This window comes from Hyperolius riggenbachi, chromosome 7 (genome assembly GCF_040937935.1).
Source record: "Hyperolius riggenbachi isolate aHypRig1 chromosome 7, aHypRig1.pri, whole genome shotgun sequence".
Taxonomy (NCBI): domain Eukaryota; kingdom Metazoa; phylum Chordata; class Amphibia; order Anura; family Hyperoliidae; genus Hyperolius; species Hyperolius riggenbachi.
Genome location: NC_090652.1, coordinates 260,681,677 through 261,219,160, shown reverse-complemented (window position 1 = coordinate 261,219,160; position 537,484 = coordinate 260,681,677). Strand labels below are relative to the sequence as shown.

The 537,484-nt window shown below is 43.5% G+C and overlaps 1 protein-coding gene and 2 long non-coding RNA genes across 9 annotated transcripts; 1 reads left to right on the top strand and 2 right to left on the bottom strand.

The window, feature by feature from the left end:
- Positions 1-76,186: 76,186 nt before the first annotated feature.
- Positions 76,187-427,841, bottom strand: LOC137524995 (sodium channel protein type 2 subunit alpha-like). 5 transcript variants are annotated; one of them, XM_068245607.1, is made up of 27 exons: positions 427,323-427,841; positions 269,036-269,357; positions 264,175-264,292; positions 253,816-253,906; positions 243,679-243,807; positions 229,700-229,791; positions 227,051-227,320; positions 226,702-226,765; positions 225,592-225,733; positions 218,793-218,999; positions 215,128-215,421; positions 212,560-212,937; positions 198,836-198,971; positions 195,598-195,836; positions 188,742-188,915; positions 187,278-187,634; positions 182,675-183,157; positions 161,880-162,015; positions 160,801-160,955; positions 146,219-146,392; positions 129,746-129,868; positions 96,966-97,247; positions 95,140-95,193; positions 90,717-90,854; positions 84,984-85,088; positions 81,088-81,358; positions 76,187-77,396 (listed from the first exon to the last, which is right to left on the bottom strand). In XM_068245607.1, exons 2-27 carry the CDS (start codon positions 269,300-269,302, stop codon positions 76,201-76,203), a joined length of 6,075 nt encoding a protein of 2,024 aa, XP_068101708.1. In that variant the 5' UTR covers positions 269,303-269,357; positions 427,323-427,841; the 3' UTR covers positions 76,187-76,200. The 5 variants fall into 5 exon arrangements, with proteins under 5 accessions (XP_068101708.1, XP_068101706.1, XP_068101709.1 ...); XM_068245605.1 differs by lacking the exon at positions 129,746-129,868 and adding an exon at positions 129,281-129,403; XM_068245608.1 differs by lacking the exon at positions 129,746-129,868 and adding an exon at positions 129,281-129,403 and having other exon boundaries at positions 212,590-212,937.
- Positions 391,482-429,374, top strand: LOC137524997 (uncharacterized). Its single transcript, XR_011022830.1, has 4 exons — positions 391,482-391,553; positions 406,036-406,143; positions 419,510-419,728; positions 429,284-429,374. It is a non-coding gene; the product is annotated as an uncharacterized lncRNA (long non-coding RNA).
- A 12,931-nt stretch (positions 429,375-442,305) lies between these two features.
- Positions 442,306-528,522, bottom strand: LOC137525835 (uncharacterized). 3 transcript variants are annotated; one of them, XR_011023023.1, is made up of 6 exons: positions 528,339-528,522; positions 525,652-525,764; positions 467,519-467,624; positions 462,387-462,581; positions 461,404-461,519; positions 442,306-442,790 (listed from the first exon to the last, which is right to left on the bottom strand). It is a non-coding gene; the product is annotated as an uncharacterized lncRNA (long non-coding RNA). The 3 variants fall into 3 exon arrangements; XR_011023025.1 differs by having other exon boundaries at positions 462,391-462,581; XR_011023024.1 differs by lacking the exon at positions 467,519-467,624.
- Between the last annotated feature and the right edge of the window lie 8,962 nt (positions 528,523-537,484).

Genomic DNA, 537,484 nt, shown 5'->3' with positions numbered 1-537,484 from the left:
GCACAAGCCGTGAGTCCAGAATCTTCTCAATTTCATACTCAGGTTGGTCATCAATCAACACAGGGGGGGGGGGAGAGGAATCCATGTGCACTGCCGGCTTGAGCAAGGACACATGAAATGATCTCACACCTCGCATGCTGGTAGGGAGATCAATGGCATAAGTGACATTATTGATTTCCTGGTTACTGGAAAAGGACCCACAAATCTAGGACCTAACTTGGGTGACAGTTGCTTTAGAGCCAGATGTCGCGTGGACACCCAGACCAAGTCTCCTGGAAAAAATTCCCATTCCATGGAACGTCTCTTGTCAGCCTGTTTTTTCTGGTTTTGAAAAGCCCTCCCCAGATTTCTTTCAACCATTCCCCAAATTTGTTTCAAAGACTTCTGCCAGTTCTCCAGTGCTGGAAACGGAGTAGAAGCCACTGGCAATGGGGTGAACTTAGGTAACCTTCCCGTCACCACCTGAAATGGGGAAAATCCTGAGGAGGAACTCTTCAGATTGTTGTGTGCAAATTCTACAAACGGCAAAAATTTGACCCAGTCGGTTTGGGCATCTGCAACATAACACCTCAGAAATTGTTCCAGAGACTGATTTGTTCTTTCGGTCTGGCCATTGGTCTGTGGGTGGTAGCCTGATGAAAAGGAAAGCTCCATGTCCAACTGATGGCAGAATGCCCTCCAAAACTTGGAAACAAATTGGACTCCCCAATCAGACACTATATTTTATATATATCTTAGCACTGGTGACCTGGGTAAACAAATCGTCTATCAAAGGCAGGGGATAACGATTCTTTACTGTAATTTTATTTAAGCCCCGATAATCAATGCATGGACGGAGGCCTCCATCTTTCTTTTTCACAAAAAAGAACCCGGCCCCAGCTGGAGACCGAGAAGGACGAATAAAACCCTTAGCTAGATTTTCTCGGATGTATTCTTGCATGGCTACTTTCTCTGGCCCAGACAGATTATAGAGATGACCTCTAGGGGACATACAACCAGACCTGAGATCAATGGGGCAATCAAAAGAACGGCGGGGAGGAAGTTTATCGGCTGACTTAGGACAAAACACGTCCGCAAATTCTGAATACTGATCTGGCAATCCCTCCATGTGAATCTTGGTTTCACCCAAGGTTACCTTCTCTAGACAATGATGATAACAATGGGTAGACCAGCTCGTTAGCTGACCTGTAGCCCAATTGATCTGAGGCGAGTGAAGTTGTAACCATGGCATACCAAGAATATTGTGGAGGTTGTCATTCGCAACACTAGAAACTGTAAATTCACTCTATGTAACACCCCTACCGTAACCCTTAACTCAGGGGTTTGAGACAGAGGATGGTTACTCTGCAGGGGGGAGACATCCACTGCGGTGACCAAAATCGGTTGCTTCAATGGGGAAATTGGAATTAGCAAATTCATAATCCATAAAGTTGGCTGCTGAGCCAGAGTCAATGAAGGCTTCAGTGGTCTCTGTCTTTTCCTTCCAAGATATAGTACAAGGAAGGAGCAAACGTTTATCATCTAGAGGTAACGAATGCGCGCCTGTTGCATTGTTGTGTGCAAATTCTGCAAACGGCAAAAATTTGACCCAGTCGGTTTGGGCATCTGCAACATAACACCTCAGAAATTGTTCCAGAGACTGATTTGTTCTTTCGGTCTGGCCATTGGTCTGTGGGTGGTAGCCTGATGAAAAGGAAAGCTCCATGTCCAACTGATGGCAGAATGCCCTCCAAAACTTGGAAACAAATTGGACTCCCCAATCAGACACTATATTTTCCGGAATACCATGCAGCCGGAAAACATGCTGGATGAAGAGATCGGCCAATTCCTGGGCCGAGGGGAGTCCTTTCAGGGGGACAAAATGGGCCATCTTACTGAATCGATCGACAACCATCCAAATGACCGTCATGGCCTCAGACCTGGGGAGCTCGCCCACAAAATCCATGGACAAATGGGTCCATGGTTCATTCGGGACTGGCAGAGGCTGCAATGTTCCAACAGGTGCCTGACGGGAGGGTTTGCTCCTAGCACACACTGCACATTCCCTCACATACTCCTTGCAGTCAGTTGCCATTGACGGCCACCAAGCACATCTAGCAATGAGATCTTGAGTTCTGGTGGCCCCAGGATGCCCAGCATTCTTGTGGGAATGGAACAGCTGCAATATCTGCAAGTGGAAAGGCAATGGTACAAACATGACCCCCTAAGGCTTCCCCTCTGGTACATCTTGTTGGAACGGACCCAGCGTGACTGTCCAGTCTTTCCAGGTCTCAGCGGCTGCCAGAACCATCTTTTGAGGAACAATGGTTTCTGGGTCTGAGGGCTGGGCTCAAAACATCTGGATAAGGCATCAGCCTTGATGTTCTTACTACCAGGGGTATACGTGATTACAAATCTGAATCTTGAGAAAAATAATGACCACCGGGCCTGTCGGGGGCTAAGTCTCTTAGCGCCTTCAATGTACTCCAAATTCTTGTGGTCAGTGTAAACCGTAATGGTATGTTCTGCCCCTTCTAGCCAATGTCACCATTCCTCAAAGGCCAATTTGATGGCTAGAAGTTCCCTATTGCCTATATCGTAGTCTTTCTCTGCGGGTGAAAACCTACGGGTGAAATAGGCACAAGGATGCAGTTTTCCCTGCAAACCGGAACGCTGAGACAGCACAGCCCCTACCCCTACCTCTGAGGCATCTACCTCCACGATAAAAGGAAAGGAGATGTCAACATGTCTCAGTATGGGTGCAGAACAGAACAGTTTCTTCAGGGTGGAGAAAGCAGCATGGGCCTCAGGGGACCAGTGGTGAGTGTCTGCCCCTTTTTTGGTGAGACTGGTGAGAGGTAAAATCACAGTTGAGTACCCCTTTATGAACCTCCTATAGTAGTTGGCGAAACCCAGGAATCTCTGGAGAGCTTTCAGCCCTACAGGTTGGGGCCACTCCAAGACAGCTGAAACTTTCCCAGGTCCATAGAGAGGCCAGAGGTCGAAATTATGTACCCCAGAAAGGCGACAGAGGTCACTTCGAAAATGCACTTCTCCAATTTAGCATACAGCATATTTTGTCCTAACTTTCGCAACACAAACTTAACATGCTTTCTGTGTTCTGAGAGGTTGGCCGAGAAAATTAGTATGTCGTCTAAATACACCAAGACAAATTTGCCCAATACCTCTCTGTACACCTCATTAATCAACTCTTGGAAGACGGCCGGGGCGTTACACAACCCGAAGGGCATCACTAAATACTCGTAATGCCCATCGGCGTGTTAAAGGCCGTCTTCCATTCATCACCGTCCCTGATACGCATGAGATTGTATGCACCCCTTAAATCCAGTTTCGAGAAAATCTTAGCACTGGTGACCTGGGTAAACAAATCGTCTATCAAAGGCAGGGGATAACGATTCTTTACTGTAATTTTATTTAAGCCCCGATAATCAATGCATGGACGGAGGCCTCCATCTTTCTTTTTCACAAAAAAGAACCCGGCCCCTGCTGGAGACCGAGAAGGACGAATAAAACCCTTAGCTAGATTTTCTCGGATGTATTCTTGCATGGCTACTTTCTCTGGCCCAGACAGATTATAGAGATGACCTCTAGGGGGCATACAACCAGACCTGAGATCAATGGGGCAATCAAAAGAACGGCGGGGAGGAAGTTTATCGGCTGACTTAGGACAAAACACGTCCGCAAATTCTGAATACTGATCTGGCAATCCCTCCATGTGAATCTTGGTTTCACCCAAGGTTACCTTCTCTAGACAATGATGATAACAATGGGTAGACCAGCTCGTTAGCTGACCTGTAGCCCAATTGATCTGAGGCGAGTGAAGTTGTAACCATGGCATACCAAGAATATTGTGGAGGTTGTCATTCGCAACACTAGAAACTGTAAATTCACTCTATGTAACACCCCTACCGTAACCCTTAACTCAGGGGTTTGAGACAGAGGATGGTTACTCTGCAGGGGGGAGACATCCACTGCGGTGACCAAAATCGGTTGCTTCAATGGGGAAATTGGAATTAGCAAATTCATAATCCATAAAGTTGGCTGCTGAGCCAGAGTCAATGAAGGCTTCAGTGGTCTCTGTCTTTTCCTTCCAAGATATAGTACAAGGAAGGAGCAAACGTTTATCATCTAGAGGTAACGAATGCGCGCCTGTTGCATTGTTGTGTGCAAATTCTGCAAACGGCAAAAATTTGACCCAGTCGGTTTGGGCATCTGCAACATAACACCTCAGAAATTGTTCCAGAGACTGATTTGTTCTTTCGGTCTGGCCATTGGTCTGTGGGTGGTAGCCTGATGAAAAGGAAAGCTCCATGTCCAACTGATGGCAGAATGCCCTCCAAAACTTGGAAACAAATTGGACTCCCCAATCAGACACTATATTTTCCGGAATACCATGCAGCCGGAAAACATGCTGGATGAAGAGATCGGCCAATTCCTGGGCCGAGGGGAGTCCTTTCAGGGGGACAAAATGGGCCATCTTACTGAATCGATCGACAACCATCCAAATGACCGTCATGGCCTCAGACCTGGGGAGCTCGCCCACAAAATCCATGGACAAATGGGTCCATGGTTCATTCGGGACTGGCAGAGGCTGCAATGTTCCAACAGGTGCCTGACGGGAGGGTTTGCTCCTAGCACACACTGCACATTCCCTCACATACTCCTTGCAGTCAGTTGCCATTGACGGCCACCAAGCACATCTAGCAATGAGATCTTGAGTTCTGGTGGCCCCAGGATGCCCAGCATTCTTGTGGGAATGGAACAGCTGCAATATCTGCAAGTGGAAAGGCAATGGTACAAACATGACCCCCTAAGGCTTCCCCTCTGGTACATCTTGTTGGAACGGACCCAGCGTGACTGTCCAGTCTTTCCAGGTCTCAGCGGCTGCCAGAACCATCTTTTGAGGAACAATGGTTTCTGGGTCTGAGGGCTGGGCTCAAAACATCTGGATAAGGCATCAGCCTTGATGTTCTTACTACCAGGGGTATACGTGATTACAAATCTGAATCTTGAGAAAAATAATGACCACCGGGCCTGTCGGGGGCTAAGTCTCTTAGCGCCTTCAATGTACTCCAAATTCTTGTGGTCAGTGTAAACCGTAATGGTATGTTCTGCCCCTTCTAGCCAATGTCGCCATTCCTCAAAGGCCAATTTGATGGCTAGAAGTTCCCTATTGCCTATATCGTAGTCTTTCTCTGCGGGTGAAAACCTACGGGTGAAATAGGCACAAGGATGCAGTTTTCCCTGCAAACCGGAACGCTGAGACAGCACAGCCCCTACCCCTACCTCTGAGGCATCTACCTCCACGATAAAAGGAAAGGAGATGTCAACATGTCTCAGTATGGGTGCAGAACAGAACAGTTTCTTCAGGGTGGAGAAAGCAGCATGGGCCTCAGGGGACCAGTGGTGAGTGTCTGCCCCTTTTTTGGTGAGACTGGTGAGAGGTAAAATCACAGTTGAGTACCCCTTTATGAACCTCCTATAGTAGTTGGCGAAACCCAGGAATCTCTGGAGAGCTTTCAGCCCTACAGGTTGGGGCCACTCCAAGACAGCTGAAACTTTCCCAGGTCCATAGAGAGGCCAGAGGTCGAAATTATGTACCCCAGAAGGCGACAGAGGTCACTTCGAAAATGCACTTCTCCAATTTAGCATACAGCATATTTTGTCCTAACTTTCGCAACACAAACTTAACATGCTTTCTGTGTTCTGAGAGGTTGGCCGAGAAAATTAGTATGTCGTCTAAATACACCAAGACAAATTTGCCCAATACCTCTCTGTACACCTCATTAATCAACTCTTGGAAGACGGCCGGGGCGTTACACAACCCGAAGGGCATCACTAAATACTCGTAATGCCCATCGGCGTGTTAAAGGCCGTCTTCCATTCATCACCGTCCCTGATACGCATGAGATTGTATGCACCCCTTAAATCCAGTTTCGAGAAAATCTTAGCACTGGTGACCTGGGTAAACAAATCGTCTATCAAAGGCAGGGGATAACGATTCTTTACTGTAATTTTATTTAAGCCCCGATAATCAATGCATGGACGGAGGCCTCCATCTTTCTTTTTCACAAAAAAGAACCCGGCCCCTGCTGGAGACCGAGAAGGACGAATAAAACCCTTAGCTAGATTTTCTCGGATGTATTCTTGCATGGCTACTTTCTCTGGCCCAGACAGATTATAGAGATGACCTCTAGGGGGCATACAACCAGACCTGAGATCAATGGGGCAATCAAAAGAACGGCGGGGAGGAAGTTTATCGGCTGACTTAGGACAAAACACGTCCGCAAATTCTGAATACTGATCTGGCAATCCCTCCATGTGAATCTTGGTTTCACCCAAGGTTACCTTCTCTAGACAATGATAACAATGGGTAGACCAGCTCGTTAGCTGACCTGTAGCCCAATTGATCTGAGGCGAGTGAAGTTGTAACCATGGCATACCAAGAATATTGTGGAGGTTGTCATTCGCAACACTAGAAACTGTAAATTCACTCTATGTAACACCCCTACCGTAACCCTTAACTCAGGGGTTTGAGACAGAGGATGGTTACTCTGCAGGGGGGAGACATCCACTGCGGTGTCCAGAATCGGTTGCTTCAATGGGGAAATTGGAATTAGCAAATTCATAATCCATAAAGTTGGCTGCTGAGCCAGAGTCAATGAAGGCTTCAGTGGTCTCTGTCTTTTCCTTCCAAGATATAGTACAAGGAAGGAGCAAACGTTTATCATCTAGAGGTAACGAATGCGCGCCTAGGGTATTACCTCCAACTCCACCTAGGCGTCAGCGTTTCCCGACTTCTTGGGACAATTCTGCACTTTATGACCCCCCTCTGCACAGTATAGACAGAGCTGTTCTGTTTCTCTGCGCCTTCGTTCCACCCGGGACAATCTCGATCGACCAACCTGCATTGGTTCTGGTGGAGGTGAAGCGGGTGGAGATGAAACAGATGGAGGTGCAGCGTAGGACACATATCTCACATTGTTCCTACCCCGAGTCTGTCTTTGGTAACGTAAGCGACGGTCAACCCTGATGGCCGATGAAATGGCCTCATCGATAGATTTTGGCTCAGGATGACCCAACATAAGATCAGAAACTGCGTCTGACAAGCCTGACAAAAAACTGTCTAGAAGAGCGAATGAGTCCCATCTAGCTGACACTGCCCATTTCCTAAACTCTGCAGCATAGTTCTCTACCGGACCCTTGCCCTGCCGAAGTGTCTTGAGCTTCCGTTCAGCGGTAGAGGCAATGTCCGGATCATCATAAATTATAGCCATAGCTTTAAAGAATTCTTCCACCGAAGTTAGGGCCGGATGCCCTGTCTGAAGATTATATGCCCAAGTCTGGGAATCCCCTGACAACAAGGTCTTAATAAAGGTTACTCTCTGTGCCATGGTTCCTGACGAATTAGGCCTTAACTCAAAGTATGACAACACTCTATTTCTAAAATTCCGGAAGTCAGATCTGTGACCAGAAAACCTTTCAGGTACAGGCATGCGTATGTCTGTGCTAGGAGGAGATCGCACTGTATCTACAGCCGTCTGATAGACTTGTACAGTTCCAGACACAGCGTTGATTTGGGTCTGGTGACTGTCCAGCACTTGGATGTAATTCTCCGCCGTAGTGGTGAGTACATCAAGACGGCTGCTAAGTGCGTCCATTTGGATTTGGTCTGCCGTTCTGTAACAATTGGTGTCTGCACGCAGAGAGAATCTGATTTTTGGCGATCTGCAGTATCACCAAGAATACAGATCTATACCTGATTATGGATGATCTGCAGAATCACCAATAATATAGATATAGTACTAACCTCTGGACACCTCTAGATATATATATATGGTGAGTGTTTGGTGTAACAGTATAACTTTGAGCAACCCACCTGATGAACAGGTGACCCTAAGCAGTACAGAAGACACTGCTATGGAGAGTACAAAAACCTTTCAGCAGCCTAAGACTCTCCAAGGGGTGGAGTCAGGCTGAAGGTAGGAAGGACCAGAGAGTGAGTGACACCTAAAGGTGGATGTCACTGACTGATCTTGGAGACTATCTCTTAAGTGGAGAGAGATAGCTCTCGTGGTCGGGCAAGCCAGGTCAGCAACACACAGACAGATAAGGTACAAAGTCAGAAGGCTGATTCGGTATCCAAGTCAGGCAGGGTTTGGCAACGTGATATCAGATATGCGAGGTACCGAATCAGAAAGCAGAGGCATAGTCAGGAAAGCAACAGGTCATAATAAATATCAAACAATGCCTAGTCTTGGGTGTGAGGTCCGTGGTCTCTACACCCTTGAACTAGTCTGATGTATAACAGAATGATGATTCAAGTTCCCTAGTCTTGGGTGTGAGGTCTGTGGTCTCTACACCCTGGAACTAGTCTGAAGTATAACAGAATGATAATACAAGTTCCCTAGTCTTGGGTGTGAGGTCCGTGGTCTCTACACCTTGGAACTAGTCTGAAGTATAACAAAATGATAATACAAGTTCCCTAGTCTTGGGTGTGAGGTCCGTGGTCTCTACACCCTAGAACTAGTCTGAAGTATAACAGAATAAAAATACAAGTAATCTGGCTCAGTGTGAATTCCCAGGTCCTCCTGGTTCAAACACACTGTTGGATCTGACTAAGGTCTGAGTGCTTCCACGTAGTGATCGCAACGGCAGACAATTTGAGAGTGTCCAGCAGTAACCATATATAGCGCAGTGCTCTCTGGCGCCACCCTGAAGTGATCAACCAATGGTTACCAGCTCTGAGGTCAGCTGACCGCCGGCCTGGTCAGCTGATGCCTCCTTGGCCATCATAAAAGTTCTGCCCTTCAGCGCGCGCGCGCGCGTATTCCTGAGGCCTCTTGCACACTGCAAGGGATTCCGATTCAGATTCCGCTTTTTAATAAATGTTTACATCCGATTCAGATTCTGATTTGCAGTTTGCTCCCCGCACACTGCAAATCTGAATCTGAATCGGATGTAAAAACTGATTAAAAAGCGGAATCTGAATCTGAATCGCGTGCAGTGTGCAAGAGGCCTTAACCTGTGTGAACTAACAGGCTCAGCCACACTAGCTGCACGCTGCTGCGTGCAAACTGCCGCGCTGGACGCGGAACCAGCCGCCTTGCTGTCAGTACATGCGGCGGCTTTTCCGCGTTCTGCCATGTCACTAGATGCACGCTTCCGCGTGCAGACCGCCGTGTTGGACGCGGAATCAGCCGCCCTGCTGTCAGTACACGCGGCGGCTTTTCCGCGTTCTCTCACACAGAGGTTCTGGAGGTGTGTTTAGCTATCAGGGACAACAAAGAGATGATTTTCATATTCAGCAGTGATGCATTGTGGGACAAATCAGAGCTCACTCCAACCTGAATAATTGCAAATACCGTATATCCTCGAATACAAGTCGAGCTCGAGTATAGGTCGACTCCAATATTTGACCGTCTTAAGCTGGAATTTTTTATTGACTTAAGTATAAGTCTACCTAGCAAAGTTAATGGCTTCACTTGGGAACCAGGACAAATTAACAGCTGCACTTGGGGAACAGAAGGGGTTAATGGCTGCATTGCATAAAGAATTGCAGACATTAACCCCTCTTGTCCCTTAAGTGCAGCCAATAACTCATCTAGGCCCCCAAGTGCAGCAAATATTCACTCCCCTTCCTGCAGCCCAGTATTTTCCCCCCTTTCCTTGTTAATTGTTGTGACTGGGACTTTTAGACCTGTGCTTTCTTGGCATTTCCTTTATCAATAGAGTGTCACTTTCCACTGGGTAAATTGCTCCAAATGGGAATGTCACTAAATAGCACACACATTACTCAGTGTGGCAGTGTCTCGTGTATAAGTCAACCCCTATACTTTTATTATGCGAGTCAGACCTAAATTTCTAGACCTATACTTGAGTATATACAATACCTTCTGTTTTAAGAAGGCAAACTTCTGTTTTGTAGACTGTGACATGTCCCTCCTGCTAAAGGTGCTCCCTAGGGCACTATACAGAGTTTTACCAAAGCAAAGCACTCTCAATCACCTCTCCAGCCAGTACACTCCTTGCTTTGTGCTTCTGTCATCTCCTGCTGTCTGTAGTGACACAGTGGGGTACGGGCACCAGAAGACGAGAGCAGCATAAACTGGAGAGGTTACTTTGAGAGCATTTCACAGCGCATAGAGCCCCAGGGGGCAGCATTAGGAGAGACACTGGGTGGTAGCATTTTTATTGATTTTAATAGATTTCAAGCAATATTTACGATCACGGTAGTGATTAAAAAATGGGGAAAGGAAAACAAGTCAAAAACATTTTTATGAAAAAGACCTTGTTTTTTGAGAAAATCGATTTAAAATAATTAAAAGGGAAAATATTTTTAATTTGGTAAAATTACATTTTGCTTCATGTTATATATTTTGAGAAAACTGACCTTTCCGAAACCTCTTTAACCCTTTGACGCCCATTCAGGCTGGTATAGCCAGAATTTGAAGCTCATACCGCGTGTTTTTCTGCACCCGAAGCAGGTAATTTGGGGCCATAAAAAAATCACCGTAATTCGTGTGCTGGCAATAGCTGTATCACGGATTACGCGCACAAAGGAAGAAATTAGGTAATCAGTAGAGGAATATAGTTTTATACTGTATTTCCCGATATTACCTAGTGCAGGGAGAGCCTTTAGTATTCGCTGCACCTTTTTTACAGCAAGCCTGCAGGATTTTGTAAATCAGTCTGGAGGTCCGCTTTAAGCTACATACCCACCGTGCTTTAAGCTACGTACCCACCGGCAGATGCGGCCAGATAGATCTCGTTTTCCCAATCCATCTGGCTGTAAGCGTAGTTTGCAGCATCGGAAACAAACAATCACATAAACAATTGCTTACACAATCACGGCACAACCTGCGCAAGTCAATGAGGATTGTTCTGATCCTCAACTATTTAATCGGACATGTCGGTCATTCAGAAACAAATGATCGCTGCAGATGGTGTGCGTCGTTAAACATAGTATAATTACTTTTTGTTCAACAATGTTGCACGATATCGTGACAAACGATTTTTTTCACCTCTGTAAATCATTTAATGGGTATGGACCTTTAGGCTACTTACACACCAGGACGTTGCGTTTAGGGGACGTTATAGGGCACATAACGTGCCCCTAACGCAACGCCTAGTGGTGTTGGAGCAGGACGCTACCAAGAGCCGCGTTACAAGCAGCTCTTGGTGCGCCTGCTCTGTCGGTGGCACTGCGGAGACCACGTGAGCGGAGCTCTCCGCATCACGTGGTCCCGCCAGCCAATCCGCGGCCTCTACAGGATGTAAACACTGCAAGTGCAGTGAATATTAAGTAGCCATGTGCCTGGCTACGTAGCGGCCTCTCCCCGCCTCCTCTCCGCCCATAAAATGAAAAAAAAAAAAAACCTACTGAGCATGTGCAAACAGTCTCACGCGGCTTAGCCGCGTGTAAAGTACTGCATGCAGTACGTTATGTAGACGTGCTGCGTTACAATGTAACGCAACGTGGGCACTGTGAACAAGCCTATTGATTTTTCATTGCTGTGCGGTGGGGTGTGTTACAGGCTGCTCTAACGTGCGCCTGTAACGTCCCACTGTGAAAGCAGCCTTAGACATGGAATCTATTACAGCTTTTATGTGAAATATCTTTAGGCTCTAATTTTTGCAGAACACTGTTTTGTCTATTACCTTTCTGTAGAAACATGATTTGTAGACTGTAAATTCACCCAGAAGCCAAGTTGCTTTGCATGGCATCTTTGTATTTGCATGCATTTATACAGTAGCAGGCAAACGCTTCCTAACAATAGCAGTATGATTATTTTCTTCAACATTTCCAACACAGGCTTCTCTCATCTGCAGATGCCCTTGGTATGGCTGCCGGCAAATGATTATTCTTCCTCTGTCTGCTCCAATGAGCACATTTTTTCCAAGCATTTTGATTTATCCTAAACATTCATTAATGCAAGTGGCGAATGTGTAGCTGTAAATTCAGCTTCAAGGTGGAAAGAGTTAGCACAGAGGGAAACAAATCTGTGAAGCAAATAGATTAAATCCATACGACATGGGAGGGGGAGTGTCAGGGGCCTTCAAATCCCCATCAGATGGCTTTTCTATTCTTCTGTGTGTGTTTTTATTTATTTATAGGCAGTTCACTTTTGCAAACTTGGCGTGTGTTTGATCTGGAGTTCTACTGTGGTTTTTTTCTTCTTATCGTTTGATTTCCTCACCCACATTCCTCCAAAGCCATAATTTAAACTTTAATTAAATACTTTAAATTTTAAAGCATACCTGAACTAAAACCAAAGACAAAAGAAGACCGAGAGCCTACAATAGTGTAGTATGTTAAGATTCCAAATGAGGCAATGGCTATGATGTGAAATAATTCTCACAAAGATGGGTAGGCAACCACTGTGAGGCCTTGTTCATATTGCGTTCGGCTCGCGTGTCTGTCCACATTGGGCTGTTTTTGAGGCGTCTTTTTTTTTTTCCGATTCCCGGCGTTTGGGTGGGCGATTCGTTTTTGTGCTTAGCGGTTTTCTAAGCGTTTTTTCCAAGCAGTTTTGTAATTCACTCCCTGACGCAAGTCAGGAAGTGAACTCTTTGACCCGGAAAAGAATAAATACATTGTATTTATTCTCAAAAACGCAAACGCAATCGCTACACAAAGCGATTTTGTGAGGGTTTTGCGTTTCTCCTATACATTCCATTGAGGCGGAACCGCCTCAAAACTGGCCCACGCACCGCTTTGCTAGCCGCACAGTCGGGGGGGGCATTTCTAAAAACAGCATGTGGGCGAAAAAAAGCCGAAAATGTCTGCAGTGTGAACAAGCCCTCATGGCAGGTGGGATTATCGGATTAAGATGTCGCTCTCTGTAGAAAGGAAGACAAGAAGCAAGAAGCAATTTGCAATTGAGTAGAAACGATACAAAGGCACCAAGCAAGATAAATATTATTCCTTCTTTTTTAGCTTTTAAACAGAAAATATTGCCTGGCGCCACTGTATCTTTTCTACTGTACAGAAAATAAACTGATGAGATAAACAATTGTATCCACCCCCTACTACTAAAAATTATCTTTTTTTATGAATCCACCCTTTTTGTTTTCTGTTTAAAAACTTTTTTTTAAAAAAGTACCGTATTTTACACCATATAAGGCACACTTTTTCCCCCAAAAAATGTACGGCAAAGGCAGGGAATCGCCGACTTAAAGAGACTCCGTAACAAAAATTGCACCCTGTTTTTTATCATCCTACTGTAAGGCTTGGTGGTGTATTCTCCACAGTCAGCATGCAACGCATGAGCTGACATGGAGGAGGTACACACACTAGCACAAGGAAACAGGCTATCCCTAGTATAGTGGAGGGGAGGACTGACTCCAATAGGAGATTGTGGCGCACAGAGCCGGTGCAGATCCGAACAGCCACAAACAATACTTTCGTGATAACGTCTCAGCGCAAAGTAGCGCTGAGCGCATAAACCAGAACTGAGGAGATCAGGACAGGTAGACAGAATGAACGCTTGCTAGCTAGCCGCTACTTAGTGACAGCAAGCGTCCACAACAAGACAGACTGGAATTAGGCAGCCAATGCGAAGCGGCGATGGCGTGCCTCACAAAGACAGGACAGGATAGTCAGGAAATAGCAGGATCAAGATAGATGAACGTAACACAGATAAATATACAATATGCATGATTTCCTAGCGTATTACAATTACAGCTATCAATGAAACTATTTGTAACGTCTGACTAACATATGTATATATCGGCAATGAACCGATATATGACATAAGCAGGAACACTGACTTAGGACTGGAACTATACAGGGAACAGGACTCAGAAGGATTCGCTATCTCTTCGCAGAGATGAACGCAATCCACAAACGGTAACAGGACAGGATTCAGAAGGATTCGTTATCTCCTCGCAGAGATGAACGCAATCCACAAACAGGACCAGGAACAGGATAACTAGCTCAGCACGGGTGATCAACGTGCTAGAACTGACTAACTGAACACAGGATATAAACAGTTCGTGTACGTATATATCAGCGTCACTGATGTATCAACGTAACACGAATACAAGGAAAATAATAAACGTGCTGGTATGCATATATATGGGCAATGAACCAATATATGATGCAAAACCAGCAAAGTATCTTTAGAACAAGAAACACGATCGGGGGCTGAAGCGACAGCAAGACAGGCTTAAACTGAAGCTATGAAAACCCGAGGAGTCCTGCAGGAAGCAGATCTTTATACTGAGGTCATCCAATGGGAGCAGACATGCAGATTCCCACACAGGTGAATGATAATCAGTCACAAGCTGACAGCAGGGAAAGGCAGACAAAGCTATGCAGCTTGCATGGAAAGAGATCAGAACTGCCTGAGCTGCAGCACTACTACTTCCAGCAATACCTGCTGCAGCAGCGATCATGACAGTACCCCCGCCCTTAAAAGCGGATTCCAGACGCTTTTCAAAACTGAAATTCCCAACAAAACAGTCTGACTGATAATTCATGATGACCGGGACAGCCCGGCAAGACCAAATTCCAGAATCAGTCCTCACAAGACTGGACCCATCAGAACCAGAACTTACAGAACCATGCCCATCAGTACTACAAGCCCCAGTGTGACACCCATCAGAACCATGATTTCCAGAAGAAAGCCCTCCGAAACTCCCTGAGCGATACCCACCGCCTTCCAGGAACCGTTCAAAAACGCCAAAGCCTTTGCAATGCCCACCGGGACTGTCTTTACCAACACAAAACCCACTGTTGAACCAGTCCAAGGCACCAGGACAAGTTTTCTCAGAGACCTCCCAGAACACCTTGAAGCTCCAAAGAGATCCCCATAGGTCAGAACGCCCCTTAGGCTCACATGGAGAACTATCAAGAACCCCTATGGAACCTAGGGCAATTCCCGAGTCAGGGCCACAAGGACAAACATCAAGATCAGGGCTTTCAGGGACCAGAACCATCTCTGGGCATGCAGGCAGACTGGCAATATCAGAACATGTTCCCACTAAGGAAGCATCAGAGCACGCTAACACCTTAGACACACTTGGGCATTCTGGCACACAAAGAACATCTGGGCACACTGGCACAAGAGAAACCTCTGGGCATGTCAAGGAACTGTGAGCCTCAGGGTCAGCCAAGACAGGACCAAAACCAGGACTGGCCAAAAAAAAATCATCATGACTAGACTTCGCAACTACTGGACTTTTACACGAGAATGCAGGATCAGACTTAGATGTCGCTGATTCCAGCAAAGTCAGTAACAAATCAGATTCAGGGGCACTAACAAGACAGGACAAATCTTCTGATGTATGCACTGAACCAGATAGGGACTCCACAACTACCTCTGGACTGGACAGAGACTCATCTAATACACTGGATTGGAGCTCATGAGGCGCTGCAGAACAAGTCAGTATTGCAGCAGCCCCCACTGGACTAGGCAAAACTGAGGAATTCCCTGGACAGGAAAGGGACTCTGGAACCTCTGCCACAGCGGCCAGAGAACCAGAATCTTTCAGGATACAGGGCTGGGTTTCAGGAACACTCATCAGACCGGACTGAAATTCTGAGATTTCTATTATTTTGACCAGAGAATCAGAATTATCCATGTTACAGGGCAAGACTTCTGAAACATTCAGAGGACAGGGCTGGAGTTCCTCGGCTGTTACAACACTGGAGAGGGACTCAACAACATTGGTTAAATCAGACTGTGTACAGGGCAAGGTATCTAACACACTTGCTGACGAGGACAATATTTCAATGGCTTCTGCTTTGCTGGGCAGAAATTCATCAAGTTTTATTAGAGCAGACTGTAATTCCAAAACAGCTGCTAGACAAGTGAATATTACTGCAACACCAACTGAGGTAAGCAGTGCCTCAGACTCCTCTGCTAGAGGGTTTGAAGTATCCAAAGTACTGGGTGAAGCATAAGACTCTGCGACCACAGCTTCACTGGACAGGATCACTGAACAGTCCATGTTGCAGGGCAAAACCATGGAAGCACCTGCTGGACAGCACAATGATTCTGTGACCTGAGTTTTATTGGAGAGATCTACTGCACAATTCATGGTACAGGGCAAATTTACTGGAACATTTTCTGAACACGGTAATAATTCTGCGATTTCGGATTCACATAGCAGACGCTCTGAGTTATTCACGAAACTAGAGTGAGGTGTAGAAACAGGAAGATCAAAACACAATGTTTGCGCATCTGAATCACCATTTAATTGTAAAATTGGAAAATTCAGATGCTGGGGTTCTGAGGTTTCTGGACAGGATAGCTGGGACTCGGAAACTGATGTAGTGCATCTATTGGCATCTGCTGGATCAGACAGGAGTTGAACTTTATTAACACAGGTAATTTCTGCAGAAGTGTTTGCAGAGACAGGCAAGATTTTTCTGGTGTCTGTTTCACTGAACAAAGACTCATGAGTACTGGCTAGGCTGGACTCAGAAGTCAGCAGGACCTCTGGATTCTCTGCTGAGAAATTTGTGCAGGGCAAAGTTAAGAAAGTATCAGTGGCTTCTGTTTTACTGGGAAGTAACACTGAGTTATCCATGGTACAGGGTGGAGTTACAGGAACATTCACAAGACATGGCAGGGACTCAGTAACTGGAGAAGTGGGACAGTCTCCAATTGACAGTGTGTCTTCCCTGGTATCAACTGATTGAATCGCATAAAAATCGTCCAAAATCATTTTCCACACATCGATCAATGGAGCCACAAAGTCATACCCACACACACCAGTTTTTATTAGGTTATAGGCAGACTTAATGCATGCATTCAATACTAATTCACTTTTTGCACTGTAAAATTGACAAAATGAACTTGAATCATTCTTCCATTCATTGACCAGAGTTTCCATCTCTCCTTTCTCAAATGGAGGATTCCAAGCATACTTAACAGGCAGATCACAGTTTGCAGATATGATTGTGGCAGGGACATATATTGGGTTAATTAGCAGGTGATTGGCAGATTCCTTATTCTTAAGAATCTCCAATACCTGTAGCAAGTGTTGAACTGTAGTGTATGCAAACTTTCCTTGCTTCACAAATAAGTTGATTTGTTCAATACTCTGTAATATCTCCTCATAATCATACTCAGATAATTCTTTTAAACAAAAATCTTTATTTTCCCTAGCCAGTGATGAAAGTTCATTAGTAGTTTCATAAGTCCATTTAACCTGCTGGGCGGTCTGGACGAGCTCAGCTCGTCCAGTACCGCCGGAGCCTGCCGCTCAGGCCCTGCTGGGCCGATTTGGCTCAAATAAAAAGCAGCACACGCAGCCGACACTTTGCCAGCCGCGTGTGCTGCCTGATCGCCGCCGCTCTGCGGCGATCCGCCGCGAGCAGCGGCGAAAGAGGGTCCCCCCAGCCGCCTGAGCCCAGCGTAGCCGGAACAAAAAGTTCCGGCCAGCGCTAAGGGCTGGATCGGAGACGGCTGACGTCAGGACGTCGGCTGACGTCGATGACGTCACTCCGCTCGTCGCTATGGCGACGATGTAAGCAAAACAAGGAAGGCCGCTCATTGCGGCCTTCCTTGTTTATTCTGGGCGCCGGAGGCGATCGGAAGAACGCCTCCGGAGCGCCCTCTAGTGGGCTTTCATGCAGCCAGCTTTCAGTTGGCTGCATGAAATAGTTTTTTTTTTATTAAAAAAAAACCCTCCCGCAGCCTGCCTGGCGATCTTAATAGAACGCCAGGCAGGTTAACTCCCCTGAAAGACAATTGCATTTCATTATCTGTTAATGGCAGAATCTCATTATAGGTCTCAGTCGCTAAGGATAACGACTCTGCAGATCGGACACGTTTCTTAGAACGTTTGCGTTTTGCCTTAGACCCTGCTGTTTTTGGTGATTTATTCAAGGCTGCAGGAAAATTATCAGTAACACTTTCTGCTTGCTGATCATTTTTGCAAACAATTGAAGGAGCAGCTGATTGGCCTGCTGCCAGGAGTTCATTAAGAGGAAAAGGCAATGGATCTATGCGCAACCAATTGTGAATTACAAAAGCTATAAATTGCAAAGGACTTTGTCTAAACTGAGTGTGATCTAAGACATCGATTGCCCAATCAAAAAGTTTGCCCTTAAAAAGAGCACAAACGATCCAATCAGACCAGGTAGAAATTGCAGAAGCCCGAAAGTCGGGATTGGCCAGAACTTTAACCAATTCTGATATAAATTTGTCTGTAACTTCAGGACCAAGCTTTTCAAATTTTTTAAAGGAGCAGAACCCCTGACAAACAGTGTCATAATTTCTGCAAATCCCCCCCACAATAGGGATTGGTAATGGGGTTCATAATGTAAGGCTTGGTGGTGTATTCTCCACAGTCAGCATGCAACGCATGAGCTGACGTGGAGGAGGTACACACACTAGCACAAGGAAACAGGCTATCCCTAGTATAGTGGAGGGGAGGACTGACTCCAATAGGAGATTGTGGCGCACAGAGCCGGTGCAGATCCGAACAGCCACAAACAATACTTTCGTGATAACGTCTCAGCGCAAAGTAGCGCTGAGCGCATAAACCAGAACTGAGGAGATCAGGACAGGTAGACAGAATGAACGCTTGCTAGCTAGCCGCTACTTAGTGACAGCAAGCGTCCACAACAAGACAGACTGGAATGAGGCAGCCAATGCAAAGCGGCGATGGCGTGCCTCACAAAGACAGGACAGGATAGTCAGGAAATAGCAGGATCAAGATAGATGAACGTAACACAGATAAATATACAATAAGTATGATTTCCTAGCGTATTACAATTACAGCTATCAATGAAACTATTTGTAACGTCTGACTAACATATGTATATATCGGCAATGAACCGATATATGACATAAGCAGGAACACTGACTTAGGACTGGACCGATACAGGGAACAGGATTTAGAAGGATTCGCTATCTCTTCGCAGAGATGAACGCAATCCACAAACGGTAACAGGACAGGATTCAGAAGGATTCGTTATCTCCTCGCAGAGATGAATGCAATCCACAAACAGGACCAGGAACAGGATAACTAGCTCAGCACGGGTGATCAACGTGCTAGAACTGACTAACTGAACACAGGATATAAACAGTTCGTGTACGTATATATCAGCGTCACTGATGTATCAACGTAACACGAATACAAGGAAAATAATAAACGTGCTGGTATGCATATATATGGGCAATGAACCAATATATGATGCAAAACCAGCAAAGTATCTTTAGAACAAGAAACACGATCGGGGGCTGAAGCGACAGCAAGACAGGCTTAAACTGAAGCTATGAAAACCCGAGGAGTCCTGCAGGAAGCAGATCTTTATACTGAGGTCATCCAATGGGAGCAGACATGCAGATTCCCACACAGGTGAATGATAATCAGTCACAAGCTGACAGCAGGGAAAGGCAGACAAAGCTATGCAGCTTGCATGGAAAGAGATCAGAACTGCCTGAGCTGCAGCACTACTACTTCCAGCAATACCTGCTGCAGCAGCGATCATGACACCTACAAGTTCCAAAAGCTATTCTAATGTGTTCTGGCTTACTGCAGCACGTTCTACTATCACCATCTCTGTAATAAATCAACTTATCTCTCTCTTGTCAGACTTGTCAGGCTGTGACTGGAAGGCTGCCAAGTTCTTCAGTGTTGTGGTTCTGTGATGCAGGCCCCTCTCTGCACACTGCCTGTGTATTATTTAGATTATGGCAGCTTCACTCTTCTCTCTTATCTTTTACAAGCTGGATAAATCGTCCTCTGAGCTGGCTGGGCTTTCACATACTGAAGAATTACATACAGGCAGAGCTGTCTGCACTCTGCAGGAAGAAACAGCCTGACACTTCAGTGGAAGATAGCTGCAGGGGGAAAGAAGCACACAAATGATCTCTTGAGATTAAAAAGGAAGGGTGTATACAGCCTGCTTGTGTATGGATGTATTTTCTATGTGTGGACATGCTGTACATCAACCTGCTTCCTGTTTTGGTGGCCATTTTGTTTGTTTATAAACAAACTTTTTAAAACTGTTTTTAACCACTTTTAATGCGGCGGGGTGCGGCAAAATTGTGACAGAGGGTAATAGGAGATGTCCCCCAACACACTGGTATGTTTACTTTTGAGCGATTTTAACAATACAGATTCTCTTTAAGAATGCCCGCCAAAAGCCTGTGTGCCTGGCTCCCCCACATGCCTCCACTCCCTCTCCTTGCCCCCTCGCATGCTTCTGCCCTCTCTCCTGGTCCCCTCCCCACCTTCCTGCGCTCCCTCTCCTGGTCTTCCCCCCGGTTTTGTAGAGGCAGCTGCCTCCCCATTCGCCATGCCCGAGGGGACTGCAAACCTCAGTGTTCTCCATGCTGCTTCCTCTAGTGACAGGCTTTGAATGATGACGTGATTGTCATTATAAGCTGGTCACTAAAGGAAGCAGCATGGAGAACACTGATGTCTGCAGTCTCCGTGGCGTGTCTGCAGTCTCCATGGCGGGGAGGGCCAGGAGAGGGAACAGAGGCACATAGGGGGAGCTGGACATGACAGGTGAAAATGGGAGGACACATTGGGGAGACAGGAGCAGACGGGACGACACATGTGGAGACAGGAGGACCCTGGAGGACACATGGGGAAGACAGGAGGACATGGGAGGACACATAGGGAGGCAGGAGGACACTGGAGAACACATGGGGAGACAGGAGGACATGGAAGGGCACATGGGGAGACAGGAGGACACATGGTGGGGACAGGAGGACACATGGGGAGACGGTAGGATACATGAGGGAGACAGGAGGACACTGGAGGATACATGGGGGAGACAGGAGGACACGTGGGGAGACAGGAGGACACATGGGGGAGACAGGAGGGGACACAGGAGGACACATAGGGAGACAAGAGGACACATGCGGGATACAGCAGGACACATGGGGAGACATGGGGACACAGGAGGACATGGAAGGGCACATGGGGAGACAGGAGGACACATGGTGGGGACAGGAGGACACATGGGGAGACGGTAGGATACATGAGGGAGACAGGAGGACACTGGAGGATACATGGGGGTGACAGGAGGACACGTGGGGAGACAGGAGAACACATGGGGGAGACAAGAGGACACATGCGGGAAACATGGGGAGACAGGAGGACACATGGGGAGACATGGGGACACAGGTGGACACCATTTGGGGGAGAACATGTACAAGACGATCCTGGAATATGAATGCACCAGGTTTCTTTCACACAGTCTGACATATTTCAGAACCACAATTTATGAACTTTTGCTATTTTCTTTCTATTCCATACACTCAGAAGCTGTTCTCTTCCAAGCAAGAGTTTTATGGTTGTTAATAATGATCAGGGTTATGCTATAGTCCAACTAGGTCCTGACTGGAGAGAAATTGTGACTTGCATACCTAAATGTTTAACCCTTTCGGTGAGAAAATAAACACAGTCTAGTTATCCGTAGGAATTATTATTATTATTTAGTATTTATATAGCGCAGACATATTACGCAGCGCTGTACAGTGTATATATATATATATATATATATATATATATATATATATATTGTCTTGTCATTAACTGTCCCTCAAAGGAGCTCACAATCTAATCCCTACCATTGCCATATGTCTTTATTATGTAGTGTAAGTACTGTAGTCTAGGGCCGATTTTTAGGGGGAGCCAATTAACTTATCTGTATGTTTTTGGAATGTGGGAGGAAACCGGAGTGCCCAGAGGAAACCCACGCAGACACGGAGAGAACATACAAACTCTTTGCAGATAGTGCCCTGGCTGGGATTCGAACCAGGGACCCATCGCTGCAAGGCGAGTGAGCTAACCACTACGCCACCGTGCTGCCCATAGGTATGGCACTGTACAAACACGTTTATCTCATCATGTCAATCATCATAGTTGCTTGCTGCTGTTTTTTTTGCATGAGGAAAATTGCAGTTTGCTATTAGTAAAACACTCCCATTTTATCTCCATTAGATTTCAGCAGATCAATGCAGTACAATGTTATGCAGACATCAAGCTTGCTTTTGATGAAAATTGACCAATATGCCCCTAATCACACTTATCAATTGACCAGGCATGTTAGGGGCATTAGATCCCCAACAACAGAGTAATAGAATGAGACAGATGACTATATTCAGCATATGCATGTCCTCCTGTAGGAAAAAAACATTTCCAGGGTAAAAAAAAGTAATCACCTCATGTAAAGGATACATGAAGCAAATACAATTATAGCAGATTTACTTACCTGGGGTTTCCTCCGGCCCCTAGAAGCCTCTGTGTCTCTTGCAGCAGTTCCACCTTCAGCCACTCTTCTGGGGTCCCCTCCTTAGTGGCCACCTGTGCAGAATGGCCCCGGCTACGGGAGCGCGAGTGGCGCATTTGTGCAGTTGCACTGAAGCTACCGACCTGGCCAGTCGGCGGCCTCTATGGAGGGGACCCCAGAAGAGTGGCTGAAGGTGGAACTGCCACAAGGGGCACAGAGGCTTCTAGGTGTTGGAGGAAGCCCCTGGTAAGTAAATTATTATTATTATTATTATTATTGATTTTTAAAGCGCCAACATATTCCGTGGCGCTGTACAAAGTAAGAAACAAACATGGGGTACATAATAATACAGACAATGGTGTACACCAATATACAAGATACATAATTAGTGACAAAATACAAAGAATGATACAAAATACAAATTATAGAATTGGTAATGACAGTGATAAAATTAACATGATGAATAAAATGTATAATGGTTACCAAGACACAAAAGGGGGAGAGAGCCCTGCCCTTGCGAGCTTACAATCTAAAGGGAATGGGGGGAAACAAGAGGAGGGGTAGTATGCAGCAAATATATAGAGGCTTTGTGTTTTAGGATACCTAGTAGGAGTGCAATTTGGTCTTAGTACAAAGGGAAGTGGCCTAAGGTAGAGCATATGCTTGTCGGAACAAGTGTGTTTTTAGAGAGCGTTTAAAGGTAGCAAAGGTTGGCGAGTGACGGATGTGTTGTGGGAGGGCATTCCAGAGGAGGGGTGAAGCGCGTGCGAAGTCTTGTAAACGTGAATGTGAGGAGTTGATTCTAGAGGAGGACAACAGAAGATCATGTGCCGATCTGAGATTGCGATTGGGTTTGTATCTGGAGATTAATGAGGATATGTACCGGGGGGAGAGATCGTGGAGAGCTTTGTAGGTTAGGGTTAGGAGTTTGAACTGAATCCTCTGGTTAATTGGCAGCCAGTGAAGAGCTTGACAAAGAGGGTCGGCAGAGGAAGATCGAGAAGAGAGATGAATGAGACGAGCAGATGAATTCAGTACTGACTGGAGCGGGGCCAGTTTGTTAGACGGTAGTCCACAAAGTAGTACGTTGCAGTAGTCCAGACGAGAAATTATGAGAGCATGTATTAACATTTTAGTTGTGTCTTGAGTGAGAAAGGGACGGATGCGAGATATGTTTTTGAGTTGGAGATGGCAGGAGCTGGTTATGGAGTGAACATGAGGAATAAAAGAGAGAGATGAATCGAATATCACCCCCAAGCACCGAGCTTTGGGAACTGAAGTTATGGGAGTGTTATTAACATTTATTGTTACTTCAGGCAGGGAGGTGGACAGAGACGGTGGAAAAATTATTAGTTCCGTTTTACTCATGTTAAGTTTTAGGAAGCGAGAGGACATGAAGGAGGATATAGCAGACAAGCAGTCAGGAACACGTTTAAGGAGGGAGTTAAGGTCTGGAGCAGAGAGGTACAGTTGTGTATCGTCTGCATAGAGGTGGTATTGAAACCCGAATGAGTTGATTAAATCACCAAGACCACGCATGTAGATGGAAAAGAGGAGGGGACCAAGGACAGAGCCTTGGGGAACCCCGACAGACAGAGCATGAGGAGAAGAGATCTGATCTGAGTAGGAGACTGTGAAGGACCTTCCAGAGAGGTAGGAAGATAACCATGTGAGAGCAAGGCCCTTTATTCCGACATTTGAAAGTATTTGTAGGAGTAAGGTGTGGTCGACAGTATCAAATGCTGATGACAGGTCAAGAAGGATGAGTATGGAAAATTGACCTTTGGATTTGGCTGTAAGAAGGTCATTGGCCACTTTGGTAAGGGCTGTTTCCGTGGAGTGGTTAGAGCGAAAGCCAGACTGGAACTGATCAAGTAGGGAGTTAGCAGATAAATAATGGCTTAATTCTGCATGTATATGGCGTTCAAGTAGTTTGGATGCAAATGGGAGAAGTGACACTGGGCGGTAGTTGGCAAGTGTGGTAGGATCTAGAGAGGGTTTTTTAAGTAGTGGTGTCACAACAGCTTTTTTGAGTGGGGACGGAAAGATGCCAGTAGAGAGGGAGAGGTTAAATAGCGTTGTTAGTGCAGGCAAGAGAGATGAGGATAGCTGCGGAATGAAATGGGAGGGAATAGGATCCAAAGAACAGGTGGTTAGATTAGCTTTGGCAATTTTAGAGGAAAGAGAGTGTTCAGAGAGTGGAGAGAAGGCAGTTAGAGAACAGTCAATGAGAGGTGTGGAGGTGGGATTTGAGGGCCGCATGGAGAATTCACTTCTGATTTTGTCAATTTTATCAGTGAAGTATGTTGCAAATTCTTCAGCTGATAAGCAAGATGAAGGAGGAGGAGGAGGGGGATGGAGAATGGAGTTGAAGGTGCTGAACAATCGTTTTGGATTGTGTAAATGGGCGGATATTAGGGAAGAAAAATAGGACTTTTTTGCCACAGAGAGTGTGTTTCTGAAGTTGTTCAAGGCAATTTTATATAAGATGAAGTCCTCACTTGTGTTATTTTTCCTCCAGCGCCGTTCAGCTGCTCTAGAGCATCTTTTTAACTGTTTAGTGGTTTTGGTCCAGGGTTGGCGACAGACATGGTGAGGGCGGGCCTTGACGAGGGGGGTGAAGTCATCCATGACTTTTGTAATGGAGCTGTTGTAGTGTATAGCAGCCGAGTCTGGGTCAGTAAAGGATTGTTTGAGGAGAGGTGCCAGGGCATCAGAGACAGTTTGAATGTCAAGATTGCGATAGTTTCTTCGAGTATGTGAGCGTGCTTGTGCCAGGGTGGTAGGAAAAGAGGAGGAGAGAGAGAAGCTAAGTAGGTTATGGTCAGAGAGTGGTAGTGGATCATTAGTAAAGTCAGTGACAGAGCAGAGACGAGTGAATACAAGGTCAAGCGTATGGCCAACAGTGTGGGTTGAGGTAGAGGACCACTGAGACAAGCCATAGGAGGAAGTGAGTGATAGAAGTTTTTTGGAGACAGTGTTATTGGTGTCAATAGGAATGTTAAAATCACCCATGATGATGGTAGGGATGTCAGAGGAGAGGAACTGGAGAAGCCAGGCAGAGAAATGATCCAAGAAAACAGAAGCAGGGCCTGGAGGGCGGTAAATAACTGCAATTTGGAGGTTCAAGGGAGAGTATAGTCGGACTGCATGGACTTCAAAGGATGGCAGGGAGAGAGAGGGAATAGGAGTAAGAGGCTTGAAGGAGCATTTGTCTGAGAGGAGAATGCCCACACCACCACCATGCTTATTCCCACCTCTAGGAGTGTGGCTAAAGTGGAAACCTCCATAGGAGAGGGCGGCAGGTGAGACTGTGTCAGAAGGGGTCAGCCAGGTTTCAGTGATCCCAAAGAATGTGAAAGCATTGGAAATGAAAAGATCATGGATGAAGGGCAGTCATCTCAGAGAAGAGTTATTTATTGATGAATAATCAGAAATAGTGGAAATAAATAATGCCTATTCAAATTAACATAAATCAAAACAAAGTTGATATCTGTGCGACACACAGGTAGATTCAAACATACTTCCATTAATTTCCCCAGTATTTTATGCACATAAAGTTATATAAGTAGGGAATGCACACCTTCTTCAGAGATAACGTGCTCAGCTAGGAAACACAGGAATGGTGTTTATTGCAAGGAATCAATCAAGAAAATATACAGTAGCCTGCACACCTATCGTAATAGTTTCTATAATTTGAAGTTTAATTCAGTTGTCCATGGTATGTTATTAAAGTGAATCTCCGGACTAAAAATCGACTCAGCAGCACTGAAAAGGCTTGGTGTTTCTTTAACAGTTTCACAGCATCAGAACTTTGTTTCTCTTATACAAGCCTCATTTTTAGCTGCACAGAAGAAAACTGTCCGGGCTTTTTTCCCCTGATGCTGTGCAAAGCATGATGGGATTTCTGATGTTGTTGTTCTCGTTCTGCTGTTTTGGTGCAATTTTTTTTTACATTTTGAATTTGACATTTGAAGCCTAGCGTGTGCAGCTGGGAGGGGTGATCAGGACACAGGACAGTTGGAACTGTGTCTCCTGCTCCTTGTCACCTCCTTTCAACCAAAAAGATGGCTGCCCCCATGACAAAGATGGCAGCCCCCATGAATCACAAACATTTGCCTGTTCTTGTAAAACAGGGTGGGTAAGAGATTATATTACCTATCTATTCTAATTAACATAACTAATGTAACTTGATGACAGTATGTTTGTTTAGGCTGAAGTTCCCCTTTAAGCCAACAAATGATCATTCCTTGACAAAGGGGGCCCTATGTGGCCACAAATTGATTACAATAGGTGTGAAGACTATATCTCTTTGATTATGCACACACGGTGGTCTACAAAGTGTGTAGTAGGAATGAGTGAAAATGAAAATTCAAAATCCATAAAAATTATGGCAGTGTAGAAATGTGAAATTCATTTTTGCTAAATTTTTGTGAAAATGTAAGAAGCTTCAGGATCAAAAAAGGGAAATAGCCAACTTCACCTCATGGCAAATTTAGACCACATATTTTCAAAAATCTCACCTTGCATTATTTTTTTGTGTATGTGGCAAAAATGCAATTGCATAATTTGCCTGCTAACCCCAAGCGTGTAATGTGACATCGTTCGTCGAGCAGTTAAGCCGCCCGGCTGACAGCCACAAGTGCCATTCAGTAACACCGCACGTGTCACGTTTGACACGTGGTGGTGATACGCAACAGTGAAATATCATCTCATGTCCTGTTTAAAGGAGTACTGTAGGGGGGTAGGTGGAAAAGGAGTTGAACTTACCCAGGGCTTCTAATGGTCCCCCACAGATGTCCTGTGCCTGCGCAGCCACCCACCGATGCTCCTGTCCCCGCCTCCCGTTCACTTCTGGAATTTCCAACTTCAAAGTTGGAAAACCAAAACGCTTAACCCCGCAATTGGGGCTTTTTCAAGACTGATGAACACCCCCATACCCTGAGTGTTTTCAGTTAAAAGGCACCTTGTGATAAACTCCCCCCCCCCCCACACACACACACACATCTGGCCGTCTTGAAAAGGCCACATTTGCAGGGTGGAATGTTGAACTTCTCCATGCCTCCTTTTTATTCAAGCTGGCATCTTCCAGGCGATGTGAATTTGTTGAAGTGCTGTCCCATTTAGTTTGGAAAGTGATATGTATATGTGTTTTTAACACCTGGAAAATAAAGGATGAAAAGTTACATATGTTAACACACATGTATATAAAATCAAAGTTTTTCTGCTGCACTTTCCAATTTATACAGCCTGTAACAAGATGCAACTCCACATAGCATTATACTGTTTAGATGACTCAGAGCTTCCAATGTGTCCCCCTGTGCTGTGAACAACCACACTCGGTGGCCAGTGCATGACCACACTCCCCCGTCCGTGCAATAAAACTGCTCACCAGATCCACTACACCATAGAGAATTGGTGGGGTATGCACTTTTGATCATACACTTTTCTCTTCAAACAGGCACGGCAGCCAGCTTTCCGCAATAACGTTTTATTCCATCCAGAAAATAGAAGATCATAAAACCATCATGGCACAGCATGCGTTTCACACATACACCTCTGCCTGCGATTATAGTTACACTTACACAGTCCAGGACTTGTAACAAGCGTGTCTCGGTATCTTTGGGGTGAATGTCAGCCCCCTTAGCGAGTTTAGTGCGGCATCCCGCTCCCCGCTTGTCTGCACAGTGGCATTCCTTTGGATTCTCTGCGCTACCTCAGTCCCTTAGTGAGTTTAATGCAGTGTCCCACTCCCTTCTTGTCCGTACGGTGGCGTTCCTTTGGATTCTCCGCACTACCTTAGTCCCGGCCGGTTCCTATAGCGTAATGCTGTCAGATGTGCAGGCTTTTCCCTGCGCATTTCGGCCTCCAATCTGGACCCATCAGGGTCATAGGGGCCAGCCATCTGATCGGTGCTAAATATTTAATCCCATCTGCAGTACTCCCGCCCCTCTGTTGTCTTTGGTGGAGAGGATCTCGTGAGCAGTTTTTTTGCATGGGGGAGTGTGGTCATGCACTGGTCACTGAGTGTGGTTGTTCACAGCACAGGGGAACACTTTGGAAGCTCTGAATAATCTATACAGTATAACACTAGGGGCCTGAATCACAAAGCGGTGCAAAGTGTTTGCACGCCAGTGAAAAGCCCTTTATCACGCCTAAACTCAGTTTAGGCATGATAAGAAGAAACTCGCGCTAATTTTCCGCGCGCAAAGTTTTGCGCGCGCAATTGCGTGGGCACGCGCGCAGCGCCCATTAAGCCCTATGGGACTTTGCACGCGGGACTTTGTGCGCGATAATCAGCACTGTGATGATCCGCTCAGCTGGCTGCACAGGCAGACAGCTGTTTGTCCATTCCTCTAGTCTGTGGGCTGCAGGTCTCTGGAACAGAGACCTGTCTTTCCATTGCAAGTTTCTGGTCTGTTCTCTTGCTGGGGAATTTGCATACATTCGTTATGCAAATCCCCTACCTGCCTTCTTTGATGACTGGCACTATAAGAGCTTTATGTTTCCCAGAAGGCTTGGCTGGTCATTTCCCTTCCATGGTCTGTTCCTGATGGACACTGCTGGAGTGTCAGCTATTGCTATCTAGTATAGTTAATTCCTGGGGGTTGCTTTAGGCTCCCCTTCTAGCCCAGTCAGGTTGTATTATCTGTATTGCCTGTTCTGTCTTGTCTTGCCTGTTGCCATTGTCCTGTCCCAGCGGTGGTGGACAGGAAATGGTTCTGATCTCTGTTCTTGGAGTATAGCTGGTGCAGCGGTTGCTACCAGCTATCTCTTCTGTTCTGTCTCCTGGGATCGCGCTAGCTACTTTTCGCTAGCGCTGTGGATCCTTCTGTTCTGTCTCCTGGGATCGCACTAGCCACTTTTCGCTAGCGCTGGGGATCCTTCTGTTCTGCTACTCTGTACCTGGATCACGCTAGCCACTTTTCGCTAGTGCTGTGGATCCTATCTCTCGTTTGTCCCTGTTTTCATGTGTCTGTCTTGTCCGCTACGCTTGCTGGAGGCTCGGTGAGGTAACCGTTAAGCAAGCGCTCGCGTCCTCTGTTTCATGTTTGTCTGTTAATGGTTAGTTAGGCGTGCTTGTCTCCATTGTGCTTATCACGTGGAGATCGCGCATAACCGCGTGCACTGTTGCGAATGAGTGCGGTGTTCGCGGTTAGCTAGCGTTTGTTATTTTCCGTATCTCCTTATTGTATTATTTGCTGTGCCTTTGCTACCCTCGTATTCTATTCTGATCTGCCTTGTGTCACGTCTGGCCATCGCACCTCTCGCGATCGTGTTCCTATTTCATATCTGCTGTTGTGTGTGTGCGCGGTCGCGGGGTGGCGACTGGATTGGCGCACACACATACAACCTGTCCCTTTGCTCAATCTCATTCGCAATCGCCTCTCTTGCGATTGCGTTCTGCGCTTCGTACAATTCCTGTCTGGCACTTGTGGAGGTACAGAGGATAGGTTCCTCTGCACTCCCCAGCGCCATCTGCTGACAGGAATTTCCCTCTACAGGTGCGTAGCACCTTTTGCTGGGTGCCTGCAAATATACGCATGTGGAGGATTTCTGCCGTGTCAGCGCACGCGTTGTGCGCTGATCACGGAGAAAGTTCCACAATCGTTACAGTATGAACAGCCCAACCCAAAACCCCAGTGTAGACGGAATTTCCGATTTGTACGATTTTGTAGAATATGGCTCTTGTACCTTTAAGAGATTTAAAAAACTTGAACCTGAATCAGCAGACGAATTTTTGTCTGAGTGTACGAAACTGTTAGCGAACCCTGAATTCCAATGCACCCCAGTGTCTACCTGGGCCCCCCAAATGGTCTACATTCTGTTAGGGGGCGAAATGTCAATGTGGGCTTATGATGTGTTAGATCATACCACCCTATGTCAAAGACCCCTGGAATTCTTGGCCTTTTTAATTCACAATTGGCTGAGATTACCTCAATTACCATACCCCCTTAATGAGTTGTTGTCAGCAGCTCAATCAGCTGTTCCATCTACTCTTTCATCCATAAAGCAGCCATCCAAAGCCTCTAAGTCTAAACGTAAAAGATCTAGGAAGGCTTCCCAGCGGAAAGATCCGTTGCCCATAGCAAACACAAATAAAGAGGTTATTTCTGTCAAGTCTGAAATGGGCAAAACCATGCAGTATGATAATGATGTTTATAATGCATCTGCTGATCAGTTTCCAGGTTTTTTGCCCCAATCCAAAGCTTATGTGGATCCTGCTGTAGGTAGGATCGCACACTACATTAAAGCAGTTAAAAAATATGTTCTTGTTCCTGAACTACACCCCTATGGAGATTATCTGGATACTGGCCTGTTTGAACCCCCATTTGCTTCCTGGGATGTTGGGGCCTTGCTGGAGGAATTCGATTTTGATTGGAAAGCCTTTTGCGATTTTTACATCGCAAAAAGCGAAGATGTCTTGAATGCTTGTCTTTATTCTATGTACCTTCTGATTGATTCCGATGAATGTGACAAGGATGATGTGGATCTGGTGATCTATGTATGGCAAACGATTTTGGATGAGTTGCACACACACCAACCAATTGATTCCAATCAAGAGACATCGTGGTCGGATGATTGTTCCTGCCTTTCTGGGGTAAAGCATGAGAGTCTTGACTTTGTGCAATCTGAAATGAATGAGTATACCGCTGTGGTTGATTCCTGTGCGAATCCTGAAGGATTCTCTCCTGACAGTGTGCAGTTTGAATCTGTGCGATCTGATGCCTGTTTCTCGGATGTTCCTGCAGATTGTGATCGGCATGAGTCTGCCGGTTTCCTCAAGGATGTGTGGGATCCTTTGTCATTTAGAAACAGATCTTTGAGATCTTCCATCTGTGACCCTGCTATGGGGAAAGTTTCTCGACTGTGCAGCGTCAAAAGTAAAATTAATATGCCTAATAAAGTTTATCCTGTTGATGTCGCTATTTCTTCTGCAAATGATTCCCTGTCTCACCCTGTTCTCACCTGTAAGGGCCCGTTGCCTGGAGACAGTTGCTCCAGTGTTTCGGTCCTAGATGCCTTGCAGTCTGCTCCGCAGATCGCAGAGGTTTGCGCTATGGAAGCATCAGTTTCACAACCTAAAGTGAATTTTGATTCGCAGGTTTTGCGTTCTGATTCCTCGGATTCGACATTGTTAGCCGAATCTAAGAGTGAGACAGCTCTTCGGTTTTGCGAATCTGATGCTGAACCTTCTTTGCCTTATTCAGAGACGCTTTCTCTGAGCCTGCCCTGTACCATGAATATCAAAACGATGTCCAATCACACTGACATTTGGGAGTCCCTTTCTTGCTTTGAAGAAAGCTCTGACTCTCCACCCTGTACTCTGGATGAGTCAATATTGCCTTGTACAATATCTCCTGCCCTGCCCCTAGAGGCTCGTCTAGGTATTGCTGCTATTTTTACCTGTCTTTCTGCAGTTTTGGAGTTGCAAGCTAGTTTGACTGCTACGCAGAATTCTGGGTGCAGCGAGATTAAAGTTAGGGAGTCAGTGTGTGGTCCAGTGAATATTCCTGTACGTTCCACTCATGATGATGAAATTCAGTCTCAGTTTATGGTGGAACCTTCCCTGGGACATCTGCCCTGTTCTCAAAATAAAGTTCCAGTTTTGCCCTGTAACATGGATAGTTCAGAATCCTTCTTAGAGAACTTGGGAAATGGTGTTCCTGAGGTATTGTCTGATGTCCTGGAGATCTCCGAGTTCCTCCCAAAGGGTGCAGAACTTGTAGGAGATGTCTCCTGCCCCCCAGGTCCTTCTGAGGTGTTGCCCACTTCAGTAGGCATTGCTGCCTTGCTGACTACTTTTGCAGCTCTTGTGGAGCTTCATTCATTTGTAGTCAATGATGATATTACAGTTACAGAAAATTCTGAATTTGAGTCCGAGTCTTCTTTTGAAAGACCAGTACCTGTGACCTTTACTCGTGATGATTTTCTGCCCGGTACTGGTTTTGGTCTTGTCGTGTCGGACTCTGAGGTTGGCAGTTCCCCGACATGTCCTGAGGTTTCTCCTGTACTAGTGTACACCGATGTGCTCTGTGACCCAGAAAGCCCAAGTGTGCCTCGGTTACCAGCGTACTCAGATGCTTCCTCAGTGGAGACATGTTCTGATATAGCCTGCCTGCTTGCATGCCCAGAAGTGGTCCCTGAAAGTCCTGATCTTGATGGGTGTCCTGCTAATTTTGAGTCTGGAATGATCATAGGTTCCATAGGGGTTCTTGGTGGTTCTCCATGTGAGCCTGGTGAGCGTTCTGTCTTCTTGGGATCTCTGCGGAGCTTCAAGGCGTTCTGGGAGATTCCGGGAAAGGTTTTGCTTGGTGCCCTGAATACGATCAGCAATGGCTTTGGTGTTGTAAGGGACACTTCGAACAGGTATTGCGGCAGGTTTGGTATTCTTGGACGCTCCTTGGAAGGTGGTGGGTATTGTCTGGAGGGTGTCGATGGCTTCTTCTCTGGTGTCCACAGTCCTGATGGGTGTTACGCTGAGACTTGTAGTGCTGATTGGCATGTTTCGGTGGCTTCTGCTTCCGATGAGGTCGGTTTCGGATGGACTGACTCTGGAATTGGGCCTTGTCGGGCTGTCCCGACCTTCATGAGTCTTCAGTTAGAGTTTTGTGATGATACCAGTTTTGAGGGATGTCTGGAATCCATCCCTAGAGGGGGGGGGGGGGGGTACTGTGATGATCCGCTCAGCTGGCTGCACAGGCAGACAGCTGTTTGTCCATTCCTCTAGTCTGTGGGCTGCAGGTCTCTGGAACAGAGACCTGTCTTTCCATTGCAAGTTTCTGGTATGTTCTCTTGCTGGGGAATTTGCATACATTCGTTATGCAAATCCCCTACCTGCCTTCTTTGATGACTGGCACTATAAGAGCTTTATGTTTCCCAGAAGGCTTGGCTGGTCATTTCCTTTCCATGGTCTGTTCCTGATGGACACTGCTGGAGTGTCAGCCATTGCTATCTAGTATAGTTAATTCCTGGGGGTTGCTTTAGGCTCCCCTTCTAGCCCAGTCAGGTTGTATTATCTGTATTGCCTGTTCTGTCTTGTCTTGCCTGTTGCCATTGTCCTGTCCCAGCGGTGGTGGACAGGAAATGGTTCTGATCTCTGTTCTTGGAGTATAGCTGGTGCAGCGGTTGCTACCAGCTATCTCTTCTGTTCTGTCTCCTGGGATCGCGCTAGCTACTTTTCGCTAGCGCTGTGGATCCTTCTGTTCTGTCTCCTGGGATCGCGCTAGCCACTTTTCGCTAGCGCTGGGGATCCTTCTGTTCTGCTACTCTGTACCTGGATCACGCTAGCCACTTTTCGCTAGTGCTGTGGATCCTATCTCTCGTTTGTCCCTGTTTTCATGTGTCTGTCTTGTCCGCTACGCTTGCTGGAGGCTCGGTGAGGTAACCGTTAAGCAAGCGCTCGCGTCCTCTGTTTCATGTTTGTCTGTTAATGGTTAGTTAGGCGTGCTTGTCTCTATTGTGCTTATCACGTGGAGATCGCGCATAACCGCGTGCACTGTTGCGAATGAGTGCGGTGTTCGCGGTTAGCTAGCGTTTGTTATTTTCCGTATCTCCTTATTGTATTATTTGCTGTGCCTTTGCTACCCTCGTATTCTATTCCGATCTGCCTTGTGTCACGTCTGGCGATCGCACCTCTCGCGATCGCGTTCCTATTTCATATCTGCTGTTGTGTGTGTGCGCGGTCGCGGGGTGGCGACTGGATTGGCGCACACACATACAACCTGTCCCTTCGCTCAATCTCATTCGCAATCGCCTCTCTTGCGATTGCGTTCTGCGCTTCGTACAATTCCTGTCTGGCACTTGTGGAGGTACAGAGGATTGGTTCCTCTGCACTCCCCAGCGCCATCTGCCGACAGGAATTTCCCTCTACAGGTGCGTAGCACCTTTTGCTGGGTGCCTGCAAATATACGCTTGTGGAGGATATCTGCCGTGTCAGCGCACGCATTGTGCGCTGATCACGGAGAAAGTTCCACAATCGTTACAAGCACAAAGCGGTGCTAACTCAGCGGTGCAAAGGTTATCACGTCTAAAGTCTTTTAGGCGTGATAACTGAGTTATCACTGAGTTATCACCGCTTTGTGAATCAGGCCCTATGATGTCGCTATTTCTTCTGCAAATGATTCCCTGTCTCACCCTGTTCTCACCTGTAAGGGCCCGTTGCCTGGAGACAGTTGCTCCAGTGTTTCGGTCCTAGATGCCTTGCAGTCTGCTCCGCAGATCGCGGAGGTTTGCGCTATGGAAGCATCAGTTTCACAACCTAAAGTGAATTTTGATTCGCAGGTTTTGCGTTCTGATTCCTCGGATTCGACATTGTTAGCCGAATCTAAGAGTGAGACAGCGCTTCGGTTTTGCGAATCTGATGCTGAACCTTCTTTGCCTTTTTCAGAGACGCTTTCTCTGAGCCTGCCCTGTACCATGAATATCAAAACGATGTCCAATCACACTGACATTTGGGAGTCCCTTTCTTGCTTTGAAGAAAGCTCTGACTCTTCACCCTGTACTCTGGATGAGTCAATATTGCCTTGTACAATATCTCCTGCCCTGCCCCTAGAGGCTCGTCTAGGTATTGCTGCTATTTTTACCTGTCTTTCTGCAGTTTTGGAGTTGCAAGCTAGTTTGACTGCTACGCAGAATTCTGGGTGCAGCGAGATTAAAGTTAGGGAGTCAGTGTGTGGTCCAGTGAATATTCCTGTACGTTCCACTCATGATGATGAAATTCAGTCTCAGTTTATGGTGGAACCTTCCCTGGGACATCTGCCCTGTTCTCAAAATAAAGTTCCAGTGTTGCCCTGTAACATGGATAGTTCAGAATTCTTCTTAGAGAACTTGGGAAATGGTGTTCCTGAGGTATTGTCTGATGTCCTGGAGATCTCCGAGTTCCTCCCAAAGGGTGCAGAACTTGTAGGAGATGTCTCCTGCCCCCCAGGTCCTTCTGAGGTGTTGCCCACTTCAGTAGGCATTGCTGCCTTGCTGACTACTTTTGCAGCTCTTGTGGAGCTTCATTCATGTGTAGTCAATGATGATATTACAGTTACAGAAAATTCTGAATTTGAGTCCGAGTCTTCTTTTGAAAGACCAGTACCTGTGACCTTTACTCGTGATGATTTTCTGCCCGGTACTGGTTTTGGTCTTGTCGTGTCGGACTCTGAGGTTGGCAGTTCCCCGACATGTCCTGAGGTTTCTCCTGTACTAGTGTACCCCGATGTGCTCTGTGACCCAGAAAGCCCAAGTGTGCCTCGGTTACCAGCGTACTCAGATGCTTCCTCAGTGGAGACATGTTCTGATATAGCCTGCCTGCTTGCATGCCCAGAAGTGGTCCCTGAAAGTCCTGATCTTGATGGGTGTCTTGCTAATTTTGAGTCTGGAATGATCATAGGTTCCAAAGGGGTTCTTGGTGGTTCTCCATGTGAGCCTGGTGAGCGTTCTGTCTTCTTGGGATCTCTGCGGAGCTTCAAGGCGTTCTGGGAGATTCCGGGAAAGTCACAAACACTGGTCCACATGACAGCCTAGGGGCCCCAGGGAACTCACCCCACCACCTCTAAACTGAATGCCAACTGCAACAAACACAATTGCTAACTTCCAGTCAGAGCAATATCCTGCCTCTATCTGGCCAGCAGACGCTTGTCAGCCAATCAGGTGCACTGTCATACACCCTTTGCCTGCTGTACCATACCTAGCAGGAATTACATAGATTAGCATTCAGGTGGGAGGCTTCGGTTGGACGCAATCGTGAATTGCGTCATTTAACAGGGACGCCCCGTGTAGGCACATCTCCCACACGGTCCCCTCCCTAACCACTCACCTGTCACCCGCATCGTAGAAGCTGCAAAAAATAAAATTTAAAATCACAAACACTGGTCCACATGACAGCCTAGGGGCCCAGATTCCGGGAAAGGTTTTGCTTGGTGCCCTGAATACGATCAGCAATGGCTTTGGTGTTGTAAGGGAAACTTCGAACAGGTATTGCGGCAGGTTTGGTATTCTTGGACGCTCCTTGGAAGGTGGTGGGTATTGTCTGGAGGGTGTCGATGGCTTCTTCTCTGGTGTCCACAGTCCTGATGGGTGTTACGCTGAGACTTGTAGTGCTGATGGGCATGTTTCGGTGGCTTCTGCTTCCGATGAGGTCGGTTTCGGATGGACTGACTCTGGAATTGGGCCTTGTCGGGCTGTACCGACCTTCATGAGTCTTCAATTAGAGTTTTGTGATGATACCAGCTTTGAGGGATGTCTGGAATCCATCCCTAGAGGGGGGGTACTGTGATGATCCGCTCAGCTGGCTGCACACGCAGACAGCTGTTTGTCCATTCCTCTAGTCTGTGGGCTGCAGGTCTCTGGAACAGAGACCTGTCTTTCCATTGCAAGTTTCTGGTCTGTTCTCTTGCTGGGGAATTTGCATACATTCGTTATGCAAATCCCCTACCTGCCTTCTTTGATGACTGGCACTATAAGAGCTTTATGTTTCCCAGAAGGCTTGGCTGGTTATTTCCTTTCCATGGTCTGTTCCTGATGGACACTGCTGGAGTGTCAACCATTGCTATCTAGTATAGTTAATTCCTGGGGGTTGCTTTAGGCTCCCCTTCTAGCCCAGTCAGGTTGTATTATCTGTATTGCCTGTTCTGTCTTGTCTTGCTTGTTGCCATTGTCCTGTCCCAGCGGTGGTGGACAGGAAATGGTTCTGATCTCTGTTCTTGGAGTATAGCTGGTGCAGCGGTTGCTACCAGCTATCTCTTCTGTTCTGTCTCCTGGGATCGCGCTAGCTACTTTTCGCTAGCGCTGTGGATCCTTCTGTTCTGTCTCCTGGGATCGCGCTAGCCACTTTTCGCTAGCGCTGGGGATCCTTCTGTTCTGTCTTCTGGGATCGCGCTAGCCACTTTTCGCTAGCGCTGGGGATCCTTCTGTTCTGCTACTCTGTACCTGGATCACGCTAGCCACTTTTCGCTAGTGCTGTGGATCCTATCTCTCGTTTGTCCCTGTTTTCATGTGTCTGTCTTGTCCGTTACGCTTGCTGGAGGCTCGGTGAGGTAACCGTTAAGCAAGCGCTCGCGTCCTCTGTTTCATGTTTGTCTGTTAATGGTTAGTTAGGCGTGCTTGTCTCTATTGTGCTTATCACGTGGAGATCGCGCATAACCGCGTGCACTGTTGCGAATGAGTGCGGTGTTCGCGGTTAGCTAGCGTTGTTATTTTCCGTATCTCCTTATTGTATTATTTGCTGTGCCTTTGCTACCCTCGTATTCTATTCTGATCTGCCTTGTGTCACGTCTGGCGATCGCACCTCTCACGATCGCGTTCCTATTTCATATCTGCTGTTGTGTGTGTGCGCGGTCGCGGGGTGGCGACTGGATTGGCGCACACACATACAACCTGTCCCTTTGCTCAATCTCATTCGCAATCGCCTCTCTTGCGATTGCGTTCTGCGCTTCGTACAATTCCTGTCTGGGACTTGTGAAGGTACAGAGGATTGGTTCCTCTGCACTCCCCAGCGCCATCTGCCGACAGGAATTTCCCTCTACAGGTGCGTAGCACCTTTTGCTGGGTGCCTGCAAATATACGCTTGTGGAGGATATCTGCCGTGTCAGCGCACGCGTTGTGCGCTGATCACGGAGAAAGTTCCACAATCGTTACAAGCACAAAGCGGTGCTAACTCAGCGGTGCAAAGGTTATCACGCCTAAAGTCTTTTAGGCGTGATAACTGAGTTATCACCGCTTTGTGAATCAGGCCCTATGTGGAGTTGCATCTTGTTATAGGTTGCATAAATTGGAGAGCACAGCAGAAAAACTTTGATTTTATTGACATCCACTGGAACATTCCTGCAGTGACATACACAGTATGGTGTTATACAGAGACAGTATTTAATCCGAAAATTGGCGCAGCAATCTCCTATTATTTTGCAACACAGATGTATACATCAGTCCTGAAAGACGGACAAATAAGGAAGAAAGAGGGACAAAGGGATTTGGTTCACATAAAGGGGCCTTCCCTTGCAAAAGAGGGACAGTTGTGAGCTATGCCTTTACTCTCCACCTTCATACCAAAAGTATCTATTTTGTTCCTACAACAATGTGTGATTTAGAAATGTGGGAACTGGGTGTAAAATATGTTTTAATTTGGGCTCACATATGCATGTACTCTAGAAATTTTGCACAGATGTCAGTGCTATATAATTAATTTGGTAGGACATTAGACTAGGGAAGGGAATAGGTAGGGAATAGATTGTGAGCTCAGTCTATAACAGGGAGATGGCTACATGTGGCGCGCGCAGCAGCAAAAAAATGGGAGTGGCCATGCACTGGAACATTGGCGTGGCCATGATGGGTCATGGGCAGACCCAAAAATACACAACATAAGTAGCGATGTTATTCACAGAGAGTGGGTCTGACAAAATAAACTTTAGATAAAATAATCAAGTAGTAACATGCCTCATGATAATTCATAAAGTAGTCAAATGCCACTAGATAAAAATATTAAGTAGTCACACACCTCCAGATAAAATAATTAAGTAGCCAGGTGCCTTGCAGTAAACAAAAAAAAAATAGGTGCGTCAAAATAAAATAATTTAGTAACTAAATGGGCCCTGTATGCATACATTAAGTAGCCATGTTCCACAGAAAATAGAATTCAGTAGCCACGTGCCCTTATATATCAGTATTAGGCAGCCAGGGCTTGCTGGGGAGGGCTGGGTGCTTTGCTGGGTGCTACTGCCTGCAATGCTGGGCAGCCTTAGAGCATTCAAGGCCTGAGGCAAGTGTCATATGAAGGGCCTACAGCCTGGGTATAGTTGCCCCCAGTATAGGTAGCCAGATATAGGTGTCCACAGTATAGGTAGTTAGATATAGGAGCTTCCGGTATAGGTAACAAGTTATCGTTGTCCCCCCTGTAGGTAGTTTGCTATAGGCACCCTTAGTATAGGTAGCAAGTTGTAGGGGTCCCAAGTATAGGTAATGAGCTATAGGTGTCCCCAGAATAGGTAGTTATAGGTGTCCCCAGTATAGGTTTATAGGTAGTTATCTATAGTTGTCCCCAGTATAGGTAGCAAGTTATAGGTGTCCCCAGTATAGGTAGTGAGCTATAGGTGTCCCCAGTATAGGTAGTTATAGGTGTCCCCAGTATAGGTGTATAGGTAGTTATCTATAGGTGTCCCCAGTATAGGTAGCAAGTTAAAGGTGTCCCCAGTATAGGTAGCTAGCTATAGGTGTACCCAGTATAAGTAGTTATAGGTGTCCCCAGTATAGATAGTTAGCTGTAGGTGTCCCCAGTAGCTAGCTATAGGTGTCCCCAGTATAGGTAGTTAACTATAGGTTTCCCCAGTATAGGTAGTTAACTATAGGTGTCCCCAGTATAGGTAGTTAGCTATAGGTGTCCCCAGTATAGGTAGTTATAGATGTCTCCAGTATAGGTAGCTAGCTTTAGGTGTCCCCAGTAATTAGCTATAGGTGTCCCCAGTATAGGTAGTTAGCTATAGGTGTCCCCAGTATATGGTAGGTAGTTATAGGTGTCCCCAATATAGGTAGTTATAGGTGTCCCCAGTATAGGTATTTAGCTTTAGGTGTCTCCAGTAGTTAGCTATAGGTGTCCCCAGTATACGGTAGGTGTTATAGGTGTCCCCAGTATAGGTAGTTATAGGTGTCTCCAGTATAGGTAGTTAGCTTTAGGTGTCTCTAGCAGTTAGCTATAGGTGTCCCCAGTATAGGTATTTAGCTAAAGGTGTCCCCAGTATAGGTAGTTATAGGTGTCCCCAGTATAGGTAGTTAGCTTTAGGTGCCCCCATTGTTAGCTATTGGTGTCTCCAATCGCCTGGAAGGGGGAGCTTGCTGGCACACAGCAGTGAAGAGAGGGCCCAACTCCCCCCTCCCTCACCTGGGCCTCCCCTCCTTCTGCACTCCCCCTCCAGTTTTTAGTGCAGTGATGGGCTGGTGGCAGCGGGTGGGGAACGTCTCACCTCATCCTGGATCCAGACGCTGGTGTTCTGCCGCAGAGTCTCTGCATGTCACATATATTCCGTCCAGAGACGTCACTAGGGGGGGTGCGGTAGGTGCGGACCGCACCAGGTGTCACCTATAGAGGGGGTGACACCAAGCTCCAGGCTAAAGGAGAGTGGAGTAAGTAGTTCCCTGCCTGGCTGCTGCCATTGTGAGAAATTATGGAGAGGGGAGTGCGGAAAGGGGGGGGGGTCTCAGGTGAGGGAAGGAAGAGTTGGGCCCCCTCCCCACCGCTGTGTGCCCAAGCCCACCTTTCCTCCACTGCTACGCCCTCCTTTCCTGTTGCTCAGTGCAGGGCCTGGGGGGCCCATTTAAAGTTAAACGGGCTAGGCCTACCAAGAAAATTCCTGTGTTCCTGTTGGCCCAGTCCGAGCCTGACACTAAATCACTATTAGAGTACAGTGTAATTATACTTTCACATATCACAAGTTTAATTTTAGTTTTAGGCACCCTTTACACTTGCGAATGTCGTTGCGTTACCCTGTTTTACTGCAGGTTAACACAACGGCAATGCAAGACAATGGGGCCTAGCAAACATGGGGCCTAGCACATTGCATGCACTGTAAGTGCCCGATCCACCGCCTGTAAGACGGCGCATTACTGACGACTTCTGCAGCGGCGGAAGAAATGTAAGTCAATAGGTGGCGCGGAACAGCGGGAACACAACATGGATCAGAAAATCCCAGTGATGTACTTCCATGTCACTGGGCGAGGGGTGTTCAGTAACAAGTCGGGGGCATACTCTGCTGCACAGTTGCATTTTAGTGATTTTGTGCTAAACCAGCCTAAAAAATACTTTTACCATTCAATTTCAATTCCCAGCTATATATAATTTTCAAAAATTGCCTGGAATATTATTTTTCCCTTTTTATGCAACACTGTGTCCAATTTGGATTACCATCAAATTCCCATCTACCTACATGTTTTTTTAACCACTTCCCGACCGCCGTATTGACAATTGGCGGCCGGGAAGTGCACCCCGCAAGGACCGCCGTATTGACAATTGGCGGCGGTCCTTGTAGGGGCATGGGCGGAGCGATCGCGTCATCAGTGACGCGATCCTCCGCCTCCGCCTGGCGCCGCTCACCCGCCGCAACATCCCGCCGGCCATACGGAAGCGCCGGCGGGATGTTAACCCCGCGATCGCCGCATACAAAGTGTATAATACACTTTGTAATGTTTACAAAGTGTATTATACAGGCTGCCTCCTGCCCTGGTGGTCCCAGTGTCCGAGGGACCACCAGGGCAGGCTGCAGCCACCCTAGTCTGCACCAAGCACACTGATTTTACCCCCCCCCTGCCCCAGATCGCCCACAGCACCCATCAGACCCCCCCCTGCCCACCCCCCAGACCCCTGTTTGCACCCAATCACCCCCCTAATCACCCATCAATCACTCCCTGTCACTATCTGTCAACGCTATTTTTTTTTTTATCCCCCACCCTGCTCCCTGCCCCCTCCTGATCACCCCCCACCCCTCAGATTCTCCCCAGACCCCCCCCCCCCAGACCACCCCCCCTGTTTACTGTATGCATCTATCCCCCTGATCACCTGTCAATCACCTGTCAATCACCTGTCAATTATTATTATTATTATTATTATTATTGATTTATAAAGCGCCAACATATTCCGTGGCGCTGTACAAAGTAAGAAACAAACATGGGGTACATAATAATACAGACAATGGTGTACACCAATATACAAGATACATAATTAGTGACAAAATACAAAGAATGATACAAAATACAAATTATAGAATTGGTAATGACAGTGATAAAATTAACATGATGAATAAAATGTATAATGGTTACCAAGACACAAAAGGGGGAGAGAGCCCTGCCCTTGCGAGCTTACAATCTAAAGGGAATGGGGGGAAACAAGAGGATGGGTAGTATGCAGCAAATATATAGAGGCTTTGTGTTTTAGGATACCTAGTAGGAGTGCAATTTGGTCTTAGTACAAAGGGAAGTGGCCTAAGGTAGAGCATATGCTTGTCGGAACAAGTGTGTTTTTAGAGAGCGTTTAAAGGTAGCAAAGGTTGGCGAGTGACGGATGTGTTGTGGGAGGGCATTCCAGAGGAGGGGTGAAGCGCGTGCGAAGTCTTGTAAACGTGAATGTGAGGAGTTGATTCTAGAGGAGGACAACAGAAGATCATGTGCCGATCTGAGATTGCGATTGGGTTTGTATCTGGAGATTAATGAGGATATGTACCGGGGGGAGAGATCGTGGAGAGCTTTGTAGGTTAGGGTTAGGAGTTTGAACTGAATCCTCTGGTTAATTGGCAGCCAGTGAAGAGCTTGACAAAGAGGGTCGGCAGAGGAAGATCGAGAAGAGAGATGAATGAGACGAGCAGCTGAGTTCAGTACTGACTGGAGCGGGGCCAGTTTGTTAGACGGTAGTCCACAAAGTAGTACGTTGCAGTAGTCCAGACGAGAAATTATGAGAGCATGTATTAACATTTTAGTTGTGTCTTGAGTGAGAAAGGGACGGATGCGAGATATGTTTTTGAGTTGGAGATGGCAGGAGCTGGTTATGGAGTGAACATGAGTAATAAAAGAGAGAGATGAATCGAATATCACCCCCAAGCACCGAGCTTTGGGAACTGAAGTTATGGGAGTGTTATTAACATTTATTGTTACTTCAGGCAGGGAGGTGGACAGAGACGGTGGAAAAATTATTAGTTCCGTTTTACTCATGTTAAGTTTTAGGAAGCGAGAGGACATGAAGGAGGATATAGCAGACAAGCAGTCAGGAACACGTTTAAGGAGGGAGTTAAGGTCTGGGGCAGAGAGGTACAGTTGTGTATCGTCTGCATAGAGGTGGTATTGAAACCCGAATGAGTTGATTAAATCACCAAGACCATGCATGTAGATGGAAAAGAGGAGGGGACCAAGGACAGAGCCTTGGGGAACCCCGACAGACAGAGCATGAGTAGAAGAGATCTGATCTGAGTAGGAGACTGTGAAGGACCTTCCAGAGAGGTAGGAAGATAACCATGTGAGAGCAAGACCCTTTATTCCGACATTTGAAAGTATTTGTAGGAGTAAGGTGTGGTCGACAGTATCAAATGCTGATGACAGGTCAAGAAGGATGAGTATGGAAAATTGACCTTTGGATTTGGCTGTAAGAAGGTCATTGGCCACTTTGGTAAGGGCTGTTTCCGTGGAGTGGTTAGAGCGAAAGCCAGACTGGAACTGATCAAGTAGGGAGTTAGCAGATAAATAATGGCTTAATTCTGCATGTATATGGCGTTCAAGTAGTTTGGATGCAAATGGGAGAAGTGACACTGGGCGGTAGTTGGCAAGTGTGGTAGGATCTAGAGAGGGTTTTTTAAGTAGTGGTGTCACAACAGCTTTTTTGAGTGGGGACGGAAAGATGCCAGTAGAGAGGGAGAGGTTAAATAGCGTTGTTAGTGCAGGCAAGAGAGATGAGGATAGCTGCGGAATGAAATGGGAGGGAATAGGATCCAAAGAACAGGTGGTTAGATTAGCTTTGGCAATTTTAGAGGAAAGAGAGTGTTCAGAGAGTGGAGAGAAGGCAGTTAGAGAACAGTCAATGAGAGGTGTGGAGGTGGGATTTGAGGGCCGCATGGAGAATTCACTTCTGATTTTGTCAATTTTATCAGTGAAGTATGTTGCAAATTCTTCAGCTGATAAGCAAGATGAAGGAGGAGGAGGAGGGGGATGGAGAATGGAGTTGAAGGTGCTGAACAAGCGTTTTGGATTGTGTAAATGGGCGGATATTAGGGAAGAAAAATAGGACTTTTTTGCCACAGAGAGTGTGTTTCTGAAGTTGTTCAAGGCAATTTTATATAAGATGAAGTCCTCACTTGTGTTACTTTTCCTCCAGCGCCGTTCAGCTGCTCTAGAGCATCTTTTTAACTGTTTAGTGGTTTTGGTCATCCAGGGTTGGCGACAGACATGGTGAGGGCGGGCCTTGACGAGGGGGGTGAAGTCATCCATGACTTTTGTAATGGAGCTGTTGTAGTGTATAGCAGCCGAGTCTGGGTCAGTGAAGGATTGTTTGAGGAGAGGTGCCAGGGCATCAGAGACAGTTTGAATGTCAAGATTGCGATAGTTTCTTCGAGTATGTGAGCGTGCTTGTGCCAGGGTGGTAGGAAAAGAGGAGGAGAGAGAGAAGCTAAGTAGGTTATGGTCAGAGAGTGGTAGTGGATCATTAGTAAAGTCAGTGACAGAGCAGAGACGAGTGAATACAAGGTCAAGCGTATGGCCAACAGTGTGGGTTGAGGTAGAGGACCACTGAGACAAGCCATAGGAGGAAGTGAGTGATAGAAGTTTTTTGGAGACAGTGTTATTGGTGTCAATAGGAATGTTAAAATCACCTATGATGATGGTAGGGATGTCAGAGGAGAGGAACTGGAGAAGCCAGGCAGAGAAATGATCCAAGAAAACAGAAGCAGGGCCTGGAGGGCGGTAAATAACTGCAATTTGGAGGTTCAAGGGAGAGTATAGTCGGACTGCATGGACTTCAAAGGATGGCAGGGAGAGAGAGGGAATAGGAGTGAGAGGCTTGAAGGAGCATTTATCTGAGAGGAGAATGCCCACACCACCACCATGCTTATTCCCACCTCTAGGAGTGTGGCTAAAGTGGAAACCTCCATAGGAGAGGGCGGCAGGTGAGACTGTGTCAGAAGGGGTCAGCCAAGTTTCAGTGATCCCAAAGAATGTGAAAGCATTGGAAATGAAAAGATCATGGATAAAGGGCAGTTTGTTGCAGACTGAGCGGGCATTCCAGAGGGCAGCCGAGATCGGAGGGGGTGTAGGGGGAAGGAGTGGAATATTAATAAGGTTACAGTAAGAGGGAGGGAAATTTGATTTATTGCAAACAGTGTGATTAGCAGGGGGGAGTGGGGGTCCAGGGTTAGGTGAAATGTCCCCAGCAACAAGGAGGAGGAGTAGGCAGATATAGCGGAGCAGAAGTTGCGGTGTAGACTTATATTTAGACGTGGTGTGACATGGAAGGTGAGGTTGTAAGTACAAGAAAATCTCATGAGAGGCGAGCTGTGGAGTGGATAGGAGGGATGGTGAAATGTACAGCATATTGCTGACAGCAGGGGGATGTAGTGTGTGGAGAGATTTGAGGATGGCTGGGGAGAGCAGGCAGATAGTAAACACTAGGTTAAACATTTTTGCAACTAACCAGAGAAGCAGAGTTTTCTGTCAGTTCCTTCTGTTCCCTTCTGGTTCAATTTCTGGTCTAATTTTGGTCGTTGTATTTTCTTTACACTTAGAGTTACAGATGCACTTTGAGTTCAGATGCTCAAAACTGACCAGTGGTCAAAATTGACCTCCTATGCTAGCTATATGCAAACAGGCTGCCAGCATCTTAATTAGCAGACTGAATGCAGGTGAGATGGTGAAGTGTTTGAATGGGAGTCTGTCTTGTAGGCTGGGATTTAAAGGAGACTCTGTATGGGGCTGGACAGAAATGTAACTCACAGATCAAACACAGCATAGAACACTGCATAAACAGCTGGCAAGGCAATAAATTATATGTTAATTTAAGGCCAAGACCTAGATAAGGCCAAAAGCTGGGAACTAGTGGAATGGAACCAAAGATCAGAGGTTGACACAAATTTAAAACCAAGAATGTCCATAAATCTGCTATCATTTTATTTTTTTCATGAAAAAAATTCAACACACACATTTTAAAGTTTTATAACGAACCGTTATATGACCACTTTATACAATGGAAATCAGATTTTTTTTTATTGATTATATTTTTTATTCGGCCTATACGATGATGAATAAAGATGAAGTCCGGCACCATCTTATAATTGCTCTTTCACTTTAATGAATAAATACTGGCATAAAGTAATTGTACTTATGCCAGTATTTATTCATTAAAGTGAAAGAGTAATTATAAGATAGTGCCGGACTTCCTCTTTATTCATTGAAGATTAGGACTCTTGGCTGAAAGTCCTCTACTCCAGGCACATCAGAACGTTATTTTTACTGGAGTGCGAACTACTTCCACTACTTCGGCCTATACGATGATATAACAGTGTGATAAATAAAAACCCTCCTTATGCTGGGAATACACGGCTCAATTCTGAGCCATTTAGATGGCTCGATAGATCATTTCCGACATGTCCGATCTCTCTCCCGATCGATTTACTGTTCGATTCTGCATTGAAGACAATGCAAAAAGATAAGAAAAACAAGCAGAAGATAAGAGAATCCCCTGCGGAATCGAGCGGGGAATCCATCGAGCGGCAAAATCGAGCCGTGTATGCCCAGCATAATACACAAATCTCCCCTGACCCAGAGAAGGAATTACACTCACCCAATCAATGCCTCTAGTTACTGATTAATTAACCAGCTGCCAGTTAACTTCTGATGGTATTCATTTTTTTCCTTACTCTTTTTAACTCTTTTATTTCCAGAATCAGGAAATCACACAAGTAACTAACACGATACAGTCAATCATTTTCAAGATTGCCTGAATATTGAAATGAACATTAGAATTAATATCTCACACTTCCTGGGTTTTTCAAAAACAAATACAGTGTACAATACAATGAAGAAGAAACAGACAGCAAAAAGGAAATGGAAAGAGGGGAGAAAAGGGAATGAAAAAGTGAGGGGCCAACAAGTCTATAATCCCGTGCCAATCAAACAAATCCAGGAATCTCTCATGAATCCAATAACAATAAACATTTTGCCGAGCTGAAAAATTTAAGCAGTGAAGTCCTTCTGTACCTCTCTCTGACAATCCAGAGGTGCAGTCCTCCATTCTACTGATGATCATAATGTGCTAATAAGAATTACGCAAAATTTTGCATACATTTCTGCAAACTGAGCCATATGTGATCACAATTTGGAAGTATAGATGATTTTGTGTAATCCATTTGTAATTTTGCACAATTGTGTGCTAATTTAAGCGATTACTAGCAAAGCTATTGCTGTGCTAATTGCTAATTGCTGTGTATGTTAAGGGGAATAGTAGGAACAAGGCAAAAACATTTTCAAAAAGACCCTATAGTTTTTTGAGAAAATCCATTTTAAAAAATGCTAGGAATTTATTTTTTTTTAACTCAGAAAAATGAGAGTTTAAAAACCATTTTTGCTCTGCGTTTTTAAAATAAATTTTCTTAAAAACGTTTTTTTTAAACAATGTTTTGACTTGTTCCTACTACTCACCTTAACATAGGTAGCAATTTTGGTAACAATTGCATGTATAGGGACTAATTGCATGTATTTGCCACTAAAGACGGCACAAAATTAAGTGAAAATTACGGTTCCTGATTACAGTTACAAACGTAATTTGCGAATTTCAATGCAAATAACAACTATGCAAAATTTGTGCTCATCATCACTCCGTTCTCATGTTGTTAACTTTTGAGAACTAAATCTGACTGTGAAGTAGGTTGCTTCCATAACAGGGAACACATGCCTTGGCTGCTTTCACAAAGAGGATGAGAATTTTGTATCCTTTTTTTTTTTCTGGAAAGGTGGCTAAGATGAAAAAAAAGACATTGATTGATTGGAAATATCAATATCAGTTAGCTCTCTAATAATATCAGTGACCCTTATGTAAAGGACAGACATCCTTAGGCTGGTTTTAGGCTGCTTACACACTAAGACGTTACAGGCGCACAGCAATGTAACACAAGTGGGCTGTTCACACAGCCCACGTTGCGTTACATGTAACGCTGCACGTTCTCCGGAAAGTGCAGCATGCTACGGCGTTACAGCGGCTATAGCCGCGTTAGACTGTTTGCACATGCGCAGTGGGGGGCGGAGAGGAGGCGGGGAGAGCCAGCTACAGTAGCCGCGCACATGGCTACTTAATATTCACTGCACTGGCGGCCGCTGATTGGCCGGCGGGACCACGTGATGCGGAGTGTCTCGCTCCGCATCACGTGGTCCCGCTGGCCAATCAGCGCCACTCTGGGAGACATTATAGGAATCGAGCCGCCTAACGTGGCTCACTCTACCGTCGTCACTTGCAGCACCATACGTTGTGTTAGGTGCACGTTATGCGACCTTAACGTAGCACCTAACGCAACGTCTTGGTGTGCAAGTAGCCTTAGACTATAAACCAGCGTTAGCGTTGCGGTGCTTCCGCCGCACCGCACCGCTCTGCCAGAAACAGGCCTTTGGGGAATACCATGTTACTACGCGGTATTCCCCATCTGGCATTGGGTCAAGCAGTAAGTGACGCGCGCTTGCCGTCACTTCCTGCCTCTGGGTATGTGGAAGTGCACGGAAGCATATTGAAAAAACACGCCTCCCCACATGCACGGTGCGACGGTAATTTTTTTAAATTACCCTGTGTCGCCATAAACTAACATGATTTCCGGGCCGACACAGATCGCTGCAACTTGACGCAAAAGCCGCGCAGTAACGTAGACCTGCGAAAACGTCACTTCCGTTGCGTCGCACCATAGCATTGCTCTATGAAAGACTCCATAGACTTTCATTGACCGGCGGTGGGTTGCAGTAAAAATACCGCACCGCCCCAGTGTGAAAGGGCCCCGTGGCATCACTAAAAATGTGTAGCAAATCTCCAGTGTTACTTTTTCTCGGTTTCTTTATCATCTTGGATGAGTAGAAATTTGCATGTTAGGCAAATGTTCTTCTTATTCTAATTTGATTCTCAATTTTTCTTTTCAAAAATATATAGTTAGAAATAATAAAAGCTGTACTGTGTACTCTACTGTATGTCAACACGATTCATTTTGTGTACTGATAAATTATTGTATACACTATCCACAACAATTCTGCTGCAACTGAAATGTGGTTTTATGCATTTTATTATTTTTCACAAAATTAGGAAGGATTGGCAGTTTCCTGCTTAATTTCATATTTTTCAGCATACAGATTCTAACGTATTGAAATTTACAATGAACACTTTGCAGCCACAGACACCTAACTGGATGCTAACTACTCATCTATAAAACGCGTTAGTGCTTCATGTGCATGAAGATAGATGAGACTTGATTGCTCCTTGCTCCTTTCTCCAGCTGTGCTCAGCACTCATTCTTCATTCAATGTATTACCTTGCCAGAGACAATCTAGTCTCTGGATAATGATTCCACTTCTAGTGATTTTTTTTTTAACGCAGTTTACTGGATATTGCTGTGAATCATTAACCCTTCTTTTCCAGGAAAAACATTTTTAGGTCACACTTTCCCGTCTGTTCAAATACATTAACCACTTCAGGACCGCAGTGCTAAACCCCCTAAAGACCAGCTTTAAGGCCAAGCTGCAGGGCCGCACAACACAGCACACTAGTGATCCCACCCCCCACCCCTTTTCTAATAAGTACAGCGCTGGTGCAGATTGCAGCACTGTAGTTAGTAAAAAGGCGGCGGTTTTGCCGTGTAACAGTCTCCCTAGCGGCGATTGCCTAGACTGAAGGCGGGCGGAGCTCCACCCCCAAGCAGGAGAGGCAAGCGCAGCCTGAATGTGATCTCCTGCAGTAGCCAGCCCCAGGACTTGACGTCCTGGTGCTGCCGCCGCGGCCATGCCCTTTGGCGTGGAGCAGCCATAAGGTAAAGTACACCTAAACCGAGAGAGATATGGAGGCAGCCATATGTAAGTATATAAATATCCCTTCTTCCACCAGGACCGCCTAATGCCTCAAGTCCTGGGGGAGGAAATTAGCGGGGATTGCGCATCCCCGCTCGAGTGATGGAGCTCCGCTCCGTCAACAGTTTGCCAGCGGCGATCATTGCTGGCAGACTGTAACAAAAAAAAAAGAAAAGGACGTTTGTTTTGATTGTACAGCGCTGCGATCTACCTCAGCGCTGTACTGGGGACAGCCCTGTCACTTGTCTGTCCCCTGGAGGGGCTCTCTATGCGATCTCCTCTTATAGGCTGATGCCTATGAGAGAGGATCGCCCTGATTGGCTCTTGGTGAGAAGGAGAAATAAATAAAAAATAGACATTTTTATTTAAAATAAAATTACAAATAAATTAACTTGCAGCAGCGATCAGAGCCCACCAACAGAAAACTCTGTTGGTGGGCAGATTGATTTGTCTGGTAAGTTGGGTGGCCGTGCAGCACACTGTTAAAGTTGCAGAGCTCTGAATTGTAAAAAATAGCTCAGCATGATAACCTTATGGGAAAGAAAAATCTTTATTACAATTCAAGAAAATCCCCATAGTTTTACTTGGTTTCACTTTTGCAGAAGACACTGAAAGGGTTAAAGCAGGACTGAAAGAAAAACAAACCCTCAAGTGTTTTACTTACCTGGGCCTTCTGCCAGCCCCTTGCAGGCTTCCTGTCCCACGGTGATCCTCCGTTCCCCAGCCACTAGCTAGTTTTGTTACCGTCGTACCGTCGACTACAAGTCAACGGCAACTGCGCCTGCGCGCCTCGAGCCACGCGTATCTTTCTTTGCATTCCCACCTGCAATAGCGTCCTGCACTGATGCGTGTGGCTTGGGGCACGCAGGCACAGTTGCCACAATGGCAGTAATGAAACTAGCTGGGACGAAGGATCGTGGAGAACCGGCGCGGGACTGGATGGCTGTAAGAGGCTGGCAGAAGTCCCAGGTAAGTGAAACACTTTTTTTTTCTTTTAGTTCCGCTTTAAAGGTACATGCACACGTCTGGGTTTTTTTGGCCAACTGTCGTTCAAACCGGGCGTGTGTACGCGCTGTCGAGTGGATCTGTTGGACCAACTGTCGTTCAAATGACTGTTAGGTCTGTACGTGTGTACAAACGACTTTCAGTTGTTTGTCGAACTAATAGTCATTCAAACATACAATCGTTTGATCAGTCCTTTGATCTAGTCCGGTCTTCTATTCAGTCCATTATCCAGTCATACGACATGTAAATTGGGTGAAATTAGCACATCAACCGCTTTGTTGGTCTGTGTGTACATGACCTTTAAATGACTTCTTGTTGCTTGAACGACAATCAGGCGAAAAATCAGATGTGTGTAGGCAACCAGTGTTTACTATATAGAGAGATGCCTAGGTATAGCTGTTCTGCAGTCTATTCACAGTTGCTGATAAGAACAAATACACTGATTGATCTGCCAAAACAAACGCAAAATACAGAGAAGTGTAGTTTTTCTGCAACTATATATGGAATAAAGACTTTTCATTGGGTGCTGTACAAGTGTTCAGGTCGGCTTTAAGTTCTTTTCCCCCACTAAAGTTTTTTTTTCCATTTTCCTTGTTGAGATTTGCTAGAGATATTCGAGCTAATGAATATTATATAATAAAATAAAACATTTTTACTCAACTCCACCCACTAAACCAGCAGGTGCAATCTATGAAAATAATGTTAAAATATCCCGAGGTATTATCGTACAGCATACGATACTCTGACCAATAATGTCTTATGGATGAAACGGGGTCTTAATAATAATGTCTTATGAATGAAGCAGAGTCTCACCTAATCCAGGCAGGACACAGGAGGCACCTCTCTTCCTCATTCCCTGCAGGCATATATGGGTTCATCATTGCTGGAAGGGAGTGGGGCACCTTGGGTGGCCTCTACAGGCTCTGGGGCCCTAGGGCTATTGCCCCCTTTGCCTCTATGGAAGCGGCAGCCCTGACTACAATGGACAAATGACTATGTTAAGTATTGGATTGTGAGCTCCTCAGTTGGTGACATGACCATGTACTCTATAAATAGCTGCAGAAGACGTCAGTGCTATAAAAATATTATTAATCATCATTTTGAAGTTATCTAAAAAAAACAAACAAACAAAAAAAACCAATCATCTAACATTACATATCCTTCAAGTTGGTTATTGATGTATTGCTTTTACATAGAAGCAGCTGTATTGTAGGGGCCAGCCAGGAAGTCAGGGTTTTACCTAATGTTGTCAATAAAAGCCTTTTTTGAAAAACATAAGGGTCCTTTCACATGGAGTCCACATTGTCGCATAGTAATGTGGCTCATGTTCGGCAAAACGCTCAAGCGCCAGCACTTTGTAAAGCGCTAGTGCAATAATACCCTATGGGCCCGTTCTCACTTGGGCGATTTGCGTTAATCGCTGGCAATTAACGCAAATCACCAAACGCAAACTTGGAGCCTGCACCATTTTCAGGTGATTTTCCGGCGATCGTGTTTAATGCTATAGAAGCGCTCAACGCGAACGCGTAAAAATCGCCAAGTGTGAATGGCGATTTTTTTTTGGTGTTAATCGCCAGGAATCACCATAGCAAAACGCTAGCAAAAGCGCTAGCGTTTTGCGTTTCGCAAGTGTGAATGGGGCCTTAATGTGTTTTATTTTTTAGATGTTATGTCACTTTTAGTCTTCACACACCCAGATAGGTGGGCTTGTCTGACTACCTTTAAATGTCTGCATTTATGATGTAACAAGAAGCTAAGGCTAAAGGTACATAGACACGTCCAACTTTTTCAAACAACTTGTCGTCCGCGCTGTCAAGTGACTGTTAACAGCCGGTTTGCCCCATCCACTTAGCAGATCCGTTGGACCAACTGTTGTTCAAACAACTGTTACTATAAGTCATTTGTCCAACTAAAAGACGTTCAAACAACAAGTCGTTTGATCAGTCATTTAATCAAGTCCATTGCTCTATCCAGTCTATTGTCCATTATCAAGTTGGTTAAACAACATGTAAATTAGGTAAATTAGCATATCGGCCACTTTGTTGGTCAGTGTGTACATGTTCAAAAGACAAGTTTAATCGACAATCAGGTGTAAAGTTGGACGTGTGTGCGCACCTTAAGGAGCAATAACTAGCTCTGATACCCATCAGCTTCTCTTGCATTCATGTTTGAACCTATTCCTTGGATATTATGAAAAAAGATAAATGTTACCATCAGTAGAGTGGACCATTTTCAGTGTTTTCATTGGAGTCTCTTGTACAGCAACCATTTGTTCCACTCCTGAGTTCTGGGCCGGTGGTTTGAGTGGAGTTACCTATTGGTTGCAAATTGTTTAAAACGTGCACTTTTTAAGTACAAAAATACATTTGTAATTAATGTCACTGCGGCTGACCTTATCTCAGCTAACATAACTGCATCCTCTTCATTAAATCTAATTTTATGACGACTAATGAGTCTGCAGATGACCAACAAATCATAGTGGTTCTTCAAAAACAAAAAATACTTACTCTGCAAAGGTTTCAGCCAGACTGACTCAAAACCTTTTATATATTTTTTTTTCATCTGTTGTCATAATTTAGGGCTCAAACCCACTAGAGCAATGTAGAGTGCATTTAGGGAGCGATTCAAAATGCTAGCGATTTCCCTAAATGCTCAGCTAATGTTAATGGATCGACCAAATTTCACTGGAACGATTGCGATTACCAAAACGCAGGACATGCAGCATCTTTAGCGTTTAGCGTTAGCGTTTCTGCAATGTAAAGTATATAAACGCTGGCGTAATCGCTTGTCAAAACTTACACAGAGCAATAAATAAAATTAATTGAAAGGACCAATCAGAGTTAAAAACGCTAATCGCTAAACAATCGCTGGCAAAACGCTTACACTTTTTAAAATCGCTACCAAAATCACCCGAAAACGCTCATGAAATTGTTTACAAAACGCTCATACAAATCGCTAGCGATTTGTAGTGGGTTCCAGGCCTAAATGTGTTTTTTGCTAATAAAGTTGTAAGTAATCATTTCATCAAAGTTTCCTAAAATTTGTCAACTGTTACCTGGTCCAGATCTACAGACTTCTGACACTCATGTAGAATGTACAACAGAATACCTATGCAGCTCAGGGTGTCCTAATACTACTAGGAAAGTATAGGGGACAAAAAGAGACCGAAAGCCCTCCTACTAAAAGCAAGCTTAGGCCCAGTGCACACCAAAACCGCTAGCAGATCCGCAATATGCTAGCGGTTTTGAGAGCTGATTTTAGAGCGATTCTAGGCATGTTTAGAGAGGTTTTCTAAACATACCTAGCGGTTTTGGGTGCGTTTTTGTGTAGCAGATTACTAATATTGTTACAGTAAAAGCTGTTACTGAACAGCTACTGTAACAAAAACGCCTGGCAAACTGCTCTGAAGTAGCGTTTTTTAGAGCGGTTTGCGTTTTTCCTATACTTTACATTGAGGACGAAACGCTTCCGAAAACCGCAAACGTGCAGCAGGAGGCGAGTTTGCGGCTTGTCAAAAACCTGAAACCGCCAGTGTGCACCATCCCATTGCAATACATTAGCCAAGCGTTTTTACAGGCGGATGCGGCCGGCGGATCGCTCAAAAAACCGCTCGGTGTGCACTAGGCCTTAGTGTGATTTGCCTTCTTAAAAAAAGAAGGTATTTGCGATAATTCAGCTTTAAGTGAACATCGGTGGTTACCCACAATGTACCGCTACTGAATATGCAAATTAGAATGTCTATTGCATTTTCGACAGTAGAGTCATGCTTGTTTTTGATAAACTGCAAAGCATGGTGGGAGCTGAGTATATAGGGAGCCAATTGTGTTTCTTTATAAGCAAGGGGTCAGCAATCTGACTGATTTCTGCACACATATCACACACACATTTTTTTATGCCATGATTTGGAACTGTGAGTATTATGAGCAGTTCAATAGTATAGACAGTATGGATCTAAAGATGCTTTACTACAGCTTGAATGTGTTGAAATAAATTAGGGGATCTGTAAAGATATAAATATTTTCTCATTTGTCTGAATTTAAAGCGCGGATATAGAGGCGGATATAGAGGCGGGCGTGTGTGCAGGGGTGGAGCTGGGGGGTTGTAAGGGACTAGAGCCCATTATATTAACGGGTTTAGGTCCACCTAGTAATAATTAAAATAAAACCTTTATTAATAGTTCTGTAAAAACTAAGCTGGAAGACCTAGATATAATTTTATCTTCTAAGTTACTATATTCCTTTTAGAAGACTTTCACTATGTCCTAATTTTGTGCAACTGTATGTGGAATAAAGACTTTTCAGTGTGTGCAGTACAAGAGCTCGGGTCTGCTTTAAGTTCTTTTGCCCAACTAAAGTTTTTTTTTCATTTTCATTGTTCAGATTTGATAGCGATATTCCAGCTGTTGAATATTATAGATACTGTATATTAAAATAAAACATTTTTACTCTACTCCACCCGCTAGACCAGTGTTTCTCAACTCGGTCCTCAAGTACCCCTAACAGTGCATGTTTTGCAGAAAACCACAAACATTTACAGGTGAGATAATTAGTGTCTTATGGTGGCCACTAATGATCCAATCTTTTTCATCCAAACTTACCAAATCTATGTAGTATAAGGGTAAATTGAGTGAATATACTGAATGGATACTTCAGGCAGTTACCTTATATTACATAGAAATTGTAAGATTGGATGAAAAAGATTGGATCATTAGTTGCCACCTTAAGCAGAACTTATTAACTACCTCTGTGGTTTTCTGCAAAACATGTAATTCTGAGGGTACCTGAGGACCGAGTTGAGAAACACTGCTCTAGACCCTTAGATCAGCAGGTACAATCTTTGAAAATGAATGTAAAAATATCCCGGGGCAAAGCTCTTATCCTACAGTATACAATTCTCTGATCAATAATGTTTTATGGATAAAACTTAATAAAAAAAATTGGGACGAAAAAGCTTTCGCTTTAGACACCACCACCTGGCAATAAGTTCTAAATAACATCTTTAAATTATCTAAGGGCATAAGGGCCAGTTCACACTAAAGTGGATGCAAAACAGGCACGGTAAGCATCTGTTATGTGGATGTCTTCCCTCCATGTTGCATCCATTTGCAGCAATTTCACCATCCGCTTCGATCATGTGTCCTGTGTCAATCATGTCCATCCGTACGCATTGCCAAACACTTGTCCAGCTGCCACTCGGTCCATCTATATTTAGCCTGTTTATATTCATTGTTATACTAACTTTGTATAACAATGCGATCAATCTGGCTTTAATTCGAGCTCTTTAAAGATAAATGGCATTCAACAGACACAGAGACTTACCACTTTGAACAGAAGAGATGACCTAGTGGCCCAGCAAGCAACCCTTGGAAATCATAAGTGACAGGTCTTGAAAATTTGTGATAATATTTGTTGATGCAAGCAGCATTAGGTATTGTGTGAATAACATATTAACAAAAACAAGTTAGAAGCACAATATAGACAATGGCCATTAATGGATGCAGGGAAAGACTACTCAGTACACAAGGTCTGGCCTCCCCCCACCAATGAAATAAGCCTTTCTACACTTCAGAGTGGCCACAAACAAAAACAAACAAAAAAAACAAACAAAAAAAAGGGGGAAGTGCTACAACATTTAGAAGGATGGCTTCCAATATATTTATGGAATTATTACAATAATACACAACAAATACCAAAAGAACAATGCATTAGTATCTAAAAAAAAGACCAACACACCACTAAAAAACTTTCACATATTATGTAAACCCATATATGTTCCAATACATGTCAAGAAGCCACGTCATTAAAGCTCATGCTCTGCATTGGAAGGGTTATAGGGAAACCGTGGTGAGAGGGCTATGGAGGCTGCCATATTTATTTCCTTTTAGGCCTCTTTCACACCAAGACATTGCGTTTTAGGGGACGTTAAGGTCGCGTAATGCGCCCCTAACACAACGCATGGTGGTGTTGAAGTTGGACGTCAGATTGAGCCACGTTATGAGGCTCTTGGTACTATTCTGGGAAGTCCGGATCTTTTCAATGATTCGGATGATTCGAATCGGATCATTGAAAAGATCCGGATATTTGAACCAAATCTTTGAATCATTTTACTGGGGAAGCAGGAAGCAGGGGTGCAGCAGAGTGAGAGGTGCAGGAGAATGAGAGTGCTAATGGTGAAGGGAGAGATGCAGCAGGAAGACCAAAACACCACTAAAAAACTTTCACATATTATGTAAACCCATATATCTTCCAATACATGTCAAGAAGCCACGTAATTAAAGCTTATGCTCTGCATTGGAAGGGTTATAGGGAACACGTGGTGAGAGGGCTATGGAGGCTGCCATATGTATTTCCTTTTAAACAATACCACTTGCTTGACAGTCCTAGTCCTGTGTCTCTAATGCATTTAGCCATAGACCCTAAACAAGCATGCAGCAGATCAGGTACTTTGACTCAGCTGATTTTACTGGATTAGCCACATGCTTGTTCCAGGGTTTTGACTCCGACACTACTTATGCCAGAAGATCATCAGGGCTGCCAGGCAACTGGTACTGTTTGCAAAGAAATAAATATGACAGCTTACATATCCGTCTCACCTCAGATTCCTTTTAAGGGTTTGAAGGAAGAGAGGGATTACTCAGTTCTACTTAGAAAATGCCTACAAAAGGCCAAGTGATGATAATATGTATTTGAGCAACTTTTAGAAGATGGGTCAAAAGAAAATGGGTCGGAAGAGGCGTCCCAAGGTTGTATGAAGCTCTTGTAAGAAACAATGTAGACTTAGTACACCTGTAATAGAGCCTCTAATACAGGTGCTCCAAGTCTTTGGTGTTTCTTCTAACAGACATTGTTGTATTGACCTGAATAAGCTGGTAAGGCCTGCGAAACACATTGTTATTTGTGTCCAATAAATATCTTTTAGAATCCATTCCTCATCCGAGGTAAGACCACTTATACTTTTAAACAGCTTACAAGAGATATATACAACCTGAGGCACCTCCTTCCACCCATGTATTATCCATCCCCCTAACTAGAGGTCCTCTCTTGTGATTTCAATTAAGGTTTTTTTTGTTTTGTTTTGGAGAGTGTCCGACCACTTCTTACATATCTATCCATGTGGAGATGGATCTCTCCACAGGCTTTCTATTGTGGTTGACTCCAGCAACCCTACTTGTAAGTAGCATTGTCCTTTATACTGATGTTTTTAAAAACCACACTAGAACGGTGTTCCTGTTTTCTTTGTTTCTTTTTTTCACTTTCTGGTTCTGAAGCTCATCTACCGAGAGACCCTCACTGGATACATTAACTACTAACACTACTATAGTGTTCATTTCCCCAACAGTAGCATAACTATTTCTTTATAGATAGAAAAAAACAAAAATAGGTAGGGTTTAGTGGCCCAGTATAAATCTCAACAGATCAATAGTGTAAAAAATAACTTTTACTTAAAATTTCTAAAAGTCAGGTACATGAACATCAATAAAATAGATTTTGAAATCATGTTAAATCTATTTTATTGATGTTCATGTACTTTACTTTTAGAGATGGTCAATAAATGTGATTTTTTACACTATTGATCTGCTGAGATCTACACTAGGCCAGGAAACCCTACCTATTTTTGTTTTTATTTTCTGTCTATATGGCTGTATATATAATCATTTGTGATGAAACGGTTTCTTTAAATGAAAACTGCTGGGGATACAAGTACAAAGTAATTTGTAAATTGAGACAAACACACAATTTTTCAGGGCGATGTGCATACAAATTTAGCTCACTGGCCAACAGCAGGAACATTAAAGTGTAACTGACAGGCATAAAATAAATTCTTTATTTTTACCCGGTAAACAAGTAATAAGGATACTAACCAGGCAAAGTTAAAAATCAATATTACTTTTCTTGTTGAGAAATGATCATTCCCCAGTTTACCCGACTCTTATTTTTTACATTGCAAAGGAAGTTGTAGGGCATGCTGGATTGTCCTTTTTTGCTTCTCTACTTTCCCCTCAGACTTAACAAATGCAGCCTCCCTCCTGTTTTCTGCTCCCAAACCTCTGTTTCTCTCTGATTAGCCAATATTTCTCATGCTGAGACAATGTATTCTCTATTGCAGCAGAGCTCAGGGGAAGTGCCTGAAGACTGGGAGGGCGGGCAATGCATACACAATCAGGCAGAGGAGAGTAAGGGAGGAAATGACATCAGGATTGGCTTCAAGATAGACACAGTTAAAATGGAGAATGCTAAGAAGGATTTTCTATTTTTTTACTATAGAAAAATCACTAAAATCCAAATGTGGACAATGCAATAGATATCTTATGTAAGTAGAGTAAGTATTTATCTACTTATATATGTGCTTTTTTCTTCTGAGATAGTATGACTGACAGCTCCTCTTTAATAATCATTAAACATTGATCTCTGTCAATTCTCAATAAATCTTCCTCACAATAACAAGTTCAGACAAAATACATAAAAAAAGGTAATTTTTATTATTTTGGCTCATGTGAATGTATATTGTCATTGTTCTAATAAGAGCATTTTTCTGCATGCAGTTCACTAAAACACTTTTTTTTGTTTGTTTGTTTTTTGTTTTTTTTACAAAGTGTCAAACAGTTAAACATCTTTCATGTTTATTTACAGGATGATAAACAGTAATAGGTTTTGCTTGACTGTAGTGAAAAAGTGATCAGTGACATTTAAAAGCTTTAGATGTAAGTTCACATGCTAAAAATCTATGTACACAAACAACATAAGATAATGTTGAAATATAATGTCTTTCAGAAGAGTATCGGAGTATCTTTCAGAAGCCGGAAAGCCAAACAGTTATGAAATAATATATACATTTTTACAGTGTTTCTTTTTTTCACGAGCACCAAGAAAATTAACCAGTGCTGGCTATTTTTTTTAATTGCATTTTAAATTTAAAAAAGGATATTGTGGGTGAAAGAAAGGATAAACAAAAAAGAAAGTTAATTATGCTATATTATGTACAAAATATACAAATAATTTATTTTACAGTATGTATATTTTATTACAATCATTTGACGTATTATGCAATTTTAAAAGAAGTTGATTATAGTAGCCTTCATCAATTTATACTGAAGGCAACCATGAACTGTCATCAGCAGTACAGCTTTTCAGTTAAAGAGACTCTGTAACAAAATGTTCAGCCTTATAAGTTCCTATACCTGTTCTAATGTGGTCTGTATTACTGCAGCCTTTCCTAGTTGCACAGTGGCTGTATTATCTCTGTTATCTAATCTAATATTCCTTCCTTTGCCAGCATTGTCGGCTCAGGCAGGAATTTGCTGCTCTGCTGTGATAGGATAGAAGTTATGCACACCCTCTCCACGCCCCCTCCAGTCACAGACTGAGCTCTCTGAGCCTGTCACCTGCTGCTTAGCAGCCATGTTTTTTGTTTGTAAACACTGCCTAAAACTGGCAATTACAAGCCAGGATCTCAGCAGGGAGTGGCAGAAACAGCAAAGAGGGGCCCAGGAGAACATAATGAATAGAACGGTATGCTTTTTATTGTAAGAATTTTAGAGTACAGATTCTCTTTAACAGCATTGTCAACATCTCTCAGAGGCCCTTTTTGAATTCACTTTTCCTCCAAAGGTTTTTCCTAGGAGAGAAATCAGTTTAAAATAACTTTTCAGCACTATTCAATTGAAAAAGTATCAAAATGTTGGTGCTGTCAAAATTATTCTAAGAGTTTTCTTGCTTGCTGGTGGCTTAAAAGTCATTTTATTGATAAAATACGAAAATATCACCTAGGAAAAAAATAAAAAGAAGAAACAGAGAATTGAATAAGGCCCATTATGTCTGGGATCAATCAGCTGCCTGAGGATAATTATTGTCACAAATAGAATATTTACATGTAAGTAAAAAAATCAAATTGGTGAATGGATATAGATAAGGTTAACTGGAGGCATGATAAATGCTTCTTTGTTCTTTTTTTTTTAGGTTATCAGAGGATATCTGTTAAATAAACTTTCATATTTTACACTCAATAGTAAAATGCTGTTTTCTGCTTATTAAAAACTTCAAGCAGTGAAAACAGTAACATGTAAATGTTATCTCTACTTACTATATTTTTCAGCTATAGCCAGATGTTGACGGACATTACATTATTGTTATTATTATTGTTAATAAACCTTTATTTCTAAAGCGACAACATATTATCTTGCCAAAACTTGACCCTACCTAACCCCTGACATTGCCAAACTCTGGGGCCATGCTCTGGTCATTTCCTGTCTGGACTACTGCAACACCGTCCTTTCTAGACTTCCTGAAACCAGACTCTGACCCCTGTAATTCAAAGTTCTAAAGTTCTTCCATCTAACTGTGTCTGCATGTATATGTCATCCATTCCATCTGTTCTAACTCCCAATTTAACCCCTTTAATCTGGATTCTACCCTGCCTACTCCACAGAGACAGCACTCACTAAGGTCGCCAATTACCTAATTATAGCCAAATTAAACAACTACTATTCCATACTTTGCTTTCAACACCAACCATCCCCTCCTGTTCCAAACCCTATAGTCAATTGATTCTCTTCTTACCTTTCTAATCCCTCCCCCAAGACCTTCTTCAATGGATCCTCCTCCTTCTCAGCCCCCTCTTTGTTAGAGTCCCCCAGGTCTCTGTCCTTGGGTCCCTATTCTATTCCCTTTACACCTCCTCCCTTGAAAAACTCTTCTCCTCACTTGATCTCAACTACCACCTCTACACACCTACCATCACACCCCTGATGTATTCCCCTGTACTTTGGATACAACACTTGCTTGTCTGCTAACTCAACCTAGAAAAGACTGAATTTAAGATCTTTCATCTAGTCCTCTGCCCAACATCTCCATTACTATCAGTAACATGTCCATACGCCCTGTCCCTCAAACCCTGGGTGTCACCTTCGACTCAGCATTATCCTTCACCCCCCACATCCAGAATGGCTCCAGGTCATGCCACTTCCCTCTCCACAACATCATCAAAAATTGCCCCTTTCTAGCACTCAACATTACTGAACTCCTGGTCCATGCTCTGGTCATCTCCCATCTGGACTACTGCAACACACTCCTTTCTGGACTTCCTGAGACTAAACTCTGGCCCTTGCAATCCAAAGTTCATAACTGGGTGAGTAAATATTTTTATTTTTAAAAATAATAATTCCCGATATCATACTGCATACATGAATATCTCTATATGGCAAGATATAAAAAAGACTAAAATGTTATATTATTTTATTAAAGCTGAAACATGTCAGCGGTTTTTAGTTCTTTAAGTGTTATTTGGTCATCATTATTTGGGTGGTTCAAAACACTTTTTTTTATTTAGATTTTTTTTTTTACAAAAAAATATTGATAAAAATAATATTGTTTATGTTCTCAAAACTACTATTGAAACTCACGTTAGATACAAGTAACATTGTTAAAAGGTAATTTTATGATGACAATGAGTTATGATTTTTTACACGTTTTACCTTTAAAATAACAGAAGAAATATGGAAAAAATAAAAAAAATTCTGCTTGGTGAAGATTAAAGCACAGAAAAGTCTTGTATTTAACAATCTGCAAGCAGATGAAACGTTAAAAAATCCCCACCATTGAGCTAGATACACAGATTCTTCTTTCCATTTCATGACTTTCCATGCATAACCTACCAGTGAAACATGCTGGCATGCAGTTTGTTGTTAACATAGTTTAATTTAAAAACATTACTTTTCAAAGTATAAAAGTTGTACAAAAAATGCAACTTTTCTGATAACAAATCACAAACCCATACATAACTTCCCTAATATGTACCAAATCAAAAACTGAAAATATTTAGATTTTTATACTTTGTATGTTGCACAGCAAATAATCAGATATTTATCAAAAATATATGTGCATGTATAAACATTCAATAAAATTCAAAACTGCACCAAAATGTTTTCTTGTTATATGTAAAACATGAGTGAAAGTGAACTTTTTTCTTTACAAAAAAATGCACTCATATACTTAAAAAATTGACGGGGTACAAAACATTGGTCCCATACATATTTTGAGTAATTAAAAATCTTAGCAAAGCACCTACCAGTACTTTCACCGTGTTCTTTTAATTCTGCAGGCATGCTAATGGATATATCACAATTTCAATTCAGGTAACTTTGTTTTGATTAAAATCAACTGATTTTTTCTTTTATTTTGAAATGTATTTTCTTTTTGTGTTTGTCTTGGAAATATAATGTAATGTATGGTTATAAACTGTAGCCAAAGTTGATGACCACATTTTATTTTTAATTACCCTGTTTGGTTTAGAAGATAAGTTTGTTTTTCTTATTATTACACAGAACTTATTTTTCTCACAAAGAATACGATACAGGAACAAATGTACTTCTTTACCAATTATCCCCAAAAAATGTTTCATTAAGTAAGAACTGGTCTAAGGCCATTTACTGCAAAGCAGGTGGTTTCGTTGCACAGCACTCAGCGTCAGGGGCCAAAACCAGGTGCCTAATAGCAAAAATTGTATGCTTCGGTGGGTGCGTAAGGGTAAAGGTGGCCACACACGGTACAATAAAATGATCCGATTTTGTGGGAATTCAATAAATATGATCGGATCTCCCAAAAAAAATCAAAAGCTTTTTTTTTTTCATTCGCCTGAAAAATCCAATCAGATTTTCCTGTTTGGTTTTCGATTTTAATCAATCCGGAATGCTGGAAATTTTTCTTCCATTTTTCTAAAGATTGTATGGTGATTGTCAATTTATTAATTTACACACCCTAGCAATTTTCTCAGAGTTTCCAATCATTTTTATCATAATTGGGGAACAATTTAACATAGGTGTGTGATACATTGGTCTTATTTTTGAAATGTTACAATCAGTCAGAAAAATGTATTGCAATTCTTGAATTGAACAGATATTTAAAAAATTGTATGGTGTGGCCACCTTAAGTCAGGCAATCACTGGACCATGAATTGACATCTCCCTCCGAGTTGCGACGACTCAGAGGGAGGATAGTATTTAACTCTGCCAGGGAGTTTAGCGGCAGAAGGGAGAGCCTTCATTCGGCTCTCCCGATGCCTAACTCACCCGCGGCGTACTAATATGCACACATTTACTGAACCAAATTAATGCAATATAGAAAATACTATGCCACACAACATGACAGAAAATTGGGTAAAGACATGTCAGTTCCCTTTACCTTCATTTAAGATTTCAGTCAGCGTGTATTCCCTTTGAAATTGAATTAGGTTTAAATGAATTTAACTAAACAATCTTTCTCCGAAAGAAAACATGTTTGAAAATTTTGAAGTAAACAAAGACCAGGATGAAATAACTTTCCACCATGTCAGTAGAAAGTTTATTCCCAGGCCCTAAATATTTCCCTTGTGGTGCCTGACATCCACATTTCTGAGTTTAATAGTACCCATACACGGTACAATAAAAAAAAAGTTAGATTTTCCAGTTTTTTCAACCAAAATGATCGAATCGAATGAAAGTTGAAAAGAATCCTTTTTTTTAGATCAAGAAAAATGAACGATTATCCCGTTTTTTTCTATAAAAATCCAATCAGACATGTTGGAAAACTCTTTATATTCGCTATAACTGAATAATCGAACTAAATTATCTAATCGAGAAAAAATGAAAAATTGTACCATGCATGGGCACCTTTAGGAAGACTAAATCTACTTAGTAGTGGAATTCCAATATAAAATCCTAGTAGTTACAATCTACTGTGATACTGTATCAGCACTATATATAGAAGTCACAATATAAAGTAAATAGTGACTTTTTAAAATAAAAATGACTACTATTTCTTCACTAGATATACTGTACAAAAGGTGTATTCAACCTTTTTAAAACTGGATAAAGCAGATAATTGACCATCTACCAAATACGGTAAAATTAAAAATATTGGTTATGACCGCTATATATTATATAACGTCTCCTCAATGACCTCTATTGAAAAACATTCAACTCTTATAGACCTCTAATGGGTTGAAAACAGATCACAACATATACACATACTATTCTCTTGGTAATGCATGATAATGCCAACGTCCCCAGCTCAGTTTTTCATTCAGGCAACACAAAGATAATGTACTGAGTTAAACAAATATCAACCACTCAGCTTTAAGTGTGCCTTGTCTCTGGTGTACCCTATATATGTAACATCCTATTTAATCCTAAATTCTTAAATACATTTTATAAAGGATCTCATTTAAGAATGATCATCCTTGTTGGAGCCAATATTTTTCAGTAAAGAATCCTTATGCAAAACTCCCTAACACTTTATGGTGGCCTACTGAGCACACCATTAGCGGCTCAAGGTCATAGGCTCGGTTCACATTAGCTTTTGCCAAAGGAACTAGCCGTACGGTCCCGTGGTCCTTTCAGCTGAACGGGGGAAAAAAATGCAGCAGGACCCAATTTTCGGGACTGTTTCGCTCAGCGGAACGGAAACGGAAGGTTTTGCAGCACAAGAGGAACCTATGAAAAAAGGAAGTTTTACAGCACACTGGCTGTAATAACCGACAGTTTTCCAGGATCCAGATGGCCGGATCCGTACAGTCGGCTCTGCAAAAAAAGAGGCGCCCTGATTTGAATAAAAGCTTTTAAAACCAGTTTAAAAACGAAAAAGAAAAATGAGGTATCTTACCTCAATGACGAAATCTCTGTAAACGTACAAAATATTTTTATTTGAGCACAGGCAACGCGTTTGCCTCCCTATGCTACATGATTTCTGTCATTTGGCACTGTATTGGCCTGAGGAAGCGGGCTCAGACCTGCGAAACGCGTTGCCTGTGCTCAAATAAAAATCTTTTGTAAGTTTACAGAGATTTCGTCATTGAGGTGAGATACCTCATTTTTCTTTTTCGTTTTTAAACTGGTTTTAAAAGCTTTTATTCAAATCAGGGCGCCTCTTTCCCTTATTGTACATTCTAGACAGTGCATACTCTAAAATAGTGATCAGCACAAGTTTAGTACAATCGGAATTTCGCATTGTAATTTGCAACTACGATGCAAAATCGTAATTCAAAATTTCTGGAAAAATCGTAAATGATTTAATTTGTAGCTATAATCAGAAACCGTCCCTTTGAAATTATACATAATGTCACATAGCAAAGCCACATAAAATTGTTTTTCTCACAAAATACAAGGTTGTTTTGATTTTTTTTTTTTTTTTACTTAGTCCTACTATTCCCTTTAACATAAGTATCAATTTTGGTGATGATACCATGTATGAGGGCTTAGCTATTAACCACTAAAGTCAGCACAAAATTATGTCAAATTAAAAATGAATTACGCAAAAAATGTATTGAATTTCGAAAGTGTAATTAAATGTGGCCATAATTGTGAAATTTTGCGTAATCGTAAATAGCATATTACGACCACCGCTACTCTAAAGGTGGTACACATTCCATGCATAAGGAGTGCAATTTTGGCTTCTGTTTCAGCATTGCTAAAGTATTTTTGACATACAGTAGCTCTGCTAGGTATGAGTCCAGCATTGTACATTGCAATTCTCTTTTTCACCTGAATTTTTTTCCTGGGTGATATTTTGAAATTTGTCAATAAAATGCATTTTAAGCCATCAGAAAGCAAGAAAATGCTCAAAATAATTTTAATAGTCCTTTTTCATTTACTTTTTGGTACTTTTTTAGTTGAAAAGTGCTGGAAAGTTATTTTAATTTGAAGATGAAAAATGATCTCCTAGAAGAAAACTCAGGTGAAAAAGTGAATTGCATATGGCCCATAATACCTTACTGTTTGTTACATCTGAATTTGTGCATGCTGGATCAGCTGGAAGTGATGGCAATGGCCAAGTACATAATTCACCTCACCATGCCCACTGGAAGTCAGTTCATAGACATTGTCCAAGTTCAACAGCATTATATTCAATTGGCTGTAGGCAAGAGATGTGTTTCTATGAGCCCATGGTCAGAAGTGCTGAGTCACAATCCCTATGGGTGAGTGTTATAGTGCATGTGTACACATTTTTGGATTGATTCACCTTATATCCTTACCAAGGTCAGTAAAGATTTGTAGGTTAGAACTTTTTTTTGCCAAACTCTACTGCAAGACACTGATGTTTATAACGCTTTTTTTAAAAGCACTTCCGAGGTGAAAATAAACTGATGAGATAAATAATAGTATCTATCCCCTTCTCTTAAAAGTGAATTTTTAGATAGCCCACAGTTTTATTTTATATTTAAATCTAGTTTTTACGGTTTCATTGTCTCTGTTTAATGTGGACCCAAATTAAAAATACAAGATTTCAGAAATAAAATCTATTTTCTAAATTATAATAATAAATAGCAGCATTTTTTCAGTTGTATTCAAATAATGTACAATAAAAGATAAATATTTTCCAGTATCTCAACTGTAGAGTATGTTTATCATATATTGTATATGACAAATATAAAATAGTTTACATTTATTGTAGGAACCCCTCCCTTCCTTTCAAATTGCCGGGACAGAATCCGGCAAACTGGTGGAGTAGGTGGTGTCTGGCAATGGAGGAATTGCTAATGGCTGCCCCCAGTATAACCCTAGTTATTAAAAGAGAAGGGTGAAAAGCATGCACTGAAATGCTCATAGGTTTGAAGGAGTGTTTATTTATCTTTGTATGTGTTAGAGTGGTGCAACTAAATATTTTTAATTTAAAAAAATGTTTGGTTTGGGTCCGCTTTATTGACACCTTCACTGAAGTATGCCAGAGATAAAATCTGTGAACTTTTTATCTCTTTCCTGCTCTCAGAGGCCATTCACTTACAGGAAAGTATTGTATAGCTGTAATTACTTATCATTGAGGGTTGTGCTATAGTCTGACCCGGTCCCGGAACCCAGAAACTGTCACTTGCATACCTGATGTTTAACTCTTTCAGGCAGAGAAAGAAAAAAAGGAACACAGCCTAGTTATTTGTGTGCTTGGCACTATACATACACAAGTCTATCTCATCATGTCACATTTCACCTCGGTTGTCCTTTAATGAAGTTGAGTTTCACTTAAATGTAAGCAACTGATCTGAAGCACATCTTAGCCACATATGTCAAATGTAGGTACTTCCTTGGCCTGGAATGGATGGGGAGATACTAGCTGTAAATATATAAACAGCAGCTCATCTGAGCTTCCCCTCCAATTAGAACCCAGTATTTGTTCCAAGGAAAAGGCAGCATGCACATCTGAAATTCATGTAAAAAAAATCACCCCGACTACAGGGCCTACTAATCCTGGTCTTGAAACACATTTCAACACAATGACAGCACAAAATCTTAATACCACCTATAAGTATTATAAATCTTGTGGAATTTATAAGTATTAAATCTCTAACATTGAACACTTTACATGTATCTTTTAAATGCAATCAGATATCTAAGTACTGAAATTATAATTAACAAGACATTTTAAAAGCAGATAAAAATATCTAGCAAGTGCTTAGTCTGAATATTTTGTAATATAACATTTGCATATCATAAAATAATAGTCTCTTCTGTACTTGTATTACTTTCAATAGTTTATATTGTGATTGAAATGGTAGGTATTTAATTATTTATTTAATAAATATATTTATAATTATGACATATAAACCAGTTAAACTGTTCTGGTTTCTCAAAACTTTTTTTAATTAAAGCATTATGTTATCTGCAATGTTTATTGTTAACATACTACTGTTTTTTTTTGTTTTTTTACCAAACTGACAATACATAACTGGTACAATATAATTACAATGAACATTTTATTCTAATGTTGAACACGGGAAATTTCTGCAAATCGTTTTACTTATTATCAGATGTTTTGAGTTAATATTGCTAGACCTAAACTGTTCTTAAAGAAAGCAAATTATAATAGTATATATTCAAAGTGCACAAAATGTATTCAAATCGATAATGTACAATTAAAAATAAATATTTTCCAGTATCTCAACTGTAGAGTATGTTTATCATATATTCTATTTTTTTCTCTAAATTGGATAAAGTATTTTCTTTAAAAGAAAACTAAAGTCAAGAACAGAATGTAGCTCAATAGCAAAAAAATCAGCAATTACACCATTCAGTGATTCCAGAACTGACAAATGGCACGATGAGATAAACGTGAACATAAACTGGAATAAACCTGTAGGAATGAAACACTTACTGCAAGAATATGGTTAGAAGAACTGTAGTGAAAATAATGCAACTAATAAAATTGCTTATTTTTTTTACAATATTCATTTCTAAATTATTTAGTCATTGTTTGCCCAGTATAAAGTATTTCCTCTTCCTGATTTACATCTTGAAATTTCTCACAGGGGGTGACATCTTTAGTCCTGTCAAGTGATCACTGCGGAATGTTTGGCTAATGTGAATCCCAAATATACCTGAACTCCCAGAATGCTGTGTGTGTGTTGGGGGGAGGGGGATTTCCGCATAGCTAATCAACCTAGGCTAAACATCACTAGGAAGGTGGGGCTACATACCAATATACAGCAATATATAGCTACGGAAAGTGTTTATGATATTGAAACCAGGAAAATTACCATAAAAGTTGGCATCCTGAATAATTGACTGCATTCTATTATATGTCACTACAGTGCCTCTTTAAGGATTTTTAGCGTGGGATGTTCCAAACAGCAAATGGTACCATGAAGGACATGTTGACTGTAAGACAGCATTATTTAAATGTTCTTTTAATATTTATTATTGTTTTATAAAGTGCCAACATATTCTGTGGTGTTGTACAAAGTAAGAAACAAACATGGGGTACATAATAATACAGACAAATGGGTAATGCCTTTAAAATCATAGCAGGCTTTAAACTAAAATGCAAAGGCAACTGTGTATTTGTGAATATATTATATATGTGAAATCATTTTAAGACTATTAGAGTTATACTTTTATTGTACTTTTATTGAGTCAGGTAGATCATCTTACCCGGACAGATGTAAATGTAACACTGCCTACATGCTTTCAGTAGTAGTCAGAGATCATAATCAGTAACATGTTGGTGCGCCAGTGTTTGAGCAAGAAACAAGCAGGGTAGAACTGTACACCTCACGTGAGGGAGCAACCCTGGATTATTTGTTTCTGATTGTGATGCCCTACAAAGGATACTTTTGCATGGAATCTGAAGTGCAAATAAACTTATGAAATAATGAATTGTATGTGCAACGTAGTTAAGAAATAGAACGTTCGTAGCAAAGAAAAGAGTCTCATATTGTTTCCAGTACAGAAAGAGTTAATAAACCTCAATTGTTATCTATGCAAAAGAGCTTCTCTGAGCTCTCCCTCCGACTTCAGTCAAAGACAGTGCTGTTTTCTAAAGCAGGGGTGTATCTGGGTAATATAGAGCCTATGGCAAACACTGAAACCCTCCCCACACTGAGAGCCCCCCTCCCATCTAAAAACAGCGTCCTTTCTCACATGCATGTGTTATGGTTGCCCGTGTTTTTTTGCTTGGGATATTGCTGAAGTTACTTTCTAGGAAGTATCTCTTCTTATTCCCTCTCTGTCCTCTTTTCTAACACTAAGCCAAGTGGGCCCTACATATATAAATTAAGTAGCCATGTTCCCCAGATAACAGAATGAATCTGATCTGAAATCTAAGTTACAGGTGCAGGCATAGTGGTGCAGCACAGGGGCAGGCATGGCGCCATTGATGCTGTGGCGCCCATGGCAAGAGCCATGCCTGCACCCCTCTAGATACGCCTCTGTTCTGAAGCATTTATAAATCAAATAAACAGTATTGCTTGATCTGAAATCTAAGTTACAGGGGCAGGCATAGTGGTGCAGCACAGGGGCAGGCAGGGTGCCCTTGGTGCTGTGGCGCCCATGGCAAGAGCCATGCCTGCACCCCTCTAGATACGCCTCTGTGAATCTGAAGCATTTATACATCAAAGAAACAGTGAAAGACAGCTTCAGATAAGGTTTTACTGCAGAGAAGTCCAAAGGATCATCACCTCTGCTCTGTTTCACAGTTTAAAATACACACAGTGTAGTTTGTAAACAACAAATATAAAATAATGATGCAATGTTATAAAAAAAACCCGATATAACTGAAAATAAAAATAGGAGACTCTTTTCTTTGCTACTAATGTTCTATTAATTATCCGTACTACACATACAATCCATATCCTTTTTTTCACTTCAGTGTCGCTTTAATGGTCTTAAAAAATTGTTGTCAACAAATAAGGATTGTATTTGATTACTGTAAGGTTGCTAATTATTTATGGATTATGAGCTTTTAAAGCTAATGTAACCCCATGTAAAAAAAAAATCAGATACTCACCTAAGGAGAGGGAAGGCTCTGAGTCCTAATGAGCCTACCCTCTCCTCTCCCAGTGCTCGGTGAATCCTTCATGCAAATCTGCCGTGGGGACCTCTGAAGTCTTCGGCAGCACTCAGGCTCCCAAAGGCCGGCAGCGCCATACTGCTCCATACGGGCCGCTGCATACTGCGCATGCGCGAGTGCCCTCTATGATGTGGCGGCGGAAGTGGCAGTATTTGACCGAAATAGTCGAATACTGCTACGGGGGATCCTGCGCGGGACCGGGCACTGGGAGAGGAGAGGGAAGGCTCATTAGGACCGAGCCTTCCCTCTCCTTAGGTGAGTATCTGACTTTTTTTTATATCGGGTTCCCATTAGCTTTAAAGATGGTGGTACCATCCAATCTTAGGAGTTTGAGCACTTCCAGAATTAAAGTGCACTTTACACCTAAAGGTATCTGTTGCAGTGACAGTCTAAAATTCAAGCATGATTTATCTACGACAGATCTGTTATATAGCTGGTCCCTGTGCAGACATGCAGACCAGGTTCAGTTAAGGCTACCGGTACTTTTCTATGGCACATCAGCATGTAATTAAACTCTACTCGGATTAAAGAGCTCAGCTACTTTCTATTGCTCTCATGAATTGTCGATAGTGGAAGGTGTGTGCTCAGCTTACAACTAGTGACTCTCCAAAGGAGATGAATTTAGAAAAATACCCATAACTGCATTACACACACATTGTTCACAGCAGCAAATATAATCACATTGAATTTGAAATGTATTGCTATGGAAAGCTAAGTGGATTTACGCTGACAACGGGATTAAAAACATCCAATGTTCACAAACACAGCTCGTGATTTCAGGTTGTATATTAGCAAGAATTATATGACAAATTAAAACTTAAATGTACAGCCTACTGGCCAATGTTTTTGCTTTTTAGCTTCTGTTTGGCATAAAAAGTGTGTTATTTGTACTTTTATGTTACAAAAAAACTAAAAAAAAAGTAAATGTTTTTTAGATAAATTTACTCTTCATTCTGTCCTAGCTGAGATTCTTCTTTAACTACCTAAAATGTATTTTAAAGAGGAACTTTACCAAATATAAATTAATGAATAAAACTGCTTAATTTTTTTTTTACAATAATTATTTGTGAATTTGTAAAGTATTTAGTCAATTTTTGCTCATTGTAAAAACTTACCTCTTTTATATTGACATTCTTAAATGATAGTTGAACTGAGAGAAATGGGGAGGCTGCCATATTTATTTCCTTTAAAACCATACCGATTGCCTGACAGTCTCGCTGATCTCTTTAGCTGCAGTAGTATCTGGATCACATGCCTGAAACAGGTAGAGGATCAGCAGGACAGCCAGGCAACTGGTATTGCTGAAAAAGAAATAACATGACATCCTCCATATCCCTGTCAGTTCAGGTGTGCATTAAATGTATCAGTAGTGCTAAAATCTTTACTGCACTGTGCGTGCATCACTGTGAGAATTTGTTTCTCCCTCTGTGCAGTGATCAGTAACATCACTTTATCTCCCAGAATGCGCTGGGACAGAAGACTGTATGACATGAAGCCTGGGCTGAACATCACAGGGAGGGTAGCGTTACATACCAATATACAGCAATATATGGTTATATGAAGCATTTCTGATGCTGAAACCAGGAAAATGAATGTAAAAGTGGGTATCCTGAATACTTTCTTATATTCTGCTATGAGTTGTTACAGGCGCTCTTTAACCCTTTAGCAGCCAATTTACTTAGAGGCTTGCAAGTGCCCCAGGCCAATTTATTTTAGCACATTTTTTTATTTCTTATTTGTTACATTTGCTTGCAACTAAATAGTTCTGCTGTAATGTGCATTGATGGCCACTTGTCACTAGGGGGCAGCGTGAGACAATAATAGAGGACTTCTGCTTTCAGTTTCTGTATTTTCTGTTAGCAGAGAGAGATCAAAGTATTCCAAGAATATTACAGCACAAGTTCTTCTGACTAAAGGGGCCCATACACTTATACTATTTCCCGCCAATATATAGCAGATTCGATCACTGTGATCAAATCTGCTGTGAAATCGTTGCGCAAATGCCGATCGAACAATTGATTTCGTCCAAAACCGATTGTTCCCATCGATCTTTCCGCGTGGAAGATTTTGCTTGATCACCGGCGGGTCGGGAGTACGTCAATAGCGGCGTTCAAATGTCTGACGACCGACGCTAGCGGCAATACATTACCTGATCCGGCCGGCATGTATCCCCTCTGTCCCCGCTGCTCCTTCTCCACTGGGCTCTGGCAGGCTTCACTTCTTCCTGTCCCAACAGGAAGTTTAAACAGTAGAGCACCCTCTACTGTTTAAACTTCCCCGGAAAGGAAGTAAACTGAAGCTGGAGCCCAGAGCGGAGAAGAAGACAGCGGATACCGGGGGGACTCGCGTCGGCCGGATCAGATAATGTATGCAGGGGGGGCGGCGGCAGCTTCACAGATGGTGATCGGTTTCATGCTGAAATCGATTCACAATCTGTTTGCAGTAAAGGCAGCCATTCGATCCCTCTCTGGTCAGATTCGATCAGAGAGGGATCTATCTGTTGGTCGATCTGATGGCAAATTGACCAGTGTATGGCCACCTTAAGGGCAAAAGCAGTGCACTTATCTCAAATAAGATAACTCTATTGAAGCTGTTAATGAGTTAAATGAATAAGTATTTGTGCATTGTACCCATGTGCTAAATGGAATAGTTAATGACTAGAATGCATGTAGCCTATATTTTAACTAACCAACCAGCAATATCACGTCATCCATTAAATCCCTGTCCGTCAATTATACCACATAACCAAATATAATTCCGGTAGCCAATACTTATCTTTATTTATTTTCAACTATTACCTGAAATAAAGAAATTTAGAAAATGTCACATAAAGATCTGGTTAAAGTTTTTTTTTTCAGACATAAAAAAAATATTGATGAATAAGTGCCCTGCATTTAATGTTAAGGTATTTGTGTATTATGTACCTTAGAAGAAGAAAAATAAATTAATTAAGACACTTCGAATAGAATTTTGTTGAAGGAGTCCCAAATGTTGACAACTTAAGTGGAATGCATTTGCTGGTTAATCTACAATGTACATTCAAGACAGTTTGTATAATATATGATCAAAACACTTGCATTTTGTTTTCAATGACCGAGTCTACATTAACATTTTAAGGTACTATCACTCGTAAGTAACACAGAAATGTTGAAGACGGTACACAACTGGTTTTGGCAACAGTGTAAAACAGAGATATCCTCAACGAAAGAACAGTTTCCTTTGCATGAACTTGTTTCAGAAAGAATTACAATCATTCAGGGAAGACGCCCATTTATTGGTAATCAATTTGTTTCACCAGTGATATTCATAAATGTTACACTTCTTTATGTGGCATGAGAGCATCTTCTGAAATATGTCACCAAGTGATCACATCAGTTTGTTGTTTTCGACATTAAAAATTGTAACAATGTCAACAAGTTTTATATTAAACATCAGTGAAAATACATATTGGCCATTCTCCCACTACAGATTTTGAAAATCGAAATTGCATTTCGTGCAGAGGTCTTGTGAAACTTTCAGATGGTGTTTTTTGTTTTTGTCAGTTGGTACTGTTCCAAAGTTACATGGCATGGGCCCTATACACAGTACAGCCACAACCTATTGATTGATTTTGTTATGAATCCATACGAGATACTCCTCAGAAGGAGGTGTGTTTTGCCTTAATATATTTTTAGTACATTCCACTATGGAACACGTTCAAAATGACTGTTGTTGTGCTGCCATCTGGTCCGCGTGTTTTTTTGGAGCATGTATGAGGCTAACAGACCAATCCAGCAAGCACAATAGAGTTTTTTTGTCTTTTTGGCAAAACACACCTAAAACATTTCCACACTACAAAGTCTCAGGAGTTCACAGGCACATAATTGGTCAAAGAAAATCCTTTGACCTGCTGACTACGACCTGCACAATCTTCATATGCAAAGGGCTAACTCTCTGCCAGTGACTGTTTATTTCTGATCTTTCTTAAACATTTTTAAATATATGCTTTCCCTATAAAATCACCACATTCCCTACTTCAGTATATAACTTAATGCATCATTATTAAATATAACTGTTTCAATAAAATAAATATACATATGCAAATAAATGGCATTGCTCTATATGGATAGGAATTTTTGTTGCATTAAATAGTCTAGCTTACTAAAAAATTAATCACAATCCAAAGGATCTTTCATTGTGTTTGGTTTTAACATATGCAATCCACTGATATGTCTCCTACTTTGCTAGTGGAAGCATATACCTGCCACTTCACAAAAGCAACCAATTAAACATGTGTTTACTGTTATTATTTTTACCTTTTCTTTGTTAAAGCATGACATTTTCTTTTGAAACACGGAGTAGCGCTATTTCTGGTTCACTGCTTTTTTTTTTCTTTTAAGTTGCAAAAAAAGTTTAATTATATTACTTTTAGGTAGGGATAAATACTTTAAGACATCACAGTGACTTTTATGGTAGCCACTGATGGATGTGGGTGGAAACACTTAGCTATCCTAGTCCAAACGTTGATGTCAATATTTGAAAAATATCAGGTGTGCCTTCTTATTTCCTATGGTGCCCATTGACTGTATGAGTTAACGTGAATAACTCCCTCACATGTACAGTGTGTGGTCATCTGTTTTGTTTCTTAGACTTATATTTTTTTTAAAGGTTGTACTATATCCCCAATGTACTGTAAAACCCTTTTACAAAAATAGTCACATATATAAATTAATGACATACAAATCAAATAAAAAATAAATAAAAATAAAACCGTTGATCCACTAACACAAGTCTGTAAACATATGGCAGTATGGTAATCAAAATGCGAACAGTGGACACAATTATTGTACTACAGTGTTTTATGTGAAACACAGAAACAATATAGGTTTGCATTCCTTTAACTGGTCCAGACAGATTGAGAAGCCATTTGGTGGCCCACTGTGTAAGAAGTGTCAACTGGTTATTTCAACAGTAACCACCAGTCAAGGCTGATACACCATCTCTTGACAAGAGGTCACTGTCTTATTATAGGCACTGACCTTGAGTACATATATGCAAGGACTGTCAGTTTGGCATAGATCTCCCACAGGAGTCCTGTTGAAACAGATGGGTCATCTTCACAGGTTGTAAACAATTTATCACACAAATGAAAAATGTGCAGTTTTATTTTTTATTCTCCCTGGCATCTTTGCTTTTGTCCTCTTTTTCTGCTTTGTCTTTTTCATGTTTTTCCTTTTCTGGTTTTGTTACACTGTCATAGGATGGAGGTGACGTTGTAGAAGGTGTCATATCAGTCTTCTCTGTGGTTGAATTCCCATTAAGCTTATCGATAACCAGGTCTTCTTTATTGGGCAAGCAATTAACTTCTTTCATTTTATCTTTTCTATACATATATGAAGCTTGTTTAATTGTTTTCCATAAAAGATATTTCCGGAAACACCGCTGAATGATGAGTGCTGACAGTTCTTCTTGTTTTCTCCGTAAAGTAGATGTAATTGGTTCATACGAGACTTTCGAAGGGTTGGATGCCATGAAACGCTCTTCCATCGGTGCTCGAAGATTGTCCATTTCATCTCCTTCACCCAATACTCGTTTTGTAAAAGCAAACAAGATGTCAAGGCAGTGAATTCGGTCACCGCTAACCATAGGAAGATCCATTGCAATAAGCTGTACTCTGTTTGGTTTTGGTATACGAAGAGGTGGATCCAGTGCATCAGCAAAGTCAGGCAGTTTACTGTATTCAATGAATTGTGTTGCATCTGGATCAAACTTTTCCCAAACCTCATAGAACATCTCAAAGTCATCCTCTCCAAGAGGTTCTGCACTTTCCTCTGTGGCCACACTAAAGTTCTCCAAAATTACAGCAATGTACATGTTCACGACCACTAAAAATGATATGATGATATAACTCACAAAGAAGAAGATCCCAACAGATGGATTGCCACAATCCCCTTTTACAGAACTTCCAGGGTGTTCTGCATATGGGTCACAGTCTGGTGCTCCACTGTTTAGAATCGGTGCCAATAAGCCATCCCATCCAGCTGATGTTGTGATTTGGAACAAACAGATCATACTGTTGCCAAACGTTTCAAAGTTAAACATATCATCGATTCCTGCCTCTTTTTTTACATAGGCAAAGTTTGACATTCCAAAGATAGCATAAATGAACATCACTAAGAAGAGCAGAAGTCCGATGTTGAATAGAGCAGGAAGTGACATCATCAATGCAAAAAGCAGAGTCCGGATTCCCTTGGCTCCTTTGATTAAACGCAAGATTCTTCCAATCCTGGCAAGTCTTATAACTCTGAATAACGTTGGAGAAACAAAATAATTTTCTATCATGTCGGCAAGAAACATACCTAAAAAAACAAACAAAAACAAAACATAAATACTAATATTATAGCAAATTTGTCAACAGAAAAAAAGAGCAACATTTTTACATTATAGAGTAATAAAAAAAAGCCTGAACATTCTCATTGCTTCTCTGCTCAGTGATCTGAGGATGAAACACCTGTAAATAAAAATAAACCATGGCCCATATTCAATTAACTTTTTTCTCCTAGAGATACTTTTTCAGCTGCTTTTTAAAAATAATGTTCAGCACTCTGTAATTGAAAAATCCAAAAATAGTTGAAAAAGTACTGTGAGGGCTATAGGATTTGCAGCCTCCGCCGCGAATTCTGCGGGGCATTTCGGCCGAATCGCTCCCGCAAGCGATTCGGCCGCGGCGCTGTTATACCCTATGACAGAGTTTCCCCGTGCGATTCATGTGCGGGGAAACTCTGCGGAATCGCGGCGGAAACCACAATAGTGGAAACGGGGCCTGAAAGTTATTCAAAATATTTTGTCGCTTGCTGGCGGTTTAGAAGGGATTTTATTGACATGGGCCCATATGCAATTCACTTTTTCTCCTAAGTTGTCTCCTAGGCATTAAAACACCTTTTAACCTCCTGAGCTTTACGCCGCTCAGGAGGTTTTGCAGCTTTTGAGTCCCCAGGATTAATCCAAGTGATTGCATGGTTGCAAAAGGCTTAGGCTAGCTAGTATAGATAGCTGGCACCCCTGATCCCGCCACTTAATAAATTACCCAGCCTGGCTCCAGCGATCGGTACAGCCTCCACGCACAGCTCCGGTCTTCTATATGGGGAGAATCGTACATGACATCATGAGCAGACCCGATCCTCCTCACAGAGAGACCAGAGCTGTGCAGGGAGGCTGCACCAATCGCTGGAGCCAGGCTGGGTAATGTATGATCTCCTCGGAGAAAACTCTGAAAAAAAAAAGGAATTTCATATGGGCCTCTATTTCTTGATCAGCCATTCATTCATGCACAGGGTTTTTAGCAAGGTAAACAAGAAAACTGTGTACTCTGTCTGCTGGACTATTTTAAAAAACATTTTCTAGTTAATGTAAAACCTTACAGCAATTCTGTAGGGGAAACTAAAAAGCAACAAACAGCATCCTCTGCTGCCTTACAAGTCAATGTGCAGCACCACTGCTTCAAATGCAGTCTCACTCAGCTCCAACAGGTACTGAAAGGACAATCACAGCCATGTAAAATTCCATTGGCTGGAACAACGGCAGCGTGATGTGAATATGGTCCAACCCCTGCACTGGTGCAGAAAGCAGGGTGTGAAATAGTGGTTTGTAAAACATCAGCATTGGATACTATCAACACATGCCCCACAAACAATCAAAAGGCTTTGTTTCTAGAGGACAGTAACTATAGGAACAGGGATTTGCAGTATATATAACTGCCTTTACACTCTGTACGCCTGCAGACCTGAGACATGTGCAATCTAAACTTTGTTAAATTTCTCACTATGCCATAAACTTTCCTAAATTGGAGACCCAACCTTTCTGTCTTTTCTGTGCAACTAGGTGTGTCTCCAACAGAAGAGAAATGCCATAGCACTTGGAAAATCTGCATTTTATGAGTGCATGGCTATTTGTGTACTAAGTGCTTCTCTTCACAGTGAAAAATAATAGGCAAAGTTGTGTTCTCAGGCCCGGAGGGTGGAAGCTGCAGGTCTGGAAGATGAGATAAATGGACACAGGTGTGTACATCTCCAAGGACATGTTAGACAATTTCACTACCCTGGGGGAAGAAGAGCTAATTTTCAGACTCTTTCAGGTGTAGTGCCACTAATAATGCTTTAGCATCCATCTAGCAGCTAACTATTATATAGAGGCATTATTCAAAACCTGTGAATTAAATTATCCCAAGATATAAATGGACTCTTTAAGCCTGGGGCACTGGTAGAGATATTCCTTGATGAGGAGAAGTTGAGGACCTTCAGAGGTGTGCATAGAATAATGTGACCTGTTAAAAGGGCGCTAGATGTAGCCAATATTCATTTTATCGTCTAGTAAAATGGGTGCCAGGAAAAGCCGTAAAATAACACCAATATTATACTATTTTACATTGTAACCTTTATTTTTGTGTTTATTAAAATGGGCACCAGTAAAAGTGATAAAATATCAGTAAATTTACCGATATCCCACTATTTCATTCATATAGTATAATATTGGAAAAACGTATCAATATTTTACAATGACCTAACCTCTAGATAAGGTTGCATAGGCTGATGCTCATTTCCTGCAGGTACATCACTCCTGCAGTAATGAACATGCAATAAACGGTAGAAGGAGGCACTGCACGGGCTACCAGCTTGCATTTGTTTACTGAGCTCAATAAACAAATGCAAGTTTGAAGCTGGGGGATGGCCTTCTTCTACCTGTTACCTTATGCAGATTTACCCAGCGGTCAGTTCAATAACTTGTGCTTCGGAAATCAGAAATGGCATCCGTCTCAATCGGATTTCTGCAGAAATCCGATTTACCGCCTCTTGGGACGTTTTAGGCCAATCACAGCTCTTAGAAGCATTCCACCAATCAGAGAATGCAGAACTTTTAAACCGGAAATCGGATGTTTTAGGCCAATCACAGCTCTTGGAAGCATTCCACCAATCAGAGAATGCAGAATTTTTAAACCGGAAATCGGATTGCCGAGGTAATTATAGGGCAATAAAAAGATATTCAGTTTTCTAATTTACCGCAAAAAAATCGGATAATCGGAAATACACAGTAGCATTGGATCAATCACAGAATGCAGTCATTTACCAGGAAAATAGGAAAACCACGGAAATTTTAGGCAAATCAGAAGACTCGAAAATACTCTGTAATATCCGAGACTTTTGATTGTTCTATGATTACTGCAGCAATCCAATTTCTGCATTCTCTGATTGGTTGAATCGGAGTACCAAATTATTTAGCCAATTAACTGTTCAAAAGTATATTGTAATGTAAAGTATTGGTTTTAAAAGGAATCTTTAATATTTTGCAGATGTCCTTTTAAACCAATACATTTCTGGAACCAAAAAATCACATTACCGATGGTATATCGCGGTGACCAGGAAAGCTCACCGGATGCTTTCACGAGCAATCATGAGTGATTACTCGTGATTCAAATGAGGTTTAATTGGTGCAGGTGTGCGGTGGGCATAGAAGGGGTTATTTTCCCATAATTCCGCCGTCCTCCCTGTGTTCCAAAGAGCTTGCACGCGTCCTATTGGTCCTGTTGCAAGCCTCATACCGGCGCACTTCCTCCTTCCGGCTTAAAGGAGGAGGTGCGCCGGTGTGAGGCTTGCAACATGACCAATAGGACACGTGCAAGCTCTTTGGAACACAGGGCGGACGGCGGAATTATGGGAAAATAACCCCTTCTATCCCCACCGCACACCTGCACCAATTAAACCTCATTTGAATCACGAGTAATCACCCGTGATTACTGGTGAATGCATCCGGTGAGCATCCCTGGCGGTGACGGAAAATGGCACTTGCGGATATCAGAACTTCTGCAGAATAACAAATCAGCATTTCCCACCATCCCTATTATGCACCATGAAAATACCTCTGCTTGCTTGTTGAAGTAAATATCTTGACTTTCTCAATGGTCTTTGATTCTACAGAATCCATTTAACCTTCTGTTATGATGGATGTTATTTTTAAAGACACAATTTACAGTTCCGCAAACCTAGCAATACTTACCTACAATTGAGAGAATAACAACTACAAAATCAAAAATATTCCAGCCAATTGTGAAGTAGTAGTGACGCAGTGAGATGAGTTTCATTACAAATTCACCAGTGAACAGGATAATGAACACCAGGTTGATCCAGTACAAGTAGTAATCCATGTCTTCACTTTGTTCATCAGTCTCAATCATCATTGTCACCATGTTAAGGCAAATAAGGATCATTATGGTGATGTCAAATGCTTGTCTTGTTACTATGTCGAATACGAAACCTTGGTACTTGTTCTGTGGAAGAGTAACAAAAAATTAGCATTTTTTAACATTCTTTTAAAGGAAACCTGAAGTGAGAGGAATATGGTGGCTGCCATATTTATTTTCTTTTAAACACTACCAGTTGCCTGGCAGTCCTGCTGATCTTTTTGGCTGCAGTAAGCAGTTAGTCTAGTCAGACTTCAGTCAGGGCACATGGTCTGCATGCTTGTTCAGGGGACTATGGCTAAACGTATTAGAGGCAGTACAGCCAGGTAATTTGTATTATTTAAAAGGAAATAAGTATGTCAGCTTCCATATTCCCCTCACTGTGTGCTTAAAAAAAAAAGAAGTTCTAAAAACAATGTAGTATGCAGAATATGTTGACATATGGGTTTCATTTCTCACCAATGCTTAATTATAGCAAAAAGAAACATCACATTTGCACAAAGTGCAGCGCCTTTTTTATGTAGGCAAAAATAATTTCTGTATTTTCCTATAAGCAACATATAGAACTCAAACTGTACAGCAGTGAGGTTAAAGAGACCCTGTATAAAAAAAACCCCATCCTCTGGGGCGGTACTTACATCGGTAGGGGAAGCCTCAGGGTCCCAATGCGGCTTCCCCCTCCGCTGTAGCTGCAGGCAGTCCAGCGCTGGCTCCCCCCAAAGCATCCTGCAATCCTGGCTCGACAAGCCTGACAAGGCTTTGCTATATTTACCTTCCCTGGCTCCAGCGGGTGGTGCTGTTGTGACTCTCACCACGGAAATAGACGGAAATAGCCGATCTCTGTCTAGTCCGCTCTACTACGCAGGCGCAGGAGACTTGCAGACCGACAGCGATTGGCTATTTCTGCCTATCTATGAGCGGACAGCCGATACTGCGCCTGCGCTGGAGCCGGGAAGGTAAATATTTACATCCCCGCTGTTCGAAGGCCACCATGGGACACAGGAGGATGGGGGAAGCCGCAATAGGATCTGGAGGCTTCCCCCACCCGAGGTGAGTACCCCCCAGGGGAACTTCTTTTAGTTACAGGTTTTCTTTAAGAGTGCTGCCAATTCTTCCCTGTTGTCAGAACTGTGGTTGTTCATTCCCTAAAGGCATACATTCAAAAAAAGGCAATTGCAAATTTGGGCATCGGATAATGCTGCTAGTAAAATATTGGTAATGTCACCAATATTTTACCATTGGGCACAGGATAATGCCAATCGTTGAATATAAGTAATTTTAACTAAATTCTACTATCACTTTACCTAACCTGTCCCACACACTAACCTTCCCCCAACTACGCATAACACTAAACCCCATCCCCCTACCTACACCAAACACTACAGTTAGTGGATACAGGCTTTGACTACATAGAAATTCCCTATCACTTACCCCCATTGCCCTCTGGAGCTCTCACTCCCCCCCCTCCACTTTTCCAGTATCGGGAGTTCAGGTAACATGTACCCGACCTCTGTGCACTGCCGCTATTTCCATCACTGTATGGACTTAGGCTTCATAGCCAAACTCCATGCACTGCTATGAACCCCAGCACCTCCTGTGCCTATATTATACACTGGGTGCTGCTATAGTCACAATTAACATTGCAGTCTATGCTGCATCCAAATTATCTGCCGTACGCTGAGAGGCCATTTATCCTAAGGTGTATTGATTGTCCTTTTGTGCTTATCACAGATACAGAACATTTATATTGTGCTTTTCTCCTGGTGAACTTAAAGTGCCAGAGCTGCAGCCACTAGGGCGTGCTCTATAGGCAGTAGCAGTGTTAGTGAGACTTGCCCAAGGTCTCCTACTGAATAGGTGCTGGCTTACTGAACAGAAAGAGCCAAGAGCCCTTAACCAGTACACTACCTAGCAACTGTTTATAATAGTTTAGTGGCTCCTCCCTTTTGCAGTGATCAGTAGCTAATCAGAAAAACATCACATAAAAGACTACATTGTTTTTCCGAGGCACTGCCATGCCTAATGTGAGGCTTTATATGACATCTAGAACAATTCATGAAAAAGCATGTGATCAGTTTGATCACATGATCAAAGTTATGCTTAAAGGGGAACTTCAGCCTAAACAAACATACTGTCATCAAGTTACATTAGTTAAGTTAATTAGAATAGATAGGTAATTAAGTGTAGAAATGAGGCTGGCACCACCAGAAGTAGAAAAGTGAAAAATTAGCTCTTTATTAGTCAATCATTAAAATGACAGCATGGTCAAAAATAAGGCTTTGGCGGCTATTTTTGACCATGCTGTCATTTTAATGACTGACTAATAAAGAGCTAATTTTTCACTTTTCTACTTCTGGTGGTGCCAGCCTCATTTCTACACTTGACTACTGAGGATTCTGAGGATACAGGAATCCAAGGCTTGGGCACACAATAGCTCCTTCCTATGGATGAGTGCTCCTCCAACTTCTGTTTTTGAATAGATAGGTAATATAATCTCTTACCCAACCTGTTTTAAAAGAACAGGCAAATGTTTGTGATTCATGGGGGCTGCCATCTTTGTCATGGGGAAGCCATATTTTTGGTTGAAAGGAGGTGACAAGGAGCAGGAGACACAGTTCCAACTGTCCTGATTACCCCTCCCAGCTGCACACGCTAGGCTTCAAATGTCAAATTCAAGATGTAAAAAAAAAAACAATTGCACCAGAACAGCAGAACGAGAACAACAAAATCAGAAATCCCATCATGCTTTGCACAGCATCAGGGGAAAAAAGCCCGGGCAGTTTTCTTCTGTGCAGCTAAAAATGAGGCTTGTATAAGAGAAACATAGTTCTTATGCTGTGAAACTGTTAAAGAAACACCAGGCCTTTTCAGTGCTGCTGAGTCGATTTTTAGTCCGGAGGTTCACTTTAACTGACTATCACAATCATGTCTCATTTCTGATTCCTGTTTAGACTACAACAGGGAACTAAAGAGAAAGATTAACACATGGGGTATGCTTCATATGGAAAAAGAGGCTGGAAATGGAAAAGGAAGGCTGCAATGGGGTACAACACATGGAGAATGAGAGCTGCTGTCCAATGGCGCTGTGCATGACAGAGAGGAGCTACTATACATGGATGTTATACATAGAAAAAGGGACTGCAGATAGCATGAGAAGGTGGCTGCTGCACATGGAAGGGGAGCCACAAGAACTGGCCTAAGGGTGAAAAAAGTATTAATCCAGCCTTGAGAATACAGAGCAGCGTGGCCCCTTTTATTTACAAATGCACCAGGACGTAGTGTTTTGAAGGCATCACATCACACCCTGGGTATTGTGAACAGCATTGCATTACTGAAGGGAGAGCCTACTGGGAAGAGGCGATGCACGGAGGCAAGCAATACCTACTACCACTCGTGAGATAAACACACCCTTGGAAATTTGCACAGAAAAACTGACCATCTCCAGTTATGATACATGTAAGGCAGTGTAGGGAATTCTGGGAATTGCCAATCCCTGGCCAATATAAAAGCTGTCATTGGTTGAAGAACATCACTTGGTATACAGCAAGGGAGGTGAAACTTGCCCTCCCTGAAGCAATGCAAAAATACTTCTTCACAGATCTCTGTGTGGATCTGTACATTTGGTTGTGGACTGGCCAAACCATGGTATTTTCTTTCTTAGACTTGGCCAATCGTATTGAACAAAACCGCTGAAAATAAATGACAAACTTACTGGTGGTCGAGGAATTGGTTTTTGTGGTTTTTTAGATCCCAACTTCTTCATGGCGTTGTAATATTTCTTTTGTTCCTCTGTCATGAAGATGTCTTGACCTCCAAAGTAAATAAGCAAAATGAGAACTGTTTAAAACCTTGATAAACTATTACAGAACAGTTAAGTGAAATATCACGTTTTGGTGCAAATAATATTGCACTCAGTTTATAGCTTTACATTGCCTGTATTTTATTCAGACATTATTTCATGTTTGTTACCTTTGGTTTAATACAGCCATTCCAAATAGGTGCGTCAGGCTCCTGGAAAACTGAAATGCCTCCTCTCCTGAACTAAACAGCTGTTTCATGAATGGGGAAAAAAGCCTCACACAATCTTGGCAAGGAAACACTACGCTCATTAAAGTGAATGGGAACTCGAAAAAATGAACCATATACTTACCTACGGAGAGGGAAGGCTCTGGGTCCTATTGTTACGATCGCTTCTGCAGCGTTTACTGCTGGTTGCAGTGGTATTGCAACCCAAGCAGTTCTGATGTCATTACATGCATTTGCTTGCATAGTTTGGTTTGCACTTAAACTGGTTGCTGATTCCATCTGCAGTCGCTCTGAAGTTAATGACAGTTTAATATGCTTTTGTGAAAACAAACATTGTCTGCTGCAATGGAGTGGCAATCCCTTTCCTGCAGGCTGCATATCATTGTCTGCCTTTTCCTGCTGTCAGCCTGTGATTAATTACCATTCACTTGTGTGGGAATCTGCATGTCTGCTCCCATTGGATGACCTCAGTATAAAGAACTGCTTCCTGCAATGCTCCATGGGCTACCATAGTCTCAGATTCTATCTGTTACTCTGCTCGTGCCCCACCTCGTTCCTAGTCCGTGTGGACTGCGCTGACTCCTGCGAAGGGGTCAGCGAGTCCTCCTAGTTCTGCTCTTGTTCTAGAAGTTGTTACTCTGCTTGTCTTGTGTCATATATTGGTTCATCGCCAATATATACGCATACTTGCACGTTTTGTTATTTTCCTTGTATTCGTGTTACGTTGATACATCAGTGTCGCTGATATATACGTACACAAACTGTTTATAGCCTGTGTTCGGTTAGTCAGCTTTCCAGCACGTTTTGGTAGTTTGCGCGTATCGTGATCACCCGTGCTGAGTTAGTATCCTGCTCCTGGTTCTATTTGTGGATTGCGTTCATCTCTGCGAAGAGATAGCGAATCCTTCTGAGTCCTGTTCCCTGTATTGCTCCAGTCCTAGTCAGTGTTCCTGCTTATGTCATATATCGGTTCATTGCCGATATATACATATGTTAGTCAGACGTTACAAATAGTTTCATTGATAGCTGTAATTGTAATACGCTAGGAAAACATACTTATTGTATATTTGTCTGTGTTACGTTCATCTATCTTGATCCTCCTATTTCCTGACTATCCTGTCCTGTCTTTGTGAGGCACGCCATCGCTGCAACACATTGGCTGCCTCATTCCAGTCTGTCTTGTTGTGGACGCTTGCTGTCACTAAGTAGTGGCTAGTTAAGCAAGCGTTCATTCTGTCTACCTGTCGTGATCTCCTCAGTCCTGGTTTATGCGCTCAGCGCTACTTTGCGCTGAGACGTTATCACGAAAGTATTGTTTGTGGCTGTTCGGATCTGCACCGGCTCTGTGCACCACAATCTCCAATTGGAGTCAGTCCTCTCCTCCACTAAACTGGGGATATCCTGATTCCTTGTGCTGGTGTGTGTACCTCCTTCACGTCAGCTTATGTGTTGCATGCTGACTGTGGAGAATACACCTCCAAGCCTAACACCTATAGAGCCTTCCCGCTCCTCTTATAGTCCTCGCGTTCCAGCGCTGCCTCCCCCAGTACCCGTATTCAGCCAATTGGTCAAATACTGCTCCTCTGCTGCTGAAGGAGGCTTCAAAAGTCTTCAGGAGCTCGAGTGCTCCCGAAGTTGGGCGGCTCCATACTGAGCATGTGCTCTCGTGCACTCGCTTGTGCACAGTATGGAGCTGACAATCTTTGTGAGGACTTGGGCTCTTGAGGACTTCCGAGCCTCCTGCGGCGGAGGATTCAAACGGGGCAGCCAACACATAACGGTGGTGACCGTGAGAGGATCAGGAAGGCTCTATATAGGACCCAGAGCCTTCCCTCTCCTTAGGTAAGTATTTGGTTGATTTGTTTTTAAAGCTTTCCATTTGCTTTAACGAAATAGCATACTGTATATGCAATCAAGGATCAACACGGGTTGTCTTCAGCTGATCCATCACAGCTTGAGTGTTTGAGGAATATTCTAAGGGTTTCTATAATACTCAATTCCAGATGAGCTAACAGACAGCCCAACCAAAAATTAGAGAGTATTTCGATAAGCTAAATTTCCCACACCTACCTGAAGAACAAAATAAGGAATTGAAGACACCTATAATTCAAAACGAGAATAGAAATGTCTTCAAATGTCTCCCTAATGGTAAAACCCCTACTCTTGATGGGTTATAATATGCTTATGATAAATGTTTCACCCATATGGAGACCCCCTATAATTAATTCCGGAAGGAAACCCAGCCCCCAAAGATATGAAGAGATCCGTGATTACATTGCCTAGGAGGGGAAAGACCCCCAGGACCCCAGTAGACACAGGAGGCTACAGGGAGCTGTGAGTGCTTTCAAAAACCTTTATGAGAATCACACACTATTTAATTCTATTTTAATTTAAATGTGAATTTCACTTCAGCTGTCCTGTAACCATTTCAGCTCACGGGGATTTTTCACCTTATGCATCAGAGCAATTTTCACCTCACATTCATTCGCTAATAACTTTATCACTACTTATCACAATTTATTGATTTATATCTTGTTTTTTCCACCACAGCTTTCTTTGGGTGGTACATTTTGCTAAGAATTATTTTTTTTACAAATGCATTTTAACAGGATTAATAAGAACAAATTGGAAAAAAAAATCATGATTTCTCAGTTTTTGGCCATTATAGCTTCAAAATAATCCACGCTACCATAATTAAAACCTATGTATTTTATTTGCCCATTTGTCTTGGTTATGACACCATTTAAACTTTGTCCCTATCACAATGTATGGCGCCAATATTTTATTTGGAAATAAAAGTGCATTTTTTCTGTTTTGCGTCCATCACTATTTACAAGCTTATAATTTAAAAAATGTTCGTAGTATACCCCCGTCAAATGCATATTTAAAAAGTTCAGACCCTTAGGTAACTAGTTATGTCTTTTTTTTTTTTTTTAGTTGTAGATTTTTTTTTTATCCATTAAACATTTTATTTGGGTAATATTTTGGTATAGGAAATAAACAGTTAATTTTTAATGTTATTATATGTGTAAATTGTAATGTAAAAAATATGTAGATGTAGTTTTACTATTTGGCCACAAGATGGCCACCTTGATTTTTTTTTCCTCCTTGTGCTTCTCGCTAAGCGGAAGCACAAGGAGGATGCGGAAATTTTTACGGGCAGAAAGACTGACGCCTCTAGTAAGAGCACTTTGGTTTTTCTGCTGGGGGCATGGATCAGTGATCGGGAACCAAGTTCCCGTTCACTGATCCCTGGGCTACCGGGGGACAGCACAGGGGTGCGCCCGTGATCGTGCGCGGAAGTGCGCCGAAGCATGGCACCGCAGCAGAGCAGCCGCCCCGGACGTGAGCTTCACGTCTGGGCGGCAGAAATAGTTAAAGTAAATGGAAACCGAATGCTTAAAAAAAAGTTAGATACTTACCTAAGGAGAGGGAATGCTCTAAATCCTAATGAGCCTTCCCTCTCCTCTCCCGGTGCTTGTTCCGGCGCAGCATCCCCTGTAGCAGCATTCAACCAACTCAGAAAAATGCTGCTTTCTATGCCGCTGAAGGGAGGTTTCGAGAAGTCTTTGGGAGCCCAAGTGCTCCCGAAGATGGGCTGCTCCATACTGCGCATGTGTGAGCACCCTCTATCACTTTTTTTTTTTTTTTAGAATTCGGTTACCATTTACTTTAATTACTTATAATTAATTATATTAATTACTAATAGCGCCATTTTTTTTTACAAAATTGGAATCTCGCTTTAAATGGAGTGCATAACTTTTTTTAAATGTTAATTTTATTTAAAGTAACCAAAGGTAAGAGACTTATAAAGGCTGACATATTTATTTGCTTTTAACCACTTCAGGACCACAGGCTTACACCCCCCAAGTGACCAGGCCATTTTTCACAAATAAGTACTGTGCAGCTTTGACAGCTTGCTGCACAGCCCTACAACTTAGCACACAAATGAGTCTTACCACCTTTTCTTGTCCAGGACATTTTTTTGGAGGTCTCTGATCGCTGCTGCGATCCTTTTTTTTTTTTTAAATAAAAAAAAAAGCATTTTCCCTTCATACCCTTGCCCCCCCTTCCCCGTCCTAAATCGACATAGGACGGCGATCTGTCCTCTTTCCCACCTCTCATAGGCATAAGCCTATGAGAGGGCTTTCAATGTGAGCCGCTCTGAGGGACAGCCGAGTGTCCCCTGTACAGTGCTGTGCTAGATCGCAGCGCTGTACAAGTGTAAGCAAAGGTTTTTTTTTTTCAAGAGCCTGCTAGCTGCAATTGCATGTGCGCAATCGTTCCGTTAATTTCCTCCTCCAGGACTTGACACCTATCAGCGTTAGGCTGTCCTGGGGCTGCCACCTTGCGACCGCCCATCGGCGTTAGGTGGTCGTGAGGTGGGTAAACAATGCACATTGCCTGGCTGTCCTGCTGACCCACTGCCTCTTACCTATTCATTTTAGCCATAGATCCTGAACAGTAAAATGTGGACAATATTCAAAATAATAACCCATGTGACCTTTGAATTGAGCATAGTACTCTTGGGTGTTGCAAAGCTTATACACCGCTAGTAATGACCATGTCTAGGAAAACTCATGGAGAAACATGTGATTCGTTTGATCAGCTGATAGATTTGTAAAGTCCTGATTTGCTGTGATTACATCCTGCTTTAGCACATGATCATGACTAGCAAATCAGAGACTTACTGTATATTCCGGCATAGAAGACTACTTTTTAACCCTTAAAAATCTTCTGAAAAGTCAAGGGTTGTCTTATACGCCGGGTGTCATTGATGCCGGGTGATACGCTCTATCCTGTTACCGACTCTCAGATCTCACTGCTGAGGACTGTAGTGAAGCAGCGCAGGCGCACACGTGCGAGATCTGAGAGGCAGAGAACGAGATAAATAGGATACAAGGGTTGGCCAGAAGGGTGAAAGAGGCGTGTTTTATGGGCATAGTGCGATCTATTCTTCCAACCTGCTCTGATAAAAAGGTAGACAAGGAGAGCTGACCAATCCACTTAGGGAGAGGGAGAGTTGACCAATCCAACCAGTCACTCGTCTATATAATAGGTACCACATACAGTACAGCGCCAATATCTGTTCATACATAGCACCAGTATATGATGTTTTTTAAATTTTTATTTTGTGTGCAATGGAAGAAAGGTAGACTTATATGGTGACTCAGCAAGTATATCCCAAACTCTATATTTTAACTGGAAAAGTTGGAGGGTCATCTTATACGCCCAGTCGTCTTATACGCCAGAATATACGGTACATATCACCTGACCAAACTCTTCACATGCTTCTCCATGAGTTCTCCTAGACATAACTATGCACCAACATTACTAATCTAAACAAAATATTTATGTATTTTTTCATATGCAAAATATCCATCTGTACAGGTAAGCGGTATTACAATATAATACTTATCTTCTTTTTCTGTTGATTGAAATTGTCAATAATAACACCAATGAAGAGGTTAAGAGTGAAAAAAGAGCCAAATATGATGAAGATGACGAAGTACAAATACATATAAAGGTTGTCTTCATATTTAGGCTGCTCTTTTAGCTGTAAATTAAAATGAGGGAAAAAAATCTGTGTCACTGAAATATATTACACAATAAAATCATATTGTTTTAGCGCAACCAAATTAAAAATAATTTTTTTCAAACATTCAATCACATAAAACCTGAAGATGTCTATAAAATGGATTAAAAAAAGGATTCATTCAATATAAATATCAACTTAGTTATTATCACAGACAATAGTAAAATTGCCAAATTTACCTTAATAATAGTGATTCTAAAGCCTTTTTAACCAATTAGCAGCCAATTTATTTAGAGCCTTGCAAGTGCTCCAGGCCAATTTATTTTAGCACATTTTTAATTTATTATATGCTTATTTAAGTCTTAATTTGTTCATTGCTTCTGCTTTCAGTTTCTATATTTTCTGCTAGTGGAGAGAGATCAAAGCATTCCAAGAATTTGCATAGAATGAAGAGAAAGATTCATCCGGCACAACATCTGAAGGTTTAAGCAGTGACTGCTTTTTATTGTATCTGTGTTGCTGGTTGTACACAGGTGCGCACGGAGCCTCAGAGGAAGCTCATCTGAGCGAAACAGCTGTCAGGCGGACCGCTGCTCCCACATTGCCCCACAGCAAGTATCCATAGGGTATGTTTTTTTATCCGTACATGTGCAATGTTTATGGACTTGTTTGTACAACCAGCAACACAGATACAATAAAAAGCAGTCACTGCTTAAACCTTCAGATGTTGTGCCGGATGAATCTATCTCTTCATTCTATGCATATGTTTGGTGTTATCTTCAACATCCAGAGCACACAGGAGGTATATACCCTGATTATCCGGATCCAGATTAACCCCTCCAGAATATAATCCCCAAAAAAGACCCCACAACCGCAGTGCCAGTCTCTTTGTTTTTTTCCACTTTACTTCATTCCAAGAATTTACAGCATGAGTTCTGCCAACTGAGGTCAAAAGCAGAGCACTTATCACGAACGGGATAACTCTATTAAAGCTACTTATGAGTTAATTACAGTAAACAGTGTGGCTTTTATTCAGTTTCTCCTGCCTATTCTCACAGGAGATGTTTTCACACCGTATCAATTAAATACATTTTAAGCCCCCAGCACTAAAGAAAAGCATGGTTTAGTTTACCTTTCAATTGTACCATTCATTGCCAGGTGATGAAAACAACAACAACTCTCTCCTGATAAAACTCAGGAGAAACCATTTACTAGCTCAGGGTCTGAATGTCTTAGTCTTGATATAATAAAATTTTAGTTGGTTTCCCCAGCTGTGTTAATCATGATAACCAATTCTAGGCAAATGTAGTGTTTTTGACTCTGATCTTTTTGGAGCTGTTAACCAATCTACCTTCTATATAGTTGCCATTATTTTGTGACTTTTTCAAGATACATGAGCCAGAGGAAAAACAGTGTGTCATTGAGCAGAGACAAAACAATAAATCTACTTTTTTCTGCTTTTCAACATAACATAAAAGTGTGGAATAGTTTTAAAAAGTCATTTTTAGGAGTAGGATCATCTCATCGGTTCATTTTCACTTAAGGTTCACTTTAAGTACTTACAATGTCTTAAAATTAGGTCCTGTTCAATAATGCAATATGTTTGTTTTGTGTATATTAGTTCCATTTAATAATCTTGGCATGTCAACGCTAGTATGTACAGTATTACTTGTTACTTTGTGCCTTTACAAGTAGAAACATAGCTACAGTGTATATTGATCACTGAAAGAAAAAAGGGTGCTTCTAAAATGTTCTTAGTACTTCTAAAGGGTCAGCTTCCTTCTTTCTTGCTGTAAATTGCCTCTTTTCACTTCTTTTTATCCATGTGCAGATGTTATCAGCACCACAGAAGGGAGTTCGAGCTAGTGATTAGTCAGTTCTTAATGTTAACAATGGCAGTGACATTTATGTCATTTAACACAGGACCAAAATCATGCTGCATTATCAATAAAAGCCTCATTTTAAGACATGTTATTCAAATTTAAGTATAACTATACTAACACATTAAAGTGTAACGGTCAGGCATAAAATAAAAAATTAAAGCTGGCCATACACTGGCCCGATTTGCGCCCGTTTCGACAGCAGATTCGATCACTGGGATCGAATCTGCTGCCAATCGTTCACGCTACACGCCGAATTTCGGTCCATTTCGTCCGATCCCGTTGATCGCGCCGCGCGGAAAATAACCGTCGATCGCCCGCGGGTAAAGAGCGCATCGCTAGCGGCGTTCGAGTGCCCGATGACCAACGCAATAGAGCCCGCATACATTACCTGCTCCGCCGGCGCGACTCCAGTCTCCCGGTCACTGCTGCTCTGTCTGCGCTCTGGTCTCCAGGTCCGGCATGCCTCACTTCTTCTAGCCCGGCAGGAAGTTTAAACAGTAGAGCGCCCTCTACTGTTTAAACTTCCTGCCGGGCTAGAAGAAGTGAGGCATGCCAGACCTGGAGACCAGAGCGCAGACAGAGCAGCGGTGACCGGGGGACTGGAGTCGCGCCGGCGGAGCAGGTAATGTATGCGGGCATGCGGGCGGGGGGAGCGGCGGCAGCACCACCACCACAACAGATTGTGAACGGTTTCAGGCTGAAATCGGTTCACAATCTGTTTGCTGTAAAGGTAGCCATATGATCCCTCTCTGATCAGATTCGATCAGAGAGGGATCTATCTGTTGGTCGAATCTGATGGCAAATCGACCAGTGTATGGCTACCTTAATTCTTTATTTTTATCTGGTAAACAAGCAATAAGGATGCTAACCAGCCAAAGTTAAAAATCACTATTACATTTCTTGCGGTTAAATAATCATTCCCTAGTTTACCTGACTCTTCTTTGGTACTTTCCCACAAAAAGGAAGTTGCAGGGCCTGCTGGGTTGTCTTTTTTTGCTTCTTTACTTTCCCCTCAGACTTAACTAATGCCCCCTGATTGGCTGAATCCTCTTTTCCTCCTGTTTTCCCCTGCCACACCTCTGTTCCTCTCTGATTGGGCAATATTTCTCATGCTGAGACAATGCACTTTCTATTGCAGAGCTGGGTGGCAGTGCCTGAAGACTGGGAGGAGGGCGGGCAATGCATACACAATCAGGCAAAGGAGAGTAAGGGAGCAAATGACATCAGGATTGGCTTCAAGATAGACACAGTAAAAATGGAGACTCCTAAGAAGGATTTTCTCTTTTTTTTTACTATAGAAAAGTCACTGAGATAGTACAGCTGACAGCTCCTCCTTAAAGGAAACCTGAGGTGAGAGTGATATGGAGGCTGCCATATTTATTTCCTATTAAAACAATGCCAGTTGCCTGGCAGTCTTGTTGATCTTCTGGCATATGTAGTGTCTAAACACTGAAACAAGCATGAGGATAATCCAGTAAAACCTGAGTCAGAGTACCTGATCTGCTGCATGCTTTTTTAGGGTCTATGGCTAAAAGTATTAGAAGCACAGGATCAGGAGAACTGTCAGGCAACTGGTATCTGTTAAAAGAAAATACATATGGCAGCCTCCATATCACTCTCACCTCAGGTTCCCTTTAAATTTTAGGATTCCTTTTTTTCTAAGGAAAACTACTACATCTTTCCCCTAAAGTAAGACATCGCCTGAATATAAGACCTAGCTGAAGTTTTGCTTATTCTCTAAATAAAAAGCATCCCCCGAAAATAAGACCTAGCCCCAGCCCACATGACAGCCCCAGCCACAGCCCACATGACCTCCCCAGCTGACACATACCACTAATGAGCTGCCGTCTCTGGGACACTCTCGATTTATGCCAGGCTGCATGCTGTCACTCTGTGCCGCTCATTGGCTCCTTCACTGTTAGTTTACTCAGAGGCGGGATTATTTTCAGTTTTTGGGCCAATCGCTGCACTTGCTGCTACTCAGCGAGTGCATTGATTGGCCCAATCACGGAGCCAGACTGCTTGATCCAATTAGAACGTGCAGTACAATGGCTTAAACATGCAGTACAGCGGCTCCACACAGGCAGCCAGCAAAGGGACACATGGTGCAGTGCCGATCAGGCCCCTGTCATATCATCCTTGCACACAGCAGGTTTATCAACTGTGTGCAGGGATGACATGACAGGTGCCTGATCGGCACTGTAACAGTACAATGAGCAGCAATAAGAGGCAGCCAGTATTGGGACACATCGTGCAGAGCCAATATAAGATATCCCCTGAAAATAAGCCCTAGCACACTTTTTGGAGCAAAAATGTATATAAGACACTGTCTTATTTTTGGGGAACTACGGGTATATGTTAATTTATAATGCTGGCCTACTGGCCTCAATAAATAACAGAAGTGATTCATAATGTATACCAACCTTTCGTGAGTCCACCGCAGCATACATAATATCCATCCAGCCTTTAAATGTTGCCTGGAAAACAAAACAAGATTATAACAATGTGCAGTTCAAATAAATGATTTGTGTATGTGTGGCTTACATACAGTATTCTAGCTAATACCACAACATTTACATTGAAGATGGTCTGACGTGGACCAACTGCGCAGCTAGCTTTATAAAATGAGCATATTCAACCTTTTAAAGTTAAGCTCAAAACCATATTTTACAATAGCGGCAAAGAGCTGCTCTTGGGAGGTGAGTGATGGAAGGTGGCATACCTTCTTAAAGGGAACCAGAGACGAGGGAAAGCTTAAAAATGTAAAAATATGTTATACATACCTGGGGCTTCCTCTAGCTCCATAAGCCTGGAAGGCTCCCACGCCGTCGTCCTCCGCTGCCTCTATCGCTGGTACCGGGTCCCGTCACTTCCGCCGGACGCGACCAGTCTTCCGCATCCACAGGGGCTCCCTCCGGCTCTGTACGCATGCGCCTGCGTAGTTGGGAGGGAGTGCACTGTGCTTGCGCCGACTGGACGAAATGACGGGACCCGTCAGCGGAGAAAGGTGGCGTGGGAGCGATCCAGGCTTATGGAGCTGGAGGAAGCCCCAGGTATGTATAAATCTATTTCTTCTTCATCTCTGGTTCTCTTTGAAGAAGACAGATGCAGTTCTTTTGAATAGACTTAAACTTTTACTGCATCTGTCTTCTATAAGAAGCCACCTCCAATAACTACTAATTCCCTAGGGCACCTTTTCCCACTCCTGGATCTTCTAACCAACATTTGGGAGTCAATATTATCTGCTTATACCCATGTCTCCCCCAGATATGGAGTGTGGGACCTAAGAATGTGTAATGTCCCCATATGCTAATTTGAAGTGGGGAGACTTTTGGACTTTATCCATCATGTGTGAACCAACTACCACCAACACCTTTATTTTATCATAGTTCTGACTCAAGTAGTGTAATTCCCCTAGACAAGACAAGTCAAGACACAGAACATTTATATTACGCTTTTCTCCTGGTAGACTCAAAGAGACAGAGCTGCAGCCACTAGGGCACGCTCAGTAGGAAGCAGCATTGTTAGGGAGTCTTGCCCTGAATAGGTGCTGGCTTACTGAACAGGAGGAGCCGAGATTTGAACCCTGGTCTCCTGTTTCAGAGGCTTTAACCAGTACACTATCCAACCACTAGACAGACATTGATGGATGTTGATGGGTCTTGGGTGCCAGGCTTGAAGGACAGATACAGTTGTGTTTCATCTGCGTAACAATTGTATCCTAGGTAATGGTGCTAGCACAGAACCCTATGGAACTCTATAAGCAAGTCGCACTGGATTAGGGTAGTGGGTGCCCAGGCACACTTGCTGTGTCCTGCCAGACAGGAAGGACTGAAACCAGCTGAGAACAGCACCCCTAAAGGTGCGTACAAACGCACTACAGAAGCAAACGACGGGTCCGTCAGCACCTCCCGCTGGGCGGGTTTTCAGCAGACTGTAGTGCGTATGTACGCACTGTCGGCGGACTGATAAGGCTGTTCCTGAACGATCCGCCCGGCGGATCGTTCAGGAACAGCCTTATCAGTCCGCCGACAGTGCATACACACGCACTACAGTCTGCTGAAAACCCGCCCATCGGGAGGTGCCGACAGACCCGTCATTGGCTGCTGTAGTGCGTGTGTACGCACCTTAAGGCCACTTTCTTTAATCACTGATTAAACCTATGTCATAATTTCCTTAATTCTTTAAGGCTAATTAGCAGGGCCATGCACAAATATGCAAATGACAGCAACAAATAAGTTGTACTCACCACTTGAAGTAAAGCAAGATACCCAGCTCCAACATTATCAAAATTCACTTTTACGTTCTTCCACCGAGCGCTTTCATTGGCCTTTATGAGCATCTCACACTCTGATTGGTTATTGACTTCAGTAATTGGGAATATTTCACCAGAAGTAGTATTAACACAATGATAATACTTTCCCGCAAACAGATTTACCCCCATGATGCTGAAAATCAGCCAGAATATCAGACAAACCAGAAGCACGTTCATAATCGATGGAATGGCTCCGATCAGGGCATTCACAACCACCTAGTATAATAATCGGAAAAGGCAAAGGTCATTTCTGGAAATAGGGAAAAATGTATATATTTAGGGTGCATTCACAGTGGGACGTTATTGTCCTGCGTTGTAAAGTAATTATAACGCAGGATAACGCACTGTAATGTAAAGCCTATGCAACATTAGCAGTGTGATGTTAACGTCGCGTTGTAAATGTTGCGTTATGGTAACTCGCTGCTTGCAGTGCATTACCTCTAAACGCAAACGTTAAACAGATACAAAGAGGCATTCCTTTCATTGACTGTATGTTCTACTGTATCTACTGTATGCCACAGTAACACAGCATTAATGTGCATTACCTCTTTTTTTTTGCGTTGCGTTGTAATGCTGCATTGCGAATTTAATGTCCCATTACAACGCACCGTCCCACTGTGAATATGCCCTTAATCTGGTTGAAGGCATGGAAAAAAAACTACAAAAAAAATCTAAACAGATGGGCAGAAACAGATGGATTGTATGGGGAAAAAAGTCACGCACCAAAAGCAAAAGAAAAACCATAACAACATAAAAAGAAACTAAAGACCTGATAGTGGAAAGACGGACTCACATAAATGAAAACTGCAGAAAAAAAAAGAGATAAACGTTAAAATAAATTATATAACCACAAGCCAAACAATAAAGAAAGAAAATGGAAAATTATGTCCTGAAATAATAGAATGAAGAATGAATTACAGTACATAGTATAAATAAATAAATACTTAAATAACACTGGATAACATCTTGCATTGAGATAATTGGCTATTACATTGCAGCACAGATTTTGGTGGAATACATGCACTACTACAAGAAAGGTACTTGCTCATGCTCCACACAGCCAAGGGTAATGGCATACTGGAATTGGGATGAACATGCATTACATGAAAAGGTATTGCCTTAAAGGGAATCTGAAGTGAAAATAAACTTTTGATATAATGAATTGTATGTGTAGTACAGCTAAGAAATAGATTATTAGTAGCACAGGTATGAGTCTCATATTGTTTCCAGTACAGGGAGAGTTAAGAAACTTCAGTTGTTATCTATGCAAAAGAGTTTCTTTCAGCTCTCCAACCAAGCATTGTCAACTACAGTGCTGTTTTCTGAAGCACTTAACTCAACCTGTTTCTTACTGTTTCTTATTTAAGTTTTTACTGCAGGAAAGTTTAAAGGGTCATTATCTCTGTTTCGTAGTTTAAAATAGAGAGGGTGGTTTGTAAACTGCAAATATTAGAGAATGATGCAATGTAATAAAAAAAAGCTATAAAGCTGAAAATAAAAATAAATAATATTTTCTTTGCTACTAATGTTCTATGAATTATCCGTACTACACATACAATTCATTATATCATACGTTTTTTTTTTTTGCTTCAGTATCACTTTAACTATTTAATATTATTATTACTCAGTAGTGACTTCAACTTGATAAAAATCCAAAGAGTTGTCCTTTCTCATAGAGCAACCTACTGAATTTTTCTTATTTTTTTATCCATGTTTTCATTTATTTGCAGTTTCATTCAAATATTAGAAGTAACTGAACAACGTATTCTTTAAGTGAGAATTATGGGATGTAATCCGTAAGGATAGCACCCCCTCCATTAGACATGGAAGCTGAATTATTCATCCCGCAGTTCCTCCTGGTGCTATATGGTACCTCCCGGGACATATGTAGTTAGCTGTGTGCTTCTCACAAAGAGCAACAAATAAACAACTCCAAGCCTCCAAATAGATGCCATCCAAAGGCAGTAGAGAATGCCAACTGCAGCATTACTATCTGCCAACAACAAGACATAGGATTTGAGGCTAGACAGCACAGGTCAAAGAGGAAAACACTGTGGTTGGGTGGCAACCTAGACTTCTGCTAAATGGATGTCCTGATCTGTGATCAAACAAACAAACTTGATACCATCAGTGTTTTAAAGGATACTCGATGCAAAGAGGTATAGAAAATCGCCTATGTTAGTGTATGGGGAGGTGTGCGGTTTCTTACATCATCTCCCATGTGGCTGCGTCCCCCTCTATTCATTAGTAAACAGCTTCGGTATGCTGCAGATGGTTGGTGCGGGCTGTGGCTTTTGCCTCAGACATACAACGCTACCCTGCTCATCATGTTCAATGTCTGCGCACATGTGCTGACGTGTCCCCAGTGGGGTCAAAAAGGAGCTGACTGGGCTTACAGCGCATGTGCGGTTTTGTATGTCTGGGCCGAAGGGCATTGACCGTGCCAACCATCTGCAGCATACTGGACCCATTTACAAACAAACAGGAGGGGACCCTCTGCTCTGTGACATACTCCCAGCTGGGCAGGAAGTATGTCACTGGGATTCTCGTGGGTCTGTACATGCGGGCCATAGCGCACCACGCTCCATGATTTATACTACATGCATCGCCCATAGACTTACATTACCCCAAGCACCGTACGTTAACCGCTTGCCGACTGCTCCATGTCCACTGGCGTGAACGCGGCGTCAGCCCCAGGACCGCTCCATGCTAATTGGCGTGAACGGCCTTCTATGGGGCTAGCAGGAGCGCATATCCTGCTTGGATGCAGTCTCGCAACGGTGATAATTAGACACGGACGTCTAATTACTTTGTACAGTGTGACACTGCTGTCCCCTCCAGAGTGTCGGCGGTGATCCACTGTCATAGGCTGAAGGCTATGACAGCCGACCACAGTGATTGGCTAGCGGGGGTGGGAGGGAGGGTTTAGTGAAAAAAAAATAAAGAAAGTTATTTAAAAATAAATAAAATAAATATTTGTAAAAAAAAATAAACACTGTGGGGGATCAGACCCCACCAAAAGAAAGCTCTATTGGTGGGGAGAAAAGGGGGGGGGGGATCACTTGTGTGCTGTGTTGTGCGGCCCTGCAGCTTGGCTTTAAAGCTGTAGTGGCCCAATTAACAAAAAATGGCATGGTCACTAGGGGGGTTTAAAGGGACTCCAAGTTAAAAAAAAATGCACTGTACTGTCACGCCGGCCGCCGTGATGACGCAAGGCGGCCGGCATGTTGAAGTCAGACGTGGCATATAGAAAATATAGATAGAGTCCGACACTCGGGCCAGTGTCATCTGGAGCCGCCCGGAACGCACCGGGCAGCCATCTCTGGGAGAAGACCTGGGAGAAGAACCAGGACGCCGTCATGGGACCTCCCGACCTACAATGGGCTGCAGAAAGCCCAAGGTGAGTACCATTTTCATTTTTTTTTTAGCTCGGAGTCCCTTTAACACCGCAGTCCTCAAGTGGTTAAGCATGGTTCTTGCAGTAATGCACTGTTACATGTATGCCTAGCTTTATTCAACAATTATTTTTTTTTTTCGTTTTTGTGTTTTTGTTTGTTACGTTCACAAAATCCAAATAACAGAATTTTTGGGATCATCGAATCCCATGTGTGTTGCTATAAGAAAGGACAACATCTCAAAATAAAATCATACATCTCTTACTTGTGATTACATCATTACTGAAATAAGTCACAAAAACTCTCATGAGACCTCAGTACACTGCACAGAACCAAGACTGCGCAATACTGCCAGTCACACTTGGTGGATCACTCAAGGGTGGTATACAAAGGGGAGATTAGTATGTGGCAGGCAGGAAAAAAGGGATTAACCCTAAACGTCCAATCAAGTGTAGAGAATTCCTTCTCCTGTATAATCCTCTGACATGATTGGATGATTAGATTGAAAATAACTTCACTGCCCTTCACTATCCAGCTCCTTTGGTAAGTCACCCTCCATAGCATTTTAGACTGAGTTTGGCTTCTTTGAATTCATATCATATTGTAGTTTACAGCAATTGAAATTTAACAGAAGGCAAAGGAACATTGTTGTAGACATCTTTTAAAGGAGAACAACTAGGCGGTTTACTTAATTACATTACTGTGATATTCATAATACCCATAACTGATGTATCATTTTACTTGCTTGTTGCACTGTTGCTATTAATATTTTGCTCTGCGTAAAGCGAAAGCAACTAAAATAAGCACAGTAGCATATCTAATCATGCTGTGTTATTTACAAAAGAAATGCAAAGGAACTCATCTAATTTTTTAGCAAGCATCTGTTTTTGTAAACTTAGTGGTCAATAAAGATTCATATTCCTAATGTCCATATAGAAATATTCATATTTTTATATTTCCAAAAGGGCTTTGAAAGTATTTTTTGTCTTAATATAAATGGCGTAATATAAATGTGTTGGAATGTATCGCCAAGGACATCTAATCCATCCACCCAGCAGTGGACAGGAAAATAAAACACCCATGGTGCTACTTTCCAAAACACACTTTTCTCTCTCTGGGATTGAATAAGCATGCTGATGAATTAAATGTGTTTTACACAATAATCATTAATTTGGACCTTTTTACGTTATCATTTATAGCTGGAAATAGCACCCCCCAAAATAAATCATGTACGATACAAAATATCTAATGCATGGCTCGATTTTGAGCCATTAAGATGGCTCAATAGATAATTTCCAACATGTCCGATCTCCCGCCCGATCGTTTCGCCACTCGATTCCGGATTGAAGTGAATGGAAAATGATAACAAAAACGAGCGGAAGATAAAATAATTAACTGCGGAATTGAGCGGCGAAACGATCGAGCGGGAGAATCAAGCGGCAAAATCGAGCCGTGTATGCCCACCATTACAATGATATTTCTTGTGGCTATAGAACAGTACTGGAGTGTCAATACTATTTTTCTGGAGCCTAAGGAAGCAGCATCCTTACAGCGAAACGTGTCTGGTGTTTAGATGATGCACTTCATAATGTGAATTAGCTTAATAACCTTAAGTGTATTTGTATACTATAAACAAAATTTCAATTGTATGTGTATTATGACTGTATTAACCTCCTTGGCGGTAACCCCGAACGTAGTTCGGGGTAAGCCGCCGGAGGGTGCCGCTGGGCCGTTTTGTTTAATTTTTTTTTTGCTGGACGCAGCTAGCACTTTGCTAGCTGCGCCAGCACACTGATCGCCGCCGCCCCGCTCACGATCGCCGCTATCAGTCGCGCCGCACGGCCCCCCCCAGACCCCGTGCGCTGCCTGGCCAATCAGTGCCAGGCAGCGCCGAGGGGTGGCCCGGGACTCCCAATGACGTCCCGACGTCAGTGACGTCGGTGACGTCATCCCACCCCGTCGCCATGGCGACGGGGGAAGCCCTCCAGGAAATCCCGTTCTTTGAACGGGATTTCCTGATCGGAGATAGCCGAAGGCGATCGAAGAGGGCGGGGGGGATGCCGCTGAGCAGCGGCTATCATGTAGCGAGCCCTGGGCTCGCTACATGATATAGGAAAAAAAAACTAAAAAAAAAACTGATGCGCTCCCTCTTGGCAGATTTTTTTATACTGCCAGGAGGGTTAAAGCTACCTTCTATTAGGGGTATTGCACATAGCTTTACATGTTGGGTCATAGAGCAAGACCAACAATCTTTGGGTAAGGGTAAATAGTTGCATAAGGGCCCGTTCAGACTACAAAATGCGGACCGCAACGCATGCGGACCGCAACGCGTACGAACGCACGCATGTCCGCGTTCGTATGCGTTGCGTGGCTGATCCCATCACTGAAAAGTGAATGGGACAGCCGCGCGTTTTTGTAAAATCTGCGTGCAGCATGCGTTCCCGGACCGCACAGGTCCGGAACGCATGCTGTGTGAACATCAGACATTGCACTCTATGCAATGTCTGATGTCGTGCGTTTTGGCCACCTGCACGCGTTTCCAAAACGCGGCTGGAAACGCGTGCAGTGTGAACGGGCCCTAAAGGGTAAGGACCAGTAAAAGGACAATACTATTTATTCAGAAAATGCTTACTTTCTCTTGTAAAAGCAAGGAGATTTGAATCAGGATCATACCATTTATTAGCTAACTTAGAGATGAAAAAACAGTGAGCTTTCGGCTTATAAAAAGCCTTCGTCGGACTGGTTCCAGACAAAAACTGAAAAACACAGCTCGGAATTTACGATGTCTCCCCATCACCAGAGTCTATTTTATGTTATGTTGAGGGAAATGGTGATCTTATCAATTTAGCCAGGATGCCTGGGAAAGCCTCCTGAGTAACAGTTAAGGCATCGAATTACATTTATGTTTGCTAAAGAATGTTTCTCCTCTGTATGTCAGCGTATATAAGCTGTGTTTTTTAGTATTTGTCAGGAACCAGTCCAACGAAGGCTTTTTATAAGCCGAAAGCTCACTGTTTTTTCATCTCTAAATTAGCCAATAAATGGTATCATCCTGATTCAAAACTCCTTGTTTTTACTAATGGCTAACACGGTACAACACTCTACTGTTTCTCTTGTAAATAACCCAGTTTAATTAGCTGAATTTTGTTTTTTACAGCACTTAACCATAAAATAATTCTCCTTTAGTAGTGCTCCTTTACAAAGACAACTTATAAAGATTACTATGCATAATAAACTTTGATGGTATAAAGTGGGATGAAAATTTAGTATCTACTACGATGCATGCATTGTTAATAACATAGTTGTTTTTATTATTTATATATTCAGCACAGACAGGAGTCACATTAACAGGTAATTGTGTAATGCTGTGATATGTCCCCATTTTAGAGTTCAACATACATAAAATCAATGTAAAATAAGTACCGGTATATCTTTACATCCATCATCAGTTACTTATATTAAATTTACTTCTGAAGCTTGTTCCACAATGATCCATTTAGTAAAACGTGATACAGTGAAATACATTTTTTGTGTTAAAAATAATGTACCCAACTAAAGGCAACATTATCAGAGCAACTTGAATTCAGCCAGTGTAAACACTATGGCCCATATGCAATTCACTATTCTCATAAGTTTTCTCTGAATAATAATTTTTAGTCTTTTCAAAATAACTTTTTAGCATGTTGCCATTTAAAAAGCACCAAAAGGTAAGTGAAAAAGTACTATCAAAATTATTTTAAAGTTTTTCTTGCTTGCTGGTGGCTAAAAGGCATTTAATTGATAAGGTACAAAAATATCACCTAGGAGAAAACTTAGGCAAAAACGTGAATTGCATATGGGCCTATGGGCCATATGCAATTCTCTTTTTCACCTGAGTTTTCCCCTAGGTGATAATTTTTCTTCTCGATTTGAAATAACTTTCCAGCACTTTTCAACTTAAAAAGTACTAAAAAGTAGGTGACAAAGTTATATTAAAATTATTTTGAGCATTTTCTTGCTTGCTGGTGGCTTAAAAGGCATTTTATTGAGTTAAAAAATATCGCCTATATTAGTTCAAAAATATCGCCTAGGTGAAAACTCAGGAGAAAAAGTGAATTGCGTATGGGCCTATATCTAGGAGATAAGTTTTCATTTTCTCTTTAAAGATAGTACTAATATTTTTTTAGTACGTTGCAATTAAGTAATTTTATTGACAAGGTGTTAAAATTTTACCTAGGAAAAAACGTTAATTGCCCTATGGGCCTGTGGCCCTTATTCAATTCACGTTTCAAGTTTTTTTTCTAAGAAGTGTTCCTCTTCAATTTAAAATAGCTTTTCCGCTACTGAAAAATTACCAAAAAGTAGGCGGAGAAATACTGCTAAATTTATTTTGAGTATTTTCTTGATTGCTGGTGGCTTAAAAGGCATTTAACGATAAGATGTGAAATATCACCTAGGAAAAAAGTTAGGAGAAAAAGTGAATTGGACCAATGTCCCTTATTCAAAAAAAGGGAATTTTGCTGAATACATTGCAAAGTGAGAAGTTAAATAATAAAAGAGAGAGATCAAGAAATTACTTATTTTCGCCCTTGTAATTCGCTCATGTTCCACAATAAGCCTGCATGCCATCATCTTTACTACTAGCAGACAAAAGCAAAAACAAAAAACTTGACAGCACCAACTGCCATTATCTATCACAACAACACCCATTAGGCTAAAAGGTTGTTTTTTTATAGCTATACTGTACATATGCACAGAGGGAGATACTGGTTGCTTGGCAGTTGGAAACAAATGTTATTTCCCACAATGCAACAAGGTTTACAGAAAGGAAACAGTCATGTCCATGGTCACATCACACTGTGGGAGGGGTTTTACCACAATATCAGCCTCACAAACCCCGCTGATGATCTATTTGAGAAAAGGGTAAAGATTTCTCATGGGAAAGGAGGTATCAGCTACTGATTGGGATAAATTCAATCCTGAGTTAAAGTTCCTTTTAAGAGGGGATTGTTTAGCTGTTAAGAGGGAATTGTTTCGACAATTGAAAAAAATACCAAAAAGTACAGTCAAAATTATTCTGAGTATTTTCTTGCTCGCTGGTGGCTTAAAAGACATTTAATTGATAAAGTGTGAAAATGTCACCTAGGAGAAAACTTAGGATAAAAAGTGAATACAATAACTGTCTATGTCTTTATGGACTGTAGAAATGATTGAAACCACCATTGCGTTATATTGACGGAATAAATTTACATGGTAAATAAGAGTACTTGGGCGATGGCAGTGTATTTTGTTTACGTAGTTGGGCTCTAGTTACTGTTTTGGTTCTGTAATATAGTTCTGTCAGCATTTATAGCACTTTTCCCCCCTCCATTGTTTGCCTAACTGTAACCTTTGCCTTTATATGATACTCCTTCCTCATATCTAATCTTAATTTTCTGCTGTAATAAAAATCCCTTTCTGATAAGTAGCCGTAAGGCTTGTAGACATGCTAGATGGAACTTGCATCATGAATCTCTTAATGACAATAATGCAACTGTACACATGCTAGGTTATCAGTGGAGACGGCCTTAAACGGGCAAAGCTTACAGTTGCCTTAAACTGGGATTATACTCCCAAAAGTAAAATATCAGTAACTAATCTTAGTTACATAGAAGAACATTTGAAAGCATTCCCAAGTATTCCCTGTGTATAAAACTGTTTATTTTCATTGCAGAGAGCAGAAGAGGCTTACTTATCTCTTATCATTGGCAAAAGCAAGAATCTCCTTGTGTCTGGATCTTCACTCTGCCCCCCTCCTTTTCTGCTGAATTGACTAAGATGCTGCAAGGGCGATGTAGCTATTCAGCAGAGGGAAGGGAACAGAGTGAAGACACATGCAGAAAGCCTCAGTCGGCAATGATTACATTTGGCGATGACTAGAGATAAGCTCTCTGCTGTTGTGGGAGTATAGTCCCTCTTGAATGACATTCAGAGATCCATGATGCTGAATCTTTAAATGAACACAACAAACAAGTACATTGTTCCCCTCTGAAGTCAATGTCCCTCCTCCCCTTTTCATAGCGAAAGTACACATTGCTAGGCTGTATCCAAGCAATGCGTCTGTATTCACTCCTGCTCAAAACTATTGTGTAATTGTGTGTATACATAATTTTAAACTTCTCAGCAAAGCCTAACCTTAACCTTCTCTCATTGAAACCCCTTCTTGATGAATGCTCTCTACTTGGTCCATGATCTTAAGCTCCCCCTAAAAAAAGCTTTTATTGCCAAAACCCCCTTCCAGATGTCTAACTGAAGATAGTCAAAGACTTCCTTCCTGGTTTCCAAAGTTAACCTTCCAACCATAACTAATATATTGATTCCTCTCCATACCTTAACCCATCTAACCTACGCTTAACCCTTACTTTACTAGTGGTTGACAAACGATAACAAAGCACTCCCCTTCCTTCAAATGTGTCTGTTTCTTCAAAATGCAGTTCTTGTGTTCAACTGAATGCATCTTTATCATAACCACAAAAGGATAAAAAGGCACCCCGAGAATGATAAAATGAATTAAAATCAATAAAATCAATAAAGTTTGAGGTGGCTTACTTCAATGGAGACAAATTCATATAAAATGAACTTTAATAGCAATGGCAACGTGTTTCGTGGGTCCCTGCCCACTTCCTCAGGCCACATCAAGTGCCTCACTGTGTTAAGAGCCAAAGTTTGAGCTCCTTGGCACAAACTTTGGCTCTTAACACAGTAAGGCACTTGATGTGGCCTGAGGAAGTGGGCAGGGACCTACGAAACGCGTTGCCATTGCTATTAAAGTTCATTTTATATGAATTTGTCTCCATTGAGGTAAGCCACCTCAAACGTTTTATTTCATTGATTTTAATTCATTTTATCATTGTCCGGGCGCCTTTTTTATCCTGTTGTGCATTGGACACCCCTCCCCCCCCCCCCCTCGCTCAGGGTAGGGGATACCCATGGATCCCATTTACAGGCCCGTAGGGACTTTTTTTTCTCAAAAAGTGCAACCATCTCCGGCTGGCCTGGTCCCCCGAGTGGAGTCGGGTTTGTTGATCTCCACCTGGCTGCAGTGGTTGGTTGCCTCTTTGCAACCTCCTTATGTGAGTACCCTCTGTTCATATTTTTTTGCTTCTTCTATCATTTGTGACGTACTGCATCATTTGGGCTCCCAGTGTTTCTGTGTTTTTTTCGTTCCAGGGTGACTGTTCACCTTCTGCTTTGTCTCTTTTATCATAACCACCTCACAGCTAAAGGAATATCAGAATGACTTTTGGGTGCCCAAACCTGAACTACAAAGTCATAGTAAGTAGTTTATCCGATTGCTGTCAAAATAATTTGCTTCAAGATAAATTAGAACTATAGAGTGTTTATGCACCTGAAAGCTTTGCATTATAGAGAGAGCAGAATATGTGTGAACTGGAAGATGGTCAACAGGACCCTTTACAGGTTCAAAATCTGCCGGACAGCATTTATTAGTTAAACCAATTCACTCATCACTATGGCCTCAATTCACATCATGCTGGAGATAATAAGGCAAGAGAAAACTTACCACCACACATTGATGGTATTTTCTGTGTTAATTCACCAAAGAAACCTGCCTTATTAATGTGTAGAGATAAGTTTTCATAGTGAGAAAGTTATCTTATCACTTCAGTCCTTAAAGAGAAATCGTGACCAAGAATTGAACTTGATCCCAATCAGTAGCTGATACCCTCTTTTAAATGAGAAATCTATTCCTTTTCACAAACTGATCATCAGGGCGCTCTGTATGGCTGATATTGTGGTGAAACAAGAAACTCTGAGGACCGTGGTATTCCTGGCTGTTTCCTGTCTGGGAACCTTGTTGCATTGTGGGAAATAGCTGTTTACAGGTGTTTCCAAATGCCAAAAAAGCAAGCAGAGGCTGCATCACCTGCCAGCAGTAAAAATGTCACCATGTTATAAATGTTAGAATGTAAATCATGGATTTAAAAGATTTTACAATGGGCAAACACTGACTAAATAATTTGTACATAAGTATTGTAAAAATGAACAGATTAAATAGACAGAGGCGCTATATGTGCTACCTGAGAGCTACTGTTTTGTCCCCTGTTTTATTGCCTGATGAAGCGGGCTTGGTCCTGCGAAACGCGTTGCATCTATTGGGGTACTAATAAAGTGTTTATTTATGTCAGACAAGTAGTCTAGTCTGCTTTCGGAGGTAAGTCCACCACTGCCTCCCCAGCATATTTTAAAACTTTTAATTATTGTTTTTATTCTGCTGGCGCCTCTGTTCATCAAAGTCATTGTAAAAATGAAGCACTTTTTTATTACATTATTTTCACTGGAGTTCCTCTTTAAGTTACCTCCTCTGTAGTTATTTTCACATGCAGGCCCATATGCAATTCACTTTTTCTCCTGAGTTTTCTCCTAGGAGATAATTTTTCATCTTCAATTTAAAATAACTTTGTAACACTTTGCAATTGAAAAAGTAACAAAAAGTTGATGAAAAAGTACTTTCAAAATTATTTTGAGTATTTGTTTGCTTGCTGGTGGTTTAACCACTTCACCACTGAGGGGTTTTACCCCCTGACCACCAGAGCAATTTTCACCTTTCAGCGCTCCTTCCATTCATTCGTCTATAACTTTATCATTACTTATCGCAATGAAATGAACTATATCTTGTTTTTTCCGCCACCAATTAGGCTTTCTTTAGGTGGGACATTATGCCAAGAATTATTTTTTTCTAAATGTGTTTTAATGGGAAAATAGGAAAAATGTGGGGAAAAAAAAAATTATTTTTCAGTTTTCGGCCATTATAGTTTTTAAATAATGCATGCTACTGTAATTAAAACCCATGAAATTTATGTGCCCTTTTGTCCCGGTTATAAAACCGTTTAAATTATGTCCCTATCACAATGTTTGGCGCCAATATTTCATTTGGAAATAAAGGTGCATTTTTTTCAGTTTTGCATCCATCCCTAATTACAAGCCCATAGTTTATAAAGTAACAGTGTTATACCCTCTTGACTTAAATATTTAAAAAGTTCAGTCCCTAAGGTAACTAATTATGTATTTTTTTTAATTGTAAATTTTTGAATTTTTTTTTAATTACAAAAAAAAAAAAAAATGGGGAGTGTGGGAGGTAATGAGTTAATTTTTTGTGTAAAAGTCATTTATTTGTATGTGAAAAATGTGTAGGGTGTAGTTTACTATTTGGCCACAAGATGGCCACAGTAACTTTTTGCTTTATTGCGACCTCCAAGCCTCCTTCCGGAAGCTTGGAGGAAGAATAAGGAGGCTGGACACGTGAGTTTCTTCTCACAATGATCGCGCTGCCCATAGGAGAGCAGCGGGTCATTGTGGGGCTTAGATCAACGAACGGGAATGGATTTGCCCGTTCATTGATCTCCGGGCGAGCGGGCGGCGGCGTGTTTACTAGCGGCGGGCGGCGTGTTTACGAGCGGGAGCGCGGACAGCGCCGGGAACGCGGAAAGTACGTGTTTCTCCGTCCCTGGTTTTTAAAGGATGGAAAAAGGGGCGGAGAAATACGTACGCGCGGGGGTAAAGTGGTTAAAAGGCATTTTATTTACAAGTTGAGAAAATATCACGTAAGAGAAAACTCAGGTGAAAAAGTGAATTGCATATGGGCCACAGTTTATTAACAGCCTCGGCCATATGCAATTCACTTTTTCTCCCGAGTTTTCTCCTAGGAGATCATTTTTCATTTTCAATTTAAATTAACATTTTAGCACTCTGCAATAGAAAAAGTACCAAAAATTAGGTGAAAAAGTGCTGTCAAAATTATTTTGAGTGTTTGTTTTCTTGCTGCTGGTGTAAAAGGCATTTTATTTACAATTTATCAAAATATCACCTAGGAGAAAACGCAGGTGAAAAAATGAATTGCATATGGGCCCCTGTCTTTAACTTTGAATTCTGTAGTTACTTTAACCTTCCTGGCGGTAACCAGGAAGCCGTGCAGGAGGATTTCTCAGGCCCTGCTGGCCCGATTTGCATAATTTTTTTTTTTTGCTACACCACGCAGCTAGCACGTTGCTAGCTGCGTGTGCACACCGATCGCCGCCGCTCCGCGCCGATTCGCCTCTACCCGCCATGCCGCCCTCCCCCTCCAGACCCCTTGCGCAGCCTGGCCTATTAGCACCAGGCAGCACTGAGGGGTGGATCGGGGACTCCCAATGATGTTACGACGTTGATGACGTCATCACGACCGTCGCCATGGCAATGGGAAAAGCCCTCCAGGAAATCCTGATCTTTGTATGGGATTTCCTGATCGCAGATTGCCGGAGGCGATTGGAGCGGGTGGGGGGATGCCGCTGCACAGCGGCTATCATGTAGCGAGCCCTAGGCTCGCTACATGATTTAAAAAAAAAAAAACTGCTGCGCTGCCCCCTGGCGGTTTTTAATGGACCGCCAGGAGGGTTAAGGATTCAAATGTTAACTTTAGAGATCTCTCCTTAACTTAAAGACAGAAGAGTTAAGTTTACTACATGCCTTACTACCATGGTGATAACACTACAAACAGCTCAGAAACGTTATTAAAGACAGGAGATAAGCTTAGTGAATTGAGGCCAAAATCTGGGCATCCTATGTTTACTAGGCTTGTGTGGCAAGAATCTGTTGAAGCAGGAAAAAAGGGTGCATGAGTCCTTTTGGAAAAAATGGCATCGCCATAGGCACTTATTATAAAAGCTGGAATAGTGGCAAAGAAAGGAAATTTGGGCATGTGGTAGCTGCTATTGGGTGCCTCTGGGCGCCAAAATTTACCTTCTTTGCCGCAAATCACAGATGTTATAGTCACCGCGATATGTGGCAATCAAGGTAAATTTTGGAGCCTGGAAGCGCCCAATTAGCTGTAGTGATTTGAAATATCGGCACTGAGGGCTTTCGGAAATGCAAATAGCGGCATTGCATTTCCGCAATGCCACTATTCTGCAGTGCAATGCTGCTATTAGCAGTTCCGCCAAAACCCGGGATTATTTTAAATCACTACCACTAATCGGGCACCTCCATGCGCCAAAATTTACCTTGATTGCCTCACATTGCAGTTTAGCAGTAGAGGGTTGGAGGAAAGCTTTAAGGGGGTTTACGGTCAAGTGCCACCGGGAGGTTAGGCGTTGGCACTACCGGAGGGGTCTTAGGGCTAGGAACCACTTGGGGGATTTTTAGGTTTAGGCACCACAAGGGGGGATCTTAGGGTTAGGCACCACCATGAGGGCCTTCGGGTTAGGCACCACCATGAGGGTCTTCGGGTTAGGCACCACCATGAGGGTCTTCGGGTTAGGCACCACCATGAGGGGACTTATCATTAGGCATAAGTAGAGGGAGGGTTCTGTGTGAGAGTAGGGTTAGGCTTAGCCATAGTAAAATATCGTTAAATAATATAGACATTTTACTATGGAAATTTAGTAGAACATCACTAACTTTAGCGAGATTCTACTAGTGGCATACCCTGCACCCTTTTTCCAGGCGCCTTTTTTAATGCATGCAAAATCTGTAACTGTTCTTACTATTTTGCTTTTGTTTTATAAATGCATCTGCTTGCTGGCTGATTCCAAGCAATACAAATCCTTGTTTTCTCTCACTCTCTGAATTCTGCCAACATAGGATGATCTAATTATCCCAGCAATGAAGTTCCAGGAATTTCAAGACCCTTCCTTTTGTGTTGCTTGGGGAAATACATACTTATTTCCAAACTATCAAGTAGAAAATAAGTCCCATCAGCTGTACCATGGCTTGGTTACCATGGTGCCGCATATCTGAATTTTAATGAGCAGCTAGTTTATCTAATACTCCAGAATTTCATACAGTTAGGAGTGGTGCTGTCTGCTGTAACAAAGCCAGGAATAGAAATGCATGCTGTGTTAGCTAAAGGCAGATTTACATTGTCAGTGTAGACAGACAAAATGTATTGTTTTGTAAACACTGTGAATTCTGAGCATCACAGTATGTTTATTATTGTTGTCTTAGGCCCCTTCCCCATATTTCTGTTCTGCAGGGTGCCCATAGCAATACACAGCCCTGCATTGCTACTATTTTCTGTGATGCAGTTGCAATCCCATTCACGTATAATGGGATTGCACTGTGTTTGTGCAAAAATGCATGCAACTTTGCGTTGCAATTCCATGGTGAAACACAGCACATGGATGGGAACATCAGGCATGCACTTCTTATGTCCTCCTGGATCACATACACGTTGCATTGCCGAAAAAGCGATCAGCAATGCACAAATAAAGCAGTGGCAACAGGGGGAAAGCACTAGGCACCAGGGAACTATATAAGGGATAGAGGGGGGCAGTAAATACCAGGGAACTGTATAGGGGAGGGAGGACAACTAAACACCAGGGTTCTGTATAAGGCAAGGAGGAGGTATTAGACACCAGGGAACTGTGTAGTGGAGGGAGAATGCCACTAGACACCAGGAAATTGTATATGGAATTGAGGGAAGACTACTAAACACCAGGGATCTACACCAGGGAACTGTATAAGGGAGGGAGGACCACTAAACACCAAGGAAATGTATAAGGAAGGGAGGAGGCATTAGACAGCAGGGAACTTTATAAGGGATAGAGATGGCCACTACGCATTGAGGTTGGCCCACGACTTGGTCCCAGAGTTCAATTTCGTCCCACATTGTATTTGAGTTTGACACCCCGTTATGAATTGTTTCTATGCACTTCACCCTGCAGATACTTAAAGGGGAACTGAAGTGAGAGTGATATGGCAGCTGCCATATTTATCTCCTTTTAAACAATACCAGTTGACCGGCTGTCCTGCTGAACTATTTGTATAGAATAGTGTCTGAATCACACCAGAAACAAGCATGCAGCTAATCTTGTCAGATCTGACAATAATGTCAGAAACATCTGATTTGCTGCATGCTAGTTCAGGGGCTATGGCTAAAAGTATTCGAGGCAGAGGATCAGCAGGACAGCCAGGCAACTGGTATTGCTTAAAAGTAAATAAATATGGCATTCTCCACCTCTCTGTCACTTCAGTTGCCCTTTAACAGTACTTCAACAAACAGCATGAAGGAGTATGCTCTAGTTATTATTATTATTTATTTATAAAGCGCCAACATATTCCGTGGCGCTGTACAATGTAAGAAAACAAACAAGGGATACACAATGATACAGACAATGATATACATCAAATATGAACACTGGTATAAAATACAGAACTGCTGATTACAATAGCATATTTCACATAATGACTAAAATGTATAAATGTCTGACAGAGTGCAAGCAATTAAATTAATAACATTCCATGACACAAAAGGGTGAGAGCCCTGCCCTTGCGAGCTTACAATTTAAAGGAATGGGGTGGAAACAAGAGGTGGGGGAAGTATACAGTATATGTACAGGCAGTGCGTAATTAGGTTATTTAGTGGGTGCATGGCCTAAGCTAGAAAATATACTTGTCGGAAAAGGTCGGTTTTGAGGGAGTATTTAAAGATTTCAAAAGTGGGAGAGTGGTGGATGTGCTGTGGAAGGGCATTCCAGAGGAGGGGTGAGGCACGTGAGAAGTCTTGTACCCGTGAATGTGAGGAGGTAATTGTAGAAGAGGATAAAAGAAGCTCGTGTGCAGATCTGAGATTGCGGTTGGGTTGGTATCTGGAGACTAGTGAGGAGATGTACAGGGGAGAGAGATGGTGGAGAGCTTTGTAGGTTAGGGTTAAGAGTTTGAACTGAATCCTCTCATTAATTGGTAGCCAGTGAAGAGCTTGACAGAGAGGAGCAGCAGAGGAAGAGCAAGAGGAGAGATGAATGAGTCGAGCAGCAGAGTTCAGTACAGAATTGAGCGGTGCTAGTTGGTTAGTTGGAAGTCCACCAAGCAATATGTTGCAGTAGTCCAATCGAGATATAATAAGAGCATGTACTAACATTTTGGTTGTGTCATGAGAGAAAAAAGGTCAGATACGTGCTATGTTTTTGAGTTGGAGATGACAGGAGCTGGTTAGGGAGTTAATGTGAGGAATAAATGTGAGAGAAGAACCAAATATTACCCCTAAGCACCATGCTTTGAGAAATGAAGTTATAGACGTGTTGTTAACATTTATTGTAATATCAGGCAAAGAGGTAGACAGGGATGGTGGAAAGACTATTAGTTCAGTTTTATTCATATTTAGTTTTAAGAAGCGAGAGGACATGAAAGAGGATATAGCGGACAGGCAGTCGGGAACCCGTGTGAGGAGGGAGTTAGGGTCTGGGGCAGAGAGGTACAGTTGTGTATCATCTGCATATAGGTGGTATTGAAAACCAAATGGGTTGATTAAGTTACCAAGACCGTGCATGTAGATAGAAAAGAGGAGGGGACCGATCACAGAGCCTTGAGGAACCCCTACAGACAGAGGATGTGAAGAGGAGGCCTGATCTGAATAAGAAACAGTGAAAGACCTTCCAGAGAGGTAGGAAGATATCCAGGAGAGAGCGAGGTCCTTTATTCCTATAGATGAAAGGATCTGTAGGAGTAGAGTGTGGTCGACAGTGTTGAATGCTGATGACAGATCTAGAAGGATGAGTATGGAATAATAGCCTTTGGATTTAGCTGTGAGGAGATCATTGACTACTTTGGTGAGGGCTGTTTCTGTGCAGTGCTTTGGCCGGAAGCCAGACTGGAACTGATCAAGCAAGGAATTTGCAGATAAATACTGACTTAATTCAGCATGAATGTGGCGTTTAAGTAATTTAGATGCAAATGGGAGAAGTGACACTGGGCGGTAGTTAGCAAGTTCGGTGGGGTCTAACCACTTAAGCCTAACTGTAGTGTTGGGTGAACACCTAGATGTTCGGGTTCGCGAACGTTCGCCGAACATCGCCGCGATGTTCGGGTGTTCGCGCCGAACTCCGAACATAATGGAAGTCAATGGGATGGGGACCCGAACTTTCGTGCTTTGTAAAGCTTCCTTACATGCTACATACCCCAAATTTGCAGGGTATGTGCACCTTGGGAGTGGGTACAAGAGTAAAAAAAATATTTAAAAAAGAGCTTATAGTTTTTGAGAAAATTGATTGTAAAGTTTCAAAGGAAAAACTGTCTTTTAAATGTGGAAAATGTCATGTTTCTTTGCACAGGTAACATGCTTTTTGTCGCCATGCAGTCATAAATGTAATACAGAGAAGAGGTTCCAGGAAAAGGGACCGGTAACGCTAACCCAGCACAAGCAGCAGAACACGTGATGGAACAGGAGGAGGCGCAGGAGGAGAAGGCCACGCTTTTTGAGACACAGCATCCCAGGCCTTGCATGAGGACAAATAGCGTGTGGATATTGCAATGCTTTTTGCCGCCATGCAGTCATAAATGTAATAAAGATGAGAGGTTCAATAAACAGGGACCGGAAACGCTAACCCAGCAGCAGCAGCAGCACACGTGATGGAACAGGAGGAGGCGCAGGAGGAGAAGGCCACGCTTTTTGAGACACAACATCCCAGGCCTTGCACGAGGACAAATAGCGTGCGGATATAGCAATGCTTTTTTCCGCCATGCAGTCATAAATGTAATAAAGATGAGAGGTTCAATAAACAGGGACCGGAAACGCTAACCCAGCAGCAGCAGCAGCACACGTGATGGAACAGGAGGAGGCGCAGAAGGAGAAGGCCACGCTTTTTGAGACACAACATCCCAGGCCTTGCATGAGGACAAATAGCGTGCGGATATAGCAATGCTTTTTTCCGCCATGCAGTCATAAATGTAATAAAGATGAGAGGTTCAATAAACAGGGACCGGAAACGCTAACCCAGCAGCAGCAGCAGCAGCAGCACACGTGATGGAACAGGAGGAGGCGCAGGAGGAGAAGGCCACGCTTTTTGAGACACAACATCCCAGGCCTTGCATGAGGACAAATAGCGTGCGGATATAGCAATGCTTTTTGCCGCCATGCAGTCATAAATGTAATACAGATGAGGTTCAATAAACAGGGACCGGAAACGCTAACCCATCACAGATGGTCATTGTTCATGTTACTTGGTTGGGGTCCAGGAGTGTTGCGTAGTCGTTTCCAATCCAGGATTGATTCATTTTAATTTGAGTCAGACGGTCTGCATTTTCTGTGGAGAGGCGGATACGCCGATCTGTGACGATGCCTCCGGCAGCACTGAAACAGCGTTCCGACATAACGCTGGCTGCCGGGCAAGCCAGCACCTCTATTGCGTACATTGCCTGTTCGTGCCAGGTGTCTAGCTTCGATACCCAATAGTTGAAGGGTGCAGATGGATTGTTCAACACAGCTACGCCATCTGACATGTACTCCTTGACCATCTTCTCCAGGCGATCGGTGTTGGAGGTGGATCTGCACGCTTGCTGTTCTGTGGGCTGCTGCTGCATGGGTGTCATAAAATTTTCCCACTCCAAGGACACTGCCGATACCATTCCCTTTTGGGCACTAGCTGCGGCTTGTGTTGTTTGCTGCCCTCCTGGTCGTCCTGGGTTTGCGGAAGTCAGTCTGTCGGCGTACAACTGACTAGAGGAGGGGGAGGATGTCAATCACCTCTCTAAAGTCTCCACAAGGGCCTGCTGGTATTCTTCCATTTTGACCTGTCTGACTCTTTCTTCAAGCAGTTTTGGAACATTGTGTTTGTACCGTGGATCCAGAAGGGTATAAACCCAATAATTGGTGTTGTCCAGAATGCGCATAATGCGTGGGTCGCGTTCAATGCAGTCTAGCATGAATTGAGCCATGTGTGCCAGAGTCCTGCCAGAATCCTCATCATCCTCTTGTGAGCGTTGTGATAGTTGTTGTGATGCATCATAGTCGTCACCTTCTTCCTGGTCTGCTTCTGCTGACCATTCGCGCTGAATTGTGGAAGTCCAACGTGCACCGCTCTGGCCCTCGTCAGTGGTGGCATGAAATTCCTGCTCCAACTCCAGCTGTTCCTCCTCCTCTTCTTCGTCATAGCTGCTGGGGCCAGCGTTTCCTGAGGCGGATGGCCTGATGTTGGTACCATCACGCTGATCGTTTTCTCCTTCAGATTCCCCCAGTTGCATCATGACAGCTGTTTCCTTGATTTTCAACATTGACTTCTTCAGTAAACACAGCAGTGGTATGGTAATGCTGACTGAAGAGTTGTCACTGCTCACAAGCAACGTGGATTGCTCAAAATTTTGGAGGACTTGGCAGAGGTCCAATATGTTGGCCCAATCGGATCCACTGAAGCTTGGCAGCTGTCCGGATGCGCCTCGGTACTGCGCCGTCATGTACTGGACCACTGCACTCTTCTGCTCGCAAAAGCGGGCTAGCATGTGCAGCGTAGAATTCCAGCGCGTAGGGACATCACACACCAAGCGATGGTGGGGGAGATTGAAGCGCTCCTGCATCTTGGCGAGTGCCCCCGAAGCAGTACTGGAATTTCTACAATGTTTGGCCACTCGTCGCACCTTCAACAGAAGATCGGCCACGCCTGGGTATGTCCTCAGGAACCGCTGAACTACTAGGTTCATCACGTGCGCCAGGCAAGGGATGTGTGTCAGCTTAGCCAATCATAAAGCGCGAATGAGATTACTCCCATTATCACACACAACCATGCCCAGTTTCAGGTCCAGCGGTGCCAGCCACAAATCCGTCTGTTCCTTTATTCCCCTCCAAATTTCCTCCCCTGTGTGCTGCTTATCCCCAAGGCAGATCAGCTTCAGCAACGCTTGCTGACGCATGCCAACAGCTGTGCTGCACTGCTTCCACGATCCTACTGCTGCTGGGTTAGCGTTTCCGGATTAGGTACAGCTTTGAGATGCGTTGGAGGAGAAGGAGTCAGAGAGGTAGGTGCTGCTGTTGTTATCCAGTGGGAGGGACGGCGGTGCAGCTGTTTGCGGCATGGGCAACACCCGCTCCGTAGCAGGTGAGGAATCGTTGCCAGGCTCCACAAGGTTCACCCAGTGTGCGGTAAGGGAGATGTATCGACCCTAGCCGAACGCACTCGTCCAGGTGTCAGTGGTGAGGTGAACCTTGCAGGCAACGGCATTCTTCAAGCTTCGGGTTATTTTGCTGACCACGTGCTCATGCAACTCAGGCACTGCAGAGCGCGCAAAGTAGTAGCGGCTGGGAACCACGTAACGTGGGATGGCCACTGACATCATGCCCTTGAAGCTGTTTGTCTCCACCACTCGATATGGCAGCATTTCGCAGGCCAGAAGCTTGGCTATGCTGGCTGTTACTGCCACGGCCCGGGGGTCATTTGCTGGCAATTTCCTCTTGCGATCAAACATCTCCGAGACAGACAACTGAATCGTAGGGCTGCACACTGAAGGGCTGTTGGTTGTTGTGTTTGATGAACACTGGGAGACCTCAAGAGCACTACTCCGGAAAGTGACAGTGTCAGCGTCTTATGTTTGTGAATGTTGTGAACCACGCAATGGCTGGGCTACTGCTGCTGCTGAGGCGGGTCTGGTGGTGAGTCTGGTGACCCCAAGGGAGGCAGTGTTGCTGGTACCCTGTCCTGCCGCGTTTGCCCACAGAGTGGGATGTTTGGATAGCATGTGGCGGCTCATGCTGGTGGTGGAAAGGTTGTTAATACTTTTCCCCCTGCTCAGGCGGGTCTTACACACCTTGCAAATCGCCATAGTACCATCCTCAGTGCAGTCTTCAAAGAAAGCCCAGACTTTGGAGCACCTGCCTTGCTGGCGATTTCTGTTTGCACCTCTTTTGCCTCTCACTTGAACTTCCACGCTTGTGGTGCCTGAAATTGCGCGCCGCCTACCTTGTGGCACAAGGCGAACTCGTGCAGCAGTGGGTTCTTCAACAGACTCATCTGTGCTGCTGCTACGACGGCGATGTTCTCATTCACAAACAAAATCTGGGTCTATGTCCACATTGTCCATACCCTCCTCTTCCATCTCCTCAAACTCGTCATATGTCATTGTGGGGGGCCGCCGCCGTGGAGTACAGCTCCCCAGAACAACCTCTGCGCAGCTCACTCCAACGTCGCCTTCCAGATCTTGTCGGCCGACCTCCTGCCATTGCAACCCCTCCTGCCCAACTTGCTCTGGGATTTGGGTTTCCGAGTCCTCCTCGGACTCGCCTTGTATTTCAGTGCGCGGTGCATTTCCCACAGTTAATGGTTGTGAATCCGGGCACAACATTTCTGGCATTGACCTTTGAAAGGTGGAAAGTTGTTGGGCTGGGAATAGCTCCTGCGAATACCCCATTGTGTCCTGAGGTAATTCATCGGACTGGTTATCTGGCAGTTGTGTGCGTGGTGTCGCTGCCGGTTGTGTCAGCTTTGTGCCCACTGGCTCCTTGTAACTGGCTGAGGACTCGGACCTCGTGCGTGATGTGCTGGTGCTGCTTAACCCACTGCTGGACGCATGAGAGGTCATCCAAGTAATTATCTGGTCCTGTTCTTTTGGATTTGTGAGGGTTGTTGTCCTGGACAACATGGGCGGTATTGAGTGGGTTCTCTTGGGTGCTCCCCTGTGGCCTGTACGTGAACCGTCAGGGGAAACACCTCTTCCCTTGCCCCTCCCTCTTTCACCGGATTTCTTCCTCATTTCACTTATCCTTAAAGTACACGCTGACTGGCAGCAGTACAGTGGCAGTATAGAAATGCTATACAGTGGTGGGTGAGCGGTGTACCACTATTCCCAGCAGCGACACAGAGCACAATGCTATACAGTGGCGGGTGAGCGGTGTACCACTATTCCCAGCAGCGACACAGAGCACAATGCTATACAGTGGCGGGTGAGCGGTGTACTACTGTTCCCAGCAGACCCAGAGTGGCAGTAAACACAATGCTATATAGTGTGGCTGAGCAAGGTACACAGAGTGGCAGTAAACACAATGCTATATAGTGTGGCTGAGCGAGCGGTGTACTACTATTCCCAGCAGACACAAAGTGGCAGTAAACACAATGCTATAAAGTGTGGCTGAGCGAGGTACACAGAGTGGCAGTAAACAGAATGCTATATAGTGTGGCTGAGCGAGCGATGTACTACTATTCCCAGCAGACACAGAGTGGCAGTAAACAGAATGCTATATAGTGTGGCTGAGCGAGCGGTGTACTACTATTCCCAGCAGACACAGAGTGGCAGTAAACACAATGCTATATAGTGTGGCTGAGCGAGCGGTGTACTACTATTCCCAGCAGACACAGAGTGGCAGTAAACACAATGCTATATAGTGTGGCTGGGCGAGGTACACAGAGTGGCAGTAAACAGAATGCTATATAGTGTGGCTGAGCGAGCGGTGTACTACTATTCCCAGCAGACACAGAACAGTAAACAGAATGCTATATAGTGTGGCTGAGCGAGGTACACAGAGTGGCAGTAAACAGAATGCTATATAGTGTGGCTGAGCGAGCGGTGTACTACTATTCCCAGCAGACACAGAACAGTAAACAGAATGCTATATAGTGTGGCTGAGCGAGGTACACAGAGTGGCAGTAAACAGAATGCTATATAGTGTGGCTGAGCGAGCGGTGTACTTCTATTCCCAGCAGACACAGAACAGTAAACAGAATGCTATATAGTGTGGCTGAGCGAGGTACACAGAGTGGCAGTAAACAGAATGCTATATAGTGTGGCTGAGCGAGCGGTGTACTACTATTCCCAGCAGACACAGAACAGTAAACAGAATGCTATATTGTGTGGCTGAGCGAGGTACACAGAGTGGCAGTAAACAGAATGCTATATAATGTGGCTGAGCGAGCGGTGTACTACTATTCCCAGCAGACACAGAACAGTAAACAGAATGCTATATTGTGTGGCTGAGCGAGGTACACAGAGTGGCAGTAAACAGAATGCTATATAGTGTGGCTGAGCGAGCGGTGTACTACTATTCCCAGCAGACACAGAACAGTAAACAGAATGCTATATAGTGTGGCTGAGCGAGGTACACAGAGTGGCAGTAAACAGAATGCTATATAGTGTGGCTGAGCGAGCGGTGTACTACTATTCCCAGCAGACACAGAACAGTAAACAGAATGCTATATAGTGTGGCTGAGCGAGGTACACAGAGTGGCAGTAAACAGAATGCTATATAGTGTGGCTGAGCGAGCGGTGTACTACTATTCCCAGCAGACACAGAACAGTAAACAGAATGCTATATAGTGTGGCTGAGCGAGGTACACAGAGTGGCAGTAAACACAATGCTATATAGTGTGGCTGAGCGAGCGGTGTACTACTATTCCCAGCAGACACAGAACAGTAAACAGAATGCTATATAGTGTGGCTGAGCGAGGTACACAGAGTGGCAGTAAACAGAATGCTATATAGTGTGGCTGAGCGAGCGGTGTACTACTATTCCCAGCAGCGACACAATGACTGGGGGGACCCTGGCTAGCGTGGCTGGAGCGCGAACTACCCTGCCTGCCTACCCAAAGCTAAACCCACAGACAAATGGCGGAGATATGACGTGGTTCGGGTATTTATTTACCCGAACCACGTGACAGTTCGGCCAATCAGAGCGCGTTCGGGTCCGAACCACGTGACCCGTTCAGCCAATCACAGCGCTAGCCGAACGTTCGGGGAACGTTCGGCCATGCGCTCTTAGTTCGGCCATGTGGCCGAACGGTTTGGCCGAACACCACCAGGTGTTCGGCCCGAACTCGAACATCACCCGAACAGGGTGATGTTCTGCAGAACCCGAACAGTGGCGAACACTGTTCGCCCAACACTACCTAACTGCACGAATATATTTGTCCAGTGTTGTTGTGGACAGTGCACAACCAGCTTGCTACTAATGTTCTACAAATGTAGAATACATTTTGGTGTATCTAAAACCTGTGAACCACATCACATGAAAAATAGGTAGGGATAAATTTAATCAAACATCAAAAGTCATTTTCCGAATTATGATCAAACTTGGGAAAGTTTTAGCAACACTACAAGAGACATATGTAGTAGAATGGAGTTTAAAGAGTTTCAGGGTTGAGGCACATGTCTCCTGTATTTTTTTAGTCACAAACTGAATCAATAGAAATTACATTTTGCATATTCTGTACCAAAATAAAAGACTTGTAAAATGAAAACAAAGTGACAGAATATGAAAGAAACAACATATATTGTTACCTTAGGAACCTGGCTTTTTAAATACTGTATGAATGCCTTGAGGGTATATTACTATTATTTTTCAAAATAAGGCCTTGTAATCATTGATAGTGTACAAAGAGAAAGCAAAAAAAAACAAAAACAGAAAAAAGACACCTTTATTTCCAAATACAATATTGTCACCATACATTGTGCTAGGAACATAATCTACATGTTGCAATAACCAGGATGGATGAGCAAATAAAATTAGTAGATTTAACTTATAGTCAGCACTGTTTAATGTAAAGTTATAATGGATGTAAATTGAGATAGTTTGTTTTTTCAAAATTTTCCCTTATTTTCCCTTTAAAATGCATAGAAAATAAGGCTAAACAAAATTAACACACACTAAAAGCCAAATTTGTCCAGAAAAAAAACAATATACAGATCATTTAGCTGTGGTAAGGAGTAATAAAGTTGTTGGCGAATGAATGGGAGCAGCGCCTATATGTGAAAATTGCTCTAGGGCTGAAGTGGCTAGAGATGGTTTTTTAAGTAGTGGTGTTACAACAGCCTTCTTGAGTGAGGATGGAAAAATTCCAGTGGAGAGGGATAAGTTAAACAGCGATGTTAGGGCAGGGATGAGGGATGTGGATAGCTGTGGAAGGAGATGTGATGGGATAGGATCCAAAGAACAGGTGGTTAGATGGGATTTGGAGATAAGAGAGGAGAGAGAATGTTCGGAGAGTGGAGAGAAACTGGAGAGCAGTCAACAAGAGGAGTGGAGATGGAGTTTGATGTCTGCATGGAAAACACACTACAAATGTTTGCAATTTTATCTGTAATGTGTGTTGCAAATTCTTCAGCTGATAAGCATGAAGAAGGAGGAGGAGGGGGCACACAGAGAAGGGAGTTGAAAGTGCTTAACAGGCGCTTTGGATTGTGCGAGTAGGAGGATATGAGGGAGGAAAAGTATGATTGTTTTCCAGAAGAGAGAGCGATTTTAAACTTGTTCAATGCTTTTTTGTAAGAAATGAAATGCTCATTAGTATTGGTTTTTCTCCAACGCCGTTCAGCTACCCTAGAGTACCCCTTTAGCTGTTTAATAGCTTTGGTCAGCTAGGGTTGGACTGACTGACATGGTGTGGGCGGACATTGGTGAGGGGTGCGATTTCATCCATGACTTGCGTGATTGACCAGTGATAGTGTGCAGCTGCTGAGTCAGGGTCAGTGAATGGTTGTGTGAGGAGAGGTGCCAAGGCATCAGAGACAGATTGCATGTCTATGTTGCGGTAGTTGTAGTTGCGTGTATATGAGCGTGCTTGAGGCAGGGTGGTAGGAAGAGAGGGGGAGAGAGAGAAGTTTAGTAAGTTATGATCAGAGTGCGGGAGAGGAGTATTAGTGAAATCAGTGATAGAACAGAGACGAGTGAATATGAGGTCAAGTGTATGACCATTACAGTGAGTTGGAGCAGTGGACCACTAAGACAGGCCGTAGGAGGAAGTAAGTGACAGAAGTTTAGTGGCGGCAGAATTGTTGGTGTCAGCATGAATGTTAAAGTCACCCATAATGATGGTAGGTATTTCGGAGGACAGGAACTGGAGGAGCCATGCAGAGAAGTGATCTAGGAGGAAAGAAGCATGGCCATGAGGGCTGTAGATTATTGAGATCTGGAGGTTAGAGGGAGAATATAGACGGACTGCATGGACTTCAAAGGAAGGTAGAGAAAGAGAAGGAATCGGGTGAGTAACTTGAAGGAGCATCTATCAGAGAAAAGTATGCCCACACCACCGCCATGTTTATTCCCACTTCTAGGCGTGTGACCAAAGTGGAATCCCCCATAAGAGAGGGCGGCAGGTGAGACCGTGTCAGAAGGAGTCAGCCATCTTTCTGTGACCCCAAGGAAGGTGAAGGAAGCAGATAAGATCGTGTCAGAAGGAGTCAGCCATCTTTCTGTGACCCCAAGGAAGGTGAAGGAAGCAGATGAGACCGTGTCAGAAGGAGTCAGCGATGTTTCTGTGACCCCAAGGAAGGTGAAGGGCGGCAGGTGAGACCGTGTCAGAAGGAGTCAGCGATGTTTCTGTGACCCCAAGGAAGGTGAAGGGCGGCAGGTGAGACCGTGTCAGAAGGAGTCAGCCCTGTTTCTGTGACCCCCAGGAAGTTATGCTTAATCTTTCTGTATAAAGAACTCAAGTTCCACGCCAGTTTCTAAAAACACAGCTAAAATGCAGTTATGCTGTATCACTGACTAGAGCCTCAATTAGGCAATTTTAATACACATAAGTATAAGTACATCAACAATTAATGATTTGCTTACATCAGTCTTGCTATAGAACAAGACTTGCTATACAACAAAGAGTGGTACAATGTCATATTTGCAAATACATTACCGCCAGAAGCAAAACAAAGGAATGACAGCGTGAACGGTGGGTGTGAGTCATATATGACACACGTGACCGACGCACAAAGGGCCGCAGATTCAGAAACGAGCCACTTCATGTATTTTTAGAATCAACCTTTATATTATATGCAAATGATTTCTATGAATCAACATATAAACCAAATTATAACAATATTTGTTTCATATAAATGCAGCTGTCAGTCTAAGCACTTTGCTTATACGCCGATCATGACATTCTTAAATTATTATTATTATTTTATATTATTAAGTATTTATATAGCGCCGACATCTTCAGCAGCGCTGCACAGAGTATATATAGTCTTGTCACTAACTCAGAGCTCACAATCTAGTCCCTATCATAGTCATATGTCTATATTGTGTAGTGTATGTACAGTATTGTAGTCTCAAGACAATTTAGGGGGGAAGCCAATTAACTTATCTGTATGTTTTTGGGGTGTGGGAGGAATCCAGAGTACCCGGAGGAAACCCACGCAGACACGGGGAGAACATACAAACTCCTTGCAGATGTTGACCTGGCTGGGATTCGAACCGGCGACCCAGCGTTGCAAGGCGAGAGCACTAACCACTACGCCACCGTGCTGCTTAAATGAATAATGCCTTGCTCTCCAAAAATCATTATTAAAGGGGCACTATAGCGAAAAACTGTAAAATTTAAAATATGTGCAAACATATACAAATAAGAAGTACATTTTTTCCAGAGTAAAATGAGCCATAAATTACTTTTCTCCTATAATGCCGTCACTTACAGTAGAAATCTGACAGAAGTGACAGGTTTTGGACTAGCCCATCTCTTCATAGGGGATTCTCAGCAAGGCTTTTATTCTTTATAAAGGTATCCCCGAAAAAGGATTTAAACAATGATGCTGGCCAGCTTCCCTACTCCCTACGCAGTTTTTTGTCAGGTGGACAGAGCAACTGCCATTCACTAAGTGCTTTTGAAAATAAATATATCCCTGAGAATCCCCTATAAAGAGATAGACTAGTCTAAAACCTGTCACTTCTATCAGATTTCTACTACCTACTCTAAGTGACAGCAACATAGGAGAAAAGTAATTTATGGCTCATTTTACTCTGGAAAAAATGTACCGGTACTTCTTATTTATATATGTTTGCACATATTTTAAATTTTACAGTTTTTTTGCTGTAGTGCCCCTTTAAGGACTTCAACAGCTAAACTGCTTATTCAAAGTTACTCAACAGCATTTATATTGAGGAATAAGTGAATGCGCATCTTAGCATCTATATGTATATATATTTTTTCAAATTATTACTTATGTAAACAATTCTGCAGACATCTTGGCTAAGACGGTGATTATTTTTTAAATTTTTTTGTTTAAAGTTAATGTGAAGGGTTTCTGAAATAAAAAAAAACATACTTACCTAAAGAGGGGGAAGGCTCTGGGTCCTATAGAGCCTTCTCGAGCTTGAGTGCTCATGAAGACGGGTGGCTCTGTACCGTGTGAAAAGTACAAAGCTGCCAATTTTCAGGCGCACTCAGCCTCACCAAAACTTTCAAATCCAACCTTGATGAGAGATTTGAATGGGGGAGACAGCACTGGAGCGAGGGGACCGCGAGAGGAATGGGAAGGCTCAATACGACCTAGAGTCTTCCCCCTCCTTAAGTATCTTTTTTTTTTAATTCCAGAAACACTTCAGGTTTGCTATGCTTTGCATTTGAATAGCATGTAGAGAAATAAAGCCAGTGGCTGAAACTGAAAAAGTGGCTTAGCCATTCTTTCTACAGGCAAGTGTTACCATATGCAACGCAAGTCTATGTGGTGGGGGACGAGCGGCTTATGCGCGATGTCACATGGCGGGTGGGGTATTGGTGCAAACAATGGGGTCAGCATCGCCGAAAGTGATTAGATCCACTCTGGGAATTTCTACCGTGTTGGTGGTTGTTATCGGCAGACTTAAGTCAGGCGTGCGTATGAAGCTTAAGGAAGACAAGATAATAAAAAATAAATGTTATCATCTGATCCGACAAAAAGATTCTAAGTATGCTAAGTATGCAGGCCCACCAAATGTTACCGTATGATTGCAAAACAAGCTTCAGAAGTACATTTTTAGCACTTTAGGAAGTGGATTAAACTGATGTCAAAAATTTGCAATAGAGTAGGTGTACATTACAGTTTCTACCATGAAGCAAAAACTGATAAATGTGAAGTATTGAAGCGCAGATTTCATACAACAGATCTGGTCCATAAGGCATGCGGGTACCCAGGGGCGTAACTTCAGGGGAGCAGACCCTGCAATCGCAGGGGGGCTCAGAGCTGTAAGGGGTCCCAACTACAACTTCACTCCATCAGATAAAGAGGTCCATCCCTCAGAGCCGGTATTTTTGTGGCTACACATGTTATGGGTGTGAAGATTATGATATCAACACTTGTTTTATGGGTAGGATGGAGGCGCCCAATGTGTGTTCAATTTTCGTGTCCTGTAACTCTCCAGAAGATATAGATACCAGTTTAACTGGAAACATTTTTATTCAAAAAGCAATTTGACAACACATTTCACAGGTCATGGCCCGCTTCCTCAGGTCAATACACAATTTCTTGATAGCATGGTAGATAGAGTGCAGGCGCCTTTAAAACACTTATTTTATGACACTTGCCAGATCCCCCCCCCTCCCCCCCAGGCTGTCAAGGTTACCAAGAGTAGCCAAGGAAAATTGTGTAAACATTAAGGGGCCTCATCAAAATGTTGTTGGGGGGGTTCCTGTGATTTGTAGTTACGCCCCTGTGGGTATCACACAAATTTTGAGCCACTGATGTGTCATCCATATCTGTGTATCAAACACAGCAATGAAGAAGTCTACATCTCTCCGTGTCTGTAGTCAAAAGTTACCGATGATGTAAGGAAACTGCAAAGACAGACTAATCTTGTCCAAAATAATTTTTCATTGACATTATGTTTAGAAGAGATTCTGGAAGTTAGCTTCCACAATTTGCTCTGCAGTAGTAGAATACCTCCCTGGAGAGAGAAGTCTACCAATTTACTTGGTCTAGCTGAAGTAAAAAAAATAATTACTCATTAGCTATTTTTTGTATGCATATAGAAAATCTATTTTTAAAAAACAATTCCAAGGTGTGTACATATCTGTAAAAAGAGGGGCGGGTCTTAAGCTTTTAGTTACTAGAGAGATGAAGTACTTCAAAACTGACCTCCTCTACTGTGCTATTCATTCCTTAATAAACGTCCAGGTTTATTGCATTTCTACGTAGATCGTGTGACTAGTCAGATGCAGTTTATATTCTGATTTCCTGTGAGATATTGGTACATGGTACAAACCCAAATATCATTATTCCCCGACTCTGCAAACCTATCCTTTTATCTAGCTTAACTCTAATTTTACCCACTAATCTATGCCAGCTGTAGCTCACATGACTAGTAACCATAACCACTTACTTAGTAACAAATCCTGGTGTTTCTAATCTTTAACTAATGCTAGCTAAATACCTAACTCTGACAACATGAGCCTAATGCTAATACTATCCTAGATAGCATTAACTGTAACATAAGTAGACACTTTCAACAAACCCAATCTGATAACCCTATCCTGACCGAAGAACCCAAAACATAACTTACACAAACCTGTAAAACTTTTTAATACACTGATACTTGGTTTTCCTTTTGGAAAAAAAACAATAAGGAAGTATTAGGCACCCAAATTGTCCATCTTACAAAAACCATACTGCTCTGAGGGGAATTCTTCACAACCCAGGACTATACACAAAATCCTGCAATGGCCACAGAGGCAGAAAGCATTAATTTTAGAGTGTTCAATCTTTAGTGGAAAGCAGAAATGTAGGTTTGCATACTACTAAAAGTCCAAGTTAGTTGTAGACTAGATATAAATGAGTTCTGCAAGACAGATGATTATTTGTGAGGACACAAAGGTCCTCTTCCTCAGTGTTAGTAGTATGCAAACCTCTATTTCTACTTGATACTTGACTGAGAGGTAGTATCAATCTACCAAAGTGATCAAACCCCACCTTACAGGCTGTGCAAATCCTATACTTTCTTGGACGTAAATCTTCACCCTATCCAGAGATCCATACCTTATGGAATTTATGTTTAGTGAAAGAGGCACCGCGTTATACTGTATGACAATAAAAAATCAGATCTGTTCTCATTGGGATATTTCATATAAAGCCAATCTATTTTTGCACTTAATCTCTTACATTATCGGTAACAAGGTTATACAAAGTAATCATATTACTTTTTTTTCTTCCTTTTTTAACAATGTAAAAGCTTCTCAAAACATTTTAAAGCTTTTTTGAGCTTCATTTTTACACAAGATTATTATTTGCAAATACCAGTAGTTAGTGGACTAAATGTGAAAGACAAACAGTTGGATAAAGAAGTTTATGGTCATAGGTTCTCATTCTACGGTGTTAATGGGAAAACAATCAAGCTGATTTTTCATTCCTTATGACATATGACATGCGTGCTCCTACACATGCTAGAAAAGTCCTTATTCATCTTACCCTCATCCCTTCAAACCGTGAAAGGGCTCTTAGTGGTCTCAAGGCCCTTAATGTCCTGAGGGACTTAATAGCTCCTAGTTCTGAGTATCCCAAGGCATTAGCTACTAAGCTAACAAGAGAGACCTAAATAAAGACACAAAAGCAACAATTCTAATTCTTTTCTGCCACCATACACATATATAACTTGAAGTATCCTTTGGTTTTCATGAGGATCCTTGAATGTTAGCAGGCCAGCTGCAAAAGAACACTGGTTAGACTGGACAAAGTACACGAGATTCCACCTGATGATAAACACCTGTTGACACAGTGGAGCACACACTCTCAGTGTCTTACCCGTGCTCACAATTTGCTGAAGCTCCACGTTCATTTTGAAGAGCAAAATTAAGCCTGAGAAGAAAAATGGACCTACAACAAAGAAAACAAGTGAATCTGTGCTGTGTGACGACCTACGTCTTAGCGCCTTACCCTGATGCCTTCAAATCTTGATAATGCACGCAGAGGTCTCAGTGCTCTCAACGTCCTTAGAGATTTAATAGCAGCTAGTTGGTCATACCCCAGGGCCACCGCCAAAAGAGAAATGATTGAAATCTGTTCAGAACCAACAGCATGTTTAATTAATAGATGAAAAATCAATACTAATGTTGATTTACTTTTGCTTTTTTATGGGTAGTTAGTTCTTCCATCCATCTCTGAAGAACAGTGTTTTCTGGATTGTCCATTTATTAAATATACATTTTTCCTTTGTTATGCCAAAGCTCAATTTATTTCTAAATTCACAGGATAGCTTCTTTTTTATTTTTATATTTGTATCGTTAATCAAAAATTAGCACAGAGTTAATAAGCAGCATACATACAATAAGGACATTTCAAGTACCTTTTATAGAGAATGAGCAAAAGTTAGTTAGAAGTTTTGAAAAATAAAAACAAAGCACAACAAAAGACTGTTAAAGGGAACCTGAAGCAAGGAAAATTACTTCAAATAAACACATGACGTAGCTGCAAATGAATATTACATACTAACCTCACCATCAGCTGCTCTCAGAAGCTCACCATTTTCTTCTTACAGTGATCCCTTCCAGTTCTGACAATATTTTGTCAGAACTGAAATACACCAGTTGCTGTCAGTTATATGTCAGCAGCTGTCAGTTACAACTGAATGTGCAAGGTAATGTCCATGTTTCCCTATGGCTCAAGTGGTTGATATTACAGTTTAACAGTGTGCTGACCAGGAAGCTGTTAGGGGGTAATGGCCATTTTTAAAATGGAGGATGGAGAAATCTACTGATCACAGTGGACAAATGGGACGCAGGAGAGGAGAAAGAGAACGAGGAGTAGACTACATAGGAGGTAAGTATGACTTGTGTATGGTTATTTTGACTTTTTATTTTCAGTTCAGGTTCTCTTTAACTTGCTCACTGCTTATAAATACCCTTCATACTTCTACCCGTATGAGCAGATAGGGTTGTCCAATTAATCACCTGAGCTAGAAACACCGCTACAAACTCCTACAAACTAGTCCATGTAGAGAACAGCTGCCCTGTCACCTATAGACATATTTAGTACATGTAGCAAGCACAAACAAACACACACACACACACACGCACGCACGCACGCACGCACACACACACAGCGTTTGTTGCTTATTACAGAGGAACATTCCAAATTGACCTTTTATAATTGTCCTTTACATTCCAGCCAACATAGGTGATCAGTCTGCTAGCAGAAGTGTAGGTACATCCGATCACCCACGCTGCTGTAGATTGCTGCTAAAGACACAAATTCAAGAGCTAATTGGTCTGCTCATATGTCTAAGTAGCCCAGTACATTACTTTTGGGATGTATGGAGGCATTGATAACAAGATCACTATGTGATCACAATGGCTTTGACTGGATGTCGTGGGCAGCACAGGCATTGGAGGACAGAGGCCCATATGCAATTAGCTTTTTCTCCTGGGATATAATTTTCACCTTACGTTTAAAATAACTTTTTAGCATTTTACAAGTTGGTGAAAAGTACATATCAAAATTATTGTTTTTTTCTTTATTGCTGGTGGTTTCAAAAGCATTTTATTAAAACTCAGGAGAAAAATGTAAGTGCATACGGATTTGAAACTATTGGTGAAGTCTTCACTGTTGTACTGGGTAAGAGGGGACCTGAAAACTCAGAGAGGTAGACGTGATGAGAAGGATGCTTTCCTAGGATAATCTGGTGGAAGCAACATTCAGTTTCGCCTAAAGCGAAATTGAAACTGAGCATGTGTGGACACAGGATGTGGCAAAGGGGGCCAACTCAACTTGGTTGCCTCTTCTGGCCGCAGCACTCCACACCCCTCTATATCCTCACAGTAGTTTGTCCTTCTGAGCCAGAAGGAGTAAGTATTGGAAAAGGAAGGAGGAAGTGTCAGGAGTGGAAAGAGGAAGTATTGTGTGAATGTAGAGGGGCATGGAGCGCTGATGCAAGAGGCGATGATTAGGTTGAGTTAACACCTATTGCTGCGGCGTGCATCAACTACCGCTCAGTTAGTCATCCTTACTGGGAAGATGAGTGTTTTCATTTTAAAAAAATGTCAAAAAAAACCAAACAGGATTTAACTCTAACCTCTCCTCCTTGAATAAGTACGATCTTAATCTCCTTAAAGAGAACTCGAGGTGGGTTTGTCAACTAATATTAGGACACAAAGGCATGTTCTGTATACAATGACCTGCCTCTGTGTACTTTCATTGTGCCTCCAGCCCCCCCCCCCCCCCCCTGGCTCTGCTGTCCCCATTAAAAAAAGCGCCAGGCTAGCGACACCCAGATTGTCGTAGCCTGCTATTTACCTTAGCCTCCCTGCCTCCGTAAGCTTCCTCCAATCGGCTTACGGAGGCGGGAAGGGACACAGGCGGGGGAGCCATGTAATACAGGAGGCGGGGAGCGGCGGTGAGTGACAGGCTGAGGTAAATAGCAGACTAGAGACAATCTGCATGTCGCTAGCCTGGCACTTTTTTTTTATGGGGGACAGCAGAGCCAGAGGGGTGGGGGCACACTGTAAAGACACAGAGGCAGGTCATTGTATACAAAACATGCCTCTGTGTAGTAATATCATTTGACAAACCCGTCTCGGGTTCTCTTTAAACCATGCCTAATGGTGTGTACACACTTGAAAGATAAATGAAAGATCTTAGACCAATTTTACCCCCTTCCATGTAGTATGAGAGCCATACTCTACACAGTCTATTCTATTGAGCTGAACTCCCCATCAAACTCTTTACAAGATGCTGCACACAAAGATGCTGCACACATTCAAAAGATCAGTATCTGGAAAAGATCCGTTCCTGCAATATGCATTCATAGTCTATGAGATCTGCAGATCCTCATACACACCTTGTTTAACAGACATTCATCTGCAGATCAGATTCACCAGGATGGATTTTCAGATCTACAGATGAGTGTCAGATCTGCAGATGAATGTCAGTTAAACAAGGTGTGTATGAGGCTCTGCAGATCTCATAGACTATTAATGCATTTTGCAGGAACGGATCTTTTGCAGGAACGGATCTTTTGCAGATACTGATCTTTTGAATGTGTACAGCATCTTTATGTGCAGCATCTTGCAAAGAGTTTTCTCTGGTGAGGAGTTCAGCTCCATAGAATAGACTGTGTAGGTATGGCTCTCATACTACATGGAAGGGGGTAAAATTGGTCTAAGATCTTTCATTTATCTTTCAAGTGTGTACACACCATTAATCTATCTATTGACACCTGAGGCCAAACCTAAGGGCTCGTTTCCACTATCGTGAATCCGCATGCGTTGCCCGCATGCGGATTCGCACAGCCACTGCAAATGGATGGGCCTGTTTCCACTTGTCAGTTTTGCTGTGCGTTTTTCTGTGCAGGATTTTTCTGCATGGCACAGCCCTCAGAATTTGCCTGCGTGTGGAATGCAGGCGAATCGCACGCAATATATTTAATAGGGAAATCGCATGCGTTTTCCACATGCGTTTTTTGCCGCGAATTGGCATGCGATTTCGCATAGGTACCCATGTTAATTCACACAGGCAGTGACATGGTTAAAATCACATCACCCTAACCTATGCGAAATCGCGGCAAAAAATGCATGCGGAATCGCACCCGCATGCGATTTCACCTGCGGTGATTCGCCGGCGATTCCGCAACGCACAGTGGAAATGGGCCCTGATACTATCCATTATTTAAAACCTTGTAACTATTACCCATTTCCAAAAGCTACACTTCTACACTATCACACATTAAAACAAACCAATTAACTAAAGTCTCACATTTTTCTACAATGAATACTCCTGCACTTATTGTGTAGGCGCAAATGATAAAAATAGGCACTATTTGATTATATCCAACCAGCCATTTAGTCCCATATGTTTTTATGGTAGTGAGACTCCATTTAGATAAAATATGAAAAAAGACACCACTTTCTTTTCCTAGGATTAAACATAACACAAATTAATAAAGCAAAATCAATAATAAATGTTAGCCACCTAAAAAAAAAACTTGAGCAAAGATATGAACATACTACACGGAATTGCTGTTCATTTCCTATGACTGAAATGATGCAGGGTACTATGGCAAAATCTTCCTCACTCACCCACAATAACTGATTATGTATTAGTGGTATTCTTTTTATCATACATACCAAGAAATCATATTTACAGATGACAAGAAATTTACATGTAAGTGACTATAGGGAAAAAAGGAACTGTTTACAGAACCTTAAGGTGGCCACACACCATACAATTGTTTTAAATATCTGTTCATTTCAGGAATTGCAATTAATTTTTCTGACTGATTGTAACATTTCAAAAATATGACCAATGTACCACACACATGTTCAATTTTTTTCCAATTATGATAGTAATGACTGGAAACTGAGAAAATTGATTGGGTGTATATATATTAATAAATTGGCAATCTACCACACACCATTCAATTTTCACGAAAACTGGTCAGAAAAACCCACCATTCCTGACCCAACTTTTATCGAATAAAAATAGGAAATTCAATCAGATTTTTTGCTCGAATAACAAAAAAAAAGCTTTTGATTTTCCAGGTAATTCGAACTTTTTTATTGAATTACCATAAACTCGGATCATTTTATTGTATTGTGTGTGGCCACCTTTCGATTATAAGGTTATTTTGCAGGGCCCTCTTCCTAGTGTGCTCTTCTCCGGCACCATATGGACTCAGTGAGTTGTACCACTATTATGTGTCCTGGTGTTTAACGCTGTAGTGCCCCTGTGTAGCATTGTTTAATGTTGTAATGTCTCCTCTATCTATTGTACAGCGCTGCGTAATGTGTAATATATTAGAACTTTATAAATAAGGTTTAATTAAAGAACATAATTTTTGTGTGAAAAAACACTCACTTTCTTCTGCCACTACTGCAGCTAGGGAGGTCAGGTTTAAAGGACCACTATCATAAAACATTTTAAATTTAAAGGACATGCAAACATATTCAAATAAGAAGTATGTTTATTCCAGAGTAAAATGAGCCATAAATTACTTTTCTCCTATTTTCCTGTCACTTATAGTAGGTATAGAAATCTGACAAATTCCTGACAGGTTTTGAACTAGACTATCTCTTCATGGGGGATTCTCAGCAAGGCCTTTATTTTTTTATAAAGACATTTCCTGAAAAGGATTTATACAATGATGCTGGCCAGCCTCCCTGCTCGCTGCACACTTTTTGGGCAGTTGGACAGAGCAACTGCCATTCACTAAGCGCTTTTGAAACTCAACAAAACCCAGAGACTCCCCCATGAGGAGATAGGTTAGTCCAAAACCTGTAGTTTCTGTCAGATTTCTACTACCTACTATAAGTGACAGCATCAAAGGAGAAAAGTAATTAATGTCTCATTTTGCTCTGGAGGAAACATACTTCTTATTTCCATGTGTTTCCATGTATTTTAAATTTTAAGATTTCACGATAGCGGTCCTTTCATGGACTGGCTATAGGAATAGCTTGCTAATATACGGTTATGCATGATGAGTCTGTGATGACCCAAACACTGCCGAATAGTGTTTCGGGTACAACATACAGCAGGACCCAGATGGCACAACGTGACTATTCTGAAGCAGTTTAAGGTAGTTAGTGCAAATCATTAACATTGTCATCTCTGGCTTCACTGTTAAGTAGGAATCAATTTATATAATTGCTGCTTCTGTTGCATGAGTCACATGTTCTTTATATATTCTGACAAAGCACTGAAAAGAAATGTGAGTTGCTTGAGGACCACATTATCGATTCGCTCATAATTTTCCCTTAAATGCAATGTCATAGTAGGCTACACTCCCGATGGAAGGTTTTACACTACAGTTCTGTAAGCTCAAGCTTCAGGTAAGAATATTATTTTACAATATAAATGTAGCTGTCATCTAAAGGAAGACGGCACCCAAACCAGTGGCGTACCTACCTTAGGGCTGCAGGTGCTCACAATGCAGGGAGCTTTTCTCATAGTTTGGGACCTTTTCTCATAGTTTGGACAACATTCAGGAAAATAGCAGCAGGCAGTGCTGGAGACTGTACTACTTCTGGCACTAGATGTAGCACCCCTCCCCCATCCTGTCCCATTGGCAATGTGTCTCCTCGCTTGCTACACACAGCCTGCAGTGAGTGAATGTGCAGAGCAGCAGGGTGAGTAGAGAGAATGATTGCTGTGCTGCAGCTGGGACATTAGCAGGGAGAGGTGGCAGGACATTTTTAGTGCTTCAGAAGTTGCCTGTCATTAGTAGCCATGTGCACTGGTTGTTGTAATACCAGAGTGCACTGGACTATTGATTATATATCCAATTCAGAGTAGTGAATCAATAATGCAGGGCAGTCTGCTGTTGCAGAAGTTAGTGAAAAAGGTGCTGACAGACGACTTCTGTTATAAGCAGAGAAGCAAACTCCTGGCAATTTAGATTAGTTTGATTGTAGGTAATCTCTTTTCCCAGGTCCCCCTCCCACCGTGTTGTCTTCCCCATGACCCTTTCCTATTTTCAGATTTTAGTGGCTTCTTTTAACAGCATGTCCCTGCCAAACAGCACTGGTAGTCTGCAGTCCTGGTGAGAGGTCTTCCTGCCATTTCTTCTCTCCCACAAGGCTCTCTGTCTTGTGCTTCTACCTCTTTACCTCCCCCCCCCCCCTCGTCCTACGTGGGGACAAACAGAATTTCAGCAGTAGCAGGAGTAGCGCCTACTCCTGCTACTGCTGAAATGTTGTTTGTCCCCACGTTTATTTCCTGATGAAGCGGGCGTGGCCTGCGAAACACGTTGCACTTTTGGGGTACTATATAATAAATGTGATTACTATTATACAGACAGTCTTTCGTGTCTGCTTTATGGAGGTAAGTCCACCGCTTCCTCCAATCAAATTTTAAAGGTTTTATCCACTTTTATCATGCTGGCGCCTCTGTTTCTTGTTAACTGAAGAGTAAAGGTGCCCATATATGGTAAAATGTTTTTATTTATTTTTTATTAGATAATTTAGTTCAATTATTCCGTTAGATAGAATATAAAGATTTTTCCAGTATGTCCGATCAGATTTTTCTCGAAAAAACGAGATAATCGTTTGAATTTTTTGATAGGAAAAAAAATATTTTCAACTTTTATTTGATTTGATCATTTAGATGGAATAAACAGGGAAATCAAACGTTTTTTATTGTACCGTGTATGGGCACCATTACGCTGATGTCCTTCTGTCATACCAGTTTTGGCTAAGAGACCAAGAAACATATCTAAGAGTTGCACACCATGCACAATTATGAGGTGCTGGACCGATGCATCAGTCAACGTATAATCTAAAAGGTCAGCAAAGAATGAGGTTACCATTGGTTATCATTCTGTTTAATGCCTTGACAAAGAGGACCCGCCATAGCCACGAAACATTAGTTGGTTTTCTGAATGGACATCTGGAACATTATGCGAATAGACAACCTCATTATTTAATGAGACTGTGTAAAAAAGGCGAGCAGACTCTCAATAAATTTGCACTACTCAATCGAGGAGGGCCTACCTGCAAGGTAGTTGCAATAGGAAAATAAAGCCAAGTGGCCCTTCATGTGCATTCTAGAAAAACTTTATTTGTACAAAAATATATAAGTGGGAAAGCAGCCTGGTTACCCATTAAAAACACTAAAAACATAACGAAACAAGAGGGAGCGCTCCTTCGCACAAAGTATTTTCCACCAGCCACTAATGGGTTAATGCATATAGCGATCGCCCATCGCAAGCCTATGCCAATCGCATCTGTCACCCGTTTGGTCTAGCTGTGTGTGGACCCACCACCTGCGCACACCTAGAGGCCTCAAAAAAATGTATGTGTTGCAAATGTATATGCATTAACTCATTGGTGGCTGGTGGAAAATACTTTGTGTGAAGGAGCGTGCCCTCCTGTTTCGTTATGTATTTAAGCTGGCCACTAACGGTCCAATTTCTAGCAAAAAATTGTTCGAGCGATCAGATGTGAAATATTGTAATACATCGTTCACTACACCATCAACGAACCAATCTTTGCTTCCTATCTATCACAACCAACAAGAAAATCCAAATTTTGAGTGAACGAAATTTCATTCGGACAACATTTTTTTCACTCGTTCATAGTCGATTGTGTCCAGCAATGGAGATTGTTTACAACCAAATCCGATCAGAATTTCTGAACGATTTTTCGCTAGAAATTGGACGGTTAGTGGCCACCTTTTGTGTTTTTAATGGGTAACCAGGCTGCTTTCCCACTTATATATTTTTGTACAAATACAGTTTTTCTAGAATACATGTGTAGGGCCACTTGGCTTCATGATTTAATGAGTGTGTGGGAATTTTGTATTAATGCTACTTACACACCAGGACGTTGTGTTTAGGGGACGTTATAGGGCACATAATGTGCCTGTGATGATCTGCTCAGCTGCCTGTGCAGGCAGGCAGCTTTTTGACCATTGTTTAGGTTTGCATGCTGAAGGACTCTGGAAAGAAGAGCTTCTGTCAGTTGTGCAGCTTGTGCTTGCAGAGGAATTTGCATACATTGTCATGCAAATTGCCTGGCCACATTCATTGGAGGCGTGTACTATAAGTATTATGTGTTTCCCACAATGCTTGGCTGATCATAAGGATTCCTTCCTGTGAAACACTCCTGGAAGAATGTCAGCCATGCGCTTTGTTTGAAGATCAGCTTAGAGTAATTCCTGGAAACTGTGCTAGGCAGATTCCCTAGTGCAGTTAGGATTGTTTATCTGTTTTGTTTGTCTGTTGCGATTGTCCTGTCCCAGCGGTGGTCGACAGGAAATCGTTCTGATCTCTGTCCTTGGAGTATAGCTGGTGCAGCGGTTGCTACCAGTTATCTCTTCTGTTCTGTCTACCTGGATCGCACTGGCATCCTGCGCTAGTGCTGTGGATCCTTCTGTTCTGCTACTCTGTACCTGGATCGCACTCGCTTCGCGCTAGTGCTGTGGATCCTTCTGTTCTGTCTACCTGGATCGCACTGGCATCCTGCGCTAGTGCTGTGGATCCTTCTGTTCTGTCTTCCTGGATCGCGCTAGCCACTTTCGCTAGTGCTGTGGATCCTATCTCCTGCCTGTTCCTGTTTTCGTGTGTCTGTCTTGTCTGCTACGAGCGCTTGCTGGAGGCTCGGTGAGGTAACCGTTGAGCAAGCGCTCGCGTCCTCTGTTTCATGTTTGTCTGTCGATGGTTAGTTAGGCGTGCTTGTCTCTATTGTGCTTATCACGTGGAGACCGCGCACGAACGCGTGCACTGTTGCGAATGAGTGCGGTGTTTGCGTTCAGTTAGCGTTTGTTATTTTCCGCATTTCCTCATTGTATGATTTGCTGTGCCTTTGCTATCCTCGTATGTTGTTCTGATCTGCCTTGTGTCACTTCTGGCAATCGCCTTTCTTGCGGTTGCGTTTCTGTTTCGTATCTGCTGTTGTGTGTGCGCGGTCGCGGGGTGGCGACTAGATTGGCACACACACATACAACCTGTCCCTTTGCTCGTTCTCATTCGCAATCGCTTCTCTTGCGATTGCGTTCTGCGCTTCGTACAATTCCTGTCTGGCATTTGTGGAGGTACAGAGGATTGGTTCCTCTGCACTCCCCAGCGCCATCTGCCGACAGGAATTTCCCTCTACGGGTGCGTAGCACCTTTTGCTGGGTGCCTGCAATTATACGCTTGTGGAGGTTTTCCGCCGTATCAGCGCACGCGTTGTGCGCTGCACACGGAGAAAGTTCCACAATCGTTACAGTGCCCCTAACGCAACGCCTGGTGCTCTCTGATGTGGACGTCAGAGTGAGCCGCGTAGTGCAGCTAACTCTGGCGTCCGTGATGCCGTGATGCGTACTCTTGGACGCATGCGGCATCACTTGGTCCCGCCCGGCCAATCGCCGCACAGAGCGTCCGCTCTAGGAAGTAAACACTGCACGTCACACCGTGCAGTGTATATTAATTAGCCATTTGCCTGGCCGCTCCCCACTCCTCCCCAACACTAGTGAGCATGTGCGCACAGTCTAACGCGGCTTAGCCGCGCATTACGCACAGCATGCAGCACTCTCAACGCAACGTGTGCACTGTGAATGGGCTGATTGATTTTTCATTACTGTGCGGTGGGGCTGCGTTACAGTCTGCACTAACGTGCACCTGTAACGTCTTAGTGTGTAAGCAGCCTAAAGGGGAACTGAAGAGAGAGGTATATGGAGGCTGCCATGTTTATTTCCGTTTAAGCAATACCAGTTGCCTGGCAGCCCTGCTGATCCTCTGCCTCTAATACTATTAGCCATAGCCACTGAACAAGCATCCGTTTAAGCAATACCAGTTGCCTGGCAGCCCTGCTGATCCTCTGCCTCTAATACTATTAGCCATAGCCACTGAACAAGCATGCAGCAGATCAGGTGTTTTAGACTTTAAAGTCAGATCTGAAAAGACTAGCTGCATGCTTGTTTCTGGTGTTATTCAGATACTACTGCAGAGAAATAGACCAGCAGGGCTGCCAGGCAACTGGTATTGATTAAAAGGAAATAAATATGGCAGCCTCCGTATACCTCTTACTTCAGTTCCCCTTTAAGCTTTGTCAAAGAGGACATGAGTATACTCTCTTGCTGTCAATAACTAGTTAAGTGATCTCCTAAGATTCTGATTGATTATAGCCATATTTTACGGTAAAGTAGTAAACTAAGACTCTTTTATGTATGTATTTTTTGTATCCTTTTAATTTTACTATACTACTTCTTTGCAAAGAAAAATATTCAAATATCTCACATTACTATACTCTTCAAGATTAGGTACTTGTCACCTAAACCAAATAGAGAATGCTAATTTTGTCCTGTACAGTGAAAGTAATCCCATCATTTTCTGAGCATTGCTATTATTAGGCTGCCATCCGGACTGTACTTGACTTTGCTAAGCAGCTTTGGCCACTTAAAATCCTACATGAGAAGCAAAGAGAGATCAAAAGAACCTCTAGGAAAACCTATCTGACTAGTAATGGAAATTAAAATTCTATTATTCCAGGAGGTAGTGATGAAGTTCATACTTAAAGGAAACCTGAAAAATGGAGCAATGTGCAAGTCCAAAATAACCATGACTTTGAATTTATCTATTCTTTAGCAATGCAGTTCATTCCTTCATAATGCCCCAGCTGCACCGTTCATACTCTGTACCATTTATAAAGAAACATCAAAGGCCCAAACACTGACCCTTTTGGTATTCCCCTATCTAATATGGACTAATCAGAACCTACATAACTGATCAAAGCTCTCTAAATATGGTCTGTAAAGAAATTTTCTGACCAACGCATTCTCTATGTTCAAAAATGAAACCTTGTAACTTAATATCAGATTTTACCAGCAGGTGGCGCTAAAGGTAAGATCTAGTGCAGCCTTTCTCAACCTTTTTACCTTGGAGGAACCCTGCACATACCTTTTGGATCTCAAGGAACCCCTGCAAGCAATTTTTTGATCTCAGGAACCCCTGCATTTATTTTGCAGGTGGCAACTGCCACTACCTCCTATTATACTGCCACTCATTATACTGTCTCTTTATTCTAGTACTTTTTATTCATGTGCTCATAATTATTCAGACCCCCAATTTAGTGCTTCTTTTTTAGTACCCCCTATTATAGTGTGCTCTGTTATACTTCCCCCACGATGGGTTAAAATGCCAAGGAACCCCTGCAGAGTACTCAAGGAACCCTGGTTGAGAAAGCCTGATCTAGTGATTACAACTCAAGTAAAACCCTCAAAATGAATGATACCCCTTTTGCATTAACCACAGAATGGTAGCTGACATTTTTTTCAAGGAAAACGCTTTTAAATTATTTCAGGCTTAAAAAGATATTTCAGATATATAATAATATACAATAAATAAATAAAGTATTCTCCTTACCCCTAGAAAAGTATACATTTGTATGAATTGCTTTCTCTACTAAAGGCCCGTACCCACAATGTGATTTTCCAAATGACCGGCGAGACCTTGAGCGACGAGCGATTGTTTCCGAGATCTCACGACGTGGGTACAGGCCGCCATGATGGATCGGATCTTTAAGATCCCCGATGACTCCGCACAAGGTACCACGGCCGCTTGACTCCCGGTTCACGTTCGACATGTAATGTTGTTACGTCGCACACACCCACCGGCCGAAAGATGGATTGTGGAGAGCTCATCCTGGGGGACGTCACTGCATCCATCTTCCTCCATCGGGTGGTATTTAGCTTAAAAATGGAATTAGTTCATAGTGGCAGCAGGATCCCACAAGCAAAGGCAGTTAGACAAAAGTGGCAGCTTCCTATCCAACGTTAACAAAAGTATACCGTATTTTCCATTGTATAAAGCGCACTTTTTCTCCCCAAAAAGTCTTATATCATTAATACAGGGAATCCCCGACTAACGAACGACCGCTGATAGGAACCTTCAACTCGCTGGCACATCAGGGATTCCCTGCATTGACTCTGTGTATGCTGCGCTGCCCCCCCCCCCCCCCCCCCAGGCATGCCCGCATGTTCCTGCTGCCCCTGTGTCTCTTACTCCCGTGAATGTTGTGTTGTCGTCGTCCCCTGCGTATTTGCTGCGCTGCCCCTGCATACCTGTATGTTCCTCTGCCCCCCCCCCCCTGTATACGGATGAATAAGCAGCAGTAAGTGGCTCACCACCTTCAAAGTTCCCGCAGTGACAGCAGACCTTATATGTCCTGCACGGCTCCCTGTAGCGAAGGCTTCTGTTAATGACGCGAACAGCAGAGCAACTACTGCCACTTATTTATCCGTATACAGGGGGAGCAGAGGAACAAACAGGTGTGCAGGGGCAATGCAGCATATACATGGGGGGGGAGCGCAACATACACAGGAGCGGGAAACACGGGGCAGATGAACATACGGGCACGCAGGGGCAGCATACATGGAGGGGGCAGATGAACATGTGGATGCAGCTCAGCATACATGGAGGGGGCAGATGAACATGCGGATGCCAACTGGCCATGACTGACAGATTTACTGTGACAAACAGCAGAGGATAAAAGTGGCCCGGGAGTAGGTGAGGGAGCGAATGGCCTGAAGGGGGCCAGAGGAAGCCCCAGGTATATATGAACATTTTTGTTCGGCTCAGGTACACGTTAAATTGTTTTATTATATACCTTAACATTATTTCACAGAGTGGTGTACTCCTAGACGTCTTTACTTCCAAAAAAAACTGTGTCACTTTGGGATGCTCTATTCATACCAGTGCTGGGCCGAAATTACGCATGAGCGTAATTACGCATCGTAATTCAATGTAAATTTACGCGTAAGCGTTACGCGTAACTTACGGTCTTACGCGTAATTATTTACGCGTAAGACCGTAAGTGGTATCGTAATTACACTGTCTACCGTAATTGCTAGGCATGCGTAATTTTACGAACACTTACGCGTAATTTTACGCGTAATTACTAACGTAAAATCTCCCATTTTCTAAGAGTAGCCAATCAGTCAACATCCTAAGCAACCAATAGTATCTTCTCCCGCCCTTCAGTATAAGCGTACATTTTGACGCATACGAATGATATGTACGCAATAACTGTCACATTGACGGCTATTGCGTACATATCGTCCGCATGCGTAAAAAAATACGCATTAATGGGTATTACGGCACTATGCGTAACATTGTAGTGTAAGCGCCTTCATTACGGTATCCTTACGCGTAATTGCGTAAGTTTACGCGTAATTACAGTGATGTACCGTAGATAATTTCCTACGCCGTAACCGTAATTGCGTAATGCGTAATAGCGTAAAATTACGCGTAATGATCCATAAGCGTAGATTTTTCCATTACGACCAGCACTGATTCATACCCAATCATGTTATTTTTTAGTTGCCAACTAACCAAATTAGCTGTAATGTGCTTTACCACACATTTTTTCCCCTTTCGTTTTAGCATTACAAAACTTTTTCAGTGTTTTGTGGTCTCTGTCTTTTTTCAACGTGTGTTGCTGGCATTGAATTCAAAATAAAAGTGTGTTTTGTGTGTTGTTGTTTTTTTTATAAAATAATACAAATCTCAATATTAACTTCTGATACATTTTCTTTGTTCTATTTTCAGTTAAATATAAGATTTAAATCATTTGGAATGATTACACAGCGTCCCAGATGATTTTTTTTATAACAGGGTAGTAGAAAATATACAATATAGCTACAATACACACAAAAATACAGAACATGAAAATAGAAAAAAAAAATGATTATCACGGTCATATTTGTGTAATTGCATTGCTTCACAGACCAGCCATCTGCTTCCTGTTGAAAAATTGATTTGTGCCATTAACAAAGGACTTCCCAATGGATAAGAAAATGTGAGGTTAAAATTGAATCACATAGCACTGTGGTAACCTAATCATTTCTATTATCTGCGGGAGCCTAACTGCGGTATTTAACAATCGTTTGAAAGAATTACATCCCAGAGGGCAGGAGTGGGCACTACTGAAACAACCATTTCTTCAAAAGTTCTGGGCAATTATTTTTTAAATAAAAAGTTCTCAAAGTATTATTCATACAGATCTTTTTTTGAGGTAGAACAAACCATAGAGGCTTTTTCTTATTCACAATACATAAAAGAAAACATGTGAGGAAAAAGAAAAGAGTTAAGCAGATGCTTACCTCGGTAGAGGGAAGCCTATGGATTCTCCACAGGCTTGCCCTGTCTTCCTCCATCTTGCTGTTTAAGCACCAGGACCTCCGAAGCCCGTTGACATGTTCCCGTATGAGAGCGGGCACGGCTCCACTGTGCAAGCGCAGGATGGTTGTGCCTGCACAGTAGCATGGAGCTGCCACTCGGGCTCAGTGGAAAAATCCAAGCCCATTCAGCTCCTGCACAGTGCAACCAAGCTCCATGAATAAACCCTTGTCAAGGGGCTTGCAGAGGTCCCAGCACTGGAACAACAAGGAGGAGGAGGATGGGGAAAGCCTTTAGATTATCCAGAGGCTTCCCTCTACCTAGGTAGGCACCCATTGGGGGGGCACTTTTTTTCAAACATGTTTCCTTTAAAATAATCCAGCAGTAAATTTGGTTAGTATAGACTATGCATTTAATACATTCATAATCAGAGATTACTGTTAAAGGACCACAATCACGAAAAATTGTAACATTTAAAAAAAACCTGTAATGAAAAAACCTCCCCTGGGAGGTACTCACCTCGGGTGGGGGAAGCCTCCGGATTCTATTGACGCTTCCCTCATCTTCCTCGGTCCCACGGCGGCGGCGATAAAGCTCCACGAACAGCGGGGTTGTAAATATTTACCTTCCCGGCTCCAGTGCAGGCGCAGTATCGGTTCTCCGCTCGGAGATAGGCGGAAATTGCCGATCGCTGTCGGGCCGCTCTACTGCGCAGGCGCAAGTCTCCTGCGCCTGCGCTGTAGAGCGTACCCAACAGAGATCGGCTATTTTCGCCTATCTCCGTGTGGAGAGACGCAACAGCGCCCCCGCTGGAGCCAGGAAAGGTAAATAAATCAGCGATTGTCAGGCTTGTCGAGGGAGGATTCCGGGACACTTCGGGGGAGCCAGCGCTGGACTGCCTGCAGCTACAGGGGAGGGGGAAGCCTCATTGGAACCCTGAGGCTTCCCCCTCCCGAGGTGAGTACCCCCCAGGGGAACTTTTTTTTGTTACAGGTTCTCTTTAAAATACATTAACAAGCACAATATATATATATATATATATATATATATGTAATTGGCTCTTAGGTGCAAACAAAAATATTCTTATTAATCAAAAATGTTATCTTAGATGCACATGTAATTTTGAATTGTTATTGGTTTCAACCTAGAGGACTGCAGCCTCTTTGGAAATTCAATGATCTATGGCAAGCTGGCAGCACAGTAACTTATTATTATAACAATTGTATTGTTGTGTTTTTGTGTATACCTATTTGTACTATATATATATAAATATATATATATAGTTTATTAACTTGCTGTGATAACATTTTGGAATAAAAATAATATTTTTGTTTGCACCCAAGAGCCAATTACATTATTTTTTTGTGCTCGTTCCTAATTCTCCGTTGGCAGGGTGCATACAAATGTTAGTAAATAGTTTAACTATATTTATTATTAATCTATACAGTATTTATAGGTTATTCCCTGTTTTTGGTATCAAAAAAATGCAATGCTCTTACTTAAAATACATGAATAAAAAACAAAAAACAATACAATATAAATAAAAAACCACATAAATAAAAAGTACATTTCTCCCTGAGTAAAATGTGCCATACATTTATTTTCTCTTATGTTGCTTTCACGTACATTAGGTAGTAGAAAAAAAACAATGTTTTTTATTTAATTATATAAAACACAAGTAACTATATCAATCTATTTTGGGGTCATTTTCTGCAGTACTGATCAGGTAGAATAGTGTTTAGAAATGTCATATTTTACTAGAAGTACGATAAATACATTCCTAACAATGCAAAATAAAAATAAATAAGTACTGAAATACCTACATCAACAATGAGGAAGTCCAGCCAGCACCAGGCATTGGTGAAGTACTTTACAAAGCCGTAGGCCACCCATTTTAGAAGCATCTCCAGTATAAAGATATACGTGAAAACTTTATCGGCGTATTCCAGCATGGTCTTAATGGTTTTTCTTTGCTCAATGTAGATATCTTCAAAAGCCTGCCGAGTGAAATGAAGTGTACAAAATGTAATCAGGAGGACCAGCCAAGCACTACATCCGATAGGCAACCAATTAACTTTCTTTAAATGGTATGAATAGTATCAAACACAAATCATTGAATGAAATAAAAATGACGGGTCCAAATAATGCAGCATATGTTTGAAATCTACTAGAAAAATGGGTGCTTAAAGGATACATGAGGCAAGACAAGTAAAGTAGTTTTATATACCTGGGGCTCCTTCCAGCTCTTAGAAGTCATTTGGGTACAGCTCTGGTACTCTTTGTGGTCCCTCTGGCAGCCTGTAAAATCACAGACCCCATTGGTGGTCGGCGTCCTCCGCGCATGCACAGGCGAGTACCCACGTGCGACACCCCCACATCAGAGGTGTACTGCACCTGCATCCGGGGTCAGTGATTTTTCAGCCTGCCAGTGGGACCCTGGAGAGGACTGGAGCTGCGGTGAGGGACCTAAATTACTTCTAAGGGCTGGAAAAATCCCCGGTAAGTAAAACTACTTTACTTGTGTTGACTCATGAGTCCTTTTAAGAAAACCATGACTTTAAAGCCAGTGTTACCCGACATATAAAAACAAAAGTCAGATACTCACCTAATGAGAGGGAAGGCTCTGAGTCCTAATGAGCCTTCCCTCTCCTCTCCTGGTGCCCTCAGGATCCTCCGTTCAAATTCCCCGCTGTGGGGGACTACGGAAGTCTTCAGGAGCTGAGTCCTCCTGAAGACAGACGGCTCCATACTGCGCACGCACGAGTGAGTCATAGACAGCGCTCGCGCATGTGCAGTATGGAGCTCCATCTTCGGGAGCCCGAGTGCTCCCTAAGACTTCCGAAACCTCCCTTCGGCGGCGGAAGTGGCAGTATTTGAATGAACTGGTCGAATACTACTACGGGGGATGAGGAGCGGGACCGGGCACCGGGAGAGGAGAGGGAAGTCTCATTAGGACTCAGAGCCTTCTCTCTCCTTAGGTGAGTATCTGACTTTTGTTTTTATAGGTCGGGTAACATTGACTTTAAAAGGAGAGAAAAATCACATACTTACCTCTGGATACTCCAGAGGTTTCCCATGTCCTGCTTGAGACCACCAATCCAGTGGTGGAAGTTTGTGATCACGCTCCTGTCCGCGAATGAGTGCGGCCACACTGCACAGGTGCAGGATGCCTCGTGCCTGTGCAGCAGGATGGAGTCGCTCAAGCTTTGCGGAAAAAGCCAAGCTCAAGTGGTTCTGTACTACTGTGCAGATGCGAGGTGTCCTGCACCTGCGCAATGCAGCAGCAACTGCTCATGGACAGGAGCACGGCAACGCCCACCTCTCAGCAAGCGCTTGTCAAAGAGGTAAAAGGGGTATAATCGCTGAATCAGTGGAGGCGAGGTGGGAAAAGGGAAGCCTCTGGATTATCCACAGGTAAATATCTAAATAAAGCTCTTTTTCCCTCCAGGTAAACTTTATACATATAAAATATTTTCTTAAAGAGAACCCGAGGTGTGTTTAAAGAATGTTATCTGCATACAGAGGCTGGATCTGCCTATACAGCCCAGCCTCTGTTGCTATCCCAAACCCCACTAAGGTCCCCCTGCACTCTGCAATCCCTCATAAATCACAGCCATGTTGTGAGGCTGTGTTTACATCTGCAGTGTCAGTCTCAGCTGCTCCCCCGCCTCCTGCATAGCTCCGGTCCCTGCCCCCGTCCCTTCCCTCCAATCAGCAGGGAGGGAAGGGATGCAGGCGGGGACTGGAGTTCTGCAGGAGGCGGGGAGAGCAGCAGACTGACACTATAGAGATAAACACAGCCAGCTCTGACAAGCTGTTTGTCAGCAGCGTGGCTGTGATTTATGAGGGATTGCAGAGTGCAGGGGGACCTTAGAGGGGTTTGGGATAGCAACAGAGGCTGGGCTGTATAGGCAGATCCAGCCGCTGTATGCAGATAATATTCTTCAAACCCACCTCGGGTTCTCTTTAATGCACATAAAATGTATATTTATAGCTAGTTATTAAAAGTACACACTACACCATCAAAATGATAGGTGTTCCAATAATAGTGTGCATCTTCAAGTGCCACTCACAACACACAACAGGAAAATCACTGCCTGACATGTTTCGCAGCTCAAGGCTACTTTTTCAGAGGCACAAATATACCTATTCAAATGATAGAGAAAGGTGAGGACATCACCATAAAATCAAAGCCAGCAGTTCAATGAAACATCCACAGTGACACAACAAGCCACTATTCCCGGAATCACAAGGTGTATACGCTGTTAGCAGCAGATGCATGGGCCCGTTTTGGCACACGCATATAATACACAGCCTACCAGAACTTGCTAGTGATGAAGGGAGAGAGCTTGCAGCCTACATTGGTCCAGCTTGGCTATTGAGCCACACATCGGATGTAGTGAAATGGTGAGAGCCCATACGGGCAACAGCATTAACCTTCTCCAGTCCAATATTTCGATCACCCATGTCTCTCTCCAGCACTATTTTCTTCCTGCTGTGAAAGAGGTGGTGGTGGTGGTGGCGGGGGATGTGGATGACTGGATTGTTTGGTTTGGCAAGGATCTCATAGGTTCTTTACCTCCTCATTCTAAAGCGTGGAGGTGAGCTGGTATCAGCTGCGGGGACACGGCAGCATACATTTAATGACTAACGGTACATAGTTGCTGTCTCATACCGTACTATGCACAGACAGCCTGCCAATTCCAGATTCAACTGGTGCCTACCAAACATGTACATCATCCAACATAGTGTAAGTGAATTATTGCACAAAATGCCTAGACAAAGTTCTATACACTTTGCAAATGACCCGAGGAAGTGGATAAGACCTGTGAAATTTTAGTGTCCAATAAATATTACATTGAAACACATTCCCCAGTTGAGGTAAGATTACTTTATCATTATAAATGTTTTTTTTTTTTAAATCTCTAATGCGCCTCCTACCATCCTTCCTCTAGTTAGGGGTTCCTCCTGAGAATATTTTCAAGACGTTATCTGGTTTTTTTTGGAGAGTGAGCATCGAAGAAGACGTTTGACAGATCTATGTAGAGATGAAATTCTCCACATACTTGTTACTATGGTTGCCTTTTAGCACCCCAGTTTTGTACGTGGTATTTTACTACTCTCATTATCTCTCTGTTTAAAATAGTACATTATATTGGCACTCCTCTGCCCATATGCAATTAACTTTTTCTTCTGAGTTTTTTTTAGTATAACATTTCAGCACTTTGCAATTGAAAAAAATACCAAATATATCTTCTTGCTTGCTGGTGGTTTAACCCTTTAACCAGTGCGGCGGCGGCAGCCCCAGGACAGCCTAACGCTGATTGACGCGCAGTCTTGGGGGCGTGCTTTGCAGGAGAATGCACGTGCCAATGTGCGCGCATCTCCGCTTTAATGATTGAGCTCCGCCCCATCATCAGTCTCCCATCGGCGATCGCCGCTCGGGAGACTGTTAGACGGCGAATCCACGGCGAATAGCTAAATGTATTTTAAAAATAAAGAAATAACTATTTATATAAAAATAAATAAACATTGAGGGTGCAATCAAAGCCCACCAACAGAGAGCTCTATTGGTGAGCAGAAAGGGGGGGGGGGGTCACTTGTAAGCTGAGTTATGTGGCCCTGCAGCGAGGCCTTAAAGCTGCAGTGGCCTAATTAGTAAAAAATGGCCTGGTCACTGGGGGGGGGGGGGGGGGGGTTAAGCCCGTGCGTGGTCATTAAGTGGTTAAAAGCCATTTTATTGACAAGTTTGAAAATATCACCAAGGAGAAAGCCCAGGAGAAGAGGTAAATTGCATATGGGCCTATTATCTCTCTGTTTAAAATACTACACTATACTGAGGCTACTGGGCCCATGTGCAATTAACTTTTTCTCCTGAGTTTTCTCCTAGGAGATAATTTTCATCTTCTATTTGAAATACATTTTCAGCACTCTGCAATTAAAAAAGTACCAAAAAGTAGGTTGAAAAGTACTCTTTTAAAACTTAAAAAAATATATATTTTCTTGAGATTTAAAAGGCATTTTATTGACTAGTTTGACAATATCACTCAGTTCAAAAAGTGAATTGCATATGGGCTCCTTATGTCTTTTTTGTCCTTTCTTTGTTCCCAGAACTCACTAGTTAAAGTTTACAGACTCGACACATGGCTTGTGGATATCTTTGTAGAAGTCCTTTTCATGGAGTGCTTCGGAAAGGAAAGAAGAAAACACAGAGGATTCCCCATGAGATGATGGACTAATCCAAAGCTGGTCAGATCTGTCAGATTTTGACTATTTACTGTGACAGCGTCATACTAAAAAAAAAAGGTAGTTTATAGTACATTATTTTCTGGGACAAAATGTATGTATGTGTACATATGTGTTTGAAAGTTTACAATTTTGTAGTTTTTGTAATTTATAATGTTAAAAATGTTTTGTCCTTCAAAAGTTCTCAGCTGCACAAGTTTTTAACACCTTTTCCAGGCAGCTGGCCAACTCACCTACTAAGATGAGTCAGACGATAACCACAGAAACTAATTATTGGCATTGCAGATGGTGTGAAAAAAAAAATATCTAGCGAGTCTGTTTAATCTCAGTCTAAGATATGTATATTTTTCAGCATTTTTTTCACAGCATATTAGGTAAGCAAGGTGTGAGGACTGACAGACTCTGAATGGCCTTGTTAACTGCTTTGTCTGCTGAGTGAGTGATTTTGGGCAATGCCCTGTTGAGCTAAGTGTTACTTCTACACAGAGAAGACCAATTCTGAAAAACAGACAATAGGAAATTCCTATTTACCTATTCATCAAGAGGAGGGTGGGTAAAAGTGATGTTCAGCTAAGAGTTTTACTCTATCCCCAGAGGAAACTCATTCACAAGGGTCAGACTGTGGCATGGCCTGAAAAGAGGGCTGCCTGTTTACATAAATAATTGCTTGTTTATCAATATGAGTAGAGGACGGCCTTTTTACAAAAAGGACTGGCTCTTCATGAATAGGAGTAGAGAGTGTTGAAAGATGGTTAGCTATGTTGTATCAGGAGAGTTGCAGAGAGCATGGGGGGGAGGGGGGGTCCTGTGTTAGGGCCAGGTCCCTTGCCTTAGGGAGCGAGAGAGCCAGCACCCCCAATCTTGGAGAGTGAAGCTGTATCCTACTAAAGTCTACAAAGATTTAAAGAGGAACTCCAGTGATAATAGTGTAATAAAAAAGTGATTCATTTATACAATAATGATGTATAAATGGTTTAGTCAGTGTTTGCCCATTGTAAAATCTTTCCTCTCCCTGATTTACATTCAGACATTTATCACATGATGCCATTTTTATTGCTGACAGGTGATGTCAGTGGAAGGAGATACTGCTTGCTTTTTTGGCAGTTGGAAACAGCTGTTATTCCCCACAATGCAACAAGACTCCCAAAGTGTGATGTCAGGACCTCAGAGCTGTGAGGCGCTGACATCACACTGTGGGAGGGGTTTCACCACAAAATCAGCCATACAGAGCCTCCTGATGACCCGTTTGAGAAAAGGAATAGATTTCTCATGGGAAAGGGGGTATCGGCTACTGATTGGGATGAAGTTCAAACCTTGGTTACGGTTTCTCTTTAAGTTCTTTTGTCTGACTGCTGATCTCCACCCTTCCTCCTCTAGTGTCCTGCTGGAGACTGTTACTCCACTAAGAGAACATGGATTGTGGAGACTTTACACTTGTTCCTCAGACTGCTGGGACCTGCTGTTTATCTAAATTCCTGCCATGCACGGTAATTTAACTGTGACTTTTATTTCATTTGCTTAGCTGTAGAGAACGTGGACTGTGGAGACTATAAACTTGTTACTGCAACTGATAGGTGTTGTCATCCCCAATATACCACTACACTGCTGCTGATCATAATAACTGCTGTTGGAACTGTTACTTAATCCACCATGTTACTGGGACTTTTTGTTCATCTATGGTTGGTATATCTGAAGATTAAAGTAGCCACACATTAATAGCTTACCACCCGATATGACAAAAAGATAGATCCCTCTCAGATCTAAATCTCACCAGAGAGGGATTTTTCTACTACACTCTGTACATTTATTTTCAGTAGATGTCAGAAGTCATAAAAATGAAAGTTAACTTTTTACTGTGGAGTGTGGGCCACAATTTATTAATTTACAGTTATACTCCAGTTATAAGTATCCCTTAACTCTCCTTTCTTAGAAATGCTAATATGATTCAACATTAAACCACTTCCCACCACAGTTTATTTCCCCTTAAATCCAAAGCAATTTTCACACATCACGCTCCTCCCATTCATTCACCAATAACTTTACTGTTACTTATCACACTGAAATGATCTATACATTTTTTTCTACAACAAATTAGGTTTTCTTTGGTTGGTGCTTTTTGCTAAGAATCATTATTAAAAAAAAGGATCGTTATTTCTCATATTTTAGCCACTGGAGTTTTAAAATAAAATGCACTACGATAGATAAAACCTACACGTTTAATTTGCCCATTTGTCCCAGTTATTACAACATTTAATGTATGTTCCTAGTACAATGTATGGCGACAATATTTTATTTGGAAATAAAGGTTTATTCTTTTCTTTTTTTGTGTTTCTTTACACTATATCAATAATTACAAGCCTTAATTTGCAAAAATAATTCTGACATGCCCTTATGACATTCATATAAAAAAAAAAAAAAACTGCATCCCTGAGGTAACTATTTATGATTTTTTTTAATGCTATCACTTTTTTTAATCACTTGGAGAAAAAAGGGAAGAAAAGGTATCTTATAAAATATATAACATTTATTTATCACAAATTATAAAATATTAGCTTAATTCTTTATAAAAGCCAGAGCACTAGCTCCAATAACCTGGGGGACATAATCATCGACCTGAAGGCCCAGTATGTAATCATAAGCATCATAAATAGGTCAAACAATTTAAAAGCTGGAGCTCACAGCAAAAAAATATATAGGCCTAAATAATGTGGACCACAGAAAAACAGTTCCAGTTCAAAAAAGGAGGTAGTATCCAAGTGCACAAAAGTGAAGAAGTCCTAAGCAATCCAAGATGATATCATCGATTCAAGCAAAGCACCTTCCTAGTGTCGCAGTACACATAGATAACAATAGGTATTCCTCATCATCACAAGGAAGGCAATGTAACAATGTTCCTGAGTAGACAATATATTCAGTGTGAACACCCACTCTGGTGCCTCCTCTTTGTTCTTCAATCAAAAAGCACAAATGAATTTCATCAGGGCATCAAGACATCCATCAAACATACTGTTTACGTGACCTTTGACCTCAGAGTCAGTTGTAGTATGGAATATATTTTAGGAGATCACTGTATTGTTTGATCAACAAGTTGGTAGGTATGCAGTGAAAAAGTCCGCCAGGGATTATTCCCTTATGCAGTTCTCCATTGATCTCAAGATCAGTTCGGCATCCTCCTTGGAATCACTTTTATCTAACATCTCACGTGATGAATCCTTATGCTCTCCTAACCTTGGTTCACAATCCTCACTGTCATCTGTGACTTCACAACAACATTTTTTAGGTGTGGGCGGGTCAGACATGAGGGACAGGGGGGGCACATCGAAATTGGGCAGGTCGAGGGACAAACATGGCCATCAGCACAAGTAAACCAAAAAGTGGTGTGTAAATCAGCATCAAGCGCTGACACCATGGATGAATTTATGTCTAAACAAATTATCAATTTATCTGACTTTGTGCTAAATGATGACCATGTTACAGTCCTCAATTTGGGTTTGGGATTTGCGATTACTACGAATTTGGATAAATTTGAATTGGTACGAGATTTGCACCTCTTTTGCAGACGTGTGGCCCTTAAAGTAATGTTTGGGGATGATACTAGAGACCCCACTTCACTCACTACTTCACAGGATCAAAAAGCACAACAGGATCTAATGAGCCTATGGAAAGATTGTTGTCCCATGGGTGACTTTAGCGACATGAACCTGATATCTTCTGCTTCTGAAATAGATTTACCAGATAAAACTAGAGTGAGACCGAAATCCCACTTTTTTCCTGCATTATCAACAGTTCCCTCATTGCAGATTTTTGCCTTATCTGTAATGCGAGATCTTGAAACACTCCCTTCTGGAAGTGGATTTCATTCAAACTTAACTTGTGAACAGCAAAGGGCCCTTGATGAATTGTCGGGGGCTCCTAATTTGGTGATCAAGCCTTCGGACAAGGGCGGTAACGTGGTCCTCATGACCAGGGGCCGATATGAGCAAATATGCTATGACATACTTAACAATTCTGATTGGTATGAGAGGGTCTCGATGTCGAGGGTGGAGGCCAGCATCGGCGAATTTAAAGGGTTGTTGGATGACAATCTGGCAATGGGATTGATATCCAAAAAGACTTATCGGTTCCTATGGAACCCTAACCCAAGATTACCGACATTTTATGCGCTACCGAAGACGCATAAATCAACCACTAATCCTAGTGGGAGACCCATTATATCTGGGTGTGGCTGTATACGGCCAATGCAAGCGTATATGTGGATACGCATCTTCAACCCCATGTGAGAGCACTCCCCTCATACGTGAGGGATACAGCCCATCTCTTGACCATCTTAGATGGAATGGGGGTGCCACCCGGGGCCTGGTTGGTCACCCTCGATGTTGAGGCCCTCTATTCCAGCATACCACATGAAGAGGGTCTGGAAACCATCAGATCAGTATTAACTAGTCTACCCATAGACAGTATCCCGCACAATATCTTCTTGCTAAAGCTGTTGCGATTTATTTTGACCAATAATTTTTTCACTTTTGACTCCGCCCACTACCTCCAGGTGCAGGGCACAGCGATGGGGACAACATGTGCCCCGTCCTATGCGTGCCTGTACCTGGGGGAGTGGGAGAGATGCATTTTTTCTGATGAGGGTTTGAGTGAACTGTTACAATATGTAATCACTTGGCATCGTTTTATAGACGATATTTTCATGATATGGACTGGCACCGAGCAAGATCTAAGCAAATTGGTTGGACTGCTCGGTAATAATCCATTCAATCTTAAATTCACCATGTCCAAGGATTTGCAGAGCATCCCATTTTTGGATGTGACAATCTACATAGATGACAAGGGCATGCTACAGACAAGACTATACAGAAAGCCGACATCAGCTAACTCTTTGCTGCATGCCAGCAGTTTTCACCCAACCCACCAGATACGCGGCATCCCGACAGGTCAATACCTTCGGGTGCGGCGTAACTGCTCAGATGATCTTGACTTTCAATCTTCAGCTGATGACTTGCAGCAACGCTTTCAAGCAAGGGGTTACCCCAAAAAATATCTTAAGAGGGCCTACCATAGAGCCAGTAGTACACGGAGGTCAGAGCTACTATATAGATCAACTGACTCGCGGGATCCTAGTGTTAGGGGATTGTCTTTTATTACTAAGTTCTGTAGTGAACACCAACAGATTAGATCCCTACTGTGCAAGCATTGGCCCTTGCTGATGGTGGACCCCAAAGTTGCCGCTCTTGTCCCAGAAAAACCTATGTTGACCTTTAAACGGGCCCCCACTATAGGGGACAAACTGACACGCAGTCATTATTCAGGCCAAAATGGTGCGGGCAAGTTATGCAAATGTACTGCTTTAGGCACATATCCGTGTCATTCATGTAATCAATGTCGCTATATCCTTGTGGGCAAACAATGTACCTTAAAGGCTCGAGACAAAACACTTACCACTAGACACTATACAAATTGTGAAACTGAAGGGGTTATTTATTTGCTCCTCTGCCCGTGTGGAGCCTTCTACGTGGGCAAGACAGGTAGAGCATTTAAAAGACGCATCTATGAACACACATATGGGATCAGTGAATCCCATGACACACCAGTTGCACGACATTTTGCTGGATGTCAGAATTCCAACCCAGCCAAGGTACGTTTCTTTGGGCTTGATAGGGTGCATTTGGACCCAAGGGGGGGCGATTGGGACGGGAGGCTCCTCCAATGTGAGGCCTTTTGGATATACAAACTGAAGGCCTTCCGGTCTCCAGGTCTAAATGAAGGCATTGATTATGCCCCATTTTTATAAATCCTTTATCTTAGACCATGGTCACCCTTATCTTTCTGGGGGGGGGATCGTCTATTCTTGAGGATTTGCCCCCTATCCCATTTACAGACTTACCTTTTATTAATCTAGTTCTCTTTCGTGGGTTGCTCTGTCGTATCGTCCCTGGCCTAATGGGCCTATGGGGGGATGGGTCATTGGTGCCCCGCTTCATGTGGGGGGCATTCCCCCCTGGCCTGCTGGACTCAGCCTTAACGAGACCCCTGTTTGTATGATATTGATTCTGGATAACAGGTGTGTCCCATTTATCTTTGGGGCACTCTTGTTTATTGATATATTGGGCAATTATATGATCTGTGTATGTTTTAGTTTGTATAGAGACGTGTACTTAGAATATATTGTATTTGTAAGTTTATTTGTTGAACAGATTAGATTCTAGGTGAAACTCCTTCTGTGTTGATGCTATGGCCCCCTGGGTACTTATTCCTGCTCTTCCCCGGTTTGATATGTGGGGCCGGGGCGGCCGGGCTGTGGGGATGCCTTCCCGGGGGGTGCGGTGTGCCGGGAGATGTCTAACCTATGCCCCAGATATGGGAGCTTATGCTCCAGGGCATGGCTGATTGACTCTAATTTGTATATACAGTTTTTGCTCATCGGTGTCCCTTTGAACAGTGATGGGCTTATATCTTTGTGGCGCACTGGCCCCCCTGGCGGCGTCCCCTCGGCCCGGCCGTTCTGGGACCTGTGTGGCGGACTTGGGATGTGTGGGTGTCCCAGTGGTATGGGCCAAGGCGGCCCCGGGGCGTCACTAGGGGCGCTTGTTCGCCCGGAGCGGTGCGCTCTCCCCTCCACCCGCCTTGTGGATTGCCACTGAGCTGGTTAAGCTCAATTCTGGCCAATTCCACTCTGGCCACTAGATGGCACCCTCGGCGGAGTGTGGAGGCGCACTGCTCCTCTATGCCGATGCGGACTGTATCCCCCTGCCTGCGCGCGCAACCACATGACGCGCGGACGTGGGGCGGACCTGCGTACGGCGTGGCGTCCTCGGGCCGCCGGGCGCCATTATTAGGCCGGCATCCGTGCAGACGGGATTGTTGGATGAGCCTGCCCTGATGATGCTGGCGACTTTGCCAGGGAAACCGGTCGGCAAACCAGGGCTCATCGCCCACCAGTAGCATCGCTCCACCTGGGGGACCACTGACATCGATCTGAACAGAGCGGATGAGTATCTTTTTTGCACTTTATGCATTCTTCTGTGACGCTATGCACATGGATGGACTTCCTCTCTATCTCTAACTCCATTGTGGGCAAATGTACAAAAGCAGTAATTTAGCCCACCACGTGGCCCCTATACTTTGAGTCTACAATACTATTACGCTATATCCACCATCACGTGACCCTACATATGGACTGGAGAGCTGCATAAGGGAACAATCCCTGGCGGACCTTTACACTGTACACCTACCCATATATTTGTTGATTAACAACACAGTGATCTCCTATACCATACTCCACATTACAACTGATCTTGAGATCAATGGAGAACTGCATAAGGGAATAATCCCTGGCGGACTTTTTCACTGCATACCTACCAACTTGTTGATCAAACAATACAGTGATCTCCTAAAATATATTCCATACTACAACTGACTCTGAGGTCAAAGGTCACGTAAACAGTATGTTTGATGGATGTCTTGATGCCCTGATGAAATTCATTTGTGCTTTTTGATTGAAGAACAAAGAGGAGGCACCAGAGTGGGTGTTCACACTGAATATATTGTCTACTCAGGAACATTGTTACATTGCCTTCCTTGTGATGATGAGGAATACCTATTGTTATCTATGTGTACTGCGACACTAGGAAGGTGCTTTGCTTGAATCGATGATATCATCTTGGATTGCTTAGGACTTCTTCACTTTTGTGCACTTGGATACTACCTCCTTTTTTGAACTGGAACTGTTTTTCTGTGGTCCACATTATTTAGGCCTATATATTTTTTTGCTGTGAGCTCCAGCTTTTAAATTGTTTGACCTATTTATGATGCTTATGATTACATATTGGGCCTTCAGGTCGATGATTATGTCCCCCAGGTTATTGGAGCTAGTGCTCTGGCTTTTATAAAGAATTAAGCTACTATTTTATAATTTGTGATAAATAAATGTTATATATTTTATAAGATACCTTTTCTTCCCTTTTTTCTCCAAGTGATTAATCTACAATTTATGAGTCTTAGACTCAAAGGGAGCACCTCACTTGTAAATTTGAGACCCACAGTGTGAATAATCTATCACTTTTTTTAACAAGTGTTTTATTTTGGTAACTAGTTACTCACTACTCCTAAACCCAATTTAATTTTTGAAATACAATAAGTGATATTGTTAATCAATCACAATGGTACATATGTTTGTATTTAATGAGGGTTCTAATGTTTTTAAATATCAGTGTTTAATATTTTTAACCTAATTTTAGATGTGTAGTTATGCATTAGTATATGACTAATTAGTGTATTAGTATTATTATTAGTATATGACTCATTTTTATAACTTCTTCTTCAAAGTCCCATGCTTGTTATATTTTTCTTTTTAGTTTCATACCACTTTAAAGCACACCCAAGGTGAAAATAAACTAATGAAATAAACAATTGTACCTATCTCCCTTCTCCTAAAAATAACTTTTTAAGATATTTAAATCTACTTTTCAAGTTTTTACTGTTTTATTGTTTTTGCTCAATGACACATTCATTGAAGTATGTCAGAGCTAAAATCTATGCACTATTGACACTTTTTATCTCTTTCTTGCTCTCAGAAGCCCATTTCTGCTAGGAAAGTGTTTAATAGTTGTAATTTCTAATCACTGAAGGTCATACTGTAGTCTGGCTCAGTCCTGACTCAGACAACAACTGCCACATACATACCCGATGTTTAACACTTTCAGGCAGAGAAAGAAAAAAAGTAAGAGCACAGTTATTTGTGTGCTTGGCACTGTACATACACATGTTTATCTCATCATGTCACGTCACCTCGGGTAACTTTTAAGTGTGCTTAGAGCAAAGCTCTTGTTTTTGCTTATGTTGTAAGATTTTTTCATCTTCTACCATAGTTTACATTAAAAAAGTGTCAGTCTAGCCTTTGTACTCAGTGCATGCATATTTAATCATCACTTGGATACAGGGATATAAATGAGTATAGAGAGGTCATTTAACTCTCTAGAACAGGAATATTGAACTCCAGTCCTCAAGTACTGAGATCCTCTCTCCAATTAAATGATGGAACTGGATCAGGAAAGGTGTGGTTGATCAAGTAGAATACATTTCTCCATGTCTCACTCCATCCTAAACACCGGCATGGAAGAAGTGGTGAAAAATTCTGGCACATTATTCACTTAGAGATCAGCACACTGTAGTTAGGTTGCTATTATTTGAAACACAGTGTGACAGCTTATAATGTACATTCTGGGGATGACAGGCCCATATCTTAAAAATTGGTGAAATAAATAATGCCATTACATGGCAGCACCGAATTTTAAGTTAAAGCGGAATATAACCCTGCATTTCAATTTTGCTCTAAAACATTATTTACAGCATATTATATGCAACCAGCATTTTTTTTACTAGACCAGCATTGGAAGGGTTACACACAGAGCTTTAAAGTTCTGTGGAGAGAACTGCAGATGCATCCGAAGCTTACATACATACTAAACAGAATGTAACAAGTGAGGAATGTGACTCACTCTCTCTGACTGTGCAGGAGCTGGAGGACAGCCAAAGAGTGTGTAACATTTATCACTTGTTACATTCTATTTAGTTAAATGTATCTATCTGAACTTCTGCATATCTCTCCACGGAACTTTAAACCTCTGTGTTTAACCCTTCCAATGCTGGTCTAGTAAAAAAAAAAAATGCTGGTTGCATATAATATGCTGTAAATAATGTTTTAGAGCAAAGTTGAAATGCAGGGTTATATTCCGCTTTAAGCACATTATAGTATAAATATTATATCACTTTAAAGCGGACCTGAACGCAGAACTTCCTCTCTGCTCTATAAGATACGCAACAGCATAATAACTTTTAAAGAAAAAAATTCTGTGTTACAGCTGATATAAATCCTGCAATAAATCTGCAGTGTCTCTACTTCCTGTTTGCAAGGAAGCAGACATATTAACATCCTGTGCTCACCAATTAGTTTCTTTGTCCGGGCAGTCAGGCTAAACTCTCTAAATCCATACAGGGTGCATTTCTCTACGTTTCCCTTCTGTCCTGTGTGAGAATTTAGGTCAACTTTAAAGTACTAATCTAAAGCACAAAATGACATGAGATGTCATCTACTTGATACTCGTGCATACACTAAAAACAGCACTGAAAGACAGGAATGAAATAAATAATTTACCAGAGCTCCGCTGCTAAGAAGAATCATGAAGATAATGAAGGTTTCGAACCAGTTGTGCTCGACAATCGTGTAGCAGGTTTTCCTGAATGCCCACCATAGTTTGCCCTTATTTTCGTCGATATTCACATAGCAGATTGGGAACCTTTTAACACATCCTAGAACATATAGCAATAGTGTGAGTTTTGCACGGTGCATACGCATGTCAATCTCATCATGGCACATGGCACTTCAGGTATACTTTAAAAACGTTCATTTCGTATTTTGGATTTACGGCATCTACATTCACTAACCTCCTTCTCTGCACTGACTTCACATCTGAGCATAAGCTAGGCTTTAAAATCTGGCATATTGAAAATAAATCCTGGGAGTCCCTTTAAAGAGAACCCGAGGTGGCCTTGTATTACGTAAGTGGGGCACAGAGGCTGGTTGGGCACACTAACACCAGCCTCTGTTGCCCCATCGTGTGTGTCAAAGACCCCCCTGCTCGCCGCTAAACTCCCCGCAGTGCTGGCGACACGCAGTGCGTCGCCAGCACAATGTTTACTCTATCGCTGTCTGTCAGTGCCGCTCCCACGCCTCCTCCGCATCGCCGCTACCCGCCCTCGTCCCTTCCCTCCAATCAGCGGGAGGGAAGGGACGAGGGCGGGTAGCGGTGATGCGGAGGAGGCGGCGGAGCGGCGCTGACAGACAGCGCTAGAGTAAACATTGTGCTGGCGACACGCTGCGTGTCGCCAGCTCTGCGGGGGTATAGCGGCGAGCAGGGGGGTCTTTGACACACACGATGGGGCAACAGAGGCTGGTGTTAGTGTGCCCAACCAGCCTCTGTGCCCCACTTACGTAATACAAGGCCACCTCGGGTTCTCTTTAATTGAAAAAAAAAATGCAGTGGACTTTCCCTGTAAATTTTACAAATAGATATCTTTTTTTTTCCATGCAACATATGCGCATTTATAATTTATAGGGAGACCTAAAAGTTCAACTCATTATATAATCTAGCTGTGTAGGCCAACTGCCAAAAATATAAGGGAAAAAAAAACTAAACACACAAGCGCTTTAATGAGCAGTTCTCTCCCACTCACCGTCTGTGAAACAGGCATCTGGTTCCAGAGCTTCCTCTGGTTCAAGCTCCACCAGCTCCCCTTCTCCTTCCACGGCTGCCCCAGGAGGCCTGATATCCACTGTGCTCCCTTCAGACGAACTGGTTGTGTTCAGCTTCTGCAAATAAAGTCCCCCCAAAACAAAATGTTAGCATGCTGCAATTGTAGTCTATTCATTGTTGCCTAGGCTTTGGATAATGTACAGTATTATACTAAGGTTTTGAATTATTCGAAACACTTTTCAAGACTATTTGGGGCACATCGGTTTATTGTTTAATAGCTTGCATTTTGCACATGATATTTTGGTATCTTTTGTAAAGTCCTAGTTCAGCCTCCCATTTTTTTAAATACATATATTAGTAATTTGCATTAATCAGCAATGCACAGTGTTTTGTGGACTGCATGTTGATAATTATACAATGACTGTACCTGGTTAGTTGCAACATGTAGCTTCACTACCACAGTCTTTGCCATTTAAAGTCTGTTTTTGTGAGTGCAATTGCTATTACAGATGAGAGGTATCACTGCTCAGAACACAATTATAGCAGTAGCTAGCCCTTGTCATTGGGAAACTTAATACAAATCTGATGTTTTGGGGACTCAAAGGACCCCTTTATCAAGGAAAATCACATAAATTAAGCCATGGGTTCCAGCTGGGGGTTCCAACACTCACAAAGTGTTGTGCCCCATGCAAGCAGGAGAGGCAAAGCAGAGTCTCATACCAGTAAGAATCTGCAGACCTGCAGTGCTGGTCACAAAGTTAGGTCACTTGCCCGGAGGTTTGCCTCACCGTGGCGCAAGTGTCTAGTATAATATACTTTGCATGCAAACCAAATTGGAAGCTAAAGTTCCTCCTAGTTTAATAAATGTTAGCACTTGTCTTGGATGCAGGGCATGCATTTTTCAGTCTGGCAGAAGCGGTGTATGACCTGTGCGATTAACCATTCAATTGCAACATGTGTTTAGGGATGCACAGCCTTTCCCCCCACCTTTCCTTAGCTGGTCACAAAGTGTTTATCTCTCAGCAGTATAGGGAAGAAATAGAGAGTAATAGCTGTTCACTAACTAGGCATAGTTCTCTATTCAGCTTTACTAACATTGAGAATTCTGGGAGGATCAACTAGGGCTTCAATAATTACCGTAGATGCTGTTAAATGCTGAGTTCTGGGCCCTTAAAAATAAAAGAGCACAGCTCTGGGCTCACCAGGAATTTGTGCACTGTTATGAATAGAAAGTCTACAGGGGGTATTTTTTTAATAGTGTTCACAGCTTTAAGCTATTCTATTAATCATTAAGTCAACTGCTTTAGGATCTTCCTTTTCATGGCATTCTTAAAGTGTGAAACCACATGCTTTTGTGCAATACCTGACTGTTATTCAGTCTCTCTGTCAAGAGATCACAGTATTCATGTTACATCAGGCCTGAATTACTAAACTACAAGAATCACCTGCAGTAGTCCTTCAGTTTAGGTGAACCTTTATCCTTGAATGCTGGGTGAAATTTTACTGCGTCAGTGTGCAGTCCCCCCAAGCTTAACTAACTTCATCATGTACCATACAGGTTTGATGGCCCGGAAGGAGGGGCTAAAAATCAGACAGCCCCACCACATAAACAATACCGATGCTGAAATTCATGCAGATTATCAAGATTAACATTGAAATTTTAGGTATTCAAGAATATCGCCATTTTAGACAACACAAAGAAGGTATGCATCTATTTTAACACAGCAATTTGGCATAATTTGATGTTTTTTATATTTTTTTAAACTTTAAAGAAATTGGATGTGATCCCAAGCCAAGCTGTAAAGATATAGAAATCCCTTCTTTAGAAAAAAAAAAATCTTTTATGAATAATTTTTAGAAAGAAAAAACTGCATATACTTTTTTGATTTTGTGGTCCAACCGTGAAAAAAAAAAGTTTTCAAAGTAGTAATGTACTAAGATTCCTTTAATTACATGTATGCAATCTTTATGGTCCAATATTTATCTTGCTAGGCAGAACATTAAACATATTTGGCACAAATACGCAATATAACATTTGAATAAATTGTGTGTCATTGAAGGAAATGCACTAAAACCAGTTTTCAAGCAATTGCATTCATCTCGGTCAATGCACCCATATTCATTGTGCATTTTCAAACTACTTGTCAATCCAATATTCATACTTATTGGTGGGACTTCAATAGCTAACTAGGATTAAAAAGTCTTGCAGCATATTGATTGTATTCTACTCATTTAAATATGAATAATTTAAAAATATCTCTTATTTATTTTTACAATATCCTTCTACATTTTTTTTCCTTCTCTTTTGTAGGACTCGTTTGCCCAAAACAAGTATGAGTACTGTTTTATTTCATAGTAGTTTTTGTCTCATAGCATACACAATCCGCATTCTCTGGTCTGGTGTAATGTTAATACTGTTTAATGTATAACATTGTTAATGGTAGCGCTGATCAATAGCAAATGTACACAGAAAATGATGGAAGCAGAAATATCTGGAAATTCTTAATTTTTGCAGTGGAAGCCAGCAATGTAACGAGTGTCGAAATTCCAATGGATTGCAGAAAATAATTAAATCATATACTGGTAAAGGATCATGTAATACATTTTATACACTAGTTGAAACATTATGATCATAATTTTTAAAGAGTATGTGTATTGTTGTTTTTATGTGTCTACTAGACTGAGTACTGAAAACAAGGAGGCACTCTGCAACTGGCTTCTCTGGCACTTTATTTGGCCTGAGGAAGTGGGTAGAGACCCTCAAAACGCATTGCCTGTGCTTATTAAAAATTCATTATATTTAAATATATGAAATTGTTGTTATTGTGAGCCACTTTCCCCCTTTTCTCTTTTATTTGTTTTTAACTCACTGGGCACCTCTTACTCCCTTTGTACTGAAAACAAATATTCTTTTTGTTTAGATAACAAATTATGAAGTATTTTGAATGCAGGTTTAATTTTATGGAGTAACATCTTTTTTTTTTAAAGAAAAAAAATGGAAAAAAATCAATTATTTCTCACTTAGTTAACTATTTATGTTTTGGGTTTTTGTTTTTTTTAAATTGTAATTTATTTATTTTTTTGGTTAATTTTTTGGGAATATTTTTTGGGTATGGGAGGTAAACAGTTAATTGAAATGTAATTTATTGTGTTTGTGTGAAAAAATGTATGTACACGTAGTTTTATTATTTGGCCACAAGATGGCAACAGCCTTTTTTTTTTATTCCATCCCGTAAGCAAGCACTCTCGCTTACAGGAAGAATAGGGAGGATGTGATTTTTTTGTTTTTGTTCAGAAAAACTGCGGCTTTTCATAGAAGCTGTTGGTCTTTTTAACAGGGAACATTCATTGATCTCCGGGCTAACAGACAGCGGCACGAGAGAGCGTGACGAGCAGCCTTTTGGATGTGACCGCAACGTCCAAAAGACTAAAATGTTTAAGAAACCAGGGCATAAGTATTTCGAATTAAGGGGCCTTTTTATAATTGAGCAATATTTTTTTTTTATACCCTCTGCCACATAGCTGCACACTTAATCACAAATGATGCTTATAAAATGTTGAAATCATCATGTGAAAGACAGGAGAAAAGCATTATACAAATGTATTTTTCTTTCATTAAAAGTATGAACTGTGAGGTCACATTTTTAATGCCTCCTTATAAGTACTTCTCCAAGTCATAAGGCCATTACACTTTTGTAAAAGGGGTATTCACTAAAGCACCAAAACAGGAATCTTTTTTACTCCCAAAGTTTATCAGTCAGGCCAAAAGCTGGAATGGGGAAGGTGTTAGAACTCTGAATGAACATTTCATCTTCAAGGATATTGCAAACTAAGCACCCTCACCACCTCAGCCACCCTGGCTGCAAGTCTTCACAGACAGATGAGAGTTTTAGACTATGGAATAAGGTACTGACATCTTTCTGACCTCAACTGACCAACCTCTGCCTGATGTTAGTATTAGTGCAGAGGCCAAGCAATGAAACTGCCATGAGACAGGAGGTCAAAATGGTGCTAAACATCTTGGTGAATATTACAAATCTTACTGGGTAATGACACATTTATTTCATGGCAGCATTAAAGTACATCTGTCCTGTGTGGACATTTGTAGTAACCTGGATCTAACAATGGAGCTCTGCATTTGTATTTATTCACTTTTTTCTGTGATCACTTTAGCAAGCCAGACTGGGCACCTGCACACTGCCACAGTCGTGTCTTTAGCAGCATTGAAGTTGTGCATCTTATTTGACATCCCCATTAACCTCTTCAGCCTACAGGCCAATTCACCTTAACACCAAAAGCCATTTTTACCTGTCAGCGCTCCCCCCATTCATTTGGCCATACATTTATTACTGCTTCTCACACTTGAATGGTCTATATCTTGTTTTTTTCACCACAAATTAAGCTTTTTGTGGGTAATACTTGTTTCCAGTAATGACTTTATTTTCTATGCATTTAATAGGCAAATGCAACAATTTTTTTTTAAATACACTATTTCTTGAATTCCATCCCCTATAGTTTTAAAATATGCAATGCTATTATAAATAAAACCCACCCATTTTATTTGCCCATTAGTCCAGGCTATCACAAGATTTAAATTATGTCCCTTGTACAATGTATGGCACCAATATATTATTTGGAAATAAAGGTGTATTTTTCTGTTTTGGGTTTTTTTCTTTGTGTCCCATCAATTGCAAGCCCTTATATACTAACATAACAGTAATACATCCTCATGACATTTTTTTTTACTGTTGCCTATTTATTTATTGATATTGTTACACGTGTGCTTGGTTACTGGGGTGTAGGGGGGGGGGGCTTTGAAAAGGATTCATTTTATTACTTATTTTATTGAAGGTGTGTATTGTGTGCACTTTAACTTTTTGCCTCTAGACGACACTAGAAACACAATCCTGATTTACCAGGAAGTGTTTCGTTATTTTTTTTTTATTTCTTTTTATGAATGGTCCCTGATCGAGGTCATGTCCATTCATTACAAACACTGCGATTGGTTTGGGGAAGTCATGCTTCCCTTCCCCAACTGACTGCTGACATGGAAATACTGCTGGGTAAGGTCGGCAGTGACGCGTACCCACCGTTTAAACACTGAATGTGTATACGCATCCAGTTAGATTTAAACGGTGCCTATCTGGATGACTGTAGTCGTCCAGATAGGCTGAAGTGGTTAAGTAATTTCAGACTCACACTGTGTAGAAGAGTTTACTAGGACAATACTAGGCACGTAAGACCACACTGTAGGAGCAGTTAAAAAAATGTTGATGATTAAAAATACCTGTTCTTAGTTTACTTAAAATGTTATAATTGCGCCAATAAAATAAAATATAATAATAATGTGTGGCTATGTTGAATTTATGTATTTATTTACTTATTTCCGTATGAATTTATATTTATTTACAAGAAAGGCATTATAAATGAAAAATATGTTGCAAGAAATAATACAAAAATTAAATGGCTTTCAGCCAAAATTTAAATGCTTGAAAATTCATAAAAAGTAATGCTTCCATCATTTCCATTGAAACAACAAACCCTGCTAAAATGCTGTAGCAAAGCAAAGGTTATAAACAATTCAAAGATTAAAAGAAAATCAAACAGAAAAGAGTTTACTCCCCTTTTTTCCTAAATAAGTACCAAGAAAGCAAATTACGTCAAGTGTCAATAACAAAGAAAACAACAATAATATTATAAGCTTATGCACAATAGTGACATTGGTATACTACATCTTTGATTAATTAGGTATAATTAAGTAAGAGATAATTAAATCATCCATTATGACAGCCAGTGATTAGCAGATTAACATGCTTGTGGAGGAGGTGGGGGCTATCCCCTCTTCTCAGCCAATGAAAACCAGGATGTATGCCAATATTCTTTTTTTTTTTTTTTTTTTACTGTAGCACAGTTTTTGAACTGTTGATATAAGCGTTTCTAAAAAAAAATATCATAGGATTAAGCCTTCATGTGGTACACATTATCTTATCATTCTATAAAAATTACAGGATCTCATATACAAACATATTGTACTTTTGGATGTTAAACACAGGAGTGAAACAGATTAAAGTATTCCTTTTCCAGGATAATAAAACATATGAATTGAGTATTTCCCAGTATTTATTACTATTCAGAGGCGTATCTAGGGAAAATGACACATATGGCAAACATTGACATTTGCCCCTTAGGGAGGGAGGGTCCACTCCAAAAAATTTACGTGTAGTTTCGGTTGAATTGGTTGTGTCCAAATTGAAGTGAAGCATGGCCTATAAGAGTATGGCAATAGGTCAGCCTATACATATTGCCCCAAATAACAGTTATATAGCTTGTCCCCCCAAAAGATGTAACCAGGTAGCAGAATGTCCTACAGATAATAACTAGGATCTGTATGGAGAACTCCTAGGATGCTACAGAGCAGCACCCTCAGTAAGAGGCACCCATGACACATTCCATACCTGCACCCCCGTAGATACACCTCTGTTACTACTGTAGCCAGACAGTTCAGAAATCTAAATGATATATTGCATGGCTGTTGCTTCAAATAAAACACTCTAACTTGAGAGCCATAAGTACTCTAGGAAGTATAACCCAATGTTATATTACCAGAATCTTATTTTAGTAAAATAAAAAGTAAATATAGAATGTATAGTAATTTATTTTTGTTTACATGATTTGTAACTAAAATGTTTCATCAACAAAAATGATATACTAAGTGGATATTTCATTTTTTTAGTTCAATAAGTTGGTTTGATTGACAACTTTTGCACATAGCAAACATTCCTGTTTTACTGCTGTTTATATGTAGGCTCATAGTGAACAGTGGTGCCAAATGGTTAAACAGCATTTCAGGAGTCTTGTCTTCCAAGCTTCCATAATGCTGGAGATGTTTTTACAACAGCAATAAAGCACAACATTTCACTCCTTACAAAATATGCCAAGCTTGCAGGTGAAGTTCTGAAAAGTGAAATATTTATTTGCAATATTTCATATGTGCCTCCTTAAAAATTCATTGTGATATATATTTTTAGGCTGCTTTCACATCAGGATGTTAAAGTCGCACGTTACAGCAGCCCCTAACGCAGAACAACTCACAGCAATGAAAAATCAAAGGGCTGTTCACAGTGCCCACGTTGCGTTGGAGTATAACGCTGCACGTTAAATAAGAGTGCAGCATGGTGTGCGTTATACGCGTTTTTAGCTGCGTTACGATGTTTGCACATGCTCAGTAATGTTTTAGTTTTTTTTTTAATGTGACGCATGCGACGTTTTCGTTCAGTATGTGACAAATAGTACGCAACAAAAGTATGCATCAAGAGACGCATAACGCAGTTCAATATAACGTCCAACCAAAACTAACATGCGCTGCGTTAGGGGCACGTTATGGGACCTTAACGTTGCATCAAACGCAACGTCTTAGTGTGAAAGAGCCCTTAGAATGAAAAAGGTAGATATATATCATATACATGTTTTCATAAACAAAGGCACAATCTTCTACCTCAAGTACTACTGCAACTCTCCCAATTCAAAGTACCACTAATGTATGATCCCATTGTAACACACTGAAATATTTACAATACACTGTGCAGTTGTACTGCGCAGGCGCAGAATGCTCCCAGGGACAGGAGTGCATCCCGCTCAGGCTATCAGGCTGAATTGCCAAGGATCAGAGCCACCCGGGGAGACGGCAATGGATGAGCGGCCCTAACGGGGCTTAACGAGGACCTCCAAAGTAAATACTAAAATCCAGCAGCCTGCAATTAAAAGAAAGTTATATTTACCTGAGAAGCCTTGTCCCGCGATGCCATCCCGAAGTCCCTGCATCACCTGACTGACCCTGACTGGAGGCGCCTGGCCCCGCCTCCTCTCTCTCCACAGAGAAAAATGCCAAGCTATTTTGGGTAAATATAACTTTGTTTTACTTGCAGGCTGCTGGATTTTAGTATTTACTCTGGAGGTCCGCTTTAACCACTTCAGGACCACAGACTTTACCCCCTCCCCCCTCACCCTGCAGCAAGGCTTTAAGGCCTTGCTGCAGGGCCGCACAACTCAGCACACAAGTGATCCTCCCCCCCTTTTCTCCCCACCAACAGAGCTCTCTGTTGGTGGGGTCAGATCGCCTAATGTTTGTGTATTTTTTTTAGTAAATATGTGGGTTTTTTTAATTACATTTCCGTGTTTTTCCTTTATATTTTAATACCCCTCTCTCCCTCCCCCGTCTGCCTATCACTGTCGATCACTCCTGTGTCCCCCAGGGGGACAGCCGTGTCATGCGGCCATCCCCAGTACAGCGCTGTTGTAGATCGCAGCGCTGTACAAACTAAATAGATGGCGTTTTCGCCATCTAACCGTCTCCGAGTGGCGATCGCCGCTAGGAGACTGAAGGCGGAGCTCCCCCTTCCAATCGGAGATGCGTGCAAACCCAGCCCCAGGACTTGATGCCAATTGGCATTAGGCGGTCCTGGGGCTGCCGCCACGGTCATGCCCATTGGCGTGACGCGGTCGTTATGTAGTTAAGGAAGCCCCAGGTAAGTATGGAACCTGAGATGCTTCTCCTCTCAGTTTCCCTTTAAGTTCCATCACTTACATTCAATTAAAAATGTTACAGAGAGGAATGATAAAATGCAGCCGCTGAGTGCATACTGCCTGCATACGCAAGGTGCACACAGTTTTGTTCATATGATCATATAAGTTTAAACTCACAATGTATTCATCTGACTACATTTACTATAAACTTTAGAACTGTAGCTCTTTTCTAGCTCAGAGCATAGACCCTGAACAAGCATTCACATTAGGAGTTTCTGATTGAAGTCTGCTTGAATTGGCCACATGCTTGTTTCAGGTGTGTAATTCAGACACTACTGCAACCACAGAGGTCAGTAGGACTGCCAGGAAACTGGTATTGTTTAAAACTAAATAAAGGTGGCAGCCTCCATATCCGTCTTACTTCAGGTGTGCTTTAATGTTTTAGGATTCTTTTAGCATAGAATGACAGGATGTAAACTGCTTAAAATGTGATATGTGACAACTTCTGGCTAGACTGCAGACATTATTATGATCCGTATCAGAATTCTTTACATTTTGCATTACTGGATGGCAGGGATAAGAAGGCACATCTTTAAATTCAATCTCGCTGTGAACTGGGCTGTTTTGGCTCAGGCAAAATTTCAGCATAAGTTGCATTAAAATTTACCTTTTACTTTTTCGTGAATTACAATCAGATTTGGGGGCAAATTACATTAAAGTCACAGACGCCGACTTTTATGGTTTATAGCAAAGCCACCATAGATGCTGTAATTATCACATTTTCTAGGCATGTTAAGGGGAATAGTGGGAACAAGGGAGGAACATTTTTTTAACCACTTAAAGAGGAACTGTTGCGAAAATCTTAAAATTTAAAAAACATACAAATAAGAAGTACATTTCTCCCAGAGTAAAATGAGCCATAAATTACTTCTCTCCTATGTTGCTGTCACTTACAGTAAGTAGTAGAAATCTGACATTACCGACAGGATTTGGGCTAGTCCATCTCTCCATAGGGGATTCTCAGCATGGCCTTTATTCTTTACTAGTGACCTTAGCCCTAAAAAATGGGCTAGGTCTGTCTCTGCGCACCCGCCCACTGCGCACACCCGCCGCGTGCGCTCCCGCCGCACACCCGGCCGCCCGCTCACACGCCTGCCTGGTTTCCTGGCCCCGTCCCTGTCCTCCTGCCTGTGTGAGGCTGGGTCCGTGCTGCGCACATGTACAATAGCAAAAAGCACGGACCCAGCTACACAGAGACAACTAGTTGCCTATTATTATATAGAATAAAGACATTCCTGAAAAAGATTTATACAAAGATGCTGGCCAGCCTCCCTGCTCACTGTACACTATTTTGGCAGTTGGACGAAGCAAATGCCATTCACTAAGTGCTTTTAAAAATAGAGAAAACCCTGAGAACCCCCTGAGAAGATGGGCTAGTCCAAAATCTGTCGGTAATGGCAGATTTCTACTTCTTATTGTATAGGTAGAAAAAACAACGTTTTGTAAAAAAATAATACCTTTTAATGGCTAACTGATAGAGTTAAATTACGAAAGCTTTCTGAGATGTAGTCCCCTTCCTCAGGCATATTTCCAGATGCTAGCTGAAGTAAAACACTGATGCAGGTAAATAGTAAACATGAAGATGTTTACTATAAGAACCAGAGACCGCTGGTACCAGAAAATGCCACATACGGAGGAATCGCCACATGTAGTGGCCACTACCGACATCCACGCCGCACACCCGGAGCCTCAGGCCAACCATTCTGCCATCTTTATGACAGCTTTGTGAGCTGGTCAGGTGCCGATTTTATTGGCTCCTGACCGTGTGATCAATGTAAGCCAATGGGAGTTGCATATATTGATAGAGAGGGTGAGGAACCAATAAAATTGGCTCCTGACCAGCTCACAGGGCTCTGCCATTATAGAGAAGGCAGGGAGTGTGAGCTGCAACGGGGAGACAGCAACGAGATCGTCAGGAAGGTCGAAAGTGGCGAGAAAGCGTGGATGCGGTGGTGTGAAATCTACCCCATGGCAGGTATTAAAGCATCAAAATAGGGCATAGATTTCAATCACCACCGTCCGAAAGCGGTTAAAAAGGATCTTGTAGTTTTTAAGAAAATCAATTTTAAAATTAGCATAGGAAAAAAGTTTTTCAAATGTGGTTAGATAATGTATTTACCCATCGGTATTGAAAATTTACATATATCCCCAAAACAGCAGTGAATTTCCTGCCTGCCACAAGTTGCAACACTTTTGTCAGGGTTAACTGAATAGCTGCAATACTGCTGTTGGAAAAATATAACTATTACTTGTATTAAAAAAAAAAAATGATGTAGAATTCCCCCTCCATAGCATCTTAAACCCGTCGTCACCCATGTAAGCTGGTATAGCCAGAATTTGAAGCCACGTGGGGCTCTGCAGCCTGAGCTATACCAGATTGCATGGTCCATAATATGAAGGGCTCTAGAAGAAAGGGGCAGCAAAGCCTCCCCTGAAGCCCTTATCCATACCATGGATAAGGGGCTCACCCCCACCTTTGGTGCTCAGGAGGAGGTGGAAGTGTAGGCCCTCGGGGTGTAGGTCCTGGAGAAGGCCTAGATGCCCATCCTACCAGGTAAAATGGGTTGGTCACTATCCTCCTTAAAGGACACCCGAGGCGAAAATAAACGAATTAAATAAACAATTGTATCTATCCTCCTACTCCTAAAAATTATCATATATTCCGGCGTATAAGACAACTTTTTAACCCCTGAAAAAGTCGGGGGTCGTCTTATACGCCGGGTGTTAGGCTGCCGGGTGTCAGCACATGTGTTAGGCTGACCTGTAACCGGGTGCTGCTGTCATCGGGAAACGCTGCAGGCTTTGGGCTCTTTGTTTTGAGTTAAAGTTTCCAGCAATCCAGATGGCATATTGCGAATAGTTGCTCGCGTGGGTAATAGAGCAGCTTCCTTGTTCGGGGGTCACCTGACTGGTGACGTGTGCACTCCAATGGTGGCATGAGTGCTCATGCCGGAAGAGATTGCTGGCGGACTGTGGAGCGCACATGTCACGACCCGCAACCAGGAAGCTGCTCTATTACTCATGCGAACGGCTGTTCGCAATATGCCATCTGGATTGCTGGAAACTTTAATTCAAGACGGAGAGCCCAAAGCCTGCAACAATTCCCTGATGACTTCAGCACACGGTACAGTGCAACACCCGGTAATGCCAGTTGCTACTACCGTTATCTTTTATTCAGTACATATTTTATACAGTTGTTCTGTTTATGTCCTATGATGTCCTATGATACATGTTTTATGATGCAATCATTTTGATGTGAGGTGATGTGAGGTGCAAAGGGATTGGTATACAGGGGTGGGACAGGTGGATGGAGGATGCAGAGAGGGGGTAGTCTTATACGGCGAGTATATCCCAAACTCTATATTTTAACTGGCAAAGTTGGGAGGTCATTTAAAATAAATAAAAGAAACACAGCAGAGTTATTTGTGTGCTAGGCACTGTGCATACTCATGTCTATCTCATCATGTCACCTGTCACCTCAGGTATCCTTTAACATACCTAGCAAATTTGGCAATGACAGTATGGGGGGCTTTGCTATTAACTGCTAAAGGCAGCGTCATTGACCACAATGGCAAAAATTGTTTTGGCAAAAAATGGCAAAAACAATTCGAAGAAAATTCTTGCAAGCCTGCCAGAGTCATTTTCACTCATCCCTACTGCCTTGTTAGCAACAGCATTTGTGTAGAGATGACAGACTCCAGTTTCCATTCTATTAAATATTTGTCTATGATTTTTGTACACCGCACTAATCAGGTGTTAGGGCCTGAGCCCACTGATGCAGTTGTGTCTGCCTTTCAGTTACACATCATTGTTAGAGATGCTGAAGAGCAGACAGAAGCGGATACAACTGCATCAGTGGGCTCAGGCCCTGACAAGAATATATACGTTACCATGCCATTCTTCTACTGACATAAAAAACAGCAATAAGACACATCCACTGATTCTGCACAATTGTTGAAAAAAATCTGCAGGCTCCAAGACCCTGTCATACAGCTACATGCAGGGACATTACATTAGTAGAGGCAGCAGGCAGAACCACCAACCATTTTGAGCCTTCCTAAAACTCTATAACTTTGCTAACAGTTCACATATCAAGTGCCAGAACAATAAACTGGCTGTTGCTATGCCAAAGATGCCCGCTGTGGTGCAGAGCAACAGCAGGAGACTGGATAACACAGGCAGAGAATATTATTAACATAAGAGGCTTCAAAAAACTAAAACAACATTATTACCCAGTTGACAATAAAAAAAATAGAGGCACACAAGTTTAAGTTTAACGTCTAACTGAAGCCAAAACATCGTTTTTATATAAAGCAGACCTGAACTCAGAACTTCCTTTTTTGCTCTAAAAGATACGCAACAGCACAATAACCTTAAAAGAAAAACATTTCTTTATTACAGCTGATACAAATCCTGCAAGAAATCTGCAATGTTTCTACTTCCTGTTTTCATGGAAACAGACATATTGTTAACATCCTGTGCTTTCAAATGAGCTAATCTGCCGTGGCAGTCAGCTGACACAGGGAGATATAAAATTACAACTTGTGACTAGTCACAGATGAGGGGGAATTAGACAGGCTAAACTCTCTAAGTACACACAGGGTGCATTTCTCTGTGTTTTCCTTCTGTCCCGTGAAAGAGTTCAGGTCCACTTTAAGTTAAGTATCACTTTTAACAACCTGAAATTACACTTTAGTAATTAATAATAATATGTATTGTAATCAACAGGAAAAACCCGCAATCCTAACCTTGAATTAAAGTGTCAATCGAGAATACAACCGTACAACCAATCACACATCCAAATTCAAAGCAGGACTGTATTAATTTACAATGAACACACATATAGAAAAATCATTCTTATTAGTTGATAGAATACTCCACATTCAGATGGTGCATGCACCTTTTACATTTGACATTTGTGATCTTAAAGCAGTATAGGTTTCAGGGCATGCAACAAATGCGGAGGAAGAATCAAAAATAATAATAATAAAAGTAACATAAAGCATAATCTCTATTTAGTAGAATACTGTCATTGTCCAGTTTGGGCAGACCATGCTGTGAAGTGAGTCCCACGACTCAGCCTAAGCCTAATAGCTGTGCATGTTTTGTATTGGATTGCAATGGACAGGCAAGGGACACAGCTGATTGCATGCAAGCCAATCAAAATTAATTGTAATCAGATATTATTTCATGTAACCTTATTTAAAGTGGAGACACGTTGCTCTGCCTTGTTTAAAAGCACCAGAGTTGCTTTCTCGATTACTTCTGCTTGATATTAAGCCTGTGAGAAGTAAAAATAAGTGCAAGCAAAAAAAAAAAAAAAAGATAAAATTAACAGCACCCCTAGCCTTCTTAAAGTGACACTAAAGCGAAAATAAACTTACGAGATAATGAAATGTATGTGTAGCATGGATAATTGATAGAACATTAGAAGCAAAGAAAAGTGTCTCATATTTTTATTTTCAGTTATATAATTTTATTTATAACATTATATCATTCTGTCATATTTGCAGTTTAGAAACCACACTCTACATTTTACGTTGTTATACAAAGCAGAGATAATGACCTTTTAACTTTTCTGCCGGAGAACCTTAACTCAAGCTGTCTTTCACTGTTTCTTGGCTGTTCAAGCTATTTAGAAAACAGGACTGAGTTCCACCAAGTTGGTCAAATAGCTCAGAGAAGCTCTTTTGTATAGATAACTCAAGTGTTTTAACTCTTCCTGTACTGGAAAACAACATGAGACTTTTTTTTCTTCGATACTAATGTTCTATTTGTTATCTGTACTACACATACAATTCACTATCTCATAAGTTTATTTTCGCTTCAGATTTGCTGTAAAATACATTAAGCAGAAATAATGATTAGTCTGTATTATGAAGCACCCTCATGGGAACTGGGGATACATGATAAACTAACATCTGCAATAGTCATCGATCCATAAGTTTCAATCGCCAATAATCTCAAAAATTAACAAAAACAGAACCTTTTCATTTTCTTTTTTAAGACAGCACATTTAAAACAATGTTTGTTAAAGCAAAACAGTTGTTAGTGAGTAAAATTTCTACAACTAATCCAATGTGATACTTGTTTACTTATCAAGAACGTATTATACAACTTTACAATGCTAATTTTTCAGTACAGTAGTATTCCAAATATAATAAAAACATTCCATATACAATTAATGTTTGTAATACATAATGAGAATCTACGTAAATAAATATTAATTTCTCCTGGAAAATTGTTGATCAGGTTCTCTAGATAAACACATACGGATGGCCAGTATCCTGAAACAAAACAGCTTGTAAAGTATACAATCTATACATATTTTGCTTTATTGGTAACATCATTATTTGTTGCATTATTTATAGAATAAAAGTATTGGGCCAACGTTTAGATATTGAAAGGTGGATATTTTAATGAATAACTACACAGTATTTTCCAGTAGTGTTATATTTTAGTGTAAGAACAAGTGATATATTATATATGTCTATTGAAAGTTGTTTAAGATGCATGTAAACTATTAATTTACCAAAGTCCAGAGTCAATGAGTTTGAAGACTAGCCACACTTAGGCTTCTTGCACACCAAGACGTTGCATTAGGTGGCACGTTAAGGTCGCATAACGTGCACCTAACACAACGTATGGTGCTGCAAGAGCCGACGGTAGAGTGAGCCGCGTTAGGCGGCTCGAGTCCTATAATGTCTCCCAGAGTGGCGCTGATTGGCCAGCGGGACCACGTGATGCGGAGCGAGACACTCCGCATCACGTGGTCCCACCGGCCAATCAGCGCCCGCCAGTGCAGTGAATATTAAGTAGCCATGTGCGCGGCTACTGTAGCTGGCTCTCCCCGCCTCCTCTCCGCCCCCCACTGCGCATGTGCAACGCCGTAGCATGCTGCACTTTGCACAGAACGTGCAGCATTACATGTAACGCAACGTGGGCTGTGTGAACAGCCCACTTGTGTTACATTGCTGTGCGTTGGGGGAGCGTTACAGGCGCACTAACGTGTGTGCTATGGGCTAAGACAGGATGGCCCATATGCAATTCCTTTTTTCTCTGTTTTCTCCTAGGTGATAATTTTTAATCTTCTATTTAAAATTATTTTTCAGCACTTTCCAAATGAAAAAAGTACCATAAGCAGAAGGAAAAGTAGTGTCAGAATTATTCTGAGTATTTAATGATTGTTATTGACAAGGGCCCATACGCAATTAACTTTTTCTCCTGAGTTTCCTCTCAAGAGATCATTTTTAATCTTGTATTTTAAAACAATTTTCAGCACTTAAAATTGAAAGAGTACCAAAAAGTATGCGCAAAGGTACTGTCAAAATTATTTTAAGTATTTTCTCACTTGCTAGTGGTTTAAAAGGCACTTTATTTACAATTTCTGAAAATATCACCTAGTAGAAAACTCAGGTGAAAAGGTTAGTTGCTTATGGGCCCAGTGCCCAGAGGCAAATCACTTTTTCTCAGTTTCCTCCTTGATGATATTTTTCAAACTTGTCAATAAAATGCCTTTTAAACCACCAACAAGCAGGAAAACATGCAAAATATTTTTAATAGTACTTTTTCAAATTGTTGGTTATTTTTTCAATTGCAAAATGCCAAAAAGTTATTTTAAATATAATATAATAAATGATCTCCTAGGAGAAAACATAGGAGAAAAAGTTAATTGCATATGGGACAAGGGTCAGTTTTCTTCAATGTGATATTTTCAAACCTCTTGGGCCATATGCAATTCAATTTTTCACCTGAGTTTTCTCCTAGGTGATATTTTTAAACTTGTCAATAAAATGCCTTTTAAGCCACCAGAAAACAAGAAAATACTCAAAATAATTTTGATAGTACCTTTTCACTTAATTTTTGGTACTTTTATAGTTGAAAAGTGCTGAAAAGTTATTTTAATCAAAGATGAAAAATTATCTCCTGGGAGAAAAGTCAGGTGAAAAAGTGAATTGGATATGGCCCCTTGGCCCATATGCAACTGACTTTTTCTCCTGAGTTTTCTACTAGGTGAAATTTTCACACCTTGAGATAAAATGCCTTTTATGCCACCACCAAGCACGAAAATACTTAACAACATTTTTATAGTACTTTTTAAACAACTTTTAGGTACTTTTTCAGTCTAGTAAAGAGAAGTGCGTTGTTTGTGTATCTCTCCAGCAGCCGCTGGAGAGATACATAGAGGGCGCACTCCTCTTGCGTAGCCTGGCTCCGATGACGTCAGTGACGGGACACGGTTCTCGTAGCTGTGGGAAGCGGAGGACTGCGACGTGGGAGCGATCCAGGCAGATGGGGCTGGAGGAAACCCCACGTATGTATAAAATCTTTTTAATAATGCCAGCTCTGAGTAACTTTAAGTAGCTTTTCAATTGTAAAATTGATCAAAGTTATTTTAAAGAAAAAATGAAAATTATCTCCAAGGAGATAACTCAGGAGAAAAAGTGAATTGCATATTGGGAAATCGCTATACTTTTTCAAGCGCTTAGTGATTTCCCTATACCTCCCAGTGAGCCAAAGCGCTCAAAAAATGGTACAGGCAGCGCTTTTGTAAGCGGATCGCAATCGAACCGCTTATATGTGAACACTCTCATAGAGAATCATTGCACTAGTGCTTTTAGGGCGATTTCTGAAGCGCTTAAAAAAACCTGTGATTTCTGAAGCGCAGTGCTTAAAAAAAAAACGTGCAAACGCTCATAGTGTGAACAAGCTCTAAGGCCTGGTGCACACCAGAAACCACTAGCAGATCCGCAAAATGCTAGCAGATTTTGAAACGCTTTTTCTTATTTTTCTGTAGCGTTTCAGCTAGCATTTTGCGGTTTTGTGTAGCGGTTTTAGTGTAGTAGATTTCATGTATTGTTACAGTAAAGCTGTTACTGAACAGCTACTGTAACAAAAAACGCTTGGGCAAACCGCTCTGAAGTGCCGTTTTTCAGAGCGGTTTGCGTTTTTCCTATACTTAACATTGAGGCAGAAACGCATCCGCAATCCAAAATCTGTAGCAGTCCGGGAGTATGCGTTTCTGCAAAACGCCTCCCGCTCTGGTGTGCACCAGCCCATTGAAATACATTACCCTAGCGGATCCGCACCCGCAAGCGGATCTCAAACCGCAGTAGAACCGCTCTGGTGTGCACTAGGCCTGAGAGCTAAAGACACATTCCTCTCCTCTCCAGATTAATCAAATAGCACCAAGAGTGGGAATTAGGAATATTGCAGAGTTCAGACATTTGGAAGATGCAGAGTAAGCAATATTGCTCTTGGCAGCTTTAGGTGGGTTTCCGCATATTTCATAGAAAATGCATCAACATCCTCCTAACAAGTTGTGCGCCCCACCTGCAAAACTTTGATGATACCAGCCAACATTTACACCCCATCCCTTCTGGTGACAAAAGGGACATCTCCCAGGGCTCATATAACAAGTGTGACTATCATAATTCCCACATCCATAACATGGGTGGCAACAACACTACCTAATCTGAAAAAGTCCTGAATTGCAGGGAGAGAAGGTAGTATTTTGGGGCCCACACAGCTCTGCCCCCCCCCCCCCCCTGCAGTTGTAGAGGCTGCTCCCCCATAGTTACGCTCCTGTGCATCAGTCCTTCCTTGTTATCTTATAGTATTGTAGAGAACTTTGCATCATAAAATTACAAAACAAGGGCAGAATCAGCCTCTCTATGCCTAGGCCTATGCTGCTTCTTCAAAATGCAGGCCTGCTAAAGATTTTGAAAGTGCATGAAAAAGGGTAAGGACAGGAAAGGGTCCCCGATATAAAGTCGGACCCCTCTGCTACATTATGAAAGTTCAGACACATAAAAATACAATAGTAAATGGGAGCAGTTGCTCAGAAAATTGTTACTGTGCCATTATTCACCTTGTCTGCTCCTCTTTGGAATCAACATCATTAAGCAAAAGCGTATGTTTATGACACACAACAACTCCTTATTTCAACAACAAGGCTATCCACAAGATACATATGTGGAATGTTTGAATGACCACAATAGACAGAACAAAGGATTGTCCACTTGTCCTCTCAAATCCTGCAAAATGGCTGACATGCAGGTCAGACTCATTTTATTTTTGCAGCAGTCTGTGGAAAGCCATCAATGGCTCTTATTGAATTAGCTTTTCTCCTAAAGCTGGCTACACACGATACAATAAAATGACCCGATTTTACAGCAATTCAATAAATATGATAGGATGTTCCCAAAAAAAGGAAAGGTTTTTTTTTTCAATCGACTGAAAAATCCAATCGGATTTCCCGTTTTTATCGATCCGGAATGCTGGAAATGTTTCTTTAATTTAACTAAAGATTGTATGGTGTGTGTTAGATTGTTAGATTTATTAATATTCACACCCTAGCAGTTTTTGCAATCAATTTTAAAATAATTGCCCAAAAAATTTAACATATGTGTGTGGTACATTTGTCATATTTTTGAAATGTTACAATCAGTCAGAACAATTGATTGCAATTTTTGAATTCAACAGATATTTAAAAAATTGTATGTTGTGTGGCCACCTTAAAGTGGATCCGAGATGAACTTTTACTCATTGCATAATTGTGTTCTTTTCCTATTGTTTGTAGGGCATTCCTCAAGCCAAATGCTTTTTTGTTTTTGTTTTAAAACTCTAAACTTTAGATAAGATATATAGACAAGTTACTTGTTCTAGTTAGTTTTTCATCTCGGATCCGCTTTAAGTTTTCTCCCAGGAGATATTTTTTTGCTGCATCAATAATATACTGTGTAAGCCACGAGCAGGCAAGAAAATTCTTATATTGTAGAGAAAATTAAAAAATTATCAAGAGGAATGCAACGTTATTAGATTACTGCTCTGGACAATGCATGGAGCGGGCAAGGTCATTTGTCAAAATGCAAATGGAGTATAGTGAATAGTGAACACCCATTTCCATGCAAACTTTTATTTTAGTCTAAATTGGATTAGAAGAAAAGTAGATTGGTCACCGGTTGCAATAATCCAGTTTTACTTTATTCCAACAAGGTACAGGTTACATATAGGAGTTGAAAGGGCCAGCCTAACAGCTGTTTCGGAGGTCTCCCTGCTATTTCAAAGGCTTATTTTTGGCCTCTGAAGAAGCAGGGAGACCTGCAAAACGGCTGTCAGGCCGGCCCTTTCAACTCCTATATGTAACCTGTACCTTGTTGGATTAAAGTAAAACTGGATTATTGCAACCGGTGCCGATCTACTTTTCTTCTAATCCAGTTTATATCGAACTGTGTATGAGATGGTGAGCATGGTGTATTTCTAACCAGGATCCAGCTGTCTAACCAGTGAACTACTCGAGTGCCAGTCTCACATCTTTTCCTTATCTCACAACTTTTATTTTAGTCTACAGTATGATAGACTGGAAATGTTCAAAACCTCTTTTGAGGTTTTTAATGTCAAGTTTTTTTTCCTGTTCAGACAGGATGTAGAGCAAATCTCTTCAATGGCAACATAGAGAGCAGTTAGAAAATAAAGCTTTCTTCAGTAAGGGAAGAGTTAGAATTTCTGAAATGTGTTTATTACTGTTCTTCACTTTCCCGGCAAAATCCTGGGGTCTGTGGTCTCACCCAGAGCAGGTGCCTGGGCCAAGTAGGTGTCAAGGGACCTGGTTGCTATCTTTTTTGACCCATCTCCCACCTTAGATTACCAGAAAGACTATCATGGGGACTAAAACTATTACCTTGCCTTGGGCCCCATTTCTTCTTAATCCTTCTCAGCAGAAAATAAGAAAGGGCCTCCCCAACTAAGCAAAGACAGCAATAACATTCACAAAAAGGTTATAACCATTTCCTTTCTATATGAAGCTAACCAGCATTGGGTTTCATTTAATCATTCCAACTCCTTTGTCTTCTCTGGTATTGAATATAAGTTGATTCCAATTGTATTTAGTCTACAACAGTAATGATTACAGAAAGTTAACGCTTAAACTTACATTTTTAGATGTCTGAAATGTTAAAAGTCAAATTTTAACATAAATGGTGAAACAGGACCCACAGCAGAAACGTTTGCGGTGAGATAACTGAACTGAAGTTACAAGGATCCACTTTTTTCAATTCATCAACTCTACTCGCTACCATCAGTTTTTAGTTTATTTTTTTTAGTTTAAAAAAAAAAAGGATATACAATTTAGATAGTTCCAAGAACCTGAAAATGTTAATAAAAATAACAATAAAAAAAAATAAAGCATACCTCTTTACTTTCTTCCAGGTCGGATTCACTGGTGAAGTCCTCTGTATTGAGATTTTCAAAGTCAGATTCTCCGACAGCGATTGGGACAGTCACAGTGAGGCTGGGGTTGTGTATGAAGGACATATAATCACTCTCATCGATAATGTACTTCTCCACGCTGCTGCCTACTCCGCTGGTAGTTCCATTGCCACCTTTGTGATAATCTAGGTCTTTATTAATATCGACAGCGTTATTATGATTATAGAGACAGCTTTCCTTCCGGTTGTGCAGCTCCTCCAGTGGTTTGATTTCATCAAGAGACTTCTGCTTTTTAACAAAGGCCTTTAAGATGCATTCTCGCATTGTTTTCTTTACAAAATCTATTCCCCTTTGTATCCTTCCCACCGCAATCTGAAGATTGTTCATCTCATTGTCATCATCAGTCGCTGTAAGGTTGTCGGAACTAAATGAGCTCAGCAACAAGGCCAGGAACAGATTCAAAACCTAAGCAGTGCATAAAGAGATGAGTTGTTAACGTCTTCTGTTAAGGCTGAACCAAACCCTTGACACTTTTATACTTAGGTCAGCTTTGAAATAGTACATATAATGCATGTTATAAGGGCGACCGTTACCTAAAGGCTGTTTTTTTGCATCTTAATAAAAATACATATTTTTTAATTTAGCAAATTAAACATATTCAGATTCATGGCCATTATTTACAAATGTGGAGTGGGGGAACACAAAGCCATAGACAGAGGCACACATTCTGGCTAAGGTCAGATAACTGACAATGCACCGGAGGAAGTGGCTACGTCCCGTAAAACACGTCGTAATGTATCATTAAGGCTTTCAATTGTATGGACTCATTTTTCTTGCTGTATAGAATGGTGTACTGTACTTGGTGCCACTCCTTATTCTTCAGGACTTTTATAAGACCTGATCTGTGCAGGTGCAATATTTAGTTAGTGGCCATCTATAAGTGGAGAAAATGCCTATTATGATTTTGATGACAGTTGATGCTGGCATCAGTGGTTGGTGTGGGCACTTCCAAGGTGTAGCATATAGGTGGCTATAGGTCTTCACCAGCACCCTAGTGGGTTATGGACCACTTCACTACCTTGTAGCCACCAGGTCATGGCTTATGGGATTTCCCTTCAATGATGGTAAGAACAGAAGTTCCTCAGACTAAGGGAAAGGCAGGAGCACAGGCAGTCTGGCAGTATCATAGTCAGGAACTGGCTGAAGGTCAGGATGGGCAGTGGATACACAAAGGCAAGAAACACACCTAAGGACAAGGATAGGCAGTGAAACATTGTCATTGGGTAAACAAGCTGAGGTGAGGGCAGACAGAGTTCCAAAATGAGTTCAAAGACCAGCCAAATCTCAACAGAAGTCAAACTACTAACAAAGAAGCTGTAGCTCATTCATTTAGAAATTACAAGTTCCCAAAGTAATTTTTTTTTTGCTTTGAGAGTTGCTTTTGCATTTTATTCATAACTGGTTTATTCATCTTGTAATGTACGCAGAAATGCTTTCTGAGTGTCTGTCTGTGTTCAGGAGAGTCTGCACAGTTAGAGAAGTGTTTACTTAATTGTATCAAGTGAGGACTGTAAACACAAGATAACATTATCTCCAGTTCGGATGTGCCCAGCTTTCCCTGCAGGGAGCTTGTAAGTCCTGTGTTTAACTAGTGCTGTTCTAGTAAAAAAAAAAGGTGGTAGTATATAATATGCTGTAAATAATCTTTTAGAGCAAAGAAGAAATGCTGGGTTTCATTCCGCTTTAATGGACCACTATTAATCACTGTATGATTGTAGAGTTTAAACTATTATGGCATCCTTGCCATCCTTTTATTCTCTGATCATCTACTTTGTTTAAGTGAAACTATCAAAGAAGGGCCCACGTAATAAGCTGACCTTTGCTCTAAAACGGCTGTAACTGTAAAGTCTTACATAAATGGGAAGAGCAGTTAATTGTACCATAATTAAGCTGGAAACAGAGTGTGGCCAGAGCAATCATTGGAACTCTCTATTCTCATATGCAGATTGTGCTCCAATTAACTGCTTTCCCGTGATAGATAAGACTTCACAGTAGTTGCATCTTAAGAGCAAGGGTCAGAATTATACAACTGCCCATCTGTGAAAGTAGATTAAAATGCAGGAGTGGACATCGGAATGCAAGTAGGAATATGATACAAGGCTAAGCTGCAGTAAGTCCAACTGGTGTGAACACAATGGTTTCATGCAGTCAACAACCAGAATAAAGAGTAGCTGTAAGAGTAATGTAAAATGCTTACATTTAAGAGACACCTTTACTAAAAAGTAACCCATAATTGTTAGTATTAGTTACTACCATGCGCTAGAGGGATTCTCCAATAATTAAAGCAGCGTGTACGACAGAGGGATCCCTCAAACCCTCAAATTGTGCAAAACAGTTAAAATTATATAGGTCTGACACGCGCTAATTCAATAAAATCCTCTTTATTCCTATAAAACTAATCAATTAGAAAAATGCAACAAAAAGTACATATCCCCAATCCACTTATCCACTTCACGTCACCTCTACATACACACCACTGAAGGGCCCTTCTGAAAAATGTAAAAAAAAAGGGGTTGTAAAAAATTAGGGATATAGTGCTTCCCAATAGGTTAGGATCCTGCCCCAACAATTTCCTATATGGATCTAAATGAGGCCTTATATTGGTTAGAAGTCCGTTTTATTGAACCTCCTCCAAATTGTCCCGTGTTCCAATTACAGATATAGGTTACTCCAGTTGCATAACAGGGGGTTGTTTATATGATAGTTCGTTGTACGGATCCTTATATAATCCACATACCACTCCTGGCGATTCTGTCGTCAGCCGGGAACATCCGCTGTCATGCAGCTCTCTCGGTGCACTCCACGCTCGCCTCCTAGTGCAGCATGCGTCACTTCCGCTTGGAAGATACAGAGCTTCGCCCACTGCACTTCCGCTCAGCGTAACTCATGTACGTGTTGGTTTTACTTTTCGGGTGACGTCACCACTCAAAGAAGACCTCTGGACCTTGATGCATAGGTAGCCGCTGCGCGCTTCCGCGGTATACCCTGTCCACGGTCTCCGTCACCAACTTTGTATACAGAAGATAGAAACCTCAACGCATTTCTGCCAATATATGTTGGCCTTCTTCAGGAGGATTTTGATAGACTATCAAAAGCGCGCAGCGGTTACCTATGCATCAAGGTCCAGAGGTCTTCTTTGAGTCTTGACGTTCCCGGCTGACGACAGAATCTCCAGGAGTGGTATGTGGATTATATAACAGACTTCTAACCAATATAAGGCCTCATTTAGATCCATATAGGAAATTGTTGGGGCGGAATCCTAACCTATTGGGAAGCACTATATCCCTAATTTTTTACAACCCCTTTTTTACATTTTTCAGAAGGGCCCTTCAGTGGTGTGTATGTAGAGGTGGCGTGAAGTGGATGAGTGGATTGGGGATATGTACTTTTTGTTGCATTTTTCTAATTGATTAGTTTTATAGGAATAAAGAGGATTTTATTGAATTAGCGCGTGTCAGACCTATATAATTTTAACCCATAATTGTTGTCTATGTCGTCCATTTTCCATGAGAAGACAATCTTTTGGTCCCTTTCTTCTTTCACTGAGATCTTGGGTAAGGCCATTCCTCTTCTCTGGGGTGACCACTAAGTAAATCCTGCACCTGCACAGATCAGTGAAAGCAGATATGCTCCAAATTCAACCACAATTACTGATGAATTGCTTTTATTATGCAGTGTACATAATGCAGACAAGCGTGTGCTTGTCTGCATTATGTACACTCCAAAATAAAATGAATGAATCCATAATTGCGGTTGAGCTCGGAGCATATCTGCTTTCACGGTTCTCGACAGGGGTGGTGGATCACCCTGAGGGACCTTCGCGCTCGCACACCACACATGCATAATTGGTGTAGACTGCAGGATCATTGCTATTTGGCCAGCACGGATCAGGTCATATGAAACAGGGAGTGGAAGAAGAAGCAGATGGCTGTAGTATTTAAGAATTTTGTGGCATTGCAAGATCTTCGGCATCCTGTAATTTTAGGTACACCATTTTATAGGGCTTATTAGATTCAATGGGCCTGATCCTATTCACTTTTTCTTCTAGTTGTTCTCATAGGTAATATTTTCACATCTAATCGGCAATCTTATCAGCAAGCAAAAAATATTCAGAATGTTTTTGAATAGACGTTTTTCACCTACTTTTTGTGACTGTTTAAATTGCACAGTGCTAAAAAGTTTTTTTTAAAACAGAAGATGACAAATTATCTCCTAAGAGAAAACTTGGGGAAAAAAGTGAATCGGATAGGGCCCATTACGCGTAACACATCCGTTATAATAAAATATCTGCATACCTATAACGATCAATTACCATTCTGTTAATTAGAAAAAGGTTTTGGACAGTCTAGATTTATTTAGAAGCTTGCTTAGTACTCATAAAACTAAATTATATCAGGCCCTACCTGTCAAATTTGTATATTCGCATACTATGGAGATGAATTGAGCGGTACTCTGACTGCTGACTCCTGTGGCTATCATTTATTTATATAGTTTGAATTTATTTTATATAATTTCCTGTACTCACCACAAGGTTTCCAATCACCATCACCAACATAAAGACCAAAAGGCACATTGATTGTCCAGCAACTTCCATACAGTCCCACATGGTCTCGATCCACTCTCCGCACAGTACTCGGAAGACAATCAGGAAGGAATGGAAGAAGTCATTCATGTGCCAGCGTGGAAGCTCACAGTCCTGTGAAATCTTACAGACGCATTCCTTGTAGCTTTTGCCAAAGAGCTGCATCCCGACCACAGCAAAAATGAACACGATGATGGCCAATACCAAGGTCAGGTTTCCCAGAGCGCCCACGGAATTACCGATGATCTTGATCAACATGTTGAGGGTTGGCCATGATTTTGCCAATTTGAACACTCGGAGCTATAGAAAGTATATAAAAAAGTTACTTTTTACTTTTGAGGAGTCTATAAGATATTTCTTTGTATTTTTTCAGGTTTCAGCTGAGATGTTTGTATTTTCACTGGTGCACCAATGGTTGATCAAACTGGCCTACTACACAAACAAGTGTTCAGCAGGTGGCGCAAAAGGAAAAAAAAACGATATACTTGTATTTTAGCTCCAAGAGAGATCTTTATAAAATATTCCTCTTTAAACAGAATTTAACAATGTTTCAACCAGCTGCTGCAGTACTTAGAGCAACCTACTCACTCCACAATAGATAAATAAAAGTAAGAATATATGCACACAACATATTATAAATGGTATTTATTTAGACACTTCACCTCTAAGGTTTTTTTTCCCCCCTTAAAAATCAGAGCAATTTTCACTTTTCATCACTGCTTCCATTCATCTGGCAATAACTTTATTACTATTTATCACACCTAAATAATCTATACAAACATTGCCTAAAAACATTTCACTGAGTGCCTCTCCTTTGATGTTTTTAGCCACTGTATTTGGAATTAGGAAATTGTCAATAACCCATGAAATGCATTGTCTAGTGTTTATAAAAAATTGTTAATTTCATATATGAATTTGTCGTCATTGAGGTAAACCACCTCACTTGTGCTACCCCTTTCCCCCAAATCTACCGACAACTAGTTTATCGGTAGACTAATGGGGAAGGGGCGTGCTTTGCAGGAGAGGCATTCCTGCGTAACCCCCTTCCCCACCTATCAGAGCCTTTTCACTGTCTCTCTTACAATTCTGCCCTTCCCTTTCCACTCTCTCGAAGGAGAGCACAGAGCTGCGTCTGAAGCGTTGTGACTCCGGGGTCGCTGCCTTTTTTTTTTATACTAGAGACTAAACCAAAGGAAATCTGGGGAAAGCAGCACTGGTATGGGGCTCTACCTTATCCGCCCAGCCCCTCCGATCAGGTAATATGCTTTTTTTTGTTTAGTTACTGGCTTGGATTTTCTTTAAGCATGATTAATTTGAAGTAACAATCTATTAAATGCATGTGTAAAAAAAAAAAAAAATGTGCCCAGACAAAGACATTAAAAATATTCTATAAAATACTGTACTTACCAATCTGAATGACCTGAGCACTGACAGTCCCTCCACGTTGGCCAGACCCAACTCCATCAAACTGAGACTCACGATGATACCATCGAAAATGTTCCAACCTTCCTGGAAATAATAGTATGGATCTAGGGCAATCAGCTTAAAAACCATTTCTGCTGTAAAGATTCCTGTAAAAACCTGCAGAAAATAGAAAAATGCCTTGTTAGTCTGATTATCCTCGGAGAGCATCCAATTACATATGGCGATATAGAGCCTTACCCGGAACATGAAAAGCCCTTGTGTTATGGTTTAAACTTAGCAAGCTTATGACACAGTACAAGCAATTTATACCATTATACTGGACTATATTGCCGGCATTATGCAAGTCTAAAATAAAATTCCATTAAAGTGTCAGAACCTATTTATTTTAAAGGTCAGTCCTGGAAGGGCAATGTAAATTATAGGCCAACTCCAACACAAGTGGTTTTCTATACCTGTGTAGAGCTTGATTTTAATCTGTACATAGACTCCTTGATAAGCCACTTCGAAATATTTTACTTTTAAAGAACAACTGAAGTGAGAAGTACAAGGATGCTGCCATATTTATTTCCCTTTAAGCGGTACCAGTTGTCTGGCTGCAGTAGTGTCTGAATCACACCAGAAAAAAGTACCGGTATGCAGCTAATCTTGTCATATCTGACAATAACATCAGAAACATCTGATCTGCTGAATGCTTGTTCAGGGTCTGTGGCTAAAAGTATTAGAGGCAGAGGATGAGCAAGATAGCCAGGTAACTGGTATTGCTTAAAAGGAAGTAAATATGGCAGTCTACATATACCTCTCAGTTATCCTTTAATAGAACCCTGTGGTGGGTTAATGCTCCCCTATCAGACAAGAAAGATGTATAGTATACAGCCTTGCTGCCACTGCAGTACTGGCTGTTGTCACACACAAAAAAAAAGTTCTACTGATCCCCAAAAGGTGACCAAAGTCAAATCTGGTGGTGGCGCATTTGGCATTTTCAAATTCGAAACCTTGTTCCAAATTCTGCCAATATGAGACTGAATGTTTCTGCATAGGTGCAGCGACAGGAGCTGTTAACTGTGCAAGTATGTTCCCAGAGGTGTTGTGCTTGCATGGGGTCAAGAGACGTGTCTCCCAACTCACGGCAAAGGAGGGAAATATAGCAAATATATTCCCCTACTGATTACCTAGCCTCCCCCCTGGTGGCGTAACACAGGTTCTGGCTATTGCCAGCACCCAAATTACAATGTTTCCCCCAGCACCGTTATAGCCGTAATAATATTACGGTCTATGGCAGCACCCAAACAGAGATCACCTCTCTCAGTGTTAACTCACCATGGTCGCCACCTCTGTTTGCTGCGCTCCATGTCCAGCTCTCATATACTTCCTCCTTCACAAGGAAGTGGGTGGGGTTGGTGACGAATGGTGTGCTTTAACTCCACCCCATGATGCACACAGGCTGACATAATACGTAATTACACAGCACAGCATAGTGCTGGGGGAGATCAAAATGTTGGACTTAGTCTCAGAGCCGGGACAAGGTCCTCCAACACCCAAGGCTGAGACACCAAAGTGCGCCCCTCCATGCCTCCCACCCCAGCCGTCACACACTGATTGCTATTAGACAAAGAAGCTCCCCAGGCCCCCAACAATCCCCCCCCCCCCAACAACTTAAGCTCTAGTTATCTGGCTTGCAGTCACTGACATGTGTCCCCTTTTCTTATTTCTCTCTACTTCAAACACAATAGGGGAATAATAGCTGAGTGATATATGCGCTCCCTCCTACACTGCACCCTGAGGCTGGAGCCTCTCTCGCCTCTGCCTCGGCCCTGCTAAGTCTGACACTTTGATCTGAGGGGTTGGCGCCATACCAGAATAGATCCAACAGAGCCACAGGCAGCTGGAGCCCAAATGAGCCCATGTATTATTTTGATTAAGTGACACAGCATGGTGGTGGAGTGGATCAAAGTGTCGGATTTGGTCAGAGGGGACTGACAATGTGTCGGATTAGATTTGACAGCAGTGCGGCCAGGGGCAGCCATAATCCTCCTTTTCGGACAAAGTCTGATATCAGGAGATAGGGAGGATGTTCCACTGCCGGACCAGGTCTAACAGTGGAGCGGAAAGGGTTAATAGCTATGGCTATTCAAGGAAACCTGAACTAAATTTTGTTCAACTTGGGCCTATTTCTGCCACAGTCTAAATACCTGAATCACATACATTTATTACTGTATATTCACAATAGTCGCACCAGTTATCCGTATCAGCACTTGTAATCCAAAAGGACCCTTTAAAAATAAGAACACAGCAGGCCAATCCTTCTCATAGTGAGTATTGCCTCATCAGTAACGCCCTTGTGCTTATACACACACTGTGTGAGGAAGTAAAGTGCTGCCACCAGGGTTGAATGGGGATCACACACCCCCCTTTCTTTCCCTGCTCACCAGAGGGATTCTTGTCAGTACTGCATATAGTAAAACATCCGTGCTGTTAAAACCTTAAAAACATCAATAGATCTCTAATAGCACAAAACTGCTTGAATAGGCTCCCAATGGCTCCCAAATTAAAACTGCGTACATAAAAGTTTCTTGCGCAATAGCATAACACAATACCACATCGCCACCGGCTCCGGTCGCCTCTCACATGCCCAGGCCGTGTCTCCTCCGATCAGTGGTAGTACAGCGTGCGTCCTCCAAGCTCCGCCCTACGCGTTTCGTCACGTGGTAGGTTGTGACTCATCAGGTGTGGATTACAAGTGCTGATACGGATAACTGGCGCGACTATTGTGTGTATACCTTATCATGACTGGGACTTGTCTCTGTGTATAGTCAGCAGCCTAACAAGGGAGTGAGGACTGAGCGCAACATCACGGTGAAAATATTACTGTATATTGCCTTCTCACCTATATAGTTAGTGTTTTATGGAGGTTGCCATCTTGCCTTTATTAGTTGTGGAAACTAAATTGCCTACAGAGGTGATGTGTCTGAGTTACATCTAACATTTCCTTCAGACTCTAAAGGGTCATCTCTACCTCTGAGCTCCTCATATTGAACACTAGATGGCCAGATTAAAGTGGATCCGCGATGAAAAATTAACTATAGCAAGTAACTTGTCTATATATCTTATCTAAAATTTAGATAGTTTACACAGCAAATCTAGCTTCAACAGTATATGATTATTTCTTCCTGTGATACAATGAGAGCAGCCATATTCTGCTTGTTATCACACAAGCAAGCTGCTCTGCATCTCCACCCCTCAGCCTGTGAAAACTCCACTCCCCTCTCCTCCTCTCCTCTCCACGCCCTTGCCTCTGAAACCTCTGGCTGGTAATCCCTCCTCCTCCCCAGACTGAGCTCCCATGAGCACTTGCTATATGAATGCCTAGTAGGAGCTGTGGGTGAAGCTTGTTTAGTTTATAGGGAATTCGGGTATTAAAACAAAAAAAAGTATTTGAGTTGAGGAATGCCCTATAAACTATATGTAAGGGGCACAATTATGCAATGAGTAAAAGTTTATCTCTGAGCCACTTTAAGGTCAAACACTCTGCCAATGCTGTCAGCTCATCATGGAGAAACTTGACAGGAAAAAAGATAAATAGCTCCTGGAAATAGTAGCATGAAATGTGTAGGAAAAAAAGGTTTGTGTGGAATAGTGTTTGTAAGCATAGCTTTTATTTACAAAAGAGCTCCTGACTTCAAGTATACTTTAAAATTGTCTATGAAGAAAGTTTAAAAAGAAAAGTTTACCTCTTGCTGAAGACCTCAGTAACTTCTAGGGTAATCACTGTTTTCATTTTATTCTATCTGCCTCCCCATTTTAGGTTGGAAAAAGTCTTTTATCACCAGGGAGTAAGTACGGTTTCCTCACAGCATCCTACCCATCAAGTCCCCATGGATCCTCTTCAACTCCACTTATTGTAGTTGCCTCACAAACATTTTCCTTTCTTTTTAATTTCAATATATCAGCACGACAGCACTTAAAAACAATAACACAGATCTAGTCTGCCTAATTGCTTATCTCTGCTAAGTATAAATACTCTTGATTGCTTGTAGCCTTTTTATCATAGTCAGTTATACATTTTCTGTGGCTGTGCTTACAAATGCTTATTTTGTAGGTGGATATAGAATGACTCAGAAGATAATAGTCTTTTTCCAGTGTGACTATCTTTTTCTTACTTAAAAGTCCTTAGAGTGGACCTGAACTCTTGCACTAGACAAAAGGAAAGCATAGAGAAATGCACCCTGTATGTATTTAGAGAGTTTAGCCTGTCTAATCCCCCCTCATTTGTATCTAATCACTAGTTGTAATTTGATCCTCCCCTGTGTCACATGACTGCTTATGGCAGATAAGCATATAAGCCCATTTGAAAGCACAGTATGTTAACAATATGTCTGCTTCCATGAATCAGGAAGTAGAAACAGTGCAGATGTATTTTAGGATTCAAACCAGCTGTAACAAAGAAATGTTCTTTGTTTAAAGGTTATTATGCTGTTGTGTATCTTTTAGAGCAGAGAGGACATTCTGAGTTCAGGTCCGCTTTAAAGGTAGCCATACATCTAGCGATGATAGGCAGATTCACCAAGAGACAAATCTCTCTCTGATCGAATCTGACTAGAGAGATACGTTGGCTTCCCATACACCGCAGGCTGATTCCTGATTAATTTCATTCTGAAATTGGTCCGAAATCGGCCTTGTGACGCTGCATCCACCCCCCCCCCCCCCGCCAGTGCCCAGTGCAGTATACATTACCTGTCCGTGTCCGCCGCTGGCTCTGGACTCCGCCCATACACATGCCCCATGTGGTTGCCAGAGTACCGTGGGCGTGTTTTTTTACTTCATGCACACGCCCACATGTACGCCGGCAACCATGTGGGGAGTGTGTATGGGAGGAGAACAGAGCCTGGACCCAGCGGCGGTCACATACAGGTAATGTACACTGCACTGGACACCAAGAGGGGGTCCACAGTGGATATTAGGGGAGATAATTTAGGGGGTTTCATCATGTTTGTCGCTCGTCCCGATACGCTTACCATAACCGCTGCACACCCTATCCAGCACAATGGCTTGATAATTATTGAATTGGATGGTCGATTGGCGGGCCAGTAGCTAGATGTATTGCCACCTTTAAAGTCCAGTCAGAAATAAAACTTAAAACCCCTTTCCAGACATAAATAGAAAAAAATCTAATCTAACCGTTTGGTCATCAAAGTTCTCATATGTTACCCTTTTATGTGAAGTAAGGCTTCTGCAGCTAAAAAAAAAAAATAAGCTGAATCCAGAGACCAGCACTGTACAGCTTTTTTTCCACTTGCAGCATTTCTGATCTTAGTACAGTTATAAGGTCCTAGTTCTAAGATGACCAAAGCTATGGGGGAAATAACAAAATATTTTTGCAGGCTTCTAGGGCTGTAATAATATATGTAGGCTGCATAAAATAAAATGACATCAAGTTCATTGATGGACTGTTACAGGATTGAAATGTTTTTCACGCTCTAGAATTCATGCAACCAACAGTCAATATTTTACATGATAATTAAAAAGATTTTGTTATAATATTGCTGCATTTAATCCTTCTTTCTCATTAGTACTGAACAAGTCCTCAAGAACTAATATGTTCTAAGAACTTAATCTCATTTGCCTTTCACTACTGGTCCTTTGGACATCTGCGAGTCTCTTGGCTCATCAAGGAACATGCCTGTTTTATCATTGAGGAATGCAAGATTAAGACCTTTTTGAAGTTAAAAATTGATTTTAGCGGGGAATCTGGAATTCCCATTGAGCAAGGATATGGTATTTTCCAGGACTCTAGAGACAGCATTTATGGATCATCAGTTAGGACAGCAGGATAGGAAGGGCAGCATAAGATTGCATTATTCACTCTTTCAATGACTTATGGGTTTTGGAACCTCTTGTAGGACACACATTCTCAACCATATTCGTTCTGTGGCTTTCAATGTCATTGTGCTGTTGGGCCCACCAACTCACATTATGATTTTGCTTTCAGTTCCCTGAAATTAGATTCCTATTCTTATTTAGTCATATCTCATAAATCTGTGACCCAAAAATTGCTTGTGGTGGTGTATTAGGAGCCCAGATACTCAGGATCAGTACCTGATCTCTTATCTCTTGTAACTAAAGGTGGCCACTAACGGTCCAATTTCTAGAGAAAAATCGTTCGAGTGATCAGAAATTCTGATCGGAAGTGAAATTGTTCACTACACCATCAACGAACTAATATTTGCTTTCTATCTATCACAACCAACAAGAAAGTTCAAATTTTGGTTCGACGAAAAACCAAACGGACCACTGTTTTTATATTCGTTCATAATCCATTGTGCCCATCAACAGAAATTATTTACAACCAATTCAATCAGAATTTCTGATCGCTCGAACAATTTTTCGCTAGAAATTGGACCATTAGTGGCCGCCTTTAGACTAGCAACTGAACTGAGGTTGTATCAAAAAAAGAAATAATAATTCAAATGGAATTAAAGCCTGTCTTAACATACAATTAGAAAAAACGGAATCCCAACCCCTTATATATCCTAAACCCTACCTTTTACCCAAAGTAATGTCATCTTTGTAAAACTCACTCCCAAGTCATAGGAGCTTGTAATGCTGGCACGTGTATGGAGTGGCTTAATTTTACTGGGCATGTGCAGACTTTACTTGCGCATGTCCAGTACAAACAAGCTCATATTTGGACGGGAGTGCGACCATCAGAACAGATCCAACCAGCCTTCTTGTTCCTCAGACTACAGGTCTCCAGTACATTTTAAATTAGATTATGCAATGCTGTGGTTTATATATACACCTTTGGTTTTGTTTTGAACCAATACATTTTTTTCACACTTACCAAGTTTCCGGCACTGAGGACATAGTTAAATTCATCTGTCATCGGGTAATGCTCCATGGCCATGAATAACGTGTTTAAAACGATGCAGATTGTTATAGCCAGGTCCACAAAAGGATCCATTACAACTAGTTTCACAATATGCTTTATGCTCAGCCATTGGTCAGTGCAGTCCCAAATAAGGAAGGTGTTAGCAAACTTGTACCAGCATGGAGGACACTTCTGCCTGGACTCTTCAAGTTCTGAGTGAAAAAAATAATAATATATTGTAATATCTATTTTAAGATTTTTTTTTTAAGCTGGAAATTATTTTGATGTGTTTTGGCATGCAAAGCCCATCCAACTCCAAACACTTAAAGCAAATCTAAAGCATACCTGAAAAAAGATAGACACTCAACTTTGGATAGGGAAAGCTCTGGTTCCCATGGACCTCTCTACGTGCCCTAGGACCACCACTGCCCCCCCATGAAAATCTGTGCCTTCGGGTGTCCTCAAAAGGCTTTGGAAGAACTCTCACCACGGAATGTTTCCAAAGCATCCATTTTGCTCATGCGTGCTAGTGCATGAGAAGTACAAATTTGCTCATCTATGGGAGTGGTCGAGGATACGAATAATTCAGTAGCCTTCACAAGGATTTTCCGAAATTTGTCCAAATGACTTTCACAGGGGGATAGCAGTGAACCGAGGCCACAGAGAGAGGACCGGGAAGGCTCTTTGGGATCCAGGGCCTTCCCTCTCCATAGGTGAGTATCTAACTTTTTTCAGGCTCACATTAATATTACTTTTAGGAGGTTGAGTAGCGTGGCCCACTCCTTCCTAAAACCCTGGCACCCTGTCCTGCATTCCAAAATACCCAGTGACTCACCCACAACACCTCATAACATAGACATAACTCCTCTAATTAGAAAAGAATGGGACGATGAGCAGATGGTTCACATAGCCACTCCCAATCCCACTGGAAAGAACAGATATTGGAGATTAGGGATGGTCAGAATTACTAAATTTTGAATCCAACAAAATTCCAAAATTTTGCAGATAACTCAGAATGAATTCCAATTTTTGGGAATTTCGAGTTTGCATTGCTATATTGCTAAATTGTCATTTATTGATATTTTTGCACAAGCTATAAGGTTAGCTATGGTTAGAGTGAACGTATGAAAGCATGTTCACAGTGGGTTACAATTTCATTTAAATTTTCCCAATTTCAAATTTTCTTATTCATGTACCTTGAGCATACTCAGTAGACTTTGTTTGCAAAGTATGCACAAAGGTGTTTGAGAATTACACTTTGAATTACATTAATGTCATTTTACCCACCAATCAGAAATTATGTGTTGGAATTCTGTTAATTCCGAATTCTAACTTTCAGATCAAAATCGTGAAAATCCGATGTGAAAGGCAGAATTCGGAATTCAGTGAAATCCATGTGCTCATCCCTATAGGCATTGGGAGCACATGTCCTACGGTTCTCCCACAAGACACTGCAGGAGATCAGGCCACTGTGATGATGCTGTAGTCCACCTACAAAAGACCCCAAAGATGGGGCAGGAAGCTTATGGCATGACTTGGGTCAATCGCAAGCAGGAATGGGCTTTCGAGTAATTCTGAAAGCCACTCGGAATTGGAATGGTAATGATCACGGGTAAGGGGGGAGGGTTAACTTATCCAGAAGTCTGTAGGAGAGTGTGCGCTCCATTCCACATCATAGTTGAACTGTGAGCCGCGTTCCACGACTCACTACCGTACTTCCTCTTTCCGGCTTGAAGGAGGAAGCACGGTAGTGAGTCATGCAACGCGGCTCACAGTTCGGCTATGATGCAGAATGGAGCGCGCACTATCCTACAGACTTCTGGGTAATTTAACCCCCCCATCACCTGCGATCACACTTGTTTAATCAGCGCCTCATTACCATGACCATTACTCGAAAGCCTATCCCTGATCACGGGTGATTTAGAGAGTATGTGGGTTTTGTTTACGAAGGTGGCCACAGGAAAATTGGAGGAAGTGGCTTTTATTCCAAAAATCATTTATACCTATATCTATCTATCTATCTATCTATCTATCTATCTATCTATCTATCTATCTATCTATCTATCTATCTATATATATATATATATATTGGGATGCCTTATTCAACACATGCCAGAGTTCTCCCCTAAAGTGCTAGCATACGCATATTTAAAGACTGACCACCTGACTGAATTAAAATAAGGCTATGATCAATGATGTACTTGTAATAATGATTTTAGCTCTGTTTTAAAAATATATGCACAGAACGCTATAGATGTCCATAGTTGATCATTCAAATTCACCTGAAGACACAATCTGGAAGTGCGATGTCCAGTTGTGTAATAGGTAGTCTGTCTTTTCAAGCAAGCTGTTCCATTGATTGATACTGGGTCAGGAACGACACTTTTTTTCAGGGTTTCTGGTGCTTCTACTATGTCAATCATCTAACCCTAGCTGACCTCCTTTCTCACTGCTTATACGTAACTAACCTCTCCCTTCTTGTTCTCATTACCTACCCTTGTACCCCCAACCCCCCACCCCTGGTAATCCCCTTCCTAAGATGTAACCATAACTCCTCTTCCCATTATACAAGTTTTCATAACACCTGTTCCTGAACCCCTAACCGTAAGGGTTGGTTTCCACTGAGTCGGTGTGCGTCTTTTGGATGGTACACATCTGAATTACATAGCCATGCCATGCACGGCTATAGGGGTTCCTGTTCGTGCTGTGGGAAACTGCAGCATGCCATCCTGAATCACAGCAGTGTGATTCGCATAGTAAGACATAGCAGGAATAGACAGCAGTACGCCTGACTCACCTGTGGGGAAACGCTTCAGATTCAGGTTGGATTTGGCCCTAGTGGAAGTGGGCCCTTCGTGGTAAATCTAACCACACCATATTACATAACACTAAGCCTCCTAAAATGAAACATTTAAATCGAACACTTGGTGCCAAAGTTTACATGCTGATGCCCAAATTCATTGCTTCATTCCACCCAACTTGCTGAGTGGTGGTGGGTATTTTTGTTTTTTAGTGTAAGTATAGTAGAAATACCATTTTTTTTTTAAATGAGTTCTTACCATAGGTTGTGTCTAAACTGGGATTTAGGTATAGGACATTCTGACTTTACATCAGTAGATTGGGAACACCATGGCACAAATGCTTGCTAACTCCACATACACACCTCACACAATCCTGGAGGTTTTTTTTTTTTTAGCAAGCAGTACATTACCTTCCATTGTGTTTGTCAATATACTGGCCACACTCAACGCTCTCTGTCTCATCTGTGTGGGATCTTCCAACAGATCCATAGAAACCTGATAACAACTCGACTTCCGTTTCCTTATGTCAGTCTCTGTGGTGGTTCCCTGAAACAAAGAGTCCAAGTTATTTATGCCGAGACATCATTGTGGGACTTCATGTCAGCTGTCAGACACAAAGTCATTTACTAGTTCCAACCAATCATGATGCGCATTCAAAAGAAGACAACATCTAACTGGTTGCTCAGCTCTTCTGCTGAGTTCAGCATGGAACTCATTATTGGTGTATTATTATAGAGTCTCTGCATATAATACTTAAAGGTATAAATAGCGTGATGTGAGAGGAACGGGGAAAAATGAATACACAGCAACTGGAAATGAAACAGCAGTGAAAGTGTAACAGCAAGGTATAAGAGCATTTATACACAAAACATGTATATAAATCCATGGTCTGCTAGGCAGAACACTCTACAAAATGTGATAGGGGATTTTATTGCAACAAATTAAAGCTGAACTCATAATCATAAAAAATAATGTGATTCAGTCATGTATTCCATAAAGTATTGAAATATTGTATAGCTGAATTTCAGCCAGTATGATAACCCATTCCTTTGAACAGTAAAATTAGGACAGTGACTTTTTGAATGCTTGCTTGTTTACCAGATTTACCTCAGAGGAGCCTATAGGCACAGATGTCCTGGCGCCTTAGACTTTGCCCTCTAGGAATCTACAAACCCCTCCCCCTGAACCGCACTGCAAGTGTGCTGGCTGTCCCAGCTGTCACTTCTCCCTTACTTCCCTTGCCCATCATAGGTAGCTACAGGTGCCTCTTAGTATTAGGTATCCAGATGTATCCTCAACATTAAGTAGCTAGAGGGGCCCCTAGTATTAAGTAGCTAAAGGAACCTCAATATTAAGTAGCTAGAGGTGTCTCCAAGTATTAGGTAGCTAGAGGTGCCCCTGACTGGAGGGAGATCTCGTCAGTTGAATGCCGAGAGCAGGTGGAGTAATCTCTTATTTACTATCTCATCAGGACTCTGCATAGGGAAGGAAGGAGGGAGGGGAGTGGGCCGCCTTTCCATCATCAGGCGCCTATAGGCACGGGCCTACAGTGCCTTATGGGAAATTCGTCCCTGTTTATTTGTAAAGGAGAAATTGATGTCATGTGACTTCTAGATAGCATTTCCAGTATGGAAGGAGAGATGGGGTCCCTAATTCAATTAACTTTTTCTCCTAAGTTTACACCTTTTTGATATTTTCACACTTTATCAATAAAATGCCCTTTAAGCCACCAGCAAGCAAGAGAATACTCAGGATAATTTTGACAGGATTGTGTCACCTACTTTTAATACTTTTTCAATTACTTAAGTGCTGAAAAGCTATTTTAAACAAAAGTTTAAAAATGATCTCCTAGGAGAAAACTTAGGAGAAAAAAAAAATATTGAATTGGTGCCTTGTCTCTCAGGTAAATAACCCGCCACTTGTAAAAATCATTACACTGGTATGAGGATTGCTGACATTTTGAAGGTACATTACTACTAAAGTATTTCTGAAATTTTAAACCATATATAAAATCAAGACACTATTTATTTGGTATTTTGTGTAATTCTTACTTGAGGTCACTTTATAAAAAAATTTATATTTTTAGTAAGAAGGAATCGTGCCTATATTTTTGCAGTGCTCTGAAAGTCTCGGCCAGTTTTCAATCCATAGTGTTTGATTTGCAATGCCTTTTGCAGCATTACAATAAAATATAGAAAGAGCGACTAATCTAGCCTGGGCTGTGGCAGCTTTTCCTGCTTGATTTGCCATGCCTTTTGCAGTGTCACAATAAAATATAGAAATATCAACTACACTAGTCTAGGCTGTGGCAGCTTTTACTGCTCGATTCGCCATGCCTTTTGCTGCCACACAATAAAATATACTGATGACCACTGTGCTAGAATGGGTGGTGGCAGCTTTTCCTGCTGAATTCACCATGCCTTTTGCTGTGCCACAATAAAATATACTAATAACAACTACACCAGTCTGTAGCAGCTTTTCCTGCTCGATTTGCCATGCCTTTTTCGGCGTCACAATGAAATATACAAGTAATGACTGTGCTAGCCTGGGCTGTGGCAGCTTTTGCTGCTTGATTTGCCATGACTTTTGCTGCATTATAATAAAATATACAGGTAATGACTGTGCTAGCCTGGGCTGTGGCAGCTTTTCCTGTTTAATTTGCCATGCCTTTTTCTGCGTAACAATAAAATATCCAGGTAACGACTGTGCTAGCCTGGGCTGTGGCAGTTTTTCGTGCTCGATTTGCCATGCCTTTTGCTGCGTCATAATAAAATATACTGATGTAGACTGTGCTAGCCTGGGCTGTGGCAGCTGCTTGGCAACACTCGAGTGCTGCAGAATGAGCAATTAATCACCACCATAGGAAATAATCATTTGCCTCACTTTCCCTTGAGGCAGAAATTTCTGAACAGACTCGTTTAGAAGCTATTAAAGTCTAGAGTCATAAAGAGTGCATTTTTTTGCTATATTTTTAAGAGGGAGATAGACATGCAGCAATCGTCACAATAAAACAAAAATGACAATCTTTTGGATGAAAAACAAAATGAAAAAAGAATGTACACTCTTTTGGATGCTGCTGTTATTATTATTGTAACTCTCAGGGGTGAGATTTCCAGAACTCATTAATCCTATATATTGAATGTCATCTGTTTAGCACTGTGCCAGGAAAAAATACTCCCTTAAGGCAGGTAAACAGGTATTTGCTGCGACTTGGGCACTTCTGCGTTGAGTTGTATTCGGTATCTTTTAAAGATATAAATACTGTGATCTTAAATGCACTTTGAATGTGAAAGCAATTTGGCCTCAATTCACTAAGCAGTTTAGACTAGTCTACAGATGGTTTTTAGTCTAATGATGGTTTGGTATAATGTTTAGACCTGGTTTAACATTTAGTAATTACACAATTCACAAAGGCAAACAAGGAGTAACCACACCCACTTTTTCTGACAGAGATTAGACCAGCTGATTTCTGTAGGTAAAGTCATTCTGTGAGGTATTTTAGATGTGAGGATGGAACCTTTTGAATTAATTATGCAGGAGTTGAATTGTATGCAGATGAGAGCTCATCAAAGGAGAAGGATGTCAGCCATAGCTACTTGTTTGTGAATTACATCTTTTTGATCATTTCCCCTGCTTTACCCACTTAATTACCAAATGTTTTAGACCAGGTCTAAAACAGGTCTAAAACATTTGGTAATAGTGAATTCCCCTTTGATGCAACTGACCAAACCATCAGTAGACTAAACACCATCAGTACTAGTCTAAACTGCTTAGTGAATTGAGGCCGAGGCCCTATTAGTTTGGATGTGTACTGTATTGGCATTCTTAGTATACAAGTGTTGGTAAGGAGAAAGGAATATACTGAATCCTGTTCGGCGTTAGTGCACCCACCCTTGCCACAAGAGGGAATGCAGTGCGTTTCATAATTTCTGTTTCTTTCTGTCCATAAACCATTGATGAGAAGAGATGAGCTTGCCAAAATCTGGGATATTGCTTTACCTTGGAAAATACATTTTGCCAGAGGTGATTTTTTTCCCTACAATAATACAGTAAACTTTTTGCGAAGTATGCATTATAACAAAAATATACATTTTAGCAAAACTTTGGGCTAGTTCACACTGGTCGCTTTTTCAGCACGTTGCTGATTGCCAGAAACGAATCGAGAGGAGAATTGACTGGCAAAAACGAAACAGTGTATTCCCAGCATTAGACCTGCATTTCTAACACGGAATTCTAAACAGTGGTCATGTCAGTGTGACATAAAAGCTGCTTTCTTCTGCTGCAAAACAATTAATAATAGCTTCTCGGCCCTATTCTGGTATCAGCAGTATTTCCTCAGCCTAACAGAAGTGTTTTGGCTTCAGTTTCTTTTCAGAAAAGCCGCAACAGTATTTGACTGCTGTTCTACTGATTCTTTTGCATAGACAAAGTATTGATTTATTTGATTTATTAACCTCTGTATTGAAAATAAGCGACTTTAGACTATTACTATATGTACTCATGTTTATCTCAACATGGGGGTAATTCAGTGTGAGTTAATTTGCCCTTTAATGAAAGTAGCGCTACTGGCGTTGTAAAAGTGGCAAAAAATCTTTTCAGACCACACCATCGTATCACACCATTTTGATGTACGATATCGAAGTTCAGCTCTAATTTGTTTTAGGTGCACAAACTTAACATTAAAGCTGTAAAAAAGCATGATTAAAACTTGCCAAGCATACAATCAATGTGTAATGAAAGGAAAACTGAGCAAATTCAAGTTTCATTTTAAATTACAAATACAATAGTACTATAACTGTGTATTGCACTGTCATCATTTGAAGCATTATATTGAGTGTGAGAATATGAGAATATTCACAAAAATAAAGGAGCATAAGAAAATGTAATTTCAACCAATATATTGATGTCTATGTGCAGGCCTGGATTAACATCACAGGAGCCTATAGGCACAGATATTCTGCCACCCTAGATTTCACTCTCCACGAACCCAAAAACCCCCACCACAAGTGTGCTAGCTGGCCCAACTGCAACCTTTCTCCTACTTCCCCTGTCCCGCATAGGTAGGCACAGGTTCCCCTTAGTATTAGGTAGCCAAAGGTACCCTCAGTATTAAGTAGCTAGAGGTACCCCCAAATATTAGATAGCTAAAAGTGCCCCCAACTGAAGGGAGATCTTGTCAGTGGATTGCCGAGAGCCGGGTGAGTAACCTCTCATCTACACTCTGCTCAGGACTCTGCATAGGGAAGGCCGGATCAGCTGATTTCGGTGCGTGGCTCTAAGAGTCGAGCGCCGAAACTGGACACCCCATAGCAGCAATGCTATGCTTCACGGGGCGAGTAGCAGTAATTCGGGGCTCTGGCGTCTGCTATGCTGCGAGTAGCGGTAAGTCGGCACTCTGGCGGCTGCCAGACCCCGAATTACACCTCCCTCCGAATTGCGACAACTCGGAGGGGGAATAGTATTTAATGCCGCCTCGGAGTTTAGCAGCAACGGTGAGAGCTGTCCTTCAGCTCTCACCGCGCCGAACTGAGCGGCGCCGAAATAAGATGCACCCAGTAAGGCAGAAGGGAGGCACTAGGGGAGGGGGGTGAGCGGCCTTTCCATCATCAGGCACCTGTAGGCATGTGCCTACAGTGCCTTATGGAAAATCCAGCCCTGTCTATGTGAATGAGAAAACACATTTTCGCACAGACGAGGACATTCCTGGAAATGCATAGGCTGCTAATGAGGACATTCGGCTCTATTAGTTGGTGCAGAAGGTGTTTTATTTTTCTTATTTTGCAAAAGCTGTAGTGTTTTGGTTTTTTGGTCAGTTGACTGACATTTATAAATAGGCCCCAAGAGAGTTCAGCTTATTAGGAAACAAACTAAAGATTTGCTCCTGTGGACACATGCAAAAGGTGTCAACCAATCTTCAAAAAATCTCTATGTAAAAGAAAGGATGCTAGTGAGGCAAGCCAAAGCTAAGTACCTGAATGCCTCATGGGGCCTGATGCAGGAAACTCCGGTACTGCCCCCGCCCCCTCCCCAATTTTACTGTTACTAGTGCAGGGGGAGCACCGGCTTCTAAGCCTTAGAACCATGCGGGTTACTGGGTTTACATGCACGTTGCTATGTTAATGCACCGCATAATACCTGTTACTATAGCAATGCAAACGTTACCGTGGTAACACATGTGGTGCTAATGGTTAATGGCCAGTGCTCCCCCTGCACTGGTAATGGTAAAATTTGGTTTGCCACGGTTTCAGCCACATAGACTTTGCACTTATCTTAAAGTGGATCCGAGATGAACTTTTACACATTGCATAATTGGGTTCCTTTCATATTGTTTATGGGGCATTCCTCAAGCCAAATACTTTTTTGTTTGTGTTTTAATACTCTAATTCCGTATAAACTAAACAAGCCACGCCCACAGGTTTTCAGAGAGCCAAGGCATTTTCAGACAGTAGCAAGGGCTCATGGGAGCTAAGTCTGGGCAGAGGGGAGGAGGGAGGAGGAGGAGGAGGGATTCGGTTTTTTTGCTCAAGATGCAGATAAGCCTGCCTCTGTGTAATGTTTACAAACAACATGGCTGCTGTCATTGTATCACAAGAAGAAATAATTATATTAAAGCTGTTTGCAGCTAGATTTGCTGTGTAAACCATCTAAACTTTAGATAAAATATATAGACAAGTTACTTGTTATAGATAGTTTTTCATCTCGGATCTGCTTTAAAATATATTCAGTAGTTCCAGGACCTTTCGCTAGATATGGGTTTGAATTTTCTAAGTAATTGTTGCATCTTAATTTACATATTTGCCTGATTATAATTTTGCAAACTACTTTTTTTTTTTAAATGAGAACTTTATTGTCTTTTCTTATGCCTATTGAATTAAATTACTTTGTGAAAATGTATTTTCTCCACCCAGATATTTTTTTGCGTTTATTCTCATCTGTGTGAGAACATGTTTTGACATATTTATTTTTGAAAAAATATTCTCATTTGTGTGGAAATATGAAACCTTTGCGAAAATTATACTGGAACAAAAATGCCCATATTGATTCATCATTAGTTTTTGATAAGGAAATGTGTTGCACTGTGCAATTGATCAGCTGTCATGCTCTGAAATACTTCAATTTACTAACAAAAACTTGAATTTTGCTCACGTTTTCCCATAGTATACATTCTGCTTATGCCAAGATCTCTAACAAACATTGCATGAGAAATTGTAATTACATTGTGGTGTATAATGACTCTGTGCACCTGATTTACTAAGGCATCTCCAGGCCACAGATCATAAGCAAGTCTGCAAAACTAGCACATAAATAAGAACACTATTTCTTTCCATGGGGCCATGCTGAAATCCAATAGCCTGTAACTATTACAAATAATTTTCATAATATCTTTGAATTGTGATCCTCAAATTTCTGTATGAATGTCCTCCCAATAAATTTCAACCATTGAGGTTAGAGCAATACACTACTAGTTTCACTCTCTGAGCATTATATCTTGTCTAAATAGCTTTTTCAACAAGTTCCTTGCTGGGCCTGTGATCGGATTCTCAGATAAACAGCAGCAGTCAATAGGAACAGGGAAAAAAGAAAGAGAACACTCCTGCTTAGAACACGTAACTGAGATTTCAGGGTACAGTTAGATCTATTTATGATTGTTTTATATATATCAGTGATTTTTTATGAATGACACGCTGATATGAATGGCTTAAAAATGAGAAATTTAACTCTGTGGGAACAAGTCTAAAAATGTTTTTTTTGTTTTTTTTCAAAAAGAACTCTCATTTTTGAGAAAGTCGATTTCTAAAGAGGGCATGCGGTGACAGAGGTGACACAGTGGGGGGCAGAGGTGGCACAGAGGGGGACTCTGAAGGCACAGGGAAACAGAGGAGGACACTGGAAGCACAGGGGTGCATAGAGGAGGTACCATGGCGGTACTGTATTTATCTATCAAAAACAGATCTAAATATTATGCATAGTTAGCTAGTTGTAGCCCTGTTGTGAACATACAGAAAGCTATCCAGGAGATGCCCCAATAAATCAGATCTTTTGTGTAGGCAGCCATAAAGATGAGCAAATTCCACATTTCAAGAGACTTTTCATACCAATAACAAACAATGCAGAGAATTAATAGTTTAGGTGGACATCAAACTAGCGTTGTGTATATTATCCATCCTTCACTGACCAGATCTGCCAGTTTGCTGAACTGAGACTCTCCTCTAAAGCAGATGCTCACATTGCTTTTATTTTAAAGTGGATGTATAGCATTTTTGTTTTCAGTACTTTTTTTATAATAAGGAAACTGTAAAAAATCTCAAATGAAATGCTATTTCCTTAGAGCACCGTCTGCTGGTATGACTGGTAAGCTCTGAAAGTTATAGAAAGACTGTATTTTGCTGCTGTCCAGTAAAGGTAAAACAGCTCCATAGGGATATAGCATAACGTACCAAGTCTGGAGACTTAGTAAATATTTGTTTACTGCAACTGTAAAAGCAATACTTTCTTCTGCTCACAAAATATCAGTTGATAAAGAAGTAGCAAAAGAGAAATAGTTCTTTGCCATATTTCAAGTTTCCAGTTATACATTTTAGTTTGTTTTATGTTTTTCTACATTTAAATGCAAATAGTAAAACACATACAATAAAGAAGCACTATGCATTCACTTAAAAAAAAAACCCAAATGCTATTGTTTTACATGCTTCACATAAGTAGGCACCAGCGTCTTTACAACATTTCAGGGATCTTTTGAGGATTTTACCCCCTTATTTGTCTATAGACAAGTACAGAGGTCATATTGAAAGAGTCCCTCAAAAGTAAAGCAGGCCAGTGAGTGGCTGAATCATGCATCCACGCAAAATGAAAACATCATCATCATCATCTCATGAGTAGAGATGTTCAATGAGATGTAAATACATTCCTCTCTGTTACATGCAGATGTAAAACCATTTAATGATTTGGATTGGCTCAATTTCAAACTGCATTTAATCTGGATGCAAGCCAGAATAATTCCCATCTCATTGTCTCTATTCACAAATATTTACATGCAGTCATCAGACTGCCTACTTTTAAAATGAGTTTAATTTTAAAATCCAATGTTATCAGCAGTTCTGTTTTCTCTGTTCTGTGCAAACACCTTGTCCTGGGGAGCTGTTTACAATTGATGGATCTGAACTTGTCCGCCCATTAGACATAGTCCTAATCCACTATATGGATCCCCTATACAAAGCGCTGTGAAGCGAGCATCTTTCTCTGCAATGGGTTTATTTCTCCCTGTACTTGTCCTTAGTAGCTGTATGGGCCTGTTATCAACTGCAGAAGGCGGCTGGAGAATCAGTCACTCTGTTTTCTGCTAGCAAGTTCTTCCTACAGGAAGCCAGAACAATTGATTTAACAGCTCTCTTTAGAAATAACATTTTCACAAAACTTAAAAAACAATTTTTAATGTTTTCAACTAAAATATCTGATTGAATTTCCCATTTTGAGGACATTTTTGATCAATTTTTCTGAAAACGGAATGGTGTATGATAGATTGTCAATATCTTGATCCCAGCTAGGGCGCTATCTCCCCGTGTCCGAGTGGGTTTCCTCCAGGCACTCCAATTTCCTCCCACACCCCAAAAACATACAGATAAGTTAATTGGCTTCCCCCTAAAATTGGCACTAGACCACGATATATACACTACATGATACATGCATGGAAATATGACATATGACTATGGCAAATATAGATTGTGAGTCCCTCTCAGGGACAGTTAAGTGACAAGACAATATATGTGCTGCGCTACGGAAGATTTTAGCGCTATATAAATACTAAATAATAATAATATCTTGTTTGTTCAAAATCGATGAAAAATTTAATACAGGTATGTAATACATTGGCCAGATTTTTCAAATGTTCCAATCAATCTAAAAAAAATTGATTGTAATTCTCAAATGAAAAAAAAAATAACAAAAAATTATTTATATATATATATATATATATATATATATATATATATATATATATATATATATATATATATATATATATATATATATAAAATTGTATGGTGCGTGGCCACCTTAAAAGAGAGCTAGATAGAGTTTTTATAGAGAGCTGGATGCCTGATGCAAATCAATATGGAAATAATGTGCTCTAACCGTTAAAATTGTCACACCACATTTTTCTTCTGATTCAATTCCAGAATTATTTCTAGTGAAGCCAGTGGAAGGATTTTTTTATATACTCTAAATCTCACTTGTTAGGCACACTAGTAGGAATTTTCTGTTGCTTTTGGTAAGCTAGGTTTCTCCACATGCATAATTTATACTCAATGGCTAGTCTGACTATTTTTATGATTTATAATATTACTATTTATTTATGTATTTATTACATAAAAAACAGCATTATAACCCCTCACTCTCTCTCTCTCTCTCCCTCCCCCCTTCCCTCCAACAAGCCTCCTTTTCCCTCATGCAAGCTGGTCAAGCTTGCTAAACCTGAATAAACCTGAAGGCGTGCAGCACTGCCACCTGAACAATACCAGCCCAAATGATTCTTAACATTAAGGACTCAAAAAACCCTCCCACAGCAACCTTGTGAAATAACAGTCAGGCCTGGAACCCACTGAAATCCGCAAAACGCAACCGCTAGCGTTTTGTCTGAGCGGTTTGCAAGCGGATTCATGCGCGTTTTCGGTCGCGTTTTGCAACAGTGTATTTTTTTGCTCAGCGGTTGTGCAGCGTTTTGCGTTTCGCGTTTTTATCCTGATTGGTCCTGTGAATTATTTTTAATTTTGTTAGTGTGCTGAACCGCAAAACGCTAGCAAAACCGCTCAGTTTAGGTTTTGCTGAGCGTTTCTGCTAGCGTTTCAATACTTTACATTGAAGCGCTAACGCTCCCAAAATGCTGCAGGTCCTGCGTTTGCGTTTCTGGGAAACGCAAACGCTCCTGTGGAAGTTGCCCCATCCATTAACATCAGCTGAGCGTTTTGGCAAAATGCTAGCGTATCGCAGCGCTGCCAAAATGCTCAAAAAAACGCTCTTGTGGGTTTCAGCCCTGAAACTGACCTAGTCAACAAAAGTGTCTATCCTGAAATAAGCTAGATGACTTTTGACCTAGGAAGGTCAGGTTAAAACTTTCCCTAATTTGCCCTTATTTTTGATGATAAACAATGTCAATCTGTCTAACAATCTAAAATAAACAAAAAAAGGTCAGACTGATAAAAAAAATGGTTTTCTTTTCATTTTGTTTTTGCTTTAGCAAGTTTGCACAGTGCTATATTACATTTGCATCATGAATTAATACATTAGCATGCAGACTGTCGCTAGCCCTAAACGCTGGCAAGAATTGCAATTGAATGAGATCTCAGGGGTCCGCATACTACCAGTATACAAATGCCCCTGCTGCAGCTGTCAGCCCAGCAGGATGGCACTCCATAAACCTACAAGGGCAAAGTATCTGCAGAGAAAACAGGACATAATTGCTGATAACATTAAATTGAAAAGTTACACTGCCGATGATAGCGAACAATATGCTGATTGCATGCAGGTCACGGAAGTTACATTTTGAACAGTCCGCTGATCCTCGAAATGGTTCCAATCTGTTAGCTGGTCAATTACGGTATTTGCTCAGACTAAACAAACATTAATATAATAATGAGATACATCCACACAACAGTGCATTGTTTGCTCATCTTTAGATCTTGGCAATGACACAGGAAGCCTGGGAGAGGTCTAGCGGGAGCAAAACTGAAATATATCTAAACTGCAGGAACAGTGCTGAGTGAAGGGAAAACATGACAAATTCTAGTGATGGCGACTATATGCAGAGCGTAAGGTTAAATGTCTCTTATAACAAAGCCTTTACAGATTGATTTTGAAGGGTCTGTGCTAGGGCAAAAATAAAAAAATAAAAAACAGCCAAAATAATCATTTTAAATTCCTGCTCACCCATTTATGAACATCTCATCATAGAAATGGCTGATTGTTTGTGTTGCTTAAAGTATGCCTTTCATTAGGACATTTTGTTAATGAACCATGTACAGAAATGCGTGGCTGCTCAGGAGATACAGCCACTTCCTGTTAACAGCAGTTTCAGTCTTCTTTCTACCACCAACGAAGTGATAAAAAAGCAGGTCAGATCTTCTGTTTTCCCATTCTCTCGATCGGAAATCAGCTTTCCACGGGAGAAATCCGTATGCAGAAATCATAATTCCACATTACCGAGATGGAGAAATTTTAGGACAATCGCAAGACTCGGAAGCATTGGACCAATCAGAGCATGCAGAATTGTACTGTGGAAATCAGATTACCATGGAAATTTTAGACCTATCTGAGAACTGGGAAGTATTAGGCCAATCAGAGAAATACATCTGCAAGAAATAGGGGATTCTGCATAAAATATTTTTTTCTTACAACTAACTAATTCGATTGATAAAATAACAAAATAAAAAGCATTTTGCAGAAATTGGAAAAAAACCTCGGAAAGTGGATATTCGTTGGAATTGGACATTTCCCAACCATCCTTATGCAGGAATACGGAGAATGCAGTTTTAACAAGCTGCTGAGCATTGCGCTGACATCACAAACAAGATGGCAGCTTCCATGCAGGCAGAAAAAAAATGCAGCAAAAATTACCTGTGGTAAACTGTGATAGTGAAAGCATAAAGTAGTAACGATGCCTTGCCTAATGCACTAAGCTATCCTGATAAGCAGTGATCAACAAAAATAATATTCACCCTGTATGCAAACTGATTTTGACCAGGATGCAAAAAAGTACAGGGGCAAATCAGAACCCTGAACTAACGATCAATTAACTGTTTTCCTGTGAACAGATATTTGCATACAGAGCGAATGTTTACTTCATCCCAACTCAAGAGCTCTTACTGTAGATGGGAAGGATAAGATGGTGCTGAGCCTTCTAAAAAGTACACAGAGACAAAACAGGAGCCCAGATAGGTCAGTATAAAATGTAGTTGGGCTATGGGGACTGAGCTATATACTACTCTCAAGTGTGGGTTGCTTTTCAGAGCAACCAGCCGTTAAAGCATGTACAGAAGTCCTGTCTCCACTCAGATGTTTTGGATGAGCCTTCTGCTTGTCACTCCCTTTAGAGAAAAATGAGTAATGGCTACCTGCCTGATAACAGTGCTGGGGGCAAAAATGGATCACCTCCAAATGAGGGTGTAGAAAAATGATGGGGGAAAAGAGTCACCCAAAAGAGGATAAAATGGCACCTCAGAGATCGTCGCTCAGAGCTTTTCTCTTTATTGCTTTTGGCACAAATTTTGACACGAGGAAGTGGGTTATATACCACGAAATGCATCACCATTGTCTAAAGCCATTGTCTGAGTAAACCCAGTTTTACTATTACACTTCTTGTCATTCTTGAGGTAAGCCACCTCTTCAATTCCTTCTATATTGATTTTAATTCATTTTATCCTCTCTTTGGCATCTCTTTTACCCCATCGCATGAGATCTCACCGATATTCCATTCCTCGCATTGGCCATGACACACAACACTTTTTCTCATGTGTTTTCTCACTCTGGATATTTTTTGCTGTATATACAGTAATCATTTTTCAGTGTATAGCTAGAAAATAAGCTCTCAAAGCAAGTCACTTCATTAACTAAATTCTTTTTTGATTTCTAGTGTTTTAAAAAAAATAAAACAACAAAATAAGGGGGAAATAACTCATGAGATAACTATAGTACATCATGGCCTTTAGCTGACTAACCAGTGGCGTAGGGGCCCTGAGGTCTGTAGCTACGCCACTGTGAATAACACCTTTCCAACCCACTTCCTCTGGCTAGGTGACTTTTGTTCTTGCTGTATTTTTATACAGGTAAAAAGTTGAAAAACAGCCAGCAGCTTGCGTCTAGGCCATACAGAAAACGGAATCTCGGAACAAAGTTTGTTAGTCATTGCAATTATAACGAATCCAACAGTGAGCCTTATGATGTGGACTGTTCATAAACAAGTTAAGTGGAAGAAAATCTATTTTGGCTGCCAAAAATTAGGTACCACTGTCCACGCATGAAACCTGTATTCTGTGAAAACCAACCAGCATACACTGCCAAAGGATCCGGCTTTGCTTTGGAGAGATTACGAATTGTGGGTATTAAAGTCCCACAACAAATAGACTACTTAAAACTTCCTTACATTGTCATCAGAAGCTGGTTTTATTATCACCTCTGGCAGAAGTAGTCCAACAGGCGATGTCGGGACCGATGGACCACCCAGCAGAGAGACCACTCCATTGCAGTCCACCGTGCTGTGCATCTTCCCATTGGCTGGAAGCATGGGCATGATCTTCGAGGATTTGCTGGCTTGGCTTATCGTGCTGTTCCGCCTTTCTCCGTGCCTGTTTGGTACAAACAAAGAGCCTCTTCTGCTTTCATTGTCCTCAAAAGTGCTGTGTTCATCGTCTGCAAAATCGTTCTCTGAGCCCATGTCTTTTGCCCGATTCCTGAAACTGAAGAGGCTGGCTCTACTGTTACGTCTCGGAGAAAATAGTGACCCTCGGATGCTCAACAAGGACTACATAATAAGGGGAAAAATAATAGCATTATTAATTATGATAAAAGATATCAACATAAAACACTCGGCAAGAAGTTACTGGAAGAACTCTGAAGTTGGAATATACAGTTCAGTAAAATAAATAGATAATAGGTGTGCTAAAAACCAACATTTCTGGATTTATACCTGGCTTGTCAAGGACATAAAGGAATAATTTGCATAAGAGTGTCTTTTTGCTCAGCTGAAAGAATACCTAAGCTAAAAATGGCAGAGCCTGTCATTACAGGCTCTGCCTTAATGATGGAGGATTGATGGGGTGTTAGGGTTAAATACTTACCTGTTCTGGTATCATCCATCCGGGTAGGTGATTGCTCCGCTTTCTTTTAAAGAAAGGACCATGGCGATTTTTTTGCCAAGATCACTGCTGAGACTCTGACCACACCCATCTGAATTACTGTGGCCTGCTCCAGCTTGAAATCCGCTGCCTCATTGGTGGCTGCCGAGCTAGAGGTGGGCCATGCCAACACTGGTGAAAGTTTTTGAAGTGCTTTAGCCGTGACTGTGACCTGAAGACGTTGGATCAGGAAATTATTAAACCCTAACACCCCCCAATATGTCCTCATGAAAAGTGTTTTGGTTATCTAATACATACCTCAAAGGATTTAACCTAGTGGCTTTTTAATACTTGTCCTTAAATGAAGTACTCCTTATCAGCACTCTTATCAAGTCCGTCTCACGAAACAATAATAATTTAAACCTTGCACTGACGATGGCCAAAATAGCATAAAACAACTGTCTGCTAGCTGGATTATGAAAGAGGTAAAGTAAAATTAATAGGCTCTAAACTACCAGTACTAAAAGGCATTAAACACGATTTGGATATTCACTACTAGTCGACTCACTATAACACATGTATTACAGAGAACACTTGTTGGCCATGCTAAGCTGAATACTGTTATAGAAAGGGAAATCACATTGAAGAGCTAAAGAGCTGGGATCTCCACTCTACTATTATCACAAAAAATTCAACCCCTCCCACCAACACTAAATCTAAATATAAATACAGAGAATAGCTCAGAGGGGTTTCATTGAGGAAGGTTACAGCATGTCAACAGTATGCGTGCAACCCAAAACAACACTGTTAAAAAAATGTAAGCTTTGTTGTACACAAGTTAAAAAAAAACCTGCAACTCCAGCAGTAAAACATTTCATAATTCCTTTTGATGGCCTATCCCCTGTATGTAAGCCTTGCCTCTCAAGTCTTCAAGACAAGCTTTATGTCACTACTCCCTACGGACACCTCATTTGTTGGAGGATGAGTATGGCCTTTAATGTACATTTGGGGAAGCTATAAGGCATTAGCCAGTGACTAAAGGTCCATACACACTTACTACTTAGGCCCCCTTAACTCATTAGCAACTTTGGCAGAACTCGTTGTGCTCCAAATTGTTGAAAAGCTTTGATCTCTTTCTACTAGCAGAAAATATAGAATCTGAAAGCAGAAGTCCTCTGTTGTTGTCTCACACTGACCCCCTAGTGACAAGTGGCCATAAATACACAATTACTAATTAAAAGCAGGGACATGTAACAAATAAGAAAACAAATGTGCTAAAATAAATTGGCCTGAAACATTTGCAAGCCTCTAAGTAAATTGGCTGTTAAAGGGCTAATCAATTCTTTCAGATTGTTCCAGGTGCCTTTTTCAATCTGTACCAGTGCCTCCAGACCTATGCCAACTGCTCGTTAGTGATAAGAAAAGGCTACATGCCTGATCACTATTAGTATGCATGCACCACCAAAGGCACTGGCAGCTTACTCAAACTCAACTTCCACCATCACCCTCTCCTACAGCAGAACGCTGTCGGTACTACAATAAATTGGGGAAAGAATGTCCGAAACTATCAAAAATATTTTGGATGAACATTATGTGTTTATTGTCTTTAGGACCTGAATACCTTAGGATCACCATTATTAAGAGGCAGCCACTGGGCTTTGGAGATTGTCTTCTCATTCTGTTGGTCATGTATTATTCATTAGTGTTCCGGTTGGACCTGATGTGTTAGTAATATCTCATTGTGTGCAATATACAATATGATTCATAGTTATAAACCATACTGATTGTTGATGTCTGAGTTTTGCTATTAGACCATCTGAGAGTTTTTAGGTATGCTTCTAAACCCAATGAGAGTCAAATTAGCTCTGTAAGAATACCTGGTGTGGAGAAGAGAACTTGTTTTCATAGGTCAGACGATTTCCTTCAATGGAGAAACGGAAGCCTTTTCTTTTGATGCTTGTTTCAGATTCCGACTTTGAAAACTTCTCATCATCCCCTTTCTCATCATCTTCTCCAAGCTCCTTCTGTCTCCTTTTCTTCTTCCGGTTTCTTCTATCTTTGGCACTTTTGGAACTTAGCTTGGAAGCCTCTGAAGAGCTTTCAGAGAGGGGCCCAAAACCACCATCCTCACTGTACTCTCTGGATAAATTAAGTGCTGCTACAGCTGCCGCCTGGAAAGTGTCACAGCAAGAAGTTAGGGTCACACATAAGGATTATTTAAAACTTTGGGACTTTTTCCAGAGTCATTACTATGTACAAACAGTAAGTCTCAACTATTTCCTATGCAGTGACACTGGCCCAGTAACTCTATAGTGGCTACAATCAAACCTTTGATTACAACTTCTTCATCTTTATCTGGTTTGTTATCTTTATCTGATTGTTTAAAATTGCATGAAAGCAGGCATAATTTGTTAAAGTAGGCCCGAGTTCTTTCAAAGAACACACCGAAAAGTGTTAATTGTAAGTAGAAATGCTGTACAAATCAGCTGCACTGAGCTGTGTTTGTTTATTTAGCTAAAGTTGGGTGTAACAAGTGTGCAATCAGTAAGCATGACTCACAGCGCCTCAGCACTGGCAGTGCTGGATGTGCAGGAAAAGACAGATGCTTAAACCCTTTCTTTGCTCCCTGAAAAGTATCTCCAGTAAATTTTCAGGGCTTTTCGGGATTTCTGTGCGTTGTAACAAATATTTTTTTTTCTTGATTGTTTTAATACTTCATCTTTTAGAGCAGAGAGGAACTTCTGAGCTCAGACCCACTTTACGTGCTCCTTTCATATAGACACAGTGGCCCATATGCAATTCACTTTTTCTCCTGAGTTTTCTCATAGGTATATTTTTACAACTTGTCATGAAATGCCCTTTAAGTCACCAGCAAGCAAGAAAATACTCAAAATAAATTTGATAGTACTTTTTCACCAACTTTGGGGTATTTTTTTCAATTGTAAAATGCTGAAAAGTGTACTTAACAGAGAAGCTAAAAGTTATATCCTAGTAGATAACTCAGGTTAATGGCCAATGGCTCATATGCTATTTACTTTTTCACCTAAGTTTTCTTCTAGGTGATCATTTTTCATCTTCTCTTCAAAATAACTTTTTAGCATTTCACAATTACAAAAGTATCAAAAGTAGTCGAAAATGTACTATCAACTTGATTTTTTTGTATGTTCTTGCTTGCTGGGGGATTAAAATGTATTGATGGCAATGGGTCATATGCAAATCACTTTTTCTCCTGAGTTTTCACCAAGGTAATATTTACCCACTTAAATTGTTTTTAAACCACCTGCAAAAAATAAAATATTCTAAATAATTTTGCTTGTATATTTTCAACTACTTTTTGGTACTTTTTCAATTGCAAAGTGCTGAAAAGCTATTTTAAAGAGAAGATGAAAAATTATCTACTAGGGAAAAACTCGGGAGAAAAAGTGAATGGCATCTGGGCCAAGGTGTGAAAATATCAACTTGGAGAAAACTAATGAGAAAAAGTGAATTGCATTTGGTCCGTGGCCCTTATTCAATTCACTTTTTCTCCAAAGTTTTCTTCTAGGTGATATTTTTGCACCTTATTATTAAAATGAGTTTATGACCACCAGCAAGCAAGCTAATTACAGTAATTTAGACAGTACTTTTTTACATACTTTTTTATTTGTGAAATTGCTAAAAAGTTATTGTAAACAGAAGAAGAAAAATTATTCCTTAGGAAAAAAACTACTGCGCAGGCACTGAACGCTGCCAGGGACAGAAGCGCTACAGGGAGGCGTGTCTGGTCACGCATGCTTGACAAAGCGCAGCTCGGCCGGGCTTTCAGGCTGTATTGCGGGTGACAGGAGCCACCCGGGGAGACAATAAGGGACTGAGTAATCTCAAGGGGGCTCAAGGAAGCCCCAAGTAGGTATGGAACCTGAGGTGTCTTTCATCTCAAGTTCGCTCTAACCACTTGAGGACCAGAGGTTTATACCCCACCCCCCAGTGACCAGGCGATTTTGTACAGTTCAGCCCTTCACAACTGTAACGGTATATTACTCGGTCATACAACTTAGCACCCAAATAAATTTTACCTCCTTTTCTTATAATAGAGCTTTCTTTTGGTGTTATTTGATTGCTGCTGCAATTTTTTATTTATTTATTAAAAATGATTTATAAAACCCTGTTTCTTGTATTCCGCCCCCCCCACCCCAATCAGCCCTTCACTATGTCACATACACAACACTACACATACATAGGCATATGACTATGATAGGGATTAGATTGTGAGCAATTGTGAAGGACAGTTAAGTGACAAGGCTGTCCTTTGTACAGCGCTGCGCTAGATCGTAGCACTGTACACATATTTTTTAGCATTTTACATGTAAATAGCAGTCAGGCTGATCGTGGTGGCCCCCTGTGTTTCCTTCAGGGACGAGGAACGAGAGAGCCACTCTGCGGCCGCCATCGTGCGTTCGGCGGTCACAGAGAGGTTAAGAGAAAAAATGAACTAAATAAGGGCAAGTGTCTTGTTAGAAAACAGAGAACTAAAGAAAGTCTCTTAAAGCCTCAAAGAGGAGGGATGGAAGGGGAAAGCATTCTTTCACAATACTTCAACTCAAATATGATGAGCATAATTTACCAAACTGCCATATACTATAAAATGGAGAAAACTGTCAGGAAGATAAATCACACAATCTAAATACAACAAAAAATAAATCATGTGGTGCCTTGTATCCCACCAAAATAAGCAATCATCTGGGTGTTCGGCCATTACTTATGAGAAACATGTAGAGATTGAAATAGTAGAAATAACATTTTTCTTCTTAAACAATCAATAAAAAGGACCATAGAGTGACCCAATCAACACCACACAATAACACGGAACATAAACATCTAAACTAAACAACAGCAGTCACATCTCAGCTGTGACAATCATAAAGAACACTGTAAAACTGCAAAGACTAGCAAGAACCAAATGAGAAGGTAAGCAGACCAAGGGTGGCATTAACAGAGCAATTTTTAGCAAAGTATCTTATTTTTGATAAGATCTTTCAGATTGAAAGAATAGATAGGAGTTATCCACACCCTTAAAGGACCTACCTTACGATCAAATCTTAACCAGTTGCTATGGTATCTATGAAAAAAATATGCCACACCAATCAACCATTTAATTAAGAAAACTTTCAATAAAGCAATCATTCAGGATCAATTTAGACCACCAGTTTCAGTGTTTTAATACAATATGATCTAAATAATCTGATTGAAAATACGATCGTTCACTAACAATAGTACTGTTAATGAGCACCTTTGGTGACCACGCGAAACAAATGGCCTGTTGGAAAGTACTGTTTGGTCTACAGCTGCCAGCTCCAAGACGTTCACTGGACATGTCCTTACGAGTTTCGTGATCAACTGCCAACTCCCTCAGTGGACAAATAAGCAGGTAAGACAATGTTAGGCATTACATGAAGTCCCATACTATTCCAGTCAGTCAGTATGAGATGTGCTGTGTATGGGGAGGGTATCTAGGTTGAGCCCAATGGGCCCAATAGAACCTTATTTGAATACCTGGTCTTACCTGAGCATCCTCTTGTTGCTTTTTGAGTTGCTCCAACATTTGCTGGAATTCGGCTTCTTTCTGCTCCGCTTCTTCCAGGGTCGCTTGGTTCTGCTCTTCGTAGGCCATGGCCACCACAGCCAGGATCAGATTGACCAGATAGAAAGAGCCGAGGAAGATCACCAGCACAAAGAAGATCATGTAGGTCTTACCAGCCGCTCGCAGGGTCTGCAGCAACAAGCATAAATGACAGTGTAAGACATTGTGAGCCGACCTTAAAGCACATTTCTAATTCCATAAGGCAAAAAATACTTATCAAATCGTTTCTACATATTTCAAGTATTTTAACAAACTACATTTCTTTTTTATCTGGAAAAAAAGATATACAGTGGAGGAAATAATTATTTGACCCCTCACTGATTTTGTAAGTTTGTCCAATGACAAAGAAATGAAAAGTCTTAGAACAGTATCATTTCAATGGTAGGTTTATTTTAACAGTGGCAGATAGCACATCAAAAGGAAAATCAAAAAAATAACCTTAAATAAAAGATAGCAACTGATTTGCATTTCATTGAGTGAAATAAGTTTTTGAACCCTCTAACAATAAAAGACTTAATACTTAGTGGAAAAACCCTTGTTTGCAAGCACAGAGGTCAAACGTTTCTTGTAATTGATGACCAAGTTTGCACACATTTTAGGAGGAATGTTGGTCCACTCCTCTTTGCAGATCATCTCTAAATCCCTAAGGTTTCGAGGCTGTCTCTGTGCAACTCTGAGCTTGAGCTCCCTCCATAGGTTTTCTATTGGATTAAGGTCCGGAGACTGACTAGGCCACTCCATGACCTTAATATGCTTCTTCTTGAGCCACTCCTTTGTTGCCTTTGCTGTATGTTTTGGGTCATTGTCGTGCTGGAACACCCATCCACGACCCCCCTCTGAATAACGACCCATTTTCAGTTTCCTGGCAGAGGGAAGGAGGTTGTCGTTCAGGATTTCACGATACATGGCTCCGTCCATTTTCCCGTTAATGCGATTAAGTTGTCCTGTGCCCTTAGCAGAAAAACACCCCCAAAGCAAAATGTTTCCACCCCCATGCTTGACGGTGGGGACGGTGTTTTGGGGGTCATAGGCAGCATTTTTCTTCCTCCAAACACAGCGAGTTGAGTTAATGCCTAAGAGCTCTATTTTGGTCTCATCAGACCACAGCACCTTCTCCCAGTCACTCTCAGAATCATTCAGGTGTTCATTGGCAAACTTCAGACGGGCCTGCACATGTGCCTTCTTGAGCAGGGGGACCTTGCAAGCCCTGCAGGATTTTAATCCATTGCGGTGTAATGTGTTTCCAATGGTTTTCTCGGTGACTGTGGTCCGTGCTAATTTGAGGTCATTCACTAACTCCTCCCGTGTAGTTCTAGGATGCTTTTTCACCTTTCTCAGAACTATTGACACCCCACGAGGTGAGATCTTGCGTGGAGCCCCAGAGCGATGTCGATTGATGGTGATTTTGTGCTCCTTCCATTTTCGAACAATCGCACCAACAGTTGTCACCTTCTCTCCCAGCTTCTTGCTAATGGTTTTGTAGCCCATTCCAGCCTTGTGCAGGTCTACAATTTTGTCTCTGACATCCTTAGACAGCTCTTTGGTCTTTCCCATGTTGGAGAGTTTGGAGTCTGCTTGATTAATTGATTCTGTGGACAGGTGTCTTTTATACAGGTGACTAGTTAAGACAGGTGTCCTTAATGAGGGTGACTAATTGAGTAGAAGTGTCTAACCACTCTGTGGGAGCCAGAACTCTTAATGGTTGGTAGGGGTTCAAAAACTTATTTCACTCAATGAAATGCAAATCAGTTGCTATCTTTTATTTAAGGTTATTTTTTCGATTTTCCTTTTGATGGGCTATCTGCCACTGTTAAAATAAACCTACCATTGAAATGATACTGTTCTGAGACTTTTCATTTCTTTGTCATTGGACAAACTTACAAAATCAGTGAGGGGTCAAATAATTATTTCCTCCACTGTATATATAATGGCCCATATGCAATGAACTTTTTCTTCTGAGTTTTCACCTAGGAGAAAATGTTTTTATCTTCTCTTTAAAGAGACCCTGTAACAAAAAAAAGTTCCCCTGGGGGGTACTCACCTCAGGAGGGGGAAGCCTGAGGGTCCCAATGAGGCTTCCCCCTCCCCTGTAGCTGCAGGCAGTCCAGCGCTGGCTCCCCCGGAGTGTCCCGGAATCCTCCCTCAACAAGCCTGACAAGCACTGATAAGCGCTGATTTATTTACCTTTCCTGGCTCCAGCGGGGGCGTTGCTGCAGCTTTCTGCACGGAGACAGGCGAAAATATCTCATCTTTGTCGGGTCTGGTCTACTGCGCAGGAGACTTGCGCCTGCGCAGTAGAGCGGCCCGACAGCGGTCAGAGACGATAGTGCACCTGCACTGTAGCCGGGAAGGTAAATATTTACATCCTCGCTGTTCGGGGAGCTTGATCTCCGCCGCCGTGGGACTGAGGAGGACAGGGGAAGCCTCAATAGGATCTGAAGGCTTCCCGCCACCACAGATGAGTACCCCCGAGGGGAGGTTTTTCTCAGTACAGGTTTTCTTTAAAATAACTTTTCAACACTTTGCAATTGAAAAAGTATCACAATGTAGGTGGAAAAGTACTGTCAAAATTGTTTTTAGCATTTTTTTTTGCTTGCCAGGAGTTTAAAAGGCATTTTATTGATAAGGTGTAAAAATATCACCTAGGAGACAACTCAGGAGAAAAAGGTAATTGCATATGGAGCACAGGGGGCGGGCCATATGCAATTCACTTTTTCTCCTGAGTTTTCTCCTAGGTGATATTTTCACAACTTGTGATTGCTGTTGTTTATGTTAGATGATTATGTTCCATGTTATTGTTTGGTGCTGATGGGGTCACTATATGGTCCTTTTTATTGCTTGTTTGAACTTTTGGGTACTTTTTCAATTGAAAAATGCTGGAAAGTTAGTTAAAATAGAAGGTGAAAATGATCTCCTAGGAGATAACTCAGGTGAAAAAGTAAATTGCATGTGGGCCAGGGTGTCACTGTTTAAGTGATGGGGCATAGATCAAAGAGATGGGGCATAGATCAAAGTTTTCCCATGGGGGCCCCATTATTTGTTTTGCATCACTGCAATGCCAATGTAGAGAAAAGGCCCAGACACACAGACAGATGTATATGTTAAAGAGACTCTGTAACAATAATTTTCAGCTTTATTTCTTCTATCCTATAAGTTCCTATACCTGTTCTAATGTGGTCTGGATTACTGCAGCCTTTTCAAGTTGCACTGTCTCTGTAATATATCTAATCTTCTTTTCTTTGTCAAGCTTTGTTGACCCAGATAGGAATGCACTGCCTCTGCTGTGATAGTGAGAAGTTATGCATGCCCCCTCCACACACCCTGCAGGCTCTATGTGTGTGCTTTGTTTATCCCTCACAGACAGGTCTCTGCTCTCAATTTCAGTTTGTCTGAAGGGGGAGGGAGCTGCTCATGCTTATAAACTATTAGAATTCCTTACTGGAGTGCAGAAAATTCACTATGTAGTAAAAACTTGTAGTATACTGTAACATGATATATATATATATATATATATATATATATATATATATATATATATATATATACACATTCATCAATTCCTGGTTAGCGGCCATGTTTTTTGTTTGTAAACACTGCCTAAAACTGGCGATTAAAAGCCAGGATCACGGCTGGGAGCGGCGGAAATGGCAAAGAGGGATCCAGGAGATCACAGTGACTCGATTGGTATGTTTTTTATTGTACAAATCGGACAGTACAAATTCTCTTTAAGGTCAGAACCTGAAGTCTGGCCACTTCGGGTTCTGGCTGGTCAAAACTAAAAGTGGCTGTCTCACTGAAGCCAATGTAAAAAAATGTATTGGATTCCTGGTGGCTCCTCCGCTTTGGCTCCTCCCCCGCCACCTTCCTATTTAGCTCCGTCAGTCAGGAACACACGAGTGCACCCAGATTAGTTTGTCACTGTAGGAAAGCAGAGATTCGTGCCGTTCGTTCCTGCAGAGCAGATGCTGGCAGAAGCAATGTCTGCAACATTTTCGCTCTGCTTCCCTGCTGCGACAAATGACTCTAGGGGCCATGCATGTGTCCCTGGCTGCCAGAGCTAAATAGGAGGGGGGCAGGGGGAGGAGCCAGAGCAGAGGAGCTGCCAGGAATTCAATTTGTTTCTGCCATTGGCTGCAGTAAGACGGCCACCAGGAATCCAATTCATTTCTGACATTGGCCGCAGTAAGACAGCCACTTTTAGTTTTGACCGGCCAGACCCTGAAGTGGCCAGACTTCGGGTTCTGGCTGTAACATGTACACAAAAGGTGGAAGCCAGACATACAAAGCACTGTCAAACTACTATCGTCCTATCTGGTGAACAATCCCTGTACAGACATGAAAACTCAGGTCCTATGGAGAGGGGAGAGAAAGCGAAACAGGTGGTCTGTTGCAGGAAATACACCTCAATTCCTGCTCCCTCACCAAAAAAGGCAGCCAAGGTGGCTTCAGATAAAAGAAAAGATAAAAATGTTCCAAACACACCCATGACCCTCCAGGATCAGCAGGACAAGACAACTGGTATTCCAGTATTTAAAATAACAAAATCCATATCCTTCTTAGTTTAGGTTCACTTTAACAATAGGGTTGATTAACAAAAACTGGTCTTAATGTGGGCTACGATATATACTAATTAGTTTTTTCCGCGTTGATGTGAGGTAGCATTATGTACATGCATTGCAGTATATGATATAGTACGCAAGAGGTCCGTTACTAGGTTACGGACCCACGCTCCGCTCTCTGATAGGAGCAGGTAGTGCGCTTCCTTATTTACATCCCTGTGATGAATGAGCGGGTTATTCCCGCTCGCGTCACAAGTTGCCGGGTAGAAGGGGAGTGGGCGGCATGGCGCCGCCTTCTCCTCTACGTGGTGCGGCAGGTTCCCCATGTGGTCCGCTGGGGGCGTAGCCTATGGGCACGGACTTCCGCGCAACAGCCCGGCAATGTGAAGCAGTCCTGCTCCTTCAGAGATAGGCGTTATGCTGGAGGGGAGGGATACCATTTCAAACATCCCTATCAGGTAGGCAGCAACATAGTTCTCTATCAGGTCCACTAGGTAGGACCTGTTCCTATTGGTTGTCGTTTGTATGTGCAAACCAGATTGGCTGCCTTGAACACATGTTGTGAGTATATAAAGCTGATTATACACTGTTTATTCTGTCATGCACAGTCTAGCTTGAGAAAGAGGCTGCGTGCCTTGAAACGTCGCATATTGGCTGTTAGCATGTTTTCTACTTATTAAAAGAGCATTAATACAACTGATGGTGCCGGCTTCATCCTTCTATCCACTGCTCAGATTCTGGAGTGTTGCCAGAAACGCCGTGGCACATCAAGCTTGATCTTTCAGAGGAGTGCTCCACCACCCACCAATACAGTATTTAAAATAACAAAATCCATATCCTTCTTAGTTTAGGTTCACTTTAACAATAGGGTTGATTAACAAAACTATCTAACCTTTCTTATTACCCCTGATTTATCTCACTACTCACAGTATCTCGGCTTATCTGTTTATGTAATAATTTATCTCTTCTTATTTATTTATCTATCTCATGAACTAGCCCACCAACGTTAAGGTGAAAAATGAAAAAAATGAAAGTAAAGTGAGATAAGATAATTAAAGAGAGAAACTCTATGGGCCTGATTCAATTAACTTTTTTTCTCCTGAGTTTTCTCTAGGTGATATTTGTTACCTTGTTCAAAAATGCCTGTTAAATCCCCAGTAAGCAAGAAAATACTAAATTAATTTTGATAGAACTTTTTTAACTACTTTTTCAATTGCAGAATGATGAAAAGTTATTTTAAAGAGAAGATAAAAAAAAAATATCTCCGAGGAGATAACTCAGGAGAAAAGGTGAATTGCATATGAGCCTAAGGCCCATATGCAATTAACTGTTTCTCCTGATTTATCTTCTAGAAGATAATTTTCATCTTCTGTTTAAAGCCAATGTTTCCCAATTACTGAAAAAAAAGCCAGCTACTTACCTAAGGAGAGGGAAGGCTCTGTGTCCTAATGAGCCTCCCCTCTCCTCTCCCAGTGCCCTCGTCACAGCGGCAGCTCCCCCGTTTTAATCCCCTGCCACGGGGACTTCGGAAGTCTTCTTGAGCCAAGTCCTCCCAAAGACAGGCGGCTCCATACTGCGAATGCGCGATGATGCGATAGAAGGCGCTCTCGCATGCGCAGTTTGGAGCGGTCCATCTTCGAGAGCACTCGGATTCCCTAAGACTGCTGAAGCCTCCCTTCGGTGGCGGAAGTAGCAGTATTTGACCAATTTAGTCAAATACTGCTTGGGGAGCCAGCGATGGAACGGGCACCGGGAGAGGAGAGGGGAGGCTCATTAGGACTCTGAGCCTTCCCTCTCCTTAGGTAAGTAGCTGGCTTTTCTTTTAGGGAATCGGTACCCATTCTCTTTAAAATAACTTTAAATCATTTTACAATTGAAAAAGTGCCTAAAAGTTGATGAAAAAGTACTGTCCAAATTATTTTGAGTATTTTCTTGCTTGCTGGTGGTTTAACACACATTTTATGGCAAGATGTGAAAATCTCACGTAGGTGAAAAGTCAGGAGAAAAAGTGAATTGCATGTGGGCCTATGAGTCAACCCCATAGTATCAATACCGATTAAATGAATGCCCTGAGTAACTTTTGTCTCACAAAATCTCTCAAAATGGTTCATCATCATCCAGTATACCCATTGTAAAATCTCAGTTACCAGTCCAATACTCACCAGTTGGTACAAGTTTTCCCAGTAATCTTGAGTCATCAGTCGAAAGAGTGATAAGAAAGCCCAGCTGAATGTATCAAAGCTTGTGTAACCATAGTTGGGGTTTCTCCCGATCTTTATGCACTTATATCCTTCTGGGCACTGACTGAATAAGACAAGCACAGGAAACATAATTAACTTTGAGTTCAGCAAATTTTATACATCGTCACAGGCAAAAAGCTGGTGCATGCTTATCTACTTGTGTAAGCAGTGGTCATGTTACCGTGCTGCCCTCAAGCCAGATAATAGGTTGTAAAATAAATGGGAATGAATTTAACTTAAAACAGTGAGTTTTACTTCCGTTCCAACTAGAGGAAAGAGAAAATGGACTGGATGTAGTTCTAAGCATTTGCGGAATTGCATGTTATTTAAGAATCTTTGCTCAGGGTCTAGGACTGCAGTGTTTTATAAATAATCGGAGGCCAGAAGAACCATTTTTTTGTACAGATGCATCACTAGTCTGCAGGCTAGCGATACATCTGTTGCTATAGAAGGGGGGAGGAAGGACAACAAGCAGCGAGTGGCAGAGCGGATTCTCACAGGTAGGAGAGAACAATGTGATCATTGCTTGTTTAGCGTTGGGCTTTGCTAGAGATCCGGCATGCCATATCTTAAGCAGATGTAAGGTGGCTGCTGTACTCATGCTGGTTTCTTTCACAATTCTTGCTCTAGGCAGTCTTTATCATCTAGTTTGTTTGAGGTCAAACGAGCGTGTGTACATAGTACTTAGCTTTAGCCCCCAAAAAAGAACTGGTTCCCAATGCAGGAGAGACTGAGGGCTGGCTTGTTATAAGCTCAGGTGGTCCCAAGCAGGAAGGTTGTCGAGTGGGGGAGACACTACAGGAATGTGAGGGACATCTCACATCCATGAGCAGAAGAAACAGCTGAACAGGAACCTAGTTTTGGATAAGAGGGTTCCAGAGTGCTGTTAAGGCCAAGATAACCTTTGGAAGAGTTGGCTGAGAAGATATGGTGATGTTCTAGCTACAATGACAGTGGAGTGAGTGACTTATTATGAACTGAGATCATTTCCTATGTTCTAATAAACATGATTATAAAAAAAAAATGACTTACCCTGAATCTGATGAGTTGCCACACAGCAAAAAATCCTTCTGACCTTCCAGCCTGTATAAGTTTGCTGTATGGATAAAAACATTTTATTATCACTCAGTGTACATACTAAATACACTGAATGCTTTCAAATAGCAAGCTATCTAAGCATTGTTTAAGACTTACAAACATTAAAAGGTAGCATAAAGCGTAGCTGAACTGGCATGTGCCATGATGAGATAAATGTGAATACATACAGTACTAGTCCTACTAAGAAATTGTCTGAGGTTGCTTTCAATGTATTATTATTATTATTAGCATTGCTTTTATCTATTCAAGTGAGGGAGTCTAACAACAGTTAAAACTGTCTTACCTTTATTGTCAACATATTCCCCCCAGTCAAAGTCAGGGAGGGTTTGGTTGAAAAATGTGCCGTTGTTCCCTGTGGAATTGTAGTAAGTTGTGATGTTCATTCCAAAATTACTATTCAGAGGAGGCCACAGTAAGCATTTATTCCGCAGGTGTCCCATGAATAGCTGAAGTCCTATTAGTGCAAAAACACTCAGACAAAACACTGTGAGGATCATCACATCCGAAAGCTTCTTAACCGATTGGATCAGAGCTCCCACAATGGTCTTTAGTCCTGGAATCAGAAGCACAGGATGGAATTTGTTCCAAACGCAACAAAGCAGAACGAGAGAAAAATAATTATATTTATCGCATGTTGATGAAGTATTGGCATGCAGAAGCTGAGACACACACGGTAACGGCGACACAAAGCAGTTTATACAATGGACAGCCGAAAGCTGGTGGAAACAGTGAAATGAGTGGAAGAGACGTGGACAATTTGGCGACTTTTTCTGTGAATCATATGGTGACCACACCATAAAAAATGGCTGCTGGAACATTATCATTTGGATGGGTCATCTCCACACAACTGTAACCAGCAACAGGTTACAAGGTTCTAGTTGGCAATTGTTTCTCTTCTAAGGTCTCATATCACGTTGTATTGCAGTAAAGTAAAACAGAACACAAAGTGAAAGCTGCTCCTGATGTGTCCGTATATAAAATGTATAGCACTCACAAAGAGCTGTAGGATATAAAGTGCACAATGCGTAGCTTGACAAAAACAACAGCTAGTTGTGGCGCAACTGGAACAATTAATGGTGAGCTAACCAGGGCAGATTGGCACAAATCTGACCAAACTGGGCCAATTCAAACAGGCCTGATATCAGATTCTCACAATCTAGACTTTTTCCACCTGATTTGAGTATTATGCTTTTGGCATGCTAAAGTGATGTGAATGTTTGGAGCCTAGCTCTCAAGACAGTAAGTAATATTCATACTATCATGGACAGCTTAGTGAGTTGCACCATTGAAGCAGTTATTTTGGATGTGACGGATGTGTTAGAGTTAGTGTAGGGATATAGGTAAAACTTAAGAGAAAGTGTTGAGTTGGGTTAAAATTAACTATAGAGATTGTTTAAAAAGAGTAAAGAGTACAGACCAAAAAACAAATGTTAGAGTTACTGTTAGGATTTCATGCAATGTAAAAGCTTAGTTCAGAGATGAGATATCCCAGCATTGTTGTATACTGTTGATAATTGTTTTAAGCATGCAATGTATATCATCAAATAGCCTCGGAAGCTTAAATACATTAGCTTAAATAAATGAGCAACAATTCCCAGCAGTGCCAGGATATATATTTTAAACCTCTGAACTAATTATAACTAACAATTTTCATTACAGTGTTTCCAAAAGTACTCTATATGCTCTTTAGTCAAGGGAATGCCAGTTGTATGAGACAAACTACCACTTGCTCCATGTTGCAGTGCTGACTCACTAATGCTACCTTTAAAAGATATAAGGTTAGGCTTTAGGTTTGCAGTGAGTGAAGGGCTAAATCTGGTGTTACACAAAGAGTTGGTCGGGGTTGGGGGGAGGGGGGTTAAGTTAGGGTTAGGACACAAAAGTCAGAGGGGAGGAACCAACATATTGGTCCTAAACATGAATTTAGTTCTCTGATGTCGTGGGGCAAGATTCTAGACAGTGTTGGGCAACTGAAGCTCAAATTGACGGCAAACTAAAGGCTTTACTAAGTAACAGGTTAACAAAGTCTATATTACACTTTGTTGTGAATGTAGTACACTTGGTTGTGAATGCTATACAGTATGTGCTTTACCACAGTGGAACAACTTACATTTTATGCATAGTTTTCATGTCTACTTTACACATATTTGCACTACTCTAGTAAAAGTTATCTAAGGGAAAAGTAAAGTTCTTATCTCTTTTGGAAAGAAGCATCTTTTCCAAAAAGATGTCACATGCAACTAACATGCATTTATAAGCCACAATCTACTCCTAAATTTCGAGACTGAATCAGGACTTTCATTGGCCAGGGTGAGCAAATGGATTGTTAGGTTCTTAAAAGCAATGATTTGTCATTGACACGTAGCTTGGCAAGTTTGAACAGTTAAAGGGCATGGAGGCCAATAACGAAACAAAATAATACAAATTGAAAACCGAATTTGCTTTGGTGGGCAAAAAAACAGAATCTTAAAATGCAAATTACACAAACTGAAGATAGCAGATTCTCATGCAAGAAAGTGTTCAGAACTCGAAAAAACTAAACTCAAAACTTAAATAAAGAAAAGCTAATGCTAGAAAAAAAAAGCTGGGAATCTCCCGGATTTCTCCGGTCTTGCTCGTGATTCCTGCTTTTTTCTGATTATTCAGCAGCATGAGTGGCAAACATCAAGGCTCTATGCTCAAAAGACGTGGCTTGTGCTTAAATGGAGCAAAACCAAGCCCGCATGTTTAACCTGTCTCTCACCTGGAATGACTGAAATTGTTTTCAATGCTCGGAGAACTCTGAATGTTCTCAGTGCTGAGACATTGCCCAGGTCCACAAACTCTGTGACATATCTGTAATAGGGGAGTTCACACACAAACACAATGACAGACACAAAGAAACAGTTGGATGTACAAAGGGGCCTAACATCTCACACCAATTACTTCTTACCTGGAATTACAGAAATAGTTTTCAAAGCTCTCAGTACTCTGAAAGTTCGAAGAGCTGAAACATTGCCTAGGTTTACAAATTCTGTTACATACCTGTAGGATTAAACCAGAGTTATTCAGGATTTAGGTAGGTTTTATTGAGCACTGATCGTCCATGAAAACTGGAGACCGTGCTGGTGTTATGGTTAAAGAAGTTAATCAGAGAAGTCTCCACGTAGAAACTGTGCGAAAGAACTCTCCTGACTGAAGGTCTATATCTTAGCAGAACTTTAAATGAGGCCTTCACAAGGTCTACATGAGAAGGATGTACCTTTTTTGTGGGAATAAACCTTGAGTAGATGATTATTAAAACCAGTGCAAGGAATCCTGGAGTTGTTGAGGGCAACCAGCTTGTGCAAAGCTGAAACCTATTGTTATGGTCATACAGTCCAGTTTTGGATGTTTACTTTGAATTGGTCTAAATAATTCAGCTTCATTGTGCACTATGGTTGAAAAACATGGACAGAGATTTGTCCTTGCACCAGGGCAAGTTCCTCAGCTCACATTCTGCCATGTTCTAATGATTGTGTACATGTTCTTCTAGTAAAGCGATTGCTTCTGACTGCAACTAGAAAGCTTATTTTCATACACAAAAGACAAGATGCATTTAGGGTAAGCAGCCTAGCTTCTGTTTTTGTAGTGAACCCTCTAGTAGTAGATACATAACCAACAAGACGTGGGCTGGGAAACTGACACTGCTACTTTAGTAAAGTAAGTAAAGTCTTCTACTGACTTTGTCTTTAGCAAGTCAATCAAAAAATGTTTCCACCCCCCTTCCCTTCGTAGGGTCTGACAATGATTAAACATCTTGAGCAAATACATTTTTACATTTTTGCAACCTTCAAAAGTTAACTACAAATTATATTCTTAAGCAATTCATAGTCCACTAAAAATCAACAGACTAGGGATGAGGAGACCTGTGTGAGAAAAACAATGTAGAAACTAAAAGCACACAAAGTAGGTGGAAAGGTATTCTACTTATAAGACGGGGTCACCTGATATGGCATGTGGGGAAAGTAAGCCTACACTACTCTGGTCTGGCGGATAGTATTCAAAAAAGGAGTGAGGATGAAAAACTAAAGATGGTTCACAAACTCCTCAGGACACCAAATGGATGAGAATATACCAACTAAAACAATAACAAACAAGAGATGCCCAACCCTGAACTTAAAGGGAACCTTAACTGAGAGGGATATGGATGTTTCCTTTTAAACAATACCAGTTGGTTGTTAGTCCTGCTGATCTCTTAGGCTGCAGTAGTGTCTGAATCACACACCTGAAACAAGCATGCAGCTAATCCAGTCTGACTTCAGTCAGAGCACCTGCTCTGCATGCTTGTTGAGGGGGTGTGGCTTAAAGTATTAGAAACACAGGATCAGCAGGAGAGTCAGGCAACTGGTATTATTTTAAAAGGAAAAATCCATATCCTTCTCAGTTTAGGTTTCCTTTAAGGTCTAAGGAAGAGGCGTTATCCTCGAAACATATTGTTAAAGAGACACTGAAGCGGAAAAAAAATGATGATATTATGATTTGTATGTGTAGTACAGCTAAGAAAAAAAACATTAAGATCAGATACATCAGTCTAATTGTTTCCAGTACAGGAAGAGTTGAGAAACTCCAGTTGTTATCTCTATGCAAAAAAGCTATTAAGCTCTCCGACTTAAGGTGCGTACACACGCCGGACTGGAGGGCGGATCGCTCAGAAGCAGCCGTATCAGTCCGCCGACAGTGCGTACACACGCCGGACTGTCGTTGGCACGCCCACCCAGCGGGAGGTAACGTCGTTGCCTCCAGTCCGGCGTGTGTACGCACCTTAACTTAGTCGTGGAGAGGGCTGTTATCTGAGAGTTCATTACTTCACAGACTGCTCTGAAAGACTCATTTTGAATGCTGAGTGTTGTGTAATCTGGACATATTATAGAGTGATGCAATGTTAGAAAAAACACTATATACCTGAAAATAAAAATATGAGAATATTTTCTTTGCTGCTAATCTTCTAGTAATTATTCATAGTACACAACCAATTCAATATATCATATATTTATTTTCGCTTCAGTGTCTCTTTAAGGGCCCTTTTCCACTAGCAATCCCTAGCGTTCGTGCTAAACGCTAGCGATTGCAATTCAGCAAAAGTTAAAGATTTCTCGGCGATTTCCCGACGTTTGCGATCACAATTTTGCTATGCTGTGCACTACATAGCAAATTCGCAGCAAAAATCATTCCGCGGCGTGATCGCGATTTAGTAAAAAACGAATCGCGGTAGTAGAAATTACCTACCGTGATTCCTATGTTATTTAGCAAACCGTAGCGATTTTAAAATCGCTAGCGATTTGCGATTTTGCGATTCAGCAATCGCAAACGCTCTAGTGGAAAAGGGCCCTTAGTGTCTTTCAATACATCGTCATTAGTGGCCATTCAGACAGTGTTGGAGGCAAGTAGGCAACTCATTTTTGTATGAGTGACTCTTGTTTGTTCATAAGTAAGTAAACTCTTCTCTGTTGTCCCATTCTCTGAACATTCATGTGAGAATATCTACACCTTTAATTATTTGGGATGCACTAAAGCAATGTATCGCACCAGAGCTAAGCATTACAGTTGACTGGGCTGAACAGATGGAATGCTGTACAATATTCTGTTTCCAATGTAAAATAGGTAGATACTCATCTATTGACGTTAACTTTTAAACTTGATCAAAAACACGTAATGTGCTTGTTACGCTCACTGCACAATGCTACGCTGGTTTCTGAGCTCTCCAAATGTATTAAAAACACAGCTTTTCTGTGTACGAGGCAAAGATAGAAGTGGTTTCCTAGGTGAAAAAGAAATGCTTATAGAAACGGAGCTGATACAGTATATGTGGCCTATTTTTTGAGGAGTCAGTAAAACGGGTACTTTTATGGAAACTGATAGAGCAGAACTGATACCAAGAGACATCTCTGCAAGAGCAATGTAATGTAAAACAATTCACTGATACTGAAGATACTGAAGCACTCTGCAGACTGTGTAACCCTATCCTTTCCAGACAATGTTCAGATACACAATAATCCTGATTTACTAAGGCTGGAGAGAGGTAGAGAATCTGCCGGATCTGCTAAACAAGGGCTGGATTCTTCAAAAATATTGTCTGTCACCAGTTTCCCTACAAATCATGGTGCCTACCAACAAAACTTTGAAAGGCCCCCTTCAATGTTCACATCCCCTTAAAGAGAACCCGAGGTGGGAATTACTTTTACTATTGGGGCACAGAGGCTGGTTGTGCGCACTAACACCAGCCTCTGTTGCCCCATCGTGTGTCTCCATGTCCCCCCTGCTCGCCGCTATACCCCCCGCATTGCTGGCGACACGCAGCGTGTCGCCAGCTCAATGTTTACCTTGCGCTGTCAGTCAGCGCTGCTCCCCTGCCTCCTCCGCATCGGCGCACCCGCCCGTGTCCCTTCCCTCCCGCTGATAGGAGGGAAGTGACGCGGCGGGTGGCGCCGATGCGGAGGAGGCGGGGGAGCGGCGCTGACAGACAGCGCAAGGTAAACATTGAGCTGGCGACACGCTGCGTGTCGCCAGCAATGCGGGGGGTATAGCGGCGAGCAGGGGGGACATGGAGGCACACGATGGGGCAACAGAGGCTGGTCTTAGTGCGCACAACCAGCCTCTGTGCCCCAATAGTAAAAGTAATTCCCACCTCGGGTTCTCTTTAACTGTACCTCTGTGAGCATACATGGAAAAAAGTGCGCGGGGGATTACTTAATTCTATTAGTAAAATATTGGTAATCTTTACCAGTATTTTACTATATCTTAACCTAAACCCACTCTCACAGAGAACCCTCCCTCTACCAATGCCTAACCCTAAAACCTCCCTCTACCGATGCCTAACCCTAAAACCTCCATCTACCGATGCCTAACCCTAAAACCTCCATCTACCGATGCTTAACCCTAAAACCTCCTTCTACCGATACCTAACTCTAAGACTTCCCTCTACCAATGCCTAACCATAAGACTTCCCTCTACCCATGTCTAACCCTAAAACCTCCCTCTACCGATACCTAACCCTAAAACCTCCATCTATCGATGTCTAACCCTAAGACCTCCCTCTACCGATGCCTAACCCTAAAACCTCCATCTACCGATGCCTAAACCTAAAACCTCCTTCTACCGATGCCTAACTCTAAAACATCCCTCTACCGATGCCTAACCCTAAGACTTCCCTCTACTGATGCCTAACCACAAGACTTCCCTCTACCCATGTCTAACCCTAAGACCTCCCTCTACCTATGCCTAACCCTTAAACCCCCCAGGTGGTGCCTAACACTAACACTAAATTCCCCTCCAGCACCTAATATTTCACCGAAACACCCTCCCAATCCCCCGCTAAGCCAAAGGCTAAGAATTTGGGAGTTCAGAGGCGCTGACGCTAAGCTGGTAATTGCTGATGAAGAAATGTAGGATACCTGTCCTAATGCCAGGGGAACATAAAAATAATATATAAAACTAGGACCTTAGGCCATTTAAAAAACAAGGGCTAGGCCTCAGCTGCCTCCTAACACCCCACCTCCTCCTCACGGCAATGCCCCCATGGTCAGTGCGCAAGCTGACCGTGCAGGAATTTGGAAAAATAGAAATTTGCCTTCTTTAAACAGTCGGTATTTACAATTATTCAGGTTGGAGTGAGTACTGAGATGTCTCCCAGTGCATCACTGCTGAATATGCAAATCATCCTTTGCTGTCCCTGTAAGCTAACCACACCTCCAGATCCGTTGGAATGCAATGATGTGTAAATACCTCCTGTTTTAAGAAGGCAAACTTCTGTTTTTCATATCATCGTAGTAAGGAGGCTTTTTGTACTCTTTTAGCCCCTTACACACTCCTAGGAGTTCTGTTTCACCACTGGCTTGCTGGGTTCTCTGTAATTCTAATTGTTTCAAGTCCTACCCCACAGAGCCACATGAATCCATACCATCCACTGATGAGGATCAATCAGTCCGAAATAGTCTATATGCATGTTGGATTATTGTGGCTCTGTACAATTACCAAGCTGACACATCATTACATTCCAGCAGTTCTGGAGGTGTGTTTAGCTTTCAGGGACATCAAAGAGATGATTTGCATATTCAGCAGGGATGCATTCTGGGACAACTCATATGCTCACTACAACCTGAATAATAGTAAATACCTTCTGCTTTAGGCAAACTTCTATTTTTGGTTGGATCTAGTATTTTTTGTAGCACTGGAATAACAAAAGCCCCTGCAACCTCCCCCCCAGGGGGGAACTTTTCTGGTGAATGACTCAATCTTTAATGAGCAAATTTGGACAGAGGCGCCAGGCAGGTTAAAATGATCTAAAAACAACTAAAAAGGAGGAGTACAGGTGGACTTACCTCCTGAAATGATGGACAATCAAGATTGTTCAAATCGCAAATAACAATTTATTTTGGCACTCCGCAACGCGTTTCGCAGGTATAACCCGCTTCATCAGGCAAGGAGTGCAAGCTCAAAAAGGTCCAATAGTGGCAATGCGCCTCTGCAAGTGCATCAATCTTTAATGACTTGTTCTCTTCCAACCAGAATCTCTTCTCACTTGGGATGGTCAGTGAGGTGCAAATAATTCGTCCCGCATGCAATTGTAATGCAACTGTATGGGTCTCAGAGTGGGTTCCATATTCAGTAGAGGTTGATTTGATTAGCCCAATTTGCATTATATCTGCATGCAAGGCAGAACTGTAATGCTGGGTACACACCATGCGTTTTCCCGCTCGATCCGCGGGTTGATCGGGATCGATTCGACAATTTCCGTCATGCTCGATTCGGGCTTCGATCGTTCCTGCCATCGATTTGCATGTTAAGTATGAAAGGAATCGAAAGGAACAATCGAAGCCCGAATCGAGCACGTCGGAAATAGTCGAATCGATCCCGATCCCGCAGATCGAGCGGGAAAATGCATGGTGTGTACCCAGCACTAGCATCTCACTGGCCATCTTTACATCTCATCCGGTCGGCTTTGGGAAACACCTTTGTGTTGCTTACTATGTAGCAGTTTTTCACACAGTTCCACGCTGCAGACGTTCTCCAGGCTACTCAGGCTCTCTTTTGGTCGTCAGACCTTTAAGGATTGTGATACTGGGAATGAACAATTTGGTCTCAAGCTCTGAGCTAAGGACATTTTTACATGAATTGAGATATGCCAGCAAGAGGTAAATAGAAATATCACTGGAAAATAAGCATTTATTATTTTACTAAAATTGAAATTGACTTACTAAGATTTATAATATACAGCACATATACACATTTTGATACTTAAAGGACTACTCCAGCGAAAAAAGTAAGAAGTTAAAATCTGACGGAACTGACAGGTTTTGGACTAGTCCATCTCCTCATGGGGGATTCTCAGGGTTTTCTAAAGCATTTCCTTAATGGCAGTTGCAAAGTCTAACTGACAAAATAGTGTGCAAGTAAGTAGGGAGGTTGGGTGGTATCTTACTATTTTGGCAGTTAAACCTTGAGAATCCCCCAAGATAAGGTGGGCTAATCCAAAACCTGTCGGTACTGTCAGATTTTAACTGCTTATTTTTTTTGCTGGAGTGGTCCCTTAGGTATTATCCCATTGACAGAGTTTGGCAGCCTACTGTTGACATTCTGTTTACTCTGCTGGTAACAGCAAAGCATCATTGGAAGGTCGAGAGGCTTGACTTTGTTTGCATCAGGTGATGGTGCACTGTTCCTGAGCTAGGGAACGTTGAAGGAGAGGTGTCCCCTAGACTTCTTCCTCCTCCTCCTCAACATGAATCGGTGTCTTCACAAGTCTCAAGTGCCCAGTATCACTCATCATAGCAGAAGAAGCAACCCGGCTATGCACCCTCATCTCTTTTTGGGTGTAATACTGGCTGGAGCTAAAGACTCTATTCCAATAACTGTGCTCTCTGCAGCCCAGTGCAGGGGACACCCTTCCTTCAAAACCCCCTAACTTGGAAATGGACCATTTACAAAGATTCGGTACAGGTTACAATGAAAAGCCAGGACCTTTAGCTTTCCTAAAATGGTTAGATCTTTGCCAGGAGAGTAAACATAAGTTTAAATAGTGGGCTACCAAACTTGGTCGAAAGAATAACACGTAGGTACCCACATTTTTTGTTAGTGGTCTTTAGAAGGTACCCGGATAATAAGACATTTTTAATTTATTCATGCATAAAAAAACAATTACCAGCTAAAAGCATTGTTGACAGTTTCCCAATGTACTACTGATAAAAAGGTAGGCAATAATTCTTAGCAACCATCAGGCACCCACAGTGTAGTCACTCCTCAGACTATCTTTACATACAAGAGATAATCAGAGAGTTTGTACTGCAAACTAATTCCTGAAGAAACATATCAGTACATATTGTACTTCTCTGATTGGCTTCTTGCAATCATGTGCTCATGTGTCTTAACACATAGAACAGAAGTGACACAATGATCACATGATTGTGACAGCCAACCAAGAGACCTAGAAATCAGCCATGAGCTTCTCAATAAATTCCCTGGAAGAATTGTTGGTGCTAGTATGGTTGAGGTGACCCAGCGAGAAACCTCATAGGTAACAGACCTTCAATCACAGAACCTTCTATAAACATGAAGCGTTCTAATTGGCTGAATAGTATAGGCGTAGTTATTAATTATTACTACCTGATCGAAATCTAAAAATTGTAGAGGGTGCTGTCATTGGAGAACTATTGAAACAGCAAGCAATCACGTTAGCAGAATTTCCCTATTAGGTTTCCCGCTGGTTCACTTCAACCATACTATGGCCAAATTGTTCATCTCTAATGTCTAGCAGTAGGAAACTGGCTGGAGACTTGGACAAGCTGGCATTAAAAGACATTAGAAAATACATTTTGTTAGGAAGAAGGCAAACATAATATTACTCAGCCTGAGTCTTTATAGTTTTGTCTATGGGTGGCTGTGAAGGACGAGATATCCATAAGCAATGGTTCATCTTTAGGTCAGGGATATAACATGGATTAGACCAAGCTGTCTAGCTGGCCATTTCCTCTGGAGAATACTGAGTTTGTATGCTCTGTGCGTGCCGTAGACATGAGATTTACTGCCTTCTGAGCAGACAGTCTGCAAAAGTCTATTCTGGGTTCATGGCTACCTTAAAGGGACTCCGAGCACCTCTCATGGGTATGCCTTTAAAGAGACTCCGCCCAAAACTGCAAAGTACTTAAAGATGCATACCGTTCAGTAGCTTGTGTTCTCCTCTTTCATTTGGTATCTGAATCACCATTCTACACCAAATAGTTTTTGTTTCAATTTAAAAATCATAGCTGCTATCTTGGCTATGTTATAACTTCTGGGTCACCCCTGTCTTTTCTGTTAGAGAAGTGCATCACTGAATGAAGCAGGCTGAGGAAGTGACATGCATGGCCATTGCAAGAAGCTCCTCCAGAGGGGTTATAGCACGACTTTGTTGGAAGTCGTCTGGTTTAAAGGCATATCCATGAGAGGTGCTCTGAGTCCCTTCAAAGAACAATTCCGTCCTTGGTCTTTTTAAGTTTTGGACAGGTAAGTCAAAGATTAAAACCCCCATCAGGTTTTTATTGCTATCTACGTCTCCCTTCTTTTCCTCTCCTGATAAATGCATACATGAGATTAAAAATGAGAGGCATTCTCCAGAGCAGTGTCACAGCCAGCAATGAATACCAGAAAAAAAAGGTTTTAGCTCCAATCACAGCACTCTCTACAACTTGAAGCATTCAAGTTGGCCAAATAGCATGGGTGTTTAGCCACATCTGTCATGAGAGAACTATGGAAGAACGTCTTGCTGAATTTTCTCTGCAATGGTATGGACAAGGAGAGAGAGAGGTTAGCACTATCTACTTTCATATTTCTCTCATGAAGACAGTGTTGGACACCTAAAGTGAGAGGGATATGGAGGCTGTCATATTTATTTCATTTTAAACAATGCATATTGCCTGCCTGTCCTGCTGATCCTCTGCCTAATACTTTTACACAAACACTGAACAAGCATGCAGAGCAGATGTTTCTGAGTGAAGACTGACTGAATTAGCTGCATATGTAGATATGTAAAACAAGAAGGGAGACAATCGAGAGCCCCCAATTGTGTATTATTGATAATACAAAGTCAATATGGTATGTAGTGAATACTACTCACAAGTATGGGTTGCCAAGACCAGGCAACCACTCAGAACGCAAGAGGGGAGATTAGGCCTGTCCCCACTCAGGCTAAGAAGTCGCTCTCCGTAGAACAAGAAAGAAGGGTGGTCACACCCATCCACCCGGTGGATAATTATCACTTGGACAATAAGATACAGAGGCGCCAACAGAGTAAAAGTTTCAAGTTAAAAAGGTATAAAGTGAGGGGCAAGGGTGGACTTATCTCCCCGACAAAAAACCACAAGTATTGAATAAGATCAAGAAAACCGGTATTAATTCTTAGTCCAAAACTGTTTGCAACGCTTTTCACGGCTCTCAAGCCCGCTTCCTCAGGAAAAAATACACAAGGAGCAACTTTCAAGTTGTGCATGCTAGTGAAGCGCCTCTCTGAACAGAGGCGCTTCACTAGCGTGCACAACTTGACAGTTGCTCCTTGTGTAGCGTATCACTAGCCTGCACAACTTGAAAGTGGCTCCTTGTGTATTTTTGCCTGAGGAAGCGGGCTTGAGACCCGTGAAACGCGTTGCAAACTGTTTTTGGAGTAAGAATAAATACCGCTTTTCTTGATCTTATACAATAGTTGTGTTTTTGTCGGGGAGGTAAGTCCATCCTTGCCCCTCATTTTATACCTCTTTAACTTGATACTTTTACTCTGTTGGCGCCTCTGTATTGTATTGTCAAGTGAATTAGCTGCATGCTTGTGTCAGGTGTGTGATTCAGCCACTACTGATACATGAAAGATCAGCAGGATGCCGGGCAATGGTGATGGCAAGAAGTGTTCGATGGTGAATTGTCCCTATGGTCAGTGAGGTCCGTCAGTAGTATGTAAGCGCAAGCCCAGCGGCGCATGTCCTTGATTGCATGCCTGTGGCAAGGAGCACTCTGCATGATGCTGTGTGCAGGTGCAGAGCCCTCCTGGCTGTGCACGCATGATCAAGTACACATGCCACTGGGCCAGCACCTGCGCACTACTGACGGACCTCACCAAGTAACCCCAAGGTCACTACACAACAGTTTTTACCATCACTTTTACCATCACTACCACTGCAACTGGTATGGTTTAAAAGGAAATAAGCAGGAAAAGCCAACCTGTCAATAGGAAACTACAAGGTAAAGAAGGGTTCAAAAACCATTGCTGCTCTCCAAAAAATATAGGTATTTAAAGCATACCTGAAGGGAAAAAATATAAAAAAATATTAAGATACTCATTTCAGTAGTGGAAAGCCTCTAGATATTTGTTGAATAGCTTTCTTGTGCCCCCGCTCCTATAAACAAGTGCATCCGGACTGGGCATGCACATGTTCAATGGAACCAAGCGCTCGTGCACAGAGGAAAACAGTCATGCAGAAGTGGCTTTGTTTTACTGGGCATGCAAAGACCTGACTCGCACATGCCAAGTTTGAACATGCTCGACTACGGCCAGGAGCATGACCAGAAGACCAGAAGATGAAGAAGGACCCTGCGCTGGAACTGTGGGCTTAGCGAGGATCCAGGAAGCCTCTGGACCATCCAGAGACACCAACTACTTAGGTGAGTATTTATCTTTTATACCCCCTCCCCATTACAGGTTTGCTTTAACCCTTTAGCAGTCAAATAAAGTAAAACTTTATATGGCTGCAGGGCCAATTTTTTTCTGCTGCTGGGGAAGTGTGCCTTCCTTCAGCTAGGCAGGCTTAGCATGGTATGTAGTGTGGGGGGGGGGGCGAGGAGATTTTATAGTTACCTCTCCGGACGGCTGGATAGGCTTCTTCTTGCTTCACCGCAGCAGTGATGTAACCGTGACATGTCTTCTCGGTTCTGATCCCATGACAGGACATCCAACCAGTAGAGGAAGAGAGGTGATGGAAGAGTCTCTCCCATGACCCCTCTTCTAGTGGCGTTGTAACACTGACATGGTCTTTTGGATCAATTGTCATATTATATGATTGGATTTAATCGGGACCCAGAAGACCTGTCGGAAATTCAGAGCCCCGATGGACAAAGAGAAGAAGCCATCTACATCAACAGGTGACTATAACTGCTCCTGGCTGCCACCCGCTGGTATGGCTGCACTAGGCAACCAAACAAGATGTGCTGGCAAAGGATTACGTTGTACAGCAGTCTTCAAACAAAAAATTTCATTTGAAACTGCTAATGGGTTAAGGGATTATTTTTTAGACTTTGTGCCTTACTTATATCCTAGAGTGAGAAGAGGAGGGAAGGGAGCTTTAGGGATTTTTATTCTGTTGTTATAACATTAACGAACGCATAATTTCAAAATTAGCACTATGGTTGCCCTAGAACTAGCATTTAGCCCACGGATCTAAGGGTTCAACTCCCCTCTGCAGCTTCTTAACCACGTATTTGATTTGTGGCAAATTCCCTGTAAAAGAACATCTGTCAGCTTGGTGGAAAAGGACAATTTATTTAGGATATGCTGTGAACGTATAAATGCTTTGCATCCATTAAGTTAGCTTACACCTGCTTTAGTTTCCAGAGTACCCTAGTTTTCACATACAGGCTGCGGTCACGTGATTAACCACCCTGGCGTTCTATTAATTGCGGCCGTGTGGCCGCGGGTGGCTTTTTAAAAAAATGTGTTAAAGTTGGTGTAGCTAGCACTAGGCTAGCTACACTTTCCCACCCAAGTCCCCTGGCACTGTTACCCCCCCCCCCCCCCTCCGATCGCTGCCATCATGCGCAGTTCCGATCGCCACCATAGCACCCCCTGGAGGCTATGGAGAGGCTACACCGGTGCGGGCTCCGGGGGGGGGGGGGGGGAAGGGTGTTATGTATTCCGCTGCATCGGGGGGGGGGGGGATCAGAGCATGCCAGCGACGATTGGGTGGGGGGGGAGGGGTGATGTAGCTAGCCAAGTGCTAGCTACACACCCCACGGAAAATTTTATTTAAAAAGACCCTCCATGGGCTGAGCAATCCACCGCGGCGGTAATGGACAAGCTGAGCTCGTCATCACCGCTAAGGTGGTTAATGCAGTACTGCTCCTAGGCCTAAGAGCTCTTTTCCACTATGAAATGCAACCGTGATTGCGTTCGCGATTGCGATCTCAATCACAATCGCGTTTCAATTTCCACCATGCGATTGCGATTGAGCTAAAATACTCAGTATAGTAAAGCTCAATCGCATCCAAAACGCGGCAGGATGATGATTGCATTTTGACCAAAATCGCATAGCAATCGGATCGCACTAATGGAAATTGCTGCTGCAGTTTCCATTAGTTTAATATACCTTGCGATTTGCAATCAGAATCAAATCGCAAATCGCAGGGTAGTCAAAAAAAGCCCTAACACATGGCCTGTTGCCAAGTTAGGAGGACAAGACCCTCACTCCCCCTAAGTTGTGAGGAGGTTATAGGGTTCCATGTCACAAGCCAACAGTGGCGTATCTAGAGGGGTGCAGACATGGCTTGTGCCATGGGTGTCACAGCACCATAGGCGCCATGCCTGACTATGTGCTGTGCGACTATGCCTGCCCCCGTACCTTCCAAGTGATTCCCCCCATTTTTCTCCCCACCAACAGAGCTCTCTGTTGGTGGGGTCTGACCCGTTGCCAGTGGTTTGTTTTTTTGGGGGGGTACATATTTATTTTACTATTAAATTTCCCTATTTTATTTTTTTTATTTTTACGTTCCCCCCTCCCTCCCCCGCCAGCCAATCAGCGAGCTTGGCTTTGAACCTATGACAGCCGATCACTTCCCTGCCTCTGGCAGGGACAGCCGGGTCACACAGCTGTCCCCAGTACAGTGCTGCCTTAGATCGCAGCGCTGTATGGGGTAATTAGACGGTGGTTTTGCCGTCTAACAGTCTCCTAGCAGCTATCGCCACTGGGAGACTGAAGCCGGAGCGGAGTTTCCAAGCGGAGATGCGCACACATCGGCGCGCACAATCTCCTGCTAGCCCCATTGAAAGCCGGTCACACCAATCGGCGTGGAGCGGTTCAGGGGCTGCCGCCGCGTTCACGCCAATCGGCATGGAGCGGTCCTGGGGCTGCCGCCGCGTTTACACCGTTTGGCGTGGAGCGGTCCTGGGGCTGGCGCCGCGTTCACGCCAATCGCCGTGGACAATCCCGGGGCTGCCGCAACGGTCACGCCAAGCGGCGTGGAGCAGCCGCCAAGTAGTAAATTATTTTATCTTAATTCACCCGGCTATTTAATTTGTTGATTGTGAGGCACATGGCAAATTAATTGGTCTTCCTGGGGTCCTGTATGGTCTTAATCCATATCTGATGCTCAAATGAATTAGCTGTAATAGTGAGGGTAGAGGTTAGTGTTAATGGAGAGGGCAGAGGGGGGAGGTTAGTGTCAGGAGTCAAGATGGGAAGGTAAGGATTGGAGTGGGAGGTTAGTGTCTGGTGTTAAAAGAGGGGAAGGTTAGTGCTAGAATAGAGTACAGAGCGGGAATTAGAAGATATACTTCCAAAACTTCAGCAGCATCCCAAGCTAAAAAACACAGGCAACCATAACACATGTACACAATAAAGAATGCTGTTTTTAGAGGGGGGAGGCAATTTCACTTTTTGCTACAGGCACTATACTACCTAGATATGCCCCTGCAAGCCAAATACATTTCTCTCCTCAGCAGCAAGAGGCAGCAGATCTGGAAGAAGTGCTCAGGGGTCATGTGACAACACCTTGGACATTAAACTGAAGGTACTCAGGACTCTTTACCTAGGTATCGTACATAAACAGGGCAGTTGTTTTAGCTGAATTCAGATTAATTTAGGCCCCTTTATCCCCCAAGCTCACAGATCCTCAGGGAATCCTCATATACTCAGCATAAAGGTAAAGTCATGTGATACTTACGCCATAACGATTACACTGAAATCCAGCCAGTTCCACGGGTCTCGTAGGAAGGTGAATTTTTCTAGACAAAAACCCCGTGCTAGAATTTTTATCATAGATTCGAATGTGTAGATTCCTGTGAATGTGTATCTGCAGGAAGGAATGGAACAACAATTACATTATACAATTTCTAAAAATAGAGAAAAATGTTCAGTACATCCAATACAACACATATTATGGCATTAGTAAGTGAATAACTCATTCCCATACTGGGCAAGTGGAACTTCGCACCTTGAGGGCCGCCTGATTCACCTACTTCTACAGCTTGTGACGCACTTTCGCTACAATTATTTTCAGGGACTTTTGGTGCAATTACTCTTGAATAAGTGGTAGGTGAACAGAGGCGCCAGTAGAATAAAAGTACATAAAATTTTAAAAAAATTGCTGGGAGGAAGTGGTGGACTTGCCTCCGTTAAAGCAGACACCAAGGACTGTGATTAAATAAATAAATACACATTTATTGAAGATACCCCAAGGATGCAATGCGTTTTGCGGGCACAGCCCACTTCTTCAGGCAATAAACAGGGGATAAACAACAGCAATTCTGTTATAGCAAGCAGAGCACCGCTGTCAATACTTGGATAAGTATTCCTTCCACATTACTACCTGTTCTTTTGGCTTTTACTGTGCTTCACTGCGTGAGACAATGATGGCCACAACCCCCATAAGGAAAAACTGCACATTTCAGAGTGGCCTTTTATTGTGGCCAGTCTAAGGAACACCTGTGCTAATCCGCACCTTGATATGGCACACCCATGAGGGGGAATGGATTATCTCGGCAAAGGAGAAGTTCTCTCACTAGGGGTCGGTCCACACTAGACCCAGTTGCAGAATGCAATCCGCGGTCCGGGATCCCATTTTCAGAAACTGGAACGCAAACAGATCCGTGCTGCCCTTTTGTAGCAAGCGATTTTTGATCCGTTTACGTTTTTGTTTGTTGTTTTTAACCCCCAAAAACGGATGGCTGAAGGTGTAGCAGCCAGGATGGGGGGTTGCGGGCACAGTGGCGGGGAGGGGGGTCGCCTCCCCTCCCTCACCTGGGTCCCCCCATACCCGCTCCCCCTTCAGCTATGTGCGGCAAAAGTAAAATAAGCGGGCGAGTGGGGAAGCACCTTACTTCCTCTTACTTCCTCTCCCTCTAGTCGGCGGCATTGCCGGAACTCACTCTGCGAGCAGAGGAAGAAAGGTAATTTCTTCTCTTCTCGCTCCACATAGCTGGAGGGGAAGCGGGGATGGGGAGACCCAGGTGAGGGAGGGGAGGCGACCCCGCCGCTGTGTCCGCTACCCCCCGCCCTGGCTGCTACCCCCTCAGGCTACCTGGGGGACAACTATTGGGGTGACGTGAAGGGGAGGAACAGGCAGTAGGCAATGCGGATCTCCCTCCATTTCTGTGTGCAAGAATAGTCTGTGTAGAGGGAGATCTATTTTTGCACTGCCCTTCACTACCCCTCCGTGTATCCGGGAACGATCAGGGTCCGTGAAAACCCTGCAAATCCGAACCCTGCATTCAGTTTTTCAACATAGATTCCCTGCAGTTCCGATTTTGAACAGGGTGAAGGAGGCCTCTATTTTTAACACTCTTATTCATGGTTCCGGTTTTGATCCGGGGGCCCCAAAACTGAGCCACTGATTATGTTTTTAAAACAAGTTTGAACCGGCCCTAACACGGATTCGTGAACAATATTTGAGAGTAATGGGTCTTTTGTGTAAGTAGAAAATGTTTGAGACCTTTGAGTGCAGCTCATGCAAAAATAGGAGCAAAACTGAAAGTGTTGCGTATTATTACTGCATACAAATATTTGCATAATATTTTTTTGCAAGCTGAGGATCTATTATTGACTTCATTTTTTTTTGTTATTATTATTGTGATGTTTATGACATACGTTCGATAAAAATTACCTTTTGTACAGTTAGTGGTGCATTTGTCGGGTGGTAACATTGCACAGCGTGCGGCAATGTTACCGGCCCCTACTGACAATAGTAATGCTCGTTGTGCTGATATGCCACTTTCATACCGTGTGTACACGATATTGCAGGTTTATGGATTCCTCCCTGACTTGAAATCAATCAGATCCTGATTGATTTTTTTTTATCAAATGCAGGCTCTATCAGATTCCAGCAAAGATTTATCGCTTATTGGTTGAACCACTAGCTCTGTGCTACTTAACACGGCCAAACTGTGCCGCCATTGATAATCCGCCAATCCTTCCCTGCCCGTCACACAGACATTTCCTTACATGTCTGATTACATTTTCAGTCAATCACTGTCTGCAATCATTATGATATGCTGATTACTGATGAGCACAACATTTTGCATATTCATAATTTTGTATCATAATTTGCAATTACGATGCAAAACTGTAATGCAAAATTTTGGCGGAAAATCGCAATGAATTTTGTTTGTTACCATAATCAGTAACTGTAATTTTTAAATTATGCATAATTACATTTTTAAGCGCAATTCAATTTTCCTGAAAATTTAGTATCAGTTTTCTCAAAAGCTACATGGTCCTGTTTTTGAAAAATGTATTTTTTGACTTCTTCCCACTATTCCCCTTCACCTAAGTAGCAATTTTGGTGACTATGGCATGTATGGGGGGGCTTTGCTACTAACTGCTAAAGTCGGCATGAAATTACGCAAAAGAACGATTGATAATCCGCCAATCCTTCCCTGCCCGTCACACAGACATTTCCTTACATGTCTGATTACATTTTCAGTCAATCACTGTCTGCAATATGATATGCTGATTACTGATGAGCACAACATTTTGCATAATCATAATTTTGTATCATAATTTGCAATTACGATGCAAAACTGTAATGCAAAATTTTGGCGGAAAATCGCAATGAATTTTGTTTGTTACCATAATCAGTAACTGTAATTTTGAAATTATGCATAATTACATTTTTAAGCGCAATTCCATTTTCCTGAAAATTTAGTATCAGTTTTCTCAAAAGCTACATGGTCCTGTTTTTGAAAAATGTATTTTTTGACTTCTTCCCACTATTCCCCTTCACCTAAGTTGCAATTTCGGTGACTATGGCATGTATGGGGGGGATTTGCTACTAACTGCTGAAGTCGGCATGAAATTACGCAAAAGTACGATTGGACTACACAAAATCAACTGAATTTACAAATCCTAATTACGCGTGGCTGTATTTTGGAAAATTTCCCGTAGCCATAATTAGAAGACTACAATCATCACTAATGCTGAGGTCAATAAGTTTCAAAATATTCAGACAGAGGCACTTAATATGGACCTGGACAGTGTTCGCTGTATACTCCTTTCTACTGCCTGATGAAGCAGGATCACGCCTGCAAAATGCGTTGCAAATGATCGTGGAGTGTATAAATACATTTTCTCTGTTTAAACGTCATTACGTTTAGTTTGTGTCCTTTGGAGTAAGCAAGTCCACCACTACCTCTACCATTTTAAGACTTTTAACTGATTTTATTCTACTGGCGCCTCTGTTCTCTCGGTGTACCTCATTTTCTGTCCTTGTCTACAAGTTTCAAAATATGTGTGCCTTTCTTGAAGGGATCCTGAAACAAGAGGTTTACAGAGGCTGCCATATTTATATGATTTTAAACAATACCCGTTGCCTGGCATCCTGCTGATCTCTTTAGTTGCAGTAGTGTCTGTATCACACACTTGAAACAACAATGCAGCTAATTGAGTCAGACTTCAGCCAGAGCACCTGATCTGTATGCTTTTCAGGAACTTTAACCAAGGATTGAACTTCAAACCAACCTGTAGCCCAGGGCAGCCATCAGGGGGGGACAACTGACACTTCAGTGAGGGGCCCAGAGTTTCTGGGGGCCCTGGGCCCCCCGAAAACGCTGGAAGGGCCGCATGTGCTGGCTGCGGGTCTGTGGCTCACTACCCAGCAAACCGCGTTCCAGCACTGAGAGAAGAATGACATCAGCTCTTGAACGTGGGGAACAGATGAGTGAGCCCGCTACAGCGGACTTTCTATACTGGGACACCACCTATATCTGGCTACAGGCTACCTATACTGGGCCACCATCTATACCTGGCTAACTATACTGGGGCTGGAACCACCTAAGCTACCTATACTGGGGCACCACCTATACCTGGCTACCTTTACCTCCACTTTTTGCCACATCACGCTGTGCATGCCACTTTCTTCAGTGTCGGAGCCTTGCACATTTTTCACTGCAGCGCACTTCGCGCACAGACATGGGTGTGGGGTGGCTAGTGAGCGGGGTCAGCAACCAGTGGGTGGGCCCGGGGAGGGGGGGCCCAGGCCTGATGATGTGTGAGGGGCCCCAAAACTTCTGATGGCGGCCCTGCTGTAGCCAATACCTTCTTTCCCAGTGTTGCATTGTGGGAAATCACTGATTTTTCCAACTGCCAAGCAAGCAATATCTCCCTCTCTCAGCAATGAAGATTCTGTACAAGTCACCTGGCAGGACTAAAGATGTCACCACCAGTGATACATTTCATAAGGAAGTTCAGGGAGAGGAAAGATTTTACAATGGGCAAACATAAGGAAATACAAATGGCAGCCCCCATATCCCTCTCACTTCAGGTTCCCTTTAAGGATAAGGATGACAACAATGGAATTTATCAGAGTTATGGAATTTATCCTGTAAAAACAAAGGTTTCTCATGTGGTCCTCCTGTTAATTTTGCATGATAAAAAAGCCCCTGGAGTAAAAGTACACCCGTTTTACATTACGTCAAGTGGAAAAAGATGAAATGCGATGTTTCCTCGGTCCTCGCTTGCAGTTCAAATTGTGCAAGAACCAGTTATCTGTTTCTACTAAAGAGAAACATGAATTAAGAGATGTCGCTTAAACGCCTGGCTAAATGAATGATCGCCCACACGCCTAGGCACTGAAAAGGCGTTTGGCTTTGACAAAGCTTTGAAGGGCAAGAAACTTTATTGAATCGCTTCCTCCACATTCCCTGGAAGATGACACAGAGCAGCACAAATTAAATGGCCAATAGCACTTAAGCCAATATAAATAGAAGACACCAGGGATTTTCCTCTTGCTGTATCGCTAAGCAACTGATGCCATAATCCTGCATTGCATGAGGCATGTGATTCAAGTGACAAACACTTGAATCACAGGGATTTGTACTTCCTTCAATAGCTCAAATAACTTGGGCTTATTAAAAAAAGAAAGATTTTTTATTAATGCATAGCACAGAACATTAACGCGTTAGAGGACCCCTCTGGTGAATAATTGTAAAATATTTATAGTAAATACACGTGTATAAGAACTAAGTTTCTCCAAGAGTAATATGCAATATAAATTACTTTTGTCCTGTGTTGCTGTCACTTACAAAGATTGCCATATCAAGGCACTGGAAAGACCGAGTCTGCCCCACTTTAACTGAAATTATTCAGGTAGTGAATGTGAACTTAAAGAGGAACTCCAGTGAAAATAATGTAATAAAAAAAGGGCTTCATTTTTACAATAATTATGGATAAATGATTTAGTCAGTGTTTGCTCATTGTAAAATCTTTCCTCTCCCCTATTTACATTCTGACATTTATTACATGGTGACATTTTTACTATGGGCAGGTTATGTAGCTGCTGCTAGCTGTTTTGGCCGTTAGAGACAGCTGTAAGCAGCTTTTTCCTGTCTGTGAACATTGTAACATTGTAAGCCTTTGGGCAGGGTCCTCCTACTTTTGTGTCCTACCTGATCATGCACCTCCATTACTGTGGACCCATGCTATGCATCTGAGTGAACCTAACTTGCCTAATCTCCATGCTCCATCCAGTGACTGACTAAGCATTACCTGGTACTCATACTGTGCTGTGTGATCTGGTTTTCTTGTATTTCTGTATTGTCATATTGCTGTATGTCACCCCTAAATATTGTCTGTAACCTAAATTAAAGTTCAGCGCTGCGCAATATATTGTTACATTGTGGCAGTTTGCCAGGAGCATTGTGGTCCTCAGAGCTTCTTGTGGGGCGGGTTTCACCACAATATCAGTCATACAGCGCCCCCTGATGGTCTGTTTGTGAAAAGCAATATATTTCTCATGTAAAAGGGGGTATCAGCTACTGATTGGGATAAAGTTAAATTCTTGGTTGGAGTTCCTCTTTAAACTATGAAATTATGTATGCTAACTCTACTAGCCAAACTGAAAACTGTTAGGCTTGGTGGTGTATTCTCCACAGTCAGCATGCAACGCATGCAACGCATGAGCTGGCGTGGAGGAGGTACACACACTAGCACAAGGAAACAGGCTATCCCTAGTATAGTGGAGGGGAGGACTGACTCCAATAGGAGATTGTGGCGCACAGAGCCGGTGCAGATCTGACAGCCACAAACAATGCTTTCGTTATAACGTCTCAGCGCAAAGTAGCGCTGAGCGCATAAACCAGAACTGAGGAGATCAGGACAGGTAGACAGAATGAACGCTTGCTAGCTAGCGGCTACTTAGCGACAGCAAGCGTCCAAAACCAGACAGACTGGAATGAGGCAGCCAATGCGATGCGGCGATGGCGTGCCTCACAAAGACAGGACAGGATAGTCAGAAAATAGCAGGATTAAGATAGATGAACGTAACACAGATAAATATACAATAAGTATGTTTTCCTAGCGTATTACAATTACAGCTATCAATGAAACTATTTGTAACGTCTGACTAACATATGTATATATCGGCAATGAACCGATATATGACATAAGCAGGAACGCTGACTAGGAATGGAGTAACACAGGGAACAGGACTCAGAAGGATTCGCTATCTCTTCGCAGAGATGAACGCAATCCACAAACGGTAACAGAACAGGATTCAGAAGGATTCGTTATCTCTTCGCAGAGATGAACGCAATCCACAAACAGTAACAGAACAGGATTCAGAAGGATTCGTTATCTCTTCGCAGAGATGAACGCAATCCACAAACAGAACCAGGAGCAGGGTAACTACCTCAGCACGGGTGGTCACGGTACGCGCAACCTACCAAAACGTGCTGGAAAGCTGACTAACTGCACACAGGATATAAACAGTTCGTGTACGTATACATCAGCGACACTGATGTATCAACGTAACACAAATACAAGGAAAATAATAAACGTGCTGGTACGCATATATATTGGCAATGAACCAATATATGATGCAAAGACCAGCAAAGTATCTTTATAACAAGAAACACGATCGGGGGCTAAAGCGACAGCAAGGCAGGCTTAAGCTGAAGCTATGAAAACCCAAGGAAACCCTGCAGGAAGCAGATCTTTATACTGAGGTCATCCAATGGGAGCAGACATGCAGATTCCCACACAGGTGAATGATAATCAGTCACAAGCTGACAGCAGGGAAAGACAGACAAAGCTATGCAGCTTGCATGGAAATAGATCAGAACTGCCTGAGCTGCAGCACTACTACTTCCAGCAACAGCTGCTGCAGCAGCGATCATCACAAAAACACTATGGTCTCAATTCACTAAGCAGTTTAGACTAGTCTACTGATAGTTTGGTGTAAACCAGCAATCAGGAATTCACTAATAATTAGACCTGTTTTTAGACCTGGTCTAAAACATTTGGTAATTAGGCCTAATTACCGTACAAGGTCTAAAGATACAAGTAGCTATGATTGTCATCCTTCTCCTCTGACGAGCTCTCCTCTTAACCTCCTGAGCGGTATGGACGAGCTCAGCTCTTCCATCACCGCCGGAGGCTGCCGCTCAGGCCCTGCTGGGCCGATTTTCCTCAAATAAAAAGCAGCACACGCAGCCGGCACTTTGCCAGCCGCGTGTGCTGCCTGATCGCCGCCTCTCTGCGGCGAAAGAGGGTCCCCCCAGCTGCCCGAGCCCTGCGCAGCCGGACCAATCAGTTCCGGCCAGCGCTAAGGGCTGGATCGGAGGCGGTTGACGTCAGGACGTCGGCTGACGTCCATGACGTCACTCCACTCGTCGCCATGGCAACGAGGAAAGCCAAACAAGGAAGGCTGCTCATTGCAGCCTTCCTTGTTACTTATGCTTGCCGGAGGCAATCAGAAGAACGCCTCCGGAGCGCCCTCTAGTGGACTTTCATGCAGCCAAGTTTCAGTTGGCTGCATGAAATAGATTTTTTTTTATAAAAAAAAAACCCTCCCGCAGCCTCCCTGGCGATCTCAATAGAACGCCGGGGAGGTTAATAGAATTAAACTCCTGCATAATTAATTCAAAAAGCTCCATCCTCACGTCTAAAATACCTCACAGAAGTAATTTACAGACAGAAATCAGCTGGTCTAATCTCTGTCAGAAAAAGTGGGTGTGGTTACTCCTTATTTGCCTTTGTGAATTGTGTAATTACTGAATGTTTTAGACCAGGTCTAAAAACAGGTCTAAAACATTTGGTAATTATTATTAGTGATTTCACTTTTGATGCGACAGATTTACACTAAACCATCAGTAGACTAAAACCATCAGTAGACTAGTCTAAACTGCTTAGTGAATTGAGGCCTATAAAGAAATGGGGGGTGTGGAATGTTGACCCATAGAGGTTTCAAAAAATTGTAAGTTTACAGGGCACACTATTATAACTTCTCTAAACAACCACCTGGAGGTCTGGGAAGAGTAGTGAAGGCAGTGGAGAGTGATACTGTACAATCACATACAGGGCAATTTGTTTCATTTTGGTTTGGTTTTTATATTGTTCTACTTTGTCTTTTTTTTTACTTGTAGCACAGCACGTTTCATGACCGTGATCATTGTTTCAATGTCAGTGTCAGCTACGCTCTGACTTGTTGCAAAGGATTGAGGTGTAGACGGATTCAGGGCTATGCTATTTTTAAAAACAAGTAGCTGAATTTGATCTTGTAACATGCTGTTTTTCTATCTTGCCACAATAAAAAGATTTCAAAACAAAAGTGTCTTAACCTTCCTGGCGGTAAGCCCGAGCTGAGCTCGGGCTATGCCGCGCAGGAAGATATCTCAGCCCCTGGTGGGGCGATTTGCTCCATTTAAAATGCTGTACGCGCAGCTAGCACTTTGCTAGCCGCGCGTACAGCTTGATCGCCGCCGCTCTGCGGCGATCGCCCGCACGCAGCGGCGCAAGGGCCCCCGCCAGAGCCCTGCGCTGCCCGGACCAATGAGTTCCGGGCAGCGCTATGGGCTGGATCGGAGGCGTCCATGACGTCATTCCGATCGTCGCCATGGCGACAGGAGAAGCCAAAGAGGGGAGCACGTTATATACGCATTCCCTTGTTTTCTATTGATGCCGGCGACAATCGCACTAGAGGGACACATGTGCCCTCTAGTGGTGTTTCATGTAGCTACCACTCTGGTAGCTTTACATGAAACAAACATTTTTTTAAAAAAAAAAGGAATTTTGCCTATATGGCAAAAAAAATAAACCGCCAGGTGGGTTAAATAAGGCCTTGATCAATACTGCAATATTCTTACATTACTGTCTAGACCTCTTATTTTGAAGGACCACTATTGCGAAAATCATAACATTTAAAATACATGTAAATACATACAGATAAGAAGTATGTTTCTTCCAGAGTAAAATGAGCCATAAATGACTTTTCTCCTATGTTGCTGTCACTTGAAGTAGGTAGTAGAAATCTGACAGAAGTGACAGGTTTTGGGCTAGTCCATTTCTTCATGGGGGATTCACAGCATGGCCTTTATTCTTTATAAAGACGCTGCCTAAAAAAGATGTATTTATACAAAGATGCTGGTTAGCCTCCCTGCTCGCTGCACACTGTTTTTTGGCAGTTGGACGGAGCAACTGCCATTCACTAAATGCTTTTGAAAATAACGAAAACCCTGAAAATCCCCCATGAGGAGATAGGCTAATCCAAAATCTGTCGGTTCTGTCAGATTTCTATTACCTACTGTAAGTGACAGCAACATAGGAGAAAAGTCATTTAAGTCTCAATTTACTCTGGAGGAAATGTGCATCGTATTTGTATGTGTTTACATTTTTTGTCTGATTTTCACAATAGTGGTCCTTTAAATAGAAGCTGCTACCACTGTCCTGTTCTCCTTTACACCATATCAAATATCATCATATCAGATATAAGTTACTGTTGGCCATGATTCCACTTCATAAGACAGAACAGAAATAAAAACTCTTATATTCATTTTATATTAATAATGAAAACAAGGAAACAGATACTCACTCTACATTCTTGGTCCATTCTGGGGGGTTGCTCATGGTCATGAACACGCAGTTGGTCAAAATAGTGCACATAATGAGCATGCTGAATAATGTGGGCAGTCATTAAGGAATACAAATCAAATGCTGCATACAACTTACATAATACATTTATAATACAATGCAAGGCTGAACTAGTCGAGCATACAGGATGTGGACTTTGGTTAAACAGCATTCAGCGTACCAAATTATATTAATGATGCAATTTGAGTAGTTTCCTATTTGAACATATACCATGTAACCACACACACACACACACACACACACACACACACACACACACACACACACACACACACACACGCCATGCATACACACATATACACACACACACGCACACGCGCACACACACACACACACACACACACACACACACACACACACACACACACACACACACACACACACACACACCATGCATACACACATACACCACACACACACACACACACACACACACACACACACACACACACGCCATGCATACACACATATACACACACACACGCACACGCACACACACACACACACACACACCATGCATACACACACACACACACACACACACACACACACTATGCATACACACACACATACACACACACACACACACACACACACACACACACACACACACACACATACACACACACACGCATGTTTACTTTCCCAAGAATACAGTTGTTTAAAACCTGATACACACAATAATTGGCCAATGTCCACTTATGTAGCATGAGGTCACACAGCTTTTGAAAACTATAAGATTATGCAGATAAGCTCTCATACTACGTGGAGGTGGTAAAATTTGCCAATGATTAGGCAACCAAAACTGGATGATTGTGTGTACCATGGCTTAAGTTGCCTTTTTTTTCAAATGCACGGTTGTACACATTTTTATGCAGAAATGCAATGACTGTGTGACCCACTGAAAGGTGCCCTTTTTTGATGTACACCATAACATACCCTAAGGCCTCGTTCACATCAGCTGCGCTGAAAAACGTGTTAAAGCGCATGGTAAAAAACGCATGCGCTTGTGCGCGCTTTAGTCCGCGTTTCTATGCGTTGCGCTGCGCTTCTTTAAAGCACGTTTTGCTTACTGTAGCAGCAGCAGTTGTCAATAAAACTTTGTTTTTGTATGTAAATGTATTTTTTTCTCCAATTAGGGGTAAAAAACGCATGCGCTTCTATGCGCTTGTACGCGCTTCTATGCGCTAAAAAAGCGGACCCATTCACTTGCATTGATGTGCGCTTTCCAGCTGAACGCACAGAAATGCATGCAACACTACGTTTCTGTAACGCTGCTCAGCGCAGCGCATAGATGTGAACCAGCTACATTTAGTTACATGGAAAAATCAATACCTTGCTGATCGCACAGGGCAGTGCGCTGTGGAAAGCGCACAGAAACGGCCCTGATGTGAACGAAGGCTTAGTGCACATTAAAAATTGCAAGTACAATCACAAGGGTTGAGCGCTTTTGTGAGCGCTTTTTGAATCGATTTTACCTTTGTTGTTTGAGCGCTTTTGTTTTGCAATCTGAGCTTTCCTGTTTGCAGACAATCAGAAAGTGATCTCTTGGACCTGGAACTGAATATCTTTAATGTAATTTGTAATGAAAAGCGCTCACAAAAACGCATTTAAAGCGCTCTGCGATTTTCCTATACCTTCCATTAAAGCTCAAATGCTCAGAAAATGGTGCAGGGCACACGATTATAATTGGGAAAAAAGCTCAGCGCTCATAGGGCTTGATTCACTAAAACGTGATAACTCAAATATCACACCTTATCAAAGATATTACACTTTATCAAAGTTAACACGTCTTATCAGAGTAGCATAGCGAGCGCTACGAACCTGCAGGGGCTCAGGACTGGACAAGTGCCATTGCCAATTAGCAGGCATAAGAGCGTAGCGCTCGCTATGCTACTCTGATAAGGCGTGTTAACTTTGATAAGGTATGATATCTTTGATAAGGTGTGATATTTGAGTTATCACGGTTTAGTGAATCAGCCCATAGTGTGAACTAACCCTCACTATAATTGTGTCTTTTGGATTCCTGCCTAGCAACAGTTGTCGTAATTTAACATGTTATCACTTCCGCAATGCCATGCTATTTATCCCACAGAAAAATGCATTGACCTTCGTTTCTATGTGGCGCCATTGGAATACATTAATCATGAATAATGTGTGTTCATATGCATAGTGTGGGAAAAATGTAGAATTTTTTTTTCACGCACTTACATACATGTTCAAAATCGCATTATATGGGAACTAGCCCATTAATTTGCATTGCTGTGCATTTCTGTGTGTTTTTCTCCTGTGGCAAAAGACACCGATTCACATGATGCGGAAATGCAGCCTTTCAGTCTTGAAGTGCTCTGGTCTAGCAGCCCTAAATCATACCTCCCAACTTTATAAGATAATAAAGTGGAACACTTAATCCCTGTCCCTGCCACACCTCTAATTATGCCCCTAGTAACACATACCATAAAGATGTCATAAGAAAAACATGTTTTATAATTAAAAATATACTGGTTCTTTCCATTAGAGGCAATCGTTGGTTAAGGTAGAAGGGAGTGTGGATGGTCTGATGCCAGAGGTTAGTACAGTGGTAGCCAGAGCCCTGATTACCAGGAGTTGGAAGGAAGAGGAGTCACCCACTAAACAGGATTGGTTGTTAAAAATGAGCAACTTTTTGGGAGAGATGCGGAAGCAGGCTGAAGACACAGAAGCAAATTCCAACCTTAACCTCCCTGACGGTATGATTATTTCTAGATTTTAGGGTCTTTTTTAAACGTTTCAGATTCTTAAAACAGAAAAAAAAATCATGCTGTCAGAGACTCTGCAATAGCTCCTGCTCTCACTCACCTCCCTAGACTCCAGCGCTGCATTTTTACCTCTGTCCTCCGGGTTGCGCTGTAACTCTGTAGCGAGATAGATGACGGCGATCTCACCAGAGTGATTCAGAGCCTTGGGGGACAGGAAGGTGAATGGCTACTGACGTCTGGATCCCCCAGGAGGTGAGTAAAAGCGCCCGTGGCGTGCTATACTCTGAACTGAGCTCCCGATGGCTAGCCTGAGCTACACTCGGGATTACCGCCAGGAAGGTTAAAGATCTGAAGAGCTTGAAGCAGATTTGGGCAAATTTGGGAAAGGAGGATATGCGCTATGATCATTAAATTTGGGAAATCCTGATCCATTAGCAGGAAGGATGGAGACGAGGGTAGGAGGCATCATGGAGAAAGGCGGTGAGGAGAGAAGGAGATAGGGGGGAGAATGAGAGGGTAGGATGAGTGTGTGAAGAGAATTGGGGTGTAGATTGAAGATATTTATATATGAGGGATTAGTGATTGATAGGTCTTGCATAAGGGAAAGGCGGGAGAAGTTGGTGGGGAGGGTGTGTAAAAAGGGGACGTAAGGCAATATAAGGCAAGGCAAAAGCTGTAATCATATGGCTCGGTGAACGGTTGATGTCATCGATTTATCCGGCCGGACCGTTTAATTAATATAGCTGATGTCTGCAAAAAAAGAAAACCCATACTGGTTCTTTCTACCCTGGGTCATTTTTCTTCAAATGAGCATTTGAAGTTAAATTCGGAAAATTAGGATATTATGCAAAAGTTAATTTGGTCAGTAATTGTGAACAAGACTGAGAGACCAGTCTCAGGAACCTTTTGCAGGTGTTTTTGATTAATTAGCTGATTAGAGTCTGACACTTTGAGCCTAGAATATTGAACTTTTTCACAATAGTCTAATGGTCTGAGATTTTGATTTTGGGGTATTCCTAAGCTGTGAGCCATAATCATCAAAATTACAACAAAAAAAGGCGTGAAATATCTCGCTTTGCATGTAATGAGTCTATTTCATATATTAGTTTCACCTTTTAAGTTGCATAAACTTTTGAATGATATTCTAATTTTTAATTGAACGTTTGCATGATATTCAAATTTTTCAAGTTCCACCTGTATATCAATTTAGGAAGGGAATAAAGGTTTTAGAGTCAATTAAACACATTTTTCCATTAGAAAAATACATACATTTACACAGATCTGCACATGAGCAACCAAAGTAAGAAAGAAGGTGGCACACCATTGGCTGCAAAAAGTTGCTTGTATTGCGGAACAGACACTACATGTTATGGACACGCAGGTCCTTCATCAGGTGTATAACAGTGACATGACACAAAATTGATGCAGATATAGGTGGCCAGTGCACTGCCCCACCCGGATTTAACAAGTGCCCCACTAAGGGTTAACATTGTAATGGGTGAGGCAGTTGTTCAGCCTGGCTGGGGCAGTGCACTGGCCACCTATATCTGCATCGATTTTGTGTCATGTCGCAGTTAAACACCTGATGAAGGACCTGAGTGTCCATAACATGTAGTGTCTGTTCCGCAATACAAGCAACGTTTTGCCGCCTTGTAATACGATAACTAGGAAGCTAAAACTAATTTACACCTAGATTTGCATAAGTTAAAATGAGTTTGTGTTTAAAAGCTAATCCATCCAAATACAGCTGACAGGTGATGACAGGACTGCATGACAGGGTGAATACAGGGAATCTGTATTTCTACGGCATTAACGGATGTCAGTGTGGAGTGTGAGCTCAAAGTGACTTTAAGGGCTTGTTCACATTAGGGGCGATTTTGTTTTTTTTTTAAGCTCTAGCAATTTTAAAAATCGCCTTAAAGAGACTCTGTAATTACAAAAAACAAAGGCTTGTTGACGGAACAATGGATTGAACGTTACGATGGCCACACACTTACAGATGGCCACCATATTTGACCATCAGATAGATCCTTCTCTAAACGAAATCTGATCAGAAGTAAATCTATTACTGCAACACACTTTCCAGAGATTTATCTAATGTGTTCCCCTGCGCCGTGCAAAATGTTGGCAGGGGAGCTTACGCTCGCCTGTCCACTCCTGTGTCCTCTCCCCATTGCCGCCAGAGCACCTGCACCTCATGACCTGGTGCCATGTAAATCACGTGACATACTGTTGGGTCACGTGACACAACGTTTGTCGAGATTACCATTCTCTTTAACCTCTTAGCAGCCACATTAAGTCAAACTTTATGTGGCTGCAGGGCCAAATTTTTTTCTGCTGCTGAAGAAATGTGCCTTCCCCAGCCTGGCAGGCTATGCAGAGATCTTTTATAGTTACCTGTTTCAGATCCTGGACCGGCTTTCTGTCTTCATCCACCCATGGCACTGCACTCCAGACATCCTCTTCTGACTTCCGGTCATGTTATTACATGTGATCAGGGCTCATAGGATAGTGTCAGCAGTGCAGTGCCACCTGGTGGTGGTGGTGGTGGTGGGGGCAATGGAAGGCTCTCTTCCCTTACCCATCTCCCACCAACAGGTGGCGCTGCACCGCAGACACTATCTTTTGAGCCCAATCACATGTAATAACGTGAGTGGAAGTCAGAAGAGGATGTCGGGAGTACATCGCCACCAGTGGAAGAAGAGGAGAAGCCGGTCCAGTGTTCGGTACATGTAACTATTAAAATGCTCCCTGCGCTGCACTGCATGACCTCAGTAGGCAAAATGAGTTTTGGGCCATCTCCACCAGAACTTCAAGGCATAGGAAATCTTTCTTTCCCTCAGCGGTAAACCTCCTGAACTCCCTCCAAACCCTTCCACCCCCAGCTCCTACCCCCCTCACGTTCTCCCCCCCCCCCCCCTTAAGGTTACAGCTGCTGAACCAACTACACTGTCTGGAGGAAGCACCGCTTTCGTACTTTATCTTGCTGTACTTTGTGACTGTTGTCCTATCTAACCAACTAGAAAGTCTGACAGAAGCACAGCTTTTGTCATGTATCTTGCTGTCAAAGCTGTAGTTTGTAGAGGGTGTGGTACCAATGGAGTCCGAAGACCTTCCAAAGGAGACAAAAAAATGAGAAAGGGATACCAGGAGCCCCTGATAGTGTAGCACGTTGAGGGTGTGGGACATCTAACAACAGTATGTGCAGAATACTTACAAGAATAGGTTGCAAGACCAGCGAGCACGGTGTAACAGCTGGTGAGGAAAGCCCGTCATCACTCGGGTTCTTTAGTCTTCGTCAATGTCGCACTCCAGGAAAAAAAAAGGGGTGTAGGGGTTCCAACGAACCAACATACACGGCCAACACCCCGAGCTGAGGGGGTTGGTGTGGGATATTACTGGGAGGGAGGAGGCGCCCCAAGATGTAATTTGTGGAGACGATAATGTAAGCTGGATAAAACATACAAAAATAGGCTTACTTCTAAGAGAAGATGGTAGTCCAAAAAAGTTAATAACATTTTTAATAGAAACCAGACACTTGAATGATAACGCGCTTCGCAGATCACAGTCCACTTCCTCAGATCAAATCACAAAAGTGTCTCAATACTAGCGATTTGCAAGCAGGGAGCGCCTCCATGATCCATTCCACACATCACATCTTGGGGCGCCTCCTCCCTCCCTGTAAAGCTGTACTTTGTTACTATTGTTCTATCTACATTCCTGCTTCTGCTCAGAGCTACGTAAGGACCAAACCCAATTCTGGGCACGACCCAGTCCTGCTTAGCGAATACACGTTTTCTGATTGAGATACATATGCATATTTACAGGCTTCGGCAGCTCTCTACATGAAGCAGTATTTTAACTCCTTGTTTCTAGCTAGCAAAAGACAGGAACCAACGAACCACAACAGTACAGATATTCGCATGTAGTGCCATTTACAGCCCAGAAGTATGAACACCACACATAGAAGATACTTTTTTTTCCCTTTTTAAACATATACAGCACAATTTAAACAATTTCCTTAATCACAGTGAATGCCTATAACTTGTTTTTGTTTGTTTTTTGGTGTAACTGTAACGAGAATTATGTGGAGGCTGCCATATTTTTTTTCCTTTTAAGCAATACCAGTTGCCTGGCTATCCTGCTGATCCTCTGCCTCTAATAGTTTTAGCCATAGACCCTATACAAGCATGCAGCAGATCTTGTTTCCGACATTATTGTCAGATCTGACAAGATTAGCAGCATGCTTGTTTCCGGTGTTATTCAGACACTACTACAGCGAGATAGACCAGCAGGTAGGGCTGCTCGATTTTAGGGAAAGATCGAAATTGCGATTTTTCTCTCAGAAATTGCAAGTTCGATTTCCCCCCGATTTTATTTTATAAAACAAGCTTTTGCATTTTTTTTTGGGGGGGGGGGGGGGAGGCGTTTCATGTTAAGACGATCTGGTGATCATCTACTATCTGCAGCAGCTTACAATTGTGCCCGCACTGCCCGGCCCGTTGTCTGTAGTACCTTGTATCTGGCCCCATGGTATAAAGTGACACCATTTGCCTTTGGGCCCACATGGTGATATTCTGCTTGTTAAGGGTGCTGCACTCTTACATCACAGAGAAAAAGATGTAAAAATAAATTCCCCCTTGTCATTCACACTGCACTATAATGAATTAGTGCGGAAAGTCCGACATGTATCATCACAATGGAATATGTCAGAGCTTATATAAGCAGCTGTGTCAGCTTCTTGGCACGGTCTGTACCACAGCTTGTAGATCTTTGTTATGTGGCAGCTTGCTGCTAGATGGAGCAGAGCCCTGTCACACTTACATGGGTTATGACTCGTTCCTTTCACATAGAATAGAGAAAAGAGTAGATCTGAATTAGACCTTCAGCCGGAGATGATTCAGAATACTAAATATGATTAAATATCGAAGGGAAGAGGTGATATCTAGCAAAACTCTTACAGGGGGATATTATACTAAGTAGAGATGGTTCATGACTGTGGTGTTTATGCTTGTGGCCTGTAGATGGCACTGTGATATTACCGTGACACTGCATGATTGTATGGGATCTATCTATGCTGTTCTAGACTTGTTGATTCCTGTCCTGCCTGTCAGTGTGTGATGGAGATACAAAGGAAAGCCTGGCTTGTTGTACAGAACTGCAGTAACTTATAAATAAACTAGTTCCAGTTCTTCTCAGAATCAGAAAGGTTTATTTCGCCAAGCATTCTGCCCAGAATTGGGTTTGGCACAATAAAAGCTCAAGTAGAGGATAGAGGCGCACAAATATGCAGTTTAACAAAGCAGAAAAACAGCAATACACACAAGAAAGTCCAATCAGTTTAGTCTTGTGGGCGGGTAGGCAAGCTGGCCACTCAGCTTAAACAGAGTCTGAAGCCATATACATTACCTCTTTTTATTGCCCAGTTATGTTAAGCATTAAGATCAAAGCTGATTTGCAGCAGAACGAGGTATTTAATTCTGTGATTGCTTCCTGGAAGAGGCAGAGCTTTGTGCAGTAGCTCTGCCTCTGCTCACATCAATCTCCGCCGATCTCCGCCTCTACCGAAGCCTCTCAGTCGTCTTTCACTGAGAGAGGCGGAGATTGGCAGAGACTGACTGTACTGGAGGCAGAGCTGCAGCGCAAAGCTCTGCCTCCCCCAGGCAGCAAAATTCACGACCTGGAAAAATTTGTAATTTTGCCCCGGGATTTTGGGGGGATAATTACCTCGTTCTGCCGTGGGGATGCGGCAAATCAGTTTTGATCTTAATGCTTAACATAACCGGGCAATAAAAAGAGGTAATTTATATGGCTTCAGACTCTCTTTAATGTGTGTGTGTGAGGGGGGGGGGGGGGGTCAGTATGTGGAGGGAGTTAAAGAGGTTGACAGCCAAGGGAAAGAGCTTTTGTGCCTAGTTGTCCTGGTGGAAATGGCCCAAAGCCTCCTTCAGGGGCAGGTAGGCAATTAGGCCACTCAGCTTAATGTGTGTGTGTGTGTGTGTGTGTGGGGGGGGGGGGTCAGTATGTGGAGGGAGTTCAAGAGGCTGACAGCCAAGGGGAAGAAAGAGTTCTTGTGCCTGGTAGTCCTGCTGGAAATGGCCCGAAACCTCCAGTCTGAAGGGAGCAGAGTGAAAAAGCGGTGACCTTGTATGCATCCTTCATAATCTGCATCCATGATAACTGAACACAGCAATGGCATGCAAATAATTGCGGCTTGCGTGCAAATCGTAGGCAGCTTGAGACTGGGCCAATCAAATGAACTTTCTAAGAATTTTGATTAGCATGATTCCAGGCTTCATATACCTGTAATCTGCATGAGATATGCCTGCAAACCACAATTATTATTGTGTGTTTTTTATAGCACTGGTATCTTCCACAGCACGTTACAGTTTACATGCTTCTAACATGTTTCTAACTGTGCTTCAGAGGAGCTCACAATCTAATCCCTTCCATAGTCATATGTCCTATCATATTATTACTATGACTTATTTATAGTACTGACATCTTCTGCAGCACTTAACAAGAGTACATAGACATGTCTCTAAGGGTACTATCAAACTGCAATGCAGTGGAGCCAAAAAGTTGCACTGCACGAACCTACAGTGAGGCATACATTACAATGAAATTATGCCTGTGGCAGATTCCCTATTTGCGGATTTGCCATTTGCCCAAAAGAAGACTCTCCAGAGTTCCCCTTAAGTTTGAGTTTTCGTAGCAAGAAAGTGTGTCTGTAGAAGGTTTGTCAGCCAAGTGTTTACACTTTCCGTATGCAGAGTTGTAAAACTTTCCCTGTATAGAGGGGCAATAAACCCAGGCTAGGAGTCCTCTGTTATAAAACATAATAACTAGACAGTGTTTGATATGTATAAATTCAAAAGATCATAATAAGTCATAATTTGGTGTTCACTGGTGGATGTACCTCCAGGGAGTTATGATATTTCTTCATATTGCAAACTAATTTCTCCCATTAATGAGAGGAGCGGAACTGTATCAGCTATCAGAGTCTGCCCATCTCTCATTACAATCTCCACCCCAGGAGAGAGGGGGTTAAAAGTCTGGACACACAAGTTGTTAAGGGTCCTTCTACGTTAATCCGTCCCATCACGGATCAATCTGCTAGCCCAATTGGACGTGTACTTTTTACTTTGGACTATTAACAAATAACTGTCTACCAACATTCTTGAACTAATAATTCCAAAGGACATGGTAATTCCACAGACTGCACAGACTTTATCCAATTACTATCTCTAATTTATTTTTTCCAATATTTCACCATATCAATCTGTTTCTTTGATACATAGTTTCTGTCATTTTTCTGTATTCATTTTTATGCACATTAAGCACACAACATTTGGCAGTTAATACTTTTGGTTCAGAAAACAAAGGCAATAGCACAACAAAAGTCAAAATTGCCAAAGCAGCAACATTTTGAGGCCAAGGATGTTTTTATCTTTTTATCTGAAACTGAATTGGCATTTTAAATTTAAAAGTTTTCTTATTACAAAGGTTATAAAACACCGTTCTACTAAAACACTATAATTACATATTTAGAAAAGGATATGAATGTACCAAAACCTTAATAGCTACTTTTCTAAGAGGGTTGAAGGGAGTTAAAATGTACAAGGCAGACGTGGCACTGAAGCGGAAGATGGCCTTCCCTCTATTCAATACTATAAAAGTCTGTAAAAAGAAAACAAAAAAGACACAGGCATGATATTAGTAAAAAGGGCAAAAAAAAACCCAAAACAAAATATAGCATTCATATGTTTTTGAAAATGAACTTATTTTACCATCAAAAATAATTTTACATTAAACACAATAACAACAACTGAACAACTGTTCAATGCCATGCAAAGTCCAAGATAAATATGCAATTTAAGTTCAGCGTATCGACCTCTTTATATGCAGCATAGTACATCAATTATTAGTCAGGTCCTCTAATATTTTAAAGCCCTATTTTCCCTTCTTAAAGAGACTCCGTAACAAAAATTGCATCCTGTTTTTTATCATCCTACAAGTTCCAAAAGCTATTCTAATGTGTTCTGGCTCACTGCAGCACTTTCTACTATGACAGTCTCTGTAATAAATCAATGAATCTTTCCCCTGTCAGACTTGTCGGCCTGTGTCTGGAAGGCTGCCAAGTTCTTCAGTGTTGTGGTTCTGCTATGAACTCCCCCTTCTGGCCCCTCTCTGCACACTGCCTGTGTATTATTTAGGATTAGAGCAGCTTCTCTCTTCTCTCTTATCTTTTACAAGCTGGATAAATCGTCCTCTGAGCTGGCTGGGCTTTCACATACTGAGGAATTACAAACAAGGGCAAAGCTGTTTGCAGGAAGAAAAGAGCAGCCTGAAACTTCAGTGCATGGGGGAAAGAAACACACAAATGATCTCTTGAGATTCAAAAGGAATGCTGTATACAGCCTGCTTGTGTATGGATGTATTTTCTATGTGTGGACATACTGTACATCAACCTACTTCCTGTTTTGGTGGCCATTTTGTTTGTTTACAAACAAACTTTTTAAAACTGTTTTTAACCACTTTTAATGCGGCGAGGAGCGGCGAAATTGTGACAGAGGCTAATAGTAGATGTCCCCTAACCCACTGGTATGTTTACTTTTGAGCGATTTTAACAATACAGATTCTCTTTAAGGCTGTTATTACCCCCCTACTAGAGTTTTTATTATTGACAAAGCTTACTTTTTGTGGCCAGCACTCCAGCTACACTGTTCCTCGTCATTCTTAGATTCTGCTGTAGCACCAGTGCTGGCAAAAATCTTTTACCAGAGGGAGGAAGTGGGGAAGGTCATGTGCTTTGTGCTTTCAGAGAGAACCTGGAGGCTACCTTCTTCTAGTTCCTCTCTGAGTACTTCATGTGTGGGTGATGATGGGAAAGGGGGGAGGAGTCTAGACAGCTTTCACTGCAGTCAAACTGCTTTATAGTATTGACAGGAAATAAAGCCAATGGACGCATTTCTAATTAATGCAAGTTTACTACCATAAACATTAACAAATTGGAGATCAAGCTAGGGCTTTAAAGGGAACCTAAACTGACAAGGATATTGTTTTTTCCTTTTAAATGTGACCCCTTGATTACTAACACTAACACAAACAGTTTGCATATGTGATCTAGCTACCCTTTGGGATAATAGGATGGGAATATATTGCAGCTTTCTCATTGGTCAGCCAGATGAAGCCAATCAGAGGACAGAAGTTTGTAGGGAAACACTGCTGCAAAGTGCACTTTTGTTTTTAACAAAATATAAACCCCTCTTCTAAATTACCCAGTGTTTATATGTTGCAGTGATGTAATGTCCCAATGATGCAGGGTGGACCTTAAAGAGTACCTGAGGCGGTGCGGCAGGGGAGGGTGGGCATTTGGGACAGAGACATGTTCCCTGCTGCAGTACACGCCTTTGTGGCCCACCCCACTCTGTCCTCCCCCCCCCCACTGCCTTTCTATATCCCCCTGAAATTAGCAGCAAGCAATTGTTGCTATTCCGGAGGGTAAGGGAGGAGCGAAGTATTCCCTATTTAAGTGTCTGCTAGGGGTTTCCAACCCTGCTATTGGACAGCTCTCTCCCTGGCCGCTCTCCCTGCCACTCCCCCGCCTCCCTGCACACTGCTCTGTGAGAGCAGTTCTTCCAGCGTCGTGACCGTCAAAGCAGTAGACTTCAGGCAACCGGAGCAGCGGAAAGGGCGGCTACCTGATCCGCCCAGCCCCCCGGATCAGATAGCATTGATCTTTTTTTAATTTACTGCCTCACCTCGGGTTTTCTTTAAACTGCCATACTATATTTATGCTCCATTGTATTTTAATTTTGAATAGAGAACTGTGCAACAGGTCCTCTTTTTGGCTACTCTGGCTACTAGAGATGATGCATTTTGCCTCTGAATAAACAGTTTTTAATGAAACATTTTTGGTATGTGTATCTAAACACCATGGATGAGCAAGAAATAAGCTAGCATGGAAATCTGCACTTAAATCCGCACTGACAACAGAGCTGGAAGCCACGCAAACAAATGAAAGCCACTAGCTACAAAGCAATTAGCTGTTAGATAATACATTAACACAGTTGGGACTCTGATGGTTGGTAATGTGATGCTTAAGAAATTTACCTCTAGATTTAATTAAAAATAGTACAAAGACTACACAGTAAATGCTGAAAATGAGAAATGTAATTCTGCATTTGCTCATTTTGAATATAAAGAGTACCTCCAGTGTATTTTTACTAGTAAGTAATGGGCATCCTGAACGTGTCATTGTGGATTGAACAGGTAAGTAACTGTACTGCTGAAAAAAATGCCACCGTAGATTTTTTTTTTATCTTATCAAAAAATAACATTTTTTTTCTTCCTAAAAACTGCACTGTCATATCTATCTTGCTTTGTGAACACATGTTAGTACTGCACAGATTGTATTTCAGCAGCTCCTGCATAAATAGGCTCCTCAGCCTCAGCCTATCACACTGAACTGCCCTCAGCTAATCAGTGAGGATCAGGAATAAGGGAGGGGAGTTGACAAGCTTCCTTCTCCTCGGCAATCAAATAGAGCCAGCCTGACTGAGATAAGATGCATTGCAGCAGAAACATTTATGATTATATTGGAATGCTTGCAATGCAGGGTCAGGTTGTAGACTGCATAATAAATACAGGGCAGTGGGTAAATGGAATTTGATTTAATGGCTGACAATCCCACTTTAAAGGTATTTTATTGATAAGTGTTTCATATATCTCCTTTGAGAAAAGTAAGGAGAAAAGTGAATTGGATATGGGCCAATATGGGAAAGGATGCACCACTCTATTAAACACAGATAAAAAAATCCAATAATTTAAGAATAAAGTTCTACAATGTAAAACTGCAAATAACTTCCTCATCCGCATTATACAATATTATTAAAAGACTCTGAACATGATCCTCAAGTACCCAGACAGCACTGCATTAAAAACATTACACAAACATTAAACATGTAGTGGAAATCAGTGCAATTTGCTCAGGGGCTCATGAACACCTTTGAAAACAATCTGGTACCTAAGGTCATTTAAGATAAAGGTGGCCACTAATGGTCCAATTTCTAGCGAAAAATCTGATCGGTAGTGAAATATTGTAATAAATCGTTCACTACACCATCAACGAACCAATCTTTGCTTCCTATCTATCACAACCAACAAGATAATCCAAATTTTGGTTTGACGAAAATTCATTCGGGCGACATTTTTTTCACTCGTTCATAATCGATTGTGTCCACCAATGGAGATTATTTACAACCAATCCGATCAGAATTTCTGATTGCTTGAGCGATTTTTCGCTAGAAATTGGACCGTTAGTGGCCACCTTAAGGATGAGACAAAGAGGAAAAGTGTCTAGAGGTCTGGCCAATCAAAGTTTAAATTCTTTTTGCAAATCATGACCTCTGTGCTAAAGAGAAGACAGACCATCCAGCTTGTTATCAGCACACAGTACAAAATACAGCATACATAGCTTGCACATCTAGGAAATAGTGATGGTCGGAAATGCCGATTTCTGATTCTGCGGAAATTCCAACTTCCGATTTTTCTGATTTTCCGGTTTTCTGACTTCCGATTTTTGAGGAGTGTTTCAACAGTCATTTTTTGCATCAGCTCCAGGTAAGTTCAACTCTTTTTCCCCTTTGCCCCCTACAGTAACCCTTTAAAGTCTTATCAGGTTAAATTACCTGTCCTGTGTTGCCCACTGCATGGTGTGCATCCGTCTTCCGGTTCTTCCTCTTCTTTTTGCGCCTCACATGCTGCTGGCATTTAGCACGTGGCGCGTTTGACGTTACACATGCACCACACGCTGTACATCGGCGGTGTGTGAGGCCCAAATGGAAGAGGAAAAACCGGAAGACAGATGGACACCATGTGGTAGGCGTCACATGACAGGTAATTTATAAATGCACACATAGGGGGCACACTTATACACTAGGGTGGGGGGCAGCACCAAGGGTTTAGTCGCTCTGTAACGATATTGCTTGCCGTTACTGCCATACACCTGATCGACCACGACGACCTGACATCTTGTAGCATGTCCGATTGATACAGGCAACCAAGTTTGGCAAGAAATTGGTCGCATCGTTGATCGGGCATACTCTTGGCGGCACAAATTTTAATTTGATAATGATCGAATCGGCCGCCAAATGAAGAGATGTATGTCCACCTTTACTCTTTGTAAGTGATACAGTATATAAAATATTCTGGCAACAGAATTAGCATCCCAGCCAGAAAACTAGAATATTTTGAAGTAGAACAGATAGTCATCTTCATAGTTCTTTAATGACAGTTGAACTTTAAGCCCTTCTAAGTTCTATCCACTACCAAAAATGGTTTTGTACGAAGGTTTATTTTGGAGGTTATCTCAGAAGTGTATCCTACTGGCAGGGACATTTAATAAAATGTAGAACTTACTTTCTGATTCAAATAATATGGGTCTAGGTCCTCCAGTGGTTCTGAGACCATTCCATGTGGTATATCGCCATATATAAACGGCAGACTTTTGCCCGCTTCCAAGTCACTGCTTGGCTTCGGGCCATTGTCGTCGTCATCAATGTTCTCCTGCTTCGGCTTCTTGGCCTTCTTCTCCTCTGCAATGCGCTTCTCGATAGCGTCAAGAGATTCCCTGGTGAAATAGCGGAGGCTGTCGGGTCCTGGTGGTACAAGCCGTGCCTGCGCCATCTTTTCATCCTGCACCTTTTAGATTTTACTGCTTGGCTCCTTTCATAATGGAATTCTGAAATGACAGAAGAAGAAACTTGACATTAGCATGTAAGATGAAGGAGTGATTGTAGTCACGTGACCACACACAAATATCTGTTAAAGAGGAACTTTAGCGACAAACAAGAAATCCATACATTGCAAAGTGAGAAGTAAAAAAAAAAATATTGATATTCGCCATGTAATTTGTTCATATTGTTTTATCCACAATCAGCCTGCTCATCATCATCTTTACTGCTGGTAGACATGAAAAAAACATAACACAGCAGCAACTGCCATATTCTATAACTACACCCACTAACAATGCAATAGGCTAAAATGTTTTTTTTTGTTTTTTTATAGATATACATATGCACAGAGGGAGATACTGGTTGCTTGGCAGTTTGAAACAGCCATTATTTCCCACAATGCAACAAGGCTCACAGACAGGAAACTGTGAGGACCATGGTCATGACATCACACTGTGGGAGGGGTTTCACCACAATTTCAGCCATATAGACCCCCTGATCTATTAGCAAAAAGGTAAAGATTTATCATGGGAAACATGGGTTCCTCTTTAACTTAACTCCCAACCACCACAGTTTTGCCCTGATTTTTATAGCTTCCAGGGTCCTAGCAGGCTATTAGGAAATCTTTTATGCACCTGCTATAACTTGTCTCAGCTTGTAGAAAAGCTGATTGGAGCCTCTTCTTCCCAATCACTTTGCCAACACATCTACCTCATTTATTTGATCCTCTCATGTGGAGCACTTTTCCCCCTGTCTAGCAGAGCACCTATTGAAGCTCGCATGATAAACTGCATCATTGATACCTCCTTTAGCGCTCAGTCACACCTTCCACATTTTAAAATGACAAACAGGGACACTGTAAAGACATGCTATAAAGAATTTACATCACCAAATATCGGAGTATAATATGTGAGTTAACCCCCACCTCGGTTGGAGTGACACGCGACCCAATATTACATAAAGAAAAATATACAACATGGCACGGGTTTGTTATGATCGCTTCTGCAGCATGTACTGCTGGCTGCAGTTTTACTGTAGACAAGCAGTTTTTGATTTCTGTGCGTGCATTTGCTCGCATAGTTTTGCGTGCGCTTACACTGAGCGTTGATTCCATCTGCAGTCGCTCTGAAGTTAATGACAGGTTAATATGCTTTTGTGAAAACAAACATTGTCTGTTGCAATAAAGCTGCAATCCCTTTCTTGCAGGCTGCATATCATTGTCTGCCCTTTCCTGCTGTCAGCCTGTGATTGATTACCATTCACCTGTGTGGGAATCTGCATGTCTGCTCCCATTGGATGACCTCAGTATAATGGACTGCTTCCTGCAGTGCTCCATGGGCTATCATAGCTTCAGCATAAGCCTGTCTTGCTGCTGCTTTGACCCCAGATCGTGTTTCTAGTTCTAATGTTACTTTGCTGGTCTTGCATCATATATTGGTTCATCGCCGATATATATGCATACTAGCACGTTTGTTATTTTCCTTGTATTCGTGTTACGTTAATACATCAGTGTCGCTGATATATACGTACACGAACTGTTTATATCCTGTGTTCAGTCAGTCAGCTTCCAGCACGTTTTGGTAGGTTGCGCGTATCGTGATCACCCGTGCTGAGCTAGTCAGTCCTGTTCCTGTTGCCTTGCGTGGATTGCGCTCGCTTCTGCGTAGAAGTAGCAAATCCTTCCTAGTCCTGCTCCAGTTCTTAGTTAGTGTTCCTTGCTTATGTCATATATCGGTTTATCGCCGATATATACATATGTCAGTTAGTCGTTTGTAGTTCATTGATAGCTGTAGCCATAATACGTTAGGAAAGCATACCTATTGTATATTTGTGAGTATTACGTCTGCCTTCTTTGACTCTATTTCCCGACTATTCTGTCCTGTCCTTGTGAGGCACGCCACCGCTGCAATCGCATTGGCTGCCTCATTACAGTCTGTGTTGTCTTGGGCGCTTGCTGTCACTTAAGCAGTGACTAGTTAAACAAGCGTTCATTTTGTTACCTGTCCTGATCTTCTGAGTTCTGGTCTATGCGCTCAGCTCTAGCCTGCGCTGAGCCACTATAGTGAAAGGATTGTTTGTGGCTGTTCGGATCTACGCCTGCTCTGTGCACCACATCTCCTGTTGGAGTCAGTCCTCTCCTCCACTAAACTGGGGATATCCTGGTTCCTTGTGCTAGTGTGTGTACCTCCTTCACGTCAGGTTATGCATGTTGTGCTGACTGTGGAGAATATACCACCAAGCGTAACAGGGTTATTAGCATATGAACCTGGTGGGGCAACTAAATATTGATACAAAAAGCAACTGCACAAGAAGTTGGATTGTATGTGAAAATCAGCATAACATGAAAACAATTAGGAACTGCAGAGATTCCATGCCACATGATCTAAATACATTGCACATAGCACCAGCAGTGTCCCTGCCTAGGCTAGTCGGCATACTCACACCCATCCCACACACAAGCTGACATCATGGCACCCCTACATTCTCAGAGTGAAATAAATTGTAAAGCAATGCTATTGACAACAGGTTCCAGCTGCTTAAGCTCCCCTTAGGGGGCATAAGGTCCACCTGCACAGCAGTCAAAACACATAACAGCTGCAAAGTGTTAGGGAGTAACCTCATGCCAACTAGGTGGTGGCATCCACAAACACAAACACAACAATCAATTCACGGGTAAGAGACATGTTTTCACAATCTAAACCACACCAGTCCTTTCTAGAATAACTACTTTTCCGCTTTAGGACCTGAACTCAGAACCTACTCTCTGCTCTAAAAGATAAGCAACGGCATAATAACCTTTAAAGAAAAACATTACTTGTTACAGCTGATACAAATCCTGCAATAAATCTGCAGTGTATCTACTTCCGGCTTTCATGGAAGCAGACAGACTAATAACATTTATATTGCACTTTCCTCCTGGCAGACTCAAAGCATCAGAGCTGCAACCACTAGAACTCACTCTATACGTAGAAGCGGTGTTAGGGAGTCTTGCCCAAGGTCTCCTACTGAATAGGTGCTGGCTTACTGTACAGGAAGAGCCAAGACTCAAACCCAGGTCTTCTGTGTCAGAGGCAGAGCCCCTAACCAGTACACTATCCAGCCACTGGAAGCAGACATGTGTTTCCAAATTGGCTTTACATCCTGTGCTTTCAAATGAGCTTATTTGCCATCTCTGCCATGGCAGTCATGTGACACGGGGAGATCAAATTACAACTTGCGACTAGTCACAGATGAGGGTTAATTAGACAGGCTAAACTCTCTTAATACATACAGGGTGCATTTCTCTATGTTTTCCTTCTGTCCCGAGCAAGAATTCAGGTCCACTTTAATACAGTATTAGAATTTGAAAATAAAGCAACGTATAAACTTATAGAACAAAAGTTTACAGTCACAGAAATATACTGGGGCATATTCACTGACCAGCAGTAAATTTGACCTGTGCTGGCAGCAAACGGCAATTTTACCAGTACTTACCAGTACTTACACCACTAACATAGCTCACATTGCGCAACTGGCGCAATCCATGTTTCCTACATAATGGCCGTGTTGCTAGAGTAACATCCGCTACGCAAATAGTGTAAAAATGTACATTATTAATGAGGCTGTTACCTAGGTAATGTGGGTTGCGCTAATTGCGCAACATGCACTACATCAGTTTAGCAAATATATGTCAAATATATTGTCATAGATCTGTACATCAGTTCTGAAAGATGAGAAAGGGGGGAAGAATGGGGGACAAAGGGATTTGGCTCCAAAAGAGGGACTGTCCTCCATTTGAGAGGATAATGCAATTGCAATGCATTACTGATTATTCCCTGTGCCCTTATGCAATTCCTTTTTTCTCCTAGGAGATCATTTTTCATTTTCTGTTTAATATAACTTTCCAGCACTTTGCAATTGAAATAGTAACAAAAATACCTAGGTGCTTTTTCCTATACAAACACTGAACCGTTTTATTGTGTACTAGTTGACCTAAGCTCGTTTAAAAATGGGCTCTAGGTCTCTTTACGGCGCTACCGTGGAATTATTTCACATATTGCAGTACGGTGCGGGCAACGTGGCCATGATTGACAGCGGCGCCTTCACGCAGGCGCAGTAAAGCTGACCTCGGGGTCAGCCTCTGCACCGTGCGGGGAGCCCGGGACGGCGGCGGAGAATGGAGCGGTCAGCATGGGACAGTCGGTTGCAAGTGGCTGAAGAAAGCCCTAAGTGAGTAAAGCTTTTTTTTTAATTTTGCCTGATAACTCCTTTAAGGATGCAACTTCCAAAACTGCAAAAAACAAGGAGGTGCCAAGAACTAAGTAAAAGCCCATGGATCACACAATACAATAGGGCCATGACCAAACTCTACATATTAAAATACTAGTCTTGGACCATATGCAAAACTGAACCACAGAAATTTTCTTTAACATGTTATTGTAATAACAGTCCTCAACAACAGGTGGCCACCATCCTCCAAGTAATCATAGGTCAAAACACATATTGGCCTCAATTCACTAAGCTTATCGCCTGTCTTTAATAACATTTCTGAGTTGCTTCTAGTGTTGTCACCATGGTGATAAGGCATGTAGTAAACTTAACTTGTGTGTCTTTAAAGAGAACCCGAGGTGGGATTTAATGATGTTAGTGGGGCACAGAGGCTGGTTGTGCACACTATCACCAGCCTCCGTTGCCCCATGGTGTGCCTCCAGGACCCCCCTGCGCGCCGCTAAACCCCCCGCAGTGCTACCGACACACAGCGTGTCGCCAGCACAGTGTTTACCTATGTGCTGTCTGTTAGCGCCGCTCCCCCGCCTCCTCTGTATCGGCGCTACCCGCCCGCGTCCTTCCCTCCCGCTGATTGGAGGGAATGGACGTCCGCCCGCGTCCCTTCCCTCCCGCTGATTGGAGGGAAGGGACGCGGGCAGGTAGCGCCGATACGGAGGAGGCGGGGGAGCGGCGCTAACAGACAGCACATAGGTAAACATTGTGCTGGCGACACGCTGTGTGTCGCTAGCACTGCGGGGGGTATAGCGGTGCACAGGGGGGTCCTGGGGGCACACCATGGGGCAACGGAGGCTGGTGTTAGTGTGCACAACCAGCCTCTGTGCCCCACTAACATAATTAAATCCCACCTCGGGTTCTCTTTAAGTTAAAGCGGATCCAAGATGAAAAACTAACTATAACAAATAACTTGTCTACATATCTTATCTAAAGTTTAGATACTTTACACAGCAAATCTAGCTGCAAACAGCTTTGACATTTTATGAATATTTATTCCTGTGATACAATGAGGGCAGCCATGTTCTGTTTGTCACATTGTCACAGGCTGAGGGCTGGAGATGCTATCAGCTTGCCTGTGTGTAAATTCAGTCCCCTCTCCACCTCCCTCCTGCCTCTGAATCCAATGGCCAGTAACCTCCTCCTCCTCCTGCCCAGACTGAGCTCCCATAAGCCCTTGCTACAGTGCCAAGGCACAAAAGGATCTGTGGGCAAGGCTTGTTTAGTTTATAGGGAATTAGAGTATTAAAACAAAACAAAAAAAGTATTTGGCTTGAGGAATGCCCTATAAACTATATGAAAGGAAAACAATTATGCAATGAGTAAAAGTTTATCTCGGATCCACTTTAATGCTGAATACACACATTACTTTCTTTCATGCGATTTTGCGACCCGGTCGTTTTTTTGGCACGATTCCGCACTCACTTCTGCGCTCAATTCTGCACTCCATGCCCAAGAGTTAAGGCAGTGCTCAAAAGTAATGATGGGCAGACAAAATATTTTGACATTCTTCACTTAGGGGTGTACTCACTTTTATTGCCAGTGATTTAACCACTTCACATCCAGACCTTGTTTTCCACTTATGGACCAGAGTAGTTTTTACAGTTTAGCTATGTCCTTATTTAATCAGAAATAACTATCCCTACTTATGACACCACGGAAATGAAATATATATTGTTTTTTTCAAGACAAACTAGACTTCCATTGTATGCCATTTTCTCTCTCGAACAATTTTGTTTTCTATGAATTTTAATGAGGAAACAAGTAAAAAAATAGAAAAAACACATTATTTCTCAGTTTTTCCAATTCCAGTTTAAAAATAAAAAGTGCTCCTGTAGATAAAAAAAACCCCACAAATTTTGTTTGGCTATTCTTACCGCTTATCACAAAACTTAAACTATGTTCCTGTCACAATTTATGGTGAAGATATTTGATTCTGAAATAATGCTACAGAGTGTCTTTTTCACTATGAACTGAGAAAATAAAAGTATTTTTAATGGTAAAAATCAATCTCATTAGCTCAGGAAACACATATTCCCGTTCACCAATTAGTGCTGCATTAGTGCCGGAAATGTGCACAGGAGCAAGCCCAATCCTGCGCAGCACTGCTTCTGCTACAAGACGTATATCTACTGACTCGTGGCTTAGATGAAGTCCCAGAGGACATACCGTAGATATACTGTAGTGGTGGATAAAGTGGTTAAACATGAATGGCTGTGTGTTCTTTGATGGCACAGCAAATTCACACAGTTATACAAGCTGTACAGTGACTACTTTACATTGTATCAGTGTTATATCTTCAGTGTTGCCCCATGAAAAGATACAATGGGCTCGATTCACAAAGCGGTGCTAACCCAGTTAGAGACTTTAGGCATGATAACCATTGCACCACGCTGGTGAAAAGCCAGTTTAGGCGTGATAAGTTTAGGTGTGATAAGTTTAGGTGTGATAAGTTTAGGCATGCTAAGTTTAGATAAGTGTAGATAGCGTGCAAAGTCCCGCACGCAAAGCAGCGCCATTAAACTCTATGCGAAGTGCACCAGACTTTGCTAGCGCAAAACTTTTGATCAGCTGTGCACTGCGGTGCTAACGCAGTTGGTGCTTAAACTTATTATGCCTAAACTTATCACACCTAAACTTATCATGCCTAAACTTATCACACCTAAACTTATCACACCTAAACTTATCATGCCTAAACTGAGTTTAGGCGTGATAAAGGGCTTTTCACCAGCGTGCTAACTGTTAGCACCGCTTTGTGAATCAGGCCCCATAACATTATTACAAAAATGTCAGATGTGCAATTTTATTATGTCAAATGGTAAAATTAGATTTCATAATTTATATTATCTATCTATCTATCTATCTATCTATCTATCTATCTATCTATCTATCTATCTATCTATCTATCTATCTATCTATCTATCTGTGAAAGCACTCTTCCACATTCTCACATTATTATTTATAATGTAGTAACAGCAAGACGATGCTTTGAAAGGCAGATCTAGAGCAGCGTTTGTGCTCCACATAGCATTTCCAGCGTGGCTGCGCAGATTCACAGGTTGCTAGGCCCTGCAGCGCTTGCCTTCATGCATATGTTAATAGACCTCACTGCTCAGTAACTTCATATCTGAAAAAAAGGTACAATCACACCACGCTTAACAAATCCGCACAGACCTCCGAGTCAAAACGGTCACGTCAAGCTTGCCCAGTTTTCCTGTTAAAAATGCAAATAATAAAAATATGTCATCTATTATGCTGGGGCCAGGCCAGGGAGGGACACAAAGAACACAACCTGTTTCAGAAGGTGGAGGTGATGGAATTTTTTGAAATAATTTTTTACATTATATGTCATTTGTATATGACTGAAATGAGTACTCATTGCAGCCACGCCAAGTGATACTATACAGCTGTCTGTACCCCAATGGTCCCCAGCTACTTCAGCCTCATACTTACAAACTTTGGTTTGAGCCTAATACAGACCCAGTGACCAACTTTGGTCTGTGACAAACATTGACATATTGGCTTGACCAGAGGAAAAGGATGCTTGGTACACATGAAACCGTGGAGGTCTATCTGATCACATATGCCATGTTTTTAAAAACCTGTTGTCACAACTATTGAAATTTTAGCACTTTGCCTCTGAAGAAGACACTGGTTCTAAAGCCACGAAACGTGCGTCAGGCTAATATTGATACTGATTATGTTGACACATGGGGCTTGATTCACTAAGACAAACAGCACGCCTTATCGAAATTAACACACCTTATCAGAGTAGCATAGCGAGCGGTACGAACTTATGGCAATGACGAGAGCTCCACTCGTCCTGCCCTGAATCCGTAGCGCTCCCTATGCTACTCTGATAAGGCGTGTTCACTTTGATAAGGTGTTTTTGGCTTAGTGAATCAAGCCCATGGACTTTTATGATATTTGTTATACCTGCTGGATATTTTAGGCTTAAAATGAAAAGCTACGTTTGATAAATCCTTCTGTTGTGGACTTGCAGCGGGCCTGTTAAACCCTCACCCTGTGTTTTTTCTTTTTCTTTATGGCCGGAGCCCACTAACGCACTTATATCCGCTTTTCAGTTACACATCAATGTTACAGATGCTAAAAAGTGGATAGAAGCAGGCAAAACTGTGTTAGTGGGCTCAGGCCCTTATATACAGTAGGTATGCCTTTCACACATGACAAAAATCGGATGTGAATTGCGTTTTTGCAAATTCACATTTACTGCATGGATAATGCAAGTCTATGGCATCCCGTTTGACATATGTTGCGTGAATTTTCCCAACCAAGTTTTTTTCCAGAAAAAAACAGCCTACACATATGTTTTTTTTTCTGCAACAGACATAAAAATCATATACAACGCAAGTCTATTAAAATGCAATTTTTTTACATTCCGAATTGCATGCGAATGTGCAGTTAATTGTAGCATCGCAAATACAAAAAAAAATGCTGACAAACGCATCCTCAGGGATAAGTGTGAAGGCACCCACATATGTATGTTAAAATGGAATTCAATGCAGCAGTTCGCAGTGTGAAACTAGCCTAATGCTCCTTGCACACTGTATGAGATGCGATCCATGTGCACAATATCGCCGCATCACAACGCAATGCAATGATATTCCTATAGGGCTATCACAATGATTGGGGACTGGTGGGTTGCGGCAAGTTCCATCTGGATAACATGTTGCATGGAGCGCCTTTATCGGACATTGTGCACATGTACAGGGGCAATAAAGCATAATTTTGTGGAGATATAACAAAAGTTTTGAGTGAAATATGTAAAAAAAAAATGAAATAAAAAATAAAATATTTTTTCTGTTGTGTTTTTTTTCAAAGAAGAATTATATTTACTGACAAAAATGTTACTGTTTGTCAAAGCGATGATTCTGCTGAATCAAACAATACCAGATATGTATTGGTATCCTACTTTTCCTGTCCTTGAATAGTACAGGTTGCCAGGTATAGGTGCCGCCAGTACAGGTAGCCAGGTATAGGTGCCACCAGTACAGGTAGCCAGATATAGGTGCAGCCAGTATAGGTAGCCAGGTATAGGTGCCGCCAATACAGGTAGCCAGGTATAGGTGCGACCAGTATAGGTGCAAGGTATAGGTGCCGCTAGCACGGGTAGCCAGATATAAGTGCAGCCAGTATAAGTAGCCAGGAATAGGTGCCCCAGTATAGGTAGCAGGTATAGGTGCCCAAGTATAGGTAGCAGGTATAGGTGTCCACAGTATAAGTAGATGGTATAGTTGCCCCAGTATAGGTAGTAGGTGTAGGTGCACCCAGTATAGGTAGCAGGTATAGGTGCCACTGCGGAGAGGGGGGGGCATCATCTTCCCTCCCTCTACATGGGCTCCCCTCCCATGGCCTCCTGCAGACCTGGAGTGGTGTGTAATTATCTCACCTGATCGCCCGCACCATGCGTAGTCCCCTCCGGCAGCAGGCTTCTCTATGGCCGCCATATCTCTGTATGACGCATATGTAATCACGTGTCATACAGGGAAACAGGAAGAAGAGAGGAGACCATGGACAGGGAGGGAGGAATGATGCTGGCCCCTCTCCCCACTGCTTCCTGGGGACAAAATGCCAAAAAGCGTACTAGGTACATTGTTGGCAGATTTTTGCCCAAACACAAACACGGGTCCTGCAGCATGTTGGAGGCGCTTCAGCCTCAATGTTAAGTATAGGAAAAGAGGAAAATCGCTCTAAAAAGCTCTGAACTGAGCGATTTTCCTAGCATTTTTTTTTATTAAAAAGCTCATTACTGCCAGGTCAAAGTGTACAAGAGGTATAAAACCGCTACACCAAACACTCCAAAAATCGCTAGGCATAAACAGAAAATCGCTAGGCACATGCCTAGAATTGCTTTTAAAAATCACTTCAAAAAATGCTAGACGTTTTTGCGATTATGCTAGCGATTTTTGGTGTGCACTGGCCCAAAATGACATTTGCTGTGGTGCACTTTAATACTGTATATATTGTTTACAGCTCTGTATAAACATTTTATGCATTTTAAGAAAATGGACAGAATGGGGTCATCCTCCAAAAGCTTGCCACTCATGCAGTCTGGTAAAGCCAGAATACAGAGCCCAGACCACGTTAGGCTCCGCAACCTGACCTATACCAGCCGCATGGTCCATTTTTTGTTCTTGGGCGGGGGAGGTTCTGGATGAGAGAAAGCAAACCCTCTCACTCTTTCCCAAAGCTCTGTCCAATCCCCAGACAAAATAGACAAAGGGATGTTCCCTACCTCCATAGCCCAGGAGGAGGTGGGGGTGTAAGCCCTGAAGGGGGTTCATGGTGGCATCTAGGGATCCCCCTTAACGAGGGGAAAAAAATTTCCACAAAAAGTATCCATTTTTTTTTTTTTACAAAGTATTAATATTTTAAAGCTGTATTGTAACAAATAAGGAAAGCAGACTTACAGGCATTCCCTCCTGTTTTCCCCTCCCACACCTCTGTTCCTCTTGTTGTTGGCCAATATTTCTCATGCTGACACAATGCACTTTCTAAAGTGGAGGGCGGGCAATGCATACACAATCAGGCACAGGAGAGTAAGAGAGGAAATGACATCAGGATCAGGATGGGCTTCAAAATAGCTACAGTTAAAATGGGAAATGCTAAGAAGGATTTTCTCTTTTTTTTTACTGTATCAAAAAGTGGACAGTGCAATACATATATTATGTAAGTAGAGCAAGTATTTACCGGTATCTACTTATATATGTGTTTTTTTTTCTTAGATAGTGTGGCTGACAGCTCCTCTTTAAGCCAAAGAGCCACGCTAGCAGGAACTACAGAGGGATTCAACTGTCGCTCACAATTCACATGTTTTTCAAGCACTAAATTGCCCTGTGATGTCACCATAAGAGCATAATAATTAGCGCAATCATTCAATGTTCCGGCTAGATGTGTACCTCAGGGATGAAGCGGTATTAGTACAATGTCTGATATCACTTAGTCATTATATCCAGCTCTCTCCTCTTTGCCCTCTTGTTGCCATAGCGCAGACAGCCACACTGAGTGATTTGTCAGTGCAATTTCCATTTAACGAACCAATTGCTGAGGGGGCTGCCTGATCTGTCAGCTCTGATGTCTGTTGTGGGCGAAGCCCCCATAACATCACTTCATTACAGCAGGTGACAACAATGATACTCTGTGAAATAATTGCAGTAGCCAGACTCTGTTTAACTCAGAGCAAATCTGTCACTAGGTAAAGAGAGACTGGGACATGTAGCAAGATTATGGTAGCAGTACATTGTTTATGCAAACCCCTGAACATAGTGAACCTCTGCCTCCCCCCCCCCCCTTTACTCCAGCACCTCTACCCCACACCCCCAAAACTCTCTGCAAAAATACAGGTCCTCTATGCCTCCCTTCCTTCAACACAGTTGTCACAATTATATAGTATAGTGTATAGGTCCAACCTCTGTAGAAGCGCATTCTTGCGCAAAACGGTCATCAGGCGACCAGCGCCACCACACCTCCACGCATGGTATGTCCACTTTATTTGCCTAGCTGTCGCATGCACTTTACATGGAATGTGCCTCACTTTTGAAATAAACCTATTTGCAGTGCCGTTCCTTCCTCCTTTGTTTTACACACAAATATATAGTACTTTACCATCATTACCCATACTTTTTAAAGACAATAGACACCTCTGGTCAGGTCAGTTAACATTTATATAGATAGGGCTTTTTAACTTGACTCTTCATTGCCTAATTCTAATCCCAGCTAAGGCACTATCTGCACAAAGTATAATCTCCCCGTGCCTGTGTGGGTTTCCTCTGGGCACTTCAGTTTCCTTCCCATCACAAAAACATAAAGTTAAGGCTTCCCCTTAAACTGGCATACATTTGAAAACTGGGCTATTGAAAATGGTCCAGGGTAAAGGTAGTAGAATATTGGTAAATTTACCAATATTCCACTACTACAAATAGTAAAATATTAGAAATATTTACTGATATTTTACAATGACATTACTTCTCCCTACTCTCACACAGAGCCCTCCCCTGGTGGCCCCTAACGCTCAACCTCCCATCTATAAGTGCCTAACACCTAAGAACCCCCCCCCCCCTCCCCAAGCAACCTTAACCTCCCAGTGAGCACCTAGCCTTAACTTTCCACACCTAACCTTAACTCCCTTATACCCTCCTGTTTCGAAAGGCGCCCTTTTAAACAGGAAGCCGCCAGCGCCCTTTTTAACTGCTTCGCTAAATTGGCAGTAGACCACGCTGAACATAGGAATCTGGCGACGATAAGATTATGAGCTCCTCTGAGGGACAGTTAGTGAAAAGACTATATACTCTGTAAACGTGCTGCAGAAGATGTTTGCCCCATATAAATACTAATCTAATATCCCTCCAGGCCGCTGTGTACTCTGCAACAATCATGCAGCCCGTGATGTCATAAACAGCTGATCTGCATACTCGATCTAGATCAGTGATTTAGAAAGCATCAAGCTACCTACAGACAAAATAACTAAAACAAAAGGCTGACAATCAACAAATTGTATACTTATCATTGCAAATTTTGCACTGAATACTAAGAAACGACGATTCTTGGTCATACCGACCCATCCAACTTGTTGGCTATTTTTGAGCAATAATCGAGCTTGCTTTTTAGTGGTCACAGAAGTCGATGCTGAATGACCTTTCCAAAAACTGCGTCTGCACAAGACCAGGAATTACATAAAGACGATTCCAAAAAGGTTGTTCTAATAGGTCAAATAATCTTTCCTTTATAGGGCCTTTGAAAGGTAACAAACTGTTGTCTTTTTTTTTTTATCTAGTCGAATCGAGAAAATACCTCATTCAGTATTTTAGACTCTTGTAATTTAAACTTTGACCGAAGCCCAAAAATCTTTTTGGTAACAGCAGAGCAGTGTGGAGTGTCTCTGTGTAATTACAAGCTGAACCACTACACAAAGAATTAAATGTGTGCACTAAACACCAAGTGAACACCTGACATATCTGGCTAAGCAAATTTGGCCTAATTGGCTATTCATGAGGCAATGCTCATGCAAATATGCATTCGCTTTCGCATGCCAACTTATGCAGGGTCAAAAACCAATGCCGCAAAGCGGTCGCCCTGCGGGAATTAGTTCATGCTGCAATAGCACTATCCAGGAGCGCCACGGGGAGGCTTCCCAATGCCCCCATACAACCGGGGGGGCCGTGGGGTCCCAGGCGCTCTCACTATTGCAGCATGAACTAGTTCCCGCAGGGCGACCGCTTTGCCGCATTGGTTTTCGACCCTACATAAGTTGGCATGCGAAAGTGAATGCATATTTGCATGAGCATTGCCTCATGAATAGCCAATTAGGCCAAATTTGCTTAGCCAGATATGTCAGGTGTTCACTTGGTGTTTAATGCACACATTCAATTCTTTGTGTAGTAATTACAAGCTGTTCCTTGCAGTGAGGGCATTGCGAGCAGTGTTGCCAACTCATCCCTTTAATTACTGACACATCTAAGTTATACAGGTTCTGGGGCTATTTGCACATAATCAGTGCTTTAACTGCATCTACCTAGCCCCAAAACCTGTATAATTCATATGTGTCAGTAATTAAAGGGATGAGTTGGCAACACTGATTGCGAGGCATCTCGACATCCCTTTAGAATACATGTTTTGTTATACTGCCTCTGCTTGCTCTAAATCTGTCTATTAGTCTTTCTTAACATTCTATTTAATTGCCACAGCTTAGAAGAACTTCAAGAAACTTTACACATGCCATGCTTAGGTGATTTCCCCACTAGTTCCTACACATCTTCAAACAGGAACTCAAGAGGTTAACCACTTCAGTACCAGCACCCTCTGCCCCCTTAAGGTCCAGAGGGTGCTGGTACAGTAAACTGCCGCTTCCGGACGAATCACCGCTAAAATCCGCTGCTCCCGTTTGTCACATCGCTCTATCCCTGCCGCAGGCTGCTGTCTCTGCCATCGCTATGACGGCAGAGTGCTGTGCGCCGGTCAGGAGCCGCTTTCACTAGTTCCTGACCCTGTCACTCAGGAATGACAGGGCCAGGAGCTAATGATAACGGCTCCTGCCCAGCTCACAGTGCTCTGCCGTCATAGAGGTGGCAGGGCAGCACATTGCGGCGGGAACAGAGCGATGAGAGCGGCGGGGACGGGCGGGGGCGCGCGGTGAATGGGACGTAGAGTTTACGTCAGGTCAGAAGCACAGCGCCACCCGCCCGCCGTAGATTTAAACTGCATCGGTCTGCAGGTAGTTAAATAGCTGAAGGTATTTAGGGTAAGCCTGTTTTGTTCCTATTGCTCTGCTGCTGCCTGGGGGGTTTAAAAGCTTGTCCCACCTGAGAAGGCTGCGGGTCCTATCAGATTCCACCATCCAGACTTGCAGGAGAACAGGGGCTGTTTCTATTGGCTCCCTGCTCCTGTCAGTCATAGCTGCCTCTGCTTCTGAGTCACGGTCCCAGCAGTCTCCTTACACAGACGCCACATTCTTTTCACCACTTCAAAGCAGAAGGGTATTTTTTCATGGCTTTAATGCATTTTGCAGGCTTTATGAATTGACATTTACTGACATTTGTTGAGGTATTTACTGCACAAGTCAGGAAGTTACCTCACTGCTAAATAATTTCAGCTTGTCATGCGGTAACATGCCTTTATGAATTGACATTTTCTTAAGTGCTCGGTCAGCTGTTTTCTGCATTACGGAATGCGGTAATGCTTTATGAGTTGACCCCATTATGTTTTCTCTAATTGCTTAGCTATTATAAACGAGTTTTGTAGGTGATCTCTCCTAGAGTTTTTTCTGCTCTTTAAAGAAAGCTCGAGGTGGGCTCAAAAAATTAAAAAAAAGGGTACCTGATCCATTCAGTATCAGGTAGCCACAAAAATCGCTGCGCCTGTAGGCAGCACTGCCCGACTTTCACTTTTGAGACCTATAGGTTACAACGCTGCAATGAGAGATTCATTCTCTCATTCAGCGTGCAGGGAGGTGGGGGAGCGGCATGGGGCGTGGCCAGGGAGAGAGAGCTACCCAATGGCAGCTCTGGAAACCCTGTAGGGACACCCCTGGTGGGTGTTTTGAACAGGGAATACCTCTCCCTTTGTATACCTCCGAGATGGCGACAAACAATGACGCCAATCTCGGGGAGCTATAGTGGGGGTGGGGGAGAGCAGCAGTGTGGGGACACAGAGGCATGTTATGAGGCAGAGAACATGCCTCTGTGTCCCATCTGCCCACCTCAAGTTCTCTTTAAGTTTCCTGTATGCTCAAGCAACCGCCAAGCATACGTATTCGGCATCAGGCAGTCTCTGTCTGTGCCGGACACTGGGGACCTTATTCAGGATACCCATTTATACATGAAATATCCTGGTTTCTGGTTTCAGCATCAGAAACATTTCCTATGGCTATGTATAGATATTGTTGGTATGTAGACCCACCTTCTCACTGAGGTGAGGCTTAGCCAAGGCCGTTAATTATGTGGAAATTCTGTTCGTTCTGGGAGACCAGAGATCCTTTCTACTGGCTTTAGGACTCTTAGTAAAGGGACATTATTCAGAGATCAATTTTCAGTACTAAAGATGTATTACATTTCATAAAGTAAATTAGGGATAGAAAAGATTTTACAATGGGAAACACTGATTAAAAAGACACTGAAGCCACTTTAAAAACTTGATTTTACCTGTTAATTAGCTGAATATGGCCAGTGCTAAAACACTGCATTCCCGCGCCGAGGGTTTTATAACCCCCAAATCCCCGGGGGAAAAACGTGGAGCGCTTCCTTGTAGAGGCAGAGCTAAGGGCTGTAGCTCTGCCTCTACTCGCGTCAATTGCCACAGTTCACCGCCTCTCCCCGCCCCTCTCAGTCTTCTGTCACTGAGAGGGGCGGGGAGAGGCAGCGATCAGTGTAGGATTGACACTAATGGAGGCAGAGCTACAGCCCTAAGCTCTGCCTCCCCGGGCAGCAAAATCCACAACTTTGAAAGTTGTGGATTTTTACCCCAGGATTTGGGAGTTATTAAACCCTCGTTCTGCCGCGGGAATGCAGCGTTTTAGCACTGGCCATATTCCTTTAGCTAAATAACAGGTAAAAACAAGTTTTTAAAGTGGCTTCAGTGTCTCTTTAAATCAATCATTTATAAATAAATATTGTAATAAAATAAGCAATATGCATTCCGTTATTTTTACTACAGCTCCACTTTAATGCAACTGTATGACCACATAATTTCCGGCAGTCTAGAACAATCGTTTCTGTAGACATCGGTGAATATTGTTTGCATTCGGTAGAAGTTGTTCAGGAGGCATCATTGGTGGAGGACGGTTGTAGGTGACAATGGCCAAAATTCAATAAGATCATGCTAGGGATAATAAGGCAATTGAAAACTTATCACCACACATCAGTTGGTATTTTAAGTGTTAATTCACTAAAGAAGCTTGCCTTAAAGCTCAAACACAGGTCCAACTTAATGCACAACCAACCGCACAACATGACTAACCACACAACAAGTTGTTTACCTGACAAGTACGTACACACACGCCAACCAACTAAACAACCAACGCAAGCTAAATGACAAACTGCACAACATGTCTGCATTCAAAAACAATAAAGTTGTTCAAAATACAGTCCAACATGCATGATAGTTGGGCAGATTGCTCCACCAGTTGGATCTGACAAACAGCCTGTTATCAGTTGGTCATCTGGTTGTTTGTCAGCCGTACACACGCTCAACAGGGACATGGACAGATTATTGGTACGTGTGCACGAGCCTTTATTAACATGTAGTGATAAGCTTTCACATTGAGAGTGTTGCCTTATCTCTTCAATCCTTAAGTTATCACCTCTGTAGTTATTCTCACATGCAGTTGGTAGAGAGAGGAGAAGCACACAAAGGCAGGATGTAGCTCCACCTCTCCTGTTGCCAGGATGATTACAGCCAGTCTATGTAGGACAGCAAGGGAAGGAGAGAGAGAGAGAGAGAGAGAGAGAGAGAGAGAGAGAGAGAGAGAGAGAGAGAGAGAGAGAGAGAGAGAGAGAGAGAGAGAGAGAGAGAGGTTGTGTGTGCGTGTGTGTGTGTATATATATATATATATATATGGAGAGAGAGAGAGAGAGAGAGAGAGAGAGACTCTCTTCCTCCCTTCCTGTGTGTCTGCTGTCTATATTTCTCTCTACACAGGGTCCCCTTCTGCATAAACTAGTAAATATAAAGCAGACAGCTCAGAATGCTTCACTTTACATTACAGCCTTTAGTAACACTCCACTTAAAGAGACTCTGAAGCGAGAACAAAACTAGCTTCACAGCTTATATTCAGCAGGGGCATGTATGCCCCTGCTAAAATGCCGCTATCCCGTGGCTGAACAGGGGTCCCTTACCCCCCAAATCTACCCTTGCAAAATCTACGACCAACTTGGTCGTACATTTTGCTGCTGCTGGAGGCAGGGCTAACGGCTGCAGCCCTGCCTCTCAGTGAGCCTATCAGCGGCAGTGAAGGAATACTGAGAGGGGCGGGCGAGAGGTGGAGATACGCGCTGACAGATGCGTGTGAGGCAGGGCTGCGGCCATTAGCCCTGCCTCACCAGGAAGAGATCCCCACAAAGAACGGAGGGGATTTGAGAGGTAAGGGACCCCCGTTCAACCGCGGGATAGAGGGGTTTTAGCAGGGGCACACATGCTCCTGCTGAATATAAGAGCTGAAGCGAGTTTTACTCTCGCTTCAGACTCTCTTTAATGACAGCTCACGCCGGGTGATAACTCCTCACATACTTTACACTCCTCTCTGTGAATTAACATCCTGTCTTTAACTTTGTTGTTATTTCTGTTGTTATTCTGTTGTTATTTTAAGGATTGAAACCTTAACTTTAGAAATCACTCCTTAACTTAGAGACAGAATCTCTATTTTAAGGTTTGCGTGAGGTAAATTGCTTAGTGAAAACTACTGATAACATGGCGATAACAGTAAAAACAGAACAGAATCGTTATTAACCAGTTAAGTCTATCTGGACGAACATTCTCGTCCAGATAGGCTGAGCTTGCTCCCACCGGCTGTACGCGCTCCCGCTGCCGGCTGTTAGCTCAGTGATCAATGAACGGAATTATAGCTCCCATTCATTGATCGAAGTCCCCCGCAGAAAAACCGACAGCCTCTTATCAGAGGCTGCGGTTTTTCTGAGTTAAGAAAAAGTTTCCCGTCCTCATTCATGTTCCTGGAAGCGTTATCGTTCGCTTCCAGGACTTTTTGACTGTGGCCATCTTGTGGCCAAATAGTAAAACTACACCCACATCCATTTTTTTATTAAATAAACACATTATTTTACATTTAAAATTAGCTGTTTATCTCCCACACCAAAAATTACCCAAATAACATTTTTAATAAAAAAAAAAATTAAAAATGTTACAATAAAAAAAACAAAAAACATAAATAGTTACCTAAGGGTCTGAACTTTTTAAATATGCATGTCAAAGGAGTATACTAATATAATTTTTTAAATTATGGGCGTGTAAAAAAAATAGTGATGGACGCAACTTGAAAAAATGCACATTTCCAAATAAAATATCGGCGCCATACATTGTGATAGGGGAATCATTTAAATGGTGTAATAAGCGGGACAATTGGGCAAATAAAATGCATAGGTTTTAATTACGGTAGCATGTATTCATTTCAAACTATAATGGCCAAAATCTGAAAAATAATGATTTTTTTCCATTTCTTTCTTAATATTGCTGTTAAAATGGATTTTGCATAAAATAATTCTTAGCAAAATGTATCACCCAAAGAAAGGCTAATTGGTGGCGGAAAAAAACAAGATATAGATCAATTCATTGTGATGAGTAGTGATAAAGTTATTGGCAAATGAATGGGAGGTGAAAGTTGCTCAGATGCAAAAAAATTAACAACCCTGTGGGCTGAAGTGGTTAAAGACAGGAAATGAGCTTAGTGAATTGTGGCCAATCTTTCATTACAAACAACTTTTGTTGAGTCTGTGTAGGTAGCTTTAGAAGCAGATGATTAACACAATAACCAGGTAAGCAGGCACTAAGTTTGGTGAACTGGGATAATGTACTACAAGGGGAAGACACTGAAGGGAAATGGCAAGCTTTTAAACTTATACTCAATCAATACTGTAGTATGTATATCCCATATGGAAACAAAATGTCTAGGAATAAAAAAAGGCCTCTATGGATGAATAGAAAGGTTAAAGATAAAATGAAGAGGAAAAAGAATGCCTATAAGGTCTTAAAACAGGAGGGGACAGCGGCTGCACTAAGCAATTATAAGGAGTGCAATAAAAATTGTAAAAAAGAAATTAGGCAGGCAAAGATTGAAGCTGAAAAACAAATCGCTAAGGATATCAAATCTAACCCAAAAAAGTTTTACAAGTACATTAACTCTAAAAAAAGAAAGGTTGACTGTATAGGACTCCTAAAGGATGAGGATGGGAACTCAATGGTGGATGACCAAGGTAAGGCAGAGTTATTAAATGCTTTCTTTGCTTCTGTCTTCACAAAAGAAACAGCACTGTTGCAAACTACAGAGGCGGAAGAGTCTCAATCTTCTAACTGTAATATTAAATACTTAACGCAGGAAGAAGTGAAGGCAAGACTAAATAAATTAAAAATAGACAAGGCACCTGGCCCGGATGGCATGCATCCTCGGGTCCTAAGGGAATTAAGTTCAGTTATAGATAAACCCCTTTATCTTATCTTTTGTGACTCTCTTGCAACTGGCAGAGTCCCAGTGGATTGGCGTACAGCCCACGTTTTCCCATTATTTAAGAAGGGCAAAAAATCTGATCCAGGAAATTATAGACCTGTAAGTTTAACATCAGTTGTATGCAAACTATTTGAGGGGTTACTAAGAGATACTATACATGACTTCATAGTAGAAAATAATCTTATTTCTCAGCATCAACATGGGTTTACTAAATACAGGTCCTGTTTGACTAACATGCTCAGCTTTTATGAGGTAGTGAATGCTAATATGGATATTGGGAATGCTGTAGATGTGATATACTTGGACTTTGCAAAGGCCTTCGACACTGTTCCCCACAAAAGTCTGGTGCAAAAGTTGAGGATGCAAGGACTGGGGAAGAGTCTGTGTTCATGGATAGGGAACTGGCTAATGGACAGAAAGCAAAGAGTTGTGGTCAATGGATCATACTCAAAATGGGAGACTGTTAGCAGTGGGGTCCCACAGGGGTCTGTTCTGGGTCCAGTGCTCTTCAATTTATTTATTAATGACCTAGTAGATGCAGTAGTGAGCAATGTTGCTATTTTTGCAGATGATACAAAATTGTGCAGAATCATTAACTCTCAGGAAGATAGTGTCATATTGCAACAGGATCTGGATAGGATGGCTATATGGGCACATACATGGCAGATGAAATTCAATGTTGACAAATGTAAGGTCATGCATTTTGGACGTACTAATGGTCTAGCACCATACAAAATAAATGGGATACAGTTGGGGACATCAAACTTGGAGAAGGACTTAGGAGTACTCATTGACAACAAGTTAAATAATCGTACTCAATGCCAAGCAGCTGCAGCTAAAGCTAACAAAATTTTGGGATGCATTAAAAGGGAAATAAAAACTCGAGATGCTAGCATAATATTGCCCCTGTTTAACTCTCTAGTAAGGCCACATCTGGAATATGGAATTCAGTTCTGGGCACCACATTACAAAAAAGATATTGCAGTTTTAGAGCAGGTGCAGAGACGAGCAACAAAATTGATGCGTGGGATGGAAGGTCTCACTTATCGAGAAAGGTTAGATAAACTGGGTTTATTTAGTCTAGAGAAAAGACGCCTTAGAGGGGATCTAATTAACATGTATAAATACATCAGAGGGCAATATAATACCTTGGCGGATGAGCTTTTTGTCCCTAGGCCTTCTCAAAGGACTAGAGGACATGATCTGCGCATGGAGGAAAAACGTTTTAGCCATTTATTTAGGAAAGGGTTCTTTACAGTAAGAGTGATTAAGATGTGGAATGCATTGCCACAGGAAGTCGTTATGGCAAACTCTATACCTGCATTTAAAGGGGGCTTAGATGCTTTCCTTGAGTTGAAAGACATCCATGGCTACAATTACTAGGTAATGCCTAATGATGTTGATCCAGGGATTTTATCTGATTGCCATCTAGAGTCGGGAAGGAATTTTTCCCTTTAGGGGCTAATTGGACCATGCCTTGTAAGGGTTTTTTCGCCTTCCTCTGGATCAACAGGGATATGTGAGGGAGCAGGCTGGTGTTGTACTTTATACTGGTTGAACTCGATGGACGTATGTCTTTTTTCAACCAAAATAACTATGTAACTATGTAACTATGTAACTATGAAACAGGCGTGTGGAATGGTTCCTTCTATATTATCCTACATTTAGATTCCCCCAAGTGGCCACACCAAACTGAGGAATTATTTAGTAAACTCTTAACATGCCGTATTAAATAACACACACTATTCCTAATCCTGCAATGAAAACAAGATCATTTGCACAATGCAAATCCGCTTGTTAATTCTGCCTGATAAATGGGCTGCTCTCTCCCCAGTACTGGAGATCAGGGGATTTCACAGACTGCTGCATAGTAGCAGAGTATAAACATTTTGCCAGGGGCTGTACTGTGTTCCCTATTACCGTCCTATTTTTTTTTTCAGAATCAGTGTGGCACGTAATTAGCTAACGAAAATTCATTTGGGCATTTATGCAAATGGGAGCTGTTGCTTAGATAATACAATGGCGAGGGGATGTACGCTGGCTGTACAGCAAGGCTCAGGCTGAGCCAGGATTTCTTCCTTGGAAAGCAAGCAGTATCTAAATCCTATTACTTCTCAATAAATTTGATTAGCGTACAGCCTACCAGGCTCCCTCAGTGTGCTCGGTCTCCAGAGAAGGCCGCGTTCTAACGGGTGTCTCTGATTGGCCGTTCTGTGTTTGTGAAACGACAAGTCAGATTTATTTCTTTTCTCACTAGCCTCTATTAGCCGTGCCACCATGGCGCTTATAGGATATTTATGGTAATGACGCGTCAAACAGTAACGGTTACTTACACATCGCTGAAAGCAATTTGCAGCTCTTTATTTCTGAGTGATGGCAGAGTGATTCATCCTGAACAGGGATATTACATGTGAACTCAATGCCATGTGCAGAGGAGTGACATAGTATTTTCAGGTGGGAGGGGTAAAGGTACGACTCCAGAAAAAAAAATAACTCACCAAGCCCAAGGGCTGGTTCAGACGGACGCTTGGGGATGGTTAATGCGTAATTTCTGGCGGCCGACAAAAGTGATGCTTAAAGCAGAACTGTAGATAGAAAATAAACACATTATTTCACTTACCTGGGGCTTCCCAAGCCCCCAGCAGCTGTCCTGTCCCGCACCGCTTCTCGAAGAGCCTCCGTTCTCCCGCCGCCAGCTACTTTTGGTTTCGCCGCCGGGCCATTGCGCCTGCGTGGCTCTGGCCACGCGTATCCTTTTTTCGCGTTCCCCGCTATTACAGAGGGGAACACGAAGAAAGGATAAGCTTGGCAGGGCTGCGCTGGCCTCGACTTACAAGTCGAGGTATGGGACAGAGTGGCGGCGGGAGAACGGAGGCGCGGGCAGGACCAGCGCGGGACAGGAGAGCTGCTAGGGGCTTGGGGAAGCCCCAGGTAAGTGAAATAATATGTTTATTTTCTATCTACAGTTCCGCTTTAAAAGGAATCAATTTTCAAATGACTGGAAGTTGTTGTTTAACTTGTTCCCCCCCAAGGGGTTTTTACCCTGACGGACCAGAGCAATTTTCCACCTGTCAGCGCTTCTCCCTTTCATTTGCCAATAACTTTATGACTACTTATCACAACAAAATTATCTATACCTCGTTTTTTTTTCACCACTAATTAGGCTTTTTGTGGGCAACATTTGTTTTCAGAAATTACTTTATTTTTTATGCATTTTAAAGGGAAAAACAAGAAAAAAAATAAACTACTTCTCCAATTCCATAGTGGGTGGCCCGGAACAAGCGGTTGCCTCCAGCACCCAAATTTCCATTTATAGCCGTAAATCATAACTAATAACATGGGCACCTACAGTGGCACCCAAAGTTCCGACAAGCTCTTCAGCACCCTGCTATTATGGGACTACAGACAGAAGAAGGAAATGCAGTGACCTGGTAAGTATAATAAAGTTTTATGAAAAGCTAATCGCTCAGCCCCCAAAGCGCTGCATAACTGCTTTGCATTGAGCGCAGACGCGCTCAAAATTCTGCATGTCCTGCGATTGTGATTACCCCTAATCGCTATAATGGGTTCACACCCACTCACTTTTTATTGGCTAAGCGTTTTTGGGGATCGTCTGCGATCCCAAAACGCTGCTAAAAATGCCCTAGTGGGTTCCTACCCTAAGTTACGCTAAGCCATCAGAGGAAGAGGAGTCCGTTAGGGCTAGACATTGGGGTGAAAAGTGTTTAGGCATCGGAGGAAAAGGGGTCCGTTAGGGTTAGACATTGGGGGGAGGTGTTGGTTAGGCATCAGTTGGGGGAGATCGGTTAAGGTTAGGCATCGAATAAGCGAGGGTCCAAATGAGATTGGAGTCAGTTTAAGCAATGGTAACTAGAGCAGAGGTAAAAAATAACCTATATTTCACTATCATGATTGCAGAGAGCTTAATAATAGAATATCGGTAATTCTACTGTTGTTCTACTAGATGCTGGCTCTGTCTCCCAAAATGGGCACCTTTTCTTGCATGTACGTTGTTCTGAAAACATCTACAGATAATAGCTTGTAGGGAAATAAATATTACACAGGTAAAAAACAAATGTTATTTCAACTGAATGTCTAACCGACAGATACGTCACAGAGTTAACGGGAACTGTCTTCCCATTCTCTTTTTCAGATGACACAGAGGAGGAAATGGAAAAGCCTCAGGGAAGGTGGCTACAGGTGGCACAAGGAGTACGTGAAATTCTCTGCTAGGCTCGCCCAGTTGTGGAATGCATTCTAACTGATTGCTGTTTACCCAATGATTGGAAATAGCAGAGGCTGCACAGACAGGCCAGAGACACTGCCGGAGTACAGCTGCTCTTACCGTGTTCAGCTGGCTGTTGTGAATTATTGACAAGATTTTCCAGGCAAACAGCCAGGTAATCGCCAGTGTCAGTCCTCGTTTCCCAGGCCTGACAACTTCTGCTGATGTGATTTCCATCAAGTGAGCACTGACAACAATTATGAAATGTGGGACTCTGACATAACATGCTTTATCCAGCCCAAAGATACAAAATGGGGGACAACAGCCAATACGTAAACTTAAATGGGAAACTATCAATGAATTAAAGTCTAACTCAGGGTACAATGTGTTTCCTGTATAGAGGCATATAGCCAATGTCAAATTAATCTCTTTTAAAGCGGAATATAACCCTGCATTTCAACTTTGCTCTAAAACATTATTTACAGTATATTATATGCAACCAGCATTTTTTTTTTACTAGACCAGCATTGGAAGGGTTACACAGGGCTTTAAAGTTCCGTGGAGAGATATGCAGACGCATCCGAAGCTCAGATAGTTACATTTTGTTTACATAAATGTATCTAAGTGTTGAATGTGACTCACTCTCTCTGACTGAGCTGGAGGACAGCCAAAGTGTGTAACATTCAACACTTAGATACATTTATGTAAACAAAATGTAACTATCTGAGCTTCGGATGCGTCTGCAGAAATCTCCAGGAACTTTAAAGCCCTGTGTAACCCTTCCAATGCTGGTCTATTAAAAAAAATGCTGGTTACATATAATATACTGTAAATAATGTTTTAGAGCAAAGTTGAAATGCAGGGTTATATTCCGCTTTAAAGTATCTGATTAAGATTTTGATTTCAGTATGGGTAATAAATGCTATTAAAGTGGACCTGGACTCTTGCACAGGAGAGAAGGAAAACATAGAGAAATCCACCCTGTATGTATTTAGAGAGTTTAGCCTGTCTAATTTCCCCTCATCTGGGACTAATCACAACTGTAATTTGATCTCTCGGCTGTGTCAGCGGAGGAATATCAGCAGCCTTGACAGAGTAGCAAATTAGTAAACGCAAGTCTGCTTCCAGTGGCTGGATAGGGTACTGGTTAAGGGCCCTGCATATGACACAGGAGACCAGGGTTCGAATCTTAGCAAACAGCAACAAGTGTCTATGACACAGCCTAGCGCTAGGCTAAGTCATAGATACTTGTTGCTGTATGTTCCATCCCCTATTGCCTGATGAAGCAGGGCCACACCTACGAAACGTGTTGCTTTGACCCTTTGGAGTGTATATACTGTATAAGTAAATTTGCTAGTAGATATAATATCAACCTGTTTTTGTGTCCTCTGCCTCCCCGTGTTTTTTGTTTAATTTTAGCTACTTTTATCCTTTTGGCGCCTCTGTTGATTTGCACATTTATCACTACTTATCACACTTAAATGATCTATATCTTGGTTTTTTTGCCACAAGTTAGGCTTTTTGGGGGTGATACCTGTGCATTCTATAGAGAAATACAAGAAAGAAAAAAAAAAAAAAATACACAATTTCAGGTTTCAATTTCAGGTTTGCTTTTAGCAGTAAAATCTTTCATAACAGTCTACAGAAGCAGGAAGACAATGCTTTTCCATTGAATTTGTTCAGTTTTGCTAGGAAGCTGCCCTTTACAAAGAGCTCTTCGGAGTAAATGTTTTTTTTGCCTGATTTAATAGTGAAGCTGCGATTTTCTATGTAAATGACTGTCAGCGATGCTTTAAGATGCAGAGAGAAATATTTCATGGAGAACCAGCTCTGGCAACATGCTTGAATGACCCTGATACATCCCGCAGCCATTCCGGCCAAGACACTTAAGAAATAATTAAGTATCCCCACAGCAGCAGTCAGGGAAAGGTCCTAGCCAAACAGCCAGTGTCCGCTAATGAAGGGAGTGGTCCTACACCAGCTATGTCCACATGCCGTAATCTTGCTAATTGTGGGCGTGTCCATGTTTTGAGTCTCTATTTCCGGGACAGAGATCATTAGAGATCATAAAGTAATCTAGTAAAAATAAAAAACTGGATTTATTAAAACATTTTTTATTAGGTTTACAATCCCCAAGTGGGCTATATGAGGATAGAGCGAGGGTTGCTGAGAGATCAATACATTGTTGTGTGTGATCAATCAAAAGCATGCAACCCCTGTGAGAACTTTTTAATACAAAAAAACCAAAAACCTGGAATGGCCTTGTGTTTATTCCATCAATTATGTCTGCTCTGCATGCAAAACAAGGCAAGTGTCATCAGCTCCCAATCCACTGCAGCAGCTACCGGCCTTTGCTGTTTTTCCAAGCTGACCATCTGCACTGAACCAGGTCGAAAACCAGGGACTAAATTTGCATGCATGGACACTGGTTATGAGGCACGGCCATAGCCAGGACTGTCGTTTCCACCTAGGACTGTCGTTTCTACCCAAGGGGACTCTCGTACTCTCTGATCGCTCCTTCTTTCTCTCTTTCTCTTCTCGTCACCTGCACTTTCTAAGACATGCGGGGGCATCTGTAAATTGCTACAGGGAGTTAAGCGCCGCACAGGTTGTGGCAGCTCCCTCCCAACTTAGCACTCAGACGGTCCTCTGTATCTAATGTAATGTGTGGTGTAAGTGTATGTATATAATGACTACTCTGTGTATTTCTACTGTATGTTACTGTACCATCACCGACCCTGTATGTGCCAAAAATAATTCCGGGTACAACCCCGTTGTACTTGGCGAAATAAAGGATTCTGATTCTGAAATGGACTAAATGGACAATAAGGGTTGCAAATGTTTGTCAGCAAACTTTTTAACTTTTTAAAAAAATCTTACAGTGTAAGGTACCCTTCACACATAGAAGAATGTGTGTGCGTTTTTGTGAATTTGCGTTTGCCGCGCATCTAATGCAAGTCAATGGCATCGCCATTGACTGGTGTTGTTGTGCATATTGTCACATCCAAATCTTCTGCAGAAAAAAAAAAACTCCCTGTGGGCCTTTTCCACTATCAGTACATTACTGGGCAACTTGCGCATCTACCCTGGAATTATACTAATGGAAAGTATGCCTCACTGGTTTAGTCGCACTGCAGCTAAGACGTAAACTGCGACTTCTCGGGGGTACAGCGCAGCGCGATTGTTATCAATCTCACTGCACCAAGTGTAAAAGCAGCCTAGCTGAAAAAATAAATCATAATGAACAGAAAATAAATAAATAAAAAATAGCTGAACATCTAACTGAACCATGGTCCATCATCCTCACTGGAGAATAAAAAAGCAAATTACCAAATGGAAAATAATGGGTAGCGTCATTCCAAAAAAAATACCAGGGAAAAAAACGTAGAAGAATGTGCAGATGTGCAGAAATGCTGTCACAAGCCATAACAATCCAAATATATCCCTGTTCTATGAAATAACAGAGCATAGATATAGCAAGGAGATAATCCTCCTCCTCATAGTCCATCTTAAAAATGCTTTATTTTTTTATTTATTTATTTATTTAAAGTGAACCTCTGGACTAAAAATCTACTCAGCACAACTGAAAAGGCTTGGTGTTTCTTCAACAGTTTCACAGCATCAGAACTTTTTCTTACCAAAGCATCATTTTTAGCTGCATTTTTAGCTAAGCTCCACCCATCAAAGAAAAAAAGCCCGGGCTTTTTTTCCCTGATGCTGTGCAGAGCATGATGGGATTTCCTATGTTATTCACGTTGCCTAGCAACTGGGAGGGGTGATCAGCACACAGGACAGTTGGAACTGTGTCTCATGCACCCTGTCACCTCCTTTCAACCAAAAAGATGGCTGCCCTCATGAAATCAAACATTTGCCTGTTCTTTTAAAACAGGGTGGGTAAGAGATTATATTACCTATCTATTTTAATTAACATAACTAATGTAACTTAATGACTGTATGTTTGTTTAGGCTGAAGTTCCTCTTTAAGTATTTATATAGCGCCAACATCTTCTGCAGCGCTGATTATACTGTCTTTACATGAGAATTCTATCTACCATAATTAACATCAAAATCAGATGCAAATATTTTGCCTTCCCGTTGATTTGCATTAAATACAAATCAGAAATTGCACACGGAAAAATGGCAACACAGCAAAGAGATTTAACCCATTGAAGCTCCAGGACGTTAAAATAAGTCTCTGCACTCTCTTCCCTACAAAATCCTAGATAACACTGTTTTGTTATCTCTGAACTGATAAAAATGCTATACAGCTGTAACAGAATGAAAGAAAAGCACTCTCCTTCCCCTAGGGAATTCAATGGCAAGCCTAATGAATTAACAAGTGGAAAAATAAACATTTAGGAGCAGACAAATGTAACTATTAGGTAGTGTATACAATGTGTTACTAATACATTGTCAAAACGAAAGAACTGTTTTAATAAACAGGAGATATAGACAAATAAAATGTGAGTGTTTAATGTACAATAGGACTGTTTACATTAAAGCTATAATGTATGAAAGTGAATAAACTATCTATTTTTTTCACTTTTTCCCTATTTTCATTTTAAAATGCATAGAAAATAAGGTACCTACTGAAAACAACTATCAGCCACAAAAAGCCTAATTTGTCCTGAACAAAACAATATATAGATCATTTAGTGGTGATAGTTATTGATAAAGTTATTGCCAAAGTAATCAGAACTGAGCTGAATTGTGAAAATGACCAGGGACGCGAAGTGGTTAAAAAAGCAGAAAAATCACAAAACACATAAAAAGGAAAAAAAATGCAGGTCAACTGCAATGCCACTAAAATATATTAGATGTGTGGCGAACACGAAATCACAATTCCTTATGGGGCACAAAAAGTCAAATAAGTGAGAACGGGGCCTAAGCAATATACCCACAATGAGAGTTAAACATCCTGGATTGGTACCATGCTGGAGAGGTATCGTATTGCACAGATGCACTGTACCGCTCGGAGGTTTGTTGCCGGGTCTGCTGCCACTCCAGAGTGCCAATCCATTCATCATATGGATGATATCACAATCTGCTGTCCAGGGAAAAAAAAAATGTGCAAAACAGAGTTTTTTTTACAGGGCTATGGAGTCAGTACAACAATCATCCGACTCAGACTTCAGTTTATGGAACCACTGCATCCAACTCCAGATACCCAAAATTGCTCCGGCTCCTCAACTCTGACTCCACAGCCCTTGCAGGGCTATGGAGTGGGTACAAAAATCATCTGACTCCAACTACTCTGACTCATGGTACCCAAAAATTGCTCTGACTCCCCAAAAATTGCTCCAACTCCATAGCCCTGTGGGTTTTTTGGGGTTCTTTTTACATTAAAATCAAATCGAATGGATCTGTGTGAAGTAATCCATAGAAAATCAGTGCAGTCCGCAAATTTCACACTATATCAGCCCAACCCACCAAACTGCAGGGCAGCGGACACAGTGTGAACCAGACCTGAAGATGTCTTGTACTGGGAGGAGGATGGCTAATTAATAGTTACCTGAGACTGTGTATTACATCTAGAGATGAGCTTGAATTTCGCAAAATTGTAATTTCACCTGCGCAATTACGATGCAAAATTTGAATGCGTCATTTTATAATTAATTTTGTTTGTAAGAGTTATCAGAATCTGTAATTTCACAGTTAGGCTTGACTATACAACATTTCATCATTTAAATGGAAGTGAATACAGTCAAACTTAGCAGCTAATAGCAAAGCCCCCTTGCTGTACTGTGTGTAGTGGCGGTGACATGTGCGGGAACGTGCACATAGATCTTACATCAACATAACGAGGACAGGATATTGCCATAGGGACATTCATTAAAAGTAAGTATTTAGGGTTAAAGAGAACCTGAGATGAAGATAAAGGCTGTATTTATATTTACCTGGGGCTTCCCCCAGCCCCATGAGGTGCATGGGCTCCGTTGCCATTCTCTCCAGCAGCTCTATTGTCTTCAAACCAGCCTCAGTAATGTGGCCGGTCGCGCTCTTGTGTGCATGTGCGTGCACCTAGTCATACTCCCGCAGTCAGGAGAATTTTACCCCATGCGCAGGAGGAAGCCCCAGGTAAGCCTTTATATTCATCTCAGGAACCCTTTAAAGAGAATCTGTACTGTCTGATTTGTACAATAAAAAAACATATCAATCAAGTCACTGTGATCTCCTGGATTCCTCTTTGCCATTTCCGCTGCTCCCCGCCACAATCCTAGCTTTTAATCGCCAGTTTTAGGCAGTGTTTACAAACAAAAAACATGGCCGCTAACCAGGAAATTATGTCTGTGTGTGTGTGTGTGTATGTATATATATATATATATATATATATATATATATATATATATGTATATATATCATGTTACAGTTTTTATTACATAGTGAATTATCTGCACTCCAGGCAGGGATTCTCACAGTTTCTCAGCATGACTAGCTGAAACTGAGAGCAGAGACCTGTCTGTGATTCATACACACAGCACACCCACAGAGCCTGCAGGGGGCGTGGAGAGGGCATGCATAACTTCTCCCTATCACAGCAGAGGCAGTGAATTCCTCTCTGTGTCGACAAAGCCTGACAAAGGAAAGAGGATTAGATATATCACAGAGACAATGCAACTAGAAAAGGCTGTAGTAAGCCAGACCACATTAGAACAGGTATAGGAACTTATAGGATACAAGAAATAAGGCTGAAAATTTGATACAGTCTCTTTAAAGCCTAAGCAAATTTCCTGCAATAATGTCAGGGTTCAAATATCTTCTGGATAGCCTTTGAGTCGCCGGCGATCTCTAGCACTTTGAAAAGCATTAATGTAAATCCCGATTTGCCAAAATTGTAAACGTGGTGCGTGCATCGCTTTTCCGTGGTTTTAGGCCTCTTGCACACTGTACGCGATTCCGATTCAGATTCCGCTTTTTAATCAGTTTTTACATCCGATTCAGATTCCGATTTGCAGTGTGCAGGGATCAAACTGCAAATCAGAATCTGAATCGGATGTAAAAACTGATTAAAAAGCGGAATCTGAATAAGAATTGCGTACAGTGTGCAAGAAGCCTTAGAGTGATCGCAGTTCAAGTGTTAAAAAATGGCAAATCCTGATCGCTCAAAAATCATGTTTGTGTTCAATGAAAAAAAAAATCACTCTGCCGAACACTAGTGATTTTGCTAGCGTTTTTCAATCCCCAGTGTGAATGGGCCCAAATGGTATCAACAATCCAGGTTAAGGGTCTAGTATGGAATATTTTGCATGCAAACTGTTTTGGAAGCTAACATCCTCCATTAGTATAAAGTTGTAGCACCTGTTTTGAATGCAAGGGGTGCAGTCTGCCTATAACAGACTCTGCACACCTAAGCTGGTAGTCATTCAGATGCAGCCTGGCTTAGGATGTGCTGCCATCTCGCTCTGCTGAATACTCCGGGATATACTGTACCAGATTCCTTTGTTTGCTAATGCCTCTGGGCAGAACTGAAACTATTCTCAGCTGTCAGGTAATTAATCATGAGCCGTCCAAAACAGATTAGTCCCATGCAGAGTTCCGGTTCAGCTCAGATGACTTTTGTTTACTGGTCCGCAAGGTACTGCTCCAAATTTGTAATCACTGATATTCTCTAGTCTGCAATAGCCATGCTGCAAAGCTTTTCTGTGTCTGTTTGCTGCACAGTTTTTCAAAGTTGGTACACATTAACTTGTAAAAAAACAAAACAAAAAGCAAACCCCAAACATCTTAATGTAATATACTGAATCTTTCTAGTTTTAGAAAGCCAAGCTGTCTTTAATCGGTTTCTGAAGTCACAATTGTTTCTGCACAATTCTTTGGTTGAAACGGTTGCTTCTACAAGCTTAACTAATTCTTAAATTGATCTTGCACTGTTGGCGTAGTGTATATGCTAATTATACCAGTAGGATTTCCTCTTAATCCACGTTTCAATGAAATTATATGTAGGGGAGATTTACAAATAAATAATGTTTTCCTGGCTGCAGGCAATTATAGTAATCTTTAAGAGATAAAAAGCATATATGAAGGGGTGGAGGCAATGTGGCAAAAGAGCAGGCCTGATGAAGCTGAGGACGTTGTAGGACAAGGAAGCAACATAGAAAGACCACTCTGCTCTAAGCCAAACATAAAACGAATAATACAAATATGAACACTTACAAATGGGTGTGCATGCAAATGCATTTTAGTTGACTCTGATTTGCATGTTTTGTTCAATTTTAGTCTTATAGGGTTTTCCATTGGGTCCTGAAGACGCACTGAAAGCGCACAGTGGCACTAAAAGGTAACCAAGCACCAATTTTTTTCCTGGTTTCTAATAGCTATAGAAGCTGCCATGTTCCCCCCTCCCCTTATAACTGGACATTATTTATCCAGGGGAAGATGTGAAAATAGCATCTGTGGCTGCTCTAAACTCTTTGAAGGAGAGCGTCCAATCTGCTAATGTGTGCAAGAAAATAATTACATCAGTCTTTATCTGCCTGAAATGTCCTCTGCTGAACTTTTAAATGTAAAAAGAGGAAAAGGTCAAAATTAAGGTTTTTTTTTATTAATGAGCCACATTGTTGTCATGCATATTAAATGAGCTATTGAGATGCCCTGTTGTTAAAAATGATGCTCGGTTCACTTTAAAGCTATAGGGACACCCCTGATCTGTGGCAGCGGGCACCCATGGCAGGCTACCCCCATCCGTTAGCAGAGCCGCCCTCAAGTGGCTAAAGAGTCACTCGCTGCTCGGGAGCTGCAGATATTGACCACTGCTGTAGTCCGTTTACAGAAGATTTTCATAATAATTAAGCACAATTCTGTATCATAATAAATAGCATAATTTGTAATAATCTCAAATGTATTTGCACATCAATGACATCCCTACAGACTAATGTGGTACATGTAGATTTGGGCAAGACATTCAATAAACAATTCAGACATAGCTGGCACTGGCATGTAGCTTCTTAAAAAAGACAGGCTAAGGGTTCATTAACATCAGTTTTGTGCTTCATTTGCTATGCTTAAAGCGGTATTGTCACCATAAAAATCAAACTTCAACAGCAACTGGTCTGAGTGTATTAAGTGATCAAGATGCTAATCCTGCTGTTATGGTTTGGAGTTATCACATACTTTAGGAGCACTGGCTCTAGTGCCAAACAGTGCCAAACAGTGCCAAACAGTTGAATGCTGGGAGTTCTTTTGAATGCTGGGAGTTCTTTATATCTATAATATATTCCTCCTCTTCCATTTATTTCCCTGCATAGCTGATCACTTGTGTTTACAAGCAAGGCTGAGGTGACTCAATGATTGGGTGTGTAGATTAAAAAAAAGACTCTGGTAGGAGGGCAGCTAATAAATACACAATGAGCAAGAGAAAGGAGGGGGGAAACAAGAGTCAGGGAGGATATGATGTCAGCATTAGCTTGGCAAGATGGCCACTGCCTAGAATAGGATTTTCTGCTTTTCCTTTGTAAATATCACAGGAATCATTACGTGGATAGCACAATACATCTGTTATGTAAGTAGAAGTCGTATTTATCTACTTATATATGTGTTTTTTATTTTTAGGTTAGCATGGGTGTCACTTGTTCTTTAACATTTTTGTAGTTGCAAAAAAACCTGGGGCTACTGAAGGCAGCGGGTATCTGGTACACCAAGCAGTGTAGTGTTGCCATAGTTCCAAAGCAGCGATGCTTTAAAGAGGAACTGTAGTGAAAATAAGATAATGAATAAAATTGCTTCTTGTTTACAATATTAATTTATAGATTATTTAGTCAGTGTTTGCCCATTGTAAAACCGATTCTCTGATTTACATTCTAAAATGTATTACTGGTGTTGACATCTTTAGTTCTGCCAGTGGATCTGTACGGAATGTTTGTTACTGAGAGTTCTTTACACAGAGGGAGGTATTGCTTGCTTGGCTGTTGGAAAAAGCCGTTATTTCCCACAATGCAAGGAGGTACACAGATAGCAAACTGCCAGAACCTAGGTCCTGACATCACACTGTGGGAGGGCTTTCACCACAATATCAGCCATACAGACCCCTCCGCCACCCCCTAGCCCCCTCCGATGATCTATTCTGTAAAAGGTACAGATTTTTCATGGTTTCCCATGAGAAATCAGCCACTGACTGGAATGAAGTTCAATCTTTGGTTTAAGTTCCTCTTTAACTTCCTGGATGTGATAGAAATATGTCGCTGGCTGAATACTTAAAGGGATACTGTAGGGGGGTTGGGGGAAAATGAGCTGAACTTACCCGGGGCTTCTAATGGTCCCCCACAGACATCCTGTGTTGGCGCAGCCACTCCCCAATGCTCCGGCTCCGCCTCCGGTTCACTTCTGGAATTTCTGACTTTAAAGTCAGAAAACCACTGCGTCTGCGTTGCCATGTCCTCGCTCCCGCTGATGTCACCAGGAGTGTACTGCACAGACAAAGACCATACTGGACCTGCGCTGTGCGCTCTTGATGACATCAGCGGGATCGAGGACACGGCAACGCAGGCGCAGTGGTTTTCTGACTTTAAAATCAGAAATTCCAGAAGTGAACCGGAGGCGGGGCCGGAGCATCGGTGAGCGGCTGCGCGGGCACAGGATGTCTGCGGGGGACCATCAGAAGCCCCGGGTAAGTTCAGCTCGTTTTCCCCCGAACTTCCTACAGTATCCCTTTAAGTGAAAAAAAAATCTTCAAAAACATTATACAACCTGATAGTATCATGGTTTGTCCAGCGCCTAAATCTGTTCTAGTAATTATTGTTGAATTACATTTTAATCAATGCGATAAAAAGGATACATGACGCTTTAATTAAACTCATGAAAGTTGAGGCACTCAAAACTACAATCAATATTGTTATGGACACTCAGAGTTTGTGACTAATAGATTTTCTCTTAATCTTGAATTTGATTTTTGTAAAGAAAAAGGTGTCAAATTTCATATTAACTCCAACACCACAAACAAGTAAATCCAAGTCTGTCTGAAAGACCTCGTCTGAGGAAATGCTGGGATAATTGCTCGTTCAGTTCCACGCCTAATGAAATGGTTTGTAAATACATAATGAAATAATCAGATTCTGAGCAGTTCTATTTTCTTTCATTTCATTCAGAAATTATGCCACAAATCTCCATGGCAAATGATGTTTTCTGTATCTATAATCTTGTCTCTTAAAGCAGACCTGTCACAAACATGGGTGAGGGGCTTTTCGCACGTATTTGAATTTGGGCACATTTTGCGGCTCACCAAAATCATGTTTGTGGGACATTTAGTGCATTTCAACAGCGCCAAGTCAAGGGCAATGCATAAAAACTGCATAAAAATGCATTGTGCATGAAAAATCGTGCGAGGTTTGAAGTTGTTCAAGGGGGCCCGAATACTTTTGCAACCCACTGTAGCTACTTAACCATTTCTGCCGCCCAGACATGAAGCTCACGTCCGGGCGGCTGCTCTGCTGCGGTGTCGCGCTTCGGCTCGCTCCCGCGCATACCCCCGTGCTGTCCCCCGGTAGCCCTGGGAGCAGTGAACGGGAACATGGTTCCCAATCACCGATCCGTGTCCCCAGCAGAAAAACCAAAGCGCTCTTACAAGAGGCTTCAGTCTTTCTGCACGTAAAATTTTCCGCCTCATCCTTGTGCTTCCGCTTAGCGAGAAGCACAAGGAGAAAAAAAAACTCAAGGTGGCCATCTTGTGGCCAAATAGTAAAACTACATCTACATATTTTTTACATTACAATTTACACATATTATAACATTAAAAATTAACTGGGATCAATTGTGATTAACAGATAGAGATATACTCACAAACATGGGTTGGCAGGTATCAGGCAACCACTCTTTGCACATATGGGGATATTAGGGCTGTCCCCACTCAGGCTAAGAAGTTGCTCTCTGTAGTAGGAAAAGAAGGGGTGTTTACACCCATCGACCAGGTGGATAATAATACCTTTTTTTGTATAGCGCTTTTCTCCTGTCGGACTCAAATCGCTTGCGAGGCAGCCACTAGAGTGCACTCAGTAGGCAGTGGCAGTGTTAGGGAGTCTTGCCCAAAGAGCTTCTTACAGAATTACTGGCTTACTGAACCAGAGGCGTAGCTAGGGTTTTCAGCGCCCGGGGACAAAGACTATTAATGCGCCCCCCAAAGTCAAGGTTGCGGCGCGCGTAGCACGCCGCGCCAAAAAGGGGCGTGGTCACATAATACATGTGGGCGTGGTTATGGGTGGAGCCAAATGTATATGGAGGTTAGCAGGCTCACGCTCACCCACCCTCCCTCAGTATGTACCTTCCAGCATGTTCCAAGACAAATTCAGCAATCATGAGCCCCCCCCCATCAAGACAAATTCAGCAATCATGAGACCCCCAACATAACCAACTCAGCAATCATGAGGCCCCCAACAAGACAAATTTAGCAATCATGAGGCCCCCAACAAGACAAATTCAGCAATCATGAGGCCCCCAACAAGACAAATTCAGCGATCTTGAGGCCCCCAACAAATCATGAGGCCCCCAACAAGACAAATTCAGTAACCATGAGGCCCCCAACAAGACAAATTCAGCAGTCATGAGTCACATAAATAGACAGCATTTCACATAAATAGGTAGAATGCCCCCTTAATATGGTAGACACCTCTCACCTGGCAGAAGTTCTCCAAAATACACTCAATCTGACGTGGTTCCCCAAAAATAGGTAGCCCCAGGTCTATAGTTGTCCCCAGAATAGGTGGCCAGCAGTATAGATGTCCCCAGAATAGGTGGCCAGCGGTATAGATGTCCCCAGAATAGGTGGCCAGCGGTATAGATGTCCCCAGAACAGGTAGCCAGGGGTAGAGATGTCCACAGAACAGGTAGCCAGGGGTATATGTGCCCAGTATATGTAGGCAGGGATATGTGTGCCCAGTATATGTAGCCAGAGGTATATGTGCCCAGTATATGTAGCCAGGGGTATATATGCCCAGTATATGTAGCCAGGAGAATAATATGTGCCCAGTATATATAGTCAGGCGTATATGTGCCCAGTATATGTAGCCAGGGGTATATATGCCCAGTCCATGTAGCCAGGGGGTATATATGCCCAGTATATGTAGCCAGGGGGTATATATGCCCAGTATATGTAGCCAGGGGGTATATATGCCCAGTATATGTAGCCAGGGGGTATATATGCCCAGTATATGTAGCCAGGGGTATATATGCCCAGAGTAGGTAGCCAGGGGTATATATGCCCAGTATATGTAGCCAGGGGGTATATATGCCCAGTCCATGTAGCCAGGGGGTATATATGCCCAGTATATGTAGCCAGGGGTATATATGCCCAGTATATGTAGCCAGGGGGTATATATGCCCAGTATATGTAGCCAGGGGGTATATATGCCCAGTATATGTAGCCAGGGGTATATATGCCCAGTATATGTAGCCAGGGGGTATATATGCCCAGTCCATGTAGCCAGGGGGTATATATGCCCAGTATATGTAGCCAGGGGTATATATGCCCAGTATATGTAGCCAGGGGGTATATATGCCCAGTCCATGTAGCCAGGGGGTATATATGCCCAGTATATGTAGCCAGGGGTATATATGCCCAGAGTAGGTAGCCAGGGGTATATATGCCCAGTATATGTAGCCAGGGGGTATATATGCCCAGTCCATGTAGCCAGGGGGTATATATGCCCAGTCCATGTAGCCAGGGGGTATATATGCCCAGTATATGTAGCCAGGGGTATATATGCTCAGTATATGTAGCCAGGGGGTATATATGCCCAGTCCATGTAGCCAGGGGGTATATATGCCCAGTATATGTAGCCAGGGGGTATATATGCCCAGTATATGTAGCCAGGGGGTATATATGCCCAGTATATGTAGCCAGGGGGTATATATGTCCAGTATATGTAGCCAGGGGGTATATATGCCCAGTATGTGTAGCCAGGGGGTATACATGCCCAGTAGATGTAGCCAGGGGGTATATATGCCCAGTAGATGTAGCCAGGGGTATATATGCCCAGTAGATGTAGCCAGGGGTATATATGCCCAGTAGATGTAGCCAGGGGGTATATATGCCCAGTATATGCAGCCAGGGGGTATATATGCCCAGTATATGTAGCCAGGGGTATATATGCCCAGTATATGTAGCCAGGGGGTATATATGCCCAGTAGATGTAGCCAGGGGGTATATATGCCCAGTAGATGTAGCCAGGGGTATATATGCCCAGTAGATGTAGCCAGGGGTATATATGCCCAGTAGATGTAGCCAGGGGTATATATGCCCAGTAGATGTAGCCAGGGGGTATATATGCCCAGTAGATGTAGCCAGGGGGTATATATGCCCAGTAGATGTAGCCAGGGGTATATATGCCCAGTAGATGTAGCCAGGGGTATATATGCCCAGTATATGTAGCCAGGGGTATATATGCCCAGTAGATGTAGCCAGGGGTATATATGCCCAGTAGATGTAGCCAGGGGTATATATGCCCAGTAGATGTAGCCAGGGGTATATATGCCCAGTAGATGTAGCCAGGGGTATATATGCCCAGTAGATGCAGCCAGGGGTATATATGCCCAGTAGATGTAGCCAGGGGTATATATGCCCAGTAGATGTAGCCAGGGGGTATATATGCCCAGTAGATGTAGCCAGGGGTATATATGCCCAGTAGATGTAGCCAGGGGTATATATGCCCAGTAGATGTAGCCAGGGGTATATGTGCCCAGTAGATGTAGCCAGGGGTATTTGTGCCCAGTAGATGTAGCCAGGGGTATTTGTGCCCAGTAGATGTAGCCAGGGGTATATATGCCCAGTAGATGTAGCCAGGGGGTATATATGCCCAGTAGATGTAGCCAGGGGTATATATGCCCAGAGTAGGTAGCCAGGTGCCCCCCTCCCTGCCTCCCCAGCAGGAGGGGAGCAGCGCAGAGAAGAGGGAGAGCTGCTCTCTCTCCCTCGCTGTCCCCTCCATTAATGTCCGGGTGCTGGCAGCGGCGGCGGGCGGAACTTACCTCCGTCTCGTCGCAGCGCGGATGGATCTGCCGCTACTCTGGTCTAGTCCAGACCAGAGCAGCGGCTGCGGGATCCGAACTTCCGGCTGGCGCTGGAGCGAGACGGAGGTGAGTCCCGCCCGCTGCGCCAGCACCCGGACAATAACGGAGGGGACAGCGATGGAGGGAGGGAGAGCCCTAAGGTGAGAGAAGGGGGGGAGATGGCCCCCTTCTCCACCGTCCGCATAGCTCTCCCTCTTCTCTTCTCTGCGCTGCTCCCCTCCGCAGAGGAAAAAAAAAAAATCAGCTCAGCTGGGCGCCCTTAGGGACCCGGCGCCCGGGGGCACTTGACCTACCCCGACCCCCCCTAGCTCCGCGCCTGTACTGAACAGGAAGAGCCGAGATTTGAACCCAGGTCTCCTGTGTCAGAGGCAGAGCCCTTAACCCTTAGCCCGCCCCTTAGCCACTGGATAACAGTATGCAGTAGTTACAGAGGTGCCAAAAATTAACTGTTTATTTCCCACACCAAAATATTACCCAAATAAAATTTTTAATGTAGAAAAAAATTGCAATAAAAAAAAAAGACATAAATAGTTACCTAAGGGTCTGAACTTTTTAAATATGCATTTGAAGGGGGTATACTATGAACATTTTTTAAATGATGAGCTTGTAAATAGTGATGGATGCAAAACGGAAAAAAATGCACCTTTATTTCCAAGTAAAATATTGACGCCATACATTGTGATAGGGACAAAATTTAAATGGTGTCATAACCAAGACAAACGGGCAAATAAAATACATTAGGTTTTAATTATGGTAGCGTGGATTATTTTAAAGCTATAATGGCCGAAAACTGATCTTATTAATCCTGTTAAAATGCATTTATAAAAAAATAATTCTTAGCAAAATGTACCACCCAAAGAAAGCCTAATTAGTGGCAGAAAAAACAAGATATAGATCAATAAATTGTGATAAGTAGTGATAAAGTTATTAGCGAATGAATGGGAGGTGAAAATTGCTCTGATGCATAAGGTGAAAAATCCCTGCGGGCTGAAATGGTTAATACTGAGGTTCCTCTAGCTACCTAATACTAAGAGGCGCCTGTACCTACCTATGACCACTTGACTAGTAAGGGAGAAGTGACAGCATGACAGCCAGCATACTTGCAGTGCAGTTCAGCGGGGGTTTATAGGTTCATGGAGGGCGAAGTCTAGGGTGCCAGGACATCTGTGCCTATAGGTTTCTGTGATGTAAATCCGGGTCTGGTTATTCAGATACATTTTCATGTAAATTAAGTTAATTGGTATGCATGAAAAAATTGCAAGATAACATACAAGCATTAAATAAATATTCCAAAATCATGCCCAAAGGTTAATTGAAAAGATCCCTGAAAAATCGCATGCAGAATTCATACTGACAAGTGAATGGCCCCTTAGTTTCCTTTCACACTGTGTCCGTTGCATCAGAATGGGTATTATGAACATGTCACAACACGATGCAATGATATTCCTATGGGGCTATCACAGTGACTGCAGTAATGCACAGCATGTAGTGTTTTTACAAGCCAACGTACGCATTTACAGTATAACAATGAGGCATGCTTTCATTGTACTGTATGCCTTAATGCGTATGTAAAGCTGGATAACTAACAGGACCTAAAAGAGGAACTAGTCAAGAAGTGGAAAGTGAGGTTCCAAGTGGATCCAGCAGTAGCAGGAGCACTTGGGTGACTTCTAAGCTGGAGAAGAGGCCTGCATACATCCCAGGACCAACATCAGAAATCTCTGTTCAGAAAAATGCAGTGCTTGCAACAACCCTGCTGCAGAAGATTACCTCCTAATTTAGAACCCCGAAGCTCCCAGGCCTCTGGAAGAATACCCGAGGAAGAGGAAAAACACATACCACCGAAGCAAGTTGACTAATATATTTTCTTTTCTTAGTGGTGGCGTCTGCTGATAGCATCATCGGCACAAGCCGTCACTAGGGGAGCCATGCAGGGGAGAAGTCAGGGAGCCAGGGATTAGGTAAAACACGCTCCCGACACTGCTAATTATACATGGGGGAGCAAGATACATGGGGAGGGGAGGGAGTGGAGACACAAGGGGAGGCAGAGACACACGCGGGACACACTGGGGATAGAAGGGGTCACACTGGGGACAGAAGGGGTCACACTGGGTACAGAAGGGGACACACTGAGAACAGAAGGGGACACACTGAGGACAGAAGGGGACACACTGAGGACAGAAGGGGACACACTGAGGACAGAAGGGGACACACTGAGGACAGAAGGGGACACACTGGTGACAGAAGGAGACACACTGGGGACAGAAGGGGTCACACTGGGAACAGAAGGGGTCACACTGGGGACAGAAGGGGTCACACTGGGGACCGAAGGAGACACATGGGAACACATGAGGGACACAGGAGGACACATGGGAACACAATTTAGTATATATTTTTTTCCCCTGGCTTTTGCCTTCTAAACCTAGGTGCGTCTTATATGCTTGAGCGTCTTATACGGCAAAAATACTGTAAATTTAAACATGCATTCTTGAGCTTTATTTAAAAAAAAAACCTCCTCTATTATTTTACTGAATTGACAGATTTAGCTTTAAAATTCTCACTATATACCATCACAACTGCAACCCCCCGTCACAGTGCACTGGACTGAGTGCGTTTGCTCATACATGCTCCTTTAGATGTGTTTAATGGAAGGCTTCTGTGCAGCAAATAGATGTGCGTGTAGATAAATGACTCAGCTGTAATATGGGAGTACTTTGTATCGATTTGTATTCTACAAAGGGAAACAACCCACACAGCCAAAGATTTCTTCTATATATCCATCCACTACTTCTTTTTAAAGACTCTTCACCCACTCAGTAAAAAGAGGTAATGCAACCTCTCTGTAACCTTCACAGAGTTATGTAATACCACCGCTATAGTACTACATCTCGTGGAATATTCAATACTGTCATCTGTAATAAAAACTTTAAAAAAATGATTTCTTCCCATGCTCTTTGTCAGTTCACATGGCTGGACTCAAAGGAAAGCTATTCCACCCCCGCCTTCCCCAACTGCCCTTCTTTGGATATTTTAAAGGACCACTATTGCAAAAATTGTACATTTTAAAATACTATGAACCATACATCCATACACCCCACGCAGTAAAATGAAATATATATTCATTTCTTCCAGTGTTGCCTTCACTTACAGTATGAAGTAAAAAGCTGACAGATCTGACAGATTTTGAACTAGTCCATCTAGTCCAGGGGTCAGGAACCTTTTTGGCTGAGAGAGCCGTAAATGCCACATTTTTAAAAATCTAATTCCGTGAGAGCTGTACAATATGTTTTTAACTAGGACAGTAGGGCTCACAGCCCTATTGCCATGGTAGTGTGTATACAGTTGATCCGCTGGGCAATGGAAGTGTCAGACAGGTCTTTAACTTCTCTTGGGTTTCAGCAACATCAGCAATTTCCCCAAGAGAGACAGGAGAAATACTGACTAACACCTTGTACAATTAGCTATCTGACTTGGGGGTTGATTCACTTTTTAGGACGAAATCACCGCACTTTGGCCCAATAGGCTGCCTGTCAAGTGACAGGCAGCCTATTGGGCCAATCAAAGTGTGGGGATCTCGTACTACAAAGTCACTGGACCTGACAGGATCCAGAGTGGGACAATTGGAGCAGCCATTCATTTTGGGGTAGCTCAAGTAAGTTAGTAGTGTATGCTACAGCAGTAGCATGCCTACTTTGAAAACTTTACTTGCGGTGCCACACTAAGCTACGCTGCTTGAGTAGTGAAACTTAGTGAATCAACCCCTACTGATTTGTGTGTGAGCCAGATGTAGCCATCAAAAGAGCCTCATCTAGCTCCCGAGCCATAGGTTCCCTACCCCTGATCTAGTCCATCAGTACACCTTATTCTTTTACAAAATTACTCCCTGGAAAAAATCTATGCAAATATCTCATCCGGCTGCCGTACTTGTTTTAACGCTATTTTGGCAGTTGGACTGGGCAACTGCAGTTCAGAAGAGATGGCTCGAACCTCCGATTTTAGGTTCGCGAACCTTGAACTCGAACTTCCGAAAAAGTTCGGGTTCGCGCAAACTTTTCGAACAGCAATAGACTTCAATGGGGAGGCGAACTTTGAAAACTACAAACATTTATGCTGGCCACAAAAGTGATGGAAAAAATGTTTCAAGGGGTCTAACACCTGAGTTTTTGCATGGCAGCCCCAGTGGATCCAGAAAAAATAGGCAGGCATGTACACGCTCCAGAAAAATTATTATTCTTTTTGTTCAGGAATCCACCTGGAGTGCGGGACCCTGTTGGTGGTGGCGGAGAAGGCAGTCAAGCGGCCTGCAGGCAGAGATGCTGTGTGGGGACAGACTTAGTCTTCGGGCAGGCAGTAGCCCTCCGGGATCCATGCCTCATTCATTTTAATAAAGGTGAGGTACTGAACACTTTTTTTGACCTAGGCGACTTCTCTTCTCACTGACAATGCCTCCAGCTGCGCTGAAGGTCCTTTTTAGGATGCTTGAGGCAGGGCAAGCCATAAGTTGGATGGCAAATTGTGACAGCTCTGGCCACAGGTCAAGCCTGCACACCCAGTAGTCCATCGCTGCTTAGACTGTCGATGGTTCTTTCTCTACCATTGTTAGAGAAAGCGTACGGCCGGGGAGTCAAGGTTCCATCCCGGTCCAGAGTCGGAGCCTGAGAAACAGCTACCACCATACATCCAAGGAAGGCAGCAGGCACGGCACGGCACGCAAGTCCCAACTCGGGGAGGTAGTGATGAGAAATAACAATACAGGACTCTTTCGAGGCCCTGTATAATGATGAGTATACTTGAAATCCTTTAACGGTAATCTGTTATGGAGGGCAAGTCTGCCATCTATTTAACTGCTGTGTGATCAACTCTCTTTGGTACTGCACCATAATGGCCGGGGAATCAGGGTTTGATTCCGGTCCGGAGTGGAAGCCTAAGAAACGGCTACCACCACACGTCCAAGGAAGGACACAATGTGCTGTCTAAGTAATGTACCTGCCTTGACCGTGCTTTGCAGACCAGGCATCTGTGGTCAGATGGACCCTTCACCCAACGATGTGTGCCAGAGATTTAACGGGAAGCTGTTATGGAGGGGAAGTCTGCCATCCATTCTAGTGAAAGGTATGCACTGACTACAATGTGCAGTAATAACATAAAGAACAATGCCGATAATGTGTACAGGAAAATAAATGAATGCAACACGGGAGTCAAAACTGGCTCATACTTCCAAAATTGTACTAAAAAGGTGTCGCAAATCTTGACCTCTTAGTCTTTTGCGTCTTCACAGACTTGATTATATTTATATTTATTGATTAAAATACAATAAAATGACAACCTGATACTAGGACAGTCTGCCCAGGCGGGTGTCTTTGCCTATCCCCCCCACAGTTCACTCACAAGTGTGGCAGTAGACGTACAGACAGCTGTGTGTGTCTGGCTGCACACTCTGTGGGGTGTGGCTAGCCCTAGCTCACTGGGTTACAGTACACAGGTGTTTGTGGTAAATTACCAGTATTGTGTGGAACATAAGAGTGTCCAGACCTGCAGCAAAAAGAGCACACAGATAACAGTTTGATCTGACTGATTTGCTTAAAGAGAACCAGAGACAAAGCACCCTCATGTATTTTATTACATTTATCAGTGGGAACATGACAGTAAACACCTACCCTGCTTTTAGTTTTATTCTTCTCAGTCTAATCTATCTGTTATCAACTGTGATAATAATCCACGGACTGATTCAGTCTAGGTTTGACCTGGAATCATTATAGCTGAGTCACTCTTCTGTGGAGTCTTTTCAAGCCCAAGCCTGCCACCTCCTGGCTCAGATTTCCTACTCAGAGCTGTTGACATAGGAGGGGCTGCTGCTGCCAAGAAAGAAGCTCTGAAAAAGACAAGTGTACCTGTGTGCAGTGTGCAGCCTGTCATATGCAGTTTCATTTCTGTGAGAGACACTTCCTACAGGCAGCCACATAGCATACCAGAATAATAAAGTTGAAAGCAGACAGATGAAAGCCTACAGCAGCCTGCTTGTCTATAGTCTCAGAGGCTAGACAGCACATCCAGAACAGCTTATAACCTGGAAGTAGAAGGAATAAGAGCCGGCGGCCATATTGGATATTTCCTGGAGCAATAATGGATAAAAAAACACTCAAAAAGGCACACCAGAGTGACGAAATTATCAGGTAGAGCATTTATTCTTTACAAGCTATCAACTGATGTTTATTTTTTGTGAAATGTTCACCTCTGGTTCCCTTTAATTCTGCCAGCCCGTTGTTACAATGGCGGACACTCAAACTCACTCACACAAAATAACTAGAATGCAGCTGAGGAGTTATATACAGTGTTTAGGGAGTGCTATACATATTATATACAGTGCTAACAGTGCTCAACATGTTTCATCTTAAATAGATTTCATCAGGAGCATAATAACGTGCAAAAAATAATAAAAAGAGACCCCCACTCACCAACAAAGTATCTCCCAACAGCAAAATGGCTCAAGTCAGAGCTCCTGTTACTGTTACCTGTGTGCTCTTTTTGCTGCAGGTCTGGACACTCTTATGTTCCACACAATATTGGTAATTTACCACAAACACCTGTGTACAGTAACCCCGTGAGCTAGGGCTAGCCACACCCCACAGAGTGTGCGGCCAGACATATAGCTGTCTGTATGTCTAGTGCCACACTTGTGAGTGAACTGTGTGGGGGGGGGGGGGGGGGGGGATAGGCAAAGACACCCGCCTGGGCAGACAGTCCTAGTATCAGGTTGTCATTTTATTGTATTTTAATCAATAAATATAAATATAATCAAGTCTGTGTAGACACAAAAGACTAAGAGGTCGAGATTTGCGACACCTTTTTAGTACAATTTTGTACAAGTATGAGCCAGTTTTGACTCCCGTGTTGCATACAATGTGCAGTCACAGATGCTGAGAAAGGTATTCAGTGACTGGTATCAATACAATGTGCAGATGTCACACACACAGGTACCCTGAACAGGTGCAGTGACTGGTATATATAACACTGCGTGCTGCTGTCACGCACTGAACAGGTATGCAGTGAGTAGTATTACAAATGGGCAGCTGTCACACACACAGGTACCGTCAGCAGGTATGTAGTGACTGCTATATAACACTGCGTGCTGTCACGCAAGTGCACTGAACACAGGTATGCAGTGAGCTAGTGACTAGTATTACAAATGAGCAGCTGCCTGTCACACATGAGCAGTGAAAAGGTAGTCACTGAATGTGCTGGAACTTGCAGTATAGGAATTAACAAGGACCAGCTGGGACTGACTGACAGACAGGGCTGTATATGCAATGCATGTGTCAGTGGGCCACACAAAAAGAAACTAAAAAAAAAAAAAAAAAAAAGATCGCAAGAACAACATTAGCTCTCAAAAGAGCTGTTTTGGGGTGCTTCTTAGCAATAAGTATCAACAAGGAGCAAGCTAACAAGCCTAACTTTAGCCTAACTAAGCTTTCCCTATGTCTCTCTGCAGACTGCAGCACACCTCTCCCTTCTCTAATTACTGCAGCAGCACGGAGTGAGGGAAATGGCCGACACAGCTGCCTTATATGGGGGGGGGGGGGAGGCTCCAGGAGGGAGTGTAGCCTGATTGCCTACCATGTGTCTGCTGACTGTGACGTGGAGGGTCAAAGTTGAGCCTAATGATGTAGTATAGGGGTGGATCGAACTTGCCATAAAGTTTGCGGTTAACCGCGAACACGAACCACCTAAGTTTGCACAAATCCGTTCGAGGTCGAACCATTCGGGCCATCTCTACAGTTCAGTTAATGCTTTTGTAAATCAAGAAATAACTGAGAATCCCTCATGAGTAGATGGACTAGTTCAGAACCTGACAAATCTGTCAGATTTTTACTACCAACTCTAAATAACAGTGACATAGAAAAAAAGTAATTTGTACTTTAGGAGAAATGTTCTTCTTATACGTACTGTATATACGTCTACAAATGTAGGTCTGATTCACGTCATAAAAGTATAGGGTTTAACTTATACATGAGTCACGGGAAACACTGAGCACACTGAGTTATGTGTCTACTAATAGTGACATTCCCATTTGCAGAAATGTACCATGTGGTAAGTAATACTTTGAGGAAAGGAAATGCCAAGAGAGCAAAGGTCTGAATGTCCTGGCCACAACAATTAACAAGGAAAGGAGAGTGAATAATTGCAGCACTTGGTGGCCTGGAGGGGGTATTGGCTTCACTTAAGGGACAGGAGGGGTTAATGGTTGAAATACTGTATGCAGTACAGTCTGACAATCCCTCCTGAGCCCCAAGTGCAGCCATTAACTTTGCTTGGTAGACTTATACTTGAGTCAATAAAAAATTCCAGCTTAAGAGGGTTGAATATCGGAGTCGACTTATACACGGGGTCGACTTGTATTCGAGCATATACAGTTAAGTATTTTGAATTCTCAGTTTCTCTCATTGGTTAAAAAAAATGTGTCAACCATGTTAGCCAAATTAAAGGAATACTGTAGGGGGGGTCAGGGGAAAATGAGTTTAACTTACCCGGTGTTATGATCATGTCTGCAGCGTTTACTGCTGGCTGCAGTGGTATTGTAACCCAAGCAGTTCTGATGTCATTACATACATTTTCTTGCATAGTTTGGTTTGCACTTAGACTAGTTGCTGATTCCATCTGCAGTCGCTCTGAAGTTAATGACAGTTTAATGTGCTTTTGTGTAAACAGACATTGTCTGCTGCAGTGGAGGGGCGGTCCCTTTCCTGCAGGCTGCATATCATTGTCTGCCTTTTCCTGCTGTCAGCCTGTGATTAATTAACATTCACTTGTGTGGGAATCTGCAGGTCTGCTCCCATTGGATGACCTCAGTATAAAGAACTGCTTCCTGCAATGCTTGATGGGCTACCATAGTCTCAGATTCAGTCTGTTACTCTGCTCGTGCCCCACCGCGTTCCTAGTCCGTGTGGACTGCGCTGACTCCTGCGAAGGGGTCAGCGAGTCCTCCTAGTTCTGCTCTTGTTCTAGAAGTTGTTACTTGCTTGTCTTGTGTCATATATTGGTTCATCGCCAATATATACGCATACTTGCGCATTTTGTTATTTTCTTTGTATTCGTGTTACGTTGATACATCAGTGTCGCTGATATATACGTACACGAACTGTTTATTTCCTGTGTTCAGTCAGTCAGCCTTCCAGCACGCTTTGGTAGTTTGCGCGTATCGTGAGCACCCGTGCTGAGGTAGTATCCTGTTCCTGGTCCTGTTTGTGGATTGCGTTCATCTCTGCGAAGAGATAGCGAATCCTTCTGAGTCCTGTTCCCTGTATTACTCCAGTCTTAGTCAGAGTTCCTGCTTATGTCATATATCGGTTCATTGCCGATATATACATATGTTAGTCAGACGTTACAAATAGTTTCATTGATAGCTGTAATTGTAATACGCTAGGAAATCATACTTCTTGTATATTTGTCTGTGTTAAGTTCATCTATCTTGATCCTGCTATTTCCTGACTATCCTGTCCTGTCTTTGTGAGGCACGCCATTGCTGCAAACGCATTGGCTACCTCATTCCAGTCTGTTTTATTGTGGACGCTTGCTGTCACTAAGTAGTGGCTAGTTTAGCAAGCGTTCATTCTGTCTACCTGTCCTGATCTCCTCAGTCCTGGTTTATGCGCTCAGCGCTACTTTGCGCTGAGACGTTATTACGAAAGTGTTGTTTGTGGCTGTTCGGATCTGCACCGGCTCTGTGCACCACAATCTCCTATTGGAGTCAGTCCTCTCCTCCACTAAACTGGGGATATCCTGATTCCTTGTGTTGGTGTGTGTACCTCCTTCACGTCAGCTTATGTGTTGTATGCTGACTGTGGAGATTACACCTCCAAGCGTGACACCCGGGACTTCTAATGGTCCCCCGCAGACATCCTGTGCCAGCACAGCCACTCACCAATGCTCGGGCCCAGCCTCCGATTCACTTCTGGAATTTTAGACTTTAAAGTCTGAAAACCACTGCGCCTGCACTGCCGTGTCTTCGCTCCCGCTGATGTCACCAGGAGCGTACTGTGCAGATGTAGACAGTACTGGGCCTGCTCAGTACACTCCTGGTGACGTCAGCGGGAGCAAGGACAAGGCCACGCACGCACAGTAGTTTCAAGACTTTAAAGTCTGAAATTCCAGAAGTGAACCGGAGGCAGGGCCGGAGCATCGGTGAGTGCCTGCGCGGGCACAGGATGTCTCCGGGGGACCATTAGAAGCCCCGTATAAGTTCAACTCATTTTACCCCGACCCCCTACAGTATTCTTTTAAGTAGGTAGAAAAAAAACAAAGGTTTGTAAAAGCAATACCTCTTAATGGCTTTGTAACGATTGTGGAACTTTCTCCATGATCAGCGCACAACGCGTGCGCTGACACGGCGGAAATCCTCCACAAGCGTGTAATTGCAGGCACCCAGCAAAAGGTGCTACGCATCTGTAGAGGGAAATTCCTGTCGGCAGATGGCGCTGGGGAGTGCAGAAGAACTAATCCTCTGTACCCTCCGGGCTCCACACGACAATTTCTCGACAACCTTGCCTCCTGGCTCCCACACATCCTCTCCTCTGACCTCCCCACCATCATCCTCGGGGATTTCAATATACCCATCAATGAACCCAAGAACTCTGTTGCGACCCGGCTACTCACCATAGCCAACTCACATGGCCTAGTACAACACACCAACGCCCCCACTCACACTGCACGTCACACTCTCGACCTTATATTCACTAAATCCACCACCATTGCAGACCTCGACATCGCACCATTTCCACCCTCAGACCATTACCTTCTCGCCTTCAACCTCCTCACGGAAGGCACCTCCAAACTACCCGCCCACCCACCTGGTCAATGGCAGCGAGACCTACGCAAGCTCAACCCTGGCGTCCTTGCTGACTCCCTCCATGGCCTATCCTCCACTCTCCCCACCCTAACCTGTCCTAATCTTGCTGCAGCTCAGTATCACCAAATTCTCTCATCAGCCCTAGAGAAAGCTGCTCCACCAATATTCCGCCGCAACCGACCCCCTAACCCCCAGCCCTGGCGCACTACCCATACTCGCAACCTCCAGAGGGAAACACGCGCCACTGAACGAAAATGGCGGAAAACTCGACTAAACCAGGATTTCCTACAGTACAAGACTAACCTGCAGCAGTTCCACACTGCCCTTGCTCATGCGAAGCAGGAATACTTTACCAAGCTCATCGGAGCACAAGCTTCCAATCCCCGGCGTCTTTTTAGCACCTTCAACTCCCTGCTTAAACCCACCCCCCCACCTTCTGTTTCCTCCCTCTCTGCCACAGATTTAGCCACCCACTTCACCAACAAAATAGTCTCCATCCGTCAGGAAATATCCAATCTTCAATCTTCACCTCCCACCTGCTCACAACCTACTCCTTCTCCACCCTATCCTCCCCTCACCTCCTTCACTCCTACTACCACTGAGGAGGTCAACCACCTACTGCAGACTTCCCATACCACTACCTCCCCCCTTGACCCTATCCCTTCTGATCTACTTCAGCCTCACTTCACGGATCTGGCTCCAGTCCTCACTACCATGTTTAACCTCTCCCTATCCACAGGCACCTTCCCCTCAGACTTCAAGCAGGCCACTGTACTGCCTCTGCTCAAGAAACCCTCCCTCGACCCCTCGCTACCCTCCAACTACCGCCCGATCTCCCTCCTCCCCTTCGCCTCAAAACTCCTTGAGCGTCTGGTTCACAAACGCCTGACCCAGTACCTCAATGCCAACTCACTACTAGACCCACTGCAATCTGGATTTCGGCCTGCCCACTCAACCGAAACGGCTCTCACCAAAGTGGTCAATGACCTTGCCTTAGCTAAAGCTGAAGGTAAATATACCATTCTCCTCCTCCTTGACCTTTCAGCAGCTTTTGATACAGTAGATCATCCCCTACTCCTCCAGTCCCTCCAATCCATGGGCATTCACGATCTCGCCCTGACCTGGCTTTCATCCTACCTCTCCAACCGCTCCTTCACGACCTCCTTCAATGAGTCCTCGTCCACCCCCAACCACCTCTCAGTGGGAGTCCCCCAAGGCTCGGTCCTTGGCCCCCTACTGTTCTCCCTATACACATCCTCCATTGGCAAGGTTATCTCCTCCATGGGTTTTAACTATCATCTGTATGCAGATGACACCCAAATCTATCTCCACACCCCTGACATATCCACCACTACCATGGACAAGGTCTCCTCCTGCCTATCTGCCATCTCCTCCTGGATGTCCGCTAGGTTCCTAAAACTAAATCTAGACAAAACGGAATTTATGATCTTCCCACCCCGGTCATCCCTGGACCTCCCAGATGTGCAGGTCACTGTTAACCACACTACTATTCACCCTACCTCTCAAGCCCGCTGTCTGGGTGTCACCCTGGACTCCGCACTCTCCTTCACTCCCCACATCCAAAACCTCACAAAGTCCTGCAACTTCCACCTTCGTAACATCTGTAAGATTCGCCCTTTCCTGACCCCTGCCACCACCAAACTCCTCATCCATGCCCTCATAATTTCCCGCCTCGACTACTGCAATGCCCTTCTGTCTGGACTCCCTAAGACCCGAATAGCCCCACTGCAGTCCATCATGAATGCGGCTGCCAGAATTATCCACTCTTCACATCGCTCCACCAGGGCGACTCCCCTCCGTGAATCCCTCCACTGGCTTCCTATCCAGTCCAGAATCAGATTCAAGATATTGTGTCTGACCTACAAATCCATCCACAAAACCTGTCCAACCTACATTTCTGATCTTACTCAGAGATACACACCAAGCCGCTCACTCCGCTCCTCCAATGAACTTCGCCTGACCGTCCCCCGCATCACCCAGTCCCATGCACGCCTCCAAGACTTCTCAAGAGCCGCTCCGACACTATGGAACTCCCTACCTCCACCCATTAGGGCAGCCCCCTCCTTCAACACCTTCAAGAAGGCCCTCAAAACTCACCTTTTCACTCTTGCCTACCACCCCTCACAATTGCTCTAAACCCAGCCGAACTCTGGTCCCCTACCTCTCGTGTCCCTACCTCTCCCTCTAGATTGTAAGCCTTTGGGCAGGGTCCTCACTCCTTTTGTGTCCTACCTGATCATGCACCTCTATTACTGTGCACCCATGCTATGCATTTGAGTGAACCTAACTTGCCTAACTCCATGCTCCCATCCAGTGACTGACTAAGCATTACCTTGTACTCATACTGTGCTGTGTGATCTGGTTTTCTTGTATTCCTGTATTGTCATATTGCTGTTTGTCACCCCTAAATATTGTCTGTAACCTAAATTAATGTCCAGCGCTGCGTAATATGTTGGCGCTTTATAAATACAACAAATAAATAAATAATAAATAAATAAATAAATAATACCTCCACAAATGCCAGACAGGAATTATACGAAGCGCAGAACGCAATCGCAAGAGAGGCGATTGCAAATGAAAATGAGCAAAGGGACAGGTTGTATGTGTGTGCGCCAATCCAGTCGCCACCCCGCGACCGCGCACACACAACAGCAGATATGAAATAGGAACGCGATCGAGAGAGGTGCGATCGCCAGATGTGACACAAGGCAGATCAGAACAGAATACGAGGGTAGCAAAGGCACAGCAAATAAAACAATGAGGAGATACGGAAAATAACAAACGCTAGCTAACCGCGAACACCGCACTCATTCGCAACAGTGCACGCGGTTATGCGCGGTCTCCACGTGATAAGCACAATAGAGACAAGCACGCCTAACTAACCATTAACAGACAAACATGAAACAGAGGACGCGAGCGCTTGCTTAACGGTTACCTCACCGAGCCTCCAGCAAGTGTAGCAGACAAGACAGACACACGAAAACAGGGACAAGCGAGAGATAGGATCCACAGCACTAGCGAAAAGTGGCTAGCGCGATCCAAGTACAGAGTAGCAGAACAGAAGGATCCCCAGCGCTAGCGAAAAGTGGCTAGCGCGATCCCAGAAGACAGAACAGAAGGATCCCCAGCGCTAGCGAAAAGTAGCTAGCGCGATCCCAGGAGACATAACAGAAGGATCCCCAGCACTAGCAAAAAGTAGCTAGCGCGATCCCAGGAGACAGAATGGTAGCAACCGCTGCACCAGCTATACTCCAAGAACAGAGATCAGAACCATTTCCTGTCGACCACCGTTGGGACAGGACAATGGCAACAGACAAACAAAACAGATAAACAATCCTAACTGCGCTAGGGAAATCTGCCTAGCACAGTTTCCAGGAATTACTCTAAGCTGATCTTCAAACCAAGAGCATGGCTGACACTCACTAGGAGTGTGCACTACAAACCCTGAAGGAATGACCAGCAAAGGACTGTGGGTAATCCCAACCTTTATACTGCCAGTCATCACAGGAGGCAGGTAGGGGATTTGCATAACGAATGTATGCAAATTCCTCAGCAGCAAGCTGCAGAACTAACAAAATGTCTCTCTTAAAGAGACCTGCAGAATGCAGACGTGAACAGTGATCAAAACGCTGCCTGTCTGCACAGGCAGCTGAGCAGATTCTCACAGGCTTACTGATAAAGGTAAATTATGCAAGCTTTCTGGGATCTAGTCCCCTTCTTCGGGCATATTTCCACATGTTAGCTGAAGTATAACACTGATGCAAGTAAAAAGTAAACACGAAGATGACAGTTTCGCAGCTAATAGTTATTTTTTTTCATTGGTTCATAAATTAGGTCTGAACAGCCGTACTGTTTCTTTGTGTTTACTACAAAACTCTTCTAAAATTAGACATCCATGTTAGTCAGAAAGTCACACAACATAACCCCCATCTCTAATAATTATTACCTTAATTGTGATCAACTGATAAAAGTAATTAAAACCACAGTGGGGAGGTCAGCATCCAGTTCAAAGTATCATGAAATAAGTCGGCTACACTGGAGATCTGGAGCGTGCATACAATGTGTATTCTTTTACAAAAATGCATCCCTATGGCTATGGCCAAAAAATCTATAAATAAATAGTATCTCATTATAAATACAATTCTTATGAGCAAATAAGTATAAAAAAGTGGTTCCTTGCCACTATCCATTCTAAGGTGCTGGTGCAAAGTGCCATAAAAATAACACTAAGTGCAAAGGTACCATGTAAACAATCAATGGAGTATACAATGATGATCAGCAGACAGAGACAAGATAACTCACCTAGAGATAACTAGGCCACCTCTGAAGCAGCAGTCGACCACGATACGCATGAGGTCCAAATCATTGCAGACCGGGTGCTACATCGTGCAGCTACATGGGTTGTCACTAAGTTATCTCTAACTGACTTGTCTTGTCTTTGTGTGCTGTTCATCATTGTATATTGCAGTGATTTAATGTAAAAAAGTGGTTCTGCGCTCCTCAAGTAGACAATAGTATCACACAAAGCTGGATCACTTATCTCAATGGATCGCTAAACCCTGGGGGGTATCACCTCCCTAAACAACATTAATTATTGCACCATATAGTACATACCGTATATACTCGAATACTGTGAGAATCTGCTCAGCTGCCTGTGCAGACAGGCAGCTTTTTGACCACTGTTCAGGTCTGCATTCTGCAGGTCTTTTTATGAGAGACTTTTTGTCAGTATTGCAGCTTGCTGCTGAGGAATTTGCATACATTCGTTATGCAAATCCCCTACCTGCCTCCTGTGATGACTGGCAGTATAAAGGTTGGGATTACCCACAGTCCTTGGCTGGTCATTCCGTCAGGGTTTGTAGTAAACACTCCTAGAAAGTGTCAGCCATGCTACTTTTTGTTGAAGTTATCTTAGAGTAATTCCTGGAAAACTGCACTAGGCAGGTTTCCTTAGTGCAGTTAGGATTGCTTATCTGTTTGTTTGTTCTGTTGCGATTGTCCTGTCCCAGTGGTGGTCGATAGGAAGTCGTTCTGTGTGTCTGGGTGCTAACCGGAACAGCGGTTGTTACTGGTAGCCCCTTCTGATCTGTCTCACTTGGATCGCACTAGCATCTTGCGCTAGCGCTGTGGATCCTTCTGTTCTGTCTCCTTGGATCGTGCTAGCCACTTTCCGCTAGTGCTGTGGATCCTTCTGTTCTGCTACTCTGTACTTGGATCGCACTCGCCTAGCGCTAGTGCTGTGGATCCTTCTGTTCTGTCTTCCTGGATCGCGCTGGCCACTTTCGCTAGTGCTGTGGATTCTATCTCTCGCTTGTCCCTGTTTTCGTGTGTCTGTCTTGTCTGCTACGAACACTTGCTGGAGGCTCGGTGAGGTAACCGTTAAGCAAGCGCTCGCGTTCTCTGTTTCGTGTTTGTCTGTCTTTGGTTAGTTAGGCGTGCTTGTCTCTGTTGTGCGTAACACGCGGAGACCGCGCACGAATGCGTGCACTGTTGCGAATGAGTGCGGTGTTTGCATTCAGCTAGCGTTTGTTATTTTCCTTATCTTTCTCTTTGTATGATTTGCTGTGCCTTTGCTACCCTGGTGCTCTGTCCTGCTCAGTCTTGTGTCGCTATTGGCAATCGCCATTCTTGCGATTGCGTTTCCTACTTCGTTTCCACCGTTGTGTGTTCGCCGTTGCTGGGGGGCGACTAGTTTGGTGGGCACACATTGGTTCTGTCCCTTTGCTCTGTTCCCTGTGCGCTATCCAGCCCTGCCTGATTGTACCTTGTCCTGGATCTGTACAATTCCCATTTGGCATCTGTGGCTGTGCAGCGGCTGTGTTCGCCTGCACTCCACAGTGCCATCTGCCGGTGGGAATTGCCCTCTGCGGGTGCATAGCACCTAGCCTGGGTGTCCTCAATTATACGCTTGTGGAGGAAATCCGCCGCGTCAGCGCACGTCTGGTGCGCTGACCACGGAGACGATTCCACAATCGTTACAAATACAAGTCGACATCATGTATAAGTCGACTCCAATATTTAACCCTCTTAAGCTGAAATTTTTTTATTGACTCAATTGTAAGTCTACCCAGCAAAGTTAAAGGCTGCAATTGTTGTGGCCAGGACTTTCAGACCTGTGTTTTCTTGGCATTTCCTTTCCTCAGGCAGGGAACAGTCTGTTTTCGTGCGCGTTTTCTGCACAGAAAAACTGAGAACTCATGTTAATCAATGGTCTAGTACAAACTGACATTCTGCATTCTGATTCTGCACATTTTGTTAGTTTTCTCTATCAACTACATCAGCTGCTGTGAAAAAAACGCGCGCGTTTTCCTGCATAGAAACACACTTGGTGTGCAGAAAAAGTATGCAGGAAAACGCGTGCAGAAAACTGAAAGACAAGTGTGTTCCCTGCAAGTATCACTTACCACGGGGTAAATTTCTGCAAATAGGAATGTCACTATTAGTACATACATAACTCAGTGTGCTCAGTGTTGCCTGTGACTTGTGTATAAGTCGACCCCTATACTTTTATGAAGTAAATAAGATCTAACTTTCTAGACTTATACTTGAGTATATACAGGTATAGCGCTCAACATTACATAATTTCAACAATATCAAATATGTATATATTCTGTAAAAAGTCCAGCATATAAACCACATATGTAAATGTCCCAGTGTTGCCACACTTTACAGACACTTCAATCTGCACATTAGCAGCAGTTCACACAGTTCAATTGACTCCAAAACCAGCTCGACTGACTCCACACACATAAATGTCAGAACACCCTTACCAGCGGGATTGGCTGATCAATTGACAAATCAGCATATACGTTTTTTGAATGAAGTGATGCAATCCTCCTTTCTCACGAACTCCCTTCTTCCTGGATGTCACTCAAGACAGGAAAAAGTAGAAACATAGCGTGACCCTGTTTTATGTTTCCATATAATCACCACGAGTGCTCAGGGTGTAACTCCCCACACGTATCCACACCACAGTGGTAAATGAGAAAAATGCACGCTCACCAGCTTCTGTGGCTGATCCAATACTGACCAGCTGCAATCGCTTGTTTGGGCTATCCACCCTGACCAAACAATGCTGGACCTTCTCTGCTGCCAGTCCTTCCAATGTCTTCTGTCGTCTCACTCCCTCAAACTTCCTGCTTGCTTTTGGTGCAATAATTAATATTGCAGTGATTGTTTACATGGTACTTTTGCACTTAGTGTATATTTTTATTGCACTTTTCACTTTACAAAGGATTGTGGTTGTTATCAAATTGAGGCAATTTTTTGCTTACATGAATTATTAATTTATTTTTGTTTTTTTGGGATATACTCATGGAAATGACTTTTTGTAACAGCATACAAAACTGTATGCATGCTCCAGATCTCCTGTGTGGCCAGTTTATACCATTAAAAGAGTCATGGTATATCATAGGTGGTTTTATTTGCTTTGATCAATTGTTTCCACTAAAGGTAGTACCGTATATACTCGCATATAAGCCGACCCGCATATAAGCCGACCCCCCAACTTTTCCCTGAAAAACCAGGGAAAAATGATTGACCCCCATATAAGCCGGGGGTAGGAAATGCTGGCCGCCTTATTCCCCGAGTGTGTCCCAGTATAGCTAGTAAAGTGTCCAGTATGGGTAGGTAGTGCCCCAGTATAGCTAGTATAGTGCCCAGTATAGCTAGTATAGTGCTCAGTATAGCTAGTATAGTGCTCAGTATAGCTAGTATAGTACTCAGTATAGCTAGTAAAGTGCCCCAGTTTAGCTAGTATAGTGCCCAGTACAACTAGTATAGTGCTCAGTATAGCTAGTAAAGTGCCCCAGTTTAGCTAGTATAGTGCTCAGTATAGTGCTCAGTATAGCTAGTATAGTGCTCAGTATAGCTAGTATAGTGCTCAGTATAGCTAGTATAGTGCCCCAGTTTAGCTAGTATAGTGCTCAGTATAGCTAGGATAGAGCCCCAGTTTAGCTAGTATAGTGCTCAGTATAGCTATTATAGTGCCCCAGTTTAGCTAGTATAGTGCTCAGTATAGCTAGGATAGAGCCCCAGTTTAGCTAGTATAGTGCTCAGTATAGCTAGTATAGTGCCCCAGTTTAGCTAGTATAGTGCTCAGTATAGCTAGTATAGTGCCCCAGTTTAGCTAGTATAGTGCTCAGTATAGCTAGTATAGTGCTCAGTATAGCTAGTATAGTGCCCCAGTTTAGCTAGTATAGCGCCCCAGTTTAGCTAGTATAGCGCTCAGTAAAGCTAGTAAAGTGCCTCAGTTTAGCCAGTACAGTCCCCGCTCCCCCCATGGCCGCCGCCGCTATTACCTGTCCGCATCTTCTATTTCAGTCTCCGTGCTTGTAAACATTCAGAGCAGTGCGCCCGGCGCTGCTACTACGACGAGCGGCGAGCCAGGAAAGAGCGGTTCCCATAGTAACAGGAAGCGCTCTTTCCTGCCTCCTGCCTCGTCACAGTAGCAGCGCCGGGCGCGCCGCTCTGAATGTATACAAGCACGGAGACTGAAATAGAAGATGCGGACAGGTAATAGCAGCGGCGGCGGCCATGGGGGGAGCGGGGGACCTGCGGACCACCATGACTCGCATACAAGCCGAACCCCCAACTTTTGGCCCCCTTTTTGGGGGTCAAAAATTCGGCTTGTATCCGAGTATATACGGTAATTCTTTGTTATGGGTGTTATGTTGTGTCACTTTCTAACATGGATGTCTTATTTCAACTGAATGGTTTAAAACTCATCCATGGCATTGTTTTTTTTTCATGTATATGGTAGCTAGAGGTGACCCGAACTGAAGGGAGATTTCACCAGTGGAATGCAGAGAGCAGGAGGAGTAACCTCTCATTATTATACTCTGCATAGGGAAGGAAGGAGGGAGGCACTAGTGGAGGGGAGGGAGCTGCCTTTCTATCATCAGGCGCCTGTAGGCATGTGCCTAAAGTGCATTATGGTAAATCTAGCCCTGCACAGGTATGCTGGCTATTCAAATGCACAAGCCTCAGGAGAAAAACCAGTATGACTGCCACCATCAAAATATTGGTACGCAGAATTTATCTTGTGTTTGCAGTCCTCATCAGAGGTTAATTTGTGTTTTTTAGCTGGATCTTTTAAACAAATGGGATTTTTTTTGTTTTAATAATATGAAATTGTGAGTATGATTTTTATATTTCTCATACACAGATTCAGGGAAAGCCTACAGACAGCCGGACACCATAAAACGAAAATTACTGAAGCTCCTGAGAATTGGCGTTTGGCCCGGATGCAGCAGCAGCCTGAAATCAGCATGAGGTGAAGGCAGAGTTCAACAGCTGCTGTTTGGCTTGTCTTCGTTAATTTGCTTTTTTAAATTATAGATAACTGCCCTGCCAGGTCACGCAAGTCTTTTTTTACATCTCACATGCTACTTGGATGCTGCCCCCATAGAGTCACACACCTTATTGCTACTCATATAAAACAGAGATCAGACTGATCTCTAAGCCATCATCATAAAGCGGTATTGTCAGTCAAAAAAATCAAATTCCATTTACCCACTGCTCTGCATTTATTATGCAGTCCAGAACCTGACCCTGCACTGCCAGCATTCCAATATAATCATAAATGTTTCTGCTGTAATAAATGTTATCTCAGTCAGCATGGTCCGATTTTGGTATATTGCAGAGGAAAGGGAAGCTTGTCATCACCCCTTCCACATACCTGCTCCTCACTGATTGGCTGAGTAAGTGTTTCTCAAACCTGTCCTCGTGACTCCCCAACGGTGCATGTTTTGCAGACAACCTTACCTATGCACTGGTGGGGTAATTAGTGTCTCAGCTAAGTGGAGCGCAGCGTGACCAAGCGTCCAGGAGGACGCGAAACGGCCGTCGCTAGGCCCATCTCACTCCCACACTCCCACCTCCATTACTGACGGTCTACATACGGGAATACAGATAAGTCTGCTAATGATGAATAAGGCAAAAAACATATAACACAGATGAATTATGTTATGCACCGTATTGTATCTGCACTGGTTTTTGCTTATACGCAATAAATGTACAAGTCTGGACGGATGATGCACGCTCTCTGCTCTTCAATTTACATGTTCAAATTCTTCCTTCATACTACAAACAGCGGAGCACACGTCCTACATACAGTGTTTAAATACAAAGACTGTCAGTAATTTATTGGCCACTTGCCCACACAGAGCCCGACTGAAAGGCTGGAGTCAGCAAATCTCTTCCAAAAAGGAGAAGTGCCACGCTATTCCTATTTTCTTCAGTTTAACAAATGTCTAAAAACTGTTTTCTCTCTATTTACTATGTACATTTCACAGAAATCAAAATGTGACAGTACAATATACATGTTATGTAGTAGAAGTTTTTATCTACTTATACAGGTTTTCCCCCCTGGGATAGTATGGCTGTCCCTGCTGCTTTAAGGAAGAACCCAGGACAAAAAGAACCCAAAAGTTTAGAAAGCCCCCAAAAGAGCACTGGAACAGCAGAAGAAATATAAATTAAATATCTAACCGGTACATGATTGTAATATAAAACAACATGGGCGTTAAAAATAATCAAAACTTTGAAACTTTAGGGAAAGAGCTGCATTAAATAAGTATGGTAAATAAAAATAAGATGCATCAAAACATCACCATTTTATCTAACATAAATTTTATCTAACATAATAATTTAATAGGTGTCCAAAATAGTCAGCCATAGTACATGCTATTAAAGTGCAGTACTGACTCCACAGTATTATTCATAAAATGTACCTCCATAGAACAAATTCTCCGGAAGTCAACAATAAAGTAATAAGTAGTGGCATGGTCACTTTAAGAATAAGATAGGACTAAGTGCATAAATTCTTCTAAAGACTGATTGTACAAACCGGCAATAAGGAAAGTGTAGGAACTTACCAAGGAAAGGAGAGAGCCAGTGTCAAAAGTACCTGTCACCACCGATATGACCCCCCTCTCCCCGTGCCGGATTTCGGCCAATGCCACCTAGGCCATGGCCTAGGGCACCACAGGAGCAAGGGCACCAAAGTAGCAGGCTAAACTGATGCAACATTTGTAAGCTTGCAAATGCTGCAATGCAGAGAGATCAGGTGAGCGCCTGACCACGGTACTCTGCCGCTAGCTGCCTGTGTAGCAGCCACCTTGCTCTCTGTGCACGTTTGCATTGTGACCGGTGGCTACGGACTTGGGCAGCAATGGAGACGGAAAGGAAGAGGAAGCTTCTGCACTGGAGATGAGTGGAGAAATGAGTGACACAGATGGCTGCTGCGGTGTAAAAGTGAGCTGGCTACCTATACTGAAAGGGGGGTGGGAAAAAGAGGGATAAAAGGAGCCATCTGGCTACCTATACTGGGGGGGGGGGGGGGGGGGGGTCATAAGGCTGCCGATACTAGAGAGAAGGGGTGGGGAGGGATCATCTAGCTACCTATACTGGAGGGAAGGGGAGAGGGGTCATCTCTCTACCTATACTGAAGGGAGAGGGTGGTGATTAGAGATGTGGCGAACTGTTCGCCCGGCGAACATGTCCGGGGGGTTTACTACTTCCGGGTCGCTCTGACCCAGAGTAGTAAGCCTGCGCTGCCCGGCGGAGCGCGTCCTAGATCGCACTCCTGTTGCCGGGCACTCTTTGTGCATGAGCGTGATGTCGTTGATGACGTCACGCATGTGCGCAGAAAGTGCCCGGCAACAGGAGCGCGATCTAGGACGTGCTCCGCCGGGCAGCGCAGGCGTACTACTTCGGGTCAGAGCGACCCGGAAGTAGTCAAACCCACAGGGATTCAGAGATGTTCGCCACATCTCTAGTGGTGACAGTGGCCTTGGGTGGTAAAGAGTACAAATCTGGCTACAGCACTCAAGCCGGACCCGTTCAACCCCCATCCCCCCCCCGTCCCCGCTGGGCACAGCCCATAGTGATCATCCATGTCCCCCTTGCACAATAGATAGATTAAAAAGATCGTAAGAGGGTGATGCTAATTGCTAATATTAGAATTAAACCTCCCTACAACAACGTCAAAAAACATAAAAAAACAACAACAAAAGAAGTACTGTACACACAACTACTTCAGTAACTAAGGAAGAAATTAAATTTTGAGAATGAAGTTTAACATGTCACCTGGCAAGGCCATACCGTCATGAAATAACGTAGATCGGTGAGGCTTATGATGTGCGGTACTCATGATGAGGTGTTGTGAAGAGAGAGGTGCTCAGATGGTAAAAGAGGTAACTCATTACCTCAGGAACGCCATTCATGCGCAGGATCCATATAAGCAGCACATCTCAGCATACTCGCATGGCTACCATGCTGAGTAATATATTCAAAGGGCCTCTCTATTCTTACAAGGCAAATGTAAATTTCATCATCTATTGTTTCAGCGTCTCATCATCACCACAGCATTGCTGCAGCGTGGAAGAATTACGGCACCCGATGGAAGGCGTCACACATGACGGATGGCACATGACAGAGACAGCATAAAATAGCAGACGCGATGTTCTGCCCATCTTCCTAAACAGGATCTGTAGTGCTTTCCTTTATAGATCAATCTATTCATTTGTTTTGTGTAGCATTAAAAAAGAAAGTGTATATTTTTAATTTAAAAAAAAATGCAGCATTACAAATTGTTTCATTGTTTTTAAATCGCCACCATGTTTTATCTTTATTTAATTATTATTCTGGTTAAAAATAAACCCAGAACTTCCTCTCTGCTCTAAAAGAAACAGAATAATAACCTTTAACCACTTGCCGACCGCGCACTCATAACGCGCGTCGGCAAAGTGGCAGCTGCAGGACCAGCGACGCAGTATTGCGTCGCCAGCTGCAGGCTGATTAATCAGGAAGCAGCCGCTCGTGCGAGCGGCTGCTTCCTGTCAATTCACGGCGGGGGGCTCCGTGAATAGCCTGCGGGCCGCCGATGGCGGCTCGCAGGCTAAATGTAAACACAAGCGGAAATAATCCGCTTTGTTTACATTTGTACGGCGCTGCTGCGCAGCGGATAGCGTCCTGTGCAGCCCGGATCTCCAGGGGGGGGCCAGGTAGGAGAGGGAGGGGGAGGATTTCGCCGCGGAGGGCGGCTTTGAGGTGCCCCCCCCCGCAACACCCGGCAGGCAGGAGCGATCAGACCCCCCCAGCACATCATCCCCCTAGTGGGGAAAAAAGGGGGGCGATCTGGTCGCTCTGCCTGCACGCTGATCTGTGCTGGGGGCTGCAGAGCCCACCCAGCACAGATCAGCTACAACAGCGCTGGTCCTTAAGGGGGGGTAAAGGGTGGGTCCTCAAGTGGTTAAAGAGAACCTGAGGTGGATCTTCGGGGGGCAGATGGGACACAGAGCCATGTTCTCTGCCTAATGACATGGCTCGGTGTCCCCCAACTGCCGCTCTCTGCCCCCCTCCCCCCCCACCACCGGCCTATAGCTCCCTGAGTTTAGCAACAAGATTTATCGCTAACTTGGAGGTAAACACAGGGGAGAGGAATTCCCTATTTAAAACACCCGCCATCAGGGCCGGATTTGTACTTTTTACCACCCAAGGCCAACTATACCGTCTGTATGGTTGTTATCTCTGTGTGCCCCAATGAGAATTCTCCTTACTTTCCATCATTGGTGTCACAGACAATAAATATTTTAGTAATACGTGTATAGATTATTAGTTATGTTTTCCTTAAGAACTTTTATGTTATGTTTGCCATCTCATTAATGATGGACCTATTGCGTCACCATGAGAGTTAGACTGATGTATACCTGCAGGATTGAGCTTACAGGTCTTGCAGGGACGACACAAGTACAGGACAGAGAGTTCAAAGGATAAAGCTGTCTTTGTAGATAGAGATGGCTGGAAAGAACAGCTTCACTGCCCCTCACTCAGCCGCCCCTAAATTTCTGGTGCCCTAGGCCATGGCCTATGTGGCCTTGCCAGAAATCCGGCCCTGCCCGCCATGGGCGTTCTTACAGGGTTTCCTGAGCTGTTATTTGGCAGCTCTCTCTCCCTGGTCACGCCTCCGGCCTCCCTGCACGCTATGAGAGACAAAAACTTGCTGAGAAGGGAGAATTAGACAGGCTCTATAAACATACACAGGGTGGATTTCTCTGTGTTTCCTTTTTCTTTTGTGCACGAGTTTATGTCTGCTTTGACATAATAAGGTTGTGAAGATTTTCATTCATTCAGGCCATTTTTCTATGACATGCATTTATCAAGAGTGCCAGCTCTTGCATATAAGTAGAATATTGCTAATGTTAATGATGTTATACTATCAGCTTATTTTACCTATACATCACACTAACCCCCCGACCTATGCCTAACACTAACCTCCCTCCTACCTACGCCTAACACTAACCCCCCCCCCCCACACACACACACACACTGAAGCCAAGCACTAACCTCACCCCTACCTATGTCTAACATTAAACCCCTCACCTTAGCCTAACACTTACCTCCCACCTTCCTGCACTTAAGACTTACTGGCCCATATGCAATTAACTTTTCCTCCTGAGTTTTTTCCTGGTGGTATTTTTAAACTTGTCAATAAATTGCCCCTTTAAATCACCAGCAAGCAAGAAAATACTTAAAATAGTTTTAATAGTATTTTTCCGCCTACTTGTTGGTACTTTTTCAATTGTAAAGTGCTGAAAAGTTATTTTAAGAATAAAAATAGAAGTTGAAAAATGATCTAGGAGAAAACTCAGGAGAAAAAAGTATATTGCATATGGCCCCCTGAACTGATAGTCAAGTACCACAGCCAGTCCTGTGGTCCTGGGCGCTAGCTGTGCACCCCCATCACACGTGATTGCCAGAATCTGGGGTTCAGCTACAAAACAGCTGAATTACAGGGGTTCGATTACTCACCCCCACTGATTTCTCCGCTGGTATCCAGAGTTCAGCTATTATTATATTAGTCAAACTCTGGGCGCTGCTTACTCACCCCTGCTGCTTTCTCCGGCGGTAGCCGAATTTCAGCTATATACTAGCTGAACCCCGGTGCCTAATTTACTCTGTTGGGGCCTATGGTGGCACCTAATTTAGCAATCGGTATGTGCGCCAACATTAAGAAAGGAGCAGGGCTATGAAGTCGAGTTGGAGTCGAGGAGTCGGAGCAATTTTGGGTACCTGGAGTCGGAGCTGGAGTGGGTGGTTTCATAAACTGAGGAGTTGGAGTCGGAGCTTGAGTTGGATGATTTTTGTACTGCCTCCACAGCCCTGGAAAGGAGTTGCCTAATTTGAATAAAATGATATAAAAAAGGAGGTACCTCAAGGATGACAAAGTAATAAGTATATGACTTTTTGTTACAAAATGGCAACACTTCTCTTTAAGAAGAAGACTATAGGAAGACTATGATTGCAGTACAAAACTTTGTTCAACTTTATTGACATATACTATATGTAAAAATACAAAAATGAACAATAGAAATGTTTTTAAAAAAATATGTAAAAACAATCTTCATGCGCCACAATAAAGTGCATTCAAGAAGGACATTTTGCATGAGATTGAAATAACACATGTTCGTTTAAGGCTATGGGTTGCCCTTCATCAGGCCATTCTATATATATATATATATATATATATATATATATATATATATATATATATATATACATACATACAAACAAACAATTGTCTGCTCGGCCCAGTCAGCAGTTAGATCCAGAACTGTACGGATAAAATAAGGGGCATCTGAACCAACCAGATGCACACCACACGACTCCACTGGCCAGTATGGAAAGACCACTGTGCGCTCTACAGTTAGCTAAACAGTGGTCTTTCCATAGTGGCCAGTGGAGTCGTGTGGTGTGCATCTGGTTAGTAGAGGGAAGCCTCTGGATCCTATTGAGGCTTTCCTCGTTGTCCTCTGGTCCTGTCGCTCACTGGGACCTGCTTTATCATCGGAGCTGCACTCCTCTTCTGTTATGAGTGTGCCCTAGTCGGCAATCTTCTAGGGGTCAGCACTCAGCAATTTAGGACTGGAGGACACCGAAAGAAACCCCAATAGGATCCAGAGGCTTCGATCTCTTTAGGTAAGTATCTGTTATTGTACCCAAGCTTCGGCTCAGGTACACTAAAAGGCCTCTTGCACACTGCAAGCAAATCAGATTCAGATTCAGATTTTTAATCTGTTTTTACATCCGATTCCGATTCAGATTTTTAATCTTAACTGCATGCTGCGTTTTTTGATCCGTTTTTCTGTTGAATGTATTCAAGGAAAATCGGAAACGGAATCGGAATCGGAATCGGAAACGGAATCGGAATCGGAAAACGGATTTGCAGTGTGCAGGGAGCCTAACATGTACCAGAGATCAAAAGCTATAAAGAATAGATACTTACCTGGGACTTTCTACAGCCCCATAAGCACGTGCAAGTCCCTCGCCGTCCACCCGCTGTCTGTCGCCAGCCGCAATCAGTCCCGGTAACTGGCTCAATGGGACCAGTCTGGGAGTTCAATGCATGCGCGGACATCCCACGCATGTGCACTAGACCCGGCCTGATGTGACTGAGCCAGTTACCGGTGCTGATTGCAGCTGAATGACAGACCGCGGGAGGACAGCATGGGATTCGCTTATGGGGCTGGAGGAAGCACCGGGTAAGTATCTATTATTTATAGTTTTTAATCTCTGGTTTACTTTAAGGCTGTCTGGAATGTATTATAAAGTACATATGCCACCCAGCCCATTTGGCAATCCATGGGTCTGAACAATGGATGTCTGATAATAAATTTACATCAACATAAGCTTAATAATAATAATCCGAACATTTGTATAGCTCTTTTCTCCTTTCGGACTCAAAGCGCTCAAGAGCTGCAGCCACTGGGACGCGCTCAGGAGGCCACCCTGCAGTGTTAGCGAGTCTTGCCTTGAACTCCTTACTGAATAGGTACTTGACCTAGCCAGGATTCGAACCCTGGTCTCCCATGTCAAAGGCAGAGCCCTTAACCAGTACACTATCCAGCCAGCATGGTAATTGAACTCTGGCTTCTGCCTCATCAAAGGGAGCTGAGAATTCTGTGACTCTACTGGAGGCCCTGGGGACCACTGCAATACAGGAAGAAACGATGCTGGCGCTTATAGAGGGTCTCCACATTAACGAGGATCACATCCATACAGTTGTTTAAAAAAGTGTAATATTTAGAGAGAGACAGTAGCGATCATCAGATCAATTTGAAATATCAAAGCGTTGCAGACATTTTATATATCAGGAGTTTGGCTGCGTCTGTGCGATGATAAGAGAAAGAGCTTGTTTCCTTACTATGACTCAACACGGAACAGATGGCCTGTGACTGAAAACCATTCCAAAACTGGAATAATCAGGTCCATTTATCTACCTAAATATATTAGAAGAGATCATCTAGAGAGGAGTTACATTTTGTAGCAAACATAAATGGGCTTTTCACTTTCATGAGGATTTCAGAAAATGTGAGTTTTTTTTACAAACTTTAAGCTCTCTGTGTCAGGGAAATACACTTAAAGGACCACTGTTTTGCAAAACTCTTAAAATTTTAAATATATGTTAACACATATAAATAAGAAATATGTTGCTTCCTGAGTAAAATGAGACATAGATTTCTTATCTCTCCTATGTTGCTGTCCCTTACAGTACGTAGTAAAAACCTGACTTTACCAACAGGTTTTTGGGCTAGTCCATCTCTCCATAGGGGATTCTCAGCTTAGCCTTTATTCTTTATTAAGACACTCCCTGAAAAAGATTTATACAAAGATGGTGGCTAGCCTCCCTGCTCACTGCACAAGTTTTTGGCAGCTGGACAGAGCAACTGCCATTCAAGCAAGCAAGTGCATTTGGACATAAAGAAAACCCTTCGAACCCCCCATGAGGAGATGGCCTAGTCCAAAACCTGTTGGTTCTGTCAGATTTCTACTACTTACTGTAAGTGAAAGCAACATAGGAGAAAAATAATTCATGGCTCATCTTACTTTGGAAGAATTCTACTTCTTATATGTATATATATATATATATATAGTTATATTTTTAATTTTATGATTTTCGCAACAGCGGTCCTGAATATGCGCAGAAGACCCAGACTGGACCCGACTGAACCAGTTACCAGGGCTGATGTGGGGAGTTTGGTGTTAGCGTATATAGATGGAGGATAGTGTTAGGCATAGGAGGTTAGTGTTAGTCATAGGGAAGGGGGAAATTAGTTATTGTTAGGCATAGTTAGGAGGGAGGTTAATGTTAAGCATAGAGGGGGGGAAGTTAGAGCTGAACATACATAATGGGAGGGGAGGATAGTGTTAAGCATAGGAGGTTAGTGTTAGGCATGGGGGAAGGGGGGGGGGGAAGTGTTAGGCAGAGATAGGAGGGAGGTGGGGAGGTTAGTGTTAAAGAGTAACTGTCAGGCTGCAAAAGCTAATTTAAACCTCTATTTTCCTGTGTTAAACAGTTTAGAAGGAAGCCAAAAGGCAATACTGAAGTTAAAAATCTCTATGTGTGCTGAACAGCAAGGCTGTTATTCCCAAGCTCGTAAGGAGGCCGGCAGGACGCATAACAGATACTGCAAAGCATTCTGGGGCTGCTTCTTCTCCCCACTGCAGTACCTTGGGTCATCCCATTCATTTCCCTATCACGCCCTAAGGCTGCTTTCACAGTGAGAAGTTACAGGCTCATGTTACAGCAGCTTCTAACAGCAGCCTAAACTCACAGCACTGAAAAATCACAGGGCACATGTTCCGTTAGAGTATACTGCATGAGTCCGCTATTGTTCCTAGTCACATGGCTAATTACTATTCACTGCACAGTAGTGTTGTCCATTAGGATCTTTTTTGTGAGTCGAATCATCAGGAAGCAGGGAGGATATGACATCACAATTGGCTTCATAGGAGACAGACAAACATGGAACCTGCCATGAGCTGTCAGGAGCATCATTCTCTGCAAATACTATATAAAAATTCTGTGAAATCCAAACGTGGACAGTGAAATGCATATGTAATGTAAGTAGAGCCAATATTTAGCTACTGATATATGTGTTTTTTTTCTCTGAGACCCTATACCTAACAGCTCCTCTTTAAGCATAGATGTTTGTAGGTTAGTGCTAGGCCTAGGTAGGGGCGAGGTTAGTGTTAAGCGTAGATGCAAGGAAAGTTTTGTTTGAAAATAGGATAGATAGTAGAATATTGGAGGCGTTATCTACATCCTATTATTGACCTATCGATAGCTGGTGATAATGGAATATCGGTAATATTACAGATATTCTACCATCAGCAATATCTCGGGGCGCTTCTAAATGTATGCATATCATCCATGATAAACAACAGAGACAGAGTAAACGTATGTGTATCATCCTGGGAAAGAAGAGGATATAATAATGTATCCTATATAATAATAGGCAACTGTACCTGCGTACAGCAGGGACAGTTGTCTGTGTAGCTGGGCCCGTGCTTTCTGCTACTGCGCATGTGCACAGCACGGACCTCACCCAGCCTCACACAGACATGAGGACAGGGACGGGGCCAGGGAGCCAGACAAGCGTGTGAGCGGGCGGCCGGGTGTGCGGCGGGTGCGCAAGCATGTCGGGTGCGTGCGCGTGCGCAGTACATGCGGCAGCGAAAAAAACAGACCCTAGAGCCCGTTTTTAAACGGGCTTGGGTCTGCTAGTTTTATATAAGGAGTTACACTTTACATATGCGAGTGTAACAGAGAGGGCTATTCAGCAGCAGGCGGCCTGTGCTCACCATGGCAGAGACACTGCTCTGTGTGAGCCCAGGGGAAGCAGACGTATGCCACTCAGCTGCCCAATAAATCCCAGAGCTCTCCGGCAGCACCAGAGGAGGATGAGAAGTCTCAAAGGCAAGACCCTGTAGAGGTAATTACATGATGTTCATGCTACATAGACTTAAATAGCTATGATTAACAATGATTTCCATTTCACAATAACACAAACCACGCTTAAATCATGCTTTGGGAGACAGTGCCGCCTAAAATATGCCTTTTTGCTAATTATAGCAGGAGATAAAATAAACTCTTATTTTAATACTGGATTAAATTTAGCATGTGCTAAGTGTTTACTGGCCTAGGGATCAAGCAGAGCAATGGTGGTGAGTAGCGGATGCAACGAAATGTGTGTTGTCCTGAATCATGCACTGGGAGACACTGTTATTGTAAAACCAGATTATACAGAGGCAAAAACACAGAACAGAAACACTTACAAGTCTTTAAAGAGACACTGAAGCGGAAAAAAAATATGATATTATGAATTGGTTGTGTACTATGAATAAATGCTAGAAGATTAGCAGCAAAGAAAATATTCTCATATTTTTATTTTCAGGTATATAGTGTTTTTTCTAACATTGCATCATTCTCTAATATGTGCAGATTACACAACACTCAGCATTCAAAATGATTCTTTCAGAGCAGTCTGTGAACTAATGACCTCTCCTCTGGCAGATAAAAAGAAAACTGTTTACTTACAGTTGAGATAATAAAAGTCAGAAGACAGCCCTCTCCACGACTTTGAAAGTCGTAGAGATTAATGGCTTTTTTGCATAGAGATAACAACTGGAGTTTCTTAACTCTTCCTGTACTGGAAACAATTACACTGATGTATCTGATCTTAATGTTTTATTTCTTAGCTGTGCTACACATACAAATCATAATATCATCATTTTTTTTTTCGCTTCAGTGTCTCTTTAAGAGGGAACACTGTTGTGATTCCTGGTGATCAAGAACTGCTCCAGGTATATAGCTGAGAGAGACCAGCGGCCCAATGGTGCAGTATCGTTTGTACAATTTTGCATAATAAAAGATATACTGTATGTATTATACTCACAAGGGCGGATTGCAAGATTTGCAAACACCGTTAGAGCCTACGGAAAAATCACTGTTTCCACACGATATTCCAGGTCTGCTTTGCAGGTTCTGGTTGGTCGTACTGTAGGTTTGTAATAGGGGACTCCTAAGGGTATAGCTAGTCTAAGAAAACACTGTTGGAGGCGCCCTGTGTATCTAGTATCTGGTGTATATGAGTTCAGAGTAAAAAGATCTTACCTCCTTGAAGGACAAACCACTAGGGTAAGCATAAGTATTTATTCATGCACAAAAAGACAACGCGTTTCACGGGTGCTGTCCCGCTTCCTCAGGTCAATACAAACATGCCTTAGTAGCAGTTGCCACAGACGTGAGAGCCTCTTATAGGTGTTCATGTCCATGGCAACTACTACTAAGATATTTTTGTATTGACCTGAGGAAGTGGGCCAGCACTCGTGAAATAGGTTGCATGAATAAATACTTACACCTACCCCAGTGGTTTGTTCTTCAAGGAGGTAAGATCTCTTTACTCCGAAGTGTTAAAGAGGAAGTTTATCCTAGGATTGAACTTCATCCCAATCAATACTTCCTTTCCCAGAAAAATGTTTACCTTTTCTCGAATAGATCATCAGGGGGTTCTGTATGGTGTGATGTCATGACCATGGACACAGTTTGCTATCTGTGAACCACGTTGCATTGTGGGAAATAACATATTTTTCCAACTGCCAAGCAAGCAATATCTCACTCTCACGCAACAAAAAATCCGCACAGATCACCTGGCAGAACTAAAGATGTCCCCACCTGTGATAAATTTCTGAATGTAAATCAGGGAGAGGAAAGATTTTACAATGGGCAAACACTGACTAAATAACTTAAAAATGCATATTGCAAAAAATAAGCAATTTTTTTATCATGTTATTTTCACTACAGTTACTCTTTAACCACTTGACCACCGGAGCAATTTTCACCTTTCAAAGCTTCTTCCATTCATTCGTCTATAATTTATCATTACTTATCACAATGAACTGATCTATATCTTGTTTTTTCCGCCACCAATTAGGATTTCTTCAGGTGGTACATTTTGCTAAGAGCTACTTTACTGTAAATGCATTTTAACAGGAAGAATAAGAAACAAACTGAAAAAATTCATTATTTCTCAGTTTTCGGCCATTATAGTTTTAAAATAATACATGCCTCTAAAATTAAAACCCACGTATTGTATTTGCCCATTTGTCCCGGTTATTACACCTTTTACATTATGTCCCTATCACAATGTTTGGCGCCAATATTTTAGTTGGAAATAAAGGTGCATTTTTTTCAGTTTTGCGTCCATCGAGCACGGGGAGCGATCGGGAGCGAGGACAGCGGCGGTACCACCAGGGGCGGTACTTGTTTCTACGCCCCTGGTGGTAAAGTGGTTAAAAGACCATTGTCAAAAACTGTGAAATTTAAAATACACATACATACACCACCCGACTCCCGGCCGGGTCGCGCAGCTAACAGAGCCACCAGTGGGAGAACGGAGGGAGCCCAGAGGACGCCGAGGGACCTCATGGACTGCGGGGGGCTGGAGGAAGCCCCAGGCAAGTTCAATATTGCATATTTTCATTGTGTTCAGGGTCTTTTTAAAGGACAAGTGAAGTGAGAGGGATATGGAGGCTGCCATATTTATTTCCTTTTAAGCAATACCAGTTTCCTGGCTGTCCTGCTGATCCTCTGCCCCTAATACTTTTAGCCACAGACCCTGAACAAGCATGCAGCAGATCAGGTGTTTCTGACATTATTGTCAAATTTGACAAGATTAGCTGCATGCTTGTTTCTGGTGTGATACAGACACTACTGCAGCCAAATAGAGAAGCATTGCAGCTAGACAACTAATATTGTTTAAAAGGAAATAAATATGGCAGCCTCTTCATTTCTCTCACTTCAATTGTCCTTTAAGGCCAGCCATACCGGATATTATTTTCCTCTCTCCCGGAGTTGTACTTTAACATATTAATTGTATTATATAACAAAACGTGGGAAATCTCTTTCTAAAAGTTTATTATGGTGACAGCTGTGTATTACTTACTACATTAGTAATTACACAAGCATCCTTGTCCCGTTCCGTTTAACAAATAGTGATGAGTGTTGGGTAAAATGAGACAATGGTGGGATCCTTAGAAAAGAAAAGTAAATGCAAACATGTAAAAACTGATTTATGATTGTGTGCGATGAATGGGAGAGATGTCTACAGGGCTGTATGGCGCAGGCACAGAATACCAATATGCTGCCATGTGATAAACAGCAGGTGTGCACAATCGCCAGCTGACAGCATAGGAAAGTGAAGTATCTCCATTATACTGGAGGGAAGCTTCATAAATCAAGTCTGCTAGTTTCTCTGTGCCTCCAAGAATGAGATCTATACTATTTGTTTATGATCTCATTGGTTTGTGAATGGCAGGAAGATGTGGGACAGGGCTTCAAGGTAAAGCAAAGCTGAAGCGGAAAAAAAAAAAAAACTTGATATAATAGAAGAAAGAATAGAAGAATAGTAGCAAAGAAAAGAGTCTTATATTTTCAGTATATACTTTTTTTTTTAGAAGTTTAGTTTAGTAGTATAGTTTTAAAACCACACTCTAGAGTCTTTTAAGCTATAAAACAAAGCAGACAATAATGACCCGTAGAACTTTCCTGCAGTAAAACCTTATCCAAGCGGTCTCTCACTGTTTTTTGGCTGTCTAGGTGCTTCATAAAACAGCACTGTATTCGACCCAAGTTGGGTCCAATAGCTCAGAAAAGCTCTTTTGCATACTGTACATAACAAGTGAAGTTTTCTTTTTAACTCTTCCTGTACTGGAAAACAATATGAAATTATTTTCTTTGCTTCTTTCTTAGTTGTTCTGCACATACAATTCATTATATCATAAGTTTTTTTTCGCTTCAGGTTTGCTTCACTTAAGGAACGGGGCTGTTTTCCATGATCTGTGCTGCGACGGCTCTCCAGCCCACAGCACAGATCACCTTGCAGCCAGGGCGACCAGACTTCCCCCCTTTTTTCCCCACTACGGGGATGTCCTGCTGGGGGGGTCTGATCGCCGCCGGCTATCTGTGTGTAGCGGAGGAGGCTCCTCAAAGCCCCCCTCCGCAGTGATATTTCGCCTCTCTCTCTTTCCCTCCCTCCCCTCCTTCCCATGGGCGGTACAGGACAGCAATCCATCCTGTACCGCCTCTAATAGGCTTCAGCCTATCAGATGCCGGCAATCCCCGGCCAATCAGAAGCCGGGGATCGCCGATCTCCTTCACAGCGCTGCTGCGCAGCAGCGCCGTGCGACGTAAACACTGGGGATTTCTTTCCCGCGTGTTTACATTTATCCTGTGAGCCGCGATCAGAGGCTCACAGACTGTTCCGTGAACTTACATGGAATGACCGCTCAAACGGCCGTTTCCATGTAAAACCACTTACGACCTGCCGCCGCCTATCGGCATTAGGCAGTCGTTAAAGAGACACTGAAGCGAAAAAATAATTATGATATTATGATTTGTATGTGTAGTACAGCTAAGAAATAAACCATTAAGATCAGATACATCAGTCTTATTGTTTCCAGTACAGGAGGAGTTAAGAAACTCCAGTTGTTATCTCTATACAAAAAAGCCATTAAGCTCTATGACTTTCAAAGTCGTGGAGAGGGCTGTTTTCTGACTTTTATTATCTCAACTATAAGTGAACTAATTACAGGAATTACTTTTTCTCTGCCAGAGGAGAGGTCATTAGTTCACAGACTGCTCTGAAAGAATCATTTTGAATGCTGAGTGTTGTGTAATCTGCACATATTATAGAATGATGCAATGTTAGAAAAAACACTATATACCTGAAAATAAAAATATGAGAATATTTTCTTTGCTGCTAATCTTCTAGTAATTATTCATAGTACACAACCAATTCATTATATCATATATTTTTTTTGCTTCAGTGTCTCTTTAAGTGGTTTTTAAGCTCAACCTTGTCTGCAGAAGAGCCATAATCACAGCCCTGATGTTTTGCTGTCAAATGTTTCAAGAGCTAAAAACAAACCTTTTATACAATGTTTTATTTCTTAGCTGCTATGCATACAATGTATTATCTCATAAGTGTATTTATTCTTCCGGTTTGCTTTAAAGAAGAATTTTATTGAATATAACTTAATAAATAAAATTGCTTATTTTTTAGAGTATTACTTTATAAATGATTTAGTGTTTGCCCATTGTAAAATCTTTCTTGATCTCACTGTGATTTACATTCTTAAAGAGACTCTGTACTTAAAAAAAAGAGCCCCTGGGGGTTACTTACCTCGGGAGGGGGAAGCCTCTGGATCAGATTGAGTCTTCCCCCGTCCTCCTTTGTCCCACAATGGTCTCTCTAGGCTCCTTCAAAGCCACAGCCAACAATTTCTCAGGCTGTGGTGTAGTAGCGCCTGCAATATTTACCTTCCCCTGCTTCTGCGCAGGCGCACTAGCGGCTGTCAGCTCGGATCATGCGACAATAGCCAATCCCAGTCTGGTTCGTAGAGCGGACATGACTGGGATCGGCTATTTCCACCTGATCCAAGCAAAAAACGCTACTGCGCCTGCGCTGGAGCCGCGGAAGGTAAATATTTACATGGCCGCTGTTCGGAGCAGTCCAGCGAAACCACCATGGGATGGAGGAGGACGGGGTAATCTCAATCAGATCCAGAGGCTTCCCCATCCCATGGTAAGTACCCTCCAGGGGCCCTTTTTTTTTAATACAGGTTTTCTTTGAATGTTTCACAGGTGGCAAGATCTTCACTGCTAGCAATGTGCATCACTGTGGGATGTTCGTTAGCTATTAAATTAGCAAAAACAACACCAGGACTCCCAGACTCCTCTAGGGCAGAACACTGTGACTTCATAGCCTAGGCTAAACAAAAGAAAAGAAAAATCACTGGAAAGGTTGGGTTACATATCCATATACAGAAGTGTTTCTGATGCCTGGATAATATAATACATTTTACTATATGTTGTTGCAATGCCTGTATAGTGTAGGGCCTTTTTCGCATGGGAGATTAGAGGCAGTGAATTCACCACCTGTCTGCTGCTCTCTTGCTCCAGCCTGGAGCTTGCTAGCATTTGGCATGGGCGGGTGGAGAGTCTGCCCCACCATGGAGGTGCGCCCATGCTTGCTCAGGCACGTCGCTTTTTCTGCCACCAAGCACTGTCCCTCTACCAAAAAGTAGTCTGTGGAAATAAAGGTAAAATTGCTGTGCGCCCCCTGTGCACGCCAGCTTTACTGCCGTTATCTAAATATGGCTGAGTTTCTCCAGGATGGGTGAGTGCGCAGGAGATAAAGTGGAATAGCAGGAAAACTCCATAGTGTGGTTTATTGGTAGCATCATAAGCACTGCTCTGCCAGCTGCAGTTCCGCTTTAAGCTTTCCACTGAGTGTAGCCTTGGGAAATACAAAGGCTCCCAATCAGCGCAGGGAAGCTCTGAATCATAACAAAGGTAGCTGCAGACACCTTGTGGGAACGGCACACAAACAGCAGTGTCAGCTTTGACAAGCATCCTTCAAAGCAGCCCTGGAGAAAACCCAGGTAATACAAACCGGGCTTACAGTAAAAAAGAACATAATCAGAAGTTATCTATGGTGAAAGCGGTACATTCTTCCCTAATCCCAGAGAATAGAGCAGATGTATCAGAACAGAGTGGATTCAAGAATAAGGTGAGCTCAGCTCCTAAGCATCCAAGTGGTCAGTGAAGCCATGCAGCACATTAATGAACCAATAGAGGGACCTGAAAGAACACAGGCGAGAGGCTTCCTCTTTGTTAGAGATTTAACACACTACAGTGTTCTCCCCAGAATTTTTTTCCAGCCGGGTGGTAGGAAAAATTAGCCGGGTGGGGCGAGATGAGAGAATGCAGGGCTGGTGCTTCTGTGAGCAACTCTGCTTACCGCAGAGGAGGAGGTGAGCTGATAACAGCCGGGTGCTCACCAAAACTAGCCGGGTGGAGCACCCGGCTAAAAGAGCCCGGGGAGAACACTACACTACTACCCTAAACTGCAGTATAGTAAAACAACCACAAGATATCACTGTGTGTAGAATGTGAAGGTCAGTGGCGTAGCTATGGAGCTTGGGGCCCCGGTGCGAGTTTTACATTGGGCCCCCCCAAGCACTCTATACGTAACACTTGATACAGCGCAACAAAACCTGTCAAGATCATCTACAGTATTAGAGGTGCAAGAAGGGGATGGGGAACAGTGTGTTAATAATTACTACCATTCAAAGCATCTATAGAAGTGATTATTACCACCACAGGACCAATGAACAGCTAATACTTTGGTTTAGGAAGGGCCCCGTGGGGCCCCTCTGGCCCAAGGGCCCCGATGCGGTCGCTACCTCTGCAACCCCTATTGCTACGCCCCTGGTGAAGGTGATCTTTATGGGATTGTTATTTCCTGCATTCACTCTGTATTTTCTCTGTTCTATGTAAGCTGCATTACCTGATGGTGGTGTATGATTAATCTCTGCATGGTTTTCTTAAAGGGGAACTTCAGCCTAAACAAACATAATGTCATTAAGTTACACTACCTGGGCGCACAGGTAGTAACTTTGGCGCCGTCAGGAGACGGAGCTGAAGTTACTTATAAAACACTATTATTCGTCCTCCAGCAATTGCTGGAAGCCAAATTATGAAATTCCCCACTATCCATGGCGGCCTGGAGGGGGAATAGTATTTAACGTCGATGGGAACTTGTGCAGGAGCAGGATAAGCCACACCGGCTGTATCCTGAGCCCAAGTCTCCTGCGCCGATTCCTCTCGTACGCTTGTTAACATTCTGTGTTTACAAATTAGCTGCTCTCCCGTGGCAGAGGAGATTTCTGAGCTGACACAGCTGAGAGATCAAATTACAGTGGTGATTAGTAACAGATGAGGGGGAATTAGTGGCTAAACTCTCTCAATACAGACAGGGTGCATTTCTATAGGTTCTCCTTCTGCCCTGGGCAAGGGTTCAGGTCCACTTTAACTAAGCAATTATAGTTATAATTATGGACAACACATTATATTGAATCCTATGCATCCGTTGCCTTAAAGAGGAGGAACTCCACTGAAAATATTGTAATAAAAAAAGTGCTTAATTTTTACAATTATTATGTATAAATGATTAAGTCAGTGTTTGCTCATTGTAAAATCTTCCCTTTCCCTGATTTACTGTACATTATGACATTTATCACATGGTGACCTTTTTACTGCTGACAGGTGATGTCACTGGAAGGAGATGCTGCTTGCTTGTTTGGCAGTTGTAAACAGCTGTTATTTCCAACAATGCAACAAGGCTCCCACAGTGTGATGTCAGTACCTCAGTGCTGTGAGTGTGAGGCACTGACATCACACTGTGGGAGGGGTTTCACCACAATACCAGCCATACAGAGCCCCCTGATGATCCGTTTGTGAAAAGGAAAAGATTTCTCAGGGGAAAGGGGGTATCAGCTACTGATTGGGATGAAGTTCAATCCTTGGTTACGGTTTCTCTTTAACATCTGAGCAGTTTATAGCTTTAACAAGTAACCCTGAACATCCCATTTGCTACATTTCCTTGAGAGCGTTCATCTCCGGGCTCTCTCATTAGATCTGGGATGCCTCTGACTGATCTTTTACATAATGAGAGCGGAAAGGCAGATTAATAATTCTCTTCTGACATATCTAGGAACCACAACCTAATGAAATGCACAACTTTTACTCCAATGGTGCATTACTGCAAGAAAAAAATCTTACTATGATTATGCATCAGGACCAAAGGAAAAGGGGAAATATATCACTGACGCATAAAATATCTCTCCATTCTTTTGGCAATGCATAACAGGATAAAATCCCAGTGTTTGCACCCCCTCTCTGACCTATTCCGGCTAATATATTCCCTTTAAAAACAAGAACACAATGAAACCGAAAAGTTACGTTGTACATTTTACGCATGTTTCATCGCATACAGTGAAGCATACAGTCAATAAAAGTTTCGCTGTCACTGTTAATTTTGTCGAAATTAGGCACTCCGCATGCAAATACTGAACTTCGAGTTCCGAAGGCATTTTCTATTAAAATCAATGCGGTCAATAGTTCTGCCGATGCGAAAGTAGGCTTTGGAAACAAGAATTTGCAGCAAACACGGCGTTAACACAATGGCTAGGAAAGTAAAAATTGGCTTCTGAAAAAGAATTATCGTTAAACAGCGACACCGACAAGGAGGCCGCCGGGTAATTCCTGGTCCCCGGAGGCCAAATTAGAGTGGCAGAACATGGATCGGGAGTCCAGGGGACCAGGGCAGGAGATGCCCTGGTCCCCTGGCCCTTCATGCATGTGAAAAAACTCTTGTTCTGCCACATTAGTGTGGCCTTTGGGGACCGGGGAATCTGCGTTGGCCACTTTATTGACTTCACTACGCGCTGAATATTCTTGTTTGCGAAGCCAATTTTCGCATCGGCAGAACGAAAAAAAAAACTGTGTCAAAAAGCTCCTCCCTATTATGCGGTAACGGACTGCAATGAGTAAGTGAATAGCACCATTCACCACATTTCCTCCTAGATGGTACTGTAGGATGCCAAACCACTGCGGCCCATCTCCAAATGAGAAAAGTGAACACAAATGGGGCATTTTGTTGCCATGTTTTTTTTTTTAGTTTTCTCTTTGAAGTCCACTTATGATTTATTCCGTTCATTTATCAACAGCCGTGCAAAGAAAACTGGACCGAAATGGACTAGTTGCCTAGGGCAACCAATCAAGATGAAACTCTTTATTTCACTCAATAGCTGCCTGAGACCTGATTGGCAACTCTATGCAACTGCTCCATCTCTGTACACCTGTCCCAACAAATCATCCTCAATGTCTGACACAGGAGCTGAAGCTTGCCTTGGCATCGCCACCGCTGCCAGAGAAATGTTTTCGCTACTTCTGCTGCCTGGAATTTGAAAGATATACGTGAAGAGAGAGCAGACCATTTAAGTCAAAGGAAGACCTTCAGAAGTTCAGAGGAAAATACTCAGTAAATATTCTCTCTGTTATGTTACCAAGATAAATGAAGTAGCTCACAGGCTTTATTTCTAACCGATCAGTCAAGACCTTCAGAGAAAAATACAGTACATAGTAAATTTTCCCTCAGTTACCAAGGAAAAAGTAATCGTAAACTCACTAACCATTGGATGTACGGAGTCATACACAATGTTAGGTAGAGCCATGCACAATGGACTGCAGTGAAGCGTTTACTAGCTTTTAGGGTTCGTACACACCTGGGGCGTTTTTCCAAGCACCGGAGATCTTGATTTTGAAAATCACCCTAAAAAGCGTGTGCAATGATTCTCTATGAGAGTGTTCACATTTTCATCTCCGTTCCGCTCAGCAAAGCGCTGTCTGTACCATTTTCTGAGCAAAGCACTTGAAACAGTGCTTTGTATAGCGATTTCCCCAGCGCTTTTAAAGGAATACTGTAGGGGGTCGGGCGAAAATGAGTTGAACTTACCTGGGGCTTCTAATGGTCCCCCACAGACATCCTGTGCCCGTGCAGCCACTCACCGATGCTCCGGCCCCGCCTCCTGTTCACTTCTGGAATTTCAGACTTTAAAGTCTGAAAACCCCTGCGCCTGCGTTGCCGTGTCCTCGATCCTGCTGACGTCACCAGGAGCATACTGCACAGGCACAGACCATACTGGGACTGCACAGTGCGCTCCTGGTGACATCAGCGGGAGCAAGGACACGGCAATGCAGGCGCAGTGGTTTTCAGACTTTAAAGTCTGAAATTACAGAAGTGAACGGGAGGTGGGGCCGGAGCATCGATGAGTGACTGCGCGGGCACAGGATGTCTGCGGGGGACCATTAGAAGCCCTGGGTAAGTTCAACTCATTTTACCCCGACCCCCTACAGTATTCCTTTAAGAATAAATACATTGTACTTCTTCTTTTCCGGGTCAAAGAGTTCAGTTCCTCACTTGCGTCAGGAAGTGAAAAAACAAACCGCTCTTCAAAAGCGCTTTGTAAAGCAGGGCTGCTCAAATCCGGTCCAGGAGACATCCGGATAGTTCTATCCGGATATCTCCCAGTAAACCTGTGCAGGGTGGGCGGGGGGTCAATCTTACCTGTCTGACGTTTTCTTCGGTCCATCCCTGGCGCCTCCCACGGTGCGGTCCAAGCGGCGGTTACGTGATTACAAACACTTCCTCCTTCCGGGTTGAAGGAGGAAGTGTTTGTAATCACGTGACGCGCGTGGACCGCATCGTGGGAGGCGCCGAGGGACGGATGAACAAGACGTCAGACAGGTAAGATTGACCCCCCGCCCACCCCACACAGGTTTACTGGGAGATATCCGGATAGCAACTATCCGGGTATCTCCCGGATCCGGATTTGAGCAGCCCTATTGTAAAGCGCTTCATACAAAATCACAACGCGCAGCTAAGCGGTGGGAGGAGAAAAGAAAACACGTAAAAAATTGAAAATCGTTGCCGTCAGCGATTTCGATTTTAGATGTGAAAAAAGCCTAAAGGTACGTTCACACAGTACACTGGTTGTTGCCCAATCTCTCGGGTAACAATGTAGGGGCCGAGTATTCATTATACAGGTGCCTCAGAGCAACATATCTATTGCCATATGGTGGGACGAGGGACGGAGGTGGGACACATGACAGAGCGGCTTCTGGTGGGTGGGGTGAGGAGGGAAACAATGCACAATGAAAACAAAGAAAACCATGAGGAGATGCACTAGTTCAAAACCTGCCGGTGATTTTAACTGATTACTTTTGATAGCGATAGTGGTCCTCTAAACAACTATGAAGCTGCTGGCCTGAGAGGCCAACAATGCTGAATACTGATGGTAAATGCAGCTGCTATTAAAAGAAAGAAAAATAAGGAAAAAAATTCCTTATCTTTAGCAAGCGTAATGACTTTAATGTGTCAAGGCCCTCAGCACAATACAAAGGGCATCTTTTAACATAGTCTGCAGTTACATGAAATATTCAGCAGGGATATACATTACTAACAAACAGTGGCAGTAATATCTTACTTTTCTTTCTTTTCAATTCAGCTTTTAGGTTCTGATGATGTGGCGCTTTTTTTGCAGTAAATCATCCTATCAGTGGTGGGAAAATTCATTATTTATATAGGGATGGCTGAAAGATTACGTGAAGGGCCTGTACCTACGATGCAATTTCTACAACAATAATGACCATTACGGCGAATCGGATCTTTAGGATCCACGACAACTCCGCGCAAAGTACCACGATCACTTGACATCCCATTCACGCCCATCGTGACCAACATTGCGGTCCAACTAGGGCTGTAGGGGCAAGTCGCCCCATAGCTAGAACTCTGCATACCCGACATAAACAGGAAATTCAAGGTCGGCTGGCACACCAGTTCAAAGTTCCAAGCAGTTTTATTGTATGCACAACATGACAATTGTTTCGGGGCCACGGAGGGTCCCCTTCATCAGATAACGAAGGGGACCCTCCGTGGCCCCGAAACAATTGTCATGTTGTGCATACAATAAAACTGCTTGGAACTTTGAACTGGTGTGCCAGCCGACCTTGAATTGCTTGTATTGGACTGATGCCGCTTCTGCATCAAGGCTGAGCACCCGACTACAGAAACACGGCAAGGTGTGCCTATCCAAAACCTGACATTGCAACATAAACAGGAAGTCTGAGTAATAGAATAAATCTGCTCTTAGGCCTGGAACCCACTGAAATCCGCAAACGCAAAACGCAACCGCTAGCGTTTTGTCTGAGCGGTTTGCAAGCGGATTCATGCGCGTTTTCGGTCGCGTTTTGCAACAGTGTATTTTTTTGCTCAGCGGTTGTGCAGCGTTTTGCGTTGTTATCCTGATTGGTCCTGTGAATTATTTTTAATTTTGTTACAGTGTGCTGAACCGCAAAACGCTAGCAAAAACGCTCAGTTTAGGATTTGCTGAGCGTTTCTGCTAGCGTTTCAATACTTTACATTGAAGCACTAACGCTCCCAAAATGCTGCAGGTCCTGCGTTTGCGTTTCTGGGAAACGCAAACACTCCTGTGGAAGTTGCCCCATCCATTAACATCAGCTGAGCGTTTTGGCAAAACGCTAGCATATCGCAGCGCTGCCAAAATGCTCAAAAAAACGCTCTTGTGGGTTCCAGCCCTGACGCTGACTTCTGCTCAGTTTCAGGCTGGAAGTCCCTAATGAAACTGGCTAATTTGCTGCGTGTGCGGTGGTAAAGGTGAGCCATATCAGGAAAAGCAACAAACTGCTTGGAATTATTTGCATCTCATTAATGAACGCTAATTCTAAGCAAATGTTAGATTTAAATGTCTAAATTGGGTGTTTAGCTTTATTTGACTTTAAACGGACCCTGAGCAGACGAGATGGGATGCATATAAGGAAACCGAGGGCTATTTGGTAAAGAGGAGACACTTACCGGCCCCTAATTTAATCGCTCCTGCTCCGAGGCTGGCAGCTATCAATTACATTGTAACTGGCGACTCTTGACATAAAGTCGCACTGTGACCCGGGATAGGAAGCCTGCGGGTCCTTTCTGCGCATGCATACACCTCCGCATGTGAACTGCAATATGACCTGCGGCAGAGGGAAGGGGAAGAAGCCAGGAAGCTCATATGCCTGCCCATGGCGTCTGCTCAGGGTCTCTTTAAGTGCCCTGAGCCCCCAGGAAAGATTTGTTTATTTTACAATGAACATCCACATAAGGGAGGTTCTTAATACAGTGAGCCATTGGTGGGGCCAGGGGTTGGGGGACTACATCTCCTGGCCACGCATTGGGGCGGCGACAGCATGCTCAACGATGGGAGCTCTAAACTTCCTGCTGCTGCAGATGCTCTGCGGGGAGCAGGTGCAATCCACATGGATGGGGGGGAGGGGGGTTGAGCACCCCCACACTGGTAAGTAATGCCACTCTGCCCAATACCACCCCCCCCCCCCCTCCCACCAGCCTCCATTGACTACTCTATTATGAACCTCACTCATGGGGGGGTTCATTGTAAAAAGAAAAATAATCTATCCTTTAACACACACACAGACAGACAGACACACACACACATGCAGACACACACACACAGGCAGACAGATACACACACACATGCAGACACACACACACTATACACACACAGACACACACACACACAGACAGACACACACACACTATACACACACACACACACACACCACACACTATACACACACACACACACACACTATACACACACACACAGACAGACACACACACACACCACACACTATACACACACACACACACACACACACACACACACTATGCACACACACACACACAGACAGACACACACACACTATACACACACACACACACACCACACACACACTATACACACACACACACCACACACACACTATAGACACACACTATACACACACAGACACACACACACACACTATACACACACACACACACCACACACTATACACACACACACACACCACACACTATACACACACACACACACACACACTATGCACACACACACACACACACACAGACAGACACACACACACTATACACACACACACACTATACACACACACACACACACACACACACACACACTATGCACACACACACACACACACACACACAGACAGACACACACACACTATACACACACACACACACCACACACACACACTATACACACACACACACCACACACTACACACACTATACACACACACACACACACTATAGACACACACGCAGACACACACACACTATACACACACACACCACACACTATACACACACACACACGCACACACACACTATACACACACACACACACACACACACACACAGACACACACACACTATACACACACACACACCACACACTATACACACACACACACCACACACTATACACACACACACACACACACACACACACACACACACACACACACCACACACTATACACACACACACACTATAGACACACACTATACACAGACACAGACACACATGCACACACTATATACAGACACACACACACACTATACTCACACACACACTATACTCACACACATGCATACACACACAGACAGGCACACGGGCACAAACTTCTATATTTATTTATTGCATCTCATGCGTATCTGTGATTTTAGTCTGGTCATTACCAGCAGCATGATGATTCTTTTTTTTTTTCAGGCGCTACCACAATGTAATCTAAGTACGGTATTATGAAATTAATGGCATCCACAGATGTGATTAGTAGGTTCTGCAGACTATTTGTGACACTGCCGTGAATTCTTCTTGCTCTGTTTTGGTCCAGGGCCATTTTGCATGAGTGTTTAGAAGAATCTTCTAGCAGCCATGCAACACTTTTCTACACTAACGCTCAACATCAATTGCCGTTGTAGCGATTTTTTCTTTTTTACTTTTAAACGTCACGGAAAATACACTGCTTCCTCGTGGGCTTCCTTGAATTCCTCCTTCAAAGTTCGCCATACAGTAACGTGTTAAAAAGAGGCAATTTAGCGAATTGCAAATGGCTACTGCACAGTAGAACATGATTTATTTTCTTGACAAGTGTATATGAAACAAGAAGAATTAGGGCAAGTACATTGTTAGGGTAGGATCTAACTAGGACACAGCTCCTAGGGAACTGTTAACTAGCTCACAGCTGGGGGACACGGAGCATCTACCCTGCTGGAGCTTCTGCTATTGTCATGTTACAACATTGTATTACCGCTAGGCCTGTTCATCTCTATCTATGACAGGAAGGAGGAGGCAGAGCTACAGATCAATGACGGACATCACATTTTCTCCAACATCGATTGTGTGGTGCATTGTAAAACAATTTTTCTTATTGATATACCCTAAGGGCCCTTTTCCACTTGCAATCGCTAGCGTTCGCGCTGAACGCTAGCGATTACGGATCAGCAAAAAGCAAAAAATTCCCGGCGCTTTCCCGACGTTTGCGATCGCGATTTTGCTATGCTATGCACTGCATAGCAAAATCGCAGCAAAAATCGCTGCGCGATCGCAATCAAGTAAAAAACGAATCGCGGTAGTGGAAATTACCTACCGCGATTCCTATGTTAAAAAGCAAACCGTAGCGATTTTAAAATCACTAGCGGTTTGCGGTTTTGCGATTAAGCAGTCGCAAACGCCGTAGTGGGCCCTTTTTCACTAGCAATCGCTATCACAAATCACAACGGCAGCGATTGCGATTTTTCATTAATTCTGTTATGCGATTGCGATTTGTGATTTTCATTTGCATTGCATTATCATTGTAAAAATCGCTCCAGCAAGCGATTGCGATTTGCGATTTACAAATCGAATCACTGTAGTGGAAAATACTTCTCGTGATTTCTATGATAAAGTAACAACACGAGCGATTTAAAAATCACTAGCGATTTGCGATTTTGCGATTCAGCAATCACAATCGCTCTAGATTTTGTTTTTAGCTCTTGAAATATTTTGACAGCAAAACAACAAGGCCAGGATTATGGCTCTTCCGCATACAAAGTGTAGCTTAACATTGTACCATCTCTGTCCCCTGTCCCTCCTCTGTGCCCCCCTTTGCCTCCAGTGTCCACCTCTGTGTCACCTCTGCCCTTTGCACCTGTTTATACAAGTTTAAACGTCATTTTTGTCTTTGATTTTTTTTTAAATCGAACTTCTCAAAAACTTCAAGTCCAATTTGAAAAAACGTTTTGGCTTGTTCCCATGGAAACAGAGCATCCATGCCGTTTGTATCGGCTGGTCATTCGTAAGTCGGGCGTTCGTAAGTCGGGGAATACCTGTATTGCACCGACATCTTTCGCAGTGCTGTACAGAGTACCGTATATTGTCTTGTCACTTAACTGTCCCTCAGAGGGGCTCACAATCTAATCCCTACCACAGTCACATGTCTATGTACGTATTGTAGTCTAGGGCAAATTTTTGTTAGAGGGAAGCCAATTAACTTAAGGTGGCCACTAACGGCCCAATTTCTAAATAAAAATCGTTTGAGCTATCAGACAATTCGGATCGGATGTGATAGGATTGGTTGTAAAAAATTTCCACTGATAGGCACAATCTATTACGAATGATTTCTAAAAACAGTTATCCAATTGGATTTTCATCAAACCAAAATTTGCATTTTCTTGTCAGTTGTGATAGATAGGAAGCAAAGATTGGTTCGTTGATAGTGTAGTGAACGATGTATTATGATTTTTCACTTCTGATCAGAATTATCTAATCACTCAAACGATTTTTCCGTAGAAATTGGATCATTAGTGGCCACCTTTATCTGTGTGTTTTTGGGATGTGAGAGGAAACCAGAGTACCCAGAGGAAACCCAAAGAGACACAGGACGAACAGAAGGGCAGATAGTGCCCTGCCTGGGATTCAAACCGGGGAACCAGCACTGCAAGGGGAGAGCGATAACCACTACGCCACTGTACTTGCCACAAACAAGTTCAACTTAAAAAAAATCTACTGAAACGGAACCTGTTTGTAAATAAGGGGACTGCCGGTATATTTTTCTAAACAAAAAGCCCTCAAACTAACAGGCAGCAAAATTAACAATGTAAAACTGTGCATGGAAACACCCACACTATCCCTTGGGTACGGTACATACATGACTGCGAGCCTACAGTAGCCAGAGATATACGATTGCCAAAACCGGAGGTTCACTTTGTCAGGCTGAAAGTCCGCTCTCATCAGCAGATAGAGGTTCCTTCTAAACACTTTTCCTGACATTGTAAATTCATCAACAAACGTGCCGCTGTATTAAAACTAATTATAAAAGTATTAAATTCTGCCTCATTTTACATAGTAAGGTCCAGTTTAGAGGCTGTGTTAATAAGTATACCGCTCAGAATACAATCCTTCCAACTATTACAGTCACGCTCTATGCTTATCACGCTCCACACTTCCACAATGAGAGCACAGGTATATCATTGTAAGGAAACGCAAGCTGATAATTATCCTCCCAGCTATTATTCTGTGAAAAGAGCCGGAAACCCTGATCTGTGAGCAAGCCTTGAATGTAATATCTGGGGAAACCTAATCGAGAGGAAGCAGCCTGGTATATTCATCAAATCACAGACGTGAGAAGGTGAGGATCTGCTCCTGAACACGCACGCACGCACGCACGCTGGCACGCACACACACACACACACACACACACACACACACACACACACACACACACACACACACACACACACACACACACACACACACACACACACACACACACACACACACACACACACACACACACACACACACACAGCACTGCTGCTGGTCATGGCTGATGTGTGGGATTAGATACCATGTAGGTTACTTAGAAAGAGAAACTCCGACCAAGAATTTAACTTTATCCCAATCAGTAGCTGATCCCCCCTTTTACATGAGAAATCTATTCTTTTTCACAAACAGACCAGCAGGGGGTCCTGTATGACTGATAATGTGGTGAAAACCCTCCCACAAGAAACTCTGAGGACCGTGGCACTCCTGGCAGTTTCCTGTCTGTGAACCTTGTTGCATTGTGGTAAATAGCTGTTTACAGATGTTTCCAACTACCAAAAAAGCATGCAGCAGCTACATTGCCTGCCAACAGTAAAGATGTCACCATGTAGTAAATGTCAGAATGTAAATCAGGGATTTAAAAGAATTTACAATGGGGAAAAAAAAAAGTGCTTCATTTTTACAATAATTATGTATAAATGATTTAGTCAGTACTAAATCATTTATACATAATTATTGTAAAAATGAAGCACTTTTTTATTACATTATTTTCACTGGAGTTCCTCTTTAAAGTTGTAGTCCTTACATAGATACATAAAAGACCATTTAAAAGCATTTCCAAGTATTCCCTGTGTGTAAAATAATTTATTTTCACTGCAGAGAGCAGTACAAAAAATTCCTTATCTCTGGTAGTCAGCAAAGACAAAAACAATCTGCACAGTATGGAGAGAAAAAAGGTAGGGAGCAGGCACTACAGTGTTACTGCAGTTCTGGAAGTAAACACTGTACTTGTGTGGCAAAAGGGTGTTACAACAGGTTAAAAGAAGGTTAATGCAGACAAAGGAATCAGCATCATTCTAATGGTGGTTTTAGCCAATCATGCCATGGCTACATGGCTACCAAACTGGGGGTGGACCAGATGACAGGGGTAAGGGTAAGGGCCCGTTCAGATCAGAAATGCGGATGGCCATGCGTGCGGAACGCGTGCGGACCGCAACGCGTACGAACGCATGGCCATCCGCGTTTGTGTGCGTTGCGTGGCTGATCCCATCACTGAAAAGTGAATGGGACAGCCACGCGTTTTTGCAAAATCTGCGTGCAGCATGCGTTCCCGGACCGCACAGGTCCGGAACGCATGCAGTGTGAACATCAGACATTGCACTCTATGCAATGTCTGATGTCGTGCGTTTTGGCCACCTGCACGCGTTTCCAAAACGCGGCTGGAAACGCGTGCAGTGTGAACGGGCCCTAAGGATCTGCACACCTCCCCCACACACATATAGGCTATCATTCATAAAGCATTTCCGCATGCGGAAATGCTTTAAACAGCTGACTTTACTGACCACTTAGCAAAGTCAGCATTCATAAAGGCTCTTTCCGCATGAAAAAATGACACTACTGAGCAGAGTGATAAATCACCGCCTTGTGCGGTGATAATCGGAACAAATGTAGCAAAATGTTAATTTAAAAAGATCACCGCAAGCGGTGTGAGGTCGGGAAGTACCGCTCCCTCTGATGTGGCGTTAACAATGTAAGTGAATGGAGACACAGAGACCACCCAGGCAGCTGCAGCAGAGCGGAACACGGAGAAATGTATCAACTCTGCAGCTTCCGTGTCTCCGCAAGCCTACCGCCTGCCTACCGCCAGCCTAGTTCGGGGAATCTCCGCACTGCTACCGCACATGGATACTTTTTTATGAATGCCCACCCAGAAGTCTAAAACACCGTCAGTGGTGTTTTCCCGCACTGATTCTCCATACCGACAGCACTTTCATGAATGATAGCCATAGTGGCCATTAATAATTTCCGGTTTGATAAGGTATCCTTTAAAAGTATTATAAAGAGAACATGAAAAATTATCTCCTAGGAGAAAACTCAGGAGAAAAAAGTTACTTGCATATGGGCCAGTGTGTTTAAAATACAATAAATAACATGTCTCTGTAATAACTGAATAAATGAAAACAGCTGTTACTTTCCGAATGCCCCTTATAGTTTGGGTGAGCTTTTAGTATGTAATGTACAGGTATGCATCTTAAAGCGGACCTGAACTCAGAACTTCCTCTCTGCTCTAAAAGATAAGCAACAGCATAATAACCTTTAATTAATGTAATTGTTACAGCTTACAGAACTCCTGCAATAAATCAGCAATGTGTTTACTTCCTGCTTTCATGGAAGCCGAAAAAGGGTTAACATCCTGTGTTTACATATTAGCTGTGTCTGCCGAGGACTGCCGAATTTCTGTACTCACGCAGCTGAGAGATCAAATTATACTTGAAGATGAGGGGAAGCTAGACAGGCTCTTCTCTCTAAAGACACGCAGGGTGCATTTCTGCACTTCTCTCTGTTTTCCTCATGTCCTATGCAAGAGTTCAGGTCCACTTAAACACATGCAAATAATGTTAAAATTGTCTTGGCCTTTGGCCACCAAGTGTAATTTGTGAGTGAGACAGCAAAAGGGGTTAAATCCAAATACTTGATTTCCAAAAGGTATAAATAGCTGTGGTATGATGCTTCTGCCGTTATGGAAAGGTTATGACAGGGAGAACTATATTAATATGCAGACGGGTCAGAAACAGCAGTCAAGTTGCCCTTTTGCTCAGAAATCCCTTTACATGCATGATTGTTACAACCTCTGTCTGTATTATTTAACAAGACCTCATGAAAGAAAAAGCACAGTTAATTTTTGCATGACCTCGATTGCTCCACAGAGATGCAATACAGTAATAAAAAGAAGAAAAAAAAAAAAAGGATGGATCTATCTTGGCAGCTATCCGAAGAACACTAACTTAGTTTTATCCAGCAGATGAATTCTGGGGGTTTGGAGAGAAAGCTTTTTAATTCTTTATTTTATGACTATATGGTCCTTGACAGTGGACCAAAGAAGAGATTTGTATAAACAATGAAGAGAGAAATGCTCTGCGTTCTTACCTCAGTGACGCTTAGCGAATTCAACCAAACTTGCTTCTAGAGGGGGCTAAGCAGATCAGTGCTGGGGATGGGTCACAACTTATATATACAGGGACGGCATTGGTGGGCTGTGTAGAAGGTGCCAGGAAGTAGTAGGTTTTAACTTCCTCTTCGCTCCGTGAAGTGTGTACATGTAAAAAAGGCACCTGGAAAAAACGGGGGATTGCCGCTGGTAGAATATTGGTAAAATTATAGATATTCTACTATTTAATTCCAATAGTAAAATATCGGCAACCTTCACCCATATTTTACTATGACTTAACTTAACCCTATTCTCACACAGAACCCTCCTTCTACCGATGCCTAACACTAAGACCTCCCTCTACAACCAATGCCTAATCCTTAAACCCCGCACCCCCCCCCCCAACTGGTGCCTAACACTTAAAGTAAAGCTGAGATCGCAAAATAAAAAAGATTGCATATTCACCTGGGGCTTCCTCCAGCCCCATGAGCACCAATACGTTCCATGTCGTTCTCCCAAGGGCCTCCATTCGGCCTCAGTTAGTCCCAGTAATCTGGCTTAGTTGCGCCAGTCGGCTCTGCTGCACATGCACAGCCATTCTGCGCATACGCCAAAGAGCCGACTGGCGCAACTGAGCCAGGTTACCGGGACTAATTGCAGCTGAATGGAGGCCTTCGGGAGAACACCGTGGGACACATTGGTGCTCAGGGGGCTGGAGGAAGCCCCAGGTGAGTATAAAATCTTTTTATTCTGCAATCTCAGGTACACTTTAACCCCCGCCCAACACTTAACCCCTCCCATCCTCCTAGGCTGAACCTAATCCCCCTGCTGCTAAGACGAAAATCGTGGTAAAGAAAAAGAAAGTAAATTTGGGTACCCAGAGGTGCTGCCACATAGATGTGATTTGCTGCAAAGAAAATTGGGCCCCAGAGGCACCACTGCAAAGCCGCTATTTGCAGCAAAGAGTGCACATTTGGGGGCCCGGAGGCACCCCACAAAATTGCGGGCGCAGAGGCATGCCGATACGCAAATTTACCTTCTTTACCAGTGCTGGGCCGAAATTACGCATTAGCGTAATTACGCATCGTAATTCACTACAAATGCACCGTAAGCGTTACGTGTAAGGTTACGGTATTAAGCGTAATTAATTACGCGTAGACCGTAGGGTTACGTTTTACGCGTAACAAATTACGCGTAAGACAGTAAACTCCCATTGAAATTACACAGTCTGCCGTAATCGCGTAATATTACGCTCCCGTATAATATAAAAAAGCCGCCGACTTTAAGGGTTAATAGCAAAGCCCCTTAAGTGCTAAGAGCCTCAAATTTGGAGAATATATTAAGGAGATCAGAAGGAATAAGAGGAAAAATTTTTTTTCAAAAAGACCTTATAGTTTTTGAGAAAATCGATGTTAAAGTTTCAAAGGAAAAATATATACATTTAAAAACCCGCCGACTTTAACGGTTAATAGCAAAGCCTGCTTAAAATTTAGGAACACCAAATTCACAGGGTATATTAAGGGAATCAGTGGGAATAAGAGGAAAATTTTTTTTTTCAAAAAGACCTTATAGTTTTTGAGAAAATCGATTTTTAAGTTTCAAGGGCGAAAATGTCTTTTAAATGCGGAAAATGTCAGTTTTTTTTGCACAGGTAACAATAGTGTTTTATTTTCATAGATTCCCCCAAGTGGGAAGAGTTTTACTTACTTCGTTCTGAGTGTGGGAAATATAAAAAAAAAACGACGTGGGGTCCCCCCTCCCAGACCTCTTTAACCCCTTGTCCCCCATGCAGACTGGGATAGCCAGAATGCGGAGCACCGGCCGCGTGGGGCTCCGCACCCTGACTATACCAGCCCGCATGGTCCATGGATTGGGGGGTCTCGGAAGGGGAGGGGCAGCCAAGCTTTCCCCTCCCCCTCCTTTAAAAAGGGGTCCCCCAGATGCCCACCCCCCTCCCAGGAGAAATGAGTATAGAGGTACTTGTACCACTTACCCATTTCCTTTAAGAGTTAAAAGTAAATAAACACACAAACACATAGAAAAAGTATTTTAATTGAACAAAAAACATAACCACGAAAAAAGTCCTTTAATATTCTTAATTAACCATTAATACTTACCTGTCCCTTTAAAAGCCAGTTCCCACGCAATATCCTCGGAAATATACTAATCAGTTACAATGTAACAAAGTTATTACAATGTAACAACTTTGTTACATTGTAACTACGCCGCACCCGACGTCACTCACCGCCACCGCCGCCGCGTCTGTGCTGCAGGACCCGACAGAGCTCTGAGCTATAGCTCAGAGCTCTCTAAGCATCTTTGTATTTGGGCTCCAAGGAGCCCCATTGGTCCTTAGCAGACCAATGGGGTTCCTTCTGATTTGAAGGAACCCCATTGGTCTGCTAAGGACCAATGGGGCTCCTTGGAGCCCAAATACAAAGATGCTTTCGAGAGCTCTGAGCTAGTATAGCTCAGAGCTCTGTCGGGTGAAGGGACGCTAAGTCCCCGCCGGCTCCGCTGCCCTCCCCGCCTCTCCCACATGTCACCTATATACATGCTGGCACCCATGGGTGCCAGCATGTATATGAGTGACAGGTGTGGGCGGAGTGGACGGCGGGAGCCGGCGGGGACTAGCGTGTATGCGGCGGCCGGCGGGTGAGCGGCGACTGACGTCGGGTGCGGTGGTGTTACAAAGTAACAAAGTTGTTACATTGTAATAACTTTGTTACATTGTAACTGATTAGTATATTTCTGAGGATATTGCGTGGGAACTGGCTTTTAAAGGGACAGGTAAGTATTAATGGTTAATTAAGAATATTAAAGGACTTTTTTCGTGGTTATGTTTTTTGTTCAATTAAAATACTTTTTCTATGTGTTTGTGTGTTTATTTACTTTTAACTCTTAAAGGAAATGGGTAAGTGGTACAAGTACCTCTATACTCATTTCTCCTGGGAGGGGGGTGGGCATCTGGGGGACCCCTTTTTAAAGGGGACTCCCAGATGCCACCATGAACCCCTCCCCAGGAAATCGCGGCCTCCACCTCCACCGCCCATCGGAGGTGGAGAAGAGCCCCTTGTCCTTGGATTGGACAAGGGCTCGGAGGGGGAGGGGAAAGCTTGGCTGCCCCTCCCCTTCCGAGACCCCCCAATCCATGGACCATGCGGGCTGGTATAGTCAGGGTGCGGAGCCCCACGCGGCCGGTGCTCCGCATTCTGGCTATCCCAGTCTGCATGGGGGACAAGGGGTTAAAGAGGTCTGGGAGGGGGACCCCACGTCGTTTTTTTTTTATATTTCCCACACTCAGAACGAAGTAAGTAAAACTCTTCCCACTTGGGGGAATCTATGAAAATAAAACACTATTGTTACCTGTGCAAAAAAACCTGACATTTTCCGCATTTAAAAGACATTTTCGCCCTTGAAACTTAAAAATCGATTTTCTCAAAAACTATAAGGTCTTTTTGAAAAAAAAAATTTTCCTCTTATTCCCACTGATTCCCTTAATATACCCTGTGAATTTGGTGTTCCTAAATTTTAAGCAGGCTTTGCTATTAACCGTTAAAGTCGGCGGGTTTTTAAATGTATATATTTTTCCTTTGAAACTTTAACATCGATTTTCTCAAAAACTATAAGGTCTTTTTGAAAAAAAAATTTTCCTCTTATTCCTTCTGATCTCCTTAATATATTCTCCAAATTTGAGGCTCTTAGCAATTAAGGGGGCTTTGCTATTAACCCTTAAAGTCGGCGGCTACCTAACATTGATCCATGCGTCAACTTTTCCGCTTGGCAGCATGACCTTACGCATTAATTGCTAGTAGGATTTTCCGCGTAAGCCTATAACGTAATAACCTGAATTACGGTATACTTACGCGTAATTGCGTAAGTGCTATGCGTAATTATAGACATGTACCGAAATTGAATGTCTATGCCGTAAGCGTAATTTCGTAATGCGTAATAGCGTAAAATTACGCGTAATGATCCGTAAGCGTAGCTTTCTCCATTACGACCAGCACTGTTCTTTACTGCAAATAGCAGCTTTGTAGTGTTGCCTCTGCCAAATGTACCGTATATACTTGAATACAAGTCGACCTGATGTATAAGTCAACTCCAATATTTGACCCTCTTAAGCTGGAATTTTTTATTGATTCAAGTATAAGTCTACCCAGCAAAGTTAATGGCTGCACTGGGGGACCAGGAGTGGTTGTTAACTGCACTGCTTACAGTATTGCAGCCATTAACCCCTCCAGTCCCCCAAGTGCAGCAATTATTTTTATTAACTCCCCCTCTTGCAGCCAGTATTTCCCACCTGCCCCTTTCCTTGTTAATTGTTGCTACCAGGAGGACTTTCACACCTGTGCTTACTTGTCATTTCCTTTCTTCAAAGTGTCACTTACCACTGGGTAAATTGCTACAAATGGGAATGTCACTAGCAATGCACACATTGCTCAGTGTTGCCCATGACTCGTGTATAAGTCGACCCCTATAATTTTATTTAGTGAATCAGACCTAATTTTCTAGACTTATCCTTGAGTATATAGGGTAATTTATTTGCCACAAATCACAACTGCGACTTTTATAATGGGCGCCTATTTACCACAAGGGCTCCTGCACCCTTTTTTCCTGTTTCGGTGGGGAGTAACTGTTAGTTACTATTAGTCAGGGTCACGCTAACTTCTGCGCGTAAACCAAGGGGCTCCGGAGCCACTGATGAGGCAGGGGTTTCATGCTTATTTCTCAGTTATGGTATCGGGCCCCTCAGTCACCACCAGAAAGGGATGAAAACTTTGATTTTTGTTATACACATTACTGTTGTTAATATTATTTTTAATGGTATATTTTTAATGTTATTTATGATTACGTTTAACTGTTATTTTCATATTATCATTATTGTTTGCATGATAACAGCTGTGGCTAATAATAAAGTATCATTCCAACTAGATCTATTTTGCTATTGGTTTACAGTAGACCTGTAGGCTCCTAAAGAAAAAACTTTCATACTTATCTAGGTAGAAGGAAGACTTTGTATAGTTCAGGGGCTTCCTGTGTAATCCTTGACACTAGCACTGCTGGCCCAGGATCCTCCTACCCTTTAACAAAGGGGAGCGTGACCTTGGGAACATGTCTGGCAAGGCCTTGTCCGATATGTTCAGAGGGTCCATGTGTGGAAACGCTCGCTCGACGAGGAGATAAGAAGCTTCTGGACTATCCAAAGGCTTTCCTCTACCTAGATAAGATCTAATTGTATTCTTTGGGAGAAAATAAGTTTACTTTAACCACTTAAGGACCACAGGCTTAAACCCCCCAAGTGACCAGGCCATTTTTTTTACAAATTAGGTGAATGCAAATTTAAGTGATCGCTGCAGAGCTGTACAACTCAGCAGACAAATAATTCCCCCCCCCCTTTTCTGCCCACCAACAGAGCTTTCTGTTGGTGGCCTGTGATCGCTCCCCCAGTGTTTATTTATTTTTTTACAAATATTTATTTGGTTATTTTTACAATAAATTTCTCTTTTTTTTTTACCCACCCTCCCTCCGCCAGCCAATCAGTGCGATCGGCTATCATAGGTTTCAGCTTATGGATCGCCACTGGGAGACTGATGGCGGAGCGGAGCTCTGTCATTCAAGCGGAGATGCGAGCGCGATCTCCCGCAATACCCCCCCAGGACCACACGACAATTGGCGTGGAGTGGTCATGGGGCTGCCGCCACGTTCGGCGTTACATGGTCGGCAACAGGTTAAAAATACACTGTGAGGGAAAAAAGTGTCCCTTTGGGCTACTTACCTCGAGAGAGGGAAGCCTCTGGATCCTTATGAGGCTTCCCGTCCTCTTCATCCTCAATAATCCACCGCTGTTAGCCCCCGAAAATCTGCTGTGGCGCAGGTGCAGTAGGAGCTTCAGCGTGCAGTAATATTTACCTATCACACGGGTAATATTTACCTACCGCACCAGCACAGTAGAACGGACTTAACTGGGCTTGGAGAGGGGAAGCTTGTATATTGCGCCTGCGCAGGAGCGCGGATAGGCAAATATTGTCGCACCCTGTTCAGGGGCAGCCAGCGCAGGATCCAGGAGGCTGAAAAGAATAAGGGGAGCCTCATAAGAATACAAAGGCTTCCCCAGTTAAGTAGCCTCCAAGGGCACTTTTTTCCTTACAGGATCTCTTTAAAGTAAAAATGGAAAAGAGATCAGTGAAATAATAAATACTCTATTATTATCTAATTCACGTCCTTAAAGCTGGACACAGACTTGACACTTAGCTCTGCAGAATGCACGCTGAGCCTTATAAGTGCGAAGAGCTGGACAATCATCTGCACACAACAAGCAAGTCGAGTTGACCATATTTCAGCCTACAGATGTGGCCAGTGGGGAGCCAATTCAGCCATGAGCTGAGTGTTCCATTTAGCACAGGTCAGGTTGCCACAGTTATTCAGTGCTCTCCTGATGCTTCACCAAACATCATTTGTCCCTGAGGAGACCAGGAAGAAAACTGCAGCACAACACAGCACAGCTCCAGAGCAATCACAGGTAAGGTCCGTACACACGCCGGACTGGAGGCAACGACGGGTCCGTCGTTGCCTCCCGCTGGGTGGGCGTTCCAACGACAGTCCGACGTGTGTACGCACTGTCGGCGGACTGATACGGCTGTTTCTGAGCGATCCACCCGTCGTTGCCTCCAGTCCGACGTGTGTACGGACCTGTATGCCTGCTAATACAGCTGGTTAATTATTAAGTAGGTAAGTACATGTCTGAGCAATAAATGAGCACAAACAGATTACTCTCTTATATATATAGTATATCACACAAACACACACATACAGACACACTGTATACACAAATACTGTATACGCTCACGCAAATACTGTATATGTGCTATAACCTTAAGGCCGGATTTATGCTTTTTTTGTACCCCTAGGCCAAGTATGTTGGGGCTCCCCTTCCATGTGCAGCAGCGCCCCTCCCATTCCATGTACAGCCCTCTCTTCCATGTGTATCCATGTACTGTAGCCCCTCTCTTTCATGTACAGCTCCCATGGGCATTAGCTTCCCTTTTTCATGTGTGGCTCTCCATTTTCAGCCTCCTCTTTAATATGTAGCAACTCCTCTTTCTTGTCCAGCTGCCCCCATAGGCTGCAGCCACCCAAGGCCCTGGCCCATGGTCCTGCATAACCTAGATACCAAAGCAGGTAATTTGGGCACTGGAGGTGCTGTGGTACTTTGGGTGATGCCACAGGCTCCTCCTGTTCTTTGTAGCCACAGTTTAGTTAGGGTTAGGTATTATTGCTTGGGGGAGGGGGAAGTTAGGGTTAGGCATAGGTTGAAGGGGTCTGTTAGGGTTAGGCATAGGTTGGACCGGTCTGTTAGGGTTAGGAATAGGTTGGAGGGGTCTGTTAGGGTTAGGCATAGGTTGGAGGGGTCTGTTAGGGTTAGGCATAGGTTGAAGGGGTCTGTTAGGGTTAGGCATAGTTTGAAGCGGTCTGTTAGGGTTAGGCATAGGTTGGACGGGTCTGTTAGGGTTATGCATAGGTTGAAGGGGTCTGTTAGGGTTAGGCATAGGTTGGAGGGGTCTGTTAGGGTTAGGCATAGGTTGGACGGGTCTGTTAGGGTTAGGCATAGGTTGAAGGGGTCTGTTAGGGTTTGGCATAGGTTAGAGGGGTCTGTGAGGGTTAGGCATAGGTTGAAGGGGTCTGTTAGGGTTTAGCATAGGTTAGAGGGGTCTGTTAGGGTTATGCATAGGTTGAAGGGGTCTGTTAGGGTTAGGCATAGGTTGTGGGGGTCGTTGGGTTAGGCATCAGTTGGGGAGGTTGGTTAGGGTGTTGGGAGGATCATCAGTTAGGGTTTGGCACTGATAGAGGGAGGGTTCAAATGAGAATGGGGCCAGGTTAGCTGATAGCAAAGTTCTGTTAGGAATTACCAATATTTTACTATTGTAATTATATAGAAGAATATTGGTAATTTTACCGATATTCTACTAGCGGCTATTTTCAGCGCCCAAATTACCGCAGTGCTTTTTTACATGTGTGCCTAGATATTACCCTTGCCAGGCTGTAGGTTACAGGCAACAGGTCACTGGAAGCGGCTTCCTCTTATGGCAATACTTTTTTTTCTTTTTCTTTTATTTTTTTTTAAGAGGAACTTTAACCCAGGATTGAACTTCATCCCAATCAGTAGCTGATCCCCCTTTTCCTATGAGAAATCTTTATCTTTTCTCAAATAGATCATCAGGGACATCTGTATGGCTGATATTGTGGTGAAACCCCTCCCACAGTGTGATGTCATGACCATAGTTCTGACAGTTTGCTGTCTGTGAACCTTGTTGCATTGTATGAAACAGCAACTTTTCCAACTGCCATGCAAGCAATATTTTCCCGTGTATAGAACTCAGTAATGCTCATCTGAGCTCGGATATCCAAGATACTCGGATAGCGTCATCAGCTCGGATAGCGTCACGTCAGACGTCACCTCGAGTCCTCACAAGCGAACCAGCCCTCTGACTGCAGCCAATCACAGAGGGGGAGCCTGGCCAAGCCCCCCTCTATAAATAGCGGGCGCCATGTTGCCTCACTCGTCCTGCTTGCAACTTACTGACTGACTGTACTGAGAGATTGCTCCAGTGCTTTTTGTCTGTGCAAGTGCATTTATTGTTCAATACACCTAGCGTTTTTACACTCCAACACTTGATATTCACCTGTATTGCTTTGTATTGTAGATAGATTGTATTTTAGGCAGTTTAGTTTGTGTGATTAGGGACTAGGGAGGGAGACTGTCACTGGTGCTGCTGCAGCTGCAGCCAGCAGCTAGGCCCTGTGCCTAGGCAAGGCAGCCTGCCCTGCTCTGTGCTCTAGTCTCTAGTTACCTGTGCTCTCACCTGTCCTACTGTACTGTACTACTACTTCTGTGTTAGATAGATTATTGTACTATTTTGTAGTTAGCAGGCCCAGCTTTACTGCTATACCTGTCCTGTATCTGCTCTCTGTAATCTAGTCACACCTGTTCTATTGTTTAGCTTGATTCTTCTATTGTTTAGTTAGTACTGTAGTACTGCAGTCAGTGCTAGTAGTTGTTAGAGTAGTAGTACTACTGTGTTAGCTTTCTACAGAACTGCTGTGCTGTGAGCAGTGCCAGTGTGACAGTTAGTGTGCACTAGTGTCTTCTCCTCTGCTGTCTGACTGGCACTTGGCGCGTGCCACATCCGGCATACTCCTGGCACACGTTACACCTGCTGCTGCCGCTGCATTGCCCTGCTCCTGCTGCCTGTGCAGCTCCCACCGCCAGGGTGCCACAGGCCACTGATACCACCTATATTTAACCCAAAACATTTCGTAATTTTTTGGAGGTGTCTGGGGTGAAAACTGTCATGTCCCAGTTGTGCGGTTCGACTTTGGACACAATGTGGGCTGCACGACTGCTGTCTGGAACCTAGGCCTGATGTTAATTTACAGCTTTTTTTTTGGGGGGGGGGTTTAAGTCCCCACATCATCAATTAGTGTTCCCCTTTACTAAAATAATGATGCTACCATGCCTCATATACCCTAAAAACAATTTTAAAGCAATTTAAAGGCCATTTCCGGTTTTTCTATCCAGATATCCGAATTTGCCCGGATAGCCCGGATAGCCCGGATACTGTGGTCGGATATCCGATTTGCATTCGGATCGGAAAATTTTGAACTCGGATATCCGACCCGGATCGGATATCGGGGTATCCGGATCCGAATTTTGAAAAGGGGTATCCGAGCATCACTAATAGAACTCCCAGTAACAAACTTTCCACACAGATCAACTGGCAGTGCTAAAGATGTCACCACCAGTGATACATTTCAGAATACAAATCAGGGAGAGGAATGATTTTACAATGGGCAAACACTGACAAAATAATATATACATGAATATTGTAAAACAAATAAGCAATTTTAGGGCCCATTTCCACTATTGCAAATTCGCATGCGTTTTTCGCAAGCAAATTCGCATAGCAATACAAGTAACTGGGACTATTTCCACTTGTCAGGATTCCTTTGCGGTTTTCTGTGCAGAAAAAATTCGCATGTCAGAGCCATCAGAATTCGCATACCCCATACCGCTATGCGAATCGCATACAATGTATTTAATAGGAAATTCGCATTAAGTTTCGCATAGAAACAATGGAAAAGCACACCAGCACTGTCATGGTTAAATTCGCATACATCGTCATCCATGCGAATTCGCATGAAAATTCGCATAGACCCGCATTTTTACCGCGGCGATTCGCACCGCACAAGTGGAAATGCAGCCTAAGGGCCCTTTTACACTTAATCCGTTGCTCTCAGTTAAAACGGAAAGAAAACTGATTTTCAAAGTAATGCCCATGTTTTCCTATGGCTCCTTTCACACTTAAAGAGAGTCTGAAGCGAGAATGAATCTCGCTTCAGACCTCATAGATAGCAGGGGCATGCGTGCCCCTGCTAAACCGCCGCTATCGCGCCGCTAAACGGGGGTCCCTGATCCCCCAAATCCTCTCTGTGCAGCGCATCCCCTCTTCCGCATAGAGGCAAGGCTAACCGCCGCAGCCCTGCCCCACGCGCGTCTGTCAGCGCGTATCTTCGCCTCTCCCCCGCCCCTCTCAGTCTTCCTTCACTGAGAGGGGCGGGGGAGAGGCGGCGATGCGCCGCTTATTGACGGCGCTGAGAGGCAGGGCTGCAGCCGTTAGCCCTGCCTGAAGAGCAGCAAAATATACGACCAAATTGGTCGTTGATTTTGCAGGGGTGGGTTTGGGGGTGAAGGGACCCCCGTTTAGCCGCGGGATAGCGGCGTTTTAGCAGGGGCACACATGCCCCTGCTGAATATAAGCACTGAAGCGAGATTTATTCTCGCTTCAGTGTCTCTTTAACGAGTTTTAACTGAAATCTTTGTCACAATGCACTGCTATGGAAAAAACGCGTACTAACTCGTACCAACTGATTAAGTGTAAAAGGGGCCTTATTCATTATTTTATTTCCACTACAGTTCATCTTTAAAGTGGACCTGAACTCTTGCACAGGACAGAAGGAAAACATAGAAATTCACCCTGTACGTATTTAGAGAGTTTAGCCTGTATCATTCCCCCTCATTTGTGACTAATCACAACTGTAATTTGATCTCTCAGCTGTGTCAGCTGACACCCAGAGAGCTAATTGGTAAATACAGGATGCTAATAATTTGCCTGCTTCCATGAAAGCAGGAAGTAAACAAACTGAAGATTTATTGCAGGATTTGTATCCGCTGTAACAAAGGAATGCTTTTCTTTAAAGTGGATCTGAGGTAAACTTTCACTCATTGCATAATTGTGTTCCTTTCTTATAGTTTATAAGGGCATTCCTCGAGCCAAATACTTTTTTGTTTTTGATTTAATACTCTAATTCCCTATAAACTAAACAAGCCTCGCCCACAGCTCCTTTTGTGCCTTGGCACTGTAGCAAGGGCTTATGGGAGCTCAGTCTGGGCAGGAGGAGCAGGAGGTTACTAGCCATTGATTTCAGAGGCAGAGGGGAGGAGGGAGGAGGAGAGGGGACTGAATTTACACACAGGCAAGCTGATAGCATCTCCAGCCCTCAGCCTGTGACAATATGACAAGCAGAACATTGCTGCCTTCATTGTATCACAGGAATATATTAGCATAAACTTTTGAAGTTGTTTGCAGCTAGATATGCTGTGTAACCTATCTAAACTTTAGATAAGATATATAGACAAGTTACTTGTTATAGTTAGTTTTTCATCTTGGATCCGCTTTAAAGGTTATTATGCTGTTGCATATGTTATATAGCAGAGAGGGAGTTCTGAGTTCAGGTCCTCTTTAAAGAGGAACTCCAGTGAAAATAATGTTATAACAAAAGTGCTTCATTTTTACAATAATTATGTGTAAATGATATAGTCAGTGTTTGCCCGTTGTAAAAACTTTCCTCTCCCCGATTTACTTTCTGACATTTATCACATGGTGACATTTTTACTGCTGGCAAGTGATGTAGCTGCTGCTTGCTGCTTTGGCAGTTGGAAACCGCTGTAAACAGCCATTTTCCACAATGCAACAGGGTTCACAGACAGGAAACTGCCAAGAGTACGTACTCAGAAGTTCTTTGTGGGAGGGGTTTCACCACAATATCAGCCATACAGCGCCCCCTGATGGTCTGTTTGTGAAAAGGAATAGATTTCTCATGTAAAAGAGGGTATCAGCTACTGATTGGGATAAAGTTCAATTCTTGGTCGGAGTTTCTCTTTAACTTCAGATAGCAGTGAGGTAATGCTGACCTGTGCTGTTCTTATCCATGTGAAGTGTAATTTTAGTGATTTAGAGTCCATCTAATCTGCTGGAAGAAAAGAGAGGAATATACAATAGATAAGCAGCTACTCCTCATTATTGCATCTAAGAAGTAATGAGGAGATCACCCAGCATGTATTAAATAATGAATGTTCCTGTCATATAAAGGCAACATCATGCCAGGGCCTGATCATTACTGCTGTCTATATTCCTCTGCAATGTGCAGACTGGTGTAAGGCAGCCCCAGACTGAAGCCATAGTCTCTGCTCTGTTCATTTGTGTGTGAGTTGCACGGCGTCCCTCTGCATAGAGGGAGAGATGGAGGACACAGTACTGTCCCCTGGGAAAAGTGATAAGAGAGTAATCTGTCACTACATGTCGCTGGGAGAAGGGGAGCTTTCACTACTAATGGGGACCTGAAGGGAGGGGGGGAGGGGACTACAACCAGAAGCTGTCATTATGTTGGCCTTGGGGGTGATCATGATCTTTTATTACTATGAAAGTTGGTACCCACAGGGTCAGAGGGGAGCAGTCTCTGCAATCGCAGGGGGGGCCGGAGCTGTGGGGGCCCCCAACTACTAACCTTCCCTTCCTCCGATACAGGGGACTATACTTCTGATCAGGTGTTTTTGTGGCTGCACTTTTTATGTGTGTGAAGATCACGATGGTCACACTTGTTTTATGACCCTCTGAGATGGGCTCCCAGGCAGGGACGGATCTGGGGGGGGGGGCGCGAACGGGTATCTTGCCCCAGGCGCAGTTTTTTGAATTCTGAAAAAGGCGGCAAAATGAATGGCAGTTTAGGTGCCAAAACCTGACCTCTAGGTGCCAAAACCTGACCTTGCCCCAGGCGCAACTTGGTCTTGCTCCGTCCCTGCTCCCAGGCCATGGAGGACACCAAGAGGAGGCAAAGGAAGGTGTGTGAGCATTGTGGGCCCCTTCAAAGTTTCTCTGGGGGGCCCCATGAGTTGTAGTTTCGCCACTGCTTAGGGTCCAATCAGGAGCTGACACTTTGGAAGATGGAAGGGACCAATTAGGAGCTGGCACTACTATAGCGGCTAGAGGCAGACTGCAATAAGCAACATTCACTATTAAAGGGGTTTCTTGGTGTGTGATAAAGAGCAGTCCCTACTATGGGGGAGTAAGGGAGGCAATAAAGAGCTGTCACTGTGTGGATAAAGGGGCAATCAGGAATCAGGGTGAGTCATTTTTCAGCTTCACCCTGCGCCCACATATCACAGCACTTAATTACATAAACACATCTATAGGACCCGTTTCTTTGCCGCCAAGTCGCGGAGAGAATTTCCCTGCAAGAAAATTTGTACAGGTAAATGCAGTCTACTGAAATCAATCGGCTATCGTCCGATTCGCATGGGGGAAAAAATGGATGGTACACTGAATTTTTCTGCATCACGCAAGCGGATCCCTATAGCCATGCATGGTGGGGCTACGGGGAATCGAAGGCATCTTGCATCACAGCCGTGCTATCATCACTTCTCCCAAGACGCTTGCTGAGCACAGTGCAAACGGCCCTGAATTAAAGCTGGCAGATGTACCCAAAAGATAGATCGCGCTCAGATCATAATCCAAACTGACAGGGATCCATCTGATCGAATCCCTCTACATACTGCACAATGCACATAGCTTTAATACATTTCCTCCTTTTCTATCAAACTGCAGGGTTGCACTGTTCAATGCAGTGCAGCACTAAGAGCTTGATTCACAAAAGAGTGCTAACTGTTAGCACGCCCGTTTTCACGTTTGCGCGCGATCGCGAATTTACGCGCGCAATTAAACGTTTTCGCATGCAATCACGAATCTTTGCGCAAAATCATTATCGGTTTCGCACGCAAACGCGAACATTCGCGCGGAACCGATAATGATGTTGCGCGAAAATTCATGATTGCGCGCAAAACGTTTAATTGCATGCAAAAATTCGCGATCGCGAGCAAACGTGAAAATTCGCAGGAAAACAGCCGTGCTAACAGTTAGCACTCTTTTGTGAAACAAGCCCCATGCGTCGTTTATCTGCTGCCGCTCCAAACCCACCGATGATCGGTTCTATCAAACAATTAGAGCGGTTTCTGGCAAAGAGCGATCGGTCGATGATGCCGGCATGTTGGGGCATTGATTCTTAGCAGATTTCTAGCAGATCAATATCAGACATTTCTATGGGAAAAAATGAACCAGAGTATGGAACTATAACCAAGTATTGAACCTTATGCCAATCAGTAGCCGATACGTCCTTTCCCATGAGAAATCTTTATCTTATCTTTATCAAATAGATCATCAGGGGGGTCTGTGTGGCTGATATTGTGGTGAACCCCTCCCACAGTGTGATGTCATGACCATGGTGCTGATATTTTCCTGTCTGTGAACCTCACTGCATTGTGGGAAATAACAGCTTTTTACAACTGCCAAGCAAGCAGTACCTCCTTCTGTGCATAGAACTCTCAGTAACGGTACATTCCATGCAGATCACCTGGCAGGACTAAAGATGTCACCACCAGTGATACATTTCAGAATGTAAATGAGGGAGAGGAAAGATTTTACAAGGAGCCAACACTGACTACGGTAAATAATCTATACATGAATATTGTAAAAATAAGCAATTGTATTCATTATGTTATTTTTACTACAGTTCCTCTTTAAGTACCAGTATAGGAGTATGGTCACCATTGTGGTTTCAGAACTTTTCTAAGGTGTGTGGCTCCACCCTTGTCTACGGAATTTAAATAGTTTTAGCAGGCAGTTTTCCCTGAGTTGCGTATATTCCATCCTACAGGTCCCATTTTAACAGCTTCTGCCACATCCTTTGTCTATAGAGCAGCAAAAGAAGGTAAAACAGGTTGGGGATATTATTAGTCTGGGTCTGCTTTAAGCTGTTAGTATAATCAAATATTTCCATTCCATGAGTCACAGACCTATTTGTGAGCCTCTGTGGAGCAAGCGTTCCACCTTACAGCAGGCAAAAACAATAGGCTATCGCAAGTTCAAGTGACAAAAAATAACCACATTATGACTGTCTGCTGCTGTAAGACAAGATTATGGATAAACCTTACGCACTCAGGTTTCAAGTACGGTAGCTTTTTCTTCCTTTACCAAAACAAATGCACCTCCTCAGCCCCCAGAATATTAAAGGACAAATGTAGCGAGAGTAATGTGGAGGCTGCCATACTTTTTTTTCCTTTTAAACAATACCAGTTCCCGGGCATCCTGCTGAACCTCTGCCTCTAATACTTTTAGCCATAGACCCTGAACAAGCATGCAGCAGATCAGACATTATTGTCAGATCTAACAAGATTAGCTGCAAATTTGTTTCTGGTGTTAATCAGACACTACTGCAGCCAAATAGATTAGCAGGGCTGCCAGGCAACTGGTATTGTTTAAGGAAATAAATATGGCAGCCTCCACATACTTCTCGCTACAGTTGTCCTTATTTCATCGAGGCAACAATTTCTATTTACTTCTCTTTCAGAGCAAATAGAAATCCTTGCCTATATCGCCACCAACACCTCTAGCTGTATACTAACTTGCCCTATCCATAAATATGAAAACATCACTTGCACATGACTGCAGCTAACCTCTCCCCCCCCCCCTTTTTTTTTCTAGTGGCAGGGTTCATACACACAATGGGAATTCAAAATCAATACCAAATCAATGTTTTGATGATTGGAAATGTCCCAGCATCCAATAGGCTTGGTTATATCTAACATCTTGTCTACTAGAAAAATACCTCATCCTACCTAATAAAATCCCTGTGTCTCTGCGTCCCATGTCTGTGTCCCTGCGTGCTACTGCGCATGTGCCACAGGGACAGCCGTTGGACGGGGGCAGGATAGGCAGGGGGCGGGCGGCGGGAGCATGTGCGCACGCCGTGCTGATTGGTGGCGGCGGTGGCGGCCCTAGCCCGTTATTAAATGGGCTAAGGTGTCTAGTAGTGTATATTCCAGGTGTTTTTTTGCGTTCTGGGACAAACACAAAGCAAGTTTTCGGATAAACTTTGTGGTTCACCAACAACAGTGTGTTCATACCTTCCAAAATTGAGACATGAAAGAGGGACACTTTTATGGACACCTGAGGTGAAAATAAAGGTAAAGCTCTCTCTACATGCCTAGAATCGCTCTGAAATCTGCTTCATAAACCTCTAGCATTTTGCAGATCTGCTAGAGGTTTTTGGTGTGCACTGGGCCTTAGACAGGAACTGCCACTTACATCCCTGATGCAGGGCCGGCTTAAGGGGCTCCGGGACCCTGGGGCAAATTGAATGGGGGGTCCCCCTGAACAAATCCTCCCCCCCGGCGATCACCTCTGCTCCCCGGGGTCCTTGCTAACAAGCTGCAGGAGCAATTACTCACCTCTTCCGGCAGATGGCACAGTCCAGACACTCTTGTCATGTTGTCCTCCACCACCACTATGATCTGGACTGGCACGCGTTATTTGTAAACACGCGCCGGGTCATAGAGGAGGTGGAGGACAACATGGCAAGAGTGCCCGAACTGTGCCATCCGCCGGAAGAGGTGAGTAATTGCTCCTGCAGCTTTTTAGCAGGGGTCCCAGGGAGCAGAGCGAGCGGGGGAGCAGGCAGTATTTAGCAGGGCCGGCGGCGCGGGGCCTCTGCAGAGGTCGGGGCCCCGGGGCAGATGCCCCCTTTGCCTCTATGGGAGTGCCGGCCCTGACCTGATGTTTAAAGCCAATGGGTACCGTTTAAAAAAAGAAAAAGTCAGATACTCACCTAAGGAGAGGGAAGGCTCGATCCTAATGAGCCTTCTCTCTCCTCTCCTGGTGCCCTCGGTGCTGTGCTGGCTCCCCCGCTCGCGTCCGCCGCCGCAGGGACTTCAGAGGTCTTCGGGAGCACCCGGGCTTCCGAAGATGGGCCGCTCCATACTACGTACGCGCGAGCGCGTCATAGAGGGCGCTCGCGCATGTGTAGTATGGAGCGGCCGCGTCATCGGGAGCCCGAGTGCTCCCGAAGGCTTCCGAAAGCTCCCTTCGGCATGCGGAAGTGGCAGTATTTGACCGAACTGGTCGAATACTGCCACGGGGGATCCTGCGCGGGACCGGGCACCGGGAGAGGAGAGGGAAGGCTCATTAGGACCGAGGCTTCCCTCTCCTTAGGTGAGTATCTGACTTTTTCTTTTTTTAAACGGTAAACATTCACTTTAACTCTTTCAGGCAGAGAAAGAAAAAAAGGAACACACCATAGTTATTTGTGTGCTTGGCACTGTACATACACGTCTATCTCATCATATCACATGTCACCTCGGGTATTCTTTAAGACACACCTCTGCCATACCCCATATCACGCCACTGCCACACCCCTAGTCACTGACACCAGAAGGAATTCAGACCACACTGGTCTTCTCTATCATCATTATTTCCTCTTCGTTTTAACATTTGAAATAAGATTTTTAGAAAATAGAATGAACGAATTAAACCCATTTTTCAGTAGAAAGTGACATTTATGTACATAGATCTGTCCATGAGTCTTCCCAGTAGCAACATATGGCTGTGGAGTTTAACTATAAACAAGATCATGTATAGAAAATTGATGCTTTTGAACTGAGCTACTGAGAGTTCCATGGGCTTCTAGAAGATCTAAGCAGCAAAACCTAAAGACATAAGGCCAGAGTGTTCACAAGAAGGGTTGATACTACTATAAAACTCAAATACTTTGGTCACATAATGAGAAGACCAGATTCTTTGAAAAAATCCATGATGCTTGGAAAAATTGAGGGCAAACAAAGAAGAGGACGACAGAGGCTAATATGAATAGACAGCATACGTGAAGCTGTGAACATGCCTGTGCAAGAGCTGAAATACAATACACACACCTGATTTAAATTTTATTACACACAATTGATCCTACCAGAAGTTATTAAAATATAACTTTTATTAATTAATTATTAAAACTTTCATATTTGTTTTCATTTTATAATATATAAAACCAACCCCAGATTAGGTCTCTAGTACCGTGTTGAGCATCTACACCAATTCACAATTTTTAGTGATCCTGCTCTGGGACCTAAAGCTGAGTAAGTTGCTTTTTACTTGCTACATATAAATTAATAAACCCCCCACCAATCCGACATGTTTCGACCCCTTAATTGGGGTCGTCGTCAGGGAAAAAAGTGCTTAGTGCAAAGAGTTGCCAGTGCATATAGAAAGAAAAAGCATTATATATACATTTCAGTAAAGAAAACAAAAAGAGAGAGCATGTGCTCTCCAGCTCTGTCTTTTTGTTTTCTTTACTGAAATGTATATATAATGCTTTTTCTTTCTATATGCACTGGCAACTCTTTGCACTAAGCACTTTTTTCCCTGACGACGACCCCAATTAAGGGGTCGAAACATGTCGGATTGGTGGGGGGTTTATTAATTTATATGTAGCAAGTAAAAAGCAACTTACTCAGCTTTAGGTCCCAGAGCAGGATCACTAAAAATTGTGAATTGGTGTAGATGCTCAACACGGTACTAGAGACCTAATCTGGGGTTGGTTTTATATATTATAAAATGAAAACAAATATGAAAGTTTTAATAATTAATTAATAAAAGTTATATTTTAATAACTTCTGGTAGGATCAATTGTGTGTAACAACAGCTGAAATAACCAGTGATTGACAGAGACATTTGGCATGCAGAAGTTCATATAGTCATGAAGAGTCAAAAGTCGATTGAATGAATGAACTTAAAATCCTCTCTTCTGAGAACAAACCTACTATGTTTCCTAAGCAAAAAACAAAACAAAAACACAACACAAAGCACTCAGGGCTGGGGCACACCGAGTGGCTTTTTGAGCGTTTTTGCAGCCACTTGCGGCTGCGGATACGCTAGGGTAATGTATTTCAATGGGGTGGGTCACACCAGAGCGGGAGACGTTTTGCAGAAACGAATCCTCCCGGGGTGAGGCATTTTTTGGATTGCGGAGGCGTTTCTGCCTCAATGTTAAGTATAGGAAAAACGCAAACTGCTCTAAAAAAAGGCAGATCAGAGCGGTTTGCCAAGCGGTTTTGGTACAGAAGCTGTTCAGTAACAGCTGTACTGTAACAATATATGAAATATGCTACACTGAAATCCACAGCAGCAATCCGCAAAACGCTAGCAAAACGCCTCATAAAAATAAAAAAAAAGCGTTTAAAAATCTGCTAGCATTTTGCAGATCTGCTAGTGGGTTTTGGTGTGCACCGGGCCTTAAGGTTCGTATACACGTCCGATAAAGATCGTTCGTTACGAACGATTTGTGACGTTTACACGATATTCAAATTAGACCGAAAAGATCGTTCGTAATGAACGATTGTGTACACACGTGAACGATATAGGTATAAAGTACTGAACGACGAACGATAAAAATATGCGTGCGCAAACGGGAGTGACGTTATGACAGGCAATAAGAACATGCGTACTACTCCACAGATAATCATTATCGGACGATCTTTGTACACACTGCAACGATTGAACGATTATCTTTCGAAAAAATCCGCCGGGTTGGATCGGTCGGATTGAACGATAACGGTCGTTATCGTCCCAAAAAACGATCGTTGGAAAATTTGGAACGCACGATTATCGGTCTGATTGTCGTTATCGTTCGTTTTCGAACGATCGTTATCGTACGTGTGTACTCAGCTTTATACCTGATGTGTGTTCAGCCCAGCACACTATGTGCTTCCCAACATTGCACTCCTTTAAACTGAACTAATTAGCACATTTATTCTGCACCAGTCTCAGGAAGAACACCAAATCCTGAAGTGGATTTGGTTAAATAGCAGTGGAGTGTAGGGAAATCTAAAACATTGGTAAACACCATCAATTAAGGTGCGTACACACATGCGACTATAGTCGTTTGTAATGATCGTTCCCCGATCTTTACCAACGACGATCGTTACAAAAAACGAACCACCGACTATTAAGGCAAACGACGAACGAGCCAAATCGCTACAAAAGAAAGTTCTGTCTCGGCGGATTTTAACCAACGACGATCGTTTGCAAAAGTAGTACATCGTTGGAAACGGTCGTTCGTACTAGGCTTGACATGCACATTTCACAATTTCTCCGTGAAACTTCTCATTTTTATGCGCAAGCGCAATAGTTGCTTTACGTGATGTAACGTTCGTTCTAACGATCAGATCGTTACACACCTTTTAAAACTAACTTTACTTAGGTCGTTCTTTCATCAATTAAAAGTTCGTTCGTCGTTCTCAACGAACGATCGTTGTCGCATGTGTGTACGTAGCATTACTTTCCCAGACTCTCTCTCCCAGCAACTGCCACAGTGGACATACATGGGTTGACTCCTCCAGGCAGATCTGATCATGTTTATCAGCTCTGCTGGTGATCTGTTGCCAATCATGTATGAACTGTAACATAATACACATAACCTGATTTAAACTAGAAAACACAAGATAAATTCATATCTGGAGTGTATAAAGATATATATATGAATTTAAACCTACCTCATTTAGTAAATAGTAATTCATATAGAATTCTCATTTTAATTGCAATCAATAAAAGTTATATTTTATATACATATGTATATATATCTTTATACACTCCAGATAGGAATTTATCTTGTTTTCTATGTATGAACTGTCACAGGCTGCTGCATGATGTCAGCTAATGCTGGGAATACAACATGAGATTTTTTTGGCAGATAAATGCTTCGATATATAATTTCCAACAAGTCCGATCTGATTTTCGATCGTTTTTCTGATCGATTTCTCATAGAAGTGAGGCTAGATTCACAGTGGGACGTTGCGTTTTGATGCCACGTTAAAGTCGCACCGCAAACTTACAACGCAACGCGCCCAAAAAGTGGCAACGCAGCGTTACCGTCACATACAGCAGATACAGTAAAAAATACAGGCAATGAAAAGTATGCTTCCAAGTCATTACTGAGCATGTGCAAACAGTCTAATGCAGCTAACAACGTGTATAACGCACTGCATGCAGTACTTTTACTTAACGTGCAGCATTAGACACTAACGCAACGTGTGCACTGTGAACAGGTCATTGATTTTTCATTGCAGTGAGTTATTCTGCGTTAAATGCTGTTTTAACGTGCGACTTTAACGTCCCACTGTGAACTTAGCCTCAATGAAAAACGATCGTAAAAATGATCGTAAAATCGACTGGACAGTAAATCTGCTGAAAAATCTTATTGTGTATTCTCAGCATAAAACATTTCCGAACAACTGACAAAAAAGCGATAATGAACATTTGTTTTAGCCAGCTAAAATCTAGGGACTTTACAGACCTTTAGACATGCAAAGCCAGGTTTACACTGTTCCACCCTAGGCCAAGTTTCCTGTGGCTCCTCACTGCGGGTGCACCTCCCATTCCATGGGCAGCTCCCAATTCGCAGACTCCCTGTTTCATTTACAGCCCCTTGTTCCATATTTAGCAAACCTCTTTTTTATGCCTAGCTGCCCCTTGGACTGCCGCCACCCTAGGCAAATGCCTCTGTGGCTTATGCTAAGAGGATGTAATAAAAACAGTTTATCCTGCTGCCTTTAAACACAAAACTATAAAACTGATCAAATATATTTAAGGTGCAGGGGGTGGACTAAAAACCTATAATGATGTATCAAATCGCAGCAACGCAAAGTTCAAAGCGGTACAACGCTATAGCCCACCGACTGACTGCTGCTCTTGTTCCGCCCACAATCAACCTACATTTTCTGGCCAGTTTTATAAATACTTTTGGTCGATTTTTGGTCAGGATTGATTAATAGGATATTTTGGGGGAATTGACACTCAGCAGATTCAATTAGAGTGATCAAATCTGACGTGCATTGAACAGGAAATTGATGTGTGTAAGAGCACTTTAAAGTGGACCTGAACTCTTGCGCAAGACAGAAGGAAAACATAGAAAAATGCACCCTGTATGTATTTAGGCATTTAGATAGTTTAGCCTATCTAATTTCTCCTCATCTGTGACTAATCACAACTGTAATTTGATCTCTCAGCTGTGTCAGCTGGCTGCCTCAGCAGAGCAGCTAATTTGTCAACACAGAATGTTAACCCTATGCCTGCTTCCATGAAAGCATTAAGTAGGCACACTGCAGATTTATTTCAGGATTTGTATCAGCTGTAACAAATATTTTTTTTTCCTCTTTCACAGTGCAACGTTAAAGTCGCACGTTAGAAAATGTTTTAACGTGGACTAACGCACAGCAATAGTAAGTCTGTGCAACATTCACAGTGCACACGTTGCGTTGTGTGTAACGTGTAGCAATATTTAGAAAGTGCTGCATGCTGTGCATTTAGCAATACATTTGCTGTGTTATGTGTGTTGCACATGCTCAGTAATGTTTCTTTTCTTTTTTTTTTTTAAATGTAACGCATGCACCGTTTCCGTTCCATCAGTATGCAACGAAAACGGCGCACCAAGAGACACATAACGCAGTGCAAAATAAAGTCCAATTTCATAACCTACATGCGCTGCGTTAGGGGCACATTGTGCGACCTTACCGTCGCATCAAACACAACGTCCCACTGTGAGAGAGGCCTAAAGGTTATTATGCAGTTGCTTATCTTTTAGAGTAGAGAGGAAGTTATGAGTTCAGTTCCACTTTAAGGCTGGTTTCACAGTGGGACGTTACATGCGCACGTTAGAGCAGCCTGTAACGCAGCCCACCGCACAGTAATGAAAAATCAATGGGGCTGTTCACAGTGCGGACGTTGCGTTACATTGTAACGCTGCGTCACAAGACAACGTACTGCATGCAGTACTTTGGACGCGGCTGAGCCGCGTTAGACTGCTTGCACATGCTCAATAATGTTGGGGAGGAGCGGAGAGCGGCCAGGCACATGGCTAATTAATATGCACTGCACGTTATGACGTGCAGTATTTAGTTCCTGGAGCAGCCGCTCTGTGCGGCGATTGGCCGGCGGGACCACGTGATGCCGCATGCGCACAAGAGTGCGCATCACTGACGCCAGAGTGAGCTGCACAACGCGGCTCACTCTGAGTCCAGATCCAGCACCACCAGGCGTTGAGTTAGGGGGACGTTATGCGACCTTAACGCCCCCTCTAACGCAACGTCCTGGTGTGAAATTAGCCTAAAACAGACAATATATCTCCTTCAATGGCAGATAGATGTAGCATATCAGACACAGGGCTAATTCACCAGCCTTATGAACTGCAAACAAACCTTGCAGGGTAAGGAGTTTGTAGAGGACAAAGGATGCATAATTGCTGATAAGTTAAATGACTAATGATAGTGGACAGTCCGGTAATTACATGTACTGTTTGTCATTACAGTTACAATTTAATCTATTAATGTAGGGACATTTACCTATCTGGACACCTGTTTGGATTGCAGCCCAGAACGCAGCTTTCAGTTTGCTGCTATATTTAAAAGCTTTTAACGTTGTCTAGAAACTGATAAAGGCACAAATTTACAGTCCTCCCAACAGGTAATTTAAATCAAATGTGTAGCTAAGTAAAAAAAAAAAAAAAAAAGTCAGATACTTACCTAAGAGGAGGAGAGGTTCTGCAACCCATAGAGCAGGGGTCAGGAACCTTTTCGGCTGAGAGAGCCATGAGCGCCACATATTTTAAAATGTAATTCCGTGAGAACCCTCCCATATGTTTCAAACTAAATACAAGTTCAATTGGAGCAGCCGTTAGTTTTGCATAGAGTGCGAGTAAGTTAGTAGTGCATGCTACAGCAGTAGCGTGCACTACTTTGAAAATGTTACGCGCGCTGCCACACTAAGCTGCGCTGCTTGAGCAATGTAGCTTAGTGAATCAGCCTCTACGGATGTGTCTGCGAGCCAGATGTAGCCATCAAAAGAGCCACATCTGGCTCCCGAGCCATAGGTTCCCTACCGCTGCCATAGAGCCTTCCCAGTCCTCTTTCGGTATCCTCTTTCCAGCGATCTCCCCTATTCAAATTTGCCACATCCGGAAGCCCTTGAAAGGCTTTGGAAGCACTCGTGTCCCTGAGTGCTTCTGAAGATGGGCAGCTCCATATTGGACTTTGGCAGCTGGAACCCTTTTCTACTTTTTTTTATATTAAGACAGGTAGATGTATTGGCACTAAAACTTAGGAGAGTACAGAGGGTAAAAGAGGAGGGGGAGAGAGGCCGGCTATGTCACATTGGAAGCCCTGCTGGCAAGCCCAGATCCAATGTACGTGAAGATGGCATAAGATGAGTAAAGAAGGAAATGATCGGCACTGCTGGAAGATACTTTAATCAAATCTTGGTGCAAACAGTGACAACCTTGACAACTGACAAATAGAGGTCAGATACCATGCAGGTGCAGAGCGAGCAGGTGGGTGCAGGGGGATGGATGAGATCAGGCAGTTTTGCGAGGATTCGCTTCCACGGAAGATACATTTTTTTATGCTTTGTCTTCTTTTCCTGTTCATTGGACCACAGGGATTCAACGTAGAATGTTGTACTGTAGGTCACAGGAACAGGAAGTACACTAAAATCTCCCCAGTGGGTGCACAGATAGCAGTTAAACTCACAAGAGGTTCTAACCCTTCTCTACAAATCTAAAACTAGGATTAAATACCTTAAAGAAAACCTGTAACGAAAAAAAACCTCCCCTGGGGGGTACTCACCTCGGGTGGGGGAAGCCTCCGCATCCTATTGAGGCTTCCTCCGTCCTCCTCGGTCCCACGACGGCAGTGATAAAGCTCCCCAAACAGCGGGATGTAAATATTTACCTTTCCGGCTCCAGCGCAGGCGCAGTATGTTCCAGTACTTTCTGGAGCGGGCCATGCATAGAGTGGTGGATCAAGCTGTGGAGGAGCGTGAACAGGAACAGTTATGGCAGGAACAGTTGTGGGAGCAATTTTTAATCAGAATCAGATGTTTCCTCAACACCTGCGACAGCACAGAGGGGGGAGGAGGAGGAAGAGTCGTGTGGGGAAAAGGAGTCAGACTAGGATGATGAGGAAGGTGTTTCTTTGGAGGAGAAGGAGGAGGAGGCGGCGGCAGAAGAACAACCACAGCAGGCATCGCAGGGGGCTTGTGCTGCTTGATGTTCCCGTGGTATTCGTGGCTGGGGGGAGGAGGAGGACTTACCTGACGTCACTGAGGAAGAGCAAGAGATGATGGATAGTACGTCTGGATCCAACTTTGTGCAGATGGTGTCTTTTATGCTGTCCAGCCTGTTGAGGGACCCCCGTATAAAAAAACTCAAGTGGAATGCGCTGTACTGGGTGCACACAAAAAAAAATGATCACAAGAACAAGATTAGCTCTCAAAAGAGCTGTTGTGGGGTGGTATTTTAGCAATAACCGTTAGCGAACCGTTCTGGCCATCACTACTAGACATGAAGGGACTGTAGAGGGGAGGAAGGACCACTAAACCTTAGGGAATTGTATAGTGGATGGAGGGGAGCTATGAGAAACCAGGGAATTTTATAAGGTAGAGTGGTGGCCACTAGACATTGAGGTCGGCCCGCGACTTGGTCAGTCTACAGTATTACAACAAATGGAAAAAGTATGGTATGCAAGGAAAATTCTATATGGAAAAGTTACTGTTAGGTAGAATTACAAAAAAAAATGTAAATGCAATTGTACTTGGCTTATTTATTTATTTATTTTAATTAATAAACAGAAATCAATTGTGGATGCAGAAAAAAAGTGTGTTAAAGTGTACCTGAGATGGGGCCACAGCATAAAACATACATACTTGGGGCTTCCTCCAGGCCCCTCTGGCCTGATTGCTCACACGCCGTCCTTTTCTGACTCCCCGTTAAACTGGCCCCATAAAATCCACCAGTCGGCCCAGTTCAGCCAGCCGCGCTCCCTCGTCTCGCTCCCATCGCCTAGTAGTAGTACTACGCAAGTGCAGTGCGCCCCCCAGCAATGGGTCCGGAGCGCGGCAGGAGCACACACATGCGGCCTGGCCGCGCATGCACAGTTGGCCCCGGACTGGAGGACTTTTCAGGGCCAATTGCGGGTGAACGCGGAGCAAGAAGAGGACGACGTGACAGTGATCAGGCCGGAGGGGGCTGGAGGAAGCCACAGGTATGTTTGTTTTAATGCTGTGGCCCCATCTCAGGTACACTTTAAGTAGCAATGTTATGTTCAGTGGTAATTGTTATGCTAAACAGAGAATGGCGATGGCATGAGATATCGATAGATGAACAGAGATGTTAAATTTGAAAAAATCCATATTAAAAAAATATATTGATATTACAAATCAAAAAGATCAAAAGTTACCGTAATTATTGAATTAATTTTTTTTAATCCAACAAACTTTTTGTCATGTATGATCTGTTTTTACGAAACTGCAGCAATCTCACATGTGTGGTACTATGGGCAACTTACCCAATGTTCAATCCACCAAAAAATTGGATCGGTTTCGTCAAATCGAGTAAAAAAAAAAAAATGTGTGTGGCCAACGTAACCCTCAGTAATGGACTATGTGAAGGCTGTAGATCTCTTATGGTTTATGTTATGTACAATCTCCGTACTGGTCTGCTTTACATGCTAAGCTCAATCTTACTTCTTAAAGTAACAATTATCAGTCCAGTCTGAATCCTGCAATTACTTTAACTAAATAATTACTAATGCTGAAGTCTCCATTTACCAATCAGCAAGCTTTATTTATCTGAGAATCTTTACAGTGTCTACAGTCTCAGCAGAAGGAACGATAATGCTTTCAAAAGGCCTGGCTAAATTTAAGTATCCGATCATGATTTCAAACTGTGTTTTACTATACAGTATAATGAAGTCTTGATGCAAGCCTTTGGATGTACAAAATAGTGTATGAGTGTCCGCCCGCCCGTCTGTCTCCCTGACTAAGGTTCTGTCCTCTGTAAAGTTTTTTTGGACTTAATCACTAGAAATGTTGCGAACATGGAATTTTCTGTTCACGAACGGCAAACACGAACTTCCGAAAACTGGCGAATCTGGCGAACCGCCGTAGACTTCAATAGGCGGGCGAATTTTAAAACCTACAAAGACTGTTTCTGGCCACAAAAGTGATGAAAACGTTATTTCAAGGGGTCTAACTCCTGGACATGGGCATGCCAAAAGGGGATCCATGTCAAAAGTGTCACCAAAAATTACTGAGTTTACGCGAACTCGGGTTTTAAGCCCTAAAGGGCAGAAATCACATTCTGCACAGCTCTGGGTGTCAGTGGGCTGTGGAGTGTCACACACAGAGAAATGCAATAGTACTATCAGAATACAGTGAAATAATAATGCACTGGAGTGGTTCTGTGCCTGCAACTTCATACAGCAACAGCAGTAGTGTGCACACAGCTCTGGGTGTCAGTGGGCTGTGGAGGGTCACACACAAAAAGTCAAAGTTCAACTCAATGATGATGTATAGGGGGAGAATTGAACACACCAAATGTTCGCTGCTCACCGCAAATGCAAACAGCCAGAATACTGTTTGCAGAATACTGCTCGCCGGCGAACAGTTCGGGCTATCTCTATTAATCACAAGAATAGAGATATAGATTCAGCTCTGAGTGCTATATATTGTCTGTACAGTATTCTCTCTATTCCTTATCACCTATGTCTGATAAATCTTCAATATAATTAAGGCATGGTGCACACCAGAGGAGTTTTTCTGAACATTTTGAGTTTTTGAAACCTCCTGCTAATGTTGTGATAATTTGTAATAATCAGTCTTTTCAATACAAAAATTCATTAAAAAAATGCAAAAAACTATTATTTTTTTTACGGCGGAAATTCTCAAAAAAGAAGGCAAAAGTCGAATTTTACATTACTTTTGCAAAAATTAATGCAAAATAAAAAAATCTGGATTTTTGCTCATTACTGGTTTTATCCTAAGCCCACTTTGGTTGTACAGTAGGTTAGTGTTAGGTAGGTAGCAGGGAGGTTGGTGTTAGGAGTTGGTGGGGGGAGGTTAGTGTGAAAGTTAGGTTAGTTAAGGTGATAGTAGAATAGAGATAATATTAGCGATATTGTACTAACGTCATTACCCAGGGCCCAAAATCTTGCACCCCTTTATTGTATGTAAGTGGCCTGAGTACCAAAGGGCAATGATGTGCGTGAGGAGAAAATAAAACAGAAAACCGAGAGCTCAAAATAGTGTAGTATGTATTGAATCAGGGAAGATTAATGAAATGCAAGTATTATACTTACAAACATGGGTTACCGCTTAGGCAACCACTGTATACGCAGGTAGGGAGATTAGGCCTGTCCCTACTCAGGACTAAGATGTCACTCTCTGTAGATAGGAGAAAAGAGGGTGTACCACCCTTACACCCCAGGTGGAAAACTTTATATAAAGGTGTACAGAGGCGCCAGAGTAAAATACACTAAAAATGTTTAAAATATTCAGGTGGCGGTGGTGGACCTGCCACACCAAAACAGACACGATGCTGTTGCTTGAGATTCAGACAATTTATTCACATACTCCTATAAGAAACTGCAACGTGTTTCACGGGCACAGTCCCGCTTCATCAGACAATCACAAAAAGGAAGATCACACAGCTGTGGGTCCAATAGCAGCTTGCTATTTGGTGTGGCAGGTCCACCACCGCCACCTGAATATTTTAAACGTTTTTAGTGTATGTGAGGAGAAAAGGCCAGGCTGTCTGGTCCCAGGCCAGCCCACCCTCTACTATAGCACCAATTACTGAATAACATAATGCTGGTTGTGAGATAAATGTGGTGTCAATATACACAGTACTTCGCAGCTTGCTCCGTTTGGGATTGTGCAACCACAGAATTCCCACACTGACCCGTCTACTGCCATTAGTGCCTGCAATGGGCACATGACCATCAGAAGCAGACCCTGGAGCAATGGAAGTGCTGAACGGATGAATGAATTTCTCTTATGCCTCATAATACCCCATATTTCAATCAGACTGAGCCCCTGTGGGATGTGCTGGACATCCCACAGGGGCTCTGGTGTCCTCATCTCAATTTGTATGCTTTAGGGCCCTTTTACACTTAATGTGTTGCGATGTGATGCATTTTAATGCATTTTTCTCAATAGCAGTGTATTGTGAAAAAGCTTCAGTTTTTCAGCGTAAAGTGTGAAAGAGGCCAAAGGGAAACATGGACAATGGACTGCACATCATTTGTCCTTTCAGTTACAACTAACAGCAACTGATACATTGTAAAAGGACCCTCAGGCTTGGTTCACACATAAAAATGTTTCCACTCCTGTCCTGTCAGTTTTTGACGCCTAGCATCAGTTTTGTATGTGTTTCTATGGCTGTGTTTGCACATGAAAGGTGTACATTTCCAGTCCAGCCAGGTAAAACGGATAGAAAACTGATGCAAAACTGCCAGGACAGGACTGGACCGGAAAATGTAAAGTGAACCAGAAACAAAGCACCCTCATGTATTTTACCATATAGATCAGTGGGAACATTAGAGAGAACACCTACCATGCTTTATGTTTCATTCTGCACTGCACAGCCTGCTTCTTAGCAGACCTGATAAAATCCCCGACTGAGCATTCAGTCTGGCTTTGCTATAATGACTCAGCTATAATGATTTCTGAGCAGAGCCAAAAGGGGGCAGGCTTGGACTTGAAAAGACATGAGAGAACACAGACTGAGCTATAAATATTTCTGAGCAAAGCCAGACTGAATGCTCAGTCGGGGATTTTATCAGGGCTGATTAGAAGCAGGCTGAGCAGTGAATAATGAAACAGAAAGCCAGGTAGGTGTTTTCTCTAATGGTCCCACTGATATATATGGTAAAATACATGAGAGTGCTTCGTCTCTGGTTCCCTTAAAGATTTATGTGTGAACCAGGCCTAAAAGTCAGGGCTGGATTTCTGGAAAGGCCATAAAAGTATCATGGGTTGTTGCTGCCTAAAGGGTGCCTGGAAGAGGGGTTACTGCATATGAAAGTAAAGAACTGAAAAGGAAGACTATAAATAAGGAGAACCACATGGAAGAACAGTGTTCTCCCCAGAAAATGTTCCAGCCGGGTGGCATGAAAAAGTAGACGGGTGGGGCAGACAAGGCAGAATGCAGGGCCGGCACAACTCTGCTTACAGCATAGGAGGAGGATGAGGAGGTGAGCCGATGACAGCCGGGTGCTCATCAAAATTAGCCGGTTGGAGCACCCGGCTAAAAGAGCCTGGGGAGAACACTGGAAGAAGGTATTTGCTGGATGTTACTCAAGGAACGGGGGCTCCACATGAAATGGAAGGCAGTTCTGCTGCACATGGAAGCCAGCCACAAGAAAGATAGCCTCAAATGTATAAATCCCCCCCCCCCCCCCCCCCCCCCCCCCCCCCCCCCCCCGGAAAAACGTTGATGGGCAGCCATAACACTTACAAACCCTTTGCCTCCTCTTGCTGACCTTCACATTCTGGGGCACCATCTCACAAGGCTTATAAAACAAGTGTGGCCATCAGGATATTCAAACCCATAATATGTGTAGCCACAAAAACACCTGATCTGGAGCGTCAGAGGAAGGGAAGTAGTTGAGGCTCTCCCACACCTCTGCCCCCTCCCCCTCCCCTGTAGTCACAGTGGCTTCTCCCACCCAGTGAATCTGGCCTTGCTTGGCGTCAGATACCACAGGACAACCTCAGAGGTCTTGTGCAGTCCATGCCTTAGCTGACCACAGCTGTTTTGGCAGCACAAGGCAGATCTATCCAATATTAGGTGGTTGGTTTTAATGTTTTGGCTGATCAGAGCAAGTACAGATATGATACATGAAGCAGTACAAATGATGAAAGAAAAAAAAAATCAGATAATACAGAGATACATAAACTGCTGATTATCACTGGAGGAAACCACCTCCAACAACTTCCTGTCGCATTTACAATGATAAAAAAGTAAAACCAAAACAAAAAATAGTAAGCAATGAGGTAGATAAGATGCTGTGAATCCTCCTCACCCCTGCTAGGCCTGTGTACATGGTGCAGTCTGGAATTGCCATATGAGAATTAGCAGTCTCTGCACAATGACACTGTGGTGAGCAAGCTGACGAATAGGCTGAGCACACCACAGGTTGCCATAGCAACACATATATGTCAGGCAAATCTACAGTAGGCAGACGTTGGAAGGCAGCGCTGGAAATAAGGCCATAGAGATAGCGCTTGATCAACTTAGGACAGAACTATACTCATACACAAGTATTATAATTTAATGTTATTAAAAAATGTTTACCTTTCAATCTGCAGCCAGCTATGACTACCTGTAAATAATTCTCAAATAATTCAAATGAGGCTTCCTTTCACCATGGTAACAGTACTTGGTTGTACAGAACGTACCAGAATCATCACCTCTTTGCTTGTGTGATTTTATCACTGTTTTTCCTACATTCCGCTCAGAGCAGTGTATACACTTTTAGCATCTCCTTCTGTGTTCCTGGAGAAGCAGGAAAACTGGAGGCGAAGGTGCACAGAACCTTGGGCACTGCCATAGGCGACCACCCAAATATCATTTATGGGTGGAATTGCACGGTTGATTATGGCAGCACCCAAACTTTTTCCAATATTTAACTTTTTTTGCCGGAGTGCTTATAAGGTTAGGTGTCAGGTAGGATGTTTGCAGTGGAGTGTAGGGGGCGAGCGGTTAAGATTAGATGTCAGGAAAGGGGTTTGCGGCAGGGGAGGGGGGATGGAGTTGGTTAATGTTAGGTGTCAGAAATGGGGTTTGCAGCAGGAGAGGGGGCAGTTAAGGTTAGGTGTCAGGAAGGGGGTTTGCAGCAGGAGAGGGGGCAGTAGGTTAGGTGTCAGGAAGGGAGTTTGCGGAAGGGGAGGAGGGAGGGTGGTGGTTAAGGTTAGGTGTCAGGAGGGGGGTTGTGGCATGGGAGAGGGGGGGGGGGTGGTTAAGGTTAGGTTCAGAAGGGGAATTGCGGCAGAAGAGGGGGTGGTGGTGGTTAAGGATATGTGACAGAAGGGGGTTTGCGGCAGGGGAGGGGGGTGTTTAAGGTTAGGTGTCAGGAGGGGGTTTGCGGCATGGGGGTGGTGGTGGTTAAGGTTAGGTTCAGAAGGGGAATTGCGGCAGGGGAGGGGGTGGTTAAGGATAGGTGTCAGAAGGGGGTTTGCGGCAGGGGAGGGGGGGTGGTTAAGGTTAGGTGTCAGAAGGGGGGTTTGCGGCAGGGAAGGGGGGGTGGTTAAGGTTAGGTGTCAGAAGGGGGGTTTGCAGCAGGGGTGGGGGGGGGGTGGTGGTTAAGGTTAGGTGTCAGGAAGGGGGTTTGCGGAAGGGGAGGAGGGAGGGTGGTGGCTAAGGTTAGGTGTCAGGAAGGGGGTTTGCAGCAGGGGAGGAGGGTTGGTGGTGATAGTTAAGGTTAGGTGTCAAGAAGGAGGTTTGCGGCAGGGAGAGGGGTGGTTAAGGTTAGGTGTCAAGAAGGGGGTTTGCGGCAGGGAGAGGGGTGGTTAAGGTTAGGTGTCAAGAAGGGGGTTTGCGGCAGGGAGAGGGGTGGTTAAGGTTAGGTGTCAAGAAGGAGGTTTGCGGCAGGGAGAGGGGTAGTTAAGGTTAGGTGTCAAGAAGGGGGTTTGCGGCAGGGAGAGGGGTGGTTAAGGTTAGGTGTCAAGAAGGAGGTTTGCGGCAGGGAGAGGGGTGGTTAAGGTTAGGTGTCAAGAAGGAGGTTTGCGGCAGGGAGAGGGGTAGTTAAGGTTAGGTGTCAAGAAGGGGGTTTGCGGCAGGGAGAGGGGTGGTTAAGGTTAGGTGTCAAGAAGGAGGTTTGCGGCAGGGAGAGGGGTAGTTAAGGTTAGGTGTCAAGAAGGGGGTTTGCGGCAGGGAGAGGAGTGGTTAAGGTTTGGTGTCAAGAAGGGGGTTTGCGGCAGGGAGAGGGGTAGTTAAGGTTAGGTGTCAAGAAGGGGGTTTGCGGCAGGGAGAGGAGTGGTTAAGGTTTGGTGTCAAGAAGGGGGTTTGCGGCAGACAGGGGCAGATAAGGTCAGGTCAGGTGTCAGGAAGGAGGTTTGCGGCTGATGAGGCGATTAAGCCTCATGAAGGGTGTTTGCGGCAGGAGGGCGGTTAAAAGACCACTATTGCGAAAATAGTAGGCAGTTAAAATCTGACAGAACCGACAGGTTTTGGGCAAGTCCATCTCCTCATGGGGATTCTCTGGGTTTTCTTTGTTTTTAACAGCATTTCCAGATTTAGGATCTAAAAGCCGTGCAATTTTTTCACAAGCTTTTAGACCCTTAGAACAAGAAAAAAAAAAAACATACCACAGAGACATCTGCAGCAGCCCCTGCATATAACTCACTCAGGGCTCGTTTCCACTATCGCGAATCCGCATGCGTCCAACGCTTGCGGATCCTCACATGTAATGCAAGTGGATGGGCCTGTTTCCACTGTAGCGTTGTTGAGGTGCGTTTTTTTTCAGCGGTGAGAAAACGCACAAAAGAGCCACAGAATTCGCCTGCGAGTGGAATGCATGCGAATCGCAGGCAATGTATTTAATAGGGAAATCGCATGCGTTTTTCTTACGCGGTTTTTTACGCGATTCCGCGTGCGATTCCGCTTAGGAACCAAAGTAAATTAACACAGGCAGTGACATGGTTAAAAATGTATATAGCCTAACCTATGTGAAATCACATGCGTAATCGCGTAAAATAACGCATAAAAAAACGCACCTGCATGCGATTTCATCAGCGGTGGAATTCAGGCGATTCCGCACTGCAATAGTGGAAACGAGCCCTCAGGCACAGGATTACTGCTCTGAGCTGCAGATTTCTCCCCTGAGCCTGACTCGGGATTACTAAGGAGGTTAAAGAGGAACTCCAGTGAAAATAATGTAATAAAAAAGTGCTTCATTTTTACAATAATTATGTAAAAATTATTTAAGACGTACCTGCCGGCCACAGAGGGTGCTTTATATCATACGGGGAGTCCAGTGCAGTGAGAGGCCCATCACACCTCACAAACAAAGTCCAATCTGTAGTAACGATCCACATAGGACTCAACCCTTCAAGGAGTGATTTCCAGCTTATTTGTATGCTGTATGACCGCTATGCACAAATAAATATTTTGCTGGAAATCACTCCTTGAAGGGTTGAGTCCTATGTGGATCGTTACTACAGTATAAATGATTTAGTCAGTGTTTGCCCATTGTAAAATCTTTCCTTTCCCTGATTTACATTCTGACATTTATCATATGGTGACATTTTTACTGCTGGCAGGTGATGTCAAAGAAAGGAGATCCTGCTTGCTTTTTTGGCAGTTGGAAACAGCTATAAACAGCTGCTATTTACCACAATGCAACAAACTCCCGCAGTGTGATGTCAGACTCAGAACCATGGTCTATGATAGGTCAAAGCGAACCTGAACTCAGAACTTCCTCTCTGCTCTAAAAGATACACAACAGCATAATAACCTTTAAAAAAATCACATTTCTTTGGTACAGCTAACATTTTGTGTTTACAAATTAGCAGTTCTGCAATGGCAGAGGAGATTCCTGAGCTGACACAGCTGAGCAATCAAATACAGTGGTGATTAGCCACAGATGAGGGGAATTAGAGGCTAAACTCTCTAAATACATAAATGCATTTCTTTGTGTTTTCCTTCTATCCTGTGCAAGAGTTCAGCTCCACTTTAACCTCCTTGCCGGTTATCCCGAGCTCAGCTCGGGGTAACCTGCCGCGGAGGATTCCTCAGGCCCTGCTGGGCCGATTTGCATATTTTTTTTTTTAATTCACGCAGCTAGCACTTTGTTAGCTGCGTGTCACTTACGATCGCCGCCGCTCCGCGCTGATTCGCCGCTACCCGTCGCATCAGTGGGTGCCCCCCCCAGGCCCGTGCGCTGCCTGGCAAATCAGTGCCAGGCAGCGCTGAGGGGTGGATCGGGACTCCCTCTGACGTCACGACGCCGATGACGTCGGTGACGTCATCGCGCCCGTCGCCATGGCGATGGGGGAAGCCCTCATGGAAATCCCGTTCAGAACGGGATTTCTGGATGGGCATATGCGCCGGCGCCGATCGGCGCATACGGGAGGACGCCGCAGGGAGAGGGGAAGCATGTAGCTAGTGCTAGGCTAGCTACATACTAAAAAAGAAAAAACAAAAAGGCAAAAAAACACCCTCCCTGCCGTGCGCAGCAAATATTTAGAACGGCAGGGAGGTTAAGGGCTTGTTCACACTAAGGGCATTTTCAGCCTTTTTTTTCAAGCGCAGGCGATTTTCAAAATCACCTACAAAACGCTTGTGCAACGATTCTCTATGAGAAGGTTCATATCAGTGCGTTTTGTCCGCTTTGCGCTCTGCAAAGCAGTTCCTTTACCATTTTTGGGGTGATTTTGCTCTAGTGGAAGGTATAGGAAGAGCGCTAAACGCTAACAAAATCGCTTTATGCAGCGAGTGCGTCCTCGCTTTTAAGAATAAATACATTGTACTTATTATTTTATAGGTAAAAGAGTTCACTTCCTGACTAACGTCAGGAAGGGACAAAATGGAATTGCTCTGCAAAAGCGATTTGCCCAACATCGTAGCGTGCAATGGAGTGCTGGGGGTAATGCTCAATAAAACGAAAATGCCATCAGCGATTTCAACTTTAGATGAGAACAAGACCTACAGGGAACCTTAACTGAGAGGAATATGGATGTTTCCTGTTAAACAATACCACTTGCCTGGCAGTCCTGCTGATCTCTTTGGCTGCAGTAGTGGCTGAATCACACACCTGAAACAAGCATGCAGCTAATCCAGTCTGACTTCAGTCAGAGCACCTGATCGCCATGCTTGTTGAGGGGCTGTGGCTGAAAGAATTAGAGACACAGAATCAGCAGGAGAGTCAGGCAACTGGTATTATTTTAAAAGGAAAAATCCACATCCTTCTCAGTTTAGGTTCCCTTTAAAGAAAACCTGAACTGAAAATTAAAAGTCAAAATAAACATGCACAGGTCATACTTACCTCCCGTGTAGTCTACTCCTCACTCTCTTTCTTCTCTCCCGCAGCCTGTTTGTCCACTGTGATCAAGGGAATTTTCCGTCCTCCATTTTGAAAATGGCCATTACCCCATAACAGCTTCCTGGTCAGCACACTGTTAAACTGTAACATCGCCCACTTGAGCCATAGGGAAACATGGACATTACCTGGCACATCAGTTGTCCTCTCAGCTATAACTGACAGCAACTGATATATAACTGACAGCAACTGATATATTTTTAGTTCTGACAAAATGTTGTCAGAACTGGAAGGGATCATTGTCAGAAGAAAATGGTGAGCTTCTGAGAGGAACTAATGGCAAGGTAACTATGTAATGTTCATTTGAAGTTACCTCAGGTTTATTTTAAATAATTTTACTCAGTACAGGTTCTCTTTAGGCTGCTTACACACTAAGACGTTACAGGCGCACGTTAGTGCAGCCTGTAACGCTCCCCCAATGCACAGCAATGTAACACAAGTGGGCTGTTCACACAGCCCATGTTGCGTTACATGAAACGCTGCACGTTCTGCCGAAAGTGCAGCATACCATAGCGTTACAGCGGCTTAAGCCGCGTTAGACTGTTTGCACATGCTCAGTCATGTTGGGGAGGAGCGGAGAGCGGCCAGGCACATGGCTAATTAATATTCACTGCACGTTGTGACGTGCAGTGTTTACTTTCTGGTGCGGCCGCTCTGTGCGGCGATTGGCCGGCGGGACCACGTGATGCCGCATGCGTCCAAGAGTATGCATCACGGCATCACGGACGCCAGAGTGAGCTGCACAACGCGCCTCACTCTGACGTCCACATCGAAGAGCACCAGGCCTTGCGTTAGGTGCACGTTATACGACCTTAACGTAGCACTTAACGCAACGTCTTGGTGTGCAAGTAGCCTAAAGCTTAGGCATTGGGAAATAGTTTTGTGTTGGTGTGCATTTACACTATGCAACTGTATTACCATATTCACATCCCAGTACTAAAATAAACCACATTATCCAAAATTATTTCTGGATAACTTGTGCAAAAACAAACCTGTTGCAAGTAATTGGTCATGCTATGAAATGCATAATGCAACACACATAGGTTCCCATTCAATTATTTTTTCTCTGGAGTTTTCTCCCAGGAGAGATTTGTACACTTTATTAATAAAATGTCTTTGTAAAGTGTAACCTAGTTGGCATGTGACATGATGAGATAGATATGTGTATGTACAATGCCACGCATACTAGGCTGTATTCCTTTTCTTCTGCCTGAAAGAGTTATACATTCAGGAGTACAAGTAACAGTTTAAGGGCTGGTGCACACCGAGCGGCTTTTTTAGCGTTTCTGCAGCCGCTTGCGGCTGCGGATCCGCTTGGTCAATGTATCTCAATGGGGTGGTGCACACCAGAGCGGGAGGCGTCTTGCAGAAACGCATACTCCCGGGGTGAGGCATTTTTTGGATTGCGGATGCGTTTCTGCCTCAATGTTAAGTATAGGAAAACGCAAACCGCTCTGAAAAACGCCTGTTCAGAGCGGTTTTGCCGGCGTTTTTGTTACAGAAGCTGTTCAGTAACAGCTTTACTGTAACAATATATGAAATCTACTACACCAAAACCGCTACACAAAACCGCAAAACGCTAGCTGAAACGCTACAGAAAAAGAAGAAAAAGCGTTTCAAAATCTGCTAGCATTTTGCGTATCTGCTAGCGGTTTTTGGTGTGCACCAGGCCTTACTCTGGTCGGGACATAGTCGGACCATAGCACATGCCTCACTGATAAGGCATTACAGCCATAAAACTCTTGTCTGAAAGAGAATAGCTTCTGAGTGGAGTGGCTAGATAAAAAAGTCAATAGTTAAAGGATCACGACACTATTGTGAAAAATTTTAAAAAGTATTTTTTTCCAGTGTAAAATGAGCCATAAATTACTTTTCTCCTGTGTTGCCATCACTTACAGTAGGTAGTAGAAATCCAGAAAGACAGAACCGACAGGTTTTGGACTAGTCAATCTCTTCATGGGGGATTCTCAGCAAGGCTCTTTTTTCTTTGTAAAGACATTCCCTGAAAAGAATTTATGCAATGATGCTGGCCAGCTTCCCTGCTCTCTGCACACTATTCTGGCAGCTGGACTAAGCAACTGCCATTCATTAAGTACTTTTTCAAAATAAACAAAACCCCTTGAATCCCCTTTAACCTCCTTGCCGGTTATCCCGAGCTCAGCTCGGGGTAACCTTCGCAGGAGGATTTCTCAGGCCCCGCTGGGCCGATTTGCATAATTTTTTTTCCTACACGCAGCTAGCACTTTGCTAGCTGCGTGTAGTACGCGATCGCCGCCGCTCGCCGCCGATTCGCCACTACCCGCCGCGCCGAGCCGCCCGCCCCAGACCCCTGCGCAGCCTGGCCAATCAGTGCCAGGCAGCGCTGAGGGGCGGTTCGGGATTCCCTGTGACGTCCATGACGTCATCCCGCCCCGTCGCCATGGCGACTGGGGAAGCCCTGCAGGAAATCCCGAGACTGTTTGAAATACTGTTTCATTCACATGACACAATATGTGGGAGGAGGATCAAATGACCTTGATAAAAAGATACACACAAAAGATGGGCAGGAGCCTAATATGGTGCAGTAGGTTAAAACAATGGAAGATGTAGTATAGGAAAAACAAGACTGCTTCAGACTTTTGGTTCTCTTCAGTGCATGGCAGGGATTGATATGGCTCTATGAGAATGGCTCTCTAAAAAGGTGAGACTGCTGTATCTGCCCTCCAGTGGAAGATGACACAATTGTGGGTAGGGGGTAAGAGGTGCCCTATGGGATATTAAATGATTGAAGCGGGATTGTCTGCCATAAAATCCATTTACCCTCTGTTCTGTTTATTATGCAGTCTACAACATGACCCTGCATTGCAAGCATTTCAATGTAATCATAAATGTTTCTGTTGTAATACATATCTCAGTCAGCCTGGTGCTATTTGGTACATTGCCCAGGAGAGGGAAGCTTGTTATCTTCCTTCCCACATTCCTGTTGCTTACTGATTGGCTGAGAGCAGTTCACTGTGACATGAGGCTGAGAAGGGAAATACCTCACCCCTCTGAAAAAGCTGTTGAAATATGGTCTATGCTGTGCTCACATGTGTTTTCAAAGCAAGCTAGATATGACAGTGCTGTTTCTAGGAGAGAAAAAAAAGCATTTACAAAGCAAGCTAGATATGACATTGCAGTTTCTAGGAGGAACAAATTACATCAGGATTGGCTTCAGTCAGAGGTAGTAAAGATGGAAAATGCCTGAAACAGTTTTCTCTTTGTCTACAATATAAAATTCTCTGAAATAAAAAGATAGACAGTACAATACGTATGTTAAGTAAATATAACAGGTATTTATCTACTGATATATGTGTTTTTTTTTTCCTGGGATAGTATGGCTGTCCCTGCTGCCTTAAAAGTAGCATAAAAGGTAAGGTAAGAGATTGATTACCTAGAGATGATTGTCTAAACTTGTATGGTGGAGCTCTAGAGGCACTCCGAGCTCCACCAGACTGTTGAGCAGGCACGCTATTGACCTGAGGAAGAGGGATTATAGCCCACAAAACGCATTGCATTTTCTTTTGCAATAAAACTATTTTTTTTACAGCATACAAGTGTAGACATGCAGCAAGCAGTCTCTTACCTTACCCTTTATACTGGTTTTATTCATTTTATATCGCATTGGGCGCCTTTTACCCACCCATGCGCCGGGTGCCTGGACAGGCCATGCATGTGTAAGTTCAGCCAAAGTCGCCAGGTTTACTGAGCCGTCAGCGGCACCGTGGAGGGGGACCCAGAGGACACCAAGGGACCTTACAGGCTACAGGGGGCTGGAGGAAGCCCCAGGTAAGTCCAGATTTCCTTTAACCTTACGTAAATAGAAGTTCACTAACATTTATAATCTTGAGAATGTATGAAAACAATATATTTGAGCAAAAATGACAAAACATACAGCTTTCCTTTTAGAAGGGTTGGCAATATTTAAAGGGGTTCTGTAGCTGCTTTTAAAATAAATAAGTGTCACTTACCTGGGGCTTCTAATGGCCCCCTGCAGATATCCTGTCCCGCACCATCACTGAAAAATTCTTCGTTCCCCGCCGCGGGTCACCGTCCAATTATTCGTCTAACTAGATGAATGTCACTGTGGCTACGTGGCCATGGCTGTACGTGTCCTCACTCCCGCTTGTGTCTCCTGGAGCTTACTGGCGCTGTACGATAAAACTTTGTTCTGCGCCTGCACAGTAGGCTCCCGGACACGTGAGCGGGAGTGAGGACACGCATGGCCACGCTGCCTCAGTGACATCCGTCTAGTTAGACAAATAATTGCGTCAGAAAACAGAGGATTCTTCAGTGATGGCGCGGGACAGGATATCTGCAGGGGGCCGTTAGAAGCCCCAGGTAAGTAACACTTTTTGATTTTAAAAACAGCTACAGAACCCCTTTAAGTTTGGCTATATAGGCTAAAACTGATTTTTTCAGTCTTGCTGTTTACAGCCCAAGGCTAGCATTGCACCTCATTTCCATTCTATCATCACTCCAGATACATTATTTATCCACACGCTGAGCTGCTTCATGTAGGTTTATGCAAAAGAAGAAAGATGCTTGCCATGTGTCACTTTATGAAATGCTTTGAAGCCACCACACAGCTCCTTAAGACGGGAGTCTTCCGCATACAAGCCCATCCCCCACTGGCATCATTTACACGGTGGGCTGTGATCAGCACTGATACGTAACAGCGCAGGCACAAGGCACAGCTGAAGCCATTACCTTCAAGGTCAGACGCTAATGCTGCCTCTTCTCTACCTGTTCTGCTCAGCTCAGTGTTTCCCAGACAGAGTGCCAGCTCAGGACACACTGCTTACCTCACACAAGAGAAAGACTGATGCCACACGGATAGGACCGGCTCTATATACAAGGCAAACATCAAATCAACAACAATATGAACACACACAAGGCCTTATTACCATAGAGCGCCTGTGGGCCCATGCTTTGGGCAAGAAGCAACTGCCAGTGGCGTAGCAATGGGGGATGTAGAGGTGGCGACCACATCGGGGCCCTTGGACCAATGCAGGTGCCCTCCCTGTGGTAATAGCTTTTTAAAGGTGCTATGCTGGTAATGATCACTTCTACAGTATATATGCTTTGAATAGTAGTGATCGTTAACAAACGGTTCCCATCCTTTGTTCAACGACGTCAAATGAACAATCTCACTCTGAAGACTCAAGTGTGACCTCCAGCCTCGAAGGGAACCTAAACTGAGAAGGATACAGATTTTTCCTTTTAAAATAATACCAGTTGCCTGACTCTCCTGCTGATCTTGTGTCTCTAATACTTTTAGCCACACCCCCTCAACAAGCATGCAGATCAGGTGCTCTGACTGAAGTCAGACTGGATTAGCTGCATGCTTGTTTCAGGTGTGTGATTCAGCCACTACTGCAGACAAAGAGATCAGCAGGACTGACAAGCAACTGGTATTGTTTAAAAGGAAACACCCATATCACTCTCAGTTAGGCCCCGTTCATATTACCAAACGCAGAGGGCCGTGCGATCGGAACGCAACGCGTATGAACGCACGCCATCTGCGTTTGCATGTGTTGCGTGGCTGATACCTATTTACTGTAGTGAATGGGTCAGCCACGCGTTTCGGGACAAAAATGCATGCAGCATGCGTTTGTGGACCGCACTGGTCCGGAATGCATGCAGTGTATACATCAGACAGTGCGTGCAGTGTATACATGTCGTGCGTGTCTGCGTCCTGCACGCGTTGCCGAAATCCGGACAGCAACGCATGCAATGTAAACGGGGCCTTAAGGTTCCCTTTAAGACATTGTTTAGTCTATGTTTATTACATAATGATAATAGCTGAGATCCAGGTTTTTAAGTTTCTCACTAAATTGTAACCATTATGTGTCAGGTAAGGATACCATGGGGTCGGAAAATATATTTGGTCATTTGTGCCATACTTTGACTGTCAGTGTCCTTCTTTTTAGCCGTTTGAAGGTTATAGAGGGCACACCATCTAGTGTAGGTTGGGTGCTTGATACTAGGACGTAGGCATGTCCAGAGTAGAAACATTGTTCAAATGTATCAGCACACCGCTTTCAAAATGCTTAATGCTCTTTTTATTGAGCTATGCGTTCCATAGAGATATTAAAGTCGACAATTGTTTCGGGGGCCACGCAGGGTCCCCCTTCATCAAGGCGTGTGGTTACAACAATATCTCTATGGAATTCACTCATTCACTCCCATGCGCGGCTCCAGACTTCTCTAGTGTTGCCCCTACGCTATGGTACTCTCTTCTACCACCAAATAGGTTTCACCCTGTCCTTCAAAACTTACAAACATGCCCTCAAAACACACCTGTTCATGCTGCCTACCCTCCCTCATCTATGTCCTAACCTCTTTGCTGAGCACCTATGCCTCATTCTCCTCCCTAGTGTGTCAACAATTTCCCTCCCCCTACTTTAGATTGTAAGCCTATGGCAATGCTGACACCATCCTCTGGGTCCGATCACATGCCATATCATGTGATTGGGACCCAAGAGACATGTCGGGATTGCAGCATTGCCGCAGGTGGAGAAGAGGAGAAGCCAATCCAGCGTCTGGACAGGTAACTATGACAGCTTCCTATCGCTCTTTGCATAGCCTGCCAGTAAAAATATTTTAAAAAGTAGAGAAAAAGTTGATCATAAGCCACGTTTTTTAAAATGGACCTGAACTTGGTAACGCTTTTGCAAACAAAAGTTATGGATGAGTTTCTCTCGCAAAGACAATTCCTCACTCAGGCTGTTCTGAGAAGATTATTCACAAGTCAGAATCAACAAATCTTTGGAAATAGTGATCAGGACAAATCCTGATTTCAAATGTACTAAACTAAATCAGGGTGCAATTGCAGCTGTGGTGCCAAAATGTTATTTCTGATCAGTGCAACTAAAAATAAAGATCATTTCTGCTATCAAAGCTATGAAGCTATGCACATTGGTAGAGAAACATTGGGGTTTACTGGTAAGACAAACATTCAAAGAGCTCAAAGAGAAAACACACTGGGGGAAGTGGCTCTTCAATCAAGGCTGCAAGCAAGCTCAAGAGATTCTTCTAAGATAGAAACATAAAAAAAGACATCTAGCAAGAAACAGTGATTAAGGCCAGAAACCCACTAGGAGCGATTTCTAATCGCTAGTGATTTGAAAAAGCTCTTGCTAATGTAATGCTATGGGGATTTTTATAAAATCACATCACTCAAGTGGGATCACACCCATAGCATTACATTAGCAGCAGTTTTCAAATCACAAAGCGCTCAGAAAATCGCTACTAGTGGGTTTCTGGCCTAAAGATGGAAGTCACAGACAAGAACCACCAAAACTTCTGGTACCCTATTGAATACTAGTTTACTCATCATAGTGAATAGATAAGGGGTCTGCTAAAAGACCCCTTTTACCTGCACTGGGTTTGCGCTTTAGTCTGACTAGGTCTCAACTAGAGATAAGCTGTGATTTGCATACCTGAATGTTTAACCCTTTCAGGGAGAGAATGGAAAAAAATATAGCCCAGTTATAAGTGGGAATGGCACTGTACATATGCATGTTAATCTCAACCTGTCAGTTCAGGTACCCTTTAAGTAATCAATTTGTAAGTGTCTGATTCGCTGGCCACAATCTCGTCACCAGGTCTCCCTTCTACCTCCTCTTTCAGCCTGCACAGGAAACAGAAGTGAAATCTGATCACGTTTGAATCATCCAATCAAAGACTTAGAATTCAACCACCTGATCCAATCTGGTCACATGCCACTCCCTCAATTCACCTTAAGGAGAATCCATATTGGAAAACTGATCCTTTCTGCTTATGAATTATTTGTAGTACACATGACTGGAGGTGTGAGGCAGAGACTTGTCCAAATAATTCCCTATTGAACAATATCCGTCTTATATTGTAGAATGTATGTATGCCTCTGCCACTTCAGGATTGCATACACATATAGTATATTAGGTATAATGCTATAGATATATTACACATCACATCGCTAACCCATGCTTCCCCTTAGTTTTTGGCATAAAGCACAGCCATGTGTAAAATGGCATTAGGAAGAGATTGCGTTCCTGCAATGATGGTTGATAGGAATATAGCAGCTGCTTAGATCACCCAAAGGCGGAGTCTGCTATTCTACCTAAATACAGCCAAGCTTATTGTATCAGACAGTTCAAAGAGCAACGGGGATCTGCGGAGCACCACAGCCCACAGCAACCAATTAGATTGCATATCAGCGATGCCCTGGGCATTACATTGCACTGCCATCACTATTATTGCCATGATACATTTACATGGAGTTGACACATTTTCCCCAGCACTTTACAAAGTATATTCCACAATTCGCATGACTATTGCTTGCATCAGCTCATTGCTTAAAGGGAACATTCCATATAGGTCGGGAAATAAACAAACCCTTCAGATCAGTTCTACAAATTGCTATGATTAATGGCACATGTCACTGCACCTTGCTTACCTTGCATACATGAATTAAAATACATGGGGCTATTCCACGCTGATTGGAGGGGGCTCAAAGCTTCCAGTCACTCAGTTTGTGCAGGCATAGAAAATAAGGACAAATTGCTCCTGTTCTCATCAGCTAATAGTAATTACTCATGCAGGGAGAGGAAATACCTGGGCTGCCTGTATTGAAAACAACTGAAACACAAGGTACAGATTCCATAGCAGAAACAGATGGAAATGTTAAGTTCAACTGCAAAAACATTTTGTGTAACCTTGACGTGTGAGATATATATATATATATATATATATATATATATATATATATATATATATATATATATATATATTTTAGTGAGAGTGGAATCCTAGCTAAAGTGAACCTGAGATGAAAGACATCTCAGGTACCATACTTACCTGTGACCTCCTTAAAGGACAACCAAAGTGACATGTGACATGATGAGATAGACACGTGTATGTACAGTGCCAAGCACACAAGTAACTAGGCTGTGTTCCTTTTTTTCTTTCTCTGCCTGAAAGAGTTAAACATCATGTATGCAAGTGACAGTTTCTGTGTGGGTCGGGACCAGGTCAGACTGGGTCAGACTATAGCATAACTCTCACTGATAAGAGATTACAGCCATAAAACACTTTCCTGTTAGTAAATGGCTTCTAAGAGCAGGAAAGAGATAAAAAGGATCAATTATTCATAGAATCGAGCTCTGGCATACTTCAATGAAAGTGTCGTTGGGCAAAGACCATTAAACAGTAAAAACCTAAAAATTAGATTTAAATATAAAATAAAACTGTGGGATATCTAAAAAAGTCATTTTTAGGAGAAGGAGCATAGATACCATTGTTTTTCTTATCAGTTTATTTTTACCTCGGATGTCCTTTAAGCTCCTTGATGCTGCTCCCGGGGTGCCATCTGTCCCCTAAAGTATGGCTTAGTAGCCTGGCACTTTGTCACGGCATGCGTGTGGTCATGTGCAATGAAGCGGGCCATACTGTGGGGGACAGGAACCACCCGGAGAGACAGCGAGGGACTGATGGGCCTCAAGGGGCTTAAGGAAACCCCAGGTAAGTATGGTACCTGTAACCTGAGATGTCCTTTTTCTCAGGTACACTTTCAATGCACATTGGGACTATACCCTATTAACCCTTCTCTTGAGTTTTCTTAGCACTTAGCAATTGAAAATGTATTACAAAGTACATAACATGAAACTCATTTTGAATAATTTCTTGCTTGGTGGCTGCAGTGACCTGAGGCATTGGCAGTGATGTGTGCAGCCTTAGTGACCAGGTCGGCCCTCGGTATGTGGTGCCAAGGACAACAAGCTGCACCAGGACACCAGGATTACTGAAAGGTAATCTAGCCCACTGTGTTATTCATCCATTTTTTTTGTCCCCGGCTCAGGTGTACTTTATTTTTGGGGAGGATCAATCAAAATGTTTGCGGGTGGAGGAAGGCATCATTTTTAGTTGTAGTCCTGTTTAGGGGAGGATTATATTTAATGCTTCATGGACTACTTTAAAGAGAACCCGAGGTGTGTTTAAAGAATGTTACCAGCATACAGAGGCTGGATCTGCCTATACAGCCCAGCCTCTGTTGCTATCCCAAACCCCACTAAGGTCCCCCTGCACTCTGCAATCCCTCATAAATCACAGCCGTGCTGTGAGGCTGTGTTTACATCTGTAGTGTCAGTCTCAGCTGCTCCCCCGCCTCCTGCATAGCTCCGGTCCCTGCCCCCGTACCTTCCCTCCAATCAGCAGGGAGGGAAGGGATGCAGGCGGGGACTGGAGTTCTGCAGGAGGCGGGGAGAGCAGCAGACTGACACTATAGAGATAAACACAGCCAGCTCTGACAAGCTGTTTGTCAGCAGCGTGGCTGTGATTTATGAGAGATTGCAGAGTGCAGGGGGACATTAGGGGGGTTTGGGATAGCAACAGAGGCTGGGCTGTATAGGCAGATCCAGCCTCTGTATGCAGATAATATTCTTCAAACCCACCTCGGGTTCTCTTTAAAGATGTGTTCCTAAAAGTTTTCACTTGATGTATATTTAGTTAAGAAGCTTATAACAGAGCAGGAGGAAAGAACCGAGGTGACATCCTCAACTATCTTAGGCAGAGACAGATTTCTGGGAAGGCCACAAAGGCCTGGACCTTGGGTGGCTGCAGCCCAAGGGAAGCAGGTGGACAAGAAAGAGGAGGGGCTGGACACTGAAGAAGGGATGCTGCATATGGAAGTGGAGAACACAAGGAAAAGGGATGCTGTTGCTCAAGACAGCTTATACATGAAAGAGACAGTCTGCTATGCACAAAATCTGCACATGGAATTGGGGGCAGAGGGAAGGGGGGGGGGGGGGCACTACGGCACTACAGCTCATTAAAAGGGAGCAACAAGAAAGTTGTCTTAGGGGCACTAACATTATAAATCCAGCCTTGATCTTAGGGAAGACAACTGTAAAAGGACTAGGCTTCCAAACATCTCCCAATCACTCCGTACCCCCAGATAAGCCAGCCAGGAATATGTTCTACAGCCACATTAATGTTGAGGACACAGATGATGAATGGAAGCCTTGCGGCAGGCCTGAAAAGGAGAAAAATTGCTGCAAACCACAGGCCTGCATGACATGCTCTTCCAATCAATACAAGATATGAGAAACAGCCTACTTAGTCAGTTAATTAAGGAATGAAGGAAACAGTTACTAAATAATTCATCTGCGTTTGTTTGGTAAAAAACAAAAAAAACAAAAGTGTGTAAATCATTTGTAAAGCAAATATGAGCAAGCATACTGTTCCAGCCATTGGCGTTTGCGATCATGTTGAATAAGAGCAGAAGGTCACTTCTTCTAATGTTTACATGTAGCAACAATGGTAGAGGAGCATTTCTGCAGCCGAGGTGGAGGAGATTTCACAGTATCTTGGCTAATTTTTGTCTCTTGAGAGCCCAAGGCCATGAACGTTGCAGCTGACCGAGTTGCTAAAATGATTTTCAGGGAATGTTTGGCGATGGCTGTGTGGTGCATTTGCTGCACACTTACTACTGGAATACATGTGGAAACACCCTATCAGTTATTGTAAAGCTATCTATCTCCAGATCAGAGCAGGATCCAGTCTCTGTCAAAATAGAGACTGAATCCGACGTTGGACCAGGCCATTGTGATTCCACTATGGCTTCTTTTCATATGAATGTCGCCACCCGTGCCCCCCTTGATTTTCCATCTGAATCACATGATTTAGGTGGCTTCATGATAGTAGGGCCAGCGCTGAGTACAATAAAGACACTAGTGAGTATCATAAATGTGCATAAATACTGTACTTACATCATTTATGCACAGTATAATCCAAAAGTCGCTAAAAAACAAACAAATACATGCCCAGATAATGTGTAGTATGACAACATCCAACAAAAAGATGCATGTTTACATAAGAGAATAAGCACAGCAGAAACCAGAGAGGGGCTTATCTACAAAGAAAGCCCCCCCCCCCCCCACACACACACACACCTACCAGAATGGGGCTTATCTGCAAGTCAAGGGGTCCAAATGGAAAGCTTTTATGGCCCCTCCAATATTGACGCTCTCTTGGATGTTGGAGCCCAAAGGAGTTGGAGTTCAATAGGAGGGGTAAAGCTTATGAGAAGTTATAAATGTAAGAAGGGGTGATCAGGGTGGAGGACAGAAGGGATTCATGTGCAGAGCAAAAGTTGTGGGTGGGATTGTATCTGGAGATTAGACACTGTGGTAACTGACTGTGGATCCCTGAATGCTGCCGCCATAAAGGATCAAAAGATTTCTAGGGGAGATTAAAGGCAGATACACTTGCTACATAATGGCGGCTGAGTTGGCCAATGACAACCGCCTCTGCCTACAATTTGGCATATGTACAGCAGCCCAGACAGCTGACCGGCCAGCGAACCGATAGGTGGAGCAACTCGACTGAGGGACAGCCAAAAGCTATTCTCTCTGCTCACAATGTCTGCCGGGTGATGTCACATCTGTGCTGCTCCATCAGCCTTCTGTTCCCTCCCTCCGCACATTGGAACATAACACTTGCTAGCTTGCAGGCTAGCTACGCAACAATACAGCCACTGCCCAGCAAAGTCTCCCAAAGGATCAATCCCTGATCCCTTTCTGGCGTACTTAATTTAGCGTGTATGGGTGTTTAAGGTCCTAGAAGTGTTGATGTGAGATTGTGTTCACACCAGGGCTGTGGAGTCAGAGTTGGAGTCAGAGCAGTTTTTAGGTACCTGGAGTTGGAGTCGGTGGTTTCATAAACTAAGGAGTGGAAGTTGGAGTCAGATGATTTTTGTACCCACTCCACAGCCATGCATGGGCTCTGGAGTAGGAGTCAGAGTCGAGGAGTCCAAGCAATTTTGGGTGCCTAGAGTCAGAGTTGGAGATTTCATAAACTGAGGAGTCGGAGTTGGAGTCGTTTGATTTTTGTACTGACCCCACATCACTGGTTCACACTACAAAACACAGGTGGCTGTGCTGTTTTATTGAAAACCCAATGAATACATGACCCCTGTGTTTCTATGGGGCTGATTCTCAATATCATAGGAATTATCTCTCTTTACAGAAGCTACGTGAATCAGGCCTATGGACAGATAATTCATAAATTAGAGAGGAACTTCAGCCTAAACAAACATACTGTCATTAAGTTACATTAGTTATGTTAATTAAAATAGATAGGTAATATAATCTTTTACCCACCCTGTTTTAAAAGAACAGGCAAATGTTTGATTTCATGAGGGCAGCCATCTTTTTGGTTGAAAGGAGGTGACAGGGAGCATGAGACACAGTTCCAACTGTCCTGTGTGCTGATCACCCCTCCCAGTTGCTAGGCAACGTAAATAACAACATAGGAAATCCCATCATGCTTTGCACAGTATCAGGGAAAAAAGCCTGGGCAGTTTTCTTTGATGGGTGGAGCTTAGCTAAAAATGCAGCTAAAAATGATGCTTTGGTAAGAAAAACAAAGTTCTGATGCTGTGAAACTGTTAAAGAAACACCAAGCCTTTTCAGTTCTGCTGAGTAGATTTTTAGTCCGGATGTTCACTTTAAGACAGATAAGGAGAAATGAACCACAAGCTATTTAGATAAAGAGAAAATCATTTCTCAAAATATGTATAGTAAATCAACTGCCATGTATTGTAATGCAGACATCATTCATTCACACTGAATGCGGCATGGCAAAAAAAGGACTAAGGAAAAGTAGGAACCTCTGTTAAGCTACCCAAATACCATGCAAGGGGCGCCCAATCTGGCAAACAATCAATATCTCCCTGTTTAAAAATCATTCCAGATGTAGTCATCATTTCACCAACTTGAATAAATATACTGCAGAGAAGGAGCAAGTAGAGTCTATAATTACCACACCAAACCACAATGTAAGTGGAATACGCCTGGATGAGTGACGGGCACCCCCGCTCGGCACTCAAGTGAGCCTTACCGAGAAGAGACCATGGAGAAACAAGCGTTCCATCGCGATTCGCCACCTGGCGGCTTATTCTTTTTACCTTCTTGCATCACTCAATCTCAATCAAATGCAATCTTTTCAAAAATCAATCTACACTTTACCAGTGCGGGCTTTATACCACTCGATGCAGGACAAAGCGATTAGTTGAAAGCCCTGATCCGCCAACCCACATTTAACCTATAAAAATAACACAATTTCCCAATCAGGTTTTGCTTGATGTTTCAAGTGTTCATTTTTAAGTTATGTTTTGGTAAATTGACTGTTGGATCAAATGTCTAACTGGTTAAAAACACATTATAGTCTATGGCTACTGGCTGTATCTTAAAGTTTCCTGAGCTGATTTATTTTTTATTTTTTTTTTAGTTTCTCTTAAAACAATTTATGTTACACGCTGAACGTTGCCTAAAGAGTTTGACTTGGTTAAAGGCTTATACACACCATGCAATTTTAACATCAGATTGACGCATCAATAATTTCCAGCATGTCTGATCTCCTTCCAAGTAAGAAAGGGATTGATTTTGTGCAGTACTGATCTCAAAAAGATCCCCTTTCTCAATCAAAAGCAGATCGAACATGCTGGAAATTATCCATCGATCTGTCGGGAAAATTGAGTGTATAAGCCTTAACATTTCTATCAAATCTTTATCGAATGTTTCTACAAGATCCAAAGACTGAGGCTGCTTGCACACTTTCAGACCCACAGAGTAACCAAGCAGCCCGGGGTGATCCAAACCACTAGGAAAATACAAGGGACTAAAAGAGACCGAAAAACTCTCCTACTAGAAAGCAATGCACACTGTGTCACACTGTGTTACGCTTCCCAACCACCAAGTCTATGGAGACTTGCATCCTTCATGGGATTCGACGCAAAGCCCATTACCGCATGCTGTACCTACCGCACAGATTATGCAGTAATGCAAGCCAATGGGCTATGCAGGCAGTATGCACAACGGGAGTGTGGTGCGACACGGTGCAAGTGGGCGGACCGACAGGAAACCCAGTGACGTACTTCCTGCCCAGCAGGGAATACGTCAGTAGCCGAGGGGTGGTGCCATGAATATGACCCTGTTGCCGCGCGGTCATATGAAGGCTGATTTCTGTGGTGCAATGTGGCCCACTGTAAACATTAGGTGGGCAACCGCCCTAAAAGTTGAGAGATAAGTATAATTCTATTGTTCTGAGCGACCATTTTACCAAACCTGCAAATAAAGTGATTTGGTTGTATCGTGTGGGGCCACATCCATTCAGATAGTGAGATCTGTACTTCCCAACTACAGGGCTAATATAACCACAAGTGAGTGAAACTGCCCAATAGATGAACAGACAGTATTAAAAACACTTTTTTTAAGTAATATGGGAAAGGACTTGTTTACTGTATATACTCGCTGACCCGTGTATAAGCCAAGGTACAAACTTTCCCCTCAGAAACCAGGAAAAAGTGATTACCTCGTATATAAGCCCCTCCCCTATATAGCCCCTCTAAAGAAGCCTGATGTGGCCCCAGTACAAGTCAGCCCCCCTCGCCACAGCCAGATGTGCCCCAAGGATGATACAGCTGTGTCTCAAGACGCCACTAGATGGCGTCATGGATGTGAGACACAGCAATTGCCACACAGGAAGAATCCCAAATCATTGCACAACTGAAACTTTGCTTGCACGGTCCGCTCCACAAGCCAGGGGATACAGGTAGTCTTGAGCAGCACACTCTGCACACCATGTTGGGGGGGGGGGATGGGGGCACGGACACAGCAGGAAGCAAGCTGGCAAGAGCAAGATCACTAGTGCACAATCCTTATTTTCCTCTGCCAGTAAAAAGCCTTCTCCATCATCCGTTCAGCTCCACTGACTCACATATAAGCCGAGGGCGTATCTTTTCAGCTAATTTTTGTGCTGTAAAATTAGGCATATACGCTAATATATAAGGTATTTGTTTCTGCCTGTGTGATCAGTTTAGAGATTCTCCCACCTCCTTCCCTCAGTGACAGTTGTGAATGAGATGAGAAATTAGGGGAAATGTAGTCAACAAGGGACAAGACAGATATAAAACATTCACATGGACTTTAACAGTTCCTTACTCTATCCAATGCTAAAGTAACAATGTTGGGTGTATTTCTACTTTAAAATGCCTCCTCTACTGATTCTATCATCTTGTCGTGACGGGTGTAATTGTCAGAGCAGACAGGATTTCCCAGTACAGAGGGGAGTCCCTGAGTGGCGTCAGCTTCACAACGACACCTCCGCCACCTGCCCTCCTCCCTGGTGACATCTTTAAATTGTTAGTATACATAGATTTAGCTATAGTTAAAGTGTCTTAAATGAGGCCCTTACAATTAATATAATATACTTGCGTTGATGTTAGACCTATTTTAAACACTTGTGGACGCATTTGGAAATCTATGCCCTGTTCGTGTTCTATTTTGCCAAGGCTGCATCCACGCGTTCCTGCCGCAGTCGTACACACCAGGTGCCGGAGATTCGGCTGTCATTTGACCGAAGAGATGTATAAAAATCAGGGAAATGTATAAGCAGCCACTAAACACCTGGGAAAATCAAAAGTCAAAAGTGAGAAATCTGATGGAATTTCCAGTTTTTCTCAATAATCTATAAGGGCCGTTTCCACTAGAAGCGGTGTCCTGAAACACATGCACAGCAATGGAAGAGTTTCCACTGCGTGCATGTTGTGCGGAGCGATCCGAGAATCTAACATCCGCCCGCAGCTGCGTCCCATCTCCTCCAATACACTTCCGCGTCGGGAGATGCGGAAGTGATGCGGCCGGCGGCGGAAGTGATGTGATTCGGCTAGGTAGCCGCATTCGCATCACTTTGTAGAGGAAACCGGCCCTAATGCTGATCACCTGACATCTAACTGCTAAACAGTAACCAGCACAACTGCCACCTATGTGTTTGCTATTTACCTGCATCAGTGTTTTACTTCAGCTAACATGTGGAAATATGCTTAAATATGAAATATGAAGAAGGGGACTAGATCCCAGAAAGCTTGCATAATTTAACTTTATCAGTTAGCCATTAGGTGGTATTACTTTTACAAGACTTTGTTTTTTTTCTACCTACATAATTTGTTTGGCTAACACGGTACACAAACATTTTTACTACTATCTCTATAATCGGGAGTGGCTGATTTTTCGGATCAATTTTTATTAAAATTAAATGGTGTAGATTAATTTCTTGATTTATAGACTCACGTTTTTTGGGTTTTTTTCAGAGTTTTCAAACTTTTTTTCCCCCATAATTGGACCAAAATGTATGTAATAGATTGGTCAGATTTTTCAGGTGTTACAATCAATGAGTAAATCTGATTGTAATTTTCAAATTGAAAAGAAATATAAAAAATGATATTGTGTGTGACCACCTTAAATGTACTAGCATTCCAGAGAGTGCATTACAAAGTACACTCGAGGTGAAAGCTGCAACTAAAAACAGATTAATGGTGCACTGCCCATACACGGTACAATAAAAATGTTCGATTTTCATGTTTATTCGATCAAAACAATCAAATCGAATGAAGGTCGAAAATAATATTTTTTTCCATCAAGAAAAACAAACAATTATCAATTTTTTTCAATAAAAATCTGATCGGACATGTTGGAAAAAGCTTTATATTTGATCTAATGAAATAATCTAATAAAATTATTGAATCAAATTTTTTTTTAAATTGTACCATGTATGGGCACCACAAGAGGGTCATCCAAAGGCTCCCAGTGTCCTCCTCGTCCCTACGGCCACTGCCCGAAAACCCTCTGGCAGATCACAGCCATCAGCCCTATCCATGCAACAGCGCGGCAGTAATGTGCTTGCGCGAGTATAGCCACACATGTGCAGTTGCAAAGGGCCACTCGTGGACAAGTGGCTCCGGCTTACTGTACAGGCACGGCTGTATTCGCACAGGTGCAGCACAGAAGCGCTCATATTTGACAATCTTTTGTCAATTATGTTCCAGGGGTCCCTGCGCAGCAATGGTGGGTGCAAGGACGACTCAAGAAGTCGAAACTTCTAGACTATCTAAAGGCTTCCCTCTACCCAGTATCGTTTTTTTTGTTGCAGCTTTCACCTTGGGTGCACTTTAAGGTGATCACTTATCACAACTCTGTGTGCCATGTCGCTTCCTAATCTTGCTTGTACCATTCTTTTTATTTTTTATTTTTAAAGTAAGTTACCTTGAACTCCGGCAACTATTAGTTTAGGGCTGTGTTGTCGGTACAAAAATAATCGCCAACTCCTCAGTTTATGAAACTACTGACTCCAGCTTCAGGTACCCAACATTGCTCAGACTCCAATTCCTCGACAACAACTCCACAGCCCTGGTTTAGCTTGGATCTGACATAACACGACTACTGCAAAAAGGGAAACTGGTAGGACATTGACCACCTCATCTATTGTCACTTTCCAAAATTATTTACCTGGTCCAAATAAGAGTGCTTGGACTATAAAAACCAGAAAACTCAGAAGAAAAAAAGAATTGCATATGGGCCCATGTGGCCATGGTGGTCTCTGAACTCTGTTATCAGCTCAACAAAGGAACTAGAATGTGAGCCCCTCCGAGTGACAGTTGATGACAAGACAATATATACTCTGTATAGCGTTGCTGTAACGATTGGGTGCTGCAACTCAGACATCTGATTATTGGGTGATCTGCAGAATCACCAATAATGCAAGTATAGCTCACAAGGTACTGTGTGATAGTGATTGGTGCAACATAAAACAAATAGGAGATAGAGCCTGCCAGAGGAGCTGAGAGGCCTAGCAGCACTGTACTTAATAGTTTGACTGAACCTTACCAGAGGAGCTGGCAAGGTACTGTCAGAAGATGTGCCTGTATAATTTAACCAGACCTTTCCAGTGGTGCTGATCAGGGACTACAGTGCACGTAGCTATGAAGAAAGTACAAGGACTTTACCAAAGGAGCTGGTAAAGTACTATCAGTCAGTTCTAGGCCGAAATTACGCATTAGCGTAATTACGCATCGTAATTCACTACAAATGCACCGTAAGCGTTACGTGTAAGGTTACGGTATTACGCGTAATTAATTACGCGTAAGACAGTAAACTCCCATTGAAATTACACAGTCTGCCGTAATCACGTAATATTACGCTCCCGTATAATATAAAAAAGCCGCCGAATTTAAGGGTTAATAGCAAAGCCCCCTTAAGTGTTAAGAGCCTCAAATTTGGAGAATATATTAAGGAGATCAGAAGGAATAAGAGGAATTTTTTTTTTCAAAAAGACCTTATAGTTTTTGAGAAAATCGATGTTAAAGTTTTAAAGGAAAAATATATACATTTAAAAACCCGCCGACTTTAACGGTTAATAGCAAAGCCTGCTTAAAATTTAGGAACACCAAATTTACAGGGTATATTAAGGGGATCAGTGTGAATAAGTGGAAATTTTTTTTTTCAAAAAGACCTTATAGTTTTTGAGAAAATTGATTTTTAAGTTTCAAGGGCAAAAATGTCTTTTAAATGCGGAAAATGTCAGTTTTTTTTGCACAGGTAACAATAGTGTTTTATTTTCATAGATTCCCCCAAGTGGGAAGAGTTTTACTTACTTCGTTCTGAGTGTGGGAAATATTTAAAAAAAACGACGTGGGGTCCCCCCTCCCAGACCTCTTTAACCCCTTGTCCCCCATGCAGACTGGGATAGCCAGAATGCGGAGCACCGGCCGCGTGGGGCTCCGCACCCTGACTATACCAGCCCGCATGGTCCATGGATTGGGGGGTCTCGGAAGGGGAGGGGCAGCCAAGCTTTCCCCTCCCCCTCCGAGCCCTTGTCCAATCCAAGGACAAGGGGCTCTTCTCCACCTCCTCTTATTCCCACTGATCCCCTTAATATACCCTGTGAATTTGGTGTTCCTAAATTTTAAGCAGGCTTTGCTATTAACCGTTAAAGTTGGCGGGTTTTTAAATGTATATATTTTTCCTTTGAAACTTTAACATCGATTTTCTCAGGTCTTTTTGAAAAAAATGTTTTTCCTCTTATTCCTTCTGATCTCCTTAATATATTCTCCAAATTTGAGGCTCTAAGCAATTAAGGGGGCTTTGCTATTAACCCTTAAAGTCGGCGGCTACCTAACATTGATCCATGCGTCAACTTTTCCGCTTGGCAGCATGACCTTACGCATTATTTGCTAGTAGGAATTTACGCGTAAGCCAATAACGTAACAACCTGAATTACAGTATTCTTACGCGTAATTGCGTAAGGGCTATGCGTAATTACAGACATGTACCGTAAATGAATGTCTATGCCGTAAGCGTAATTCCGTAATGCGTAATAGCGTAAAATTACGCGTAATGATCCGTAAGCGTAGTTTTTTCCATTACGCCCAGCACTGCTATCAGTGATAAGTGACTGTATAGTTTGACAAGACTTTACCAGAGGAGCTGGCAAGGTACTATCAGACACGGTAACTGTATAGGAGCTGGCAAGGTACTATCAGTAACAAGTGTCACCTCACCAGTGGAGCTGGAGGGTAATACTACAAACACCTCACCAGTGGCAAGGGCCCACTAGTGAGAGGAGTGGTCGGACAGGCAAGGTTCGGCAACAGAGAGGCAGTATCAGTACAGAAAGGACAGGCAGGAGAATAGTAGGTAATCAGGCAGAGGTTCAGCAACAAGGGTCAGATAGGCAGAAGTACAGAATCAGTAAGCAAATGCGAGGTCAGAGAATAGCCAGAATCATACACAGGTAATCAAATAATAACAATATACAATAGTCCTAGTCTTGTGTGAAATCCCTGGTTTCCTCCCAGATCAAAGCACACCGGATACTAGTCTAAGGTCTGAGCGCTAACACGAAGTATTCACGACAGCAGACCGTTAGCTAATGGAGAGCGGAGGCTTAAGAAGCAGAGGAAGGCTCTCAGCCGCGCCCAGCTCGGAAACAGCCAATCCGAGCGGCGAGAGTCACCTCCGACGTCAGCTGACCGGCAGATCAGCTGACGCGTCCTCTCCCAGCATCAAAGGTCCTGTCTCTGCGCGCCCCCATGAGCAGATGACAGTACCGTTCCCGGCGTTTTAAACGCCGACGGAGCGGATAAGACCAGGGAACAGGGAACACAGGCGGCTGCGGCCATACTCCGCACCTCCGCAGCCGCCATATTATTGATTTTTACAGTTGCGTAATATGTCGGTGCTATATAAATACTTAAATAAGTAAAATAGATAAATAAACAAAGTGAAGCCAGAAGAAAGAAGAGCAGGAGGGAGAAGTACATCAGCAGGAGCCTGGTCTATTTTTGCATAGCCGTACTCCATTCTCCATTAGCCTGGAGCTTGGTGACAATCCCTCTTCTGGTGACAATCAGTAGCTGACACCCCTTTCCCATGAGAAAGCTTTACCTTTCCTTGAATAGATCATGAGAGGGGTGTGGCTGATATTGTGCAGAAATTCCTCTCACAGTGTGATGTCAGGGCCAAGGCCCTGACAGATTCCTGTCTGTGAACCTTGTTGCATTGCAGGAAATAACAGCAGCTAAATATTAAAAAAATGGTTAGTAGATGTGTATAGATAATGGAAGTTGGTTCTGTCTTTTTATTATCATGTCTGCAAGCAGGAAAGGTGATTACTTGCCGGCGTAGGGTGGATGAGACAACATGAGCAAATTACACGCAAATATCAACCATGTCTTGACTTCTCACTTTACAATATATTGATTTTATCCCCCTACTACTATCTCTTGGTAAAGTTCCTCTTCAGTGCAGCTTAGATTTACAAAGTGTCTAGTTGCGGGCAAGGTGCGGACACTGCACAATACACAGCTCTATCTGACAGCTATAGGCGAGGCCCAACACTCGCCGGGGTCTGGGGAAAAAGATGCTGTATTGATGTTATTGATGTTAGATTTGTACGGTAATGTGCCACTGGGGAAATTACCACGTTGCCTGTGAGGACCACCAAGAAACAGCTGAAAGGTAATGTGTGCATCGTCCACCAGACACGACGCTGATGAATGGTCAAGCACAAATGCCAGACTGCAGGACTGTACCCCAGACACAATCCTCTATTAGAGCAAACAACAAAATGAAATGTAAACAAATCTGATCACTGGTCGTTTAGCAGAACGCTCACACCCTCAGCAGCAGAGATGTAACCTGTGCTGGAAGGGAGACAGCAGATATTGAAAACAACAGCTGCCCAGACATCTTTAACCTTTTAAACACCAATTTAATTAGAAGGTTGCCAGTGCTCCAGGCTGATTTATTATGAGCAGCAACAGCCTTAACAGCCATTCATTTGAAGGCTACAACAAAATTATCATGGGCAACCCTGCAGATCAACACCCCCTCCCCCCCCCCACACATATAATGGCCGGTAAACTCCTTAACCCTCCCCCCCCATCCCCCATTGTGGCCACTCATTCCAACGACCCCTCACCTCGCCAACTGCAAAGTGGCGCCGGGAGCTCTGTGATAGGTACTGCTGTGATGCGCGCAATGTGGGTGGTCCTGTGCGTGAAGTAGCTCTGCGCGGCTAAGTGTACGCATAGCTACTTAAGGGGCACTAAAGGCTCTTCACAGCGGCGCTAACACTTAGCTCCGCTTTGTGAATCAAGCCCATTGTATTTATTCTTACAAGCGCTGGGGAAATCACTATACAACGCGCTTTTTCAAACGTTATACTATTACCCTATACCTTCTATCGCAAATCGCCCCAAAAATGGTACAGGCAGTGCTTTGGTGAGCGGATCGGAATTTAATCAGTCATATGTGAACACTCTCATAGGGAATCATTGCACAAGCGCTTTTAGAGCGATTTAAAAAAAGCCAAAAGCGCCCTTAGTGTGAACAAGCCCTTATGGTTAGCTCTATCACTGGACCTGCACATGCGACTGGATGTTGGCAGCCAAAGGGGTAGCTGGGGTCAATAAATGCCAGACTGTGGGGATGCTTTCAAGTCAACACCATGGGGAATGGGGTACAGCATTGTGTGTGTGTTTCCAACCAGAGGCAGCTCCAGCCATCCATGAATGACGTAATCACGCAGTATTGGCTGACGTGTAGTGAATGAATCTATGGTCTGTCAGGCATCCGGGTGAACTCATAGGAACAATGGCTGTGCAGAGATTCAGTGATTACGATTTTTTTTTACCACAACTAAATAGTCGTTTAACCATATCAACATTTTTTGAATAATATGTTAATAATGCTCTTATTTTAAAAAGACAGGACTGTAAATATTGCTACTGCTATGACACTGCAACGTTCCTTCTTTTCTGTGTTTGCCCATTTCCAGGGACGGACTCCAGGCCTCAAAGGCCTGGGCCTCGGGTGGCTGGTAAACATGGAGGAGGAGACTGCGAATGGAAAAACAGAGGTTGAAGGAGAGGAGCTGCTGCCCAAGAGAGATGTGTGTGAAAGAGGAGATGCTGTGCATGGATTTTACAAATGGAGAGGTGGACCACTGCTGCACATAGAAGGGGAGCCACAAGAAGCTAACCTAGGGGCGGAAAAAGTATATATCTGTCCTTGTCCATTTCAAGTGCTTTGTATTACAGCTCCTCTATTACAGTTCTTCCACATCATACTGTTTCTTTCTTAAAGGACAACTGAAGTGAGAAAAATAATGAGGCTGCCATATTCATTTTCTTTTAAATAATTTCAGTTGCCTGGCAGCCCTGCTGATCTATTTGGCTGCAGGAAGTGTCTGAATCACACCAGGAACAAGCATGCAGCTAATCCAGTCAGATCTTAAAATAATGTCAGAAATACATGATCTACTGCATGCTTGTTCAGGGTCTATGGCTAAAAATATTACAGGCAGAGGATCATCAGGATAGCCAGGCGACAGGTATTGCTTAAAAGGACACATCCGAGGACTATATAAATAACAAAATCCATTTACCTGGGGTTTCCTCCAGCCCCTGCCAGGCGCCCTGTGACCTCGCCGCAGCTCTGCTCCACGCTGGTGGTCTGGGGTCCCCTTTGGCGCAAGATGCCGACTGTGCCTGCGCAATCGGCTCTCAGAGTCACGCTGACTTCATCCGGACTGTACTGTGCAGTGGTTCTGAGCAGAACAGCCCGGATGACGTCAGTGCGACTGAGTAAGCCACACAGTGGAAGAAGCAGGAAGATGCCGACCTGGCGAGGTCAGCATCTGCACCGGAGGGGACCGGGAGCCAACAGAGCTGTGGCGAGGGAACAGGTCGGCTGCCAGGGGCTGGAGGAAGCCCCAGGTAAGTGGATCTTTTTTTTCCCTTGGACCTTCCCTTTAAAGGACATCCAAGGTGAAAATAAATGGATGAGATAAACAATTGTATCTATCCTCCTTCTCCTAAGAATGACTTTTTAGATATCCCACAGTTCTACCTTATATTTAAATCTAGTTTTTAAGTTTTTACTGTTTCATTGTCTTTGCTCAATGACACCTGTATTGAAGTATGCCAGAGCTAAAATCTATGAACTATTCACCCTTTGTATCGCTTTCCTGCTTTCAGAAGCCATTTTCTGCCATGAAAGAGGTTTATGGTTGTAATTCCTTTTCAGTGACCGGGCCTTATTCTATAGTCCGATCCAGTCCCGACCCAGACAGAAACTGCCACTTGCATACCTGATGTTTAACTCTTTCAGGCAGAGAAAGGAAAAAAGAAGCACAGCATAGTCAATTGTGTGCTTGGTACTGTACATACACGTCTATCTCATCATGTCACATGTCACCTTGGTTGTCCTTCTAAAAGAAAATATATATGGCAGTCTCCATAGCCCTCTTGCTACAGTTGTCCTTTAAGGTGGTCATACTTTTGTTGATATTTTCCATCAATATCCAGCCACTTCAATCGTTTGATTGAATCTGCAAGAACTGATGCCACAAACAATCCTGAATGATCAATTTCTGCTTAAAATCGATCATTTCGGTAAATCGAGCCAGATGGAAGATTTTAGTTGACCGGCGGTGGGTCGTGAGAGCGTCCTACTTTCACCTGTGAGCCGGCGCTTGCTTCCACCTGGGTCTTCTCTCCACCACTGCCAGGGTTTCTACCTATCGCTTCACTACTGAGGAGTTGAGTATCACGCACTAAAGAACAAATACCTGAGGCCTCTAGTGGTCACAAAAGGTACGCACCACGGTGCTCCTAGTGTTTGGCCTCTAGCATTTAGTCACATGACACACAGCTCCCCGGGAGTGAAGAGACAGGGAGAAGTGTGGGTGGAGAGAGGGGGAGGCTGGCACTGCCATTTTGAACATGTATTTCAGTACTTACAGTAAGGCAGAAGGGATACTATGCAGCTGTGTGGGTGCCAGGACAGGTGACCCCAAGGTGGGCGACTGTTTCGTACCCTTGGCTCTTGTTCACCACAGGGATCGTAGCTCAAGGACAGGGAGAAGCCCCTGTTGTGGAGAGAAGACAAAGGAGGAAGCACCGGTGGACAAGTAAGAGAAGATCCATTGCCTCGACACTAGCTGCCCCTACACTCTGCCCAGCCCTGGGGATGGCGGACTTCAGGGGATCCGAGAGACCTGACAGCCAGGCCATACAGATTTTCAAAAGATTTCATGCTGAAATCTATTGACAATCTGTGTACAGTGTGTGGAGGGATTCAATCAGATAGATCCTTCTCTGATCAGAGACTGGTCTTTTTGATGGCCTCAGTGACCAATGTAAGGCCAGCTTCACTGTACCCCTTACTGTACTACTATAGTGTGCCCTACAATTCTTCCTCCCCTTCCCCCTACATTTTGGTTAGGCCTGTTGTAGACTGGCACATTGGTTAAGGTTCCCATCAACGATACAACCTTCATTGTACAATATTACCACTTCTATGTAATATAAGGGTCTCCCTAAAGTGTCCATTCAAAGTATATTCACTCAGTTTAACCTTCTACTACATAGAATTGGTAGGATTTTTCAATCAACATTGTGTCGTTAATGAACACCTTTAAGTTGCTTGCTTTCTCTTTTTCCTCTTCATGCACTGCACACTTATCTTCATTCATCCTCACAGCATGAGGGTCTTGTTAGGCGGGGACACGACAGTCATGTGACCAATAGGCCAGTAGTGCAGGAACATGGAGGCTGAAACTTGGGATAAGCAGCCAATATAAGATGAAGACAAGTAGGAAGCGAAGAAGTACCTCACCTCGCTAACTAAGCCAACAACCCTTTCCTCTCTCAGAGGGGCTGGGAAGGGAAGTTCCTCAGAATGCTTGTTGAGAAAGCCTTAAGTAATCTACACCTGCATTGAACTCTGTCTGTGCAGCTCCCCTGAGAGACGTTTGTTTACACCAGAAAGTTATGTCAGGGTCAAAAACTCGAGCAGTATGGTCAGCATCACAGATACTTCACAGTCTCATCAATAAAAGTGAAGAATTTCTGCTGAACAGAGCTATAGCTAAACCAACAGAACATACGTGTGGGATCCCATTGGTCAGGGAAGCTCTCCCATAGGTTTTGTTAGTAGAAAGGTCAGGAACCCTCATATGGCAGAAGTGATGGATGATGGTGTGTCTAGAGTCAGTCCTTGTACCCTCAAAGAACAAAGTAGGTAATTATAGCATGAAGTTGGCACCACCAGTATAATAATGAGCTCTTTTATTGTATCCTCACATCAAAGACAGGAATTAAAGGAAACATGAGATTAGATAATAAGGTGTATTTATACTTACCTGGGGCTTCCTCCAGCCCCATGAGGTGCGTGGGGTCCCACTGCGTTCTCTCCGGCCACTCCGTCTTGCAGCTATTTTACCCTGTAATCAGGATGGCCACGCTCTTCAGAGCATACTTCTGCGCAGGTGCAGAACGCTCCCGACTGTGGAAGAGCAACGGGGCGTGCTTGTGGCCAAACCACGCATGTACTGAAGGGCACAACTCACCCCAACTGACTGGATTACTGGGTCATACCCAGTAATCCAACCCCTCATGGGGTTGGAGGAAGCCCTAGGTATATATAAATACAGCCTATGATCTAATCCCAGGTACACATTAAGACCCGGTTCACAACGGAACGGTTTGCCAACGGAACGTAAGGATCCATATTCCGTTCCGCCGAACGGACAAAAAATGCAGCTGGACCCAATTTTCCAGACCGTTTCGCTCAGCAAAACAGAACCGGAAGGTTTTGCAGCATATAGGAACCAATGAAAATGGACGTTTTACAACACACTGGCTGTAAAACGGACCGTTTTCACCGGATCCAGCTGGCCTGATCCGTGTGTCCGCTGCTGTAAAACGACGCTAATGTGAACCGGGCCTTAGGCAATGACAGACCACTGTTTGGGGGTATTATCCTTTTGTCAAGTTGCAATACTGCATGTATTTTGTTCACCTTACAGATGCTTAATTCAAGTAGATATACTTCATCAGAACTTTTTGGGCCCCCTATAAACACTTTTAATTCCTTCTTTTGCCCCCTAATCCTAGAAAATGTAAAAACCTTCAACACAAGGCCCTGCTCCTAGTACACTTCCTACACCCACTTGACAGAGGCACTGGGTACACCTTAAAGGGAACCTGAAGATAGAGGTATTTAGAGGCTGACATATTTATTTTCTTTTTCAATAATGCCAGTTGCCTGGCAGCCCTGCTGATGATTCTGGCATCAGCAATGTCTGAATCACACACCTGAAACAAGCATTTGGATAATCTTGTCAGATTTTTGTCAGAAACACCTGATCTGCATGCTTGTTCAGGGTCTATGGCTAAAAGTATTAGATGCAGAGGATAAGCAGGAGAACCGGGCAATTTGCAGTGTTTAAAAAGAAATAAACATGTCAGCCTCCATATACATCTTACTTCATGTTCCCTTTAAAGCACACCTACACTGAGAGGGACAAGGAGGCTGACACATTTATTTCCTTTTAAACAATGCAGATTGCAGACAGTCCTGCTGATCCTCTGTCTCTGATACTTTTAGCCATAGACCCTGAACAAGCATGCAGATCAGATGTTTCTGATTGAAGACTGATTGGATTAACCACATACTTGTTTCAGGTGTGTGCTTTAAGGTGCGTACACACGTGCGACTATAGTCGTTTGAAACGATCGTTCCCCGATCGTTTCAAACGACGATCGTTTAAAAAAAGCATCCAACGATCATTAAGTCTAACGACGGACGAGCTAGATCGTTAAAAACGAACGATCTAGCTTGGCGGATTTTTTACCAACGACGATCGTTTGCAAAAGTAGTACATCGTTGGAAACGGTCGTTCGTACTAGGCTTGACATGCGCACATTTCGCTATTTCTCCACGAAACTTCTCATTTTTATGCGCAAGCGCAATAGTTGCTTTATGTGATGTAACGTTCGTTCTAACGATCAGATCGTTACACACATTTAAAAACGAACTTTACTTAGGTCGTTCTTTCATCAATTAAAAGTTCGTTCGTCGTTCTCAGCGAACGATCGTTGTCGCATGTGTGTACGTAGCATTAGACTCTGCTGCAGACATCGACAGGACTGCCAGGTAAATTGCATTACTTAAAGGGGAACTGAAGAGAGAGGTATATGGAGGCTGCCATATTTATTTCTTCTTAAGCAATACCAGTTGCCTGGCAGCCCTGCTGATCCTCTGCCTCTAATACTATTAGCCATAGCCCCTGAACAAGCATGCAGCAGATCAGGTGTTTCAGACTTTAAAGTCAGATTTGACAAGACTAGCTGCATGCTTGTTTCTGGTGTTATTCAGACACTACTCCAGAGAAATAGACCAGCAGGGCTGCCAGGCAACTGGTATTGATTAAAAGGAAATAAATATGGCAGCCTCCGTATACCTCTTACTTCAGTTCCCCTTTAAATCAGACCTGAACTCAGAACTTCCTCTCTGCTCTAAAAGATAAGCAACAGCAAAATAACCTTTAAAGAAAAAAAAACACTTCAGGTCACAGCAGATACAAATCCTGCAATACATCTTCAGTGTTTCTACTTCCTGATTTCATGGAAGCAGACATAGGGTTAAAATCCTGTGCTTGCAAATTAGCTGCTCTGTCAAGGCAGTCAGCTGACAAAGCTGAGAGATCAAATTACAGTTGTGATTAGTCACAGATGAGGGGGGAAATAGGCTAAACTCTATAAATACATACAGGGCGTATTTCTCTATGTTTTCTTTCTGTCCTGTGCAAGGGTTCAGGTCCTCTTTAAATGGAAATAAATATGGCAGCCACCATATCCCTCTCACTTTAGTTGTCCTTTAAGGATGTTACATCAACTTCTGTCTATGTATGGAGCAAAGACCGACTTCATGAGATTTCAGACGGCTTTCCTGTCTCCAAAGCAATCCTCCAGAGCAAATAAGGCTAATGAAGCTTCCTGTTGACTTAGGCCTGGTAAACATTCAAAACAGCTCGCTTATGGTACATAAATACAGCCCCGTGGCTAAAACAATACATAAACGGTTATGGAAAATGAACATTACATGTCACCAAATCGTTCAGCGTGACCTTTCGCCCAGTCTGCCCCCCTCCCCACTCACCATACTCATTTGGACTCTCGTTATGACATAAGCTGAGGTTCCAGAGGAGCACAGATGTGAGCTCCGAGCACTGAATTCTGCTAAGGGTTACTCTTCATCCCCAGCTCAGCAAATTCATGTGACAATTGTCCTAGGGATTTTCTGCTTGCTCTTATGATGTCATTGAATCTTTTTTAAGTAACATTGTTTCCAACAATATAAAAAAAACACCACTCAAGGCCTAATAAGCATTCATCCTATAAAATACCCCCTTCGACGTGAAAGAATGATGGAACTGGACTGGTCCACATTATGGTAGATGAAATACTCCCAAGCAAAGGCCTGGAGGCTGCAATCTTGACAGAATGGATTTAATACACCTATTTTCTTCTCCTGAGGTGATCTATAATTCATGTCCATCAACATTCAACAACCAACAAGACCAAAAAAAGAATCTTTGCCTACATGTCTTATCAACATATAGGATAGTTTAGTTCTTGCTTAGCTTTGAAAGGCTGAATGTGAATATGACATGAATGCCTTTCCTACAAGGCCTGTGTTTCTGCTACGACAGGATTGGTCAGAATCTGGTGACATCAATGTCGTCTGCTCAGATGTTTTGTATCAAACATATGTTCCCTATTGAGGAAAAATATAGGTATGTGTTTTGCAACTGGCATTACCAGATGTGACGTAGAGCCTGGCAAGATTATTCCACCCTGTCTCCAAAACAATACCAGGGACGCCTCACGCACGATTAGCAGAGCGTTCCCAAGACATCCGGTCTACACACCCTACAGAAACACTGTGTACATGTGTGTTTTTGACCTTCAAGCTATTCCTGTTATCCACCTCCTCTACACAGAGAGACCAGGGAGGTCTCTGGTCAACAGCAATGGAAAATCAGAAAAATCAATTGCGGCTCGTCTCGTCTCAGCCAGTCGTTTCTAGAAACGGTCTCTCTGGCTGGTCCCCCATTCTCGACACAGAATGCACGGTACATTCCGTCAAGGAGGAAGGATGGGGGGGGGGGGAGTGACCAAACCATGCAATAAATGCAAATCCAATGGCAAACAGTAGACCCTCCTGAGCGTCGGAGAGAGAGGCCCGAGACGTGTTTATAGCAGGACCCTCGACACAGAGGGGTTAATTCATTAAGGCAACATAATGACCAATTCCCTACAGAGGCAATTGTCGTCTCTCCTGTACCCATACACCCATCCCCCGTCCCTGCACGGAAACACAACACTCTCAGGGAGATGGAGGCTCCCAGATGTATGCGTGGAGACCGAAGGGTTAACACATGTATATAAATATAGGCACACATCTGTGCAGATGGATGTATGCACTATATATATATATATATATATATATATATATATATGTGTATATATATATATATATATATATATATATATATATATATATATATATATATACACACAAACACAGAAAATATATTACAGTACTAATTGCATCAAAGACAGAAAACGAGAACAGATGTTATCCTCTGCCATGACGATCCTCTGGGGATCTTGGCACACAAGGTGTCACTTTGGCAGCAACAATAAGGAAGAGATAAGGATTGAACGTGAAGAAGATGCCCCCCCCCCCAATCCTCCCAGTCCAGCCACAGCCATGCACTGAGCATCACCATCACTCACCCAGGCACAGCGAACAATGCTCTCTCCTCCTCTGCCTCTATCCTCCCCCAGGATCAGGGAATCTCCTCTATTCCTCGCCCATCAGGAGGACATGGATACGGTGGCGTTTTATTCCAGGGCTGGGATGCTGCGCTGCCCTCCGCCTGTCCCTGCGTGTCTCCCCTGGACCAGGCGAGTCTCTCTCCTCCTGGATGCTGAGGCTCCTGTGCTGAGCAGGAGAGGGAGGGAAGAGAGGATGCTGCTGCGCACAGAGCAGGTGCAGGCACAGCAGCCACAGCCACACACTCCTCTTCCCTGGGAGGATGGATGACGGATCAGCCTGGATGCAAACAATGGCTGGGCAACAGGCAGACACGGTGCCTCCCAAGTACTGCCTGCCTGCCTTTAGGGCTGATGCTGCTGCTGCCGATGCTGAGGATGATGAGAGCTGTCTCCAGTGCAATCCACACCCCTAAAACATAAATGACTGCTTTCCTTTGAGCTCTGGAAAAAAAAGAGGAGCCTGAAACATCTATAGCGACACCCCCACCTCTTGATGTCACAGATTGCACCACCCATTAAAGGCACTCTAACCTTAGGTAGCTTCACAATTCCATATGTGCTGGTAAGATGAGGTTTGACCTGGCTCTGCTCAGTACAGGTGGGCTCTGCCATAGCTCTATATTGCCCCACTGTGTCACTGACCCTCCTTGCTCCTCAGATGTATGTTTTAGGTTTTATGTACAGATCAGGGCTATCCAATAGAAGAATTCACAAATGTGCAAACACTTTTGTTATTGTGTATTTGGGGACAGTTTAGGGTATTATGTGGCACTCTACAGAACACATGAAACAATTCATGTCACTACATTTCCTTCAGTGGAGCTCTCAGTCAAAACTCCACCATAGTCACAGTCGAAAGGTGCTTATTAAAGGGAACCAGAGGTGAAAGGGATATGGCTGCCATACTTATTTCCTTTTAAACAATGCCAGTTGACTGGCAGCGCTCCTGATCCAGTGTCTCTAATAAGTAGCCAAAGACCCTGAACAAGCATGCAGCAGATCAGGTACTCAGGACTTTTACTGGATTAGCCATATGCTTGTTCCAGGGTTCTGACTCAGGTACTACTTATGCCAGAAGCTCAACAGGGCTGCCAGGCAACTGACATTGTTTATATGGCAGCCTCCATATCGCTCTCGTTACAGGCTCCCAATGCCAGTAGCCTGGCAGCCCTGTTGATCTTCTGCCATAAGTAGTGTCTGAGACAAAACCCTGGAACAAGCATACGGCTAATCCAGTAATACTTGAGTCAGAGTAACTGATCTTCTGCATGTTTGTTTAAGGTCTATGGCAAAAGAATTGTTCTGAAATTCGGATCAATTGGTACCACGGATGGTACTCGATCCAATCAATCATATGGGTCGATCGATCTGGAGATTGTACCATTAGTGGGCACCTAATCTGATCAAAAATATAGATTGTTCACTAGAAATTGTACCGCTAATGGGCACTTTAAAGAGATACTGAAGCGGTAAAAAAAAATTATGATATAATGATTTGTATGTGTAGTACAGCTAAGAAATAAAACATATGGAGCAGAGACAAATGTCTATTATTGTTTCCAGTACAGGAAGAGTTAAGAAACTCCAGTTGTTAACTATGCAAAAGAGCCATTGAGCTCCAGGACTTTCAAAGTCGCAGAGAGCTCTGTCTTCTGAAGCTTGTTATCTCAACTGTCAGTCATTGTATCTTCTTTTTCTCTCCAGAGGACAGGTCAATAGTTCACAAGACTGCTCTGTAAAAATATTTAGAATGCTGAGTAGTGTGTAAACTGCAAATATTAGAGAATGATGCAATGCTATAAAAATGTTATATAACTGAAAATAAAAATATGAGAATATTTTCTTTGCTACTAATCTTCTAGTAATTATCCGTACTACACAACCAATTCATTATTTCGTAATTTTTTTTTTCATTTCAGTGTCTCTGTTTCGTGGGAACCTTTTAACATAGCAGTATGTTTTTGGAGTGCGGAGGAAACCAGAGTGCTGGAGGAAACTCATGCAAACAAAGGGAGGACAAACCAACTCCATGCAGATGGTGTACTGACCAAAATAGGATACTAACGTGCTGCATTTAAATTACTTTATTAATTTCTGTCCTGTTTACAAAGAAGCGTGTGTGTTTATTAAAACAAAAACAAAAAGAAGGCATTTGCATGTGTTCCTGCTGGTGTGCAAAACTACTATCCATATAGAGCATCAGTTCAGCACAATGGGCAGAGCCATCTTAATCATTCCTTTGTGCCTTTATCAGTCAGGGTAGGTTCACAATGCGACGTTAAAGTCGCGCGTTATAGCCCTTTCTAACGTGTACAAACGCACTGCAGAGTAAAGTCAATTCTACATTCACAGTGCTTGCGTTGCGTTATAGTGTAACGCAGCATGTTCTGTGAAAGTAGTGCTTGCAGTGCGTTTGGCACGTTAGGGGCTGCGTTACTGTGTTTGCACATGCTCAGTGGATTTTGTTTTTAATAAAAAAAACCTAACGCATGTGCCGTTTTGCGCGCATCAGGATGCCACGATAACGGCGCATTTGATGCGACGTTAAGGTCGCATTGAAATGACAGCTAAATGCAACGCAATATAGCATAACGTGTACTAACACATTATGCTTTTGCGTTGCGTTACTACCTGCGGTGCGACCTTAACGTCGCACCAAAAATGCAACGTCAACTGTGAACTTAGCCTCAGGTGTGAATTCTGAACCTGCAACTTGTTAGTCTGACAAAGTCCTTAATTCCAACTTAAAGTAAAGTTTTGCCTTAAAGGACAACTGAAGAGAGAGGTATATGGAGGCTGCCATGTTTATTTCCTTTTAAGCAATACCAGTTGCCTGGCAGCCCTGCTGACCCTCTGCCTCTAATACTTTCAGCCATAGACCCCGAACAAGCATGCAACAGATCAGGTGTTTCTGACATTATTGTCAGAACTGACAGATTAGCTGCATGCTTGTTTCTGGTGTTATTCAGACACTTCTGCGGCCAAACAGACCAGCAGGGCTGTCAGGCAACTGATATTGTTTAAAAGGAAATAAACATGGCAGCCTCCATCGTTCTCACTTTAGTTGTCCTTTAAGGCTGGTTTCACAGTGGGACGTTAAAGTCCCATGTTACAGCAGCCAGTAACGCAGCCTAACTCACAGCACTGTAAAATCAATTGTGCTGTTTACAGTGCACACGTTGCGTTACATTGTAACGCAGCACGTTTAAAGGGAAGGTTCACGCAGGAGCTGTAAAAAATAGAAATCAAAATCCACTTACCTGGGGCTTCCTCCAGCCCGTGGCAGGCAGGAGGTGCCCTCGCTGCCGCTCCGCAGGCTCCCGGTGGTCTCCGGTGGTGAGCCCGACCTGGCCAGGCCGGCTGCCAGGTCGGGCTGCTCCTGCGCTCCAAGTTGCGTGTCACTTGTGCGCGCTGACGTCATCCGACGTCCTCCGGGCTGTACTGCGCAGGCGCAGAACTTCTGCGCCTGCGCAGTACAGCCCGGAGGACGTCGGATGGCGTCAGCGCGCACAAGTGACACGCAACTTGGAGCACAGGAGCAGCCCGACCTGGCAGCCGGCCTGGCCAGGTCGGGCTCACCACCGGAGACCACCGGGAGCCTGCGGAGCGGCAGCGAGGGCACCTCCTGCCTGCCACGGGCTGGAGGAAGCCCCAGGTAAGTGGATTTTGATTTCTGTTTTTTACAGCTCCTGCGTGAACCTTCCCTTTAAACAAAGTGCTGCATGCTGTACCTTATACTGGGCTAAGCCATGTTAGACTGTTTGCACATGCTCAGTAATGTTGAAGGAGGAGATCTCCCCTCCTCCTCCTCCGCAGCCAGCCACATTGCTAATTAATATTCACTGCACTGTGGAGACTACTGGTGGGACTGTAGTGTTGTCCGGATCATGAACGAATCGTACATTTGATCCTGATCTTTTTTGTGAGTCGAATCATCCGGATCATCACAATGAAAGATTCGGTTCACAGGATGTCTGTCTGGAAGAAACAGGAACATACAGAATGTACAGTGCAGGAAAAGTCCTGTCCTGCTAGTCATTTAACCCCCAGTCTGCTTCCCTAGTAAAATGATTCAAATGATTCGGTTCAAAGATCTGGATCTTTTCAATGATCCGATTCAAATGATCCCAATCCTTAAAAAGATCCGGACTTCTTATCACTAACCTGGAGCTGCTGCTTTGAGAGCTGCATAACGCAGCTCAATCTGATGTCCAACTTCAACACCACCATGCGCTGCTTTAGGGGCACGTTATGCGACCATAACGTCCCCTAAAACGTAACGTCTTGGTGGGAAAGTAGCCTAAAGCATAACTATCTTGCAGAATTTCAAAATGTACTATAAATTACTTTTTTCCGATGTCGCTGTCACTTACAGTAGGTAGTGAAAATCTGATAGATCTGTCAGGTTTAGACTAGTCCATCTCTTCTTGGGGGATTCTCACTTATTTTTTATTTACAAAAGCACTTACTGAACAATAGTTGTTCAGTCCAACTGCCAACATAGTGTGCAAACGAGCAGGGAAGCTGTCTGATATCTTTGTATAGATCCATTCCAGGGAGTGCTTTTGTAAAGAATAAAGGTAATACAGTGGGATGCAAAAGTTTGGGCAACCTTGTTAATTGTCATGATTTTCCTGTATAAATCGTTGGTTGTTACGATAAAAAATGTCAGTTAAATATATCATATAAGAGATACACACAGTGATATTTGAAAAGTGAAATGAGGTTTATTGGATTTACAGAAAGTGTGAAATAATTATTTAAACACAATTAGGCAGGTGCATAAATTTGGGCACCACAAAAAAGAAATGAAATAAATATTTAGTAGATCCTCCTTTTGCAGAAATTACAGCCTCTAAACGCTTCCTGTAGGTTCCAATGAGAGTCTGGATTCTGGTTGAAGATATTTTGGACCATTCCACTTTACAAAACATCTCTAGTTCATTCAGGTTTGATGGCTTCTGGGCATGGACAGCTCTCTTTAACTCACACCACAGATTTTAAATTATATTCAGGTCTGGGGACTGAGATGGCCATTCCAGAACGTTGTACTTGTTCCTCTGCATGAATGCCTTAGTGGATTTTGAGCAGTGTTTAGGGTCGTTGTCTTGTTGAAAGCTTCAGCCCCGGTGCAGCTTCAGCTTTGTCACTGATTCCTGGACATTGGTCTCCAGAATCTGCTGATACTGAGTGGAAACCATGCGTCCCTCAACTTTGACAAGATTCCCAGTCCCTGCACTGGCCACACAGCCCCACAGCATGATGGAACTACCACCATATTTTACTGTAGGTAGCAGATGTTTTTCTTGGAATGCTGTGTTGTTTTTCCTCCATGCATAACGCCCCTTGTTATGCCCAAATAACTTAATTTTAGTTTAATCTGTGCACAGAACCTTATTCCAAAATGAAGCTAGCTTATCCAAATGTGCTTTAGCATATCTCAGGTGGCTGTTTGTGCTTTGGGTTTCCTCTGCATCACTCTCACATACAGCATATCCTTGTGTAAAGTGCGCCGAATTGTTGAACACTGCACAGTGACTCCATCTGCAGCATGACAATGTTGTAGGTCTTTGGTGCTGGTCTGTGGGCTGACTTTGACCGTTCTCACCATTCGTCGCTTCTATTTATCCAAGATTTTTCTAGGTCTGGCACTTCGAGCCTTAACTTGAACTACGCCTGTGCTCTTCCATTTCCTCAATACGTTCCTAACTGTGGAAATAGACGGCTTAAACCTCTGAGACAGCTTTCTGTATCCTTCCCCTAAACCATGATGGTGAACAATCGTTGACTTCAGGTCATTTGAGAGTTGTTTTGAGACCCCCATGTTGCTACTCTTCAGAGAAAATTAAAAGAGGAGGGAAATTTACAATTGACCCCCTTTAATACGCTTTCTCATAATTGGATTCACCTGTGTATGTAGGTCAGGGGTCACTGAGCTTACAAGCCAATTTGAGTTCCAATAATTAGTTCTAAAGGTTTTAGAATCAATAAAATCCGAACAGGCTGTAATTTCTGAAAAATCTACTAAATATTGATTTCATTTCTTTTTTGTGGTGCCCAAATTTATGCACCTGCCTAATTTTGTTTAAATAATTATTGCACACTTTCTGTAAATCCAATAAACTTCATTTCACTTCTCAAATATCACTGTGTGTGTCTCCTATATGATATATTTAACTAACATTTTTTATTGTAACAACTGAAGATTTATACAGGAAAATCATGACAATTAACATGGTTGCCCAAACTTTCGCATCCCACTGTATATCCATGAGATGGACTAGTCCAAAACCTGTCAGATCTGTCAGCGTTTTACTACGTACTGTGACAGTGACATAGGAAAAATTTAATTTATAGTGCATTTTACTCTCGGGCTGGTTTCAGGCTGCAGATTGGCGTTAGCGGTGTGGCCCAGGGGCCTCTACGTACCACCACAAACAAGCCTTTGGGAATTACCGCATTGGTATGCAGTAATCCCCATCTGGCAGCCGGCCAAGCAGGAAGTGATGCTCACTTGTGGCCGAAGCAATCACGTGCGTAGAAGGGTACTGGTAAAATACACTTCTGGGTATGCGCAACGCGTAAAACCTTCAGTGGACATTTTAGCAATGTATGCATCGCCATGGACTTACTTGACATCTGGTCCATTGCATGTTGCCGTAGGTTGCTGCAGAGCCGCTCGGTACTGTAGGTTTGCCCTAGCATTGAGGATGCAGCGAAAATTACATCCATCACATCGCACCATACCGTGTCAGCAGTCACGGATTTACATCACAGGAGCCTATAAGCACAGATGTCCTGGCACCCTAGACTTTGCCCTCCATGCACCTACAAACCCCCGCCAAACTGCACCGCAAGTGTGCTGGCTCTTCCAGATGTCACTTCTCCCTTACTTTCCTTGCCCATTATAGGTAGCTACAGGTGCCCCTTAGTATTAGGTAGCCAGAACTATCCTCAATATTAAATATTTAGTAGTGCCCCCAACTACTAGGAGATCTGGAAAAGTGAGATGCAGAGAGCTAGGTGAGTAACCTCTCATTTACACTCTCATCAGGTCTCTGCATAGGGAGCGAGGGAGGGAGGCACTAGGAGAGGGGAGTGTGCCGCCTTTTCATCATCAGCCGCCTGTAGGCACGTGCCTACAGTGCCTTATGGTAAATCTGGCCCGGCGTGCCGGTATGCAAGTCCCAGTAGGCTTTCATCGCCCTGCGGCGGGGTGTGGTCATGGGCGTCCGCACATACAGCAAAACCGGGCATCTGCCCGAGCCTGGCCGCCCGCTGCCCCCCCCTGGCCGTGTGCCCGTGCAGCCAGCAGGAGGGGAACAGCGCAGAGAAGAGAGAGAACTATGGGCACAGTGGGGAATGAAGTGTGCAGTGGCTGGCAGCGGGCGGAACTTACCTCACTCCTGCGCCAGAAGTTCTGGTGCCGCACTCTGGTCTGGATCAGGCCAGAGTAGCGGCTAATCCATCCGGCGCGTGCGACGAGAGGAGGTAAGTTCCGCCCGCTGCCAGCCGCTGCACACTTCATTCCGGACTCCGGAGGGGAGAGCGAGAGAGGGAGGGAGAGCCCTCTAAGGTGAGTGCCCATAGCTCTCCCTCTTCTCTGCGCTGCTCCCCTCCTATTGCACACATGGCCACTTTTTCTGGGGACATATACCCCTGCCTACATATACTGGGACATATACCCCTGCCTACATATACTGGGACATATACACCTGCCTACATATACTGGGACATATACCCCTGCCTACATATACTGGGACATATACCCCTGCCTACATATACTGGGACATATACCCCTGCCTACATATACTGGGACATATACCCCTGCCTACATATACTGGGACATATACACCTGCCTACATATACTGGGACATATACCCCCTGCCTACATATACTGGGACATATACCCCTGGCTACATATACTGGGACATATACCCCCTGCCTACATATACTGAGACATATACCCGCTGCCTACATATACTGGGACATATACACCTGCCTACATATACTGGGACATATCCCCCTGGCTACATATACTGGGACATATCCCCCTGGCTACATATACTGGGACATATACCCACTGCCTACATATACTGGGACATATACCCCTGCCTACATATACTGGGACATATACCCTTGCCTACATATACTGGGACATATACCCCTGCCTACATATACTGGGACATATCCCCCTGGCTACATATACTGGGACATATACCCCTGCCTACATATACTGGTACATATACCCCTGCCTACATATACTGGGACATATACCCCTGCCTACATATACTGGGACATATACCCCTGCCTACATATACTGGGACATACACCCCTGCCTACATATACTGGGACATATACACCTGCCTACATATACTGGGACATATCCCCCTGGCTACATATACTGGGACATATCCCCCTGGCTACATATACTGGGACATATACCCCCTGCCTACATATACTGGGACGTATACCCCTGCCTACATATACTGGGACATATACCCCTGCCTACATATACTGGGACATATACCCCTGCCTACATATACTGGGACATATCCCCCTGGCTACATATACTGGGACATATACCCCTGCCTACATATACTGGGACATATCCCCCTGGCCACCTATTCTGGGGACACCTATAGACCTGGGGCTACCTATTTTTGGGGAACCACTGCTGTCAGATTGAGTGTATTTTGGGGAACTGCTGCCAGGTGAGAGGTGTCTACATATTAAGGGGGCATTCTGCCTATTTATGTGAAAAGCTGTCTATTTATGTGCCTCATGACTGCTGAATTTGTCTTGTTGCCGGCCTCATGATTGCCGAATTTGTCTTGTTGGGGGCCTCATGTTAGCTGAATTTGTCTTGTTGGGGGCCTCATGATTGCTGAGTTGGTCATGTTGGGGGCCTCATGATTGCTGAATTTGTCTTGATGGGGGGGGGGGGGGGGGGGGGGCTCATGATTGCTAAATTTGTCTTGTTGGGGGTCACATGATTGCTAACTGCGAGACTATGGAAAAAGCTGAATCATCATCATATGAGACAATAGCATTAAACCTACTTTTTCCTCTTTTTAAAACAGAAAATGAAACTGGGAGGTTCTAAAAAAAATGAATAATTTTTTTCAGGAGTACGATGGATGAAATTGTTTATCTTCTCAGTTTATTTTCAACTTAATTTTCCATAATGTTCATGTATGAGTTAAAACGTTTGTATTTAGTTTAAATTGCTGTTGGCACTTTGTGATAGTAAAGTGACTTTGCAGTTTGGACACTCGACCTCCAAAAGGTTCGCCACCACTGTCCTAATCTAATGTCCCACCATTGCTTAGTTCATGTAAACTTGTCTCCACCCACGACCACACCCACATTCTGGTTCATGACCACACCCATTTTTTGGCGCGGCGCGCTAAGCGCGCCGCAAGACGTATCTCCACGTAACTGTTTGGGAGTGAGTTTCTCCAATTGTGTGTTTGGTAAGTTTTAGAGCAGTAGGAGACAGGCCTTGGACGTGGCAGCTCCAAGGTTTTGGCTGCGCTCACATATGGTGTTAGATACTGGTTCTGGGGCCCCGGGCAGTGAGAGTTCCCGGGGCCCCAGGCTGGCTCATGCACCATTGTTTTTAATTATTGTAGTATCCCATGCAGTTTAGTTAGGAGGGGGGCAGATGAGAGGGAATATCCTGCACGCTGGTGCCCCCTGCTGGTCATATAGCCATTGTCTATATGCAACTGAAGCCCTCTCCAACTAATTGGCTGACTTGCTCAGCTTCTGCTTGATTATCACTGCAAGCTAGGTGTATTATGTGTGCACTTCTCATTGGCTTATAAGCAGCCTGCAGGCTTTATAAAGCAGCAGAGAACTGTTTGGGAGTGAGTTTCTCCAATTGTGTGTTTGGTAAGTTTTAGAGCAGTAGGAGACAGGCCTTGGGGGTGGCAGCTCCAAGGTTTTGGCTGTGCTCACATATGGTGTTAGATGCTGGTTCTGGGGCCCCGGGCAGTGAGAGTTCCCGGGGCCCCAGGCTGGCTCATGCACCATTGTTTTTAATTATTGTAGTATCCCATGTAGTTTAGTTAGGAGGGGGGCAGATGAGAGGGAATATCCTGCACGCTGGTGCCCCCTGCTGGTCATATAGCCATTGTCTATATGCAACTGAAGCCCTCTCCAACTAATTGGCTGACTTGCTCAGCTTCTGCTTGATTATCACTGCAAGCTAGGTGTATTATGTGTGCACTTCTCATTGGCTTATAAGCAGCCTGCAGGCTTTATAAAGCAGCAGAGAACTGTTTGGGAGTGAGTTTCTCCAATTGTGTGTTTGGTAGCTCCATTTTTTGGCGCGCGTCACAACACCAACCCAAATTTGCGGCGCGCATGCGCGCCGCCCCGCTTTTTACTCCCCACTTTTTGCCCCCCCCCCCCCCCCCCCCGGAAAATTTGCTGCGGACGCCCATGGGTGTGGTAAGCATACCTTACCGCCCCAGTGGGAAAGGACCCAGAGAGGAATGTACATTTTATATGTATGCACGTTCAACTGTAACATTTTTGCAATCGTGGTCCTTTAAGACACTAAGTTATTGATCTTCAGTGAATCCTCCTCTGAGAATCCTCAGATGCAATATGTTAGCACTAAACCACAGTAATACTTCACTTGGTGTTGCTTTCAGCTCCCATTAAAAAACACTCTAATCTCTGTGAGATTAAATTACATTTGTTATGATGTAATATGAAGCTATGGAGCATTTATGTACACCAGTCACATGTGAATCAGTCCTATTTCCGTCTAAGATTTCCATGTGTGCGTTGTGGTTAAGGAATAAATATTATTTGATTGACTCGATGTCCCCATGGGCATTCCATTACTATTTCTATGCACATCAGGAACATAGTGGTGCAGTGAATGGGCTGGCAACCTAGGCACCTAGGGGGTAGCTTACCGCATACATGTAAAATGGGTGCTGCAGTAATTTGGGTGTCGGGAATAGCCACTAGTAGGATATCAGTAAAATTACTGATCTTCTACTATTAGGTTCTGTGTAAATACTATACAAAAATATATATATTTTTATATTTAACCTCACCCCATTTCCATTTGAACCCTCATTCTATCGATTCCTAACCGGAACCAACAACCCTAAGCGATGTCTGACCTAACTGCCCCCACCCTTCAAACCAACACCTAAACCTAGCCAACCCCCAACTGATGCCTAAGGGCCCGTTTCCACTAGAGCGAATCTGCATGCGTTTCCTGCATGCAGATTCGCATAGACTTCCACTTGTCAGTATTTCTGAGCGTTTTTCTGTGCAGAAAAAAATCTGCATGGCAGAGCCATCAGAATTCGCATACCGCTATGCAATCCGCATACAATGTATTTAATAGTAAATTCGCATGCGTTTTTTGCATGCAAATTTTCATGCGAATTTGCATAGAAACAATGGAAAAGCACACAGGCACTGCCATGGTTAAATTCGCATAGTCATCCATGCGAAAGCGTATGCGAATTTGCATGAAAATTTGCGTAGAACCGCATGCAAAATTTGCATCCGCATGCAATTTTTTTACGCAGCGATTCCCACCGCACAAGTGGAAACGGCCCTAACCCTAACCAACCATCTGATGCCTAACCCTAAGGGCCCTTTTCCACTAGCGGCGATTGCGATGCTGAATTGCAAAACAATAGTGATTTTAAAAGCGCTACAGTGTGCTTTTTAACATAGGAATTGCTGTAGGTAATTTCCACTACCGTGATTCTTTTTTTATCCAAGCGCGATCGCGCCGCGGACTTTTGCCGCGATTTTGCTATGCAGTGCATTGCATAGCAAAATCGCAATCGCCAGGAAATTTTGTACTTTTCTGAATCGCAATCGCTAGCGTATAGCACGAACACTAGCGATTGCTAGTGGAAAAGGGCCCTTAGGGTCCTTTTACACTATATTAGTTGCAGTCTGATTTTAATTGAAAGGGCAACTGATGTCCAGTCCAGTGTCCATGTTTCCCTATGGCCTTTTTCACACTATACACTGACAAATGGAAGCTTTTTTCATAATGCACTGCTATGGAGAAAAATAATGCATTAAAATGCATCAAATAGCAATGCATTCAGTGTAAAAGGGCCCTTACCAACCTCCTCAACCAACACCTAACTTTAAACGAGCCCCCACCCCATGCTTAACCCTTACTGATCCCCCGACCATTGCCTAAACCTAAGGCCCCGTTTACACTTAATCAGTTGGTACGCGTTTTTTTTCTTCTTCATAGCAGTGAATTGTGAAAAAGATTTCAGTTAAAAGGCGTTAAGTGTGAAAGGTGCCATAAGAAAACATGGGCATTACTTTGAAAATCAGTTGTCCTTTCAGTTATAACTGAGTGCAACTGATTAAGTGTAAACAGGGCCTATCTGTCCCCCCCCCCCCACCTGCCGCAATCCCCACTGCTACCCGCGCCGCCTTTGCTGCAGTTCCAGTGCCTGCTATTTTATTGGGAGCTGCCCCAGGTGCCCATATTAATAGCTGCGATGACAAAACATATTGTTAATTTTTATTGATATTTTACTATTGCCTAACCTGACCCCATTATCTATTAAACAATCCCTCTATCGATTCCTAACCTGGAACCGACACCTCTGAACAATGTCTAACCCTACCCGCGATCCGCCCCAATGAACACTTATCTATAACTGACCCTGCAACCGATGCCTCACCTAGCCGACGCTGCCATGTGATGCCTAACCTTAACTGACCCCCCACCAATGCCTAACCCTAACTGACCCCCAAATTGATGCCTAACCCTAACCAATACCCCCCACCAATCACTAACCCACCCTGCTATCTGATGCCTATTTGCCCTCCCCCACACCTGTCGCAATCCCCACTTATATCTGTGCCACCTTTGCTGATGTCCCGGTGCCCGCTATTTTATTGGGAGCTGCCCTAGGTGCCCATGTTAATAGCCACAGTGACAAAAAGTGAGCGCCCAAACTAAACTGATTCCTCTAGTGCCCAAATTACCAGCTTTGAAATGTACCACCCTGTAGGAATCATGACTTGTGGTTGACCTGATGATGAGGACACATGCCGGTGCTTACGGCTCTTATCACACTGGAGCATTGCATTATAATGCAACCAAAAACCACATCCGCTGATGTTACACATGCAAAGAAGCAACTAACTAAGACGCACATTCATTGGCTAAAATTATGTTGATTAACATGTGCGCTCCTAACAACGCACTGCAAGTTCTGCGCAGTGGAATCCATTGCACCCCAGCGCAATTGATGAGGTGGGAAACTGTTTATAGATTTTGAATCACATATCGTTACAGTGCGCAGAACAGTGTCTGTTGCGATGTTACGGCAAGAGATGAATTAAGATATAATTGGGCCCTAGACAAAGTAGTCGATTTGGGGCCCCCTTGTGGTCTTTTTGCTAAAGTGAAGAGAAGTCAAAGAAGGTGGCTGGTGGGTTCCTTGACACCCACTTGGCCCCAGGCAACTGGCTAGGTTTCCTGGTGGATGATCCTGCTCTGCTTATGACACAGTGTTTTAGTGTGAAAGTACTGTACCTGAAACGCCCATGATCACTGTGATTGTCAACAAGAAGAGGCCACAGCAGCCTCAGTCACCAAGAAAGCTTACTACTTACTGACATGGTGACAGGAAACATTGAAACTCGTGATTATAAAATACTGGTGTTTTTATTTAAAATATAAAAGTAAGTAACATTAAAGGACAACTGAAGTGAGGGGGATATGGAGTCTGCTATATTTATTTCCTTTTAAGCAATAGTGCTCCCAAAGACGGGCGGCGGCATGAGAGAGCATGGGTGCGCGAGAGAGCGTGCTCGCGGGTGTACAGTATGAAGCCGCCCATCTTTGGTTTTATCTTTGGCCAATTTCATTGGCTTCTGACCTTGTCATCACTGTAAGCCAATCCCATTGGCTTACATTGATGGACAGGTGCAGGAACCAATGAAAGTGTCTCCTGACCGGCGCACAGAGATCTGCCGTCATAGAGACGACAGAGAGATGGACATGCGGCATTGGGAAAGCAGCATGACTGGTGAGAGCGGCGAATCGCCGGTAAGTGCCGTTTTGCGGTACCAGCAGTCTATGGTCCTTAAGGGGCCAGGGACTGCTGGTACGGAAGTAGTTAAAGGGGCACTACAGCAAAAAACTGTAACATTTAAAATATGTGCAAACATATACAAATAAGAACTACATTTTTTCCAGAGTAAAATGAGCCATAAATTACTTTTCTCCTATTTTGCTGTCACTTACAGTCAGTGAGTAGTAGGAATCTGACAGAAGCGACAGGTTTTGGACTAGTCCATCTCTTCATAGGGGATTCTCAGCAAGGCTTTTATTCTTTTATAAAGATATTCCCTAAAAAGGATTTAAACAATGATGCTGGCCAGCTTCGTTGCTCGCTATACAGTTTTTTGGCAGTTGGACAGAACAACTGCCATTCACTAAGTGCTTTTGAAAATAAATATATCCCTGAGAATCCCCTATAAACAGATGGACTAGTCCAAAACCTGTCACTTCTGACAGATTTCTACTTCCTACAGTAAGTGACAGCAACATAGGAGAAAAGTCATTTATGGCTCATTTTACTCTGGGAGAAATGTACTTCTTATTTGTATATGTTTGCACATATTTTAAATTTTACAGTTTTTCACTGTAGTGCCCCTTTAAACACACATACTGTAGATGTCTTCCATCAGGTATTTCACCACATCAGCAGCGTAGCACAGTTTTTTTTAGAGTACAACTTCAGAGGTAGGATTTAAAAAATGATAGTAAGGGCATAGAGAACTGGCTAAACAATATTCTTCAATTACTTATTAAAATATAAAATAAAAAAAAAGCATTGTTTAAATATTTATAGCGAAAGAGAAACATAATTTACTAAACAAATAAGACTTACTACAGTATATAACACTCTTTATTTATTTTTTTACTTTGGAATTTATATTTAAATAGAGACCAAATCAGAACAGGTAAAGAACAGAAGGCTGCACCCCACAAGGGATGTAAAGTCACTTACACGCCACACTGCATTAAGCCTATCACATTTCTAGTCAGGGCTGTTTCTAAGCGTAGGCTATCCAGGCAAAGGCCTGCGGTCCCCTCTAGTGTATAATAATGCAATCTCTGTATTCATGAAATCCTGTATGTAATACATCCACTGGCCTCTGGGCTGTCCTCCAAGTGCCTGAGCCTTTCTTCTCCCAAGTTTCTTTGAGTCCGGCTGCATCCGCCTGCTCCCCCTGGGATGACCAGATGTCAGAGAAGGCACATGTCTGAGATGAGGCCCAGGTACTGGGTAGGTACAGAAGCATAGTTGTAGCACTTCAAATTAGGTGAAATGTTGGAGCAAAGTGTTCTGTACATGCAGACAGGCACTCAGTATGACAAGTAAGAACTCTTTACTGAAGAAAAACATGCAGAGAAGAAATACACCACCATCAGGAATTGCTTCTTAGAACAGAGTGAATACACAGTGAATACAGTAAATAATAATCCCATAAAGATTATCCTTGCATTTAACACACAGTGACATCTTGTGGTAGTTTTACTGTACTGCAGTTTAAGGTAACAATGTTGTTAAACCTTTATCATGAAATACTGTACTTACAGACTCCAAAGGCGAGGATGAAGGTGTCCATCTGTTTTTTCTTTTTGCAAATTTTGCAAATGGGGCTAAAAAGTTCTTATTTGCGCTGGGTGTCCAGAAGTTTACTTTTCTTTTTTGCAGAGCACTGACATTTTCTAGGATTGTACAATACAAAATGGCAGCTTTTTTAACCATCACGCATCATCCTGAACGCACGGGTCAGCTGATTGTCTTCCTGTCATTAGTCTTCAGCTGCAGTGTTTCTGTAAATTAGCCTCCATTAAACAATGTTGGGGCAGATGTCAGCAGTCTGTGGTTCTCCAGGCCACTTTAAGCTTGTGGACACTTTAGCCTTTTAGCAACAAGGATCATTAGTAGAATGTAAAGCTTTAATAACAGCAATTCACTTGCAGCATATGCTGTATTTTACCCTTATATAAGCAAAGGAAAGCAAAAAATAATGACATGAAAAAAATGTGTATGAAATGTGCATCTGACCCATTTGTTGTTTCCTCTATTTCTGCCTCATAAAACCTGAATTACAGTTTGTGAGGAAACGCGGAAAAGCCGCCGCGTGTGCCAAGAGCTAGGCGGCTGACTCCGCGTTCTACGCGGTGGTTTGCACGCGTCTGGCTGTGTGGTGGAATGCGGAAAAGCCGCCGCATGTCCTGACAGCAAAGCGGCTGTTTGCATGCAGCAGCATGTGCTTGGTGTGGCTGGGTCTGTTAGTGCACCTAGACAGATGGAGAGCTATGCACGCGCGGGCCTGAATGCAGGACCTTTATACCAGCAGGGGAAGTGTCAGCTGATCAGGAAGGTCAGCTGACTCCTGTAGGTTTCATGATTGGCTGAATGGTTCGGGCGGGGCAGCAGAGTCCAGCAACTATATATTCTGCTGCTTAGTCAGTTGCTGGTTGCCTGTCGTTGCAATCACTTCGTGGGAGCACGCAGACCCTTAGTCAGATCCGAAAGTGTGCCGGGACCAGCTGGAGCTGTAATCCTACACTTAGCTAGATTCTGTTGATAGTCTAAAGTACTAGTTTGATTGTGATTATCTGTTATGACTTTCTGCCTGTCTGACTACACTGCCTCTGTCTTCTGATCCTGTACTTTGTTTGTCTGTGAGTTGCCGACTTGGCCTTCCCGACCCTGAGAACTATCTCTATCGCTAGGAGATAGTTCATGCCTGTATGTGCTGGGCACCTGCTTCACAGGGCCAGTTCTGTATGTGCTGGGCACCTGCTCCATAGGGCCAGCTCTGTATCTGCTGGGCACCTGCTCCTCAGGGCCAGCACTGTACAGTGGAGGAAATAATTATTTGACCCCTCACTGATTTTGTAAGTTTGTCCAATGACAAAGAAATAAAAAGTCTCAGAACAGTATCATTTCAATGGTAGGTTTATTTTAACAGTGGCAGATAGCACATCAAAAGGAAAATCGAAAAAATAACCTTAAATAAAAGATAGCAACTGATTTGCATTTCATTGAGTGAAATAAGTTTTTGAACCCCTACCAACCATTAAGAGTTCTGGCTCCCACAGAGTGGTTAGACACTTCTACTCAGTTAGTCACCATCATTAAGGACACCTGTCTTAACTAGTCACCTGTATAAAAGACACCTGTCCACAGAATCAATCAATCAAGCAGACTTCAAACTCTCCAACATGGGAAAGACCAAAGAGCTGTCCAAGGATGTCAGAGACAAAATTGTAGACCTGCACAAGGCTGGAATGGGCTACAAAACCATTAGCAAGAAGCTGGGAGAGAAGGTGACAACTGTTGGTGCGATTGTTCGAAAATGGAAGGAGCACAAAATGACCATCAATCGACCTTGCTTTGGGGCTCCACGCAAGATCTCACCTCGTAGGGTGTCAATGGTTCTGAGAAAGGTGAAAAAGCATCCTAGAACTACACGAGAGGAGTTAAAGAATTACCTCAAATTAGCAGGGACCACAGTCACCAAGAAAACCATTGGAAACACATTACACCGCAATGGATTAAAATCCTGCAGGGCTCGCAAGGTCCCCCTGCTCAAGGAGGCACATGTGCAGGCCCATCTGAAGTTTGCCAATGAACACCTGAATGATTCTGTGAGTGACTGGGAGAAGGTGCTGTGGTCTGATGAGACCAAAATAGAGCTCTTTGGCATTAACTCAACTCAATGTGTTTGGAGGAAGACAAATGCTGCCTATGACCCCCAAAACACCGGGACGGTGACACCGCTTGACACCGTCAAGCATGGGGGTGGAAACATTTTGCTTTGGGGGTGTTTTTCTGCTAAGGGCACAGGACAACTTAATCGCATTAACGGGAAAATGGACGGAGCCATGTATCGTGAAATCCTGAACGACAACCTCCTTCCCTCTGCCAGGAAACTGAAAATGGGTCGTGTATGGGTGTTCCAGCACGACAATGACCCAAAACATACAGCAAAGGCAACAAAGGAGTGGCTCAAGAAGAAGCACATTAAGGTCATGGAGTGGCCTAGTTAGTCTCCGGACCTTAATCCAATAGAAAACCTATGGAGGGAGCTCAAACTCAGAGTTGCACAGAGACAGCCTCGAAACCTTAGGGATTTAGAAATGATCTGCAAAGAGGAGTGGACCAACATTCCTCCTAAAATGTGTGCAAACTTGGTCATCAATTACAAGAAACGTTTGACCTCTGTGCTTGCAAACAAGGGTTTTTCCACTAAGTATTAAGTCTTTTATTGTTAGAGGGTTCAAAAACTTATTTCACTCAATGAAATGCAAATCAGTTGCTATCTTTTATTTAAGGTTATTTTTTCGATTTTCCTTTTGATGTGCTATCTGCCACTCTTAAAATAAACCTACCGTTGAAATGATACTGTTCTGAGACTTTTCATTTCTTTGTCATTGGACAAACTTACAAAATCAGTGAGGGGTCAAATAATTATTTCCTCCACTGTATGTGCTGGGCACCTGCTCCACAGGGCCAGCTCTGTATTTACTGGGCACCTGCTCCATAGGGCCAGCTCTGTATTTGCTGGGTACCTGCTCCCCAGGGCCAGCGCTGTATTTGCTGGGCACCTGCTCCACAGGGCCAGATCTGTATTTACTGCCCCAGGGCCCATCCTGTATTCATTGGGAACCTGCTCCTCAGGTTCCTCAAGCTTGTTACTATTCTTCTGTATTCTGATCTTGTACCTTGTCATTCTGATACCCTGTTGCCGAACCTCGGCTCGCTCTTAGACTCTGCATCTGACTCCTGATTCTGTACCCCGATATTTCTGATACCCTGTTGCCGAACCCTGCTTGTTTATTAGTCTCCGCCTCTGCGTTCTGAATCTGTACTGTATTTGTCCGTGTGTTACGAACTGGCTTGCCTGTCTTCGAGAACTGACCTTACTGTTAGTGGCAGTTCCCAGATCTGTTAGTGACACTCTCTCCTAGGTGTCACTCACGTTCTGTCCTTCCTACGCTCCACCTGACTCCTCCCCCGGGAGAGTCCAGGCCTTCGGAAGGAATCTGTAATGCTGCCGTACTTCATACTGTACGGCACTTATTTCTGAGGCTTAGTCCTCGAGGTATTACTGTTGCACCAAGCACTTACACTACTCAGGTGTTCAGAGGTTAGCGTTATATCGGATTATCGGTGATACTGCAGATCATCGATAATCGGGTTTATTCTGCATTTTCGGTGATACTGCAGTTTACCGGTAATCAGACCCTCTCTCTGCTACACCGATCGTGACAGAACGACAGGCCCAAAAAACATGGTGACACTTGATGAACGGATCGATGTGTTAACCGCTACTCTTAAGGAGGTTAGGAAAACGGTTGATACATTGCAGACTCAGGTTAACCAACTGACTGAGTCAATTAAGTGTATTTTAAACTCTGTTGCACCAGTGTCACCCCCCTCTGTAATTCAATCTAGAGTACCCACACCAGGGAAATTCGTAGGGCACCACTCTAGGTTATCTGAATCAGAGAGGACGCGAAGACGCCTAGAGGGTCTTTGCTTCTATTGCGGACAACATGACCATTGGGTACGAAATTGCAGGAAAAAGTCAAGAAAAAATTTTGGGGGGATGGTGAGAGGCCCGAGTTCTAAGGAGTCTGCTGCGCCATCCCCGGGAAATACGGGTTCTGGTGCTAGTTCAGATCCCGGCCTCCAGAAAGCATGTGTTGGTGTAACTAAACTTATGGTGGGAAATCTGTCGCTTAAATATCACCCCGATTTAGATGTCTCCCGTCCGTCTGATAAATCTTTTCCATGTTCACAGTGTAAACAGGATTTTGTATATTATGCAGATCTCCTCAATCATAGAAAGTCCCACGTACATCCTGCACCACCTATTATTCCTGAGGAATTGCATTCTGGTGAGAACTCGTATAGGGGAAGTGCGACCTCACTGGGATCAGAGATTAGTTTTGAGGAACAACAGATAGAGAGCTACTATGCGGATAACATTTCCGAACTTTATAAGAGTGATGGCTCTATCTATAGTCATGAATCTGCTGTGCAAGGGTCAAGCTTGCTTATTGCAGCAAATCGAGTTCAGGAGTCTGAAACCGTACAGTCTTTAGCTCCATCATCTGACCAGATTCTAAGTAACAAGAAACCACATTCATGTCCTGAGCATAATTTAGATCTTGTCAACCATAGTAGGCCCCACTTTAAGGGATACATATATTCGTGTTCTGAGTGTGGGGACTCTTTTGTACCTGAGGGACAACCTGTGACTAATGGGAAATCTCACACAGGTGAGAAATTATACGTGTGTCCTGTATGTGAGGAGAAACTTCTCAGTCATGGGAAGTCTCACACCAATGAGAAAACGTATTCATGTTTTGAGTGTGGGGTCCCTTTTGTACCCGAACTACCGCCTGTAGCCCATGGGAGATCTCACACCGGTGAGAAGCAGTACTGGTGTTCTGTATGTGAGGAAGAACTTCTCAGTCATGGGAAGTCTCACATTGATGAGAAATCATATTCATGTTCTGAGTGTGGGGACTCTTTCGTACCTGAACTGCGACCTGTTGCTCATGGGAAATCTCACACTGGTGAGAAGTTGTACTGGTGTTCTGTATGTGAGGAAGAACTTCTCAGTCATGGGAAGTCTCACACTGATGGGAAATTACATTAATGTTCTGAGTGTGGGAAATGTTTTTCGCCTGATGCACCGGTTGTCACTCATGAGAGATCTCGCACCTGTGAGAGCTTGTATTTATGTTCGGAATGCGAGACATTTAGTGACTGTTACGTTTATACCTTGTTCCAGAATTCTGAATCTGACACAGGACGGTCCTCGACTTTGGTATCTGATCAGGTGAAGAGTGTGGGTATGAGATGAGGATGTCGCTATCATTGTCTCCTGGGGCGTGTCCGGAGTCCACGCCTCAGGAGGGGGGTACTGTGAGGAAACGCGGAAAAGCCGCCGCGTGTGCCAAGAGCTAGGCGGCTGACTCCGCGTTCTACGCGGTGGTTTGCACGCGTCTGGCTGTGTGGTGGAATGCGGAAAAGCCGCCGCATGTCCTGACAGCAAAGCGGCTGTTTGCATGCAGCAGCATGTGCTTGGTGTGGCTGGGTCTGTTAGTGCACCTAGACAGATGGAGAGCTATGCACGCGCGGGCCTGAATGCAGGACCTTTATACCAGCAGGGGAAGTGTCAGCTGATCAGGAAGGTCAGCTGACTCCTGTAGGTTTCATGATTGGCTGAATGGTTCGGGCGGGGCAGCAGAGTCCAGCAACTATATATTCTGCTGCTTAGTCAGTTGCTGGTTGCCTGTCGTTGCAATCACTTCGTGGGAGCACGCAGACCCTTAGTCAGATCCGAAAGTGTGCCGGGACCAGCTGGAGCTGTAATCCTACACTTAGCTAGATTCTGTTGATAGTCTAAAGTACTAGTTTGATTGTGATTATCTGTTATGACTTTCTGCCTGTCTGACTACACTGCCTCTGTCTTCTGATCCTGTACTTTGTTTGTCTGTGAGTTGCCGACTTGGCCTTCCCGACCCTGAGAACTATCTCTATCGCTAGGAGATAGTTCATGCCTGTATGTGCTGGGCACCTGCTTCACAGGGCCAGTTCTGTATGTGCTGGGCACCTGCTCCATAGGGCCAGCTCTGTATCTGCTGGGCACCTGCTCCTCAGGGCCAGCACTGTATGTGCTGGGCACCTGCTCCACAGGGCCAGCTCTGTATTTACTGGGCACCTGCTCCATAGGGCCAGCTCTGTATTTGCTGGGTACCTGCTCCCCAGGGCCAGCGCTGTATTTGCTGGGCACCTGCTCCACAGGGCCAGATCTGTATTTACTGCCCCAGGGCCCATCCTGTATTCATTGGGAACCTGCTCCTCAGGTTCCTCAAGCTTGTTACTATTCTTCTGTATTCTGATCTTGTACCTTGTCATTCTGATACCCTGTTGCCGAACCTCGGCTCGCTCTTAGACTCTGCATCTGACTCCTGATTCTGTACCCCGATATTTCTGATACCCTGTTGCCGAACCCTGCTTGTTTATTAGTCTCCGCCTCTGCGTTCTGAATCTGTACTGTATTTGTCCGTGTGTTACGAACTGGCTTGCCTGTCTTCGAGAACTGACCTTACTGTTAGTGGCAGTTCCCAGATCTGTTAGTGACACTCTCTCCTAGGTGTCACTCACGTTCTGTCCTTCCTACGCTCCACCTGACTCCTCCCCCGGGAGAGTCCAGGCCTTCGGAAGGAATCTGTAATGCTGCCGTACTTCATACTGTACGGCACTTATTTCTGAGGCTTAGTCCTCGAGGTATTACTGTTGCACCAAGCACTTACACTACTCAGGTGTTCAGAGGTTAGCGTTATATCGGATTATCGGTGATACTGCAGATCATCGATAATCGGGTTTATTCTGCATTTTCGGTGATACTGCAGTTTACCGGTAATCAGACCCTCTCTCTGCTACACCGATCGTGACAGAACGACAGGCCCAAAAAACATGGTGACACTTGATGAACGGATCGATGTGTTAACCGCTACTCTTAAGGAGGTTAGGAAAACGGTTGATACATTGCAGACTCAGGTTAACCAACTGACTGAGTCAATTAAGTGTATTTTAAACTCTGTTGCACCAGTGTCACCCCCCTCTGTAATTCAATCTAGAGTACCCACACCAGGGAAATTCGTAGGGCACCACTCTAGGTTATCTGAATCAGAGAGGACGCGAAGACGCCTAGAGGGTCTTTGCTTCTATTGCGGACAACATGACCATTGGGTACGAAATTGCAGGAAAAAGTCAAGAAAAAATTTTGGGGGGATGGTGAGAGGCCCGAGTTCTAAGGAGTCTGCTGCGCCATCCCCGGGAAATACGGGTTCTGGTGCTAGTTCAGATCCCGGCCTCCAGAAAGCATGTGTTGGTGTAACTAAACTTATGGTGGGAAATCTGTCGCTTAAATATCACCCCGATTTAGATGTCTCCCGTCCGTCTGATAAATCTTTTCCATGTTCACAGTGTAAACAGGATTTTGTATATTATGCAGATCTCCTCAATCATAGAAAGTCCCACGTACATCCTGCACCACCTATTATTCCTGAGGAATTGCATTCTGGTGAGAACTCGTATAGGGGAAGTGCGACCTCACTGGGATCAGAGATTAGTTTTGAGGAACAACAGATAGAGAGCTACTATGCGGATAACATTTCCGAACTTTATAAGAGTGATGGCTCTATCTATAGTCATGAATCTGCTGTGCAAGGGTCAAGCTTGCTTATTGCAGCAAATCGAGTTCAGGAGTCTGAAACCGTACAGTCTTTAGCTCCATCATCTGACCAGATTCTAAGTAACAAGAAACCACATTCATGTCCTGAGCATAATTTAGATCTTGTCAACCATAGTAGGCCCCACTTTAAGGGATACATATATTCGTGTTCTGAGTGTGGGGACTCTTTTGTACCTGAGGGACAACCTGTGACTAATGGGAAATCTCACACAGGTGAGAAATTATACGTGTGTCCTGTATGTGAGGAGAAACTTCTCAGTCATGGGAAGTCTCACACCAATGAGAAAACGTATTCATGTTTTGAGTGTGGGGTCCCTTTTGTACCCGAACTACCGCCTGTAGCCCATGGGAGATCTCACACCGGTGAGAAGCAGTACTGGTGTTCTGTATGTGAGGAAGAACTTCTCAGTCATGGGAAGTCTCACATTGATGAGAAATCATATTCATGTTCTGAGTGTGGGGACTCTTTCGTACCTGAACTGCGACCTGTTGCTCATGGGAAATCTCACACTGGTGAGAAGTTGTACTGGTGTTCTGTATGTGAGGAAGAACTTCTCAGTCATGGGAAGTCTCACACTGATGGGAAATTACATTAATGTTCTGAGTGTGGGAAATGTTTTTCGCCTGATGCACCGGTTGTCACTCATGAGAGATCTCGCACCTGTGAGAGCTTGTATTTATGTTCGGAATGCGAGACATTTAGTGACTGTTACGTTTATACCTTGTTCCAGAATTCTGAATCTGACACAGGACGGTCCTCGACTTTGGTATCTGATCAGGTGAAGAGTGTGGGTATGAGATGAGGATGTCGCTATCATTGTCTCCTGGGGCGTGTCCGGAGTCCACGCCTCAGGAGGGGGGTACTGTGAGGAAACGCGGAAAAGCCGCCGCGTGTGCCAAGAGCTAGGCGGCTGACTCCGCGTTCTACGCGGTGGTTTGCACGCGTCTGGCTGTGTGGTGGAATGCGGAAAAGCCGCCGCATGTCCTGACAGCAAAGCGGCTGTTTGCATGCAGCAGCATGTGCTTGGTGTGGCTGGGTCTGTTAGTGCACCTAGACAGATGGAGAGCTATGCACGCGCGGGCCTGAATGCAGGACCTTTATACCAGCAGGGGAAGTGTCAGCTGATCAGGAAGGTCAGCTGACTCCTGTAGGTTTCATGATTGGCTGAATGGTTCGGGCGGGGCAGCAGAGTCCAGCAACTATATATTCTGCTGCTTAGTCAGTTGCTGGTTGCCTGTCGTTGCAATCACTTCGTGGGAGCACGCAGACCCTTAGTCAGATCCGAAAGTGTGCCGGGACCAGCTGGAGCTGTAATCCTACACTTAGCTAGATTCTGTTGATAGTCTAAAGTACTAGTTTGATTGTGATTATCTGTTATGACTTTCTGCCTGTCTGACTACACTGCCTCTGTCTTCTGATCCTGTACTTTGTTTGTCTGTGAGTTGCCGACTTGGCCTTCCCGACCCTGAGAACTATCTCTATCGCTAGGAGATAGTTCATGCCTGTATGTGCTGGGCACCTGCTTCACAGGGCCAGTTCTGTATGTGCTGGGCACCTGCTCCATAGGGCCAGCTCTGTATCTGCTGGGCACCTGCTCCTCAGGGCCAGCACTGTATGTGCTGGGCACCTGCTCCACAGGGCCAGCTCTGTATTTACTGGGCACCTGCTCCATAGGGCCAGCTCTGTATTTGCTGGGTACCTGCTCCCCAGGGCCAGCGCTGTATTTGCTGGGCACCTGCTCCACAGGGCCAGATCTGTATTTACTGCCCCAGGGCCCATCCTGTATTCATTGGGAACCTGCTCCTCAGGTTCCTCAAGCTTGTTACTATTCTTCTGTATTCTGATCTTGTACCTTGTCATTCTGATACCCTGTTGCCGAACCTCGGCTCGCTCTTAGACTCTGCATCTGACTCCTGATTCTGTACCCCGATATTTCTGATACCCTGTTGCCGAACCCTGCTTGTTTATTAGTCTCCGCCTCTGCGTTCTGAATCTGTACTGTATTTGTCCGTGTGTTACGAACTGGCTTGCCTGTCTTCGAGAACTGACCTTACTGTTAGTGGCAGTTCCCAGATCTGTTAGTGACACTCTCTCCTAGGTGTCACTCACGTTCTGTCCTTCCTACGCTCCACCTGACTCCTCCCCCGGGAGAGTCCAGGCCTTCGGAAGGAATCTGTAATGCTGCCGTACTTCATACTGTACGGCACTTATTTCTGAGGCTTAGTCCTCGAGGTATTACTGTTGCACCAAGCACTTACACTACTCAGGTGTTCAGAGGTTAGCGTTATATCGGATTATCGGTGATACTGCAGATCATCGATAATCGGGTTTATTCTGCATTTTCGGTGATACTGCAGTTTACCGGTAATCAGACCCTCTCTCTGCTACACCGATCGTGACAGAACGACAGGCCCAAAAAACATGGTGACACTTGATGAACGGATCGATGTGTTAACCGCTACTCTTAAGGAGGTTAGGAAAACGGTTGATACATTGCAGACTCAGGTTAACCAACTGACTGAGTCAATTAAGTGTATTTTAAACTCTGTTGCACCAGTGTCACCCCCCTCTGTAATTCAATCTAGAGTACCCACACCAGGGAAATTCGTAGGGCACCACTCTAGGTTATCTGAATCAGAGAGGACGCGAAGACGCCTAGAGGGTCTTTGCTTCTATTGCGGACAACATGACCATTGGGTACGAAATTGCAGGAAAAAGTCAAGAAAAAATTTTGGGGGGATGGTGAGAGGCCCGAGTTCTAAGGAGTCTGCTGCGCCATCCCCGGGAAATACGGGTTCTGGTGCTAGTTCAGATCCCGGCCTCCAGAAAGCATGTGTTGGTGTAACTAAACTTATGGTGGGAAATCTGTCGCTTAAATATCACCCCGATTTAGATGTCTCCCGTCCGTCTGATAAATCTTTTCCATGTTCACAGTGTAAACAGGATTTTGTATATTATGCAGATCTCCTCAATCATAGAAAGTCCCACGTACATCCTGCACCACCTATTATTCCTGAGGAATTGCATTCTGGTGAGAACTCGTATAGGGGAAGTGCGACCTCACTGGGATCAGAGATTAGTTTTGAGGAACAACAGATAGAGAGCTACTATGCGGATAACATTTCCGAACTTTATAAGAGTGATGGCTCTATCTATAGTCATGAATCTGCTGTGCAAGGGTCAAGCTTGCTTATTGCAGCAAATCGAGTTCAGGAGTCTGAAACCGTACAGTCTTTAGCTCCATCATCTGACCAGATTCTAAGTAACAAGAAACCACATTCATGTCCTGAGCATAATTTAGATCTTGTCAACCATAGTAGGCCCCACTTTAAGGGATACATATATTCGTGTTCTGAGTGTGGGGACTCTTTTGTACCTGAGGGACAACCTGTGACTAATGGGAAATCTCACACAGGTGAGAAATTATACGTGTGTCCTGTATGTGAGGAGAAACTTCTCAGTCATGGGAAGTCTCACACCAATGAGAAAACGTATTCATGTTTTGAGTGTGGGGTCCCTTTTGTACCCGAACTACCGCCTGTAGCCCATGGGAGATCTCACACCGGTGAGAAGCAGTACTGGTGTTCTGTATGTGAGGAAGAACTTCTCAGTCATGGGAAGTCTCACATTGATGAGAAATCATATTCATGTTCTGAGTGTGGGGACTCTTTCGTACCTGAACTGCGACCTGTTGCTCATGGGAAATCTCACACTGGTGAGAAGTTGTACTGGTGTTCTGTATGTGAGGAAGAACTTCTCAGTCATGGGAAGTCTCACACTGATGGGAAATTACATTAATGTTCTGAGTGTGGGAAATGTTTTTCGCCTGATGCACCGGTTGTCACTCATGAGAGATCTCGCACCTGTGAGAGCTTGTATTTATGTTCGGAATGCGAGACATTTAGTGACTGTTACGTTTATACCTTGTTCCAGAATTCTGAATCTGACACAGGACGGTCCTCGACTTTGGTATCTGATCAGGTGAAGAGTGTGGGTATGAGATGAGGATGTCGCTATCATTGTCTCCTGGGGCGTGTCCGGAGTCCACGCCTCAGGAGGGGGGTACTGTGAGGAAACGCGGAAAAGCCGCCGCGTGTGCCAAGAGCTAGGCGGCTGACTCCGCGTTCTACGCGGTGGTTTGCACGCGTCTGGCTGTGTGGTGGAATGCGGAAAAGCCGCCGCATGTCCTGACAGCAAAGCGGCTGTTTGCATGCAGCAGCATGTGCTTGGTGTGGCTGGGTCTGTTAGTGCACCTAGACAGATGGAGAGCTATGCACGCGCGGGCCTGAATGCAGGACCTTTATACCAGCAGGGGAAGTGTCAGCTGATCAGGAAGGTCAGCTGACTCCTGTAGGTTTCATGATTGGCTGAATGGTTCGGGCGGGGCAGCAGAGTCCAGCAACTATATATTCTGCTGCTTAGTCAGTTGCTGGTTGCCTGTCGTTGCAATCACTTCGTGGGAGCACGCAGACCCTTAGTCAGATCCGAAAGTGTGCCGGGACCAGCTGGAGCTGTAATCCTACACTTAGCTAGATTCTGTTGATAGTCTAAAGTACTAGTTTGATTGTGATTATCTGTTATGACTTTCTGCCTGTCTGACTACACTGCCTCTGTCTTCTGATCCTGTACTTTGTTTGTCTGTGAGTTGCCGACTTGGCCTTCCCGACCCTGAGAACTATCTCTATCGCTAGGAGATAGTTCATGCCTGTATGTGCTGGGCACCTGCTTCACAGGGCCAGTTCTGTATGTGCTGGGCACCTGCTCCATAGGGCCAGCTCTGTATCTGCTGGGCACCTGCTCCTCAGGGCCAGCACTGTATGTGCTGGGCACCTGCTCCACAGGGCCAGCTCTGTATTTACTGGGCACCTGCTCCATAGGGCCAGCTCTGTATTTGCTGGGTACCTGCTCCCCAGGGCCAGCGCTGTATTTGCTGGGCACCTGCTCCACAGGGCCAGATCTGTATTTACTGCCCCAGGGCCCATCCTGTATTCATTGGGAACCTGCTCCTCAGGTTCCTCAAGCTTGTTACTATTCTTCTGTATTCTGATCTTGTACCTTGTCATTCTGATACCCTGTTGCCGAACCTCGGCTCGCTCTTAGACTCTGCATCTGACTCCTGATTCTGTACCCCGATATTTCTGATACCCTGTTGCCGAACCCTGCTTGTTTATTAGTCTCCGCCTCTGCGTTCTGAATCTGTACTGTATTTGTCCGTGTGTTACGAACTGGCTTGCCTGTCTTCGAGAACTGACCTTACTGTTAGTGGCAGTTCCCAGATCTGTTAGTGACACTCTCTCCTAGGTGTCACTCACGTTCTGTCCTTCCTACGCTCCACCTGACTCCTCCCCCGGGAGAGTCCAGGCCTTCGGAAGGAATCTGTAATGCTGCCGTACTTCATACTGTACGGCACTTATTTCTGAGGCTTAGTCCTCGAGGTATTACTGTTGCACCAAGCACTTACACTACTCAGGTGTTCAGAGGTTAGCGTTATATCGGATTATCGGTGATACTGCAGATCATCGATAATCGGGTTTATTCTGCATTTTCGGTGATACTGCAGTTTACCGGTAATCAGACCCTCTCTCTGCTACACCGATCGTGACAGAACGACAGGCCCAAAAAACATGGTGACACTTGATGAACGGATCGATGTGTTAACCGCTACTCTTAAGGAGGTTAGGAAAACGGTTGATACATTGCAGACTCAGGTTAACCAACTGACTGAGTCAATTAAGTGTATTTTAAACTCTGTTGCACCAGTGTCACCCCCCTCTGTAATTCAATCTAGAGTACCCACACCAGGGAAATTCGTAGGGCACCACTCTAGGTTATCTGAATCAGAGAGGACGCGAAGACGCCTAGAGGGTCTTTGCTTCTATTGCGGACAACATGACCATTGGGTACGAAATTGCAGGAAAAAGTCAAGAAAAAATTTTGGGGGGATGGTGAGAGGCCCGAGTTCTAAGGAGTCTGCTGCGCCATCCCCGGGAAATACGGGTTCTGGTGCTAGTTCAGATCCCGGCCTCCAGAAAGCATGTGTTGGTGTAACTAAACTTATGGTGGGAAATCTGTCGCTTAAATATCACCCCGATTTAGATGTCTCCCGTCCGTCTGATAAATCTTTTCCATGTTCACAGTGTAAACAGGATTTTGTATATTATGCAGATCTCCTCAATCATAGAAAGTCCCACGTACATCCTGCACCACCTATTATTCCTGAGGAATTGCATTCTGGTGAGAACTCGTATAGGGGAAGTGCGACCTCACTGGGATCAGAGATTAGTTTTGAGGAACAACAGATAGAGAGCTACTATGCGGATAACATTTCCGAACTTTATAAGAGTGATGGCTCTATCTATAGTCATGAATCTGCTGTGCAAGGGTCAAGCTTGCTTATTGCAGCAAATCGAGTTCAGGAGTCTGAAACCGTACAGTCTTTAGCTCCATCATCTGACCAGATTCTAAGTAACAAGAAACCACATTCATGTCCTGAGCATAATTTAGATCTTGTCAACCATAGTAGGCCCCACTTTAAGGGATACATATATTCGTGTTCTGAGTGTGGGGACTCTTTTGTACCTGAGGGACAACCTGTGACTAATGGGAAATCTCACACAGGTGAGAAATTATACGTGTGTCCTGTATGTGAGGAGAAACTTCTCAGTCATGGGAAGTCTCACACCAATGAGAAAACGTATTCATGTTTTGAGTGTGGGGTCCCTTTTGTACCCGAACTACCGCCTGTAGCCCATGGGAGATCTCACACCGGTGAGAAGCAGTACTGGTGTTCTGTATGTGAGGAAGAACTTCTCAGTCATGGGAAGTCTCACATTGATGAGAAATCATATTCATGTTCTGAGTGTGGGGACTCTTTCGTACCTGAACTGCGACCTGTTGCTCATGGGAAATCTCACACTGGTGAGAAGTTGTACTGGTGTTCTGTATGTGAGGAAGAACTTCTCAGTCATGGGAAGTCTCACACTGATGGGAAATTACATTAATGTTCTGAGTGTGGGAAATGTTTTTCGCCTGATGCACCGGTTGTCACTCATGAGAGATCTCGCACCTGTGAGAGCTTGTATTTATGTTCGGAATGCGAGACATTTAGTGACTGTTACGTTTATACCTTGTTCCAGAATTCTGAATCTGACACAGGACGGTCCTCGACTTTGGTATCTGATCAGGTGAAGAGTGTGGGTATGAGATGAGGATGTCGCTATCATTGTCTCCTGGGGCGTGTCCGGAGTCCACGCCTCAGGAGGGGGGTACTGTGAGGAAACGCGGAAAAGCCGCCGCGTGTGCCAAGAGCTAGGCGGCTGACTCCGCGTTCTACGCGGTGGTTTGCACGCGTCTGGCTGTGTGGTGGAATGCGGAAAAGCCGCCGCATGTCCTGACAGCAAAGCGGCTGTTTGCATGCAGCAGCATGTGCTTGGTGTGGCTGGGTCTGTTAGTGCACCTAGACAGATGGAGAGCTATGCACGCGCGGGCCTGAATGCAGGACCTTTATACCAGCAGGGGAAGTGTCAGCTGATCAGGAAGGTCAGCTGACTCCTGTAGGTCTCATGATTGGCTGAATGGTTCGGGCGGGGCAGCAGAGTCCAGCAACTATATATTCTGCTACTTAGTCAGTTGCTGGTTGCCTGTCGTTGCAATCACTTCGTGGTAGCACGCAGACCCTTAGTCAGATCCGAAAGTGTGCCGGGACCAGCTGGAGCTGTAATCCTACACTTAGCTAGATTCTGTTGATAGTCTAAAGTACTAGTTTGATTGTGACTATCTGTTATGACTTTCTGCCTGTCTGACTACACTGCCTCTGTCTTCTGATCCTGTACTTTGTTTGTCTGTGAGTTGCCGACTTGGCCTTCCCGACCCTGAGAACTATCTCTATCGCTAGGAGATAGTTCATGCCTGTATGTGCTGGGCACCTGCTTCACAGGGCCAGTTCTGTATGTGCTGGGCACCTGCTCCATAGGGCCAGCTCTGTATCTGCTGGGCACCTGCTCACAGGGCCAGCTCTGTATTTGCTGGGCACCTGCTCCCCAGGGCCAGCACTGTATGTGCTGGGCACCTGCTTCACAGGGCCAGTTCTGTATGTGCTGGGCACCTGCTCCATAGGGCCAGCTCTGTATCTGCTGGGCACCTGCTCACAGGGCCAGCTCTGTATTTGCTGGGCACCTGCTCCCCAGGGCCAGCACTGTATGTGCTAGTCACCTGCTCCACAGGGCCAGTTCTGTATCTGCTGGGCACCTGCTCCCCAGGGCCAGCTCTGTATTTGCTGGGCACCTGCTCCTCAGGGCCAGCACTGTATGTGCTGGGCACCTGCTCCACAGGGCCAGCTCTGTATTTACTGGGCACCTGCTCCATAGGGCCAGCTCTGTATTTGCTGGGCACCTGCTCCCCAGGGCCAGCGCTTTATTTGCTGGGCACCTGCTCCACAGGGCCAGATCTGTATTTACTGCCCCTGGGCCCATCCTGTATTCATTGGGAACCTGCTCCTCAGGTTCCTCAAGCTTGTTACTATTCTTCTGTATTCTGATCTTGTACCTTGTCATTCTGATACCCTGTTGCCGAACCTCGGCTCGCTCTTAGACTCTGCATCTGATTCCTGATTCTGTACCCCGATATTTCTGATACCCTGTTGCCGAACCCTGCTTTTTTATTAGTCTCCGCCTCTGCGTTCTGAATCTGTACTGTATTTGTCCGTGTGTTACGACCTGGCTTGCCTGACTTCGAGAACTGACCTTACTGTTAGAGGCAGTTCCCAGATCTGTTAGTGACACTCTCTCCTAGGTGTCACTCACGTTCTGTCCTTCCTACGCTCCACCTGACTCCTCCCCCGGGAGAGTCCAGGCCTTCGGAAGGAATCTGTAATGCTGCCGTACTTCATACTGTACGGCACTTATTTCTGAGGCTTAGTCCTCGAGGTATTACTGTTGCACCAAGCACTTACACTACTCAGGTGTTCAGAGGTTAGCGTTATATCGGATTATCGGTGATACTGCAGATCATCGATAATCGGGTTTATTCTGCATTTTCGGTGATACTGCAGTTTACCGGTAATCAGACCCTCTCTCTGCTACACCGATCGTGACACAGTTTAAGTGAATAAAAGTAATTCAAATATTGTAACACAGTTGAACAACAAATAACAACATGCCATAAACTATAGGAACCAATTCGATTTTATCCCTTCACAGACCTTACTTACGTGTACCTAAGATGGGGCAGGAGGAAAAAAATTATACATACTTGGGGCTTCCTCCAGCCCCCTCCAGGCAGATCAGTCCCTTGCTGTCCTCCCCAACCTCCTGGATCTTCTGCAATCAGCCTCAGTAAGTCGTCCGGCACAGACGCAGTCCCAGAATGCTACGGGAGCACAACGAGGGAGCGCGCGGCCGGGCTGCACATGCGCAGTTGGCCACGGACTGGAGGACTTTACAGGGCCAATTGCAGAAGAACCAGGAGGCAAAGGAGGGTGGCAAGGGAACGATAAGCCTGGAGGATGATGGAGGAAGCCCCAGTTATGTATCCCCCCCCCCCCTACCCTTCATCCCAGGTTTACTTTAAGATTGAGGAACTGTTTGGTTGTTGGGTCATTAGGCTCGGTTCCTTCTTCCACAGAAAATCTGCCCATTTGGTACATATTCTGCAGCACAGCAAAATGTAGCAAACAGATCCAATGCAAAAAATAGGGTTTGCCCTCACTTGCCTTTTAAAACACATCCGTTTGCTAAGTTGCAGTAAAGGGACCCAAAGTCCCGGCCTGCTGCATTATTACCGGAGTACAAATGTGTTTTACATAGAATTCTATGGTAGAAACGTACCTTCTCTGAACTTGAACGGGAGGAGAAAATGGAGCGTACACTGAACTGGTTCACATTCGGAACTGGCCATTTTGCTCCATTCCAAATGGGAACCGAGAAACTGGAGTGTACACTGAACTGGTCCGCTCCGATTCAAACGGGCTGTCTTGTCCCGTACCAAATGGGAACTGAGCCTTACTAGGTTCAATTTATGTTTTAATATCTCAAGTTCACCATTGGTGGAGGGGAGTTATGCCCTATTGTTTCCTGTCTACAGAGAGCTACTTGTAACCTGAGTGGAGTTGGGTCTAATCTCCCCACCTGCTGTTACAGTGGCTGCCTTAGTGGTAACCCACCTTTGTGAGTATCCTTTCATGAAATGTATATGCTAACATACTATACTATCAAGGGCTCTCGATTATCTCTCCATTTGTGTTTTTCAAGGCAACTGATATTGTTTAAAAGGCAGTAAACATGGCAGCCACCATATCCCTCTTAGTTCAGATGTACTTTAACTGATGATATATCTCTACATACTTATTTCATCTCATGAATTATTTCACCTTTTAGCTGAGGTGGAAATATTAAGTAAGGTGCAGTAAGGTACATATAGCCTAGGAAAAGCGCTCAGGCTGTTTACTTCTCTGTGGAGGCACATTTGTATTGACCTGAAGAAGTGGTGTCCACCACGAAACACGTTGTTTAAAGTGATTCAAAATCTACAAGCAGTTCTCATTAAGGTTTTTTTTTTTAAGGTTTTTAGAGTATTTTTATATTTTTGGTTGTCTCTGTTATCTGTTTCTAGTAATTGGCATAATCTTTATGAATCAACCTCAATATTTTTTTTTTCTGGTTGAATAGCCGTGATCATTTTAACTGATCAGTTGATAATACCACTGCTTACCCAGACTGAAGTCAGTCTCGCCAGTCACTTTTCATATTAGCAGAACCAAACAGCCGCACAGGAGACACATTCATCAATTATTGTCTTCATTTTTCTACATCTCAACTGGTGTCCTGCTGGAGAAATTTATTAAGGGATTGTTTATGACAGGACTTCTCTACTCATCTCCGCGGAGATTCATGTTGTGTCAGTGAGTCAGCTTTACACCAGTTCATTCGCTTAACCCCTATGTAGCAGATTCACTGTCAATTAGTGTTCTGCATTGTAGGACTGTTTAGGTAGCACAATCTCATAACTGAGCTTTATTTACACCCAAAAGAGTGTATTAGTAGCCTGTATGCCACCATAGTCATTATAGTCCTTACCACATACTGGTGGGGAGAGGTTAGCCTGAGAAGCAGAGAGGGTAAAGGAAGGGGCGTGGTCTGGGGAATATAGTCACCCACAAACATAGTAATGCAGTTTTCAACTGCTAGGATACAGAGTTTCCCAGATTGTAATATAACTAATGCACAGCTCCCTTTCCGGATTAGGCTCTGGGCACTTGTCCACTTTGTTCCTATGACTATGGTAGGGATTAGATTACAACCACTTATAAAGAAAGTTAGTGACATGACTATGTACTTTGTAAAGTGCTGCAAAAGATGCCAGTGCTATATACAGTAAATGCATGATTGTAAGAGTGCCCCCATAACAGTGTCTTCCCCATCAGTGTCCTCTTCATTATAATGCCCGCTTTAGGATTCCTTTATTGTAATGCTCCCATTTAGTGGCCCTTTATTTCATTGCCCCCCTTATGTCACTCTTATTGTAATACTCTCATTAAGTGCCTCCTTCATTATCTTCCCTCCATTTAGTGCATGTAGTATCCTCTTCATTAGAGTGCCCCATTGGTAAATTCTTTATAACAGTCATCCAGTAACAACACGTGTAGTATGTAGAGTTATGTGTAACTAGGGCAACTGCCAAGTGATTAAATTTACCTACTTGAGGTGGTGTGCTTGGATGGATCTGTCTTTTTTGGTGACCTCCAAGACTCTGTATCAGTGGTGGCCGTTCTACTTGTACCACCTCACTGTCAACAGCTGTTCACTCTCCTGACTCCACCTTGTCAGACTCAGCACCACAGCACTCTGGTTCCAATGCCTCTCCCAGTCTCTTGGCATACTGAGGTTAACCTATGTAAGAAAAAAGAGCCAGAGGTTAGAGTTACAAGATCAGATCTCAGTTTTTATGTCAACCACCCCCACCCCTTTCCCCATGGCAAAACACTCTTGTCTTATTGTCAAGGAAAAAAAAAACTCATCCACACCTCCAATGCCCAGGTGGAGATGAGTAAGAGGGGTAAATACAATGACGGGGGTATATGGTGCTATTTGGTCCTCACACTATTAAGGCCTTGTTTCCACTTAGTGCGCCTCTATCTGCTTCTGTCCGCTTTTTATCAGCACATCAATGTTACAGATTGATACATGTTGCTGAAAAGCGGACAGAAGCGCATAGATGGAAACAAGGCCTAAGTTAGAACAAAAATCAGCCACCCTCACCCATTACAGGTAAAAGGGGTAATTTCTGTCCATCTTGCCTACTTACAGGAAAAAAAAACACTAAAAGATATCAATTATGTTATATATGATAATTTGGAGAGTTTAATGTTTGAATGTATATATGGTCTTATATTACAGTATTTGTATTGCTGTATTCAAGTTCAATCTATCTGGCATCACAACAAATATTAGGGCCAGGCCGGTTGTAACAATGAGTTACAAGTAATCACCTTTTCTTAATTGAGGAAGCTCTGTGGTTGTCATGAGGCAGTCGACTTACCCGCCTGCTCATAATTAGTCCATCAATAGTCTCTCGAGGATCGGCTGTGTCCTGCTGTCCCTGGGGTTCTTTGTGCACAGATAAGTTATTCTAAAGTGTAAATGATTGGCTTTATGAGACTCCAATCTTTTGTAACCATCAGAGAAAGATTGGAAAGGAAGGAGAGCACACGAAAGACGAGACAAAGGTCATAGAAGAATAAAAGAGAAGAAAGTGGAAGGCAAAGGAAGAGAACGAGGTTCAGCTGCATTGGGTTAATCCATGTCAAAGTTTTGGCATCAGGACCGGGTCCTCATGGGAAAATTCTTAAGCAATTTATGCCTCCCCAACGTTCAGAAATGTTTTATGTGCAATCCCCTTTTTTTCCCTTAGGAGGCCGTTAAAGGACAACTGTAATCAGGAATAAAAAAAAAGGAGTTCAACTTACCTGGGGCTTCTACCGGCCCACTGCAAACGCCCTATGCCCGTGCCGGGACATACCAATCCTCTGGTCACGCGCCCCCCTCCCACTCCAGTGGCTGGCGGCATTTAAGCTGCAGAAAATGGAAGTAAGTTGTCCTTTAAAGGAGGCCATACATTACCCCATGGCCACCAGTTTGACCATCTGAAAGATCCCTTTCCGATGTTCGACTCTGACCAGTGAGGGATCTGTTACCTGCCCACCAGGCCTAGATTTACCTCACAGGAGCCTACAGACACAGATGTACTGGCACCCTAGACTTCACTATCCATAAATGTACAAACTTCCGCCAAACCGCACCGCAAGTGTGCTGGCTGTCCCAGCTGTCATTTCTCCCTTACTTCCCTTGCCCATCATAGGTAGCTACAGGTGCCCCTTAGTATTAGGTAGCTAGAGGTAGGAGGTATCCTCAGTATTAAGTTGTCCCCGACTAAAGAGAGATCTGGTCAGCGGAATTATTATTGGTGTGCACTTACTATCTCTTTGGCTTGCACTATTTTGTCACTGGAATGCCAAGATCCAGGCAAGTAACCTCTCATTTACACTCCCCACAGGACTCTGCATATGGAAGAAATGAGGGAGGCACACAAGGACCAGAGTGAGCCACATTTCTATCATCAGGTGCCCGTAGGCATGTGCCTACAGTGCCTTATAGTAAATCCGGCCTTGCTGCCCACTGATTTCCAAAAGATTTCAGCATGAAATCTATTGGAAATCTGCATATCTCCCACCTCCGCCTGCCGCCCTCCCATGTAATGTACCCCCAACAAGGTCTACCTGTCCACCTCACGTGCCTTCTGTCCATTACTGGGGGCACCTGTACCCAGTGTTGCCAACTCATCCCTTTAAATACGGACGCTTATGAATTATACATGTCTTGTGGCTAGTTAGATGCAGTTTAGGCACTGATTATGTGTGATAAGCCCCAGAACCTGTATAACTTAGATGTGTCAGTATTTAACCACCCTGGCGTTCTATTAAGATCGCCAGGGCGGCTGCGGGAGGGTTTTTTTTAAATTAAAAAAAAACTATTTCATGCAGCCAACTGAAAGTTGGCTGCATGAAAGCCCACTAGAGGGCGCTCCGGAGGCGTTCTTCCGATCGCCTCCGGCGCCCAGAATAAACAAGGAAGGCCGCAATGAGCGGCCTTCCTTGTTTTGTTTAGATCGTCGCCATAGCGACGAGCGGAGTGATGTCATGGACGTCAGCCGACGTCCTGACGTCAGCCGCCTCCGATCCAGCCCTTAGCGCTGGCCGGAACTTTTTGTTCCGGCTACGCTGGGCTCAGGCGGCTGGGGGGACCCTCTTTCGCCGCTGCTCGCGGCGAATCGCCGCAGAGCGGCGGCGATCGGGCAGCACACGCGGCTGGCAAAGTGCCGGCTGCGTGTGCTGCTCTTTATTTGAACAAAATCGGCCCAGCAGGGCCTGAGCGGCAGCCATCGGCGGTGATGGACGAGCTGAGCTCGTCCATACCGCTAAGATGGTTAAAGGGATGAGTTGGCAACCCTGCCTGTACCCCGTAACCCCATCTCATGTACGTGACGTCAGTACATGAGATGGGGTCACAGGGTACAGGCACCCCTGGCGGCAATGGAGGAGAGGCTGAAGGAGCAGCACAGTAGATAGGTGAGCTGCTTTCACACTCACCGCGGGGCCAGGGGAATACACATTACATGGGAGGAGACTGGCCAGGGGTCATTGATCATCGGAATATCGAGCGTCACTACTGAATGTTTTGATCGGCTGGGCCAGAAATCAAAATGATCAATCAGGCAGCCAAATTGCAGCAGTGTTCCTGTGTTTCCGGTGTTTAACAGTTGTATAAAGAGGTGATTCATTACCAGTACAGCAACAATGAAGAACAAAGTGGATAAAGGAATGTCCCTAGTGGGCCCCTTTGGTCCATGGGCCCCTGTGCATTGGCAGACTCTGCAGCCCACTCCCATCACACATTTCCCACTGCAGGATTTCTCAAGAGCCGCCCCCACCCTCTGGAACCAGACTTGCTCCATCCTTTCAACACATTCAAGCAAGCCCTCAAAACCCACCTCTGGCCTACCCAACCCCTCCCACACAGTAACTCTCTGAATATTTATTCCACAACCCCACCTAATGTTTCCACCCCGCCCCCTTAGATTGTAAGCCTCTGGCAGGGTCCTCCCTTCCCAAATGTAATCTACAGGATCGTGTGCTCCTTTCCTATGACAGCCTGTACTTGTATTACTGGGCCTACCTAACCAGCCCATATCGCATGATAATTTATTTTGTACAGTTGCCTTGAATAACTTTGTTCTATGTTGTATAAACTTGTTATGTCTGTCATCCTTGTATCACTGTATATATTTATTGTCCAGCGCTGCGTAATATGTTGGCGCTTTATAAATACAATTAACCACTTTACCCCCGGCGGTACGAATTTCTCCGCCCCTTTTTTCCCTCCTAAAAAACCAGGGACGGAGAAATCCATACCTTCCGCGCTCCCGCCACTGTCCGCGCTACCGCCGCTCGTGCGCGCGCACCCGCCGCTCGTGTACGCCGCCGCCCGCTTGCCCGGAGATCAATGAACGGGAAAATCCATTCCCGTTCGTTGATCTAAGCCCCCGCAATGATCTGCTGCTTCTTTCAGAAACAGCGAGATCATTGTGAGTCTCCCAGCCTCCTACTGCTTCCTGTAAGCGTCCTTCTGGTCGCTTACAGGTCGCATGTAAACATACTCACTGTGGCCATCTTGTGTCCAAATAGTAAACTACACCCTAATGCATTTTACACATACAAATAAATTGTTTTACATAATAAATTAACTCATTACCTCCCACACTCCCCAATTTTTTTTTTTTTTGTAATTTAAAAAAAATATATATATACAATAAAAAAAAACCATAAATAGTTACCTTAGGGACTGAACTTTTTAAATATTTATGTCAAGAGGGTATAACACTATTACTTTATAAACTACGGGCTTGTAATTAGGGATGGACGCAAAACTGAAAAAAATGCACCTTTATTTCCAAATAAAATATTGGGGCCAAATATTGTGATAGGGACATAATTTAAACGGTTTTATAATCGGGAATAATGGGCAAATAAATTTCATGGGTTTTAATTACAGTAGCATGCATTATTTAAAAACTATAATGGCCGAAAACTGAAAATAATAATTTTTTCCCACATTTTTTCCTATTTTCCCCATTAAAACACATTTAGAATAAAATAATTCTTGGCATAGTGTCCCACCTAAAGAAAGCCTAATTGGTGGCGGAAAAAACAAGATATAGTTCATTTCATTGCGATAAGTAATAATAAAGTTATAGACGAATGAATGGACGGAGCGCTGAAAGGTGAAAATTGCTCTGGTGGTCAGGGGGTAAAACCCCTCAGTGGTGAAGTGGTTAATAATAATAGTGGGCCCCTTTGGTCCAGGGGCCCCTGTGCAGTGGCAGACTTTGCACCCCCTATTGCTACAGCACTGTTTAAGGGTCTGGAGCTCAGGAGCAGAGAAGAAACCTGAAGTCTGAGGCTGCAGTTGGAAACTCCCTCTCCCTCAGCAATGGGTCCAGTCAATGACTGACAAGGGTGTAAAGCTGAGTAAACAGAGATACGGTGTCACATCTGACCCTATTGTGAATGCTTAGCATGGAACTGTGGCTCATTATGTGAGACCCAGAGGGGAGATCTGCTTTATGTACTCGACTCATTTTACTCATTCAGAGTTTCATCTGCTTGCATCATCTACCAAGTGCTGGATATCAATATATGTAAAATAATCATTCATTTCTAGGTAATACGATATATATAACTGGTACCTGTGTCTTTATGATTAGTCCTCACCTGAACAATGTAAATCTAGATAAGCCTGCTCTCTGCATGTCTGTTTATATAGGTATTCCTCTGTGTTTCTCCAATCAGTCCTTAGGGACTGCCGGGCTCTATGTGTCTGGAATAAGAGACAGTTTATACCTTACTGATAGGTACAACAGAGATGGATAACTAGTAAAAAAGCAGCCTGAGAGATGATGTAACCAACGATACCTGAAAACAAAGGGTGTGAAAAACAGCAATCTGCCAACAGCACAAAAAAGATCAATATGTACTCCGCAGTAGCATAGAAAGTCATACATATAAAGTAACGTTAAAGGGAATCTGAAGTGAAAATAAACTTATGATATAATGATTTAAATGTGTAGTACAGCTCAGAAATAAAACATTAGTAGCAAAGGGAAGAGTCTCATATTGTTGCCAGTACAGGAAGAGTTAAACAACTTCAGTTGCTATCTATGCAAAAGAGCTTTTCTGAGCTCTTCAACCCACTTGCTGTGCTGTGTCTACACACATCCATTTTCCAATTCTATTTCCTGCAGATTCAATCCCTTTGATTGAATTGGATGAGAATCAATTCCCTAAAATGTTGATTAAAAATCGGCCCAAAGTATCAATTGGACAGGACAGAAAGTATAGGTCGATTGGGGGCAGGGCAGGAGTGGCGGACGATCGATAGGCCATAGTGTTGTATTGAATCGAGCAGTGCAATGCAGCGGTTCAATTGTTTTTCAATAGATACCCTGCTGGAATCTATAGAACATCGATGTGTTGTGTGTGGTAAAACTTTTAGCCATAGACCCTGAACAAGCATGCAGCAGATCAGGTGTGTGACCTTAATGTCAAATCTGACAAGATTAGCTTCATGTTTGTTTCTGGTTTTATTCAGACACTACTGCAGCCAAATAGATCTGCAGGGCTGCCAGGCAACTGGTATTATTTAAAAGGAAATAAATATGGCAGCCTCCAGTCTTCTCACTTCAGTTGTCCTTTAAATGTTTAACTCCAGTCCTGTGTGGGACCCGTGTCAAATCCTTTGTGGGAACAGTGTGAGTAAAATGTTTTTAACTTCTTAGATCAATAAACTACTGTTTATATGATGTAATTATTGATCAGAGCCTCATTTTCAAACATTTTAATTACAGGTACGTATAACAACATTAGTACTTTTAGTAGAATGTGCGATGTCTTATCACTGGCTGTTATTTTCACTTATTTTGCTGGCAAAGCTCCAGATGAGACAGATGACAGTTCAGATAACAAACCGTTATCTCCAATGTCAGAGAGATCAGCAGATCCCGTCTCTTGTATGGCCACCATTGTCACTTCTCGGTATCACAACTGTCACGTCTCTGCATCTAAGTTCATCAGGAGAAATCATGCTTTCTATAGTGAAACTGTCGCAAACTTGGTCAGCGTAAAATGGTCACAGGGCAAAAATGCCGTAGCCCCATATTATTTTCTGGAAAAAAGGCGTATGAATTGGAGAAAGGATGCAGCTGTGACAAATTACAACCTAAACTTCTAAACTTTAACCACTTCACGTCCACGGGTTTTACCCTCCCCCCCCCCCCCTAAAGACCAGGCCATTTTTTGTCAAACAGGTCACTGCAGCTTTAAGGCCAAGCTGCAGGGTCGTACAACACAGCACACAAGTGATTCGTTCCCCCCCCCCCCTTTTCTCCCCACCAACAGAGCTCTTTGTTGGTGGGGTCTGAATCACTCCCCCAATGTTAGTTATTTTTTTTATTTATTGTTAAATACATATTTTTTTTTTTTACACACTCCCTTTCTCCCCCCCGGCCCCCACCAGCCAATCAGAGTGATCAGCTGTCATAGGCTTCAGCCTATCACAGCCAATCACCTCCGAGCCCACAGAGGGGACAGCCGTGTCACACAGCTGTCCCCAATATGATGGCAGAGAAGCCGTTTCCATTGGCTCCTGGCCCTGTCACCACTGTACACCAATCCCATTGGCTTACATTGATTGACAGGGTCAGGAGCCAAAGAAAGCGGCACCTGACCGGCGCACAGTGCTCTGCCGTCATAACAGCAGAGAGAGGGACCTGTGGCGGGGATAAAACGGCGTGACCGGCGGGAGCGTCGTATTATTGCAGCGATTTGTTGGGAGGCGGTGGTCCTGGGGGCGGAGACTGCTGGTACAGAAGTGGTTAGATTAATAGGTGAGGCTCTGCTGATGTGCTGAGGAATGGGATACATAAATTATCTCTACAACCTTCTTCTTAGAACTGTGAAAGATCAAAAAATAAATAAATAAATAACCTCCATATTGTGTCTAGACAGGAAACAGCTTGAGTGAGGTGGAAACTACGTGATGGTGTTCCAGGGCTCAGCTGCATGAGAAGATTGCCATCCAAACAACAAAATTAACCTTGTGACTACTAAGTAGGGTTAAACTTGAGAAATTCATGAAATTGTTCTAACAAAAAAACACCTACATTTAAAAAATAGTTTGGGTGCGGAAGAAAGCCGTTAGTGGAATATTGATAAAATTAACAATATTCCACTACTTAAATCAAATGGTAAAATACTGGTAATTCATACCAATATTTTACTAACACCTAACCTTGTTCTCACACTGGCCCTCCCTCTATCAATGCCTAACCCTAACTGAGCCCCTCACTGATGCCTAAGCCTAACCGGTCGCCCGCTGCAAAATGCCTAACTCTAACTGACCCCCCAATCGATGCCTGACCCTAACCGATCCCCACCGGTTCCACGCCGATTTGCCACTACCAATGCCTAAACCTAAATGATCCCCCAACTAATGCCTAAGCCTAACCGATCCCCAACTGCAAAAATCCTATCCCTAACTAACCCCCGAACTAATGCCTAACCCTAAACGATCCCCCTCCTAACCAATCCCCTGGCCCAAAATGCCTAACTGACCCCCCAACCAAAGCCTAACCCTAACCGATCACCACCGATTCCCTGCCGATTCGCCCCTACAAATCTGCCGCGGTAGTTTGGGCACCACTATAGGTTTTAAGAGCCATGATTAACTGTTATAAGTGGACATTTGGGTGTCAAAGGCGCCGGATAAAATTGCGTACAAATAGTGGATGCAGCTAATCGCGTCTTTAAAGTAAACCAGAGACGAAGCACCCTCATGTATTTCAATATATATATATATATATATATATATATATATATATATATATATATATATATATATATATATAAAATCAGTGGGAACATTAGAGAAAACACCTACCCTGCTCTCTGTTTCATCCTTCACCGCTCAGCCTGCTTGTTATCAGCCCTAATAAAATCCCCAACTGAGCATTCAGTCTGGCTTTGCTCAGGAATCATTATAGCTGAGTCTGTCTTCTCTGATGTCTTTTCAAGCCCAAGCCTGCCCCCTTCTGGCTCGGCTTTCCTGTTCTGTATATTCACAGCATCACAGAGAGCAGCGGTGAGATGGGAGGAGCTGCTAATTGAAGGGTATATTAAAAAACGTTTTTTTTTTAATCTATATTTGTTAGTCATAAGAGATTTGTAAAATGGTGATTTCATTTTGCACAAAGCCCACTAAATATGCTTTTCTGATGAACTATGTTTTGCATGGAGTTATAGTAAAAAAAAAAAAAACACAAAAAAATGGCACACCAGAGTGGCGAAAATAGCAGGTATACTGTAGTATTTCTAAATCTGTCGGGGATATGTTTATTTTGTGCCAAAGCATTTATCTCTGGTTTCCTTTAAACGTGGGTACCTATGGAGGCAACCAAATTACTGTGGTGCCTCGGGTGCTCAAACAAAACACCCCTGGTAAAAGAGACAAGGTCCCTGATTTATGTAGCTCCGGTAAACCTGCCATGTGCAGGTATTAATACCAGCAGAGTACTAAGCATTGCGCAATGAACGTGACCCACAGTACATGGGTAAGGCAAGCATTGCTATGCGTTACACAAGTAATATAATGTTAATGTTACCATAGAAACGCTATTGTTACCTATGTGCCACTGTTTGCTCTAATTACACAATGCCCAGTACTCTGCTGGCATTACCGGAGCTACCTGAATCAGGACCAAAGTAAGTAGGAAATCCCGGTCTACACATCCCTCCTGTCAGAAATTATTTCTGGACTATGTTTTTTTTTCTTTTTTACATAAATGATATTGAAGGGTTTCTTCTGCTACAGCTACATAGGTGGGAACAGAGTTAAGAGAAAGTCAGCATTTTTACTATGATCCTGTAATGCCTAGATCCCCAGGCGTACATCTAAAAATACCATCTAACAGCTCTGTAATCACACAGCTCACATTACCCTTTTTGTGTGAAAAGTTCTTTGGTCAGAATTCATTCTCCTTCATGCTGGTAAGTACAGGTAACCCTTTCCCCAGTCAAAGTAACTATTTTTAATGTCCTGAAAGAGATGGAATTACAGCCAGGAAACTAAGCAATTTTACAAGGTGATCAGCCATAAATAAGCTTTTTTTTTTTTTTAAGGGGTAGAGTCAGATTAAATATGGGGGTTCCCATCTATATTCCCTGGATTCTCTAGCTGCCAAGCTGATATTTTGGCTACAGCAACATTTAAGTCACATTTATTATGCAGGCATTAAAGCGGAACTCCAGTGAAAATAATGTAATTAAAAAAGTGTTTCATTTTTTACAATAATTATGTATAAAGGATTTAGTCAGTGTTTGCCCTTTGTAAAATATTTCCTCTCCTTGATTTACATTCTGACATTTATCACATGTTGACAATTGTACTGCTGGCAGGTGATGTCACTGATAGTAGATGCTGCTTGCTTTTTTGGCAGTTGGAAACAGCTGTAAACAGCTGTTATTTCCCACAATGCAATGAGGTTCACAGACAGGAAACTGCCAGGACCATGGTCCTTACAGTTTCCTGTGGAAGGGGTTTCACCACAATATCAGCCATACAGAGCCCCCTGATGATCCGTTTGTGAAAATGAAAAGATTTCTCATGGGCAAGGGGATATCAGCTACTGACTGGAATGAAGTTACATTCTTGGTTACGGTTTCTCTTTGAAGTTGACCTGAACTCTTGCACAGGACAAAAGGAAAACAGAGAGAAATGCACCCTATATGTATTTAGAGAGTTAAACCTAATTCCCCTTAATCTGTGACTAATCACAACTGTAATTTGATCTTTCAGCTGTGTCAGCTGGATGTCTCAGCAGAGCAGCTAATTTGTAATCACTGCATGTTGACCCTAAGTCTGCTTTCATGAAAGACGTAATCAGACACACTGCAGATTTATTGCCGGATTTGTATCAGCTGCAACAAAGAAATGGTTTACTTTAAAGGTTATTTTGCTGTTGCTTATCTTTTAGAGAAGAAAGGAAGTTCTGAGTTCAGGTCCACTTTAACAACTAAATAACCCAGTCTCCCCTGCACTTGTAGAATGGCAGTACTGTTACAGCCAATATTCATACCTCCTGTTAGCTCCTATGGGGAGGGAATCATGAGATGAGGTAAGCGTTATGGGAGGGGGCAGCGCCAGCTTGTCACTCAGTCTCACACAGGCTGTAGGAGGATCCGGAAGCATCTGGACCATCCAGAGGATCCCCGTTACTGATGCAAATATCTAACATTTTTTTCTCACATCAGATTCTCTCTAAAGTAACACCGGCCACCTTTCTTTCCACTCATTTTTGGTTTTGATAGAATGAGGAGTGATTTGGGGAATTTACTGATGCCTGCATCTACACTGGACAGATTTCCCTTCTGTAATTGTATTCTGTGACCAGTAAGTGAGGGGAATAAGAGAAGCGTCCCGCCGAAGTGAAGCACAGTCTATGAACCCTTTAAGTAGCATAAATGGGAGGAAGGCGCAAGCAGAATGACCGATAATGACAGGTGCAGTGAAAGAACACCAGAAAGACCAGTGTCATAAGTAATGACTTGCCCTGACTCCTCCTTAGCGTCCAGTTTCCTTGGCTGCCAGACGTCAAAGTCATCACCTCGTGACCACTGCGTTTATGTGTATATGTGTGTGTATGTATGTGTGTTTGCGTGTATAACATATGTATGTGTGTGTTCCTGTGTATGTGTGCATTTGGGTTGTTGTCAGACAACACACACATAGGATGGGGGGGTTCTGCCTGGTTTGAGTCTAAGGGGATTGGGAGGGGGGGCTTTCTGCCTGGTCTGAACCTAAGGGGATTTTTGGGGGAAGGGGGTTCTCTGCCTTGTCTAAGGGCATTGGGGGTGCTCTCTGCCTGATCTGAGTCTAAGGGGATTTTGGGGTGGCTCTCTGCCTGATCTGAGTCTAAGGGGATTTGGGTGGGGTGGGGGGGCTCTCTGTCTGAACTAATTTTTAGTGTATTTTTTTTTGATGGGGGGTGGGGACTCTCTGCCTGATCTGAGTCTAAGGGGATTTTTCTGGGGGGGGGGGGAGGGGGGGAGGGGGCATACAGTATTTTTTGACACTCTCCCTGGGAGCAATTTAGCCTAGAAACTGCACTAAGCCTCAGTTTTGATATGGAGGAAGAAGCTGTGGAGGGAAGATGGACACAGTTCTCTCTGCTGACACCGTGACAAAACGTGGAATGTATTACCATAGGAAGCAGTTATGGCAAATTCTATATCTGTGTTTAAGAGGGGTTTAGATGATTTCCTTGCACTGAAAGATATCCATGGCTATAATTCATAGGTAATTCCCAGTGGTTTCATCTGATCCAAGCCTTGTAATGTTTTTTCCCCCTTCCCCTGAATTAACTATGACATGTGATGGTGCTAGTTGGTGTTGTACTGTTTTTCTGGTTGAACTTGATGGACGTACATCTTTTTTTCAACCCAAATAACTATGTAAATATGAAACTATAAACATGCCCCAGTGATTAATCTGGGATATGTTCACTGTGACAATTTTTTCTTTTTTTAATTGAGATCAAACTGGTTCCTGGCATATCGTAAGACACTTTCTTTAGGATGTTCAAAGTGCATATAAGCTGTCACACCTTTACCAAGTGAAAATATGAAGACTGTAGCACTTGGGTTGTTATGGCAACAAGATACTAGAATCCTTATTGTATCACCTCCGAGTTTAACAAGATCATAGTGTGGGTGATCGACTTTTTCTCTCCAGTAGACCTGGATTTACCCGGAGACTTTGATAACTGCATCATTTTAATTAGTGATTTCAGGCAATAAAATCACCAGGGATGCCATGAGAATTATTCAAGGAAGTTCTCAGCTGAACTAAGCCCCATGATATGTGTGTGTGAAACCCTAGTTCAAAAAAGGTGCAAGCTAAAATGGGCGGAGTTATAAGTGCGGATTTATCGGTTAGTAGATTATTGGTACATTTACTGCTATTCTACTATCTAATTTTACCGATATTTACATTGATTACATATTACAGTAAAGTCTCTCTCTCTTTCCGAATTTGCGGAAATTCTTATTTCCAATTTTCCATTTTTCCGATTTCCATTTTTTAAAATTTCCAATTTGCAGATTACCAGTTTTCAGATTTCTAATTTCTCCAAGGAGTATTTTATTAGTCAAAATTGGAAAAACGGAAATCGGAAAATCAGTCTTATGATTGGGCCGCTCTGATTTTTGCTGAAAAATTCTGCATTCTCTGATTGGTCCAATGCTTCAGAGTTCTGTGACTGGGCTAAAAATACCGAATTGCGATAAATTGGATTTCTGATCAGAAATGCGGAAATTTCAATTCTGCAGACTCCAAATGAGCATCCCTAATTAGGATTATCAAAGAGTCTGTGCTTAACCAAACAAAGTACTTCTGGTTTCACTCTCTGACTGCTGCCAATAGCTTTCCATATGCAGTCTGTCTTCATTACTCCTGTTGCATTCTTTGAACTCTCTTTTTTGCAGATTACTATATCAATTGTCACATGACTATTCACATATCTGAGCTTTTTGTGGGTGATGGTAGCAGCAATATAGCCTCCTTTGAGAAAAATGCAATTACTATCCTTTGTTACTGCTTCATGTGGTACTACAGCAATCATCGTTAACTGCAGCATTTATTTTGCAAGTGTATGGGGCTTTAGTCGGCCTACACTTAAAGCAGAAATACCGTTTTGTATAACATACAGTTATAAACCCGCCTGCCAACTCCCCTTTGCCTATACAGTTACCCTGTCTTCCTTTGACTCAAAGTAATGTCATCCATGTGAAAATCACAAAACACCCTCGTCATTAGAAGCTGCTATCTTTCATAATAATGTACTATTCAGTTCAACCAGAAAGCTTTGCCATCAATAAAATACCACTATATAACTGTAGCTTGTGCACAGAATCTCTCTGTCATAAATTAACTTTTCATCTCCTGCAGTGAGAGATGCTCACTGAAGCTAAGATTAGGTTCCCATGACAAACTGAAGGTACACTTATTAAGCACTTTTTGAAAGTGATTTTTCTTAGAACTCACAATAGTGTGGCTAATCTATTGGAGCAAAGGGGGGATTTTGACTGTAATTCCACTTAAAATACGGTGAATATTTTTTTTAATGCATAACTTGCATAACTGATTTTCCCTCTGTTTTGTTCATTTATCCCACTTCTATGTGCTCATGGTGTGAAGTGCTCAGAAAAGCTGGACATGGATGATCAGCAATGGAGATACATGGAACCTTGAGTGATATGTAAGTTTTCATATTCATTTTTTTTAAACGATACCAGTTGCCTGGCTGTCCTGCTGATCTTTCTGACTCACACACCCGAATCAAGCATGTGGCTGATCCAAACAGATTTGAGCCAGAGCACCTCTTCATGCATGTTAGTCCAGAGTCAATGACTAAAGGTTTTTAAGGTACAGGATCAGGAAGACATCAGGCACCTTGCATTTTTAAAAGGAAATAAGTATGGCAACCTCCATATCGCTCTCATCCCAGGCTCCCTTTATATGGGACCAAGCAGAATTTTTAACTTCCAGGGCACTTCAGCAGCAGATTAAAAATGTATGTTAACATTGTGGCTCATTAATAAAAAAAACTTAAAGTGGACCTGAACTCAGATCTCCTCTCTTCACACAACAGCATAATAACCTTTAATTAAAAAACATTTCTTTGTTACAGCTGATACAAATCCTAAAATACATCTGCACAGTTTCTACTTCCTGATTCATGGAAGAAGACATATTGTTTACAGCCTGTGCATTCAAATGGGCGTATATGTTTATCTGCCATAGGCAGTCATGTGACACGGGGGAGGGGGGGAGGGATCAAATTACAATTTAAGATTAGACACAAATGAGGGGGAATTAGACAGGCTAAACTCTTTAAATACATTTCTGTTATGTTTTCCTTCTGTCCTGTGCAAGAGTTCAGGTCTACTTTAAACTTTACCTCATCTTTTTACATTTTTTAAGTTCAGTAGAGGCTGTGTTTACCTACTTCAGTTGGAGGGCAGGGCCTGTGGAAACTGCAGGCAGATAAGGACTGTTATAATTAGTATTTATTGCACAGTAGCAGAGAGAACACAAAAGCTTTTAACAGCAGGGCTTGAAGGGGACAGGACATTGTTCTTCATACAGGCTGTGTTTACTGCTCATTGCTAAACTGAAAGCGAACGGCTCCTTTTTTTATAAATAAGAGCCATTCAAACGCGTCAATCTGCAACGGATCAGTGAGATCACAAGTAAAAAGTGCCAGCAGTGTGAGCCAGACCTAAGGGAGTTAAAAACTAGCTGCAATGGTTGCAAATCAAAAATTCAAATTTCAAGTCAGGATCAGCACACACAGCAGCTCAGTGACATAGCAATAGGGGTGCAGAGGCTCTGACTACACCAGGGCCCTTGGGCCAGTGGGGCCCTGAGGGTCTCTCCCTCAACCGTAGTATTAGCTCTTTTTTGTCCTGTGCTGGTATTAATCACTTCTATGCTTTGAATAGTGGTAATCATTAACAAACTGTTCCATATCCCCTCCTTGCACCTCTAACTCTGTGGTTGTCCTTAGCAGGTTTTGTTGCTTCAAGGGCCCAATACAAAACTTGCGCTTGGGCCCAGAGCACCTTAGCTGTGCCACTGCAGCAGCTAATCACTATCAGCATAAGCACAAAGCAAAGTATTATAACATGAGGCTAAAATTAGCAATGCAAGTATATTACATTATTGATCAGCTCCCCAATTTAACACATTTAAAAATATGCACCCTAACACTTTAAATTGCTTACCAGGCTATGACGGCAGTGCTAAATTTTAATAACTCACACTTGTGAGCTCACTGGCCTAAATTTAGCAGCACGGTAATATGGAAAAAAGGTTACACATTGTAATCTAATAGGCTCAATAGAGTGAAGAGCAGGGATATTACTGAGCAGGGAGGGGCGTTAGCAAGGCGAAGGAGCCAATCGCAGAGCAGCATTGTGGCTGGCAGGCAGCTACTGTGGGGACTGTCTGCTTTGAAGTGAATTTGTCAGTGCTGGGGAGTCACCTGTTAGAGTCTCCTCTTCCTCTTGTGTTTAGACACTGCAGCTGGGGCCACGTGACTGACGGACGCCTCAGATTGGGTGTTTCCACCTCCCAGCCCTGTCTGGCAGCGCAGTTACACATGCAATGCTGGGAAAAGCACACATCCAGCATGATGAATGTAAAATCTATACAGAACGCTTGCTATTCCAGCCAGCACCATGGACAGAGCTAAAACAGATATTTACACTTACCAGTTACCACGTCCATGCATTATAAGGCTGCATGTACAAGTGGCTGGCTCATTGGGTGTTACAGCTCTATAGTGTTTCATGTGAGAAGCAGAATTATATCTAGAGAGTGAATTGTTTGCAAATTTACAATACGGCGAAGCAGACACAGCAGACAATTCCCCCTCCGGCAGACACACTGCTGGATTAACTGTGATTCCAGGTGAATGTTAATGAAGAAGTCAAATGAAAATCTATGCTTCAAAGTGTTATTGCATTTATACCAAAGTGTGCTTCAAATAGCTCAAAATAAGGATCTGACCAATAACACGGTGTACTTAGCGATTTTGCAAAATCGCTAATACAAGGGGCCCAAACACTGGTCGATTTCAGCCATGGCTCGACGGCCGATTCGACCGCTCTGATCGAATCAGCTAGAAATCGATGCAGCAGCAAGTACGATTTCCGGCCGATTTTGATCGATCAGTACAGATGGAAAGTCTAGGTTGATTGGCTGCTGGCAGCCGATCGATGGTCCATAGAGTTGCATTGGATCGAATGGCACAATAATGCATTTCGATCAATTTTCACTAGATTTCATTCTGAAATCTATTGGAATTCTGTTCCTAGTGTGTGGCACACATCAGATAGATTCCTGTCAGATTCAACCTGACAGGCATCTGACAGAAATCCATCTGATGGTCGAACGTGTTGCAAATCTATAAGTGTATGGCCTTTTGTATACAAGCCTTTCTCTGGAGATGTTTACAAAACAAAAAGGAGTCATCAGCAGCTTGTATACACTGCTCAGTGTTTGTAGGGCGTTAGAAGATAAGCTAATTAGTAGAGTGGTAGAGTGGACCCGATCAGGCTTGGCCATTTCCTCCTGAGCCTGATTGGAAAGCCACTACTGCACCTGCGCAGGATCACAGTAAGTAAATATGTAACTCGCAGGTGTTCGAGGGCTGCCAGCACTGGATCCCAGAGGGTGAGGATGATGGGAGGAGCCTCATTAGGATCCAGAGGTAAGTATCCCCTGAGCTCTCCGGAGATCTCTCCATATAACATTAGATGCAGTTAGGCTACACTTAAAGGGACCCTAAACTGAGAAGGATATGGATTTTTCCTTTTAAAATAATACCAGTTGCCTGACTCTCCTGCTGATCCTGTGTCTCTAATGCTTTTAGCCACAACCCCTCAACAAGCATGCAGATCAGGCGCTCTGACTGAAGTCAGACTGGATTAGCTGCATGCTTGTTTCAGGTGTGTGATTCAGCCACTACTGCAGCCAAAGAGCTCAGCAGGACTGCAAAGCAACTGGTATTGTTTTAGGCTGCTTTCACAGTGGGACGTTACAGGCGCATGTTAGAGCAGCCTGTAACGCAGCCCAACTCATAGAAATGAAAAATCAATGCGCTGTTCACAGTGCCCACGTTGCGTTGGAGTATAACGCTGCACGTTCATTGAAAGTGCAGCGTGCTGTGCGTTATACGCGTATGTGGCTGTGTTCGGATGTTTGCACATGCTCAGTACTGTTTCTATTTTTTAATTTGCAGCATGTACCGTTTTCGTTCGATAGCATGCGTCAAAATAATGCATCACAGACGCATCAAGAGACGCATAACGCGGCTCTATTTGACGTCCAACTTCAATACTAACATGCGTTTCGTTAGGGGCACGTTATGCGACCTTAACGTCCGCATGAAACGCAACGTCTTAGTGTGAAAGAGCCATAAAAGGAAACATCCATATCCCTCTACGTTAAGGTTCCCTTTAAAGAGACACTGAAGCGAGACTAAATCTCGCTTCAGCTCTCATATATAGCAGGGGCACATGTGCCCCTGCTAAAACGCCGCTATCCCGCGGCTGCACGAGGGTCCCTGTCCCCCCAACCCACCCCCCGCAAACCTTGGTCGCAAGTTGGTCGTAGGTTTTTTTCTTCCTGGAGGCAGGGCTAACGGCTGCAGCCCTGCCTCCCAGCGCGTCTATCAGACGCGCATCGCCGCCTCTCCCCCGCCCCTCTCAGTGAAGGAAGACTGAGAGGGGCGGGGGAGAGGCGGAGATACGCGTCTGACAGACGCGCATGGGGCAGGGCTGCGGCGGTTAGCCCTGCCCCAATGCGGAAGCGCTCCCCCGCATTACGGAGGGGATTTGAGGGGACAGGGACCCCCGTTAAGCCGCGGGATAGCGGCATTTAAGCAGGGGCACACGTGCCCCTGCTATATATGAGGTCTGAAGCGAGATCTATTCTCGCTTCAGACTCTCTTTAAGCAGCATCCCCATAAATTGCTGAACAATTAACAATTGTTAAGGGTGACCCAAACTGAGCTTGTTTGAGAGACTTTACAGTGGTAATACAGTACATGCATACATTCATAAGGGTGCCAGGAAAAAAGGGTGCGGGGTAAAGCCACATTTTTAGAATATTGTCTGTAACAATGTTTTTATCGTTTCTTCATTTCAGTTAAAATAATAAATATGTTAAAATAACTATATTAAAAAAGGCTTGGGTTGAAGACGATATTGCAAGATTTTGTCTATGAAAATAAAGAAATATTTACAGTTGTAATCAGCATAGTTAAACATTGGTAAATATTACAGATGTTTTATTACAACTACCCCTAAACCTACTCTTATAAAGAAACCCCCTCTACTGATGCTTGAAGTGGATTCAAGATGAAAAACTAACTATGACAAGTAACTTGTCTATATATCTTATCTAAAGTTTAGATAGTTTACACAGCAAATCTAGCTGCAAACAGCTTCAACAGTTTCATGTTTATTTATTCCCGTGAAACAATGACAGCGGCCATGTTCTGTTTGTCACATTGCACACAGGCAAGCTGCAACTGCATCTCCAGCCCTCAGTTCACTCCCCTCTCCTGCTCCCTCCTCCCCTCTGCCTCTGAAATGGCTAGTAACCTCCTCCTCCTTTTTCCCAGACTGAGCTCCCATAAGCCCTTGCTATATGGAGTGCCAAGGCACTTTGAGCTGTGGGTGAGGCTTGTTTAGTGTGAGAATCAGCTTAGCTGCCTGTGCAGGCAGGCAGCTTTTTGACCATTGTTTAGGTTTGCATGCTGCAGGACTCTGGAAAGAAGAGCTTCTGTCAGTTTTGCAGCTTGTGCTTGCAGAGGAATTTGCATACGTTGTCATGCAAATTTCCTGGCCACATTAATGGGAGGCGTGTACTATACGTACTATGTCTTTCCCACAAGGCTTGGCTGGTCATAAGGAGTCTTCCTGTGAAACACTCTGGAGAGTGTCAGCCATGCTCTTTGTTTGAAGATCAGCTTAGAGTAATTCCTGGAAACTGTGCTAGGCAGGTTCCCTAGTGCAGTTAGGATTGTTTATCTGTTTTGTTTGTCTGTTGCGATTGTCCTGTCCCAACGGTGGTCGACAGGAAATCGTTCTGATCTCTGTTCTTGGAGTATAGCTGGTGCAGCGGTTGCTACCAGCTATCTCTTCTGTTCTGTCTCCTTGGATCGCGCTAGCCACTTTGCGCTAGCGCTGTGGATCCTTCTGTTCTGTCTCCTTGGATCGCGCTAGCCACTTTGCGCTAGCGCTGTGGATCCTTCTGTTCTGTCTCCTTGGATCGCGCTAGCCACTTTGCGCTAGCGCTGTGGATCCTTCTGTTCTGCTACTCTGTACCTGGTTCGCACTCGCTTCGCGCTAGTGCTGTGGATTCTTCTGTTCTGTCTTCCTGGATCGCGCTAGCCACTTTCGCTAGTGCTGTGGATCCTATCTCTCGCTTGTCCCTGTTTTCGTGTGTCTGTCTTGTCTGCTACGACCGCTTGCTGGAGGCTCGGTGAGGTAACCGTTAAGCAAGCGTTCGCGTCCTCTGTTTCATGTTTGTCTGTCGATGGTTAGTTAGGCGTGCTTGTCTCTATTGTGCTTATCACGTGGAGACCGCGCATAACCGCGTGCACTGTTGCAAATGAGTGCGGTGTTCGCGGTTAGCTAGCGTTTGTTATTTTCCGCATCTCCTCATTGTATGATTTGCTGTGCCTTTGCTATCCTCGTATTCTGTTCTGATCTGCCTTGTGTCACTTCTGGCAATCGCCTTTCTTGCGGTTGCGTTTCTGTTTCGTATCTGCTGTTGTGTGTGCGCGGTCGCGGGGTGGCAACTAGATTGGCGCACACACATACAATCTGTCCCTTTGCTCGTTTTCATTCGCAATCGCTTCTCTTGCAATTGCGTTCTGCGCTTCGTACAATTCCTGTCTGGCATTTGTGGAGGTACAGAGGATTGGTTCCTCTGCACTCCCCAGCGCCATCTGCCGACAGGAATTTCCCTCTACGGGTGCGTAGCACCTTTTGCTGGGTGCCTGCAATTAGACGCTTGTGGAGGATTTCCGCCGTATCAGCGCACGCGTTGTGCGCTGCTCACGGAGAAAGTTCCACAATCGTTACAGTATGACCAGCCCAACCCAAAACCCTAGTGTAGACGGAATTTCTGATTTGTACGATTTTGTCGAGTTTGGGTCCTGTGTCTTTAAGAGCTTTAAAAGGCTAAATTCAGAGACCAAGGCGGAATTTCTTTCTGAATGTGTGAGGTTTTGCCTGAATCCCACCTTTCAGATTTCTGATCCGTCCACATCAGCTCTTCTGTGTGCTCTTAAAAGACGATTTGTTCACCTGGGCATATGATGTGCTAAAAACCAATTCTTGGAATGATAATCTGTATCAGTTTCTTGCAGTGATATTCTCTCACTGGTTTAAACTGCCTGGTTTACCACCTGTTCTGATTGAGTGTGTAGCTGCTGATAAGTCAGCTGATCTTTCCCTTCCATGCAAAACCTTTCAGTATGACAATCAGTTCAATATTAAAGCAGTTAAAAAATCTGTTCTTGTTCCTGAACTCCACCCGTATGGAGATTATCTGGATACTGGCCTGTTTGAACCCCTATTTGCTTCCTGGGATGTTGGGGCCTTGCTGGAGGAATTCGATTTTGATTGGAAAGCCTTTTGCGATTTTTACATCGCAAAAAGCAAGGATGTCTTGGATGCTTGTCTCGAGTCTATGTACCTTCTGATTGATTCTGATGAATGTGACAAGGATGATGTGGATCTGGTGATCTATGTGTGGCAGACGATTTTGGATGAGTTGCACACACACCAACCAATTGATTCCAATAAAGAGACATCGTTGTCGGATGATTGTTCCTGCCTTTCTGGGGTAAAGCATGAGAGTCTTGACTTTGTGCAATCTGAAATGAATGAGTGTGCCGCTGTGGTTGATTCCTGTGCGAATCCTGAAGGATTCTCTCCTGACAGTGTGCAGTTTGAATCTGTGCGATCTGATGCCTGTTTCTCGGATGTTCCTGCTGATTGTGATCGGTATGAGTCTGCCGGTTTCCTTAAGGATGTGGGGGATCCTTTGTCATTTAGTAACAGATCTTTGAGATCTTCCGTCTGTGACCCTGCTATGGGGAAAATCTCTTGACTATGCAGCGTCAAAAGTAAAATTAATATGCTTAATAAAGTTTATCCTGTTGATGTCACTATTTCTTCTGCAAATGAGTCTCTGTCTCACCCTGTTCACGCCTGTAAGGACCCGTTGCCTGATGACAGTTGCTCCAGTGTTTCGGTCCTAGATGCCTTGCAGTCTGCTCCACAGATCGCAGAGGTTTGCGCTATGGAAGCATCAGTTTCACAACCTAAAGTGAGTTTTGATTCGCAGGTTTTGCGTTCTGATTCCTCGGATTCGACATTGTTAGCCGAATCTAAGAGTGAGACAGCGCTTCGGTTTTGCGAATCTGATGCTGAACCTTCTTTGCCTTGTTAAGAGACGCTTTCTCTGAACCTGCCCTGTACCATGAATGAAAACATGTTTTCCTTTCACACTGACGTTTGTGAGCCCCTTTCTTGCTCTGAGGGAAGTGCTGATTCTGCACCCTGTACTCTGGATGAGTCAATGTGGCCTTGCTTAGAATCCCCCTGCAGTGTCCCTAGAGGCTCGTCTAGGTATTGCCACTATACTCACCTGTTTTTCTACAGTTTTGGAGTTACAAGCTAGTTTGACTGCCACACAGAATTCTGGGTACAGTGAGAATGAAGTTAGGGAGTCAGTGTGTGTTCCAGTAAATATTCCTGTACATCCCGCTAATTATGATGAAGTTCAGTCTCAGGTTATGGTGGAACCATTCCTGGGACATCTGCCCTGCCTGCAGGAGGTATTTAATGTTCAGCCCTGTAACATGGATACTTCAGAATCCTGCTTAGAAAACCTGGAAAATGATGTTCCTGAGGTCTTGTTTGATGTTCTGGAGGTCGCCGAGTTCCTCCCAAAGGGTGCAGAACTTGTGGGAGATGTCTCCTGCCCCCCAAGTCCTTCTGAGGTGTTACCCTCTTCCGTGGGCATTGCTGCCTTGCTGGCTACCTTTTCAGCTCTGGTGGAGCTTCAGTCATGGGTAGTCAATGATGAATTTCTGTCAGATACCATTACAGTCATTGAGATCTCTAAGCCTGAGACCGAGTTTTCTTTTGAAATACCAGTACCCGTGACCTCTACTCGTGATGATTTTCTGCCCGGTCCTGGTTTTGGTCTGGTCGTGCTGGACTCTGAGGTTGGCAGTTCCCCGACATGTCCTGAGGTTTCTCCTGTGCTGGTGTACCCCAGTGTGCTCTGTGACCCAGAAAGCCCAAGTGTGCCTCGGTTACCAGCGTACTCAGATGCTTCCTTGGTGGAGACATGTTCTGATTTAGCCTGCCTGCTTACATGCCCAGAAGTGGTCCCTGAAAGTCTTGATCTTGATGGGTGTCCTCGTAATTCTGAATCCGGAATTGTCATTGGTTCCATGGGGGTTCTTGGTAATTCTCCATGTGAGCCTGGTGATTGTTCTGCCCTCTTGGGATCTCTGTGGAGCTTCAAAAGGTTCTGGGAGATTCCGGGAGAAATTTTGCTTGGTACCCTGGATAAGATCAACGGTGGCTTTTGTGTTGTAAGGGACACTTCGAACAGGTATTGTGGCAAGTTTGGTATTTTCGGACGCTCCTTGGAAGGTGGTGGGTATTGTCTGGAGAGTGTCGATGGCTTCCTCTCTGGTATCCACAGTCCTGATGGGTGTTACGCTGAGACTTGTAGTGCTGATGGGCATGTTTCGGTGGCTTCTGTTTCCGATGAGGTCGCTTTCGGGTGGACTGACTCTGGAATTGGACCTTGTCGGGCTGTCCCGACCTTCATGAGTCTTCTGTTAAAATGGTTGGAGATATCAGTTTTGAGGGTCGTCTGGAATTCGACCCTAGAAGGGGGGGGGGGGGGGGGGGGTACTGTGAGAATCCGCTTAGCTGCCTGTGCAGGCAGGCAGCTTTTTGACCATTGTTTAGGTTTGCATGCTGCAGGACTCTGGAAAGAAGAGCTTCTGTCAGTTTTGCAGCTTGTGCTTGCAGAGGAATTTGCATACGTTGTCATGCAAATTGCCTGGCCACATTCATTGGAGGGGGGCCCTATAAGTACTATGTCTTTCCCACAAGGCTTGGCTGGTCATAAGGAGTCTTCCTGTGAAACACTCTGGAGAGTGTCAGCCATGCTCTTTGTTTGAAGATCAGCTTAGAGTAATTCCTGGAAACTGTGCTAGGCAGGTTCCCTAGTGCAGTAGAGGATTGTTTATCTGTTTTGTTTGTCTGTTGCGATTGTCCTTTCCCAACGATGGTCGACAGGAAATCGTTCTGATCTCTGTTCTTGGAGTATAGCTGGTGCAGCGGTTGCTACCAGCTATCTCTTCTGTTCTGTCTCCTTGGATCGTGCTAGCCACTTTGCGCTAGCGCTTTGGATCCTTCTGTTCTGTCTCCTTGGATCGCGCTAGCCACTTTGCGCTAGCGCTGTGGATCCTTCTGTTCTGTCTCCTTGGATCGCGCTAGCCACTTTGCGCTAGCGCTGTGGATCCTTCTGTTCTGTCTCCTTGGATCGCGCTAGCCACTTTGCGCTAGCGCTGTGGATCCTTCTGTTCTGCTACTCTGTACCTGGATCGCACTCGCTTCGCGCTAGTGCTGTGGATCCTTCTGTTCTGTCTTCCTGGATCGCGCTAGCCACTTTCGCTAGTGCTGTGGATCCTATCTCTCGCTTGTCCCTGTTTTCGTGTGTCTGTCTTGTCTGCTATGACCGCTTGCTGGAGGCTCGGTGAGGTAACCGTTAAGCAAGCGTTCGCGTCCTCTGTTTCATGTTTGTCTGTCGATGGTTAGTTAGGCGTGCTTGTCTCTATTGTGCTTATCACGTGGAGACCGCGCATAACCGCGTGCACTGTTGCGAATGAGTGCGGTGTTCGCGGTTAGCTAGCGTTTGTTATTTTCCGCATCTCCTCATTGTATGATTTGCTTTGCCTTTGCTATCCTCGTATTCTGTTCTAATCTGCCTTGTGTCACTTCTGGCAATCGCCTTTCTTGCGGTTGCGTTTCTGTTTCGTATCTGCTGTTGTGTGTGCGTGGTCGCGGGGTGGCGACTAGATTGGCGCACACATATACAATCTGTCCCTTTGCTCGTTCTCATTCGCAATCGCTTCTCTTGCAATTGCGTTCTGCGCTTCGTACAATTCCTGTCTGGCATTTGTGGAGGTACAGAGGATTGGTTCCTCTGCACTCCCCAGCGCCATCTGCCGACAGGAATTTCCCTCTACGGGTGCGTAGCACCTTTTGCTGGGTGCCTGCAATTAGACGCTTGTGGAGGATTTCCGCCGTATCAGCGCACGCGTTGTGCGCTGCTCACGGAGAAAGTTCCACAATCGTTACATTTAGTTTATAGGGAATTAGAGTATTAAAAAAAAAAAAAAAGCTTGAGGAATGCCCTATAAACTATATGTAAGGAACACAATTATGCAATGAGTAAAAGTTTATCTCGGAACCACTTTAAACCCAAGACCCTCCTGGTAGTGCCTAGCCCTCAAACCTTTATTCCTGATGCCTAACCCCAAAATCCTCCTCTCTGATGCCTAATCTTAAAACCCCCTCCCTCCACCGCAAATAATGTAAAAAAAAAAAGAAACCTGATACATTTCTAAGACAATAAATTTCAAAATGATAATTTACGAAATTCTCAAAAACAACAACATTTCAAAATGATCAAAAAATAAATCAAAATGATTATTTACAAAATTATTATTCTCAAAATGAAACATTTTGGTTGGACGGGCCTGGCACCTGCTATTTAAAAAGACTCTGAAGTTGTAATGATCGCTGCTGCAGCAGCTATTACTGGAAGTAGTAGTGCTGCAGCTCAGGCAGTTCTGATCTATTTCCATGCAAGTTGCATAGCTTTGTCTGTCTTTCCCTGCTGTCAGCTTGTGACTGATTATCATTCACCTGTGTGGGAATCTGCATGTCTGCTCCCATTGGATGACCTCAGTATAAAGATCTGCTTCCTGCAGGGTTTCCTTGGGTTTTCATAGCTTCAGCTTAAGCCTGCCTTGCTGTCGCTTTAGCCCCCGATCGTGTTTCTTGTTATAAAGATACTTTGCTGGTCTTTGCATCATATATTGGTTCATTGCCAATATATATGCATACCAGCACGTTTATTATTTTCCTTGTATTTGTGTTACGTTAATACATCAGTGTCGCTGATGTATACGTACATGAACTGTTTATATCCTGTGTGCAGTTAGTCAGCTTTCCAGCACGTTTTGGTAGGTTGCGCGTACCGTGACCACCCGTGCTGAGGTAGTTACCCTGCTCCTGGTTCTGCTTGTGGATTGCGTTCATCTCTGCGAAGAGATAACGAATCCTTCTGAATCCTGTTCTGTTACTGTTTGTGGATTGCGTTCATCTCTGCGAAGAGATAACGAATCCTTCTGAATCCTGTTCTGTTACCGTTTGTGGATTGCGTTCATCTCTGCGAAGAGATAGCGAATCCTTCTGAGTCCTGTTCCCTGTATTGCTCCAGTCTAAGTCAGTGTTCCAGCTTATGTCATATATCGGTTCATTGCCGATATATACATATGTTAGTCAGACGTTACAAATAGTTTCATTGATAGCTGTAATTGTAATGCGCTAGGAAAACATACTTATTGTATATTTATCTGTGTTACGTTCATCTATCTTAATCCTGCTATTTTCTGACTATCCTGTCCTGTCTTTGTGAGGCACGCCATCGCCGCATCGCATTGGCTGCCTCATTCCAGTCTGTCTGGTTTTGGACGCTTGCTGTCGCTAAGTAGCCGCTAGCTAGCAAGCGTTCATTCTGTCTACCTGTCCTGATCTCCTCAGTTCTGGTTTATGCGCTCAGCGCTACTTTGCGCTGAGACGTTATAACGAAAGCATTGTTTGTGGCTGTCAGATCTGCACCGGCTCTGTGCGCCACAATCTCCTATTGGAGTCAGTCCTCCCCTCCACTATACTAGGGATAGCCTGTTTCCTGGTGCTAGTGTGTGTACCTCCTCCACGCCAGCTCATGCGTTGCATGCTGACTGTGGAGAATACACCACCAAGCGTTACAGAAGTCTCCTAAAATCCCACTTTAACATTTAACTTCAGCACTATAAGCCAAGCTAAACGCTGCATCCCCGTGGCAGAAATCTGTTTAGAAACCCCCCAAATCCTGTGGTCGAAATGCGAGGATCGCTTCCTAGTAGAGGCAGAGCTTAGCGCTGTAGCTCTGCCTCTGTAGCTCTACTCGCATCAATCCCCGCTGATCATCTCCTACCCCCGCCCCTCTCAGTCTTCCTACACTGAGAGGGGCGGGGAAGAGGCGGAGATCAGCAGTGATTGATGCTAATGGAAGCAGAGCTACAGCACCAAGCTCTGCCTCCCCGGGCAGCAAAATCTACGACTTTGAAAGTTGTGGATTTTTGCTGGGGTATTTAGGGGGTTTCTAAACAGCTTTCTGCCGCGGGGATGCAGCGTTTTAGCTTGGCTTATAGTGCTGAAGTTAAATGTTGAATAAAAAGTGGGATATTAAGAGGCTTCAGTGTCTCTGTAACGAGCACTGAAATTTCTGCCTTTGGGGCCCAATAGCTGATATTTTGCATCAGTACCTATGGTGCACCCAAATAGTCCATTGGCCCTAGGTGCCCAACTTTCCTGATGCCCAGTACACCGTGATAAAAATGTCTGGTGTTTTAGATATCTCACTGTTGTGAACTATGCCATAAATAAAAGGGGGGAAATATTAACATATGTGTCATTTCTAAAACTATATATATATATATATATATATATATATATATATATATATATATATATATATATATATACATTTTACAAGCATAATATACTGTATTTTGGTCGCTAACGGCAACATGCATTATTTTCTTCCCACTGTATTGCTTAAGAACAGTTCCTCTGACATACATCCCTTGATCTGAAGAGCGTCCCCTCCCCCTAAATGCTCATGGGGTTCACAGCTGGACATATAATTGACAATTATTTAAACATATGGTAGATATGCTTTACTATCTTAATTGGTGGAATCTCCCAACAGGAACATTTATGTGAAGAAAAAAATACCTTCAAAACTTAGAAAACAAATTGGAACATCTGTTGTGTTCCCAGTACTTGGGATGCAGATAGTCTGCACGCCACTGGCGAGCGCCTGTCATTGCTCTTTTTTAATTAATAAAAATTGTTTCTGGAAAAACACATCAGAATCTGTCATCTAGAAGAATTCTACTGGGGTCTTCTGTGCCTGTCTGTGTACAGGAAATAAATGTGACACAAGTACGATGTCTGTACCCTTCCCCCTCACCAGCTAGACGGCTAGACGTATGCTGCCGTATAGGGTCACATTCAGAAAGCTTTTGTAAATCATGTAGCAGGCTTGCTCAGCAGAGCTCGAATATTCGAGCTATTTTTCAGCTATTCGAGCTCGGTATTCGAGCTCGAATAGCTGCAGCTATTCGAATGGGCTATTCGAGTGAACTCGAATAGCCCATTCACTATTCGAGCAAACAGCGGTATTCGAGCTTGAATACCGAGCTCGAATAGCGTCATAGCCCAGATTGATGTCCTTAGAGCCAATTAGAGGGCTCCCAGGCCCTCTGACGGCAGTCAATCACAGAGGAGGACCCTGGCCAGCCCCTGCCCTATAAATAGCGGCCGCCATGTTAGGTTTTTCCGTCCTTGCTTGAGACTTGTACAGAGAGAGATCTGCTCCTTTGTGCTTTGGCTTAGCAAGTGCTCTATTGTGGTCAATCACCTAGCGTTTTTGCTCACATACACCTCCTATACACACCTATATTGTTGTTAGCTAGAGATTGTATTTTAGTTAGTAGCTTGTGTGTTACATAGAGACAGCTGCTGCTGCAGGCAAACTTACAGCTTTAGGCCTCAGGGCCTTGCCTGTGTGGGCAGCTGTCCTCCTGTCCTCTGTTTATTTCTCATCTATACCTTGTGAGGAAATGCGGAAAAGCCGCCGCATGGACGCAAGATGAGGCGGCTGTTTCCGCGTCTGGCATGGAGGAACGCGGAGAAACCGCCGCGTCGGACGCGGACGGTTTGTACGCATAGGCCCGCCTCGCTCAGTAAGGTGGGACGCGGAAGAAAAGCTGCACGCTCGGACAGCGTGGCGGCGGATTCCGCATCCCATACGGCAACTACATTACAAAACATGACTGGTGTGGCTGGGACTGATAGTCCACACTGGTTTAGGAGGACGCGTGCGCGCGCAGAGAGGCAGGGCTTTTATGGCAGTCAGAGGAAGGTCAGCTGACCAGGCCCGTCAGCTGACATTTGCAGCATCTTTCATTGGTCCAGCAATTAAGGGAGGTGCTGGAAAGCGCTAGAGTATGTATACTGGGTGCTGGTCATTCACTCGTTGTCTGCCGTTGCAATCACTACATGGTAGCACTCAGACCTTGTCTGTATCTGTGTACTAGCATAGTTTCCAAAGGTGTTGACGGCCAAGGATCTCACACCTTAGCGTCAGGAATATTGTACTGTATTATTTGTTATGACCTTCTGCCTGCCTGACTATTCCTTTGAACTCTGATTCTGTATCTTGCTACTTCTGATATCCTGTTGCCAAACTCTGCTCGTTCCTGGACTCTGTATTTGCCTACTGATTCTGTACCTTGCTACTTCTGATATTCCGTTGCCAACTCTGCCTGTCCATTAGATTCCGTATTTGTCTCCTGAATTTGTACCTCATCTGTCTGTGTGTTAACGACCTCGCTTGCCCGACCTCGAGAACTGGCCTTACTGTTAGAGGCAGTTCCCAGACCTGTTAGTGACACCCTCTCTCTGGTGTCACTCACGTTCTGTCCTTCCTATCCTCAGCCTAGCTCCTCCCCCGGGAGAGTCTAGGCATACGGAAGGAACTTACTTCTGTGCAGTACTCCTTACTGCTTCTGTACCTTCTCCTAAGGTGCAATACTCAAAGTATTACTGTTACACCAATACACTCCTATCCCTCAGGTGTCCAGAGGTTAGAATATATATCTGATTATCGGTGATACTGCAGATCACCAATAATCGGGTATATTCTGTATTCTCGGTGATACTGCAGTTCACCGGTAATCAGACCCTCTCTGTTACACCGATCGTTACATACCTGTGTTTGTGCTTTGTATTCTACCCTGTCTTGTCCTTTACTACTGATTATTGTATTTTGTAGTTGTACTGGACTAGGGACACTCACTGTCACTGTTCATAGCTCCTGCGTGTGTGTGTGCGTGCACTGTCTGTAGCGTACAGTACACACACTCTATTTCCTTCTACTGAATCTGATTACTACTGATTGATTATTGTATTTTCTAGTTGTACTAGTGTACTAGGGGCACACTCACTGTTCACTGTTCACACTCACTGATTACTGATTATTGTATTTTGTATTTGTACTGTACTAGTAATCACTTAGCGATATAATCACTTAGTGATTAGTGTCACCTCACCCACCAACCCACTCCATTAAAGTACCCCACTTTTTCACCCGCCCTTTTAAAAAACTTTTTTGTTTAGGCCAAAAACATCTAAGATGTCTGGAAGTGGCAGCCAGCATGGTTTGGGCAAGGGCAGCAAGGGAATCAGGAGGAGAGGGAGCAGCATTGTGGCAAGCCGCGCCACCATGCACAGTTCCGCAGCAGCTGCGTCAGTGGCTAACATTCCGCCTATAGCCACTGGCCGTGGACGCCTTGGGCGCCCAGCAAGACCATCTGCAACTCACGCTGCAGAGACACAGTAGTACCTGCTCCTATTTTCCTCCAGCTGGGTCGGAAACGTCCCATTGAGGAAAAGGATGCAGCCATTGTGACGCAACTGATGACGGAGGATTTGCAGCCTGCCATCAGCTCTGCATCCGAGGCCTCCACCCTCACCACCACCACCACCACCACCCCTGTTCGCAGCAGCCGCCCAGCAGGGCCTGGGGAGGAGGCCAGTTCACCGTCACAAGTTGGCGACCTGTCAATCAGCAGTATTTTGACCCCAGGCATCATCAGGGAATTGTCTGCTGTTGTTGGCGATTTTGAGGAGGAGATGCTGATGGGCACTTTGGGGGAGGAGGGATTGGACAGCAAGACTGTGGCGACAGTCAAGCAGCCCATCCATGCATCAGGAGAGGAGTTTGGGGGGGGAGGGGGGGGGTCATTATCCCAGCAGGACATGTTTCAGGAGGGGGAGGATGATGATGACAGGGTGACGGACAAAGACTGGGTGCCACCAGCTCCTGGGGAGGTCATCATCAGCAGCTCTGAGGAGGAGGATGCGCTTGTGGGCCTTGCAAGGAGGCGCATCATTGTAAGCATTGGCAGCAGTAGGCAGGTCCCACAGCCTGCTGGTGTCTCAGGCTCAGCAGCAGCAGCATCTGCCAGTACCACCACCAGCCGCACCCAAGCCCCCCCCCCCTCAACCACCACAGGGAGACAGGCAGCAGCGGCTCCAGTCCGTAGGGGGGCTTTCACGTCACCAATCTGGCAATTTTTCACCATGCCCACAGTTGACAGCAAGTACGCCACTTGCAACCACTGTCAGCGGAAGCTGAGCAGAGGCGCAGACCCCTTAAAGTACAGCACCACCTCTCTTTTGAACCATCTTACTGCTAAACATTACCACCAGCATGAGGAGTTCAAGAGGCTGAAGGCATCTGGCGCTGGCAGTGGCACCACACCCACCACTGCACAGCCTTCAGCAGCAGCAGCAGCAACAGCAGCCACCCGCCCTCCTGCTCCTCCAGCACCACCAGCAGGAGTGCGGAAACGCACTGCTGCTCCCCCCTCTGCAACTCCTGCCGCCGACACTGAGGCCTGTTCTGGCAGCCAGTCCTCAGTGGCCTCCTCTGCTGTCTCCGCTGATTCCCGTGCTAGCAAAAGGCGACGCCAGAGCCTTTTGAGCGAGTCCTTCCAGGGGGTGGTTAGGGCCCTGCCTCCCATCAGCCGTCGCGTGTGGCAGATGAACGGCTTGCTGGCACGGGCCATGTGCTGGCACGGGCGGTGTGCTCCCGACTCCTGCCATACATGCTCGTGCAGGAGGGGAGCGACATGCGTGCGCTGCTTGCTTGTGCAGCCCCAGACTGGCAGCTCCCCAGCAGACACTTCTTCGCCCACAAGGTCATGCCTGCACTGCACCGCTTTGTGATGGCCAATGTGGAGCGAGGGCTGGAGCACGCGGTTCGTGAAAGGGTCCACGTCACCATGGACTCCTGGAGCAGCCGCTTCGGGACAGGCCGCTACCTGTCCTTCACTGTCCACTGGGTCAGCTTGGTGGAAGGGGGTGAGGATGGGAGAGCAGCAGCGGGCACAGCAGCAGCAGCAACACAGTGGGTTGTGCCACCCGCAGGGTCAGGGGAACTGCAGCAGGTTCCTCCGATCCTCTGCCATCCTCCGGCACACCTGGCCAAACCCCCCACCTCAGCAGAAGCGTGAAGCCATGCCACTGCCAAGCGCTGCTGCAGTTGGTCAGCCTTGGGAAGACCAAACTGACGGCAACCCATGTGTTGGCCAAACTCCAGGAGCAGGAGAGGAGTTGGCTGACCCCCAGAGGCCTCAGAGTCGGAGAGGTGGTGGCCGACAATGGGGCCAATCTGGTTGCCGCAATCGGCAGGGGAAACCTGACCCACACCCCCTGTCTTGCCCACGTGCTGAACCTGGTGGTGCAGAAGTTCTTGCGCACCTACCAGGGGATGGACGAACTGCTAGAAACGGCAAGGAATGTTGTACGTCACTTCCGGCGCTCGCCTGCAGCCTCTGCGAGCCTGGAAGACGTGCAAAAAGAGCTGGAGCTGCCATGCCATCGGCTGATCCTTGATGTTCCAACTCGCTGGAACTCCACCCTGGCGATGTTGGAGCGTCTGGTTGAACAGAAGCACGCTGTCAACCAGTACCTTGCCCTGGCCACTGTGTCCGCCGCTCAGAAAAGGGACAAGACCAGCAACATCCCCGATGACGACTGGGGGCACATGCAGCAGGTGTGCTTAGTGCTGGCTCCCTTTCTGCAGGCCACCAACATGGTGAGCAGGGACCATGCTATGGTGTGCGAGTGGGTGCCCCTGGTTTGTCTGCTGAACAGGGCCCTCGATGCTTTGCTGGAACAGGGAGAGGCAGCCTTGGCCCAGCAGGAGCGGCATGCAGCTGCACAGTCCACCTCTGAGGGGGAGGAGGAGGACTTGGTCGAGGTCCCTGACCTTGCTGCTGATGAGGGGGATCAGCACAGTGCAGCTGAGTTGGTGCGGGGGTGGAGAGAGGATGAGGCTGATGAGGCTGAGGAGGCAGAGGAGGAGGATGAGGACAGCACTGCCGTCGATGTGCCAGCACACGTGGGCCGCCTCTTCCCAATGGCAGCGCACATGGTGACGTGCCTGCGCAAGTAGCCCAGGGTGATCCAGATGAAGCAGAGGGAGGACATCTGGATCAGCATGATGTTGGACCCACGCCTCAAGGGGAAGTTGAGCCAGTTCCTGCCTCCTGCAGGAGGAGACTCAGCGCAACAAATAAGGAGCATGCAGCAGGCCCTTGTTGAGCGCTTGGAGGAAGCCTTCCCCCAGCCTTCCACCCCCACTGTCCAGCCAGCACAGAGGCAGCAGCAGGTGCCTGCATCCAGCAGCAAGCGCACCACAGACCTGCTGTCTCTCAGCAACGAGCTCTACAGGATTGTAGAGGCTCCAGCAGTGACTAGAGAGGAGGTGCATGCAGCAGCATCCTCCTCCGGTCACAGCCAGCGCCTGACCCGCATGGTGGCTGACTACATGGGGTCTTACAGCGGGCTTGACAGCGATGCCCCTGTTGATCCCATGGAGTATTGGGTCAAGCGCCTGGAGATCTGGAGCGAGCTGGCGCAGTATGCCCTGGAAGTGCGGTCCTGTCCCCCTTCCAGCATGCTGTCCAAGCGCTGCTTCAGTGCAGCTGGTGGCGTGGTCACCGAGAAACGCTCACGTCTGTCTCACAAGTCTGTGGACAGACTGACGTTTCTCAAGATGAACCAGGCGTGGGTGGAAGGCGAGTTCCTGGCCCCTGTTGTCGGCGAGAGGGGGACATGAAGTGGCTGCCGGAACCATCGTTAATATGCCTTACCACCCATTACCACCTCCTGGCTCCTGCTCACTAAGCCAGCCTGGTTCACTTTGACTATTACGTCGCCTGCAGCCACACATTTTACACCTACAGTGGGCTGCTATGTACTGCCCTTCTGCTGTCTGTCTGTGTTTCCCACTGCCAGGGTACACAGAATTACCTTCTGCTGCCACTCTGCAATCAGCTATTACGTCCAACAATAGCTGCCTGCCTGTTGTAGATTTACCTGTAAAAAAAATTAAAAAAAAAGGTTTAATTTTTCTGAGGTGCCCGGGTTGAAAACTGTGTTGTCCCAGTTGTGTATTGGACACTGTGTGGGCTGCACGACCGCGGTCTGGGACCTCCTGCTGTGTTTATTTACAGCCCTGGCATCACCGCTAGGTACCAGGGCTTTTATGTCACGCTGCCTGCCTGCTGCCACACTCACACTACTCCTCCATTCCTCCTGCTGCTGCCTGCCTGTGTTTCCCACTGCCAGGGTACACAGAATTACCTTCTGCTGCCACTCTGCCACCAGCTATTACGTCCAACAATAGCTGCCTGCCTGCCTGTAGATTTATCTGTAAAAAAAATAAAAAAAAAAGGTTTAATTTTTCTGAGGTGCCCGGGTTGAAAACTGTGTTGTCCCAGTTGTGTATTGGACACAATGTGGGCTGCACGACCGCTGTCTGGGACCTCCTGTTGTGTTTATTTACAGCCCTGGTATCACCGCTAGGTACCAGGGCTATTATGTCACGCTTCCTGCCTCATTGACTGCCTGCTGCCACACACTCATCCTCCTTCTGCTGCTGAATTTACCTCCTGCTGTCTGTGTGTTTCCACTGCCAGGGAGCACATACAATGGCGCTTCCACCATGCGCCACCAGCTATTACGCTCAAAAATAGCTGCATTTCTTTAAAAAAATATATATATATATACTGTTTAATAATTTGTGATATTATTTTTAGAGGTGTCCGGGTTGAAAACTGTGATGTCCCAGTTGTGTATTGGACATGATGTGGGCTTCACGACCGCTGTCTGGAACCTCATGCTGTGTTTATTTACAGCCCTGGTATCACCACTAGGTACCAGGGCTATTATGTCACGCTGCCTGCCTGCTGCAACACTCACACTACTCCTCCATTCCTCCTGCTGCTGCTGTCTGTCTGTGTTTCCCACTGCCAGGGTACACAGAATTACCTTCTGCTGCCACTCTGCCACCAGCTATTACGTCCAACAATAGCTGCCTGCCTGTTGTAGATTTACCTGTAAAAAAAAAAAAAAAAAAAAGGTTTAATTTTTCTGAGGTGCCCGGGTTGAAAACTGTGTTGTCCCAGTTGTGTATTGGACACGATGTGGGCTTCACGACCGCTGTCTGGAACCTCATGGTGTGTTTATTTACAGCCATGGTAGCACCGCTAGGTACCAGGGCTATTATGTCACGCTGCCTGCCTGCTGCCACACTCACACTACTCCTCCATTCCTCCTGCTGCTGCTGTCTGTCTGTGTTTCCCACTGCCAGGGTACACAGAATTACCTTCTGCTGCCACTCTGCCACCAGCTATTACGTCCAACAATAGCTGCCTGCCTGTTGTAGATTTACCTGTAAAAAAAAAAAAAAAAAAAAAAAGGTTTAATTTTTCTGAGGTGCCCGGGTTGAAAACTGTGTTGTCCCAGTTGTGTATTGGACACGATGTGGGCTGCACGACCGCTGTCTGGGACCTCCTGTTGTGTTTATTTACAGCCCTGGTACCACCGCTAGGTACCAGGGCTATTATGTCACGCTTCCTGCCTCATTGACTGCCTGCTGCCACACACTCATCCTCCTCCTCCTCCTGCTGCTGAATTTACCTCCTGCTGTCTGTGTGTTTCCACTGCCAGGGAGCACATACAATGGCGCTTCCACCATGCGCCACCAGCTATTACGCTCAAAAATAGCTGCATTTCTTTAAAAAAAAATATATATATATATATATACTTTTTAGTACTTTGTGATATTATTTTTAGAGGTGTCCGGGTTGAAAACTGTGATGTCCCAGTTGTGTATTGGACATGATGTGGGCTTCACGACCGCTGTCTGGAACCTCATGCTGTGTATTTACGCCCTGGTACCACCGCTAGGTACCAGGGCTATTATGTCACGCTTCCTGCCTCATTGACTGCCTGCTGCCACACACTCATCCTCCTCCTCCTCCTCCTGCTGCTGAATTTACCTCCCGCTGTCTGTGTGTTTCCACTGCCAGGGAGCACATACAATGGCGCTTCCACCATGCACCACCAGCTATTACGCTCAAAAATAGCTGCATTTCTTCCCAGTTGTGTATTGGACATGATGTGGGCTTCACGACCGCTGTCTGGAACCTCATGCTGTGTATTTACGCCCTGGTACCACCGCTAGGTACCACAGCCTATTATGTCTCGCTGCCTGCCTCATTGACTGCCTGCTGCCACACACTCATCCTCCTCCTCCTCCTGCTGCTGCTGAATTTACCTCCTGCTGTCTGTGTGTTTCCACTGCCAGGGAGCACATACAATGGCGCTTCCACCATGCACCACCAGCTATTTATTACGCCCAAAAATAGCTGCATTACTTTAAACGAAAATTATAATAATAATAATAATAAGAGGAAGAAAAATAAAAGGAAAAAGAAAAAAGATATAGAAGAGAAAGAAGAAGATATAGAAGAAGATATAGAAAAAGAAGAAGAAGAAGATATAGAAAAAGAAGAAGAAGAAGAAGATATAGAAGAAGAAGATATAAAAGAAGAAGAAGAGATAGAAGAAGATATAGAAGAAGAAGAAGAAGAAGATATAGAAGAAGAAGAATAAGAAGAAGATATAGAAGAAGAATAATAATAATAAGAAGAAGATATAGAAGAAGAAGATGATATAGAAGAAATAGAAGAAGAAGATATAGAAGAAGAAGAAGAAGATATAGAAGATAAAGAAGAAGAAGTATATACAGTACTGAACAGAACTTTGGACACACCTTCTCATTCAAACAGTTTTTTTTTTTAAAGGAACATCCCCACATAATCACTTTCTGTTGTTACTTGGAAAAAAGGATGTTTCTTGCATCATTCACCCCCAAAACAAGTGTTGGAAGCTATTTAAGGCCAATTTGAATAGTCAGCTCGAATAATGAGCTCGAATATTGACTCGAATAGTGAGCTCGAATACCGAGGTCGAATCGAATAGTAAAAAATATGCGACTCGAATATTCGACCTAACTCGAATAATTTACTATTCGAATTCGACCTAACTCGAATAATAAAATGGGGTATCCAAGCACCACTGCCATGTAGTGCTCACTACGCAAATAGCGCAACCCATGTTACTTAGCTAATGCTTGTGTTGCTAGGGTAATGTGTGCTATTTTATTAAGAGGGCTTTTGGGCCTTTTTAGCCCCTTACACACTCCTAGGAGTTCTGGTTCACCATGAGCTTGCTGGGTAAGCTCGAGTGCTTCAGAAGAATGCTGAAGCCTAGGGGAAGCGGAAGAGAGCAGTCAACAACTGATTGGTCGTAGACTGCTAACAAGGGAACCTCTGGGGAAACGCAGACACGGTCAGAAGACCGGGAAGGCTCTATAGGACTCTTCCCTCTCCTTAGGTGAGTATCTGTTTTTTTTTATTTTACTTTTCGCTTCAGACTCCCTTTAACAAAAGTGCAATATGTACATATGACAAATATACACAGTTACTCTCTGACTTACGAACTCCTGACTTACAGACGACCCACCCATACGAACGGTCTGAAAATTTGATTCCATGGGAACAAGTCAAAACATTGCTTTTTCAAGACCTTGTCGTTTTTGAGAAAATCAAATAATTTTTTTTTTAAAACTCTGTAAAATGACATTTTCCTTTGGTACACTATAACAAGTTCCAAGTTCTGCATACACATTTTAAAGCAAACTTATGCTCCAGCGCTGGGACCCTCTGGCAGGGGAGCAGAGCGGTCAGTGTGGGACAGTCGGCTGCAAGGGGCTGGAGAAAGCCCCAGGTGAGTAAAGCTTTTTTTCCCATTTTGCCTGATGACGCCTTTAAGTATAATCGTTATTGTGAAATTTTACCATGATGTCAGATAATTAGAACCAGAAAACAAGGAACCGATGGCCACATTCACAAGGCTACAAGCACAATGATCTAGTAGTTCAGAAATGACACAAGCAGCCTTAAATGTGCTGCATGTTGGTCATCAGTGGCGTAGCAATAGGGGATGCAGTGGTTGCAACCGCACCAGGGAACCTGGACCAGAGGGGCCCAGTAGGGGCCCTCCTTCAACCACTTTATTAGCTCTTTATTGGTGCTAAGCTGAGAATGATAATCTCTATATGTGCTTTAATGAGTTGTAATCATTAATGGACTGTTCTTTTCTCCAGCCTACACCTCTCTGGCACTGTAGCTGTCCTTGGCAGGTTTCTGGTGCTCCATATTATTATAGAGCACTTAAGTGGGGCCAAGTGTAAAACTTGCAGTGGGGCCCAGAGCTCCTTAGCTTCGCTACTGTTGGCCATGTGACTGTCTGGAATTTTCAAAAGGCTCCACCCACAGTTGAGCTTAAAAAGAAACCGTAACCCAGAATTTAACTTCATCCCAATCAGTAGCTGATACTCCCTTTCCCATGAGAAATATTTTCCTTTTCACAAATGGATCATCAGAGGGCTCTGTATGGCTGATATTGTGGTGAAACCCCTCCCACAGGAAACTGTGAGGACCATGGTACTCCTGGCAGTTTCCTGTCAGTGAACCTTGTTGCATTGTGGGAAATAACTGTTTACAGCTGTTTCCAACTGCCAAAAAAGCAAGCAGTAGCTACTTCCAGTGGCATCACCTTCCAGCAGTAAAAATGTCACCATGTGATGAATGTCAGAATGTAAATCAGGGAGAGGAAAGATTTTACAATGGGCAAACACTAACTAAATCATTTATACATAATTACTGTAAAAATGAAGCACTTTTTTTTATTACATTATTTTCACTGGAGTTCCTCTTTAAGAAGTGTATGGTTACAAATTGCGTATAGAGTCTTCTGTGTTTGTGGACAGCAGAAGTCCATACAGAATTTCACTAGCAATTTCAACATGATTTTTACAGTTTTCCAGCATGCAATTCTCTGCATTTTTTTCTGCGATTCTTTGTGTATTGTCTGTTTGTGTCTACGATGGCATTTTGCAATTTTTACTGGGTACATGAATAAATGGAAGGAAAACTGTAATGCAAACCAAATTCACTTTATCTAGTGTAGAGGAACCAGTAAAAAGCTTCTTGCTGGTTTTGCTACATGCTACATATGCACTTTTAGCCGCGTGCTATCCTGAATGGTAATTAGTTAATGGTCATATTATAAGCCATATAATACAAAACATACAAAACCAAAGAGCTAACACAGGCATGAGGCAGAATTAGGAGCATAAAGCCATCAAAACAACCGTATCAATGCAAATTACACAAACCCGCAGAGCAACATGAACATTTCACTGGTTATTTTATTGCTCACTGTCATAAATACTTGGTTTCCTTCAATAAAAAAATAAAAGTATATAAAGGATGTCAGTAAATCATATATTTACATCATAGTGTAAACAGCAATTTAAGGACATTTAAAGTGCACCTAATGCAGTCCAGGATAAAATAGTTAGCTACTCACCTATGTAGAGACAAGGCTCTTAATCCTGCTTAGTGAGCAGAGCCTCACTCTTGTGGCATCCAATCTCCTTGGAAAAAAAACAGACCTCAGAGGACAAATGATTAAAGGATTCCCGAGGTGACATGTGACATGATGAGATAGACATGGGTATGTACAGTGCCTAGCACACAAATGTGCTCCTTTTTTCCCTCTGCCTGAAAGAGTTAAATATCAGGTATGTAAGTGGCACAGTTCCTGTCTGAATCAGGACTGAGTCAGACTACAGTGTGATCCTTAAGCTGGCCATACACTAGGCCGATTACCCGCCGATCGACAGCAGATTCGATCACTGTGATCGAATCTGCTGTCACATCATTCATGCTAAACGCTAAATTTCCCGTGCAGGAAATTACCGTCGATCGCCCGCGGGAAGGGAGCGCATCGCTAGTGGCGTACGATCGACGCAGGTATACATTACCTGAAGCTGGCTTCCAGCATCTTCTCCACATCACCTTCCGCATCACGGCATCAGTGTATAACTTCCTGTGTCACTGCAGTGACAGCGGAAGTACAAATAGAGGGCGCTCTATTTGAACTTCCGCTGTCACCGGAGTGACAGAAAGTTATACGCGGATGCCGGATGTCGTGATGCGGAGAAGATGCCAGCCGGGAGGTGATGCGGAGAAGATGCCCGGGACCAGGCTTCAGGTAATGTATGAGGGGGGGAGGGACAGGCGACAGCGGCAGCTCAGCAGATGGTGAATCGGTTTCAGGCTGAAATCGATTCACAATCTGTTTGCAGTAAAGGCAGCCATACGATCCCTCTCTGATCAGATTCGATCAGAGAGGGATCTATCTGTTGGTCGAATCTGATGGCAAATCGACCAGTGTACGGCTACCTTTACTGATAGGAAATTCCAACTATAAAACACTTTCCTAGCAGAAAATTACTTCTGAGAGCAGGAAAGAGATAAAAAAGGGTCAATAGCTCATAGATTTAAGCTCTGGCATACTTCAATGAATGTGTCATTGAGCAAAAACAATAAAACATTAAAAACTTAAAAAGTAGATTTACATATGAAATAAAACTGGAATATCTTAAAGTAATCATTTTTATGAGAAGGAGGATAGATACAATAGTTTATTCCATTAGTTTATTTTCACATCTGGTGTCCTTTAAGCCCCCTTTTACACTTGCAGGTTACACTATTTGCCACGTGAAGCCATTTTTTTTCTTGCTGCCAACCCCAAACCCACCTTGCAGAGCTTGGAAGGGGTGACACCTGCTCAGTAGACGTGGGGAGGGGGGCCGACTTCATCCCTCCTTACCTCTCAATGGCCCCCCTCCTGTTTCCTCATGCAGTGCTGGCGCAGCAGTGCATTTTTCTAAATCTCTCATCTGTCCATGCTTCTCGGCAGCCCCTCCTCTCTACTTCCTGTTTCCCTGCATGATGCATAGGGAAACAGGAAGTAGAGAGGAGTTGGCTGCCAAGAAGCATGGACGTGTCACATGGACAGGTGAGAGATTTATGGTAATCAGTCACTACAGTCCTGGTATCAGTGGCAAATTCAATAAAATCTGTTGCAAAAATTGAATCCATGTTAGTCTGTGACAGATACAAATATTAGTTCATTAAAATAAACTACATTCACTCTTTATCCTAACCCACTGACTGCGCTTCTGCATCCTGTGTATGCCTGGATCATAGCAGACCTCACTATCTCTCACATATATTCCCAGGAAACTGACTTCACGGTTTAAAAAAATAATAATCTGAAATGATAAGTTATTCATATCATGTGTGTGTGCTCAAGCAGATCTCTCCTGAATAGCGCCGTACACACCTAGCTATTGACTGGAATGGACAATGCTGAAAAATAAAACATTGCACCCCTTTTGGCTCCTAAGCACAACCCCAACAGCCTAATGAGCCAGATTTACGAAACTTTTAAGTGCGATCTATCTACCTTTCTGTCCCACTTTTAAGGATTTTTTTCTGGTTTCAGTTCAACTCATCACTCAAATGGTCATTAAAAGTCATGAGCAAAATTTGAGTTAATTAGTCTCTAATTATGCACATAAATGAAAGCATAGGCAAAGAGTGTGCATATATTTTGCTACATTGAAATTAAACATGCAAATCATGGAAGCTTTCTTCGTCTTACATAGGAAAACACACGTAGATGCCCCATATAAATAAAACAGAAATGTTCCTTCTTAAAACAGAAGGTATATGCAATTATTCAGATTGGAGTGAGCATATGAGGTATTCCACAATGCCCCACTGCTGAATACGCAAATCATCTTTTGTTGTCCCTGTAAGCTAACCACACCTCCAGAACTGCCGGAATGCAATGATGTGTCAGCTTGTTAATTGTACAGAGCCACAATAATCCAGCATGCATACAGACTGTTTCAAACTGATTGGTCCTTATCAGTGCATGGTATGGACCAATGTGGCTCTATGTGGTAGGACTTGAAACACCCAGTTAGATTACCTAGCAAGCTCATGGTGAACCGGCACTCTTAGTAGTTTGTAAGGGTCTAAAAAAGACCAAAAAGCCTCCTTCCTAAAATGCTATGCAAAACATAAAATACCATAGAAGGCGTTTGCGATTATTCAGGTTGGCATATGATGTCTCCCATAAAGCACCACTACTGAATATGCAAATCGTCCTTTTGTTGCCCATGAAAGCTAAACATACCTTCAGAACCGCTGGAATGCAATGATGTGTCAGCTTGTTACTTGTACATATAAATACCTAATAGCAGTTTTCAAAGGTGAAGCAGTGTTGGGCTTACCTCTCCTGAAGAAACAAGCCATTATTGACTGGAAAAAAAACTTTTATTCAAGCACTATAAAATGGACAGCGTGTTTCACAGAGTTTTAAGGCTTCTTAAGGCCAATCAAACAGCAATGCCTGCAATATATATATATATATATATATATATATATATATATATATATATATATATATTCTACAACTCACATTAAATAAAAAGTCACTTCCAGTAGCTGCCTATCCATCAGATATTTTATCTTAACCACCCTGGCGTTCTATTAAGATCGCCAGGGCAGCTGCATGAGGGTTTTTTTTAAATTAAAAAAAAACAATTTCATGCAGCCAACTGAAAGTTGGCTGCATGAAAGCCCACTAGATGGCGCTCCGGAGGCGTTCTTCTGATCGCCTCCGGCGGCCAAAAGTAACACGGAAGGCCGCAATGAGCGGCCCTCCGTGTTTTGTTTACTACGTCGCCATGGCGACGAGCGGAGTGACGTCATGGACGTCAGCCGACGTCCTGACGTCTGCCGCCTCCGATCCAGCCCTTAGCGCTGGCCGGAACTATTTGTTCCGGCTGCGCAGGGCTCAGGCGGCTGGGGGGACCCTCTTTCGCCGCTGCTCGCGGCGGATCGCCGCAGAGCGGCGGCGATCGGGCAGCACACGCGGCTGGCAAAGTGCCGGCTGCGTGTGCTGCTCTTTATTTGATCAAAATCGGCCCAGCAGGGCCTGAGCGGCACCCTCTGGCGGTAATGGACGAGCTGAGCTCGTCCATACCGCTAAGGTGGTTAAACCATGTTCAGAATCTGTTTCTCCTCACTCCCTGTCTATGTAATACATATTTAATCAATGTGCCCATTATTTCGTTTTTACATGGCTGCTTTAGGGATTATGATAAGACCTGCACACAGGAAATGTCCAGAATTAATGAACAACAAGGCTCTACTTCTTTTATGTAAACTCGACCTCACCACAGCTTCAGTATAAAAGTCGTGTGCCCACCAACAAAAGAGATGTCACTTCTAAAAAAAAAAAAAAGGAGGTGTGTCATAGTTTGCCTATATTTTAAAGAGCCACTGAAGCAAAAAAAAAATATGATATAGTGAATTGGTTGTGTACTATGAATAATTATTAGAGGATTAGCAGCAAAGAAAATGTTCTCATATTTTTATTTTCAGGTATATTGTTTTTTTTCTAACATTGCATCATTCTATAATATGTGCAGATTACACAACACTCAGCATTCAAAATGATTCTTTCAGAGCAGTCTGTGAACTAATGACCTCTCCTCTGGCAGAGAAAAAGTAAATAGTTCAGGAACAGTTGAGATAATAAAAGTCAGAAAACAGCCCTCTCCACGACTTTGAAAGTCGTAGAGCTTAATGGATTTTTTGCATTGAGATAACAACTGGAGTTTCTTAACTCCTCCTGTACTGGAAACAATTAGACTGATGTATCTGAGCTTAAAGGAATACTATCGATTGAAACAACTTTTTTTTTTAATACTCTTTATTAGTGTACACATTACCACTAGTGCTAGGGGCACTTTATTTATTCACCCAGGTCTCTCTGTCGCTATCCTTGCTTAAAAATTCATTTCTCACACAGCTCATAGTAGTTTGGGTCACCCTGAGCTGCTTGGTTACTCTGTCACACAGCTCACAAATATATTTCACTGTGTCACTCACAGCATGCAGCAGACATGAGGAGAAATAGGCTGATCTGAGGTGGTAACAGGTAACTAAATGAGCTGTAATATTGCTGGAATATAACTAGCTATAACACTAGTCTGTGTTTACACTCAGACTGGCTGCCTGCTTGAGGTGATTCACTCCAGGCTGCATCCACTTTACAAGCTGCTGAGAGGGGCAGACCACTGTCTATAATTAGCATTATTAGTATCTTTATCAGTCAAGAGAAGCAAAGATAATAAACACACATTGCTAGAATCTTTAACCCCTTACCACCATATCAACAAGATTCTTTCAGCAAGGTGATAATTAAACTATAAACTGAGGAGTTGATAGCAACTCCCCTTTGCAGAGACATGGTCTAGCCCTCTGGGAGCCTCAGTATTAGATACATTTTGTATCCATAGAGAAAAGGGGGCACGTCAACGCCGGGGGGAAGTCTAGTAGAAAATGATTTGTGCACATATTATTTGCTGAAGCTAACGCCCTCCATTGCTGTACCTGTTTGAATGCATGTTGTATAATATGGTCCATTGGAGCTCTGCACTTCTCTGCAGCTTAATCAATTCAGGTGCAGCCTTCTGTATTTGGAAGTGCTGCCTACACCCTTTTCTCTATGTAAAATGTTCCAAGTATACTTGTGGTAGCCTGCATCCAATCTGCATTCAAATTTTAGATTAGGGACTAGCACATAAATTAGCATTTAAATTTGCATAATTTTGCATCTGATTTGGATTCAAGGCATGTATTTAGCCCTTGGGGGTCTGTACACGCCCCTTGATGGTTCATAAGCCAGTTGCAGCCTGTGAGCGCTGTCATTTTTGTTTGTCTGACATTTTGTATCCAACACTGACGCCAAAACTGACGGAGGATTTTACAGCTGAGAGGAACAGCTGTGTGAGGAATCAAATTGCTCCTAGTACTTGCCCTAATGTGTGCTACAACATACAGCATTTACAAATAAATGCATACATCGATAGTATTCCTTTAAGGTTTTATTTCTTAGCTGTACTACACATACAAATCATAATATCACATTTTTTTTTCGCTTCAGTGTCTCTTTAAGTGATGGTAACCTATGGGCAAATTTCCAAGCTTGGTGGAATGAATACGAACAAGCAATTCTAGTGTGACTTCTTGAATTCAGAGTAACCTTGTATATATGGCCAAGTGTGTGAAAGTTGTGTGTCAAAAAATGACATATGGGGTTGAATTAGTTAATTCTGATAGGCCTTCTCCAGGATCCCTTCATGGGGTAGTAACAGTTTGTCTTTATTTCAAGAGAGTTCTGTCTCCATTTATGGGCAAAGTCCCATGCTTGGTGGGATGCATGGGAACAAGGGTGTATAGTGCGTCTTTTTCTCCATGTATTCAGAGGGACCTGATGAACACCTTTGCTCAGTCTAATGTATGTAGTGGTCTACTAAGGCCCTGTACATATTGCCCAGTGTGTGAAAGTTAAGAGTCAATAAACCCCATATAAGGTTGTAATCGTTTGTTCTGAAATACTCCTGAAGAACTTTGTCTTTCTGCAGAACTCCTCTTCATCAGCAGCATTGATTGCTGTGAGGCACCTGATGGATTCAGTCTTTATCTTCTGTCTTGCGTGAAGAGTCTCTGGGGAAGGTTCGTCCTCTCCGAAGCCTTTTAGTCAGCTAACATCTTGCCACTGGCTCCTCCTCAGTTTAAAGAATCAAACGTGTCTTCCTGATGTATGGCCTGGCCAAATCTATAAACAGAGGTGGAGCTGGTGGCCATTTTAACCAGAGGTGTAATTAATGGTGGAGAAGCCACTGCAGGGGGACACAGCAGGGCTGTGTAGGATTCCATCACCTTTGCTGCCAGCGACGTGCACAGTTGATACTTGGAGTTGGAGAATGCATTCCTTGCTGTTCAGATCATTGTCACTCGAAAGTGTGTTAATTTCTCACTGTCAGGAAGAAGAGTAATTTTTTTATGCTATTACATAACACATTTATCATTTCTACCTTGAAAAACAAACAAACACTAAAAACGCTGTAAAGGGGTAATCAGGAAGTATAATGCCAAAATACCCATGAAGACCTGTAGTGTTTATTTGACTACTTTCCATTTGAGCCTTTCATCATTTAAATTCCCATGCATTGTTCTGTGGTGTCTTTGCATATTTCATATAAGGGGATTTCTATTTAGTTTTGAGTAAGTGCACACATTATACTCATAGATTATTCAAAGCAGCAATCTTATAGTTAATTGTAGTCATTGTTTTGTAAACACAGATTTGACACTTTTTAGGACAAGTCACAGAGATAAAACTACTAATAGCTTTCCCTCTAAGGGTGGCCACACATGGTACAATTTTTCATTTTTTTACGATTAGATAATTTAGTTCGATTATTCCGTTACATCGAATATAAAGATTTTTCCAGCATGTCCGATCTGATTTTTCTCGAAAAAACGGGATAATCGTTCGAATTTCTTGATCGAAAAAAAAAAAAATATTTTCAACTTTCATTCGATTCGATCATTTAGATCGAATAAATGGGATAATCAAACGTTTTTATTGTACCATGTATGGCCACCATAAATTAAATTTATCTCTAAAGCAATTGAAAAAGAAAAAGAAAACAAAACACTATACTGTTGAAATAGAGGTTGTTTGCTGACCTCTAGTGGTGACTTAGTACATTGCGGTGTGTAGTTAAGAAAATGAAAATTGATATAGTAGAAACAATAGAACATGGTAGTAGCAGTAGGGTATTGTACCATGTTAGCCATCAGTAATAGCAAGAAGTTTTTAAATCAGGATGATACCATTTATTGGCTAACAAAAACGTATACGAATAAGCAAGCTTTCGGCTTTGCAGCCTTCGTCGGGATTTAAGCCCAACAGAACATGGGAAGATATCACAAATTATGAAGCTTTAAAAATGATAATGACTTATAGTGATATGGCTATGGAAGAATGTGAATCAAAATCAACAAATTATAGTTTGTATTGTTTATTTTTAAATGGTGATGGAGCATTAAAAGTAAAGACACAACTGCATAGTCTACTGATTTATATTCTACTGATTTGCTAAAGCCATTTCACCTTCAAAATCCAGTCATAACAATAATCACATTGCAGCATTCAAGGCATTTTGCAAACTTTTATTCCACATGAAACAGTGCATCCATAAGAAATCCTGAGCAGTGACACTACACAGTGGGGCGAGGGGAAAGTAGGTGGGTTTATAAAAATTACCTTGAACTACCCGAATTTTGAGCTAAAAATGGTGGTCACACGATGTAGACTTCCTGCTCGTCATCATGCCTGGTTCAAAGCTCTTTACATGTTATGCATGTTAGTGCAATAGACTGGATAAAACAGTGACTGAACATGTCTTAAAACATTCTGTGACAGCCTTTATGTGAGGTGATTATTTGTGCTGCATTTTGTCAAGTGAGCGTTGAGATGGCCACTGTAGGATGCAATTTCTCACTTTTGCTACTAAAGGTGAAGCAATAATCCATGAGATAATAAAGACGCATGAAAAAATTAGCAGAGATATTCTGTCCTTTCCTTAATCTATCTGTTAGATCTTTGCACACATCCCCTCCATAACAAGACAGTGGGTGTCCCGAACTGTTGACATAGCGACCTAGCGATTAAATCCGATCACTACAGGCGGCAGTCCTTAGATGTGTCACATGTCTTAACGCTAAGTACTGGTAACACACAGGATTCATAGGCTAGAAAGGGTTAACGCTTCATTACAAGGAAAAAAAAAACAACTGCTTTTTATTTTATAACCTGACACCATTTGCTAAACTCTTCTTTGCTTTTTACACTTTAAAAAAAAATCAAACAAACATAAAACTTTAAAGCAAACCTGAATGGTAAATGTCAAAATAAACATACATACGCCTTACTTACATCTCGTTTCGTCTACTTATCGATCTCTTCCTCCTCTCCTGCACTGTGTACACTGGAATTCTCACTTTTCCATTTTAAAAATGGCGATGACCTTGTGGCAGGTTCCTGGTCAGCACTCTGGTATCCAGTAATATTGTGATGATCCGCTCAGCTGGCTGCACAGGCAGACAGCTGTTTGTCCATTCCTCTAGTCTGTGGGCTGCAGGTCTCTGGAACAGAGACCTGTCTTTCCATTGCAAGTTTCTGGTCTGTTCTCTTGCTGGGGAATTTGCATACATTCGTTATGCAAATCCCCTACCTGCCTTCTTTGATGACTGGCACTATAAGAGCTTTATGTTTCCCAGAAGGCTTTGCTGGTCATTCCCTTTCCATGGTCTGTTCCTGATGGACACTGCTGGAGTGTCAGCCATTGCTATCTAGTATAGTTAATTCCTGGGGGTTGCTTTAGGCTCCCCTTCTAGCCCAGTCAGGTTGTATTATCTGTATTGCCTGTTCTGTCTTGTCTTGCCTGTTGCCATTGTCCTGTCCCAAAGGTGGTCGACAGGAAATGGTTCTGATCTCTGTTCTTGGAGTATAGCTGGTGCAGCGGTTGCTATCTCTTCTGTTCTGTCTCCTGGGATCGCGCTAGCTACTTTTCGCTAGCGCTGGGGATCCTTCTGTTCTGTCTTCTGGGATCGCGCTAGCTACTTTTCGCTAGCGCTGGGGATCCTTCTGTTCTGCTACTCTGTACCTGGATCAAGCTAGCCACTTTTCGCTAGTGCTGTGGATCCTATCTCTCGCTTGTCCTTGTTTTCGTGTGTCTGTCTTGTCTGCTACGCTTGCTGGAGGCTCGGTGAGGTAACCGTTAAGCAAGCGCTCGCGTCCTCTGTTTCATGTTTGTCTGTCGATGGTTAGTTAGGCGTGCTTGTCTCTATTGTGCTTATCACGTGGAGACCGCGCATAACCGCGTACACTGTTGCGAATGAGTGCAGTGTTCGCGGTTAGCTAGCGTTTGTTATTTTCCGTATCTCCTTATTGTATTATTTGCTGTGCCTTTGCTACCCTCGTATTCTATTCTGATCTGCCTTGTGTCATGTCTGGCGATCGCACCTCTCGCAATCGCGTTCCTATTTCATATCTGCTGTTGTGTGTGCGCGGTCGCGGGGTGGCGACTGGATTGGCGCACACACATACAACCTGTCCCTTTGCTCAATCTCATTCGCAATCGCCTCTCTTGCGATTGCGTTCTGCGCTTCGTACAATTCCTGTCTGGCACTTGTGGAGGTACAGAGGATTGGTTCCTCTGCACTCCCCAGCGCCATCTGCCGACAGGAATTTCCCTTTACAGGTGCGTAGCACCTTTTGCTGGGTGCCTGCAAATATACGCTTGTGGAGGATTTCCGCTGTGTCAGCGCACGCGTTGTGCGCTGATCACGGAGAAAGTTCCACAATCGTTACAAATATCACTTGAGCCAGAGCCTGGACAAGGTCCTCCGGCATCAAAGGCTGAGACACCAAAATACGTTCCTCCATCCCTCCCACCCACCCCAGCCGTCGCACACTGATTGCTATTGCATTTTCTTCAGTACAATAATCTTAGCTGTGCCTGTGAGAAATACCCTCATTAGCTCACGAGTATCTTTAGTTACAGAAATAGTACACACTTCATTATAAGGAAGTTGAAATCCAGCAGTTGGCTATTAGTAAAGATCGGCTAGCAGCACAGATACTTGGACTGTGCTAGATTTGTAATCTGCAGCAGCAAAAACAATACTTTGGAAAAACTGACACCCAGCAAAATTTTAATTCACCGTCAGATTGACAAAAGCTTAAGTGCATTCTAGGGCATCATGGTGGCAATGTGGGTAGTGGTATTGCATAATGACCATGAAATCTGGTGTGGAGAGTGTTTGTGCAGGTTTCCATTCAAAATTAGTTTTGGAGACAAATAGAGAATGTTAGATTGTGAGACCCACTGGAAGACAGGCTGATAAGAATGCTTTTGTTGACCCCCTAAAATCGTGGCAAAAAGTGTCATAAATGAATAAAAAAAAAATATGGTTAGTGATGAGGTAAAAGAAGGCATTTTTGGGGAGATTGGCCCTAATGAACATTTTAAACAAATTTAAAACTCACGTGTAGGAACTGTCCAGCTAATTATGAAAGGATATGGGCATGTCGAAGACGGAGCCAGCGACAGACACTGACAAGCAAAGTATTCACGCATGGGGCACATTTTACACTGGGGGGGGGGGGACAGGGCCAGGGGTTCTGTCACGTTCATGGCTTGTCCAGATATCAACCCCATTATCCCTGGCAACCCAGTCCAACATGTCGGCCCTGAAACTGGTTGCATCATCGATCAAGCATGCTTTTAGTGCCACTGATGACATTCCATAATAATCAAATCAGTTGGTCGATCGGCCACCAAGTCGTCTGATGTATGTCCACCTTAAGGCCCTTATCCAATTCACTTGTTCTCCTAAGTTTTCTCCTAGGTGATATTTTTACACCTTCTACATAAAATGCCTTTTTTTGGGGGGGGGGGGGGGGGGGGGTTTCTGATTGCAGAGTGCTGACAAGTTATTTTGAACAGCAGATGAAAAATTATCTCCTAGGAGAAAACTTAGGAAAAGAGTGAATTGAATAAGGTCCCAAGTTTCAATATAACACTTGTTATCGGTTCTTTGGATGAGATCAGTCAACAAGGGAGTGGGCCAAAACAGTGTTTTTTGCTTTCAGTGGTAGTCATAGCATCCTGTGTACTTTGCAGGGGTCCAAAAAAAACTACAGTTCACTAGTCAAAACATTATCTAGAAGAGTAATGTCCAAGCTATCTGCTGTAGCATGCGTGCCCATATGCCCCGGACATGCCTCCACCGTGCTGTGACTGGCCACCACGATTGGCTACAGCGCTGATTGGATAGCTCACACATGTGGCAGGATGGCACCACCAACTAGTAAATAAATAATGGTTTATTGAGCAAGATTTACTAAGCCAAATGATTGCAAATTTCAATCATTCTTTCTAATATGACATTGCGGCTGTGATCACCAGGCAGGGATGAGGCCATGACATATAGAGATACAAAGAACCGTAAACTCCCATGGTTCTCTGCACAAGATGAGCTGTGATTATCTCCACTGCCCTGAATAAGGAATGGTACACTTGTGTGAATGCTTTGCTTTCTAGCGCTGGGTATCACTCTGCCTTGGCTGCCTAGCAATATTTTTGGTTATTTGAGGGCTTGTCTACAATCTGTAAGGGCCCATTCACACCTAAGCGATTATTGAGCGATTCCCACTAATCGCTAATGCGTTTTAAAGCACTAGTGCTTTGTTACCCTAAGGCAGGGTTCTTACTACCCCAATTGGCACCGATCACGGGCGTTTTGCAATAGCAAGCGCATTACCTGCAGCAGTTTTGCAGCGATTCTAAAGCGATCACGATTAGCCTTTATAGAAGCGCAAATCGCGCTCACTCCAAAAACGCAAATTTGTCCAGTGATTTTTCTATGTTAAATTGCGGAAAAATCACCCACGCAAAATACTAACGCTAACCGCTAGTGTTTAGTGATTTTAGATGTGAATGAGCCCTAAACCGTGGGAATAAGGAGAAAGAAGGCTGAAAAAAAATTACACCCCCCCCCCAAAAAAAACAACAACAATGTATTGCCCCCTCCTAACTCTATAAAGACTAGTTAACTATTATCCATGTAAGCTGGACATTTAGGAGAGTAGTCAGTCAAAGTCCAATGACAGCCTTCAACATTGGAGGGAGAATCTTGCAAGGAGATACAATCTCTTCACCAATTTGCAAAATATAGTAACTTTCTCCCAATAATGAAAGACAAGAGGCGTAACCCCACCCCGGTAATAGAAAGGTGACTTGGCTTATGGTGCTATCTGGTGACCTCATGTAGCCCAACCTCTCTCAGGTAAATGGGGTCATGGGGAAACTTTAACCCTTTGTATGAACCCATGTGTAGTGTCAGAAATCGCCCTTTTTACTTACTTATTTAGTTCATGTGGCAATTTAGATGCTCTTTTTAACTTGGTTAACGAACAGTACTGTAAGCTCCCTTTTTTTGTCCCTCCACTTCTTGGGTACAAGATGTGTGGGAGAGTACTCCATATCCACTGGTGGTATACAGAATACTGTTGCATGCAGCATCTCAAGAGTAGTGGCAAGGAGCTGTGAACACTTTTTAGGTTCTGACTTAATCTGAACCTGAAGTAAGAGGAATACAGAGGTTGCCATCTTAATTTCCTTATACACAATGCCAGTACGTCTATTTAAAGGACCTCTGTCGCGAAAATCTTAAAATGTAAAATATATGTAAACATATACATTTAAGAAGTACATTTCTCCCAGAGTAAAATGAGCCATAAATTACTTTTCTCCTATGTTGCTGTCACTTACAGTAGGTAGTCGAAATCTGACAGAACCGACAGGTTTTGGACTAGCCCATCTCCCCATGGGGGGTTCACAGGGATATATATTTTTTCAAAATATGCCAACTGCCAAAAAAGTGTACGGTGAGCAGGGAGGCTGGCCAGCATCTTTGTATAAATCTGTTTCAGCGAGTGTCTTTATAAAGGATAAAGGTCATGCTGAGAATCCCCTATGGAGAGATGGACTAGCCCAAAACCTGTCGGTAATGTCAGATTTCTACTACTTACTGTAAGTGACAGGAACAAAGGAGAGAAGTAATTTATGGCTCATTTTACTCAGGAAGAAATGTACTTCTTTATTTGTATGTGTTTTACATTTTAAGATTTTCGCAACAGTTCCTCTTTAAAAGAAGTGTGTGGTAATTTGGTTGCTGGGTTTAACCCTTATTTTAAAATATCAATTCAAATAATGGCTTAGCAATTCAAATAATGGCTTAGTGCTGCTTGCCATCGCTTTGTAATGCTAACTTCCCTCTTATACTATCCCTTAAAGGGAACCTGAAGTAAGTAAAATTATTTAAAATAAACACATGATGTAGCTGCAAATGAATATTACTTACTAACCTCACCGTTTGTTCCTCTCAGAAGGTCATCATTTTCTTTTTACAGTGATCCCTTCCAGTTCTGACAATATTTTGTCAGAATTGAAATATACCACTTGCTGTCAGTTATATATCAGCTGCTGTCAGTTACAACTGAATGTGCAAGGTAATGTCCATGTTTCCCTATGGTTGAAGTAAGTGATATTACAGTTTAACAGTATGCTGACCAGGAAGCTGTTAGAGGGTAATGGCCATTTTTAAAATGGAGGACAGAGAATTCCATTGATCACAGTGGACAAATGGGATGCAGGAGAGGAGAGATTGAGGAGTAGACTACACGAGAGGTAAGTATGACCTGTGTATGGTTATTTTGACTTTTTATTTTCAGTTCAGGTTCTCTTTAACACTAACCCCTTCATCTATGTCCAACACTACCCCTCTCACCCACATTTACCTGTAACTTTCCTCCTAATAAACTCCGCCTACCTTCACCTAGCACTAGCCTCCCCCTACCCAAGCTTAACACTAACCTCCATCCTACCTATGCCTAACACTAACCTCTCACCTACCTACACCTAACATTAACCTTTGTTCTACCTATGCCTAGCACTAACCTCCCCCCCACCTACACCTAACACTAACCTCCCCACCCTACCTACACCTAACACTAACCTCCTACTTCAGGTCCGGGCCGTGGCAGAGGCGAGAGAGGCTCCAGCCTCAGGGAGCAGTGTAGGAGGGGGCTCACAACTCACTCAGCTATCATTCCCCTATTGTGTTTGAAGCAGAGAGAAATATGAAAAGGGAATACATGGCAGTGACCGCAAGCCAGATAACTAGAGATTAAGGTGTTGGGGGCCCTGCGGTGCCTCTTACTCTAATAGCATTCAGTGTGTGACGGCTGGGGTGGGAGGGATGGATGGGCGCACTTTGGTTTCTCAGCCTTGCTGGCGGACCTTGTCCCGGCTCTGCCTACTTACACCTAACACTAACCTCTCCTCTACCTACACCTAACACTAACCTCTCCCCTACTTACACATTACTGCAAACTTTCATTTTCACTTGAATTTTATGTTCTCTCCCCTACTTACACCTAACACTAACCTCCCCCCTACATACACCTAACACTAGCCTCCTACCTACACCTAACTATAACCTCTCCTCTACCTACACCTAACACTAACCTCTCCCCTACTTACACATTACTGCAAACTTTCATATTCACTTGAATTTTATGTTCTCTCCCCTACTTACACCTAACACTAACCTCCCCCCTACATACACCTAACACTAGCCTCCTACCTACACCTAACTATAACCTCTCCTCTACCTACACCTAACACTAACCTCTCCCCTACCTACACCTAATACAAACCTCCTACCTACACCTAACTTTAACCTCTCACCTACCTACACCTAACACTAACCTCCTCCTTACCTATGTCTAACTCTTACTCCCCCCCCCCCCCCTTACCTATGTCTAACCTAACATTAACCCTTCCCTACCTCAAGATTCAAACACTTTAAAGATGAGCTGTCGTTAAAATCTTAAAATTTAAAGCCCATACAGATAATAAGTACATTTTTCCTAGAGTAATACGAGCCCAAAATTACTTTTCTCCTATGTTGCTGTCACTTACAGTAAGTAGTAGAAATCTGACAGAACCGACAGGTTTAAGGCTAGTCCATCTCTTCATGGGGGATTCTCAGCATGTCCTTTATTCTTTATAAAGACATTCCCTGAAAAAGATTAGAACAAAGATGCTGACCAGCCTCCCTGCTCGCTGCACACTATTTTGGCAGTTGGATGGAGCAACTGCCATTCACAAAGTGCTTTTAAAAATACAGAAAACCCTGAGAACCCCCTGTGAGAAGATGGGCTAGTCCAAAATAGTCGGTAATGCCAGATTTCTACTACTTACTGTAAGTGACAGCAACATGGGAGAAAAATAATTTATGGCTTGTTTTACTCTGGGAGAAATGTACTTTTTATTTGTATGTGCTTCAAATTTCAAGATTTGCGTGACAGCTCCTCTTTAAAGTGCTGGAATCTTGAGGTAGGGAAGGGTTAATGTTAGGTTAGACATAGGTAAGGGGGGGGAGTAAGAGTTAGACATAGGTAAGGGGGAGGTTAGTGTTAGGTGTAGGTAGGTGAGAGATTATAAGTTAGGTGTAGGTAGGAGCAGGGGCGTAACTAGACATCACTGGGCCCCCCTGCGAAACTTTGGTTGGGCCCAACAGCCCCCCGCCCCTGCAAAACTTTGGATGGGGCCCCCCACCCCCCTCGCTTTCCGCACAGGAAAACTGAGGACCAATGTGTTTTTCCCATGCAGATAAAAACACTTAGACTTAAAGGAAATGTCAGGAAATCTATGCTACCCTCAGATCTACTTACCCAGGGCTTCCTCCAGCCCCTTGCAGCTGACAAGTCCCTCGTTGCAGCTCTGCTCCCAGTACATACATACACACACAGCCTTATTATTTTACTACATGAGAGCACATGCTATATGGAGGAACAATAATGACATGCTGAAACTAAGATATAGTATTCACTGTAACTTTGGCAAATCATTCAGAATGTCACTGATTGATACTGTTATTACAGGATCTTGGACTCAGTATGAGACAACAAACTCTCAATGAGGTAGTGACAGTCAGACATCAATCTTACCCACTCTGCTGTGTTGTAAAAGTAATTAGAGGCCATAAGGTCATTAGCCTGTGCGTGATAGGAATCTAGGGTTCCTTTGAGAGTGAAAAAGGGAAAGTCTACAACTTTTTTTCAAAATGTGACTCCGTTCTTTGTTAGGTTGTACATGCAGTCATCAGATCTTTGCAGCAGTGAGGGACAGATGTTTTTTACGAACCCTAGGGAGCAGGGACAGTGTACAAATTCCAGAGTGTGTATGAGTCCTTATCTGTATGGTGGACACATGCAGTCAATATAACAATGGTGTGAGAGCAGAATACGTTTTTTTCTCTCCTGCCCTTAGCTGTCAGTCTCTCAAACGTTTCCCCCCATGGGCCCCCTGTGGTTTCTGGGCCCCCCTGCAGACGCATCCCTTGCAGGGTCTATTGTTACGCCCCTGGGTAGGAGGTTGGTGTTAGGTGTAGGTAGGGGAAAGGTTAGTGTTAGGTGTAGGGAGAGGTTATAGTTAGGTGTAGGTAGGAGGCTAGTGTTAGATGTATGTAGGAGGGAGGTTAGTGTTAGGTGTAAGTAGGGGAGAGAACGTAAAATTCAAGGGAATATGGTTACTTTTCATGGCAGACCTATAGTGCATATAAGGAACATAGTGATAGTAACAAAGTATACTTAATAATTTTAAATACATACCTACGCCTAACGCTAACCACCCCTACCTTCACCTAATACCAACCTCCCCTATCTAACACTAACCTCCCAGAACTACACACAACACTATCCCTAAGCACCACACCAATACCACTCTGTTGCAGCCAATAACAGTAGTCATTCTGCATATAGCCGATACTGTTACTCAGCTATGTGTACACCACAACTGTTCTACTGCTCAGCTATAGCCAAATTCCGGCACTGATTGTCACCCCTACCACAATCTGGAGTTCAGGTGTTTGATAGATGAACCATGTTGCTGATTGACACCTCAATGCAAGAAAGCTGATCTCCGGTGCCCCAATAAAGCATGTGTGTTCCATAAGTGCACAGTGTGTTCTATGGCGACGCCTATTTTTCCTATTGTGCTCAGAGCCCAGTTTATGTGTTGCTGTTGTGCTGAGCTTTTGGCTTTAGTTGTTTATGAGTCACATGATAGCAGAAATTTTGGGCACCCACTAGGGGCAGAAGTTTAGGCGTTGCCATAGGTGCCCATTGAAATAGCAGTATTGAGGGGAAATGTGGGCGCCCGAGGCGCCTGATTTGATTATTGGTGCTGCGGGGGCCCAAATTATCTCTCAATGTGGCTATTTCAATGGGCGCCTATCAGGGCTGTGGAGTCGGGATAAAAATCTTCCGACTCCAACTCCGACTCCTCAGTTTATGAAACCACGACTCCAACTCCGACTCCGGGCACCCAAAATGGCTCAGACTCCGACTCCTTAGCCTAATACTTAACAGGGCTGTGGATTTTGTACAAAAATCATCTGACTCTGACTCCCGACTCCAACTCCTCAGTTTATGAAATCAACGACTCCGACTCCAACTCTGGGTGCCCAAAATTGCCCTGACTCCTCGACTCCGACTCCAACTCCGACTCCACAGCCTTGGCGCCTAAGGCGGCGCCCGAAAAATTAAGTTTTTGGTTGGTTGATTGGTGGCAGAGGAGGTCAGTCATGGGGGAGTGGTTAAGGCACGGTGGCATAGTGGTTAGTGCTCTCGCCTTGCAGCGCTGGGTCCCGGTTCGTATCCCAGCCAGGTGAACATCTGCAAGGAGTTTGTATGTTCTCCCCGTGTCTGCCTGGGTTTCCTCCAGACACTCCAGTTTCCTCCCACATCCCCAAAACATATGGATAAGGTAATTGGCTTGCCCCTAAAATTGGCCCTAGTCTACAATACATACACTACACAATATAGACATAAGACTATGGTAGGGATTAGAGTGTGAGCTCCTCCGAGGGACAGTTAGTGACAAGACTATATATACTCTGTACAGCGCTGCGGAATATGTCGGTGCTATATAAATATTAAATAATATTAACAATAATAATAATAAGGTTAAGCATCAGGGGGAGGGTTCTGTGTAAGAGTAGGGTTAGGATTAGCTATAGAAAACTATTGGTATATAATACCGATATTTATGCCACTTCTTTACACTTTTAATAGTAAAATGTCGGTAAATATACTGATATTCTACCATCAGCATCGCCCAAATTTCCAGACGCCCTTTTATTACGTACACGAGTCACACACCTGTAACAAGCATGAAGCCTATGGAGTCAGTCAAAGCATCTGATGTGCAGCATCATTCTGGGCCAGTGACTTCTAGTATTAGAGGCATCGGCACAGAAGTCCGGCTACTGGCATTGCTCATCAGATAATGGAGAGAATGGCAGCCAGGTTCCCTTTATTGCAGCACAACAAGCGTGGATGAGAGCAGGGAAGAGCTGGATAAGAGGAAGGGCAGTAACTGCTCTCTGCCCCATCCATGTCTATTAGCCCTGATGCTCCTGGACCTCTGCAGGCTGTAGACCTTTACCCGCTATGTTTACTTTAAAGATCTGTTTACTCAGATAAAATCATTAGCGTTCAATTCGTTTTATATAAAAGCCGCAGTCGCCTTTTCCTTAATTTACAATAATATGGAAGAACCGCTCAGAGCATCGCACAATGCAAAATGAAACACTGCTAAAATATTCATTATAATGTGATGCCCATTAAATGTCATCTTATACATTTACAGAAAGATGGCTCTTAGCAGATTATTGCAGGCTTTAATGGCAATGTGGCCATCCTATAAATGCTGTATAATGTAATGGAGCTATTGTGGCTTACTTATGGGCTTTTCTGAAGGAAGATACTTTGAGGGTTTTTTCATTTAGCATTTAAATCTTAAAAGACTGAAAAGCTTGAGTAAGTCAGCATCAGGCTTGTCTAAGGGCCTGTTTCCACTACACGCAGATTTGATGCAGATTGGATGCAGAATGGATGCAGAAAAACTGACTCCAATGAATTCCTATGGGCCTGTTTCCACTAAACACGATTATTCTGATGCAGATTTTCCCATAGGCATTCATTGGAGTCAGTTTTTCTGCATCCAATCTGCATTAAATCTGTGTGTAGTGGAAACAGGCCCTAAGCCTCTTCCTCCCCGCTGCACACAGGCAAAGGGAAGATTTTAAGTGTAGACCCAAAAATGAAGCATTAGTCATTAATATGCATACCTTCTTCCTATAAAAACTAATTAAAGCCCGAGTTTACCCTTCCAGATTAATACTTCTAAGTTAGGTCAGAAATGCCAATGCTAGAAATGGCCATTTCTGATTCCGTGGAAATTCTGATTTCCACCAATGTTAATTAACAATTCCAGGGATTTTCAATATCTGTTTTCCCATTCCGATTTCTAAGGAGTCTTTTTTCTTTGCTTCCTCTGATTGGCCAAATACTGTACTTCTGAGTTGACTGTACATTCTCTGATTGGTTCAATCCTTCTGAAGTTCTGTGATAGGGCTGAAAATGCCGAGTTGTGGTAATGTGATATTTCTGCAGAAATCCGTTTTCCATTCGCAAATGCCGCTTTTCAATCGGAAATCCAAATGAGCATCCCTAACCTGAATTTATATTAATCTTTTAAACAATACCAGTTGCCTGGTTGTACTGCTGATCTCTTTGGCTACAGTAGCATCGCATGCATGAAATAGGGGCGTGAGGAAAAAGGGGTGCTGGGTGAAGCTCATATAAGTCTAAACGATAAATACCGTTGTAAATTGGGCGCTAGATGAAAACGAAAACATATTTACAGTAGTGATGACAATAGTAAAACATTAGTAAATTCTACCAATATTTTACTACAGCTAAACCTAACCCCACTCTTACACGGAACCCTCCGCCCTTCCTGACTTCTTACCCTAAAACCCCCCTTCCTGACGCCTAACCCTAAAACCCCCCTTCCTGATGCCTAACCCTAAACCCCCCTTCCTGATGCCTAACCCTAAACCCTCCTTCCTAATGTTTAACCCTAACCCCCCCCCCCTTCCTGATGCCTAACCCTAAACCCCCCTTCCTTATGCCTAACCCTAAACCCCCCTTTCTGATGCCTAACCCTAAACCCCCCCTTCCTGATGGTTAACCCTAAAACCCCCTACTTAATGCCTAGCCCTAAAACCCCCCTTCCTGACGCCTAACTCTAAAACCCCCCTTCCTGATGCCTAACCTTAAAATTTCAATATCTATAACTTTCTAATTAAATTTGAAAATGATTATTTTCAAAAAAAGAAACATTGTTAAATACAAAAGACTACAACTTCAATAACTATAACTTTCTGATTTTAAAAACGATAAAAAAACTTCAAAAACTATAACATTCTAATGTTCTCGAAATGAAATTAATTTAAAAAAAGATAACTTTTTCAAAACAATATCAGGTGCACTGCTTTTAGGGCACAATAGCCAAAATTTGCATTAGTGCCTACGTAGGCACCCAAATAGTCCATTAGCCACGGGCATCCGAATTTCCTGCTTCCATAGCATCTGGATCACACACCTGGCACAAGCATGAAGCTAAGTTAGTTAGATTTCGGTCAGAAACATCTGATCTGCATGCTTGTTTTCAAATTATATGGCTAAAAGCATTAGAGGCGCGTGCACAGTAGAGCAGACCCGATACGGCTCAGCAATTTCCACCAGAGCCCGAAGCTTGTACTGTGCCTGCACAGAAGCGTGGATTGGTAAATATTGCCGCTCGCTGAAACCCCCTACTGTGCCTGCGCGCATGGATCTTTGGGGGCTACCCAAGGCTGAAGAGGATGGGGAAGCCTCATTGACAAGGGCTCACTGAAAGTCAGTGGGCTGAAAGTCTTGCTTTAGCATGAGGCCTTAGTTCATGTCTCCCACCGTTGCCTGATGCTCTGCCAGCAGCATGTGCTGATGCTGGGGGTGTAGCCTGCTTGCTGGACTGAGCAGCCATAGCGCCACCTGTGGAAAACCACAGGCTGATCAGGATGCTGGAGTCTGCCCACCAGCATGGCCAGCCATGACAGGCTTGTGACCCAGAGAGCGAAGCCTGTCTCGCGGAAGTGGCAGCCATCTTTCCATGGGGACACCCCAATGTCGTCCCCTCCTGCATTGGGCAGACCCACTTTGCTGGGATAAAGCGACCGCCAAAGAGTAACCTGAAAATGCCGGGGTGCATCCAGGGAAGGCACTATAAAGGCACCACTGTAGGAGCTCCGCCTAAGATGGGAATTCCTCCCAGCCGCCATCCTTTCTGAAGCATGGTAACACTTGGCGGAAGGGGCTAACTAACATGATGCTGAGCTCTCTGGGCAATATCAGGGCTGAAGCACTCCGATGAGGATGGTGCCGAGCCAGTCGACGCTGCAGCCAGCTAGCCTGAGACCCATCAAGCTCCCTGAGCTTCAGCCTCATCACGGATCATCTGAACGAGAGCCTCCACATCGGCTATGGCAGGTAGGCCTAAAAAAACCCTCCGACTGGAGGTAGGAAACCATGTTGAGCTTCACTCTCGAAAATTCTGAGGTGGGAAAATAGATAGGATCCAATACATTCAGCTCCCTTCTCATAATCCCTTGAGCCCCGCCATAACCAATCCCAGCACTCCTGTGATTAACCCTTGCCCTGCCATTCCACAGCAGCTAGCCCTATCATGGAGGCCATTCCAAGGTAACTTTGTTTTCCTAATACAGGCCCTACTATGGATTCATCGCCTCCTATGGCTCTTCTGAGATTAGCAACAATATTTGTCTCTATCTCCTAGGTAAACATAAGGGAGAGGGATTCCCTGTTTAAAACATTCCTGCAGGGTTTCCAACTCTCAGTCCCTGGCCGCGCCCCCTGCTGATCCCCCGCCTTCCTGCACGCTGTGAGTGAGAGAATGAATCTCTCATTCCAGCGTCATGACACAGGTCACAAAAGTGAAAGTGGGCCTCTGCGGCCCACTGGAGCAACAGTTTTGGAGGCTACCTGATCCGCTCAGCCCCCCGTCAGATAGCCTAGGTTTAATTTAGTTTCATGAGCCCACCTTGGGCTCTCTTTAACAAAGCACAGATCTGGCTGGAGGTATTCATACTGCACTGATAGCTTCCGACTGCAATGTTATACTTGTTTCGTTTCATTGCGATGCAGAAGGGTGGCGTATTGTTTAGCTAGAACTGCAGGTAAAAATCCATAATGTAACAGCAGGAGTGCCGGGATAATGAAGCCATTTCCTGTACAAGGAAACCTTCTTCCTTGGAGAAAATTGCACATATTTTACAAAAATGCGTTTTACAAAAAGGAAAGTATTGATTGCGCTCCCCTCTGAGAAAGCCAAAATTCTGACTTTCTTCGGGAACAAAAATAGGCTTATTTATCCAGACTTTTAGTAAGTGTACCTTTCAGAAATTTAAATGGTGGAACCTGAAAAATGACTATGATTATTCATCACTAGCTGAAGAAAAGATTGATTTCTCATCTCAGAAGCAGAAGTTGTTAAAAGCGGACCTCTGTGCATATTACCCACAATGCAGTGGAGTAGCTAAGGAGCTATGAGCCCCCGTGCAAATTTTACATTGGGGCCACCTCAAGCACTTTATACATAACAATTGATACAGCGCACCAAAACCTGCCAAGGACAACCACGGTATTAGAGGGGCAAGAAGGGGATGGAGAACAGTTTGTTGAGGGCCCTTTCACACTGGAGCAATGCAGTGCGGCATTTTACCACAGCCCACTGCTAGGGCAATGTTAGTCTATGGGGCCATTCATAGTGATGTCTTTGCCGCATCCCCAACGCAAGTCCATACCGACGTTCCCGACTGATGCAAGTTTTATGTGTATTTTAGCTATACACTTTTGGGCATGTAACAGAAAGTGGCTAAAGCACCCCAGTGTGGTCGCAACCTCTGCACCCCCTATTGCTACGCCACTGCCACAATGCATGTATAGATTCGTGACTTAAAGAGAAACCGTGACCAAGAATTGAACTTCATCCCAGTCAGTAGCTCATACCCCTTTTACCAGAGAGATCTATTCCTTTTCACAAACGGATCATCAGGGGGCTCTGTATGGCTGATATTGTGGTGAAACCCCTCCCACAAGAAACTCTGAGGACCATGGTACTCCTGGCAGTTTCCTGTCTGTGAATCGTGTTGCATTGTGGGAAATAGCTGTTTACAGTTGTTTCTAACTGTCCAAAATCAGATTCAGGGGCGTAACAATAGATCGTGCAAGGGATGCAGCCGCAGGGGGGCCCCGTCCTGAGAGACTGACAACTAAGGGCACGGAGGGAAAAACTTTCTGCTCTCTGCACAATTGTTCCAATAACTGCATCTGCTCAGCCACTGATAAGGAATCATACAAAGTTTTGCAGACAAAGATTTGTAGACAGTCCCTATTCAGTGTGCTGTGTACTGTAGTGATGCTGGATAAGTCTGCAGAGCCAGTTCTGCTCCATCAGAGATGGACAGAGTGAGTGTAATAAGCTGTGGCTGAGAGCACACTTATCTGTCGGTTTTCTATGTGCGTTTTCTGCATACCATGTGTGTGTTTGTATGTGTGAAAACATGCATGTTTTATCACAGAAGCGAATGTAATTGATAGAGAAAATGCATGAAGTGCTTCACTGCTGTCTGTTTTTATCTGCATGGGGAAAACACATTTAAAGAGTAACTGTCAGGCTGCAGAAGCTAATTTAAACCTCTATTCTCCTGTGTTAAACAGTTTAGAAGGAAGCCCAAAAGCCATTAGTGAAGATAAAAATCTCAGTTACCTTTGATGTGTGCTTATCAGCAAGTCTGTTATAGACCCATAAGGACGCAAGCCGCATACTAAACTGCAAAGCATTCTGGGGCCCTCCCCTCGGCTGCTAATGAGACGTTACAGCAGCTTGTAATCAGTCCAGCGCGTAGCACTGATAAATCTCGGGGCAGAGTACTCTGCAGGAGTCAGCTATTGTTCCTAGCCACATGGCTCATTAATATTCACTGCACACTGTGTTGTTCAAGTAGGAGCTTATCTGTGATCAGGAAGCAGGCAGGACATGAGGACACATTTGACAGAAAAACATGGAGCCTGCCATGAGCTGTCAGGAGCATCTATCTCTGCATATACTATATACAAATTCTGTGAAATCCAAACGTGGACAGTGAAATGCATATGTAATGTAAGTACAGCCAATCTTTAGCTACTGATATATGTGTTTATTTTCTCTGAGACCTTATACCTAACAGCTCCTCTTTAAGTGTGCACTAGCCAATTGAATAACATTGGTTCTCAGTTTACCTGAGCAGAAAGCGAGGGGAGATGGGGAGGGCCCCATCCAAAGTTTTGCAGGGGGGCCCAGTGATTTCAAGTTACTCCCCTGGCCGGATTTATACTTTTACCACCCCAACCCCAAGCATGGTGGGGCTCCCCTCCCATGAGCAGCAGCACCCCTCCCATTCCATCTGCAGCCCCCTCTCCCATGTGTAACATCCATATATGCAGCCCCTCTTTCATGTACAGCTCTTCCTTTTTCACATGTTGCTCACCATTTGCAGCTTTATCTTTTCATGTGTAGCAACCCCTCTTTCATGTTCAGGCGCTCCCATGAGCTGCAGCCGCACAAGATCTGGGCCTTTGTGGTCTTTCCAGAAATACGGCCCTGGTTATATGCAAGAAAAGAAAAATAAATACTGTTGTTAATAGTTGTTATAATTGTAAAGAGCCAACAAATGTTTTGAGATGATGGACCTTATTCAATTAAATTGTTCTCCTACGTTTTCTCCTAGGAGATTATTTTTCATCTTGTGTTTAAAATACCTTTTCAGCACTCTGCAACTGCAATTACCAAAAAGTTTATGAAAAAGTATTGTCAAAATTATCATTAGTACTTTCTTGCTTGCTGGTGGCTTAACAGTCATTTTATTGATAAGATGTGACAATATCACCTAGGAGAACATTCAGCAGAAAAAGTGGGACAACTAATGAACTCTTTTGGTTTCCAGTATCACCTCTATGCGGATGAGGCCCAAATCTATCTCTAAGCCCCTGACCTGTCCTCATCACTGTCCAGGGTCCCCGACTGACTACGTTCCGTTTCTGCATTCATGTCCTCCAGCTTCCTCAAACTCAACATGAGTAAAACAGAAATTGTGATTTTTCCACCATCACTATCTACACCCCTACCAATTGCAATCATAACTGTAGACAACACTCTAATAACCTCGACCTCTAAGGCCCGCAGCATGGGGGTTATACTTGACTCAGAGCTCTCCTTTAAACCTCACATTACCTCATTAACCACCGCCTGCTATTTCCAGCTCAAAAATATATTCCGTGTCCATCCCTTCTTCACACAAGATGCCACCAAAATGCTTCTACATGCCTTAATCATCTCCCGCCTAGACTACTGCAACACCCTGCTCTGTGGTCTACCAAAAAAACATGTTAGCACCTCTCCAATCCCTTCTAAATTCAGCTGCCCGCCTCATTCACCTTTCCACATGCTCCTCTGATGCAGCCCCACTGTGCCGTTCCCTCCACTGGCTACCCATTACCCAGAGGATCCAGTTCAAACTCCTGACTCTAACATACAAAGTCCTTCACAAGTTGTCCACTCCATACATCTCCTCACTTATCTCCAGATACTGTCCCTCCCACAACCTTCGCTCCTCCCAAGAAATTCTCCTGGTCTCTAAGCTGATCAACTCCTCTCATGCTCGCATCCAGGACTTTACACAAGCATCACCCCTCATCTGGAACTCTCTTCCATAGGCTGTGTGTCATGCTCCAAACCTGGACATTTTTAAACGCACTCTTAAAACACACCTTTTCAGACAAGCTTATAACATTTTTTTAGCCCCTGTTTACTTATCTGTTCACAATGTAATCAGAGGCAAAGGCTCACTGCCTGATCCATCCCCCCCATGTCTCCTTACCTAGTGTCTCCCACTACACTTTAGATTGTAAGCTCGAAAGAGCAGGGTCATCCTCCTAATGTTTACTGTTTTTGTTGCAATTTTGTTGCAATATTTGTGCTGCTTGAGACTCTGCTGTACACATCTTAGTTGTACCTATGTTCCCCGTGTTGTCTTATTGTGCTTTGTAAAGCGCTGCGGAATATGTTGGCGATATATAAATAAAAATTATAATAATTACAGATGGCCCGAACCTCCGATTTTAGGTTTGTGAACTTCCGCAAAAGGTTTGGTTCGCGCTTCCGCGAACCGCAATAGACTTCAATGGGGAGGCAAACTTGGAAAACTAGAAACACTTATGCTGGTCGCAAAAGTGATGGAAAAGATGTTTCAAGGGGTCTAACACCTGGACCCCCAGGTGGCGGAGTGGGATACATGCCAAAAGTCCCAGGGAAAAATCTGGATTTGACGCAAAGCAGTGTTTTATGGGCAGAAATCACATAGCCTTCCAGGGGCTGGAGAAAGCCCCAGGCAAGTAGATCTGAAAAAAAAAACCTGATGTTTCCTTTAATCTATTGTTATATTGCACTGGTTAATTGATTTTTGATTGTAATGTGTATGCTCACCTGGTCAGTTTTGGTATTTCTAGTAGCCCCTCTCCATGCCCTCTACAGGCATTTAGAGGTCTTCCCTCTCCTGTACAATTTAATGGTGGTCTAGTGATGATAACAACGACCATACCTCCAAACTTTTTGAGAGGAGAAAAAGGGACACTTAAGCCATGCCCCTGCCACACCCCTGGCCATGCCCCGCCCCTAGTCACCCATACCATAAGGATTTCATAAGAAAAATGTTGTTTTATAATGCAAACCACACTGGTCCTTTCTATCCTGGTTCATTTTCCTTCATATTAACATATGAAAATAAGAAATGTATCAATTTAAATGATGGGAATGAAGTTTAGAGACATTTAACCCCTTTTTGTAGTAGAGAAATATATATATTTACATAGAAAGAGGGACAAAGTCCTGAAAGAGGGACAAATGAGGAGGATAGCGGGACAGGGCTCCCAAAAAGGGACTGTCCTTCCTAAAAAGCGACAGTTGGGAGCTATGCAACGACCCTTCCAACCCGGATGTAGGTTCATGTGGTCGGTATACAGTACCGAGGGGATGGAGGCCAAGGGGAGTGGTGGGCATGAGGAGGGCCCCCTACACATGCCTGCCCCCTCCAATTTTATATTTAGATTAAAGGTCTCCTTTAAATCGATAAATACAATAAGATAAACATTTAGATGGAAGCAAGAGCCAAGAGTTTACCTCAGACTACCTCCCCTTGCTCCAGTGGCTTCATGCAATGTGCTGGGGTGCAGAGACTGGTCATTAAGGAAACAGGTCTTGGTAGGAAACTCTGGACTGTCAGGTGTGCTGGAAAGTCGGAACACAGGCTGCATTGAAAAGATCACTAATCAGATCTCTATGGTAACCATATATATCTTCCAACTTTTTGAGATGAGAAAGAGGGACACTTAAGCCACACCCCTAATCACAGCCCTGCCACACCCCTAATCACGCCCCTAGTCACGCATAAGATAAAGATTTAATAAGAAAAATACCACACTGGTCCTTTCTATACTGTTTCAATTTCCTTCATATTAACATTTTAAAATTAGTAATATATCAATTTAAAGGCTGGGAATAAAGTTTAGAGTCAAACACATTTTTTAGTACATAAATATATATATTTATATAGAAAGAGGGACAAATGAAGAGGGACAGAGTTTCCAAAGAGGGACTGTCCGTCTTAAAGAGGGACAGTTGGGAGCTATGATGGTAACCTCTAATCTCCCCTTCAGTCGCGGAGTCCTGTGTAAAGTTTGCCTGGTCGGCTGGAGTGACGTCACACACAGGAGCCAGCTCTGCCTGCCCTGCACCACAAGTGTGGTCCTCTGGGATGTCAGCTGCAGCCTGTAGGAGGAGATAGCGACCTCACGCTGCAGAAAGACACAAAGCTCAGCTACAGATGTCATTCTCCTCATGTGCGACTTGAACTGCTGACCCTGTGTCAGGCGAGGTACTTGTCCTGACTGGGCTGCCTCCCCACCACCTCTCATCAGAAAGAGAAGGCAGAGAGGAGTCTGAATGAAAGTTTGGAGATGACCTGCGCTTGCTGCTATTGGCAGTGAAACGACACTACAGCTTGTAAGGTATGGTGAACAGTGTGGGGAGCTGCCAAGACCAGGAAACACACATTACCTGAAAACATGTCACTTAAAGGAGTTCTCTGGGGGGGGGGGGGGGGGGGGTGTTGAAAATAAAAACAGGGACTTTAACTGGCGCTTCTACCGGCCACCTGCAGCTGTAATGTCCCATGCTGTCCTCCAACTATTCACAGTTCCTCGCTGCTGGCCCCGGTCTAACGGGGCATCTCATCCAACCGCGTCTGCGCGGCCTTGGCCGGGCGCGTGCCTGCTCCTGCACGCGTCATCGGAAGCTTACTGCGCAGTACAAGAAAACTTCATACCTCGCAGTAAGCTCCCGATGACGCGAGCGGGAGCGCGCATTATTCGTCTTGTTAGACGAATAATTGCCCGGTGACGGCGGCGGGGAACTGGTAATCAGAGAAGGACGGCGTGGGACATTCAGATTTTCTGGCAGATTTACTGTCAGATCGATTATTTCCAACATGTCCGATCTGATTTCCGAGCATTTTCAGACTGTTTTCCATTCACTTCTATCAGAAATCGATCAGAAAATGTTGTTGGAAATAATAGATCTGACAGTAAATCTGCCATAAAATCTCATAGTGTGTACCTAACATTGTAGCATAACATTTACCTATGTGATTAAACATTGGATTATGTTACTGATGCAGGGGGTGACAAGGCTACTACCTTGCCTGGGGCCCTATTAACACTTAAGCCAGGATTAAAAAAATCAGTTTTACTAGCTGGCGGCGGGGGACTGGAGGATCTGTGATTGACTGCGAGGGCACGGGACAGCTGGAGGGGACTGGTAGAAGCCCCAGGCAAGTAAAACCTCTGCTCAAATAGGTAAACAAACTTGCCTAGCTCTGCCTTTTTTGTTTTTAATCTCAGCTCTGCTCATTGACTGCTGAGTGATCTGTTAACTGCTTTAAGGGGTCCATACACTGGTCGATTTCATCGATCGATCGCAAATCGATGCACAATTGAATGGCCGATGGAAAATCTAGGTCAATCTGCTGCTGGCAGCAGATTGATGGCCCATAGAGTTGCATTTGATCTAATGGTGCAGTAATACCTTTAGATCAATTTCCAATAGATTTAATTCTGAAATCTATTGGAAATCTGTTCCTAGTGTGTGGCACACATCAGATAGATTCCTGTCAGATTCGACCTGACAGAAATCTATCTGAGGGTTGAATCTGCTGCAAATCTATCAGTGTATGGCCACCTTTACTATACAATACTGCTAGCTCTGCTTTGTGATTTCCATAAACCAGGGGTAGGGAACGTATGGCTCGGGAGCCAGATGTGGCTCTTTTGATGGCTACATCTGGCTCACAGACAAATCAGTAGGGGTTGATTCACTAAGTTACACTACTCAAGCAGTGCAGCTTAGTGTGGCAGCGCAAGTAAAATTTTCAAAGTAGGCACACTACTGCTGTAGCATGCACTGATAACTTACTTGCGCTACCCTAAAACTAACAGCTGCTCCAATTGCCCCACTCTTGGCCCTGTCAGGTCCAGTGACTTTGTAGAACAAGATCCCCGCACTTTGATTGGCCTAATAGGCTGCCTGTCACTTGATGATGTTGCTAAAGCCCAAGAGAAGTTGAAGACGTGTCTGACACATCCGCTGCCCGGCGGACCAACTGTATACACATCACCATGGCAACAGGGACCTCAGCCCTACTGTCCCAGTTTGAAACATATTGTACGGCTCTCTCAGACAAAAAGCTTCCTGATCCCTGCCATAAACTAATGCTAGGTACACACAACACAATTTTCTGACAGATTTACTGTCCGATCAATAATTTCCGACAGGTCCGATCTGATTTCTGATCCATTTTCCGACCCGTTCACTTCTATGGAAAATCGATCGGGAAATCAGATCAAACCTGTTGAAATAATCGATCTGCTGGCCTGACATCTTGCAGCATGTCCGATCGATACAGTCAACCAAACTCGGGCCTATAATGGTCGAATCATCGATCAGGCATGCTTGTGGTAGCATCCGATATGATAATAGTGTAAATCTGCGTCCGTTGATTACCAAAACCCTGAATTACCCTTGCGCAGGGTGCGTACTATAGCATTAGTGCTATAGCGGAGGCCAGCCTCTAAATAACCTGCTTCATTGGTGGGAGTGTGATCAGGTGGTGTGTGCGGCGGGAGTGTGATCAGGTGGTGTGTGCGGCGGGAGTGTGATCAGGTGGTGTGTGCGGCGGGAGTGTGATCAGGTGGTGTGTGCGGCGGGAGTGTGATCAGGTGGTGTGTGCGGCGGGAGTGTGATCAGGTGGTGTGTGCGGCGGGAGTGTGATCAGGTGGTGTGTGCGGCGGGAGTGTGATCAGGTGGTGTGTGCGGCGGGAGTGTGATCAGGTGGTGTGTGCGGCGGGAGCGTGAACAGGTTGTGTGTACGGCGGGAGCGTGATCAGGTGGTGTGTGCGGCGGGAGTGTGATCAGGTGGTGTGTGCGGCGGGAGTGTGATCAGGTGGTGTGTGCGGCGGGAGTGTGATCAGGTGGTGTGTGCGGCGGGAGTGTGATCAGGTGGTGTGTGCGGCTGGAGCGTGATCAGGTGGTGTGAGTGTGATCAGGTGGTAAGTTTGGTCAGGTGGTATGTAGGGTGGGAGTGTGGTCAGGTGGTATGTAGGGTGGGAGTGTGATCAGATGGTGTGTGCGGCGGGAGCGTGATCAGGTGGTGGGAGTGTGGTCAGGTGGTATGTAGGGTGGGAGTGTGGTCAGGTGGTATGTAGGGTGGGAGTGTGGTCAGGTGGTGTGTGTGTGGCGGGAGCATAATCAGGAGGTATGTGGGGTGGGAGTGTGGTCAGGCGGTGTGTGTGGCGGGAGCATAATCAGGAGGTGTGTGCGGTGGGAGCGTGATCCGGAGGTGTGTCTGGCGGGAGCGTGATCAGGTGGTGTGTGCAGCGGGAGTGTGGTCAGTTGGTATGTAGGGTGGGAGCGTGGTCAGGTGGCGTTTGCGGCAAGATCAGGTGGTGTTTGCGGTGGGAGTGTGATCAGGTGGTATATATGGTGGGAGTGTGGTCAGGTGGTATATAGGGTGGGAGTGTGGTCAGGTGGTGTGTGCGGTGGGAGTGTGGTCAGGTGGTATGTAGGGTGGGAGCGTGGTCAGGTGGTGTGTGCGGTGGGAGTGTGGTCAGCTGGTGTTTGCGGCGGGAGCGGGATCAGGTGTTGTGTGCGGCAGTAGTGAGGTCAAGTGGTGTGTACGGCGGGAGTGTGGTCAGGTGGTTTGTAGGGTGGGAGTGTGGTCAGGTGGTGCGTGCGGCTGGAGCGTGATTGCGCAGTGGCCCGCAACACAGCTGGATTGCAGGATCCATTTCACAGGCGCAGAACGGAGGGGGCCAAGAGGGCTGTTCCACCCTTAAAAAAGCTGCCCTTTAAAAATGCGCACCCTCAAAAAGCTGCCTCAACGTGGCCGCAAGATCGTAATTTAGATCAATTTCGGACTGAAACTGTTTGAAGCTATCAATTCACCGCGTCACGGGGTACAGGTGGGGATGGAGAGAAGACACAGGAGGACGCGTTCAGGGGACAGGTGAGGATAAGCTCTGCTGCAACACTCTGCATGGCCCAGGGGGCGGCACATAGATGGGAGGACTCAGCAGGCGGAGGCGGCTCCACAGATCAACACACTGTACAAAGATTTCCAATAGATTTCAGCATGGAATCAATTAAATATCTGTAGAGCTGCACCGCCTGCCAGGCCCCCAGGTCTTCCCCATCTAATGCCCTCCCCTTGCCGTCCAGAGCCGAGTTTAGGCACAACTGTCCGCTGGCGTGCTCCTCTTGTGTCCTCTGTCTTCTCTCCGTCCTCTATGTATATGCTGTATTGCTGCAAATTGGTATGTAACCCCGCCCTCTCAGTGATGTTTTACCTGGCCTATACACAGTAGTTATGCAGGCTTTTCTTTTGTTTCTGCTCACTTCTGAACACACAACAAACATTCCTTTATGATGCACTTGGGATAGTTTGAAATTATTCCACGAAAATTCTGATTACCGAAAAAGCCGATAGCCGATTCTGCAAATTTCTGTGGAAAGGTTTTTGTTGTTTTGGGGTTTTTCGGGTCATTTTTACTAATAAAGTTATGTAATTTGAAAAAATAAAAAGTTGTTTTGCGAAATCCGTTATATTTTGTGAATCATCCTTGATACCGAATTCTCTGATTGGCCAAATACTTTGGAAGCTTTGGACCAATCACAGGCTGCAGAATTTTTACGTGGTAAACCTCCACATTCTCCGATTGGTCCAATACTATCGAGTTTTCCGAGTCCTGTGATTGGCCTAAAATGTCAGTTTTTTGGCCAATCACAATATTCACAATTCTGAAATACTTGGTGGTGTTGCACCAATCAGAGAATTCGGTAGTTTACTGTGGAAATCGTAATCCCACGGAAATATTGGCCCAGTCACAAGATTCGGATACTACCGCAATTTACCAAATCTTATGATTGGTCTAAAATGTCAGCGATATTCAAATTTCCATGGAAAAATTTTGCAGCCTCTGAATGGTCCAATGCTTTCATGCTCTGTGATTGGGCTAAAATTCCAAGTTGCGGTAATGTGCTATTTCCACCAAATACTGATTCCCCATTTCTGAGCAGAAACTTGGTGTTCACAGGGACGAGTCTCCTTACCGCGTCCCAGTGAACAGCAGCATTCGGTGCATGCGCAGTATGGGAAGATCACTACTGCGCTCGTGCAGAACGCTTCTGGCATCAGGAGTGTTATCAGGGTGTGACTGACCAGCTTTGATGGGGTAGCCGCTGCTCGCTGGAGGGTCTCGAAAGAACGGCGTGGGCACTGGATAACTCCGGGGGGGACGCAAGAAGCTCCAGAGTCCTTTTTTGTTTAAGAACTCCTTAAAGGTCAACTGAAGCAGGAGGTAAATGGAGGCTGCCATATTAATCTCCTTTTAATCAACACCATTTGCCTGGATATCCTGCTTATTCTCTGCTTCTAAAACTTTTATCCATAGATCAGGGGTTTCTGACATAAATGTCAGATCTGACAAGATTAGCTGTATGCTTGTTTCTGGTGTTATTCAGACACTACTGCAGCCAAATAGATTAACAGGACATCCGGGTAACTGGTATTGTTTAAAAGGAAATAAAAATGGCAGCCTCCACATACTCTTCACTTCAGGTCCACTTGACCTGTAATGAGAAAAAGCTCCCGGGGGGGTACTCACTTTCGGTGGGGGAAGCCCCCGGATCCTATAGACGCTTCCCCCATCCGCTGGTGTCCCACGGCGGCAGCGAAAAAGCTCCCGGAACGGCGGGGAGGTGAAAATTTACCTTCCCGGCTCCAGTGCAGGCGCAGTATTGGCTCTCCGCTCGGAGATAGGTGGAGATGGCCAATGTCGGGCCGCTCTACTGCGCGGGTGCAAGTCTCCTGTGCCTGCGTAGTAAAGCGGACCCGACGGAGATCGGCTATTTCCGCCTATCTCCATGCTGAGAGCCGCAACAGCCCCCCGCTGGAGCCAGGAAAGGTAAATATATTAGCCTTCTCGAGCCCGGATTGTGGGACACTTTGGGGGAGCCCGCACTGTATTATCTGCAGCTACAGCGGAGTAGGAAGCCTCATTGGGACCCTGAGGCTTCCCCCTACCGAGGTGAGTACCCCCCAGGGGACGTTTTTTTTGTTACAGGTTCTCTTTAAATAACAAGACTGGATTTTCTATGCAGTCAGTACTCCAAAGAGAGCAGAAAGTACAGTCACACCAAGCAGTATTTATCTGGCTAGGTCACTCCAGCTGTACTACCCGGAAAATCATGGAATAACTCACAATCATAAGGAAAGCAAGCCAGGAGCAGCTGGATCCTTAGTAGGATCCGTTATTGAATAATAAACAGCTAAGAGGTAAAGGCAACAACTGTTTATAAGCTTCAAGCCATAAACCTGCAGAGTCAGGCATGCCGTATTACATATCACAGTGCCTGTGTGGCAGTTAAGGCCCGTTACACATAAGAAACGTGCAGGAGAACAGCTCCTGCAGGTGTTGCGGCGTGTCGTCGGGAAACTCCGGTGCAACGCTGAGTAGCGGTGGTAGTAGTTAATTAACCCGAAGGGGAAACTGCGATTCCCGACGATAAAATGCGCCGGGATGCGTCGTATCGCAACGTATCGAAACCCAGCGTCGAGTGTGAAAGGTAAAAGGAAAGTCCCTATTTATTGTCCAGCGCTGCGTAATATGTTGGCGCTTTATAAATACAATAAATAAATAAATAAGTCTATGGACTTTCCTTTTACCTTGGTTACCGCAAAGTATAGACCTTGCGTTAAAACGCGTAAAAAGGGCTCTGGTGTGAAAGAGCCCATACAGCTTAAAAATGTATAAATGGGTTGCTGGCTGCTATTACCTTCGGCTGTTTATTATATTATTAAAGAAAGCCCTGCTGAGGATGCGGTGGCTTCTGGCTCACTGTTCCAACACAGACATCATGCTTGCAAAGAGAAGCAATCTAAGCATACAGCCAGCCTTGGGGATTCATAGCGGACTGTCAATTGAAATGGCAAGATTAGTTTTAAAGGGAATTTAAAGCGAGAGGGATATAGAGGTTGCCATATTTATTTCATTTTAAACAATGCAAATTGCCTGGCTGTCATGCAGACAAGCATGCAGATCAGATGCTTTGACTGAAGTCTGCCTGGATTACCTGCATGCTTGTTTCAGTCGTGTGATTCAGACACTAGTGCAGCCAAAGAGATCAGTAGGACTGCCAGGCAACTGGTATTGTTTAAAAGGACATGTATATGGAATCCTCGCTTTAGGTTAGCTTTAATAACATTAAATTAGAAAAATAACTCTGCAGGACTGATTAAAGTTCATGGCAATTTTTAGTGGCAGTGAAGTTTCAATTAAACAGAGCAGGACCGAGCGGTTTGTGAACTGGCAATTGGATTTCACTAGACAAGACAAGACAAATAACATTTATATCGTGCTTTTCTCCTGGCGGACTCAAAGTGCCAGAGCAGCAGCCACTAGGACGCGCTCTATAGGCAGTAGCAGTGTTAGGGAGACTTGCCTAAGGTCTCCTACTGAATAGGTGCTGGCTTACTGAACACGCAGAGCTGAGATTCAAACCCTGGTCTCCAGTGTCAGAGGCTGAGCCCTTAACCATTACACTATCCAGCCACTAACTAACTGGATTTTAGTTAATCAGTGATGAGCGAGAATTTCACATAATCGTAGTTTGCATCGTAATTACAGTGCGAAATTCCGGAAAAAAATCATTATTTTGTTTGTAACCGTAAAAGGAACTGTCATTTAGCGCAATTACGTGCAATTTTGTGTAATTTTATTGCCAACTTTAGCAGTTAATAGCAGAGCCCCCCCATACAAGCTAAAGTCACCAAAATTGCTACGTATGTTAAAGAGACTCTGTAACAACAAAAACCTCCCCTGGGGGGTACTCACCTCGGGTGGGAGAAGCCTCCGGATCCTAATGAGGCTTCCCACGCCGTCCTCTGTCCCACGGGGGTCTCGCCGCAGCCCTCCGAACAGCCGGCGACTGTGCCGACTGTCAGTTCAATATTTACCTTTGCTGGCTCCAGCGGGGGCGCTGTGGCGACTTTCGGCACGGAAATAGACGGAAATACCCGATCTCCGTCGGGTCCGCTCTACTGCGCAGGCGCCGGAAACTTGCGCCTGCGCAGTAGAGCAGACCCGACGGCGATCGGGTATTTCCGCCTACTTCGGCGCCGAGAGGCATCAGAGCGCCTGCGCAGGAGCCAGGAAGGTAAATATTGCGTCACGGCTGTACGGAGGGCTACAGCGAGACCCCCGAGGGACGCAGGACGGCGTGGGAAGCCTCATTAGGATCCTGAGGCTTCCCCCACCCGAGGTGAGTACCCCCCAGGGGCCGTTTTGTCGTTACAGTTCCTCTTTAAGGGGAATAGTGGGAACAAGGCAAATTTTTTTCTCTTTTTTTTTTTTTTTTTTTTTCATTTATTTTTTTCAACTATTCCCCTAAACATACGTATCAGGCTAGTGTCACAGTGGGACGTTATTGTCTTGCGTTATACAGCCATTATAACGCAGGTTACCGCACTGCAATGTTAACCCTATGCGATGTTCACAGTGCGACGTTAAAGTTGCATGTAAATGCTGCGTTTATTGTAACTCACTGCTGCAGTGCGTTACCTCTTAACGCAGATGTTAATATATAGGGAAGCATACTTTTCATTGCCTGTATGCTCCACTGTATCTGCTTAATGCGACAGTAACGCAGGATTAGGC

Bases quoted from the DNA above. Each gene is read 5' to 3' on its own strand.
- LOC137524995 (XM_068245607.1), bottom strand. From the start codon at position 269,302: ATGGCGCAGGCACGGCTTGTACCACCAGGACCCGACAGCCTCCGCTAT. The intron at 225,734-226,701 runs GTAAGTCATTTT...TGTCTTATTCAG, and splicing joins GGCAACTCATCAGATTCAGG to TCAGTGCCCAGAAGGATATA. The intron at 129,869-146,218 runs GTAGGTATTTCA...GGTTCTGAACAG, and splicing joins TGGACTTCCTCATTGTTGAT to ATTTCAATCATTTCTCTTTT.